This window comes from Pongo abelii, chromosome 23, assembly GCF_028885655.2.
Source record: "Pongo abelii isolate AG06213 chromosome 23, NHGRI_mPonAbe1-v2.0_pri, whole genome shotgun sequence".
Lineage (NCBI taxonomy): Eukaryota > Metazoa > Chordata > Mammalia > Primates > Hominidae > Pongo > Pongo abelii.
Genome location: NC_085929.1, coordinates 44,914,052 through 45,480,986, shown reverse-complemented (window position 1 = coordinate 45,480,986; position 566,935 = coordinate 44,914,052). Strand labels below are relative to the sequence as shown.

General features: G+C 48.8%; 14 protein-coding genes, 3 long non-coding RNA genes and 1 pseudogene across 44 annotated transcripts; 10 read left to right on the top strand and 8 right to left on the bottom strand.

The window, feature by feature from the left end:
• Positions 1-19,665: 19,665 nt before the first annotated feature.
• On the bottom strand, positions 19,666-24,567 carry APOBEC3A (apolipoprotein B mRNA editing enzyme catalytic subunit 3A). Its single transcript, XM_024239990.3, has 5 exons — positions 24,539-24,567; positions 22,624-22,768; positions 20,629-20,923; positions 20,092-20,207; positions 19,666-19,810 (listed from the first exon to the last, which is right to left on the bottom strand). Exons 1-5 carry the CDS (start codon positions 24,565-24,567, stop codon positions 19,775-19,777), a joined length of 621 nt encoding a protein of 206 aa, XP_024095758.1. The 3' UTR covers positions 19,666-19,774.
• Positions 24,568-57,697: 33,130 nt separating this feature from the next.
• Positions 57,698-97,493, bottom strand: LOC103888973 (uncharacterized). Of its 2 annotated transcripts, XR_010139533.1 has the most exons (5): positions 97,323-97,493; positions 96,935-97,107; positions 66,544-66,782; positions 62,523-62,659; positions 57,698-59,005 (listed from the first exon to the last, which is right to left on the bottom strand). It is a non-coding gene; the product is annotated as an uncharacterized LOC103888973 (long non-coding RNA). The 2 variants fall into 2 exon arrangements; XR_653342.4 differs by lacking the exon at positions 66,544-66,782.
• Positions 97,494-111,681: 14,188 nt separating this feature from the next.
• Positions 111,682-122,528, top strand: CBX6 (chromobox 6). 2 transcript variants are annotated; one of them, XM_024239758.3, is made up of 5 exons: positions 111,682-111,886; positions 112,063-112,106; positions 112,251-112,316; positions 112,462-112,528; positions 116,811-122,528. In XM_024239758.3, the coding sequence occupies exons 1-5, from the start codon at positions 111,818-111,820 to the stop codon at positions 117,801-117,803; spliced, it is 1,239 nt and encodes a 412-aa protein (XP_024095526.1). In that variant the 5' UTR covers positions 111,682-111,817; the 3' UTR covers positions 117,804-122,528. The 2 variants fall into 2 exon arrangements, with proteins under 2 accessions (XP_024095526.1, XP_024095527.1); XM_024239759.3 differs by having other exon boundaries at positions 111,702-111,886; positions 116,865-122,528.
• A 17,362-nt stretch (positions 122,529-139,890) lies between these two features.
• NPTXR (neuronal pentraxin receptor) lies at positions 139,891-165,390 on the top strand. Its single transcript, XM_024239757.3, has 5 exons — positions 139,891-140,672; positions 155,355-155,580; positions 157,116-157,363; positions 160,587-160,766; positions 161,016-165,390. The coding sequence occupies exons 1-5, from the start codon at positions 140,082-140,084 to the stop codon at positions 161,238-161,240; spliced, it is 1,470 nt and encodes a 489-aa protein (XP_024095525.1). The 5' UTR covers positions 139,891-140,081; the 3' UTR covers positions 161,241-165,390.
• Positions 163,363-190,514, bottom strand: LOC134761209 (uncharacterized). The gene is made up of 2 exons (XR_010139532.1): positions 188,525-190,514; positions 163,363-164,029 (listed from the first exon to the last, which is right to left on the bottom strand). It is a non-coding gene; the product is annotated as an uncharacterized LOC134761209 (long non-coding RNA).
• On the top strand, positions 188,046-207,330 carry DNAL4 (dynein axonemal light chain 4). 2 transcript variants are annotated; one of them, XM_002831144.5, is made up of 4 exons: positions 188,046-188,207; positions 202,968-203,177; positions 204,831-204,914; positions 206,225-207,330. In XM_002831144.5, exons 2-4 carry the CDS (start codon positions 203,109-203,111, stop codon positions 206,387-206,389), a joined length of 318 nt encoding a protein of 105 aa, XP_002831190.1. In that variant the 5' UTR covers positions 188,046-188,207; positions 202,968-203,108; the 3' UTR covers positions 206,390-207,330. The 2 variants fall into 2 exon arrangements, with proteins under 2 accessions (XP_002831190.1, XP_054399446.1); XM_054543471.1 differs by lacking the exon at positions 188,046-188,207 and adding an exon at positions 188,265-188,411.
• A 22,416-nt stretch (positions 207,331-229,746) lies between these two features.
• SUN2 (Sad1 and UNC84 domain containing 2) lies at positions 229,747-251,120 on the top strand. Of its 4 annotated transcripts, none has more exons than XM_002831140.6 (18): positions 229,747-230,013; positions 233,117-233,275; positions 234,399-234,574; positions 234,749-234,886; positions 235,465-235,560; positions 235,926-236,019; positions 237,003-237,073; positions 239,975-240,102; positions 243,221-243,475; positions 244,220-244,297; positions 244,736-244,779; positions 245,377-245,542; positions 245,869-246,090; positions 246,384-246,468; positions 246,822-246,937; positions 247,072-247,239; positions 247,562-247,654; positions 249,443-251,120. In XM_002831140.6, the coding sequence occupies exons 2-18, from the start codon at positions 233,154-233,156 to the stop codon at positions 249,554-249,556; spliced, it is 2,166 nt and encodes a 721-aa protein (XP_002831186.1). In that variant the 5' UTR covers positions 229,747-230,013; positions 233,117-233,153; the 3' UTR covers positions 249,557-251,120. The 4 variants fall into 4 exon arrangements, with proteins under 4 accessions (XP_002831186.1, XP_054399444.1, XP_002831188.1 ...); XM_002831142.6 differs by lacking the exon at positions 229,747-230,013 and adding an exon at positions 231,074-231,139; XM_054543469.2 differs by lacking the exon at positions 249,443-251,120 and having other exon boundaries at positions 229,779-230,013; positions 247,562-249,103.
• A 1,143-nt stretch (positions 251,121-252,263) lies between these two features.
• On the bottom strand, positions 252,264-280,610 carry GTPBP1 (GTP binding protein 1). Of its 3 annotated transcripts, none has more exons than XM_024239609.3 (12): positions 279,690-280,610; positions 276,887-276,998; positions 269,735-269,915; positions 268,821-269,169; positions 263,960-264,083; positions 261,392-261,506; positions 259,656-259,800; positions 259,366-259,548; positions 258,458-258,593; positions 257,646-257,824; positions 256,143-256,343; positions 252,264-255,194 (listed from the first exon to the last, which is right to left on the bottom strand). In XM_024239609.3, exons 1-12 carry the CDS (start codon positions 279,879-279,881, stop codon positions 255,102-255,104), a joined length of 2,010 nt encoding a protein of 669 aa, XP_024095377.3. In that variant the 5' UTR covers positions 279,882-280,610; the 3' UTR covers positions 252,264-255,101.
• Positions 261,762-263,494, top strand: LOC103888972 (thioredoxin-dependent peroxide reductase, mitochondrial-like; annotated as a pseudogene).
• A 3,235-nt stretch (positions 280,611-283,845) lies between the features above and the next one.
• Positions 283,846-300,376, top strand: JOSD1 (Josephin domain containing 1). 3 transcript variants are annotated; one of them, XM_054542946.2, is made up of 5 exons: positions 284,812-284,858; positions 285,144-285,953; positions 296,498-296,626; positions 296,794-296,988; positions 297,917-300,376. In XM_054542946.2, exons 2-5 carry the CDS (start codon positions 285,769-285,771, stop codon positions 298,014-298,016), a joined length of 609 nt encoding a protein of 202 aa, XP_054398921.1. In that variant the 5' UTR covers positions 284,812-284,858; positions 285,144-285,768; the 3' UTR covers positions 298,017-300,376.
• Positions 300,377-301,424: 1,048 nt separating this feature from the next.
• Positions 301,425-304,209, bottom strand: TOMM22 (translocase of outer mitochondrial membrane 22). Its single transcript, XM_002831135.6, has 4 exons — positions 303,819-304,209; positions 303,473-303,591; positions 302,912-303,029; positions 301,425-302,143 (listed from the first exon to the last, which is right to left on the bottom strand). Exons 1-4 carry the CDS (start codon positions 303,933-303,935, stop codon positions 302,069-302,071), a joined length of 429 nt encoding a protein of 142 aa, XP_002831181.1. The 5' UTR covers positions 303,936-304,209; the 3' UTR covers positions 301,425-302,068.
• A 7,772-nt stretch (positions 304,210-311,981) lies between these two features.
• CBY1 (chibby 1, beta catenin antagonist) lies at positions 311,982-329,208 on the bottom strand. 3 transcript variants are annotated; one of them, XM_054543467.2, is made up of 7 exons: positions 329,082-329,208; positions 328,024-328,276; positions 319,871-320,010; positions 317,681-317,796; positions 314,840-314,945; positions 314,641-314,759; positions 311,982-312,677 (listed from the first exon to the last, which is right to left on the bottom strand). In XM_054543467.2, the coding sequence occupies exons 3-7, from the start codon at positions 319,959-319,961 to the stop codon at positions 312,600-312,602; spliced, it is 510 nt and encodes a 169-aa protein (XP_054399442.2). In that variant the 5' UTR covers positions 319,962-320,010; positions 328,024-328,276; positions 329,082-329,208; the 3' UTR covers positions 311,982-312,599. The 3 variants fall into 3 exon arrangements, with proteins under 3 accessions (XP_054399442.2, XP_054399441.2, XP_002831183.2); XM_054543466.2 differs by having other exon boundaries at positions 328,864-329,180; XM_002831137.4 differs by lacking the exon at positions 328,024-328,276 and having other exon boundaries at positions 328,864-329,180.
• On the top strand, positions 329,165-405,658 carry FAM227A (family with sequence similarity 227 member A). 9 transcript variants are annotated; one of them, XM_054543458.2, is made up of 18 exons: positions 329,165-329,500; positions 335,271-335,505; positions 339,602-339,684; positions 345,397-345,466; positions 346,306-346,382; positions 348,528-348,674; positions 355,716-355,817; positions 356,310-356,414; positions 358,290-358,413; positions 361,298-361,405; positions 364,271-364,350; positions 377,353-377,440; positions 379,466-379,560; positions 385,169-385,326; positions 387,762-387,914; positions 393,531-393,671; positions 398,977-399,111; positions 402,774-405,658. In XM_054543458.2, exons 2-18 carry the CDS (start codon positions 335,364-335,366, stop codon positions 402,811-402,813), a joined length of 1,848 nt encoding a protein of 615 aa, XP_054399433.1. In that variant the 5' UTR covers positions 329,165-329,500; positions 335,271-335,363; the 3' UTR covers positions 402,814-405,658. The 9 variants fall into 9 exon arrangements, 8 of the variants coding, with proteins under 8 accessions (XP_054399433.1, XP_054399437.1, XP_054399436.1 ...); XM_054543459.2 differs by lacking the exon at positions 329,165-329,500 and adding an exon at positions 331,600-331,821; XR_008517762.2 differs by lacking the exons at positions 398,977-399,111; positions 402,774-405,658 and adding an exon at positions 390,682-390,894 and having other exon boundaries at positions 393,531-393,641.
• A 6,761-nt stretch (positions 405,659-412,419) lies between these two features.
• Positions 412,420-463,943, top strand: DMC1 (DNA meiotic recombinase 1). 6 transcript variants are annotated; one of them, XM_002831130.5, is made up of 14 exons: positions 412,424-412,672; positions 414,435-414,518; positions 415,101-415,145; positions 415,991-416,137; positions 420,420-420,502; positions 427,411-427,463; positions 430,112-430,153; positions 432,821-432,893; positions 443,436-443,527; positions 444,236-444,309; positions 444,439-444,553; positions 445,210-445,270; positions 461,168-461,284; positions 462,804-463,943. In XM_002831130.5, exons 2-14 carry the CDS (start codon positions 414,468-414,470, stop codon positions 462,871-462,873), a joined length of 1,023 nt encoding a protein of 340 aa, XP_002831176.3. In that variant the 5' UTR covers positions 412,424-412,672; positions 414,435-414,467; the 3' UTR covers positions 462,874-463,943. The 6 variants fall into 6 exon arrangements, with proteins under 6 accessions (XP_024095652.1, XP_002831176.3, XP_054399432.1 ...); XM_054543456.2 differs by having other exon boundaries at positions 412,476-412,672; positions 463,321-463,943; XM_054543455.2 differs by having other exon boundaries at positions 412,477-412,661.
• Positions 463,944-471,555: 7,612 nt separating this feature from the next.
• Positions 471,556-482,681, bottom strand: LOC129052660 (uncharacterized). Its single transcript, XR_008517760.2, has 3 exons — positions 481,099-482,681; positions 472,405-472,469; positions 471,556-471,874 (listed from the first exon to the last, which is right to left on the bottom strand). It is a non-coding gene; the product is annotated as an uncharacterized LOC129052660 (long non-coding RNA).
• Positions 482,682-483,219: 538 nt separating this feature from the next.
• DDX17 (DEAD-box helicase 17) lies at positions 483,220-505,677 on the top strand. 2 transcript variants are annotated; one of them, XM_002831128.6, is made up of 13 exons: positions 483,220-483,352; positions 487,964-488,114; positions 489,751-489,850; positions 490,657-490,790; positions 491,091-491,156; positions 493,288-493,429; positions 494,173-494,333; positions 494,417-494,589; positions 495,095-495,205; positions 495,454-495,515; positions 497,125-497,184; positions 501,121-501,357; positions 502,672-505,677. In XM_002831128.6, exons 1-13 carry the CDS (start codon positions 483,303-483,305, stop codon positions 503,175-503,177), a joined length of 1,953 nt encoding a protein of 650 aa, XP_002831174.1. In that variant the 5' UTR covers positions 483,220-483,302; the 3' UTR covers positions 503,178-505,677. The 2 variants fall into 2 exon arrangements, with proteins under 2 accessions (XP_002831174.1, XP_009232642.1); XM_009234367.4 differs by having other exon boundaries at positions 501,121-501,363.
• On the bottom strand, positions 505,675-521,144 carry KDELR3 (KDEL endoplasmic reticulum protein retention receptor 3). Of its 2 annotated transcripts, XM_002831129.6 has the most exons (5): positions 520,816-521,144; positions 514,487-514,587; positions 509,351-509,509; positions 507,646-507,898; positions 505,675-506,622 (listed from the first exon to the last, which is right to left on the bottom strand). In XM_002831129.6, the coding sequence occupies exons 1-5, from the start codon at positions 520,904-520,906 to the stop codon at positions 506,582-506,584; spliced, it is 645 nt and encodes a 214-aa protein (XP_002831175.1). In that variant the 5' UTR covers positions 520,907-521,144; the 3' UTR covers positions 505,675-506,581. The 2 variants fall into 2 exon arrangements, with proteins under 2 accessions (XP_002831175.1, XP_009232643.1); XM_009234368.3 differs by having other exon boundaries at positions 505,675-507,898; positions 520,816-521,127.
• A 12,739-nt stretch (positions 521,145-533,883) lies between these two features.
• On the top strand, positions 533,884-562,739 carry KCNJ4 (potassium inwardly rectifying channel subfamily J member 4). Its single transcript, XM_002831126.5, has 2 exons — positions 533,884-534,103; positions 560,897-562,739. Exon 2 carries the CDS (start codon positions 560,936-560,938, stop codon positions 562,271-562,273), a length of 1,338 nt encoding a protein of 445 aa, XP_002831172.1. The 5' UTR covers positions 533,884-534,103; positions 560,897-560,935; the 3' UTR covers positions 562,274-562,739.
• The last annotated feature ends 4,196 nt before the right edge of the window (positions 562,740-566,935 follow it).

The window sequence follows — 566,935 nt, the reverse complement described above, 5'->3', positions numbered from 1 at the left end:
CTGTGTGCTGGGTCTATGGCATGCGTCCTCTCTTCCAACCTCACAGCTTCCAGAAGGTGGGGGGCAGGTCAGCCCCTCAGAGGGACTGCGATGTCTGTGACACCAAGGAGGGGAGAAGGGTGTCTATAAACAGGCTCACTGCCCACAGGGACCTCTCAAGGGGTTCTGTGTGGGCCAAGAAAATGGGAAACACGTACACACACAGCTTTCTGATTATTTAAGGCCATCTAAGCATATTTTGGAGGAATGAATGTACATTGAAATAATCTTCCTAAATAGATTCCTTTAAGGGGAGTTTGTTCCAGCTGGAAAAGTTGTGCTCTCTGTAGAGGCTCTGAACTCCTCTGGCTACGACGACGGGAAGGCAGATAGGGAGGAGGATGCGTGGGTGGTAGGGGGTGCAGCAGCGCCCCTACCTGCACAGAAGCTTGTCCTACCTCTGCACAAAGCGGAGTCCCAGTGGTTGTTTTTGGAAGGTGAAGTTTTCTTTCTTTTTTTTTTTTTTAAATCTTCCCCAGTATAAATCCTTTAATTTAAAAGTAAATTTTACTGTCGAAAATGCAAAGTTGGGGAGGGCAGAAAGATCACACACAGGGCTGTCACTTCACGCCTGGAGGGTTGCTCAGGGCCGTCCAGAGGCGCTCCTCACTTCCCAGACGGTGCGGGGGCTGGGCAGAGGTGCTCCTCACTTCCCAGACAGTGCGGTGGCCGGGCCAAGGCGCTCTTCTTGAAGGTGAAGTTTTCTGTTGCCATCAGAAAGAGATGGACAAAGGATAAGACCATGGGTGGAAAATAAACAGTTCCGTTGATCAGAAACATACTTTGTAGAAGAAAATGTAATAATGATCCTAGACCAGGGAGGCATCCTCCAACCCAGCTGTTAGGCGGTAGTTAAGGCACAGTGGGGAAGGGACACCAGCTTTGCAGTCAGGCAAGTCTGAGATCTGCCCCTTCCTTACTGTGTGACCTTGGGTGGTTTACTTAATGTCTCCAGGCCTCTAATTGCAGGCGTGAGCCACTTGCCCAACCCATTTTATTATTTTGAAAACGTTTTCGGGCGAGGTGTGGTAGCTCATACCAGTAATCCCAGCACTGTGGGAGGCCGAGGCGGACGGATGACCTGAAGTCAGGAGTTCGAAACCAGCCTGGGCAAGGTGCTGAAACCCCGTGTCTACAAAAACAAAAACAAAAAACTTAGCCAGATGTGGTGGTGTGCACCTGTAATTCCAGCTACTAGGGAGGTTGAGCGGGGGAGGATCTCACTTAAGCCGTGATTACATCACCGCACACTAGCCTGGGTGACAGAGTGAGACCCTGTCTCAAAAAAAAAAGAAAGAAAAAAATTTTCCACCTGTGTAATTTTATTTGAAGAAGGTTATATATGGCTGAGCGCAGTGGCTCATACCTGTAATACCAGCACTTTGGGAGGCTGAGGCGGGTGGATCAACTGAGGTCAGGAGATCGAGACTAGCCTGACCAACATGGAGAAACCCCGTCACGACTAAAAAAAAAAAAAAATTACAAAATTAGCCAGGCATGGTGGCACGCACCTGTAGTCCCAGCTACCTGGGAGGCTGAGGCAGGAGAATAGCTGCAACCCAGGAAGTGGACGTTGCAGTGAGCTGAGATCTCACCAGTATCCTCCAGCCTGGGTGACAGAGCGAGACTCCATCTCAAAAAATAAAAAAATAGTCCGGGCGCGGTGGCTCATGCCTGTAACCCCAACACTTTGGGAGGCCGAGTCGGGGGGATCTCCTAAGGTTGAGAGTTCGAGATCATCCTGACCAACATGGAGAAACCCCATCTCTACTAAAAAAGAATACAAAATTAGCCAGGTGTGGTGGTGCATGCCTGTAATCCCAGCTACTCGGGAGGCTGAGGCAGGAGAATCACTTGAAACTGGGAGATGGATGTTGCAGTGAGCCGAGATCGCACCATTGCACTCAAGCCTGGGCAACAAGATGAAACACCATCTCAAAACAACATAAAATAAAATAATAAAAACGAATATTAAAAAGAAGTTTATATATATGGGATCTTTAGTATATGATTATATGGAATATATATCTAGAATATATATGGGATCTTTTGATATGATTTTTTAAATATATATAGAATCATCAGTATGTGATTATATATGGAATGTATGTAAGGAATCGTTCGTCACTGACATTTTTCACTCAGCGTAATACCCTTGAGGTTCATCTGAATTGTTGCTGGTTTCCATAGGTTGTTTGTTTTCATTGCAGGGCACGACTCATGGCATGGATGTACCACAACAGGTTGAACCATTTGCCCACTGGACGTTTAGATTGGTTGCGGTTTTTGGCTATTGTGAACAAAGCTGCTATGGACACAGGTTTTTGTTTTTGTTTTTTAAATGTGAACATAAATTTTCATTTCTCTGGAATAAATGTCCAATAATGCAATTGCTGTACGGTATGTTAAGTACACGTTTAGTTTTATAAGAAACTACTTGGCCGGGTGCAGTGGCTCACACCTGTAATCCAGCACTTTGGGAGGCTGAGGCAGATGGATCATGAGGTCAAGAGATCGAGACCATCCTGGCCAACATGATGAAACCCTGTCTCTCCTAAAAATACAAAAATTAGCTGGGCATGGTGGTTCGCACCTGTAGTCCCAGCTACTTAGGAAGCTGAGGCAGGAGAATCACTTGAACCCGGGAGGCGGAGGTTGCAGTGAACTGAGATCATGCCACTGCACTGCAGTCTGGGTGACAGAGAGAGAAACTATCTCAAAAAAAAAAAAAAAAAGAAAGAAAGAAAGAAAGAAAGAAAGAAAGAAACTGCTAAACTAAATTGGAGAATAGCTGTACTATTTTATATTCTCACCAGCAATGTATAAATGATCCAGTTTCTCCAGCATTTGGCACTGCCACTATGTTTTATTTTAGCCATTGATAAGTCTGTGGTAACATTCTGATAGGTCTGTAGTAATATTGTGATTTCAATGTTCACTTCCCTAATGGCTAATGATGTCGAATGTCTTTTTCATGTGACTGTCATCTACTTATTGCTCTGGTAAAATCCTTGCTCCTGGTTTTCTTTTTTTCCAATTTTAAAAATGTTGTGAACCTGGCACATGTATACATATGTAACAAACCTGCACGTTGTGCACATGTACCCTAAAACTTAAAGTATAATAATAATAAAAAAAAAAGAAAAAAATGTTGTGGTAAATTATACATAACATAAAATCTACCATCTTGACCATTTTTAAGTACAGAGTTTAGTGGTATTAAACATATTAAACATATTTGTAATGTTGTGCAACCACCACCACCATCCCTCTCCATGGCTCTTTTCTTTTTCTTTTTCTTTTTTTTTTTGAGACAGAGTCTCACTCTGTTGCCCAGGCTGGAGTGCAGTGGCATGATCACAGCTCACCACAACCTCCGCCTCCCAGGTTCAAGCAATTCTCCTGCCTCAGCCTCCCGAGTAGCTGGTATTACAGGTGCGCACCACCACACCAAGCTAATTTTTGTATTTTTAGGAGAGATGGGGTTACACCATGTTGGCCAGGATGATCTTGAACTCCTGACCTCAAATGATCCACCTGCCTCGGCCCCCCAAAGTGCTGGGATTACAGCTGTGAGCCGCTGCACCCAGCCGGCTCTTTTCATCTTGTAAGACTGAAACTCTGTACCCATTTAATGCAAACTCTTCATTCCCTCCTCCCCATTCTCTCCTCTGCCAGCCCCTGGCAACCACTATGCTACTTTCTGTCTTTAACATTTTGAATATTCTTTGTTTGTTTGTTTGTTTGTTTGTTTGTTTTGAGATGGAGCTGTGCTCTGTCACCCAGGCTGGAGTGCAGTGGCGCGATCTTGGCTTACTGCAACCTCTGCCTCCCAGGTTCAAGCGATTCTTCGTGCGTTAGCCTCCCAAGTAGCTGGAATTACAGGTATATCCTACCATGCCCAGCTAATTTTTGTATTTTCAGTAGAGACGTGGTTTCGGCATGTTGGCCAGGCTGATCTTGAAGTCCTGAACCTGCCAGGTGAGGTGGCTCATGCCTGTAATCTCAGCACTTTGGGAAGCCGAGGCGGACGGATCACGAGGTCAGGAGTTCCAGACCAGCCTGGCCAACATGGTGAAACCTTGTCTCTATTAAAAATACAAAAATTGGCCAGGAACGGTAGCTCATACCTGTAATGCCAGCACTTTGGGAGGCCGAGGTGGACGAATCACAAGGTCAGGAGATCGAGACCATCCTGGCCAACATGCTGAAACCCCGTCTCTACTAAAAACACACAAAAAAGTAGCCGGGGGTGGTGGCGTGTGCTTGTAGTCTTAGCTACTCAGGAGGCTGAGGCAGAAGAATCACTGGAACCCAGGAGGCGGAGGTTGCAATGAGCCAAGATCACGCCACTGCACTCCAGCTTGGGCAACAGAGCAAGACTCTGTCTCAAAAAAAAAAAAAAAAAAAAAAAACATTAGCCGAGCATGGTGGTGGGCCCCCCGTAATACCAGCAACTCGAGCGACTGAGGCAGAAGAATTGCTTCAGCCCAGGAGGTGGAGGCTGCAGTGAACCAAGATCATGCCACTGCACTCCTGCCTGGATGACACAGGCTGTCTCAAAAAACAAAAAAACAAAAACAAAAAACTCGTGACCTCAGGTGATCCGCTCACCTGGGCCTCCCAAAGTGCTGGGATTACAGGCGTGAGCCACTGCGCCTGGCTGGCCATTGGGAATATTCTAAGTGTGTCATATAAATGGAATCATTCAGTACTTCTCTTTATGTGATTGGCTTATTTTACTCAGCATAATATCCTCAAGGTTCATCCATGTTGTAGCGTGGGTCAGAATTCCCTTCCTTTTCAAGGCTGAATAATATTCCATTGTATGTGTAGACCACATTTGGCCTCTCCATTCATGTGTTGATGAAAACTTGGGTTACTTCCATGGGTGTACAAATACCTCTTTGAGACTGTGCTTTCAATTTTTTTGAGTGTACACCCGGCAGTGGAATTGCTGGATCATCTGCCCATTCTATTCTTAATTTTTTGAGGAACTGCCATGCTGTTTTCCACAGCAGCTGTCTGCTGTTATTGGGTGAAGTGTTCCGTATATGTCTGTTAGATCTAGTTGGCTTATTGTGTTGAGTGCTCCATTTCCTTCCTTTTTTTTCTATCTGGTTGTTCTGTCCATTATTGAGCATTGGATATTGAAGTCTCCAATTATTGTAGAACTCTAATTCTCCCTCAATTCTGTTAATTTTTGCTTCATATATTTTGATGATCTGTTATTAAGTGTGTAATTTTTTTTTTTTTTTTTTTTTTGATACAGAGTCTTGCTCTGTCGGCCAGGCTGGAGTGCAATGGCGAGATCCTGGCTCACTGCAACTTCTGCCTCCCGGGTTCAAGTGATTCTCCTGCCTCAGCCTCCCGAGTAGCTTGGAGTACTGGCATGTGCCACCAAGCCCATCTAATTTTTGTAGTTTTAGTAGAGATGGGGTTTCACCATGTTGACCAGGCTGGTCTTGAACTCCTGGCCTCAAGTGATCTGCCTGCCTTGTCATTCCAAAGTGCTGCGATTATAGGCACCAGTCACTGCACCCAGCCTAAACTTTTTTTTTTTTTGAAGTAGAGTTTTGCTCTGTCTCCCAGGCTGGAGTGCAGTGGTGCAATCTCGGCTCACCGCAAGCTCCGCCTCCCGGGTTCATGCCATTCTCCTGCCTCAGCCTCCTGAGTAGCTGGGACTACAGGCGCCCGCCACCATGTCCGGCTGATTTTTTGTATTTTTAGTAGAGATGGGGTTTCACCGTGTTAGCCAGGAAGGTCTTGATCCCCTGACCTCGTGATCCGCCCGCCTCGGGCTCCAAAAGTGCTGGGATTGCAGGCTTGAGCCACCATGCCTAGCCAAAAACCTTTTTTTAAAAAAGCATTTCACTGGTGCACTTATAATTTAAAATAGGAATAATTTGGGTTGCAAATATTTGAAAATTCCATCTGTGAATTAAAGAACACGTTAACTTCCTTTCTTAAAGGTAGTTTCCCAGTAGGACACTGTATGATTTCCTCTAGAGCAGCAGTCCTCAAACTTCTTGGCACCAGTGATCGTTTTGTGGAAGACAATTTTTCCACTGACAGGGTGAGGAGGATGCTTTTGGGATGAAACTGTTCCACCTCAGATCATCAGGCATTAGATTTTTTTTTTTTTTTTGAGACAGAGTCTCACACTGTCGCCAGGGGTTGGAGTGCAATGGCACAGTCAGCTCACTGCAACCTCCCGTGTTCAAGTGATTCTCCTGCCTCAGCCTCCCAAAGTGCTGGAATTACAGATGTGAGCCACTGTGCCCGGCCGGTATTAGATTCTTATAAGGAGCACCCAGCCTAGATCCCTCACATGTGCAGTTCACAGCAGTTCACAATAGGGTTCTCGCTCTTGTGAGAATCTAACACTGCCATTGATGTAACAGGAGGCAGAGCTCAGGCGGTAATGCTCACTCACCCACGGCTCATCTCCTTCTGTGCAGCTGGGATCCTAACAGGCCATGTACCTGTACCCATCCGAGGCCCGGGGGTTGGGGACCCTTGCTCTAAAGAAGAGCAGACTTTTTTTTTTTTTTTTTTAGACAGAGTCTCACTCTGTCTCCCAGGCTGGAGTGCAGTGGCGCGATCTCGGCTCACTGCAAGCTCTGCCTCCCAGGTTGAAGCCATTCTGCTGCCTCAGCCTCTCGAGTAGCTGGGATTATAGGCATGTGCCACCATGCTTGACTAATTTTTGTATTTTTTTAAATAGAGACAGGGTTTTACCATGTTGGCCAGGCTGGTCTCGAATTCCTGATCTCAAGTGATCTGCCTGCCTTAGCCTCCCAAAGAGCTGGGATTACAGGCGTGAGCCACCACGTCCAGCTCAGATTTTTTTTTTTTAATGAAACATTGTATCTGAACTAAGGAAGTTGCATGTAAAGTTAGGTAAATGGTAAAATACAAAAAAGAAAGAATCTTTGTAACTGATTTCAAGACTTGTTTCAATTGCCCCAGCTGGGTTTGAGCAGCTGGGTAGAGACCTACCTGGCTGGGTCAACCCCAGCTCGGCTTTGCAACCTCTAACTGCAATAGTCTGTTTCCTCATCTGAACAGGGAAGGTGAAAATGATGGCTCCTCACTGTGGGGCTGGGCGCAAGGGTTCAATGAGCGCTCCCATTCAGGCGTAAGGTTTAAATGAGCCGCTCCCCTTCAGGCATAAGGAATGGAGCCTGGTGGGTGGTCAGCACTCAGTAGATGTTGCTTATTTTCACTTATTTCTGCTTCTGTTTGAGTCCTTAAAGTTTACAGCAAGGGGAGTCATAACACCCAGTGCCAGCTCCCAGTTTAGGGCTATGCACACTCAAGCATCGTAGCACTCGCAAACACGGGCTGACAGCCTGTGTGTCCTCCCAAAGGTAGAAACAGCAGGGCTTAGGAACAGGGGAGCTGGGAGCACCAAGGGTGACTGCAGAGTCCAGCCCAGGAGACTGGGGGTGTCCAGCTGGAGAAGGCGATTTGGGGTCATAAGTGACCAACACTGAGACTCGGGACCCAGTGAGAGGGAGGACGGGGCCAGGGCAGAAGGCCCAGAGAAAGGAGATGCCGTCCAGCCAGGAGGAGGATGCTCATGGTCACGGGAGCTCCCAGAGGAGGGAGTCAGAGTAAAGAATCGACCACAGTGCCAGATGCTGTAGAGGGCTGTGCACGGCCTTGGCCTGGCCTCTATATTTCTTCTCCTCGCGTTCTGTTTCCCTTATCTTTACTATTTGAGGCCACACCTGGCATGATGCTCTTCAGGGTCTCTGTTAACGGAGCGCCCGTCCAGAGGGCAGAACTGGGGAAGCCAGCCTCACCCTTCCCTGACTCCAGGACACGTGAGGTGCAGATCTGGGTTCTGCCCAGAAGCCATGAAAGTCGATCTGGTACTAGCCTTGGTTTCCTGGACTGGGACAGACTCACCTACATCCCTGCAGCCTTAGGGCAGGTTATCCAGGTGACGCCACTCTGGGTGGCAAAGACAAAACCCAAAAAGCAAGGGCGGGCCGGGCGCGGCGGCTCGCACTTGTAATCCCAACACTTTGAGAGGCCAAGGTGGGCAGATCACTTGAGGTCAGAAGTTTGAGACCTGCCTGGCCAACAAGGTGAAACCCCATCTCTACCAAAAATATAAAAAATTAGCTGGGTGCGGTGGCATGCACCTGTAATCCCAGCTACTCAGGAGGCTGAGACAAGAGAATCGTTTGAACCCGGGAGGCAGAGGTTGCAGTGAGCTGAAATGGTGCCACTGCACTCTAGTCTGAGTGGCAGAGCAAGACTCTGTCTCAAAAAAACCAAACCAAACCAACAACAACAAAAAAAGGGCAGGTGCAGCCCAGCCCCATCCCTGTGTTTCTCAGCACCTGGCCCAGGCTCTGCAGGGTACGGACTCCTGGGTGACCAAGTGGAGCTTCAGGGTCTCCTCCAGTGTGGCCTGGGGGTCCTGCGACCTGACTCTCACCAGACCCTGCCGAGGAAAGGGACAAAGGTTTATGCCGCATGCCTCTGCTGCACGCTCGCCCTCTAGAGGGTGTGACCTGAACAGCACACTTGAGAAGTTGCATTTTTCTCACCTTCCTACAGTTGACGAGGGGGACCGTCAAGGCAAAGCAGCCTGGGTTGTGACAGCAGGCTTTGGTAAAAAGGTTCTGTCTGCCCCGGATCCTGGGTCCAGGTTCTATTCTGGTGTTACTGAGGGTCCCAGCAAGCTTACACTGGAACTCCCTGCCTTGTCCCATCTGCGTGACTCTGAAGACCTACTTCAATATGGAGGGGTGTGCCCTACCTTGAACTTGGCCACAGCATCTCCCTGTATGGAGCCTCCATCTGTTCTCCCTTTCCCAGGCCCCCCAGACCCATCCCCTGCCTGCTAATAGTCCTTGCTCCCAGAGAAAACAGGCCCTGCAGACCCCGGATTGGATATGCTCACGTAGAAATGTTCACTTGAGACCCTATTCATCTGACCCTCCCTTGCTTGGGCGACTCTAACAAATGTCGACTTTTTTTTTTTTTTTTTTTTTTGAGACAAAATCTCACTCTGTTGCCCAAGCTGGAGTGCAGTGGCACAATCACTGCTCACTGCAGCCTCAACCTCCAGAGCTCAAGGCATCTTCTCTCCTCAGCTTCCCACATAACTGAGACTACAGGCTCACGCCACCACACCTGGCTAATTTTTTCATATTTTTTGTAGAGGTGGGTCTCACCATATTGTCCAGGCTGGTCTCAAACTCCTGGGATCAAGCCATCTGCCTGCCTCAGCCTCCCAGAGTGCTGGGATTACAGGTGTGAGCCACCATGCCTGGCCAAAGGTGGACTTTTCATCATTTTTCTCTAAGGGCTTGGGCTGGTGGGGTGGGGGTGCAGTGTATGCCTCATGCTTCCTCCGGTCTGTTTTTACACCCCTTTGCCATGAGATTTTGACACTCTTCTCATCAAGGGATGTAGTCTATTTTTTTGTCCCCTTCCATCTGGGCTGGTCTGGGACTTGCATTGGCCAATAAAATGCAGTAGAAATGATGTCATGTGATTTCCTTGGCTGGGCTTTGAGTAGCCTTGTAGGTTTCATTTTTTGCATATCTAGGACTTGCTCACCTACATGCAAGGAAAACAGACTTGTCGTCCTAAATGCTGCGAGACCAGGCGGAGAGAGGAAACACCCCAGCTGACAGCCTGCCCAAGCCTCCACGCATGTGATGAAGGCCCCCTGGATATTCAGCCCCATCTAGCTATTCCCCTTTTTTTTTCTTTTTTTTTTTTTTGAGACGGAGTTTCTTTCATGTTGCCCAAGCTGGAGTGCAATGGCGCAATCTCGGCTCACTGCAACCTCCACCTCCTGGGTTCAAGCGATTTTCCTGCCTCAGCCTTCTGAGTAGCTGGGATTATAGACACCCGCCACTACACCCAGCTAATTTTTGTATTTTTTAGTAGAGACAGGGTTTCACTATGTTGGCCAGGCTGGTCTTGAACTCCTGACCTCAGGTGATCCACCTGCCTCACCCTCCCAAAGTGCTGGGATTACAGGCCTGAGCCACTGAGCCCAGCTGGAGATCACTTGTGTTTTAGAGCACAGATCTCTGAACCTGAGGCAACTCACCCCCACAAAACAAACTGAAGGTGCCCTGTCTATACCTGGGATTGATTTAGATGACAGAATCTTGGATGTGATGTCTGAACATGATTCCATATTGGGGTGATACTTTGTGGCTGTTGGGAATGGGTGGGTTATTTTCATGTGGGTGGAGTAAGATGCATTGGCACACAGGGAAGACTGTGACAAACTGTCATGTTGGCGATCCCCAGGAAACACACCCCCTGATATTCACATCCTCGTGACTGGCTTCCCACGCAACACATAGACACACACAAACACACACACACATACACGTATATTTTCTTTTTGAAAAGCATCTCGCTCTGTCACCCAGGCTGGAGTGCAGTGGTACCATCATGGCTCACTGCAACCTCCACCTTCTGGGCTCAAATTGTCCTCCTGTCTCAGCCTCTGGAGTAGCTGGGACTACAGGTGCACACCTGGTAGCGACAGAGTTTCACCATATGGCCCAGGCTGGTCCTGAACTCCTGGCCTCAAGCGATCCACCCGCCTTGGTCTTCCAAAGTGTTGGAATAACAGGTGAGAACCACCATGCCCAGCCTCGTCCTCCCATATCAACACTGAGCTTGACCACTTACCTTGGCCAACAGGGCTTTAGCAAGTGTGATGTAGGCAGAGTCTTGACCACACTTGGTATTTTGGAACCCAGCTGCCATTTGGTGAGGGAGCTCAAGCTGGATGCATGGAGTGACCACAGGGAGAGCATCTGACAGCCCAGCTGGGTTCCTGGCTGATAGCCCACACCAAGTACCAGGCAGGTAAGTGAGACCGCTGGGCACCATCCAGCCCACCTGGCCACCTTCTGACTGTAGCTGCACGAGTGAGCCAGCTGCTGGCTCATCCAGTGGACAGGCCATCTGAGTCCTTATCCACAGAAGCCTGAACAATACACCTTATGGTAAGCTTTAAGGTGGGGTGGTTTGTAGCACAGCAATCAATCTTTGAAGCAGGTGTGATTCTCTATGCAAGGCTCTGGCTATTGCCTCAACCTTTATGCAGTCTCCAGTGATGAATTTATTTACCCATTTATTTTGAAACGTGTATTTTGGCCACAGCACCCAAACCCTGACTCCTCCACCTTGGTCGTCATGGAAAGCTCATCTCTGGTGGCAGTGTTATCATTCTGTCAATTACTCAAGAGCCCAATACAAACAGGTATCACAGAGGATGTGACTGTCCATTCTGTGTACCTCCTAGCCCACTCCTTGGGGCTAATGAATAATTTGTGTATTACCATCCACCATTTTCTTATTCCTTTATACTGTTTTTAATCATTTATTTTTTTTCTTTCAACAATTGTAAATGGATTCCTACCAAGGGGGCAAGGCTGGGCAGTCAAGGCATGGGCAGGAAGCTGTGGACTCCGACCTCAGTGCGTTTCTGGGAAGTGGAGGCAGATGGTCAAGAAATGAGAATCTACACACAGGGAAGATAAATCCGGTTTGTAACAAGGACAGCGCAGGAAATAGACATGGAGATGGGGCAGAAGGGAACTGTGTGGGCAGCTCGCTTCAAGAGGCCAGGGGAGGTGACTTGGGAACTGAATCCTGAGGGAGAGAAGGGATAGCAGTGGGAAGAGCCGAGGGAAGCTCTGTCCAGAGAGAGGGAACGGCAGGTGCCGTGGTCTGAGGCGAGAGAGGTCTGGGTGCCCTGGACTAGAACAGACACCAGCCAGACAGCATAGAAAACAAGTAGAGGAGCTGGGCGCAGTGGCTCACGCCTGTAATCCCAGCACTTTGGGAGGCCGAGGCAGGCGGATCACCTGAGGTCGGGAGTTCGAGACCAGCCTGACCAACATGGAGAAACCCCATTTCTACTAAAAATACAAAACTAGTTGGCCATGGTGGTGCATTCCTATAATCCCAGCTACTCGGGAGGCTGAGGCAGGAGAATCACTTGAACCCGGGATGTGGAGGTTGTGGTTAGCCAAGATCGTGCCATTGCACTCCAGCCTGGGCAACAACAGAGAAACTCCGTCTCAAAAAAAAAAAAAAAAAAAAAAAGAGTAGAGAGTGACAAAGCTGGCACGGGAGGAGGGAGTCTCATGGGTCATTGGGAAAAATGTAGATTTCTTTTTTTTTTTTTTTTTTTTTTTTTTTGAGACAGAGTCTTGCTCTGTCACCCAGGCTAGATTGCAGTGGTGCCATCTCGGCTCACTGCAACCTCTGCCTCCCAGCTTCAAGCGAGTCTCCTGCCTTAGCCTCCTGAGTAGCTGGGATTACAGGCGCCTGCCAGCATGCCCAGCTAATTTTTGTATTTTTAATGGAGACACGGTTTCACCGTGTTGGCCAGGCTGGTCTCCAACTCCTGACCTCAAGCGATCCACTCGCCTCGGCCTCCCAAAATGCTGGGATTACAGGCGTGAGCCACCGCACTCGGCCTTGATTTCATTTTAAAAGACAACAACTGGGTGTGCCCTCCCGCATGTGCCCACATGCACGTGCACTTGTATACATGGGTGTGTGAGCCTACATGCGTGTGTACATGTGCACATCCATGTGTGGTTGGGGTAGGGGTTGTTTCATGTCACCAAACAGTGACATGACCTGGTTTTTCTTTTGAAGAGTCACTCCAGAGCTGGGCCAGGTGGCAGATGCCAGTAATCCTGGCACTATGGGAGGTCAAGGAGGGAGGACTGCTTGAGACCAGGAGTTTGAAGTCCAGCCTGGGCAACACAGCAAGACCCTGTCTCTACAAAAAAATCCCCGGGCATGGTGACATGGGCCTGTTGTCCCAGCTACTCAGGAGGCTGAGATTGGAGGATTGCCTGAGCTCAGGAGTTTGAGGTTGCAGTGAGCTATGATCATGCTACAGCACTCCAGCCTGGGTGACAGAGACAGACCTTATCTCTAAAAAAAGAAAAAAACAAAGTCACTCCAGTAGCTGCTTGCAAAGGGAATGGGAGCTGAGCTGGTGAACCAGAGACTGTCAGACATCCCAGGCGACAGGTGACAGTGATGGCAGTCAGGGTACATTGCGGGTGAATTGTGTGGACCAATTCAGACAGAGTGAGTCACTAATTAGATATGGAAGTGAGAGGAAGGGGAGGAAGCAGCATTTTGGGGTTGAAACAGCTGGGAGAATGAAAGGGAAGGTGGGCAAAAGAAACATTCAGGATTAAGACCAAGCCTTCTAATGTGGCATTGTCAAATTCAAGGCGGCGTGGCAGGGGGGCCACCAGGGCTGAGGGGAGCTGTGGTCACACGGGAGAGGAGTGCAAAGCCCACGACCTGGGTGATACCTCCCAGGACCGGGGCTGACCGTGGCTGCTCTAACATCTTTCTTTCTTTTCTTTAAGTTTACATTTTAATTTAAATTATATACATGAAAACGGCAGTGAAGGATCCCACAACAATCCTGTGTTCTGCCAAAGAAGCAACGTCCGTGCTTCTCCAGCTGGGTGGGCCGCCTCAGGACTCTTGGGCAGGAAGCACTTACTGGGCCTTGCAGGCCTCTCCTAGCCCTCCTCTGTGCACCCTACATAACGCTAATGAGCCTGGCCTCAGGGAAATCTCAGTGCTGCCTATGGTTTTGCATAGACGCCAGTGTGAATCTGGGCTCTACCACTTACCCTCTGTGTGTTCACAGGAAAAGGAAAGAATGGCTTTTCCTCGTAGCACAGTGGTGTCAGGAGCAACTCCCTATTCCTAATATTGGGTAAGATAGGGTGGGATTAGGCACAAAAAGAGCTTAGCCCAGGTGGGAGACATGGTGCATTTGCCAGAAATAGTGGGTGCTAATCTAAAGGCGGGTGAGGAGAATCTTCTCTCCAACCGTCTTCGCTCCCTGAGCGCAGTGCCATCACCTGGGATTTGCCGCCTCCCCCACCGCCCCCCCGCACACCTGCCCCCGGAGCAGGAGGAGACTCCATGGATAGCATCAGACTAGAGACCGGGGCTGAGAACAGGGCTGGGAGCCTAGAGCAGAAGCCAGGTCCAGAGAGAGTTAAGGGGAGAGGACAGTCCCCAAGGTAACCAGAAGCAGCCCCTGGAGGGCAGGAGGCAAGCGACCCCCACCAAGGAGCCTGAGAAGGAGGCTCAGGAGCAGAGGCTTCGAAAGGCTGCAGGACCTGGCTGTCAGCACCGCACTAGCCCCCATGTCCTAGTCCCTTCACGGTTCCTGGGTCAGGGTCCTCCTGCTTCTGTGACAGTCACAGCATGTGCTCCTGTGGTCCTTCTCTGGTTGCTCTTAGGATGCAGGAGCCTTACATCACTTCAGAGTGACCGCAAGCTGCTGAGTCAGCAATGCCCTGCCCCACCCCTTCCTGAGCTCAGGTCCCCTATGCCACCCACATCAGTGTCACAGAATAAGGAAGTTCTCTGCCGTGTCTTCCCACAAGCATTGGTTTTGATTTCCCTGCTCTGACAACAGCCCTATGTGGATGCTGTGGAGTGACAATGAGGAAAGCGAGCCTTGGCCACACTTCAGTCACTTTGGGCAGCAGGGACCAGGAAGGCAGGAGGCCAGGGGACAGGCAGGAGGACAGGTGTCCACACCCTGGAGAAAGGCCTCGAATAAGACTCAGCGCCCCCAGAGAGTAGGCTCCAGGGCAGCCGACCCTATGTCTACTACAGCCAGCACAGGGCACACCTGCTGCATCCGGGGCCCTGCAGGGTGTGCAGTGCAGAGAGCAGAGTGTGTCCTGGGCCTTGATCCCAGGCCCTGGGAAGGGAAGGGGACAAACATGCTGAGCCCTTGTTTGTGTCAGTCCATCTAATTATGGAAAACGAGAGCAAGGGGTGCTTTCATCCCCATTATTCCTTTAGAGGAGATACTAGAGGCTCTGAAAGGTACCTAGACTTGTCCAGGCCCTCCCAGCGAACAGAGTGATGCAGGGACACAAATGCCCTCAGAAGGCTCACCCCGTGCCCTTTCTCCCACCTCCAGGCCCTGCAGAAATGTGTGGGAAGCTGCACTCCTGCCCCAAGTGAGCCCCTGAGTCCCGGCGGCAGGTCTGGCGCCGTCCTTTCCCAGGTCCACCTACTGCATCCAGCACAGCTGCCCGAGGAATGTGCTGGCCCTGTGGGCCCGGAGGCTGCCCCCTGTCCTGCTGATTCCCCTGTCCTGGCTCCTCTTAGATCCCCCGTCCTTGGCCAGCTGTCTCATGCAAGAGAGTCCACGTCCTGGGGATAGTCCCACCCACCCGGACCAAGCACAGCTCCTCGCCCTCCCAGCCTGGCCAGTGCTCGCTGAGGTGGAAGCCTCAGAAGAAGGTGGGAGCTATCCTCCCTCCTCAGCACAGTGTCCCTGTCATCTTGGTGGTCACAACTTCTCATGGGCAGACCAGAGGAGGCCCTGTTCTCTGCCATGAGGATGCCACCTCCCATTGCATCTCCAGACCTTGGACTCCTCTAGTCAAGAGGATGACCCCTGGGGGCTGTCAACTCCCATTTGAGTCTCGGGTGGTTCCAGTGTGAGCTCATCTTGGTGCGTTGTGTGAGTCTGACCAGAGACCACCCGTCCCAGTTCACACTCGAGGCACACACAACATGGTGCCCTGCAGTACCCACAGTCCACCTGGGCAGAGACCGCACCTGTACCAGCAGACACGAACAGGCTGCGGTCCCTGCTCATGCCCCCCACAGGCCTGCCCTTTGGGGAGGGGGTGTCGTCCTGACCCAGCCAGCTCTGCTCCTAGCCCCAAATGTTTCATCACTCAGCTCTACAAAGTGCTTCTGAATCCACCGAGGGCGTGATAAGGCTCTCCTTAGCACAGAGCTCTGAGTTAGAGTAGGGGTGGGGCACAAGGAGTCTGGGGTTCCTGCTATGCAGACCCTGTGCCCTGCAGGACCCTCGGATGGCAGAGCCCTTGCCCTCCCCCAACAATTCCTGGGTGGCTGCTGCTTCCCAAAGCAATGGCCTCTCACCGGAGCAAATGTCCCTGGGTCTCCAGTGGCCACAACAGCCGTCACTGAGCTTTCTGTGGGGAGACCTGGGAGAGCTGCACGCAGGGGACAGTGCTTTGCTGGGCATCCCCAGGGGCGTCTCCTGCCTGTCTTTGACTCCTCAGTCTCTGACTCCGGGGTCTGCAGGGCTGTCCTGGGGCCTGGGACCCAGCCTCAGCCAGGATCCAGGAACTCTGGGCTGTCAGCTCCCATCCTAGCTCCCGGCCACCTCTTATCTGCTCCCCGGTCCCCACCCCGGCACCTGCTCCCTGAGGAGAATCCTTGTAGAATCCCCTTCTATGGTTACATTTGCTGTCCCCAGTCAATCTGCTTGGTCCTGAGCAAGAGCGACCTGGGGGATATCCAAGGACAAGGCTGAAAGGGCGAGAGAAAGGCCCAGAGTGTGTGTGCAGGGCTGCTGTCCCGTGGGGGCCCACAGAAGCCAGGCTGTGTCTTTGCTGTGACCTCCCTCCCCAGCCACGTCTCTGCAAGGGTGGCCTCGCTGAGATGTTATTGGATGCAAGGACGCTGGGGTGTGCTGGCTGGAGGGGGCTTGGCTGGGATCTGGAAGATGGGGGTGTAAGAAGTAGTGTGAGGGACGAGTTGCCCTAATTGGGAACCCGGTCTTCATTCTCAACAGAAACTCAGCGGCCTCATCTGCAGCAGGGTGGGCTGGGAGCCCATCACGGACGGGTTTACAAACCAGAAATGTTAGACTACACACGACAATTTCGCATCTATAAACCACTTCATCTGATGACAAACATGGCCTCAGGCTCATATGTTTACAGCAAATTGGGGCAAAAATACTGTCTGGAGTTAAATTCTCAGTAGCAAATTGTACAAGCCGGAGAGCAGGGCAGCGCCTCCAGAGAGGAAAGAAGAGAGGATGAGTGGGGCTCCCCACCAGTGCAGAGGGAGGCCAGGACCCTACCTGGCCAAGGATGGACAGGGCCAGCCACTGTCTGGGCTTTTGACTCCCACGAGCCAGCCCAGGGTAGGTTAGATGTGAGTGGGAGCGATTTTACTGCAGCCTCTGGACCCAGGATCTTCCATAAAGGCCACAACCTGGAACAGCAGGGCGCACTCCTCTGGGATTGCCGTGCCCCCCTGCCAGTGCCACCACCCTGCACACCCACGTTCCTCTGTGCACTGGAGCCTGACTCTCTCAGGGCAGCAAAACCCAGTGACAACTGGGCACTTGCTGGTCCTCTTGAGGTCAGGCCAGGGCAGAGTGTGTGAGGCATCCTTAGAACCTGGGGGTGACTCTGGGCTCATACCAGGGCTGCAGTCCTCAGGGTGACTGGGATAAGAGTGTGCACCATCCCTGGGCCAGCTGGAGGGAAGGAAGGAGATTGTGCCCTTTCCTGGGGACTGACAGCACCCCCCCCATTTCGGCCTCTGCAACGCTGAGGGAAAATGAAAGACCCCCACATCCCGCTGGAGTTTCCACCAGAGCCCAGGAAAGGTCCCCGGGGACAGGAAAGAGCTAGTTACCCATGTGGGCGGCAGGGATGGGAGCAGGGAGAATGGCCTCCTTCACAGGTGCAGGCTTTGCCCGAGATTCATCCTGGTCCCCTGTAAGGGGGAACAAGGCGGGTACCCAGCAGGGGTCCAGACTATTCAAGGACAGAGCAGGGCAGAGGGACCCTGGGCAGGTGCTGGGCTGTGCAGCCCAGGTCACCCTGAGACCAGAATGGAGGTTCCACTTGGGTCTGTTCCACTTGAGTCCATGCTGCTGTGTACGAGGTCCCGGCTCTGCTGCCGCTGTGGGGCCCCGCCTCCCTACAGCCCAAAGGAACCATAGGCTCTCAGTTCCCAGCCCAGGTCCCAGCAGTGTCATGAGGCTGTGTCCAGTCACCTCACCAGGACCCCCAGGGCTCCCAGGTCATCAGAGAAGCTGTGAGTTGAGGCCCGGGGGACAGGGGCCTGGGACCTTGGAAGGTGGGGTTCTGGGGGACGAGGGGCAGGTGTCCCTGAGACCTGCCCTGTGACATGACTAACTCTGGTGTTCTTTCACCAGGTGAGCCTCTCACGCCTCCCCTACACTGGTCCCTTTGCCCAGAATGACTGCACGTTTTTCATCACTTGCTTCCAACAAGTGGAGTTAGGGCTGTTATCAAACCTAGAGACACAAGCAAAAGGCAGCTGTGACAACCCAGTCCCTCCCGCACCCGCCCCTGCGTGGAAAACACCAAAGTCTTCTGCTCAGGGCGGGGCTGGGGTGCACCCCGGAGTGCTCTGGGGCACCTGGAGGAGGCTTCTTTTTGTGAAGTCTCTGTGTGGGTGCGTGTGTGTGTGTGTTTTGTACATGTGTGGTGTGTGTATGTGTTGTGTGTGTTGTGTGTATGTGTGTCTTGTGTGTTGTGTGTGTCTAGGCCAGGGAAACAGTGAGTCGTTTCTGCCCAGGAGCAGCTGCGTGTGAGGCCCGTTCTTGGTCATATATGCGGCTTCTGAGGACTTTCCAGAAATCGTGAGGTGGGAGCCGCCGCTGTAATCAGGCATATAAGTCACACATCCCAGAGCTGGGAACCAGCACAGAAGGCCCAGGACAGATGCCAAGCTGAAGCCACAGCCCTGACACCTGCCGCCCTAGCCCTGGGCTCCGTCTCTGCCTCTGGAGCCCCCTGTCTCCAGGGCTCAGCTCCCCTCCCCTCTGTGGCTGGGCTCTGCCTCCTGGGCTGCTCCTCTCCCCAGCCCTCTCTCTGGGCCCAGCCTGGACACCTGCCCCCTCCCTGGGCTCCTTCCCCCGACTGGGCCTGTCCTGGGTCTCAGCCATGGCCTCCCCTGGGCTCCCTCTCTAGGGGGGTGGAATCAGGAAGGGGTGGACACAGGGCTGCTCCCGAGGGCCCCTGACTGCACATGTGTGGTTCCTTTCCAACAGGGAGACTGGCTGCTGGCTGTCCTCTTACTGCTGGGCCTGTCCCTTCCAATCAGTGCCCTGGGCTCTGTGAGTGAGGGTGGGGTCTGCATTTAGGTTCCTCTCCTGTGAGGTTTAGCTGAGTTTTCTGGCTCCAGAGGAATGTCGTGTGACCTTTGCCCGGCTACAGGTCCACTAAACAAGGAAAGACATCTACACATTTGCTAGTGTTTGTGGAAACTCTTGCAATTCATGACACAGTTACTGAGCAAAAGCAATTATGGAAGATTCTTAATTTTGTGTTAGTCTAGATACGAAGCCAAATTATCATTTCATTAATACATTGAAAATTATTCTGAGAATATTGAGCGTAGTCTTACTATTGTGTACTTGGAACATAAGAGAAATTTTCAGTTAAAATTAATTCAGTCTGGTTTTTTTTTTTTTTTTTTTTTTTGAGACGGAGTCTGGTACTGTCGCCCAGGCTGGAGTGCAATAGCGCAATCTCTGCTCACTGCAAGCTCCGCCTCCCGGGTTCACGCCATTCTCCTGACTCAGCCTCCCGAGTAGCTGGGACTACAGGCGCCCGCCACCACGCCTGGCTAATTTTTTGTATTTTTAGTAGAGACAGGGTTTCACCGTGTTAGCCAGGATGGTCTCGATCTCCTGACCTCGTGATCCACCCACCTCGGCCTCCCAAAGTGCTGGGATTACAGGCGTGAGCCACCGCGCCCGGCCCACTCTGATTTTTTAAAAATCTACTTGGTCAGGAGTACACTGCTTTGCTGGCGTCTGTGAGCAGCTGGAGATGGTGGTGAACGGCCTGTTCGCATTTCTTGGAAGAAGATCTTTTCCTCTGCTGCTCAACCCAGGTCTCTGCCTTCCTTAGAGACTGAGGCCCATCCTTGAGTTTCCCTGATTCTGGAAGAGCAGGGGGGTTGAATGGAGCAGGAGGTGAGAGAGTGGAAAGAGGGCACAGGGAGGAGGCCTGGGGACAGTGACAATGATGGGAGAGGAGGGAGGGATGCGGGAGGTAGGAAAGAGAAGGAGGCTGTGAGAAGGAAAGGGAGGGACGGAGCTGGGCGCCCTGTGGGGAGCAGGGAACCCAGAGGAGGCTCTGAGCAGAGGGGAAGGCAAGGCGCAGGGGAGAGGGGAGGAGGGGGAGGCCAATGGGGCATCGGGCAGAGGGAGGAAGCCCTCACCAGAAGAATGGCCCGCAGCCTCCCACTCAGGGCTTCGCTGTGCTCATGTAGTCGAATCCAGGGCAGGAAGCGACGTCCCTGGTGGTCCACAAAGGTGTCCCAGCAGTGCTGAAATTCTGAAAAGGGACAGGAGAGATAAGTCACGCTCCCGCTGTGGGATCGGGGCGGCACCAAGGGCCCATGACTCTCAGGACAGACTTCCCACATCCTGGTTTCAGTCCCTCCTTTCCCTCTCCCTCCCCTAGGAACTTAGCTCCTTCATCGGGCACTTCCTTCCCATTGGAATCTGGCCCAGCCCAGTTCTCATTCTTTGGGAAATCCTCAAGTTCTGCTTCCACTTCCAGCCACCCTCCCCGCCCTCCCCGGGCCCACATCTCCTGGCCTGGCCTCTCTCTTCCCATCAACCCCAAAGTCAGGTCCCAGAGTCCAGCCATCGTCTCTGCAGGCAGCAGACCAAGGCCTTTCTCCTTTTCTTCCCAGGAACCTCTCCTGCTCCCACCCACCCCACCCCACCCCACCCGAACCTTCCATTCTTACCATCGTAGGTCATGATGGAGACTTGGGCCCCAGCATCCCGCAGCATTTGCAGCGCCTCCTTATATAGGGGGTCGTAATCATAGATGCGGGCAGCGAAGATGCGCAGTCTCACGTGTGTGTTCTCCTGAAGGAATGCACGCACTTGCCTGGCACAGCCCCAGGAGAAGCAGGGGCTCCAGGAGATGAACCAAGTGACCCTGTAGATCTGGGCCGGGTCCAACTGCCAATAAGGAACCAGGTCCAGGAAGCGCAGCTCCGCATGGCGGCCGTCCAAGCCATAGAGAGGATTCCTAGCCTAGAAAAGGAAACAGAGTGTGAGGTGATGTGTGGTGAACAGGGAGGGAGGGCCTGGACCAGGTGGGGCTGGGGAGGCGGGGGCTTCCAGCACGAAATTAGAGGGGTCACCAAAACCCCAGTTATTAGGATGCATGATTTTCTATGCAATATTAAAAATATCAGATGTTATGCAAAATTCCCAAGATAAGCAAAATATTGTCCATTTAAATACAAACAGATCAGGAGCAATGATGTTTTATTTTGCCCCAGCTCCAATATACACAGGACAGCACTCTCCTGCCAGGCTTTATTAAAATCTTCAGTTTTATTCATCATGATCTATTTGCATTAAACTTGCGTTTTAAAATATTGCATTAATTATTAAATTAAAATGCATTTTCTCTAATTACTGAGCATTTGGAGCCCCCTTCAATTTTGTACCCAAGGTCAGAGCCTGCAGGACCCTCACCCCAGACCCAGCCCTGCAGGGAGGGGCTACAGAGATGGGGGCAGGGAGGAGGGGCCGGCGGAGCCCCGAGGTCATTGGCCTGATGCCCCTGAGTGAGTGTGGTTCCTTCAAGGGGAGATTGACCAGCTCTACTCATCAACTCCCCTACTCCTATCCCATCTGTGACCCATAATTCTAGAAGCTTCTATTCTGTGCCACAACCTGTGCTGAGCCCAAATGTGACATGGACTTAGGCCAAAATGAATTCCACCAAAAGTAGTGGGGAAGAGAAGGCCAGCAGGACTCACTCCAACGTGGGAAGGTCCCTGGGACATGGGATAATTGTCATTATTGTGACTTATAGAAATATGGTATTTACTCCAAACTTCAGAGAAAAGGATTTTCCACTAAGACTAGGAATTGGTCAAGTTGGGGACAGCAGGGCAGCAAGGACTGTGATTGTGATGGGGACAAAGACAGGGAGGGATTCCATCAGAGGCGATGCAGGGTGGAGTGGATGACACGGTTTGTGCTGAGAAGGGGCTGTGGGTCATTCCTGGGGGAGTCCCACTGCTTAGGCGGTGATGGAGACTGGCACCCTTGAAAGGATGTTCCAAGCAGTGTGTGTGGATCCAGCAAGGCCCACATTGAGCTCATAGAGCCCAGAGAAGCCCCCAGTTTCCAGCACCAGAGCCAAGCAGAACCTGGCCTCTCCAGACAGAGGCTGTGCTGGGTAGGGGCCAGGGAAAAAAGTCCCTTGGGCTCAGGGCCCCTCAGCCTGGCCTGGCCCAGCTCCTCCCCAATTGCTGGACATCCCTGCATCCTGACATGGGGCCTGTTCTGGCCTTGCTGTGGGCTCCACCCTGGGCAGGACAGAATCCGTGGTCAGCCTCTCCTGCCTCAGTCTCTCTCCCTGCAGGATGAAGCCCAGGAGAGGGCACTGGGGCATCCTGGCCTTGTGAGGTCAGGTAGGCCCTGAGTCCTCAAATCCCACAGTTCTGAATTGTTCCTGGTGAGAGCTGCGTCTGTGAGGGGATCCTGGGAGGGTCTGCAGGAAGCACTTTGCCATCGGGCAGGCTCGACCCCACCTGGGCATGGATAGTCACTGAAGCCGAAGTCTCTCCCCAACCCCAGGGCCAAGCAGCAACAGCTGCAGGAAGCACAAGTGACAAACACTGCAGGAAACCACAGGCACCACCCAGAACCTTCTACCTATGAATGTCCCTGGACTGGGAGGGCCCTGCCTGGATTCGGATGGCTGGATCGGTCACCTGGTTGTGTAGAAAGCCCCTGTGCTGGTCCATCTTGACCCATGTGCCATTGTCCAGGTGCTCCACCTCGTAGCACAGGTAGGTCTTATGCCTTCCAATGCCATTGTTAAAGTTGGAAGTGAATACGTGTGGATCCATCAAGTGTCTGTGGACAGCCGGGGAAAAGACCAGAGGAGGAAGAGCCCTCCTGGACAGCCCTGCCTCCTCCTCCCTCCCCACACTTCCTCCCTTGCACCCCACCCTCCTTCCCCCTGCTGCGCACATCCCTTGGCACCACCTCCAAACCTCCCCCTCTGACCCCTTCTGGGGCTCACTGGGAGATCACTGCAGCCCTGGGGACTGTCTAAGCCTTGTCAGGGTCTCCCCAGGGTCAGCTCAGTGTGCTCAGGCCCTCCAGGGAGGACCCTGCTCCTCTCCCTGGGGTAGAGCTGAGTCTCCTTCCCTGGCCTCATCATGCACCCCTGTCCTGGCTCTGCTCACCCACAGCCACTGCTGGAGATGGACCCGCTGGGGCTTCCTCCTGCCTGCAGGGTTAATTCCTACCACACCCAGCATCGGGACAGGGACACTCCTGAGGAGGATCATTGGGGAGAGGAACCTGCCAGGGACTTCTTTTCGGATAATTCATAGGATTTTCCACATCCCTTAGGGTGCCCTGAGGTCTCCCAAATGTGCTTCTCAGGCAATTGAGATGGGGCAGCTCAGGACTCCTGGGCTGGAAACACCAGCCCCACCTTGAAGGCCTCTCCCAGCCCCTCTCTATGCATCCTGACATAACCAGAATTAGAAAAATCTCTGTTTGGAGGCAGCAGCAAAAGAAAGAAAGAAAGAAGGAAGGAAGGAAAGAAAGAAGGAAGGAAGGAAGGAAAGAAAGAAAGAGAAAGAGAGAGATGGAGGAAGGAAGGGAGGGAGGGAGGGAGGAAGGAAGGAAGAGAAAGAAAGAAAGAAAAAAGAAAGAAAGGAAGGAAAGAAAAGAAAGAAGGAAAGAAGAAAGAAAGAAAAAAGAAAGGAAGGGAGGGAGAAAGGGAGAAAGAGAGGAAGGAAGGAAGAAACGAAGGAAGGGAAATAAAGAAGAAAGAGAAAGGAAGGAAGGAAAAGAAAGAAAGGAAAGAAAGAAAGAGAAAGAAAGGAAGGGAGGAAGAGAGAGGGAGAGATTGGAAGGAAGGAAAAGAAAGAAAGAAACAGAGGGAGGGAGGGAAGGAAGGAGGAATGGAGGTAGGAAGGGAAAAAGGGAGAAAGAGAGGAAGGAAGGAAGGAAAGACAGAAGGAAGGAAGGAGGGAGGGAGGGAAGAGAAAGAAGGAAAAGAAAGAAGGAAAGAAAGAGAGAGAAAGAAAGAAAGAGAGAGAATGGAAGGAAAGAGGAAGGAAGGAAGGATCGAAATGTTCCCTACCATTTCGAGTAGACCTGGGTATGAATCTGGGCTCTACCACTCACTTGCTTTGTGTACTCAAAAAAAGGAAACAAGGCTTCCTCATAGCAAAGCAGTCCTACAAGCAACCCCCTTTTCTTAATATTAGGGAGAATGAGGTGACACTGAACATAAAAAGGGCTTAGGCCAAGTCCAGATACATGGAACATTTGCAAGAAACAGTAGATGCTCATTTAAAGACAAGTGAGGAGAATCCCCTCTCTGACCGTCTTCACTGGCTGGGGCACAGCACCATTATCCACTGGGATTTTCAGGCTCCCTGTGCACCTGCCCCAGGAGGTGGAAGGAGACCTGGAATTGGTACCATTGGAGGAGAGACCAGCGCTGGGACCAAAACTGGGAACTTAGAGCAAGAGGCCAGGTCCAGAGAGAGGGTCAGGAGGAAAAGGGAGGCCCCGGGGGTTTGAGGGTGAGAGGTGAGTGCTCATCAGAAAAGCTCAAAGAGGAGGCTGAGGCGCAGAGGTGCTCGGAGGGGCTTCCCATACCTGGGCCCAGATGCTGGGCTGGCTTCCATGTGCTTGTCCCTTCTCAGTTCCTGGTCTGTGTGCTCCCGCTCCTGTGACTTGCTCAAGGCGTGGTGTTAAGATCTTCACCAACATTCTTTTAGGATTCGGGAGCCTTAATATATCATCAGAGTGACCTGGAAGCTGCTGAGTCAGCGATACCCTGCCCCACCCCTTCTCCAACTCAGGCCACGCATGCCACCCACATTAGCATCAGAACAAGGAAGTTCTCTGCCATGCCTTTGGGCAAGCTTTGGTTTTCATGGGCCCACTCTGACAACTGACCCACCAGACACTGTGGAGTGACAATGGGGATGTAGACCTGGCCACACTTTGCTCCCTGTGCGCCACAGAAATCTGGAAAGCAGGAAACCAGGGGACAGGTGAGAGGACAGGTGTCCACACCCTGGAGAAAGGCCCTGAATAACACTCAGCACTCCAGAGAGCAGGCTCCAGGGCAGCCACCCCTGGGTCCTCCCCTGCAGCCAGTGCAGGACATGCCTGGTCCAGGCTCCCTGGCACCTGCTGCATCCTGGGCTCTCTGTTAGGGTCCTGCATCTTCTTCCCTGGCTGTGGAGACGGGAGACCAGCAGGTCCTGCATCCTCCTATGCATCAGTGTATCTAATAATTGTAAACTAGAGCGAGGAGTGTTTTCATCTCCATTACCCAGCAGAGATGCTAAAGGCTCTGAAAGGTACCTAGAGATCCAGGCCTTCCTAGCAAACAGAGTCCGCAGCAGGGACACACCCCCACCCCCTGTCAGAAGGGCCACCCTGTACCCTTTCTCCCACCTCTGGGCCCTGCAGAAATGTGAGGGACACTGTGCTCCTGCCCCAAGTGAGCCCCTGAGTCCTGGCGGCAGGTCTGGCGCCGTCCTTTCCCAGGTCTACCCGCTACACCCAGCACAGCTGCCCCTGGAAGGTGCTGGCCCTGTTGGCCCGGGGGCTGCCCCCTGTCCTGCCTGCTCCCCTGTCCTGGCTCTTACTAGACTCCTCTGTCCTTGGCCAGCAATCCTCCCACCTCAGCAGTGTCTCTGCCATCTTGGTGGGCGCCACAGACTAGAGGAGGCCCTGTTCTCTGCCGTGAGGACCTCTCCCATTCTGTCTCCAGATGTTGGACTCCTCTAGTCAAGAAGATGTCCCCTGGGGGCTGTCAACTCCCATTTGAGTCTCAGGTGGTTCCGGTGTGAGCTCATCTTGGTGTGTTGTGTGAGTCTGACCAGAGGCCACGCTTCCCAGTTCACACTCGAGGCACACACAGCGGGATGCCCCGCAGTACCCACAGCCCACCTGGGCCAGAGACCGCACCTGTACCGACTTTGGGAGGACCCAACCCTTCCCTAACCCTTCCCGGTGGTTCCTGCTGCCCAGAGTGTGACGGCCTTTCCTCTGGCTCAATAATGCATCAAATGCCCCTGGAGCAAATATACCCCTGGACCTATGGCCAGGACAGCCCCTACATGAGCTTTCTACGGGGAGACCCAGGAGAGCTGCAACAGGGGACAGTGCTTTGTTCAGCATCCCTGGGGCGTCTCCTGTGTCTCCTGGCTCTGGGTCTTCAGCCTTGGGTTCCAGGGTCTCCCCAGCTCACCCACCCTGGGCACATCCTCCTCCCTGCTGCCCCAGCCGGCCCAGGCCCCACTGGACTCATGACTGCCCCATGCCTGCCTCCCCTCTCTGATCCAGACAGGTCCGGATCTTCCAGAATGTCTCCAAATCTGTAAGATCCACTTATGGCCCATCACAGAAACAAGCACATTGTCTGTTTCTCTTTCTAGTTTTACAAACCAGTGAGGTTAGACTATCAACATACCTGCACATCTGTGAACCCTCTCATTTGATGACAAACATGGCCTCAGACTAAAATGTTTAAAGCAAAGTGGGGCCCAGCTACTGTCCAGAGTTCAATTCTTAGTAACTCACTGTACAAGCCATGCACCCAGGCAGAGCTCCAGAGAAGAGAGAAGACAGGGTGTTGGGGGGTCCCCATTAGCAGAGAGGGAGGCCAGGACCCTCCCTTGCCAAGGGTGGACAGGGGGAGCCACTGGTTGGGTATCTGCAGCCCAGACATGAGTGGGGAACAGTCTCACTCTAGCCCCTGGACCCAGGAACTTCTATAAGGGCCACAACCTGGAACCTCTGAGTGAGCTCCCCAAGGACTTATGTGCCCCACCCCCTGCCAGTGCCCCCACCGACCACACCCACATCCTTCTGTGCACTAGGGCCTGACTCTCTCCGGGCAGGAATGTCACAGACACAGCTGGACCCTTCCTGGTCCCCTCGCAGCCGGGGCAGGGCAGGGTCTGTAAGGCATCAGGGCAACCCATGGGTGGTTAAGAGTGTGCACCTTCCCTAGGCCAACTGTGAGGAAGACGGAAGGAGATTCCACCCTTTCCTGGGGAAGGACAGACCCTCCCCCATTTCTGTCCCTGGAATGTTGGCTGAACAATCAATGTGATAAATGTGAAAATGTGATAAATGTGAAAATGTGATAAAATACCAGGTCTTGCTGGAGTTTCCACAGGAGCCTGGGGAATGTCCAAGGGGAGAGAAAGAAACTGGATCCCCAAGGGGGAGGCAGGAGAATGGCCTCCTTAACAGGTGCAAGCTTCCCTGGGATTTGCCCAGGTCCCCTGTAAGGAAAACTGGGGACAGGGCAAGTGCCCCACAGGGGTCCAGACTGGGTGAGAGGGACAGACCAGGGCAGAGGGACCCTGAAGCGGTCCCTGATTGCTGGGCCACTCAGCCCAGGTCACCCTGGGACCAGAACGGAGGTGCCGCTCGGGTCTGGAGTCCATGCTGCTGTGTACGAGGTCCCGGCTCTGCCACCGCTGTGGGGCCCAGACCCCTACAGCCCAGAGGAACCACAGGCTTCCAGTTCCTAGCCCAGGTCTGAGCAGTGTCATGGGGCTGCGTCCAGTCCCCTCCCCTGGACCCACAGGGCTCCCAGGTCATAGGCAAAGCTCTGAGATGAGACCCAGGGAAGCTGGGAGTCTGAGGAGCTCGGGAGAGAAAGGGCTCCCTGCTCCTGTGCCCCACCCCCAACAGAGTGATATGACGAAAAGGACCCTTCCTTGGGATACCCCAGACACACCCAGATGCCCACTTCAACATTGCCCATGGAGCAGGGTGAGGGGACAGCCTCAGTGTCCACCTTCTCCTCTGGCTTTGATTCTGGGCTCTGACAACAGCCCCGCCTTCCTCATCCTAGAAGCAAGTGATCGAAAAAACCAAAGGATCTCTCCAAGCAAAGGGGCCAAGCTGGGGGGGCGGGGGGACAAAGGGTGGGGGGAATAGGGAGGTGGAGGAGGTGGCTGCACCTGCCCTTGGACAGGGGACAGTGCTCTCCTCCCAGGGTGGGGCCCTCTGTCCCCCGTACCCCCTACTGGGGTGGCCTCTGCCCAGAGTGACTACATGTTGTCCATTTTTCAGTCACTTGCTTCAAGGGGTGGAGCTGGGGCTGTTGTCAGAACCCAGAAATGAAAACGAGAGGATCGGGGTTGATGACGTGGTTCCCCCAGCACTCTTCTCGGTAAGAATTGCTGCAATCCTCTGACTTGGGGCAGAGCTGAGGTAGACATCTGGGTGTGTCTGGGAAACTCCGGGCAAGGTTCCTTTCTGTCCTGTCACTGTCTGTGTGTGCTTGTGTGTCTGTGTGTGTCTGTGTCTTTGCCACCAGAAGGAGTTGGGCCTGTTTGCTCATGAGCAGCTGTCGAGGAGGCCCACTGTGTACCACATATGCGGCTCCTGAGGTCCTGAGGTGGAAGCTCCCTACTGCATCCACCACCCCGCAGGGCAGAGAAGGAGCCCAGAGAAGGAGGGACGTCCCACCTTGTGGAAGGCCAGGAATCAGAAAGATCAGTGTCCCTTGTGCTGGGGCAGCACAGTGGGGTCCCTCTCTCCCTCCCTCACCCCCATGCTCCTGGTCAACCTCCTCCCGCTCCAGCCTTGGCTGCCAGGGCCAGCCCCCCGCCTTCTCTATGGGGTGGGACGCTGGTGAGCCACGTATTCACGGGAGGACCCTCAGCGCAGAATGAGCCCTGTACGGTCCGTGCATGTGATTGACATTGCTCACTTCACCAGCCCATCTGCTCCCTCCCTTCCTGATGCAGGCAGCAGGAGAGGGGCAGAGACACAGACATTCCAGGAGGGAAAACCTTCTGGAAGAGCCTACTTGACATGCCTGGTATCCTTGGCTCCCAGACAAGTCTGGACCACCGATCCCACATGGTAAAAAGGACCCTTCCACGAGATACTCGCAGACACAGACAGATGCCCCATAGAGAAGGCGGTGGGCAGGTCCTGGTGATCCCGGCCCTACCCAGTCCTCTGAGGGAAGCATCCATAGCTGTTTCTGCTCCTTACACCCCAATGCCATCCCTGGAGGGCCTGGTCTGCCCCTGCACGGTGAGCTCCGGGCCAGGGACAGCCGGGGGCCCTGCTCTCAGCACCACCCTCCTCCAGGGGTGGAGACCCAGGCCTTGGCTCTGTAAGCTCCTAGGTCTGTTTCTGGTTGCAGCTCAGCTCCCTCTGCTATGCACACAGTAAGTGCCCAGCATGTGCGCCATGGCTCAAGTTGGGGATGTAGGAGTCTAGGCTGGGAGGAAGGGGCCTGGCTTCCGCCTCTGGCTCTGGATGGAGAGGGCACCAAGCTCACAGTGTCACTCGTGTCACTTGGCCGTTCACTGGTGCTGGGCAGAGGTTCTCTCGCAGGCTCCTGTGTTTACTGTATGGTGTCTTCTGCTGTGCAGAAATTTCAAATATAGCCCAGTCAAATATATCAGGCTGTCTTCACTTGGGCTCACATCTAAGGTCATGGCTGCTCCACCCTTCCTATGTGTAGAAATTCTTACCCGTCTCTCCACGGTATGTCGCTTCTCCAGGGAAGATTCCATGCCTGCCTCATGGAAACACCCAGAGCAGAAAAGGCAGCATCCCTGTGGCAGGGAGGCCTGAGAGCCACAGTGTCTGGCATTGTGTGCCTTGTTTATGCCAGCTTTCTCAACCACAAGATTACAAAACTATTTTCCTGCATTTCTTCCTATCCTCTTGCATATGTAGATAAATGCGCATGTGTGAGACACACATGCACACACACACACATGCACACATCACCACACACGCACACATCACCGAACACACATGCACACATCACCACACACACATGCACACACACACACATGCACACACACGTGCACACACAATGCACACACACGCGCACACACACATGCACACATCACCACACACATGCACACACACGCACACATCACCACACACACACATGCACACACACACACGCACACACACACACGCACACACACACACATGCACACACACATCACCACACACACATGCACACATCACCACACACATGCACACACACATCACCACACACACGCACACATCACCACACACATGCACACACGCACACACATACACACACACATGCACACACACGCACACACACATGCACACATCACCACACACATGCACACACACGCACACATCACACACACACACGCACACACACACATGCACACACACATCACCACACACACATGCACACATCACCACACACACACATGCACACACACATGCACGCACACACGCACACATCACCACACACACATGCACACATCACCACACACATGCACACATGCACACACACATGCACACACACACACACATGCATGCACACACACATGCACACACACACACACATCACCACACATTTGTTGAGCCAAGTGGGTGATGCTCCATCAAGTGCACCAAGCTGGCTTCTTCCTCAGGGCTTTTGTGCCTGTGCATGGGTCCCTTTTCATGGGCTGTTTGAGCCCAGCTTCTCCCATGACAGCCCGTGTGTCTGCCTCCCTCCTGGGCACAGAGCAGGAACAGCAGCCCTGCCCTCTTCACTGGGCAAGCGTGCTGTGCACGGGTAGGTGTTCAATATTGGATGAATAATTCATACTAACAAACCCTGTTCAACCCACCAAGTGTAAACTGCTGAGGTCTCCCAATATTCCTGGGGACACACTTTAGAATTCACGGGTCACCCAGGGTGGGTGAAAGCTCGCTTTTTTCCTCTTCAGCCATGGAACTTGCCGATGCCCCCTCTTCCAATGCCAGCGTGAAAGCCCCAGTGAGTGCCCTAGAGGGGCAGGACACCAGCTGAAGCTCTTTCTTGTAAAGTCTGTGCAAACTGCAGCAATCCACAACCATGAGGTTCACCCAATTCTCCTCCTTACTAATGAGGAAGTACACAGGTGGCCCAGAAATAAAGAATTTACACAGGCACTCTCTAATGAGATTTTATAAATTGCTACTGTTAGGCAATGTGACCTAGTGGGCAAGAATGTCAGCACCTTGCATCGTGCAATTTGCCAGAGCCCGGCCCAAAGGGGGTGAAATTTCTCCTTGTGGCTTTAGAGCTTCCTTCTGAGCACCCGTCCACCCTCCAACACACACTCTTCTGAATGTTATAGCTTTATAATTGTATTGAGACTCTTTACAGCTCACTCTTCCCATTGCTATAGCTTTAAAATAGTATGGACCTTTCTTTTCTTTTCTTTTCTTTTTTTTTTGAGACAGAGTCTTGTTCTGTCACCCAGGTTGGAGTGCAGTTGTGTGATCTTGGCTCACTGCAACCTCTGCCTCCCAGGTTCAAACGATTCTCCTGCCTCAGCCTCCTGAGTAGCTGGGAACTACAGGCGTGCACCACTACACCCAGCTAATTTTTGTATTTTTAGTAGAGACGGGGTTTCACCATGTTGACCAGGCTGGTCTTGAACTCCCGACCTCAGCTGATCTGCCTGCCTCAGCCTCCCAAAGTGCTGGGATTACAGGCATGAGCCACCGTGCCCAGCCATGTATTGACATTTTGTACCTCAACTGTCTTTATCTTTTGTAGTTTTCCAAATCAGATGAGTGGATCCAAGTCCTATGAATGCAATGACCAGCTTGTCAGGTTCCAGTAAAGCCCTATTAACATTTTTATTGTGATTGCACTCGTTTATAGATTAGTTGGGTAAATGATTGATACTGGCAACCTCAAGCCTGCATTTATAATTAAATTGAGACTTCCATCAACGGCTGGGCACACTGTGGGAGCTTAAGGAAGGACAGTGTGCTTCCTGCCCTGGCACCTCATGGCAGCCAGGCTTGAAGGGTCCCCAGAGCAGCCTTCACCACCCCCACGTGTTGCCCTGCCCTTTGCTTGTGTCTCTGGGTTTGATAACAGCCCTGACTCCACTCATTGGAAGTAAGTGATAAAAATTGTGCAGTCATTCTGGGCAAAGGGGCCAGTGTAAGGGGGGCAAGAGGGGCTCACCCTGGTGAAAGAACCCCACAGTTAGTCATGTCACAGGGCGGGTCTCAGGGAGACCTGACCACCGTCCCCCAGAACCCCACCTTCCAAGGGCCCAGGCCCCCTGTCCCCTGGAGCTCACTCACAGCTTGGCCACGACCTCTTTCTTCCTCCCTGGGATGAGGCCCAGTGCCTGGAGATGGCCAGCCATCCCTCTGGGGGCCACCAGGTGACCAGCAGGAGAGCCGCATCTGCAGGAGCAGATGTGTGGGCAGAGCCTGGATCCCGAGCGTGGCCGCGGGCCTGGGTCTTGTTGTGTGTAATGACCGAACCCTACTCAGCCCCTCAGGCAGCTCTGCTGGTCCCCACAGCCACGGACCTCCCTCCAGCTCCCTCTGTTCCCACGCCCCTGTCCTCCTGGCTCCTTCGTGTCCACTGCCTTCTGTCCTCCCGCAGTTGCCTGCAGCCCTGCCCTGCCCCTCTCCTCCCTCCTCTCGTCTCCTTTCCTTCCATCTCTCCATGGACCTGAGTCTACTAGCTCTTCCCTTCGGGCCTAAACGGCTGGCAGACTTCTTCCTGCCCTCCTGCGCCATCGCCTCTCCCTGCTTCTCCCAATCCTCTCCACTAAATAATTATTTTCCCCCAGGCCCATATAGTGACTGTCAACGTTGTGTCACAGTTTGGCCCCAGATATGTGAGCAGAAGTTTGCCAAGGGGAGACCTGGGGAAGGCTGCTCTTTCTGGACAATCCTGTTGTCCAGGGTGACCAGGGCTGGGAGGCTGGACCCAGGGGCCTCAGGCTCTGCAGATGGAAAGGCAAGAGAGCACCAGTGCCCGCCATGGCTGAGGTTGGGAGGTGGGGGCTGCTGTCCAGGGGCAGAGTCCATCCTCCATGTGGAACCCCTCCCACCTGGGCTCCCTCTCTAGGGGGTGGAATCCAGAAGGGGTGGGAACAGGGCTGCTCCCAAGGCCCCCTGACTACACATGTGTGGCTCCTTTCCAACAGTGAGACTCGCTGCTGGCTCTCCTCTTATTGCCTGGCCTGTCTGTTCCCACCAGGGCTGGCCAGCAGCAGGGAGCTCTGTGAGTGAGGTCAGAGTATGAATTCAGGTGATTGTCCCAGAAGGGTTAGCTGTGTTTTCTCATCCCACAAGGAGCTAGTGTGACTTTTGCCCTACATGAAGGCCCACTCCAAAAGCAATGACATTTATTCATTTCCTAGTGTTTATTTACACACTGGCAATTCATAGTACAATTACCTAACAAATTATGGGAGATTCTTAACATTTTATTTTAGAAGTGTAGCTTCAAAGCCAATTAAAATAATCATTTCATTAATAAATCAAAAACCATTCCCAGAGTATTAACCATAATCGTACAATTTAATTCTTGAAACATAATTTTTTTTTTTTTTTTGAGACAGAGTCCCGCTCTGTCGCCGAGGCTGGATCTCAGCTCACTGCAACCTCCATCTCACGGGTTCAAGTGATTCTCCTGCCTAAACCTCCTGAGTAGCTGGGATTACAGGCACACGCCACCACACCTGGCTAATTTTTGTATTTTTAGTAGAGACAGGGTTTCACCATGTTGGTCAGGCTGGTCTTGAACTTCTGACCTCAGGTGATCCACCTGCCTTGGCTTCCCAAAGTGTTGTGATTACAGGTGTGAGCCACCGCGCCTGGCCAAAACATAAGATAAATTTTTAATTAAAATTAATTCACTCTGATTTTTAAAAAAATCTACTTGTCAGGAGTGCATTGCTTTGCTGGTGTCTGTGAACACCTGGAGATGGTGGTGAACAGCCTGTTCGCATTTCTTGGAAGAAGATCTTTTACTCTGCTGCTCAACCCAGGTCTCTGCCTTCCTTAGAGACTGAGGCCCATCCTTCAGTTTCCCTGATTCTGGAAGAGCAGGGGGGTTGAATGGAGCAGGAGGTGAGAGAGTGGAAAGAGGGCACAGGGAGGAGGTCTGGGGACAGTGACAATGACGGGAGAGGAGGGAGGGACACGAGAGATGGGAGAGAGAGGAAGGTTGTGAGGAGCTGGGGGTAAACCCAAGGACCTTGCCGGCAGAATCTTGTTTAATTTTCACCCCATCCCCCTAGGTGAGCAACTCTCATGACTCCCAACTTCCAGATGTGGATGCTGAGGCTCAGGCAGGGGATGTCCCCTGGCCAAGGACACACAGGAGGAAGTGGCACGGGGCATGGGAGGCCCCATACCCACCTCTGGGCTCCCTCTCTAGTGGGGTGGGATCAGGAAGTCGTGGGGACAGGGCTGCTCCAAAGGCCCCCTGACTGCACATGTGTGGCCCCTTTCCTCCTATTGCCTGGCCTGTCCCTTCTGACCAGGGCTGGCCAGCAGCGGGGAGCTCTGTGAGTGAGGTCAGAGTTTGAATTCAGGTGCTTGTCCTTTAGCTGCACCCTCAGCCCCTTCTGTGCAGCTTCCTGGATAGATGCCTCTCTAGGCAGCCCCAGCGATTTCCTCCCAGGCTCTGTCCTCCCCGACTATGTTGCCAGGCAATGCCTTTGCCCTGGCAAGATCTTTCTGGCTATTGATCATTTCTAGCCTCATACCTTGCTTTAGAAGTAGGGTCACTGTGGCACTTTTCATCTGAACCGGGACCCTTTCAAGAGTGACAGGGGTGCCATCACCCATGGCAGGGACAGCAGGCCTAGAGCATCCCCATCCAGGGCAAAAGGGACACAGGTTCACCCTATTCAGAGGGAGTCTATCAATTGCTATTACATGGACGGGGAGGCTGAGGCTCTGAGATGTCCCGAATATAGATCTAGGCAAGCCACCTAACCTTAACTCCCTCCCCCGCATCAGAAGAACCCCTCGCCCACATGGCTGCCGTGAGGCTTAAGCAAGAAGGTGCCACTCATGTGCAGCAGCAGAAGTGGCTGCATTATTTCTCTTACCCTCACTCCCACTTCTCACCCCTACTTCTGGGAATTCTCATCACTAATAAGCAATGAGTTTAAGTGCTGACCCTGAGTTCACTGGTATCAGGGCACCTGACTCATTTGGCACCTTTGTGAGAGTCAGAAAAAAGTACCCCTGCTCTGTACAGACACATTTCTCCAGGTGCCAGCCTCTACTCATCCTCCTTGAGCAGTGCAAGGCTGAGCAACTGTACGTGTCAGCCCTGATTGGCTGACAGTGATCCCAGCAGTTAACATCAGCACTCCAGCCCCTAGCAGCCCCAGGACCAATGCCTCTCTTCCACCTACAACATGTCCCTGCTCCTACCTGCCGCCGACCTCTCTGGCTGATGGCCCTCTCCCTGCGACTGTCCCTTTCACCTGCTCAGCTTGGAACATCTCCCTCAACTCTCTAGGAAACGTCAGCCCAGGAAGACCCTGGGGGAAAGTGAGTAGAGAGAGGGGGGCGTGGCTGTTGGACTTTCTGCCTGTTCTCTCCACTGGGTTGTGGCTCCTGTAAGAGCAGGGCAGTGTCATCTCTGCATCATCAGTGCCAGGTATTCGGCTTATGAGCATTGAGTGAATGAGGATCGAGTGACTCAGTGAAGGAGACTTTCAAAGACTGGTATCACTTGCTAATCCCACCCTTCAGCTCCACCAGAGGTTCAGAGCTCAAGCGATCTGGTAGGCTGGGTGCTGGTGAAGTTAGAGGCATTGCATAGGGAACAAATAAACCCCGACACTGCAGTGGTTTAATACAAAAGATGTCTATTTCTCCCTCACACAAGAGTGTCATGCAGGCATTCCTCCGAGCACATGGGCAATTTCCTCCAGGTTGCAAATCAGAAGCCTCAGAGGGCTCCTCCGAGGCCTAGGCACACAGGGATAGAAGAGGAAGGAGAGTGGGAAGTCCAGTCAGCTTTTTATCTTCACATCTGGTGGCAAGAACCAATGCAAAGGGTTGGGGATGATGGGAAATGGGTCCGAGCGTGGCAACTCTCCCCAGAACTACCCTTGCTGGGCAGGGGGAGCAGCCAGCCACTCTGCCCCAAAGGCAAACCCAGCCAACATCAGCCTTTCCCCCGCAGCAGCTGGGGACATTCCTGCTGCAGTAGCAGAGGTCGGCTCTGCCATTCCTCCTCCAGGAAGCCTTCCTTGGATTCTCCCGGGCCAGGCAGTTCTGTTCCAGTAGTCCCCAGTGCTCTCATTTCCCTGCCATCAGCCACACATTTTGAAAGTATCTCCCATTTGACTAAAATCAACCCTCCTTTTTGGTTTTGAACTCCTAGCACATGGTCAGTGCTTTTTCAGTGTTTGGGGAAAACTCACTGAAAGAACGTGTTGGGACACAGAAAATAATATCTCAAAATGAAGGCCTGAGAAGCAGCCTCAGAAGCAATAGTTTTTCTCTGACCTTTGCCTGCCCTTTTGTCCTCAGTCTCATTCTCTTGCTAAGCTGGCCATAGGAACTCGAATCCCCTTTTCACCCCCACCCTGCAAACAGCCATAAAACCTAAAAATATTACTTTTCCCCCCAAACCAGCCATAAAACCCAAAAATATTATTCTAACTTTCTCTCTGCCTTTCTGTATAAAAACCGTTCATAAAGAAATTCTCTGGGCTGGGTGCGGTGGCTCATGCCTGTAATCCCAGCACTTTGGGAGGCCGAGGTGGGTGGATCATCTGAGGTCAGGAGTTCGAGACCAGCCTGGCCAACATGGCAAAACTCCATCTCTACTAAAAATATCTAAATTAGCCAGGCATGATGGCGGGTGCCTGTCATCCCAGCTACTCAGGAGGCTGAGGCAGGAGAATTGCTTGAACCTGGGAGGTGGAGGTTGCAGTGAGCAAAGATTGTGCCGCTGCACTGCAGCCTGGGCAACATAGCGAGACCCCGTCTGAAAGAGAGAGAGAGAGAGAGAGAGAAAGGAAGGAAGGAAGAGAAAGAGAAAGAGAAAGAAAGAAAGAAAGAAACAAAGAAAGGAAGGAAGAAAGAAAAAAGAGAGAGAGAAAGAAAGAAAGAAAGAAAAAGAAAGAAGAGAGAAAGGAAGGAAGGAAAGAAAAGAAAGAAAGAGAAAGAAAGAAAAAGAAAGAAAGAAAGAAAGAAAGAAAGAAAGAAAGAAAAAGCGAGCAAGCAGGAAAGAAAGAAGAAATTCTCTGACCTACTTTGACTGTAGGTCATAAGACTCCCAGTCCAGAGAGGGCCTTGCCCCACACCCAGAAGGAAGGAATGCTGCTCAGAGAGGCCAAGAACAATCTAGAGAGACAAGACCTGCCGGATTTCCCCCTCAGTCTATTAGCATTAGATCAAACCCTTTTTGTCCAATTATATTTCTACACGGCTGCCCATACCTGATTGAAATTAAGCATAAAAATGGATGACTTCCCCTGTATCTTTTGGTCTTCATTCTGAAGGCTCCATCATAGACGTTAAATAAAACATGCATGCCTTTTCTCCAATTTGTCTGTTTTTTGTTGTTGTTGTTGTTTGTTTTGTTTTTGTTTTTGTTTTTGACAGAGTCTCGCTCTGTTGCCCAGGCTGGAGTGCTGTGGCACAGTCTCAGCTCACTGCAACCTCCACCTCCCTCGTTCAAGCAATTCTCCTGCCTCAACCTCCTGAGTAACTGAGATTATAGGAGCCTGCCACTACACCTGGCTAATTTTTTGTATTTTTAGTAGAGAGGCGGTTTCACCATGTTGGCCAGGCTGGTCTAGAACTCCTAACCTCAGGTGATCTGCCCGCCTTGGCCTCCCAAAGCGCTGGGATTACAGGGGTGAGCCACCGCGCCCGGCCAATTTGTCTGCCTTTTGAGAGTTCCTCTTTCAGTAAAACTTCAGAGGGCGAAGGGGAAGTTTTTTCTTTGCTCCCTACAGATCAATAGCCACCAACTCTGTCCTCAAGACACTGAGAGTCTAGTTTCATCCCTGGGTACAATGGGTGGCCACCACACGATGAGGGGAATGTGCTGGGGAGGTGGGGGTGCTTAGAGCTGGGGCGTTTCACACAACCCAGAGGGGACAGGGCTATCTGAGAAGGCTTCCCTGAGGAGGTGGTCCCTGAAATGAATCCTAAAGGCAGACAGGAGTCAGCCAGGCTGGAGGGCTGTGTATGGCAGAGACAATGATGACACAAGGGGTCTCGCATGCAGAGGCATCTGAGTGCATGATATTGAACGTGTCACAGTCAATTCTGCTCAGCGAGGGCCCCATAGGTGAGCTGAGAGACAGCCCAGCCTGGGGCATGTATTTGCCACTTGTGTGACCTTCAGGAGACTGATGGCACAGCAGTGTTCTCAAGAGAGCCGAGATCTTCCCACCCCCTTGCTCTCAGAGTCAAATCTGAACCAGCGGCTGAAGGCCACCTTCCCACACCCTTCCTGAGTGGTCCCCAGCAGGTCCTCTGATGAGATGCAGAATCGGTGAGCTCTCCAATCCCAGGAGAGGGGAAGGAGGGCGAAAGGGAAGCATGGGCGGTAAGCAGCCCCTGTGAGCGGAACATGGAGTGAACACAGAGGAGTGGCCTAAACAGAGCTTGATTCTTCTAGATTCCTGAGCTTTAAGACCAGGATATCAAGAGGCTGAACCCCCTTCGAGAACCACTGACAACCCTAGCCTTCAAAAGGATGGGCTAGGCACACACTGAAATCTCGTCAGCTCACATACAATTCCTAGAGAAAGAGCTGGGCGTGGTGGTTCACACGTGTAATCCCAGTCCTTTGGGAGGTCAAGGAGGGCTGATCGCTTGAGCCCAGGAGTTCGAGACCAGCCTCGGCAACATGGTGAAATCCCATCTCTACAAAAAATACAAAAATTAGCCAGGCGTGATGGTGCATGCCTCTTGTCCCAGCTACTCAGGAGGCTAAAAGGTGGGAGGATCACTTAAGCCCAGGAGGTCAAGGCTGCAATGACCCATGATCATGCCACTGCGCTCCAGCCTGGATGATAGCGTGAGAGGAAAGAAAAAGAAGGAAGGAAGGAAGGAAGGAAGGCAGGCAGGCAGGAAGGGAAGCAGGGAGAGAGGGAGGGAGGGGAAGGAGAGGGAGGAAGGGAGGGAGGAAGAAAGGGAGGGAGGAAGAAAGGGAGGGAGGAAGGAAGGGAGGGAGGGAGGAAGGAAGGAAGGAAATGATAGAAATTACCTAGAGATAAATTAATAAACAGATTTATGCTCAAAAACACAGCAGCAAGAGACCTTTAGATTCACAAGAGATGGAGGTAAAGGGTCTTGGGAGGATTTTTTTTCTCTGTTTTTGTTTATAGAGGAACATTGATCACTGTTTGTATCTGCACTCCACACACAGGCTCCTATTTAACTTTTACAATCTCCTTGCAGTGAAGGCAAGCGGCATGACCCTCGTTTTACGGGTGAAGCCACTGTGCAAAGACACAGCCCGGAAAAGGCAGAAACCCGACCTGAGGTTAGGTCTGCTGGGCTCCAAAGCCCCCACTGAGGAAAGACAAGTGTGACCAAAAGGCCAAACAGGAAGGCGACAGGACCAAGCAGGAAGGAGTCAGCACAGGGTAGAAGGTGATACCGAATGTTCTTGGCCAGGAGATGGAGCTTTGAGAAGCTCAGCTGGAGTCAACGTTGGGAGGCATCGTCAGAGAAGGGAGCACTGAAACCTCGGACAGGGCAGGGACCCGAGAGAAGGAGACCAGAAAAGGGGAAGGAAGAGGCCATCCCAAAGGCGAGAGCGGAGAAGACACCTTCAGGGAGGGAGGGTGAGTCGGGGAGGAGAGAGGCCCAAGAACCAGAGAAAAAAACTGCTTGGAGCCAGGTGTCACCGATGGGGGGCTGTGGCGCCTCTGTCTCCCCACAGCACATTCCCTCTGCTTCCTGTTCCCTGGAATCTCGTATCACCTTCTCTATCCATTAGGGATCTTCGGTTTCAAGCAAAAGAAGTGGACCATAGCTAACAAGAAACATAACAGAGCTCACGGGGTTGAAGGGTAAATTACAGAATCTGGGCTCAGGAAGCACAAGAACGAGTGACAGTGCAGGGTCCAGGAGCAGGAACCCATGCACAGCCCTGGAGGGCTCAACCACTGGGATCCACATTGCTCTGACCGTGTTTTCTGGTTTTGTCTTATTTTGTTCAGTCAGAACTCCAGGGGAGTCAGATTGGGTTTGGGTTCTGAACTGGCCCTAGTCCTGGAGAGGGTAGGGGCCTGGGGTGTCTGTCCACAAATCCATCAGGATGACAATCAAAGGAGAAGTGGTTCCCCAAAGGCAGTGGAGGAAGGGATGCTGGGCAGGCGCGTCCAACCCAGAGCAGCTACACAGCCAGGTGCTGTGGAGCGGTCAGTGCTGCCCTGGTCTCACCCTGAGCTTCTGTTTCATCTCCCCATGGCATGTTCCTTATGTTTCCTGTTTCCTGTTTCCTGGAATCTTGGATCACCTTCTCTACCTATTAGGGATCTTTGGTTGCAAGCAAAAGAAACTAACCATGGCTACCTAGAAACATGGGGGAAGCTGGGTGTGGTGGCTCACGCCTGTAATCCCAGCACTTTGGTAGGCCGAGGCAGGTGGATCACCTCAGGTCAAGAGTTCAAGACCAGCCTGGCCAACATGGCGAAAGCCCGTCTCTACAAAAAATACAAAAATTAGCCAGGTGTGGTTCACCTGTAATCCCAGCTACTTGGGAAGCTGAGGCAGGAGAATCACTTGAACCCGGGAGGCGAAGGTTGCAGTGAGCTGAGATCGCGCCACTGCACTCCAGCCTGGGTGACAAGAGTGAGACTCCATCTCAAAAAAAAGGAAATATGGGGGGAGCTCACAGAGTGGAAAGGTTAACCCTTTTTCTGCACTGGACAGACAGAAAAGGTTGAAGAGTTAACACCTTTCCACACTCTACAGCCATGGTCCAAGGAGGAGGCCAACAAGATCATGGCACGATTCTAAACATCATGGGTGGAAAATCAAAAAGGCGGAACCATTTGCATGCCACAAGAAGAAGATGTTTTTTGGAACGGCATTAAGACAGGAAGGTCCGGGAGAGGGAAGTCATCATGACTGAGGTTGGTGAGATGCACGTTCCTATAAGTACGGTGATGTAAACCCCAAAGACTGGGTTTTCAACATTTAGATTCAATCTACAGACAGGACATGGGAGGCTGAGATATGTTCACAAAATTAATAGAAACATTCTCAACCTTAATAATGTGAAGGCGAAAGTGAAAGAGGTCAAGATGGAATGAGGAGGGAGGCTGGAAGAGGAGTGAGGAAAATGTCAGCGGCCGATTCACAAGGTTGAGTCAAGTGATTCTGTTTCTGGTTGAGTTTCAGCAAGCGTTTGAAGCTGTGGGCGTTTGCCCACGGGGGACCTGAGGGCACCAATGCAGCTACATGGGGAGTGGGGAGGAGGGGAGGGGAAGTTCTGGATAATTATAAGAGTGAAACTCTCATATTTGCGGAGGGAAGGCAGTAGATACCATCAAGAGCTAGTAAATCAAGAAATAGTGGTTCCTGGAGGAAACCACCCAACGAACTAAAACCAGAGGGTATATGACTGACTCTGAAAACTGGAAGCAGCCTAGAGGAGAAAATCCTCCGCGCCGCGTTCCCTTCTCCACGATGTTGTCTTAACTAGTGTGTGTTATATCGACAACTTTTAACCTCATCCACAATGTGAAATAAAATGATACGATAACCAGGAATTAGTAAGAAAAGCACAGACTTTCATCAGAAAGCACCGTTAAGGGAGTGAAAAGGCCTATCATAGACTGGGAAAAGATGTCTGCACTACATCTACCTAACAAAGGGTTTATCTCCCAAATATACAAGGAGCTCCAGAAAATCAGTAAGAAAAAGAGCCCATTATAAAAATGGGCCAAAATCTTGAAGGAGCAGCTTGCAAAAGTGAATATCAAAATGGCCTGTGAACCCATGAAAATGTGGTCAACCTCATTAATCATCAGAGAAATGTAAAGTAAAACCACAGTGAGATACCACTATCCCCTCCCCACCAGGATGGCTAAAATCCAAAAGACTGACAACACCAAATATTGTCAAGGATGGAACTCTCTTACATTGCTGATGGTAGCATAAAAGGGACAGCATAGAATGTTTAGTTGCAGCTACTAAAGCGAAATAAGCATCTACTCCATGACTTAGCAATGCCACTCCTAGGTATTATAACATCCAACTGAAATGGATGCTATGTCCACCAAAAGGCTGCATAAGAACGTTCACAGTCTGGGCGCGGTGGCTCATGCCTGTAATCCCAGCACTTTGGAATGCTGAGGCAGGCGGATCACTTGAGGTCAGGAGTTTGAGACCAGCCTGGCCAACATGGCAAAACTCCATCTCTACTAAAAAATATACAAAAATTAGCCAGGCGTGTTGGCATGCACCTGTAATTCCAGCTACTCGGGAGGCTGAATCAGGAGAATCCCTTGAACCCAGGAGGTGGAGGTTGCAAGGAGCAGAGATGGTGCCACTGCATTCCAGCCTGGGCAACAGAACGAGAGTCTCAAAAAAAAAAAAAAAAAAAAAAAAAGAACGTTCATGGCACTTTATTCATGACAGCCAAAAACTCGAAATAACTCGGTCTGTCCAGCAACAATGGCATATATTAAAATATATTATAATATATAAAATTATTTTAGTATATAAATTATATATAATGTAATTTTAATATATTATAATTTAAAATATATATTAAAATATATTGTGAATATGTTATACATGGTAAATATATTGCACTCTCTCCATCAATGGAATACTACACAGCAATAAAAATGAATGAACTCCTGGCATATAAAGCATCAGCGAACACCACAAAAGTAATATTGAACAAAAGAAGTCACACATAGGCTGGGTGCGGTGGCTCACGCCTGTAATCCCAGCACTTTGGGAGGCCGAGATGGGTGGATCACGAGGTCAGGAGATTGAGACCATCCCGGCTACCACGGTGAGACCCCGTCTCTACTAAAAATACAAAAAACTAGCCGGGCATAGTGGCGGGTGCCTGTAATCCCAGCTACTCAGCAGGCTGAGGCAGGAGAATGGCATAAACCCGGGAGGCGGAGCCTGCAGTGAGCCAAGATCGCGCCACTGCACTCCAGCCTGGGCAACAGAGCGAGACTCCGTCTCAAAAAAAAAAAAAAAAAAAGAAGTCACACATAAAAGAATTCATACTGTATAATTTCTATGAAGTTCAAAAACAGGCAAAATCAATCTATGATAATAGAAGTCAGAACACCAGTTTCCCGTGGAGGGGGAACAAGTCGAATGACATGCATGAGCCACCTGAGATTCTGGAGAAAGCCTCCACCCCATCTGGCCGGTGGTTACATCAGCTGCAAACCTAAGCTTTTGCAATTAACTCCAAGTTATACTCCAATACAAACATTTTTGAAAGAAAACAAAGTTTCAAAGCCTGTATTTTTTAAGAAGGGAACAGTTTTACTAACGGACATAAAATATCCCAAATACATTGATAGACAGAAATACAACACAAATGCAAATAGAATCACCATGACTGCTCTTAGCTTTCTCTCTTTTTTTAAAATAGTAAATGGGTTATTTAAGTCCAAGTGACAGAATAATTGTGATTGAAGGAAATGAGGGGGTACTTACAATATATCAGAAACTAGGGAAGCTGATGGGGCATGGTGGTTCACACTTGTAATCTCAGCACTTTGAGAGGCCTAGGCGGGGGAATCACCTGAGGTCAGGCGTTTGAGACCAGCCTGGCCAACATGGTGAAACCCTGTCTCTACTAAAAATACAAAAATTAGCCGGCATGCTGGCGTGCACCTGTAATCCCAGCTACTAGGGAGGCTAAGGCGAGAGAATTGCTTGAAACTGGGAGGCGGAGGTTTCAGTGAGCCGAGATTGCACCACTGCACTCCAGCCTGGGCAACAGAGTGAGACTCCGTCTAAAAAAAAAAAAAAGAAACTAGGAATGCTATAAAGCTACTGTAATCAAAAGAGTAGTATATGCACCAGGAGCAGAAATAGAGATGAGGAAAATGCCACACACAAACAGAATCAAGGATATTTGGGAAGCTGCTATATGACCAAGGTGGAGCTGCAATTCAGAGTTGGAAAGATGGGCCTTGATTCAGCTGGTGTTGTCCAGTGGATGAGAAATGAATCCTCCTGGCATTCCCGGGGCACAGTGAGCGCAGCTCCTCTCCTGCACAGCTGCTCCCACAGCCACCTGTTCCCAGCCCTTCCGTTCCCAGTCCTCGGGCCCATGACCCCACCTCAGCCGTCACTGAGCACCAAAAAGCAGAAAGGATCACACTCACCTTCACTCCACCTCTAAGACCCTGCCTCCTTCGGTGTCCATATTCATTCATGCAACATTGTTTTTACTGAGCAGCTACTATGTGACAGGTGCTATTCTAGGAGCTGGATACAGACTCAAACAAAAACAGACACAATTCCTGACTCCACAGCCTGCCATAGTCTGTGCCCTGTCAAAGCCCAGCCTTCTGCTCCTGCTCAGCGCTCGGCCTCTCCTTCAGTGGGTTTCCCTCTGTAGCTTTCCACACCATCTCCCCTACTGGAGGCTCCTTTCCATCAGCAAGCCACGTGGACTGCGATCTCCACCCTGCGGAGCCACATTTTCCTCCATTCTTGGCATCCCTTCATAGAAAAAAATTGTATATGATTTATAGATATAAAATCTTTCTACATGTTCTGTCCCAGTTTCCTGCCTCCTGTTCACTTTCATCTCCCTGCAATCTGGCTCCTGTCTCCTCCCCAACACTCCAAGAAAACTGCTCTTGGCCACACCACCAGCAACCTCCATGTTGCCAGGAGAAAGGGATAGTTTTCAGTTCTCATCTTGCCTCTCCATCGGCAGCAGATGACCTGGCTGAACACACCTTCTTCCTGAGCCGCCTCCTCTCTCATTGTTGGTGACACCCCTGACCCGCGGCGTTCTCTCTTCTGCTCACTTGGTAGCTCCTCTTCTCCAGGATCTGTAAACACCAGCACCAGACTTGGGGGTCCTCCCCGCTTGTGTCTCCCACCTTCTCCCTGGAGACATCAGCCCACCCCACGTGCACACCACTCACCTCTCCAGTCCTGGAGTTCGCCTCAGCCCGAGACTCGGACATCCACTTCCTACTGGGCACCACTCTCGACATCTGATGGGCATCATAATTCACATTCCTGATTCCTTGTGGGTTCCCCCCCAAAAATGTATTTTTCCTCAGACTTCACCAACTTTACACAGGACACCAGCATTCACCCAGAGAGCAGTGAGCTTGAGCCCAAGCCCAAGGTGTTACCAGGTTTCCTCTTTCTCCTGACACCCAGTTCATCACTGAGTCCTGCCAATGCTACCTCCAAACTTATCCCTATTCACCTGCTAATCTCTGTCCCCACAGCCTGCACCATCACCTCTCACTGGGATGGTGGAGAATCTTGACTCCCAATCCTCTCCCTACAATCAGTGTCTAGAGAGATGCTGCAGGGAGACTTTCAACAGGACCAGGACATATCCCCACCTTGACTAGACTTCCCAGCCCCTCAATACATGCCTACACACACATGCACACACCCACACATGCGCACACCCACATGCACACACACACATGCTCACACACTCACGCATATGCACACACCCACATACACACATACACTCACACACATGCACACACTTACATGCACACACCCCCGTGCACACACCTACGTGAACACAATGCACTCACATGCATACACACATGCATGCATACACTCACACACACACATGCATGCACACCAGCACACATGCATGCATACACTCACACACACACATGCACACACCCATGCACACACGCACACTCACATGCACACACACCCACATGCACACGTGCACACACCCATGCACACACGCACACCCACATGCACATGCACACACCCATGCACACATTCATCACGACCTCACCTCTCAGAGGAACTGTGTCCTTCTCTCTTCAACGGGGATAAAACCACTTCCCAGCATGATGGCTTCTACGATTGAGTGGGAGACTCGGTCCAGGGCCTGACTTGGGGGAGTTCAATGTTCCTTCCCTTCCCTCCATAGGGCCAGGAAAGAAAGCCAGGTGGCCAATTCCCAGGCCAGCGTCTTTTCTCTTCCCGCACCTTGTGAAGCCCACCTGACCCAGTTCGCCCACGCCGTGGGAAGCCCTGGGCTGGGGCCCTGTGTGGTGCAGATAAGTCCAGGCTGGCCCCTGCCCTCTGGAAGTATCAGATGGACACCAGGCATTCACTCACTCACCGGCCGGCGCCTTTCCACTGGGATTTGGTCCCAGTTGCCCAGACTGACCATACCTGAGCCTGAGCTCTCCTTGTCACATGCTAGACCCCTGCTTCTGGGAATGACAGAGCATGGGAAGCAAAGGCCTCCTGGAGAGGGCTGGGACACCCTGACTTTGGGTGGTACAAGATGCGACACCCAGGGGAGTCTGGGGTGAGCTATGGGCAGGATCCTTTTCTGATTCTGCGTGTGTGCATGTGTGTGTTCGTACATGCATGCACATGTGTGCTTGTGTGCCTGTGTGCATGTACATTGCATGTGTGTGCACGTCTTCATGTGCACGTGCGTGCATGTGAGTGTGACCAAGCCACAGAAGCAGTAGGCCCAGCCATGTGGCAGCAGGGTCCGCTGTCTACAGACATATGCAGCTCCAGAGACCAAAGAGAGCTTCCTGGGACAGAAAATGCAAACGAAACTGGGAATGGGAGCAGGAAGACTGAGAGGCCAGACTCAGAGACACAGGCGAAGGGTGATGGACCCAAGGGCAGAGCTGAGACCCAGGTACTCCCGACCCCTGCGGCAGTGAGTCAGTGTCACCTTTTCTCTGCTTCCTGGGACCTCCAGGGTGGTGAACTCGGCTCCTTCCCCTAAAGGCTCCTCCTCTCCTCCTGGCCTCTTTCTAGGTCTTCTCTAGCCCAGCCCTGGCCACTCGCCCTTTCTCTGGGCTCCCTCTCTCCAGGAACTGGCTCTGCCCTTCACCCCAGCGAGGACACCTCTGCTGCAGCCCCCAAATCTGCTTCTCCAGCCCAACTCCGGGAGGCACACTGGCTTTTCAGCTCTGTAAGTTTCAGGAAACCTCTGGAATGTTCTTTTCAGAACGCTGATTCAGGTGGAACCGAAACTATGTCAAAATGGGTTTTAAACCACTTCAGCAAACTTTACAAAAATGTACAGAAAATGTCCTTATTTCCGATCTTATGACTCAAAAAGCAGGTACCTCAGCCAAGGTTATACCATTTCCTATGAGTACACTGTCAACTGTGAGAAGAGTGTTCTACTAACCCTTAAGTCCAGCTTACTGATTGTTCCTATTCTAACTGCCATCTAATTTAACAATGCTTAAAATATTATAACAGTGCTTAAAATATTATAACACCACAGAGTTATAATGTGGTGGATGCAGTGATGCATCCACAGAATCTCTGATAATGTAGAACATGAATAAAGTAGAACAAGTCTGAAGAAATTGTATCCACAACATCGCTGAAAAAACTAAAAAGAACGAATACTCAACTCACATATTTTCAGGAGGATTCCATTCCTAGGGAACTAAAAGATGTCTCAAAATCTCTGATTATATCTTCCCTTTTAGATATGATCATTGGTCATTTGGTTTCAGCATTTAAAACATGTCTTAAAACATGGTTTCCGGCCAGGTGCGATGGCTCAGGCCTGTAATCCCAGCACTTTGGGAGGCCAGGGCGGGCGGATCACCTGAAGTCAGGAGTTCAAAACCAGTCTGCCCAACATGGTGAAACCTTGTCTCTACTAAAAATACAAAAATTAGCCAGGCGTGGTGGTGCACCCCTGTAATCCCAGCTACTTGGGAGGCTGAGGTAGGATAATTGCTTGAACCTGGGAAGTGGAGTTTGCAGTGAGCCAAGAGTGCGCCACTGCACTCCAGCCTGGCAACAGAGCAAGACTCTGTCTCAAACAAACAAAAAACAAACAAACAAAAACAACAACAACAAAAATACATGGTTTCCTTCATCAGTGAAAATACACCTTTCCTCGGGCCTGGTGATGCCCAGATCTACCTGAATCGAACTATTTCGTTCACATCTCCTTCGTTTCCCTTGCTGCTACCTGCACTTTCCTTGCCTAACGCCCTTATCTTACAAGGTCACAAGGACAGAAGGCAGGAACAGTGAAGCGCGGGTGCACGCCCTGCTATAAAGGCAGAACCTGCAGTCTTGTTGGCAGGCTGCCCAGAGCCCTGGCATAGCCACACCTGACTTTGGCATGGCACAGTGCCCGGGAGCTGGGGATGATCACACCCCATGGTGCAAATGAGGGCTAGGCTGGGGCCTGGGGTGCAGCCAAGAACACAGTGGCCAAGCCCCATCTGTCACATAATCGTGGTCAAACACCAAAGAGACCAAAGCTGAGGAACACCAGAATAAAGCAAAGTGTCAATTTTATAATCCAAATGAGAAACACATGATTGATAGAACAAACACAGGGTTAAAGCATACCGGGGAAATGCTCACAGCTGATGGATCTGGGTAAAGGTATATGGATCCTCTTTTTATGCAATTTTCTGTCAATTTGAAATAAAATTCAAAGTTTAAACAAAAAATTCAAGTATTCACCATCTCTGGGTGGTAATAGGGATAATTTCCTTTTGAAATTTTTCTCTGCTTTTCAAATTGCCTATGATGAGTGAGTGTTGTTTTTATCATCAGAAAACATTATTAAGGGCTGGGCATGGTGGCTCACACCTGTAATCCCAGCACTTTGGGAGGCCAAGGTGGGCAGATCACCTGAGGTCAGGAGTTCAAGACCAGCCTGGCCAACATGGCGAAACCCTGTAACTACTAAAAATACAAAAAACTTAGCCAGGCGTGGTGGTGGGCGCCTGTAATCCCAGCTACTCGAAGGCTAAGGCAGGGAGAATCGCTTGAACCCAGGAGGTGGAGGTTGCAGTGAGTCGAGATCACGCCACTGTACTCCAGCCTGGGCGAAAAGAGCGAGACTCTGTCTCAAAAAAAGAAAAGAAATGCTCTTGGGTGGTGTGGGGCAGGGGATGGGGCTCCCAACAAGGGTGGAGTTTGCATCAAAGCTGCTGGGGGCCAAGCCAAGGTAAATGTCAATAATTAATTCCAGGGTCCCCAGATCCCGCCCCATGCCTTTTGACTTAATGGCTGCTTGGCTGCAAATGAAAAGAAAAGAGAGGGGAAGAGCTGAGACTGTCTATGACTCCCACAGCTGGTTTTCATTAGGCATCTGATTCCCAAATGTTCAGTTCCTAAGTCAGAAAGATGGGAGTGGAATGAGCAGGTGAAGAGTAAGAGGAGGGCATGGCAGGCAGGAAGCAGAGCCCAGCAGAGGAGAGAGGCGAGTAGAACCCAGATGTGGGAGAGGAGAGGCCAGAAACTACAACCTGCTGCTACTGCAGGGAGGTGGCCTTAGGGCCAAGAGGAGCAGAAACAGGGCTGAGCAGGCAGCAGAATCAGCACACAGAAGGCCTTTTTAAAAAGTGTGGTACGGGCCAGGCGCAGTGGCTCACGCTGTAATCCCAGCACTTTGGGAAGCCGAGGCAAGTGGATCACTTGAGGTCAGGAGTTCAAGACCAGCCTGGCCAACATGATGAAACCCTGTCTCTACTAATAATACAAAAATTAGCCAGACGTGGTGGCACGTGCCTGTAATCCCAGCTACTTGGGAGGCTGAGGCAGGAGAATCGCTTGAACCCGAAAGGCAGAGGTTGCGGTGAGCCGAGATTGCACCACTGCACTCCAGCCTGGGCAACAGAGTGAAACTCCGTCTCAAAAAAATAAAATAAAAATAAAAGTAATGTGTAGTAAGATACACACAACATCAGATTCACCACTAAGTACATTCACAGTGTTGTGCAACCATCACCACCATCCATCTCCCATATGGAAACTCTGTAGCCATTAAACACCAACTTTCCATTTCCTCCTACCTCCGCCCTTGGTAAAATGTCACCTGTTTACAAAACACGCAGGATAGCGTCTACCTCACACCTGCAAGTCTGAGTTTATAATCACTAATTCTTGTCTGTTTTTTTTTTTTCTTTTTTTTTAATTTGGAAGGCACGTAGGATTGTAAAGGTTAGCTGCCCAAGTTTGTCCAACCACCACTCAAAGAGCACAAATGGTAGCCCTGGCATTGCAACTTTGGGAGGCTTGAGATAGTAGATGCTGTTTCTTGTCTATATAGGGTTGACTGTTGTAGCCTGAAATGTTTGGCTCATTCTTTTAAAAAAACTAAATCTCCTTAGGGTCTTTCCTCTAATTGTGCTCAAGTGGGCTCCATAATCAGATTAAATAACCACAAATTCAAAGTGTGACAACTGTATCCTGTTTCATTATACAAATAGAAGTCTTGGGAAGTTTGCAAGTTGCCTAGAATACAAGCACTAGGCAAATTCAGATAGTTTGCAAGGTTAGAGTCCAATCCTGTGGTCATTGGTAGACAGGCAAATTTAATTGAAGAGATGTCACTAAATTCAAAAAATGAAAATACTTTAAAAAATAACATTGAAGCAAATAGGTTTCAAAATTATTCCATGCAAAGGGAGATTATGGATAAAGGGAGTTGGCAACTGAGCATGCTAAATCAAATTCAGCTTTCATGATAAAATGGATTTACTATTTGCATTTGTTTAACAATGCCTCCCTAAGAGTCACCAGCTTCAAGAGTTATACATTGTATTGAAATGAGTCTTAACTTATTAGGGGAAATAGTCATAGCAGGTAGCCAGTAGCCAGTGACAAAATACTGCTGTGAAAATTGAGGCAAATTGAGAAACTAGAAGCTTTTCCACTAAGATCAGGAACAAAGCAAGGATGCCCCCCTCTCACACTGCTTTTCAACATCTTACTGGAAGTCCTAACTAATGCAATAAGACAGGAAAAGAAATAAAAGGTATACACATCAGGAGGAAGGAAATAAAGCTGTCTTTGTCTGCAGATAACATGACCATTGTCTTAGTCCATTGGGGCTGCTATAACAAAATATCTTAAACTAACTAATTTATAAACAATAGAAATGTATTGCTCACAGTTCTAGAGACTGGGAAGTCCAAGATCAAGGTGCCAGCAGATTTGGTATCTGGTGAAGGCCCATTCCTCATAGATGGTGGAAGGGGCAAGCATGCTCCCTCTGGCCTCTTTTATAAGAGCACTAATCCCATTTATGAGAGTGGAGCCCTCACGACCTAATCACCTCCCAAAAGCCCCACCTCTTAATGCTATTGCATTGGGGATCAGTTTTTAACATATAATTTTTTTTTTTTTTTTTGAGACAGAGTCTCGAACTGTCACCCAGGCTGGAGTGCAGTGGCACAATCTCGGCTCACTGCAAGCTCCGCCTCCCAGGTTCACACCATTCTCCCGCCTCAGCCTCCCAAGTAGCTGGGATTACAGGCACCCGCCACCACACCTGGCTAATTTTTTTGTATTTTTAGTAGAGACAAGGTTTCACCATGTTAGCCAGGATGGTCTTGATCTCCTGACCTTGTGATCCGCCTGCCTCAGCCTCCCAAAGTGCTGGGATTACAGGCATCAGCCACTGCACCCAGCCTAACATATAAATTTTGAGAGGATCCAAACATTCATACCACATAGCATTTGTCTACATAGAAAATCTGAAAGAATTGTCAAAAAGAAACTTCTGGAACTAATAAGCAATTATATAAAGGTTGCTGGATACAAGGTTAATATACAAAAGTCAATAGCTTTCCTTTATACCAGCAATGAGCAAGTGAATTTGAAATTAAGAACACAATACCATTTACATTAGCGCTCAAAAGAAAGAAACACTTTGATATAAATATAGCAAAATATGTACAAGATAGATATAAGGAAAACCATAAAACTGATGAAAGAAATAAAAAACCAAATATATGAAAAGATATGGCCAGGCACGGTGGCTCACGCCTGTAATCCCAGCACACTGGGAGGCTGAGGTGGGTGGATCACAAGGTCAGGAGTTCGAGACCAGCCTGACCAACATGGTAAAACCCCATCTCCACTAAAAATATAAAAATTAACCAGGTGTGGTGGCATGTGCCTGTAATCCCAGCTACTCAGGAGGCTGAGGCAGGAGAATCACTTGAATCCAAGAGGAGGAGGTTGCAGTGAGCCAAGATGGTACCATTGCACTCCAGCCTGGGCAATAGAGTGAGACTCTGTCTCAAAAAAAAAAAGGAAAAGATATTCCATGTTTATGGATAGGAAAGCTTGATATTGCCAAGATGTCTATTCTTTCCAATTTCATCTATGCATTCCATGCAATCTAAATCAAAATGTCAGCTAGTTATTTTGTGGATATCAAGAAACATTCTGAAGTTTATATGGAGAGGCCAAAGACCCAGAATAGCAACATAACATGGAAGCAGAAGAACAAAGTTGGAGGCCTGAAGTTAGCTGACTTTAAGACTTACTTAAAAGCTATAGTAATCAAGACCATGTGGTATTGGTGAAATAGACAAATAGATAATGGAACAGATAGAGAGCCCTGAAATAGACCCACATAAACAGTCAACTGATCTTTGACAAAAAAGCAAAGGGAATACAATGTAGCCAAAGGCTATGGTTTGCTTGGTCTCCTGCCAAGTCTCGTGTTGAAGTTTGATCCCTGATGTTGGAGTTGGGGCCTAGTGCGAGCTGTTTGGGTCATGGGAATAGATCCCTCCTCAAAAGCCTGCTGCTGTCCTTGAGGTAATGAATGAGTTCTTTTTCTATTCTTTCCTCCAGAGCTGATTGTTAAAAAGAACCTGGCATTTCCCTCCCCTCTCTCTCTTCCTTCCCTTCTTGCCATGTGATACCTGCTCCCCTTTGCCTTCTGCCCTGAGTGGAAGCAGCCTGACGCCCTCCCTAGAAGCAGATGCTGGCACCATGTTTACTGTATAGCCTGCAGACTGCAGAACAATGAGCGAAATAAACGTTTCTTCTTTATGAATTACCCTGCCTCAAGAATTCTTTTGTAGCAATACAAATGGACTAAGACACACAGATCATCTTTTTTTTTTTTTTTTTTGGAGACAGGGTCTCACTCTGTCGCCCAGGCTGGAGTGCAGTGGCGCGATCTCGGCTCACTGCAAACTCTGCCTCCCAGGTTCAAGCAATTCTCCCACCTTAACCTCCTCAGTAGCTGGAATTACAGGCGCCCACCGCCGTGCCTGGATAATTTTTGTATTTTTAGTAGAGACAGGGTTTCACCATGTTGGCCAGGCTGGTCTTGAACTCCTGACCTCAGGTGATCTGCCCACCTCGGCCTCCCAAAGTGCTGGGATTACAGGTGTAAGCCACCATACCTGGCCCAATAAATGGTGATGGAAAAACTGGACATCCATATGCAAAAAAAAAAAAGTGATTCTAGATACAGATCTTACACCATTTATAAAAACTAACTCAAAAAGTATCATAGATCTAATTGTAAAATGCAAAAGTATAAAACTCCTCAAAGATAACATAGGAAGAAACCTAAATGAGTTTGGGTATGACAACAACTTTGTAGATACAATACCAAGGCCTGACCCATGAAAGGAACAATTGATGAGCTGGACTTGATCAAAATTAAAAACTGCTGCTCTGCATGTGTGGGGCAGGGAACATACGGGATATCTCTGTATCTTCAAATTTTTCTGTGAACCTAAAACTGCTTTTGAAAAAAGTCTTTAATTTAAAAAAAAATAACTTTTAAAGAAAAAAAATGAGACAAATGAGTTGACAAATTCCTGAGAAAAGCAAAGTAAATCGTTTGTCAAAATAATTATTGGACAATGCAAAACTAGCCCAAATCTGAAATTTATAAATTAAAATTATAATTATGTAAAACAAGTTTTGGAATGGATGTAAAATTTCTTTGGGTCCAAGAATGATCCTTTTCACAAATTCTCACTATTCAGATGTTGTTGAACACATCAGCACTGTGAAAGAAAAAACAAGTTATGAGGGAAAATATCTCACGAGTAAGTGGATCTGATTTTTTTTTTTTTTTTTTTTTTTTTGAGACGGAGTCTCACTCTGTTGCCAGGTCTCCAACTCCCTGGTTCAAGCAATTCTCCTGCCTCAGCCTCCTGAGTAGTTGGGATTACAGGCATGTGCCACTATGCCCAGCTAATTTTTGTATTTTTAGTAGAGATGGGATTTCACCATGTTGGCTAGGATGGTCTCGATCTTTTGACCTCATGATCTGCCTGCCTCAGCCTCCCAAAGTGCTGGGATTACAGAATTGAGCCACTGCGCCTGGCCAGATTTGACTTTTAAGGCTACAAATAAACCACAGACTGATGTCAAATAGACAGAAGCATTTGAATGCTGTGAAAAGACAAATGACACCCACAAAATACAAGGGAGAGAGGCACAGTTAAGATGTATAAAAAAGAAGGTGGTGGCTGGGCACAGTGGCTCACACCTGTAATCCCAGCACTTTGGGAGTCCGAGGTGGATGGATCACCTGAGGTCAAGAGTTCAAGACCAGCCTGGCCAGTATGGTGAAACCCCATCTCTACAAAAATACAAAACTTAGCCCGGCATGATGACGGGTGCCTGTAATCCCAGCTACTCAGGAGGCTGAGGCAGGAGAATTGCTTGTACCCGGGAGATGGAGGTTGCAGAAGGCCGAGATCACGCCATTGCTCTCCAGACTCGGTGAAAGAACAAGACTCTGTCTCAAAAAAAAAAAAAAGAAAAGAAAAAAGAAAAAAAGAAGGTGGCTTTTTGGCTTATTAAAATATTGTACTTTTTTTTTATTTTTGAGATGGAGTTTAGCTCTTGTTGCCCAGGCTGGAGTGCAATGGCATGATCTCAGCTCACTGCAACCTCCCTCTCCTGGGTTCAAGCAATTCTCCTGTCTCAGCCTCCCAAGTAGCTGTAATTACAGGTGCCCACCACCATGCCTGGCTAATCTTTTGCATTTTTAGTAGTGACAAGGTTTCACCATGTTGGCCAGGCTGGTCGCGAACTCCTGACCTCAGGTGATCCACCCATCTCGGCCTCCCAATGGGCTGGGATTACAGGCATGAGCCACTGCAGCCAGCCTTGTATACGTTTTTATTTTATTTTATTTTGAGACAGAATCTCGCTCTGTCACCCAGGCTGGAGTGCAGTGGTGTGATCTTGGCTTACTGCAACCTCTGCCTCCCAGGTTCAAGCAATTCCTCTACCTCAGCCCCTCCAGTAGCTGGAATTACAGGCACGGGCCACCATGCCTGGCTAATTTTTGTATTTTTAGTAGAGACAGAGTTTCACCATGTTGGTCAAACTGGTCTCGAACTCCTGACCTCGTGATCTGCCCGCCTCGGCCTCCCAAAGTGCTGGGATTACAGGCGTGAGCCACTGCGCCTGGCCTCTTGTACACTTTTTTAAAAGAGGATTTCAAAGCATCTGGAAAACATGCCTGTTGTTGGAAACCCCGCACGGCAAATTCAGTTTGCAAGCGTCATTCAGATGTTGGCTGAGGACAATACACCAGCCTCTCGGGCTGAGTGGTTGCGCCGTGTTGGGTCCTTTTTCTTCACTCGGTGACACCCCAAGTTCTGTGCAGTTCTTGGTACAAACAAGGCATGATTTGGAGGGAAGGGACGATGGCGTTTGCATTGCTTGGGGAACAACCCAGCTAGCGTTTTCCAGATACTCTGCATATACTATCCAGTTTATGACACTGGAGAATTTTGCGTCTTCTGCTGGGAATCATTGGCTCTTCCTTCCCCATATTCACAGAATCTTGCCAGTCTTCGAACAGGTCGGCGTCAGTGACTGTAAGAACAGGCATCCCAGTCCCGGCTTTGAGTCTGGGTTCTGCTCCAATCTGCCCAGGCGTCTCCTTTCACTACCACCTGCTGAGTAATCTCCCCTCCGACAGCTTGGCCAGGGCGACTCACGGCGCCCCCTGCCCTGCAGCCGGTGACCTATCCTGCTGCTCACTCCTGGGGATCTGCCACCTCCAGCACCGGTGCTGCCACCTGCTCTGGCCGCAGCCCTCCAGGGGACGCAGGGCCCAGGAGGGGCAATGGGGGGTGCCGCCCTCCCCAGCCCCCTCCGCTGCAGCACCCCCGCCCCCGGCAGCCTGAATCCCACCCACCCCGGGCCGCGACACCCCCACCGCCGCCCGAGTGGGACCAGGCTCGCGCCACGAGCCCGGGTTGTGAGGACTCAGCGACTCCAGCAGCGCGGCGCACAGGAAATCTTTGAACAGTGCATTGATCTTTGCGTTTTAATTACCACTGTCGCCCTTAGACCCAACACTCTGGTTTCTATTTATTTATTTATTTATTTATTTATTTATTTATTTTTGAGACAGAGTCTCACTCTGTCACCCAGACTGGAGTGCAGTGGTGTGATCACGGCTCACTGCAACGTCCGCCTCCTGGGTTCAAGCGATTCTCCTGCCTCAGCCTCTTGAGTAGCTGGGATTACAGGCACCTGCCACCGTGCCCAGCTCATTTTTGTATTTTTAGTAGAGACAGGGTTTCACGATGTTGGCCAGACTGGTCTTGAACTCCTGACCTCGGGTGATCCGTCTGTCTCAGCCTCCCAAAGTGCTGGGATTACAGGTGTGAGCCACCACGCCTGGCCTCGTTTTTAAAAACGAGTGTTTTTAAACACTCCTATTGGGAGGCTGGGCGCGGTGGCTCACACCTGTAATCCCAGCGCTTTGGAAGGCCGAGGCAGGTAGATCACCTGAGGTCAGGAGTTCGAGACCAGCCTGGCCAACATGGCGAAACGCCGTCTCTACTAAAAATACAAAAATTAGCCAGGTGTGGTGGTACACGTCTGTAATCCCAGCTACTTGGGAGGCTGAGGCAGGAGAATCACTTGAATCTGGGAGGCAGAGGTTGCAGTGAGCTGAGTTCACACCATTGCACTCCAGCCTGGGTGACCAGAGCAAAAACCTGTTTCAAAAAAAAAAAAACTAAGAATTTTTATATTGGGAGTATTTTGTTGTTGTTGTTGTTAATTGAAAATCCATACCAATACTGAGAAAATCTCTCATTTTTGGTGTGTTACTGGCAAAGAGAAAATGGAAGAATGGCAACTAGAAGAATAAAACTTGGACACAGATGAGTGTCTATAAACGAGGGCCCTGGGCTGGGGGCTGAGGCTGGGTGCCAGTCAGTGTCAGCTCTCAGGAAGGGAACTGGGCAAAGGGATTTCTGTCCTTTTTGGATTTGTGTACCCACTTGTTTTGGACAGAAGAGGCTGGATTATGCTGCAGGAACAAACCTCCATGATCTCAGCGGCCTAAGTTCATGAGGCCTTTTTCTTGCTTAAGTTAAATATCCATGAAGTGGGGAGGGGCAGTCTATACCCAGTCCTCACTAAGGGACACAGGCTGACACAGACCCCTGTCTGGAACATTGACCACAGAGTCAAGGCAGTGATGACGCACGTTGTTCCCTGGCCCTTAAAGCTTGTGCCTGGCAGGGATGTGTCACTTTCACTCCCATTTCATTGGCCAAAGCAAATCACATGTTCACACCTAACCTCAATGATGCAGGAAAGCCTGACTCCACCACGGGCCCAAAAAGGGAGAAAGGGATGTTTCAGTGCAGTGACAGGATGATGGCCAGCACATCATCCTGTCACTGCACTTGGTTAACTTCTTTGTGAAGGTCTGAACCAGTAAGTAAGCCAAGGAAAAGGGAAGAGATGTGATCATTGCAAAGAAGCCACATTTGTCATCATTTCCAGGTTATTTTTCTATCCTCTGTCCACTTAAGAGGGCCATGCCTGGCAGAAGTTTGCATCAGTGCCCAGCCCACACAGGCACGAGTAGGCCTGGGCACGGAGTACACAGTTACCCAGTATGCTCCTTACCTACCTGGCACCTCCTGGCTGACAGAAAAGCAAAAAGCTTCAATAGGTAGGAACCAGGGGAAGAGACTTAAAACAAAGTATTAATAAATCGTATTCACATAGGGCTTCTCGCTTGCAAGTTATAGTTTATGTTTGTTATTTTTTAATTTCATGGTTATTGTAGTAGATATGTCACACTGTATCTCCAATTCACCAAAATGGATCAATGACTCAAAAGAGGTTCTATAAAATGCAAAGTAATGATGAAAATGGCAGCATAAATCATCAGAAGGGCACTGTAAACATAATGAGTAAACAGTTCTGCAATATAACTATGAAATACAAAACTATATATTCAAGGACAAACAAGTTCTTGAGTGGTGATTTTACACATGCAACCATAAATGAAAATTGTGAGTCTAAGTTCAGTGAAGAATACTTGAACATTTCATTTATTGGACAAGCAATCCATTTGCCCCTAATCCTCGATATATTACTGTTAAAATGAAAATGTGGATATATAGTAGTCTGCAGTCATAAAAAGTGTTTCTCATTATCTTTAGAAAAAGCAACCAATTCCATTTTTCCAGAACAAGCACAAAATAACTTTCTAATGTAAAATTGATTATTCTTCTTATTAAAGGTGCGGAGGAGACTAAGCTACAGAAACATCATTCTAAATTGCTGTCCTCTTAGCAAATGCACCTAGATATCACTCGTAAAATTGCCAAGAAGACCGTAAATCAGCTCAGAGATCATAATGAAGGCTACGCTTGGAGAGAGATCCAAAGGATATTGACAAAGCTCCTCTATCAGATAACAGCACATAAAGCAGAAATGCAATTACTAGTGCGCACACATGTTAGCCAATGCTTTGCTTTTGAGCAAACCAAACTCCTCATGTGCAAGGCATAAACAGCCCTTGGTGCATGTGGGGTTCAAACATGAGGGAAAAATGCTGCCTGGCTTGTCGCCTTGTTTTTCGTGCCAAAGTATGATAAGAGGCTTTTCATTTACAGATTATTTACTTTGTGAGTCATGTGCTAGAAATGGCACTTCAGGACGCGTGCCAGAGTTGAAGCTGCTGTGGCTGAGCAGGGAAGAGCTTTGCTCTGCGAATAAAAGAGGTTGTTCCTCACGCTGCTTTATTCACAGAGAAGAGTTAATGGTTAACAAAATGCTTCTGGACCCTGATTCAGGGTTAAAGGAAGTAATGAAAAGAATACAAACTTCGTCTAATTCTGGATGAGCTCAATATTGGCACAGCTTTTCAGCCTGCTGTGAGGAAACACAGGTAGTATGCAGGTCAGTACACTTCCAGTCAGGGATGACAGAAATTCAATTTCAAGTGGATTAAACAATAAATGGAACCAATTAGAGCATTTGTGATGTCAGTGCTCTGGCTCTGGCTCGCTGCAGGTGCCTTGGCTCTGTTCTCTTCCTTGCGTTGCCTTCTTTTCAGACCAGCGTCTCCTGTGGTAGAAAAATTGTTACAGCAGCGCCAAACCCACAGTACACCCCGCCTATCTGGACCAACAGAGAGTCTCTGTGTCCCACAATTCCCAGGAAGGTCCTGAGGTTCGAATGGATTAGACTGGCTCAGGGCACGTGTCCACTCCTGAGGCAGTCACGGTGTGGCTGGGGGTGGAACACACTTATTGCTCCACCCCTGCCCTGATGGCAACAAACAGCAAAGCAGCATCAAAAAGGAGAGAAGGGAGCGGGGGAAGAAAGGAGGAGGGAGCAGAGGAAGGGAAGGAGAGAAGGGAGGGAGGGAATAAAGGAGGAGGGAGGAGAGGAAGGGAAGGAGAGAAGGGAGGGAGGGAAGAAAGAAGGAGGGAGGAGAGGAAGGGAAGGAGAGAAGGGAGGGAGGGAATAAAGGAGGAGGGAGGAGAGGAAGGGGAGGAGAGAAGGGAGGGAGGGAAGAAAAGAGGAGGGAGGAGAGGAAGGGAAGGAGAGAAGGGAGGGAAGGAAGAAAGGAGGAGGGAGCAGAGGAAGGGAAGGAGAGAAGGGAGGGAGGGAAGAAAGAAGGAGGGAGGAGAGGAAGGGAAGGAGAGAAGGGAGGGAGGGAATAAAGGAGGAGGGAGGAGAGGAAGGGGAGGAGAGAAGGGAGGGAGGGAAGAAAAGAGGAGGGAGGAGAGGAAGGGAAGGAGAGAAGGGAGGGAAGGAAGAAAGGAGGAGGGAGCAGAGGAAGGGAAGGAGAGAAGGGAGGGAGGGAATAAAGGAGGAGGGAGGAGAGGAAGGGGAGGAGAGAAGGGAGGGAGGGAAGAAAAGAGGAGGGAGGAGAGGAAGGGAAGGAGAGAAGGGAGGGAGGGAAGAAAGGAGGAGGGAGCAGAGGAAGGGAAGGAGAGAAGGGAGGGAGGGAAGAAAGGAGGAGGGAGCAGAGGAAGGGAAGGAGAGAAGGGAGGGAGGGAAGAAAGGAGGAGGGAGCAGAGGAAGGGAAGGAGAGAAGGGAGGGAGGGAAGAAAGAAGGAGGGAGCAGAGGAAGGGAAGGAGAGAAGGGAGGGAAGGAAGAAAGGAGGAAGGAGAGGAAGGGGAGGAGAGGAAGGGAAGGAGAGAAGGGAGGGAGGGAAGAAAGGAGGAAGGAGGAGAGGAAGGAGGAAGGGAGGGAGAGAGAGGAAGAAAGGAATGAAGATCTCATGGATATGAGATCATTATTAATATTTCAAACACTCTCTTTAAATTTAAAATCATTGATGAAACTCTCCTTTTTTTGAATTACAAATTGATGATCTATGAATGTGCCAAATGCCCATTCAGTGGTCTGTGGTGTGAAAACGTTGAGAAAGGATGCCTCGAGATGCTTCTAACACCTAAAAATACCCCTTGCAGGCCAGGTGCGGTGGCTCATGCCTGTAATCCCAGCACTTTGGGAGGCCAAGGCAGGCGGATCACTTGAGGTCAGGAGTTTGAGACCAGCCTGGCCAACATGGTGAAACCCCATCTCTACTAAAATACAAAAATTAGCCGGGCATGGTGGTGTGCCCCTGTAATCCCAGCTACTTGGGAGGCTGAGGCATGAGAATCACTTGAACCTGGGAGGCGGAGGTTGCAGTGAGCCAAGATCGCACCATTGCACTCCAGCCTGGGCAACAAGAGCGAAACTCTGTCTCAAATAAATAAATACCCTTTGCAGATCCATGTTCTCCTAAGTAGCAAATACTTAGGCAATTATTACAAATGAATTCCCCTAATAAAACTCTCCTCCCACCTGCCCCTCACAGGACATGGAGTCAGTGCATGGCAGGGAGAGAGCTGGGAGCGTTAGGCCAGACTTTCCACTGTGGTGTCTTTCTGGGTGTCAGCTGTGCCATTGTCCTGAACTCTGTGCTGACTGGGCACTAGTCTGGTGTTTGAGACCACAGTGGGGACAGCACCAGCCCCACGTCGTCGGCGCTGCCTACAGGCTGTCCCCACCAAGGCAGCCCCTCTCTCTGCCCGGTCCTCTGTGGCTCTGCTACTTCAGGTCCTTCATCCCACCCCCTTGTCAGTCTGGTTTCTCTGTTTGTACAAGGATTTGACACCTGTCCCCAAAGGGCACCCTCAGCTCCGGGTCTCCTCACCTTCCAGGTCTGACAGCCAAGGCTAACCTATGAGAACCACTGGTTCTCAATTCTAAATCTCCAGAAGAGAGAATCTGATTTGTGCAGCCTGCATCAGGCATCCACTCCCGGACCAACCAGGAAGCCTACGGGGCCCACCATGTGGGTAGTATGAGAAACACGCTCACCTGTCCAAACCCAAAGGATGAACTTAGAGACAGAGAATTGCAGAAGTGAGACTTGTGTTGTTGTTGTTGTTGTTTTGTTTTTGTTTTGTTTTGTGATGGAGTTTCACTCTTGTCACTCAGGCTGGAGTGCAATGGTGCCATCTCAGCTCACCGCAACCTCCACCTCCTGGGTTCAAGTGATTCTCCTGCCTTAGCCTCCCGAGTAGCTGGGATTACAGGCATGCACCACCATGCCTAGCTAATTTTGCAGGTTTTGTTTGTTTGTTTGTTTGTTTTGTTTTGTTTTGTTTTTAGTAGAGACGGGGTTTCTCCATGTTGGTCAGGCTGGTCTCGAACTCCCGACCTCAGGTGATCTGCCTGCCTTGGCCTCCCAAAGTGCTGGGATTACAGGCATGAGCCACTGCGCCCAGCCAGAAGTGAGACTTTTAATGACAGTCTTTCAAGATCTGGTGTCTGGTAGGTAGGCACACCCAGTACAGTTACAACAAGCAATTTATCCCCTAGTGGGCAAGTCCCTCCACCGGGTCCTCATAGGCTGAGTACTATGGGGTCACAATCTTCCCAGACATCACCTATTGGTCGTTGGGTTGGGGCTTTCAGGTGTTTACTTTAGGGTTGTCTCACTGCAGTTTGTTGTGGCCCATGATGCACTGCAATTGTAGTCAGCTAAGGTGCTCTTCAAGTACTTGACTTATGACCCAGGTGGTCAGGCAAGCTGATAAGAATAGATAAAGTGAGCTATTTTCCAGGCTAGTAAACTTTCGTTCTAGACTAAACTCTTTGCTTTGGGTGAGGGTACTAAGGGGGCCCCGATGAGCAGGGGCCTAGTATATCCTGTCCATCCGCAGGTTGTGGGCCCAAGCCTATTTGAGGCACTTTGCCTTGGAAATGGACCACCGTAGACATTATTTCCTACAGTAGGAGAGAAGCTTGAAGCAAAGGGGACATTGACTCTGTAAGTACTTTAAAGCATGTCTACAAATCCTTTGAAAGACATCCTGACATCCTCCAAACGTACCTTGTGAAGATGGCTCATAAGGGAAACGCAGCCTAGACAGAGCAACAGGTGGAGAGTAGCACTCAAGCCGACCATGCAGAATTAGGAAAAGCCCCAGCAGACCAGAAAAATCTCCATTCCCTGGTGACATGGGGAGAAAGCTGGCCTGACACGGCTCCAGAGCTGGCAGCACCTCTGGGTCCTGATAGAAGTCTGGGTGGCTGCCAAGCTGAGTCATCCAGGAGCTAAGGGAAACGACCTACCTGTAGCCAAGACCAAGCCTCACACCCCATCACCTGGGCTGGATCTTGTTCTCCTGCCAGATCTGTCGTATCTTTATTGGCTCTCCCAGTGACGGCTTCTGTGGTTGGAAATCATTCATTAGTTTTGCTGCCTGAAACTGAACCATAAATGAGGCACTGAGACAGGGGAAAAGCCTGGTCCATGTCAAGATCTGAGCTCAACCCTAGACCTAAGCTCCTGACTCCATACCCTGATTAGCAACAGCTGCCATCACAAAACCAACTTTTTTTTTTTTTTTGAATTTCACTCTTTTTGCCCATGCTGGAGTGCAATGGTGCAATCTCAGCTCACTGCAACCTCTGCCTCCTGGGTTCAAGCGATTCTCCTGCCTCAGCCTCCTGAGTAGCTGGGATTACAAGCACATGACACCACGCCCACCTAATTTTATATTTTTAGTAGGGCCAGGTTTTCACCATGTTGGCCAGACTGGTCTCGAACTCCTAATCTCAGGTGATCTGCCTGCCTCGGCCTCCCAAAGTACTGGGATTACAGGCATGAGCCACCATGCCCAGCAGACAAAACCAACTTTCTAACCTTTTAGCATGACCTCCAGACATTAACCAAGATGCTTGTCTAGACTGCAAGCCCATTTTTCTTTTGTAGAATTTGCATTTCTCTCCTTGCATAAGAAGGAAGTATCCAGTGATGGTGAGAAAAACGTGGGATCAGCAAGACCTGGGTTTGAGCCCTAGATTTCCCACTTAGGAGCTATAGAGTCTCACTCAGGAGGCTCACTTCTATGAGGCTGAATCTTGATTGGGAAATTTGTGATAAATCTCCTATGAGAATTAAGTGAAAGACCCTAATATCAAATGCCTGACACATACTTGGACCTCAAATTTGAGCCCTTTTGCTCTCCTTAGAGGAGGGACGAAAGCATAACTTATCCTGAGTGCAGATGCACCTCATTTAATTGGGATTCACTTTATTGAGTCACAGATGCTGTGTTTTTTTTACACATGGAAGGTTTTTGGCAACCCTGCATCAAGCAAGTGTATTGGCACGATTTTCCCAACAATAGGTACTCACTTTCGGGTCTCTGTGTCACATTGGTAAATTCCCACAATATTTCAGACTTCTTCATTATTATTATATCTGTTACAGGGATCTGTGATCAGTGTCTTTGATGTTACCACTGTAATTGTTTTCGGGCATCACAAACCACACCCACATAAGACAGCAAACTTAGTTGATAAATGTTGTGTGTGTTCTGACTGCTCCACCAACAGCTGTTCCCCATCTCTCTTCCTCTGCTCTGGCCTCCCTATTCTCTGAGATATAACAATATTGAATTTAGGCCAATTAATAACCCTACAATGGCCTCTCAGTGTTCAAGTGAAAGGAAGTGTCACATATCTCTTGCTTTAAATCAAAAGCTAGAAATGATTAGGCTTAATGAGGAAGGCATGTCAAGAAACAAGATAGGCTGAAAGCTAGGCCTTTTCCACTATGCAGTTAGCCAAGTTGTGAATGCAAAGGAAAAGCCTTTGAAGGAAATTAAAAGTGCTACTCCAATGAGTACATGAATGATAAGAAAGTGAAACAGGCTTATTGCTGATATGGAGAAAGTTTGAGTGGTCTGGATAGAAGATCAAACCAGCCATGACATTCTCCTAAGCAAAAGCCTAATCCAGAGCAAGGCCCTAGCTCTATTTAATTCTATGAAGGCTGAGAGAGGTGAGGAAGTTGCAGAAGAAAAGTCTGAAGCTAGCAGAGGTTGGTTCGTGAGATTTAAGGAAAGAAACTGTCTCCATAACATAAAAGTGCAAGGTGAAGCAGCAAGTGCTGATGGAGCAGCTGCAAGTTGTCCGGAAGATCTGGCTAAGATCATTGATTAAGGTGGCCACAGTGAACAACAGGTTTTCCATGTGGATGAAATAGCCTTCTATTGAAAGAAGATGCCATCTAGAACTTTCATAGCTAGAGAGGGGAAGGCAATGCCTGGCTTTGAAGCTTCAAAGGACAGGCTGACTATCTTGTTACGGGCTAGTGCAGCTGGTGGCTTTAAGTTGAAGTCAACGCTCATTTACCATTCTGAAAATCCTAGGACCCTTAAGAATGATGCTAAATCTACTCTGCCAGTGCTCTAGCCTAGATGACTGCACATCTGTTTACAGCATGGTTTGCTGAATATTTTAAGCCCATTGTTGATATATACTGCTCGGAAAAAAAATATTCTTTTCAAATATTCTTTTCAAAATATTACTGCTCATTGACAATGCACCTGGTCACCCAAGAGCTCTGCTGGAGATGCACAAGGAGATGAATGCTGCTTTCCTGCCTGCTAACACAATGTCCATTCTGCAGCCCGTGGACCAAGGAGTCCTTTCAGCTTTCAAATCTGCATCTGGGCAAAGTAAATTGAAACCTACTGGAAAGTATTTATCATTCTAGGTGCCATTATGAACATATCAAACTACCAGGAGTTTGAAAGGAGTTAAGTCTAACCTTTGTGGATGACTTTGAGGAGTTGAAGACTTCAGTAAAAGAAAGAACTGCAGACGTGGGGGAAATAGCTAGAGAACTAGAAGTAGAAGTGAAGCCTAAAGATGTGACTGCATTGCTGCAATCTCATGATCAGACTTGAGTGAATGATGAGTCGCTTCTTATAGATGAGCAAGGAAAGTGGTTTCTTGAGATGGAATCTACTCCTGGTGAAGATGCTGTGAACATGTTGAAATAACAACAAAGCATTTTAAATATTATAGAAATTTAGTTGATATGGGCCGGGCGCGGTGGCTCACACCTGTAATCCCAGCACTTTTGGAGGTCGAGGCGGGCGGATCATGAGGTCAGGAGATCGAGACCATCCTGGCTAACACGGTGAAACCTCGTCTCTACTAAAAATACAAAAAAATTAGCCGGGTGTAGTGGCAGGCGCCTGTAGTCCCAGCTACTTGGGAGGCTGAGGCAGGAGAATGGCGTGAACCCAGGAGGAGGAGCTTGCAGTGAGCAGAGATTGCACCACTGCACTCCAGCCTGGGCGACAGTGAGACTCTGTCTCAAAAAAAAAAAAAAAAAAAAAGATATTTAGTTGATAAAGCAGGTTTGAGAGAATTGACACCAATTTTGAAAGGAGTGTTAATCTGGGTAAAGTGCTGTAAAACAGCATCACGTGCTACAGAGAAATCTTTCATGAAAGGAAGAGTCAGTCGATGTGGCAAACTTTATCATTGTCTTATTTATTATTTATTTATTGAGACAGAGTTTCACTCATGTCACCCAGGCTGAAGTGCAGTGGTGTGATCTTGGCTCACTGCAACCTCCACCTCCCAGATTCAAATGATTCTCCTGCCTCAGCCTCCCAAGTAGCTGGGATTAAAGGTGCTTGCCACCACGCCTAGCTAATTTTTGTATTTTTCACCATGTTGACGAGGTTTCACCATGTTGACCAGCCTGGCTCAAACTCCTGACCCCAGGTGATCCACTCACCTTGGCCTCCAAAAGGGCTGGGATTATAGCCGTGAGCCACTATGCCCAGCCCATTGTTGTCTTATTTTAAGAAATTGCCACCACCACCCCAGCCTTCAGTAACCACCAGCCTGATCGGTTGGCAGCCATCAACATCAAAGCAAGACCCTCCACCAGCAATAAGATTACAACTCACTGAAGGTTCAGATGATCATCAGCCTTTTTAGCAATAAAATATTTTTAAGGTATGTACTTTTTTAGAATAATGCTATTGCACACTTAATAGGCTACAGTATAGAGTAAACATAACTTTATATGTACTCAGAAACAATAAAATTTGTGTGCCTTGCTTTATTGCAATATTCACTTTATCACGGTGGCCTGGAACCAAACCCACCGTATCTCTGAGGTATTCCTGTACTTAGTCTCTTACACTCAACATCTTAGCAGTTCAACCAGCACTTATTGAATGCCTGACTTGTACACTGGCGAGGAATAAGGGAGTCCAATATGGGCCCTGCACTCCTGGAATTCACAGTCCTGGGTCTCCATCCCCTTCTATGAACTTACCAGCAGAGGTATGTGGTATAGTGGTGTCATGTGCTTCCCAGCTTCTCAGAGGTCTTGGTAATTGTAAAACTTTGTTCGACAAAGATGACCAAAAGAAAAAGTCCCATTTTCTTCTCCCTGGAAAGGTCTCAACAGCAGTATTCTTCGAAAGATTCCAGCCATTTTCCCCTCTCCTCTCAAGTCCTTGCTAACTTGATTCCCAATTCTTCGGAGAGGCTGGACTGAAGTCACCACTGACTCTGTGGAAAGTGGAAGGAGAGTGCAATAGAGACCAGCAGCTGGGCCGGGTGCAGTGTCTCACACCTGTAATGTCAGCACTTTGGTGGGTGGATCACCTGAAGTCAGGAGTTCGAGACCAGCCTGGCCAACACAGTGAAACCTCATCTCTCCTAAAAATACAAAAATTAGCTGGGCGTGGTGGTGGGCACCTGTAATCCCAGCTACTCGGGAGGCTGAGGCAGGAGAATCATTTGAACCTGGAGGTGGAGGTTGCAGTGAGTCAAGATCGCACCACTGCACTCCAGCCTGGGCAACAGAGCAAGACTCCGTCTCAAAAAAAACAAAAACAAAAAAAGAGAGACCAGTAGCTGTAGTTCAGGACCATGGACAGCGCTGATGGGTGCCTCCTGTGCCAAACAGGTGAGTCCTATCAGCACAAGGTCTTCTCTCCCTATACAAGAGCCAGTCTGAGGGCAGAACCCCCCTGCCTCTCATAGGTTGTGCTCTTGCTGCTGGAGTAACTGGATTTTCACCAGTGCTCATGTTGTGAACTGTTACAACCCTCCCCTCCAGGCTGGAAGATGGGGCTGAGAACCAAAAATACCCATTTGGACCCATCAGTGAAGAAAGGGGAGCTCCCACTGCTGGCTTCCGGGGAGAGCAGATATAAAGAGACCAGGATCTATAGATCTGTCTAAGAGCAATTCCTAAGCCAAGTTACACGGTGCTTTTCTGCTTTAAGCCTCGAAAGCCAGTCAATAAGATTCAGGCACAAGAGTTCACAGAGAATGGGTGCCCTAGCAAGGGATGCCCAGAGCCACGCTCATCCTTCTCTGCTGGCTAACCTGTGGTGCCTGGAAGTGCTGACCCTCTCCTTGAGACTGTTTTTATAGCAATGCCTGTGGCAATTCTGTTCTTCTTATGAGAACTCCTCTACTGACTCTTCTTATCCCTCCTAACCCCCCACTCAAGGAAATGAACAACACAAAGTCTGGGCCCTCTGTGTGCCTTCTCTCTACAGTCCTCTTTTCTTTCTCTCTCAAGCCTCAGGCCTCACCTCCCTGTCTTTGCCTCCAAAATCTGCTTTACCATACCAGATTTCTGGTACAATAAATGATCTCTCAAGAGAGAATCGTCGAGGGTGAAAGAAGAACTTGAAAGGATTTGACTTCTATCGTACAGGATGCAGTTTTTGCTTTGGATCGGAAATTAGTATGTGGTGCTTTCTCTCCTATCACCAGAATATGGAATTCCAGATAGATGTGGGAGCGGCTTCTCTCACTGCACACCTAATAACCTGCTTGCAGAATCTTTCTTCCCATCTCCACAGCTCTGAGCTCTGCAGGTTTGGAGGTCATGGTCATGGCTCCCAAGAGAGGAATCCTTCCACCAGAGGACACAACTGCAGCTCCATTGAATTGGATGTTGGGATTGCTGATGGCCATTGGGAGTCTTCATGCCACTGAGAGAAGCAAGGGGTTTCTCTACTGCCTGGGGCGACTGATCCCTATTACAAGGAGAAATTGGGTTGCTGCCACATGGTGGAGGCAGGGAGGACCACATCTAAACCCCCAAGGATGCTCTAGGATGCCCCTTAGGACTTCCATGTCCAACCATAAAAATAAGTGAAAAAACATGACAGTCAAAAAAGGCAAGACCTCTAAGGTTCCAGACACCTCAGGATGAAGATTTAGGTCACTCCGTCAGGCAAAGAGGCCTAGCCAGTTGAGAGCAAAAGATATGTACAAGGAAGAGTGGAAGACAGAATTGAAATGTCAACTACAACCACATGGCCTATTACAGAAACAAGGACTGTAGCAGTTGTGAACCTTTCTTCCTCGTTTGCTGTGTTTGTGTGTGTGTGTGTGTTTGTATATGTTAACCACTTTTTTTTCCTTCTTTCTCTCCCTTCCTATTATTTATTTTTTGATAAGTTTTGTTGGAAGTTAACTTTCCAATTCAGTATTTAGATAACGGAATATTCAGCCAGCACTGTGACTGGATTTGAGGGGTTATTAACATTGTCCAGAGATGGATACAATGCTGTTGGAATCTTTGCATCTCCCCATTTTGGGGAGAGACTGAGAATGTCTTCATTTGCATGAACGATAGTTGCATCCTGTTAAGTGTAAACATAGAGTTGACTTTTTTTTTTTTTTTCTGGAGACGGAGTCTCTGTCTGTTGCCCAGTCTAAAGTGCAGTGGCACAATCTTGGCTCACTGCAACCTCTGCCTCCTGGGTTCAAGCAATTCTCCTGACTCAGCCACCCCAGTAGCTAGGATTACAGGTGTGTGCCATCATGCCCAGATAATTTTTGTATTTTGGTAGAGACAGGGTTTTGCCATGTTGGCCAGGCTGGTCTCAAACTCCTGGCCTCAAGTGATCTGCCCATGTCAACTTCCTAAAGTACTGGGACTACAGGCATTAGCCACTGCTCCCGGCCTGTCCTCTTATTTGAAAGTCAGATTTGTGTATACAAATGCTGAGAAGCCAGAAAGATGGATTATGCCACTTACTAAGCTATTGTCTCTCTCTCTTTTTTTTTTTTTTTTGAGACCAGATCTCACTCTGTCACCTAGGCTATAGTGCAGCAGTGCATTCATGGCTCACTGTAGCCTTGATCTCCCGTGCTTGAGCAATCCTCCCACCTCAGCCTCCTGAGTAGCTGGGACTACAGGCACATGCCACCACGCCCAGCTAATTTTTGTGTTTTTAGTAGAGATGGTATTTTGCCATGTTGACCAGGCTGGTCTCCAACTCCTGAGCTCAAGCGATCCACCCTCCTCGGCCTCTCAAAGTGCTGGGATTGCAGGTGTTAGCCACTACACCTGGCCTACCCCTTATTATTTCTGTCTTAGTCTGTTATGGTTGTTATAATAAAATACCATAGACTGGATAGCTTATAAACACAGAAATTTATTTCTCACTGTTCCAGAGGCTGGGAAGTCCAAGATAAAGGCTCTAACAGATTCAGTGTCTGATGAGGGCTCACTTTCGCGTTCATAGAGGGTGCCTCCTGGCTATGCCCTCTCACGGCAGACACAGATAATCTCTTTTGTGCCTCTTGTTATAGGAGGCACTAATCCCATTCATGAGGGCCCCACCCTCATGACCTACTCACCTCCAAGTGCCCCTCTCCTAATACCAACTCATTGGGGGTTAGGATTTCAACATATGGTTCTGGGGGGAGACGCAAACATTCAGACAATAGTAATTAGCTTCCTTTTCTTTCTTTGAGTTTGTTTTGCCGCAGTTTTTTCCCTAACTTCTTGAGATAGATGGTTCGCTCATTAATTTTTAGTCTCCCTTGTTTTCCAATGTATGAAATTAAGGCTATCAATTTTTCTCTAAGTACTGTTTTAATTGCATGCCACAAGTTTTAATATGTGATATTGTCATCATCTTTCAGTTTAACATTTTTCTAATTTCCATTAGAATTTTGTCTTTGACTAATGGATTGTATAAAAAGTGAACATTTTCATTTCCAAATGTATTAATAATTTATTTTTTGTTGTTTATTTATAATTTATGCAATATAATCACAGAAGGTGATCTGTATAATTTCAGTCTTTGGTCTTTGTTGAGACTTGATTATGGCATAATATATGGTCATTTTTCACAAATGTTCCACAAGAGTTTGAAATGAATGTGTATTATCTAATTCTTATGCAAAACATTCTATAAATGAGCATTCAGTCAAGCTGGTTAGCAGTATTGTTCAAATCTTTTACACTCTTACAGGTTTTTTTTTCTGCATGATCTACCAATGATAGAAATATGTTAGAATCTTCCATAGTGGTGGTGGATTTGTCAAGTTCTTCTTGGGTTTCTTTTCTTTTTTCTGTTGATTCTTGCTTTATTAATTTTAAGGCTATAAGATATGTACAAGTTTTAAATCAGTTTATCGTCTTGGTGAATTAAAATATTTTATCTTTATGTACATACCCTCTCTATCCTTAGTAATGACTTTTTTAAAGAATATTTTTATCTGGGCCGGGCACGCTGGCTCACGCCTGTAATCCCAGCACTTTGGGAGGCCAAGGCGGGCAGATCACGAGGTCAGGAGATTGAGACCATCCTGGCTAACATGGTGAAACCCCATCTCTACTAAAAATACAAAAAATTAGCCAGGTGTGGTGGTGGGTGCCTGTAGTCCTAGCTACTCGGGAGGCTGAGGCAGGAGAATGGCATGAACCCGGGAGGCAGAGCTTGCAATGAGCCGAGATCGTGCCACTGCACTCCAGCCTGGGTGACAGAGCGAGACTCCGTCTCAAAAAAAAAAAAAACAAGAATATTTTTATCTGATGTTAATATCATAAACTTGCTTTCTTGGCACTTAAAAAATCTTTTTATTTTCAAGCTTTCTGTGTTCTTTGCCTTTTAATACATCTCTTAGAAAGTTGGATGGGGGAGAGGTAATCCATTTTGAAAATCTCTGTCCTCTAACTGGTGGGTTTAGTCCATATGCCTCTGTGATTATTGTTATTTTTTAACTCACCTCTATCATCTTATTCTCTTTTGAAATTTGTTCATGCTTCTTTGTTTTTCTTTCTTGGTTTTTTGGTTTTTGTTTTTTGTTTTACTGATTGGGCTTCTTTTGTTTTCCCTATTCCTATTCGTATGTCCTATTTCCTATACTGTTTTGAATTTATATGCTCAATTTCTTTTCTTTTTAGGGATAACCTTTGAGGCTCTGCATGCCTATATAACAAAGTTTAAAATTAATATCTTATTCTACCCCTTCCTGAAAAATTCAAGACCTTAGATTACCACTGATTTACTCCTTCTTGAATTACATCTCATTGTTTTTCAATATTATATTTTGAGTCAGAAGTTTTATTACTCACTTTTAAGAAGCAATCAATTTTTGGCTCTGTAGGTCTTTCTCTGTTGCCTATCTGCTTTCTTTTTTTTTTTTTTTTTTTTTTTGAGATGGAGTCTCACTCTGTCACCCAGGCTGGAGTGCAGTGGCACGATCTCGGCTCACCGGGAGCTTCGCCTCCCGGGTTCACGCCATTCTCCTGCCTCAGCCTCCCGAGTAGCTGGGACTACAGGCGCCTGCCACTATGCCCGGCTAATTTTTTTTTTGTATTTTTAGTAGAGACGGGGTTTCACCGTGCTAGCCAGGATGGTCTCGATCTCCTGACCTCGTGATCCGCCACCCTCGGCCTCCCAAAGTGCTGGGATTACAGGCGTGAGCCACTGCACCCGGCCTGTTGCCTATCTACTTTCTATTTATTTCATTTCCACTCTTATCTTTATTATTTCCTTCCTCCTGCATACTTTAGGTCTAATTTGCTCTTCTTTTTCTATATAATCAAAATGAAACCACAAAATCAAACCTCTTTCCTTTTCTAATAATAGCATTTAAAGCTATAAATTTTTCTCTAAGAATTGCTTTAGTTGCATTCCACAAATGCTGATAAAGCTAAAAGGAAAACAGAAAAAACACAATTAGAGTTGGAGATTTTAATACTCCATTTTCAGTAATTGACAGAACAAATGGATAAAAAAAATCAATAAAGATACGGTAGATTTGAACAACACTATCAACCAGCTTAATCTAAATGACATTTGTAGGACAGTACATCAAAAAACTGTAAAATATACCTTTTTTTTAAATGTACATGGAACATTACCAAGTTTAGACATATACTGGGGCATAAGATGTCTCAATAAATTTAAAAGGATTGAAATCATATAGAGTATATACTCTTATTAAAATGTAATTAAATTAGAACTAGTAACTAAAAAATACCTTAAAATATCCAAATTTGGAAATTAATATCTTTAATTTAACCATTAGAGCCTTTCGTTAAGAGTCATCATACTAATTAAGAAGTTGTTAATTTCATCAGTAAAAACTCATTTCTGACATTAAATTTACTTTTTAGCAAGCCTGAGGTACTGTTCTAGATAAGATAGCAAAAGTGGCCCCTTCCTCTGAAATCCACCTCTAATATGATGCCAGCCGACCTCTGGGACACACTGTCTATGATGAAGTGTTTTAAAGTGATTGCAGTCACTGTGATAAGCATGTTTTAGTTCTAAAACGAGAGTCTGTTGGTGTTAAACTCAGTTTTTGTCTGAGAGTGTCCTGAGGTGGAAAAGGAGGTGCTACTTGCTTCCCCCACTCCAAATTCTGCTACATATATAGACACACCTCCTTATCGACCTCAAACTTTTAACAGTTAAACAACATCTACTAAAACAAAGCTAGGAGTTCGCTTGGCCAAATTGGCCTAGGTTGGTTCACATCATCGGACACAGCACGTGACCATAAAGATCATTTTTGCAGGAGCCCAGCATGGATGGTGGCAAGGCAGTGTGAGCTTTTCACTGTGTTGTTGCGCTTATATGAACTAAAAAGAAGGAACAAGGATATGGGGTGTGGGGAGGAGACTACTTGGAAACAAATCCATGGCATTGGAATCAAGCTACTGTGAAAAGCTGGGAAGCAGCAAGCAAGTTTCTGTAAGTTTTGATTTGAGATGATGTGAAGGAAAGTAAAGATAAGTTGATTTAATAAAAAAGATGATAAAGAAACAATGGGAGAAGAATGGTAAAGAGATAGGATTGGATAAGAGCTAAAGGTGTAAAACCTTCTCAGAAGAAAACATAGGTGTATACGTTCATGACCTAGGATTCGGCAAGCATTTCTTTTTTTTGTTTGTTTTCTTTTCTTTTTTTTTTTTTTTTTGAGGTGGAGTCTCACTCTGTCGCCCAGGCTGAGTGCAGTGGTGCAATCTCAGCTCACTGCAACCTCCACTTCCCCGGTTCAAGTGATTCTCCCACCTCGGTCTCCCAAGTACCTGGGATTACAGGCACCTGCCACCACGCCCGGCTAATTTTTGTATTTTTAGTAGAGAAGGGGTTTCACCATGTTGGCCAGGCTAGTCTCGACCTCCTGGCCTCAAGTGATCCACCTGCCTTGGCCTCCCAAAGTGCCGGGATTACAGGCGTGAACCACCATGCCCGGCCTTGGCAATTGTTTCTTAACTATGACACCAAAAGCACGTACAATCAAAGAAAAATAGATTAAAGAGGCTTCATCAAAATTCAAAACTTTTGTGTGTCAAAGGACACTGTTAAGAAAGTGAAAAGACAACCCAGAGAATGAGAGAAAATATTTGCAAATCATGTACCTGAGAAGGGTCCAGTATCCAGAATATGTAAAGAACTCTTACAACTCAACAACAAAAAGATAACCTAATTTAAAAATGGGCAAAGGACTCAATAAGACATTTCTCCAAACAAGATATACAAATGGTCAATAAGCACATGAAAGGATGCTCAGCATTAGTCATTAGGGAAATGCAAATCAATATCATAATAAGATACCACTTACACCCATGGGAATGGCCAAAATGATCAAAGACAGATGATAAAAAGTGTTAGTGAGGATGTGGAGACACTGGAACCCTCATACATTGCTAGTGGGAATGTAAAATTGTGCAGCCTCTTGGAAAATATTTTGGCAGTTCCTCAAGAAGCAGAATTACCATATGACCCAGCAACTTCACTCCTAGATATATACCCAAGAGAAAGGAAAACATGTCCATACAAAAATCTGTGCATGAATGTTCATAGCAGCATTATTCACAAAAGCCAAAAAGTAGAAAAAAAATCCATCAACTGAGGAACGGATAAACCAAATGTCATACATTCATACAGGAGAATATTATTCAGCCATAAAAAGGAATGAAGGCTGGGCACAGTGGCTCACACCTGTAATTCCAACACTTTGGGAGGCTGAGGTAGGAGGATTTTTTGAGCCCAGGAGTTCAAGACCAGCCTGAGCAATATAGTAAGATCTTGTTTCTACAAAAATAAATAAATAAATAAATAAATAAATAAATAAATAAATAAGTACTGATACAAGGTGATGATCTTGGAAAACATTATGATCAGTAAAAGAAGCCAGACATAAAAGGCCACATTAGGCTGGGCGCAATGGCTCACACCTGTAATCCCAGCACTTTGGGAGGCCAAGGCAGGTGGATCACCTGAGGTGAGGAGTTTGAGACCAGCCTGGCCAACATGGTGAAACCCCATCTCTGCTAAAAATACAAAAAATTAGCTGGGTGTAGTGATGGGCACCTGTAATCCCAGCTACTTGGGAGGCTGAGGCAGGAGAATCACTTGAACCTGGAGGCAGAGGTTGCAGTGAGCTAAGATTGCGCCACTGCACTCCAGGCAACAGAGTGAGACTCTGTCTCAAAAAAAAAAAAAAAAAAAAAGCCACATATTAAATGATTCTATTTAATAAATGTCCAGAGTAGGCAAATCCATAGAGACATAAAGTAGATTAGTAGTTACTGAGGGCTGGGGGGACTAGAGAAAATAGGGAATGACTGCTCATGGGTACAGAGTTGGGTTTTTTTGTTTTGTTTTGTTTTATATGTGTGTGTGTGTGTGTGTGTGTGTGTTAAAAATGTTCTAAAGAGGCTGAGCGCAGTGGCTCACACCTGTAATCTTAGCACTTTGGGAGGCCAAGGCAGGCAGATCACTTGAGGTCAGGAGTTTGAGACCAGCCCGGGCAACATGGTGAAACCCCATCTCTAAGAAAAATACAAAAATTAGCCAGGCATGGTGGCACACACCGTCTCAGCTACTTGGGAGGCTGAGGTAGGAGGATTGCTTGAGCCTGGGAGGCAGAGGTTGCAGTGAGTTGAGATCACATCACTGCACTCCAACCTGGGCAACAGAGGGAGACTCTATCTCAAAACAAAAAATGTCCTAAAGTTATTTATGATGATGGTTGTACCCTGTGAATATACTTAAAATCATTTAATTTTACCACTTAAAAGAGTGAGTTTTATGGTATGTGAATTCTATCTTGTACCCCAATTTCTTAAGTAGGAAAAAGTATCATCAACAGAAGACCCCCTCCACTCACAGTCAGACCATGATGGAAGGTGGTGGGGAGGGAGAGAGGGAAGGAGAGGGTGAGGGAGGGAGGACAGAATGGGGTGAAGGATGGTAAGCACAGAATAGTGCCATGATTGAGGTTAGGATGCTTAGCATTATGGGAAGAGTTAGAAAAGCGTAAGAAGTTAGCCTAGCCCTGGTGATCAGCAACTAGAAAGAAGGTAATTTCTTTTTTCAGTCTACCAGCTGATCCATTACATGGGGTTATGACAAGGTCTGTTGAGGCAGACACCCACTGAGATTACAGAAACTAGTAAGGAGTGAAAATAGTTTACTTGAAATGTTCTCCTGAAGAACAGTTTAGAGAAGGCACTACTGTAACTGGCTCAAGTCCGGCTACTCGCTGCTCACAAGTCAAAGCATAAGAAGCAATGTGTGGCGAAAGGAAAGCAGCTTCTAGTGGTGAAATGCCAGCAGATGGGAGAACGGCCAGGCTAAAGCCCAAAGAAACCATCTTTGCCTTCTGGGCTGAGTGAAGGGGTTTAAGAAGGAAAAAGGTGTGGGGAATATGTGGGACTCATGAAAAGGGGGGTGTAGGTGTGCGTGTCTGGTTCTGATGGTTATCTTGAGTAATCGCTCTACAGAGGTCCACTTGGCGTCATCCTGACTTTGACCCAGTGGTGGTGGGCTAACTGTTCCTAACACCCCCTGAGCGGGAGGATTCTGCAGCTGGGTCTTTCTGCCTGGCTTGTTTCAAAACTGGCCCCTGGAATTTCTAAGCAAGCACATAATCAGATAAGCAAGCGCTGTGCATGGGAGCGCCTGGTGGGAAATGGAGGGGAACAAATAATTTCAAAGTTCTGTCAGTTTTATGATCTCTATTTTAATGGTAATGATGGTCAGTTGTGCCTGAATTCCAAAGGAGGGGGAAGGTGTAGCAAGGTGTGTCCGACCCCCTGCTTTCTGTCATGGACTGAAAGGTTTTTCAGGTTTCTTTGGGATTCCTTTTGGCCAAGATGGGGGAAGGTGGGGGAGGGAAAGGGGGTCCATTCTGTCTATTGGGAGGCTTAGGATTTTTTTTCTGTTTATATTCCGCCTTTTTTGTCTAAGTATGCTAGATGTAGCATCAATGGCCAAGCTTTTATGTTGTCCAATATCGATGCTATCTGCCCCAAGTTCATCACATCCCTCAGTGGAACCCCTTTGGCAAAGGGACTTAAAATCAAAAGACTTATAGCTAATTAAACATTCTAGGCCAGAGGGGAAACCCCCTTTAAGCAATGTAAGAGCCAAAAACCAAAAGCCAAAAGTCAAGGTTCTAAAACTGACTTCTCTATAAATTCAATGCATTGAACTACTGTAATCTTGGCTTGTAGAAATTATCTATACAAAACACAAGAATTTTGTTCGGCCGTTTAGGCATCTGTGTGCTAGTTTCAATTTGGAGGGTCTGAAATAATTTTATCTCTCAAAGTCAGCCCTTAAAATCTCATGCAATTGTCCCTGGGCCTGCAGGGATTGAATAGTTTCAAATTTTGAACGTAAAACAAAACATAAAGAATTAGCAATGTTTTAAACAAAAAGATCATAAGCCCTGCCTAGTTCTGAGGAGGACAGGAAAGGAAGCTCATAGGTCATTAAACATTTAAATTATTTAGTATCAAGGCATAGAACAAATTATATTATTTCAGATAGAGGCAAAATTATTAAATGAATCTCAATGTTTTTCAATACAAACCTATCCCGATGTCTCATGAAAGCAGTTTGCTTTGATTGTCACCCTCGCCCAGGTCTAAAGACGAGGCTTTGGCTAACTCGAGTTTGGTGTCAGAGACTGGCAGGAGCCAATGCCTTCTTTATATGAGATATGTGTACCCAGGAGTCAACGCCCTATAACTTAACAACACGAAGATTAGTTAATAGCACCTTTTAGGGCTTTTTTGAGGCTGAAGGTGGTGATACTTGAGTTCATGACCTGACTGGAAGCTGTAAAAAGATTTTACAGCCTTCCAGTGATTAACTTTTATAGCTTTGATAAACCTCAGCAGTAAGTCAGGCTCTTAATTTAGGATTTGATTTGAGGATGTTTGTCAAAGATGTTAAAAAGCTCAAAACTTTTATCAAAACAGAATAATGGTCATTGTAAAATAGTAGTTACTCATTTAAACAAGGAGATAACTAAAAGACTTTAAAGGCAATACAGAAGGATAAATGGACGTAAAAGCCTTAACTCTTTTAAATCTCAGGTTTTTTAAGCAATCAAAAACCTATATAGCTGGGTATGGTGGCTTGTGGCTGTAATCCCAGCATTTTCAGAGGCCGAGGCAGGCAGATCACCTGAGATCAGGAGTTTGAGACCAGCCTGGCCAATATGGTGAAACCCAATCTCTACTAAAAATACAAAATTAACTGGGTGTGGTGGTGCATGCCTGTAATCTCAGCTACTCAGAAGGCTGAGGCAGAATTGCTTGAATCTGGGAGGTAGAAGTTTCAGTGAACACAGATCGTGCCATTGCACTCCAGCCTGGATGGCAAGAGCAAAACTCTGTCTCAAAAACAAACAAACAAACAAAACCTAATAAAGACAGCATAGGGGCCAGGTGCGGTGGCTCACGCCTGTAATCCCAGCACTTTGGGAGGCCTAGGCAGGTGGATCACGAGGTCAGGAGATCAAGACCATCCTGGCTAACACAGCGAAACCCTGTCTCTACTAAAAATACAAAAAATTAGCTGGGTGTAGTGGCGGGCACCTGTAGTCCCAGCTACTTGGGAGGCTAAGGCAAGAGAATGGCGTGAACCCAGGAGGCAGAGCTTGCAGTGAGCCAAGATCGTGCCACTGCACTCCAGCCTGGGCAACAGAGCTGGAGTTGCCCAGCTCTGGAGTTTTTTTCAAAAAAAAAAAAAAAAGACAGCATAGGAATTACCTCCATAAAATGTAGAATCTTGTTTCTTGAGCCAGTTGCCAAAAAGGCAAAGAAAAACTTTCTGCAGTGTGACTGCTTCTCCTTATGGGAAGCCCATTTAGATAACCTGGAAGTCAAACTTGATGAAAAAACGTGCTTTAATTTAATTAGACACAAAAGAGTGTGTTCAAGATCATGAGTATAACAGGGGAATACATGACTCTTAGTAACTGCATGAGAAGTTTCCTGATTAACTGAAAATTTAGACATATCACGAAAACCCAAGACAACAGAATCAAATTATACTGGAGGAAACCACTGCAACCCAAGACAGCAGAATCAAATTATACTGGAGGAAACCACTGCTTTTACAGACTTCTAAGATAAAACATTTCAGCATCTGGCCACAACAGTTAGAACCAGAGGGGAAAAAAAATTACAGGAGCTGATGGACAAAGTTGAAGGAGAGTTATCATCTCAGGCCTTTTCAAAGGGAGAAAAAGCTGAATGCAGTGAGATACAACAAAAGCTGAACTTTTGAGATATTAATCTGAGAAGTTTTCAAAAGAAACAGTTTATAGAATTAAAAAGCAAATTTTCTTGTAATTTCATTAAGAGCAAATTAATAGCTTAAGAAAGCCCCATTTTAATATAGGGGACTGTTCTTTAGAAATACTATCATAAATAATTCCTTTTTAATCATAGCTAACTTAACCACAAGACAAAATTCCTTTTATAAGCCTGGCATGGTGGCTCAGGCCTGTAATCCCAGCACTTTGAGAGGTCGAGACAGGCAGATCACCTGAGGTCAAAAGTTTGAGACCAGCCTGGCCAATATGGTGAAACCCCGACTCTACTGAAAATACAAAAATTAGCTGGGTGTGGTGGCGCACGCCCTTAGTCCCAAATACTTGGGAGGCTGAGGCAGGAGAATCATTTGAACCTGGAAGGCAGAGGTTGCAGTGAGCCAAGATCACTCCACTGCACACTAGCCTGGGAGACAGAGCAGACTCCATCTCAAAAAAAAAAAAAAAACCCACAAAATTCGTTTTATAAATTCCCCTTCATGAATATTTTGCAACTTACACAGACCATCTATGACATGCTTGGAATTTCTGACTTGTCTTATACTTCTCTCTTTCCTAAATAATCATTTTTCTTCAGGACAAAAATTTATCATATGAGGCTATATTTTTATACAAAATCATTTTCTTTTCTTTATAACCTTTCTTACCAAAAACACATCTTCATAACCACAACTTTCTTAACATCTCTCTCCTACTTACTGGTCCTTTCTACCTTCTTTTAGAAGTAACTTTTAAATAACCCCCAAATTACATAAAAGTATTGTGTTAGTTTTCAATAACACAACTTACACGTTATATATTAATTAGAATTTTTATTCTTGGTAACCTTAAATTTTAGTAAAAACCTATGAAGCAAGAAATCCTGAACTGTTTGTTAGATATTAGCATTTTGTAGATGAAACAACTATTCCATAATATTATAAACCATTCCATAATATTACATTTTCCCATATTATAACATTATAACATGTTTTCACACATTATTTTTTTCTTAATTGGAAATGACCCAGACATCCAAAAAAGCATCTATTATTTAATTCAAACTAGTGTCAAGATTTTAAATTATACAAGAAGTCCGCTTACAAGCATTTATCTCATTTACATGTACTCAATTTTTTCCATTTTTATCAGTTTATCTAGATTGCTTCTGAAAACTGAGATGTTACACAAATCTAGTCATTATTTAAATTTATTTCAGCCTCAGCAACATGGAGAAACTTCATCTCTACAAAAAAATACAAAAATTGGCTGGTACCACATGGTGGTACACACCCATAGTTCAGCTACTTGGGAGACTGAGGTGGGAGGATCACTTAAGCCTAGGAGGAGGAGGTTGCAGTGAGGCAAGCTTGCACCATTGTACTCCAGCCAGGACAACAGAGCAAGACCCTATCTCAAAAAAAAAAAAATAAATAAAGTTATTTATTTATTAACCATTTTAAAAGTCTGAATAGCAGGTGAACACCCAAGAACCTTAAAGGTAAACACATTTTGCCAATAACTCAGAAGATTCAGCTGTTTTAATTAAACCAACAATCTAGTCTTTTTGTCAAAAAAAAATTACACAAATATAATTTTGGTTTTGTTTGGGTTTATAGCCCTATAACCTTTATGTGAAACTCTGACACCTTAACATGTAGACAGAGACAAATATAAAACCATTTGGTTAATAAACTCAGACGAAAATGTATGCTGACAATTCTGAAGACATTTCTATCAATAATTTTAGTTTTATTTACCAAAGATTCATGTGAATTTGAAAAGCATCTGGACTTATTTAATTTATGAGTACTCATTTACTTATAATCCAATTTGGTAGCATGCTAGACACAGTATACAACATAATACATGTATGTACACACAAGCATATCTAAACATGTATACCTACATGCACAAAAATCCAATAGCTTTAACTTTGGAACCCCAGCCATAAGATAGCAGTACAGACTCACCACTTTATAAAAGATATCTGGATCCAAATTATTTTTCTGATGAAATTGGAACCTGTTCACATGGCTAAGGAAAGCTGTTTGCCCCAATTTAAGGAAAGCTGTGAACCAAAATTTGGGTAAGGTAGTTTCTATGGAAGTTTGGTTTTGAAAACCTTTTTACCCTTCTTTTTTCTGAAGTTTCAAGTGAGTTTCTAGTGTTCCCATTTTAGCTAGAACTGGCTGAAATATATAAGAAAAACAAAATATCCAAGTAACGTGGAAACAGTAAGTTTTATCTCAACACCAGTAGCTTAATAACAGCAGATTCAAAGAAGGCAGAAAAGAAAAGAGAAGTAGAGAGCCTTAGAAGACCCTGCTTAACTGTAGAGTTGCAGGTTAACCATTTGACCTCTGAATTTCCCTTACTGTAATTTGCCTATCAGCTTAAAATGTGCACAAAAGTTGGCCATAATATGTAACCAGGTGGAGTCTCAGATTGTCTAGAAAAGAGAGTTGACTTGCTTTCTCCCCCCACAAAGCTTGACATGGATTCAGGAAATACTCTGGAGGTCTCAGAGAGGATGGCAAAATTAGAGGCTAGGATATTGGAAACTTTCTCCCCTGGAGAGAAGAGAAACAGCCCATCTTGATGCTTTCTGACCTAGTCTTGGCGGGTGGGATGGAGACTAGTCCAAAGCACCCTTGGAGAAAGGGGTAACACTAAACAGAGACACAAACACAGACAGATTCCATGCAGACAGAGCACTTCAAACCAATCCCCAAAGAGGGGAGACTGGAGAAAATTCCTGAGATCTTGTGTCAAACCCAGAGGGCACCACAGAGTGACCTGTGTTAGGTGCAGATAGCATGGAGGCTCAGATGGCACCAAGATGACCTATACTAGGTCCAGGTGGCTGGACAGCCCAGATGGCAGAGACAGACAACCCCAGGTGCACTCTGGTTGACTTAGCCAGTCCTGAAGGCCATCAACTTACTGAATGCTGCTTTCCTTACACCATCAGAGCATGATAGCACCTGATGCCATGAAAAGGAGGAAAAAGAAAATACCCCAGACAAAGGCAGTCTCTGCATCTGCTGGGAATTCCCAAGGCCCCAGTCGCAGGGTCCACTGGCCACAAGTAGCTAGCATTTGCAAATGTCCCTGCCCTGCCTGGTACCATGAGTGGGTAAGCCTTGGTCCACTGCCTGGGCAATTGCTCCACTCGCTGGAAACCAGGCCTACAGGCTGAGCTGCTCAAAACACACACCTCCTCACTCAGGAGCCAAGTTTGTAACCAGCTCAAGTCCAGCTGCTCACTGCTCAGAAGTCAAAGCATGAGAAGCTTGGTATGTGGTGAAAGGAAAGCGGCTTCTATTGGTCAAATGCTAGCAAATGGGACCACGGCTGGGCTCAAGCTTCAAAGGAAACGTCTCTGCCTTCTGGGCTGAGTGAAGGGATTTAAGAAGGAAAAAGGTGTAGAAAACATGTGGGCGTGGTGCAGGAGAATGCAGGCCTGCATGTCTTGTTCTGATAGCTATCTCAAGTAATCACCCATCTGGAGGTCTGGTTTGTGTCATCCTGTCCTCAGCCCAGTGGCGGTGGACTAACTTCCTAACTTCCCTTGAGTGGGAGGATTCAGCAGCTGGGTCTCTCTGCTTGGCTTGTTGCAAAACTGCCCCCTGAAATTTCTAAGCAAGCACATAATCGGATAAGCCAGCACTGTGCACGGGAGCACCTGGTGGGAAAAAGAGAAAGAATTTCAAAATATGTTTCAAGGCTGAAAGCAAGAAAGGAAAAAAAAAGTTTTAAAATGCATTTTGAGGCTGGGATACTTGGTTACACTACTCCTTGGCTGATACTGTAGCTGGGATGATCGGTTTACCTCAGAGATAAAGGAAAGGAGGAGAGAAGTTTGTGGTCTCAGGTCACATGCCACTATTGTGGTCAGGCAATTAAAATAGTAGTGAAGGAAATTAAAGATGCTAAATTTATAAATGCAACTTAAAGATTAAAGTGGTTGTAAATGGAACCAAGCATTAATCAAATCTCTAGCAAGAGTTTGTTCAAATGTGCTCTTCTTAGAATAATACAAAGTGTAAAATGAACTTGAAATCTCAAAAATAACTAGGATTTTGAGTTTATACATTTAATAAAGAGAATATCACATTTAAAAAAATAAAAGGTCTGAAACGACAGCATTTCACTTGTCTATTAAAAGTGGAATATCTGAAAAATCAGAAATTAATCAAAATGAACATTTTTTTCCTCGGGTTAAACTCAGAATATCGCAGCCAAAAATAGAGATAAATTGTTCATATTTCCAATAAAGAATCCTACTCTACTAGATGACACTAAATAGATACTGAAATTTAAGTGTGTCTGTTTAGAAGTAACTCTGACTTCAGATTATTTTACGGATAGAAAACTTTTCCTCAAGGAAAGAGCTTGGTGTATTAAATTTAAAAGATAATCTCAAGATCTCAGGTATGACTCTGTAAAGCATATATAAATTTTGTTGTTTTTCTAAATTTTTTTCAAATTTGAGAGATGGTATGTGTTCTAAATTACAGTTATAGGGAATGTATAATGAAAGCCAACATTTTAAATTTAATCTGAATTTTAAAGCTTAGTAATTTTGTTAGTTTCCGTAAGGTTAAGTGCAATTACTACAAAATACAAAATTGGGAATTGGAGGCATAGCACAGTCTGCTTCCATGCAAAAACCTGAATTTTTGCACTAAAACTAAATAGGCAAAACCTTCTGCAAATGTATTATCATAGGACCACAATTGAAGTGTACTACAATGGAAATGTGATACAATTATAAAGCCTACTGTCTTTTATAAATTGGTTGTAGTGGAAATTATGTAAATCTAGGCCAGGTACAGTGGCTCACATCTGTAATCTCAGCACTTTGGGAGGCTGAGGCAAGACTCCTGCTTGAGTCTGGTAGTTCAAGACCAGCCTAGACAACATGGCAAAACTCCGTCTCTACAAAAAATAAAAATAAAAAAAAATTAGTCGTGTGTGGTGGCACACACGCCTGTAGTCCTAGCTACTCGGGAGGCTGAGCTGGGAGGATGCTTAAACCTGGGAGGCAGAGATTGCAGTGAGCCAAGATCAAGCCACCACCCTCCAGCCTGGGTGACAGAGCGAGACTCTGTCTCAAAAAAATAATAATAATAAATAAGTAAATAAAGAAAGAAAAGAAAAGAAAATTATGTAAATCTATAAAAAAATTCCACTTGAACTTTTGGGGTAAAGAACCAAAGGCACAATAGCTTCTTGCAATAATTATGTATTATTTTTAGTTTTTTAAATATAATGTGGGCATATTTCATAATATGCTTTGAGAAATTTGAATTTTAAACATGAGTCTGTAGACATTTGGTTTTATCAAAAGCTCCTTAATAAATTAGAAGTTTTACATTAGGATTACCTGCAATTAAAATATAAACACAAACACATATGGAGTGAAGCATGCATTTTCACCCATAAATTAGAAAATTTTAGGGCAAACCTAAATATTTTCACATATTAACCATATGGCACTCCAAAATTTTAAGTAGTCTTTTTAAAATTCCTCTAAGTGGGCCCAATGTGGGTTCATGCCTGTAATCTCAGCACTTTAGGAGGCTGAGGTGGGAGGATCACTTGAGGTCAGAAGTTCGAGACCAGCCTAGCCAACACGGTGAAACATCATCTCTACTAAAAATACAAAAAATAGCCGGGCGTGGTGGTGGGCACCTGTCATCCCAGCTACTTGAGAAGCTGTGGCAAGAGAATCACTTGAACCTGGAAGGCGAAGGTTGCAGTGAGCCGAGATCACACCACTGCACTCCAGCCTGGGTGACAGAGTGAGTCTCCATCTCAAAAAAGAAAATAATAATAATAATAATAATAATAATAATAATAATCTCTCCCTAAAACCTAGCCTGCAACATGATGAAACCCTGTCTCTACTAAAATACAAAAATTACCTGGGCATGGTGGTGCATGTCTGTAACCCCAGCTACTTGGGAGGCTGAGGCAGGAGAATCGCTTGAACCCTGGAAGCGGAGGTTGCAGTGAGCAGAGATCGCGCCATTGCACTCCAGCCTGGGCAACAAGAGTGAAACTCCATCTCAAAAAACAAATAAATAATTTTAAAATAAAATTCCTGTAAGTGGGCCAGGAGTTCAAGACTAGTCTGGCCAACATGGTGAAATCCCATCTCTACTAAAAATACAAAAAAAATTAGCCAGGTGTGGTGGTGCACACTTGTAATCCCAGCTACTCAGGAGTCTGAGGCACGAGAGTCACTTGAACCTAGGAGGCGGAGGTTGCAGTGAGCCAAGATCGTGCCACTGTGCTCCAGCCTGGGCAACAGAGGGAGATTCTGTCTCAAAAAAAAAAAAAAAATCTAAGTGTGTGTGGAGATGGTTAGGTAAAGATTCAAGACGGTTTTGAACTCAGATAATACTACTTGGGAGAATAATTTGGATTTATAGCCTGAAACCCTGATGTTATCATACAAAATCTGAAATATCAAGTTGATAAAGAAGTGTTATATGTGATTAAAAAGAAAATATGTGTCTCCAAAAACGGAGCAATGCAAGGTGAGGACAAACCAAACCAAAAATCTATACAATGTGAAGAGGAAGGCAGTAAACAGGGTAAAGTAGGATGGAAAGGAGACTTCTGCAAAGACACCTTGTTTTACAGTTTTCACTTTAAAATAAAACAAATTTTACATAAATACAAAATAAAATTAAATCAAAATAGAAAAAAATCCCTAAAAATTGAAAACAAATTTAAACAAGCTAAACTAAAATATATCAAGTTAGTAGCATAGACACATTAAAAAATTATTTCATGCTACTTTAAAACACAGTATTTTAAGTGTACATTCCTAGTGGAAAATATTCTAAAGACAATAAGAACTACATAGAAATGTCAAACTATATTCAGGTTCTTGTTGTTAGTAGTAATTTTGAAATTATTAATTTTGGAATACCTATAGGTATATTATAGGATAAGCCAAATAATACATACATTTGTTCATTAAAAAAACAAAATTTTCAGTTGAGTGCATTGGTGCACACCTATAGACTGGGAGGCTGAGGCAGGAGGATCACTTGAGCCCAGGAGTTCAAGGCTATAGTGTGCCACAATTGTGCCTGTAAACAGCCATTGCACCCTAGCCTGGGCAACATAGAGAGGCCCCATCTCCAAAAACAAAACAAAACAAAACAAAAACCAAGATTTTCAGTGAAAGAAAAAAATACATACAAGTATTAAATCAAATATTTTGAGTTAAACTCTTGTAATCATAAATTTGAATTGGAAATATCAGTATGAACTCATAACTCTTTTCTTTTAGAATGACTAATTTCCTAATATGTGCACTGAAAATCCTGGAAGGCATGAAAACACACTAGTAATGATCACTCCTCAGTCCCCAGATTGTGGTCTCTAAATATCATTTTCCCCTAAAGGAACTAACATTTCTTAACAAAACAGCTGGTTCCAGGTCTGGGGCAGGAATTGTAAAAATTGCCTAGAATATGTTGTGTTAGACAAAAAGGAAGCCATCACAGACTGCTGGGATCACGTCAAAGGACACAGAAGTCAACTTGAAGGGTTCTTTGTTGTTTGGGTTTTTTCTTTTTACCAAGATGGGTTGATTTAACAGTAACCAAATAGTGCATGAGGGAAATTTCTTTATAGAAGAATTTCAGCTACTAAATGCAGAAAAATGATAGGGAATCACTATTTTACAATCCCTAATGAAACTATGGATGTAGCCAGTGATCATCAATGAACGATAAATCCATTAAGTGAAAGATGAATAGGGAACTTCATAAGGAAGAGATTAGGCTGATAGCACCTGAAACCATTTATGAAAATTATCATTTAAAAAATGGAGACAACCAGACCTTACATGCTTTATGATGTGATGAAATAGGAAGTAAGAGCATCACTTGTGAATGTTCTTTCCTAAGTAAATAAATCTGAACCTAATTTAGCTAGCTAGACATACATACTGGTTAATAGAAAATACAGGGGATAGAAGAACAAGTTAAAAGGCACCACAAGGAAGCAATCAGCTAAATCCAGAATGTAGGACACGCCACTCCAAAATGACCAGATTTTTAATAAATTAGTGGCATGAAAATAAAACAAGGTTCCCTATAGAATAAAAGAGACAAGGAACAGCAACAAAATGCAATATGTGGCCTTTGTTTGAATCCTGATCTGAAAAAAAACCTGAAACGATGCTTTTGAAACAGAAAAATTTGAATATGAACTGAATATTGAATGACAGTAAGAAACAATGTAATTATTAGACAGTGATTATATAAAAACAAAATGTCTATATGAGTTAAAGATGCATAATGAAGTATTTACAGGTGAAATGACATGATATCTGAGATCTACTTTAAAATAATATAGAAAACAAAAAAAGAAAAATAAGGAAATAGATGAAACAAGATTGGCAAAATATTTATAATTGTTGGAGACATAATTGGTACATGGGTGTTCACTATATATATACATATTATACACTTTTTTTGAGATGAAGTCTCAAATATATATAACATATATAATAATACATAATATATTATATATGTATATATACACACATTTTTTTTTGAGATGAAGTCTCATTCTGTCACCAGGCTGGAGTGCAGTGGTATGATCTCTGCTCACTGCAACCTCTGCCCCCTGGGTTCAAGTGATTCTCCTGCCTCAGCCTCCCGAGTAGCTGGGATTACAGGCACGCGCCACCACACCCAGCTAATTTTTTAAATTTTTAGTAGAGACAGGGTTTCACCATGTTTGCCAGGATGGTCTCCATCTCTGGACCTTGTGATCCACCCACCTTGGCCTTCCAAAGTGCTGAGATTACAGGTGTGAACCACTGCACCTATATCACTATATTGTTTTTTACTAGTGTATATATGTGAAATTTTCCATAATATAAAGTTTGCAAAGGAAGCAAAATAAACGTAAAATTTCCATTACAGGTAAGATAAAATAGAGAAAAGAGATTGGTTAACATTAGAATGTATATGATAGGCCAGATGCAGTGGCTCATGCCTTTAGTCCCAACACTTTGGGAGGCCAAGGCAGGAGGATCACTTGAGCCCAGGAGTTCAAGGCTTCAATGTATATGATAAATTGCAGGGTAGTCACTGAGAGAATAAAAACAGAATATAAAACTTCCAAACCAACAAACTGGAAAAACAGAAATAAGAGAAAAATCTTCATCTATTCAAAACAGCCCAAAAAAGAGCAAGTTATAAACAACAGGAAAAAAAATAAACAAGAAAATAAGATGTAGTCATAAATTCATATACAGGTAATCATAATAAATTTGAATTAATTAAACTTTCCTGTTAAAAGGCAAGGATTTAACGGCATACTGCAAATGTGATGCTCAAAGGGAAATTTATAACAGTAAATGCCTACATCAAAAAAGAGAGATTTCAAATCAATAACCTAATTTTATACCTTAAGGAATTAGAAAAAGAAGAGCAAATTAAACAAAAAGCTAGCAGAAAGAAGGAAATAATAAAAATAAAAGATTAGCATGGAGAAAAATGAGACAGAGAATAGAAAAACAACAGAGAAAATCGACAAAATCAAAAGTTGATATTTGAAAAAAAATCAACAAAATTAACAAAGCTTTAGCTAGACTAAGGAAAAAAGAAAAAATGCCAAGAACTAAAACCACAAATGAAAGCGGGGACACTACTACCAACTTTATGGAAATAAAAAGGATTATGGGAGAATAGTACACCAACAACCAACATATTGGGTAACCTAGATGAAATGTACAAATTCCTAGAAACACACAAATTACCAAAGCTGGTTTGAGAAGAAATAAAAAATCTGAACATAAATCTTACAAGTAAAGAGATTGCACCTGTACTAAAATGCTTCCCAACAACAAAAGTCCAGGATTGGCCGGGCACAGTGGCTCATGCCTGTAATCCCAGCACTTTGGGAGGCCGAGGTGGGCAGATTGCCTGAGGTCAGGAGTTCCAGACCAACCTGGCCAACATAGTGAAACCCTGTCTCAACTAAAAATACAAAAAATAGCTGGGCATGGTGGTGCACGCTGGCAGTTCCAGCTACTCGGGAGGCTGAGGCAGGAGAATTGCTTGAACCCGGGAGACGGAGGTTGCAGTGAGCCGAGATCTCGCCACTGCACTCCAGCCTGGGAGACAAGAGTGAAACTTCGTCTCCAAAAAAAGAAAAAAAAAAAAAAAAAGCACATATACATCTTTCAGTATTCAGAGTGGGGGAAAAAACAGAGGGCTTCAAGGCAAAAATAAATAAATAAAATAACTTGAGATAAAGTAAGTCACAACATAATGATCAACAAATATTTTTTGAGTGCCTACTGCATGCCAGGCACTGTTCTAGGCAGTTCCACTATGACAGAGTAATCATATTATCTGGAAGTTATGGCAGTTTTGTGTCTTCTGTCCCAATGTTATACCCTTCTTTCATTTTTCCTGGCCCTCGTCTACTTTAATGTTTAATAGAATGGTGAAAGTAAGTTTCCTTGGCTTGTTACTGATCTTAACATTTTAATATTTACTAAAGTCTTCACTGTGGGGAATTTTTAAAAAAATACATCTTTTATGGCTGAGCGTGGTGGCTCATGCCTGTAATCGCAGCACACTGGGAGGACAAGGCAGGCGGATCACCAGAGGTCAGGAGTTCAAGACCAGCCTGGGCAACATGGTGAAACCCCATCTCTATTAAAAATACAAAAGTTAGCTGGGCGGAGGGGTGCACGCCTGTAATTCCCAGCTACTCGGGAGGTTGAGGCAGGAGAATCGCTTGAACTCAGGAGGCAGAGGTTGCATTGAGCCAAGATTGTGCCACTGCACTCCAGCCTCGGTGACAGAGCGAGACTCCATCTCATAAAATAAACAAATAAATAATAAAAAGACATCCTTTATTAGGTTAAAAGAGTTTCTTTATATTCTTAATTTGTTTAGTTTTTTAATCATAAATAGAGGTTGAATTTTATCAAACACCTGTTCTGCATTTATTGAGATGATCCTATGGTTTTTCTCCTTTTATCTGTTAATGTGAAAAATTACGTTACTTAATTTTCTAATCTGTTCTAGTGTACTCTAATCCAATTTGGTCATGATGTATTATCTTGGATTCAGTTTACTGATATTTTGCTTATGGAAAAGATTGTTCTATATTTTCCTTCCTCAAACAGTCTTTGGTTGGGATAACAAGCAGATTAAGCCAACTTTGTAAAAATTATTAGCAAGTATTGGTAATTTTTCTACTTGCTGGAATAGTTTGTATTTGAAAGTATTCATTCCTTAAATGTTTGGTAAAACCCTTCTGTTTAAAAAAAAAAAAAAAGTCTAGTCCTGCTGTTTCTTTGATATGAAGATTTTTAGTCATCAATTTTTTAAATGGTTAAAACATTGTTTACATTTAAAATGTCTTAAATGTAAAATTTGTGCAATTTGATTTACATTTTCAAAATTATTGGCATAAAGTTGCATCACATTTTTACATTTTTAAAACTGATTCTTCATCGAAGTCATGTTTCCTTTCTTTATTTTTATTTTTATTTAATTTTTTTAAGACGGAGTTTTGCTCTTGTTGCCCTGGCTGGAGTGCAATGGTGCAATCTCGGCTCACTGCAACCTCCGTCTCCCAGGTTCAAGTGATTCTCCTGCCTCAGCCTCCCAAGTACCTGGGATTACAGGCATGCACCACCACGCCCGGCTAATTTTGTATTTTTAGGAGAGACGGGGTTTCTCCATGTTGGTCAGGCTGGTCTTGAACTCTCGACCTCAGGTGATCTGCCTGCCTCAGCCTCCCAAAGTGTTGGGATTACAGGCGTGAGCCACGGCCCCCAGCCAATTTCCTTTCAATTCTGCTATACTTTATGGCTCCCATCTCTATTTCCTAATTAGTCTTGCCAAAGGTTTGCCAGTTTTATTAGTTTTTTCAAAAAAACAAAATTTGGCTTTGTTTGTCATGTCAGTTTTATGATTGCTATTTCATTTATTTCTGCTCTTACCTGTAAATTTTCTTTTTTCTGCTGTTTAGGATTTACTCAGCTGTTCTCTTGCTAACTTCTCATGTTAAATGTTTGGCTTATCATTTTCAGCCTTTTTCTCCTATATCATAAGCCTCTCATATGTTCTGATACGTGGAATTTTCATTATTGTTCGCGTCTAAGCATATTCTAAAACCTGTTATGCTTTCTTTTTTTTACCCATGAATTATTTAAAGGTTTTTCCTATTTCTATGCTTTTTTGTTATTTATTTCTTATTGAAGTACATGGTGGTCAGAAAATATTGTTTGTTCAATCCATCCTTTTGGCATTAACAAAAGATTGCTTTTTGGCAAGATAAATGGTCAATTTTCGTAAATGTTCCAGACGTGCTTGAAAATAATGTAATGTCTGCAGTTACTTGGTGAAATGTTCTGGAAATTCCCATTAAGTAAAATTTGTAATTCCACAATTCTCATCTCTCACCTTTTCTATGCCCACTGACTTTTTTTTTTTTTTTCTGCTTTCTCCTTCTGAATTACTCAGTGAGGTATGTTAGACAAGACAGAACTATCCAAACTCACAGTAAGAAACCAATCAGTGAAATCTAGAAGGTAGAATATTCTATCGGACAGTAGCTTAATTCCTTCAATTCACGGTATGAAAATAGGGACTGTTCTAAATTAAAAGAGATTTGTGGATGTAAGCAGATTGGGTCCTGAACTCTAACATAGAAAAACCAGGTATAGAGGACATTTGGAGGAAAATTGGTTTGGGCTCTCTAAAGCCTAGGGTGCACCCTTGCCCAGGTCCAAGGACACCCAAATGTCCTCCCTTTGCCGATGGCCAGTGCTTTGGTCCTGCCAGAGGAGGGCTGACATCCCCATCCACCTGTTCCAATGATAATAAAAGTGCCATTTCCTGTGATAACAGATGTCGATCCCCAACACCCAGAAGATGTAAATGCTAGACACTTGAAAATATCATTTTGAGTGACTTACCAGGGGACTTTAAAGGCAGACTGTGTGGCTAGTCTTGCTGGAAAGACACTCTGAAGTCTGTGATGATGGAGTAGCCTCTGCCCCACCCCCAACACCCACTCCATGGCCCCATGGGTCTATCAACTGTACTACACAGCTAACCCCCATGAACAGGGACTATGTCTCATTTCTCTGGGTCTCCCCAGCAGCATGGCTTGTTGGATAAACAAGAATTAGCTGGCCATCGAGCCACCATCTCTGTCTTGGCACAACCTCCGTGTGTTCTGCTTGCAAAATTCTGAGCCCAGGCCCTTTTATCTCCTTTGTCTCCTTTAAGAAAAGGATGCTCAAGCCTGTCACAGAATGAAAAACTTATTACGGGCATGCCCAGCCCAGACAGATGGGAGGGAGGCGGATGCAGAGATTGTTGTGGCCAAACTATTTACTGTGTCTGGACAGGACAATTTCAGGATTTGGAAATTCCCCGGCTGCGGAGAGGCAAAGGCTCTTTTCTCTCACCAGTTACCCGAGCAGCAGCCAGTGAACTGACTTTAATTTAGGATGTGAGGCTATGCTACGCCCTCACAAGGACCTAGCAGAATAAGACCACTGTTCAGGGAGCTGGGTGGCCCCTCGGTTTGCAGAGAATCCATGGCTGGATTTGATGGGTCAAAGTCAGCAGTATATACCCTCCCTAATGTGAGTGATTTTTCTCTAAATTCCACCAACAGTATCCCAAGAAGATAAGTGGGCAAGTGCATGAAGACATGTGTTTAAGGATATTCATTGCAGCCTGTCTGTAATTTCGAAAAACTGAAAACAATACATTTAGATCCATTAACTTATGATTATATACATGAATAATGGCACATCCATACAGTGGGTTACTCTACACTGTTAAAGGGATAACGGAGATCTATACTTCTTTCTTTTTTTTTTTTTTTTTTTTTTTGAGATGGAGTCTTGCTCTGTCACTCAGGCTGGAGTGCAGTGGCGTGATCTCGGCTCACTGCAACCTCCACCTCCCGGGTTCAAGCGATTCTCCTGCCTCAGCCTCCTGAGTAGCTGGGACTACAGGCGTGCCCATGCCCAGCTAATTTTTGTATTTTTAATAGAGATGGGGTTTCATCATGTTGGCCAGGCTGGTCTCGAACTCCTGACCTCAGGTGATCCACCCCCTCCTGGGCCTCTCAAAGTGCTGGGGTTACAGGCATGAGCCACTGCCTGGCAAGATCTATATTTCTTGACATGGAGATAGGTGGATACACCTATACACACACCCACATGCCGATCTGATATACACATAGTCATCTGTGTACATATTTGAAAAAAAAAAAAAAGATGTCTAGAAGGTCATTCACCACACTGCACCTCAGGTTGTCAATGGGTAGTGGGAATTAGAATGACATTTACCTTCTTTGGACTTTATGGAGTGTTTAATTTTTTTTACCATGAGTGTGTATCATTTTTATAATCAAGAGAAACAAAGTGATTCCCATTTTGGGATAAATAAAATTAGCTATTAACATTTTTGAAAAGTTTAAAAAGAATTTGTCAATATGTATAAAATGCTCTGCTCTAAAAATGATATAATTTTAGCACACCTTTTTCCTCACTGCTTCACAGAGGTTTCATTAAAATCAGCTCGAGCTTTCATCTGTGATTTTTTTATTTTTTTTTATTTTTTATTTTTGAGATGGAGTTTCCTCTTGTTGCCCAAGCTGGAGTACAGTGGCGCGATCTCTGCTCACTGCAACCTCCACCTCCTAGGTTCAAGCAATTCTGCCTCCGCTTCCCAAGTAGCTGGGATTACAGGTGCATGCCACCATGCCCGGCTAATTTTGTATTTTTTTCGTAGAGACAGAGTTTCACCATGTTGGTCAGGCTCGAACTCCTGACCACCCACCTCGGCCTCCCAAGGTGCTGGGATTATAGATGTGAGCCACCACACCCGGCCTTTTTTTTTTTTTTTTTTTTAAGTTATGTTGCTTTCATTTCAGGAGCTCTTTGGTAAAAATTGCACTGCACTGCAAAGGCTGAGAACCAGGTGCTGGAACCAGACAGCCTGGGCTCAGGTCTGGATCTGGATTGTGTTATGCATTAGTTCTGTGATCCTGGATAGGTCCTTTAACTGCCCTTTGACTCGTTTAAATTTGGGATGATACAGGAGTTCGAGGTTACAGTGAGCTAAGATTCCACCAGCATGTGTGACAGAGTAAGACCCTGTCTCAAAAATAAATAAATAAACGTTTAAAAGACTAATTTGGGCTGATAGTAGTACAAAACCTCACAGGGCTACTCTGAGGATTAAATGAGATGATACAGGTAAAGAAAGAACTTAGAACAATGCCTGGCTTAAAGCAAGCACTCAGGCCGGGAGCGGTGGCTCACGCCTGTAATCCCAGCACTTTGGGAGGCCGAGGTGGGCGGATCACGAGGTCAGGAGATCAAGACCATCCTGGCTAACACGGTGAAACCCCGTCTCCACTAAAAATACAAAAAATTAGCCGGGTGTGGTGGCAGGTGCCTGTAGTCCCCGCTACTCGGGAGGCTGAGGCAGGAGAATGGCGTGAACCTGGGAGGCGGAGCTTGCAGTGAGCCGAGATCGCGCCACTGCACTCCAGCCTGGGCGACAGAGCAAGACTCCATCTCAAAAAAAAAAAGAAAAGCAAGCACTCAGTAAATGTTTCTACTTTCCTCTTTCTTAAAATTTACAGTCAGCTCCACCATCGATTATTTGGATTGAACAATAGGATATATTTTACTGGCTTCTTCTTTTTTGACATTGTTACTATATGTTGTTTTGTTTTTTTCCCAGTTTTATTGAGAAAACTGGTAGTATAATTGACAAAAAAATGAACATATTGAAGGTATACAACATGATGATTTGACATATGACACACCGATATATGTATACATTGTGAAATGATTATCATAACCAAGCAAATTAACATATCCATCACCTCACATACTTACATGTATGTGTGTGTGTGCTTTAGATTTGACATATAAGTGAGACATACAGTATTTCTTTGTGTGTCTGGCTTATTTCTCTTAGCATTGTGTTCTCTGGGTTCATCCATGTTGTCACAATGGCAAGATTTCCTTTTTTATGGCTGAATAATATTCCAATGTGTATATATTTCCCATTTTCTTTAGCCATTCATCTGTCAGTGGACATTTATGTTGCTCCCATGTCTTGGCTATTGTGAATAATGCTGCAATGAACATAATGGAGGAGATTTCTCTTTAAGATACTGACTTCATTTTATCTGGCTACACATCCAGAAATGGGATTCTTGGATGAAATGGTAGCACTACTTTTAATTGTTTGAGGAAACTTCATACTGTTTCCTATAATGGCTGTACCAATTTATACTCCCACCATCAGTGTCCAGGGTTCCCTTGTTTTCCTCCACATCTTAGCCAACACTTACTATCTCTGTCTTTTTCAAAAGAACCATTCTAACAGGTGTGAGTTGCTAGCTCAGGTGGTGTTGATTTGCAATTGCCTGACGATTAGTGATGCTGAGCACATTTTCATATACTGCTGTGTTCTTTGGAAAAAAAAAATCTATTATTATTTCTTTGCTCATTTTAAAATCAGGTTATTTATTTTTTGGCTATTGACTTGTATGAGTTCCTTATATATTTTGGATGTTAGCCCCTTATCAGATATATGATTTGCAAACATTTTCTCCTATTTCATAAGTTATCTTTTCATTTTATTGATTGTTTGCTCTGCAGAAGCTTTTTAGCTTAATGTAATCCTACTTGTTTATTTTGCTTTTGTTGCCTATGCTTTTGGCGTCCTACACAAAAAATCATTACCAACACCAATGTCAAGGAGCTTTTTCCCTTTGTTTTCTTCTAAGAGTTTTACAGTTTCAGTTCTTACATTTAAGTCTTTAATCAATTTTGAGTTAATTTTTGTGTGTGGTGTATGATACGGGTCCAATTTCATTGTTTTCCATGTGGATATCCAGTTTTCCCAACACATTTATTGAAGAGACTACTCTTCCCCCATTGTGTATTCTTGGCACCTTTGTAAAAGATTAGTTGACAGTATAAGCATAGGTTGATTTCAGGGCTTTCTATTCTGTTTCATTAGTCTATGTGTCTTTTTATACCAGTACCATGCTGCTTTGATTACTGTAGCTTTGTGATGTAGTTTGAAAGCAGGAGTGTGATGCCTTCAGCTTTGTTATTCTTTCTCAAGATTGCTTGGGTATTCAAGGCCTTTTTTGATTCCATGCAAATTTTAGGATTTTTCTTTTATATTTCTGTGAAGAATGCTATTGGATTTTTTTTCTTTTTTCCTGTATATATGTATGTATATATGTATGTATTTATTTATGTTTGCCTGAGGCCTCCACTTAAAGAGGAGCAATTGAAATTTTGATAGAGATTGCATTGAATCTATAGATTGCTTTGGGTAGTATGGACATTTTAACAATATTAATTCAGGCCAGGCATGGTGGCTGATGCCTGTAATCCCAGCACTTTTGGAGGCTGAGACTGGCAGATCACCTGAGGTCAGGAGTTCAAGACCAGCCTGGCCAACATAGTGAAACCCCATCTCTACTAAAAATACAAAAATTAGCCAGGCATGGTGGCGGGCATCTGTAATCCCAGCTACTCAGGAGGCTGAGGCAGGAGAATAGCTTGAACCCTGGAGGTGGAGGTTGCAGCAAGCTGAGATCGGCATAGGCGACAGAGCAAAACTCTGTCAAACAAACAAAAAAAAATGCATGCTGAGTAATGAACCAAAATGACATCACCAGAACGTATTGCTCTCCTGTCCCCTGAATACTCTCCACCACCCTCATTCTCAGTCTTCTAATAGTTGGTTATCTTAAGCGCTTACCTTTTATGCCCATTGAATTGTCAACAAATAGCTGCCAATCTCAGGCCTTTCTGGATGCCTAAAATCCAGCATCATCTATAACATGGATTTTGCTGAAAGAGGAACAGTGTTCACAAACTTCTAGGTGAATATAATCGCACCACTGCACTCCAGCCTGGCAACAGAGTGAGACTCTGTCTCAAAAAAAAAAAAAAAGAAAAAAAAAGGATTGAGTGAATTAACAAATGAAGAACACATAGAATGATGCCCAGTACATAGTAGGCCTTCCATACGTGCCAGCTATTAATACTGTGACATTCCAAGGCCTTTAGACATTTTTATATCTTATGAGGCAAAGAAACAAAAAACCCAATCAGTTCTGTAGAAACTACCTCGTTGATGTAATTACCAGATTTCCATGAACAGAGGGAAGAATTTGGTAGTGATATGACTCAAATCCAAGGTTGTGGCCAAAGGCAGTCCCAAGGGCTCTGAGATGACCCACACAGAAGGTCTTGAGATAAGCATCTATAAATAGGAATCAGAATGGCCCATCAGGGTCACAGAGAAGAATCCTGAATCATTATGCAACATCAAACTGCTGAGTAGAGACCCTCAGAAATGGTTTGAAATGACTGAATTATTCCCGTAGTGAGTAAGTAGTTTTTACTCCCAGGAAGACTTGAATTATGTACAGAAATGTAAAAAGAACAAAATCCTAATTATTTATTTATTTACTTATTTGAGATGGAGTCTCGCTCTGTTGCCGAGACTGGAGTGCAGTGGCTTGATCTCGGCTCACTGCAACCTCCGCCTCCCAGGTTCAAGCGATTCTCTTGCCTCAGCCTCCCAGGTAGCTGGGGTTACAGGCATGCGCCACCACACTCGGCTAATTTTTGTATTTTTAGTAGAGATGGGGTTTCACCATGTTGGCCAGGCTGGTCTCGAACTCCCAACCTCAGGTGATCCACCCACCTTGGCGTCTCAAGTGCTGGGATTACAGGCATGAGCCACCGCGCCTGGCCATCTTTTATATTAAGGTGGTTTTTCTATTTTATATTCTTATAATATTTAAGAGAACTCAGTCTATTAAAATAATAGATTGCCTCATGATTACAATTTTAAATGTGTAACTGAGTAAATGATCTGGACTTGGGATTTGCTCTTTTACACATCGTACTGGAACAGCCAGTCAGACTTCAAGCTCATGTTTATATGCTAAATGCATTCAATTTATAAGAATTGCTCCAGCACTTAAGAAGGTTTGTCAGCCAATTATACTTAGGAAGTTAAGCAAATATATTATATGTGATGAATAATGCAATATGAAAAGTTTAAAGGAGTTTAAGTTCATAAATGAGACCAAAATTAATCAGAGCCTTCTTAGAAGTGATTGTTAAATTTGCTAGATCTATAATTAAAATAATAAGTTACTTAAGCTGAAATTAAAAGTGTAAGGACAAACTAGGTTTTTCCTTTTATTTATAACTTTAATAAATTGAATATTAATTTTTAAAACTTAAGAAAACCCCTGGATAATCTTTTCTGCACACAAAATCTGCCTTTCAGGGCATCCAAAAATTCACATTAATGTGCATATGAGGTTGAGGTTATTTGAGACAGTCCTGTTACCTCTTATTTCTGTTCATGTCCTATTCTTGTTCAAGAATAGGACAAGTTCAGGCCGGGCACGGTGGTTCACGCCTGTAATCCCAGCACTTTGGGAGGCCCAGGCAGGCGGATCACGAGGTTATGAAATTGAGACCATCCTGGCTAACACGGTGAAACGCTGTCTCTACTAAAATACAAAAAATTAGCCAGGCGTGGTGGTGTGCACCTGTAGTCCCAGCTACTCGGGAGGCTGAGGCAGGGTAATCGCTTGAACCTGGGAGGCAGAGATTGCAGTGCCAAGATTACTCCACTGCACTCCAGCCTGGCAACAGAGCGACACTCTGTCAAAAAAAAGAATAAAAAAGAATAGGACAAGTTCTCAGTAGGCCCCTGGACTAACCACCCAGCACTCTTAAATTCACACAGGAACTGGCTTTTGGTCATAACTCTTCCAATTCTACACACCATTCAGCAGCTGCAGGTCACACAGGACCCTGGGAACACAGAATCCCCAGCCCAAATGGGGTTGAGGTTGCAGCTCACAATGTCGCCCAGAGAGATGTCCTATCTCCACGTGAGAGTCACTGGGGTCCCAACCTGTCCCAGAGTCTGAGGCTGGAGTGCACCAGGGTTCCCCCATGGCTCAGAACATGATTATCAGGATATGGTTCCCTTAGGCGGTGTCCTTATTGGCACCCCCAACAGGTGACGCCCGCCCCGGACAGCCGGACCTCCCAGGTGGATGACAGACCTCCTTGCCTCTCCAGGCGGCAGGGGATACATCACAAATCGGAGTCATACACACAACACTAGAGAAACGGAAGAAAGATGATGCATTTTGGTAGTGACAAAGGTAGAGGCAATCTCCCAGAGCTGGGGACTCCCGAAATTGGGTTGGGTTCTAAACTAACTACATAATCAGACCGATGCGTTCTTCTGTTGGCTGGCTCTGCCTCACCAAGAACTCCACACCCCTGGAAAATCCCTCCCGGGATTGTCTGGGAGGTCCAGGTGTGTCCCCGGGCACAGGATCTGGGGTGCTTAGCTGGGCCCAGCACTTTCTCGGGGCTTCTCTGCTGGGTGTGTGCTTTGGAGGCAGAACTCAATGAACCCACTAGAAGGCTTCTTTCTCATTTAACCTCTCGAAGTTTCTCTCCTAAAACAATCCCAGAACTGTTGTGTCACAACAGGAACAGGAACCTCACAGCTGATCTCCTATCAGCAAGCTTTTGATATTGTCAATCCCCCTAAGGGGCCCCCTCAAGACCCCAGGGAAGGGGATGAGGAGGAAAAGGCAAAGGTGAGGGGACGCATAGTGGGGGGTCCTCCTCCTCCTGCCAGAGCGGAAGGCCCCAGGTGACACCAGTCCCCGCTGTGAGCAGGGAATGGCACTGCACCGGGGCTGGAGTGCTGGGGAGGGCAGGCGGTCAGCAGCACGGGTCAATGGCCAGCCTTCTCCGGCCATATTCCAGCCCTCTGCTCCAGGGCAGGAGTCCACACAGCTCAGCAGAAGTGGCAGAATGGGGGGGCTGGGTGCGGTGGCTCATGCCTGTAATCCCAGCACTTTGGGTGGCCAAGGTGGGTCAATCACCTGAGGTCAGGAGTTCGAGACTGGTCTGGCCAACATGGCAAAACCGCATCTCTACTAAAAATACAAAAATTAGCCAGGCATGGTGGCAGGCACCTGTAATCCCAGCTACTCAGGAGGCTGAGGGAGGAGAATTGCTTGAACCCAGGAGGCGGAGTTGCAGTGAGAGCCATTGCACTCCAGCCTGGGCGACAAGAGTGAAACGCAAAAAGAAAAGAAGAAAGAACGAAAGAACAAAGGAAGGAAGGAAGGAAGGAAGGAAGGAAGGAAAGAAGGAAGGGAGGGAGGGAGGGAGGGAGGGAGGAAGGAAGGGAGAGAAAAGAAAAGAAAAGAGAAAAGAACAGAACAGAACAGAACAGAACAGAACTGGCAGAATGGAACCCAAGAGAGGACCAGCCTCCCAGCACCCCCTTGTCAGGGCTCCCTAACCTTTCCTTAAAGTGAAAAAGAATCTGGAGAAACTAGCATTCCCCCTAAACCACTGAAATGTAGTTGGGAGAAAAAAAAAAACAAAAACAAAAAACGTGCTGCCCAGCAAAACAGGAAGAGCAGGAAGAGAACAAGTTTGCACAGAGCTGAGAGATGAAAGACATCACGCCAGAGCTTTGCATCTCTTCTCACGTGCTTTGCATTCACTGGAAAGAGGTGTCCGGATGAGGGGCCCGTGGGAGCCAGAAGCACCCCTGGATTTTATCTGCAATTGCTCAGGTGTCAGTTTTCCCACCGTGGCCTTGACCACCCCTCGTCAGTCCCGCAGACCTTGCTGGGGGCCCCTGGCCTGACAAGCCAGACTGTTGTGGAAGAAAGAAACAAACGCTCTTCTTTAAATCATTGTATTTCCAAGTGTCTTTGTAGAGAAGACCTAACTAACTAGCAGACCAGAGGGGAATGGCTCCCTCCGTCTTGTGCACCCATCTGTGAGATGGTGCCCAGGCTTGGAGTTTCCAGGGAGTTTCCAGCTCTTTCCATTTTAATGTACAGCCTGTTGCCTCTCTGAATATACATCAGGGAGGCTGCACTGCAGCAGATTGGAAATGCATCTGCCTCTTGGCCCTCGGAACCTCACCCAGGGCTCAGCCTCTGCATCCAGCTTGCTGTGCCAGGCCCCTTCGCCTCTGCAGTGAGTTGTCACTGGGGGCCTCCTCCCTGTACTTGGATCAAGGCCCAGGCTCTCCTCCACGGCCTGCAGGGCCCTGCCTCCCTCGCTGACCTCACTCTCTCTGTCCACTCGGCTCCAGCCCCGCTGGCTTCCTTCTGTCCCTCAGATATGCTAGGTGTGTCCCTGCCTCAGGGCCTTCTGATAGGAAAGCTCCTCTCCCAGATCTATGCAGCTGCCTCCTTTTCCTGGTGTGGGTCTCATCTCAGATGTGGCTGCTCTACAGGCCTGCCCCAGCCACCATGCTGAGCACCTCCCCCCCCCATGAGCCCTGTTCCTCTCCACTGTGCAACCCTATTCAGCCTCTTCACAACACGTATCTGACTTGAAATCATCTTGCCGTGTGTGTTTGTTGTCTGTCTGCTGCCCCCATAAGAATCCAAGACTCTTGAGGGCAGGGACTCTGTCTGTCTTGTTCTCTGCCGTGTCCCCAGCTCCTAGAATAGTACAAGCATATGATTGAAGCCCAGTAAATATTACTTGACTGCCTACCTAGTGTCAGGCCCTGTCCAGGGAACCAGGAGCACAGGAAACCCTGCCCTCAGGGAGCTCATGCTTTGCAGGGAGGTGGCAAGTCACCAGGAAGAACTCTCCTGTGTTCTTGATGCTCTATAAACACCCAAATGGGGCAAAGGAAGGCTGGCCAATTCTACCTGGCAGGCCCAGATATGGCTTCATACAGGAGACCCCAGAACTGAGTTTTGAAAGATGCATAGGTGCATCCCGGGTGAAGGTACAAAGGTGTGGAAAAGCGGGGACCACCCTGGAACAGCAGGTGGTTCAAAGACACCCAAGGAAGAAGGTGAGCAGGTTGAGGGTACAGGGTGTAGGGACATGGGGAAGAGTTGCTCTGCACGAGAAAGAGCTCAGCCTTCCTCTAGAGACAGCAAGAGCCACTGAGAGGTTTTTTCACTGTTGATATTTTGGCTCCTTCAACGTTGAAACATCTTAAACAGAGGAATGACTTGGTCAGTACTGCACTTCCAAATAATCCCTTTGCCAAAATTGGCGTTTCCCGTGTCCCTTGCCCAATCATGACCGTATTCGGGCATATTTCCAACAACTCTGCTGCCCTCTTTCTAAAAATAGCGAGCATGTCTTTGGAGGCACAGGATTTCACAGCACAACGTTTCAGAAGGAACTCTACATGTTTCTATTCTCTACATGTTCAGGGGCTCACACTGTCCCCTGAACTGTCTTTGGCTTCTTTGTCTACAGCTTCCTAGGTCAAATAGCATCATGTGGCTGGACTCGTTGGGCAGCAGGAAGAGATAAGGGAAGGGCATTAAATGGAAGAAGAAAAGTTTCATTCATCTCTGAGTCTTCCACATTTGGATAGAAACTCAGTATCCTCAATAGTAAAATGGAATAATAACAGCATCTACCTCATAGAATCCTTTTGAGATCAAATTATTAATACCTTTTCTCTAATCAGGTAGAGATAGAAAAGAAGAAAAAATAAATAAAGTAAATTATTAATACTGTATGTAAAGCTCTCAGAAGAGTCCTTGAAACATAATGAGTTATTTTTTTTTTTCTTTTTGAGACAGTTTCACTCTTGCTGCCCAGGCTGGAGTGTAATGGTGCGGTCTCAGCTCACTGCAACCTCCACCTCCCAGGTTCAAGAGATTCTCCTACCTCAGCCTCCCGAATAGCTGGGATTACAGGTGCCCACCACCATACCCGGCTAATTTTTTTATTTATTTTATTTTATTTTTTTTAGTAAAGACGAGGTTTCACCATGTTGGCCAGACTGGTCTCGAACTCCTGACCTCAAGTGATCCTCCTGCCTCAGACTCCCAAAGTGGTGGGATTACAGAAATGAGCCCTATAAGGAGTTCTGTACAACATGTTAGCTGTTGTTATTTTTGGCCAATACAGCTTCAATTTCTAGAATTGGTCCAATATACTTTCCGTGGAAGAAAAACATATAAGTGTATACGATGTGTGCGTGTGTGTGTGGGGGGGGTGTGTGTGATGTTCATCTCTCTTGAGGTATAAACTGGCTCAGGGCATATATAAACATACACTTCCACCATTGCAAACTTGCTGTGTGCCCAACACAGTTGCAGATGCTGATATGTATCATATGTTGTTATCCTCACGATAATTCTACAAGATAGGAATGATTATCTCCATTTTACAGATGAAGAACACTGAGGGTCAAAGAGGTTGATGATGAAAAGTTGCACCACTGAAATTCATCCGTGTGCACATCCATCTCTTCATGCATCTCAGTTCCTCCAGGGCAGGAATCCCATCTTTTCTACTTTGCATTCCCAGAGCTCATTGCAGGGAGTGGGAGAGAGACGCAGCGAGCGGCTGCTGGGCCTGAATCCCTATACATGTTATATGGTCAAAATTACTCTCAACAAGCCCTTCAATGGCACATCCAACAAATATTAATTGGAAAACATACATATATATTCATATATATATATATATATATATATATATATATATATATATGAATTGGATACCTACTGTGTGCAGGGCCCTGTGCTAGCACTGGAGAAAAAGTGGGAACCAGATGGGCAAAGTCCCTGCCGCTGTGGAGCCTGGTGTCTAGTGAGGAAGTCAGGCATTAAATAAATGGTCACATTAAACAAATCATTCCTATAACGCCAGATAGTGTTAAGGACCGGGGAAAAAAATAGACATTGTAAACCAAAAAGTGTCTGAGACAGGCCTCAATCAATTGAGAAGCTTATATTGCCAAGGTCAAGGACGTGTCCGGAAGATAGTGAATTCGGGTCCCGAGTTTTTATTTTCCTTTCCCATCTATGGGGAGAGAGGGTGGTGGGTAGGAGTTGGGGCTCCTTTACATAAGGTCGTCAAAGGAAATCTTTTTGAAGAGGTGACATCTGAGCAGAGATTGAAAGAACTGAAGAAGCCACCTGCCACCTCTGGGAGAAGAAGATGTGACTGTTCTAGGTAGAGGGAACAGCAAGGACCAAGGTCCTGGGATGGGAGCAGCTTGGAGTTTGCAGAGCCTATAAAGTACCATACTCAGCTGCTGTGTCTCAACCCTCTGCAGTAACATCTGTTCCCTGCTCGGATCCCCAGGGGTCCCTGTTCTATGCCCCCCCAAGCCCACCCATGTGCCTTTCCTCCAGCAGCCAGCATCTGTAGCTCTCCTTCCAAAGGCCATCCCCAGGGTACTGAAGCCACTTTGCACACAGAGGCAGAAAGCAGCACGTGTCTGGGGGATCAACATTCCCCCCACCTAATACCCTTGCCCTGCAGCCTGTAACCAGGGTCTGGTGGGTAGGGGCAAATATTGAGGAATAACTTACTCTCCAGATCCCTTGAAGGGTGAGGCTGGGGCCACCCACTGCAGGACTTTAGCTCGACACCTTACTCTCTGCTTGCTTCCTTCCCTTTCCTATCTTGCTTCACTCATTCCCTTAGCAATCTCCCCTGGGAACACTTCCTTAATAAGTCACTTATATGTGACTAAGACAATCACATAATGGGTTAAGTTGCAGCAGTGTGCAGTGTATAGTGATAAAGACATCTGCAGAATATCATTTTACATTTTCTAAATGATGGAGACAAGTGCAGAGTTGACTCTGTGTTGAGTTAAATGTCCAGAGGATGCTACACCCTCCACATTCTAACTCACACCCCAGCCCTCCAGGACCTTAAATCAGGGACAGAATGAAGGCCTGTGGCCTGTGGTCCCAAGCTCAAGGCACTGACTTCTGGCATCAGGGAGGGGACAGTCCATTCTGGAAAGTGGACTTGGATAGATCTTCAACGGGATTGGAGCTAAAGTACTCTTTCCCAATTCTGACACTGTCCACAGCCTTAAGAGACTCTGTGCCTCAACCATGCCAGGCTGACAGTCGAAGCCTGGGACAAAGCTACCTCCTCCCATCCCTGAGTCCCTCCTTGCCCCAGGTGCAGACAAACCCTGTTTGGCAAAGGCCTCACTCCCCATCCCTGCAAAGCCCAGTTCAGCACCTTCATTCCTTGATTTGTCCCACAGATATTTATGAGGCACCCACATGTGTCTGATGCTAGGGACATGGAGGCATAGCCCATGAGTCCCAACCATACCCAACTGGTAGAAGTCACAAAGGTAAGATGCCCAGAATTCTGTAGGTGCCTTTGTGAAAGGAGTGTCTGGCCCCAGGGATCCCATCAGCTTTAAGCGTGAGCTGTGTCCCAACTAGGGACCCTTGAGGTAAATTATTACAATAATAGCTCTGTGTCCCCTTTTCAGTGTGACCTTGCCACTCCTTCCATCCAGGCATGGAATCTCTTTCCCTGTTCCTGAATCTGGGCTGGCCTGATATATTAGTTTGCTACACTCTACCACTAATTGCTTAAAGCAATACCCCTTTATCATTTCAGTTTCTGTGGGTCAGAAGTCCAGGCACAGCTTAACTGGAATCTCTGCTCAAGGTCTCACAGGCTGCAATCCAGGTGTCACCTGGCACCACATCCCCATCTGAAAACTCAGGGTTCTCCTCCAAGCTCAGTGGCTAGTCACAGAATTCAGATCCTTGTGATTGTAGGACTGAGGTCCTCAGCTCCTGGAAACCACCCACCACCATTCCTGCCACATGGCCCTCTCTGCAACATGGCATCTTGCCTCTTCAAGGTCAACAGGAGAGTGATTCCGCTGCTTCCAACCTTTCCCCTTGGGAGAGGCCTGGATTGTCTTTCAAAGAGCTCACCTGATTAGGTCAGACCAAGATAAACTCCCTTTTGAATAAGTCAAAGTCAACTTAAAGGACCTTAATTATGTCTACAAAACCTTGTTTGGTTGGTTGGTTGTTTGTTTTTGAGACAGAGTCTTGCTCTGTCACCCAGGCTGGAGTGCAGTGGCACAATCTTGGCACACTGCAACCTCCATTTCCCAGGTTCAAGTGATTCTCCTGCCTCAGCTTCCCGAGTAGCTGGGATTACAGGTGCCCACCACCACGCTCGGCTGATTTTTGTATTTTTAGTAGAGATGGGTTTCACCATATTGGCCAGGCTGGTCTCAAACTCCCGACCTCAGGTGATCCACCCACCTCGGCCTCCCCAAAGTGCTAGGATTACAGGCAGGAGCCACCATGCCCGGCCTGTTTTTTCAATATAACCTAATCATGGGAGCAAAATCCCAACACGTTCCTTAGGTCCCTCTCATGCTCAAAGGGAGGGGACTATACAGGACATGTACACTGGGCTGGGGGAGGCAGGAAACTTAGTGGCCTTGAAATCTGCTCACCATACCTTGTGACTTGCTTTGACCAACAGAATGTGGTGGGAGCAATGTTGTGTAACTTCCAAGGCAAGACCTTAAGAAGCCTTGTGTGTCTCTCACCTTCTTGTGTGACTCCTGGAACCACATAAGCAAGCTTGAACTAGACTATGAATGATGAGAGACCATGAGGAGAGAGAGGCCCAGCCAGCATCCAGTACTATGACTCCAGACGTATGCGTCAAGCCTTGGCCTTGTCTCTGACTGTGGCCACACCACCTACCCTATACAAGAGCAGGAAAGAGGACCAGCCAAGGTGCCCATCAAACACGGAATCATGAGAGATAATAGATTCTTGTGTTTTAAGCCACCAAATTTTTGTTTGTTGTATTACAGGTTTTTTTGGTGAAAGGAAGGTAAGTCTCAGGACCCCCAAATCACTAAGCCAAAAAGAAAGTTGTTGGCCAGGCGCGGTGGCTCACATTTGTAATCCCAGCACTTTGTGAGGCCGAGGCGGGCAGATCACGAGGTCAGGAGATCGAGACCATCCTGGCTAACACAGTGAAACCCCGTCTCTACTAAAAATACAAAAAATTAGCCGGGTGTGGTGGCGGGCACCTGTAGTCCCAGCTACTCAGGAGGCTGAGGCAGGAGAATGGCGTGAATCCAGGAGACAGAGCTTGCAGTGAGCCGAGATCGTGCCACTGTACTCCAGCGTGGGCGACAGAGCGAGACTCCGTTTCAAAAAAAAAAAAAGAAAGAAAGAAAGAAAAGAAGAAAGTTGTTGCCTTTTTGGGGGTTGAAAGTTGAATCCCAAAAATCACTAAGTCAAGCTGGGGACTGCATCAGGCAAACTTGGCTCCCATTTTTTCCCCAAATAAGATAGCTACAAAGATTAAAAAACTACATATCTCCTTCACAGTTTGCCCCCAAGGAATTTCCATGTGGGCCTCAATATCTTTACCCTAAAACAGTTCTGCTGAATTTCACCTTGGCAATGCAAATTGATAGTTTATCTTCACAGATGCGGGACAAGGACAGAACTCAAAGTCATCCCTCTTCTCACCTGAGACAAATGCATATCTAATTGCTTCCTCTGGCCTGTTGCTTATGTAAAAACGCAGATTCACTGAGACAGACTGAGGCATAAGTGACTCTTCCTCTACCCTCCTCACATGTAAATTGTGTACTCAGTGAAAGGCTGATCAGACTCAAAATAATACAACCTTTTGTCTCTTATCTACCTATCACCTGGAAGCACCCACTTCAAGTTGCCCCACCTTTCCAGACTGAACCAATGTACATCTTAAATGTACTGATTGATGTCTCATATCTCCCTAAAATGTATAAAACCAAGCTATACCCCTATCACTTTGGGTACAAGTCATCAGGACCTCCTGAGGCTATGTCACGGGCATGTCCTTAACCTTGGCAAAATAAACTTTCTACATTGATTGAGACTTGTCTCAGATAGTTTTGGTTCACAATTTCATAGGAAACTGATTTGTCCTCTGTCTGGGCAACAACTCACACAGGCTAAGAGATCAATTTTTTTCTTTTGTGATGTTACACCAAACCTCAGAACTATAGACTGTCAGAGGTGGAGGGGAATTTTTCTCATAGAATAGAGACTATCTTCTCCAGGGGCTCATAAACAAGGGAAGAGCATGTGAGAAATCCATAAATCTCTCCAAAATTTTGGAATGACTTGGAAATAACAGATTTTCAAAAGAGTCACCTGCAGCTGGTCGCAGTGGCTCACACCTGTAATCCCAGCACTTTGAGAGGCCGAGGCAGGTGGATCACGAGGTCAGGAGTTTGAGACCAGCCTGGCCAACATAGTGAAACCCCGTCTCTACTAAAAATACAAAAATTAGCCTGGCAAGGTGGCGCGCCTGTAGTTCCAGCTACTCAGGAGGCCAAGGCAGGAGAATCACTTGAACCTGGGAGGCGGAGGTTGTAGTGAGCCAAGATTGTGCCACTGCACTCCAGCCTGGGCAACAAAGTAAGACTCTGTCTCAAAAAAAAAAAAATGAGTCACCTGCCAAAAAATGTCATAGAGTACTAAAAAGGGCCAGTTCCTCCCCCATTTTTGAAGTTGAAAAACTAAGATCCAGAGAGTAGAAAAGGACTTGTACAACATCACACGATTACCAAAAGAAAAGAGACCCAAGCCTGGCTGCCTGCATTCCCACTTCATCTCATCACATCCCTCCTCTACTTAAAACTCCCTCAAGCTTCCCACTGCCTGAGACAAAGTCCCAACCTACCCAGCATTCAAGGCTCTTCCCAAGTTCGGTCCAACCCATCTTTCCACTGCCATCCCTTGCCGTACTGCCCCAACCCATGCCATAGCAGACTTCTTTCCCATCCCCAAAACACACTCTCACGCTCTGATGTGCTTGTTCAAGTTGACACCTCCACCCAGGACACCCTGCCCATTCTTCACTGGTACGCCAATTCCCATTTGTCTTTCCAGCCCCAAATCGGAGGTCTCCACCTCTGAGAAGCCCTCCCAGCCTCACCTCCAGGCAGTAGGTTGCTCCCCTATGTCCACTCCCAAGACATCCTGTACAGACTCTTGTGGCAGGCTTATAATGCCTCCCCGAAAGATGTCCATGCCCTAGCCCCCAGAACCTGTGGATAGGATACCTTACTTACCATCCATGTTACCCTATGGTAAGAGGGTCTTTGCAGATCTGAGTAAGTTAAGGAGGTTGAGACGGAAAGATCATTCTCAATTATTTGGGCAGACCCAATGTAATCACAAGTGTCCTTATAAGAAAGAGGCAGAAGCCAGACGTGGTGGCTCATGCCTGTAATCCCAATAATTTGGGAGGCTGAGGCGGGCGGATTACTTGAGGTCAGGAGTTCAAGATCAGCCTGGCTAACATGGTGAAACCCCCATCTCTACTAAATACAAAAATTAGCCGTGTGGTGACACATGCCTGTAATTCCAGCTACTTGGGAGGCTGAGACAGGGAGAATTGTTTGAACCCGGGAGGCAGAGGTTGCAGTGAGCCAAGATTGTGCCACTGCACTCCCACCTGGGTGACTGAGCAAGACTCCATCTCAAAAACAAAAACAAAAGAAAGAAAGAAGCAGGAAGTGAGCAAAGGGATCGTGGAAACAGAGATTTGAGGGATGAAGCCATGAGCCAAGAAATGCCAGCAACATTTAGAAGCTGGTTGAGGCACGGAACAGATACTCTCCTTGACCCTCCGAAAAGGGACCAGCCCTGAGGATACCTTCACTTGGGTCCAGTAACACTGATTTGGGACTTCCCGCCTCCAGAGTCATCAGATAACAAATTTGAGTCATTTTAAGCCACTGAGCTTGTGTTAATTTGTGAGAGCAGCAACACGAAACTCCTACACCTTTATTCTAGCATTAGTCACACTGTGTGACAGATGCCTTTCTCACTCCACTGACAGCTCCTCAGCCTGGGGCACCTTTGTTTCCTGATGGTTTAACACAAAGCCTGGTGCTTCACAAGGGCTCACAAACACTGCTGAATGAATCAACAAGTGGACTCACCTGCTTCATCCCCCACCTGTCTCCCTCAGCCCGAACACACACACACTGTCACACCCACTCCTCTCACCTGCCCACCCACCACCACCCACGTCTCCCAGGAGGACATTTCTATTTTTACCACAGCAGCTCACCTTGGGCTAGCCAGCAAATAGCTGTTACCCTGGAACATACTGATTTTAAGTGAGGAGAGGGATTTCTCTCAAGGTAATAATTGGACAAATCTGCGGGGAGAAAAAGACTAACATTTTGCTGTGGTGGATTTGAAACCCAAGAATTGGCACTGTAGCACAGAAACGTAAAAATCTTTCCTAATGAGCCATTGATGTTCGCAAGACACAACCCTGACTCTTCACAATCCCCATTCCTCCCCACCCCATCTCAGCCCCAAGGTGGTCACTGGAAGGATGGTGAAATCTGCATTTAATGACACTGAAAGATGTCCACTTTATAGCATTAAGGGAGAAAAGCAGATTCCAGAACAGTGTGAATAGCGTGATCCCATTTTGTTAAAAAATTAAATCTACAATGTGTATGTATATGTATATACATACACACGTAGGTGTACGTGAGTTTATATAGGCTTAGAGCAGAGCCTGGAAGATTGGTGAAGATGTTAACAATGGTTTTATGGGGGTTATGGACAGTTGTTTTATCTGTATTTTTTAAATTGTTTTTACAAAGAACAAGACTACTAACGTAATGGGAACTAAAGTTCAAGTAATTTCAACATTTAAAAAGTGGAGCGTTTTGCGCGGCAGGGCTATTTTTGTGTGTCCGTTCCTGGACAGCCCCAGCTCGATCCCCCGCCCCTCCTCAAGTGGGAAGCTGGGATCTGGGCTCCCCAGAGCAATGGCGGAAGCTTCGCGCAGCTGCGGGCGGGGAGAGGGACGCGGCCGGGTCGGGGGGCCGGGAGGGGTGCTGGGAATCGGAAAACACAGATATGACCGCGAAGGCAGTTTCTGCCGAATGACCAGACGATGACCCGCTGTGGGCCCAAGGCGGGGTGCGGGGAGCCCGTTCCTGCCCGCGGTCCCTCTCCCTCCCCTACTGCCACACCGGCCCCGCCGAGTCCTCCCCGGTCTCCTGGGCGAGGACAGGTGCCGCCCGAGACCCCGGCCGCAGACAGATGCCCACGGTCACTCCGGCCTTCCTCGGCCCCATTCGCCGCACACCCCCTTCCTGCGGTGGCGTTTTTGTTTTAACTCTTCTGAACTGGTTACAAAACCACACTCCCACGAATAAATAAATAATGGGTGGGGGGCGATGTTTTAAAGAAATTCCCGCAAGGCCTGGCAAGGCAACAGCAACTGCATTTCTGCTGCATCATATTTAACTGTTTGCAGGCTGCTGCGGGAGATGCGCGGTGGCGGCGAGACTCGGGCTCCACAGCCCTTCTCCGCCCGGGGCCTGGCGAGACTCGCGTGGGGATTAAGAGGCGAGGAAAGGGTGTCAGCGATCGGGCGCCGGCAAGACGTGAGGGGGGGTGATAAGCGTAAGGCCGCAGCGTGTCCGCAATCCGGGCACCCATCGGGTCGGCCGGCAATTGCTCCCTCTGCCCGCGCGGCCCCTTTAAGAGCCAGCGCGCGCCCCCGCCCCGCGAGCGCCGACTTTCCCTAGCAACCGCCCCGGGGGAGGGGGAGGTCCTGGCAACCGCGCGCCAGCCGCGAGGATCACGTGACGGCCCGCAGCTGGAACGCGAGCGCGCGCCCCGCCGCGCTCCCGCCCGCCGGGGCCTGGGCGCTGCGGCGCGTGCGCGAGCGGTGCCGCACCGGCCGCGGGCGCAGGGAGTATTATGGGCTGTGGGTGCCGCTGAGCAAGATGGAGCTGTCTGCAGTGGGCGAGCGGGTCTTCGCGGCCGAATCCATCATCAAACGGCGGATCCGAAAGGTGAGCCGCCGCCCGGGGCGGGCCGCCGCTGTCCGCAGGCGGGGCCGGGGCCGGGGGCCCTCGGGGCGAAGCGGTCCCGCTAGCCCGGCTCCCTCGCCCAGCCCCGCGCCGCCGCCTCCTCGCGTCCCCGCATCCTCCCCACCCCCACCCCCGTTTTTCTCCCCTCTGTTTTTCAGGGACGCATCGAGTACCTGGTGAAATGGAAGGGGTGGGCGATCAAGTGAGTGTCGCGGGGTCCGGGGGCGTCGCGGGAGGGGAGGCAGCGGGCACCGGGGCCTGGGGTGGGGGTGCGCGCGCTTGCTCTCGCCGCGTGCCTGTCCCTCTCTGGTCTTCATCCTGATTTTGTGCGTTTGTGACTCGGCAGGTACAGCACTTGGGAGCCCGAGGAGAACATCCTGGACTCGCGGCTCATTGCAGCCTTCGAGCAAAAGTGAGTTGTTGGGGAAACTGGCAGGGGCTGCGAGGCCGAGGCTGGGCTGGGGCGCCGCGCGGGGAAGCGGGAGAGCCGAGGAGGGCAGCGCGGAGTGGGGCCCGGGAAGGGGCTCTTTTTAACCTCTGGTGTTTTTCGGCCGCAGGGAGAGGGAGCGTGAGCTGTATGGGCCCAAGAAGAGGGGACCCAAACCCAAAACTTTCCTCCTGAAGGTAACCTGGCCCAGCCCCAGCAGCATCCCCCCTCTCGGGCCCCCAGCCCCGGCACAGCACGGGGCCTGGAAGGGAGGGACAGATACGCGGCCGCCCAAGCGGGCGGGCCTTTTCAGAGGGGCCCCAGCTGGGCAGGGGGTGGTTGTGAGCCCCCCCAGAAGCCCCTGATGGCAAGCCTCAGCCAGCTTCAGCTTCAACAAGAGGGTCCTGGGACTGGGGATAATCCTCCCAGTTGAAACCAGGGGCTGGGGATGCCTTTAGGGCTCCAGGAAAGGGGGTGGCTGAGGCAGGTGGGGGATGCCAATGGGAAGGGGGCATTTGTTTGAGCTGTTATGACTGTGCTGGGAGTTGGAACCCAGGGGGAGAGTGAGTGGGGTCCCACCTCCTGGCAGGGCACAAGGAGAGGATTTGGGGGACCACCTGCCTCCCTGCCCCCAGCTTCCCCCGTTCCGTCTTTCAGGATTTGTTCTTCATGGCTCCCCTCCTTTCTTGGGGATCCAACTTGAATTTGACCTCAAATCATTTCACTTTGAATTTATCACCCAGGCTGGGCCGCTAACTTTAGGGCTCTGAGCCTCAGTTTCCCCCCACTCCCGGCCATTTCTGGGGGATGGGGATGTGGGAGTGAGAGCATAGCATATTAGCCTCTGCTAGGGAGGGAAGAACTTCCAGAGGAAGCCATCTTGGAGGATTTGGGTTATTTTATTTTGACAAGGAAAAACAGAGTCTGGGAAAGGAAGGGCAAGATGGCCCTAGGTGGCAGGCACGGCTGCAGGTGGGACTCACTGGGCCACCTGTCTTCCTGTAGTGCTACGGATGCCTCAGGGCCCCCTCCCACCCGACAGCCGGTGACTTTGTGGGAGGACTCTTTTTCGGAAAAGAGAAGCAGAAGTGAAAGAAATGTTGGTTTCCAGAATTTCATATTTTTATAACCCTCACCCTCAAGCGACGCACATCCTAGGGGATCCAGGGAGTAACCTTAACCCTGATGCTTCTCTTGGGGAGGGATGGGCGGAGCAGCTGGAAGGCTGGTGGGCTGTGTGACAGCCTCTCAGTGCAGCTGGGGCACCCTCTAGCGGCGAAGCGAGTATGACCATGAGCATTGATACACAGAACGCCTTTTTTTCTTGATAGTTCTTTTGGTTCCTGAGCTGGGTGTGGGCCTAATACAGGGCTGAGCCCCCACATGGATTATCTCCATTAATTCTCTCAACAGTTCCAAGAAGTAGGGAGTATTATCCCCATTTCACAGATAAAAAATCAAGGCCCAGGAAGGGAAAGTGACTTAACCCGAGGTCCAGCTTCCTGGCTTCATCCTGTCTCCTTTTCTTCATCTTGTGCCTTGAGGAGTCCATGTCAGGTTAAAGGGGGAAGGCAGACACACACAGGAAACTATGAAGGCTGCAGAGCTGGCGTGGCAGGGGATAGAGACGCAGATAGTAGGACTTTTTTATCTGGACCCTAAGAAACAGGTAGCCTGAGAGTGATGTGGATGTTTGTGAGGGGCTATGGAGATTAGCTTGGGCCGAACACATTGCTCTGGGGCTCCCTGAGAGGCAGTATGGCAGAGTCAGCAAATTACACTCAGCGCTTTCTGCCAGGAACTACTCTGAAGCAAACAGGAGCCCATGAGATAGTTTCCATCCTCCCTGTTTTACGCATGGGGAAACAGGGCCAGAGGTGTCCAGTAACTTGCCCACAGACATGGGGAGAGGCTGTGGTAGAGTTCAGGTGCTCGAACCTTCACACCATCTACGGTGCATGCCAAGCCCACAGAGCTATGCCTGTCACCTGGTCGGGGTGCAATAAGCATGTTGGCTACAGTTATTTTTAATTCATTAGGCAGACCCAGGTCCCACTTTCAAAGAGTTCTCCATGTGGGGAGGAAGAGGAAGGGTGAACCCTTTAAAAAATAATAATATATAGAAAGTATAAAGAAATGTCAATGTATGCCAAGCATACATTGGAAAAAGATCACTGCTTATAAGCCCACCACCCATGGGTAGGTCTGTTCAGTTATTTGCTGCATGCCAGGCACTGTGCTGAGCAGGTGCCATATACTCTCTGATCATCACAGGAGTGCCCGTAGTAGGCCCTGTGATGGTCAAGCAGATAAGGAAAGGAGACTCACAGCTAGGGTTTCTTTCTGGACCTGCCGTTTGCCCACACTCTGCCCCTCCCCCAGGAACAGTCCGTCACCCCTGGACTCTTGGAAGCATAATTGCAGAAGTCAGGAAACTCAGGCAGTTTGCGGAGGGAGTAAACACTTAACTTTCTGAGAGTCAGAAAGTGTGGGGATGCACCTGCAGAATGTCTCCTTACCATGCCAAAAAAGCCTGGGCTTTTCCCTGCCTTTGTGTGGGAAGGGGTCTGAGGGGCCCAATCCCTGGGAGCTGGGCTGGCAGCATTGGCATGGGCAGGCCCGGCTTCATGTGCTGCCACCTAGTGGCGGAAGGGACCGTTAACCAAGCAGCCCCAGGAGGCCTAAGCCTGGGCTGGGAGGACCACGTGGAGTCACAGTCCCTTCTCCCATGGGGGTGAAGGCCATGTTCTAAATGAAGACATCCTTGCTTAGCCAACAAATAAGCCAGCAAACACCTCTCCTGGGAGTTGTGGTCAAATGGTAATCTAGTCTTGTCTGACGGGCATATGGGCTACCTCCAGGTACTAGTTAAGCATCCAATGCGGTGGGGAGTGGGAGGTAGAGAGACCTCACAACAGATCCCACCCTCAAGGACCTCACAGACCAACCGTGGGGACAGCGCCTTCCTCTTGGTCCCAACCATCTCTCACCTAGATTGAGGGCAGCCATCACCTAACAAGTCTCCCTGCCCCAGCAGGATCTGTAAAACCCACGCCCCTTGTGGCACCCCACACACACCCCTTGTGGCACCCCACACACACCCCAGCCTCTGTCCCCAGCCCTTGCTTTCAGTCCTGTGACTCCTCGCCATCTTCTCACACCACTGGGACCTTGCCCAGAGGACTCTCTGCCTCTACCATCTGTCTGTCTTAGCAGGCCACCGCGGCCTCTGGAACTGTCTGGGGTGCAGTCAGGGCTCAGTAAGGACCAGGATTTTCTCCTACTTAGGTGTCAAGGCCAGGCTTCGATGTTTCATTCTCCAAGCCTGGGGTCTGTGCTTCTCTGGGCTCTGTGGTTCTTTTCGCTGTGTGAAATCACTTCATGTTCCCGCTGCCCACCATCCTTCCTGTAATAGGGCAGCTCTCCAGGGGAGAGTGTGTGTGTGTGCAGCTGTAACCCCAAGCAACTGGTGCCTGGCGCCTCTGTACCTTCCTTAGTAAAGAAAGGACTGGCCATGCAGACAGCTTACATCGCCTTACGAGTCCCTTAGCCTCTCTCCATTTAGTGGCATCTAACAACGGGTGGGTTGGACTAGAACCTGGGGTCTCTTGAGAGCCCTGCGGCTTTAGAGAGATTTCATGCCTGGAAGGACAGGCCTAGGAACCTGGGGCAGTATTCCTGGCTGCCACGACCTCTGCACCACCATCCTGCCCCAGACCACCTTGGCACAGAGAATAGGCAGTGGTCAGGCCCACCTCTAGGCCTATCCCCACCAAACTCATGTCTGACCGAGTTGGGTTCCAGCCCAGGCTTTGGGGTGCAGGCTTTGGGATGCATTGGTACCAATGGGCAGACAAGTAAATGAGACCCATCCAGGGAAGTATGGTGGCTGAGGTGCTGGCCAGCTGAGGAGGCAGGCTGGAGCCGGAGGTCAGCCTGCTCAAAGGCAAGAGAGTACGGGGCATTGGGAACGTGGTGGCTCAGCAGGACTCGGTGCGGGGGAGCAGGGAGGACCCACCTCCTCCTTTCTGTCACCACGAATGAGTCCGTGGAGGAGTCCCCGCTTGGGCTGGATCTGCCACAGAGCAGGGGTTTGGCAGGGGCTTCTGAGCAAAGGGCTGCGCTCCCCACACTGTGTCCCAATTGTCGACACTCCTCCGTGTCAGCAAGGGCAGCCATAGAGTGGCCCAGGGCCCTCTGTGGAGCTAGCAGAGGTGGTGGGTGGTAGGAAAAACACAGTTTTGGAATTGGGCCTGGACAAGGGTGTCCTGACTCTGACCTTGGAGTCAGAGGCAAATTGCTTCATCTCTGAACCTCTGTTTCCTTTTCTAAGTCGAGGTCATAAAGACCAGTGATTCTCTTAAATACTCTCGGGATCACTGGCTGAGAGGCTCTACTTAGGGCTGGCTGGCGCAGGGACATCCAGGGGAGGTCAGCGGGCAGGCCTGAGGTCCCACCCACCCCTCCCTCTGCCCGCAGGCGCGGGCCCAGGCCGAGGCCCTCCGCATCAGTGATGTGCATTTCTCTGTCAAGCCGAGCGCCAGTGCCTCCTCGCCCAAGCTGCACTCCAGCGCAGCCGTGCACCGGCTTAAGAAGGACATCCGCCGCTGCCACCGTATGTCCCGCCGTCCCCTGCCCCGCCCGGACCCGCAGGGGGGCAGCCCCGGACTGCGCCCGCCCATCTCGCCCTTCTCGGAGACGGTGCGCATCATCAACCGCAAGGTGAAGCCGCGGGAGCCCAAGCGGAACCGCATCATCCTGAACCTGAAGGTGATCGACAAGGGCGCTGGCGGCGGGGGCGCCGGGCAGGGGGCCGGGGCGCTGGCCCGCCCCAAAGTCCCCTCGCGGAACCGCGTTATAGGCAAGAGCAAGAAGTTCAGCGAGAGCGTCCTGCGTACACAGATCCGCCACATGAAGTTCGGCGCCTTTGCGCTGTACAAGCCTCCGCCAGCCCCCCTGGCTGCCCCGTCCCCCGGCAAGGCTGAGGCCTCAGCCCCGGGCCCTGGGCTGCTTCTGGCCGCCCCCGCCGCCCCCTACGACGCCCGCAGCTCTGGCTCCTCCGGCTGCCCCTCGCCTACACCACAGTCCTCTGACCCCGACGACACGCCTCCCAAGCTCCTCCCCGAGACCGTGAGCTCATCCGCCCCCAGCTGGCGCGAGCCGGAGGTGCTCGACCTGTCCCTCCCTCCCGAGTCGGCAGCCACCAGCAAGCGGGCACCGCCGGAGGTCGCAGTTGCTGCCGGCCCGGCACCTCCCACGGCCCCTGAGCCCGCCAGTGCCTCCTCCGAGCCCGAGGCTGGGGACTGGCGCCCCGAGATGTCACCCTGCTCCAATGTGGTCGTCACCGATGTCACCAGCAACCTCCTGACGGTCACAATCAAGGAATTCTGCAACCCTGAGGATTTCGAGAAGGTGGCTGCTGGGGTAGCAGGCGCCGCTGGTGGCGGTGGCGGCATTGGGGCGAGCAAGTGAGGGGGCTCCGCCAAGGAGGGGGGCTTGGGGGGGCCCTCCTGCCCGAAGTCATACTCTTGCTCCCACCGCACCCTTGCCCCCAGCCCTCTCTCCCTGTGCTTTGCTTGTCTCAAATGGCTCGGTGTTGACCCAGGGATGGGGCTGGGTAGTTGGGGTCCCAGAAAGCCAGGGGGTAGGGGCCACCCTGGAATGGGGCAGGGGAAGGGCACACCCCCTGCCCATGCATGGTAGGGCCCACTGGGTGGTTTCTGGAAAGCCCTAGAACCTAGGGTTCTTCTGCCCCTTCCACATCCCACCCGTCTCTCTAGCTTGCTTCCTGCTCTCCTGTGCGGCGTCTGATTTCTCGGTGCTAACCTGGCAGCTGTGGGGCCCTTAGGAGACCCCCGCCGAGGGTGGACACAGTCCCTTTCCTTCCTGCAGATGCCTAGGCAGGAGGAGGGCTTCCTGCCTGTTTGGCAAAGTCCCAGGCAGAGGCCAAGGATGAGGCCAGACTCGGCTCCTCCCTCCACGTCAGCCAGGGCATCAGAAGTTGGGCCAGGGCGGGGTCTTCCCTGCTCGATTTTGGATGAGGCCTAAGTAGACCCCCTATGCCCTGCTCCAGCCCTGTCTCTTTCCTAACCCCCTCAATGGTGGGAGGAACTGGCAGAGGGTGCGCCTGGCCACAGCCTCCCCGCATCTAAAGGCCCCTTCAGTTCTTGACCAAAGGTGCTACGAGAACCTGCTGTGGAAACTTCCAGTTGTGCGTCTGCCCAACTCGCTGTGTTTGTCCGTGGGTTCATACGCGCATTGGGTGCTAGGCCCCAGGCTGCCGGGTGGCACCCTTTACAGTTCTTTGAACAGGGGCATTGAAGGCCTGGACCACCTCTCGCCTCAGTAGGCCTGGAGGTTTGCTGTGGAAGTCACCAGGCCTCCCCTCCTGGCCCAGGCTTGCTGGGGGCACCGTGCCCCCCACCCCCCTGCCCTCCTCGGGGCGGTCAGCCCAACCTGTCGGACCTTCACTTCACATCATGGTGGGGACCGAGATAGAGAGGGAGACCCCGTTCCAAGCTCTCCCTTCCTCCCGGTGTTTGGGGAGGACGCCAAGGAATCCATTCCCGAGGGCCTCCTGGCTTGTCCCAGCCCCTCTTTTGCTTTTGACCACGGAGGCTTTCTCACAGCCCAGCCTGCCTGAAGCAAAGGAGCCTCTTGTGTCCTGGGCAGCTTCTGTTTCCCTCTGCTGCCAGGGAGCTGAGGCACTGGTGCCAGTGGCAGAGGCCACAGCCCCAGCCTTAGGCCAGGCCCTGGGAGGGCAGGCAGGCAAAGGTGAGACCAGAAGGGCTGTGTTCTCCAGGAGAATGAGGGTGTTGGTCCCAGGATTGGGACCGGGGCCCCGCCGGCCAGCCCTGGGCCACTTCCCAGGTCTCCGTTGTGCGTGGGTGGCGTGTTCCAGGCGTGGCTGGAGCTGGCTTCCTGGCTGTGCTGCCATGGGCCCCTCCCTCAGAAGCACGTTGGCAGAAGGCCGATCAGAACCCTAGCGCCTTTGGTCCTAAGAATGAGAGGCTGCCTTCCTTCCCAATCTCCCTGCCAGGGCCCACAGCGTGGCCCTAGCCCTCCCCTCCCCGGGATGTAGAACGGGGACCCTCGCAGGGTCGGGGTGGGGGCTGATACTCCTCGGCCCCTCCCTACCCTGCCCTGTGTGTTGGCTTTGTGGCCGTCCAAGTGCCAATTGGCTTTTCCCCCAAATAAGGGCTGGTATTTCTCCTCTGTCCTTGGAGGTGATTTCCCCCTGACCCCCTGCCCCAGGTGAGTGACCACCTGGGTGCCAGTTACAGGTGTTTCCAGAGACCATAGAAATGTGTTTTCCTGAGAGTTCGTGTCATTCGTGACTTTTTTGTAAAGAAGTTGTGTTTTCAGAGGTGATTTTATGACAGGAAAGTGAAAGAATTAGTTTTGCAAAAAAACAAAAACAAAAAAAGAGGAAAAAAAAGAAATAGAAAAAAATATTGTGGGATTCCTATGGGGGGGTGGGGGGGGAAAGAGATATTTAAGAAAAAATAGTAACGCAGTGATTGCACAGGTGAGGTGGCAATGTCAGGATGGGGCGGAGGCCTGGGCCCAGCTGGCAGGTCCCCTGGCGTCGCAGGCACTGTGGAGAGGGCCTGGACCCAGATCTCCACACCCATGCTTGCTCATAGGGAAGGACAACAGCGGGTCCCCGGGGAGCTAACCCAAGCTGCAGGTCCCGGCAAGCTGAGGTTTGGGAGGGTGGGGTGATTTTCTCCAGGGGGCTGGTGAGTGGGCAGTTTGGTTTCTTGCCCCCTTCTGTTCCTTTGCCAGTTGTTGGGCCATCTGGTCCCTACCACCGCCACCCTATGGGGGAGACCTCCCTCCCCACGGGTCACCCTAAAGCCCACGACCTCTCTGAGCCTCCCTGGCCTGAAAGGGGATGCAGGCTTCAGGAGGCAAGAAGCTGGGCCCTGGGGGTGGCTGGGGAGAGGGAATGCATTTCCCTTGCCACAGGTGGTCTGCTTCTGCTGGCCTGAGCTCCAAGAGGAGCAGCCCGGGCCAGCCTTGGTGCATGAAGAGGCACCAGGCACACCGCCTTGAGGTGGGCAGTGCCCATAGGGGCCTGAGTGGATGGGACCGAGGGTGAGCGGAGGCCTCCTTCCTCCCCTCTCGAGTACCCCCACCCCCCACACACTTGCACGGATCGGCCTCCCTTGGGAGATCAGCCTCCATGGGCCCCTTGTCCACCCTTGCTGCTTTCCATTTGCCTAATTACCAAGCAGAAGTTGCAATCTGGTTTGCTTTATTTTTGTATGTGAAATAACCCCCAAAGCCCGATCTCCTCCTACGTTCAATATTGGTTGGGGCATCCGTCATCTCCCCTTAAGTGCGCCCCCTCCCCACCCAAGTATCATAGGAAACAGGTGAGGTCTGGTGTCTCTGGTTTGAGACGGTAAGTTGGGACCCATCCCTGTCTGGGTCCCCACTCTGACCTTTAGTTTGCCCTTCTGTGAAATGGGTATATTGGGCAGCAAGCCCTCTTCAGAAAGCGCTGCTGGTGTCAGAGCAGCTGCCCAGTACCAGGTGGGGGTCAAGGTTGCTGGTACTGGGGCCCCCAGCTGCCCACAACCCCTCTTTGTTCTCACCCTGCAAAGGGGTCAAGGTCAAAATGAGCCTCATCCTTCCTATGATCTGGGAAGAGGTGATGATCGAGTCCCCAACTTCAGTGTGAGGCGGACAGAGTTGGGGGGATGGCCCCTTTTCGAAGAGGTGAAAATGGTTTTGGAGAAGTGCAGCTCCTTCACTGGGGGAATGCGGCAGGGACTGGGGCCCAGGATGCTTTGGCCTATGGGGAAAAGCCCTTTAAAAGGCAGGGCCCAGGCCCTGGAGCCAGCACAAAACTGGCAGCGAGCCCCTGAGCCAGGAGGTCCTGGAGGAGAGCCAGGCCGATGGGCCTGCCCAAGGCTGGAGGGTCAGCCCCAACAGGGAGCTGGGTTGGCCAGGGGGCTGGACTGCTACCAGCCTCTCTGGTCTATGGGGACCCAAGAGGACACATCCCCCTTTTGCCCACTTTTCTGTGTTGTTTTGTTGTTTTGGTTTGTGGTGGTTTTTCTTTTTTCTTTGGTTTTTCTTTTTTCTTTTTCTTTTTCTTTTTCTTTTTTTTTTTTTTTTTTTTTTTTGCACTTCGCCCACACGGGACAGTGGAGCCCCACCTGGTCAGTTCCACTTCCGGGCTCCCATGCACTTGCCCAGGGCGGCCTCTTTGGGACGGGGATGGTTTGAGGAATCACTTTTAAAGAAAAAAGGAAGACATTGAAAGATTTTAGTTTCTTCCCTATCTGCATGTCCTCTCGTATAGAAAGCCCAGAATTAGGGGCTAGAACTCCAGGAGAGGGTCTCCCCGACTCATCTCTTGCTGACAGTCACCAGGATGCAGAAATAGGGAGATGGTTAGTGGGGGCCAAAGATGCCCCCTCCCAGGCCTTCGTGGTTCCCTCCTCCGCCCCCTGCAATCTTTGGAGGAGTCAGTGCCTCACTCCAGCAGTGAGTGCCTACTGTATGCAGGTAGTCAGCCAGGCAAAGGGAGACTAACGGTCTCATGGGGGAACCCTCTTGCAGGAGGCCAGGTAGCCGGAGCAAAGCGTTCCGGCTGCCCTTGCTGCTGGGTGGAGTGGAGAGGGAGACTTCTTTTCGTTGGTTTTAATTTAAAAACACAAAGGCCTAAAGAAATACGTATCTTATAATTTTTTTTAATTTTTGAGAAGTTCATTTAATGAATTGTGCACGAATGAATTCTATATATATAAAATATACATATATAGCTCTATATTTGGGGAGGGGCACTGTCTCTTTTTTCTCTCTCATTTTTAAAATGAAGTGTTGTTGCCTTTGTATGTGGTTCAACCATCCAGCTCCCAGCTGGCTAAACTTTGCCTCCAGTGGTCAAAGATGGGAAAATAGTGGGGTTGGCAGGAGATGGAAAACGGAGGTGCCACCCCAGCATGGGGGGCAGGTCCCCCAGTCCACCCTGCCCCTCCCCCTGTGGAGAAGACGCTTAGTTGGGGGTGTGGGTTTGGGCTCCATTCTGGATTCGGCGGTTCCGGGGGAGGGGTGGGTCTGTGCCGATTACTCTGTCTTGTACGTTTGTTCTGCTGCTCTTCAATATTGTATCAACGCCAGGAAAGGGGGGGTGAAAAGCCTCTTTTACCCCCCAAATAAATTGTCACATTCCGAAGCTGAGGCCTAGCCCCTAGGTTGGGGTGTGTCTGTGTCTTCTTCCAGCTGTGACTGGCTTTTCAAAAGCAGCAGGCCCATGTCCCTCCAGTGACAGGTGAAGAGGGGGAAGCCCTGTCCCACCGCTGGCACTCACTTGCTTCCCAGTTCCTATCTCCCACACTCCCCCAGCTCACATGTGCCTCAGTAGGAGAAAGAGATGCCTGCTGCTTCTCGGACCCTTGAGAATAACGGGTAGGTAAGAGTGGGAGGATGAAGGTCTCATCACTGCCTGTCCCTCAGTGGGAATCACAGCACCCACAGAGAGGAAGGGACCTCTGGGGTTGTGGCCCCAGAGCCCAGGAGAGAGCAGGCCAGAATGGGCCACCAGCTGCTCTTGCCATTGAGTCCTATGGTTTGGCACCCAACCGTGCCATAAAGTCCCATATCACATTCCGATAATGAGAATGGTGGTCTTCGCATTTGTTTTCTGGGTGCCATGTGCCTTCTCTCATGAGATGACACACCCTGTGCCCATATAGGTGGGCTTAAAAGCAGCAGCCCCAGGCAAACTTCCATGCCTTCCCCAGGTGCCTGGCGTTCCACCTGCAAGCGCCCAATGACTCCCTTGGCCGGCCACCTGTTTGCCAGGCCTTGGACAGGTAGCGCTCTGGTCTCCCCTTCCTCACCACCCCACCTCCTGTCTGGCCTCTCTAGTGTCTCCCCACCCTGCACCCTGGGGTCCTGAGCGCTTCTGCTTTGGCAGCGGCTCTGGCCTGGTCCACCGGTCTCCATCCTGGCCTGCACCTGCCCCCTGTGTCTTCCACACCAGTGCCATAGGGGTCAGGGAGCCTACCGCCTTCAGGATCATGCCGCGGCACCTGGGCCTCTAGGCAGGCAGGAGTGTGATCTAGTTTCTTGGTCACGCCCGGTCCCAGTGCTGGGGATATTCAATGCAGACAGACACTGCTGTTAATTTCCAGGCTGCAATGCCCAGAGCCCCCACAGCTCAACACAGCCTGTGTGCCATCTGCAAATGGCTGAGGTGCAAAGTCTCCCCCAGCCTCCACCTCCCCACCCCCCTCCTCCTTGCCTGCCTCTGCCTGAAGCCCCTCCCCTGCCACCTGCCCTCCCGGGCCCTGCTCTGTCTCCTCCCTCGGTATTGACCTGTGGTTTTGTCTGTCCCCTTTCCTAAGGACAGGGCTGGGTCTTCATCCCCTCTCTGCCCACACCTCAGTGCCTGGCACATGGCAGACCCAGATCATCTCCGTCACCAAGCTCAGTCCTCTTCCTATGCTGGCAGGGACAGTGAGGCTTGGGAGTGGCTGAGAGGTAGACCCGGGGCTCAGTGCAATCAAACAACTGCCTCTGAGCATTACCAGTGGGCCTGGCCTGGGCCAGGCAGGGGCCAGCAGGACAAATGGGATTGTGTCCCTGTCTCGGATACGGGGCTGCCACTAGGCAGGCAGGTGGGAAGGGACCCACAGTGAAGCACCGACAGGGCAGGGGAGACCAGCCAGTAAGCCAGGGCTGGTCCTGCTCAGTGCCACTGCTGCACCTCACGGCCAACTCCTTGTCATCTTGAGCACCTGCCTTGGTGTTCTACTCCCAGAAAGCCCTCATTTGCACTTATTTTTTTGAACCCCAAATTATCAGTGCACCTACTATCAGCCAAGCCTTGGTGAGCACGTCACTGGCCCTAGCCCATGTCCCTTACCCGTGCCCAGCGAGCCCATGAGTTATAAGCAGATGTCATGGGGAAGAGGAGGCCAGAGAGGCAAAGTCATTAACTTGTTCATTTGCCCAAGGGGGCACACTTGGAGCAGGGGAGTCAGCATTCACCCCAGCCCCATCTGTTTGCCCCTGAACCCCAAGCTCTTGGGAATGAGGACATGGGGCAGCCCATGCGAGGCAAGTGCAGGCCGAAATTAGTCACCGTGTTTCTGATTACAAGTCCTGCCATTGCTAAGCAGGTAAGTCTCCTTATTAGTTGAGAGTTAATGAGTGAGGAGGCTGTGGCAACTTCTCGAATTGAACAGTTTGTGATGAGGACTGGGCAAGACCAAGCAATTGCCCGAGAGCGAGCTGACTCGGCTTGGGCGGGGCGGGGGTGCCTGCCTGGCCCCCACCCCCTCCTTGTCCTATTCCTGGGCCTCCTCCCAGGGTTAAGGGTCAGTGGTGGGATGAAGCTCGGGTGGGGCAAGCCAAGGAGTGGGGGATGGGATGGGATGAGGATGACTATTTTTGCAAAATTACCTGGTTACGTTTGTTTGTTTGTGACAGAGTCTTGCTCTGTAGTCCAGGCTGGAGTACTTTGGCGCAACCTTGGCTCACTGAAACCTCCGCCTCCTGGGTCTGGTTTCAAGCAATTCTCCTGCCTCAGTCTCCCGAGGAGCTGGGATTACAGACACACGCCACCATGCCCAGCTAATTTTTGTATTTTTAGTAGAGACAGGTTTTCACCATGTTGGCCAGGCTGGTCTTGAACTCCTGACCTCGTGATCCGCCTGCCTTAGCCTCCCAAAATGCTGGGATTACAGGCATGAACTACCATGCCCAGCCCTTAGTTGCTTTTTAAAAGCTAAAAGTTGAAATTTTTTGGTCCATGTCAAGCCATGCCTGGAGTGAATAGGGATGTGACCGAGGCCACATCAAACTGCCCAGCCCCCACCCAAGCCATCTAACAGGCCTGCGAGCTGATTGTGTACCCTCTTTGTTCAGGCTGCTGGCTTCTGAGAGGACGACTTCAAAAAGGCCTGGTGGCCTGCAGAGGCCGAGCACAAGGACACCTGATCCACAGCGGTGGGTCACAAAGGAAGCAGCAGGGGAGAGGCCCCGTCCTGGCCTCCAGACATCCACACGCTCTGAGCATCAGCCAGGGAAGCTGTGAGCTCAGGAGGGAGTCCCAGGAGGGACAGAGGCCACTCCAGGGCAAGACTCGAAACGACCCTGGTGAGGATAATGAGGCCTGAGGCAGTGGGCACAACAGGAAGTGGCCAGAGTGGATGGGATGTTTGGAATATTTAGAATTTGGTGAGGGACTGCCTTTGAGAGCTTGTATAAAAGCCTTTTTGAAGAAGCACCTGGGTATGTGGTATAGGCAGAGGAGTGAGTGAGTGAGTGCATTCTTCTCAGGTGGAGAACCTGGTGGAGGACACAGCTTCCGGGGACACATTGGGAGTAAATCAGCCATAGGTTCCTGGAGGGATTTTCATCTATGGATTTGAGGCTCAGAGCGAGCTCCTGCCCACCCAGGCACTGCTGGACAAATCTGCTGAAGGGTCTTTGTCCGTTAGTGCACCTCATTTCTGAGATGACTGGTCACCAGCCATCCTGGAAGCACCACCAGGGACATAGGTGCTTAGCTCTGGAGGTCACTGGAAATTCCAGGGGTTAATGTCCAGCCCCTTGCTGCCCGCCTCTACCTCCTCAATCTCATGCCTTTTATCTCCATGAGCAGCCCCCATGAGGTGAGGCTGGGGAATGATTAACCCCATTGGATAGGTGCAAGGCGAGGCCTGAGAGTTGTAGGGTGGGGATGCTCCGCAAAATCACTCAGAGGCAGAGAGAATGGAACCCAGGTCTGAGGCATGAAAAGATAGAACCTTCTGTCCTGCTAACCTTCTGTCTATATTTAAAGACTGGGTAAAACATAAACATTCTTTCAAATACCCAACTGAGTTTCCGAGATTAAAAAAAAACAAAAAACCCCAGGGACCAAAAACAAAGAGAAAAGCCAAAAATCATAGTGACAAGCAGGTGTTTATTCTTTGGCTGTCCTGCAGGGTGGGTCTATGGGTGGCAAAGGGAGGCAGGAGATGGGCGTGGGAGGTGGTGGCTTTTGCTAATGTTGGTAACCAAAGGAGCTTGGATTTTATACCTGTGAGGGAGGGATAGGAGACAAGGCCTGGGACCCTTGCCAACAGAAATCTGGAACCAGAATAAAACTGGACCCATATCCTCAAAGAAAAAAGCAAATGGTGGGGAAAAATCACCCTTTCACAAAGGGAAAAGACAAAAAAGTTGTAGTCTCATTTCTGGCTCGGCTGGAAAAAATTTAAAAAGAATGATCTCTTGAGAAATTTTAACTCTAGACCTTCACTAACACACATTTGAGGTTTGAATTTGTATTACCCATATGGTCCCAGGACTCCCAAGTATAGAAATTAATATAAGAAAAAAACCTGGGGCAAGTTACACCACAGACATGTGGCTACTAGTAGCAAATGCAAGCCTCTGTGGATAGCCCTACCCACAGTAAAGGCCACACAGGATTGTCACAGATAAAACTATTGTAAATGTGAGCTCACGATCCAAAATTACAAAACACGCCAGCCACAAAGACAAATAGCAAAACAACCAACAGTACATACAGAATCCTGCCCCCAACACATTATTTTCAAACATGCATTGAAGATGTCCTAAAACTGCCAGGTGCAGTGGCTCATGCCTGTAATCCCAGCACTTCGGGAGGCTGAGGTGGGCAGATCACCTGAGGTCAGGAGTTCGAGACCAGCCTGGCCAACATGACGAAACCCCATCTCTACTAAAAATACAAAAATTAGCCGGGCATGGTGGCACATGCCTGTAATCCCAGCTACTCGGGAGGCTGAGGCAGGAGAATCACTTGAACTCGGGAGGCAGAGGTTGCAGTGAGCCGAGATCGCGCCACTGTACTCCAGCCTGGAAGACAGAGTGAGACTTCGTCTCAGGGGAAAAAAAAAAATAGTTTTCTTAAAATTGTCATGTATATCATATAGGAGGAGATAAAGCAATCTCAATAAATTTCAAGAAATTGGCATCTCAAATCATGTGTAATTAATTAAAAATCAATAGCAAATAGTGATAAAAACAGTGTTGTACTGGCATAACGTTGGCCATATAGACCAAAGGAATAGAAAGGAGACCCCACCATAAACCTTCACATGTACGGTCAGGTGATTTTTGACAAGGGTGCCAAAACCATTCAATGGTGAAAGGACAGTCTTTTCAGTGCTGGGAAAACTGGATATCCACATACACAACAAGGAAGTTGTATCCTTACCTAATGCCATATACAAAACTTAAAATGAATCAAAGACTGAAAGGTAAGACTTTAAAAAACTTTGAGAAGGAAATATAGGGCAAAATCTTCATGACACTGGATTTGGCAAAGATTTCTTGGATATGACTCCAAAGGCACAGGCAACTAAAGAAAAAAATAGATAAGTTGGACTTCATGAAAATTTAAAAATTTTTATGCATTAAGAGACTATTAACAGAGTAAAAAGTCAAAAACCCACAGTATGGGAGAAAACATTTGCCAATCATGTATTTGATAAGGGACTGATACCGGAACACATAGAGAACTCCTAAAACACAACAACAACAACAAAAACCAAAACCTGGTTCAAAATAGGCAAAGAACTTGAATAGACAGCTCTCCAAATAGGATATACAAATAGTCAAAGGTCACATGAAAAGATACTCAACATCACTAACCATTAGGGAAATGTACATCAAAACTACAATGAGATGCCAACTCATACCTATTAAGATGGCTACTATTTAAAAAAATAAATGTTGGCAAGAATGTGGAGAACTTGGAACTCTTGTGCACTGTTGGTAGGAATATAAAATAGAATAGCTGCTGTGGTATGGCGGTTCCTCAAAAAATTAAAAATGCCATGTGATCCAGCAATTCCACTCCTGGATATATACTCAAAAGCATTGAATGCAGAGTCTGGAGAAGATATTTGTATACCCACGTTCATAGAAGTGTTACTCACAATAGCTAAATGTGGAAGCAACTCAAGTGTCCATCAATGGAAGAATGGAGAAGCAAAAGGTGACATACACATACAAGAAAGGCAATACACAGACACAAAAAGAAAGGCAATTCTGACATATGCTACAACATGAACAAAGCTTGAGGTTATGATGCTAAGTCAAGTAAGCCAGTCATAAGAAAGACATACACTGTATGATTCCACTTACATGAGATATTTAGAGTAGCCCAAATCATACAGAGACAGGAGAATGGTGGTTGTCAGGAGCTTAGGAGGAGGAAGGCTGTGGAGTTAGTGTTTAACGGGTATGAAGTTTCAGTTTTTTTATTTATTTATTTTTAAATTTATTATTATTATTACTACTTTTTTTTTTTTTTTTTGAGATGGAGTCTCACCCTGTTGCCCAGGCTGGAGTGCAGTGGCACGATCTCGGCTCACTGCAAGCTCTGCCTCCCGGGTTCACGCCATTCTCCTGCCTCAGCCTCCCTAGTAGCTGAGACTACAGGCGACCGCCACCACGCCCAGCTAATTATTTTGTATTTTTAGTAGAGATAGGGTTTCACCATGTTAGCCAGGATGGTCTTGATTTCCTGACCTCATGATCCACCCGCCTCGGCTCCCGAAAGTGCTGAAATTACAGGCATGAGCCACCGTGCCTGGCCAATTATTTACTTATTTATTTTTGAGATGGGCGGAATCTCACTCTGTCACCCAGACTTGAGTGCAATGGCGTGATCTCAGCTCACTGCAACCTCTGCCTCCCAGGTTCAAACGATTCTCCTGCCTCAGCCTCCTGAGTAGCTGGGATTACAGGCATGCACCACCACCCTGGCTAATTTTTGTATTTTTAGTAGAGAAGGGGTTTCACCATGTTGGCCAGGCTGCTCTCGAACTCCTGACCTCGTGATCCGCCCGCCTTGGCCTCCCAAAGTGCTAGGATTACAGGCGTAAGCCACCGTGCCTGGCCTGAAATTTCAGTTTTACAAGACAAAAAGACTTCTGGGATGAATGGTGGTGATGGTTGCACAACAATGTGAATGTATGTAATGCCACTCCACTGTACACTTAAGAATGGGTAACGCAGCCATAAAAAGGAATGAGATCATGTCCTTTGCAGGGACATGGATGAAGCTGGAAGCCATCATCCTCAGCAAACTAACACAGGAACAGAAAGCCAAACACTGTATGTTCTTACTTATAAGTGGGAGGTGAACAATGAGAACACATGGACACAGGGATGGGAACAACACACACCAGGGCCCGTCAAGGGGTGGAGGGGAGGGAGGCATTAGGACACATAACTAATGCATGCGGGGCTTAAAACCTAGATGAGGGGTTGATAGATGCAGCAAACCACCATGGCACATGTATACCTATATAACAAGCCTGCACATTCTGTACATGTATCCCAGAACTTAAAATTAAAAAAAAAATAGTTAAGGTGGAGCTGAGGGTAGTAGCTCATGCCTGTAATCCCAGCACTTTGGGAGGTTGAGGGGTGGATCGCTTGAGGCCCGGAGTCTGAGACCACCCTAGGCGACATGGCGAAACCCCATCTCTACAAAAATAGAAAAATTAGCCAGGTATAGTGGTGCGTGCCTGTAGTCCCAGCTACTCAGGAGGCTGAGGTGGGAGGATCACTTGACCCTGGGAGGTCAAGGCTGCAATGAGTCATGATCGTAACACTGCACTACAGCCTCGGTGACAGAGCAAGACCCTGCCTCTAAAAAATAAAAAGAGTGGTTAAGATGGTAAATTTTGTTATTGTAACATATTTTACTATGATTAAAAATTGAAAAACAAAACAAAATCAATAGCAGAAAGATAACTAAAACCCAAAACTTCATCTATCCAGACAGTAACCCAGAGCTCTCTTTCCCCTGCATCTTGCTCCCTCCCCAACCTTCTGAAATCTTTAGGACAATGAGATTCAAAGATGAATGTGAACATTCCTAATAGCGAGCAGACACGCAGGGGGTGCACAGCCGATCTGACTTAAAGCTGGATGGGAACAGGTCCCCCTCTGATCCCTCTAGAAGGGATGTGGCCTTCATTAGAGCAAATTGGTACCAAAATCTTTTCTGTCTTTTCCAAAGGATGAGTGAGCTCAGAGCTTGACAAAGACATGAGCCTCCATTTAAATGACGGCCGCCAGCAATCAGCCTTTATGCACACAAGGGCCTGGGAAACATCGGTGCGGAGCCAGGGTGGTCTGATGGAAATGGAACAAAGCCAGGTGGCAGGGGTCCTCAGTCCTGTGAAATAAGGACAAGCCCCCCACCAGCTTATCCTGCTCATCATGCTTCAGGGTCTGAAACTGCAGCACCAGCAACAGGCTCTTTCAGAGGAGATCTGGATATCCCCAGGAGGTCTCAGTAAAGGCTCAGATACTCCCAGCCGTGAGCAAGGAAACAGGACACACTTTGGAAAAGGCAAATGTGGACCCTGTCCCCCAAGGGGACTCATTAAAATGATCGTCACTCGCTAGCTCCCTTGGCAGTCCCTGCTGGCACACACGGCTTGGTCTCTGTGCAGTGGTGCCCTCGTGGAAGACTTCTGCTCTTAATCATCTCTGGTTCCCTTTGAGGGGCTCATCTGCCTGCCTGCCTGCCTACCTTTCAAACTCAGGCACCATAAAGAGACCCTTGTCCATGAGACAGGCCGCCTGGTTTGAAGCCTCTCGGTCACTTCTCCAGGCCTCAGTGCTCCTCATGGGAAGGAGACTAGGACCCCCTACTTGGCAGGCTTATTTGGATTAAAGGAGATGGTGAGTAAGAAGAAACACCTTCTAGATCTCTGTGTCCAGATATGACCACAATTCAGACTTCCAGTCTGGCATCCCAGCTATCTGCTCACCAATTCTTGATGTCCTCCTCCCATGTAACAGCTTGAGGTGAGTAGGAAAACAGTGGCTTGAGTCCCAGCTCTTCCAGCTGTGTGACCTCAGCCTGGTCAGTCACCCTCTCTGGTCTCTGTATCATCTCCTGTAAAATGGGGGAGAGGGCTCCCTCTAATTACCCTTTCCAACTCAGAATTACTCTAAGGATAGCTAACACGTACAGAGTGGACTTTACACTAACCAATTCATTAAATACCCACAACCCAGATGTCTTTGTCTGTTTTCTGTTGCTTATAACAGAATATCTGATACTGCGTAATTTGTAAAGGAAAGGAACTTATTTCTTACAGTTATGGAGGCTAAGAAGCTCAAGATCAAGGAGGCTGTGTCTGGTGAAGGCCTTCTTGCTGGTGGGGACTCTACAGAGTCCTGAGGTGGCACAGGGCATCACAGGGTGAGGGGGCTGAGAGTGCTACCTCATGTCTCCCTCCTACTTCTTATAAAACCACAGCCCCATTCCCATGATAACCCATTAATCCATTAATCTATGAATGGATTAACCCATTCATGAAAGTGGAGCCCTCATGACCCAGTCATCTCTTAAGAGCCCCGTTTCTCAATGCCCCCACATTGGGGATTAAACTTCAACATGAGTGTTGGATGGGACAAATATTCTAACCATAGCACCAGAGAGCACAGTACCCACAATACACAGATAAGGGAACTGAGGCTCAGAAATGTGATTACTTGCTTAGAAATTCTGGAGTGATAGAGCCAGGATTTGACCCCATGCGATCATCCTTAACCACCACGCCAACACCGTTCTGTGCATAGCACCGTGGTTAAGAGCACAGTCACTGGAGCTGGACAGCCTGGCTGTACAGGGCCCTGGGAATATGTGCGTATCTGTTCTGTGCCTTAGTTTCCCCATCTATGAAATGGGAAAGGATCGTAATACCCCCTTCCTCTTGGAATTGCAGGGAGCTCTGCTGAGTGCTCCACGAACCAGGCTCTGAGCCGCACACTCGCATTTCACTCTTGCATAAATCCTCCATGGTGCAGCCAGGGAAACCGGAGAGAGTGGCTGAGTCACTTGCTCCAGGTGACTCTATTAGTAAGTTGTGCAGCTGGGATTAAAATCCAACTCCTTGACTTCAAAGTCCATATTTCAATTACTCCACTCCACCTTGATGCAATGCCCTCAAACACCACGTTTAAAACCAATCTCCCGACTGCAAAGTGCGCCCCCCAACAGGCTGCCTGACTCATCTGCTTCCCTGATGGGGCCTGAACCCCAGGCCTTGTGTTTGACTCATTTCTTTCCAGCCAGCCACCAGCATTTGTGACTAACTGACCCCTTAATGGAAATGTCACTCGGATCCGTTCCTTCCTCTCCAGCCCTGCTGTCCCCCTGCAGCCCAGGCCCCCAAAGCTGAGGACAATGGAGACCAAGTACCCATGCCAAAGTGTAGTGTTGCAAAGGGGCTGAGAAAAAAAAATGCTCCTGGTCCCTCACCCCTTCAAGGCTGAGTGGCTAGGGAGTCACATGTGTGGTCGGAGGTTAGAGAGGGAGGTGTCTTCTTAAGTGGCTGTGGCTAGTGATGGTGGCAGGCAAACCTCAGAGAAGAGAAAGAGCCAAGCCTGGACCCAGCCCAAGGTGGGCCTGCGGGCTGGCAAGCTCAACGGGCAGGAGCAGGGAGGGGCCCAGCTGGCAGCACTGCCCACCCCACCCTGGTTTCATGTGTAGTCCCTTCCTCCAGCCTGCAGAATCTCTCCACCTGCCCCCCACTTCTAGGGCTCACCTTGGGTAGTTGAGCTAGATCGGGAGACAGATGGTATTTGAGGAAGAGCTACCAGGCACCCTTGGTTCCTCGCTGGACACACACGAATGACCACCCAGGTGAGATCTCAGGTGCCCCTACCTCACCATAGGCAGGTTAGGTTTATGCGTACCCATTTTACAGACGAGGAAAGGAAGTTTCCCCGAGCCCTAGGACTCAGCTTCCCTGCCTCCAAGTGCAGTGGCTGCAGAATCCTGGGAGCCACCTGAAAATGCCTTTCCTAGAGGAGCTGCAGAGGTGGCCACCATTCCTTAGGGTCCACTGGGCAGGAATCAAATATACCCTGGACATGCCCTGGGTGCCAGTGACCCACATATGAAGAACATAAGGTTTGAGGCCTTGAGCAGTCCACAGCCTCACTGGGGAAACACAAGTTACAGACAGTGCAACAGAAACTGGTGCTGGGACCACTGGTGGGCCAAGGAGGGGGCCATGGTGGCAGTTTGAGATGCACTCCAGAGGTGGAGGGGGAGAGTACAGGGAGAAGGGGGCTTCCCAGGACGGACTTGGCTGCCTCCTCACCCAGCAGGGGCCAGTCCACACACCCTTTGAAGGGCGGTGTCAGAATGTGAGCTGGGGAATCTGAGTCTGACAACTTCTGGGTTCAAATGCCAGTGGTACCCCCACAGACCAAGGGCTTCAGGGCAAATGACTGAGTGTCTCTGAGCTTTGATTTTCTCATCTGTGACATGGAAAGATTATACTGTAGAGTTCCAGGGCTGCCAAGGTGAGAGCCCAGTACAGTAAGAAGTGGCAGAAGGAACACGCCAGCAAACAGGGGCTGCAGGAGGCCCTTGAGACAGTGAGGGCACCCCCACCCCGCCTCTACAGCATCCTTGGCCGGCCACTCCTTCTGGTCTTTCTTTCCTGGGCCTGGACTCAGGCACGCACTTTCCAGCCAACTCCAAGGGCCCCCCACAAGGTGGACACACGTTTCCTCCTTGGTTCTCGGCCCCTCCTGAGCCTGTGGGGGAACAGATGTCCTTGCTTCCTGCCCAAATCTGCAAGCTGGGTTGGCTCCTTTTGCTGCTTCCAGGGAGGCAGAAACTCTGGATGGAAATCTCTGGGCTTCCCCTGAGAGGAAAGCTCTCTTTTCCCTGGCTTCTGCCCTCCTCTCTAGTCTGGGCTCCCCATCCCAGTATCCACTACTGATGTGTGAACACTTCTGGGCCCCAGCTGAGCCCTGCACCCCACTTGGAAGCCCTCAGACTGGCGTGTGTTGATTGAATACACATATGATCCTTCGTCTGAATGATTCCCCAACTCTGCTCAGAACGGGGGCAGGAGGGGAACCAAGAAAGGGCAGAGCGACTAGGGAGTAAGCACTGTAGGCACCTGGGGAATCAAAGGCAAAGACGTCAAGAAGGGAATGAACATTTATTGAGCACATAATATACGCTAGGAATAAATAAGGAAGGTATAGCAAGTACTGAGCCTTGCCCTGATAATACACAGTAGCATGGTAGGAAATGGTCCCTGCCTTGAGTCCCTGGGAGAGATTTTACACACATCTCACCTGGCCTTATTTCCTTCCCATTACAATCCTATACATAAGTACCACTGGCTCTACCTTACAGATGAGGAGACTGAGGCAGCTCAGGTCTTGAGACCAGACCTAGATGGGACTTCAGGATGGACACAGACACTCTCTTTGTCCCCAGCCTCTTTACCACCCACCCGGGGAAAAGAACCCTTTGTTCACAAGCACACCCCAAAAGGTACAACATGTTTTCTCAATAAATGTTTTTTGAGGCCAGGCGCGGTGGCTCACATCTGTAATCCCACCCATCTACCCAAACTCCTTCACTGGGAGTTTGAGCACCCACGAGTGCCAGCCCTGGAGTCACAGAGAGGAGGGTGCTGCAGCTAGTCCCTGCCCTCGAGGAGCTCACAGTGTGCAGGCAGCAGGGAAAGAGGGAGATGCTAGAGGAGAGGGAAGGATGGAGGTCGAGGGAAGAGAAAGACGTGTGTGTTTCGTTGCTATGTGGTACATACCAGCACTGAGACAGTGTGGTGGGGGAATGGGTTTGAAGATAGCCAGGGTGACCAGCTGTCCGTGTTTGCCCAGGACTGAGAGGTTTCCCAGGATGCTAGCATTTCAGTGCTGACACTGGGAAAATTCCAGGCCAGATGGGATGAGTTCGTCACCCTAAGCCTATGTTCAAATCCTGGCTCTGCCATGTGCCTGGTGAAACCACCAGTTACCTAATTAGCATCCAATCACCCATCTTTTAGAAATGACTTGATTACAGTCTAAAGGCCTTCCCTGTGCAAGTCCTCTTTCTCCCTCCTTCTCCCTTTTAAAAGTGTATCTCAGTTCAAAAAACTTTTATTTTTATTTTTGTATTGAGACAGCATCTTGCTCTGTCACCCAGGCTGGAGTACAGTGGCACAATCACAGCTTACTGCAGCCCCCACCCCTTGGACTAGAGATCCTCTTGCCTCAGTCTTTCAAGTAGCTGGGACTACAGGTATGTGCCACCACGCCCGGGTAATTTTTGTATTTTTTGCAGAGACGTGGTTTCACCATGTTGCCTGGGCTGGTCTTGAACTCCTGGGCTCAAGACATTCTCCTGCCTTCGCCTCCCAAAGTGCTGGGATTACAGGCGTGAGCCACCGTGCCTGGCCTCAAAAAACATTATTGAGAAAATACGTTGTACGGGCTTTCCTAGGCTCCGGGGAATGAAAGAATGTTCTTCCCCCTTTTATCAGCAGAGACAATGACTGGGAGAATGGTTAGATGGACAGGGGAAGAATCCATGAACCCTCTTGCAGCCTGAGGCCAACTGCAGTAGCGGACACTGGTGTTCTTCCCACTAACCTCCCCCTTCCAGGTGTCCCTCAGGAAGAGAGGCCACGGGCACCTTGGAGGGACTACTCCTGACCGTGTATGGAGAACTGGACCTTGGTGTAAGGAATGGACCATGGCAGCCAGGGAGGGGCCCCCTCAGCTCTCCATTCAACAACAACTTTGCCACTCAGCAGCAGATGAGGCAGTTAGCAGATGCTCTCCAACTTCGTGATCCACCTCAGCTTCTGAGCTGAAGCCTTGCTCTTCTGGGGCAACTTCCAGCCAATGACTCAGGGTGAAAAGGGCACCATAGAGACAGGTCATTTGTGCCTGATGCAAAAACTCCCTCGTGGGCAGTCTCGGCGCCAGAGCGCCCTATCGGGGTGGCCAACACTTCGTTAGATCAGCACTGAAGTCGGAGGTTCTCCCTGCCCGATTCTGTTTCTGGCCCTCTTGTCTTTCACAGGACATCACCCCCAATAAAGCACTTGTACTTCCAACCCCATCTCAGTGTCCGCTTCCTGGAGGACCCAACTGACAAACACTACCTGTAAAACAGATCTGCAATCCATCCACGTCTCTCCGCCACCACCAATTCCAAGTCGCCATTACTTGGAGAAGCACCTGGGGTTACAATTGTAACCCCCCTACTTCCTCTTGTTTTTTGTTTGTTTGTTTTTGTTTTTGAGACAGGGTCTCTGTCGCCCAGACTGGAGTGCAGTGGCGTGATCTCGGCTCACCGCAACCTCCGCCTCCCAGGCTCAAGTGATTCTCTTGCCCAGCCTCCCGAATAGCTGGGATCACAGGCGCGCACCACTACCACCTGGCTAATTTTGGTATTTTTAGTAGAGACGGGGTTTCACCATGTTGGCCAGGCTGGTCTAGAACTCCTGACCTCAAAAGATCCACCCGCCTTGGCCTCCCAAAGTGCTGGGATTACAGGCATGAGCCATTGCTCCCAGCCCTCTGTTATCTCTTTGTAACCCAGTCTCCAGACAACTGCCAGAGTGGTCTTTTAAAAACACAAACCAGGTGATATCACTTCCGTGCTTCAGCCCTCCAGTTGGGCTTCGAGTCAGACCCACTCCCTTCCCAGAGCCTGTAAATCTCTACATGGCCGCCACCTTCCTCCCTCCCTTACACCTCACTCTGCCTCTAGCCCCACTCTGTTCCTTCTGTTCCTGAAACATACCATGCTCCTTTGTGCCCCAGGGCCTTTGCACTAGCTGTTCCCTCTGCCTAGAGCACACCATCTTTCCCCAGACTTCTGCATGGCTGGTTTCCCAGGTCATTTAGGTCTGAGCTCCAATGCAGGCCTTTTCCGACCACCTTATAAATACTGCCCACCTCCCAACTCCCCCCTTCCTACTTCCTGTAACTTTCTATAACATCACTTGAAGACTTTTCTTTGTCATTCTCATCATTATTGGAAATTAACTTGTTTACTTATTCATTTGTTTATTGCCTGCCTCCCCACTGGAATATAAACTGTGTGAGCTTGTCTTGTTCCCAGCTCTCTCCAATGTTTGGCGCTATGCCTGGCACAATGTAGGTCTCAAAACATATTTTCTAAAATGAATTCCTATATTTGTTATATATGGCAGAATTCCCTTGGCCTAAGAATGGAATGAAAGTGAAGAAATTTAAAAAAAAAAACAACTAGGAGTCATGACAATTCAGAAGGAAAATATAGGAACTATTCCAGTGTTAGGGAAGTTCCCCCGAGAATACTTCTCTGCCCATCCCTTGAGGAGTCCTGTGTTAGGATTAAGGGAGGTCTCTCCCAGGACCCAGGAGAGACGAGCTTTTTGGGACCTCTCTGTCCTCTCCTCCTTCCTCTGCCTCCAGCAGCGGCATTAGGAAACTAGTTCAGCAAACATTCACCGAGAAGCTTCCCTGGGCAGGCTTCATGCGAATGCTGGGGATAGAGATGGGTCAAAGAAGAAGGGAGAGGCTGGCACCATGGCTCACGCCTGTAATCCCAACACTCTGGGAGGCTGAGCAGGTGGATCACCTGAGGTCAGGAGTTCAAGACCAGCCTGGCCAACATGTTGAAACTCCATCTCTACTAAAAATACAAAAATTAGCTGGGTGTGGTGGTGCGCACCTGTAGTCCCAGCTACTTGGGAGGCTGAGACAGGAGAATCGCTTGAACCCGCAAGGCAGAGGTTCCAGTGAGCCGAGATCACGCCACTGCACTGCAGCCTAGGTGACAGAGCAAGACTCTGTCTCAAAAATAAAAAATTAAAAAAAAAAAGTCATTTTAGGAGATCAGCAGACCAGTTTAAACACGATTTGACTCCAGCCTCTGGACCCATTTATCCAAACTGTCCCCAAAGTCTCAAGGGGCAGCTCAGGAAAAGGTGGCACCATTTGGTGCCCAAGTCACAGTGGCTCTGCTGCTCTTGGCAGCAGCCCTCTCTCTTGGCATCTCCTGTCCTTCCCTGGACTTCCTATGACAGTTTCTCCTGGGGATGCTGTGTTTCTGTCTTCACAGCTCACGTGTAGATGTACCAGGAATCCCGATGTCTCATGCATCCCCAGGACTTTAGCAGGGCCTGCCGCTGGCCTTTGCCTTCCAAGAGCCAGCCCATCTCTCTGTCCATGAGATGCTTCCTCCAAGCCCAGCTGCCTGCCCTGGGTTTTGAGGTCACGGCTTCAGTGAGCGCCAGCACACATCCACGCACACACAGCACTCGGGTTCCTGGCATACAGCACTTGTGTTTGCTTCTCTCCTCTTTCACGACTCAGGTATGGATGAAAATCCCTGGCTCCTAGAGATGGGTGAACAGGGTGGACATCATCCTAACATGTGTGGAGGGAGGGAGGTGGAGCACGTGTGCCTGGGAACACTGGAGAAAATCCCAGTGGCTGGAGAGCGTCCCCCAGGGCTGTGGCCTCCTGGGAAACATTCGGGTCTCTCCCCACCACCAGCGCTATGTGAAGTACACTCGAAACCACAGTGGTAGCCGCGGTGGTCCAGAGATCCTGGTTTGTGCCTTCCCTTCAAGTCAAAAGTGCAGGCTTGGAAGGGAGACAGAGCTGGGAATAACCACAGCCCTCCCAGCGCCCTTCCAGCCCTGGGAATCCGTATTGGTCAGGAAAGACCTCATGGAAAATTGGAGCTGGGGATAAAGTGTGGAGGATAGCAGGATTGTTTTTAAGTTTTTAATTGCAAAGTTAATTTTCAACAAAATATATATAGACATTTTTGACAGGAGAAAGTAAAACGCTCCTCCGCCACCCCCACAGCACAGCCCACTCCCATTCCTGCTGTTCCTTCTGGGCCTGGTCCACATGCCCACCAGGCACGTGGCACCGCTTGCCAACGAAAGCAGACTGCAGTGGGGGTGGGGGGGTTTCTCTGGACCTGTGATGCTCTAAGCCCCCAAGGATTCAGAGGAGAGAATTTCCATCATCCTCTGAGATCACAGGAAGATTTTGTAATGAGGGTGGTGGGGAGTGAACTCTGCTCCTTCAGAGGTGAGTTGGAGGTGGGGTTGGAGGTGGGGGTGACGGGCAGGTGGCCACAGTATAAACAGAAGTTAGGTCAAAATCCGCGCCTCCCCTCAACCCCCAACACTGGCCTCTTCTCCTCCTCTAACCGCTCCCACTCCAGCCCCATCCACAGTCTGGTCCAGTGAAACGTGCCTAAGCTCGCAGGCGGCTCCAACGCAGCCACCTGGTGACCTTGGACAGCGGCCTGACCTCTGGTGCCTCAGTTTCCTCATTTCTATTGTGAGCCTGTCCAGGGCGAGGCTCAATTGCGACCGAGCTTGTGGCGCGCCCAGCGCAGAGCCCCACCCGGAGGAAAGCTCCCTCCCGGGTAGCTGTGAACATAACCAGCTTGGGGAGGGGGCCCGAGCACGGGAGGGCTGGGGTGGGGGTCACCCAGGAGCCCCGCCGCGCGGCCCTCGGGTCGCCGCCCCCTGCGCTGTGACCGCTGCGAGATAAGGTCCCAGGCGCTGCCCTCGCTCCTCGCCGCATCCCCGGCGGCGCCCCCAACCCGGCGCCCGGCGCCCGGCATTGAACGGGTGCGGGGCTGGGCCAGGGCCAGGGCCGGCCCGGGGGAGCGAGTGGGGCGGGGCCGCCGCGCCCGCTCCCCCTCCCCGCCGCCTGCAGCCTTCCCCTCCTCCCGCCGCCCGGGCTCAGAGCGGCGGCAGCAGCGGCCGCGGCGACAGCTCCGGCTCCGGCTCCGGCTCCGGCTCCCGCGCCTGCCCCGCTCGGCCCAGCGCGCCCGGGCTCCGCGCCCCGACCCCGCCGCCGCGCCTGCCGGGGGCCTAGGGCGCCCCCGCCGCCCGCCTCACGCTGAAGTTCCTGGCCGTGCTGCTGGCCGCGGGCATGCTGGCGTTCCTCGGTGCCGTCATCTGCATCATCGCCAGCGTGCCCCTGGCGGCCAGCCCGGCGCGGGCGCTGCCCGGCGGCGCCGACAACGCCTCGGTCGCCTCGGGCGCCGCCGCGTCCCCGGGCCCGCAGCGGAGCCTGAGCGCGCTGCACGGCGCGGGCGGTTCAGCCGGGCCCCCAGCGCTGCCCGGGGCACCCGCGGCCAGCGCGCACCCGCTGCCGCCCGGGCCCCTGTTCAGCCGCTTCCTGTGCACGCCGCTGGCGGCTGCCTGCCCGTCGGGGGCCCAGCAGGGGGACGCGGCGGGCGCTGCGCCGGGCGAGCGCGAAGAGCTGCTGCTGCTGCAGAGCACGGCCGAACAGCTGCGCCAGACGGCGCTGCAGCAGGAGGCGCGCATCCGCGCCGACCAGGACACCATCCGTGAGCTCACCGGCAAGCTGGGCCGCTGCGAGAGCGGCCTGCCGCGCGGCCTCCAGGGCGCCGGGCCCCGCCGCGACACCATGGCCGACGGGCCCTGGGACTCGCCTGCGCTCATTCTGGAGCTGGAGGACGCCGTGCGCGCCCTGCGGGACCGCATCGACCGCCTGGAGGTGAGCGCCGCGCGCCGTCGGGGGAGCGGCCTGGGTGGTGTGAGGGGCCGCCCGGCCGCGGTCGCCCCGCGGTCCCCGAGCCTCTGGTCTCCCGTCTGTGTTCCGGGGACGATCGCGCCTTCCTCACTGGCGAGGCGGGGGGATTTCTATAGGGAACGCGGGCAGGCGTCTGGCACGGTGACTGAGGCACAGGGGACGCGCCAGAAAGATTCGCTCCCCACCCTTTTCCCTCTCCAGGCACCTCTCTGAGCCTCAGTTTCTGTGTCTGTAAAATAGGTATAACAGTGTCCACTTGTAGTGGAAATTGAATCAAATGTAGGTGTGTGAAAATGCTTGGCACGTACTTAGGACCTCATTAAATGTCCCTTTCATTTCCTTCTTCCGGACACCCCCAAATCAGCCCAGCTCCACGCTCACACTTTATGGCCAGGAGATGGATGCGTTGTACAAAGGACTTGGGGTCCTCCCCTCATTACACAGAGCCGGGAACAGAGTGCCCCATAAGACAAACCTGGGAGCCCCTCACCACCTCCCTACCGTAAATCTCCCACTCTGGCTCAGACTATGACCCAAACCGCAGGAGCTCAGGTGCCAGGCACCCAGCCTCACACACCTGGAAGCCCACAGCTCTTGGGTGGGGGCTGAATGGAGAACAGGACCCCACCGAGCTCCTCCTCCTCCACTCACCTTTTCCAGGCTTTCCTGACTTAGGCTTGGGGTCAGACACAAGGGGTCCAGCATGGGGGAACCCACTCTTGGCTCTCATGTGACCCTGGGCCCGTCATTTCCCCCCTGGAGTCCCATGGCCACCTTCCTCCCTGTAAGAATGAATTTGGGGCTCCCAGAAGTGCAAGGCAGACAGACTGGGCAGGACAAACATCCGGGACACATTCACTACCCCAGCCATGGACTGACTTCCAGACCACAAGGAAGGGGGTTAAGCAAAAAATCAGATCTGTGGAAGGAAGAGGGAGCAACAGGCCAAAGCCCGCGCTGCCCCCTCTGCTACCTCCACCCAGGTGGAGTGCAGCAGGCAAGTTGGAGGGAGGAGGGAGGCGGGGAGTAAATGCAGGGACCCCTTACTGCCGGGGCTGTTTAAGTTAAATCCTGGGCAAGCAGCACTGGTGATGCCCACCTGCAAGGCTGAGGATGTCGTGGTCTGACAGCCCTCCAGGACGTCTGTACTGGTGGCAGCACCCTCCCCACAGGGTGTCAGAGTGCAGCCAATCAGCCATTGCAGCCAACCCCTCACCTTACAGATGAGAAAACTCAGCTCAGAAACGTCCTAAGAGAGGTGGCAGAGGCAGGAGAAAAGCCGGGCCCATACCCACCTCTTCCCCGACTCCAGCTCTGGGGGATTTCTAGGATGAGAGAACCAAGAGCAGGAAAATAATCAGGAAAAAGCTGAAAGTATGCAATGAAGGGAAGTCTTAGTTTTCTCGCTTGTAAAATGGGGATAGTAATAGCACCTACCTCACTGGGATATTAGGAGGATTAAGTACTTTATATGAAAGGCCAAGAATAGTGCCTAGCACACCGGTATGTTCAGTCAGTTTGAGTGATGGCTATTTTTATCATTAAGCTATAATATTACTCATTTTTAAAATACAGCCAAAACTCAAAATAGGAACAAACAGGTTTTAGGCAACAGGTTTTAGTCATGTAAAAAACAGTTTTTGACTTTCATTAAATAAAATTCCTCGTGCCTGCCATAGCCCGTGCCCCCACGCCCAGATGGCACAGGTGGCTCCTCCCACGTCTGGGGCTGGCAGGCTTGGACCTGCCTTGGACCTGTGCCCCAGCACCTGCAGCACTTGGCAGGGTGGCTTCCCTTCCGGTTAGCCCGCTGAGGTTGGGGGGATCCTGGCAGCTGGAATTTGGCAAAAGGTCAGCCTTCTAGGCTGGAGGAGCCCTGGCTTCCCCTTATATACCTTCTCTTCTTTTCTGAGTGCAGCAGCCACAGACAGAGAAGGGCGGGGGCCTGCTTGGCCACCAGGTCTGCTTTCTGAGCATGGCAACAGCCACAGCTAGTTTTTTGGGGGCCTCAGGGAGGGGCTGGGGCTGGGGCTGGAGCTGAAGCCCAGCAGACACAGGGTGAGACCACTTGGCTCAGCAGAGTCCCATGCACCCGTTAGCCACTGTCCAATCTCTCCCCTCTTCTCATTCAGTATCCTCAAAGTGCCCAGACTTTCGGGGTCTCCTTTCCTTGCCAGGATACACTGAAAGCTAATGTCCCCAAGATGCAAATGAGGACTTCTCAGTCCTTATCTTGGGGGACCGCTCTCTGACACCTGACCCTGCGGATCATCCCCTCTTGCAGGTCTCCATGCCCTGGGCTTCCAGCCGCCTCTCACAGCAGCCCTCCTCCTCCCTCTGTCTGCTGCCTCTGTCTCCTTGCAGGGTCCTCCTCCTTTAAGGGGTGTGCCCGTCTTGGCCCTCACTTTCCCTGGGTGCACTCAGCCATGCCCTGAGGCTTCCCACACCCATTCCACGGAGGGGCCCCAAACCAAACTCAGTGTCCAGCCCAGGTTTCCTTTCCAAGCTCCAGACCCATCAACACATCGGCCTCCTGAGCATCTCCCTCTGGTTGTCCCATCAGCCCCCTAACCACGCTGTGTTTCAGCTTGAACCGGGTACCTCCACGTGCCCTGAGAAACCATCCTTGGCCCCTCCCTCTCCCCCTAGTTCTGATTGGCCTCATCTCTGTACACACTTGCAGCAGCCTCGTCTGGTCTCAAGACTCCAGGCACACCCTTCCCTCCATCCTCCTCCAGGCAGCCCCAAGGGTCTTCCTTAAGCCCACCACGGGGCTCTCCTAACTCCTCGGCCTGCTCCTAGGCTACCACTTTGGATCTGGCCCCCGCTCCTGACCCCTCTCTCAGTTCATTCCTGCCTCTGCCTGGATCACCCCCAGCACATTCCTGCTCCTCATCTTAGAGTCTGCTCCAAGGACACCTCCTCTCAGGAGCCCTCCCTGTTCACACTCTGTCCCCTTCCTATCCCCACCTGGGCTTCCATAGTCGTCACACTTCCCTGCTGGTCCCCCCCAGGCACATCCCTGCATCACCACCCCTCCTACAAAAGGGAAGGGAAGGTCTGATTGGCCTGTCCTCTCCCCAAAGCCTCAAGTGGGAGCCACATTTAAGGGCTTAGGGGAAAGTGTCTTCTTTTCCATTTTTATTTGTGTTGTTATTGTTGTTCATTGAAATAAATCAAAAGGTTTTGGGGAAAGCACTGCATTCGATTGCATCATTTTCTCCTTTTTTGCAATGCTCTTTCAGTCCTTATCCATATGCAGCCATTGTTTGAGAGCTGCTGTGTAATTACCATTTTAATGATGCCATAATATCCTGGGATTCATCTGCAGCTCCCCATCCATCAGTCACTTGACCGGCTCCTGTTACTGGAGATGTAGGTTGTTTCTAATTATTTTTCTTCCAGATGTTCATTGCAGGATCCATTTCATGCAGAGAGCTGTTTGTTTGTTTTTAAGTCTGTTGATTTTTTTAGGCTGAATTCCCAGGAGTGGTATTATTGGGTACTGGGTCAGAGGATATTGATTTTTTTTTTTTTTTTTTTTTTTTGAGACAGAGTCTAGCTCTGTCGCCCAGGTTGGAGTGCAGTGGCACAATCTTGGCTCATTGCAACCTCTGCCTTCTAGGTTCAAGCGATTCTCCTGCCTTAGCCTCCTGAGTAGCTCGGACTACAGGCATGTGCCACCACGCCCAGCTAATTCTTGTTTTTTAAATAGAGATGGGGTTTTACCATGTTGGCCAGGCTGGTCTCAAACTCCTGATCTCAGGTGATCCACCCGCCTCAGCCTCCCAAAGTGCTGGGATTACAGGCGTGAGCCACTGTGCCTGGCCAATACTGACTTTTTATGGCTGAGGCCAGGAACCACTTTCCAAGAGTTGGCCCATTGATGCGGCTACAGGCCATGCATGCGTGTTCCCCTGTTCCATTTTTGTGCTAATTTAATGTATCTATACAATGGAACTTCAAGATTAATTTCAACAGCATTTCTTTGGCATAAACCACATCCTTAACCCAGCCCGGCAAGCTGATTGCCTCCTCCCATCCTGGAGTGGGAATCAAATAACCATTATAGTGAACACTTACTGAGCACTTACTATGCGGCAGGCACAGTGCATTATCTTATTTAATCCTTGTAAAATCTCTATGAGGGAGGTACAAAGAAACCAAGGTTCAGAGAGGTTAAGGAACTGGCCGCAAGGCAGCAGTGGAGCCCACTGTCTGGCTGTAGAGCCGTCGTTCTTCATCACCAACTCTAGACCCATCTGGAGGGGTCAGACGTCACCCACCTTTGGGAGCATGAGAAAGACAGATGAGCTGGGCGCAGTGGCTCACACCTGTAATCCCAACAATTTGGGAGGCTGAGGTGGGCAGATCACGAGGTCAGGAGATTGAGACCATCCTGGCTAACACAGTGAAACCCCGTCTCTACTAAAAATACAAAAAATTAGCCGGGCGTGGTGGCAGGCACCTGTAGTCCCAGCTGCTCAGGAGGCTGAGGCAGGAGAACAGCGTGAACCTGGGAGGCGGAGCTTGCAGTGAGCCGAGATCGTGCCACTGCACTCCAGCCTGGGCAACAGAGCGAGACTCTGTCTCAAAAAAAAAAAAAAAATAGACAGGTGAGGGCGATGCCTGTGCTAGTCACTGTCCTGGACCATTTCTGCCTTGGAGCCCAGAGTGAGAGGGGTGGAGGCCAGTCCTCAAGGCTTGTCCTGCTGACCAGCTAGAGAGCCAGGAGACTTGCTGCAAGACCTTCACTGCTGCTGCTGCTGCTGCTGCTGATAATAAATAACACTTATTAGACACTTACTAGATACGTATTAGCTTATTCAGTCTTCAGTCCTATGATAGAGGCTGAACGCATTCCCATCTTACAGATGAGCAAATAGAAGCTCAGAGACGGTGAAGGACACAGACCCAGGCAAATCCCTGCCCCGCCCCCCACCAGCTTCGGTTTTCTCCTCCATACAATGAATGATACAGCAGGCCAGATACTCCCTAAACATGCTTCCAGCTCTAAAAAGTCTCTGAAATAGGTCAGGCGTGGTGGCTCACACCTGTAATCCCAGCACTTTGGGAGGCCGAGGCCAGCAGATCACTTGAGGTCAGGAGTTCAAGACCAGCCTGGCCAACATGGCAAAACCCTGTCTCTACTTCAAAATACAAAAATCAGCCAAGTATGGTGGCGCGTGCCTGTGGTCCCAGCTGCTTGGGAAGTTGAGGCAGAAGAGTCACTTGAACCCAGGAGGCAGAGGTTGCAGTGAGCCGAGATCATGCCACTGCACTCCAGCCTGGGCAACAGAGCGAAACTCTGTCTCAAAAAAAATAAAATAAAATAAAAAATAAAAATAAATAAGTCTCTGAAATAGAAAGGCTGGGAGGCACAGGCTTGGGTTCTTGCTTGTGACTTTAGACTAATCACTTTCCCTCTTGGTGCCTTGGTTTTCTTATCTGTAAAACAGGTGGGAGGAGGAGCTAATTCCCAGTCCCCTTAGGCTCTACATTCTGAGTTCTTGGGCAGAAGGCTTCTAAATAGGGATTGTGTGAGGTGTAGTTGTGTTTGTGGGGGTTACATGTGTGTACCGCCCTCAAGCCCCTTCCACCCACTCCCAGAACTATGTTTCTCTGGGAAATCTGCAGATAAACTGCAGCTTCGAGGATCTCTTGGTGTCTTCTCTAAATTCCATTGGTTGTCTTTGCTTTTCTCTGACTTTGCTGCCCATTCTAGAAGCTTCTGCCCAGTGGGCACTGGTTTCCCTGACCCTGCCTGTTTGGCAGTGAGGAGGGCTTGGGAGAAGGGAATGGCTGGGGGCTGTGGAATGTGGAGAGAGGGCTTCTGCTATTGGGCTTTGGTTGGAGGATGTGGACCCACAGTGTCCTCCCTCCCCCACAGTGCCCCCTCCAGCCCTGAGAAAGCTGCAGTGTGGAACATGTTCCTGGTACAGACTCCAGGGCCAGATCACTTGGGTGCAAATTCCAGCTCTGTCACTTGAGAATTCTGTGACCTCAGGCAAGGTGCTTAACTTTCTCAGCCTCAGTTTCCTGTCTGAAATGGAGATTTGAAAGCCTGTGGGTGCCGGGCGCGGTGGCTCACGCCTGTAATCCCAGCACTTTGGGAAGCTGAGGCGGGCAGATCACGAGGTCAGGAGATCAAGACCATCCTGGCTAACACGGTGAAACCCTGTCTCTACTAAAAATACAAAAAATTAGCCGGGCGTGGTGGTGGGCGCCTATAGTCCCAGCTACTCAGGGGGCTGAGGCAGGAGAATCGCTTGAACCCGGGAGGCTGAGGTTGCAGTGAGCCGAGATTGCACCACTGCACTCCAGCCTGGGGAACACAGCAAGACTCCGTCTCAAAAAATAAATAAATAAAATAAAAAAGCCTGTGTGGCTTATTTTGAGGTTTATCTTACATTCAAGATACGTAAGAAGTCACAGGTCTCGCTTAAACAGACACAAATCATAAGTGGACAGCTCGATGAAAATTTATGGATGGATACCCCTGTGAAAGCGCCAGCCAGATCAGGAATTGGAACACTTCCAGCACCCCCAGAAGGCTCCCTGGTGCCCCCAAAGACAGTAGCCTTCCAAAGGCAGCGGCTATTCTGGCTCCTGTCACCGTAGTCAGTTTTGCCTGTGTTTGGACTTCGTACAAATGGACGCAGACAGCTGTGCACCCTTGCGTCTGGTGATTTTTCATTCAGTGTCACGTCTGTGGCATCCAGGCTTGTTGTGTGTACCCACGGAGGATTGCCGTTTTCATTGCCATGTGGTGTTCCGTTGTGCCGACGAGCCTTAATTCATTTACCCGTTCTTCTGTGGATGGATCGGTGGGTTGTTTCTGATTTACAAATAAGGCTGCTGTAAACATTCTTGGGATATCTGTTGGCGGCTGTCAGCCCTCGTTTCTCCCTGGATCGAGCCACAGGAGTGGGTTGCAAGAGGGGTGTATATTTAGCATCGGAAGGTACAGCCAAACATTTCCCCACAGTAGCTGAGAGAGTTTACAAGCCCGCCTGCATGTAAACCTCGCCAAACTCGGTATGGTCATTTTAAAAACATTCCCGTTTCGGTGGGCGTGTAGTGCACTCACTGTGGTTTTAATTTGTATTGCTCTGATGATTCATGATGTTGAGCACCTTTTCTTATGTTTATTGGCCATTTTGTATATCTTTGCCTGTAGGAGGTGGAATGAACTCAGAGGTCGGTGCTCCTCACAGAGTGAAGAATGTGGGGTGCCGGGGCCGGGGGGGGAGTCTCTCCAGGACAGTCTTGGGCACATCATTCCCATGGAACTCTGGGGACAGGGATAGAAGCAACCAACCCAAGGTGGGAGCACTTATGTGCTTCCACAGCCCTTGTTTCACTCCAGGGGAAGCTGAGGCTCAGAGAGGCTGAGGGACCTGCCCACAGCCACAGAGGCTGAGTCAAGACCAAGCCAGGATTTCTCACTGAAGTGGGCTAGAGGTGGGGGACCTCCATCTGCTGAGGATTTTTGGGGCCCGGAAGGTGTGTGGGCAGGCAGGACCTCAGCAGAACTCCCAGCTGGGCTTCTGGAAGCAGCAGCCTGACAGGAGGGACTTTTGAAGGGAGGAGTAAGGGGCCTGGGGCCAGAGGGGTCTTTAGACACGGTCTGGGGTCTCAGACCCGGGAGGTACACGGCCAACCCCATCCCTGCTCCTTCTTCCTCATCCTCCTCCCCATTCGTCTTCTTTCCTTCAGCTCCAAAGTGGCACTAGGAGACCAGGATGATCAAAACCACCCTGTCCTTTGCCCACCACTCACCTGTTCCCCGCCTGGGCGGGAGGAGGTGGAGCCACCTGCTGGGCCTGTCCCTGGAGAGGAAGGCGGGGTGGCAGCATGGGGTTTCTCTGAGAAGGCTTCCTGACCCCAAACTTCCACCTTGGCAAGACCTGGTGGCCTGGCCATCCCAGAACGGCCTCTGCCTCACCGCCAGCTGGGAGCACCGCCACCTGCAGAACTATGGGGCCATATCTGCCTTTGGGGCCACAGCACCTGGCACTTGGCAAGAGGCAGCAGGGGTGAGCTCACCCTCTGCACCAGGCCTGTCAAGGGCCTTACAATTGAATCCCACAAGAGCTATGGGACTATTACTATCTCTGTTTTACAGGTGAGGAAACTGAGGCTCAGAAAGGTTCAGAAGCTTGTCCAGCTCACTCAGCTGGCATTTCCACCCAGGCAGTCTGGCTCCAGGGCCTGCACCATGACACACTATGCTCTCTTGCCTCTCAATAATAGCGAAGAATAATAGTAATGTGACAACCATGTACTGCCTCTTATGGTTGACCACACTTCATATCTGTTCTTTCATTTTATCATTATTTATATCCCCAAAGGTAGGTACTATTATTACACCCGTTTTACAGATAAGGTAACTGAGGGCCGGAGGAGTTAAGCAGCTTGCCCAAGGCCACAGATCTAATAAGCAAGGAGCTGAAAATGACGCTGGCCTGTCTAACATGAGAGTTCGTGTCTGCAACTACGATGCCATGTTGCTGCGGCACACATGAATGGATGGATGGATGGATGGATGGATGGATGATGGATGGATGGATGGATGAGTGCTCTGCAGCCCTGCCAGAGAAGCTCTCAGGGCTCTCTTCTCTCTCTATAGAGCATCTCAGTTCAGGCATCAGGGATGCTGCCATCTGGAGGGTGAGCAGGCAATGGGCAGAGGAGGGGTGGGGGCGGGAAGAATGTTCTTGGAGAAGGAACAGCATGTGTGGAGGCCTTAGGGTGAGAAGGAGTTTGGGGCAGTTGAGCAGCAGAGGACTTTCAGTGGGCATGGCCTATGTCCTGTCGAGGTGAGGGCTGAAGCCAGGAGGACAGGGACTTTATTGGCAGGGAGAGGGGGCTGTGGAAGGATTTTAAGCAGGAGAGCAACATGGCTGGATTTGCCTCTGGCCGCTGTGTGGAGGGTGGGAGTGGAAGCTGTGGCACAGTCCAGCAGACAGTAGCCAGGACTAGGGAGAAGGCTAGGAGCTGAGTGAAGCTCTGGGCGAGACGCAGGGTTAGATTCAACCATTAGAGACACCACTTTATGAAGCTCTGGGTAAGATGCAGGGTTAGATTCAACCATTAGAGATGCCACTTTAGGATTGTTTTCTTGTTTTTAAAAGAAAATCATTGTCAAGTGTTTCAGATGGGCAAAAAGGCATAAATACTACTACCCAGGCCCCTGCCCAGGCTCAAGAACCAAACATTTCCAATCAGCTGATCCCCATCACAAGGTCAGGAGATCGAGACCATCCTGGCTAACACAGTGAAACCCCGCCTCTACTAAAAATACAAAAAATTAGCCGGGCGAGGTGGCGGGCACCTGTAGTCCCAGCTACTCAGCAGGCTGAGGCAGGAGAATGGCGTGAACCCCGGGGGGCGGAGCCTGCAGTGAGCAGAGATCGTGCCACTGCACTCCAGCCTGGGCAACAGCGAGACTCCGTCTCAAAAAAAAAAAAAAAAAAAAAGAAACTCCATCGCAAAAAAAAAAAAAAAAAATTGTTAGTCACGACGTTAATAGTAGACACGCCTGTGATGCTTCCTATGCCTGTCGCACACTAAGCGCTTTCTATCTATGAACTCAGTCAATCCTCACCACAATGCTATGAGATTTACTATTTTACCCTTTGGGGCCAGTGGGGAAACTGAGGCATGGCACCGTTACATAACAAGGCCACTCAGCTGGTGGAGCCCAAGTGTGAGCCCCAGCAGGACTCAGAACTCAGGGGATGGTTGGATGGGGGAGGTGAGGGGCCATGGTCCACACTGCTCCCCCTGAAGGCTGCTCACTTTCCACCTGGTCCTGGTGCCCCTGCAATCTGTCCCTGGTGAGGGAGGTGGGGTGGCAGGATGGGGTTTCTCTGAGAAGGCTTTCTGACCCCAAACTCCCACCGTGGCAAAACCTGGTGGTCTGGCCATCCCAGAACAGCCTCTGCCTCACCGCCAGCTGGGAGTATCACTACCTGGGTGATCCTGGCCAGGGGCAGCGGTGCAGAGGGTGGGACCCTGACCCTCAGCAGACCCAGACCAGCAGTGTAGGCCTGAGGAATGAGCACAGTCTGTGGGCTGTGCAGAGGATGGGACTGGCCCTGGAGTCCTGCACCTGCCTTCTGCTCCCTGCAGCAAGGGAATAGACCCCGGGTGGGACTAAGGTGGTGGGGCTTCCCTGCATCCTCCCAGCCTCAGCCACCCTACGCTGGCAGGACCCTCCTATCAGTCTCCCTTTGTGAAGCTGCCCTGCGCCATAGTCTCACACAACCTTCTGGACCTTCTAGACTTCCCGTGGCCATTAGTACCTCTCCTGCTTGCCTTCAAGTTAGGCAGGGCAACCAGCACTGTGCCCACTTGGCAGATCAACCAACAGACCCAGACCATCAGTGTGAGCCTGAGGAATGAGCACAGATTTCAGGATCAGGAAGGCCAGGCTGGAGTGCTGGCTCTGCAGTGTCACAGGTATGTGACCTTAGACAGGCACTGAGCCTCAGTTCCCTCATCTCTAAGTGGGCCTCCCTACTTCCCCAGGCTGTTGAGAGCGGCCTAGAACTGTTTGCACAGAGCTTCCCTAGTGCGGGACCTGGCATGCAGTGAGTGCTCGATGGAGACAGCTGCTGCCGTTAGCATTCTGATTGAGTGCTAATGAGCCCAGCACATTATGGCTGAGCTGGGCCTAGAACAAGGGGCTCTGGCTCTAGGCCCAGCACACTTACACCAAACCCCACCCCGGACTCCCAGCGGGACAGGCCATGGGTTCCCAGCCTCCACCTTCCTGCCCCAGCAGGAGCTGAGTGGGGGTGCCTGCGTCATCATTCCCCCCATCATCTTAGGTGAGGGGCCCAGTTGGCATCAGGCCGGGAGCCCACGCGGCACAGCCTGCGCCCACAGCAGATGGGAAGTGGGGGTGCGGGAGTCGTGTTCTTCTGATTCAGACACTGGGACGGGGAGGGACTCACACACGATCCGGCGAGCCCACCTCCTCCATGGCCTTCCTGGCCGCTGCAGAGCCGGTGGCTCTGACAAAAGAACAGCTTGAGCGCACACCCCCTCAGCCCGCACGTTTTCTCCTCCAAACAGCGTCTGTTTAAATAGCCTCGACTCCCTGTTCTTGCTGGCAGGTCTTCCTCCCTCTGTTCTTCCTGGCAAGTCTTCCTCCCTCTCTGCCTTTGCTGGAGAGAGGAGATGCTGGCTCCAGGGGTATCGGCTTGGCCCAGCCCCATTGCTATAGACAATTCAAAACGACTCCTGCCTCGGTTTCCCATCTGTGATATGGGGATACGAAGAGTGCCAGCCTCAGCGAGCGGCTGCGAGGATTCATGAGTAAACACATGCCAAGTGTCTATGATGGGCCTGGTGCACAGCCTCACTCCCGCATGCCCCTCTGGCCTCAAGCTTGGCACAGAGCAGGTGGGGAACTGAGGACAGAACACTGCCTGGGCCCGGGGAGACCCTGCCCCAGCCCTTCCAGCCCTGAGATGAAATGCACCCCTTGAGCTGATTGCCTCAGTCCAAGGCTTCCTGGAAGTCCAGCCATCTCAAATGCAGTGGGTGGCTGAACCTGTCACCCTGTGGGCCATCCAGTGTCACTTGAAGGCTCTGGAGGTAATGAGCGCCCCATCAGCTAATGTAGTCAAGCCCCACAGTTGGCATTATGCTTGTATAGTCCATGAGGGCCTGTCACTTGTCCTCCCATCCTTCCATCTGTCCTGGGAATGGACAAGAGGAAGCCTGTTTCACCCCCCACACACTTTTTTTTTGTCTCGCTCTGTTGCTCAGGCTGGAGTGCAGTGGTATGATCATGACTCACCGCAGCCTCAACCATCCGGGCTTAAGCAATCCTCCTGCCTCAGCCACCCAAGTGGCTGGGGCTACAGGCATGCACCACCATGCCTGGCTAATCTTTGTATTTCTTGTAGAGATGGGGTTTCGCCATGTTGCCCAGGCTGGTCTCGAACTCCAGGGCTCAAGCGCCCGTCTTGGCCTCCCAAAGTGCTGGGATTACACACATGAGCCACCATGCCCAGCCTGTTCCCATTTTAGAGGAAGGGAAACCAAGGCTTTGTGGTTAGTCTGCACCAGAGCCAGGGTTTATAGGCACCTTGACAGAAGGAGCCCTCGGGAAAGCAAAGATGAATGTAAGCGGGGAGTGCACCGTAAGCCTCCTACGCCCATCCCATGCCCGCCTTCACGTGGCCTCCGCCCCAGCCTCATGTGCCCAAGTAGGCATCTGCGTGGCTGGGCGGCCATGACCTCTTACACAAGAGGTGAGGGGGGGTGCATAATGATGGCCAGAGTCCCCCCTCTCTCGCTGCTTTCATGGGTCCCTTTCCAGAGCCAGCCTGGATGACCTCAGTGACTTGTGTCTGTTGCCCCATCTTACAGCCTGGAATGGAGAGGTTGATCCTCAGCCCCTCCCACTGCCAGCAGAAGAGGGGGGTTGCTGAGTGTGAGTGGCACCAGACCCCCTGCCCTGTGAAGCAACCTCACCTTTCCCATGGAAGCCAAGGGACAGGTGGGACAGAGAGGGAATAGGGCTTCTGGAGAGGCTGCCTGGCAGATGCCAAGAGAGGCTGCGTGGCGAGTGATGCAGTGGGGGCGGGTGAGCCAGACTGCTAGGCTCAGATCTCAGCTCTGCTCCTGCTTCTGGTGTGATCTTGGTTAACTCACCCTGGTTTTCCTGCCCCTGAAATGGGGACACTGGCATGTTAAGTGGATTCAGAGAGAGAATGTTTGCAAGGTGTCTGCTAAGGCTCAGCCGGCAGCAAGAGCGTCCCATTCGGTCTTCCCACCTACCCCACACACCCAAAACCATGCCCCCGGCACCCACTGTGGGCCAGGCTCTGGGCACTTCCCTTACACGCCATCATTTAATGCTGACCAGCCCTGGAGGCTGAGCAGTCCATGTCCCTGTCTTATAGAAGGGGAAAAATGATCCCGGAGTGTCAGCCCACCTGCCCCTACTCTCACGGGGCAGTGGCAGAGCCGAGGGCTGGTTCCTGCAACTCCTCAAAATGAGGTCACATTGCTGTCCACACTGGCATTTCCAAGTCTCGGGCACTGAGCATGGCAGTGGTCCTTTGCCCCCAGCACTCTGACACAGGGGACGCACTTCTCCCCTTGTCCCATAGCTAGAAAACAGGCTCAGAGAAGTTAAGGAGAAGTGCACAGCTCAAAAGGAACACGTGGCCCTCAGTCACAGCAGCCGCCAGCAGTGTCCAGTGTCACCCAGCAAATGACTGACAAGGCCATTGGCTGGGCCAGTGAGGCTGGGCAAGGGATTCTGTACTTGTCCCAAGCTGCAAGGCCATCCTCTCGCAGCTTAGGAAACTGAGGAAAGGTGGGGTTCTTGGTTTTCTGTTTTACCTCCAGCCACAACTTCAGCATCTGGGGCAGTGCCCAGCACAATGGGGGTGCCCTATGAATGTTTGCTCAGTGACTGAATCACAGAATGCAATGAGTTCGTGTCTGGGGCCTAAGCCTGGGAGCAAGGAACTGACTGAGCAAAAACTTCCCAGGCCCCTGGGAGTTCGCAAGCATCAGGCCTGGTAGCGGGGACCATGGAGGAGGGGAAACCAGGAGGATGGTGGAGGATGGTGAAGGTTTAATTTAGCTCCTAGCAGCTCATTGAATTATTCATCTCCTACTGACATTTCTGTGACATGCCTGCCACAGACTGTCCCCTCAAAGAGTCTGGACCTGTGGCCTCACCTGCCTTCCTTCACCCCAGAGGGGCCTTCTTCCAGCAGGAGAGGGGGAAAGAAACCCTCCCAGCTCCTTCCCCAGTTCTGCTGCCCTTGGGGTCTTAAGACAGGCATGTGGTGGGGAACTCTAAACACTCAGACCTCATCCTGGGCTGGATGGGGGATGTCAGAGCCTAACCTGGAACACTCTGCCCTAGACAGCAATTGCAATAAGCAGGCTCTGTTTATTGATACTTAATCCTTAGTCCTCCCCACAACTCTCCAAATAGGTGCAGCTCTCTTTTGAGTAAACAAGTTCAGAGAAGTCAAGATATTTTCTCAGAGTCACATAGCAGATTGGTTACCAAGCTGGTTTTGAACCCTGGGCTGTCTGACTCCAAAGTATGTGATTTTAACCACCTGCCACCCTGGTATGGTCCAGCCACCGGGGCCCTGCTCCAGAAGTCCCTGTTTCACGCCCTGGGTGGGCCCAGTGGCCATACAGAGCCTTTTGCCAAGGACCATTCTAGAGAAGCTTGCTGAGTGAGGGAATGAAGACTAAGATGGTCTGCCCCTTTACCAGCCCATCAGTGTCTAGCCTTGCTGCTACGAAGGATTAGGGTGGGGCGCTCAGCCCCAACTGCACCCTGAAACCACCTGGGGGTCCTTCACAGCACTCATGGCCAGGACCCACACCCCCACCACGGGCTGAGCTGTCCTTGAGGGCCGGGGCCAGCTCTGCCTGCTGCTCACCATCACGCGCCAGCACCAGGAACAGAGCCTGTCAGGGACCCAGGATGCATCTGTTGCCTGCTGTTGGCCATTGTCATTCCCATTTTGCATATTGGGGAAGCTGAGGCTCCCCTGGGGTCACTGAGCAGGGGCGGAAGGCATCTGAGTGTTCCAAGCCTTTCCTTCCTCCCCTCAGTTGATTTCTGTTTCTCTCCCCTGTGAACAGCAGGAGCTTCCAGCCCGTGTGAACCTCTCAGCTACCCCAGCCCCAGTCTCTGCTGTGCCCACCGGCCTGCACTCCAAGATGGACCAGCTGGAGGGGCAGCTGCTGGCCCAGGTGCTGGCACTGGAGAAGGAGCGTGCGGCCCTCAGCCACAGCAGCCGCCGGCAGAGGCAGGAAGTGGAAAAGGAGTTGGACGTCCTGCAGGGTCGTGTGGCTGAGCTAGAGCACGGTGGGTCCTGGGTCCTGAAGAGGGCCACTCAAAAAATATATCCATGCTCCCCAGAGGCTAACATGGACAGACGGGAGGGTGGGGAGGAGGCTGTGGAACACACAGTGGAGAGAATCATTGGGAGATATTGTTATCATTATCAACATTATTAACAGGTCTGATTTTCTGGCACTTACTGTGTCCTGGGAGTGGGCTAAGTACTTGATACATCAGCTGATTTAATCTTCACAGTTTTCACAGATGAGAAAATCGAAGCTCAGAGAAGTCAAGTGACATGCTCAAGGTCACACAGACAAAAGTGGTGGGTCTAGACCTCAAACAAGGTCTGACTCCACAGTCATACATTTAACCACCCACAAAATAGCATTTTCAATGAATTGGTCAGGATTTTGTTTAACACCTGTGCCTGGCACTGCCAAGGGGTCAGAGGAACATAATGGGCAAGGTACAGGTATAAGCATAAGGAGACCTGGCTCCTGGTTGCATATCTGTCTCTGGCTTGCTCTGTGACCTCAGAAGTTCACTTCCTTCCCCAGGCCTCAGTTTTCCTCATCTGAGAAATAGGGGTTTAGGACTCATGAGCTCTCAAAGACCTTTCAGCTTTGAATTCTTGTGAAGACCACCCTTAAGAGGCATACAGACGAGTTGGGGAGAACAGGGGAAATGGTAAGCAGTTAGCTGGGACCAGCTTACATGGGGAACAGGGGTTCAGGAGAAGAAAATCCAGGTCCAGGCATGGTGGCTCATGCCTGTTATCCCAACACTTTGGGAGGTTGAGGTGGGCGGATCACCTGAGGTCAGGAGTTCAAGGCCAGCCTGGCCATCATGGCAAAACCCCATTTCTACTAAAAATGCAAAAATTAGCTGGGTGTGGTGGTGCATGCCTGTAACCCCAGCTACTTGGGAGGCTGGGGCAGGAGAATTGCTTGAGCCTGGGAGGTGGAGGTCGCAGTGAGCTGAGATTGCACCACTGCGCTCCAGCCTGGGCAACAGAGGGAAACTCTGTCTCAGAAAAAAAAAAAAAGAAAGAAAAGAAAAGAAAGAAAATCCAAGCTGCTTCCTGGAGGAGGCAGGCCTCAAGCTAGTTCTTGAAAACAGAGGTGGGGAGCAAATTTCAGAATGGAGGGGCCATTGCAGGGGCACAGCTGCAGGGGAGGGACAGGGTCTGGTGGTTCAAGGCCAGCATCCTGGCTGGAGCACAGGGACAGGAGAAGCAACCTCCAGCCCTCCTCAGCCCTGCCTCTGGCCCGTCTACCCCGGGTCTTCCAAGGGGTCAGGAACAAGTTTAATTTGTTGAAGCTCACGTGGCTGGGAAGTGGGGGAGGCGAGATTTGGTCTCAGGACATCTGAGGTCCAGAGCCCCTGCACTTTAATCACACCCCTCAACACAGAGGTGGAGCAGAGAGGGCCCTGAAGGCACTGGGCATGCAGCAGGTGCCTGGGAGCTGTTAGCCTTCTTTCTGAAGTATGTCCTGTCCACCCCACCCTTTTCGGTGTCCACCGACCTCCACCATGTCTGCCTTGCCCACCCTCAGGGTCCTCAGCCTACAGTCCTCCAGATGCCTTCAAGATCAGCATCCCCATCCGTAACAACTACATGTACGCCCGCGTGCGGAAGGTGCTGCCCGAGCTCTACGCATTCACCGCCTGCATGTGGTTGCGGTCCAGGTCCAGCGGCACTGGCCAGGGCACCCCCTTCTCCTACTCGGTGCCCGGGCAGGCCAACGAGATTGTACTGCTAGAGGCGGGCCATGAGCCCATGGAGCTGCTGATCAACGACAAGGTGGGCAGGGCTGGCGGGGAGGGCTGGCTGGGGGACGGCCACCCTTCCAGAAGCGCCCACTCCACACTGGGCTCTTTCATTCTCCTGCTCTGCATATTCAGCACACATTAAATACCTACTGTGTGCCAGGCTGGGCTCTGGGAATATAAAGACAAGCCAGACATGGGGCTGCCGGAAGAGAGGCTGTGTATAATAGAGGCTCTAAGTGTTGTTCCACTTTACAGGGGAGGCAAGTGAAGCTCTTGGAGATCCAGTGACTTCCCCAGTGACCCAGCTATGGGACAGGGCTCAGGTGTCTGCCCCCAGGGCTCTGCTCATCCTCCTGGACTTAAAGAGAAGGGAGGTGGCCCGGGTGCAGTGGCTCACGCCTGTAATCCCAGCACTTTAGGAGGCCGAGGCGGGCAGATCACGAGGTCAGGAGATTGAGACCATCCTGGCTAACACAGTGAAACCCCATCTCTACTAAAAATACAAAAAAATTAGCCGGGCATGGTGGTGGGCGCCTGTGGTCCCAGCTACTCGGGAGGCTGAGGCAGGAGAATGGCCAGAACCCGGGAGGTAGAGCTTGCAGTGAGCCAAGATCGTGCCACTGCACTCCAGCCTGGGCGACAGAGCGAGACTCCGTGTCAAAAAAAAAAAAAAAACAGAGAGAGAGAGAAGGGAGGTGCACAGACCTACCTGGGGATGGAGGGAGGAAGGGAGTGCTTGTGGCCTCCTCGTTCCTTCTACTTCCCTGGAGCCAGCCCCTCGGGCCCTCCCCACTATGGAGAATAGAAAGGTTTTGTGCTCAGGCTCTGGGGCCCAAATGCTGGTTTGAGTCTTGGTTCTGCATCTTCACCACTGTGTGACCTCAGACTAGTCTTCTACCTGCCCTGTGCCTCAGTTTCCTTATCTCTAAAGCAGGAATGAGAAGAACTCTTGCCTCTTAGGGTTGTAGTGAGAAGTGGCTTAAATGCATGTAGAGGGCTTTGAGCAGAGCCTGGCGTTTAGCAGACATCAATAACTGTGAGCTGTTTGTATTATACTGGTCACTGTGCTAATAAGCAGTTTACTCACATTATTACCCTTGACCTTCCCAACAGCACTGGGAAGTAGGTACCCTCATTATCCCCATTTTGCAGATGGAGAAACTGAGGCTCAAAGAGGGGAAATAATACACCCTGGCCACACAGCTGCTGTGATGTGATGTGATTCAGGGTCTTGGGCTCCAGAAACTACCTTTTAACCCCTCCCCTGTTCTGCCCTTGGGCCACCCATCTTCCTCATGCCCAGGCCTCCCTCCCTGATGCCCCTCCTTCAGCCTGGCTGGTAGGCAGGACAAGGACAAGGCAGGGAGAATGATGTGGCAGGAGCACAGTGATTGAGGGGAGAGGAAGGGGAGCATCTCAGCACTATCATCCACTCCTAAAGCTCCTCCCCCGCCTGCCACATTGCTTTGGGCCTTGCAGGCATGGTGGTCTATTGAGACCCCCCTGGAAATGCAGATACCACATATCGTACCCACCTGTGACCAGCCCACAACACATAAAGCCACTAGGAGTGATTGACACCCATCAGAACCCAGCTTAGCAGAAGGTGCATTTCATGGCATTCTGGAGGGGGAGGAGGAGGAGGAAGGAGATGAATCCAGGGACCAGTGACTTTCCCTTGTGGCCCGATAAACCCTATGACCACCGGGATGGCTGGACTACATCTAGATCCTGCTGCTTTGTACCCTTCATCACCCCCTGGCTGCCATCCTTGGCCTGGCCCAAGTTCAGCACTCAGTTCTCATTAGAAGAAATTCAGCACCCTGGACAGGGCATTGGGCAGCCCTGTTCTGGGACGCTCTAGAGTCCTTTTGAGAGCCAGTCTAACAGACTGCTCACTGTTCCCTTTTTATTCCAGCCTCTAAGCCTTTACTTCTACCGTGCCCACCACTTGATTTGCCTAGCAATGGAATGGTGGATCCATTGTCCTTCCAGACGGGTTTTGACGTGGCTTCTGTTCTCATATCCCCTCTACCTCTGGGCCTCACAGCCTCTGTACCTCCCATATGCCCTCCGTTATTTTGTCTTATAGCATTGCCCCGAAGTCCTTCCCTTCCTGCAGACTCAGCTCATTTAAGGCGAGGACCAGCTCCACATCCCCAGCGTCCACAACAAGGCCAGGCACCACATAGGCCTCAGAGAATGTTACATTAAATTGTGATCTCAGGCTGGGTAAGGTGGCTCATGCCTGTAATGCCAGTACTCTGAGAGGCTGAGGCGGGTGGATCATCTGAGGTCAGGAGTTCAAGACCAGACTGGCCAACATGGTGAAATCCCGCCGTTTCTACTAAAAATACAAAAAAAAAAAAAAAAAAAATTAGCTGGGCGTGGTGGTGCACGCCTGTAATCCCAGCTACTTGGGAGGCTGAGGGAGGAGAATTGCTTGAACCAGGAGATGGAGGTTGTGGTGAGCTGAGATCAGACCACTGCACTCTATCCTGGGCAACAGAGTGAAGTTCCATCTCAAAAAAAAAAAAAATGTGATCTCAGGAAACTTACCAGACGAGGAAGCCCTTTGGGAGCACCAAATCCACAGACAGCAAGCACCTTTCATCTTACAGGCCAGCTCTAACCCATCAGCAGTGGCTTTCCAGAGCACTGTGCTGAGGGATCCGAGCTAAATTGAGGCTCGTGATTGATTGGCTATGTCTGCCCTGGGTGGAGGAAGAGGCAGCAGCTGTAGATTTGCCATCCCTTGTCTGACCTCACTTTACAGATAAGGAAACTGAGGCCCAGGGAGGAAGGAGCAGCCTCCCCATATCACACAGGGGTTGGTGGCAGAGCCAGGGCCAGATGCTGGAGCCTGGCCTCTGAGTCCAAGGCTCAATCCCTGCCAGTACTTCTTGAGCCTCAGCTGTGTGCTGAGTGCTGTGTGAGGTGTTCAGGGGAAGTTGGGATTATGAGACATCCCTCTCTCCCCAAGTGACCTTAATAGGCCTGTTGGAGAGTGAGTGAACTACCTTGTGACAACTGAAAACCAAAACCAGAGAGTCCCTTGTGATCTGGTTTGGTCTTTGAGGAAAGAGGAGAGAAGAGTCAGGGAAAGACACTAGGCAGGAGGATGGAGAGGGTCAGGCCTGGGGTCGGGCCCTGGAAGGATGGACATGGGTCTCCCCAGCCCCACCCCACTGCCTCAGCCATGGGCCTTGGGCCTTGGGGCACCTCTGACCTGGGGTTGGGGGACCTGTGTCCAGGTGGCCCAGCTGCCTCTGAGCCTGAAGGACAATGGCTGGCACCACATCTGCATCGCCTGGACCACAAGGGATGGCCTATGGTCTGCCTACCAGGACGGGGAGCTGCAGGGCTCCGGTGAGAACCTGGCTGCCTGGCACCCCATCAAGCCTCACGGAATCCTTATCTTGGGCCAGGAGCAGGTAAGGCTCAGGCTGGTATTGGGGCTGGACCTCCTCATTGTGCAGATGGGCAGAATGAGGGCCAGAGAGATCAGAGACCTGCCCAAGGAACTAGAATCTTGAAGGTGGGGCTAGCGCCTTGGGGGCGGGGCTTCAGTGGGGTTGAAGGTGGAGCTTCCTCGGGGACAAGAGCCTGAGTGAGCCAGCCTGCCTGTCTTTTCTGCTCCCTCACTCCATGTCTCTCCTTTCTCTACTGCTGTCTTGGCCCAGGATACCCTGGGCGGCCGGTTTGATGCCACCCAGGCCTTTGTCGGTGACATTGCCCAGTTTAACCTGTGGGACCACGCCCTGACACCAGCCCAGGTCCTGGGCATTGCCAACTGCACCGCGCCACTGCTGGGCAATGTCCTTCCCTGGGAAGACAAGTTGGTGGAGGCCTTTGGGGGTGCAACGAAGACTGCCTTCGATGTCTGCAAGGGGAGGGCCAAGGCATGAGGGGCCACCTCATCCAGGGCCCCTCCCTTGCCTGCCACTTTGGGGACTTGAGGGGGGTCATATTCCCTCCTCAGCCTGCCCACGCACTGGCCTTCCCTCCTGCCCCACTCCTGGCTGTGCCTCCCGTTTCCCCTCACCTGTACCCACACCTCCAGAATGCCCTGCCCTGTGAGTGTGTCCCCTGTCCCCACCCGAGTGGGGAGGAGAGTCTCAAGTGAACAGTGGGAGCCTGCCCACCTGGCACTGCACTGGAGTGTCTCTTACCCCACCCCTCCCTGCCCATCAATTGCATCTGATTTCACTAATTCTGGCAGCACCCCCAGTAGGGTAGGGTTGTGTATGAGGGGGGACCCCACTATCTCAGTGGTGGGGGTGGCCGCCCGCCCCCTTGTCCCCCATGCAAGAGGCCCAGTGTCTTCCCCTTCAGGGCCACAACAGGCTGTAGAAGGGGATGACGAGGACATCAGAGGTTAGACTTACCCTCCTCTCTCTTTCCACCAGCTGCCAGTCAAGGGCAGTGGGATCTCGATGGAGCCTCCCCCACCCCGCCCATGCCTCCCTCTTCCTCCTCTTTCCTCCTCTCTTTGTGTGTAGCGGTTTGAATGTTGGTTCCGTGCCTGGCCCAGCCCCATCTCAGTCTCCAGGACATTCCTTTCCCAGCTCCAGCCTGGAGGGAAGGGGACAAAGACCCCAGCAGGCCAAAGGGCTGCAGTCACCCCTTGTGCTCACCCATAGTGATGGCCAGTGGTATAGTCATCCCTCTCCCTCCATGCCAAGGACAGGACCTGGGCCACTTCAGCTTGGACTGGGAGCAGCCCTAAGGTAGAGGCCTCATGGCCCAGGAGACCCCACCTCTGGTAGAGCCACATTACCTACCCTGTGCATGGTCCTGGGGCAGCAAGGAAGAAGCTGAGAGGGTGGGGAGAAGCATGAAGCAGTGGGCAGAGCACTGGGTGAGAGGGAGGAGACCTTGGTTCCTAGCCAGCCCTGCTAATGTGCTGTGTGGCCTTCTGTAAGTCCCTGCCCTCTCTGGGCCTGGCCTTTCTCATTCGTGAGCTGAGGCCCTCGCTTTGGTCATTTGCTGTCCAGATTGGGTGTGAGCTTCTCTGTGATTCCAGGTGGACATGTGGGGAAAGCCCTGGTGACCCTGGGCTTAGCAGGGGTAGATCCCAGGACTCGGCAGTGGATGGGATGAAGCCAGTCATGGGTTAGGGTCAGCAGAGACTGAGTCCAGGGCAAGGTTCAAGGCAGACTAACCTCATTCATGGATTGTAAAAAACCAGCTCCCTCTGGATCACCCCAGCCTGGCACCCTTGCCTCTCTGAGAGTGTCTCAAAGGGCTGATGGCTTCCTGGTCCCCTTGAGTCATCACCAGCTTCCCCAAGAGAGTGTCAGAATCTTAAGAGCTGACAGGCCGGGCACGGTGGCTCATGCCTGTAATCCCAGCACTTTGGGAGGCTGAGACAGGCAGATCACTTGAGGTCAGGAGTTCGAGGTCAGCCTGGCCAACATGGTGAAACCCCATCTCCACTAAAAATACAAAACTTAGCCACTTAGGTGGTGCATGCCTGTAGTCCCAGCTACTCGGGAGGCTGAGGCAGAAGAATCTCTTGAACTGAGGAGGTGGAGGCTGCAGTGAGCCGAGATCACGCCATTGCACTCCAGCCTGGGCAACAGAGCAAGACTCCGTCTCAAAAAATAATAATAATAATAATCTTAGAGATGAGAAAAGCCACCCCATCTGGCACCACATCTGCATCTTGCTTGTGAGAAATGGGGAGTTCAGGGAGGACATGTGACCTGCACAGGATCACAGAGCATGATGGGGCAGAGCCAGGACTAGAGCTCAGAGCATCTGACTCCCTCTTCAGTGTTCTTCCCCTTCCATGTTGCCTGCCCCTGAAGGCCTTTGAGTTCAGTCTACACCTAAGCAGGTAGACATCTGAGAGGTCAGATGCTTTCCAACATGACACCTGAACATCTTCCTTTATGCAACACCCAAACATCTTGGCGTCCCCACCCCAGGAAGTGCGGGGAAGAAGTTATCCCTGGGCACTTCAGCAGAATAGAGAGCTGAGGCATCCCTCCCCTGCTAGTCACCTACCAGGTGTCTGAGCAGCTGCATGCTCCCTGGCTCAAGTGGGCACTGTACCTTTTGCCTGCCTTTTTGTTCCCTATCTCCACTCCCTGAGGCCACTTAGCCTGAGACATGATGCAAGAGCTGCAGGCCGGGGGGCTCAGTGCCATGGAAGGTCCTCCAAGACACATTGCCTCCGGCGCCCAGATCCTTCTTTCCATTTTGAGACCATAAATAGATTGCCCAGCCCCTCCAGTACAATCCCACTGGAAGAAAAGGCGATGGGGGCTTTCAGCCAGACCTGCTGAGACCTAGGTTGCCACGGTAACAGCCAATGACATTAACCCAAGTGCTGGGTCAAGTGTCTCATCATAATGGCACTGTTGCTGGGGTGACGGCAGAATTGAGAACTTCGATTTCAGTGACGCCAAGCTTGATGTGTTTCTGTTATTGTTTTGAAGAAGGTAGCTCTTGTGGAGGACCTGGGGGAAGGATGGGGTCTTAGGAAGGAGGTGACAGCACTTGTGTGGTCACTTGAGCCCACACACACGCACAACCCCAAGTCCTTTATGCTTTGTCACAGTGAAGATGAGACCTCTGACGTCCAAGCCTTGTTCCCGTGCCGCATCACCCACTCAGCCTTCCAAAAGGAACAGGAACAAATTTCCCCAGCACCACTGTTTGGGCCCGCTCTTCCTATCTTCTGCTGCCCCTGAGCACATGCAAGCAGACAGGGAAAGAGGAGTCAGACATGGCCCAATCACATCCTGAGCTGCTCCTGGCTGATAACCACGATAGACCCCGTGTTTGTCCTGCCGTCCGGCACTGCAGTGAGTGTGGCACAAGCACCGTCCTGTTGATCTCACAACACAGTTCTAAGTTAGGACGTTCTTGGCTCCGTTAGACAGGTGAGAAAACTGGGGCACAGAGAGGTGATGTCATCTGCCTGGTGTCAATCAGCTAGCGAGTGATGGAGCCCGGATTTCAAACCAAAGGGGGTTATGTCCAGGGGCCAAGTTCCCACTCATCTGTGTAGAGTGCCATCTGGGCACCATTGCTCCAGATGTGTTCCGACCCCTTTCCCCAGCCCACACGGCTTGAAGTGAAGGAACAGAGGCAGGGTGTGGGCCAGCCCCAGGGCCAGGGTCCCCTTGGTGAAGCCGTACCAGGGGGCTCAGCTGCTTCAGAGAATGTGTCCCTCTCACCATGGGCCAGAGCTTCAGCCCTTCTCTAGCTCAGCTAGAGTTCACAGGAGAGCCAAAAAAGAAAAGGAAGCTGAGCATCTCCCGAGTCCTGGGCAGGGAAGGGGAGGGAAATTGCTGCTCCTCCAACTCTTGCTTGGGGCCAAGCCCTGCACCAGTTGCTTCCCAGCTGTTATCTGCCAGATCTTCCCATCTTGTGGCATGTGGTGCCCCCACCAACATCCCAAGGGGACCGATCCCCTTGCCACCACTTTGCATCACCTGGGACCACAGATTTGGGCAGGAAGGGCTCTGAGAGGAGGCCAAAGCCCTCATCTTACAGATGAGGAAGCTGAAGCCCGGGGAGGGGAGCAACCCTGAAGGCCACCCAGCGGGACACGGGAGACTTAAGCCCAGCCTTCTGACCGCATTCAGCCCTCTCTAGGACGCAGCAGCCTCTCCCCAGCACTGAGTCCCCCCTCCTTTGTGTGTCCCAGCACGCTTGGTCTGAGTAAACTTGGAAAGGGGCTCTCTCCCAGAGAAGGGATTACTCTCTTCACCCCTTTATTCCAGCTGCCTGCCACCCCAGACCCCCACCTCCCATCCTGACCCCCAACCCCTGGGTGGGGAAGGGGCTCACATGGGCCCAGGCTAAGTGTGAGTGAGCATGTCAAGTTGTCTGACACTGTGACATTAGTGCACCCTACTGACAACCCCTCCCCAGCCTTGCCCCTTTCTCCTCTCCCTGTTTTGTACATAAATTGACATGAGCTGCAACATGTGTGCGTGTGTGTGTGTGTGTGTGTGTGTGTGTGTGATCTGTGTCATGGTTTTGTTACCTTTTTGTTTTTGTAAACTTGAATGTTCAAAATAAACATGCTGTTTACTCTGAGGCTCTTCTTTGCAGGGATGGGGCTGCCCTGGGTGGTGCTGGGCGGGAAGGAGGGGGCTGCTTTGTACAGGGCCACAGGGAAGGGCAGAGGAGACGCCTGATCCTGGACTGCCCCAGGGCCACACACGCCCCTAAATATGCCCCCCAGCTGACAAGTTCTCCCTGTTCCAGGCTTAAACACACCCCATTTCCCAGGATTTATGCAGGAAGGATGTAAAGAACCCAAGTCCCACATGGAACGTGTCCCAGTTCTGATAACTGGGCTTCGGCCTCATTCCCAATACCCCATCCACATCTTGTGCTCTAGTTCTGGGATCCAGGTCCCTGACTTGTTTCCTGGGACCTAGTCTGTCCCAGTCACTTGCCTGGACCCCCAGAGTGTTTCATCTCTTGAAGTCCTAGGGAGGGGTGCCGGGGTGAGGGACCCTGGTTGTTGTATTTCAGCCGCTCCCTTCCCCACACTACCCAGACTCCTCTGACATGTTTGGCCTCTAGACTGGACTCTAAGACCAGCATCAGGGTCGGCTACCCCACCCCACCCCTGCAGCACCTGCCCCATCCTTAAGAGGGTCTTGATTAGTCCCCAGCCCTGCCTGCACACACCATCTTAGAGGCACAAAGGCTTCATCCTCCTACTCTCTCAATACTGTCACTGTTCTTGGTTCGATGTCGTCCTCAATGATCCCTGTGAAAAGTCAGGGTGCTAGCCAGGGGTCAGGGGATCACACCGGCAGGACAGGGCTTTCCAGACTTTTCCAAAGCTTCCCAAACTTCCAACAAGAGTAGATTCACCACATGAGGACCAGGGGGTAGGTATCCCTGGAAGTGGCACTTCAAAACAGAGAAACTGCATTTGAAGTCTGTTAAGTTATCTGAAAAATTCATGCGCTTTTTTCATTCTACTCCAGAATGAATCCAGATTTGTTTTAAAATAAAAATATTTTAATTACCACTGAGCAAAATTAAGCTACAGGCAGCTATGCCTTGTTTATCCTCTCTTGCACCAGTTTACTTGCAAACATTCCATCTCCCTCTGTCCCACTCAGCTGGCAAGGTCCAACCCTGGTGAAATCCTGCTGTCCACCTGCTTCGTGCCAGCACCTGCACAATTGAACGCGGACGTGAAAAAGCACGGATTTTGATGTGTGTTGACTCTCATTTTCTTTTCTATTTATTTATTTATTTTCGATACAGAGTCTTACTCCATCTCCCAGGCTGGAGTGCAGTGGCACAATCTCGGCTCACTACAACTTCCGCCTCCCAGGTTCAAGTTTCTCGTGCCTCAGCCTCCCAAATAGCTGGGACTACAGGCGCATGCCACCATGCCCGGCTAATTTTTTTGTATTTTTTTTTTTTTAGTAGAGATAGGGTTTCCCCATGTTAGTCAGGCTGGTCTTGAACTCCTGACCTCAAATGATCCACCTGCCTCAGCCTCCTAAAGTGCTGGGATTACAGGTGTGAGCCACCTCGCCCAGCCTGACTCTCATTTTCAGTCCTTGGCCAGAGATCTCCAACCCTGCCCTGCAATCTTAGTACACATTCCTTGTTTGGGGTCTTGCTCTCCAAAGTGACTACATCATATCCCCTCTCTCCTCAATCTACAATCTACAGCCCTCCACTACCAGCTCTGCACACTCAAGGGTGGCCTCACCTCCTAGTTCATTGAGAAAACCATTAGTTCAGTCTTCCGCCATCACCCCACCACCAAGTCTGCCTGCAAACCCACACTGTACCCAGATTTTCTGGCTTCCCCTGGTTACTCTGAATAAACTGTCACTGCTCCTATCAGAGGCACCATATAATGGATCCCCTTCCACTTTATCTTCTCAACAACATTTTTCCTGCATTACCAACCTATCCTTATCTACTTTGTCATTTCGATGGGCCTCAGAACACGTCTGCCCCAGTATCTCCTCTCTTACACAGAATCCCCGTCTTGGGTCAATACCTCCTGCAGCTGTCACTCATTCCTTTTCTCCTTTTGCTGCAAAACTTCTTGAAAAATCAGGTGTATCAGGGGTCCCCAAGACCACCCGCAGGTTTGATGATTCACTGAAAGGACTCACAGAACTCAGAAAAGCTGCTAAACTTATGGTTATGGTTTATTACATTGAAAAGATATAGATGCAAATTAGCCAAGGAGAAAGGCATATAGAGTGGAATCCAGGACAGACCAAGAGCAGGATTCCAGTTGTTCTCTCCCAAAGTCCTACGGACAGCACTTCATTCTCTCAGCAATGATGTGTGACACACGCACAAGAGACTTGTCCATCAGGGAAGCTCACCCCAGTCTTGGTGTCCAGGGTCTATACTGGGGGATGGTTACGTAATGGAGCACCTGTATGACTGACTTTAACTACTCAGTCTCAGGACCCCCCTCCAGAGGTCAAACTGATACAGTGTGACCAAGGGCATTTGGCATAAAAGACTTTGTCAGCATAAATTATCTGGCATGGCCCAAGGTAAACAAAGATAATCCCAAGGTAAACAAAGATAGTCTCATGGGGGGGGGGGACCTTCCAAGGGTTTAGAAGTTACCTGCTGGGGAGCTGCTCCAGGCCCAATCCTTTCTTTGGAATGCACAGGGTTCAATCAGCCCAAGCCTGCTGAGTTAACCCTTTGCTAGAGAATGGGTCTACAGTTTTTTGGGGGTTTGGGGTTTTTTTGTTTTTGTTTTTGAGATGGAGTCTCGCTTTGTCACCCAGGCTGGAGTGCAGTGGCACCATCTTGGCTCACTGCAACCTCTGCCTCCCGGGTTCAAGCGATTCTCCTGCCTCAGTCTCCAGAGTAGCTGGGATTACAGGCATGTGCCACCACACCCAGCTAATTTTTATATTTTTAGTAGAGACGGGGTTTCGCCATGTTGGCCAGGCTGGTCTCAAACTTCTGAGCTCAAAATAATCCTCCTGCCTTGGCCTCCCTACTTTGGGATTACAGGCGGGAGCCACCACAGTCAGCCAGGTCTACAGTTTTGATACCACTTCATCCCACTTTCATTCACACCTTGTCCAGTTCCCATGAGGCTCTGTTCCCCCCACACCCCCACTCCACCGAAGTCTGACCTGTCCAGGCCAACAATAACGTCCACATTACAAAATCCAATGGCCAGGCCTCTGCCATTGTCTTAGCCACACTCTCAGCTGCATCTAACATACTCCTTCCTTCTTGAAAAATGCATCCTCTTGCCTTCCAAAACACAGCCTCTCCTGGTTTGTCTTTCACCTCAGTGGTTCTCAAATTGTAGCCTGCATTACAATCGCCTGGAGCGAGTTAAAGCACTGGTCGCTGACCTCTGGGCCCCACCCTAGAGGTTCTGAGGCAGTAGATCTGGGGCGGGACCCAATAGTCTGCGTCTCTAACAAGCGCCAGATGATGCTATGGCTGCTGGTCCTGGGACCACACTTTGAGAACTACTGCTCTATTTCACTGGCGGTTCCTTCTAGGGCTCCTTCTGGTGCCTCCTCATCTCCCTGGTCCCTAAATACTGCAGTACCCCAGGGCGCAGTTCTGGATCTCTTTATTCTTTCTACCTAGACGCTCTCCCTAGGAAATCTCATCCAGGCCCATGGCTTTGACTCCCTCCTAGATTTTTCCCTGAACTCCACATTTGCATATCCAGGTTACCCAATAGGAGTCTCAAAATGTAGGTATCCAAAACTAAGCACTTGATCTTCCTCTCCCTACCCCACTCACCCCCTTCTCAATAAATAGGCTCAAATAAATAGGCTCAATTCTGGTTCCTCATTGACTTCTCTCTTTCTCTTGCCCATCTATTCAATCCATCGCCCACTGACTCAACCACTAACCCATATCTCAACCCACGTTCACTCCTCTCCACTCTGCTACCACTCTGTTCCAAGCCACCATTGTCTCTTAAAAATGCAGTTTCCTCTCTTAAAATCCGTTCTCTGGCTGGATGCAGTAGTAACTCACCCCTGTAATCCCAACACTTTGGGAGGTCGAGCAGGAGGATTGCTTGAGCCGAGGAGTTCAAGACCAGCCTAGGCAACAGAATGAGATCCTGTCTCCACAAAATATTGGGTTTTTTTGTTTTTTGTTTTTTGTTTTTTTTTTAATTAGCTGGGCGTGGTGGTGCACACCTGTAGTTCTAGCTACTCTGGAGGCTGAGGTGGGAGGATCACTTGAGTCTGGGAGATAGAGGCTACAGTGAGCCCTGATTGTTCCACTGTACTCCAGCCTAGGCCACAGAGTGGGACTCTGTTAAAAAAAAAAAAAATAGTTCTCCTTATGACACCTACAATGATCGTGTTGCAATCAAAATATTGTCACTCCCCTCTGTAAAACTCCAAAGCAGCCCGGGCATGGTGGCTCACACCTGTAATCCCAGCACTTTGGAAGGCCAAGGCAGGTGGATCACCTGAGGTCAGGAGTTTGAGACCAGCCTGGCCAACATAGTGAAACCCCGTCTCTACTAAAAATGCAAAAATTAGCTGGGCATGGTGGCAGGTGCCTGTAATCCCAGCTACTCAGTAGGCTGAAGCAGGAGAATTGCTTGAACCCAGGAGGCGGAGATTGCAGTCCAGCCTGGACAACATAGCCAAGACTGTTGAAAAGAAAAGAAAAGAAAAGGGGAGGGGAGGGGAGGAGGGGGAGGGGGAGGGGGAGGGGGAGGGGAGAAAAAAAGAGAAAAGAAAAGAAAAGAGAAAAGGAAAAGACAAGACAGGACAAGACTCTCCAAAGCTTCCCAGTTCGCTTAAACTAAAATCCATGCTCTCGTGGTGACTCTCAAAGCCCTCTGGGATCCTGTCCCTGCCCACCTCCTGGATTTTATGTGGTCACTCTCTTCCCTCTGCCCATTCCACTCCGGGACACACTGGCCTTCTTGCTGCCTCTCAAACGTGCCAGATTCAGATAACCTGCATGTGTCATTCTCTCAACCTGGAATGTTCCTTCCCCAGGTCTCAGTAGACTTGCTCCTTTTGATCATCCATGTCTCAGCTGTCATGCAGCAATCACAGATGTGTTTGCTGACCACCTGGCCATAAGTAGCTGCCTGGTCACTCTCTGTCATTTGCCACATACCCTCTATTACCGCAGACCTGGGAACCAAGCCCTCCCTGCTCAACCTAGAACCAAACCTGCCAGGGTACCCTGCTCTATCATCCTTTTTCATTCTCACCACAGCATGAGTCTCTCTTTGACAATGGTAGTTTACTAACTTCCTATTGATAAGTCACCAGAGTGTCCTCCTGAATAAACTGTCAGCTGTGCGAGGGAAGGGACTGTATTTGTCTTTTTCACCACCATATAGATCCAGTGCCCTGGCACAGAGTAGGTGTTTAACACTGATTTGCTGAATACTAATAGCTGGTATATATTGAGTGCTTTTATGTGACAGGCACTCACTTCTCTGAGTACTTGACATATATTAGTTTATTTAATCCAAGGAGGCAAGTTCCATAAGAAAACTGAGGCCCAGAGAGGGAGACTTCCCCAAGATCACATGGCTGGGAAGTGGCAACACTAGATTTTTATATTTATTTATTTATTTATTTATTTTTTATTTATTTATTTTTTTTTTTTGAGACAGAGTTTCACTCTTGTCGCCCACTGCAACCTCCAACCTCCACCTCCTAGGTTCAAGCAATTCTCCTGTCTCAGCCTCCCGAGTAGCCGGGATTACAGGTGCCCACCACCACGCCCAGCTAATTTTTGTATTTTTAGTAGAGATGGGGTTTCACCATGTTGGCCAGGCTGGTCTTGAACTCCTGACCTCAGATGATCCACCCACCTCGGCCTCCCAAAGTGCTGGGATTACAAGTGTGAGCCGTCATGCCCAGCTGCAACACTAGAATTTAATCCAGTCTGACTCCTGAACAAGCACCCAAATGCTGCACAATATGATCTGTAATTAAGGGGTTCCCCATAGTCCCTCAAGGATGTCAAAACATTCATGTGAGAAACAAAGGCTGGTGCAGATTTCTGTTGCAGACCAGCTCTCCCACTGAGAAAACCTAGAAAGACAGAACATATTTAAGACATTCAAGGAAAAGGCAGGTACAGTGGCTCACACCTGTAACCCCAGCACTTTGGGAGGCCAAGGCAGGCAGATCACTTGAGGCCAGGAGTTCAAGACCAGCCTAACCAACATGGTGAAACCCTGTCTGTACTAAAAATACAAAAGTTAGCTGGGCGTGGTGGTGCGTGCCTGTAATCCCAGCTACTCGGGAGGCTGAGGCAGGAGAATCACTTGAACCCGGGAAGTGGAGGCTGCAGTGAGCTGAGATGGCGCCACTGCAGTCCAGCCTGGGCAACAGAGTGAGACTCCGTCTCAAAAAAAATAAAAGGAGGCATCCAAGGAAGGCATTGGAGAGGTATCAAGACAAGTCAGAGTTGAGGGACAAAGATCCCAGGAAGAAGAGAAGTTCAGAGAGGTGAGCCTGGATTCTGGGGCAGCAGCCTTCCTCTTATGGCCCCTATCCACTAACAAATGGCTAAGTTGAGCAGCCAGTTAATATCTTCAAGAAATTACATGACAATGAGAACTAGACCTTCTAGCTAAAAACTGAAGTTTAGGATGAGGAGCTCTGGTAAATGACCCAGGCTTTTAGTGGGTTACACACTCTGAGTAGGGAAATAGTCCAGCCCTCCCACACACAGAATGGCAGTTTCCAAGCATCCCATTCATTGATTGAATTAAGGTGTCTGCCTCTTCACCAACAGCTTGCCAGAAGCCAAGTAAATTCTCTGGAGGAAGAGAACAACGCCATCCAAACTCTCACATTATATTTTTGTTACACAAAGTTTGGCATTCAATAAAAAAAAATTACCAGACATATCTGGAAATGAAACAGAATGACTGAAAATCCAGACAGAGGGGGAAAAATTTTTTTAAGGCCACTAGACCTACACATGTGATAAAATTGCCTAAAATTAAATCTCACACACACACATACACACACATACACATATACACACAAATACACACACATACACACACATGCACACATGCACACATGCACACACATACACACATACACATACACACATTACACACATATATACACACACATATATACACATGCACATACACATATGCACATACACATACCCACACATGCACAAACATACACACATACAAACACACACACACACAAACACATACACACACAAACATACACACACATGCACATGGACACATAGAAACACATACACATACACATGCACACACATACACACAAACACATATACGCACACACACAAACATGCACACACACACACATTACACACACACACATACACACACACGACCACAAGTAAAACTAGGGAAACCTAAATAAGACAGTATCAATGTTAATATCCTGGTTGTGATGTTGTACTGTACTCTCATAGGATGTTACCATTAAGGGAAGCTGGGTAAAGGGTACATGGGCTCTCTCTGTGTTATTTCTTACAACTGAGTGAGTCTACAATTATTTTGAAATAAAATGTTTCATTTAAAACAGGCCATGATGGGCCTCTTATCCAGATAGTGGTGTTATAAGACATAGACTTGAAAATAATTATCATTAATATATTCAGGGCTTTTTTTTGAGACAGTGTCTCACTCTTCCCCCAAGGCTGGAGTGACTCCATCTCGGCTCACTGCAACCTCTGGCTCCCAGGCTCAAGGGATCCTCCCACTTCAGCCACCTGAGTAGCTGGGACTACAGGCGTGCACCACTGCACCTGGCTAATTTTTGTATTTTTTGTAGAGATGGAGTTTCACCATGTTGCTTAGGCCGGTCTTGAACTTCTGGGCTCAAGCGATCCTCCTGCCTTGTCCTCCCAAAGTGCTGGAAATACAGGGAAGCCTGTTCAGGACTTTAGATGACAAATGGAAGAATTTCAACAGAGGATTGTAAACTGTAAAAAAGAATCAAATGGAAATGATAGAACTGAAAAATACATTAAATGAACTTATGAACTCAATAAATAGATTTAACAGCAGATCAGATACAGCTGAAGTGAACTCTATTAGAAAGACCCAAAGAAATTACCCAGAATAAAGACTGAGAGAAAATAATGAAAAGTGCAGAAAAGGGTATAAAGATTAATATGGGACATAGTGAAAAGGTCCCAGAAGAAGTAAACAGAACAATTAGGGCGGAAATAATGTTTTGTTTTGTTTTGTTTTGTTTTGAGACAGAGTCTCATTCTGTCACCCAGGCTGGAATGCAGTGGCATGATCTCAGCTCACTGCAACCTCTGCCACCCAGGTTCAAGTGATTCTCTTGCCTCACCTCCCAAGTAGCTGAGATTACAGGCACCTGCCACCACGCCCAGCTAATTTTTGTATTTTTAGTAGAGATGGGGTTTCACCATATTGGTCAGGCTGGTCTTGAACTCCTGACCTCATGATCCACCCACCTCGGCCTCCCAAGGTGTTGAGATTACAGGTGTGAGCCACCACACCTGGCCGGAAATAATGTTTTAATAGAGACCATCTGAGAATTTTCCCAAATCTGTTGAAAGACATTAAGCCACAGATTCAAGAATCTCAGGGAACTCCAAGCATGAAAAGAAAACCACAGCTAGGCCCCTAATAGTGAAACAGTTGTAAATAGTGAAACATTTGTAAATCAAACACAAAGAGAAAATTCTTAAATGCATCCAAAGGAAAAAGATGCATTACCTTTCAAGGAGCAGTAGCAAGACTGAGAGCTAACTTTTCAACAGAAGGAATGGAGAAAGGAAGACAATAAACCAATATCTGCAAAGTGCAGAAAGGAAATTACTGCCACCCTGGAATTCTAGAGTCAGTGAAAACATCCTTCAGAAATGGAGATGAAATAATGATATTTTCAGACAAAGAAAAAACTAAGAGGACTTATCACTGATGTTTTTTGTCATCAACAGAACTTCACTAAAGGAAGTGCTTTAGGGAGCGGGAAAATGATCCCTGAAGGAAGCATGGTGATTCCAGTGAAGAACAACAGAAAGGGTGCATATGTGCATAAATCTTACTTAATGTTGATTGAAAATAAAAGCAAGTACGTCTTGTGAGTTTTACAATTCATGACAATAAAAACAAAAATTGGGAAGAGGTGAATGCAATTAAAATATTCTAATGTCTTTACATTGTCCTGGAAGTAGCAAAAGTATTAATTTTATATTAAACCCTAATATGTGCAGGATCAATGTTATATTTTCCTACAGTAATCATTAAAGGATTGCAAAAGAATATGTAACTAACAAGCTGCTACAAGAATAGTAAAAATAATTCAACAAAGGCCCAAAAAGGGGAGAAAAAAGGGACTCCCAAAGGAAAGGACAAATAGAAAATAAATAGTAAGTGGGCTGATTTAAACGATTTTAATGTAAATTAGTAACTGCACTAAATATAAAAAGATACTTATTCCAAATAGTGTCAATCTGGGTTAAAAAAACTACATAGAAAGATGGAAATTAAAAGGATAGAAGAACGAGGAGTTGCCCTTACACAAAGTCTGGAACATAACAATGGCCAAACAAAAGTCTGGCCTAGGCCTTTCCTGGGCCTTGAAGTGCAACAAGATAACAAAGAAATTCTTACATTCCTCACACCAGGATGCGTTTAGGATTAAAAAGCTTCTATTGGATGTCCGAAGAAACTCCCCCAGACCTCAACACCTTAGCTGGAGACAAGATAACGGTAATCACCTCCAGCACCAGGACCCCATCTAAATTAGGTAAACTTACTGAGGCTCCGGAGGAAGGTCTCCAGGACCCAGAACTTAGTTATAGATTAGGTGGAATCAATCACTTTTGTCCTTAGGAAAAGGCACACTTACACATAGACATACAGCTTAGAAGGTATATAAGCACTGGAAAAACTTGGTAACTTTGAGTTGGTCTGGTGATGTTTTCCCCAGCCTTCTCCCTATACCTGGTTACAGAAATAAAATCTCTTCTTTCCAAAAAAAGATAAAAAATACATAGCATGCAAACATTACTTCAAAGGAAGTTGGTATAGCTATATTAAAGTAGACTTAAGAGCAAGAAGCATTGCTAAAAATAAAAGGGACATTTCATGATGGTAAAGAATCAATCTCTTAGGACGGTATGATGGTTTTAAATTTGTATGCACATATTAACATAGCTTCATAACATATAAAGTAAAAATTGGCAGAACCAAGTCTGGGTGCAGTGGCTCATGCCTGTAATCCCAGAACTTTGGGAGGCAAGGCAGATGAATCATCTGAGGTCAGGAGTTCGAGACCAGGCTGACTAACATGGCAAAACCCCGTCTCTACTAAAAACACAAAAATTAGCTGGGCATTGTGGCAGGTGCCTGTAATCCCAGCTACTTGGGAGGCTGAGGCATGGGAGTCGTTTCACCCCGGGAGGCGGAGGTTACAATGAGCCGAAATCATGCCACTACACTCCAGCCTGGGCTGGACAGAGCGAGACTCAGTCTCAAAACAAAACAAAACAAAACAAAACAAAAAATTGGCAGAACCAAAAGGAAAATTTAACAAGTGCAAAACAAGAGTTGACTAAATGGAATATTTTAACACACTTCTCTCAGTAACTTATAGGACAAGCAGATAAAAATTTTACATCTGGCCGGGCATGGTGGCTCATGCTTGTAATCCCAGCTACTCGGGAGGCTGAGGCAGGGGAACCACTTGAACCCAAGAGGCGGAGGTTGCAGTGAGCGGAGATCGCACCACTGCACTCCAGCCTGGGTGACAGAGGGAGACAATCTCAAAAAAAAAAAAAAATTATATCCAGTGTGGTTATAGAAAATTTGACAAAATGATTGAACAAATTTGACCTAACAGAGCAACTACAGAATAGATATTCTTTTCAATCGCACATGAAAAATTTACCCAAACTGGGCGGGAAGTGGTGGCCCACGCCTGCAGTCCTAACACTTTGGGAGGCTGAGGAGGGGGGTGGATCACCTGAGGTCAGGAGTTCGAGACCAGCCTGGCCAACATGGTGAAACCCCGTCCGTCTCTACTAAAAATACAAAAGTTCGCCGGGTGTGGTGTTGCACACCTATAATCCCAGCTACTTGGGAGGCTAAGGCAGGAGAATTGCTTGAACCTGGGAGGCAGACATTGCAGTGAGCCAAAATTGCACCACTGCACTCCAGCCTAGGTGACAAAGCAAGACTCTGTCTCAAAAACAAACAGACAAACAAATGTCCCACCACTAAGATGTCTACATCCTAATGCACAGATGCTGTAAATATGTCACATGCAAAGGGAAATGTTTCAGATAGAATTAAGGCTGTTAGTCAGGTAGCCTTGAGATAAGGAGATTAACTTGGCTTACCTGGATGGACCCAGTGAAATTGTAAGGGTCCTTAGATGTGGAAGAGGGAGTGCCAAACAAGTGATACTCAAATAGTGGAAATGCTGCATGAGAAAGACTCAACTGGTCACTGCTGGCTTTAAAGATGTAAAGGGACCGTGAGCCAAGGAATTTGGGAAACCTCTAGAGGCCAGAAAAGGAAAGGAAACGGAGTGTCCTTTAGAGACTCATGAAGAACAGCAACCCTGGGGACACCTCGATTTTAGCCCAATGAAACACATTTCATTTTTCATTTTTATTATTTTATTTATTTATTTATTTATTTGAGACGGTGTCTCTCTCTGTCACCCAGGCTGGAGTGCAGTGGCACAATGTCAGCTCCCTGCACCCTCCACCACGTGGGTTCAAGCGATTCTCCTGCCTCAGCCTCCTAAGTAACTGGGATTACAGGTGCGTGCCACCATGCCCAGCTAATTTTTTTTTTTTTTTAAGTAGAGACGGGGTTTCGCCATGTTGCCCAGGCTGGTCTCAAACTCCTAACCTCAGGTGATCGGCCCATCTCGGCCTCCCAAAGTGCTGGGATTACAGGCGTGAACCACTGCTTCTGGCCCCAAGGAGACCCATTTCAGACTTATAATCCATTTGTGTTGTTTTAAGTCACTAAGTTTGTGAGAATTTGAAACAGCAGCCATAGAAATGTATGACAATGACTGACATGCCTGGGTTAAAAGTAAGTTTCAATGAATTTTTGAGAATGAAAGCATACTAAGTAGGAAGCCAGAAATCAATGTTTTTGAAAAAATACATAGCCCCTGCTGGGTGTGGTTTCTCATGCCTATAATCTCAGCTGCTCGGGAGGCTGAGGCAGGATGATGAGCCCAGGAGTTCAAGACCCAGGAGTTCAAGCCCAGGAGTTCAAGACCAGCCTGGGCAACACAGCAAGATTCCATCTTAAAAAAAAAAAAGGAATCTAGATAATATCCAAATGTTTACAAATTAAGCAAAACACTTTTAAATAACTCACAGATAAAGGAAGAAATCTTAATAGAAATTAGACAATTTTAACTAAATGATAATGAAAATGTGGAACAGCAAAGCATGTGAGATGCAGTTGAAGCTATGTTTGTTTAGAAGGACATTGGTAGGCATAAATGTATACATTAGGAAAGAAGGAAGGCTGATAGTCAATTAAGGCTCCATCTCATGCAACTGCAAAGAGTAAATCCAACAGAAAGAAAGTAGAGGAAGTAATAAAGATAATAGCAGAAATTAACACAATAGAAGACAATTTTTTTTTTTTTTTGAGACAGAGTCTCACTCTGTTGCCCAGGCTGGAGACTAGTGGCGTGGTCTCAGCTCACTACAACCTCCACCTCCTGGGTGCAATCGATTCTCCTGCCTCAGCCACCCGAGTAGCTGGGATTACAGGCACTGCCACACCCAGCTAATCTTTGTATTTTTAGTACAGATGGGGTTTCACCATGTTGACCAGGCTGGTCTCGAACTCCTGACCTCAAGTAATTCACCCATGTCGGCCTCCCAAAGTTCTGGGATTACAAACGTGAGCCACTGCACCCGGCCAGAAGACAAAAATATTATAGAGAGAACCAATAAAGCCAAAAATTGGTTCCTTCTAAAACAAGGATTTAGGATGGTTAAGTTTCAGTGAAGCAGAAAGAAGAGAAAGGGGCCTGGCATGGTGGCTCTTTCCTGTAATCCCTGCACTTTGGGAGGCTGAGGGCGGAGGATCACTCAAGGCCAGGAGTTCAATATCAGCCTGGCCAACAAACCAAGACTCTGTCTCTATATAAAAAAGAAAAAAGAAAGAGAAAGAGAGAGAGAAAGACAGAAAGAAAGAAGGAAAGAAGGAAGAGAGAGAGAGAGAAAGAAAGAGAGAGAGAGAAAGAAAGAAAGGAAGGAAGGAAGGAAGGAAGGAAGGAAGGAAGGAGAAAGTCCGGGCACAGTGGCTCACGCCTGTAATCCCAGCACTTTGGGAGGCTGAGGCAGGTGGATCACGAGGTCAGGAGATCAAGACCATCCTGGCTAACACGGTACTAAATTTTTTTTGTACTAAAAATACAAAAAAATTAGCTGGGGGTGGTGGCGGGCACCTGTAGTCCCAGCTACTTGGGAGGCTGAGGCAGGAGAATGGCGTGAACCCCGGAGGCGAAGTTTGCAGTGAGCCGAGATTGCGCCACTGTACTCCAGCCTGGGCGACAGAGTGAGACTCTGTCTAAAAAAAAAAAGAAAAGAAAAGAAAGAGAAAAAGAGAGAGAAGGAAGGAAGGAAGGAGAAAGGCAGGAAAGAAAGAAAAAGAAAGAAAGAAAGAAGGAAGGAAGGAAGGAAGGAAAAGAAAAGAAAGAAAGAAAGAAAGAAAGAAAGAAAGAAAGAAAGAAAGAAAGAAAGAAAGAAAGAAAGAAAGAAAGAAAGAAAAGAAAGAAAGAACGAACGAACGAATGAAAGAAAGAGAGAAAGAGAGAGAGAGAAAGAAAGAAAGGAGAAAATTCTGGGACCTAGGGAGTGCCCAGGGTGGGGAGCTCCAAGAACAAGCCCCAAGGAGCTGTAACAAAGACTTTGTCACAGCTAGCTTGAAGCTAGCTGTGCTCTGGGAAAGGATCCAAGCTTACAGCTGAGCCACGTTCCCCACCATTGGGTCATCTGGACCTAGCATGAAGCGACCCCCAGGAAACTGGAGAACTGCCTGGTCAGGAATGGAGTGAGAGGTGCTCAGGAATGGGGGTAGGAGAGCCTAACACCTCTTCCCCTCCTGCTCAACTCTGGTCCACACAAGGCTTTCTCTATTTTATTTTATTTTATTTTATTTCTGAGACAGTCTCGCTCTGTTTCCCAGGCTGGAGTTCAGTGGCGCAATCGCAGCTCACTGCAACTTCCAACTTCCACCTCCCGGGTTCAAGCGATTCTCCTGCCTCAGCCACCTGAGTAGCTGGGATTACAGGCATGCACCGCCACGCCTGGCTACTTTTTGTATTTTCAGTAGAGACAGGGTTTCACCATGTTGGCCAGGCTGGTCTCAAACTCCTGACCTCAAATGATCCACCCACCTCAGCCTCCCAAAGTGCTGGGATTACAGGCATGAGCCACCACTCCTGGAGACAAGGCTTTCTCTATTTTAAGAATTCATTAAACATTTCCTGTGCTCTAGAAACCATACTGAGAGCTAGGGATTTGGAAATGAATAAGGCAATGGGAGCATGGTGCAGAAGGAAGAAAATGGGCTCTCATGATGCAGTTTGGGGCTCAGATTCTGGCTCTGCTACTGAGAGACAGGTGACTCTAGTAAACTCAGAGCCTCAATTTCCCCATCTGCAAAATAGGGACAATAAAACTGTTCTTGCTAGGTGGTAGTGAGAACTAAACAAGAAAATATAAATCAAGTGGCAAATAACAGCTGCTCGATAAATATAATGATTTTTCCTGCTCCCAGGAGCTTTCAGGCCAGGACAAGGCAGCCATATAGACAAACAAGTGACACTCAAATAGTGGAACTGGAGGTATATCCCTGCAGTACCTGAACAGAGAAACTGTTGTTCAAGTCTATCCGTTTTGCCTGAGTAGGGCAACATGTGTGTGTGCTGTCCTGGGAGAAGCTTCATAACACTCAACACACACTCACCCCAGGTGTCAAAAACCTATACTATAATCTCAGGTTCAGATCTTTGCGTCCAGCCCCCTATATGATCTTGAATCTCCTTCTCAACTTCCCGCTAAGTGATCATCCAGCCAAGCCTTAAATAACTCTTCCCCCAGCAAGAGGACCCAGGAGAGTAGGTCACATAGAACCTTAGAGACATGGCTAGAATTCAAGCATGAGTCCTTTCGCTGGAGGGAAAAGAAGACAGCGATAGATATTTAATCCCCCATAAAGTGCTGAGTGCAAGTTATGCCATCCAACCCTTACAACCCTTCCCATTTTACAGATGAAGAGGGTTGGGCTCAGAGAGGTCTAGTGACTTGCTGAGATCACAGAGCTGAGAAGCTGAAATTTGAAATCACATCTGCCTTATTCCGAAGCCCCACTGTGGCAGAGGCGCTATTTGGACATCAATACCTGTTCTCCTATCTCCTTCATGGAAATAGAGCCCCTCGCACAGACCTGGTTTTTAGCTAGGCGCAAATATGGCCATCCAGAATAAAGACTACATTTCCCAGATTTCCTTGTGGTTAAGCCACACAACTAAGTTCTAGGCAATGGGATGGAGTAAAATGATGCACGTTGCTTCCCAGCTGAATCTTTAAATGGAGATGGCATGCCCTTCCCCTCCTCTCCCTTCCTTCCTCCACCGTGTTGCATGGGATGGGATGTGGTGTGAAATAGCTTGGACCATGAGGGCAAAACCCTAGGGATAAGAGTATTGACCATAAGCTATATATGGTGAAAAGGCTTTTTCCTCTAACCAAACTGGTACATGTGTTCATTCATTCATCACACCAACACTCTGTGCCAGACCCTTTGTTAGACACTAGAGTTATGGATTAGTCAGTTCTCACACTGCTATAAGGAAATACCTAAGACTGGTTTAAAGAAAAGAGGTGTAATTGGCTCACAGTACTGCAGGTTCTATAGGAAGCATGGCCAGGAAGGCTTCAGGAAACTTACAATCATGGCAGAAGGTGAAGGAGAAGCAGGCATGTCTTCACGTGGCGGGAGCAGGAGGAAGAGGCATGGCAGGAGGCGCTACACACTTTTAAACAACTAGATATTGTGAGAACTCACTCACTATCACAAGAATAGCACCAAAGGTGGAAATCTGCCCCCGTCGTCCAATCACCTCCTGCCAGGCCCGCCCCTGCAACACTGGAGATTATAATTTGACTTGAGATTAGGGCAGAGACACAAATCCAAACCACATCAGGTTATAAAAATAAATCAGTCACCTTGGCCTGAGGTTTTCTGTGTCTTGTAGTACTTGCCCCACCCCCAGGATTGTGACTGTCTATATCTGTCTTTCCATTGGGTTGTGAGGACTGAGTCTCAATAATCCCTATGTCCTCAGCAGCTAACTCCAGCAAAGAATTGGCTATAAAAAGGCAACCAAGTGGAAATTTGAAGGATGGGAAGGACTTAGGTAGGGGAAGAAGGAGGTTCAGGCCCCATGTGTGTCAGAAGTAACAGAAATTCAACTTGAACCAGTGTAGGCAAAAAGTGGGGCATCTATGAACTCTCATAATCAACCTATGGGAACAGCTGGCCTCAAGGACAACTGGACCTCCAGGAAGACTCTTTGGTTCCCTGTCCCTCATACCTTCTGAGTGTCTGTTTATTTCTCCAGATTGGCTTGCTCTAAGAGGCTCCTTAGCATGCTCAAGTCTATGCTTAGTTTAAAAAAACAATCTCAGGGAAGGATTATGACTGCTCTAGCTTGGATCAGGAATCCTTCCCCAGGGAGGATGAGGTACAATGAATACCATCCCCAACTAGAACCACAGGGTTGAGTGAGGATAGGAGTTCCCCCAAAAAAGAAAGGGTGCTATTTTCCAAAGGGAAGGATGCTAGACAGACAAATCACAAATATCAGGTATTTTCAGCTGCAAGTAGCAGAACATATGGTTAAAATGTGGCTTATACAAGAAGCCTGGAGGTAGGCAATTTCAAGATTGGTCAACTCAGCCACTCAAAGACTCGATCAAGCCAGAATCTCCCATCACCCTGCTCCACCATCCTCCGCATTTGGCTTCCTGTAGCCCTGACCACTCATGGTTGTAGGTTACCAAGGCTATTTCAGGATCACGTCATCGCCCAACTGTGTTCAAGACAGGAAAAAAGGGAGATGATTACCTCATCACATCTGTTTCTTTATGAGGGAGGAAAACTCTCTGGAAAGCCCCCAGAAGGCAATTATGTCTCATTATCCAGAAGCAGGTCACATGCTCAACCCAAACCCATCTCAGGCAGAAATGGGAGTACCATGACTGGTTTAAACTAGACAGGATTCATCCTTTGGGACTGGACCCAACTTCCCTGAGTACGTGCTACTCAATACCCATACTCAATAGCAACTCTCATAGCAAAGAAGGCTGGGAAGATGGCAACTGGGTGGGTAGGCAGACTCAATGTCTATATTTCCCTGCTTCCTTACAAACAGAACCACAATTCTATTGGAGGCTGCAATATGCCCTGCTAAAATATATTCTTCAGCCTCCTTTGCAGCTAAGATCATCATGTGACATCATTCTGACCAATGAGATGCTAGAGGAAGTGTCATTTAAGGGCACTGACCCAGTTAGCAATTATTAGTTTGTCCTTTGTCCTTCCCCCTTTTTCTACCTGGGTGCAAGTGAGATGCTGGAGGTATGGGTGTGTGGATCTTGTGCTGGCTTAGCTGGGTCCTTGATGAGACCATGGAGACCCATGCCTGGCAGCCCTGAATTACTTCTTGCTACATGAGAAAAACAAACACTTTGCATTGTTTAAGCCACTATTTTTCCAATCTCTGTTACTTGCAACTGATCCAATTGCTGATTCCTGGGTGTCCACCATCAGCCACTTTAAACAGCAAGAGCAGCCCAAGAAAGGGGGTAGCTGGTACTAGACTAAGTCTTGGAATTGACAAGAGCTGAGTCTGGGAGAAGTAGAGTCTGACCCTCTGCACCTCAGTCATTCACTCACACACTTATTCACAAAGCATTGACTGGGCACCAACTCTTGGTTAGGTCCTGTGTGGTACATGGGATGCAAAAATGAAGAGGGCAAGGCCCTTGCTCTCCAGGAGCTCACAAAGGGAGACAGAGAATGAAACTCAAGTACAAAATGGTGAAGAAGGGCAGTGACAGGAACATGCACCAGATGAGACAGGAACACAAAGGACTCTTCTGACTGCAAGAGATGAGTTCCCAAAGTATACAAGCTTAGGCCAAAACCTTATGGGCTCATAGAACCAAAAGGAGGGAGGGAGGAGCAGGGGGAGGATGTGGGCAGAGAGAATTTGTGAACAAAGGCAGGGAGGTGAAAAACAGCCTGGCGTGGGTGGAGAGCCATGACAGTTGGTGTAATGGAGGCGTAAAGCACAGGGGATGGAGCAGCAAGAAGAAGATGGGGGAGCCCGGGGGCCACGCCATGGGGGGTCTTAAATGCCACGACAGGGCAGGTGAATGTCACCCTTAGGCAATGGGAAGTCATGGAAGGAGAGAAGAGGTTATCGGACAGAGGAATACAGCGGTGAGATTTGGGTTTTGGCAGGGTCATGTTGACTGTGGTACAGAGGATAAATTAGAGAGGGGCAAGATTGCAGCCAGGGAGTCCCACTAGGAGATTGTTGCACTCATGGAGATGGGATTGTGGTGTTGTGCACATGGAGGGTACCATGAACATGACCAGAAATGCTGTATCAGGAAACAGTTAGGAGTCAAAATTGGCACACTTTTGATTGACTGGAAGTGGGCTATGGTAGTGGGAAGTGTGAAGGACAACTCCCTGGTTTCTGGTGGAGGCAACTGGTGGGGGGTAGGGGGTAGCGCCATTTACTGAGATGGGGAATGCAGGAAGAGCAGATTGGAGGGAGATGATCAATTCAGTTTGGGACACACCGAGTTTGAAGGACTTATGGAGCATTCTGGTGGACGTGGCCAGGAGGCAGTTGAATATTTGGGTCCAGAGCTCCAGAGAGAGGCCTAATATAGAAAAAGAAATACAGGAGGCATCAGAATTTAGAAGGACATTGACGATGGAAAACTTGGGAGTGGAGGAGACCCCCAAGGGAAAGTACCTAAGGTAGCAATCCTCAACAAGATATGCATGGGGTGGCATAGCTCCCTGGGACAGTGTTCAGGATCACCAGGGAGGCTTTTCCAAAAGTGCATACCCTACCCTCAATTCCAGTAAATACTCCAGGGAATGTGACACAGGGGAACACTGTTACTGATGAGGAGGTGACCTCAGGTAGAAAGAATTTTGAGAGCATTAGTGAGAAGAAAAGGGGTCAAGATAGGCACAGAGAGCAAAGAAAGAAAAGTCCAAGGCCGGGCACGGTGGCTCATGCCTGTAATCCCAGCGCTTTGGGAGGCCAAGGCAGGCGGATCATGAGGTCAGGAGATTGAGACCATCCTGGCTAACACGGTGAAACCCCGTCTCTACTAAAAATACCAAAAAAAAAAAAAAATTAGCCGGGCGTGGTGGCAGGCGCCTGTAGTCCCAGCTACAGGAGGCTGAGGCAGGAGAATGGCGTGAGCCCAGGAGGCAGAGCTTGCAGTGAACTGAGATTGTGAGATTGTGCCCCTGCACTCCAGCCTGGACAACAGAGCGAGACTCCACCTCAAAAAAAAAAAAAAAAAAAGAAAGAAAGAAAAAGAAAGAAGAGTCCAAGGAGGCCAAAAAGGAGGAGAGGTTTGAGGACATGTAGGAGAGTGAGGTTCCCTGGGTGTTGGGATAGAGCAGTGATTCTCTAGTGTGCACCACGGGTGCTGATGAGAAATACACTTTCCTGCCTTTCACCATCCTGGAGCAGTAGGGCCCTAGAATCTATATGGTAAAGAGTTCTCCAGGTGCCACCGATGGGGTAGAGAAGTTCATTTAGATGGGCATGGTCAACAGGCTCATGCCAGAAGTGGGGCTGGGTCCAGTAAGCTAAAGACTGAAGGGTCTATTGGATTCTGCTCTTCAGGAGGTCACTGGTAACCATGGAGGAGGAAATTTCAGTGGTGTTGTGGGAGTGGAAGCCAGATTGCAGTGGGCTGAAGAGTGAATGGGAGGTGAGAAAGAGAAGACAGCAACTGTGGACCCCTTTTGGGAGAAATTTGGATGAGAGGCGTAGGCAAGAGCATCCTCCTCCTCAAAGGCTACCTTCCATCTCCTGGAGAAAGTTGGCAAAGAGGATTAAGGAAATCTGGAGGCTGAGTCAGACATTCCACGGACCATCAGAACGCACCAGGGAGGCATCTTAAGAACCAGCAAGGACCTAGCACCCTTCAAGCTGCCAACTCTCAGAACCAAACCCACTGTGCCTGCCTCCTGTCTACCCACTCAAAATCCAATTCACCGTCTTCACCACCAGAGTGATCTTTCCATAACACAAACGTGACCACGTTTTGAAACCCTCCAACAGCTACTGTGCCTATTCTTACCTCATCCCAGGGAGCACTCAAGTCCCTGAACCTGGCATTCAAAACCCTTCTGACTACTTCCCTACTTCCCTTAGCATCTTCACCCCCATCACCTCCCACCTACACCTACATTCGCCCTCCACTCAGACCTTACGGAGCCACCCACAGTTCCCCAGTGAAACATGCTGTCCCACCCTCAATTAGCCCCCCGGGGTCATCCTGGACTCAGCCAACTCAAGTACCACACTCTGAGAGTTAGTTACTCCCTCCTTGGAGAGAGCCAGAATCTTGCCCACACCTCTACCATAGCATTGGTAAAATGAATTATTCTATATCTATTTGTTCACATGGCTGTCTGTTCACTGGACTGTGCCTTCCATGGGATCAAGGTCCTCATCTTACTCCTCTCTGAATCACTAGCACCTGGCGAGGGCTGAGCTCCCAGTAGATGCTGTAACTGCCCGATGGGTTCACCTTGCCCACTGCCTAGACAGAGCCGATGTATCAAGACAGGGAAATTGCAATGGAGAAAGGTAATTCAAACAGAGCCAGCTGTGCGGGAGAGGGTAGTTTTATTATTACTCAAATTACTCAAACAGAGGAATGCAGTGGTGAGATTTGGGTTTTGGCAGGGTCATGTTGACTATGGTACAGAGGATAAATTAGAGAGGCACAAGACTGCAGCCAGGGAGTCCCACTGGGAGATTGCACTCATGTAGATGGGATTGTGGTGTTGTGCACATGGAGGGTGCCATGAACGTGGCCAGAAAGGCTGTATCAGGAAATAGTGAGGAGTCAAAATTGGCATGCTTGTGATTGGAAGTGGGCGATTGTAGTGGGAAGGGTGAAGGACTCCCCCCTGGTTTCTGATGGAGGCAACTGGGTGGGGGGTGGTGCCATTTACTGGAATGGGGAATGCAGGAAGAGAAGATTGGAGGGAGATGATCAATTCAGTTTGGGACACACTGAGTTTGAAGGGCTTGTAGAACATTCTGGTGGACATGGCTAGGAGGCAGTTGAATATGCTACCCAAGCATTCACAGATCAGAGGTTTTAAAGATAATTTTGTGGGTAGGGGCTTGGCAAGCGAGGAGTGCTGATTGATTAAGTCAAAGATGGAATACTGAGGGGGTCAAAGTGAGGTTTTCTTGCAGTCTTCTGTTTCTGGGTGGGAACACAGAACTGTTTGAGCCAAATTACTGGTTTGGGTGGTGTCAGCTGATCCACTGAGCGCAGGGTCTGCAAAATATCTCAAGCACTGATCTTAGGTTTTACAATAGTGATGTTATCCCCAGGAGCAATTTGGGAAGGTTCAGACTCTTGCAGCCAGAGGCTGCTGTGTGACCCCTAAACCATAATTTCTAATGTTGTAGCTAATTTGTTAGTCCTACAAAGGCAGACTGGTCCCAAGGCAGGAAGGGAGCCTTTTTGGGAAAGGGCTATTGTCAATTTTCTTTCAGAGTAAAACTATAAACTAAATTCTTTCCCAAGGTTCGTTCAGCCTATGCCTAGGAATGAACAAAGACAGCTTAAAGGCTAGAAAGGCAAGATGGAGTGGGTTAGGTCTGATCTCTTTCACTGTCATAATTTCCTCAGTTATAATTTTGGCAAAGACGGCTTCAATGCCAGTAAATGTGGCAGTGGGGTTTCACCCCAAGCACTCATCACAATAATAAAGGTTTAAACTACGAAGTACCCAACTGACCCTTTGATCTACCAATCAAATAATAGAATCCGCCAGTTCTTCCCCTTTCCCCTTTTCCATCTCCGTACTTTCGGATTAATTTTCCCTCTCAAGGGGAAGAAAAGGCAGGCTCTGGGCAACTGTGTCTGAAATTAGGTGGTACAAATGTCTCCTAGTGACTAGGGCTAGGTGACCATACAAGGGTGTGGCACAGAGGAAGGAGCCCCTGGGTTCCTCCTCCAGGGAGATTACCTCCATCCTTTACCAAGTTACTTAACCTCTCTGAACTTTAGTTCAGATGGGATGACGAATATTGTCACCTAAAAGTACTGTAGCGAGGATCAACTGAGATATTAATTGTACAGCCCTACATAAATGCTAGTTATTATTAGGCTTTTCAGATCCCAATAAAGTGGTGGCTAAGTGTCACGACGCCAACAAGTTGCAAGTGTCACGACGCCAACAAGTTGCATTTGTTATTTCAAATGACTAAAAGAACCTCCCAAGGCAGTACTGCTTTTCGAAATTTGTTTCCCTAGAAAAAGAACTTCAATGTGTCCCCTGCTCTTCGGGCACGCTTAAGACAACTATAAGTGAAGTCCCGCCTCCCTGGCCTCTAAACCACGCCCCTTTCCTTGCAAACGCCTGACTTGTAAGGGCCTTTCACGCTGATTCATACTTTTATCCACCAATAATAAGTGAAGTTCCCGTCAACGTCCGGTGAGGGGGCAGGACTTCCTTGCTGGTTGCTAAGACACTCTTGTTTCGCTCCTTGACAACCCTGGCGGGGGTGCGCTGGCTGCGGCCCCGGCTCCGGCCCCCGCGGGAGCAGGTGAGGCCCCGGGGCGCGGCGGGCAGCCAGGCGGGGAGGGCCGGCCCGGAGGGAGGGCGGGAGGCAACGCGGGGCGGAAGAGGCCTCGCCCGCCGCCGAGGCCCCACCTCAGTCTCCTGCCTGCTGTTCCCCTGCCCCAGGTCTTCCCATCCTCAACCCCCACCCTCACCCCCACTTCAGGACCTGCGAGCTCTGTCGTGACAGGTTTGCCATCGCGACTCTGCCGGCTGCTCTTCCCCACCCACCCAAGGCCTGCCCAGCTTCGTGGTCCCGCGTCCTCCTTTAGCCGACTTCCCCCAGCACCTTGATCCCCCGACCTTTCGCGGAGTAATTCCCTCTCCCGCGGGATCGCCATCAACTCCGTCAGACCGCTCTTGGCTTGGAGAGTTGGCGACGTACTGGGATTCTGGGCTGGTCATTTCCCCTGTTTGGGTCTCAGTTTCCCCATCTGTAAACGAGAAGTTGAGTGATCTCTAAGGCCTCTTCCACTCTGACGTTCTAGGATGTCGTTGTTCTTTGACCCAACTTTAGGCTTCCGAGAGGATGTGCTCCCCAATGGGAGGTATCGTGTATTGTGAAAATAACTTGGCAAACCTAATTTGGATTCCCAGTCTCAAGACCTATCCTCCCTGCGCTTTTAATCTGTGCATATGTAAAATCAGTATACGACAGTGCATCTCCTTTGGTAATTCTGAGGCTAATATGAAGTACAGAGTCCAGTCCAGTATAGATTCAATATTTGTTAGTTTCCTTCCTTTGTCTCTTCACCACAATTTCCCTCTCTGGGAAATGTTATCAACCCGGTCAGCATGAACTGTCATTTCTCCAGTTGACCCTCTCTGATCTTCCTCCTGGGCTTCCATGGTTAGGGTTACTTAGGGGAGGGGAGTGGGACAGATGGAGATTGAAATACAGTCATGTATCATATAACAACGTTTTGGTCAAGAAAGACCACAGATACCACGGTGGTGCCCTAAGGTTATAATGGAGCTGACAAATTTCTATCACCTAGTTACATAGCCGTCGTAATGTCAAAGCAAAATGCTCACGTGTGTGGTCATGCTGGTGTAAGCAAACCTACAGTTCTGCCAGTCATATAAAATATAGCACATACAATTGTGTACAGGACATAATACTTGATAATGGTAATAAATGACTTACTTGTTTATGTGTTTACTATCCTACACTTTTATTGTTATTTTACAGTGTACACTCCTCCTACTTATAAGAAAATAAAATTTAACCGTAAACAGTCTTAGATAGGTCCTTCAGGAGGTATTCAAGCAGAAGGCATTGTTATCATAGGAGATGACAGCTCCATGCGTGTTATTGCCCTGAAGACAGTCCAGCGGGACAAGATGTGGTAGTGGAAGATAGTGACACTAAGGATGCTGACCCTGTGCAGGCTTAGGCTAGTGTATCTGTGTCTGAGTTTTAACAAAAAAGTTTAAAATGTTAAAAAAAAATAAAAAATAAAAAAAGGCCAGGCACGGTGGCTCACGCCTATAATCCCAGCACTTCGGGAGGCCGACACAGGCGGTTCACCTGAGGTCAAGAGTTTGAGACTAGCCTGGCCAACATGGTAAAACCCATCCCTACAAAAATACAAAAAATTAGCCAGATGTGGTAGCGGGCACCTGTAATCCCAGCTACTCAGGAGGCTGAGACAGGAGAATGGCTTGAACCCGGGAGGTGGAGGTTGCAGTGCGCTGAGGTAGCGCCATTGCACTCAAGCCTGGGCAACAAGAGTGAAACTTTGTCTCCAAAAAAAAAAAAAGTAAAAAAAAAAAAAAGAAAATTTATAAGTAGAAAAAAGCTTATAGAATAAAGATATAAAGAAAAAATATTTTTGTATAGCTGTACAATGTGTTTGTGTTTTAAGCTAAGTGTTACTACGAAAGAGTCAAAAAGTTAACAAAATCAAAACATTTACAAAGTAAAAAAGTTACAGTAAGCTAAGGTTAACTTATTATGGAAGAAAGAAAAATATTTTCTATAAATTTAGTGCAGCCTAAGTGTACGGTGTTTATAAAGTTACAGTAGTGGCCAGGCATGGTGGCTCACGCCTGTAATGCCAGCACTTTGGGAGGCCAAGGCGGAGGGATCACTTGAGGTCAGGCATTTGAGACCAGCCTGCCCAACATGGTGAAACCCTGTCTGTACTCAAAAAAAAAACAAAAATTAGCCAGGCATGGTGGCAGGCGCCTGTAATCCCAGCTACTTGGGAGGCTGAGGCAGGAGAGTCATTTGAACCCGAGTGATGGATGTTGCATTGAGCCGAGATCACATTATTGCACTCCAGCCTTAGCAACAGAGCGAGACTCCATCTAAAAAATAAAAATAAATAGGCTGGGCGCAGTGGCTCACGCCTGTAATCCCAGCACTTTGGGAGGCTGAGGTGGGTGGATCACCTGAGGTCAGAAGTTTGAGACCAGCCTGACCAACATGGAGAAACCCCATCTCTACTAAAAATACAAAATACAAAAATACAAAATACTAAAAATACTAAATAAAAAATAGAAAAATAAGCCTGGCATGGTGGCACGTGCCTGTAATCACAGCTACTCAGGAGGCTGAGGTAGGAGAATCGCTTGAACCCAGGAGGCGGAGGTTGCAGTGAGCCGAGATCGCGCCATTGCACTCCAGCCTGGGGAACAAGCACGAGATTCATGTCAAAGAATAAAATAAAATAAAAATAAAAAATAAAATAAAGTTATAATAGTGTCCAGCAATGTCCTGGGCCTTCACTTTCCCTCACCACCCATTCACTGATTCTCCCACAGCAACTTCCTGTCCTACATGCTTCATTCATGGGAAGTGACCTATATAGGTGTATGATTTTTTAACTTTTATAGCATATTTTTACTGTCTTTTTTTTTTTTTTTTTTTGGAGGTAGAGACTCGCTCTGCCACCCAGGCTAGAGTGCAGGGGTGTGATTTCTGCTCACTGCAACCTCCCCCTCCCAGGTTCAAGAGATTCTCCCGCTTCAGCCTCCTGAGTAGCTGGGATTACAGGCGCACGCCACAACACCAGCTAATTTTTGTATTTTTAGTAGAGACGGGGTTTCACCACGTTGGCCAGGCCGGTCTCGAACTCCTGACCTCAAGTGATCCACCTACCTCAGCCTCCCAAAGTGCTGGGATTACAAGCGTGAGCCACCGCGCCCAGCCAACTGTACTTTTTCTGTGTTTAGATACACAAACACCATTGCATTACAGTTGCCTACAGTATTTAGTACAGTAACATGCTATACAAGTTTGTAGCCTCGGAGAAATAGGCCCTACCATATAGCCTAGGTCTGTAGTAGGCTACATCATCTAGGTTTGTGTAAGTACACTCTATGACATTCACACAACAAAATTGCCTAACGATTCTCAGAACATGCCCCTGTCATTAAGCAACGCATGACTGTGTTGATGCGATAGTTGGACTTGATGGCTTCCCTTCTGCCCCGATAGCCCATGACTTGGTGATTTCTTTCTCCTGACTAGATACCTCCATTTGCGTATCTTACCAGCAACTTAAACTTGGCAGCTCTGAAATGAAACTGACCTGCTTCTCTACCCAGCTGTGCCACCTGGTTTCCCCTCTCCCCATCAGTGGCATCACCATCCTCCTGGGCATCATTCCTCACTCCACTATGCCCATTCCACTTGGGCAGTTGTCAGGTTGTTTTGATTCTGCCTGCATGCAGAGCATACATCGTCTCCATTCCTGAAGCCAACACTTTCCTTCAAGTCTTTCTTGCCTGTGACATTAATACCCCTGGACCATTACTGCAGCTTCCTAGCGACTGCTCCTACCTCCAGTCTCTGCTCCTGTCAACCCAGCCCACCCACGTCACCAGCCACCCAGAGACCTCCAAAGGGTTTCCCATTCACTATGAAAAAGATCCACACATCTTGCCAGGCATGGTGGCTCACACTTGTAATCCCAACACTTTGAGAGGCTGAAGTGGGAGCATCACTTGAGTCCAGGAGTTCAAGACCAGCCTGGGCAACATAGAGACCCCATGTCTACAAAAATATGTAAGCATGGGTTTCAGGACCCATCTACATGTCCACAGCCCAACCCCAGCCTTTTTTCCCAGATTTATTTCTCCCTTCTTTGCCAAATTCTATCTTCTAGCCGAATCGGACTGTTAGACTTTCCCAGAAGATGCTTTGTACTTTCTGCCTTGGCACTGTTGTGTTCATCCGCCTGGAAGGTCTTCCTCACCTCGTCCACCTGTTACAATTCTTCCTCACCTTTCCAGTCCTGACTCAAATGCTGCCCCTGCCAGCAAGCTGCTTTTGCTGTTTTAGCTCACCCTCCTCACCACTGCAAGTATGCCCGTCTTGTGGCACTACTTTCTGTCAGGAACCATAGTTAGTTCCTTGTGTATGCCTGTTGGTCTCCCTATTAGATTGTAAGATCCTTAAAGGCAGGGACTGACTGTTGATTACAGTCGAGTAGTTGAAAAAGCATAATCAGGCCAGGCATGGTGACTCACGCTTATAATCCCAGCACTTTGGGAGGCTGAGGTGGGCGAATTGCTTGAGCTCAGGTGTTTGAGACCAGCCTGGGCAACATGGCAAAACCCCATCTCTCCAAAAAATACAAAAATTAGCCGAGCATGGTGGCACAAGCCTGTAGTGTGCCACCACTGAGTGTGGTAGCATGAGCTACTCAGGAGGATCATCTGAGCCTGGGAAGTTGAGGCTGCGGTAAGCTGTGATCATGCCACCGCACTCCAGCCTGGGCAACAGAGTGAGACCCTGTCTCGAAAAGAAAAGAAAAAGCATAATCGTTGAAGTCGTATATACCTGCGATCAAATCCTAGCCCCTTTGTTTATTAACTAGGTGGAAACTCTCTTTTTTGCAGTCTGTGTGGATATACCAGTAACGTAGGGCTAGTAGTGCCTGTCTGACAGAGTGACTGGGGGAGGGACATCCTGTATGTAGATCGCCCATTCTGGTGCCTGGCTCAGGATCAGTGTTCAATAAATAGTCTTGAATGGATGTGATAGGTCCTCTCCCCTCCCAGGGGGCAAATGAAATATAAGTTAATTGCAATTTGGATAATTTCTGGGCTTCTACCATGTGCCAGACACTGGCTGGCCTTTGTGCTCTGGGGCATCTAGAGCCAAATCAAGTTCCTCAGCCCCAGGGAATCTGGACTCACAGGCACAGTTAAGTCGTGATCGGTTGTGAGATGTCACTGTTAATTAGCAATTGTGAATGAGTTTCTAAAAAATAAATCCATGCTAAGTCCAATTTATTTCTGTGATAATGTCACTCTTACTCCCTTAGATTCAAATCTGTTCTCTTGAGTGGGAGAGACGGGGGCGGGAGCCTGCCCTGCTGTATGTGGCGAGCAGCTGTTCTCTGGGAGCTAATAGCTGTGATGGTTGTGACTTTCCTTATACTTTGTATCTTGACAAAACTGTCTGGGATTTCATCCAAGTCTGGTTAAGTCCTTGAGGGTGCATGTGTGAGTCAATGTCACTTATCACATGGTGTCGGACATGAGGAAATGTTGAGAATTGCAGATCCAGACAACAGGCCTCTCTTCTTTCCCTCCCTCCTCTCCTTCCCTCCACTCCTCCCTCAGTCCCAGGCACATTAAGTTTTCACTGGACCGAAGCAAAATGAGAAAAAATAAGGACCACGTAAAAACAACTTCGTGTGTTTGACTTTTCTTGAGGAGGGCTGATCTTTATTCTGCCAAATTTTCCTCTTTTGTAGTAGATGATGTATCTTCTAAGGCCCTTTTGCAGCAGAATTTTAAAATGGCAGCCCTGCGTCTGCCCACACTTTAAACTGGTCTGGGAGCCTGGCTTCTGCATCATTTCCTGACCTGACTACGAGCATCTTGGACGAATGCCCAAGTCCTTAGGATCTTTTTCCTCCCCTGTCAGCTTTGTTCTTCATTTGTTTGCTAGAAGGCCGAGGAAGACTGGAGTGCCCGCCTGTGTCCCTGATGTGGTGGGAATCAAGAGGCAGGCCTGGACAGAGGCTGGATGGGTGGATGCTGAGTATCAAAGTCATCTGTGTTACTGGCTTGTCTCCTACTTGCTTGTGCCAAAGGAGAAAGAACGGAAGGTACAGTCACAAGAATGGATTGGGGTTCCGATCCTGGCTCTGCCATTGCTGGCTGTGCACCCTCAGGCCACCCATAAAACCTCTCTGAGCTCCGGTGACTTGTCTGAGAATAGGGAGCTGGATCCTTCCCTCACAGGTGCTACAAGGATGAAGTGAGATGGTGGATGTGAAGGCACACCGTAGCCACACCACTACCACCTCAGCCCCAAGAGGTTTCACAGAATCTCCTTGTGACTCCTTCCTCCTTCATTACCACCACAGTAGTTTGCACGTAGTGGGAACTTGGGAGATAGTGGTTTGTTTGGCTGCACTTTTAGATGTGTAGCAGGCTGGTCTATGAAGAAGGATATCGCAGTTTCCTTCCTACTGCACCAGTAACAGGAGCTGAGTCCTTAGCCCCAATTTCCAGATGAGAAAACTGAGGCTGCCGGGTGCGGTGGCCCACACCTGTAATCCTAGCCCTTTGGGAGGCTGAGGCAGGTGGATCACCTGAGGTCAGGAGTTCGAGACCAGCCTGGCCAACATGGTGAAACCTCATCTCTACTAAAAATACAAAAATTAGCTGGGCGTGGTGGCACGTACCTGTAATCCCAGCTACTTGGGAGGCTGAGTCAGAAGAATTGCTTGAACCCGGGAGGTGGAGGTTGCAGTGAGCCGAGATCACGTCACTGCACTCCAGCCTGTGCAACAAGAGCAAAACACTGTCTCAAAAAAAAAAAAAAAAGAAAAAGAAAAGAAAAGAAAAAACTGAGGCTTAGGGAGGTAAGCCCTTGTCTGAAACAGAACCAAGATGTGAATTCAGATGTGACGGTCGAGTCTGTACTCAGAACCACCATGACATGCTCCAGGTGTGTCCTGCAATCTCTCAGGTGCATAGTGGGTGGTACAGGGAGGCGAACCGTGATCTAAGGGCCGAGGATGTTCCAGACATTGAGTGGCTGCCCCCCTCCCAGGGGGCTGGCAGATATTTTGGGCCTTATTTCCCAGAACGCATTCATTTTTCCCAATCCCTCCCACACACCCTAACCCTCTTTAGGATTCTTCCCAGACGCTTCAGACACAGAATAATGAATGGTGACTGAGGTCAGTGCCACAAAAGAACAAGGGATAGCAGGACCAGGAACACTGGCCTTGACCAGGCAATGAGATAAAGGGCCCTTGTCTGTGCCCCCTGTTGCCTAGGAAGAGCCTCACATCAGAGGGGGCGAGGATATGTAAAGCCCACAGATGGCCCTTGAGTGAGGAGGAGAGCAGGGGCAGTGGGAGAGGGAATAAGGCTGCCCCTGGCTTTGCACCACTGTGGGCCAGATGGGCTGGGGTCGAGCTTCTGTACCCAGGAGATTCAAGTACCCTGGTGGTGGGCACAATTTTTTTTTTTTTTTTTGAGACTGAGTCTCACTTCTTCGCCCAGGCTGGAGTGCAATGGTGTGATCTTGGCTCACCGCAACCTCTGCCTTCCGGGTTCAAGCCGTTCTCTTGCCTCAGCCTCCCCAGGAGCTGGGATTACAGGCATGTACCACCACACTTGGCTAATTTTTGTATTTTTAGTAGAGACAGGGTTTCACCCTGTTGGCCAGGCTGGTCTCGAACTTCTGACCTCAAGTGATCCACCCGCCTCGGCCTCCCAAAGTGCTGGGATTACAGGCGTGAGCCACCACACCCAGCCACAACTGTATTATTAAAAGGCTCTTTTAGACCTGACACAACTCTTTCTGGCCCGAAGCGTTCAGGCACGTGCTTCTCTGCATGGAAGATTGATAAGGTTATTAGAACCTCTAGTTCTGCTATTTTTGGTAGCATTCTTTGAGGAGAGTTTTAGGACTGTGGCTGAATGACTCTAGCTGTACTATAATGATACAGCGTCATAAAAAATTCTCCTGCCTTTCTGTATTTGGAAACACATCATCTATAACGATTCCTTTTTATTCTGTCTCATCCCTTTTAGGTCCCCAGAAGTATGTGTAGTGGTTAGGAAAAGCTCTTTGTAGTCATGGCCCTTAGTAAATTTGGCTGAATCATGGTGACCAAGTCCTGGCTAATTAATGCTGGTAGCGGAATGCAGTGTGATAATAGCGCAGAGAGCTTTAACGTTCCAAATCGCTCACATACACATACCTGGGGCTTGCAACAGCTTCCTGAGAACGCAGAGATAGGATTTAGTATCCCGTTTCATAGAGAAGGAAACCAAGGCTTAGGTGAAATTACTTGCCGAAGGCTGCAAAGAAAGGAAGTGAGCAGAATGCTCGTCTTTGACAGAGCTGGTGTTCATGCCTGCGCACTCTGGCTTGCGGCCCACACAGTTCTTTGCTCTGCAAGATGCTGCACAGGTCACTCTCCTACTGGCTTTTCCCCGTTGTTCCTGAGAAATGGGCCTTGGTAATACCTCTGAAGTCATGGGACATCTCAGCAGGATTCTGCATGTTACAGCAGCTGTCACAGACCCTGACCTCCTGGAGGGTGGCATGTCCACAATTGGCTCCTAGTTCCCTCCTGGCTCCTACATGCCAGCACTTTTTAGCCTCCGGGATGAATTGAATCGAATGGAAACATCTCAGTGGAAGATGCCTAAGAAGCTGCTTCCACATTTTCCGTTGTTCCCCCTTGAAATTCTCAGAGGTAAACAAACTGCGTGCCCTTTTCCTTCTATCACCAGTGTAGCCGCCACCTCTGTCACACCTGGACAAAGGTAGAGGAGGAAGCAGTAAGGCTAGGAGGACAGCCTGGAATTGGAAATATGCCTTCACGTTCATGAGCAAAGACAAAATGATTCCCTGAATTTTGTGAAATAAGAAACCTGACCAGAAAGTACAATGAAATTGTGCTTGGTAATTCGCCAGCTTGTAGAGAGAGACAAACAAAAACTGCTAACATCTGAGTGGTACAAATGCCCAGAATTGATGAGATAAGTGGAGCCATCTGTCCACTGGGAAATCAGAAAATACCAGTGTCATGGGATGGGGGGTTCTGTGCCAGGCTTCCAGCCTCATGCGAGGGAGCCGACCAAATGGAGTGGCATCAAGTCATTGGAGCGGGGATCAAATCGAGGGCACAGCCCAGAAAGAGTGCCCAGAAAGCTCAAGGCTGGGCCAAACCGGGGTCAAGTTAACATTAGGAAAAGAGCCAGCAGGCTGGGCGCAGTGGCTCACACCTGTAATCCCAGCACTTTCGGAGGCTGAGGCGGGCGGATCACGAGGTCAGGAGATCGAGACCATCCTGGCTAACACGGTAAAACCCCGTCTCTACTAAAAATACAAAAAAAAATTAGCCGGGCGTGGTGGCGGGAGCCTGTAGTCCCAGCTACTTGGGAGGCTGAGGCAGGAGAATGGCATGAACCTGGGAGGCAGAGCTTGCAGTGAGCTGACATCGTGCCATTGCACTCCAGCCTGGGCGACAGTGAGACTCCGTCTCAAAAAAAAAAAAAAAAAGTAAAAGAGACAGCAAAGGAGAAGAGCAAATATTTGATTCATCTCCCTTCTAGGATGATAGGAGCTGTCCCAGTGGGCAGTTGATGTATGCTTGTGAGTGCCTCCTGTGTGCCCATGAGGAGGCGTATGAATAAGGGGTTAGGAGTGCCCACACAGAAAGCCAGGCCTGGATTCACACCCCAGCTCTGTCGCTAACGAGCTGAGTGACCTCAGGCCAGCAACTGACCAGCTTCATGCCTCTGTCCCTACAGAACCTAACTCCTGGGGTTGTTGCGATGACAAGGTGTGTAAATGCACGTGAAACACCGACAGGCAGGAAACCGACAGCCGTCACGTGTCATTACCTGCCTGTTAGTTACTGTGCTCAGCACCTTTGGGTTCCATGACTGTGCAGTGAAAGTAAATTTATTTGGAAATGTGAGAAATACTGGAATAACATTATTTTGCTGTATTTGTCTAATATAAATCATTAAAAAGGGCTTAACAACCTGGTGATTTGTATCCGCTTATGTCAGTACTTCTGAGATTTAAAAAAAAAAAAAAACAACAACTTTGAATTATGAGATAAATTGGGTCGAAGACGAAAGAGAAATGTGTGGATTGCCAGGAGTGCTGCCAGTCATCTCGGGTCCAGGCCCATCTCTTGAGTAGAAGTCCCATCGGTTAGGGAACAGCCGTGTACTGAGTGCCTGCCCTGTGCTTGGCACTGTCTTAGCTTTACAGGCACTGTTTCTTTGAATTCTCATAACGGCCGCATGAGATGGATGTGACTGTACCCACGTTACTGGTGAGGAGTCTCGGGCCCAGGGCCATACTGCTGGTGAGTGAGTGAACCAGCAGCAGTGCCCAGGCCTCCCAGCTGCTGGGCCAGCAGGACAGGGCCCAGTGGTGCAAGAAGGAATAGGAAAGAACAACCAGGGAGCCTGGTGTGCCAGGGAGGGCACAGAGCAGCACTGTGCCCATTCCCTTGAAGATCAGGACCTGCAGAGGGGCCCCCTTGCTTGCCAATAAGCCCAGACTGTCAGTGGTGACCTGAACATTTCCCTTCCTAAGCACAGCTTCTGGGAAGGAAGGCCCGTGCGTGTAGTGGGAGGGAAGGTCCGTGCGTGTAGTGGGAGGGAAGGCCCGTGTAGTGGGAGGGAAGGCCCGTGCGTGTAGTGGGAGGGAAGGTCCGTGCGTGTAGTGGGAAGGAAGGCCCGTGCGTGTAGTGGGAGGGAAGGTCCGTGCGTGTAGTGGGAGGGAAGGCCCGTGTAGTGGGAGGGAAGGCCCGTGCGTGTAGTGGGAGGGAAGGCCCGTGTAGTGGGAGGGAAGGTCCGTGCGTGTAGTGGGAGGGAAGGTCCGTGTAGTGGGAGGGAAGGTCCGTGCGTGTAGTGGGAGGGAAGGCCCGTGCGTGTAGTGGGAGGGAAGGCCCGTGTAGTGGGAGGGAAGGCCCGTGCGTGTAGTGGGAGGGAAGGCCCGTGCGTGTAGTGGGAGGGAAGGTCCGTGCGTGTAGTGGGAGGGAAGGCCCGTGTAGTGGGAGGGAAGGTCCGTGTAGTGGGAGGGAAGGTCCGTGCGTGTAGTGGGAGGGAAGGCCCGTGCGTGTAGTGGGAGGGAAGGCCCGTGTAGTGGGAGGGAAGGTCCGTGCGTGTAGTGGGAGGGAAGGCCCGTGCGTGTAGTGGGAGGGAAGGCCCGTGTAGTGGGAGGGAAGGTCCGTGCGTGTAGTGGGAGGGAAGGCCCGTGCGTGTAGTGGGAGGGAAGGCCCGTGTAGTGGGAGGGAAGGCCCGTGCGTGTAGTGGGAGGGAAGGCCCGTGCGTGTAGTGGGAGGGAAGGCCCGTGCGTGTAGTGGGAGGGAAGGCCCGTGCGTGTAGTGGGAGGGAAGGCCCGTGCGTGTAGTGGGAGGGAAGGCCCGTGCGTGTAGTGGGAGGGAAGGCCCGTGCGTGTAGTGGGAGGGAAGGCCCGTGCGTGTAGTGGGAGGGAAGGCCCGTGCGTGTAGTGGGAGGGAAGGCCCGTGCGTGTAGTGGGAGGGAAGGTCCGTGCGTGTAGTGGGAGGGAAGGTCCGTGCGTGTAGTGGGAGGGAAGGCCCGTGTAGTGGGAGGGAAGGTCCGTGCGTGTAGTGGGAGGGAAGGCCCGTGCGTGTAGTGGGTGGGAAGGCCCGTGTAGTGGGAGGGAAGGCCCGTGCGTGTAGTGGGAGGGAAGGCCCGTGTAGTGGGAGGGAAGGCCCGTGCGTGTAGTGGGAGGGAAGGCCCGTGTAGTGGGAGGGAAGGTCCGTGCGTGTAGTGGGAGGGAAGGTCCGTGTAGTGGGAGGGAAGGTCCGTGTAGTGGGAGGGAAGGCCCGTGCGTGTAGTGGGAGGGAAGGCCCGTGCGTGTAGTGGGAGGGAAGGTCCGTGCGTGTAGTGGGAGGGAAGGCCCGTGTAGTGGGAGGGAAGGCCCGTGTAGTGGGAGGGAAGGTCCGTGTAGTGGGAGGGAAGGCCCGTGCGTGTAGTGGGAGGGAAGGTCCGTGTAGTGGGAGGGAAGGTCCGTGCGTGTAGTGGGAGGGAAGGCCCGTGTAGTGGGAGGGAAGGTCCGTGCGTGTAGTGGGAGGGAAGGTCCGTGCGTGTAGTGGGAGGGAAGGCCCGTGCGTGTAGTGGGAGGGAAGGCCCGTGTAGTGGGAGGGAAGGCCCGTGCGTGTAGTGGGAGGGAAGGTCCGTGCGTGTAGTGGGAGGGAAGGCCCGTGTAGTGGGAGGGAAGGCCCGTGCGTGTAGTGGGAGGGAAGGTCCGTGTAGTGGGAGGGAAGGCCCGTGCGTGTAGTGGGAGGGAAGGCCCGTGTAGTGGGAGGGAAGGTCCGTGTAGTGGGAGGGAAGGTCCGTGCGTGTAGTGGGAGGGAAGGCCCGTGCGTGTAGTGGGAGGGAAGGCCCGTGTAGTGGGAGGGAAGGCCCGTGTAGTGGGAGGGAAGGCCCGTGCGTGTAGTGGGAGGGAAGGTCCGTGCGTGTAGTGGGAGGGAAGGTCCGTGCGTGTAGTGGGAGCGAAGGTCCGTGCGTGTAGTGGGAGGGAAGGTCAGTGCGTGTAGTGGGAGGGAAGGCCCGTGTAGTGGGAGGGAAGGCCCGTGCGTGTAGTGGGAGGGAAGGTCCGTGTAGTGGGAGGGAAGGTCCGTGTAGTGGGAGGGAAGGTCCGTGCGTGTAGTGGGAGGGAAGGCCCGTGCGTGTAGTGGGAGGGAAGGCCCGTGTAGTGGGAGGGAAGGCCCGTGCGTGTAGTGGGAGCGAAGGCCCGTGCGTGTAGTGGGAGGGAAGGCCCGTGCGTGTAGTGGGAGGGAAGGTCCGTGCGTGTAGTGGGAGCGAAGGTCCGTGCGTGTAGTGGGAGGGAAGGCCCGTGCGTGTAGTGGGAGGGAAGGCCCGTGCGTGTAGTGGGAGGGAAGGTCCGTGCGTGTAGTGGGAGGGAAGGTCCGTGCGTGTAGTGGGAGCGAAGGTCCGTGCGTGTAGTGGGAGGGAAGGCCCGTGCGTGTAGTGGGAGGGAAGGTCCGTGCGTGTAGTGGGAGCGAAGGTCCGTGCGTGTAGTGGGAGGGAAGGTCCGTGCGTGTAGTGGGAGGGAAGGCCCGTGTAGTGGGAGGGAAGGCCCGTGTAGTGGGAGGGAAGGCCCGTGCGTGTAGTGGGAGGGAAGGCCCGTGCGTGTAGTGGGAGGGAAGGCCCGTGTAGTGTGAGGGAAGGCCCGTGTAGTGGGAGGGAAGGTCCGTGTAGTGGGAGGGAAGGCCCATGCGTGTAGTGGGAGGGAAGGTCCGTGTAGTGGGAGGGAAGGTCCGTGTAGTGGGAGAGAAGGCCCGTGCGTGTAGTGGGAGGGAAGGTCCGTGTAGTGGGAGGGAAGGTCCGTGTAGTGGGAGGGAAGGTCCGTGCGTGTAGTGGGAGGGAAGGCCCGTGCGTGTAGTGGGAGGGAACATCCGTGTAGTGGGAGGGAAGGTCCGTGCGTGTAGTGGGAGGGAAGGTCCGTGCGTGTAGTGGGAGGGAAGGTCCGTGTAGTGGGAGGGAAGGTCCATGCATGTAGTGGGAGGGAAGGTCCGTGTAGTGGGAGGGAAGGTCCTTGTGTGTAGTGGGAGGGAAGGCCCGTGCGTGTAGTGGGAGGGAAGGTCCGTGTAGTGGGAGGGAAGGCCCGTGTAGTGGGAGGGAAGGCCCGTGCGTGTAGTGGGAGGGAAGGTCCGTGTAGTGGGAGGGAAGGCCCGTGTAGTGGGAGGGAAGGCCCGTGTAGTGGGAGGGAAGGTCCGTGTAGTGGGAGGGAAGGCCCATGGGTGTAGTGGGAGGGAAGGTCCGTGTAGTGGGAGGGAAGGTCCGCGTAGTGGGAGAGAAGGCCCGTGCGTGTAGTGGGAGGGAAGGTCCGTGTAGTGGGAGGGAAGGCCCGTGCGTGTAGTGGGAGGGAAGGTCCGTGTAGTGGGAGGGAAGGTCCATGTGTGTAGTGGGAGGGAAGGTTCGTGCGTGTAGTGGGAGGGAAGGTCTGTGTAGTGGGAGGGAAGGCCCGTGCGTGTAGTGGGAGGGAAGGCCCGTGCGTGTAGTGGGAGGGAAGGCCCGTGCGTGTAGTGGGAGGGAAGGCCCGTGCGTGTAGTGGGAGGGAAGGTCCGTGTAGTGGGAGGGAAGGTCCGTGCATGTAGTGGGAGGGAAGGTCCGTGCGTGTAGTGGGAGGGAAGGTCCGTGCGTGTAGTGGGAGGGAAGGCCCGTGCGTGTAGTGGGAGGGAAGGCCCGTGCGTGTAGTGGGAGGGAAGGTCCGTGCGTGTAGTGGGAGGGAAGGTCCGTGCGTGTAGTGGGAGGGAAGGTCCGTGTAGTGGGAGGGAAGGTCCGTGCGTGTAGTGGGAGTGAAGGCCCATGTAGTGGGAGGGAAGGCCCGTGTAGTGGGAGGGAAGGTCCGTGCGTGTAGTGGGAGGGAAGGCCCATGTAGTGGGAGGGAAGGCCCGTGTAGTGGGAGGGAAGGCCCGTGCGTGTAGTGGGAGGGAAGGCCCGTGTATATAGTGGGTACGCGGGGAAACTGCGTTTGCTCACTGGTAGCTCAAGGCTGCATCCCGCAGGCCTGGCCCACAGTCAGTATTTGTCTTGATAACGACAGTGTGGGCTTGCAGCATCGTACCAGTGTGTTCTTAACCAGGTCCCAGCATCTCGTGTTGACTCATCCTGCCGTCTGCAGACTCGCTGGCCATTTGGAAAAGGGTGCGGAGGAGTTAAGATGGGGAGGTGTCAGATTGTTACTGAGACATTTCTAATTTGCGATGTATGGTTTTGAAGCCAGCTCTTTTCTTCTGGTTTCTCCTGTTTTCTGCAGCACCCCCCGGGGAAAGACATTTTCTGCTCCCACCGAGTTGGCAGGGCCCGCTTCCTGAATCTCCTGGGTGTGTCTTAACTGCCAGTCCCAGCACCTCCTGAGAGCCCCACTCTCTCCTCCAGTGGCCACAGTGGAAGGATCATGGGAGAAACAGAAGGGAAGAAAGATGAGGCTGATTATAAGCGACTGCAGACCTTCCCTCTGGTCAGGGTAAGCCCCAGGGGAGGGAGGCAGGACTGCCGGCAGGGCCCACGCAGCCTGGAGAGAGGTGGGTGGAGCTTGTCCCTTGCAGAATGGCAGTGGGAGGAAGTTAAGAAGGGCTCTGCTGGCTCAGACCTAGACATCTTGGAGTTGACAGTGATTCATTGTTTCATTCATTCATTCATTCACCAAGTATTGGGCCACCTACTCTATGCCGGGCACTGTTCTAGGCACTGTGGGGATGGTGAACGAGACAGGCGAAGGCCTGGCCCACATGAAAGACATGCTTTAAGAACATGATTGTAGGCAGTAAGTACTATAATGAAAATTGAAGCAGGTGGAAGGAGCTGGAGAGCAGAGGTTAGCTTCTGGAGAGGTTTTGCAGATCAGAGACCTGAAGACAGAGAGCAAACCTCACAAAGACCTGGGGAAGAACATGCCAAGCCGGGGAAACACAGGCACAGGAAGCCTGGGATGGGAATGAACTTGGCATTTTGGAGGCGCAGAGAGAAGGCCAGCATGGCTGGAATGGAGTGCTGAGAGGGGTGGCAGGACATAACAGCACCAGTGGGACCAGACCCCACACGCCTGGCCAGCCACAGTGAAGGATGTGGTGAGAACTATGGGTTCTGTCCTGAATCGAAGGGGGAACACTGAAGGGTTTTAAGCAGGGGAGTGATGAGATCTGTTTGGTTTTCAAAAGCTCACTCCAGCTGTTGTGAGCAGAATGGATTTGGGGATACCAGAGCAGAAGTGGGGAGACCAGCGAGGAGGCTACTGCGGAGGCCCAGAGCGATGAGGGTGGCTGGGTGCGGCTCACGGAGTGGAGTGCAAGATGCGGTCGGGTTTAGGGTGTTCCGTGAGTGCAGAGGCCGAAGGACCAGCTGCCAAATTGGAGACTGGGTATGGGAGCAAGAGAGTCCAGGGTGGCTGCTAGAGTCTGTCTTTTCCTGAGTATTGGGAGAAAAAATGGTATCAATTACCAGGAAAAGGAGATGGAAGAAGATGGGTCTGTGGGAATCAAGTTATTTTTAGACATCTAAGTGAGGTTGTCCAGTGGCCAGTTTGACAGAGTAGTCAGGAGCCCAAAGAAGAGGTTAGGGCTGGGGGTGGAAGTGTGGGAGCCCTCCCACAGAGAGGACACAGAGCGGCGCGGAACACACAAGACCCCAGAGATGGAGTCGCTGGAGATGGGAGAGTGGAGGTGGGGCCCAGGGCCCTCCAGGAGCTGGGAGAAGGAAGGAAATCCAGCAGATCCATGGAGAAGGAGCAGAGGGAAAGGCCAGAGGGAAACCGGGGGCCCCAGAGTGCGCCCAGCGGCCTCTTCGGGCCTCCGGGGTGAGATTCCATCAGAACACACTTCCACAGCCAGCATTCCCTCCGCCCTCGGCCGGCCTTCTTCCCATGTCTGTTGGCTGGAACCTGGTGCCGGCTTCGCACCCTTGCAGAGAGCCTGGGCTTGAGAGCCCACGAGGCTCAGCTCCATGCCACGCCTTTGCCCCAGCCGCAGGCCCTCAGTCAGGAGATGGGTCACCTGCCCAGGGCTGGGCCAGGGAGGCTACCTGCTGTCCATGCCTTAAGCTTGGGACAGAGAGGCCAGCCAGGAAGGCCAGGTCACGGGCTAAGCCTGTCTCTTGTTTGTCACCCCTGCCCTGTCTCTAGCACTCGGACATGCCAGAGGAGATGCGCGTGGAGACCATGGAGCTATGTGTCACAGCCTGTGAGAAATTCTCCAACAACAACGAGGTATTGCCAGCAGTGCAGGCGGCCCCTCGTGCCTTTGGTGGCCCCTGTGGGTGAATAGAGTGGCCCCTGTTCCCTGCAGTGAGCTCCAGAGAGTACTGCTAGGATGAGGCCAGAGCCTTCCTTGGAAGCGTTCAGTCTGGGGAAGGTCAGTGAGTGAGAGGCTGGCGCTGACTCCAGGCACTGACGGTCACACCCAGCCCTAGAGGAGCAAAGCCACAGGGGTCTCCGTGACACCCCTGCCCATGTTCCCTGCCTCAGGTGGGCTGCTGAATAGGGCGCCTTTCCCCGTGGCTCCATCCCAGTGGTGAACAGAGGCCTGCCCAGGCATCCATTCATGCATTCATTCATCCATTCAAAAAGGTGTTGAACAGGCGCTGTTCTAGGTGCTGGGGATACGGCCAGCAGGCATCAACGCAGGAAGGCCATTCATCAATCTGGTGGGGAGAGCGAGAAGTCAGTGTTGCGGCAGCCGGTGGAGGCAAGACACTGGCCAGTGGGAGCCCAGGCTTTGGGTCGGCCAGGCCCAGGTTCAGATCCTGGCTTCAGCCCTTCCCAGCTGTACCCTTGAATGAGCCATTTCTCAACTCTGAGCGCAGTTTCCTAGTCCTTAAATGGAGGGTGGTGATGGTGCCTCCTCACTGGGCCAGTTGTGAGGATGTATTTACTGAGACGATGGGGACAGAGTGCCCAGCATGGTGCCTGGCATGGTGGGAGGCGCTGTTGGTGTACCTCAGGCGCCTGCGCCTGGACTCGCCCTGCTGAGCGGGGGTCCCTGCCCCTCCAGACCTCCTCACACAGGGGGCGCGTCTTGAAAGAGCAGGCACAGGAAGAAGTCGACCGTGGCCATGACTAGGGGAGTAGTCGGCGCCTCCCCAGAGCCCACTGAACGCATCAGGTACCTCGCAGTCTGCAGGGTGCCAGGTCTCTCCGTCCAGTTGGTTCTGAGACTGCCTGGTGCCCCGCTTGTCCAGGTTACATCTGAGGGAGGTGGCACTGGCCCAGGAAGCCCGCACTAAGTGCAGAGCCAGGACGCAGCCCCGGGCTATCTCCAGACCTGATGCTTGCCTTCCCACCTCAGCCAGTTTCTTCTTGACTGCTGAGTAATGTCTAGTTTTCTGTGCCTGTGTAATAGACCTGGCAGGAGGTGGCCTGCGTGGAAACCCTTTTTGAAGCAGGAGGACAACAGAAATAGGACAGCAGGCCTTTCTCTTGCCAAGACCTCAGTGCCAGCCTTCTCCTTCCTGGAGAAGGACCTGACTCCTGCCCCCACCTGCCCTGCGCCCCCCTGATGAGCGCCCTCTTCCTTCCAGAGCGCCGCCAAGATGATCAAAGAGACAATGGACAAGAAGTTCGGCTCCTCCTGGCACGTGGTGATCGGCGAGGGCTTTGGGTTTGAGATCACCCACGAGGTGAAGAACCTCCTCTACCTGTACTTCGGGGGCACCCTGGCTGTGTGCGTCTGGAAGTGCTCCTGACACTCTGTCCCCTGCCCCGTCCCCTGCAGGGCCTTTTCCTGCCACTCCTCTGGGGTGGGGAGCAGCCCTAGGTGGGTCCTGGTTTTTCCAAGGAGAGTTGGGGTCTTTTCTTTTTGTCTTTGTGTACCAGTTTCCTGAGCCACGCCCAGTGTGTGAACTTGACATCTCCATCCCCTGGCTCTCAGCCGTCTCCCTCGGAGTCTCAGGGTGTGGACGGGGCAGCAGGCATGGGTCTGTGTGGGAAACGTGGGGTGGGGCGGTGTGACAGGGTAGAGGAGGTGGGAGATGAGATTTTCCGCACAGGAACGCGCCAGTCCCCCTTTCTCGAGGGCTGCTCTCCCCTTGCATCCTGGGAGCCCCACTGCCCTGCCATCCCCAGTACTGCCGGGAAGTGTCGGCCGTCCTTATCATTAGTGGCCATATGAAAATGGCCCCAAGAAGGAGACGATTCTTTCAAGGGACACAGGCGGCTTCTCTCCTTGTCCTCTGGGGAGGTGCTGACCCCGCAGAAACCCCCTCCCCCAACTTGACCCCAGGCTGAACAGACCACTGCATCTCCCTGGGCCAGCAGCCCCCCAACCCCCAGCCTTGGTAGGGACCAAGCAGCCTCTCCCGTCCCCTCCTCGACCCGTGCAGTTGAGAGCCAGGGGCTGGTGTGTGGGAGCTGCTACCTGGCAGTTTCTCGAGGGGTCACCGAGCCTCTGGTGGGACACCTGGGCAGGAGGGCTCTCACCACGAGGCTGCTTCCGCAGGGAACCCTGGCCTGTCCGCGACTTCGCATCAGGGACCACATGCTGATTTGTACTGCTCTCTGCTGGGTTTTCTATGTTCTTTTTGAGTGTGGGAGAAGGGTTTTAGTAGAAGAGTGAATCGTATTTTACACAGCGGTCTTATTTATATAAATGTCTTGGTTTTTACAATTAAAATTACCAAAAAACTGACCTCATTCTACAGTCTCTTGATGTTAGGGGAAGGTGTGATCAGTATCCTCAGGCTCAGGCACCTAGAGATGTTTCTGGTTAACCTGTGAGGCTGCTGGAAGCCCCTGGCCCAGGCATAGCCCCACTGGACATGGCCTGGCCCCTCTCACCATTAGGTCACTGAGGTTGGGGGCCAAGTGCAGCTGGACGGGGCCACACGGACACCGAGATAGGCTTGGCAGCTGGACTGAGCTACAGTAAAGACGTTTTCAGGCCCCCAGAATTTCACTCAGTTCAACAGATGCTTATTCAACAGCCACTGAGGGTCAGGCCCCAGGAGCTGAGGATACAAAGACAGAAGCCACAGGTCTGGCCTCAGTGAGCTCTCGGTCCACTGCAGAGGGCATGGGCCCCATCATTTCACTCATGCGAAAAGTAACATTGTAAGATAGGGCAGGGCATTCTGGGAGGAGGAAGGAGGGACTCCAAACCCAGCCTGGGGAGTACAGGGGTCTCCAGTGGGGTAAGGCCTGACAGCCGACGCTTGAACGGAAAACGGGATCTTACCAAGGGAGAGGGCTGGTCTCAGGACAGAAAACTAGACATTACCCTGAGGCACTTGGGGTAAACGCAGGAGATGAGAAGTGACTTGAGGACAGGAGCCACGTGCAGGCCTGTGAAGCCCCCTCAGGGGTTGTCCCCTGAATCCAAGCCTCAGAAGTGAACACCCCGGGCATGGGCAGAGCGGGGAGAGCCTGCCTTCCCATGCACACAGGTGCCCGCCTGAGATGGTCCCTAGGACACATGGGTCTGGGAGCTGAAGCCCCGTCCTTGTCCCGGTCCTAGTCCCAGTCCCACCCTTGTGAGGCTGAGCGTCCAGCACTAACAAGATCCGTCAACAGATTGGCTGGAACAGCCTTATGGCGAGCAGGTAAGGTTTGCTTAGACCAGACCCATGCAGCCAAGGGGAAGGTTGCTGCCGTGTGCGCCCGGCCCAAGAGCAGTGGGACAGACAAGCAAGAACGAGAAGGCGCAGTTGTCGCCTCAAGGCTGACCATCTGGTTGGGTGGCTTTCCAGCTGGTCCTGGCCCTCTGGGACTTGGCGGATGGGGCAGCTCCTTGGCCTCAGACCTGCCCTGGCCAGAGCCCTGTGCCACTCGGGTGCTGTGGAGGGATTGGCAGAAGGGAGTGAACGGAGAGGCGGGGGCCGGCGCTGGAGGTGGGGAGCAGGCGCCGAGGCCTGGAATAGCTGCGCTGATTACCGCCCGCTCTGCATCTGTTCTCTCCTTTCATCTGCTGCACGTGGGCGCCAAAAAGCGAGGCTGGCTCAGCCGGCAACCAGGGCGGTGGGGGTGGCAGTTAGGAGTGTGGGTGCTGAGGCCCACAGAGCTGGTTCGGATCTGGCCCTGTTCCTCCTAACTTCTCTGTCCTCAGTGGCTCTGTCTGTAGAATGGGGATATACCGCACCCACCTCACGAGGTTGACGGGAGGCCTGGGACCACAACCGGAACAGGTGACACCCCCAAGGTGTGCAGCGCATTACCGCTGTGCCTCTCCTCTTGCCACCTGTGGACGGGGTGCTGACACCAGCTCCTCGGGGTGGGCGGAGATTCAGTGAGATGAGGCTTGTGCAGTGTCTGGCCCTCACAGGCACACCGTACAGTGGCACCACGGGTGGCGAGCAAGCCTTCCACCCTAGTCACTCCTGTCACTGCAGCAGACCCCTCCTCACTTGCCTTCCCAGAAATGGGTCATTCACAGTCTCCCCCTCCAGCTCCCAGACAACGGTGTGGTCACCGTTGGGCCAGGTCAGGTGACTGGGAACCATGGCAGGTGTGTTTCCCAGGGGTTTCCTTGGCCCCGGTGGCTTTACTTCCGCTCCCCAAGACCCATGCCAAACGTGGACACCTGCCTTCCAGGGCCCTTGCTGCCCATAACATTCAATAAGCATTTGATGATGGGCTGAAAGGAGAGGGCCGTGACCACAGAGAAGGCACCGTCCTTGCCACCCAGCACACAGGCTACTGAGGGCCAGACCCAGGAACAGAAAAGCAAGACAGGTTCATTTGCCAGAAGAGAGAAGACAGGGTTCAGGGAATCTGGAGTTCAGAGAAGAGAGTGACTGTCACTAGGGGGCTGGGGAGGACTTCACAGAGGAGGTGGCATTGAACTGGGCCTTGGCATTTTCCCAGGGAGGGGTGAGATGGGGGTGGGGAAGTCACCATCGTTTGAGGGACCAGCCGCCCGTGCAGAGCGGGGGCTCCAGGAAGCTCACGATGGGTTCAGGGAAGCCGGGCAGTGGCCGTGGATGGGAGAGGGTACGGGGGTGGGGAGAGAGGACGGGCTGAAGGTGAAGGGGTTTACTGGGGCTCAGGAGAAAGGAGGCTTCCCCCACTTGGCAGGCACTGGGCTTCCTCCCTCAGGACCCTGATGTGTAAATCTCAACAGACCTCCAAATTAGGGGTTGCTGTTGCTATTTACAAATGGAGAAACCCAGGCTTGGAGGATGGAGTGTCTGACCCAGGGTCCAGCTAAGGAGCAGCTGTAGCCGGGACTTGAACCTGGGCTGCCTGCCTGGATAGTCCCTGCTCTTCCACCCATGCTGCATTCTCAGAACTTCCGTCCACTTCCTTCCTGCCCCGTCCCCCACAGATAGCTGGGCTCCCCGCAGCCTGGCCACGCCTTGGGCCATCCATCTCCTAGCTGCTTCCCCCACCATCGCCAGGCCTCCCCTTCACCCTCCACGGCAGTTGCAGCATTTATAGTGGAGGCAGTGACCACAGGCCTACCACCAACCCCGCCTCTTTGCTGCCATCTGCAGTGTGGGGAGCAGGGCCTCGCCCCACTAACACCCCAGCCCCCTCTGCTGGGCCCAGCCAGAGTCAGTGTGGGGCAAAAATCGGAAACCTTGTCTGAACATGTCTAAAGGGAGTCACAGGCCCCAACCCCAGGGCCCATCCCTCTGCCTGGGAGAACAGTGAGTGCCCGGCCAGATCAGAGAGAGTGAACCATAGGTCCCTTTGCTGGGACTCCAGAACCACAGGCCTCCCAAGAGTGGGGAGCAAGAGGCGCCGAGGCAGTCAGTGTGAGAAGGCAGTTAGGGTGAGGGCTTGGTCACGAGGCCCTGTGGCGCCTGTGGAAGGGAGCGTGCTGCCGCGGGGACAGCCACCTTTGAAGCTCTCTGCAGGGCCTGTGGAGAAATCTGGTGAATATTTCATGTTGCCTTGGAAGAGGCGCAGAGAAACTCCAGCATCTTGTTTAACCTACTTCCTGCTTCTCCAGAGGACAGACCGTACAGGTAGGCAAGGGGGTGTGCCCTTGGGCTGTGGGGGCCTAGCTCAAACCAGTATCCCCCACCCACGCCCCACAGCAGGAGTGAGAGCTGTGCAGCAGAGGCTCAGCTCCTTAAGCGCAGAAGCAGGCAGCATCTGATTGTGTCCAGGTTTGGGAGGGGGCTGTCAGAGTGCAGCCACAAAAGCCACCACCCTGTCCTAATTTCCTTTCGTTCTCCTCATCTCATATTTAAAGCAACCACCTCCCACCGCCAGCTGCTATCTCAATCCTTAGAAAGGCTGTGGGGGTGGAAGGAGAGCACGCCTAGAAGGTAGAAGACTCGAATCATTTTGAATAATATTCCTAAACTATTAGATTCCTCAGACGTGCCAGGCACAGCACCAAGCACTTCACCAACCCCATCTTCTCTAATGTGTACGTCCGTTCTGTGAGGAGATGCCCTCAGTGTCCCCCTTGTACGGATGAGAAGACCCACAACCTAAGTGGCAGAGTCAGGGTTCCTTCCCCGCAGGCCTGTGACAGCTCTGAACCCTCTCCAGGGTTGCCTGCCAGCTTGAACAAGCCACTTCGCTTCTCAGATCTCACCTGCAACATAGGACTCACAGCTCCGGCTATGCCTGCTTCCCAAAGTTACTGCAGGGCCCCCAGGAGACAGTGGTCCTGAATGTGAGCATGCTTTAAAGTTGGAAGGGCTGAGCAAGGATTTGGGTCAGGTGCTGTGGGGAGCCATCCCTTCCTTGGGCCTCCACTCTGGGTACGAGGCTTGGGAGTCTGGAAGGCTGGGGGTGTGCCAGGTAGGTAGGTTATCATCTCTAAGCCCCGGTAGGCACTGGGCCCCTGCAGAGCCAAAGCAGGAGAGGCAGGGCAGCCACACATGCACATGTACCTGGTCCAGTGACCAAGGGCCCCAGGTGGCTGGGACCAGAATCTGGAATGACAATCCCAATGGCAATTATGTGGGAGGACTTTGCTGTTGACCCAGCAGGGTCCACACTGCGTTTGTCCTTCCAGTCTCAAAATGGCCAATGAAGCAGCCTGGAAGCTTCCATGCAGCTCCTCCCTCCCCTAACAGTAAGGAGATGGCGTCATAGAGAACGTGTGACATGCCAGGGTGGGAGCTGGCCTCAGGTCTCCACTGCACATCAGCAGCTCAGAGTGATACCAGCTCCTCCAGAACCCCTTCCCTGCTGCACCCCATGACATATAGTCACTTTGTGCCCCCACATTGCCACATCTTCTGTCATGGTGTCTATACCTGCTATGCTTTATTTACTCAATAGCTGGGGCTGTCTTATCTCTCTGTGCATCCCCAATGCCTAGCCCAGGGCCTGATATAAATTGAAAATGCATTGTGACTAGCAAGTGAGTGAATGAAAGTATGAATGGATGGGTGGATGGATGCGTGGGTGGGTAGATGGGTGGATGGATGGATAGATGAATGGATGGGTGGATGGGTGGATGGATAGAATAGATTTCTCTAGCAGGTGCATCAGCAATGACTGGGTCGGGCTGATATGAATCGAAAATGCATTGTGACTAGCAAGTGAGGGAATGAAAGAACAGGTGAGTGGATGAATGGGTGGATGGATGGATGGATGGATGGATGGATGGATGGATGGATGGGTGCATGGATGGATGGATGAATGAATAGGTGGGTGGATAGGTGGATGGGTGGATGGATGGGTGAGTGGGTGGATGAATAGATGGATGAATGAATGAATGAATGGATGAGTGGGTGGGTGTTTGGGTGGGTGGATGGGTAGATGAGTGGATGGGTGGGTGGATAGGTGGATGGGTGGATGGATGGGTGACTGGGTGGATGAATAGGTGGGTGAATGGGTGAGGAGTGAATGGATGAATGGATGGGTGGGTGGGTGGATGGGTAGATGAGTGGATGGGTGGATGGATGGAAAAGACTTCTCCAGGGCCAGGCACAGTGGCTCATGCCTGTAATCCCAGCACTTCGGGAGGCTGAGGCCGGTGGATCACTTGAGGTCAGGAGTTCGAGACCAGCCTGACCAACACGGTGAAACTCTGTCTCTACTAAAAATATAAAAATTAGCCAGGCGTAGTGGCACGTGCCTGTAATCCCAGATACTCAGGTGGCTGAGGCAGGAGAATCGCTTGAAGCCAGGAGATGGAGGTTACAGAGAGCCAAGATCGCGCCACTGCGCTCCAGCCTGGGTGACAGAGTGGGACTCCTTCTAAAAAAAAAAAAAAAAACAAGGAAGAAAAAAGAAAAGACTTCTCCAGGAGGTGTATCAGCAAGGACTGGGTCAGGGACTGAACTTTCTCCTCTGACTTCTGATGCCCTCGGCCAAATTTCCAGGCCCCTCAGGTCTGTTTGGGACTCACAGTCACTCCACTTAGACCTGGTTCCTAAGAAAAGATGAAAATCCAACACAAGTGGAACCCATGGGTGGAAGGGAAGGTGCTGTTTGAGGGCAGCCCAGCGGGGAGAGAGCTTGGGCTTTGTAGTGAGACCTGAGTTCCAATGCCGGCCCCACCCCATGCCAGCCGTGTGGCCATGAGACTTCCTTTGTCTCCTGAGCCCCATTCTCCTTGTGGTTAAAATGGGAAGAACTCCTTGCTAGCTGAGCCCAGAGGGCTGGGAGGATGAGGTTCTGGGGAAGCAGCTGCAGAGGGGGTCATAATGCTTGTGTCATCAGCAGCGGCTGCCAGAGGGTGGTCAGCAGCAAGTAAGAGGCCAGTTTGGCTCTGGGTCTCATGTTAGGCCTGTGACTGTACAGGAAAGGGATCTGGATCCAGACCCCAAGAGGGGGTCCTTGGATCTCGTGCAAGAATGAATTCATGAATTCAGGGTGAGTCCATAGAATAAAGTGAAAGCAAGTTTATTAGGAAAGTAAAGGAATAAAGCATGGCTACTCCATAGGCAGAGCAGCCCTGAGGGCGGCTGGCTGCCCATTTCTATGGTTATTTCTTATGATATGCCAAATGAGGGGTGGATAATTCATGCCTCCCCTTTATAGACCATATAGGGTAACTTCCTGACGTTGCCATGGCTTTTGTAAACTGTCATGGCGCTGAGGGGAGTGTAGCAGTGAGGACGACCAGAGGTCACTCTCGTCGCCGTCTTGGTTTTGGTGGGGTTTGGCCGGCTTCTTTACTGCAAACTGTTTTATCAGCAAGGTCTTTATGACCTGTATTTTGTGGCGACCTCCTATCTCATCCTGTGACTTAGAATGCCTTAACCGCCTGAGAATGCAGCCCAGCAGGTCTCAGCCTCATTTTACCCAGCTCCTATTCAAGATGGCGTTGCTCTGGTTCACAAGCCTCTGACATGACAACAGCTTTCAGTCTCGCCTGCAACTGGGGACCAGCCTGTTGTCCTGGTGGTCTTTCCAGCCATCATTCAGCAAATATTCAGGGGCTCCTGTGAGGTGCTGGGCCCTATGCAGAGGAAACACACACTCACTCTGGTTCCCAGGGTACACAGACTCTAAAGGGGCCTCCTGAAGGAACCGGCAGAGCCGAGGGGGCACTGGGCAGATGTTCCGGAGGGTGCTCCCAGCAGGAGAGCCCTGCAAAGCTTCTCTGGAGCCTTTCCCGTTCACCCTGGGGCAGGGCGGGGAGCAGAACCTCCCTGCTTTGACTGCTCTCCAGGCATTTGCCCCAGCAAGGGGCACTGTGTTACAGCACCCACTACGAGGCTCGGTATGGGCTTGTGTACCCAGCTGGTGCTCAGTCATTGTTTATTAAGTAAATGCCCTTGTCATCCACTTATTCACTCACCAAACTTTTCAGCCCATTGTTTGTGCTGGCCTCTGCTGGGGCCAGTAACACAGAACAGTGTGACATGGTTGCCACCCTTGAGAACCTTGCATTTAGGCAGATGCAGGAGACAACATGAATAGCTCTGTATGCAGAGTGCCATTCTGGGTGCTGAGAGTGCCCAGGACAGTGGCAGAGACCAGAGGAGGGACATTTGAACTAGATCTCTAGGAAGGAGCTGAAGGTCAGTACAAGAGGATGGGATTGAGGAGGAGCCGGGAGTGTGTGCACAGTGCTGAAAACAAAGGAGTGTGACATTTTTAGAAAACAAGGCCATTGGCCGGGCACGGTGGCTCACACCTGTAATCCCAGCACTTTGGGAGGCCGAGGCAGGCGGATCACCTGAGGTCCAGAATCCGAGACCAGCCTGGCCAACATGGAGAAACCCTGTCTCTACTAAAAATACAAAATTAGCCAGGTGTGGTGGCGCACGCCTGTCGTCCTAACTACTTGGGAGGATGAGGCAAGAGAATCGCTTGAACCCAGGAGGCAGAGGTTGCAGTGAACCAAGATCGCACCATTGTACTCCAGCCTGGGCAACAAGAGCGAAACTCCATCTCAAAAAAAAAGAAAGAAAGAAAAGAAAGAAAACAAGGCCATTTGGTGCAGCCAGGGCAAGGGGGCCACGTGGACGAGGGGGTCGTGAGAGATGCCTCTTGAGAGGCAGGCAGGGGTCAGACCTGTGTGGGCTTCATTAGCTGAGGCAAGGCATGGAAATGGGTGGCTTGGAAGAAGGCGACAGCACCCACATGGCAGGTGCAGCTCCCTCCTGGAGGGTGGGCTGGGGGTAGGGAGCGCGCGCCAGGATGGAGACAGGGTGCTGAACAGGGAAAGGTGACCCACCGGACATCAGAAATGCCACTGTGAAAGGAGGGCCTCAAGGATTCAGGGGGAGGTGCATCTCTGATGGGGCTAGCTGGTCCTTGCCCCAGCGCAGGGACCCTGTGGAGCTGAAGAAGGCAGTAGCACGTTGGCGATGGGCTGGCGTCTTCAGAGGTTTGTCCAGGGCGGGCACGCATCCTGTAATGAGTATTCCAGAGCCCAGCCCCGTCTTCTCCTCAATAAGGCTCCAGCAGGCCAGACCCCAGGAGAGTGCTGGGTACCCGGGCTGGAGCCAAGCCCCTCCTGCCCCCAGTGCGGTGAGAAGCAAGGGGGCTGCGTGAGGCCTACAGCTCAGATGCTCAGGGGCTCCAGGACAGGGTCTCAGCCGGTTTCTCTATCCCGGGCTCCCTTCTTTTCCCTTCCTCTCCATCCATTTTGTTGAATGCTGTATTTGCCGCTGGACCCTGGAACAGCCAGATACGGCCCATCCCTGCCACCAGCAGCAGCTCCCTCCCCACAGGGGCCTTGACTGCAGACTCGGCCAACATGACCACTGAGTTCCCAGGGGCTGGAAGTGCCAGGGAGCCCAGAGGAGTGGAGGCCTCGATGCCCAGGGCTGGCCGGGAGGGCTTCTCAGAGGAAGGGACATTTGAGTTGGGGCTGGAAGAGATTTCAGTAGGCCCCAGGGAGATGAGGAGGGGTCAGGGCACTGCAGCCAATGAACTATGGGTGAGGAGCGCTGAAGACGAGGCTGGGCGAGACACACATGTTATTGGGCCCACAGCGGGGAGCCACGAAGGGCTTCCTGGAGGACAGGGATGCCACAGGGCCAGGCCTGAGGAACACAGGCCCTTCTTCCAGCTCCGAGGGCCGGTAACCTGCTCTGCCAGTAAGGGATGGAGCTGGGCCTCAAGCTATGCTATAGGCACGGAGAGCAGCAGCCTCCTAAGTCAGCTCCCACTTACTTCTCGCCTGACGATAACCAGAGGGACCATGCTGGTTAGCGTGGCCTAACCTCCCAGCCAGCAGTTTCTCCACTTCCCTGGACAAAACCCAACGCTTAAACCTAACCTGCGAGGCCCAGCATGGCCTGGTCCCACCACCTCTCAGCAAGGCCCAGCTCTAATCCTCAAGTCTGGGGACCCAGGATCAGTGAAGTCCAAACCAAGTTGGCAGAGCCACCAAGCCAGGCCCCACCCAGCTCCACTTCCACATCAACAGGGGTGACCAGCATGACCTGCAGGACCTCCAGTGAGGGAGGATACTGTGGCCTCAGGTCAGCCAAATCCCCCCCTCAGCCCCCAGCCTACGGTCCCTGTCCCCAGCCGTGTCCTCTCTGACCTCATCTCCACCGTGCCGCCCAGAAGTCTTGGGTACCCAACTGAGGCTGACCGTGATGTGCCCCAAACATGGGCAGGCCCTCTTCAAGCCCAGGAGGTGAGGGCCTGGGTTGGGGGACCCTCTGGCTCTGCCACGGGCAGAGACTGTGTGTCTCTGGGGCCAGCCGCCCCCTCTCCGGGCCCATCTCTCCTCTGTGCCCCAAGGGGCCCCTTTACGGTGCGCTGTTCAGCAGAACGTTGGGGCTCCCTGCACCCCTGCCCCTCTGGATGATACAATCCTCCAATCCTGTCCTGGCCGCATCCTGCTATTTCTCCAAGATAAGCTCCTTCCTCCACCACACAGTCTCGCTGCAGCCGGTGGCGCGGGGCGACCTCTCATGGCCATATGTGGGCATAACATGGCTCATCAACAGGGCGATGGGAGGACACTGGGAGGGCTGGCCAAGCCCTGGGAGGATTTGGGGGAGATGCTGGGAGGACTGCAGTTGAGGGGGCCTGCTGGGAGGGTGCTGGGGGGCTCACCTCACCCTTCTCTGAGGCTCAGCCTGTTCACACCCATTGGGCCCGAGTGAGAAAAGGTGTGGTGGCTTCGAGTCAGGCCTGACTTCCTTCTGCTCTTCAGTCACAAATATTTATTATTTATTTATTTATTTATTTATTTATTTATTTATTTATTTTCTTGAGACAGAGTCTTGCTCTGTCACCCAGGCCGGGGTGCAGTGGCGTGATCAGCTCACTGCAACCTCCGCCTCCCAGGTTCAAGTGATTCTCCTGCCTCAGCCTCCCTAGTAGCTGCGATTACAGGCACCTGCCACCATGCCTGACTAATTTTTGCATTTTTAATACTAATGGGGTTTCACCATGTTGGCCAGGCTGGTCTCAAACTTCTGACCTCGGGTGATCCACCCGCCTCAGCCTCCCAAAGTGCTGGGATTACCGGCATTAGCCATCGCATCCAGCCAGTCCAAGGCTTCTTGACTAGGGCAGCTGAGGTGGAGGCTCCCCCACCTTCTCGCCACCGCGCCCGGCCACAAATATTTATTGAGCACCTGCTGCATGCCCTACCTGTGTAGGTCCTAAAGCAGCCACCTCAGAGCAGGCAGGTCCGCACCTCGCTGCGGCTGCAGGCCTGTGGGCTTCAGCTCCTCCTCTTCCCACTCCGAGCCCACCCCGTGTTGCCACTCAGTATTGCCGGTCTCACAGGGCTCCTGAGGGCAGAGGGGAAGGTGCTCAGGTCCTGGCCAGGGAGACACCCAGGACCTGGTGGTCCCGTTGGCAATCATCACTCACCTCTTCCTCCCACTGCTCTTGCCTCCGCACTCCGAGGCCCCTTCTTTCAGAAGGTTATTCCAAGAGCTCCCACCTGGGTGCCCAAATCTCATTGTCCCAGTGCCACTGTCTATGCTGGGTGCCTCTCTGGGAGCTTGTGGGAGTGACTGGTTCATCCTCTTCCCCCAGGGGATAAGATAATGGAATTGGATGGGGAAGCTTTGGGGAACACTCCAACATTCCCTCCACAGCATCTTCGGATTCTTCACTTAGGTTTGCCTAAAGTGGGGCAGTTCTGAGCTCCCTGCAGGGGAAGGGGGCTCCCTACCCTCTGTAGGACGCATAGGCCCCAGTATCTGGGTTTAGGGAAAATGCAGGCAGGGCCAGCCCCTCTTGGCATCCTTTTTGTGGCTGGGAGTGTCACCTCTAGAACAGAGTCCACCCCACCCTGCAAGCCTACAGTCACCCTGAAAAGGGACCCTGGCCTGCTCCGTACTGCCCCCTCCTCCTCAAAAAACAACCCCCTCCCAGGAGCATCCCTCTAGAACCACGTACAGCTGTGGGTGCACCTGAGGAGGCAGGGTGGGGAAACAGTGGCCAGGTGCGCTGCCATGATCACACAGCTAATGTGGCCGAGCAGCAAAGTGAGTCCAGAGCAGGCTCAAAGCCCCGTATTCTTGAGGGATCCAGGCCCATTTCCCCCAATTTGAGAATGGCCTGCCTGTGGGCTGTTTGGGGAAGGAAGCCAGGCGAGGAAGGGAGGTGAGCATGTGCACAGCCCTGAGCCACGTTCTCATTCTGGCCTATCCACAGCCCCTCAAGGCAGACGTCACTACCCCACTTTTAGCAGGTAAAGGAGCCAAAGCCCCCGGAGGTGAAGCTGCGCCCATGGTCTGCCTGGCAGGTGTCCCTGGGGCTGTGGAAGGGGTGCCGCGGTGGCCCCTCCACCCAGGACTAGCAGTGGCCATCCCTGGCCTAGCATGAATGCCCCTGCCCTCTGCCAAGGTATCCTGACGTCAGCGGGACTCCGGAGCAGAGGGCCAGGAAGAGAAGGGGCCATGCAGCTAACTATGTTCCAGAGTGTTCCAGGCAGGCGGATCACCTGAGGTCTGGAGTTCAAGACCAGCCTGACCAACATGGAGAAACCCCTGCTCTACTAAAAATACAAAATTAGCCAGGCGTGGTGGCACATGCCTGTCATCCCAGCTACTCAGGAGGCTAAGGCAGGAGAATGGCTTGAACCCGGGAGGCAGAGGTTTCGGTGAGCCAAGATCGCGCCATTGCACTCCAGCCTGGGCAACAAGAGGGAAACTCCGTCTCAAAAAAAAAAAAAAAAAGAGGAGCGGCCTGAAGCGGGACTGAAGAGACTATAAGGACATTACCTGATTATGTGAGTCCTGGTGTGATCCCACAAATCCCTCTTCTCTGCACCAGAGGACAGCCCTGCGGGGTCTCACTCACTGGGAACCCCATGCCTGGCACGAAATAATGAAAGCAGTCAATGGCCATGCCCTTCTCTGGGAGAACTGAGGCCCAGAGAGGAATATGGACTGAGCCAACATGCTTCCCTGAGTCCAGGGCGCACATGGGGCCATGTCTGCTGACAGCCCCTCGGCCTTTCCACGAGACCCGAGCCTATGAGACATCGATCTCCCTTCCCTGGGCCCAGCCTGGCCAACCACTGCCCCATGACGGGGGTGGGCCTGGGACCACCGGAGCTTCTCAGCCAAGCTATGCCCATGACTCTCCCAGCTGCCCCTAGGGAGACAGACTCGCCTGCTGTGCCTGGGTCGGAAGGATTCCCACTGCTCATCCTTATCCTGGATGCAGGTGGCAGGCACCAGGCCAGGGTGAGTCACAGGGCAGCTGGCCAAGCCAGTTGTCTTTTTTTTTTTTTCCTTTGGCACTAGAATCCCTTTTTTCAAATAAATTTGCCCAGGGAACCCCAGTGTGTCAACCAGAGCAAAACAGCTCTAGTCGAAGTAGGGGGAGTCGGCAGGGATCCTGTCCTTAGATCTTAGGGAACATTCTGGCAAACTGCTGTCTGGCCACCTCCTCATTCTACCTGTGGGCCAGTGAGGCTCAGAGAGGTTTGGGCTTTGAGTAGTTGGTCAGAATGGCCGGCAAGCAACCAGCCCACCTACCTGTAGCCTGTCCTAGAGCACTGGATGAGAGCAGGGGCTCCTGACTCCCAGCTCAGTGGGTGGCCCCATCCCTGAGCCCCACTGAGCCCCACTGTGGTCCCCTATGGCCCCTTCCCCAGGTTTACAGAGCCTTTCCGAACCTGAGCACTTCCAGGGTGACAGTGGCTGCAAGAGCTAAATGGGGAGCCCCCCACTGTTACCCCAAGTGGCCTGGGGGAGCCCCTTTCCTACCTTTTCCCCAGGAAACTTCAAGGTCCCAAGGCCTAGCAGAGCTCCTCAGGAGTCTGTGTGTGTGTGTGCGTGTGTGTGTGTTTCGATGTATCCGAGTGTGTCTGTGTGTCTCTAATGTACGTGTGTGTATGTCTTTGTGTATCTCTGTATGTGTCTGTGTGGGGGGTGTGTGCACCTGTGTCTGGAGGTGAACAGAAACCCCTCTTCATCTCTCCTGAGTGCTGAGAGAGCAGGCGAGAGCTTCCCCTGGGGTGTTCTGTCCTCTGTCACTGTCCGTGACCTGGTGATGTCTATGAACCACCACAAGTGAGGTTCCCAGGACTTTAGACACAGACACAGAGTCTTAGGCCTGGGGAGGGCCCAGGGATACACAGCCCCACCCCTTCTTGATGCTAAAATGTGCAGCACAGATTCAGTCATTGAGTCATACTATTTTATTTTATTTTATTTATTTATGTTTCAGATACAGTCTTGCTCTGTCGCCCAGGCTGGAGTGCAGTGGCATGATCTCAGCTCACTGCAACCTGCACCTCCTGGGTTCAAGTGATTCTCATGCCTCAGCCTCCTGAGTAGCTGGGATTACAGTCGCCCACCACCACAACCGGCTAATTTTTGTACTTTTAGTAGAGACGGGGTTTCACCATGTTGGCCAGGCTGGTCTCGAACTCCTGACCTCAAGTGATCTGCCCACCTTGACCTCCCAAAGTGCTGGGATTACAGGCGTGAGCCACCACACGCAGCCAAGTAATAACATTTTAAATGATTTTTAAAAAATCATTTGAAATAAAAATAATTTCATTTAACCTTCGTAGTAACCCCACAAACACTCTTGTCCTCTGAGAGGCGGGTGGCTGATGAGGTCCCATAACGCATAAGGGGCAGCTTCTGTGGACGAGGTTCCACTCCCACACCTGAGGCATGGCTGGTGGGGTCGGGGTGGCCATCCTGCTACAGGGACAGTCCCCTTCTAGTTCTCACCAGGGCAGAGGGTCACTGAGGCTGAGGCCACGGTGGCTTCAGTTAGAGATCGCTGTGGCCCCGATACCCAGTGTCCTTCCTGAGGGTTGGGACAGCATCATCCACCCCAAGGACTAAAAAGCAGGGGGTGTTTCTGGCCAGGCACAGTGACTCACGCCTGTAATCCCAGCACTTTGGGAGGCTGAGGTGGGTGGATCACGAGCTCAGGCATTCAAGACCAGCCTGGCCAACATAGTGAAATCCCGTCTCTACTAAAAATACAAAAATAAAAATAAAAATAAAAAATTAGCCAGGCGTGGTGGTGGGAGCCTGTAGTCCCAGCTACCCCGGAGGCTGAGGCAGGAGAATCACTTGAACCTGGGAGGCAGAGGTTGCAGTGAGCCGAGATCGCGCCACTGCACTCCAGCCGGGATGACAGTGCGAGACTCCGTCTCGAAACAAAAAAAAAAAAGCTGGGGGTGTTTCCAACAGCCAAAGCCGGGATTGTTTTTCAGCTGCCTGGGGTTCTTTCCCCAGCTGCCCAGCCTGGCATCTTTTCCAGCACAAGAGTGTGGAAGGAGGAGTGTCCCAAACCCCTGTCCGGTGGAGTAGTGTTGCCATCGGACGTGGACCAAGCCAGGCCTCCTGCCCACTGTCGCCAGCTTGACCTTCAGGGTCACTCTGCTTCACAGACAGGAGGACTCCCCAAAGACTGCGTGAAAATCAGCCTTTGTTTATAACACGCTCACGAGGCTTACTAATAATGAAAAATGAGAGAAGGTGGGGGAGCCTCCACCTCAGCTGCCCTGGTCAAGAAGCCTTGGACTGGCTGGGCGCGATGGCTAATGCCTGTAATCCCAGCACTTTGGGAGGCCGAGGCGGGTGGATCACCTGAGGTCAGGAGTTTGAGACCAGCCTGGCCGACATGGTGAAACCCTGTCTCTACTAAAAATACAAAAATTAGCTGGGTGTGGTGGCACATGCTTGTGATCCCAGCTATTCGGGAGGCTGAGGCAGGAGAATCACTTGAACCCGTGAGGCGGAGGTTGCAGTGAGCCAAGATTGTACCACTGCACTTCAGCCTGGGCGACAAAGTGAGACTCTGTCTCAAAAAAAAAAGAAAAAAGAATCTTCTCCCATCAAGTCCAACAGAGCTTAAAGGTGAAAAAAAAAAAAAAAAAAAAAGGCCAGACGTGGTGGCTCACACCTGTAATCCCAACACTTTGGGAGGCCGAGGTGGGCGGATCATGAGGTCAGGAGATCTAGACCATCCTGGCTAACACAGTGAAACCCCGTCTCTACTAAAAATACAAAAAAAAAAAAAAAAAAGTTAGCTTTGCGTGGTGGCAGATGCCTGTAGTCCCAGCTACTCAGGAGGCTGAGGCAGGAGAATGGTGTGAACCTGGGAGGCAGGGCTTGCAGTGAGCCGAGACTGGGCCACTGTACTCTAGCCTGGGCGACAGAGTGAGACTCCGTCTCAAAAAAAAAAAAAAAAAGAAAAAAAATCTTCCCCCAGCGGACCCAGTGGAGTAACCAGGATGTAATCAATTCCTCCAGAACAAGTGGTGACAACATGGGAATGTTGTCTACCAGGGATGCCCAAAAGAGACTCAGTGCCCGGGGTTCAGCCCAGGGGCTGGTTCATGGGCACCCTCTGCCTGGCACGTACCAGAATTCCAGCCCCCCAGAAGGAAAGCCAGCATGCATCATGGACACACTGTGTGTAGAAACAGTTCTGGCACTGTGAGCTGGTCTTCTTAGGGAATGGTGGGAATCCTCCCAAAATCCAGCTTCCCAGATGCCAGCCCAGGGCCAGCCTTGCAAGCAGGCCTTTGTCTCCAGCCTGCTATGTTCATTCTTTTCTACACAGTTAGGGGGGAAGGAGGGAAGGGGAGGCCATGAGGCAGAGGGGCAGATAGAGGCCATGTCACGGGGGCCTCCAGGCCATGGACTTGGCCGTGGGGCTGACGAGCCATGCACAGATGATTGGCTGCAGGCAGGTGACCGAGTCCAGCTCCTGCTTCGGGAACATCTGCCTGGCAGCTTTGTGGAGGATGGAGTGGAGAGGAGGGGAGGGAGCAGCCAGGAAGCTGCAGAAACCATCCAGAGTCAAGTTCAGGGACTGAAGCTCACTGGAGAAGAGGACAGTGTAGCAAGAGGCCCCATGGAGGCAGAAGGCCCGTCTGTCTTGGAGGAAGAGGCAGGGCTGTGCCAAGGGGGTCCTGGGGGAACTGTTTGAGCCCGTGGGAGGGAGAGGGGGGGCTCAGGATCCAAAAAGCATGTCCTGGGCAGGACTTGGGTGGGCATGGGGTGGCGGCAGGAACCTGTCGCTGAGGGAGCTGAGGAGGGGGTGGGGGCTGGGCTGGGGAGAGGCCAGAAGGAGAAGATTAAGAAATTGCCTGAATTACAAATCACCACAGCCACCTTGGCCCTAAGAGCCGAGCTGTTGAGAATCAAACAGAGGAGGATGGGGTCATCGAGAAAAGAACCTGGGCACAGAAAAGGAGGCGAAAACAGGGGAGCTCCGAGCACCCCAGACTCAAAGGAGAGAGGGAAGACCATAACCCAGGGGACCCTCAGAGCCCGTGTGGCCCAAGCTCGGGAAGCCAGTCCAGGGAACAGAGGAGAGGTCGCCAGAGCAGGCATCAGTTCACACACACACATTCACATTCACACAAACATGCACACACATTCACACACACATACACATTCACACACACATTCACACAAACATGCACACACATTCACACACACACACATTCACACACACATTTACAAACATATGCACACACATTCACACACAATTCTCACACATTCACACTCACACACACATTCACAGTCACACACTTGCACACACATTCACACACTCCCACACTCATACACACATACTCACACACACACATTCACACACACCCCACACACACACACACACATTCACACACACTCCCCACACACACACACTCATACACACATTCACACACTCCCGTACATACACTCACACTCACACACTCTCACATTCTCACTCACACCCACCTGGAGGTGAGCCTCTCCTGGACATGGGGAGGAGGGGGCAGCCCTGGTCCCTGGCTCAGTTGATCCTGCCCCACCGTCCCTCCCTTCAGCATCAAGAAGCCGCCCTCTCCAGCCCACAGCTCCTGGCCACCACGCCCTACCGCAGAGCCACTTCCTGCGTCTCAAGCCCCTGGAGGCCCCGGACTGGCAGTGGCAGGCCGTCCTGCATGTGATGCACAGGTGCATGGACAGGGCCCTGGGAGGTGCCACCTGATGTGCTTGACTTCAGAGCCGAGTCAAGCCGAGCTGGGCAGCTGCCCACATGCAGCTGTGTGCCATCAACGCCACCCACCCAGACTCCCTACACTTGGATCCCTCTGGCTGTCAGGAAGCACCGTCCCCCGGGAAACAGAGGCACTGGGGGAGGGGCAGTGGGCACAAAGGAGGACTGAATGAACTGGGGTCCCGGGCTCAAATGCCCTCAGCCATAACCAAGGGCCACTAGCCCTCCGGCTTCCCTGGGGACCACCCTCAGTGACTCACTGCATGCAGGCTGCAGTGCTGACAGCTGGGTGCTGAGTGTCCCTGCATGGGAAGCACACAGGCCACACCCACAGCAACACTGCTGTGAGAACTGGTGGCCTAGAGGGTCCTCCCACCTCCTCTGCCTCCACAGACACCTGGCAGGGAAGGGAGCAGGGCAATTACTCCCCCTGCTCTACAAGCAAAAAAGCCAAGACCAGAGCAGGGGTTGGGGGCTGCAGCCCTGCAGGAGGGAGGTGGGTAGACTGGGGAGTTTTTACTGGGGTCGGGGGCACTCGGGATGTGCTATGGCGTTCCAGCTAGCCCAGGGGACAGAGCTGGAGGTTGCAGTGACAGGGTTGGATGGGCAGAGGCGGCTCTGCCAGCTGTCTCCACGCAGGGGGCCTGGTCCATCTGGCAGCTTCCCCACCAGTGAGCTGAGCGCTCTTGCTGCTATCCCCTCTGCCTGGTACTCTTGTCCCCTCTGTCCCCGGCTACTCCTCTTGCCCTTTCTTTCTCCAGAGGTCTCTTTCTCCAGCAGCTTCTCTGACTCCCCAAGTCTGGTTAGGAGAGTCAGGGCCAGACCAACTCTCCACTAGGCACAGCAGGCCCAGGCCCAGGGCCATGAATTTTCAGGGGCTGACAGAAATGTTTTAATTATTTGTTTAATCAGAAGGGAAAAAAATGGATGTAACCTAGCCGGCTTGTGGATACTGACATAGTTGCAAAACACAATATTTAATACTTTTTCTGGAGGAGGGGGCCCATGAAAGTCACACTGGGTCCCTTTGAGCCCTGTGTCCCTCCTGGGCACGAGTCTCAAGTGTTGTGATGATCTGCTCACATGACTGCCTTCTCCACCAGACAGTGGGCCCTGGGAGGGCAGGGGCATGTCTTACATTGTCAGAACAGGCAAGCAGTAAGTATTTGCTAAATAAACAAATGCTTATAAATACAAAAAAAAAATAGTTAGCCTTGATTGCTAGTTAGTGATAGTTAGCAATCCTTGCCCAGGGCCAGGCACTGTACTGAGCTCCTGTGATGTAGACACATTGATATCATCCCCGTCTTACAGATGAGGACATCAAAGACAATGAAAGGTTAAACTTGCCCACGTTGTTCACCAGGAGTGTCTGCATTCCAAGCCTGCTTTCTGGACCACTGGCCCAGAATGTCCCCACGGAAGGTGGAGCAGCTGGTGGATGTATGAAGAGGCTGAGTCCAGGAGGAACACCCTAGACATGGGGCAAGCAGGCTATGTCAGCCCCTGAGTTCTGGCCTGTGGATCGGTGCCCTCAGGAGCTCCGGGGCTGCCCCAGCCTCCCTTGTGAGTGCACAGCCAGCTCAGGCCATTCCTCCACGTGGGCAGCACACACTGAGCCAGATGCTGTGCTCAGGGTGTTGGTGACAACGACGGCTAATTGGAGCTTACACCTACCGAGTGCTAGCTCACTGCAACCTCCGCCTGCCGGGTTCAAGCAATTCTCTTGCCTCAGCCTCCCGAGTAGCTGGGATTACAGGCATATGCTACTATGCCCAGCTAATTTTTTTGTATTTTTAGTAGAGACAGGGTTTCACCATGTTGGCCAGGCTGGTTTCGAACTCCTGACCTCAAGGGATCCGCCCCCCTTGGCTTCCCAAAGTGCTGGGATTCGAGGCATTCATCACTACACCTGGCTGAAAGATTAGAATGTCATCAGGCAGAGAAACAAGGAAAGGCATTCTAGGCTAAGGCACAGCCTGAGTAAGGGCTCAGGAGTAGGAGAGGCCTTGGGGTGAGGCCCTAGGAGTGCAGGTGAGGCCTGCAGGAGATCTGCGTCTGCAACCACACTGGGGAGCTGGTGATTTAAGATTGGGAAGCTGCAGTCAGGCAGTCGCTCGATGAACGTTTATTGAGCATTTATTAGGAGCCAGGTACTGTAATAGGTGTAGGGGACAGAGGTGACTAAGGCACAGTCACCCACAAGAGTCTGGCCAAATCTCTGCATGCCTAAGACTGTCCCCCTCAGTCAGGGACCCACGTTGTGTTCCTGGCACCCTAGCTGACCCACTTTGTAACCTGGATCCCACACCTGCACACGGCGTAGCCTTCTTCCATAAAATGAGTTTAACTGCGGTTGTCACCTGGTGATGGAGCTCTTTGAGCTCTCAGGATGAAAGATTCTGTAAATACGCAGCCTTTGTCACCAGACTGGGTGGGGTGGAATAGGGAGCCCGCATCAGATCCCCAAGGGTGCAGAGAAACAGCCCTGGGGAGTTGGAGGGAGGGTCGGTCGCCAAGCTCCCCTGAGGTTACCGCCCTCTGACAGCTGCCAAGCGTGTTCCTGCAGCCAGAATGCCTGACATGAAAGTCCCCCACCCCCGCCAAGGCCTGCCTGTGATGGTTAAATGACAGACGCCAACACCCTGGCTGCTGACTGATGCTGACAGCAGGGAGGGAGACGTGGAGGTGGCTTGGGTTGCAGGCAGGTGACTGGAGGCTCTTCCTTCACTCTTGTGTTCATAGGACGCTGAGCACCCACCACGACCTGTCACTGTCCAGTGTCCATGGGGGAGGCAGACAGGCACACAGCACATTCCACCATCACGTGGGGTGTTAGAGGGGAGGCCCTGCTCTCTGGCAGCACAGAGAAGCCCACCTGACAGATGATGGGTCCAGGACAAACCAAGGGCCCAACCTCCTCCCGTCTCCCCGCAAAGATCATGGTGACAAAACCCCTTTGGGATGAAGTAGTTCAGAAGTCCTTTGCTCATGTGACCCTCACGCAAGAGGAAATGAAGGCCAGAGAGCCCCATTGACTTGTCCAAGGCTACAGAGCTCATCGGTGTGGCACACAGGACAGTTATTATTATTCTGATTCCTTGGCTTGTGGCTTCATCACTCCATTCTCTGCCTCCACGGTCACATTGCCCTCTCCTCGTCTTCTCTGCCTCTCTTTGGTTTTTTGTTTGTTTTGAAACAGAGTCTTGCTCTGTCACGCAGGCTGGAGTGCGGTGGCTTGATCTTGGCTCACTGCGGCCTTGACTTCCCAGGCTCAAGCTATCCTCCCACCTCAGCCTCCTGAGTAGCTGGGATTACAGGCACACACCACCATGCCCAGCTAATTATTTTCTTTTTTTGTTTTTCTTTTTTAGAGATGGGGGGGTCTCACTAATTTGGCCAGGCTGGTCTCAAACTCCTGAGCTCAAGCGATCCACCTGCCTCAGCCTCCCAAAGTGCTGGGATTACAGGCGTGTGCCACAGTGCCCAGCCCCTATCTTTCTCTTAAAGGGATACTTGTGTTACACTTAGGGCCCACCCTGATAATCTAGGATAATCTCATTTCAAAATCTTTAGTCACATCTGCAAAGTCTTTGCATGTAGGTAACAGTCACAGATTCCAAGCATTAGTACCGAATTCCTGTAGCGACCATTATTCTGCCTGCTCCCAGCCCCCAGAGGACACAGAGTTTAAGAGGGGCCTGCCTTCACTCAGCCTGTGGGCATGAGCCTCACACATCCACTCAGCACATCCTGGGAAGGGACCTGGGCTCCCCCCTGACCCCAGCAAGGCCAGACCCCCCTGTCTGCCAGGACCCCCAGAGAGGGGGAAGCAGGTTGTGCAATGGGGGCGGTAGGATGTGGAAACTCCATAGAAGTGGTTAGGACAGAATTCTGGAGTTCAGCATCCCAGAGATGAGGAGTCAGAGAGGCCCTTCCCCTACTTGGATGCTGCCCCTACGTCTGATTTGAATTCTCCTTTCATTGCTCCATTCAGCAGACACTCAGACCAGAGCCAGGCTCGGTACCAGGCTCTGGAGAGCTTGTCCATGTCCTCAAAGAGCTTGCAGTCTAAACCTAGGAGTGATAATGGCCAGCACCGTGGTCTCCAGGAGGGTGGAAGAGCAGGACACTCTTCTCTTTCCAGAGCAGGCAATGGAGGCCCAGGAAAGGGGACTGTTTTTGTCTGGAGTTGGGCTGAAGCCACTTTAGCATGAGGGTTTTGCCTTTCCTCAATCCCCCGACCCCACAGCCTTCCTGTTCCTGCCTCGGTGATTTTGTCATTCTTGTCTCGTTTCCTCTTGGTACTTTAAAAGTAAAATAACGACTGTTCATCTGCCCTTAGAAGGGCTGGCACAGAAAGTGATTCATCCCAAGCTGTGTACCTGCTCTATCTGTACAGTTGGCGGATGGGGAGCCAAGGAACAGGACCCCCGGAGTCAGGCGGCATTTTACTCAAATGCTGAGCACTCGTTCCAAGTCTGAGTAAGGCAGAAGAATGAGTGGCCAGCCCTGCCTTCCCACAGCTCAAGTGCAGCAAGCACCGTCCTTAAAACAGAAGAGCTGGCCGGGCGCGGTGGCTCATACCTGTAATCCTAGTACTTTGGGAAGCCGAGGCGGGAGGATCACTGGAGCTCAGGAGTTCGTGACCAGCCTAGGCAAACATAGTGAGATCTCGTCTCTATTTAAATAAAATAGAAAATCTGTTTAAAACAAACAAACAATAGAAGAGCTGTCGTGAAACTTGGGTGCTCTGGGTAAAGCTTGGGAAGAGGCAAGGCCTCCCAGCATGTCTGGAATCCCCAAATTAGCAACCTGTTTCCCTGTCTGTAAAATGGGTGTAGAAATGGCCGGCTAAGAGGACAACGGCACTGGTGCCGGGTGTAGAGCAAGCACTCGACAGCCTCACCGAGAGCGCACCAAGGGCCACCCGCGCGCTGCCGCGCCCAGGGCTCCCACCCTCCCCTCGGACGCCGGCCTGGTGAACCAGCCTGCGGGCGCGCGTGGGGGCGCTCGGAGCTGTCTCAGGTGTTCTGAGCCGCCAGATCGGGAGTCCAGTGCCCTGCTGAGCCCGAGCCCCAGCACAGGCTCCCGTCGCATCCTCTGGCAGCCCGGGGTCCGCGCCCGCCCAGCGCTTCCCACGCGCGGACTCCTAGGCTGAGCGCGCAGGGCAGCGGGGCCCACGCGAGGGCGGGGCGAGCCGGGGCTTTGTGTTCAAACCGGCCAATGGGTGGCGGCGGTGGGCGGTGACGGCCGGCGGGTCCTGGCCAATGGGCTGCGGCCTGTCAGCGTTGACTGACAGGCGCACACATACAGAGTCGGCCACACGGGCGCCTCCCGGCCCCACTCGCGCAGCGCGGGCCTCCGCCGGCCGCATTGTCCGCCCGCCCGTCTCGTCCTGCGTCGCCGCTCTCCGCGTGCCCGCGCGCCCCGGGCCCGGCCGCCGTCTCGCCCTGCGCGGAGCGCCGCCCGCGGGATCCCCACGCGGAAAGGGGGCGCACCCCGGCGGCGGGCGGGCCTCGGACGCCCCCGGCCGGGCTAGAAGCCGCCGCGGCAGCAGGTGAGTGAGGGCGAGCTCGGGAGAGGGTTGGGGGGCCGCGGCCCGGCCTGACCCCGGGTCACCGTCGGGCCACTCGGGCGGGGCCGCGCCGCCAGGCCTGCTTCCTCCTCTCCGGGCCGCGCTGGGTCGGCTCCAGCCCCCACCCGGGTCCGCGGCCCGCGCCCTGACTCACCTCCTGGCCCCCGCCCCGCCTGCCGCGCCACTGGTCAGCCGGGAGGGCGGTGTCTGCGGGCGGGACTTCCCGGGCAGCCTCCCGGGAGGAGGAGGGCAAAGGCCGGCTGCCCCAACCCGGCCCCGGGCAGCGCCTACGGGTTTTGTGCCAGACAGGCCGTTTCCAGGGACAGGCAGTTCCCAGCCTCTGCCTGTCAGAACTCAGGGCCTCAGAGGAAGGCCCGTTTTGTTCAGTTCTAAAACAAAACAAAACAAAACAAAGCAATGGGGGGCGCGGTGTGACTTAGAGAGCCAGGAAGGCGCGCCTTTGGTGACAATTTCTGCAGGTTTGGCCTGTGGGAATGAGGGAAGAGGGAGTTAGCACCGGGCGTTTGGCAGGTCCCACAAGGGCGTGTGGCCTGGCTGTGCCCAGGGAGTGGAAATGTCACGAGGAAGATGCCCCAGATCTGGGTTAAGTCTGAAGATGGATGGAGATGTTTGTGATGGGGAAGGGCGGAATTGAGAAAGGAAGTCGCCCAGCTGAGAAGTGGGGAAGGATGCTTTCGGTGAGCGTTTCCTAACTGATTGTTAGGGAGGAGGTGGGGCGGGGGTGGTGTCTATTATGATTCGCAGTAGTAGATTTCAGCTCCTAGAGGCTCGCTTCTTGTTTTGGAGAATGGGGCCTCGACCTTTTTCATCTTGTGAAACCCAGACTCAATGGTAAACTGTTTTGTGATGCCAGGATGCCGCAGGAAAGACTAAGAGGCATCTCTGGGAGTTCTGGGAGGGCGGAGGCGGGTGCTGACAGTTTTCAGCACTCCCCCCTCAACCTCCATCAGAATATTTAGTTCTTCCCAGCGGAAGCTTGGGTATGGTATAAACATGTTGCCTCGTTTCTGCCCTGGGCAAAGGCGTCACCTCCTTCAGCAGGACAGGGGCTAAGAGGAGTCCCTGTGTGGGCAGCTGGAGCCTTCAGGTAGGGACCGCACGGGTGGGGCAGGGAGGGGGGAGGGGAGATTACCTTATAAGGACAGGAATAGAGACAAGGACCCAGGCCAACTTCCTGCTTTTCCTGCTACCAATCGGTCCCTTTTCCAACACCAGCTAAAAGTAGAGGGGGATGCCAGATGGGCATCTGACCTGGGAAGACGCCAAGAAGGCCAGGACATGAGGCTGCTTGTTTTTCAGAGGAGGACTTTCTAGCTGGACTAACCAGACCTTCAGGTTTCTGCAGCCTGGGTTGGGAAGTGTACTTCTATACTCACCACACAACCCAGAGAACTGGTCATTTAAGTATCAACCAGGAATATTAGAAGTGATCAAAAGTCACAAGCAAGTGCTAGGAATTCCCAAGTGACTTTGTCGTACGGGCCAGCAGAGGCACTAACGTTGAGACTCCCCATGTTGGCAGTCGGGGACTTTGAATTCGGGTGTCTAGACCTGAGCAGTTCATTAATCTTCCTCATGTCACAGAATGCTACCTTTTGCCAGATCTTTGCACTTTGGCTTCCTTTGTCCTCATTATCAGTTCCAGAGCCTTGATTTCTGCCCCACATGGTGATCGGAACTGACTGTAATTCATGCTGCCCTCCTCCTCCCTATTTTGTTAGTTTGCTAACAAATATTTGTTGTGTAACAAGTTTGTATACAGCCTTGTTTTGCACATGTGTGGGGCTAAAAAAGATTCTAGTTGAGGACACACAACCAGAATCTTCAATACATTCCTGAAACAACTGGAAAACTTTATGGCTGAGTAGAAAGACCCAGGCCCTACAGCCTGTCAGAGCTGAGCCCAAACCCTGGTTTTGTCACTTACAGGCTAGGAACTGTGGGCAAGTTACCCATTGCCTTGGTGTCCAGATTCTTCCCTTGTAGATGGGAGTAATGATACCTATCTTGCTTCTAATAATATAAATGGGGTATACAAGGAGCCCGGTCCCAGCAGACACTTACCATTTTATCATCATCTTACCAAGATGTGGCAGCACAGTGTGCACCGTGGGGACAGAGAGTGCAAGCGCCATCAGGACGTAGGTGGGAGCCTGACCAACTTGGTGAAACCCTGTCTCTATTGTTAAAAAAGAAAAGAAAAGAAAAATCCTTTTGGCTGAGCGTGGTGGCTCATGCCTGTAATCCCAGCACTTTGGGAAGCCAAGGTGGGCAGATCACCTGAGGTCAGGAGTTTGAGACCAGCCCGGCCAACATGGCGAAACCCCGTCTCTATGAAAAATACAAAAATTAGCCGGTCACGGTGGCGCACACCTGTAATCCCAGCTACTTGGGAGGCTGAGGCAGGAGAATCACTTGAACCTGGGAGGTAGAGGTTGCAGTGAGCCAAGATTGCACCACTGCACTTCAGCCTGGGCGGCAGAGCGAGATTCCATCTCAAAAAAAAAAAAAGAAAAAAAAAAAGAACATAGGTGGGGTCTACATGTGAAAGGTTTTCCATCAAGGTTCATTGGGGCCCTCAATTAACGAGCACACGTCAGCAAAGGGACACAGCTAGAGTGAGACTGGGGGAAGTCTCTAGGGAGAAGGCAGGTGGAGCGGCTGGACCACCGGGCGTGCAGGCAGTGACCAGAAGCGCCAGAGTCTCTGCTACTTGTCAGAGGTCGAGGAAGACCCAATTCTGGCTTGTGCGGAGCTCAGCACCACGAAGGATAAAGACAAGGAAACTGAGAATTGGGAAGCCTGTGGAAAGCGCCCTGGAAGAGGCTTCAGAGTCACGAAGTGAGCCCCAGGCCGGGCATGACTCCAGCCACTGTGCAGTGCGGGGGTGCTTCACAGATCCCTGCCTTGCCCTCCATCAGGGCTGTTTAGACTGAATGCCAGGGGCCGGGGGGGTGGTCTTTTCTCGGCTGTGAGGCGATGCCTCTGTCCCACCTCCTCCAGAGAGGAGCTGGGGACAGCCCCAGGCCTCACATCCAGTCCTCCTCCTCCTCTCTCTCTTTAGATTCTCTTCAGGAGAAGAGTCCACATCCCACCTCATCATGTCCCGAAGAAGCCAGCGCCTCACGCGCTACTCCCAGGGTGACGATGATGGCAGCAGCAGCAGCGGAGGGAGCTCGGTGGCCGGGAGCCAGAGCACCCTGTTTAAAGATAGTCCTCTCAGGTAGGGATCCAAAGGAGTGCCACAGCCCCTGATGACCCCACAAACTTTTGGTCACTCCCCGCACGCCCTGTGGTCCAGCCGTCCCCCTGCCTTCTTGTTGCAACCTTGGGCAGAGGTCGAAGGACGTGGGCCCCTGTCCGGTCAAGGGGGTCCTGCCTTGCTCCATGTGTATGAGCACACAGCACCCATTCTTCTCCCCCCGACTGTGAGCTGGGGGGCTGCTGCCCTCATGCTTAGAAAACAGGAAGTGGTAGGCCAGGCGCGGTGGCTCACGCCTGTAATGCCAGCTCTTTGGGAGGCCAAGGGGGTTAGATCACCTGAGCCTGACCAACATAGTGAAACCCCGTCTCTACTAAAAATACAAAAATTAGCCAGGCGTGGTGGCGGGCAGCTGTAATCCCAGCTACTCAGGAGGCTGAGGCAGGAGAATCACTTGAACCCGGGAGGCGGAGGTTGCAGTGAGCCGAGATCATGGCATTGCACTCCAGCCTGGGCGACAAGGGTGAAATTCCATCTCAATCTCAAAAAAAAAAAAAAAAGGAAAGAAAGAAAACAGGAAGTGGAGAGAGGCAGCTTCAAGCATAAGCCAGGCCGGAAACCCCAAAACTGCAGGCTGGGCTTACAGGAACCCCCCTGCTCTGGACGGGCGTGTCAGCCTTACCATCCTTCCTGGCCCCACGCCCGCATGTCTCACCACCTGTCCGGCCTCAGCAGCTGGCCAGCGACACAGCTGAGGACAGGCGCAGTCCTCAGGCCACTGGGAAATGGGCTGTGGTGGCAGCTGCCTGGTTGTCCTGCCCCGCTCACAGACATGGGGCCCAGAGGACAGGCCCTGAGGCTTTGGCTAGCTCTGAGGCCAGGTCAGGTCTGTCTGGTTTCAGTGGGTTGTAAAGTTTGAATCTGGCTCCATCCCTAGCTGCCGCTGCCCATCTTGCCCATCTGCTGGTGAGATTCAGAGATAACAGGAGAGGAAGTGCCAGCATTGGAAGAGACAGGGGAATGGCAGCTGCGAGTTGCCTAGCAACAAGGGAACCCACACCCTGCACTAGGCAGGGCCGCAGGCTGTGGCTTTCCTTCATGCTCCTCCCTGCTCCCTGCCTCTGCCCTCACGGTTGTCCCACAGGACCTTGAAAAGGAAATCCAGCAACATGAAGCGCCTGTCCCCAGCGCCACAGCTGGGCCCGTCCTCTGATGCACACACCTCCTACTACAGTGAGTCGCTGGTCCGCGAGTCCTACATCGGCACCCGGTTCCCACCCAGGAGCTCCCTGGAGGAACTGCATGGTGACGCCGACTGGGGTGAGTGTGGAGCCCTCCCTCCTGGGGCTTTGCTTCCTCCGCCTCCCGCGAGATACTCCTCGCAGTGTCCCCTGCAGTCCCCGGGATTCCCTCCTCAGAGCACCTCTCTGCCCAGACCCCACTTTTCAGAAGCTCTTGGAAGCCCAGAAGAGCCCCTGGTTCTTCCCTGCACAGGTGAGGACCTGCGGGTGCGGAGGAGGAGAGGCACGGGTGGCTCAGAGAGCAGCAGGGCCAGCGGGCTCATGGGGCGCAAGGCCACCGAGGACTTCCTGGGCTCTTCCTCGGGCTACTCTTCTGAGGACGACTATGTGGGTAGGCGATGCTTCCTCCCTCCTGAGCAGATCCGAGGCTGCTGGGAGACCTCAGGAAGGCTGGGCAGGGAGCCCCGGGGAGCTGGAGAGAGGGCAGCGTGTGGCAGGCACACCGCCCCTCCCATGCCCGGCCCTGGGTGCGCCCCAGCCTGGCCTGCGGTGGACCGTGGTTCCCTGGGCTGTGACTGCCCTTCACTTGTCTGTCCTCCCCACCCCACGAGTCTGTGGCGACCTAAGGCCAACACCCTTGCATTCAGGCCCATTCCAGCACTTTCCTGTGGGGCTCCACACATGGTGGGTGCTCAGTCATTCTGAGTGGTGTGCATGTCAGACCCTGTCACCTAGTTCTGAACAGCAGCTTGAGGCGTGGCTGGTGAGAAGAGGGATGCAAACAGGAAGCTGTCAGAGGAAACAGAATGTCAAAGAGCTCCCATTTCATTCCTTACTGCACACCGGGCCTGCGTGGGGCTGTGGGGATGTGAAGGAGGGTGGCTGACTTGTGGTCTTGGCTCACAGAAGACAGTGAAGGAAGAGGCTCAAAAGTGACAGAGACTGAGCCAGTGTCCTCGTTCCCCGCAGGCTACTCAGATGCAGACCAGCAGAGTTCTGGCTCGCGGCTCCGAAGCGCCGTCTCACGGGCGGGCTCCTTACTCTGGATGGTGGCCACTTCGCCAGGTGGGCTGCAACCCGTGCCCAGTTACTTCCATTCTTGGTGGTAGTGCTTTCTTACCCATCTCTCTGCAGTTGGGCATCTTGCCCATGCAGAGAGACTGTAGGACCGTTGGGGAAAGGTCATTCTAGAATAATCACTGGGAGCCCAGAGCTGTGGGGACCCCCTTGCGTGGAAGGGAAGGAGCAGCTGCAGAGCAGGACAGAGGGTGTGGACAGGTGGGATCCAAGGAGCTGGGTCCCGGTAGGGCAGGACAGAGGCATACTGGCAGGTGGGGGTGGGGTAGGGGCAGGGAGGACGGCAGACGGGACAAAGGAACAGTGCCCCCAACCACCATGTGGAGCCTTCGGCTTGATCGTCATTCTTCCAGGCCGGCTCTTCAGACTTCTTTACTGGTGGGCTGGCACCACCTGGTACCGCCTGACCACAGCTGCCTCCCTCCTTGACGTCTTCGTTTTAACCAGGTGAGCGAGACTCCACCCTTGCCAATAAATCGCAAGGCCCTAGGGTGAAGGGACTGGTAAAGTGTGTCAACCTGTAATGGTCGATTCTCTGAGGGTTTTCCCCAGTTTCCCTGGAGCCTTTATTAGCGATCACGGAGTAGCCTCCCCAAAGCCCACCCCTGCCTGACAGAGGATGGACTCAGAGTCAGGTTTTTCTCCCCGAATCGATAGCCCTTCGAGGCAGGATTCCAGAGCACGGATTATTTCTTCTTGGACACATTCTACTAAACGCCACACTAGTCCAGCCATGCCTGGCTCTCAGACACATGATGACTTTCCTCCTGCAGGGTAGGCCCACTGACTCCAGGCAAGAAGTGGGGTTTTCCAGAAAGTCCATCTTCCTTCTTGGGCCTGCGACAATCTAACCCCCCGAGTTCCCCACTCATGGTCAGAGCCACAAAGAGGCTCTGCCTGAGGATGCTATGGGTTCATTCCCCAAGTCCCTAAACCAGCAGAACTAGGATTTGAGAACGTGCCCCTTAGGCAGAAGAACACGGAACCCAGAAGTCAGGATCCCTCTGGCCGTAATCCAGGTCCGGGCAGAGTGGACAGCTGGCCACACTGAAACAAGGGGCAAGGATGGGTTTGTGTCACCAAAAACAGGTTCCTTGTTATTATTTAAGGAATTACTTTTTTTTTCTATATTTGCATACTTAGAGGCCTTGTCCATATAAAAATTTTCGAGTTTTTCAAAGACCACACTATTTTTAATAACATCAGTAAAATTCAGTCAAAATTGTCCCATCATTCTAAGACCTGCCCAGCAGGAAAGGCTCTGACGTGTCCAGGCTGGCCCTGGCACAGTGAGAAGCTCAAAGCTATCCTCCTTAGCTCTAGTTCAGCACCCAGGAAAACATCTCAGGGTACTCCCTGGGTGGAACGTGGCGGCCTGGAGCTCCCCTCACACCTCTGCCTCCCCCGTCCTGCCCTCCCGCGTGATCCAGGCGCTTCTCGTCCCTGAAGACGTTCCTCTGGTTCCTGCTGCCGCTGCTCTTGCTGACGTGCCTGACATATGGTGAGCCTGCGTGGGGAGAGCAGAGGGAGGCACAGAGATGCGTTCACCAGAGGGTGGTGACCTTTGGCAGGCAGGGAAGGGGCAAGACTGGGTGGGGTGAGCCCGTGACTGGGCAGGGCCTGAGCCCTGGACCCTGGATCATCTCTGCATGGCCCTCCCCACCTCTCCTGAGCCTGTTTTGTGCCATCCTGGGCAGGAGCACACCCTAGTGCCGCAACATTGGATGAAGAGCGGGATGCCCTCCCATTATCATTAGCAGTCATCCTCCCTCCACTCCAACAGGGACATCGGCTATGAGGGAGTTATTTTTACAAGATGAAGTTAAATCTTGAGCTGTCTCTAAAGTAAAAACAATGAAGCAGCAAAGGGAAATAAGTGCCTTTTGTTTTTGTTTTTGTTTTTGTTTTTTTTGAGACAGAGTTTTGCTCTTGTTGCCCAGGCTGGAGTGCAATGGCGCAATGTCGGCTCACCACAACCTCCACCTCTCAGGTTCAAGTGATTCTCCTGCCTCAGCCTCCCCAGTAGCTGGGATTACAGGCATGCGCCAACATGCCCAGCTAATTTTGTATTTTTACTAGAGATGGGGTTTCTCCATGTTGTCAGGCTGGTCTCGAACTCCTGACCTCAGGTGATCCAGCTGCCTCGGCCTCCCAAAGTGCTGGGATTACAGGCATGAGCCACTGCACCCGGCCGTAAGTGCCTCTTTTTACACGAGTCACTTACCAGCTGCCCTGAATCATCCCAGGCGCTAGCACAGGCCTGCCTTGGTTTTTTGTTTGTTTTGAGACAAAGTCTTCCTCTGTCACCCCGGCTGAAGTGCAGTGGCACGAACACAGCTCACTGCAGCCTTGACCTTCTGAGCTCAGGTGATCCTCCCACCTCAGCCTCCCAAGTAGCTGGAATTACAGGCACGCAGCACCACACACGGCTAATTTTTGTATTTTTAGTAGAGACGGGGTTTCACCATGTTGGCCAGGCTGGTCTCGAACTCCTGACCTCAAGTGATCCACCCACCTCGGCCTCCCAAAGTGTCAGGAATACAGGTGTGAGCCACTGCACCCAGCCCTTCCTTGTTTATAGACACTTTGTGTTCAGCTTTTCACTTGACAGCTTCGCTAGTTTCATATGAATTGCCTATGTGACTCTCAGCTCAATTTTAATGACTGTACCAATTAATTAAAGACCATGCTTTATTATTTTTTGAGAGTTCGTTTTATAAGCTTAATATCATTCAACTTGTATTTCTTTTATTAATAACAGGGTAGAACACTTTTCCAAAAGTTAGCTTCATTTTTGTGTTTGCTGCTACAAGAACAGCTGGTTCATATCCAGTGGAAACTGAGCACCACCCTTAAAATAATGATTCTTCTTTTTTTTTTGAGACGGAGTTTTGCTCTGTCGCCCAGGCTCGAGTGTTGTGGCACAATCTTGGCTCACTGCAACCTCTGCCTCCCGGGTTCAAGCAATTCTCCTGCCTCAGCCTCCCGAGTAGCTGGGATTACAGGTGCATGCCACCATGCCCAGCTAATTTTTATATTTTTAGTAGAGACGGGGTTTCGCCATGTTGGCCAGTCTGGTCTCAAACTCCTGACCTCAAGTGATCCACCTGCCTCAGCCTCGCAAAGTGCTGGGATTACAGGTGTGAGCCACCACGCCGAGTCAGTGATTCTTTTTTTGTGTGTGTGACGGAGTCTCGCTCTGTTGCCCAGGCTGGAGTGCAGTGGTGCGATCTCGACTCACTGCAAGCTCCACCTCCCAGGTTCACGCCATTCTCCTGCCTCAGCCTCCCGAATAGCTGGGACTACAGGCGGCCACCCCCATGCCTGGCTAATTTCTTTTTGTATTTTTAGTAGAGATGGGGTTTCACCATGTTAGCCAGGATGGTCTCAATCTCCTGACCTCGTGATCCGCCCACCTCGGCCTCCCAAAGTGCTGGGATTACAGGCGTGAGCCACCGCGCCCGGCCCAGTCAGTGATTCTTTATAATTGCATAGCAATGTACCCAGAGAGCACTTTCCCGTGCATTATCTCAGTTCAATTTGAGCTTCACCATGGCCTTGGGTTGCTGTAGTCAGTGCTGTGAACCCACCACATGGAGATGCGCATGGAGGGGGCTCAGTGACCTGCTCAGGGAGTGTGTGCATGAAGGCCATGTCCATGCTGGGCTTCAAGCCCCATGGGCCTGAGCTTCCTTTTGCACCTGCCAACCACTGGTGCTTGAGTAGCGAATGGAGCTTTATCAGGACAGAAAGCCCTCCCTCCCCTGCTCCCCCGCCACCTGCCCCAGAGCTCAGGAGTAAACAGGTATCAAACAGATGGCCCTGAAAACAGAATGAACATGTCTCTGTGTGGCTGCAGCTTGGTGCTCGTGTCTGGGCCTCGAGCAGCCTCTCTTAGAGGGAGTGATGCTTTCTGTTGCAGTGACTCTCAGCCATGGCAGCCCATGACAGTCACCAGGAAGCTTTACAAACCCACCTACGCAGGGGCCCCACCCCAGGCCAATTAGCTTGCTCTCCGGAGGGCAGGGCCAGACCTGGTTGTACTAAAAGCTCCCCAGGTGATTCTGACATCCAGACAGGGCTGAGAACCACCATCAGGTCCTCTGGGCTGTACCCTGGATCATCCCTAACTCATTCAAAATGTTTTCTCCAAGTTTTGCCATTTACAGAAAGATGAAGGATTCCCGTGGGGGTGTGAGAATGAATATGCTCTGAGGTTGTTGGGTGGAAGTTGCCACCTCAGAGAATGGGGGCACCTGCATCCCTCTGATGCCTCTGGAAGGGCACAGCTCCACGAGTGGGACAGGCCACAAACACTGGCAGGGATCAGGCAGCCATCCTCCCTGGCACACGCCTCTTGCTGGAGGCCCAGCTGGGGTAACACCCTCTCCCGTGTGCACAGGCGCTTGGTATTTCTACCCCTATGGGCTGCAGACATTCCACCCTGCTTTGGTTTCCTGGTGGGCAGCAAAGGACAGCAGGAGGCAGGATGAGGGCTGGGAAGCCAGAGACTCGTCGCCACATTTCCAGGTGAGTCTCTGAGGGTGGTAGCTCCCAAGAGCTTAGCAATAATTAGGTGACAGTGAAAGTGGTGGGTGCGCCCTCAGCCTGCCTCACACCGTACACACAAAGCTGAGGTGTACTGTTAGTTGCCATCTTACAAGGCACAGAAAACAGAAAGAAAAGGAATCCAACAAATTATCTTGTCTACTTTGTTCCTTTTCAATACTGTTTCACAAATATTTACTGAGCACCTTCTATGACTAAGATAATATCCCAGTCAGTTACCTCTTACCACAGATAATCCACCCCTAAAAGCAGTGGCTCAAAACTACAATGTTTGATTAGTTCATGAGTCTGTGGGTTGTCTGGGTGGTCTTTCTGGTCTGAGAAAAGAGAAGCAATCTTGGCTGGGCTCGTAGTTGCCTGTGTGGATCTGTCTGTCTGCAGTTGGCTGGGGGCGGGTCAGCTGGGGGCCAGCTGGTCAAGGCCCTTGCCTAGGACAGCTGTACTCCATATGCACTTTGCTCACCCGGCAGGCTAGCCCCAGCTGTTTCTCATCGCACCCAGGCAGGGTTTCAAGAGAGAACCAAGGCAACCAGACCTTTGAGTCCTTGATCCAGAACCAGCACACCGTCACTCCCGCCACATTCTGTTGGCTACAGCAAATCTCAGAGCCAAATCCAGATTCAAGGAGAGGGAAATAGACTTCACCTCTCAGCAAGAGAACCCACAAGGTCACATGGCAGAGGTGCGGCTGCAGGGAGGAGTGAGGGATGGTGGCCATTTTTATAATCTGCCAGAGTCTAAAGATGAATCAGGCCCAGGCTGTGCCCTCAAGGAGCCTGCAGTCAGCATAACCAGAAAGCAATGTGAGCACAGGTATGGATACTGACAATTTAAACCTCTAAGCCAAGCCTGGTGGCTCACACCTGTAATCTCAGCACTTTGGGAGGCCAAGGTGGGAGGATCACTTAAGGCCAGGAGTTCGAGACTAGCCTAGGCAACACAGTGAGGCCCTGTCTTTATTTTTAATAAAACTCTTCATTTTCTAATTATAGTTATTTGACCTGCACTTACACCTCACTGAATTTAACTTGGTATTACATTTTTATTATTCATTTAAAAATTTTTTGAGACAGGGTCTCATTCTGTTGTCCAGGCTGCAGTGCAGTGGTGTAATCATAACTCATTGTAACCTTGAACTCCTGGGCTCAAGCGTCCTCCTGCATCAGCCTGCCAAGTAGCTGGGACTACAGGTGTACACCACCATGTCTGTCTAATTTTTAAAAAAAATTTTTGTAGAGACAGGGTCTCACTATGTTGCCCAGGCTGGTCTTGAACTCCTGGCTTCAAGCAATCCTCCTGCCTCAGCCTTCCAAAGGGCTGGGATTACAGGCATGAGTCACTGCACCTGGCATAGTATCACTTTTTTTTTTTTTTGAGACAGAGTCTTGCTATGTCACCCAGGCTGGAATGCTGTGTCACCCAGGCTGGAGTGCAGTGGCACGATCTCGGCTCACTGCAGCCTATGCCTCCCAGGTTCAAGCGATTCTCCTGCCTCAGCGTCCCGAGTAGCTGGGACTACAGGTGCGCACCACCACGCCAGCTAATTTTTGTATTTTTAGTAGAGACAGGGTTTCACCATGTTGGCCAGGATGGTCTCTGTCTCCTGAACTCATGATCCACCCGCCTTGGCCTCCCAAAGTGCTGGGATTACAGGCGTGAGCCACTACGCCCAGCCGGTATCACATGTTTAACCATCTATTTTTGTATATATTACTTTCCAGACCATGATCTTTCCAATTTTATTATATGTGCTGCCAAAGTGAGTACCAGACCATGATCTTATTATTTTACATATTTTACAAAATAATGACATGTCATCTATGACTTTTCCTTTATTCACCATTAAAGACATTAAATACAGTTCAATTTCAGAACCATCTTTTTTGTAAAAAAGGTAGGTTAAAAAAATGAATATATCTTGTATTAGCAACATTTGCATGAAGTTAAAATAAAAACAGCTTCCTGGTCTGGGAGAGGCTGTTGGTGAGGCAACTGGGGTGATGGGGCAGAGGATGTTTTGCTGGTTTTGTGGGCTTTTTTTTTTTTGAGACGGAGTCTTGCTCTTGTTGCCCAGACTAAAGTGCAATGGCACGATCTCAGCTCACTGCAACCTCCGCCTCCCAGGTTCAAGCGATTCTCCTGCCTCAGCCTCCTGAGTAGCTGGGGACTACAGGAGCCTGCCACCATCCCCAGCTAATTTTTGTATATTTAGTAGACACAGGGTTTCATCATACTAGCCAGGCTGGTCTCGAACTTCTGACCTCAGGTAATCCACCTGCGTTGGCCTCCCAAAGTGCTAGGATTACAGGCGTGAGCCACCACGTCCCGCCTGTTTGTGTGCTTTTTGAGTCATGCAAATGTAGCGCCTATTTAAAAACCAGAATTTCTAAAACTCAGAACCTCTGCTGCTCAGTAGCTCCCTGCCCTTTATTTGACAGTTTTTATCACTTCTCTTGGCAATGATTTTGTTGTTAAGCCAACAACGTTCTCAAATTCATGACACACTATCAAATGCCACCCTCAGTCCAAATGACATTTATTCCATTTTCTCTGTGGGACATCCAGCTAAAGAGGAAAAAGAACGTATTTTGAAATTATTCTGTCTCTTAGCCATAGTTACCTAGGGAAGGAGTGAAAGCCATTGAGAGTCCACAGACAGAACTCGCAGCCCTGGTTCCCCTGCCCCTGTAGGAGGCGGGGAAGGAGTGAGCTTCAGGCCAGCAGGGTCCACGGTTCCCTGCAGCCATCATGCAGCTTCCAGTCCTCCTCTTGGACCATCCCTGCACTCAGACCTTCTCCCCGGCCCACCTTCCTTCCTCCTCTGGGATCAGACTTCTGTACTATGTCCTCAGGGACCCTCCTCTGTGGCCGGCACCCAGTGATCCCCGGCTCCCAGCACACCCAGCTCAGAGGTCGGCAGCCCCTGCCCATGAGCTCCAGCTGGCCCTGCATGGCCTTATGCTGGAACGCCTGTGGAATCTTTTCCCTTTCTTTCTGTGTTGGCTGTGTCGGGGTGGTCTTTGGGAAGCACTGTCATCCAAGGGTCCCTCACTCCGTGGCTCTCTCTCCGCCCTGCCAGGCTGAGCAGCGCGTTATGTCCCGGGTACACTCTCTGGAGCGGCGTCTGGAAGCTCTTGCTGCTGAATTTTCCTCCAACTGGCAGAAGGAGGCCATGCGTCTGGAACGTCTGGAGCTGCAGCAAGGGGCTCCTGGCCAGGGAGGCGGTGGTGGCCTGAGCCACGAGGACACCCTGGCGCTGCTGGAGGGGCTAGTGAGCCGCCGTGAAGCTGCCCTGAAGGAGGATTTCCGCAGGGAAACTGCTGCTCACATCCAGGTAGGAGGCGGAATACCTCAGGGTGGGAGGTGGGTGACACCCATAGGAAAGCGTGAAGGTGCCCAACAGGAGAGAGAACAAGTGTCATTTGGGATCAGACAGCTCTGCCATTTGGCAGTTACACCCTTTCTCTTTTTCTTTTCTTTTTTTTTTTTTTTTGAGACAAGATCTCACTCTGTCACCCAGCCTGGAGTGCAGTGGCGTGATCTCGACTCACTACAACCTGCGCCTTCCAGGTTCAAGCAATTCTCTTGCCTCAGCCTCCCGAGTAGCTGGATTACAGGCGTGCACCACCACATCCAGCTATTTTTTTTGTATTTTTAGTAGAGACAGGGTTTTACCAAGTTGGCCAGGCTGGTCTCAAACACCTGACCTCTAGTGATCTGCCCGCCTTGGCCTCCCTGAGTCCTGGGATTACAGGCGTGAGCCACCATGCCAGGCCTCCTCACCTTCTCTAAGCCTCAGTTTCCTCCTGTTTGATGGAGGCTATCGTGTCTCCCCCACCCCCATAGTGAGCTGTGCGAGTAGAAAGCCCCAGCATGGTGCCTGACACTGCACAGGTGTGCAGTGGAGCTGAAGTGGGAGTGTTGCGTGGTTCAGAGAAGCAATGTAGCCTGAAGGCTGAGAGCCAGGGCTTTGGAAGCAAACGGACCTTGTTTGAATTCCAGTTCCACCACCTCCTAGTCATAAGGGTCCCTATAAGCATGGCTCTGTCAGACCTGTCCTCTCACTCCTGTCTCACAGGAAGAACTGTCTGCCCTGAGAGCAGAGCATCAGCAAGACTCAGAAGACCTCTTCAAGAAGATCGTCCGGGCCTCCCAGGTCAGCAGGCTTGCGCACTCAGGGCCTGTGACCGGGTCCTGACCCCATCCAACATGTTCACCTCGGACCCCTCGGCCCTTCCAAAGGGACTGTTTGGGTGTTGCATGGCGAGGGGCATGCCTTCCTCTGACTTCTCTGTTTGACCCCCGACCCCTTAGTTGGAGAGCTGTGCAGGGGCTCCCTGGGGTGTGCCAGGGCACAGCGGCCTGTCATGCTGGTGTGCACGTGCTGAGTGTGGGTGAACGGATACCTCAGTGTATCAGACATGGACGAGACTCATGAGGGCTTTGACCAGGAGGCCAGTTTGATTTTTGCTGCAGGGGTCAAGAGACCTTGGGCAGGGGTGTGGTTAAGCAAAGACGCTAACAGCAGATCCTACTCCGGAACACCAATTTCTGAGCTGGGTATTTCTTGTATTTGTCCCTTCTTCCTACACAGGAGTCTGAGGCTCGCATCCAGCAGCTGAAGTCAGAGTGGCAAAGGTACTGGGCGCCACCAGCTGGCCTCGACCTGCTCCTCCCCAGCCCCACCCACTCTCCAGGCAGGACTGGGGAGCAGAGCCGCAGAGCAGAGAGTTCTGATCCTCTTGCCAAGCAGAGGGTGGGGGGAGGGGTTGAAACCCAGCTCAGGATCCCTGCCCAGGGCCTGTCTTTGAGGTGCCATGGAGGTTAGCAGGGGGGTCCTGAGGGCGGGGGGCAGGCCCTGTGAGAGGACCAGGTTTCATTTATAGACACGGCGTCCTTTCTTACAGCCTCATGTAGCTGCCTTCTCATGCCCCAGATGTCCATGCTTGTGGAGGATGTGAGAGGCTGAGGCAGAGTACATTCTGGACTCTGGGCTTAGAAAGGGAGCAGGCTCAGAATTAGCTCCTTGGGACAGGCAGGCCAGTTCCTGGGCACCTGCACTGTGTTCTGCAGCCAGAACCCCCAGGAGAGGCCTTGCCCCTTCTTAGGTTCACGATGAGTGCTGGGCACCCGCTGTCATGACAGGAGCCCACTAGGGGGTCCTCTTTCTTCTTTGGTGTGGCCTTACCTCCCACCCAAGAGATCCGAGGCTTATTCTTCTCTCTCTGGGACCAGCATGACGCAGGAGTCCTTCCGGGAGAGCTCTGTGAAGGAGCTGAGGCGGCTAGAGGACCAACTGGCCGGCCTGCAGCAGGAGCTGGCGGCTCTGGCACTGAAGCAGAGCTCGGTGGCGGATGAAGTGGGCCTGCTGCCCCAGCAGTTCCAGGCGGTGCGGGACGACGTGAGTGGGAACCACCAGGGCCCTGCTGGTCCCTCTCCTCTTCCTTTGAGACCATGTGTCCTGGGGCCTGCAAAGCAGGCACCCCTTGCCCCTGCAGCCTCTGTTATGCCCAAGAGACTGTGGCGCTGGCCTTGCCACATGTGGGCTCTCATTGACAGGCGTTCTTCCTGTTTTTCTGTCAGTGCCCATGGAGTGTTCATAACTCTTTCCTCCAGTGGCCTCCCTCCTACCCTATCCCTGCTATCCAGCTAAGCACTGGCCCTGTCATAGCAGCTCCTGCTGTCCCGGCAAGCCTCCCAGGGTGACACCCTTTTGGGTTCCCATAGGTGGAATCTCAGTTCCCAGCCTGGATCAGTCAGTTCCTTGCCCGAGGCGGAGGGAGCCGCGTGGGGCTCCTTCAGAGAGAGGAGATGCAAGCTCAGCTGCGAGAGCTGGAGAGCAAGATCCTCACCCATGTGGCAGAGATGCAGGGCAAGTTGGCCAGGGAAGCCGCGGCTTCCCTGGGCCTGACGCTGCAGAAAGAAGGGGTGATTGGAGTGACAGAGGAGGTGAGGCCCACATGCCCCTCTCCACACACCCACCCACAGCTCTCCTCCCTGGAAGCCCTGGACAGTCCCACACTGCCAGCTCCCTGGCAGGTTCCAGGATGGAAGTGCCAAGCAGGAGGCTTTGCATGCTGTGGGGCTGGCATGGGTGGGTGGCAGTGTACCCACATCTGACTGGGCACCATCACAGTGTAAGCCTAGAAGGGGTCAGCCCATGGGTCCTTGGCCCACAGCCATGAGGTGACGGGGACACGTCTGCTCCCTGCTGCAACCGTCTCCTGTTGCCTGCATTGCAGCAGGTGCACCACATCGTGAAGCAGGCCCTGCAGCGCTACAGTGAGGACCGCATCGGGCTGGCAGACTACGCCCTGGAGTCAGGAGGTACGTGCCCTGCTTTCCTCGTTTTGCCTTGTCCTGGACCCCGCAATGGCCAGTCCCCTGGCATCTACCAGGTTGGTGGTGGGGCAGAGCAAGCAAACCTCAGGATCAGCAGAAATCACCCAACCTAGAACCCATCACAAAGGCAAGTGGCAATTCAGGAAAGTCAGGACGTACCGAGCACCATCCTGGGCCAGGGAGAGGCTGACGTTTAAAGCTGCTCTGAGCGTCTGGGTTAGGGTTAAAGGCTAGGCCTGGGGCATCCGCCGTCCACCTTCAGCGAGGAGACAGCCAATGGCCTGAGCTGGGCCCTTCTCCCATGCGGGAGCCCACCCTGCCTTCCTCTCCTGTCTCAGGGGCCAGCGTCATCAGCACCCGATGTTCCGAGACCTATGAGACCAAGACGGCCCTCCTCAGCCTCTTCGGCATCCCCCTGTGGTACCACTCCCAGTCACCCCGAGTCATCCTCCAGGTGGGCACCTGGCAAGCACAGCAGCAGGGGCTCTGAGCACACTGGGGGCTGGTCCCATCTGGGGTCAGCAAGAGCTGGGGTCAGCAAGAGCTGGACTCAGGGCCCTGTCCTCACATGACTTTCTGCTCCTCCAGCCGGATGTGCACCCAGGCAACTGCTGGGCCTTCCAGGGGCCACAGGGCTTCGCCGTGGTCCGCCTCTCTGCCCGCATCCGCCCCACGGCCGTTACCTTAGAGCATGTGCCCAAGGCCTTGTCACCCAACAGCACCATCTCCAGTGCCCCCAAAGACTTTGCCATCTTTGTGAGTTATCTGTCCCGTGGTGGGGCCGGAGGGGCTGCAGGAGGATCCCGTGGGCCTCTCTACTGAGGATCACGTCAGGGTCACCCTTGGACTGGAAGGGAGGGGAGTGGATTTGGAAGAGGAGGAGCCAGGGTGGGAGACAGCACTTCAGTCCCTGTTACCTCAGGCTTTGGAGGCAGAAACTGTGGCACAAGAGAGCGAAGTGACTTGTCATAGGCCACGCTGGTGCCTGACCCGCTGGGTGGGAGGAGCAGGGATTGGAGTGGGGAGGGGTGTTCTCCCTGCTCCAGCCCCTCCCCACTTCCCTCCACTCTCTTTGCAGGGGTTTGACGAAGACCTGCAGCAGGAGGGGACACTCCTTGGCAAGTTCACTTACGATCAGGACGGCGAGCCTATTCAGACGTTTCACTTTCAGGTACGGGATGCTGCTGTGCTAGCAGAAGCAGCGCAGACTCCCCATCCAGGCAGCAGGTGCTCCCTGGGCACTTACCCTGCCAGGCATGGGGTTCAGAGAGGGAAGCCCTGCTCTCCTTTCCCACAGCTCAAGATGTGACATCCAAATGGGGTGTAACATGCGTCCTGCAGGTGTCAGCACAGGGGAAGGCACCTTCCAGAAGGGCAGCATGAGGGAAGCTTCCTGGAAAAGGACACCAGGAGGCGGGCTTTATACAAGAGGGGTTGGGTGGCCAGGAAAGGAGGCCGGGAGAGGCGTTCGAGGAGCCGCCACCAGCACGTGCCAGGGCGCGGGCATTCTATCACGGCCAGCTGCAGCCTCAGGCAGTGCATGCAGCTTAAACCTCAGTGGGCATCCCATCTCCTAAGTCAGCGAGAAATGCAGACTCCCAGTCTCCACCCCAGGAGAGTCTGGTTCCTTAGGGCTGACAGGACCCAGGAGCCTGCATTTGAACAAACCACTGGCCTAAGCCCCACACCGGGGGAGTCCTGGAGTGAGGAACTGGGTTGGCGGGGACAGTGGGAGGTGGACAAGGGACAGTGGCAGGAAGAGGAGGCCACAGAGAGGCAGGAAATAAGCCCTCAGGGGCCTGGGGGAGGCAGTGCTGTGCTTCAGGTGACAAAGCTATGTCCATTTGACTAACATCCCTATATGACTCGAAGGGGGCGAGCCTGGGCCTGGGAGACCCGTCAGGAAGTGGTTGCGGGAAAGCAGCCAGAACAGGATAGGTGGGGGAGAGGGGTGTTGGGAGTGAGGACAAAGATGTAGCAGGGAGGGTCGTGAATGTCTGGTTGGATGGGGTGGGAAGAAGAAGCCACTGCGAGGGGGGCTGATGTGGAGCAGGGAGCAGGTCTGGCTGAGTCTGAGGCACCTATGGGACAGTTCAGTGGAGCTGTCGGGGGAGCCAGAAAGAACTGAGTTGTCGTCAGCTCTGAGGAGGTAACTAGGCCGCGTGAGAGGTTGGGATTTCTCTTTAGGAAAGTATAGAGGCCAGACGAGGTGGCTCGTGTTTGTAATCCCAGCACTTTGCGAGGCCAAGGCAAGGGGATTGCTTGAGCCCAGGAGTTCAAGACCAGCCTGGTGAACACAGCGAGATCCCGTCTCTACAAAAAATGTTAAAAAATTTAGCCGGGTGTGGTGACATGCACCTGTGGTCCCAGCTACTGGGGAGGCTAAGGTGGGAGGATCCCTTGAGCCCAGAAGGTTGAGGCAGTGAACTGTGATCACACCACTGCACTACAGCCTGGGTGACAGAGCAAGACCCTGTCTCAAAAAAAAAAAGGGTAGAGGACAGAACGATGTGCCAGAGAGAAGGGACAAGCCAGGAGTGTGCTAGGCCTGTGGCATCTGCCCAGGTAAGATATGCTGCTAACACCATTCCCAACACTGTGGCTAGACAGAGGCCTGATGGGCACTGGAGAAAAAGAATCAAGTGTGCCACACATCAGCATCTATGAAGCCCTCTATGAAGGTGGTTCTATCTGTTGATCACAATAAAAAAGCGATTGTGGATGAATTCATTTCAGTTTCAGATGAAGCGTGCTACAGGTGGCCCCTTAACCCACTGGCTGGAAACACTGCTCAGGAGACTAAAGATAGGAGCTTTTGAAGCCCGGTTCTCTTCAGAGCCCCAGGGAAGGAGCAGGGGAGCCATCTGGCCCTAGGCGAGGCTGTCTCCCCTTCCCACCTTCTCTGTCAGTGAGGCCTCACAGGTCTCTGATGCTCTTAATCCCTTTCTTCTCTACCCAGGCCCCTACGATGGCCACGTACCAGGTGGTGGAGCTGCGGATCCTGACTAACTGGGGCCACCCCGAGTACACCTGCATCTACCGCTTCAGAGTGCATGGGGAGCCCGCCCACTAGCCCTGCTTTGTGGTGCCTGCTGCCAGCCATCTGGGAGTGGGTGAACAGCACCCCGCCACTTCCCCCACACGCTTACTCAGCGCTCTGACTTCTAGGAGCACAAGAGAGGAGCCTGTGGCCCCATGCAGATGAGAAGGACGGGCAGGGTCTCCTGAGCAGCAGGTGGCTCGAGGCAGTTAGCAGGCTCCAGCAGCTCCCTTCTTCCTTCCCTCCGTGCCCGTGGCATCTGCTTCCCATCCTGGGAGTGTGTATATATGTAGCATATCATGGGGGACTGGGAAGTTGGGAGAGGTAGGACCTGACTGGTGTTGCCTGGGGTCAGGGGCTGGTGCCTGGGAGCTGCTGAAGGGAGGCCTATGGATGAAGCAGGTGCCAGGGCTGTGGGAGGGGCGAGCTAGGGCCTGGTCTAGGTGAGCTGCCTCTGCCTCTGCCCCTGCCCCTGGGCAGAGAAGCGAGGCCCTCTGAGAGGAGGGTGCTTAGCTCCAGAGCAGGATGGGACTTCCCCAGGCAGGAAGCAGCTGATGGAGAGCTGCCCAGCTCTCCTACAAGGTTAGTGCCCTCCACCTAGGGAAGCCTGAACCCCAGGGTCCCTGAGGGGCTTCGACAAAAGCGTGTCTTTCTCCTGGGGAGGGTAGCAGTGGGCCATGGGGCTTCTTGTGCCCTAAAGGGGACTGGCTCCTGTGATCTTCTAAGGGACCCAGGGCCAACCCTGTAGGCTTCCCCTCTGCTGGGGACGGTAGTTGCTTTTCTCTCTCCTGATGCTAGGTTGGGGCCCACCCTGCTCCCCATTCCTGCTAGGGCCTGCCAGTGCCCCTGAGCTTGCTTTCCACATTCTCCCGGGGTACGGAGACCTAGACCTGTCTTTGGGGCCATTAGCATCTGGGGTTATAGCAAGAAGAGTGGGGAGCATGGAACTCCTGGGCTCTTGTGGGGACGTTCAGGGTATCGGGGTGGGAGGTCTGTCTGCACCGGCCCCCACATCTAACCAGGCCCTGATGTAGGGGCCCTCCGCTCAGGCTGCCCCCTTGGGCTCTTGCAGCTCTTGTTCAGGTAGTCGCCCTTCTGGTTTGTTCTCTGTGGGGCAGTTGGTGGGGGCTGTGGGAAGAGGCTGGCAGAAGTTACCCTGGATAGGGAAGGGGGAGGAGGGGACTTTTAGAGCCAGCAGGCCCCACTGTATTATGTATATATTTTTCAAGGTCTGTTTTTCTAACTGAAAAGCTAAGGGCTTGATTCCTAGCCCCGTTCTGTGGGGCACTGGGTGATACTCAGTTTCTTGTTCCTGGCCATGGAGAGGGGCCTGGGGCACTGGTTCTGGCTGTGTCTGGTGGTCTGGCTGCGGGGAAAGGGCAAGAAGGCGGGCAGGCCTTCACTGCAGCGCTGAGCCTCAAATCCGCTCTGGAGCATGAGGCTGGATGCAGTGGTGGTGAGGCCGCCCCTGCTCCATCCCGAGGCAGTCAGGCTTTGTTTTGCGCTCTCCTGTCACAAATGCTGCACTATTGGTTCTTAAGTTTTTTATCTCCAGATCCTAATTTATGCCTATGCAAAAAATAAATGATGCCCAAGAGCTGTGGGATGTGGCTTTCATGTGGCTTTTGCCTATCACCTAGGGCAGCTGTGGGAATGAATTCTTGGCCAAACAAATGTCCCCGAAGACTTATTCCTAAATTTCAGACACCCACAACTTTCAGCTAAAGCCCAGTTGTGGTGGGGGATGGGACCTGAGGCAGGTCTCCTCCAGTGTTTGTGGGTCAAGGGCTGGCATGAGGAAGAAGTGAGGTGGCTTTATTAGCTGTCATTGATTACCCCATCACAAAGGGTGGGGCGGGAGCAGTGGAGCTTTCCTGTCTCTCAGTACCACTGAACAGCAGCAGAAAAAATAATTACACTTACCTACCGGCCATGTTCACTTGGAGTGCAGTGATTCTCCTCCATGGGAATTCGCTATTTGCCCCTTGGACCTGTGACTGGGAAGGGACAAGGAGGTAGGTCCCTTGAACAGCCAGCAGCTGCCAGCTCTAGGAGAAAAACAGGCCCTGACCTTTCCCACAGATAGCTCCCCAGACCTGGTTCGGGTGGTTCTCTAGCCTGATCCTGGAGCCTCTCATACTGACTGTGGCACCTGGCCCAGGGCTGCTGCTCCTCATGGCTGAGAAAACAAAGGCAGGAACCCAGTCAGTAGGGAGGGCTGTGGAGACAGCCACAAGAGAGGAGCTGGGTGAGGCACAAATCCAGCCCCCAAAGCCTTGGGCCAGTTCCTCAGCCTCTTGGGAGACAGCTGGTCCTGTGCTCACTCCCCTTCACTGACACCTGCTCTGCCTCTGGCGCCATCTAAACAAAGGAGACATCCCCACGCAGCACCAATAAACAAGCCCCTGGAAGTTGCCACACACTGTGGCAAGAGTCCAGAGCCTGGGCTGGGCACATGCCCTCTGCCCATCTGTACATTCAAATCCTACTGGGCCCTCGCAGCACAGCCCTCACACTGCTGGCTCCACGGTACTCCCCCAACCCAACTAAACCTGTGCTGCCCCTGTGCGTGGCATATTCATTCCTGTGACCTTCTCTGTGCCAGGGGGGCTGATAAGCCAGAACAGTCCTGACTGTGGAGTCAGGGGTCTGGCCATCCCCATCCCACCATCACAGGCCTTACTCCTGGGAAAGACGCCACAAACACCTGCTGCACACACAGAAGGGTCAGGCCTTGCCATTGGAGGTGATTGGATTAATTTTATTCTGCATCCACTACAAAAGGGCTGGTGTTTTGTTCCAAATGTTTAGCTGGGAGGGCTGTAGGGACCCCTGTTACCCCCATTAAACACAGTAAAGCATGGATCCAGTCAGCCCCCTGCTGGCAGATGTGGGCCTGGCAACTACACAGATCCAACCCCACCCTCCTGGGTGCGGCCACAAGCCAAGGTAGTCGCCAGAGCTCCTGAATCCCAAGAATGGTTCCCGCAAGTACTGCTGTTTGTAAGGGCAAAGAGTTAAAATAAAACGAGGTTCTGCCATGGCTAAGCCTGGTGGAAAGCCAGACCCCACAGCCCCTGCCATGCCAGGGGGCTCAACGCCAGAGGCTTGTTATGGAGGCACCAGCAGGTAGTGGCCCCTGTAAGCAGGGCAAGAGTCAGGACAAAGAGCAGGAGGGAAGCAGCCAAGACACAGAGGACCGGGCTGGAGCCAGTGGACACACAGGAGCTCGCCTGGGAAAAGCCGGGGGGCAAGGCTGGCACAGGAATGAACACCTGCTGGTGACATTTCTCTCTAAGCTTCAGTTCCCTTAACTAGAAAAACAGAACAGGCCCGGCACGGTGGCTCATACCTGTAATCCCAGCACTTTGGGAGGCCGAGGCGGGCGGATCATGAGGTCAGGAGATCGAGACCATCCTGGCCGACATGGTGGAACCCTGTCTCTACTAAAATACAAAAAATTAGCTGGGCGTGGTGGCGTGCGCCTGTAGTCCCAGCTACTCAGAAAGCTGAGGCAGGAGAATCGCTTGAACCTGGGAGGTGGAGGTTGCAGTGAGCAGAGATCACACCACTGCACTCCAGCCTGGCAACAGGGCGACACTCTGTCTCAAAAAACGAAAAAAAAAAAGAAAAACAGAACAAACATCGACCTCAGGGGCGGCTGCTGGGAATGTCAACAGGAGCGTGTGAGATGCCTGGCAGTCCCAGCCACAGCTTTCCTTTCAAGCCTGCCCAGGGCACAGAGGTGGCAGGGTGGCTAACGGTGTGCAGACCGCTCACTGAGCAAGCCCTTCCCGTGTGTAGGACACCCCAGGGCCTCACATTCTCTGAATCCACACAACCTTGATGTATGGCTTTGCCTCTTGTAAATGAGAAAACTGAGGTTCAGAGAAGGTTGGTAAGCTTGTCCCCTGTCACCAGCTGGTGAGGGAGCCTGAACATGGAAGCCATGCCTGCCTGACTGGGAAAGCTGGGCTCCTCACAGCACTGCCCTGCTCCCAGATATCGCCAGGGGCCCCAGGGCAGGCAGAGCAACTGCGTTCCCGTGGCAGCACCTCCACCTGGAGGGGCTGGGCAGGGAGCACCACACTGTCAACTTGGAACAAACTTTTATTTTGAATGCTGGTCTGATCAGTCCATGGCCAGGGGTAGGTGGTAACTAGAAACAGCTGGAAGGAGGGAAGGAGAGGGGACCAGCAGTCCGCAAGCAGGAGGAAAGGAAAGGGTTGAGGACAGGAGGAGGCAAGGCTGAGGAAGGACCCAGCCAGCTGGGTGTCTGCCCCGGCTAGAGAATGAACCACCCCCGCCCACCAGCCTGCCCCTACATCTGTGGCCTCAGTGCAGAAGTCAGTCCAGGTGGGTTCAGGCCCATGCCACCTTCTCTGGCCTGCACAGCCCCACCCCAGGCAGGGGTTCTTCCAGAGGGCTAAATGCTCTGTCCTAACCCTGGAAGTGTCCTTTCACTGAACCCTGCCTGCCCTCCCCACGCTCCAGTTGGGTCTTTCAAACCTGGAGCTCAGGCCTTCACTACTGTGCTCCTGTAGCAGCCACAGGAGTGACATGACGGGGAAGATGGGGTTCTAGTCTCAGCCTAGCTCAGGGGAACATCCCTCCACCCCTCCAACAGGAGGTGCTAGAAAACATGATCCTGAGCAGACCCAGACCCCCTTTTGGTAACCAGTGCCTGAGGCCCAACAAGAAGCGGGGTGATGGGAGGCTCCAGGCCGGGCAAATCAGCAAAAGCTGAGGGCAGCCAGGGCCGGCCCAGGCAAACGCAGGATTGTCTCCAAGGGGAAACCCACCAGTTGTCTTTGGGTTGGTGGCAAGGGTCAGGGTCAGGGCCCAGGATGGGGAGAGTCCTATAATCCCATCGCCATTCCCCTCCACATGTCTCCAGGTTACAACCAGAGAGCTTTTGGCATGACCTGAATCTCTGGGCTTAAAGGGAAAAAGGCAGAGAGAGAGAAAAGGAGAAGCCACTACTTTCTCTCTGTTAAAATGCCCAAGTCCTAGACTGGGGGTTCCTGCTCTGGCAGCAGCAGACACCAAATCCCAGAAGCCCCTCCACCCAGTCTGGCTCCATGGAAGGTGCCCCTGAGTGCCAAGAGGAGCAGCAAGATAGGGAGGGCGGCTCCTTCCCCTCCTGACATCCCCTGACCGCCCCGAGGATTCTCAGAGACAGACTCGCAGGCAGGCAGCCATGGAGGAGAAAAGAGAGGCTGACAGGGCCCTGGGGGTGGCACTCCTGCACCACACACACACACACACACAATAGAGAGAGACAGAGACATATAATAAACAGAATAAAAACTAAGGGCCCAGATGTACAAAAAAATGTGTGAGTGAGGAAGAAGGTGGGGAGGACAGTGAGAGATGGTCAGTCCTCCAGAAGTCTGGCTACCTTCCTCAGCTTATAAATTACAACCCCCCTGGAAAATGGGGGTGGGGGCAATGCGGAGGCTCCGGCTGTGGCCTGAGCGGGAGGGCTGGGTGGCGGTCATAGCTGCTCTGCCCATCTGGTGGAATGGTGGCCAGAGATGATGACCCCTTGGGTGGTGGGGGTGGGCCAGGGGAAGGTTCAGCAGCCGCTGGCAGGAGTCACACAGGCCCCCTGGGACTTCACCTTGTGGCGCTGGCCCCCTCGTCGCCGGCCTCCACTGCTGGGCTTAGGCTGAAAGAGAGAGAAGGAGCTTGAGAAGCACTGGCCCATCAGGAGCAGGGCCAGAGACCAGAGGTGCTGAGCAGCGGGGAGAGGGGGACGGAAGATGCGTGAGCAGGCAGCGTGGTCCTCACCCCAGCCTGACCAGGAATTTACTGGGTCACTGCATGCAGCACCTCCCCTCTGTCTCTAAAATGGAGCCAGTGTCTGCCCTGCCTTCCTTACAGGGTGGGTAGGATATACGTGATGAGGGTATGAGAAGCAGCCATTCAGAGAAGCACAAAGCAGAGCAGGAGAGAGAGAAAGGAAGCGAACGAACCAGAGGAAAGACCCATGGGAGACAGATAACAGAATGGACAGACAGATCCAGGCACAGCCTCCTTTTCCAATGAGGGGACAATGGAGAAAGATGCTGGGGAGAGGGGTGCAAGGGGCACCAGGCCTTCATCACACCAGGAGAGAGTGCCTACGGGAGACAGCTGGCAGGAGAGGCCGAGTAAGAGGCGCACTGGCACATCCCAAAGCCACCTCCCCTTCAGGATGTGTGCACGTCAGGGAGGGGACAGAGGAGGACCCTCTAAGGCAGTGTCTCTCAAACCTGCTGGACTGCAGTGCACACATATATCACTTGGACACTCACACCAGCAATACTTGCAATACTTACTCCTACTATGAAAGGGAAGCTTCGACATTTTTCTGCTCTATTTTATTTCATTAAAACCAAATGCTAGTTAGGGCCAATTAAATTGGTTTCAGGTGGGCTGTATTCCCCGCTTTGGAAAGCACTGCCTTATAGCTTCTAGAGACAAATGCCTCACACTTAGGAGCACTTCAGTGCCAGAGTTGTTGAGGAGACCCTCTAGCCAGGCTTGAGGCTTGCCTACATGTCACCCTCACCGAATCAGAGTAAAAGCCACAGCCCCCACCACCGTGCCGAAGCCGCGAGGGGCCCGCACTCACCTGAGGCTGGAGATTGCTGGACGCAGCTGGCTGCCCAGCCCCTAGAGAGGAGGCTTCATCTCCAGGTGGGGGTGCTCCTACTGCTGGCCCACCAGACGGGCCCCCCTCGTCTCGTTTCGTCAGGGGGCCCTTTTTCGTCGACTGCATTTTAATCTGCTGGGGCTTGGAGTTCATCGGGGAGTTGTTGGTGGTCTGGAGGAGCTGTGGGAGTCATGGAGAGAGGCTGAGGCTGGTGCTGCGGGGCAGTGGCACTGGCTTGGCTACCCCTCACCCCCAGCCCCCTTCTCCCAAGGACTCCTCATTCCTTGATCTTGCCAGTTCAGGGCAAGGCGGATGGCAGGAAGGCCGTGACAGGAGGCAGTGGGGATGAAGAGGCATTCTCATCCCCACTCAGTGGCCGAGGACTGCTATGGCCCTGGGCTCATGCCTCACTTCCTGCCTCTGCCCAGCCCAGAAAGGCTCCATCCTGTTCTCTGCTACAGCTACTATTCCTTCAGAGAAATTGGTGAACATATCTCCCACCTCCCGCTCAGTCCAGCCCCCAGAGCCCAGAGCCTGCACAGAGCCTGGCAAGTGGAGCTCCGGGCTCTCCTCATTGCTAAGCTGGTGGAGACTCCTCAGAGCATGCTGCAGCTCCAGCCCCAGCACACTGCTGCTGCCCCCGTAACAAGAGTCTAGGGCAAGTGTTAACTCCAGGCCTCCCGAAGAGACCAAGTGAATGTCTCCTCAGCTGGAAACATCTGGAGTTTGGCCAGAAGTAACTGACTTGAAATATTCCCTTGTGGCCCAAGTTCTATCTCATACAAAGCACAAAAGCAGCCCAGTGAGTCCCAGAGGACATTACAATGTTTGCTGCAGCCTTGGCCAAACTCAGCAGTCCCAGGAGCATGCAGGCCTTCAAGGATATCTGTAGCCCCAGGGTGACCATGGATGGGGGCCTTTTCTGGAGGCAAGGCCAGCCGAAGACTGATTCCAAGATCTCAGGTAGGCTGGAGCCAGTACCTCCTTTGTACAGAGCAGGGGTCAAACCCCTCTATCAAATGCCCCTCCAAGACCACGGGCAAGGTCTGCAGTGGGCAAGTGTCCAGGATACACAAACAGCTTAAGCCCCAAGAGAACTCAGGCCCATAACCCCCTGCACTTACTCCAACCAGACCTCTGCTCTGAGAGGAGACCCTAGACATGACCCCAGTGAGGCCACAGGAACCTGTGACGGCACCTTGAAGGCTGAGCCTGGCTGGGCCCAGACATTCTGTCACCAGTTTTCTATGGAGGAAGATCATACCCTAACCCTACCTTCTCCTCTCCATGGTCACCACCACTGCCCAGGACAGGAGGCCACGGGATACCTCTAAGGGAGTAGAGAGATGGCACCGAGGCCACACCTCAGTGGGTCCGGCTCTCCCATGGCAGTGACTAAACCTCTGCCCTGCGCTCAGGGTCACAGAACAGGAGTGGCCCCTGGTGCTTCCTGGAGGCAGGCAAGGTCTGCCCTGGCCATACCTTGGTGATGGTGCCGACAGCCTTGGTGCGGCCTTCCCGGAACACCAGCCGCTGGTCTATGTGCAGGTACTCAGGGGTCTTGATGAAGCGGAAGTGTACAGTGGCCTTGTCCCCAGTGCGCAGACAGTCCTTGTCCATGCTCAGAATGGTGGCTGTCTGCCTGATGCTCCCACAGTGCACTGTCAAGGGAGCCAGAGGTCAGGGTAGGCTGGAGCCACCTGGTGGCTTCAGGACAAGGGGAGGCAGTGAGTGAAAGCATGAAATACGCTTAAGCTGTGGAAGGGTGGGGCCTTATCTCTGGGCCTACAGACCCCCGTGAAGCCTGCTCTTGGCTCTGATCCTGCCTTACCATCTCCCATCTTTTCCTCCAGCTAATGCCCACCCGTCATCCCCCACCCCCAGGCCCTGTGCAGAAAAGGGTCCTAGTTCCTGGGATTACAGCACACCGCACATGTGCCTCCTCGCTGGACTGTGGGCTTCTGCGGGGAAGGATCCTTGCCCATCCACCTCATCTTTGTTCCCAGCACCTTAGCAACACCGCTGGGCACATAGCAGCATTCAGCAGACCTTGCTGAAGGATTGCATGTGAGGTCCCTGAGGATAGGTCTGGGTCTCAGAGCCCAGTCCTCAGTGTTTGTGGGAAGGAATCAACACTGCGGCTCATGGGTGGAACAGAAGGAACAGCATCACTAAACAGGAAGGAGGCCTACCACCCAGCTGCAGCTGGAACTAGGGGGCCTGGGTTGCTGGAATACCTTCTGAGGGGAGCTAGCACGAGGGCCTCCTGGGCTGGCAGGGCCTTAGACACCTACCCATGGCCTGGTAGCGCGGGCTAATTGTGGTGGGGTGGTGGAGGACGAGAATCTCGGCCTCAAACTCCCAGGAGGCTTGGGGATTCAAACGTGGGGAAACCATCACCATGCCCTTCCGGATGGACGAGCGCTTGATCTGAAAGAAAGAGGGAGCCCCAGCCCTCAGGGACAATTATGCCTTCTGGTTTCACCCCTGGTCCCAGGGACCAAGAGTCTTTCTAGGGATAGGGACCACCCCAACTCTGCCTGGTTTCCTCACCAACTGGACCACAGGCCTTCTAGGGTGGACAGCACAAGCACCCTCGGTGCTCCATGGAAGACTCAACACTACTACTGGGGGTCAGGAAGGCTTCATGCGGGAATCAGCACTTCAGCTGCTGGGCCATGAAGGACGAATGAGGAAGCAAAGGCAGGCAAGCATTCAGGGGGAACAACAGGTGAGCGTGACCTGACCACTCTGGGGAAGAAAGTCCTACTATTCCTGGTTAATTTAGTTGGTGGGTAAAGGTAGGTGACCCCTGAACTAGAACCCACCCCAAACCCCAGGAGATAGAAGGCTGAATGGGAAGAGGATGTGGCGCAGATCCCAATGGTCCTATGTAGAAGGATCCTTGCACAGCAGGGATACTCCTATTTGACCTCACCACTGAGCTCAGGCCACCCTGCTCAGGCACCAGAGGGAGGAACAGAGCTTAGAAGGCAGGCATTCCTCGCTCTAGCACTTACAAGCTGTGTGTCTTGGGCAAGTCCCTGGGCTCTGAGCCTCAGTTTCCTCATCTGTAAAAATAAGGCCAGTAATCCCGACCTTGCAGAGCAGCCACGAGGACTAGAGTGGGTGAGGAGGGCATCTGGCCAAGAGCCCAGCATGATGGAGTCTGAGGGGAGTGTTCAGTATCATCGCTACTCACCTTCTTCAGCGCAAAGGATGCTGTCTGGCCACCCCGCACCTCCTTGACAGGCATGCGCTTGCGATGGATGGATTTGACAGCAATGGACAGAAAGTTACCCAGGGGGTCTGGGCCCAGCAGCAGCGTGTCATTCAGCTTGATCAGGCCTCTCAGTGTTGTCCCCGAAACCACTGTCCCCACACCCTGCCAAAGAGAAGACCCTGGCCTCATAAGTGCATCCCCAGCACAGACCCACCCCCTGATGCCACTGTAGGAAGTGCCCACCCAGCTACCCGCCCAGAGCCACTCACTGGGACGGAGTAGGTGTCATCAATCTGAAACTCAGCAGGCTCCTCCTCCCTGTAGCTGGTGCGGGGGGAGAGGAGGTTGAGAAACATCTTCAGCAGATCTAGGTTCTCGCCTGTAACGTTGGAGATCTGGAATATCGGGCACATCCTAAGCAAAGGGAGAAGAGGAAGGAAAAAAGGAGAGAGGCGCTCAGGAGACCAGGTCCTGCCCTGACACAGGCCAGGGACAGCAACAGGGCTTGAGGAGCAGATGCCACTATTCATGACTCCACCTCTCCCTCACCTGCCTCCAAGGGCTTGACCTCCCTGCCCTGACCTAGCAAGCTCCTGGCCAGCCCTGCTCTGAGGCCTTCTTCTCTCAGTTCTGTCTCTGACACCTGTCCTCTCCTCTCTGTCCTCCACCACTGCCCTAGTTTGGAACCTCATGACTGCTTCTTCCTCAAACACACGCATGCTTGCTTAAAATCCTTAACCGCCTTTCCACCGCAGAGAAGACATCCCAAATCCCTCTCCCAACACTCACAGCCCTTTGCTTGGGCTTGTAGCCATCTCTGCAAATTCACTTCTCGCAAATTCCTATATTCCAGCCACATCAGAGAACTTTCCCTTCTCCTAAAACCTTGGAACTTTTCTGCCCTTGTGGATTTGCTCACTCTGACCTTCCTTCCTGAATTCTTTCCCTTTTACGCAACTACCAGGCCCTCTCACCCTTCAGAGCTCATCTCAAATACCACTTCTTCCGTGAAATCCTTCCTGGGTGGACACTCTTGACTCCTCTGAGTTCCTGGAGAGCTTTTTCTCTATTACACATGACTGCATCTGATTTTTCATCAGAGTCCTGTAAATGGCCTCTATCGCTCCTGTTCAGGGTAACTGAATTAAAATCCTTCAGATCATGAATTATCCATTCCCCACAGCTCCTAGAATAGTGCCTGCACAGAACAGGCACTCAACAATATCAACAAGCTCAAATGGGACTGTCTGAAACGTGCCCCCTCTGCTGGCCAACTGATGGTACTGAAGATCACATCAGGGCAGAGGCATAGGCAAAAAGCCAGGCTGCTCTGGGCCTGGCACTATAGATCAAGCTCTGGGTGAACAGGCAGAGTTGGTGGAGTTCACCATTATCAAGAGAGCATCTCTCACCAAGGAGCTGAACACCTTGAGGACAAGGACTGTGTTCAATTCAACTCTGAATCCTCAACATCTAGATAAAGAGTCTTGCAGAACAAACATCCAATAAATATTTATGGCATGAAAGAATACATTAATGAGTAAATGCCAAAACTGATCTATGATTAGTGAGCTTTTGAGGAACAACAGTATAAAAAACTGAGTTACAAAAATGGCTGTGTATTTACCATCCATCAGCCAGGCAGGGCATTAAGTGCTCTACATACTTCATTTCCAACATTCACGGGAGCCCTACAGGGAAGGGAATGTTATTCCCATTTCACAGATAAGGACACTGAAGTCTCAGCCGGGATGCCAACTTCAGGAATGCCAGCACCTCACAATCTGGGTTACGTGATATTACCCCTGGGCAACAATGCTGGCTTGGGAGACCCTGCGCTAAGATTGGAAGCTTCTATTTCCTCCGATCTCTGAATAGGAAGAGATGTTGATGTAGTGTTTTCATGAGACCTTATGCCCAAACTGACAGCCATTCCAGGCCCATCACTCACTGTGGTCCTGCCTGCAAGGGTGCCTGTCTGAAGTGTGCGCTCCCCACCCGTTACCTTTCAGAGCTGAAGTTGGAGGCTGTGACAATCACATCATCTTTGCTCTGCACCAGCACGGGGATCTTCCGGCAGCCTGGTGACTTCAGCAGGCGCTGTAACAGCTTCAGGGTTTCTTAAAGGATGAAATGGAACAAAATTAGGGGGACGCAGCCTTCTCTTTGGCCAGGCTTTAACAGCAAGATGGGTCCACTCATTACTGATGCAAGCAGGAGACAGACAAGATAGATGGACCAGTGTTAAATGCCACAATGCTTGGAGAAGCAGAAAGGAGGATCAAAACTTTGGGTGCTGCTAGAGTAAGAAAAGCACAGATGGGGCCTCTTTTCTAGGGTTCCGTGTCTGAAACCTGGCAGATTTCTCTTGTGTCTAGACGACCTGCCTCCTGTAAGTGTGTGACTTGAGGGTCCCCAAGAAAAACCATTCAGTTCACACTTCAGTTCTCAGAATGCACTACTTCCTGGAAAAAAATCTCATCCAACAAAAAGGATCTCTTAGACATTTAGAAGTCTACAGAGACCCTTACTATGAGGCTTCCCAAAGGGATACTTTTCTACAATCTTTAGCAGTGAGGGAGAAAGGCATGAAGGCTTAGTCCTGCAACCTTGTGTCAAAGCTTTGGTGGTAAAAGGTAATCAGACCCTCTGTCCAAACTTCCCCGTATATATCCAGCTTAGCTGGTAGAGCCCAACTCCTTCTGCCTGGGATCACCTGAAAAGAGGTGCCAGATTCAGGATCTCAAGATTTCTGCATGTGGAACCAGAAGGAACAAGGAAGAGGATAATTCTAGGCTGTGCTCAGACCAAGAACTAAATAGGGGAGGAAGTAGCAGAAGATTCTGGGCTGATGGAAATTCAGGCCAAGATCTAAGTACAAGACAAAGCAAGTTTTGCCCGCATGCACTGAAGATGGTAGCTGCTGTGGGAAGGCTGCTCTGAGCATCGGTTGCCCGACATGTGAGTGCCATTCCTTGGGGCATTTCTGCCACTGCAGCCCTCAAGCTTGCTGCTTCTGGAAGAACGAGCTTGACAAACATATTATGGTCTGGTTCCGGTCAAGCAAAATTCTTTAGCACCAGCTCCTCATACCATGCACCTGCTGTCGCCCAGCATGCACCCTATTTTAAGGGTACAGCCATTGTCAATGGAGAGTTCAAAGACCTAAGCCTTGATGACTTCAAGGGGAAATAATTTGGTGCTTTTCTTCTATCCTTTGGATTTCACCTTTGTGGTCCTACAGAAACTGTTGCTTTTAGTGACAAAGCTAAGGAATTTCATGATGTGAACTGTGAAGTTGTTGTGGTCTCAGTGAATTCCCACGTTAGTCATCTTGCCTGGATAAATACACCAAGAAATAATGGTGGTTTGGACCACATGAACATCCCACTCTTGTCAGATTTGAGCAAACTTCCTGAGACTACGGTGTGCTGTTAGAAGGTTCTGGTCTTGCACTAAGAGGTCTCTTCATAACTGACCCCGATGGAGTCTCAAGCACTTGAGCGTCAATGACCTCCCAGTGGGCCGAAGCGTGGAAGAAACCCTCTGCTTGGTGAAGGCGTTCCAGTATGTAGAAACCCACGGAGAAGTCTGCCCAGCAAACTGGACACCGGATTCTCCTACAATCAAGCCAAATCCAGCTGCTTCCAAAGAGTACTCTCAGAAGGTAAATCAGTAGATCGCCCATATGTATCTGCACCTTCTTACCCCAGAGAAGAAACAGTTGAAGCCTGCTTTTATCATTTTATAGATGATTATCTGTAGAAGGCAAGGAACCAATTATGCTTGTACTCATAAATATTACTCTAAATGTTTTATTTTTTAACACTGGCTAAGGCCTTTTAAACATGGTTAGTTGCTAGGATAAGGAATCCTTTATTGGTAACATCTTGGTGGCTAGCTAGTTTCTACAGCACATACTTCGCCTCTGTAGAAGGCAATTCTTAGATCACATCTTCAGTGGAAACACTCTTCTGTCTTAGCCTTACTTGAATCTTCCCTACAACAAAGTGGAGCAACACACATTGAAAGCTTCTGATCAAGGGTCCTGAAATTTTCATCTCGAATGTCTTTGTATTAAGCTGAATTTTCTTTTAAGCTAACAAAGATCACAGCTTTCAATTGTTATCAGCAGTCAAATTTAACTCCTGCAATGAATGTTTATGTGATTGAAGCAAATGTGAATCATATTATTTTAAAAAGTGGCAGAGTGACTTAACTGATCATGCATGATCCCTCATGCTTGAAATTTATAGTTTACCTAGCCATTTTACTTATTTTATTCATTAGCTAACTTTGTCTACACATATTTCTAGATATTGTTCAGTGTAATGGATTATAAAGGATATTTATTGGATCCAGGGATTGCATTTTGAAATTATTATAATTATTTTCTTTGCTGAAGTGTTCAATGTAGAGCATATAATAAAAATAAACATTTTGTAAAATAAAAAAATAAAAAGAAAAAAGAAAAGAAGTTTCTGGGCTAAAGCCGTGGTAGCAGACCACCTGAAGGCACAGTAGGTGACAGCCCCAATCAGAGGGGCTGCTGCTAGCTGGAGGCTTCACTTACCTTGCAGGATGTTGGCAGGACACATGTCAATCTTGGTGACTACCACAAAGACGGGTACATTGAGTGCCAGTGCCAAGCCCAGGTGTTCTTTGGTCATCCCCACGATGCCAGCATTGCTGCCCACCTGCCCCAACACAGAAAGGAAGTGTCAGGACGAGAGAGAAAGAGATTGCTGCTGGGTGGACACAGGGGCTCAAAAGCAGATGTGGAGGAAAGCTGGGCTGGGCAAAATCACTTTAACCCCTGACTCAATGATGTGGGGTGTCAAAATCGGAGGAGACTTGCAAACAATAAAAAAGATAAACCCAATCAGGGAAACAACTGTCCTGAGCCATCAAAGTGAATCCAGGCCAGGAGCAGTGGCTCATGCCTGTAACCCTAGCACTTTGGGAGGCCAAGGCAGGCGGATCACTTGAGGCCAGGAGTTTGAGACCAGGCTGGACAACCTGGTAAGACCTCCATCTCTATAAAAAAATACAAAAATTAAGGCTGGGCACAGTGGCTCACTCCTGTAACCCCAGCACTTTGGGAGGTCAAGGCAGGCGGATCACCTGAGGTCGGGAGTTTGCAACCAGCCTGAACAACATGGAGAAACCCTGTCTCTACTAAAATACAAAGTTAGCCGGGCGTGGTGGCACATGCCTGTAATCCCAGCTACTCAGGAGGCTGAGGCAGGAAAATCGCTTGAACCTGGGAGGTGGAGGTTGCGGTGAGCCGAGATCGTGCCATTGCACTCCAGCCTGGGCAACAAGAGCAAAACTCCGTTTCCCCCACCCCGCAAAAAAAAGAAAAATTAGCTGGGTGTGGCAGGATACACTGTAGTCTCAGCTACTTGGGAGGCTGAGGTGGGAGGATCACTTGAGCCTGGGAGGTTGTGGCTGCAGTGAGCCATGATCGAGCTACTGCACTCTAGCCTGGGGACAGAGCGAGACTGTGTCTCATAAACAACAACAAAAAGTGGATTCAACTTAACATCACTGGCCCTCAGTTTCCCCATCTGTAAAATGGGGAGATAACAATATCCACTTCAGAGGGTCACTTGATGTTTAAATGTCACAACACACATGAAGGGTCCAGCACACAACTAGCAGGAACTAGGTTTTTAAGCAATTGCACCTGTTATTACTGTTACTATCCTTCCAGTAACAATAAATGTTTCCAAATATCACCGTAAGGACTGGCTACATAAATCAGGGCACATGTACGAAATGTGCTGTACAAAAGAAGGAAGAAATTTTTATCTACTGATATGGACTAATCTCCAAAATATGCTTTTAAGGGGGAAAAAAAAAGTAAGTTGCATATAGAATGCTATCATAAAAAGAGGTGAGTGGTCAGCTGGGCACGGTGGCTCATGCCCGTAATCCCAGCACTTTGGGAGGCCAAGGTGGGTGGATCACCTGAGGTCAGGAATTCGAGACCAGCTTGGCCAACATGGTGAAACCCCTTCTCTACTAAAAATACAAAAAAAAAAAAAATTAGCTGCATGTGGTGGTGGTTGCCTGTAATCCCAGCTACTCAGGAGGCTGAGGCAGGAGAATCGCTTGAACCAAGGAGGTGGAGGTTGCAGTGAGCCAAGATTGCGTCACTGCACTCCAACCTGGGCAACAGAGTGAGACTCCATCTCAAAGAAAATAAAGGCCGGGCGCGGTGGCTCACGCCTGTAATCCCAGCACTCTGGGAGGCCGAGGCAGGCGGATCACGAGGTCAGGAGATCGAGACCATCCTGGCTAACACGGTGAAACCCCATCTCTACTAAAAATACAAAAAATTAGCTGGGCGTCGTGGTGGGCGCCTGTAGTCCCAGCTACTTGGAAGGCTGAAGCACAAGAATGGCATGAACCCGGCAGGCAGAGCTTGCAGTGAGCTGAGATCATGCCACTGCACTCCAGCCTGGGTGACAGAGCGAGACTCCATCTCAAAAAAAAAAAGAAAAAAAGAAAATCAAAGGCAGTGGGGGATAAGTGGTGACTGATTCATGGCTTAAAAAAAGCAGCTGAAAGATATTTGGGAAACATCTGAAATAATATAAATACAGACTAAATATTTGAGGATATTAGGTAACTATTCTTCATTTTCTTGATTGTAAAAACAGTAGGAGACAGGCCTTACTTTTAGGAGCTGTATGCTGAAGTGTTTGGCAGTGAAGTCACAATGTCTACATTGTGACTTTGTCCAGGGTGAAGACATTTCCACTATTCTCAAGTGATTCAGCCAAAAAAAAAAAAACCAAACTAAACATATCTACTTGGCTGGGCACGGTGGCTCACACCTGTAATCCCAGCACCTTGGGAGGCACCAAGGTGGGATGATTACTTCAAGCCAAGAGTTTTGAGACCAGCCTGGGCAACATACCAAGATCTCATCTATAAAAAAATTAGTATTAGCCAGGCATGGTTGTGCACGCCTGTGGTCCTAGGTACTTGGGAGGCTGAGATGGGAGGATCCCTTGAGCCCAGGAGTTTGAGGTTACAGTGAACTACAGTCGCACCACCGCACTCTAGCCCGGGTAACAGAGTGAGGCTTTGTCTCTTTAAAAAATATTAAATCAGGCTGGGTACGGTGGCTCACGCCTATAATCTCAGCACTTTGGGAGGCCAAGGTGGGCAGATTGCTGGAGGTCAGGAGTTCCAGACCAGCCTAGCCAACATAGTGAAACCTCGTCTCTACTAAAAATACTAAAAATTAGCTGGGTGTGGTGGCGCATGCCTGTAATCCCAGCTACTCGGGAGGCTGAGACAGGAGAATCATTTGAATGCAAGAGGCAGAGGCTGAAGTGAACTGAGATAGCACAACTGCACTCCAGTCTGGGCGAAAGAGCAAGACTCCATCTCAAAAAAAAAATTTAAATAAATAAAAAACATATATACACATATGTACCCACCATATATACACATAAATATGGCAAAATGTTAATGATTGCTAAATCTAAGTGGTGGGTTTATGGTATTCGTTATACTATTCCTTCACCTTTTCTGAATGTTTAAAATTGGAGGGAGAGAATATATACACATTTGCTGATCTGAGTACAAAATATCTCTGGCAGGTACACAAGAAACTGGAAACACTGGTTGCCTCTGGGAGGAAACCTTTCACTATTTTGTACCATACTAAACCAGAAGAAAATTTGAAAGAAAAGCTGCCATGATGTGTTTACATAGTGCCCTATCCATTCCAGTGTGTCACGGAGACGCCCACTGAGTTTCCATGGCTCCTAGATGAGTCACCCCGGCTGGTACTTCCCTCTCCCTCCACCAGGACACCTCCACAGTCTTCCCGACGTCTTCCTGTGCCCTTCGGCCACCTTTCCAACCCAACGCAGACTTGCTTTTGCTCTTCCCAACCTGGAGAAGAGAGTGCTCTACGGCTGTTTTCTATATATTTTAAATATTTTTTCCTAGAAGTCAAATGCCATGGGACTATAATGAAATATTTCATTGTTTTCTACAGAAAGGTTAACATTTGGATCACAACCAAAAAGTCAGATAATATATATGTAACATTTTGTCCAGGGTGAAGATATTTCCATTAATTGGTCTTACTCACTGTAGCTCAGCTGGAAAAATGCTTATTCTCAACCAGTTTCTATACCCTTCTTAATATCAACCCAACAACTCCCCCAAATACGCCCTCTGGATCTTCCGCTAAGATCCCTTCCTGACAAGCAGCTTTCCTCTGCCCAGTCAAGAAGCTGGTCATGGCCCTTTGCAACATTGAAGGAAATGGGAAATGAAGGCATGCTGAGGTCCCAAAAGCCTCAGGCAGAGAGCCTACGAGTGTTCACATGGCATGCTCTGCCTCTCTTTACTGCTCTCCCATTTAGGGAGAATTTGCTTGAGAACCTGTGTTTCTGCAGCAACGTGATCAAGTTTGCTATGAACAGATGCTTATGTTTACTACATTTATTAATACAGGCAGCTGAAGGAATCGAGAAATGGGGAAGGGTTTTGAGAAGGCCTTGCCAAGGGAACACTCGAGGCATGTGTGTCTCTGACTCTCTCCCTTCCCACCCTCCGTCTTCCTTAATCCTGCTGTGAAAGCTGTGGAGATGTGCACAAGGTTACAGGCCTTGCCGCTCCCCTCAGCACTCCCGCTGTCTGTCCAGGGAGGAAGATCAGTGGGTCACAAAGGCAAGCTTAGCAATGAGATCCAACACAGAGCCTTCTGCTCCCTTTCTTTCTCAGTTAATCTATTAGATGAGCTGCTCCAACATTTTTTGGTTGTTTTTAATGTTCCTAGCAGGAATACCTGCTTAAAAATTTAATCACGCTTGACCCTAAGTTTTTTGGGAGTCTCTGGACAGCCCTGTTCATTGCTGTATCATCAGACCTCACACAGTACCAGACACGTAGGAGCCTCTCAACAAGGGCTGTGCACTGGCCAATCCTCCTCCCAGGCTCCAGGAGGCCACCTTTCAGGGCCTCTTGACTGTGGCCTGTGCCTCCTATGGCTGTCTTCTCCATTTCTTCCCCAGGCCTGCCCCTCTGAAGGTACCACCTATCTGGTGTCACCTCCTCAAAGTAGCCCAGTCCTCTGCAGAAAACATTTCTGAAGGTAACAAGTAAGCCCCAGGAGAAACCCTCCTCTATGCCTCTGCAAAAAATAAGACAGGTCTTCACGGGTACCTGGTTTTTACCAAGATGATCCCTTCCCTAGTCTAACGTAAGGGAGAGATCACGGTTCAAGCCTTGAGAAGACCATTACTCAGAGGACTGGGCACCCCTGCAAAACTTGCCAGCCTCACCCGATGTCAAAGCCCCAAACCAACAGGCCTCAGTCTCAGAACAGTTTCAGACTTGCTCATAACCAGACCCAAGCAGCCCTGCTGAAGCCTCCCCTCCTTGGGGCGCCTCCCACTCACCATGAGCATGCAGAAGTCAGGCAGATGGCCTGTCATGCCGAAGACAGTGGTTTTCAGGTACTTCTCGTGACCAGCCAAGTCGATGAAGGTAATGACTTTAGTGGACTTCTCACAGATCTTGGTCCACTCCAGGCTGCCGCCGTGGCTGTCAGGCTTGTTCACTACATTGCCTTCACTGTCAAAGCCCAGAATGTCGTTGCCCACACTGCTGGTGCGACCAGATTCAATTTCATGTTTGTGGCGGAAGAGTTTCTGGCGGGCAAAGCCTCGGCCATTGTCCAGCTCCCCATGTGTCAGGACCCCCAGAAGCGTGCTTTTGCCGGCATCCACGTTGCCCACCACGGCTACCCTGCGTGTAGATGAACCCATATATCTGTGTGAGAGTTAGTGCATGAGTGAAGTGGAGCGAACATCATAACCCCAGTAACTGGATCCGCAAGTCCAGGCTTGCCCCTGATCCCCTCCAGCTCACAGCTCCTCCTTGAGCCGAAGGAGCACAGTGGGAAGGTTCCTGGAGCTGCTGCTGTAGAGTCATCAGAAGGGCCCAGACTCCCACAGCGGCTATCTCCCTTAACTCCCACCAGCTTCTGGGTGCTGCCAGGAAGAGCTGCAAGGCTACCAGAGGCACGAAAGGCTCCTCTCCATGACCCTGGTTTCCAGGCTCACAGGCTGAAGGGAAAAGAAGCCCACCCACAGAGAACGGCCACAGAATGCACGGCTGGCCTCTCCCGTGCTCTTCCCAAAGGGACAGGCAAGTGCAGAATTAGAGCAAGGAGCCCATGTCTCCAGACACCCGGACACTCTCTCCACACCTCAGGAGGGGAAAGGATGGAGCTGACACGCTGAGTGCCACAGGCTCAGTCACCAACCTCTGTGAAGAATGGGGACCCCAAAACGTCCTGCGGCCTCCTCACCTGACCTCCAGGAAGTCATTGTCTCCTACTCGTTTCCGGACCAGGTAATCACGCACGCGGCCCCCAGCTTCTTGCCGTTCCCGCAGAAGGATGACATCGGCCTCTATCTGTTCCGCCATGCTCTTCACTGTGGCATAGGAGGCCTCCATGTCAGCTTCACTCAGCCCATACTCAGTCCCATCTGGTGACAAGAGCCCAGACATCAGCAGGAGACGGAGTCCTGACCAACCGGCCTGCCAACCAGCCAGCCAGGAACCCCACCTAACAAAGGCCACCATCCCCCAACCCTAGCACTGCAGAGGAACACCTGCAAAGTGTAGCAAAGAGCAAAGGTCCTCTCTACCTGAGAGAACACCTGGGCACACACCAAGTTAAAACATGACAGTGCCACAGACCTCTCCATCAAGCAGAGCATTCGCTACTTCATTCAACAACAGCCACCGAGGCTCTCCCAGGTTTTATGCCAAGCCTCATGCTGGGTACTAGGACTACAGGTGCCCCTAGTGAGCTCACAGCCCAGTGGGGGAGGCAGACAGGAAATTAATTAATTGCAATACAGCTTGAGTGCTGCACTCTAGGACTGTGTGAAGAGAACGTAAAGCACTGCTTGGGGAAGCCGAGGACAGTTTTGCAAAGGGCCGATGCCAAGCTAGGTCAACAAGTGCTGGGCCTGCAGAAGGAGGAAGGACATCCTAGCCAGAGGAACAAAGCATGGCGTGGCAGATCGTGGCAAGTTCAGGGACCAGGAAGCAGCTCAGTGTGTTGGGGAGCAGGATGGGTGACATGGAGTGGTGGGAGACTACATGAGAGGTGGAAGCGGCACAACAGACGGACAGCAGCGACACACCTTCTGCACCAGGCACTGAGACACCCGTAGGCTGAGGCAGGGGAGTAACATGATCAGATGGCTGTGGGTTAGAAAGATCTCCTGGGTAGCAGTGCCAAGTGTGCACCAGCAAGTGAGAGACCAGTAAGGGGGAGTCCAGTTAGGAAGTAACTCTAATAATGCAGGCAAGAGATAATGATGACAGAAAGATGGAGGAAAATGGGGGAGGAACTCAGAAACATTTTAGAGAGAAGATTTTTAACTGAGGTGGCTCAGGTGACATGTCCAGCAAGCAGCTGGAGAAATGAGTTTGAGCTCAGGACAAGGAAGGGAATCAGACAGAAGGCAGGACCAACCGACCAAACAGTTATTGAGCTCCTACTATATGACAACCCGTCAGCTGCTTTCCATGAGGTGCTGGATTTAATTTCCACAATTACTCCCTCAGCCTTTCCCAGCTGTCCTGTCTCCGAGAGCACCCCTGCTCCTTCCCTGGCTGGCTAACCCCTTTAGCATGTGTGACTCTGTTCCCCCGCACCAAATATTCTCCTTGTCTCTTCTTCTCTTCCTCCCACTCCAAACAAGCTCCTAAACTAAGGAAAGGAAAACCACCCCCCTTCCCTTGTCCCTGCTTATCTGCAAAGCTACCATCTCCTGTTTTTCCTTTCACCATCAAACATCTCGAGAGTCATCAACGCGTGTTGACTGTACTACCCCACCATCTACTCACTGGGAATCTGCCCACTACAGAAGAAACCGCAGTTGTCACGTGCCACCAGTGGCCTTTTTTTTTTTTTTTTTTGAGATGGAGTCTCACTCTGTCACCCAGGCTGGAGTACAGTGGCACAATCTTTGCTCACAGCAACCTCTGCCTCCCGGGTTCAAGCGATTCTCCTGCCTCAGCCTCCCAGGTAGCCGGGATTACAGGCACCCGCCACCATGCCTGGCTAAGTTTTGTATTTTTAGTAGAGACGGGGTTTCACCATGTTGGCCAGGCTGGTCTCGAACTCCTGACCTCAAGTGATCTACCCGCCTCAGCCTCCCAAAGTGCTGGGATTACAGGCATCAGCCATCATGCCTGGCCCACCAGTGGCCTTCTAAACTCTCTAATGCCCTCTTCTTGACTCCTACAGCATTCGCTACTGCTGGCCACTCAGCCTTTCCCTCTTGAAGCACCTCCCTCCCGCCCTGCTCACGCATCACCTGACCTCTCTTGATGTGCCTCCCCACCCCTGTCCCCCAGCTCTTGTCTCCCGAATGCCAGTCTTTTCCAGTAGTCTGTCAGTGGCCCTGTTCTGTTTCCTCCAAACTTTCCCCTTGGCCATCTTGTTCTATGGCTTTGGCTGTCATTTTGAAAACTATAAAAACACTCATTTCTAACACCATCCTATGCCCAGAACTCCAGACTGAATTTCCAGTTGCCTGGATAACTCCTAGAAGTCTGATATCCAAACTCAACACCCAACCCAACCCTCTTTTAAACAACAGCACAGACACTAACAATGTTAATAAAGCATTTTATTCCTCACTGTAATCTTACGAGGTAGGCATTACTGTTCCCTTTTAACAGTGGAGTAAAAAGAAGCTAGGGATATCTCAGAGCTTGGGGGAGGCCATGAGTTCAGGTCTTCAGATTCCAAAACTAGAGCCTTATCCTCTTACTGCCTGACCAGTTCCTTCTTTATTTCTGACAATGACAATACCATCTCTCTAGCCACCAGTCTCCTTAGTCCAGTCCTGATGATTCTAGCATTTTACCTTGCCTCCTTCCCTGATGTCTGCCCTTTTTGCCAATCCGCAGCCACCAGCCTGATTCAGGCTCTTATTCTACCTGAACCACCACAACAGACTCGTAACTTTTGTCTTTACAAATTCAGTCTCTATTCCCTCCAACCAACCCCTTAAGGTCCTAAATAAAGCACAGCTCTGACACTGTCACTTCAAGTCAAAGCTTCTGAATGGCTCCCCAGGCACAACTGCTTAACAGCCTCTCCATTTGTGCCGTACTCCCTCCTCACTCTCCCCTTGTAAGCTCTGTCCTGGTGCAAGTGGCCCCATCACACACACAGCACTCCCCTTCCTTGTGCTGGGATTCCCTGCAGGGTCCTAGCTCTACACCTTTGCTCATGGATTTCCTATCCCGGAAGCCCAACAGCGCACCTCCTCCTGGCAAAATCCTACTCATTCTGCCCACAAATGTCTGTGTCTCCCTTACATTTGCAATGTACTGCCTTGTGCAACAGTGTTTTGGATACACATCCTCCCCTCCCCGCACAATACATAAGCATCTTGAAAACAAGGAACATACCGCAACAATTTCCTGATGACCCACAACCAGTGCCTTTCCTATATCAAGTCCTCAAATGTTTGTAACATGTAAAACAAATGAACAAAGAGGGAGCGGTTGGCCTGAGGAGTTTCTAAATGCATGGCAAAGTGAGCTGTGAAAGTCTTCAGGGTTAGAGAAGGGTTTGCTGGGAGTGTTCCTGAGAAGGCTGGCTACATTCTATTCAACCTCCCCTGCTCCTGTTCTTTCAGGTCCTGCTCCACACCAAGGGCTATCACCAACGTCACCTTGTCCATCAGGGCTCTCTGTCAGTCACATTACCCGTCTCCAGCATGCATCACATTCCTCACTCTGTAGAAGTGGAGACAAAGGTGGAGGAGAAAAGCTGCAGAGGTCCAATTACTAAAGGCCACATACTCAGCCATGCCAGACGCTAATCAGATTTCCATCCTGCTGGCTCATTTACCTTTCTTATATGTATTCTCCTCTTCTACAGGCTGCAAAGACTCCCTAGACTTTCAGAATAAAAGTCTAACCTCTTTGGCATGGCATTTAAGGACCCTCAGAATCTGAGCCCTGCCTTCCTCTGCCCAGCCTCTCCTCCTACCACTCAGGACCTCATACTCTCCACTCATCCTACTGGATTACTTCTGGTCCACTATATATTCCTGTATCCAATGCCTCCATGCCTTTGTGAGAATGGTTTCCTCTGCCCATTCACTATTCCCTCCATTTACCTGGAAAATTCCTACTCATCCTTTAGAATCAATTAAAGGGCAGCTCCTCTTCACAGCCTTTCCTGACTCTTCCACAAAGACTTAGCACTCCTCGGCCGGGCGCGGTGGCTCATATCTGTAATCCCAGCACTTTGGGAGGCTGAGGTGGGGGGGATCACCTGAGGTCAGGAGTTCAAGACCAGCCTAGGCAACATGGTGAAACCCCGTCTCTGATAAAAATACAAAAATTAGCCAGGTGTGGTGGCAGGTACCTGTAGTCCCAGCTACTCAGGAGGCTGAGGTGGAAGAACTGCTTGAACCCAGGAGGCAGACGTTGCAGTGAGCCGAGATCGTACCACTGCACTCCAGCCTGGATGACAGACAGAAACTCTGTCTCAAAATAAATAATAATAATTTTAAAAGACTTAATACTCCTCCTATGTCCCCTGAACTTTTTTTTTTAATTGTTTTTCTTTTGAGACAGGTCTCACTCTGTCGCCATCTCAGCTCACTGCAACCTCCACCTCCGGGGTTCAAGTGATTCTCATGCCTCAGCCTCCTGAGTAGTTGGGATTACAGCAGTGCACCAGCACGCCCAACTAATTTTTTGCATTTTTAGTAGAGATGGGGTTTCACTATGTTGGCCAGGCTGGTCTCGAACTCCTGGCCTCAAGTGATTGGCCCACCTTGGCCTCCCAAAGTGCTGGGATTATAGGCATGAGTCTTCTTTTTCAAAGAAATCTCATGATAAATCAACTACAACCTGGGACCCTTAAAAAAATTATTACTGCAACTGCTAATATTAGCTAACATTTATGTAATGCCCACTATTCACGATGATTTCCTTGAATTCTCATTTAATCTTCACTACTACACCATGGGAGAGATTCCATTATTACCCCCTTTTTAAGACAAGGAAAAGGGTCAGTAGGCAAACCCAGGCCTGCCAGGTTCCAGATCCTGTAGATTAGGCCAGACTGCCCCCTTTTAAAATATCAACATTAAGAACGTATTCTTAAAGAGCACATTCCTCTACATTTGTTACAATTTTAAATGTCTTATTTATCTATACAAAATTTCTCTGAGGTAGGATGAGGAAGGTATCATTATTCCCGTTTTACAGAGAAAGGATGTGATAAACAGAGGTGAAGCAGCAAGGAAATCACTGATGAAACTGACTCCTTGGGGCCGTGTATCTGGGTTAGTCTTCTGATTATTGTTCAACTTGTTTAACTAGTTATGATCTCTTTCTATTTGTAAAGAATGCCAGCAGGAGGAGTCACTATGAATCTAATAGCATCCAACTGGTGGATTCGAGGATGATGCTTGGGTGTACAGATGTGTTAATGAATGTCTGACATCTTATGCTTTGCCATGGGTGGGTTTGCTATGGGTGGGTTAATTGCCATGGGTGGAGTGTGAGTTGTCAAGGCATGGTAAAATTCACTGAGTCCACATAAAAGGATGAGGGGAAAGAGGAGTCTTAAGAATCTGGGTCTTCAAAAACAGACTTGTCAAAATTGACCTATATGTGATTCCTGAAATTCTACAATCATTAAGTAATCTTTGAGTGGTTCATCTTATTAGAGCAGGCCAGATGTGTACCTGACATCAAAGCTTCAAAAGGCTACCAATGATCTCCTAGTCAACAAAGGGAATTTTGTTTTTTGAACCTGGCATTCATTGCTGCCTCTGTAGCATTTGATAATGCTAATCAACTCTCTCCCTTTCTTGATACGCAACCTCTTAGTTTGCCTATCTCTCTGACCATGCCTTCCTTTAGGTGGTAAGACCCACAACTAGGGAGGTAGCAGCAAGGATGGGAAGGAAAGAACAGATACAAAAGATATTTCAAAGGAAGGCACAGCTGCATCTGGAGAGCAAATCCTTCTTCTTTATGTCACTCTTACAACATTTCCAAATACTGTTTCCCATGGAGGTTATTTGTGTATATGCCATCTTTCCTCCTTGGGGGCAGGGACTGGATTTTAAGTTTCCAAAAGAGCTTTGCAACGGTGGCAGGCCTTAGAAGATACTCAATAGATATGTGTCAAATAGTTTAAGAATGATTTTGAGATTTCTTCAATCTTCAACTCAAACTACAAAAGAATTATTACCTGGCTTTACAAAGCCTACATTCAGCAAAGAAAAGTGTTTCTTTAACAATGCATCCAGGCCCACCTGGGCTTCCTGCAAAGATGACAGAGACAAGTGCTGGTATGGGCTGAATTCATAATCATTAACAACCCCAGCTGTCATTTCAGCAAAGATAATCCCATAATGAAGATGAAGGTAAGTAGGTCTTGTATTGAAGTTGTTAACTAGGAGCGACCGGGGAAGAAACTGTAATATACTCTGGGATTGTTGTGAGGGCTGCCTTCCTCTAAAACAGTAGGTTCTGTTACAAGGAATAAGCAGCTTGGAGAACAATAACCAGTCCCTTTCAGAATGGTTACAAGCCTATGTGTCTGACAGGATCCAGTGGGGAGAGAAGACGACCTCTGTTATCCCAGCTATCCAGACTAAATAGTCAGTAGGGTCTGGGGCAAGGAGCCTGACAAGAGAGGAATTCTGGGCATCTTTTCTTTGCTGACACCAAGAAGAATCACAGAGGTCCTCTGCTAAGCGAAAATAAGTAGCAATAGGATCTGTAAACAGGGCCTGGAAGGGAAGACCTCCAGAAGCCCAGGAATAAGCTTAATTCTAGACCTAACTATGGCTTGCCCTATTACCTTAGACAAGAAGTTCCTTTGCTTTGTGCTTCATTTTCTCTTATGCAGATAGAGAGTACTGGAGGTAAAAAGGAAGCATCTGTAAAACTGCTTGGAAAGTCAAGCATATTATGGCCACTAAGGTCAGAATTAACATTAACTTTGTACTTTCATGTACTCCAAACAGTTCTGCAGACACTAAAGAATCACTGTAACTGAGACACATAAGCAGAAAAGTTCAAAAAGAGAGGAAAACGTGCTCTAAATAATATCTTTTTTTTTTTGAGACAGAGTTTCACTCTTGTCACCTAGGCTGGAGCACAATGGCGCGATCTTGGCTCACTGCAACCTCCGCCTCCCAGGTTCAAGCAATTCTTCTGCCTCAGCCTCCCGAGTAGCTGGGATTACAGGCGCCCGGCACCACGCCCGGCTAATTTTTTGTATTTTTAGTAGAGACGGGGTTTCACCATGTTGGCCAGGCTGGTCTCGAACTCCTAACCTCAGGTGATCTACCCGTCTTGGCCTCCCAAAGTGCTGGGATTACAGGCGGCAGGGCCACCGCATCCGGCCCAGTAATTTTTAAAAATAAAGTGAAAGGAAAACTATGCTCACCTGATCCCTGCCCAATGACATATATGGTCTCTCCGCATCCCTCGTCCATCCTCTCCCACATCTGCCGAAGTAGGCTGTCATACTGCTCTGATGTAGGGCTCACTAGAACCAGCTAGAAAAGAAACCAACAGCCTTAGGACCACACTTGCTAGAAGAGCACCACAGCCAAAGCTGATCAATATAGCCTAACCAAAGATCCTGACTGAACCCCCTAGCACCCTCATCTAAAAAGGCTGCACAGCCCCTTCATGCCCTCTCTGCTTCTCCTGAAGTAGCCTTTGAGCCTCAGGCCTTATATGAGCCAAATGATATACTAAAATGTGTATGTCTGAGCCACAACCCATGGTAAAGAGGGCACAAGCAGCCTGCCTCCTGCTGCTTAACAGGAAGGGCAGGACCCAAGTGACTGAGAATATGGCACTGTGGATAGAAAGCGCAGTGCTTTCCATCTACATGCTAAAGTCTTCTACCTGCAGTTGGCATCTGGAAGCCCACAAGACATATACCTCATATACCTCCATGCCCTCCACCCACAGGCCAGTGGCTCCCAGGATAACAAAAGAATTCTGTTCTATCTTGTCTTAGCTATATTGAATATTTGGGATTGAAAACTGCCTGCAAGACTCATCTTCATCAACAAAACACCATCACCATTACCACTACAAGGAGTATTAGCACCATCATTTTGCAAATGTCTGCCAATAACATTAAAGTGTCAACCATTTACTTGGGGAAGCTATTTGGCAATCAGACCCCATTCTCTAACCACTCCTGTGTTACCTTGGACAAAGAATTTAACCCCTCTGAGTTTCAGTTTTTCAATCTATAAAACAGAGCTAATACTACCTGCATCCTAAGGCCACTGTAAAGAGCAAATATAATAACATGTAAAGCATCTAGTCCACAGCTCAATAAATGTGAAACTACAAGGTTTTCTTCACCCAATCATTCCCAGAAAAACTTTGTTGGATGAAACTAGCCACCACTATTCACTAAGTGTTTCTCCCTTTGGAAGCTCTCGGAGCCTTAGGTCTCCACATTTTCTATTGTAAGGACATGAACCTTTAGCTTCTAATCCGTTCCTCTGGAATCAGTCTATTCAACCCAACCCTTCTCTCCCTCCACATCATCACTTTTTTTTGATATCATCAATATTAATATACATATGTTTTTTTAATTGTGAGGAGGACTTCCCCAGCTATGTGATGAAATAACACTTCTAGGAATATTAAATGAGCTGGTCAAGAAATGAAGGTACTACCATCTTTGCAACTCTGCCCTGCAATTTCCTACCATGTTTCTTCAGCACCTTGACCATGTGTTGACATCCAGTTTGTTTGCTCTTGAGTCAGGTCCATAATCTTGTAACTTCCTGAGTTGACTCATCAGAGCTTGTAATTCTAACCTGGATGTTTCCTGGGTCTTTTACATCGTCCTGGCCATTCCTCTCTCTAAGTTTGGCCATCCTCATTATGGCATTACAGGCACAAGACAGGACCAACTTTGACAGGCTAGCTGGCTTCCAAGTGCTCACCTGAGACTAGAATGGCAAAGAGCAGTTGACCACAACTTGCTTAGGTTGCAGGAAAAGTTCCTTCCAGTTTAGGACCAAGTTTCATGCAAATTTGCAGCCATAAACTATAAAAAGTCACAAACATTTTCAAAGCTGGATAAAATGTCTATCGTAACTATCATACAAACGTAAGTGGTGGTATTGGTGTTCTATCTTTCACCCACTGCTATTTAATCTGCACAGGAAATTAGGAACTACCTTGTTAACTTCAAACATTTACTGAGTCTCTAGTATGCATCAGGCACTATTAGGTGTCTTCTTATATATTTCTAATTTTTACAACCCATCTGTACTTTCTTAAGATGAGGTGGTTGGAGAACTGAAAGGTTAAGAAACTTTCCCAACGTCACGGAGCCTTTCGATGGTAGGGCAGGAAAGGGAACCCAGCCCCGTCTGACTCCCAAGTTGGCATTCTTTCCCTGAGGAACGTTAAGCACCTTTAAAACACCAGTCACATCTTGTATTTACTTTTCTGTTCTTCACAATGTCAAGCCGTTGGCGAGGCCTTAATTACTGCCTACCTTCTCCACAGCTAAAAAAACACGGTTTTAAATGTCCTTCACTGCTCCACTCATACAAGAGGAGCTTCCACTCACAGGATAGCGAGACTAAGGAGCCTGCCCATCTTTCCATTTTGTTTCGGGTGGCCTCAAAAAGTAGACATTCTCGGACATGCTCCTCCCCAGCTGAGCGACTACTTTCTGTTTCCTTTGCCGAGTCTGGGAAGTGACGCGGCTGCCACCCTGCCCTGGCCTCCGACTACCTGTCTTCGTGAGCGTCTCGGCCCCCTGCCCGGGCCCCCTCGCCCCTCTGCTGTCCCGCGCGGTCCAGGGAGAGGAGACTCTCGGTCTCCGAATCCCCTCAAGTGGGGACCCGAAGAACGGGGAGGAGCACTGAGCGGGGACAGGGAACGCGCGGAGCGCAGCTGGCATCGGGCGCCCCCGTTCCACGTGGCAGAGCCGAGGGGTTGCGATCTCGGCGGGAGACGGGAGGGCGGGAGGCTGGGTTGGCGACGCGGGGGAGCCAAGGTGGGTGCGGGGACCGTGGGGACGGCCCCTCGCGCCGCGAGCCCCCGCACGTCCCGGAGACTAGCAGGTGGGCGGGCTCGGCCCCTTCTTCCCATTCCGCGCTCTCCGTGGACAGGGCGGCCGCTGGCCCCGCCGTCGCCCCGGAGACTGCTTGGCCAGCCGCCCGCTCCCCTCAGCGCCCGCCGCCGCCGCCCGGGCCTACCTTGCTGGTGAGGTCCAGCTCTGGCTCGCCGTTGAGAGCCTCACCGTCCTCGCTGCAGTCCGAGTCAAAGCCGCCGTGGAGTCGGGCGGCGGCCGCTGCGGCCCTGGCCGCCCCGGGGGAGCTGGGCTCGGGGGCGAACATAGAGGCCGGGACCGGCGAGTCCATCGCGGAGCGACTGCGCTCCGTCGCCATCTTTAATAACTTAGGCTAATTCGTAGCCGGCTTCCCTCCCTCCCAGGCTCATTTGACTAATCTATGCACACAGCCCCGCCCCGCTCCTTATCGGAATAATTTATGCAAAACTTCTCCGGCCGCGTACTGGGTGACACGTACCTCTAGCTAAGAAACAGTCGACCAGGCCTCTCAGCCACCAATCCCTGCAGAGCTTTCAAGCACCTAATGAATAATTAATGAGGCCCAAACCCCAACAACAAATGTCTGAGACGTCACGCGCCCTGCTCCCAGCTTGGGAGGGGGCAGTACCGAGTCCCCGCTACCCGCCTGAAGCCCTCCCGCCAACGGGAGCAGAGAAGAGTGTGACTGACACAGCAGCCATCCAATGAGGAGAGAAATACAAACAACGCTACTCGTCAACGCCCCTTCACTCTCCTTGTTTCCAGAGGCGGTGCTAAGCCTGCAAATCTTACTGCAAAACAGTAGGCGCTGTAAGCCTTCCGATGACGGACAGGGGCAGGACCCAATTGAGTCATAGAACAGGTCCCGCGCCCGGACCCGCTCATGGAGATAGTAAACTGCAAAATGAGCCTCCCACTCGATTCAGTGACTGAGGCAGTTGCTGGAACGCCGATGTCCAACGTGCTGGCATGCTCCAGGCAACTTTAATAGTAGGATCGATGCTGTACGTTCCAAGAGTTGTAATACTATAGCAGCCAGAGTGAGGCAATAATTAAATGCTGACCTTAGGGAGAATTCTCCATTCACTGCCTTTGCGGAGACAATCACACGAACTAAAAACAGAGGCAAGCAGCTAAAATTAAAACCCAAAAAACACCTCACCACTTTTGTGGTGAACTGCTAAACCGAGATCTAGGGTCTCATACGGTAGTTTCCTATGGGTTATTTTTCCAGTGTCATCAGTTGTGAAAAGCCCCAACCCAAAATGTCATCAACACAAGTTTTAGTGTCTTGAATTCCTGTTTCAAAAGCCGGAAAAGCCTAGGCCGTCATTGTTTGGCGAAATTAGGGATTAACCAACGTCTAATAATGTCGGCCTTGGCCACTCGTCCCAGGCATCAAGCAAACAAGAGCATGTTTGAGAAGATAAGGAATCGAAGATTTAGGGTTTGGACCTAAACCCTAAATCTTTAGTGAGCAAGTGGCAGGATTGAAAATGGCTTTCAGTTTTGGGGATCTACCTGAGAAGAGACAGTCTCTTCTTGTCCCTGTTTTCCACTACTATCAAGTCTTATTTGCACAAACACAGCTGGGAATCTTGGACAGGAAGTCATCTGATTCCAATGGTCTTGATACTGTTCTTATGTGCTTTTTAATTTCTTCCTTGCCAAATTGGTCACCTCCATCCTATATGGGCCGGAAGCAATGGCTCACACTTGTAATCCCAGCACTTTGGGAGGCTGAGACGGATCACCTGACGTCAGTAGTTCGAGACCAGCCTGGCCAACATGGTGAAACGCTGTCTCTACCAAAAATTAGCTGGGCGTGGTGGCATGTGCCTGTAATCCCAGCTACTCTGGAGGCTTAGGCAGGAGAATCCTTTGAACCTGGGGGGGCGGAGGTTGCAGTGAGCCAAGATCACACCACTGCACTCAAGCTTGGGCAACAGAGCGAGACTCCCACTCACCAAAAAAAAAAAAAAAAAGTACTGGAGGCCTGAACTCATAACTGGCTTCTGAAGGAGGGGCACAGTTTTGTGGGACTGAGCCCTTAATCAGTGGGATCTGACAGTATCTCCAGGTAGACAGTGTGAGACGAATTGAACTGAACTAGAGGACATCCAGCTGGTGTCCCCTGCAGCACTGATGGGTTGCTGGTGGGGAGAAATCCACACATTTTGGTGACCAGAGGCGTTGTGTTGTATTGAGAGTAGAACATTTTAAAAAACAGATTTTGGCTTTTCCTTTATGGCCCAGATCGATAGCATCTCACCAACTGGCTCATCCAAAGAGTTCAAGTTGGCCGTGTGCGGTGGCTCACGCCTGTAATCCCAGCATTTTGGGAGGCTAAGGTGGGCGGGTCACCTGAGGTCGGGAGTTTGAGACCAGCCTGACCAACATGGAGAAACCCCGTCTCTACTAAAAATACAAAATTTTCCGGGTGCGGTGGTGCATGCCTGTAATCCCAACTACTCAGGAGGCTGAAGCACGAGAATCGCTCGAACCCAGGAGGCGGAGGTTAAAGATCGAGTCATTGCACTCCAACCGGGGCAACAAGAGCGAAACTCCATCTCAAAAAAAAAAAAAAAAAAGAGTTCAAGTCCAGAATGTGCTGACAGCTAATAGCGAACTAAAAAATTGCCCTTTGCACTATAGCTTTTACCCAGAAAAGAACTCTCAGAGCAGGTACTTTTGAATTGAACAGGTAACTGTATTATGACATTTTATAGAAGGAACTCCTTACCCTACCCATCTACACGTCTTTCTGGAGAAAAGTTGGAGCCCAGGTTCAAATTCTGTATTCACTATGTACTGGGTTCACATATCATATGTATGTGACCTTAAGCAAGTTAACTTCTCAGAGCTTGTCTTCTCCTTTAAAGAAATAAAGTATCTAATAGGATAAAATCAGCTGTAAATGAACTAATATATGTAAAGCACTTAGAACACTGCTTGCTGCAGAGCAAGCCCTCAAACTATTCATATGTAAATATAACATAGCCGTGGGTAGCTTACAAATTACAATTTTTTTTTTTTTTTGAGATCGAGTCTCTGTTGCCCAGGCTGGAGTGCAGTAGCACGATCTCGGCTCACTGCAAGCTCCGCCTCCCAGGTTCACGCCATTCTCCTGCCTCAGCCTCCCGAGTAGCTGGGACTACAGGCGACTGCGACCACGCCTGGCTAATTTTTTTTTGTATTTTTTAGTAGAGACCGGGTTTCACTGTGTTAGCCAGGATGGTCTCGATCTCATGACCTCGTGATCCACCCGCCTCGGCCTCCGAAAGTGCTGGGATTACAGGCATGAGCCACCACGCCCGGCCACGAAAATTTAAGATAATTCAAAAGTTGGCTGGACAGAGCCAGAAGGCTCCTCACCCTGAGGAAAGCACTCCAGCGTGTTAAATTTTAACGTTGAGTGCAATGGTGTTAAAATAGTCGCGTTTGCCAGGTGCAGTGGCTTACACCTGTAATCCTAACACTTTGGGAGGCCAAGACGGGCAGATCACTTGAGCCCAGGAAAGAGTTTGAGACCAGTTTGGGCAACGTGATGAAACCCTATCTCTACACAAATAAAAATTAGCCAGGTGTGGTGGGGCATGCCTGTAGTCCCAGCTACTTAGGAGGCTGAGGCAGGAAGATTGCTTGAGCCCAGAGGCTGCGTGGGTGAGCCGCGAACGCACCACTGCACTCCAGCCTGGGAAAGAGAGCAAGACCCTGTCTCAAAAATAAAACCTGGAGGCCGGGCGCAGTGGCTCACGCTTGTAATCCCCAGCACTTTGGGAGGCTGAGGCGGGTGGATCTCAAGAGTTTGAGACTAGCCTGGCCAACATGGTGAAACCCCATCTCTACTAAAAATACAAAAATTAGCCGTGCGTAATGGCAGGAGCCCGTAATCCCAGCTATGCGGGAGGCTGAAACATGAGAATCGTTTGAGTCCAGGAGGTGGAGGTTGCAGTAAGCCAAGATCGCCCAGTTGCAATTCAGCCTGCGCGACAAAAGTGAAACTCCATCTTAAAAAAAAAAAAAAAAAAAAGGCCGGGCACGGTGGCTCACTTCTGTAATCCCAACACTTTGGGAGGCCAAAGCGGGTGGATCACCTGAGGTCGGGAGTTCGAGACCAGCCTGACCAACACGAAGAAACCCCGTCTCTACTAAACACAAAATTAGCCGGGCGTGGTGGCGCATGCCTGTAATCCCAGCTACTCGGGAGGCTGAGGCAGGAGAATTGCTTGAACCCGGAAGGCGGAGGTTGCGGTGAGCGGAGATCTTGCCATTGCACTCCAGTCTGGGCAATAAGAGTGAAACTCCGTCTCCTAAAAAACAAAACAAAAAGACTAAATTTAAAGTGCAACAATTTCTTCTCGTTTTTCCAGTTTTACAGAAAACCCAAAAGAAGGGCAGCTAAGGTGGACAATGCCTACCATGCACCCTAAGAGTAGATAAAGGGAAAAAAAATGAAATCCACGTGGGACTGCGAGTAGTTCGCCTTTTCCCGAAGACGCACACAATGCGCTTAGGTATACCTCCCGCGGAGGTCTCTGCAGAGAGGAAAGCCACCGTTAGAAGAGCGGGGAGCCCCCAGGCAAGAAGGCAGTGGCTTGTGTGTAGTGAACCGAAATGCGACACCAAGGAACTGCAACAGGATTCTCCTTTCCACTTGAAATGTGACTCCCAACGAGACACCTACCCTTAGCGCTCCCTGGACAGTGCGGCACGGTCGGGCCCACTAACCAAGGCAATTTGCGCCCGACCCAATCAGCTGCTTCAAAATCCCCCCTGGTGAGCCGCGCGTTAACCACACATAAAACAGTCAATGCAGAAGGAGCGAGAACGTTCGGCCGAAAAGCCCGGCCCAGAGAAGGGAGGGGTGCGGAAAGCCGCGGACTGCTGCCGCTGGCCTGGCTGCCGCCTCGAAACAACGCCCACGCACGGGAAGAAGGGCAGGCTGGCGCCCAGGCAGGACTCCCTCAGGCCGCCCCGCCCGGCCAGGGACCGCGCCGAGCCGAGCGGCTGGACCCCAACCCTGCCGGCCGCCGCCGAGGGCCGCAGCCCGCAGCCCCACACCCACAGCCTCTGCAACACCCCAACCGTTCAACTGCGCCCCTACACGCCCGGCGTCTGCGGCTCCCAGGCCGATGCGGATGACGTCAGACCTACGTCAGGCGTGACGCCACGGCTGGGAGGAGCGAGGACGGCGCGGGAGGGCGTTTCCGGAGCACGCGCCAGGCGGGGCCCGCTGACGTCGGGCTCAGGTGCGCGCGCCAGCCCGCGCGGCCCAGTTGGCGGCCCGCGCTCCAGGTGGCGGCCGGCGGCGGTGAGGGGGCGGTCGGCGGCGAGCGGTCCCGGCGGCGCTGGGGTCTGCGGCCGGGGGCGCGGCGGGAGGGCGTCTGGGCCTGCGCTCACGTGACGGGCGGGGAGGTTTGTGTAGAGCCTGCGAGCCGGGTGGGCGCGGGCCCGGGAGCGCGAGGCTGACTGTCCGGCCCCACCCCTCGCTGGCCAGCCCGTCGCCGCGCGGAACCTTCCCTGCGGCAGGGGCCGGCCCCGCCGCGCACTTCCCGCGCCCGCTCGCAGCTGACCGGAGTTGTCTCCTCCTCCGCAGGGCCGCGGCCAGAGGGCGAGAGTCCGCGCCTTCCGAGGGAGCCGCGCCCTGCGGGCCCCACCGTACCCGGGGGGATGGAGGGCTGCCCCCGAGGCCCCCGCGCGGCTCGCGGTCCCACGCCTGCCGGCCCGCGCTAGCTACTCGACTCGTGCGTTTTATCCGTCACCCAGGCCTTGTCTCCCGAGTCATTGGCGTCGTGGTTCGAAAGAAATGGAAGAAAAGGAGCGATGTGACCGATTCTGTTCGGTCCTCCTGCTTTGAGGCCTGGCATTTGCAGAGGGAAACAGCAAGAAAATCGTGGGGATTTTGGAGGGGGGTGGGAGGGAAGGGTGGGGAAACGGAAACAAGGTCTTACATTTTATGTGTTTTTTTAAATTCTGCACTTTGACAGTGGTAGCAAAATAAAAGTAATCCAGAAGTTATTTTTCTATTGAGAAGAGAGAAGAGGTGGGTTTTTTTTTTCCTTTTGATTCCAATCTTTTCTCCCAGTGACAAAGCATAAATCATGGACACCAGAGAATAAGGTGGACCTCAGGAATCCGGAAAAGACTGAGAAGCTTACATTCTTCCTCTAGAGGGAAGAGTGGGGTGTTTATAGCCATCTCTGGAACCTAAAACAAAAAACATGAGTTGTGTGCCATGGAAAGGAGACAAGGCCAAATCTGAATCATTGGAGCTGCCCCAGGCAGCACCCCCACAAATCTACCATGAGAAACAGCGCAGGGAGCTTTGTGCCCTCCACGCCCTCAATAACGTCTTCCAGGACAGCAATGCCTTCACCCGGGATACGCTGCAAGAGATTTTCCAGAGGTAGGGGACCCTTCTCCTTGGCATCTTGATACTGATATTTCTGGATTTCTGTGGGTGGGGCAGTGTCTCAGCTTCATAAACCTTCAAAGCTGTAGGTATTAGCTAGATGCCGTTAGCAGGTATAAGGGACACAAGACAGGAAAAGATAATCACTACCATTTATCGGGCACTTACTGTGGGCTAGGAAAGTACTCATAGCTTCAGCTGTGTTTTCTTGAGTGATCTGTTGAACAATCCCATGGAATACGTGTTAATACGTGATGTTATTTCCATTTTACTGATGAAGACACATTTAGTTCAGTACCTTGCCCAAGATAACAAAACTTGAAGCTGAGGTTGAATTCTTATGTCTGTGCTGTTGACCACTATGCTATAATGCCTCTAAAGTTCTGCTGCCGAGGAGTTTACATTCTAGAAGTGGGACTAGATACGTACACGTTCAGTCATCTGTCATTAAAGGTGGAATGTGGTGGGTACCACAAGCAAGATGTATACACAATGCTCAGCTTTTCTGTGAGGCCATGTGCTGGCATTAGTGCTGTTGTACATTGCTTTGTGTAGCCCTCCTAACAGTCATTTCACTGCCTGTATTATGCTGATAAACAGGCAGAAAGGTCAGGTAATATGTCCAAATAGCTTCTAAATAGCAAAGCTATAATTTGAAGTTGACTCCGGATCTCTTCTTTCTCCTTTATTCTAGATGGCCTTTCTTACCCACTTAGAACAAATGCCACCCCACAGGTTAATAGAGGTTCAGCTTTTGGCCAAGTGCGGTGTAATCCCAGCACTTTGGGAGGCCGAGGAGGGCGGATCACCTGAGTTCAGGAGTTTGAGACCAGTCTGTCCAACATGGTGGAACCCCGTGTCTAGTAAAAATACAAAAATTAGCCCGGTGTGGTGGTGCACGCCTGTAGTCCCAGCTAGTCGGGAGGCTGAGGCAGGAGAATCGCATAAACCTGGGAAGTGGAGGTTGCAGTGAGCCAAGATTGCACCACTGCACTCCAGCCTGGGTGACAGGTCTCGGAAAAACAAAAAAAGAAGTTCAGCTTTTTTCTCTTTGCTTTGATTTTCTAGAATTACTTTATTAAAACGTTTTGAGAGTCAGTTCTGTGGTGTCTTAATGGACACAACAGCATGTCTGCAGTCCATAGCAACTCAGGTGGTGATCTTGCCTGATGACCCCGACTAGAAAGGGTTAGGTCCACGCAGTCCTCACTGCAGAGAAGCTCAAGCATTCTTCAAGCAGTGCGTATTAGCAATTCCAGAAGACCTTTTTCTTACTCTCTTAGCTTGGAAATGAAATTGTTGCCACATAGGGACCAGAATTACAGCTGGAAGCAACCTATTTGGGGTGATTTGTAAAACACAGGTATGGACCATTTGCCCTGAAAGAGCCAAAGGCCTACTCTTAGAAGAATGTTAATCCCCAGATGCAGACAAAACTATAATGAGAGTAATTATTTTCCAATGCCAGTAGTAACCAGAGTAATGCCTTACCAGAGCAAATATATCATTTGCATCATGGCCATTATCTGGCAGCAAGTAGAATTGACTCTTCAGGACCTGGGGCACTGGGAGATAAAATAATTTGTCTCAGATCATCAGGTCATGTCACTGAAAGGAGGACCCAGTACATGCTTCCTTTTGGCCAGCCATTAGTATTTCTCCTACTCTTAATCAGATATTTGCAAATTATTTCCTGAGCTAAAACTAGGGAGAAGGAAAGGACTCAGGGTGAGTACCTAAATGTGCTTAGTACTTTGTGATATGTACGAACAATCTTGCAACAACCTTATCAGTGATGAACTTAGGAAACTAGGATTCATTTCAGGCGATTTGCCCAGTTTCACCCACTAGTAAATAAATTCCAGAAACAAGATTCTGTGTATCCAGTCACACTCTGGTAGAAAAGTTTTCACTTCTGTACATTTGGCCCCTGATCTGACTATGGGAATAATGATGGGATCACTAACACACATGAACACTTGGTGCAAAGCACCGTTCTGAGTGCTTTCCTTGTGTCCACTCAGTCCTCACACTGATCTTCCAAGATGGATTCTGTTGCTGCCCATTTTTCCAGTTGAGGAAATCATGGCACAGAGAGTTCACAGCTATTGATGGCAGGATTTGGCCCCACGCCTTTTGACTCTAGAACCTGCCCCACTAACCGCTCTCCTGTTTCTCGAGTACTGGAAGCGCCTGTAGAGTGCTATCAGTAGCTGTTCCTCCAGCTGCTGAGCTGGGCCAGCACTGACGTTCTGGACTATGCTCATCAAGCGTATGTGGATGATAACAGGAGTTTCTCAGCTTTGTTCTCCTGAATACAAGAATGCTAAATATTTGCTAAATGCCCACATGGAACTAAGATCCTATTCCTTGGAAGCTTTAGCGAATTGTACTGCATTCCCCAATTCTAGCAGCATAATATAAAGATCCAAAAAGTGCTGGCAAGCCAGCACATAAGGGCATGTATTCTGTCCCAACTCCAGAAGTGGAATTCTGCATAGAGTATTTTATATTGAAACAATGTATGAGTAGGTAGGAACAAAAAATACAGAAGTGTGAAAGGAATCTAGAGGAAAAAGCAAAGGGAGAAGAGGTGAGGGAGAGAAGATGGAATTTTTTAAACAAACATTGACTAGCTGCCTACAGAGTGCCAGGCACTATGAGGCACCATAGAGAAAACAAGTCGAACAGGCCTCAGCCCCTGAGAAGCACATCTCAGCTATGCTTTAACCAGGCCTTGAGATTAGATTTAAGTGAAGTTAGAACCCTGGCATTCAGAGCAATTAAAAAGTGAAAAGTGATCAATTTGGACTTTAGCAGATATAATTCTATGCTGTTTAAAAGTGTGGCTAGTGAATGGTAGAAATGGGAGAGAAATGTTGATAAGCAGTATTGTTGAGAGGAAGTTCATCCTAGCAGTTGAATTTTAGCCAGAAAAAAGAAGCAAAATACAAAAGCAGGGTGGAGTTTCAATAGAGTTGTGGATATGAGATGATTCATGCTTACAAATGAATAGGAACTCAGAGCTAAGCTAATGACTCAACATGGCGGCAACAAGGACAGGAAGAGAGGAGTCAGGTGTGTCAGAGGCTTGGTCCAGGATTTGAACATAGTGGTAACATCTGCAAAAAGAGGTCATTTGTTTAAAAAGTATCTGTTTTCAACCTGTGAAATTGGAGAAAAGATAAACTGGGCAAGTGTCATCAGTATATATGTATACAGATGTAGATATTAGATCTCATCATTTTATATAAAGAATGTGGGCCAGGCACGGTGGCTCATGCATGTAATCCCAGCATTCTGGGAGGCAGAGGTGGGCACATCACCTGAGGTTAGGAGTTTGAGACCAGCCTGGCCAACATATAGCAAAACCATGTCTCTATTAAAAAATACAAAAATTAGCTGGGCGTGGTGGCGCACGCCTGTAGTCCCAGCTACTCGGGAAACTGAGGCAGGAGACTCGCTTAAACCCGGGAAGTGGAGGTTGCAGTGAGCCAAGATCGCACCACTGTACTGTAGCCTGGGCAACAGAGTGAGACTCCCATCTCTCAAAAAAAAAAAGCGTCTAAGGTTTGAAAAAAAGGGTCATAGAAATCAAATTATATGATGGCAGCTTTGCTAGGTTGTTTTGAAAATGCTCAGGCCTGAAACATTTTCACTAGACTCATCCCAGTTTTTTAGTGATCAGATTCTTACATCTAGCTCTGCATTCCTCTCCCAAATAGGATTTTTCCCCCCACCCGAGACGGAGTCTTGCTCTGTCTGCCTAGGCTGGAGTGCAGTGGCGCGATCTGGGCTCACTGCAGCCTCCGCCTCCCGGATTCAAGGAATCCTCCTGCCTCAGCCTCCTGAGTAGCTGAGGGTATAGACGCCCGCCACCACATCTGGCTAATTTTAGTATTTTTGGTAGAGACAGGGTTTCACTATGTTGGCCAGGCTGGTCTCAAACTCCTGACCTCGTGATCCACCCACCTTGGCCTCCCAAAGTGCTGGGATTACAGGTGTGAGCCACTGCGCCCAGCCTTGGATATTTAATATTAAAATTTAACCACGGCTGGGCTTGGTGGGTTATGCCTGTAATCCCAGCACTTTGGGAGGCCGAGATGGGTGGATGGCTTCAGTCCAGCAGTTTGAGACCAGCCTGGGCAACATAGTGAGACCCTATCTCTACAAAAAATTTAAAAATTAGCTAGGCATGGGGGCTCGCGCCTGTAGTCCAGCTACTTGGGAGGCTGAGATGGGAGGATGGCTTGAGTCCAGGAGGTCGAGGCTGCAGTGAGCCATGTTCGTGCCACTGCATTCCAGCCTGGGCAAAAGAGTGAGACCTTATCTCAAAAAAAAAAAAAAAAACTAGGTGAAAAGTAGCTTGGTATCAAGGGAAAAAAATCTAATGAAAGTTGGAAGGGACAAAGAGATTGGGGATATTGGTGAACAATTAACATTCTCTACCACAGAGGGTGACTATTCCAGCCTCCCCATTACATAGTCCCTGAGCAGGTGGAAGGTGCCACATTTAAAAGTGTGGTGGTTATAACTGAGAAAAGTTGTTGTTAAGTATTAACCTCTAGAGACTTGAATTCTCTTGTCCAAGGGCTAGGCAAACACGTAGTAATAATAGCTAACACCTACAGATTACTAATGTGTGCCTAGCTCTTTGACCCATGCCTGATTTAGAAACATCAGGAAGTTCTGAGCCATATTTTCTGATGTCACATCTCTTCAGATCTGATAAGGAAAGAAAGAATTAGGGTGGGGAAAAGAATCTTGATGAAATGTCTCCCATCTCCTTTTTCATTAATATCCAAAATCATCACCATAGTCAGACACAGTGGAAACCACGAGAGGAACAGGGACTTATCTGAGGACACAGACAGCGGGGAGACCTGGACTAGAGCCCGTCTTTTCACTTTTTTTTTGAGACTGAGTCTCTCGCTCTGTTGCCCAGGCTGGATTGCAGTGGCGCGATCTGGGCTCACTGCAAGCTCCGCCTCCTAGGTTCGGGCCATTCTCCTGCCTCAGCCTCCCAAGTAGCTGGGACTACAGGCGCCCGCCACCACGTCCGGCTACTTTTTTGTATTTTTAGTAGAGATGGGGTTTCACCGTGTTAGCCAGGATGGTCTCGACCTCCTGACCTCATGAACCGTCCACCTCGGCCTCCCAGAGTGCTGGGATTACAGGCTTGAGCCACCGCGCCCGGCCCGTCGTTTCACTTTTACATCACTTCACATCTCATGGCTCTAACCTCTGGCTGTGATGACAGAAGTGAGAGGCTCACTTTGTAGCCCAGAATTTCTGTGGAAATCATTAAGACAGTCCCGAACAGGAGTTTGCCAAGGAGTCTCAAGAATACTTTCCACTGGAATCATCAGGATCCCATGGAACTCAGTGGGACTGGTGTGTTGAAATATCCAGAGCACTGTTCAGTATTGTCTTAGGGTAGAGGCTGACCCTAGCCCTGCCACTCACCACCTGTGCCTGACTATGCAAGTCACCATAACCTTTGCACCTCAGCTTCCATGTTTATGGTATCTCAAGATGGCTGGAAGTGATAAAGCCCATAAAAGCAGCTAACACAGTGGCCACTTGATTACTGTTAAAAGTACAAGAAAGTGCTGGTGTGGTGAATACACTAGGTGGGCCCCACTTATTCAAATGACCATTCCTCTAGAATGAGATGGAAGCTACTCAACATTTCCTGTATTCAAATTGCCCAGAGTGTGAGTTGCCAGTGCCTAGCTGTGAGGGATATAGAGTAAAAAACTATCCAGGGATTTAGTGTTTGATTGAACATATATGAAATAACTGAATTCTCCAACAGTCCTATAAAATAGTAATTATTTCCATTTTCACAGGCAAGGTAACAGGCATGGAGATTAAACCCCACAGTTAGTGTTGATGGTGCTAGGATATGAACTCAGATATGTATGGTCCTCCCTCCCTCCTTTTTCACAGAGGATCCAGGGAAGAGCCTATGGAAGAGATAGGGTGTGAAGAAGCTGTAGGATTTGGCTTGGAACAGGAAATAGGATAAAAGAATAGAGGCTGCTGGGCACAGTGGCTCAAGAGGGAGGCTGAGACAGGAGAATCAGTTGAGCCCAGGAGTTTGGGGCTACGGTGAGCCACAGTCCAGCCTAGGTGTATTACCAGCCACTGTAATCCAGCCTAGGTGACAGAGGAAGAAAAAAATAGAATAAAGGCCATATGATCATGGTGCCTAAAGTGCACTAAGCCCAGTGAGAGGGATATAGCTGGCCAAGTGGGGCCAGGAAGTGTAGAACTGGCCAGCCAGGCAGTTGGTACCATTGTCAGTTCCTGTATATACAAGGGGAAGTGAATTGATGCCTCGGTGAATTTGGCAGGAACATAGAGGCTGAATTGGTGGAAGGAGCGCTTGGAAGCAAAGTGATCAATTTAGGAATCTGTTTCAAAAGTCAAGGTGTGAGGTGAGGAGCCTCTGGTTAGGAGAGAGATGGAGTGGTAATAGGAAAGGATTTGAATCCAAGACAGAAGATGAAGGACAGGGAAGAAAGATCATTGGAACGCTAGTTCTGTAAGGTACACTTCAAAACAAATGTGTGGTCAAATTTGTTTGGAAACTGAAGCATATTTTATAATCCCCTTTCCTTGAGACTCAAGGTGAAGATTAGCATGTTAGGGACTCCAAGAATTCTGCAGGAAACCCATTTACCTACTTGGTTCATTCAGCTGTTATTGTATTGGATGTCTTCTGGGATCCTCTGTTAATGAACATGGAAATGGCATCTCCAGGAGCACCCTTGGGAAGCGCTGCTCTAAGGTTTGAGCCTGGTAGGGAGTTAGATGGTGAATGAGGTGGAAGACTCAGCATTTTCATTGTTGGAGCCTTCATTCATGTACTGGTCAGAGACTTCAATGAAAGGACAAGAAGCTATTAGAAACTTGGGAAGGGGAAAGGAACCAATTATATCTGGGGCTAGGCCTTCTTTCATATGTGTTCTGTTCTCTTTTTTTCTTTTTTTTTTTTTTGTTTTTTTTTTTGAGACAGAGTTTTGCTCTTGTTGCCAGGCTGGAGTGCAATGGCATGATCTCGGCTCACTGCAACCTCTGCCTCCTGGGTTCAAGCAGTTCTCCTACCTCAGCCTCCGAAGTAGCTGGGATTACAGGCGCCTGCCACCACACCTGGCTAATTTTTTGTGTGTTTTTAGTAGAGATGGGGTTTCACTATGTTGGCCAAGCTGGTCTCAAACTCCTGGCCTCAAGTGATCCTCCCACCTCGGCCTCCCAAAGTGCTGGGATAACAGGCGTGAGCCACTGCACCTGGCAATGTGTTCTCATTTAATCCAAATGTGCAAGAACCCATGGAGAGCCTTTGTCTTTTTAAGCTATGTTTCAGCCCCAGTCCTCAGGGATGTAGCTGGCCTCTCCTCTTTTCAAGCCCCCATCCCCTGCCACTCTGATTCTTGGGTCCTTGCTGTAAGACAACAAGCGTAACTTTGGATTCAAATGAATCCACGGTGGAATCCTAGTTCTGTCACTTGTAAGTGCTCATGGGCAGGTCAGTTAAAACCACCAAACGTCAGTTTTATGGACCTATACGATAGAAATAATTCATATCCTCATAGGTTTGTTGTGAAGATTAAATGAAATGCAAATTAAAGTACTTTATCATAGTGCTTGGCACAGAGGTTTTTCAATAAGTGATAGTTATTATTAGAGGTAAGATAAAGTTTGGTTGCAGATTTGTTTGCTAGCCCTGGAGATGAGCATGTAAGCCCTTTTAAGAGTCAGTTACTAATGTTTACAGGGAAAGAGAAGGATAACAAAAATAAACACTGAACATTTCAGCAAACATTCCTTGAGCACCTGTCTTGTGCCAGGCACTCTTTAGGCCTTAGCAGTGTAGCATTCACAGATAGTCAAGGCCCCTGCTGTCAGTCTAGTGTAGAAAAACAGACCAATGAGAAACACATCTGGTAGTGACAGGGCTGTAATTAAATCAAAAGGTTGATGTGAGGTAGTGACTGGGAGAAACTTACGGTTGGGTGGTCAAGAAAAGGCCTCTCCGGAGGTTGTAGTAAGCTGAGATCGCTCCATTGCACTCCAGCCTGGGCGACAGAGCCAGACTCTGTCTCAAAAAAAGAAAAAGAAAAGAAAAGGCCTCTCTATGGCAGTAACATTTGACACCCAAACAATAAGGAACTACAGAAAGAACATTCTAGACAGCGGGAACAGTGAGTGCATGAGTGCACAGTGAGAAAAAGAGCTTTGTTTTTAGGGAACAGTAAGAAGGTCAGTGTAATAAAAGGTAAGAGATGAGATCTGCAGGACCTTGAGGGCCTTGCACGCCAAAGGAAGTAGTTTAGAGTGTATTTCAGTGCTTTAGGTGCCATCAGAAGGTTTTAAGCAGTGGCAGGAGTATGTTTGTTGTTTTTAATTTTAGGGGTTTTTTTTTGTTTTTTTTTTTTGAGACAGGGTCTTACTCTGTCACCCAGGCTGGAGTGCAGTCATGGCTCCCCACAGCCTTGACTTCCCTGGCTCAGGTGATCTTCCCACCTCAGCCTCCCGAGTAGCTGGGACCACAGGCACATGCCACCGTGCCCACCTAGTTTTTGTATTTTTTGCAGAGACAGTGTTTTGCCATGTTGCCCAAGCTGGTCTCTAACTCCCAGGCTCAAGCGATCCTCCCACCTTGGCCTCCCAAAGTGCTGGGATTGCAGGTGTGAGCCGCCACTCCCGGCCAGGAGCATGGGGTTTGGTTTGGTTTTGTTTGTTTGTTTTTTGAGACGGAGTCTCGCTCTGTCACCCAGGCTGGATGCAGTGGTACAGTCTTGGCTCACTGCAGCCTCTGCCTCCTACGTTCAAGCAGTTCGCTGCCTCAGGCTCCTGAGTAGTTGAGACTACAGGCATGCACCACCACGCCTGGCTAATTTTTGTATTTTTAGTAGAGACGGGGTTTCACCATGTTACCCAGGCTGGTCTTGAACTCCTGAGCTCAAGTGATCTGCCCACCTCAGCCTCCCAGAGTGCTGGCATTACAAGCATGAGCGACCGTGCCTGGCCAGGAGTATGTTTTATATTTGAAAAATACCAGTATTGCTGGGTTCAGTGGCTCACACCTGTAATCCCAGTACTTTGGGAGGCTGAGGCGGGTGGATCACAAGGTTAGAAGTTCGAGACCAACCAGCCTGGCCAACATAGTGAAAGCCCATCTCAACTAAAAATACAAAAATTAGGTGGGCATGGTGGTGGGCGCCTGTAATCCCAGCTACTTGGGAGGCTAAGGCAGGAGAATCACTTGAACCCAGGAGACGGAGGTTGCAGTGAGCTGAGATCGCGCCATCGCACTCCAGCCTGGGCGACAGAGCAAGACTCCAACTCAAAAAAAAAGAAAAAAAAAAACCAGTATTTTTGCTGTGCACAGAAAAATTTTTAAAATACTTTACAAGATTTCTTAAGTTTTTTAGAGTTGACACCCTTGGCCTAACGTCTTGACTCTTTTCTGGAGATGGCATTTAGTAGCCTCTTGATCATGCACTTTATGTCCTGAGGAACTCGCCACACTTCCCTTTCTCCCCTTCACACGAGGCCCAAAGGTATGCCCCTTGAACCCTTCCTTCAAAACGGCCTTTCCTCAGCTCCTGGCCTGACAAGTTGATGAAAGCAAAATAATAGAATTAGAAATGCCTTCAGCATGGACCTTGTCTTGAAATACAGACTGGCTAAAGAAACCTGGAAGTAAATGGCTTCAAGCTGGGTGGGGAAACCAGTGCTGCAGCTGAGTTTTGTTTGCCTGGCACAAATTTTTTTTCAGTTGATTTATTGGGTATTTTAAGAAAAATTTATTCAAGTAACACACACACACACACACACACACACACAAACACACACACACACCCCTTTTAGGTGGGTCATGCACACACACCCCTTTTAGGTGGGTCATGCACACACACACACACACACACACACCCCCTTTAGGTGGGTCATACACACACACACACACACACACACACACACACACACACACACACACACACACACACACACACACACACACACACACACCCTTTAGGTGGGTCATGCATTCCAGTAGGCCTCACTACTTTTTCTTTCCTTATATCCAACCCCAGTTTATACATTTATGTCACCTGTCTAGGCTCCTGTGTGCCTTTGAGGAGCCTTTGAGTATTTAATGATTAATGATTACCAAGTTTGCAGGCCTTAACTAGAAAGCAGGAGTGACACCAGTTACTATCCATGCAAATGAAAAGATTGAATCTTATTTTCCAATGTTAAAAAAAAAAAAAAAGAAGCTTGCATGAGGCAGGAAGATCAGTATCAGCAGGAAGAGCAGAAAGGCTGCAGGAGGCTGGGATTTCATAAGTGAGTCTCCTTCATGGAACACTTACAAAATACTTAGGTAGAAGCTGGGGAAATTGCACTTGAATGTGGGGAAACTAACTTCCAGGGGCAGTGATGTAAAGTGCTCTCCGTCCCTGGTAGTGCGGGGTCAGGGGTTAGGCAGCCAGCAAGTCTCAGCCCTCCTCTTTTCACATTGGTAGGTTGTCTCCAAACACCATGGTGACACCTCACAAGAAGAGCATGCTGGGAAATGGCAACTACGATGTGAATGTCATTATGGCAGCACTTCAGACCAAAGGCTATGAAGCTGTTTGGTGGGACAAGCGCAGGTAATCTGAATCAGGCTTGACTTGATGGAGAACAGCACAGTTGTGGTATAAGCTTTTAGTACTTGGGCTCATGGAATGGGTGGGGAGGTAGCCAGTTGTGGTATTACAGCCAGGGAACCTTGGAAAATGGGCTGCCTCAGAGCCTGCCAACCATTTCTCCCCTGCAGGGATGTCGGTGTCATTGCCCTCACTAACGTCATGGGCTTCATCATGAATCTGCCCTCCAGCCTATGCTGGGGTCCACTGAAACTGCCCCTCAAAAGGCAGCACTGGATCTGTGTTCGAGAGGTGGGAGGGGCCTACTACAACCTCGACTCCAAACTCAAGATGCCCGAGTGGATTGGAGGCGAGAGCGAGCTCAGGTAATCGGCACCTTTTGTGACTAAGTTGCTAGGCTGCTTCATATGTTGGGGGCACTGAGCTCATCTCTGGTTATTTGACAAAGGAAATGAAATTCCTGTGCCCTTGGATTCTCTCCCTGCCTTAGAATCATAGTGTCTTGGACCTGACCTTAATCTTCGATGGCCCATCAGTACTTTTAAGTCCTTTTGGTAGGGAAGATGCACAGCCTGGGATACCAGCCTTCTAGTCTGGTGGGGCTGGCATTGTAACGTTCTCTCCATTTAAGACAACTGAGACAGCGTAGTTGCCAGTTCATAGAAAGGAAGACAAACATTCAGGCCAGGGAGGACTGAATTTCCCCAGGACCAAAGAACATTTGTAAAAGTTCTTTAGAGGCGATTGCTCACGCCTATAATCCCAGCACTTTGGGAGGCCAAGGCAGGTGGATCACCTGAGGTCAGGAGTTCGAGACCAGCCTGGTCAACACGGTGAAACTCTGTCTCTACTAAAAATACAAAAATTAGCCAGGCTTGGTGGCGGGTGCCTGTAATCCCAGCTGGTCAGGAGGCTGAGGCAGGAGAATCGATTGAACCCGGGAGGCGGAGGTTGCAGTGAGCCGAGATCATGCCATTGCACTCCAGCCCAGGCGACAAGAGCAAAACTCTGTCTCCAAACAAACCAAAAAAAAGTCCTTTATATACTTTGGGTACTGTTATTCACAGATCCAGCTACTGTTGGCAGTAACTACAAGGATGAGCAAAATTCAGGTTGGAATTTTAACTGGCTAGATTGGAGGGTAACCAAATGTGGAACCCTCCAAAACCAGATGACTACAGGGATATGTTTTGGACTGCCAAGGGTATAGTGAGGTTTCAGGTGACTTTGTGGTCCTGAGACTGGAATTTGCAAGTTGCCAGCATTTCATTTTCTCTATCTCTTTTTCCATAGGAAGTTTCTAAAACATCATTTGCGAGGAAAGAACTGTGAACTCCTGCTGGTGGTACCAGAAGAGGTAGAGGCTCATCAGAGTTGGAGGACCGATGTGTAACAGTTCTGCCCAACCTCCCTCTCGCCTCAGCCCCTTCAGTCCTCTGTGACGTGCTGTGGCCTCTACAGTGGGTCTGCCCTTGCCACTTCCCCAAACATCTCATCAGGTTTTTCCCCTTCAGATCTGACAGTGCAATAGGACAGACGTGTGGACTGTTATAAGAACTACCCAGTGTTTTGTTCCTGGGCAAGGAAGGTAGAAGTTCTGTGCACTCAAGGCCAGTGGTCACAAACCCTTGTTTTAAGAGACAGAGGAGAAAGTGGAGCGGGGAGGGAATCCTAGCTTATTTTCCCTTTTCTATGAGGACTTGACACAGGTTCTACTGAGTTGTCACTGCTGCTCCAGACTCACCTAGAGATGCTGCCTCCACTTTCCATCCTGTCTGGGTCTGAAAACAGTGGGTCTGAAGATAGTGCACACAAACCCCATGTGACTGGTTTGAAGGACCCAGAACATAAAGGTCTCTCAGGAAACCATGTCCAAAACCCTAGCAGCAGTACAGCATGCTGTCTCCAACCCTTATCCCCAGGTTTAAGGGTGGTTTATGGTCATACGTGGAGGTTTTTTGTTGTTGTTGTTTTTTGAGACTGAGTTTCACTCTTGTTGCCCAGGCTGGAGTGCAATGGCACCATCTCGGCTCGCTGCAACCTCTGCCTCCTGGTTCAAGCGATTCTCTGGCCTCAGCTTCCCGAGTAGCTGGGATTACAGGCGCCTGCCACCACGCCTGGCTAATTTTGTATTTTTAGTAGAGACGGGGTTTCTCCATGTTGGTCAGGCTGGTCTCAAACTCCCGACCTCAGGTGATCTGCCCGCCTTGGCCTCCCAAAGTGCTGCGATTACAGGCGTGAGCCACCGCACCCGGCAGTGTTTTATAATGAAAAATTAACTAATATACTAGTATGAAGTGAGTAGGATACCAAACAGGATGTGGCTAAAGCCAAACTGGGACAGCCATGGGGTGGCTTGGTTTCTTCACTTCAATGTTGTCCCTACCATTTCGCAACATTGATTTAGGAGGCTCTGGGACAAAAGAGAAGCCAAAGAGCAGTTTTCCCAGTTCACTCACTCTGGCAAAATCAGAAAAAAAAAGTCTGCCTTTGACATCAAATTCCACTAATTTGGGGCAGAGTTGGGTGAGGAAAGTATTGTGAAGACAAGCTTCTTGGAGTAGGGGCAGCCACAATTCAGTAGACACTCTAGGCTCGGAGGCTGCCACTATAGTGCCAAGCTCAGGTTGGGTGGTTCTGTGCTGTATGGATGGAATAGGACCTGGGCTGGTCATCTTCATGTTGTTTCCTCTATGTATCAATGGAAGTTCAACCCGCCCCTACCTCTTCAAATAGTTGTAGGCCACTTTTCTCTTGTAACTTTGGAAAACAAAAGAGGAGAAATAAGTATCATACCATACACGTGTCTCCAAAGTGGATGTGGTTGCCTCAAGGCAGGTGGGCAGGCAGGGGTGACCCGCTGGCCCTCAGATCAATGGTCTTGGCAGGTCTGAGAGCTGCTCCACTGGCCAGACTTCTCTCCAGCAGCAAAGCCAGCCTGGGGCTTGCATGTTGATCCTGAGCAAGCTTAACGGGGTGAAGCTGGGCTTTCTCCCCCCTGTGACTGGAGTGCATGTTGACACCAGCACTTTTTCTGTACATGTGTCTTCAATCCAACAAGGCCGTTTTTTTTATGCTGAGTAACAGGCCACCACGCGGCTACTGCATTATATCTTCTCAGCAACCGGCTGCAGTCTCTTCTGCATCATTTTCTACACCAGACCTGCTTGGCACCACAGGGAGCTCTTTTCCCGCCCTGCACAATGACATTCCAACCACCACCAGCCAGACGTTACAGCCAACCTTGCTGAGTGTCACAAGCCGGACCTTGGGGCCACTGGCACTGTCAGATAGTAAGCCATTTCTTGGGTAGAGGAGGAAACTCCTCTCCACAAATCCGCTTAGGCCTGTGCAAATGGCACTTGAAAGAGTCCCCATGCACTTGGAGTCCATGAGCCAATGGGATATGCAAAGACGCTTAAACATTTCAGGGCTGGTTTCTCTGTTCATATCCAATTCTGGTGCTTAGGAACAGGGACCCATGCTGACGCCCAAGGGCAAAAAGCCCCACTTCCTTTAAGGAAGTGAACAGGCCTGACCCTGACGCCCAATAATGGGCAACCCTAGGCTTTTTGTTTTTCTTGCTTTTATTCCTTTTTGTTGTTGGCCTTGTGCTGGGTTTGTTTACAAAAGATGTATTTTGTTTAACCAAATATTAAAAATGGAAAACTCCATATATGTCTCCTTGTCTGCCTGAATTCTATAATTGTGTAAAGAAAAATAAACTTTAGTATGATGCTGTTTTAAAAGGAATTCATTGCCAGCGTAAGTCATCTTTTAGAGATATATCATGCTTTGATTAAATCTTTCACCTGAGAAATCCAGACAAAATAGTCACTGAAATGGGATTTGGTTCAAAAGATGTCCCCAAGACATTTTTCAGTCTATTTTAATTTATAAAAACTAATCTCGACAATTTGAAGAATCCACCTAAGTACAAGTTTGTACCACACTGGTGACTAGTGTTTTTCCCTAGTTAACAAGTGAAAGATCATGTATCTACCCAGCGGGCCTGGGTCCAGCCTCACCATTCCGAGTGCACAGCAGCAGTGTTCTGTAGTTGGACTGGCTGGATTTGAATCCAGGTCTAGCACTTAAACTCTGCGGCCTTAAGCAGTTACCTTTCTGTGGCTGTTTCCTCTTCTGTGAAATGGGAACAATACCACCTAGATTGTAGTGTTGGTTGATCTGATAAACACACAAAAGGCTTACTCTGGCTGGGCGTGGTGGGTGACGCCTATAATCCCAGCAGTTTGAGAGGCTGGAAGCGGGTGGATGGCTAGAACTCAGGAGTTCAAGACTATCTGGGGCAACAAGGCGAAACCCTGACTACCAAAAATAAAAGAAACTAGCTGGGCATGGTGGCATGTACCTGTAGTCTTATCTACCCAGGAGGCCAAGTTGGAGGGGAGGTAGAGGTTGCAGTTAACCCAAATGACACCACTGTACTCCAGTGAGACCTGGTCTCAGGCAAAAAAAAAAAAAATTCTGTCCCCCTCCCCTATTCCCCAGAAATCAGTATTATGTTATTCCCTACAAATACTTTATAATTACACAGTGTCATTATAGACTAAAGAAGTACATAGACCCAATCCTTTGTTCTAGGCCGATGGATCTCAAAGTGACTGCCTAAATTCAGGGAAAAGATTGCTATGAAGTACTAAAAATGAATTTTTTCACTTTTGGAAACAATTTGGGCCTATGGCTGTTAAGATGGAGGTGCTGCTGGTTTAGGTGAAAAAATGTGAGGGGCAGTACATGTCTCTGACCTGGTCTCATTTCAAGGTACTTAGGATGACACTTTCAGTTGGAATCATTTTTAATATTTAAATACAAAAAGTGAGCACTGACTTCTGTTTTTTTAAACACACACACAGATCTAACAGCCAAAATGTGCAGAAGAAATGAGCTCCTGCTGTCTTCCATAGTCCCCATTCTGTGTCTGAAGCTGCAGCCAGCCTCCCTCCTCTCATACACAGGGATTCATAGTGGCCACTTTACACTACAGGTGTAATGCATTTTGTCTGTTTCACATTGTGTGCATGTCCCTCCCCAACAACTCCATTCTTTAAAAAAAAAAAAAAAAGTAGTCGTTAATGGTCAGGGGCACATCCCTCCCACTGGCATCGGTTCCTACCCCACAAGGGGAAAGTGAGATCTTCCAGTTAGGAGCAATTTGGTGAAAGGAGTCGGGTGACCAGAGCTGGAATAACCGTCTGCATGGCTGCACTCTGGTATCAGAGTGAAGACAGAAGTAAGCATAGTGTGGAGGGCACAGTTGCAAGTTGAGTCTTTCCATGAGACAATGTGGGGATAATTCTCCCCACCAGGTTTAGATAGATCAATGTGCCAAAGTTAAAAAAAAAAAAAATCCAAATAATCAGCAGTTCAAACACTTGAATTTCAAACTTATCCCACCGAGACAGCTCAAACAGCAATAACAATCTAGATCTTTCCAGGAAGTGAGGGTAGAGCCCCTGGCATTCCTCCTGAGAGCCCTGTGTTAGGCCCTAGAAGTATCTGGAAAAGAAAAGGAGGGGTGTAAGGCATCATACAGGCCTAGAGAGCTTATTCTCACCATACCTGATGGGGCCAACGTCTACAAAAGTAATACTGAAAGCACAGTCAGACAACTAAAAGAGCATGGGCCCGATCCCAATCTCTACCCACACATAAACTGTTGGTCAACTCAGGTGCTACAACAGGAGTCCTCAACCCCTGGGCTGTGGACTGGCACTGGCCCATGGCCTGTTAGGAGCTGAGCCACACAGCAGGAGATCAGCAGCAGGCAAGTGAGAGAAGTTTCATCTGTGTTTACTGCTGTTCACCATCGCTCACATTACTGCCTGAGCTCCACCTCCTGTCAGATCAGCAGCAGCGTTAGATTCTCATAAGAACACAAACCCTTGTGAACAGTGCATGCAAGGGATCCAGGTTGCAAGCTCCTTATGAGAATCTAATGCCTGATGATCTGTCACTGTCTCCCATCACCCCCAGATAGGACTGTCTAGTTGCAGGAAAACAAGCTCAGGGCTCCCCCTCATTCTACATTATAGAATTATTTCATTATATATTACAATGTAATAATAGAAATTCAGTGCACAATAAATGTAATGCACTTGAATCATCCAGAAACCCCCCCGACCCCCCGCCACCCCCAACCCACCGTCCATGTAAAAACTGTCTTCCATGAAACCAGTCCCTGGTGCCAAAAAGGTTGGGGACCAATGTGTTAGTGAAATAACTTGCGTCTCCACCACTGGCAAAAAGCCCAGGGTCTGGGCTCACCTGCCGCTGCTGCAGTTGCTGCTGTTGCTCCATTTGCAACTTCTCAGTCTCAAAGACAACGGGAAGAACCAGGATCATAAAGGAAGTGGTCCCAATCCACAAGGCTGCCCTGGAAAACCTGCAGAGGAAAACCCCCAGAGGGTGAGCATGAAGACATGCAAACAAAACAGGCAAGAACTACCCAGTAACCAAACCTCTCACATTACATACTCCAATGTTTTTGATAAACGTATTCTACCCGCTCCTTACACCATACTCCTACCAGAGACAGGAGGAGCAGCTATGGTAGCTGTATCATCTAGTGATGGCGGTTTAACAGTCTCCTGAATTCTTACAAAGCTCCTTATTCATTAATTATCTCCAAAAATCTGAAATAACCCCCACAACTCCCCTGCCAGGTAAGAATCCCCATTTTACAGCAGAGGAAACTGAGACTCAGAAAGGATAGGGTACAAGCCCAAGGTCACCCAACACGGGTCTGCTGCTTCCAAACCCCGTGTTCTTTCACAGCACCACGATCATCCCATGCACGTACCCAGTGCCTTTGCCCTCGTTCCTTACCTGTACATTTTCTGAGCCACAAAGAGGGAAAGATCAAAAGTGGCTCCGGCCGCGGACCGGACTCTCTCCGGAAACATCTCCGTCAGGCCCCATAGTCTCTCCGACAGGGTCTCATCTAGCTGTGGTGCAGTAGACGCGGGTCTTAGCCGAAAAAGCGACATCTATTCCTGGCCCCGCTGCGGCACTGGGAGCCGCCGAGCCCCACTGGAGCTAGGGCACCCAGGGCCCAGCAGGGCCCCTAACCCCGCCTCCCAAAGCAGCCGCTTCGCTCGGATCCCGTACCACGCGGATCCCACATCCACGAGGGGGCCCGCTTCCCGCTCCGCACCCCGCGAGGCCCTAGTACCTCCTCATCGTCGTCCTCCTCCAGCTCCTCCTCAGGCTTCTCCGCGTCGCCTTTCGGGAGCAATTCGTCCGGGGACTGGGGTTCCCCTGCACCGGCAGCAGCGACGGCGGCAGCCATGACTGTAGGGGACACCGGAAGCGGAAAGGAGGTGAGCGCAGCCGAACGGCGGACAGAGCTGCTTTTCCGGGAGCCGAGGCGCGAGCCGGGAGAGAGCGGCGCCCTCTAGCCCCGGGTCCTCCAGTGCCCGCAGCTGGTCCGGCAGCCCTGGCCTTACCCGGGCGTCGGGGCTTCAGCGGGCATTAGCAGCAGCTGAGAGGCCTGTGAGAGGTTCTGGGGCGCCACCGCAGTCATTCTGTTCAGCGGGTTTAGGGTGAGCTCAGAAACTTGCTTGTTTTTCTTTTTTTCAAATGCGTTGTTTTAATTCCAGGTAATAGAGTTCAGGGGAGAACAAAGATCAAAGGGCTGACTCTGGCAAGATTCTGGGGGCTTGTTTTACCTTAAATTCACAGCTAAGGTAGCAGTGGCTGAGTGAAAACAACTCAAGAGATGATGAGCCACTGTATTTTTTTTTTAACAAAAGTTTATTCTTAAATTTACAACAGGCTCCAAGACAACACTTTATTCTAGCATAGGTGGCCAAAGATGTGGCCGGGAATAGAGATGTTTAAAGACGAATGGAGTCAGGCCCATCATCACCGCAGGCCCAAGGGACAGTGAAACAGGTCGCTTTTTGTAAGATTTTAGCTTTTTTTTGTTTTTTGTTTTTGGTTTTGTTTTGAGACGGAGTCTCGCTCTGTCGCCCAGACTGGATGGAGTGCAGTGGTGTGATCCCGGCTCACTGCAAGCTCCGCCTCCCAGGTTCAAGCGATTCTCCTGCCTCAGCATGCACCACCAACCACGCCCCGCTAATTTTTTGTATTTTTAGTAGAGACGAGGTTTCACCATGTTGGCCAGGCTGGTTTTGAGCTCCTGACCTCAAGTGATCTGCCTGCCTCGGCCTCCCAAAGTGCTGGCATTACAGGCATCAGCCACCGCACCTGGCCTATATATAGTTATATATTATATATAATATATATTTTATGTGTGTGTATGTGTATATATATGTGTATATATGTATACGTATGTGTATATATGTATATACACATATGTATATACATACATATACATATATACATATTATGTATATATACATACACACATATACATACACACACACACACATATATATATAAAGACAGGGTTTCACTGTGTTGCCTAGGCTGGTCTTGAACTCCGGGACTCAAGCAATCCGACTGCCTCAGCCTCCCCAAGTCCTGGGATTACAGGCCTATGCCACTGCGCCCCACCTTGCCAGATTTCTTAATTCGGCCTGTGACCAGGGCCAAAGATTTATCTTCCTTGTCCATCTCCTTGGCCTGCTTCTTGGGCTGTTTTAGAGAGACACTGATCCAGTTTCATTTTCCTGAGCCATGTTTTACTTGGTAGGAATAAATCAGTGTCTTGCAGGTCTTTTGGGAAAACATCAGGTAAATCTCCCCAATGTACCAAACAAAGGTAAGAGTTAACACCTAAATACCAGGTGCTCTGGTGCCTGTGGGTGTGGGTGGGTGCGGTGTGTCCTCATTTAATCTTCACAGCAGCTCACTGGGGTAGGCACTGTTATCCCCATTTTAGAAGTGAGGAAACTGAGGCATAGTACATAGATTTCTAGTAAGTAGGTGAGCTGGTCAGAAAGTATGCAGATATAAATTTTCTTTGAGTTTGTTTGTTCGTTTGTTTGTTTTTGAGATGGAGTCTTGCTCTGTCGCCCAGGCTGGAGTGCAATGGCATGATCTCAGCTCATTGCAACCTCCTGGGCTCAAGCAATTCTCCTGCCTCAGCCTCCCAAGTAGCTGGGACTACAGGTGTGTGCCACCATGCCTGGCTAACTTTTTGTATTTTTAGTAGAGACGGGGTTTCACCATGTTGGCCAGGCTGGTCTAAAACTCGTGACCTCAGGTGATCCACCCGCCTTAGCCTCCCAAAGTGCTGGGATTACAGGTATGAGCCACTGCTCCTAGCCTCTATCATATACTTTCATAATAATACAGTAAATGGAAATGTCCTTGTCCCACACCCTCCCCAGCATTAGGTGTTATCCATCTTTTTACTTTTTGCCTATACGATGGATGTAAGTGCTTCTTTTTAAAATGTGCCCCATGTTATTAAACAGGGTAATTTGATAAACACCTTTAGCCAACTGAACCTGCAATCAGAGACTCCCAGGATGGGAGAGTCCAAATCCTTCTGTGATGCATGAGGATGCAGTAATGAGTGTTTGTCCTGTCTCATACTCCCTCCGATACAGTCCCCAGGCCTCCCTTTTGTCTTTGGACAGGGCATCTCTATCAGACAGTTTTTTGTTTGTTTGTTTGTTTGTCTGTTTTTTGTGATGGAGGCTGGAGTGCAGTGGTGCAATCTCGGCTCACTGCAATCTCTGCCTCCCGAGTTCAAGTGATTCTCGTGCCTCAGTCTCCCGAGTAGCTGGGATTACAGGTATGGCCCTGGCTATTTTTAATAGAGATGGGGTTTCGCCATGTTGTCCAGGCTGGTCTCAAACTCCTGACCTCAAGTGATCCAGCCTCCTCGACCACCCAACATGCTGGGATTACAGGCGTGAGTCTGGCCTATCAGACAGTTTTCATGTGACAAAAGGGTACCTCCTGTATGATTGCATTATATAAAGTTCAAAAACAGGCAGAAACCAATCTATGATGAGAGGTCAGGACAGTGATTCCCTTGAAGAGGTTAATTTTGGAAAGGGGCAGGAGAGTAGCTTCTGGGATGCTATGGTTCTCTTAGGTGTGTGTTCATTTTGGGTAATTCATCAAGCTGTACACTTATGAACTGTGCTTTTTTGCCTGTGTTAAAAAGTTTACTTTTTTAAAAAGAACAGGGCTGGGTGCGGTGGCTAATGCCTATAATTGCAGCACTTTGGGAGACTGAGGCGGGTGGATCACCTGAGGTCCAGAGTTCGAGACCAGCCCGGCCAACAGGGTGAAACCCCATCTATACTAAAAATACAAAAATTAGCCAGGCGTGGTGGTGGGCACCTGTAATCCCAGCTACTTGGGAGACTGAGGCAGGAGAATCGCTTGAACCCGGAAGGCGGAGTTTGCAGTGATCCGAGATTGCACCACTGCACTCCAGCCTGGGCGACAGAGTGAGATTCCATCTCAAAAAAAAAAGAAAGAAAAGAAAAGGCAGAGTGAGAACAGAAGACAGAGCCCTGGCCGGGCACAGTGGCTCACGCCTATAATCCCAGCACTTTGGGAGGCCAAGGTGGGTGGATCACGAGGTCAAGAGATCGATATCATCCTGGCCAACATGGTGAAACCCTGTCTCTACTAAAAACACAAAAATTAGCCAGGTGTGGTGGCACACACCTGTAGTCTCAGCTCCTCAGGAGGCTGAGGCAGGAGAATTGCTTAAACCCGGGAGTCGGAGGTTGCAGTGAGCCGAGATCACGCCACCGCACTGCAGCCTGGCGACAGAGTCAGACTCCGTCTCAAAAAAAAAAAAAAAAAAGAAAAAAAAGACAGAGTCCTGTGGAATCAGATATTTAAAGATTGGGGAGAGAGGAAAACCGAAAACCAGAGGGCTGAGGAATTGCTGAAGGCTTCAAGAGGAAGGCTCAGCAGCAGAGATGACATGGTGAGACTGGCGCCAGGATGGAGGTCGCATCAGTGGACAAGAGTGTCAGCAAGTGAGTGGCAATGCCCCATGCTAGGAGCCCAGGTGACTGCCATCAGATGGGAGAGGCAGGTTCAAGAACACCGGGCTCCTAGCTCCTCTACTCCCCATCTATGGAGCCCAAGATTTCCACCTTGCTTGTTTCTGTCCTGTCAGAATTAGAAACAGGTGATATAGTAGCTTTTAACTGGGGGGTGGGGGGCATGGCTCCCTTTGAGAATTCTATAAAAACTGTAAGCCCCTCTCATTAAAAAGTGCACAGTAGCCCATGCCTGTCCTGTTGTCCGCACAGTTCCCCTTGCTGGGACTCAAACTCAGACTTCCTCCCATTATTGCCTCTAATCCTGCACTCATGCCCTCCCCTCCCGTCCACAGAACCTTCTTTTTTTTTCTTCTTTGAGATGGGAGGCTTGCTCCATTGCCCAGGCTGGAGGGCACTGGCGCAGTCTCGGCTCACTGCAACCTCCACCTCCCAGGTTCACGTGATTCTCCTGCCTCAGCCTCCCAAATAGCTGAGATTAGGTGCCTGCCATTATGCCGGGCTAATTTTTGTATTTTTAGTAGAGACAGGTTTTTGCCATGTCGTCCAGGCTGGTCTCGAACTCCTGACCTCAGGTGATCCGCCCGCCTCGGCCTCCCCAAGTGCTGGGATTACAGGCATGAGGCACTGCGCCGGGTCCTTTTTAAATTTTTTTTAAAGAGACAGTGTCTTGCCCTGTCGCACAGGCTGGAGGATACAGTGGTGCAATCTTGGCTCACTGCAGCCTCGATTTCCCAGATTAAGGGATCCTCTCACCTCGGCCTCCAAAGTAGCTGGGACTACAAGTGTGTGTCACCACGCCTGGCTAACTTAAATTTTTTTTTTGTAGAGATGGTGTCTCAGTATGTTGCCCTGGCTGGTCTCAAACTCCTGGGCTCAGCCCAGTCCTCCTTCCTTGACGTCCTTGACCTCCTGAAACGCTGGGATCACAGGCATGAGCCACTGGGCCTGGCCAATAAAGTCTTTGAGGATGAAGAATTTTAGCCAGAACCTGAAGGATATATCTGGCTCTATTTAGATTTGAAAATATATAATGTCTCAAGAAAAACAAAACAAAACACCTCACTGAAGGAAACAGGGTTAGTGTGGTGATACATGGGTGATTTTTTTTTTCCTTTTCTCCTAAAGACTTTCATTCATAGGACTGTCCTTGATTCCTAGCCATCACTGGGAGGCTCTACCTTCAAGTGTTATCCAGAATCAGACCACCTCACCTCATCTACTGCGGCCTCCCTGGGACGGGCCTGGCCTCCTTCAGTCTGTTCTCACCACAAAGCCACCAGAAGGATCCTTTTATTTTGATTGATTGATTGATTGATATGGGGTCTGACTCTGTCAGCAGGCTGGAGTGCAATGGCACGATGTCACCTCACTGCAAGCTCTGCTTCCTGGACTCGAGCAATCCTCCCACCACTGCCTCCCGAGTACCTGGGACCACAGGTGCACACCACCATGCCCAGTTAATCTTTTTGTATTTTTGGTAGAGATGGGGTTTCACCATTTTGCCCAGGATGGTCTCAAACTCTTTTTATTTTATTTTATTTTTTTTTTGAGACAGAGTTTTGCTCTTGCCCAGGCTGGAGTGCAATGGCGCGATCTTGGCTCACCGCAACCTCCACCTCCCAGGTTCAAGTGATTCTCCTGCCTCAGCCTTCCCAAGTAGCTGGGATTACAGGAATGCACCACCAAGTCCGGCTAATTTTGTATTTTTAGTAGAGATGGGGTTTCTCCATGTGGGTCAGGCTGGTCTCAAACTCCCAAACTCAGGTGATCCGCCTACCTCGGCCTCCTAAAGTGCTGGGATTACAGGCGTGAGCCAACGCGCCCGGCCTCAAACTCTTTTTTTTTTTGAGATGGAGTCTCGCTCTGCTGCCCAGGCTGGAGTGCAGTGGCACGATTTTGGCTCACTGCAACCTCTGCCTCCCGGGTTCATGCCATTCTCCTGCCTCAGCCTCCCGAGTAGCTGGGACTACAGGCGCCCGCCACCACGCCTGGCTAATTTTTGGTAATTTTTTAGTAGAGTCAGGGTTTCACTGTGTTAGCCAGGATGGTCTCGATCTCCTGACCTCGTGATCCACCCGCCTGGGCCTCCCAAAGTGCTGGGATTACAGGCGTGAGCCACCGCGCCCGGCCATGGCCTCAAACTCTTAAGCTCAAGCAATCTACCCACCTCAGCTTCCCACAGTGCTGGGATTACAGGCGTGGGACACCACGCCCAGCGCCTTTTAAAAGCGCAGTTGGATCATAGCATTTATCTGCTCATAACAATGGCTTTTGCTTCCCCGCTCACTCAAAAGAAAAGTCCTTCTTCACTGCAGAACTGTCCCTCCTACCACAGGATGTTTAGGGTTCCTGGCTGGAACCCCCAAAGGTCCTAATGGTGCTGGTCATGGGGGGATCCACACCATTGTGACAACGAAATATGCCCACATGATACCCAAGGCTTCATCCTGGCCCCACCCCTCCCACTGTATCACTGTGCCGGGTTGGTTTCTTCATCTAAAAAACGGCGATGGGGATAACAAACTTGAAAGAGTGTCATGCAAATGAGGTGTCCAGCATCAGGAGGTGTCCAGCATCAGGAATACTAATAAAGGGTCCCCAGTGATACCAGCCGAGGCATAAGCAAACTCCACTGCTCCTATTATCTGCACCTGATGATTTACACCTTGCGTATATGTGGATCCTTTTCCAATTTCTTCTGTATTAAACATTCTCTCCTGTATCAGAAAGTAAGGTTATGGATTGGAGCTACAAATCTGCCCTTCGATCCATCCCCCCCATAGAGTGCTTTGCTGGCCGTAAGGATGGACTGCAGACAGCAGCTCCCTTTGAGGCCGCCCCCAGCTCCTCTCTTTCACAGCGGGCTGTGTGAATCAGGCTCCAACACTTCCACTGTGTGATCCTAGATCAGTGTCTGAACCTCCCAGAGTGTCCTTCTCTGCAGAAGGATGTGCTGATAGCCCCTGCCACACAGGGCTGAGCTGAAGGGGAAATGAGACAGTGAGAGCAAAGGGAGCCTGGTGCCAGGCATGTACCGGGCATTCAGAAGTGGCTAACCATGGTAGCCTGTCCCTAGTCTAAAGCCCTGGGCACCGTGCCCCCTACCCCCACCCCCTCAGTTCCTTCCCGCTTGACTTCAGGAGCTGGATTCCCTCCTCCTGCCAGAAAAGTCCAGCTCATGCTGCCTAAGGCACAAATTCTCACACCAACCACTAGGTTCCTGCCAGGTCCTGGCCAGTCCCAACACCATGAAGCAGGAGGGCAGGCGAATTTTGAGCAGAGAGACTGTTTCTGTTTGGCATCAGCCTCTGCCAATGCCCAGGAAAGCTGGAATGCTCCCCTACAAGGGTGACATTTTCCCAGACGCTACATTCTTTTTTTTTTTGAGACGGAGTCTTGCTCTGTCACCCAGGCTGGAGTGCAGTGGCCACCTCCTGGGTTCAAGCGATTCTCCTGCCTCAGCCTCCCAAGTAGCTGGGACTACAGGCATGTGTCACCAGGTCCAGCTAATTTTCTTTTGTATTTTTAGTAGAGACAGGGTTTTGCCATGTTGGCCAGGCTGGTCTCAAACTCCTGACCTCAGACGATCCACCCGCCTCAGCCTCCCAAAGTGCTGGGATTCCAGGTGTGAGCCACCGCGCCCGGCCAATTCTGTCTTTTGATAGAACAACAGAGGCTTAGACTCCAGGCTCCAGTTACTTCATTTTTTTTTTTTTTTTTTTTTTTTTTGAGACAGGGTCTTACTCTGTCACCCAGACTGGGGTGCAGTGGAGCAACCACAGCTCACTGCAGCCTCGACCTCCCTGGGCTCAAAGCGATCCTCCCATCTCAGCCGCCTGAGAGGCTGGGACTACAGGTGTGCACCACCACGCCCAGCTACTTTTTTTTTTTTTTTTGTATTTTGTTTCACTATCGCCAGGCTGGTCTTGAACTCCTGAGCTAAAGCAATCAGCTCGCCTCAGCCTCCCAAAGTGCTAGTGCTAGGATTACAGGTGTGTGCCACCACACCTGGCCAGGCTCCATTTAATTCTTTTTTTTTTTTGGAGACAGAGTCTCGCTCTTGTCGCCCAGGCTGGAGTACAATGGTATGATCTTGGCTCACTGCAACTTCTGCCTCCCAGGTTCAAGTGATTCTCCTGTCTCAGCCTCTCAAGTAGCTGGGACTACAGGTGCCCACCACCACGCCTGGCTAATTTTTGTATTTTTAGTAGAGACGAGGTTTCACTCTATTGGCCAGGCTGTTCTCAAACTCCTGACCTCAGGTGATCTGCCCACCTCAGCCTCCCACAGTGCTGGGATGACAGGTGTGAGCCACCGCGCCTGGCCAGCTCCATTTACTTCTTGAGAAACTCATGGTTCTCTTTGTAGTCACTTTGGTCACAGAGAGATTATTTCACATCATTTAATAAAAAAGTAGTAGTGCAAACAGGAAAGTAGCATAAAAATGTAGTGTTGCTGTGGAAGGCTGGTGCTTGCTGCTGAGAAGCTGAAGCCAGAGGAGGCCAGTGTGAGGAAGGAGGATTCTTTAAAGGCAAGAAGAGAGAGGCCTGCCTTTAAGAGCCAAGAGAGCCGCTCATCCATGACCCCTAACACAGAGCTCTGTAGAACTGCTGTCACACCCCAAACACCAACATAAGGGGGTGAGAGAATGAACTCTAGCCGCTTCTCCCAACAGGGCCCAACAAAGCTATTCTGGGACATGTGTGTTTGTGAGCTCGTGTGTGGAGAGCACCAAAAAGCTCGTCAGCAGCCCCAGGCCTCCATGCCGTCTGGTTTTCAGATTGGCATCTGCAGGCAGTGCATCTGAAGCACCTTCTAGTTACTATCCCCATCTGGAATCTTGGTTTTCTCCATTCCATGTCACCTTCTATTGCCAACCCAAGGGTGCCAGTGCCTGTGGATCCCATTATATGATACTCTCTTCCAGGACCGAATCCGCAGTCTTGCCAAAAAAAAAAAAAAGCACTTAGCCACATCCTACTCCCCAATAAATGTCTCTGGGGTCTTCATTTTCTCTTCCGGCTGATCCTCAGTTCATCCAGTTCCTTCTCCATTAAGTGGGATTCGGCAGTGGACTCTGAAAGCTGAAAGTAAAGCAGCAGCTGTTAGCAACCAGCACATTTCTAGGAAATGTTTCAGGTTAGCAAGGCCGGCCCTACACACGGAGGAAAGGCCCCCTGCCACTTCTCTGACGCTGCCGGCCTCCACGATGGGAAACCCTCTGTAACTGGGTAGAATGCAACCCCTAATGACCCAGGACCACAAGTACTTGAAGAATATTCACAGTCCACTCTGTCAGCACGCTGTCACCCACAAGGGCATGGCACTCCCTGCACGAAGGAGAGCAGGTCTCAGAGGATGTCAAAGGTACTGGTGATTCTAAGGCTAAGAGATTAGAGTTTAAATTGATTCTAAGCTGTAGCTCCCATAATGAGGATTAGGGGAAAAAATGCTGGAAAAAGAATGCCACTTTCCTCCTTAGGGTTTTTTTGTTTTTGTTTTTTGGTTTGTTTGTTTTCTGAGACAGTGTCTCGCTCTGTCGGCCAGGCTGGGTGCTTTTCTTGTACTAACTCACTATGAGGTAGATACTACGATTATGCTCATTTTTAGAAAAAACATCCAGGCCGGGTGTGGTGGCTCATGCCTGTAATCTCAGCACTTTGGGAGGCCAAGACAGGGAGATCACTTGAGGTCAGGAGTTGGAGACCAGCCTGGCCAACATGGTGAAACCCCATCTCTACTAAAAATGCAAAAATTAGCCAAGCATGGTGGCGGGTGCTAATCAGGAAGCTGAGGCAGGAGAATCACTTGAACCCGGGAGGCAGAAGTTACAGTGGGTGGAGATCATGCCACTGTACTCCAGCCCAGGCTACAGAGCGAGACTCTGTCTCAAAAAAATACATAAATAAATATAAATATAAAAATAAAAAACCGTCCAGCCTAAAATGTCAGTCTTTTTCTATTTTTTTTTTTTCCGAGATGGAGTCTCACTCTGTTCCCCAGGCTAGAGTGCAGTGGCGTGATCTCAGCCCACTGCAACCTCCACCTCCCGGGTTCAAGCAATTCTCCTGCCTCAGCCTCCTGAGTAGCTGGGATTATAGGCGCGTGCTATCACACCCAGCTAATTTTTGTACTTTTAGTAGAGACAAGGTTTCACCATGTTGGTCAGGCTGGTCTCGAACTCCTGGCCTTGTGACCCGTCCGCCTCAGCCTCCCAAAACGCTAGGATTACAGGCGTGAGTCATCATGCCCAGCCTAGTCTTTTTTTTTTTTAAAAAAAAAAAGACAGGGTCTTACTTTGTCGCCAAGGCTGGTCTCAAACTCCTGAGGTTAAGCCATCCTCCTATCTTAGCCTCCCGAGTAGCTGGGACTACAGGGGTGCACCACCACAATTAGCTATTATGCCATCTATTGCTGAAGAAATTAAGTCATACAGCAGTTAGTCAGTAGCAGAGCTGGGCGAGGAACCCAGGCCATTTTGCTCCGGAGTGTGTGCTCTTAACCACTACAGTGTATACTCTCCTGCCTCTGAACCTTCACAGGCTCCTCTAGGCCCAGTGGGTTGCTGGATTTTTAACAGCCACAAGAAACCAACACTAATGTAGTGTGAGCCCCTCAGCTGGTCTGTGCTGGGCACTGATTAATGCCTACTTGGTATGAGACATTTCCAAGCCATGAGCCGGCTCTACCCCTCTTCCTGGAATGCGTTCATGTAACCTCCATTCCTGCCATTATCCTTCCACATTCAGCTCAGACATCCCTTCCTCTGGGAAGCTCTCCCGACTTGACAGAAATAACTTCTCCCTCGTGTGCTGTGCAGATCCTGTGCAGACTCCAACTGGGTCCTTACGTGATTATGCTTACGGTCCACCTGCCTCTACACTGTGAGGGCAGGAACTGTGTCTTGTTTCTTGCGTGTGGCTTTGGATGCAAAGCAATGTACCTGGCCAAACTGGCATTGAGGAGATATCTGTCGGATTAAATGACTCGAGGTGGAGCCTTCCCAAAAGGAGAAGCTAGGCCTCTCTTCCCCATCACCTGCCTCACCATGTCTAACAGGATGTCCACTTTCAGCCGCAAGAGATTGTTCTCTTCCTCCAACTGCTGGTTGCGCCTGCGAAGGCGCTGAACCTCCTTCCGGTCCACACCACCACTAACCCCTGTCTCTGGAGGAAGGACAGAACCAGTTAAAGGGGGATTTCCTCCTACAATCTTGTTTGACAAAATGGCAGGAAGTGTAGCTCACCTGCTATCCACTGGCCATTTTCAAACTTCAGGCTTTGCCCTGCCAGGTTCATAGTTGGGGATCCGTATTCCAAGCCCAGCTCCACCTCCCGGGTTGATCGATCCAACTGTGGGCGAGATGCTACGTGACAACTTCAGCAGGCCCAGAACATGCCCTTATCCCAGCTCCTCTTCCACCAACAATATGACCCCAACAACTCATTTCTCTAATCATTACCTGGCACCTTTAATGATTTTTTTAAAGCCATAAAATCAAATGATGTACAGCAAAAGTTTAATTATGAGATAAAAAATATACTGTTTTATACATTAGATGTTTTCTAAAAAAGCTATATATACTGAAATTTATAAATTGAATTATTTTATACCTACTTGACACAATAGTTTAAGCAATCCTACTATAAATTGTTAATCAAGTGAAAAATCCTTTTTAAATGTAATAGTGCCCTGAGTTATGATTTGCTTAATATGGAGCTACATATGTTGTGGAAAAGACATAAAATTCTGACAATTAGGAGGGGGAGGAGTTGCTTCTTAACGTGGGACAGTACAATTTACATATTCTATTCTTTTCTTTTTTTTTTTTTTTTTTTGAGACGGAGTCATTTCCAGCCCTCTTTCACCAAGGCTGGAGTACAGTTCTCAGTTCACTGCAGCCTCTGCCTCCTGGGTTCAAGTGATCCTCCCATCTTGGCCTCCAAATAGCTGGGACTACAGGCATGCACCACCATACCCGCTAATTTTTGGGGGTTTTTTTGAGACGGAGTCTCACTCTTTCACCCAGGCTGGAGTGCAGTGGCACAATCTCAGCTCACTGCAACCTCTGCCTCCCAGGTTCAAGCAATTTTCCTGCCTCAGCTTCCCGAGTAGCTGGGACTACAGGCGCACGCCACCACGCCTGGCTAATTTTTGTATTTTTTAGTAGAGACAGGGTTTCATCATATTGGCCAGACTGGTCTCGAACTCCTGACCTTGTGATCTGCCCACCTCGGCCTCCCAAAGTGCTGGGATTACAGACGTGAGCCACCGTGCCCGGCCTAATTTTTGTATCTTTTAAAGTAGAGTCAGAGTTTCACCACGTTGGCCAGGCTGGTCTCAAACTCCTGACCTCAAGTGATGCGCCCACCTCAGCCTCCTAAAGTGCTGGGATTACAGGTGTGAGCCACTGCGCCCGGCCTAGATATTCATTTCTACAACTCACTGAGCACCCACCCCGATTCAGGACTTGGTACTGGGTATCCAGGGATGGGTATGACCAGCTCTGCCCTCAATAGCGGCTCAACACGGGGAGACCTTCAGGTAAGTGCTCAAATGTCCCTTTCTCAGTTAGGCCTTCCTGACCACCCTGGTGAAAATGACAGCTCGGTCCCCAGTGCTCAGCCACACCCCATCCCAGGCCTATGCTTTGTTTTGCTGTCTGGCACGTATCACCATCTGATATAAATTTGCTTATTTTCTGTAGCCTTCCGTTAAAGTATCTGCCCCATGAAAGCAGGGATTTGATGTTTTTCTCTCCCCTCCTTCATCCACTTCTGCATGCCCAGTGCTTAGCAGAGTGCCTGGCACATAGAAAGGTATCAATCAATAGCTCTTGAATGAATCTGTTCTAGCTTCTAGAATTAAACATTCTAGGCAGAAGGAGTAGCGTGCACAGAGGAGGGTCACACGGGGCTTGGACGGCTGCAGCACAGGGTGTGCAGAGGGCAAGGGTAGGAAGGAGAGCTGCAGTGAGGCCACCAAGGGTCATCTGTGCCGCTCCCAAGATCTGGGTCGTTAACCTATAATAACGGGGAACTAATAAAATCCACCAGTGACCATACGTAGCGCTGTGGAGGCCTTTTTCCCTCCCAAGGCTTACAAGTACCTGTCAGCATGTGGAAAACAACGTAGGGGAGGACTGACTTCAAGTCATGGTCAGAGACGGACGTCATGTAAGCACACTGCTGCTCTTACGCTGTGTGGGGTTAGGACAGAGGATGTCCCAGAGGGACCACCAGGTGTATCTGCATCTCTCACACATGGCAGTGAGGAAAGGGAGCCTCAGGCCTGGGGGCACCAGAAACTGAGATCCTAAGCCTCTGCCTGGCCTGCTCCACAGAATGCCCAGCTCTGGCCACAGTGGGGCTGCCCCCACCATGATTTTCACTGGGAACAGGAGACTCTAAGACCTGAAAGCTGGAGTGAATGCTCAGCCCCCACAGCCTTGTTGTTCAACCCCACTCGCCTTCTGTGAAGACACGGCCAGTCTGCACAGCCAGCTCTGTAGGAAAAGGTCACAGAACAAAGTAGAAGTCAAACTGGATAATACCGGCTGGGCGCAGTGGCTCACACCTGTAATCCTAGCACTTGGGGAGACCAAGGCGGGTGGATCACCTGAGGTCAGCAGTTCGAGACCAGCCTGGCCAACATGGTGAAACCCCATCTCTACTAAAAACACAAAAATTAGCCAGGCATGGTGGCGGGCAGTTCTAATCCCAGCTACTCAGGAGGCTGAGGAAGGAGAATCGCTTGAACCCGGGAGGTGGAGGTTGCAGTGAGTCGAGATCGCGCCACTGCACCCTAGCCTGTGGGATGGGAGCGAGACTCCATCTCAAAAAAAAAAAAATTGGATATTTGGGGTCAAATATCATAATGAGATTGTCTTCTTAGGTTCTTGGATAAACAAGCTCTGATAATCATTCCCAAACAAGAGTTCAAAGATGTTTTCAGCAATAGCAATGATGTGGATGGAAAGGATGCCCTCCTGCACCGATGCCTCTGGAGGACCACACTTTCCATTCAGAGACACGCTCAGCACTCAACTCACGCTGCACACCGGGCCGACCCCAGTACCGACACTCACAGAATGCAGGTTGGAGAGAGATGCCGACTTCCGAGGAGGTGTCTTCTTCGGACTGAACGTATTCCCAAAGAAAGGCATCTTTGTCCTGATGAAAGCAAAGCCAACGCTCCCTTCTCCTAGGGTCAGAAAAAGTCAGGGGTACAAGCAGCTGGATCACTGACCTTATGCCATTGTCTTCAAATCTTGAAGGCATACATTTTATCATGTGGCTACTAACGATCCTGGTGCTATGGTTTGAATGCCCCCACCGAAACTCATGTTGAAATTGAATTGCCATTGTTTAACAGTATAAGGGGTGACTGGGCCATGTGAGCTCTGCTCTCATGAATGGATTAACGCCATTGTCATGGAGTAGGTTAGTTTTCTCGGGAGTGGGCTCCTGGCAAAATGATGAGTTCTGCTGCCATGCTGTCTGTCTCGTGCAGTTGCTCACCATGTGAGCCTTCTGCCTCACACAGGATGACCCTCACCAGATACTTGCACCACGCTCTTGGACTTCCCAGTCTCCAGAACTGTGAGCCAAATAAACTTCTTTTCTTTATAAATTACCCAGTCTGTGGTAATCTGTAACGGTAGCACAAAATGGATTAAGATGCCTGGTAATAGCTCCCATGTGCTGAACACTCCCTTTGTGCTACGAGGTATGCTAAGATTTTTGGGTGGGGCACAGTGGTGCATGCCTGTAGTCCCAACTACTTGGGAAGCTGAGGCTGGGGGGTCGCTGGAGCCCAGGGAGGTTGAGGCTGCAGTGAGCTGTGATCCACTGCTGCTCTCCAGTCTAGGCTACAGAGTGAGAGACCATGTCTCAAAAAAAAAAAAAAAAAAATTAGCCTGGCATGGTGGCACACAACTACAGTCTCAGTGAGTCAGGAGGCTGAAGTAGGCAGATCGCTTGAGCCCAGGAGTTTAAGACCAGCCTGGCTAACATGGCAAAACCCTGTCTCTACAAAAAATACAAAAATTAGCCAGGCATGGTGGTGCGTGCCTGTAGTCTCAGCTGTTCAGTAGGCTTAGGTGGGAGGATCACTTGAACCTATGAGTTTGAGCCTCCAGTGAGCTATGATCATGCCACTGCACTCTAGCCTGAGTCAAAGAGCATTACCCTGTCTCTAAAAAAAAAATAAAGAAAGAAATGGCTGGGCACGGTGGCTCATGCGTGTAATCATAGCACTTTGGGAGGCTGAGGCGGGCGAATCAAGAGGTCAGGAGTTTGAGACCAGCCTGGCCAACGAGGTGAAACCCCATCTCTACTAAAAATACAAAAAATTAGCGGGTGCCTGTAATCCCAGCTAGTCAGGAGGCTGAGGCAGGCAAATTGCTTGAACCCAGGAGGCAGAGGTTGCAGTGAGCCGAGACGGTGCCACTGCACTCCAGCCTGGGTGACAGAGCAAGACTCCGTCTCAAAAATAAATTAAAAAATATAATTAATAAATAAATAAGTAAAGCTATGCTTATATTTCCTTTCCAGATTGATAACAGTGCTCCTCACTTGTCACCAGTGTCACCTGTCAACAGTGCACCTCATATATCAGGTTACCTGTTCGGTTATGGAAGGTGACGTGAGGTGTCCTGAAAAGGGGGCAGGTCCACGACATGGCGGAGCTGACAACAACACCCCCCCAACCTGTACCTTTGCTTTTAGCATAATGCAACCTATTGCAATTGGCCTAGTTAAGTAGATTTCCTGATAACACCCTGGTTTTTGGGGAGAAAAGGAGGGGAGAAGCAAACTTTTTATTTAGGCTGGGCGCAGTGGCTCACACCTGTAATCCCAGCACTTTGGGAGGCCAAGGTGAGAGGATTGCTTGAGCCCAAGAGTTCAAGACCAGCCTGAGTGACACAGTGAGACCCCCATCTCTAAAAAAATTAAAATCAAAATTTTTTTAAATTTTATTTTTTATTTATGATTTTTTTTGAGACAGAACCTTGTTCTGTGCCTCAGCCTCGTAAATAGCTGGGATTACAGGTGTGTGCCAGCATACCCGGCTAATTTTTGTATTTTTAGTAGAGACGGGGTTTCACCATGTTGGCCAGGCTGGTCTCGAACCCCTGACCTCAAGTGATCTGCCCACCTTGGCCTCCCAAAGTGCTGGAATTATAGGTGGGAACCAACACACTGGCTCAAAACATTTTTTTAAAACCACCCTCCAGATTGGGATACAGAGCATTTCAGCACTCCATAAGGCTCACCTGGCCACTGTACATGCACAGACTTGCACAGTGAGTCCTCGTTTGCATCTGGCTTCTCACACTCAACATCATGTTTCTGACATTTATCCATGCAGCTGTGTGTAGTTATAGTTTGTTCATTTGCATTGCTGGATAATATTCTATTGTATAAACACAGCAAAATTTACTTGTCTACAAAAGATGGACATTTGAGCTGTTTGCAGTTTTGTTTTGTGTTTTTTGAGACAGGGTCTCATTCTGGTCCCCCAGGTTGGAGTGCAGTGGTACCATCTCTGTTCACTGTAGCCTCGACCTCCCAGGCTCAGGTGATCCTCCCATCTCAGCCTCATGGGTAGCTGGGACTACGGGCATGCACCACCATGCTGGCTAATTTTCTGCATTTTTAATAGAGATGAGAGTTTCATCATGTTGCCCAGTCTGGTCTTGAACTCTTGGGCTCAAGTGATCTGCCTGCCTCGACCTCCCAAAGTGCTGGAATTACAGGTGTGAACCACCACGCCCAGCCTGTTTCCAGTTTTTGGCCATCAAAAATAGTGCTGCTAGGCCAGGCATGGTGGCTTATGCCAGTAATCCTAGCACTTTGGGAGGCCAAGACAGGAGGATCACTTGATGCCAGGAGTTTGAGACCAGCCTGGGCAACATAATGAGACCTCATCTCTAAAAAAAACTGAAAAATCAGCCAGGCGTGGTGGTGTACCCTTGTAGTCCTAGCTACTCAGGAGGCTGAGGTGGAAGGATCGCTTGAGTCCAGGAGTTTGAGGCTGCAGTGAGCTATGATCACCACTGCACACTCCAGTCTGGGCAACAGAGCAAGACCCTGTCTCAAGAAAAAAAAAAAAAAAAAAAACTACTGCTAAGAACATAAGACTTGAGCATGTATATCTATGTGCATATGTACACTTTTCTGGTTCCATACTTAGGGGTAGAACTGAAGAGTCACAGAGCATTCATATATTTAGCTTTAACAGATTCTGCCAAATGGTTTTCCAAAGTCATTGTATCAATTTAGACTCCTACTGCCAAATGGTTTTCCAAAGTCATTGTACCGATTTAGACTCCTATCTGCAGTTTGCAAGAGATTCTTGTCAATATCTGGCACGTTCTGTCTTTTTCATCTTATCCATTCTGGCAGGTATGTAATGGTGTTGCATTGTTTAATTTGCTTTTCCCAAATAACTAATTAAGTTGAGCATCATTTACCATACTCCTTGGACATATATGGATTTTTTTGTGGCATGCTTGTTCACGTATTTTGCCTTTTTTTTTTTTTTTTTTTTTTTTGAGATGGAGTCTCCCTCTGTCATCGGGCTGGAGTGCAGTGGCACGATCTCGGCTCACTGCAACCTCTGCCTCCCAGGTTCAAGTGATTCTCCTGCCTCAGCCTCCCGAGTAACTGGGATTACAGGAACACGCCACCATGCCCAGCTAATTTTTGTATTTTTAATAGAGACAGGGTTTCGCTATGTTGGCCAGGCTGGTCTCGAACTCCTGACCTCAAGCAATCCGCCCGCCACGGCCTCCCAAAGTGCTAGATTTATAGGCATGAGCCACCGCGCCCAGCCCTCTTTTGCCATTTTTTAAAATTGAGCTATCATGTTCATTTTGTAAGGGTTTGTAAGGGTATTTATATATGCTGGATACAAGTTTCATTACTGTATATATGTACAGTACTGAAAATATCTTCTCCCACTTTTTTCTTTTTGCTTTGCTTTCTTCTTCTTCTTCTTCTTTTTTTTTTTTTGAAACAGTCTCGCTCTGTCACCCAGGCTGGAGTGCAGTGGTGCTATCTTGGCTCACTGCAACCTCTGCCTCCCAGGTTCAAGAGATTCTCCTGTCTCAACCTCCCAAGTAGCTGGGATTACACACGCCTGCCGCTAAACCCAACTAATTTTTGTGTTTTTAATAGAGATGAGGTTTTGCCATGTTGGCCAGGCTGGTCTGTCTCCAACTCCTGACCTCAAGTGATCCACCCGCCTCCGCCTCCTAAAGTGCTGGAATTACAGTCTTGAGCCACTGCGCCCAACCTCTTTTTGCTTTCTTTCTTTTTTTTTTTTTTCTGGAGACAGAGTTTCACTCTTGTGGCCCAAGCTGAAGAGCAATGGTGCCATCTCAGCACACCGCAACCTCCACCTCCCGGGTTCAAGTGATTCTCCTGCCTCAGCCTCCCAAGTAGCTGAGATTACAGGCATGCGCCACCACGCCCGGCTAATTTTTGTATTTTTAATAGAGATGGGGTTTCTCTATGTTGGTCAGGCTGGTCTTGAACTCCTGACCTCAGGTGATCCGCCCGCCTCAGCCTCCCAAAGTGCTGGGATTACAGGTGTGGGCCACCACGTCCGGCCTCTTTTTGCTTTTTTAATGCAACCTCCGCCTCCCGGGTACAAGTGATTCTCCTGCTTCAGCCTCCCAGGTAGCTAGGACTACAGGCATGCACCACCACATCCAGCTAATTTTTGTATTTTTAGTATAGACGGGGTTTCACCCTGTTGGCCAGGATGATCTCAATCTCTTGACCTCGTGATCCACCCACCTCGGCCTCCCAAAGTGCTGGGATTACAGGTGTGAGCCACAGCTCCCAGCCAGAAGTTCTTAATTATAATGAAATCCAATTATTTATTTATTTATTTATTTATTTATTTATTTTGAGATCGAGTCTCACTCTGTCACCCAGGCTGGAGGGCAGTGATGTGATCTCAGCTGACTACAACCTCTGCCTCCTGGGTTCAAGCAATTCTCCTGCCTCAGCCTCCTGAGTCGCTGGGATTACAGGCACCTGCCACCACACCCAACTAATTTTTGTACTTTTAGTAGAGATGGCGTTTCGCCACGTTGGCCAGGCTGGTCTTGAATTCTTGACCTTGTGATCCACCCATCTCGGCCTCCCAAAGTGCTGGGATTACAGGCATAAGCCACTGCACCCAGCCCAATTTACTATTATTTCTTAATGAGTAGTGTTTGTATTCTATTTTTTAAATGTTTGCCTACCCCAGGCTGGGTATGGTGCCTCATGCCTATAAATCCTAGCACTTTGGGAGGCAGAGGCAGGCAAATCACTTGAGTCCAGGAGTTCAAGACCATCCTGGGCAACATGGCAAACAAAACCCTGTCTCTACCAAAGATACAAAAAATTAGCTGGGCATGGTGGTGTGCGCCTGTGGTCCCAGCTATTCAGGAGGCTGAGGTGGGAGGATTGCTTGCGCCCAGGAGCCAGAGGTTGCAGTGAGCTGAGATTATGACATTGCACTCCAGCTTGGGTGACAGAGTGAGATCCTGTCCCCCGCCCCCCCAAAAAAATTGCCTACCTCAAGGTCATGATGATATTTTTTGTTAACTTCTGGTAATATTATTGTTTACATTTCACATTTGTGACTATAATTCATCTTGAATTAATATTTGTATATGATGTAAAACAGGGGTTAGTGTTCTTTTTTCCCCATATATCACCCTTTTCTTTTTTCTTTTTTTGAGACAGGGTCTCATTCTGTTGCCCAGGCTGGAGTGCAGTGGTGTGATCTCGGCTCACTGCAGCCTCGACCCCCCAGGCTCAAGCGATTCTCCCACCTCAGCTTCCCAAGTAGCTGAGATCACAGGCACGCGCCACTAGGCCCAGCCAATTTTTGTGTCTTTTGTAGAGACGGGGTTTCGCCATGTTGCCCAGGCTGGTCACAAACTCCTGAGCTCAAGTGACTGGCCCAACTTGGCCTCTCAAAGTGCTGGGATTACAGGCCTGAGCCACCACGCCTGGCCTATATTATTCAATTTTAATTTATAGCACGCACACAGCTTACAAAGAATCCTTCTAAGAAGCCATAGACTGAAAAGAACAACAATGACGGCACAAGTGAGCAAAAAAAACAGCCGACCTCTCACTGTTCCTCCTGGGCGTAAGGTCTTCCTTCACTACATTATGAAATAAAAGCAGTAACGGATTAATTGGATATGACAAGAAATGGGCCAAAAAAGGCAGGAGGAGGGGTTGGTATCTTTTCAAGACTATTTGAACAAGGTTTTATATCCATTAGCATTAAAAGAGAATTCAAAGTATGAATCCATCACAATCAGCAAGATATGTATCCAATGAGAACAGGAAAAAAAACTTCCAGGCTGTTTTCATTAAGGAAGAAATTGATCTCACTAAAATTAATGATAAAAGTTAAGAAGCTTCTTTGGAATGTATGTATAACATACAATACATAAGTATATGTATATATAATTTATAAATAAACGAAGGTATTTGGGGTTATGTGCTCATGACAGCTTTCCTGGTAGTTACGTGTTTGAATTAAAAACAATCATACAGTGGCAAACGCCTGTAATCCCAGCACTCTGGGAGGCCAAGGCAGGTGGATCACCTGAGGTCAGAAGTTCGAGACCAGTCTGGCCAACATGGCGAAACCCTGTCTCTACTAAAAATATACAAAAATTAGCCGAGAGTGGTGGTGCTCACCTGTAATCCCAACTGCCTGGGAGGCTGAGGCACGAGAAACGCTTGAACCCGGGAGGTGGAGGTTGCAGTGAGCCGAGATCACGCCACTGCACTCCAGCCTGGGTGACAGAACGAGACTCTGTCTCAAAAATAAAATAAAATAAAATAAAATCATAAAAATAAAAACAATCATAGACCAGCAACTTAGGGGATGGCATTTGGGCCTGGGCACAGCACTTTAGAACTTGGACAAACCAGAGTGCTTCCAGCTTGGTAGTGGAGGGGACGGGGTAGGGACCAAGATGCAGAGGGGGGTTGATGCTGTGTCACCATCCAAAACACATTGTAAGGCCCTGGCACTGTTTCTGCCGGAGAAGAGAAAGAGGTTAGAAGAGGGAAAAGCATTAATCTTATGTCTATAATCTTGTGTAAAGGACAGAACAAGAATAAAATAGGAGGAATATCCATGAATAAAGTTCTGGAGACTGAGGCAGGAGAATCGCTTGAACCCAGGAGGTGGAGGTTGCAGTGAGCCGAGATCGCGTCATTGCGCTCCAGCCTGGGCAACAAGAGTGAAACTCCATCTCAAAAATAAATAAATAAATAAATAAAGATGAAAATGCTAGGGTTTGGGGAAGTTTCCCAATTTTCCCAAGGTGCATAGCCATGATCAGTTGGCTGAAGGTGTATATGTGTCTGCATGAGTGTGTGTGTGTATGTACCTGTACACACACACATATGGTATACGTGTATATACATATGGTGTGTGTGTGTCTATATACACATGTATATACTTATGCTTGTATTAGTAACATGTGAGGCACATCATTAAAAGATGCATTTTTGGCCCAGTGTGGCTACTCATGCCTGTAATCCCAGCACTTTGGGAGGCCAAGGCAGGTGGATCACTTGAGGTCAGGAGTTCAAGACCAGCCTGGCCAACACAGTGAAACCCCGTCTCTACTAAAAATACAAAAATTAGCCAGGCGCGGTGGCATGCACCTGTAATCCCAGCTACTCAGGGGGCTGAGACAGGAGAATCGCTTGAACCTGGGAGGCAGAGGTTGCAGTGAGCCAAGATCACGCCACTGCACTCCAGCCTGGGTGACAGAGCAACACTCCATCTCAAAAAAAAATTAAAAAAATTAAAAAAATGCATTTTCATTCATCATATTGGCAAAAATTAAAAAGATGAATAATACCCATGGTTAAAAAGGATGTGAAGAAAAAGACACTGTTATTACTGGTGGAATCAGAAGATGCTATAATTCTTTCAAGGGCACTCAAAACTTGGCAAAATTGTAAATGTGTACACTTTTTGGACAGCAAATCTACTTCTAAAATATTATACTCCAGAAAGACTTGGACATACTCACACCCAATGTTCTCTATTGTTGATAACAGTAAAAAATAAGAAACAATCCAAACAATTTCGGTGTAGCCAAATAATTTGTGGCACATTCTTTTTTTTTTTTTTTTTTTTTTTGAGACAGAGTCTCACTCTCTGTCACCCAGGCTGGAGTGCAGTGGCGCGATCTCGGCTCACTGCAAGCTCCGCCTCCCGGGTTCACGCCATTCTCCCACCTCAGCCTCCCGAGTAGCTGGGACTACAGGTGCCTGCCACCACAGCCGGGTAATTTTTTGTATTTTTAGTAGAGATGGGGTTTCACCGTGTTAGCCAGGATGGTCTCGATCTCCTGACCTCGTGATCTGCCCGCCTTGGCCTCCCAAAGTGCTGGGATTACAGGTGTGAGCCACCGTGCCCGGCCAGCACATTCTTATAATAAAATTGTGGGCCTAAACTGGGCGCGGTGGCTTACGCCTATAATCTCAGCACTTTGGGAGGCTGAGGCAGGTGGATAACTTCAGGTCAGGAGTTTGAGACCAGCCTGGCCAACATGACAAAACCCTGTCTCTACTAAAAAATACAAAAATTAGCCGGGTGTGGTGGCACACGCCTGTAATCCCAGCTACTCAGAAGGCTGAGGCTTGAACCCAGCAGGCAGAGGTTGCAGTGAGCTAAGATCATGCCACTGTATTCTAGCCTGGGCGACAGAGCAAGACTCTGTCTCAAAAAAAAAAAAATTGTAGGCCAGGTACAGTGGCTCACACCTATAATCCCAGCATTTTAGGAGGCCAAGGCACGTGGATCACTTGAGGCCAGGAGTCCGAGACCAGCCTGGCCAACATGGCAAAACCGCATTTCTACTCAAAATATAAAAATTAGCCCAGTGTGGTGGCGTGCGCCTGTAAACTCAGCTACTCAAGAGGCTGAGGCATGAGAATTGCTTGAACCCGGGAGGCAGAGGTTGCAGTGAGCAGAAATTACGCCACTGCACTCCAGCCTGGACAACAAAGTGAGACTATGTCTCAAAAAATAAAAATAAAAATAAAATTGTAAATAGCAATTAAAGACAGTGAGATAGCTGTATATGAACTAACCTGAAAGACTTCTGACATGCTTTAACACTGCGAAAGCAAGTTGCCGAATGACGTGTATGGTATTTCCCCCATATGATAAGACAAAGTGAAAATAAAAGAATAGGCGGGGCGCGGTGGCTCACGCCTGTAATCCCAGCACTTTGGGAGGCCGAGGCGAGCGGATCACGAGGTCAGGAGATTGAGACCACCCTGGCTAACACAGTGAAACCCCGTCTCTACTAAAAATACAAAAAATTAGCCTGGCATGGTGGCAGGCGCCTCTAGTCCCATCTACTCGTAGTCCCAGCTACTCAGGAGGCTGAGGCAGGAGAATGGTATGAACCCAGGAGGCAGAGCTTTCAGTGAGCCCAGATCGCACCACTGCTCTCCAGCCTGGGCAACAGAGCCAGACTCCATCTCAAAAAAAATAAAATAAAATAAAATAAAAGAATATATGTGCGTATTAAAAAAAAGAAAGAGGCCGGGTGCGGTGGCTCACGCCTGTAATCCCAGCACTTTGGGAGGCCGAGTTGGGCAGATCATGAGGTCAAGAGATCGAGACTATCCTGGCCAACATGGTGAAACCCTGTTTCTACTAAAAATACAAAAATTAGTCGGGTGTGGTGGTGTGCGCCGGTTGTCCCAGCTACTCAGGAGGCTGAGGCAGGATAATTGCTTGAACCCAGGAGGTGGAGGTTGCAGTGAGCCGAGATTGCACCACTGCTTTCTAGCCTGGGTGACAGAGCAAGACCCCATCTCAAAGAAAAAAAAAAAAATAGAAAAGAAAGAAAGAGATCTGGAAGGATACACCAAACTATTCATAGTGGTTAAACCTGAAAAAGGGAATAGGATGACTGACTTGAATGAAATTGTCATTTTATAGGTTAAAAAAAGGTCAAATTGTGACAATTTCATATGGTACAATATAAAATTATATTAAATATACTCGAGATTTAATGAATTACTACAATGAGAATATATTCATGTATTACTTATGAACAAAATAAACAAAACACAGTTAAAAAGCAGCCCCCAGCATGCCTAGCATCTAGAGACATTTGAAGAAGGAGAAATAAGCCAATTCCCCACTGATGCTAACTGCACTGCGCCTGAGCACATGGGCTGGACACAACCAGGTTTCGGGCCTGGCTACGCCCCTCAGTTGCCTGCTAGACCTTGGCCCAGCTGCTTTACTTCTCGGGCTTTAACTGGGGCACCTCACCCATGACCGCACTAATTCTCATAACACCACAGCTGGGAACTGTCATCCATATATTACTGATGAGGAAGGGTCTGGATTAGCTACCTTTTAAGTCAGATCTAATAATCCACAAACGGCTCAGCTGAGATCCTGGGATTCTGGGGCATCCGCGTGCACTTGAGGTACAAGCTGTCCCCTTGGTCCATGGCAACCTTCTTTCTAGTGAAACTCCCGGGGGAGCGTGCTCGGCATACAGGAAGTGAAGGGGGAGCACCTGGATTCCAATGATCACTCTGCTGCTCACCCACAGTGGGACCCCAGCATTTATCCCCCTTGGGCTTCAGCTTCTTTCTTTGCACTGAGGAATAATAATAGTACCTGGCTCACAAGATGTTATAGTGTTTTAGTGTTTATAAGCTGTGCACTTGATCCTCACAACGACCCTGGGAAGAAGATCAAGTAAGTGGGGCCTCCCCAGTCCACAGATACTGATACTAATCACTAATCATTGTGTAAAGGTTTTCCGTTTGCCCATAAAATATATTATCTTACTTTAATTCTAAGAAAACAAGGGCGGAATCTTTGGCTTTCATCGGATTCTCAAAGGTATACGTGTCCCACAAGGAGTTCAGAGGTAGCCGTGTTACGCAGGTGCACGGCCCCCAGGGCTGTCGGACTCAAGTAACAGCTGTCAACAAACGTTCACACGCACGATCTCAAACAATCACCTTCACGGCGACCTACGGGGAGGAATTACCGCCCCAATTCACAGGCGCGGAGACACACAGAGGAGGGCGGCCACCGCCCGGGGTCGCCCGGCCTCCGCCCCCTTCCCCGGGCCCTCCCAAAGCCTCTCTCCAGGCGAGGCCCGGGCGTCCTACCCAGCTCGGGCCCCCGGGTGAACCCAGGCCGCGCTGGCCGGCGACGCCGGACTCGGAGACGTACCTGACGCGTCCCAGAAGCCAGGGTCCAAGCGCTCCCAGAGACCCCCTAGCAAGGACCCTGTAGCCTAGAGCTACCTTGACCCACCCGCCTCCTACCGCCCGCCCGCCCGCCACGCGCAGGCGCTGCCCCGCCCGGCCTCTACCACCGAGGAAAGGGGTAACCGGCGCGGGGGTTCCCAGCGCCAGCTTGCGCGAATCCCCAGAAACTCCGTGAATCACCTCGGGATACTAAACGGATTATACAAAGGCAGTGTCTTCTGGGGTCCTTTTCATGCCTCTAGGACCAGGACCTGCACTCACCCTCCCCACTGACACATTGGTCTGGGCCCCCGGCCGCGCTGTCACCATGGAAACGGCGTCTCGCGGACAGCGCTGCGGCTTACGACGGTTCCATTGTTACGGGAAACTGGAAAGTGGAGACCGCGCCGGTGTTGCCTGGAGAACGCCTGGACTCAGAGCAGCAAAATGGGCCTCTCCCCAACTCCCCTCCTCCTCCCCCAGCACAAGGCAAAGGGCACCCCTTGCTGTGAGTTTGGGGGCACCGGCTGTCGCGGGCCGACCCAGAACTTTGCGGAGTCCCCTGAGGGACCCGTGGCGGGACCGGCCCTGGGTTCGTCAAATTCCGCCGATGCTTTCAGGTAAGACGGACGGACAGACGCACCATGACCCACCTCTGGCAGCCTGCCCCCTCCCCATGCCCTCATGGCGGCTTCTACAAGCAAGGGAAGCTGAGGCCCAGGGACTACTTAAAGGTCGCATTGTGAGGAAGGGACAGAGAACTACTGGAGAATCAACTCCAGATCGCCTAGAGTCCTAACAGCGTGTGTTATTGGTTCCCTGATAAGTGAAGAAACTTAGGCCGTTCAAGGAGTTTACTGGCTGCCTAGTGGGTGTACCAGGGCATCCATCCAGTGAGGGGCAGGACCCAGGGGTCTTTGACTCCAAGCGCAGTTCTCTTCCAACTACACCAGCCTGCATTAAAAGAGGGGAGACTTCCATGTCCTAGAACTAAAATCTTCACAATCTGGCTCAGCATTGTGCAATAGAAACATAAAGCAGGCCACATATGTGATTTGGAATTTTCTAGTAGCCACATTTTTTAAAAAGTGAAAAAGAAAAAAAGCCAAGTGAAATTAATTTGAGTAATGTTTTAAACTCCATATGTCCAAAACATTACTATTTCAAGATATAATCAGTATTTCTAAATTTGCACTGCTTCCATTTAAAAATTTAATTTTTTTTTTTTTTAAGACGGAGTCTCACTCTGTTGCCCAGGCTGGGGTTGCAGTGGCATGATCTCGGCCTCCCGGGTTCAAGCGATTCTGCTGTCTTAACCTCCCGAGTAGCTGGAATTACAGGCACCCACCACCACGCCCGGCTAATTTTTTGTGTTTTTAGTAGAGATGGCGTTTCACCATGTTGGCCAGGCTGGTCTCGAACTCCTGACCTCAGGTGATCTGCTTGACTCGGCCTCCGAAAGTGCTGGTATTGCAGGTGCGGGCCACTGCGCCCGGCCAAAATTTGAATTAATTAAATTAAAATTTTACTCTTGGCTGTTCTATCTATGGAGTAGCCATTCTTTTATTGCTTTACTTTAAAAAAAATTTTACTTTTTTTTTTTTTTTGAGACAGTCTCACTCTGTCGCCCAGGCTGAAGTGCAGTGGCGCCATCTTGGCTCACTGCAACCTCCGCCTCCTGGGTTCACGCCATTCTCCTGCCTCCGCCTCCCAAGTAGCTGGGACTACAGGCACCCGCCACCACAGGCGAGGCTAATTTTGTGTGTGTGTGTGTGTGTTTTTATTTATTTATTTATTTATTTTTAGATGGAGTCTCGCACTGTCGCTTAGGCTGGAGTGCAGTGGCACAATCTCAGCTCACTGCAAGCTCCGCCTCCTGGGTTCATGCCATTCTCCTGCCTCAGCCTCTGGAGTAGCTGGGATTACAGGCACCCGCCACCACGCCCAGCTAATTTTTTTTTTTTTTTTTTTTTTTTGTATTTTTAGTAGAGATGGGGTTTCACCATGTTAGCCAGGATGGTCTCGATCTCCTCACCTCGTGATCCGCCTGCCTTGGCCTCCCAAAGTTCTGGGATTACAGGCGTGAGCCACCGCCCCCAGCCTTTTGTTTATTTTTTTGAGACAGGGTCTCACTCTGTCACCCAGGCTGGAGTGCAGTGGCATCATCCCCACCTCCCAAAGTATTGGGATTACAGGTATAAGCCACTGCATTCAGCCTTAAAATTTTACTTATTCAGTCACATTAACCAAATTCCAAGGACTTAGTTGTCACATGTAGCTAGTGTTATTTTGATGGCCAGCACGGTCTGGGCACTTCCTACCTTTCCAGCCTCACTTCCCACTGCTTGGATGGTACATTTTGGATGGCATATTATTTCCGCTCCCCATTTTTTTTTTTTTTTTTGAGACCGAGTTTTGCTCTTCTTGCCCAAGCTGGAGTGCAGTGGTGTGATCTGGCTCACTGCAAGCTCCGCCTCCTGGGTTCAAGCAATTCTCCTGCCTCAGCCTCCAGAGTAGCTGGGACAACAGGCGCCCGCCATGACACCCGGCTAGTTTTTTGTATTTTTAGTGGAGACGGGGTTTCACCGTGTTAGCCAGGATGGCCTTGATCTCCTGACCTCGTCATCCGCCTGCCTCGGCCTCCCAAAGTGGTGGGATTACAGGCGTGAGCCACCGCGCCGGCCCTGCTCCCCTTTATCTAATTAACTTGTGCTCCTCCTTTTGCACCTTGATCTCCTTGTGTGGTCAAAACACACTATTATGTCATCTTACAGTGCTGTTCCCTTTGAAGTAGTGATGACAGTTATAACTCATAATTATGATTTACATATTTGTCTCATTGTCCTGTCTCCTCCAGTAGATGTAAGCCCCTTGAGGGCAGGGACCAAGTCTGGTTTAGTTCACTTTCCTGTCCCAAGTATGAGCATGCTGCTGGCTTATGGTAGGTACTCAGTAAATAGTCATTTCATCCACAGTCCCCAACCTTTTTGGCTTCAGGAACCAGTTTCATGGAAGACAATTTTTACACAGACCTGGGGTGGGGGGATGGTTTTGGGATGATTCAAGAGCATAACAGGCCGGGCGTGGTAGCTCATGCCTGTAATCCCAGCACTTTGGGAGGCTGAGACAGGCAGATCACGAGGTCAGGAGTTTGAGACCAGCCTGACCAACATGGTGAAACCCCATCTCTACTAAAAATACAAAAATTTGCCGGGCATGGTGGCGTGCGCCTGTAATCCCAGCTACTTGAGAGGCTGAGGCAGGAGAATCACTTGAACCCGGGAGGCGGAGTTTGCACTGAGCCAAGATTGCGCCATTGCACTCCAGCCTGGGCAACAAGAGCGAAACTCCGTCTCAAAAAGAAAAGAGCATTACATTCATTGTGCACTTTATTTCTACTATTATTACCCTGTAACATGTAATAAAATAATTCTACAGCTCACCATAATGTAGAATCAGTGGGAGCCCTCAGCTTCTTTTCCTGCATCTAGACAGTCTATCTGGGAGTGCTGAGAGACAGTGACAGATCATCAGGTGTTAGATTCTCATAAGGAGCACACAACCTAGGTCCCTCGCACGCACAGTTCATAATAGGGTTTGCACTCCTATGAGAATCTAATGTTGAAGCTCATCTCACAGAAGGCAGAGCTCAGGCAGTCATGTGAGCAATGAGGAGTGGCTGTAAATACAGACGAAGCTTCTCTCCCTCACCTGCCACTCCCTTCTGTGCGGCCTTGTTCCTAACAGGCCACAGACCTATACCCATCCATGGCCCGGGGGTTGGGGACCCCTGATTGTATGACTGAAGGTTATACTAAAAAGTCTGTCAGATGCTAAAGTCAGCATCGTTTTGTTTTGTTTTGGTTTGGTTTTTTTTGAGACGGAGTCTTGCTCTGTCGCCCAGGCTGGAGTGAACTGGTGTGATCTCGGCTCACTGCAAGATCCACCTCCCAGGTTCACACCATTCTCCTGCCTCAGCCTCCCTGGTAGCTGGGACTACAGGCGCCCGCCACCACGCCAGGCTAATTTTTTGTGTTTTTAGTAGAGATGGGGTTTCACCGTGTTAGCCGGGATGGTCTCGATCTCCTGACCTCTTGATCCACCCGCCTCGGCCTCCCAAAGTGCTGGGATTACTACAAGCTCCACCTCCTAGGTTCACGCCATTCTCCTGCCTCAGCCTCCCAAGTAGCTGGGACTACAGGTGCCCGCCACCACGCCTGGCTAATTTTTAGTAGAAACAGGGTTTCACCATGTTAGCCAGATGGTCTGGATCTCCTGACCTCGTGATCCGCCCACCTCGGCCTCCCAAAGTGCTGGGATTACAGGCGTGAGCCACTGCGCACAGCCTAAAGTCAGCGTTGTTTTTATATGCTCAAATATATTAACTTTTTTGTTATTTTAATTTTTCTTTTTTTCATATCCCCTCTTCTGAAAAGCATCAAATATGTTAACTTTATTTATTTATTTATTTTGAGACAGGGTCTCCCTCTGTCTTTCAGGCTGGAGTGCAGTGGCATGATCTCCACTCACTGCAACCTCCACCTCCCAGGTTCAAGCGATTCTCCTGCCTCAGCCTCCCTAGTAGCTGGGATTACAGGCGCCTGCCACCATGCCCGGCTAATTTTTGTATTTTTAGTAGAGATGGGGTTTCACCATGTTGGCCAGGCTGGTCTCGAACTCTTGACCTCATGATTCGCCTTCCTCGGCCTCCCAAAGTGCTGGGATTACAGGCATGAGCCACCGCGCCCGGCCCAAATATGTTAACTTTAAACAGGGCATTTGAAACTTGACTGCCAGAATGTGTGCTCCATGAGGGCAGAAGGTTTCTTACTCTTCCACTCTCCTGCCCCCAGCACATAGCATATTGCTTGCCGCAGGGTAGATATTTAAGGAAGCTAGTTTTCTTCCCTCTCCTTTTATCCTCCCCAAGTAATGGCAGTAAAAACTTACCATGTTTCAGAGAATACCTAAAATGGTATGAAATATTCAGAAGGGGCTGGGAGTGGTGATTCACGCCTGTAATCGCAGCACTTTGAGATGCCAAGGTGGGTGGGTCACCTGAGGTCAGGAGCTTGAGACCAGCCTGGCCAAAGTGGTGAAACCCCATCTCTACTAAAAATACAAAAATTAGGCAGATGTGGGTGGCAGGTACCTGTAGTCGCAGCTACATGGGAGGCTTGAATCCAGGAGGTCAAGGCTGCAGTGAGTGAGCCAAGATCGCGCCACTGCACTCCAGTCTGGGTGACAGCAAGACGCTATCTCAAAACAAACAAACAAACAAAAAACTGTGGTAAGTCTAAGAGGAATCACAGTTAATCCATAATTTGCCTAATGGAGAAAGCAGTAGAAGCAAATAATTCCAGTTCACTATTGTGAGTCCTGTGATAGATGAATGCAGAACCCTGGGCTTTGCAGAGGAGGCATGGTGCTAATGGCTTGGAATTATTTGAAAAGGTTTCCACAGATGTGTCACCTGGGCGTAGTCCAACAGAGGGAACCACATCTGGAAAGGCATAGAGGTAGGAAGAGCGTGATGTGGTAAGGGAGCAGGAAGAAGTTCCGCGGGTCTGGCGTGTAAGATGCATGTCTGTGGAGAAGAGGATGGAGCAAAGGCCTGAACTGGAGGAGAGGGAAGGAGAGTAAGGTGAAAGGGCACTTGAGTTCACGTTTCCACCAAACTCAATGTTTTCTCTGTCCTTCCATTATGTATGAGCTTCTAGAGGGCAGGATCTAAGTCTTTTGCTCTGTTATAACAAGGCCTATCACACTAGACTCTGGACCTAGAGGGCCCACAGATGGAAGTAATGGGCTCCTGGCCAACAAGCAAGGACCCAGGAGAGCTGGCAGACCAGAGTGTCCCAGAGCCAAGGAGGAAGAGCAGGGTTGGGGCCAGTTTTCTGAGAGGGAGCAGAAAGCCTCAGGTTGATCAGGAGCCTCGTGCTGAGGACATGGACCCCGTATTCTAGAATCACAGCATCAGAAAGCTGGAGAGAGCCTTAGGGTCACCTAATCCAAACCTCTTTTAGAGTTGGGACTCAGAGAAACAAAGAGATCTGACTTCATTTATCGTTTGGGAACTGACTTGCTGAGTGATCTGGAGTAATCTGGAGCCCTGGCCTTTTCCGCATTCTAGTTTCCTTATTTTTAAAACTAGAACAATTTTCATTATGGGAGAGGGGCAGAGGGAGAGTCAGGCATCAGAAATTGGAAGAACAAGTCCATATACCTTGCAATCCTCATTTAAGAATGGGCTTCTCAGACAGAACCCTTTCAGTCCCCATGCAGGCATGGGACATGTGCTTTGCCATCAACCCTGCGTAGCTGGGGAACGTGGTTGGGCTTTTCTTCTTGTGTTTTCTGAGCTGGCTCTATGCTGTTTATGATTTCCAGGAGGCTGATTAAACAAAGGACAAGATTGGAGTGGGAAATGGAGGCTCTTAAAAGTGGAAGCTTTTTGTTTGTCCATTTATAAGAAATTGGACAATGAATCACTTCAGGAAGATGGAGGTCATCAACCTCACTGCCCTACCTATGATACCAGTGGATGAGCACCTGGCTGTCTCGCTTGTCGCACGGAATACAATGGTGAAGACCGTGAGGAAGGAGTTAGAGAACAGTCCACCCTGTATCCTTCTGGTGGTGTCACCTACAATCAGACCAAATACACCTAACTTGAGTCATGCCACAGAGATCTAATCAGTGCTCAGGTCTATAATGCACATTACTTATTAGCTTGTCCCTTATACATTCATTTTTTCTTTTCTTCTCTTTTTTTTTTTTTTTTTGAGATGGAGTTTCACACTGTTACCCAGGCTGGAGTGCAGTGGCACAGTCTCAGCTCACTGCAACCTCTACCTCCCAGGTTCAAACAGTTCTCCTGCCTCAGCCTCCTGAGTAGCTGAAATTACAGGTGCCTGCCACCACACCTGGTTAATATTTTATATTTTTAGTAGAGATGGGGTTTCACCATGTTGGCCAGGCTGGTCTTGAACCCCGGACCTCAAGTGATCCACCTGCCTCGGCCTCCCTAAGTGCTGGGATTACAGTCATGAGCCACCTCGCCCAGCCACATTCTTTTTTTTTTTTTGAGACAGAGTCTCACTGTGTCACCCAGGCTGGAGTGCAGTGGTGCAGTCTCAGTTCACTGCAACCTCCACTTCCCAAGCTCAAGTGATTCTCCTGCCTCAGCCTCCCGAGTAGCTGGGATTACAGGCGCCTGTCACCATGCCCAGCTAATTTTTTGTATTTTTAGTAGAGATAGGGTTTCACCATTTTGGCCAGGCTGGTCTTGAACTCCTGACCTCAGGTGATCCGCCCGCCTTGGCCTCCCAAAGTGCTGGGATTACAGGCATGAGCCACTGCACCTGGCCAGATACATTTTTTTCAATTACTTAAACTCTACCTATCCTCTAAAAGAATTTGAGACTGTGAAGGATTGTTTGACTCCAGTATTTTTTACTAACATAATCAGAAAGAGCCCCAAAGGAAGAAGTGCTGGAAGTATTTGTTGAAAGAATGGGGAAGAAGATTTTAAAAGCTAATTTTAAAAAATGGTTGCCTTCTTTCCCTTCTATCTCCCAAAGAATTATAGATGTTATTGATAGCAACTAAGAAGTTGTGGTGCAACCCTCCACCCTCAGACAGATGAGCATGAAACCCAGCTTTTCCTTTCTTTCTTTTTTTTTTTTTTTGAGACGGAGTCTCACTCTGTTGCTCAGGCTGGAGTGCAGTGGCATAGCCTCGGCTCACTGCAACCTCTGCCTCCCAGGTTCAAGGGATTCTTCTGCCTCAGCCCCCAAAGTTGCCCAGGTTACAGGCACCTGCCACCACGTCTGGCTAATTTTTGTATTTTTAGTGGAGACGGGGTTTCACCATGTTTGTCAGGCTGGTCTCGACCTCCTGACCTCAGGTGATCCACCCGCCTCAGCCTCCCAAAGTGCTGGGATTACAGACGTGAGCCACCACACCCAACCTTTAGCCCATTTTTAAATCAGGTTGTTTATTTTCTTGCTGTCGAGTTTTTAAGAGTTCTTTGAATATTTTGTTTGTTTGTTTGTTTCTGAGACAGAGTCTCACTCTGTCACCCAGGCTGGAGTGCAGTGGCACAATCTCAGCTCACTGCAACCTCCACCTCCCGGGTTCAAGTAATTCTCCTGCCTCAGCCTCCCAGGTAGCTGGGATTACAGGCATGTGCCACCACGTCTGGCTAATTTTGTATTTTTAGAAGAGACAGGGTTTCTCCATGTTGGTCAGATTGGTCTCGAACTCCTGACCTCAGGTGATCCGCCTGCCTCGGCCTCCCAAAGTGCTGGGATTACAGGCATGAGCCACTGCGACCGGCCTTTTTTTTTTTTTTTTTTTTTAATCAAGTTGACCTTGCGTCTTGTCACCTGCCAGCCCTTCCCCCTGGCCCCAAATCTGCTCCTTCTGGCATCATCCAGGCTCTACCGGCATCTTACTGCCCTGGCCCTGTCTTCATTAATCCTCATCTCACTTCTGACCCTGAGTTGTATTCCAGGGTCACAGAACTCCATCTCTGGAGGACCTTACAGCTTGTCCAGCAAATAACCCTCTCGGACTATAAATAACCCCAGGTCTTTCCACCTCCTGTGGAGCTCATTTACCTTCAAGCTATGCTGCCAACCCAGCTGCATGTACCACTCTGCCCCCCTCACCTTCCTTGCCTCTCAGAAGCTCTTCTTAAGATGAGGCAAAGTGTGATCCCATCAGAATTTGCTTCAGGGTCTCACTTTGCAGGGCTGCTTTCTAATGTCCCCTCTTTCTTCTTAATCCCACACCTAACAAGTCCATTTCACCCGCTGTGATTTATCATGTCCCTTCTTGGTATCTTCCTTTTTCAAGTATCCTCCAATTTGTAAGAACACTTGAGAGTAATGAAAGTAAGAGTGAACCTTGCTTTATGTGAAGGGAGTGAGGGGTGATAGGATTATGGGGGTTTTACAAAGGATATATCCTAGATCAGTTGAGGCTAAGACAGAAAGAAATATAAAAGCTGAGAGGATAGGAAGAGGGGCCGTAGAACTGAACAGATTTTAAGTGATAAACAAGGTTGAGATACCCTTTGACGCTGTCATCTGTCACCTCAAAATCTCTCATAAAGAAATACTCTAAAATATGGAAACAGCTCTCTATGTGACATCACACGTGCATCACAGCATTATTTATTTATTTTTCTTTTTTTTTCTTTTTTTTTTTTTTTTTTGTCACTCAGGCTGGAGTGCAGTGGCGCAATCTCAGCTCACTGCAACGTCCGCCTCCTGGGTTCAAGCGATTCTCCTGCCTCAGCGCTCGAGTAGCTGGGACTACAGGCGCCCGCCACCATGCCCGGCTAATTTTTGTATTTTTAGTAGAGACGGGATTTCACCATGTTGGCCAGGCTGGTCTCGAACTCCTGACTTCAAGTGATCCACCCACCTCAGCCTCCCAAAGTGCTGAGATTACAGGCATGAGCCACCGTGCCTGGCACACAGCATTGTTTTGTTTTATTTTATTTTATTTTATTTTATTTTTGAGATAGAGTCTCTCACCGTCGCACAGGCTAGAGTGCTATGGCACGATCTTGGCTCAATGCAACCTCCACCTCCCGGTTCAAGCGATTCTCCTGCCTGAGCCTCCCAAGTAGCTGGGATTACAGGCACCCGCCACCATGCCCAGCTAATTTTTTGTATTTTTAGTAGAGACGGTGTTTCACTATGCTGGCCAGGCTGGTCTCAAACTCCTGACCTCGTGATCTGCCTGCCTCGGCCTCCCAAAGTGCTGGGATTACAGGAGTGAGCCACTGTGCCCAGCCAGCATTATTTATAATTGCCAAAAAGGATAAATAACTTAAATGTTCAATATCCAAGGAACAGTTAAGTATATTAAGGTGTATCTTCTACATGGATTAGTATAATGTCATTTAAAATGATTATCATAAAGATCCATTAGCCAAAGGGAAAAATGCTCATAATAATGAATGGAAGAGTGGCCAGGCGAGTGAGACTCCATCTCAAAAAATAATCATAATCATAATCATAATCATAATGAGTGGAAGAGAAATCAGAGTAGTAAAACAGGCGTACACTGAGATTGTAAGTACAGACAAAAATAGGTATGTAAGAAATACTGGTAGGAAAGTTCCCAAGTCCTAACAGAGTTGTTAGGGTGGTGGCATTATGGATGGCTCTTTTTCACTTTTTATATGTTCCAAGGTGTCTATAATATGGTCAACTCTCATTTATAATTTGCAAAGTATCTCATTTAAACAAGATAAAGAAATATGGGCTAGGTGCGGTGGCTCATGCCTGTGATCTGAGCACTTTGGGAGGCTGAGGTGAGTGGATCACTTGAGCCCAGGAGTTTGAGATAAGCCTGGGAAACATGGCGAAACTGCGTCTCTACAAGAAATTTTAAAAATAAGCCAGGCTTGGTTGTGTGCGCCGGTAGTCCCAGCTACTTGGGAGGCTGAAGTGGGAGGTTCGATTGAGCCTGGGAGGTCTGCTGCAGTGACCCATGATTGCACCACTGCACTCCAGCATGGGCAACAGAGCGAGGCCCTGTCTCAAAAACAAGGAAGAAAGAAATGTGAAAAATGTGAATGCAAAGAAAATAATTAAGGAGAGACGCTGTGTAGACAGGGGCTGCCCTTCTCACCAGAGAAGCCCCATCCTGTTGTGTGTGTAGTCATAACCCTGAGTTTCCTTAGCAGACTAACCTCCCAGCGTGCCTTATTGGCTCCATGCACCAGGTGAACCAAAAGATTGCTGACATAAATCTGCGTATCGAGCCGTCGGCCAACAGCCTGGTGAGTTACCTGTGCTGGAGCTGAGACAAAGCTTCTGACAGGGAAGGGCCCCAGGGATCATCAAGGTGTCGCAGTGCCCTGGGGCCTCTCCATTTATTTGAAAACATGTTTACACAATTGAGTACTCAAAGTTAATTTAAAAAAAAATTAATAAACTTTTTTTTTTTTGAGACGGAGTCTCGCTTTGTTGCCAGGCTGGAGTGCAGTGGCGCAATCTTGGTTCACTGCAACCTCTGCCTCTTGGGTTCAAGCGATTCTCCTGCCTCAGCCTCCCAAGCAGTTGGGACTACAGGTGCGTGCCACCATGCCCAGCTAATTTTTGTATTTTTTAGTAGAGACGGGGTTTCACCATGTTGGCCAGGATGGTCTTGATCTCTTGACCTCGTGATCTGCCCACCTCGGCCTCCCAAAGTGCTAGCAATACAGGCATGAGCCCGGCCAATAAACTTTATTTATTTATTTTTGAGACAGAGACTTGCTTTATCGCCAGGCTGGAGTACAGTGGTGTGATGTCGGCTCACTGCAACCTCCGCCTCCCAGGTTCAAGCAATTTTCCTGCCTCAGTCTCCCGAGTAGCTGGGACTACAGCCATACACCACCATGCCTGGCTAATTTTTTGTATTTTAGTAGAGACAGGGTTTCACCATGTTGGTTAGGCTGGTCTCGAACTCCCGACCTCAAGTGATCCACCCACCTCAGCCTCTCAAAGTGCTGGGATTACAGGTGTGAGCCACCGCGCCCGGCCTAAACTTTATTTTTTAGAGCAGTTATAAGTTCACAGCGAAATGGAGCAGAAAGTACAATTTTCTCCTACACCCTCTGCTCCTGCACATGCACAACCTCCGCCACTGTTGACATCATTCCGCACCATAGTGGCACATTTGTTAGAATTAACGGACCTACATTGTTACATCACCATCACTCAACATTCAGAGTTTACAGTAGGATTCATTCTTGGTGTTGTACATTCTACGAATTTGGACAAATACATAATGACATATATCTACCATTGTAGTGTCATATAGAATAGTTTCACTGTCCTAAAAATCCTCTGTACTCCACCTGTTCATCTCTTTTTACTCCCTAACCCCTGGGAACCACTGTTGTTTTTACTCTCTCCATAGTTATACCTTTTCCATAATGCCATATGGTTGGAATCATATAGTACGTAACCTTTTTACATTGGCTTCTTTCACTTAGTATGCTTTTTAGTTTCCTCCACATCTTTTTTTTTTTTTTTTTTTTTGAGATGGAATCTTGCACTCTCGCCCAGGCTGTAGTGCAGTGGCGTGATCTTGGCTCACTGCAAGTTCTGCCTCCCGGGTTCATGCCATTCTCCTGCCTCAGCCTCCCAATAGCTGGGACTACAGGTGCCCGCCACCATACCAGGCTAATTTTTTGTATTTTTAGTAGAGGCAGGGTTTCACCGTGTTAGCCAGGATGGTCTCGATCTCCTGACCTTGTGATCCGCCTGCCTTGGCCTCCCAAAGTGCTGGGATTACAGGCGTGAGGCACCGCGCCCGGCCAGTTTCCTCCACATCTTTTCATGGCTTGATAGTTCGTTTCTTTTTAGTGCCAAATATTCCATTGTCTGAATGTACCATGGTTTATCTGTCCACTACTTAGGGACATCTTGGTTGCCTCCAAGTTTTGGCAATTACGGATAAAACTGCTATAAGCATCCATGTCCAGGTCTTTGTGTGGGCATAAGTTTTCACTTCATGTAAGTAAATACTAGGGAGCACAATTGCTGGATCTTATGGTGAGAGTTAAGTTTAGTTTTGTAAGAAACCGGCAAACTCTCTTCCAAAATGGTGTTAACATTTTTCCTTCCCACCCGCAGTGAATGAGGGTTCCTGTGGCTCCACATCCTCACCAGTATTTGGTGTTGTCAGTGTTCTAGATTTTGGTCATTTTAATTGGTGTGTAGTGGTATCCCATTGTTGTTTTAATTTTCATTTCCCCAATGACATACATCTTTTTATATGCTTATTTATAATCTGTAGATCTTTGTTGAGGTGTCTGTTCAATCTTTAGTGCCACCCCCCCCCCACTATTTTTTTTTTTTTTTGAGACAGAATCCTGCTCTGTCACCCAGGCTGGAGTGCAGTGGTGTGATCTTGGCTCACTGCAACCTCTACCTCCCTGGTTCAAGTGATTCTCCTGCCTCAGCCTCCTGAGTAGCTGGGATTACAGGCACCCACCACCACTCCCGTCTAATTTTTTGTATTTTTAGTAGAGACGGGGTTTCACCATGTTGGCTAGGCTGGTCTTGACCTCCTGACCTCAGGTGTTCCACCCGCCTCAGCCTCCCAAAGTGCTGAGATTACAGGCGTGAGCCACCATGCCCAACCTTTAGCCCATTTTTTAATCAGGTTATTTTCTTACTGTTGAATTTTAAGATTTCTTTTAATATTCTGTTTTGGGTTTTTTTTTGTTTTTGTTTTTGTTTTTTTGAGACGGAGTCTCACCCTGTCACCCAGGCTAGAGTGCAGTGGTACAATCTGGACTCACTGCAACCTCCACCTCCTGGGTTCAAACGATTCTCCTGCCTCAGCCTCCCTAATAGCTGGGATTACAGACATGTGGCACTACGCCCAGTTAATTTTTGTATTTTTAGTAGAGATGTGGTTTCACCATGTTGGCCAGGCTGATCTCAAACTCCCAACCTCAAGTGATCCGCTCACCTCGGCCTCCCAAACTGCTGGGATTACAGGCGTGAGCCACCGCGCCCGGCCTCTTTGAATATTTTGGATAACAGCCTTTTGTTGGATTTTTTTGCAAATATTTTCTCCTAGTATGTGACTTGTCACTTCATTCTCTTGACAGTGTCTTTTCACAGAGCAGAAATTTTTAATTTTAATGAAATCTAACATCAATTCCTTCATGGATTGTACCTTCTGTGTCATATCTAAAAAGTCATGGCCAGACCCAAGGTCACCTAGGTGTTCTCCTGTTGTCTTCTAGGGGTTTTACAGTTTATGTTTACATTTGATTTTGATTCATTTTGAGTTCATTTTTGTGATGGCTGGAGTTTTTACCTCTCAGGGTGTCTACACTGAGTCTCCAGAATTCATTTGTGACAGTTTTGGCTTTGCTACTGGTTCCCATGGAGGTTTCTGCCCATGGGTTTATTCTCCTGCCAGTTGTGATTCTCTGTATCTACCTGCCTGTTTTCAGGCAGTAGTTTGCCCTGTGACCTCACTTCTCTGAATGATCTAAGAAGAGTTGTTGATTTTTCAGTTTATTCAGGTTTACTTATTATTGGGACAGAATGGTGACTTATGAGATCCTTACATGTGGACCTGAAATGAGAAGTCTGAAGGTTAATTTTGGTACATTTTTATTGGGAAAAAATACAAACCCTTCAATAATTCTCAAACACACACACACACACATACACACACACACATCTTTTCGGGAGGCAGGAGTGCTAAATGTTAAGCAAGTAGCTGTTGTGTAGCAGGCTCCCACAAGATGGAAGAATACAGGCGTGAATCATCTGTAAGTGTCTTTTTGGCTATTTTGGGTTTTGGCAATGGCGTGTATTTGTTTCTTATTTTTAACTGCACTTAAGAAATCTGAGGCATAAATCTAAAGAGCTCTAAGATACGGAGATAGAGAGATTTGAAAATGAGAACAGCAAAGAAATGTCAACCAACCAACAAGTCGCTACTAAAGACCTGCTTCTCGACGGTCCTGGGTATATTTTTTGGGGGGTCAGTTTCACACGCTGCTCAGACTGGATGGCCCCTTACAGCTCACTTACTCATGGTGGCTATGAGGCAGAGGATTACAATGATGAAGATTTACTCTTTGAGAGATCCTGTGAGCTGCAGGCAAGTTCGCCTGCAGATTTTTCTTTCTTTCTTTCTTTTTTTTTTTTTGAGATGGAGTTTCACTCTTGTCGCCCAGGCTGGAGTGCAATGGTGCGATCTCAGCTCACTGCAACCTCCGCCTCCCAGGTTGAGGCAATTCTCCTGCCTCAGCCTCCCAAGTAGTGGGATTATAGGCACATGCCACCATGCCCGGCTAATTTTTTATTCAGGAGCCACTATAAATGCATAAAAAATCCAGGGCCCAATGCAGACCCAGGAAATAAGCATCTCTAATGCAAAGGCCCGGGAACCTGTGTATTTGAATACTTCCCCAAAATGCCAGTCATTGGTCTGGTTTGGGAGTTGCGTTCTTGGAGAACAGCCCTGCTTGTAGGCCCTGAAGTCATCTCAAAGGTAAACTCAGCCCAGTGCTGGTCTTATCATCTTTCCCCCCAAAACTTGTTCTTCTTTCAGCATTCAACTATCCTTTCTACCCTCTTTCTGTGCAAATCTTATCCATCCTTCCTGGCCATGCAGTGTCTGCTACAATGACATTGGTAAAGATCAGAGATATTGCTATATTGCTACAGTGACTCATACCCATCCAGTTCATTCCTCATGCCTTAAATTTCAGCTTACTTAATTGGAGCAACAATGTTAATACATAGACTAACCCCTGTGACCGCCCCCCCACCACTGGCACACACACATACACACACCCCTGCACACATGCCCAGTACCTTTCACTCATGCAGACCAGGGAGTGCTGATGCAAGGGAAAGATGGGGGAGGCCTGGAGAGGTATTTCCCAGTTTATCAAGCTCAGGAGCCTGATGCCGCAGACACTCATGTCCGCCTCTTCTGGGCAGTCCTCTGTGACTGCTCTGGCCTACACTGACCTCACTTCTTTGATTCGTAATCACAGCAGTTTAGCATTTAATTGTTCACGAGTGCTGATTTGGCTCTCCAAATAGAGTGTAAGTCCCTTGAGGGCAAAAACACAGACTCATACTTGTTTGTTAACTTTGTTATCCAAGCTCATTGCTGGACTCTTGGTTGACAATCAGTGCAACTTGGGTCACTAGCATTCATTTTTCTTTCTTCCTTTTCAGGGAGTAGGAGGATGGGGGTGGGGAAGAGTCAGAGATCAAGAGAAGTCTCTCTTGAGAGGTCAAGGGTTCAATACCCCTTATTGAACAGCTCCTATCTGGTAGCCTCTTTGCCAGTGTTTTAAAATACATTAAACACTTTATTTTTGACCCTTATAAGAACCCTAGAAGAGGCTGGGCATGGTGGCTCACACCTGTAATCCCAGCACTTTGGGAGGCCAAGGCAGGCGGATCACGAGGTCAGGAGATCGAGACCATCCTGGCTAACATGGGTGAAACCCCATCTCTACTAAAGATACAAAAAATTAGCCAGGCGTGGTGGCGGGCGCCTGTAGTCCGAGCTACTCGGGAGGCTGAGGCAGGAGAATGGCGTGAACCCAGGAGGCGGAGCTTGCAGTGAGCCAAGATCGCACCACTGCACTCCAGCCTGGGCGACAGAGAGAGACTCCGTCTCAAAAAAAAAAAGAACCCTGAAAGATAGATATTATTATCCCCCTTTTACAAAGAGATTAAATAATAGCTTGTTTAATTTCTAATTCCTGCTGTAAATCACATACTACTCCTAGAAGAAGGGGCAGTGTGAGATAGTGGGAACACTCTGGGGGATGATGTCAGTGACATTGAGGCCACCAGGACTTACCACCTGGAGAAAGACAAGGCACTGGCCACAAACTTTGCTCCAGGTCTTTTGTGCACCAACAAGAGAAAAGGCCCAGACCCTGACCCCACCCTTCTCCAGGATTTGCATTAATCCCTAATGCCCCCCTTTTTCTTGGTTTTTGAAGGCAATTGAGAGATTTGAGTTGGAGAAGAAGGCTTTAAGAGAGAAAACTCGCAGCAGTCCAGGAGACAAAGGCAAAAACCTTTCCCTTAGCCTTGATGCTGTTTTCATGGGGTTTGTTTTTTTTAGTATCTAAAATGCAACTGAGTAGGAATCCCAAGTTTCAGATGAGGATGTTTCTGTCTTCTTCTGAAGGAGCCTTCAATCTGACTTCTTGACATTGGGCAAGGAAGGAGGGAGGGGCAGTGCCATTTAGAGACCACCTACATGTGATGCCAGGTGCTTTTATCCACATTCTCTTGGGTTTTTTGTTTGTTTGTTTGTTTTGAGACAGAGTCTCGCTCTGTCACCCAGGCTGGAGTGCAGTGGCATAATCTCAGCTCACTGCAACCTCCGCCTCCCGGGTTCAAGCAATTCTCCTGACTCAGCCTCCTGAGTAGCTGGGATTACAGGGGTTCGCCACCACGCCCAACTAATTTTTGTATTTTAGTAGAGACGGGGTTTCACCATGTTGGCCAGGCTGTTCTTGAACTCCTGGCCTCAAGTGATCCGCCCACCTCAGCCTCTCAAAATGCTGGGATTACAGATGTGAGCCACTGCGCCCGGCCCCTTGTTAAATTTTCATAACACCTGGGAGGTAGGTACCATTTAATATATTTTATAGATGAGGAAACAGCCTTGGAGGGAGGGGAGTAACTTACCTAAAGTCACAGTGTGTCTGCTCCTCCTTGCTGTTTCTCTGGATCAAGTGGTCTAATCAGATAAGTCGGCAACACAGTTGGGATCTATGAGACTAGTAGTAGGAGTATCCTCTGGCAGCTCAGGTGGAATGAAAAAGCACAGTTGTAAGCACCTCACAGCTGTGGACAGACCCTGTGGTTACTCGTTTATCTCTTTCTCCATTTTTCTGCAGTCAAGAGACAAAGAAAATCTCAGTATTCCTGCAAAGGCTCCGAACTCAGACATGCCAGATCTTCTGTTATAAAAAGGGTAAGGGATCTACTGCTGGGTCTGTTTCTGACCGGCTTCTGCTAGGCATGAAATAAAGATTTTATTCCTGGGGAGGAGAATACTTGGCGCCTGGGTAGTGATTATGAAGGAAAATCGCAGAGCTCCTGAATCTAGAATTTCTCATAACACCCTCAAAAGGGCAGAGCTGACCCCAGCCTCAGAATAGGGAGGGTGACAGAGGTCATGTGTCTGTTTATTTTTGGAACTTAGAAGGTGTCTCAGCTCAGAGATGTTCAGGTCTAATCCAGAGCCACCGTGCCATGCAGCTCAAAGGGGCTGTCCACACTGCAGGCTCCTGTGCGGCTGCTCTGAGTCACACCCCATGCTAGTTGTGCTACTGCAGAGTTGCTGCGGATGCCTCAGGAAGCTGAGATTCAGGAGCAGAAGGTCACTTGTCACGGGGTCATGCAGCTCACTGATGGCAGGCCCCACTTCCTGCTCAGTCCTCTGACTTGAGACAGGCTCTGCCCACTGCCTCCCCTGCAGCAATCTGGCCCCACCGCACAGCCCCCATTTCAGATCCTCCTTGGCTTGTTCTTTATTTCTTTTTTTTTTTCTTTTTTTTTTTTGAGATGGGATCTCTCTCCGTCACCCAGGCTGGAGTGCAGTGGCACGATCTCAGCTTACTGCAACCTCCGCCCCCAGGGTTCAAGTGATTCTCCTGCCTTAGCCTCCCAAGTAGCTGGGATTAAGACATGCACCACCATACCTGGCTAAATTTGCATTTTTGGTAGAGATGGGGTTTCACCATGTTGGCTAGGCTGGTCTCGAACTCTTGACCTCAAGTGATCTGTCCATCTCAGCCTCCCAAAGTGCTGGGATTACAGGCCTGAGCCACCGTGCCCAGCCCTTAGCTTGTTCTTTATACCGCCTAGGTCTTAAGTATCCAAACCTTTAAATGCTAGGGAATCCGAAACAGTATGTTGTTCTTATCCTTCTTACACCTTTTAGCCTAGGAAATTCCAAAACAGCACAAGGCCTAAGGGGGGTGTAAGTCTGCATTGGAACTGTCATACAATCCATTGATGGTGGCTGAGCTAAGTGTCCTGCAAAGGTGGCACAGCCAACACATGGCAGCTGTGACTCCAGTCGTCTGACTCAGAGTCAGTGCCGTGAATCATGAACTGTTCTTTCATTGACCATGGCCAGAGCCCAGTTAGGAAGTCAGCTGGGCCATCCAGGTGTTTCAGTGGGCACCTTTGGGTGGTGGTAATTAGTTTCCTGTTTTCCATATTTTTACATTTTTTATAGTCATCATGTTTTAGTTTTATCCTAAAAATCATTTAATGATATATATTAACCACAAAGATAGTAATATCCAATATTAGCATTTGAAGAAATTCACACTAAATAACCCCAAAGGGAGGGGAACTACATGCTCCAAGCTATTTGTGATATTAGTAGTAATTGGAAGTAATCAGTGAGTAGTTAATTAAATTATAGCACATCTTAACAGGATATATCATCTTAAATGATAATTTTGAAGACAACATAACTACATGAAAATCTAAAGTGAAGTAGATAAAGCAGGACATAAAAATCACATATATATTTTACTTCTTAGAATGATCAAAGTCAGCCAGATGAATCATATATAAATCATATTACGATTGAAGTTACGTATTTGTGTTCGTGTAGATTTCCTCAAATCATATAAGGGAAAACAGAAATAATGTAGATAGCACTTTGGGAGGCTGAGGCAGGTGGATCACCTGAGGTCAAGAGTTCGAGACCAGCCTGGCCAACATGGTGAAACCCTGTCTCTACTAAAAATACAAAAAATTAGCTGGGCATGGTGGCGGGCGCCTGTAATCCCAGCTACTCAGGAGGCTGAGGCAGGAGAATTGCTTGAACCAGGAGGCAGAGGTTGCGGTGAGTCGAGATCACACCATTGCCCTCCAGCCTGGACAACAAGAGTGAAATTTCGTCTCAAAAAAAAAAAAAAAGAAAAGAAATAATGTAGATAGGAGTTTGGAAGGGGTCCTGGGATCCTAAACACCCCTCATTTTCTCAACATTGTATAAGGTTGTTATATTGTCTTCATAATAAAGAGGGGAAGCTAGCCTATTGTTTCACACTGTCAAAATGTGAACCCCATTTTCATATTCTGCTCTTTTGCTTCAGAAAACAGCAGATAAAAATCTGCTGGTGGAGCTGTACCAGTATTCCAACTTTAACAGCTCCAAGCCAAACAAGCTTCCGAATGGTGTGGACTTCTGTGACATGGTGGGCAACGTGGTCCGGGCTGAGAGAGACTGCCTTAGTGGCAAGGTAAGGAAAAAGCAGTGCCTACCCTGAGTTTGCCAACCCATGGGGCAAATGCAGCTGTCACCCTTTCACACCCCAGGAGAAACTGAGGAACTCACCTAGGGCCACAAGCTTGCAGGTGTCTGAGCTGAGCTAGGAACCCTAGCCCAGCCTCACTGCAAAACCTAGATTCCTTCTACCAGAGCAACAGTCTTCAGACTGTTTTGATCACATATCCTACTGGTGTGCAATTTTTATCACAAACCCTCATTGAAATGTGTCTGTTTATAAATTATGTACTTATTCTGTTGCCAATCACTACAATGCATATTAGTATGCTTAATTGCTCTTTTTTTCTTTTCTTTTCTTTTCTGTTTCCTTCTTCCCTCCCTCCTTCCTTTTTTCTTTCTTTCTTTCTTTCCTTCTTTCTCTCTCTCTCTCTTTCTCTCTCTCTCTCTTTCTCTCTTTCTTTCTTACTTTTTTGAGACAGGGTCTCCCTTTGTCACCCAGGCTGGAATGCAGTGGCACTATCATAGCTCACTGCAGCCTCAAACTCCCAGACTCAGGTTGATCCTCCCGCCTCAACCTCCTGAGTAGCGTGCACCACCACACTGGCTAGTTTTTTAAAAATTTTTTTTGTAGAGACAAGGTCTTGCTAGGTTGCCCAAGGCTAGTCTCAAACTCCAGGGCTCAAGCCATCTTCCCCTCCCCATCCTCGGCCTCCCAAAGTGCTGGGATTACAGGTGTGAGCCACTATGCCCAGCCAATTGCTTTTCTTTCTTATGTAGACATTAGTTAGAATATTTTCTTCTCACCCTCTGGGGGTGAGTATGCTTCCTTGCAGAGCTGCGCACTAGAGCCTGCTAGGTTCCTTGGGAAGAAAGCAAGGAAGTATTCTAAGGCCCAGAGGAACCTGTTTGCTCAGGTGACACAAACACTGGCAACTCTGGAGATGGGAGATCCTTGCAGGGAGGTCTTGGAGAAGGGAGGAAGCCCAGGAAATGGTCTTGGCTGCTGTACAGCTGTGCCTCATGGCTCTTCATCATCACACAACTCTGTTGTCCTCAAAGCAGCTCTGATCATTGTCCCCGAGCTCCTAACCAGTCACCCCACCATTCCTGAGACCTAGTATCTCAGTCTGTTCTACCTGTAGTTCTCACTGCTGCTTTGCACCATACCCCATCTCTCTATCTCTGTCTCCCTCTCCTTCTCCTCATGCCCTTCCCTCCTCTCTAATTTTTTTTTTTTTTTTTTTTTTTTGAGACATAGTCTCGCTCTGTCGCCAGGCTGGACGGAGTGCAGTGGCGTCATCTCAGCTTACTGCAAGCTCTGCCTCCCTGATTCAAGTGATTCCCCTGCCTGAGATTACAGGCATGTGTCACCACACCCAGCTAATATTTGTATTTTTATTAGAGACGAGGGTTTCACTATGTTGGCCAGGCTGTTCTTGATCTCCTGACCTTGTGATCCGCCCACCTCAGCCTCCCAAAGTTCTGGGATTACAGGTGTGAGCCACGGCGCCCGGCCCCCTCCTCTCTTCTTCATGGCTTCTTCCTGCTGCCTTCTCTCTGGGCTATTTCGGTCCCATCTGTTTCTTGCATTCTGACTTCCTAAGAGATGATCTGTTTGGGCCAGTCACTGCCCAGAATGACAGTACTGTTTGCTGGCATGGCCTGCAGTCAGTCAGCGGAAGGGGCGCTGGTCTCTGGGCCTGGCAGCGGCGGCCCAGGTGTTGGGCACCTGATTCCCTTTGCTCCTGCTTTCCTCAGGGGAGAGCCAGTAGGAGGGACAGGTGCACAGAGCATCACGTTCTCTACAGGACAGTGTACAAAGATGCTTACCACAACGTTCATTACAATAGCAAGGAAGTGGAAAGCAGTACATCGGGGTGGTTAAGCGCCTCTCTGAGCTCTAATTTCTTCTCCTGTAAAATGGAGATAAAAACGGTCTCTACCTTGCGGTGTTATTGTGAAATAAATAAGATAATGCATATAAAGGTGCCTGGCACAGTGCTAAAAGTCATAAATTCTAAGAAAATGGTAGTTTGTGTGATTAGTGTTATTAGAAACAGTTTAATGGTCAATAATAGAGGAACAGCACGGTCATTTTTCACATCTGGATCATGGACCGTGTAGCCATATGATAAAATGTGATGATAAAAGTGAATGTTTATAAAGAGTGTATTTTAACATTTCATGCTGTGATGTTGAATGAAAAGTATCAGTATGGAAAACTCTCTACAATTCAATTTTTTTTTTTTTTTTTTTTTTTTTTTTTGAGACAGAGTCTTGCTCTGTCTCCCAGGCTGGAGTGCTGTTGCACGGTCTCAGCTCACTGCAACCTGCACCTCCTGGGTTCGAGCAATTCTCCTGTCTCAGCCTCCTGAGTAGCTGGGACTACAGATATGCAGCCACCATGCCTGGCTAATTTTTTGTATTTTTAGTAGAGACAGGGTTTCCCCATGTTGGCCAGGCTGGTCTTGAACTCCTGACCTCAAGTGGTCCACCTGCCTCAGCCTCCCAAAGTGCTGGGATCACAGGTGTGAGCCACCACGCCTGGCCAACAATTCAATCTATGTAAGTGCACATGTGGGAAAATTTTAGATGAAATACATAGATATTACCACTGGTCGCTGAGTGATAAGGTTATAAGATTATAGGCCGGGCACGGTGGCTGACGCCTGTAATCCCAGCACTTTGGGGGGCCAAGGTGGTGGGATCACGAGATCAGGAGATCAAGACCATCCTGGCCAATGTGGTGAAACCCTGTCTCTACTAAAAATACAAAAATTAGCCAGGCGTGGTGACACACGCCTGTAATCCCAGCTACTCGGGAGGCTGAGGCGGGAGAATTGCTTGAACCCGGGAGGCGGAGGTTGCAGTGAGCCAAGATGGCACTACTGCACTCCAGTCTGGGGATATAGTGAGACTCCATCTCAAACAAACAAAAAAAAATTATAGTTGTTTTCCTCCTTTTACTTCTTCTATTTTCAAATTGTCTGTAAGAAGCACATGGAGTTGTGCTTCTTGTACCCGCTGTTCCTGCGCAGTTTGCCTTGACAGACTGCCTGGGCACAGCCTGAGTGTTCACAGTTCATTTGTGGGGTGGGAAGCCCCCAAGGACAGAGACTGCTATGTTATTTAATGCCCCATTTTTGAGGTCCTATGAGGAATGTTTTCCTTCAGACTTACTACAAATAAAATTGTGCAACTCCCGGAATGCTTTCAGCCTTAAAGCTGATACTGTTTCTTGCTTTTCTTTGGCTCCCAGGAAACTCAAAGCAAATTTGTGCCCCGTCTTCGAAAGGACCTTCTTCTACCCTGCTTAGGGGCCATGTCAAACTTTCACTCACCTCCTCAAATCTTCTCCTCCGTTACCTCCCCTCACTCTTGGCATCAGCTGTGCCTCTGCTTTAGGGAGTCTGGGGGCTGCCAGCAACCCTGAGCTCCACAAGGACAAAAGCCTTTCCCACCTTGCCCCATCTGGGAGTGCCGTCTCAGCTCCGCACCAGGCCTCGCCTGGGACTTCTTGGAGGAGCTGTCCACACATGCTGGCTTCATGTTCTCATCTCCATTCTCTTCATCCAGCTGCAGCCTGGGTTCCCACCCTCACCCACTGCTGAAAGTGTCCCGAGTCAATCATTAGCTTTCACCTTATCGAATCTAAAGATTGTGTTTCTGTTGTTATTAGATGACCTCTGGTAGAACTGACCCAGAGGACAACTCCCTGCATTTTGAAGTTCTTTCCCCTTTGGTTTTGGTGGGTCATTCTCCCTGTATGCAAACAGCACTATCTTGGTGTCCCAGGCCCCTTTACCACCCATGTTCTTTGAGACCCCTCCCTTCTGCTCTCTGTCTTCTCCCTCTGCACAAACCCTAGGGGGCAGGTGGACCTTGGTCATTGTCTTAGTCTCTTTGTGCTGCTATCACAGAATTTCTGAGACTGGTAATTTATAAAGAACAGAGATTTCTTTCTTTCAGTTCTGGAGGCTGGCAGGTTCAAGATCAAGGAGCCACATCTGGTGAGGGCCTTCGTGCTGTGTTATCCCATGGTAGAAGATGGAAGAGAGAGGGGGCGAAGGGACTGAAATTGCTTTTGTAACTGACCCACCTCCAGATAACCACATTAATCCATTCATGAGGGTGGAGCCCTCTAACCCAATCACCTCTTCTTAGGCCCCAGCTTCCAACACTGTTGCACTGGGGATTAAGTTTCTAATACATGAACTTTGGGGAACACATTCAGACCATAGCAATCATATTCCCACATGAGACCAATCACTACTTCAGAATTGTGTCACTTCCTCCAAGGCCTTCGCTACACTGCAGACTCCCATATCCCTCCATCCCTCTGCCTCTAACCTCAGTGCCCCTCGGGCTCTCATACCCATCCGTTCTGCTTTTCCTCCAGGGTTCCCCGTCTTGTTGAAAACACAGCTTTCCACCTGGGCATCAGCCAATCTCCTCCCTTACCCTCAACTCTACCTCTGCGCACTCTTAGAAAGATTTAACTACCGTCTTTCCTGTGTCTCCGCCCCTTCCCACTGGCCACTGTCAAGTTCAGGCACCACAACTTCCTGTCTGGGTTACTGTGTCTTCTGTCCAGCTTGCTGTCTGCCTTGCAGTTCTAATCCCCTCCAGTGCGTCTTGTACACTGCCACCAGGGATCTTTCTAGAACACCAATGTCACAGTGTTCTGCCCTGTTAAAAATGTCTCAGCACCAGTGCCTTTTCTCCCCCTGTCCAGTTTCACAACCGCTCCCAATCCCGGCACCAGGCACCTCATAGCCTGGCTCCTGCTTGCTCTTTCGCCACCGGCACCCAGTGCTTCCACTGCACAGAAACCCCTTGGAGTACCCCACATGTGTCAAGTGCTTCCATAGCCTCTGCACACGCTTTCCCCCTCTCTGAGGAGCTCTCAGCTCTCCCTTCATCATGCAGATATTTTCTTACATCGTATTTTATTTTTGACTCGAGGGTACCTGTGCATGTGTGTGACATGAGTATATTGCATACTGGTGAGGATTGGGCTTCTAGTGAACCCATTTCCCAAATAGCAAACATTGTACCAGACAAGTTATTTTTCAACCCTCGTCCTCATCATCCTCCCCCTTTTGAGAATTCCCCGTGTCTGTTGTTTCCATCTTTATGTCCATGCATACCCAGTGTTTAGCTCCCACTTATAAGTGAGAACATGCAGTATTTGGTTTTCTGTTTCTGAGTTAGATCACTTAGGATAGTGCCTCCAGCTCCATCCATGTTGCTGCAAAAGACACTATATCATTCTTTGTTTATGGCTGCATCATCCAGTTTTTGTTTTGTTTTGTTTTGTTTTTTGAGACAGACTCTCGCTCTGTCGCCCAGGCTGGAGTAGAGTGGTACAATCTCGGCTCACTGCAACCTCCGCCTCCCAGGTTCAAGTGATTCTCCTGCCTCAGCCTCTTAAGGGCCTGGGATTATAGATGCACATCACCATGACTGGCTAATTTTTGTATTTTTAGTAGAGGCAGGGTTTCGCCACGTTGGCCAGACTGGTCTCGAACTCCTGACCTCAGGTGATCCACCTGCCTCGGCTTCCCAAAGTGTTGGGATTACAGGCGTGAGCCACTGCGCCCGGCCATCCAGTTATTTTTACTCGTAACACTGTCCCGAGACCTGAAGTGCAGATGAGATGCCCTCTCTGGGCTCCACATCCCCCTGGGATGCCTTGTCCCGGGGATCCTATCACACTGTTGTAAATGTCTCTTTATCTATGAAAGCCTGGAGGGCAGGGAGTCTATGGCATCATCTTGAGTACCTGGAGGTGCTCAATAAATATTTGTTGAAGAGCTGACATGAAATCCTTTTTGAAAGGAGGGAGGAGTGTGAATGAATAAACAATCAGTAACTAGTATACTCCTGTCAAGTGTTTCCTGAATGCCTGGTAGTGTTCTAAGCCCTAATAGGAACCACTCATCGAACCTCCACAACAGTCCTTGAGGCGGGGACCATGACCATCTCCATGTGTTGTGTGAAAAAATGGAGCACAGAGGGGTTCAGTAACTTTGCTCAAAGTCACACAGCCAATAAGTGAAAGAGCTGAATTTGAATCCAGGCAGTCTGACACCCAAGTCTGTGCTCTTAATCACTCCACTAGACTGCCAGTCTGAAGAAACACGAGGAAAGGTGAGAAAGACAAAGCAAAGAGCAGCGCTCAGAGAGCTCCTTAAGAGTGGATGAGGCTCGTTTATCCATGCATGTTGATCTTACCTGTGTGGAGGCTGCAGGGGAATGCCACGGGGTCTTTCCCTCTGCATCCCAGAGATGGCAAGAACAGGCTGTCTCCACTCTTCCTGATGGTAAAGGAGAGGCACCTGTGTGTGAGTCTGGGACCAGGCTACTTGCTTTGGAACCTCTTGGCCCATGTAAGCTCAGGCAAGAATGCTGACCTTTCTATACAATAGTACAGTAGGATAACTGTATTACCTACCACTTAGATTGTGGAAAATAAAGTGAGAGGAGGTGCTAGCCCTGGGGCAGATACAGGAAGCATTCACTAAATGGTACATGTTATATTATTATAGTGGGAGCTTTGGAGCCAGGGCAAGGGTGAAGACCCAGTTGTATGACAATGGAAGCTACATCTCTGCTGCTCTGACCTCACAGATAATTCCATTTTAACTTTAGAATTCCATATGCTTACTGCTAACTCAGCAGAATCTTACAGTTCAGTGGTTTATGTTTGCCCATTAACTGCGTTGGTTGGTATTAGTTGCTGTTGGCTGAGTGTAGGAGGTGAGAACTGGAGGTAGTTGGTGTGGAGCAGCTGTCCAGAGTCTAGAGTTGTGGGTTCTAGTCCTGGCTCAGCCACTTGCCACTTTGGTCCTCGGTTTCCTCACCTACGAGATAACAATGTATTCCTCATAAGACTATTATAGGGGTTAAATGAGAGTATGTAAAATTACCTGGGTAGGGCCTCACTAACAGATTAGGTAGTTTTTCTGTTCATTCTAAAATACATTGACTCCAAATGGATTTTTTAAAAAATAACAACAACAATAATAATAATGTGATTTTTTTTTTCAAGCGTTTCTGTTCAGGTAGAGAATTAGAGAAGTTTCTCTCTTCTCCTTCTCCAAGAGCCATCTGGCTGGATAGCTTTTGGTGGATATTTCATGAGAGGTACCAGGTAAATACAAATCTGCTTGTTTCTCTGCCTTGCTTAAGTTATTTTTCTACAGAACCAATTCCATCCTCTTTGACATGAGCTACAAGCCCCTCTGATCCCATGGAGCACCCCGCAGCCTCCCCTGTCACCTGGTCCCCTCCCCTCCCATGCCTCAGCCACACACCCTGTGCTTCAGCCATTGCACAATGCCCTGCGGCTCCCCCAGGCTTTAGGAGCATGGTTGCACGGCTGTCACAGGCAGGGTTGAGAGTAGACCTCAGGACTTCTGGGCCAGCATTAGGGTGCTGTCTTCAACAGCGCTCTGCCTCTGTGTACGTGCTTTGTAAATCTCATCCCCAAAAATGAACACATTATTTCATAAAGCATATGAGGCTAAATATCTTGAGAATAAGATTCTTGGAAATGAAAGCAATACTGATTTAAAAATCCCAGCCCCTTAGTTGTTTCAGCAAGGGACTTTAGTAATTCCTTTTTCATTTCTATTCCTGGCAGCCAAACAAGGAGCTCCAGAATAATCTGTTTGACCGGATAGCCCAGCACTATGCCTTACTTTTGTTTCGTGTACCCAAGTCCCACTATGAAGAGGCGCTCTTAAAAGTGAGCATCAGCCACTATCTAGAAAAAAAGTCACATTAGATTTCTATTCATTTCTGATGCCAAGAGAATGTCTTAAACATTCTTTACATAAGGGAGTAATTAGTAAATTGTCATAATCCATACACTGACTTGCAATGCAGAAGTTATAAAAATACAGTAGAGCTATTTATACTGATTGGGAGATGCAATGATATATTTAAATGAAAAACAAAGCAATTTATACAACTCTATATGATATATATACCTATGAATAGAAAAAAAAACCTGGAAAAATATTTACCAAACTCTTAGCAATGCTTACCACTGGGAAGTGAGGTTATAAGAAACTTTCCCAGCTGGGCATGGTGGCTCACGCCTCTAATCCCAGCACTTTGGGAGGCCAAAGCGGGCGGATCACCTGAGGTCAGGAGTTCAAGACCAGCCTGGTCAACATGGCAAAACCCTGTCTCTACTAAAGATACAAAAATTAGCTGGGAGTGAGTGGCAGGTGCCTGTAATCCCAGCTACTCAGGAGGCTGAGGCAGGGTTCACATAAACCCAGGAGGCGGAGGTTGCAGCGAACCGAGATCGCAGCATTGCACTACAGCCTGGGCAACAGAGTGAGACTGTCTCAAAAAAAAAAACTTTCCCTTTCCATTTTATTATTTATTTTGAGGCAGAGTCTCACTCTGTTGCCCAGGCTGGAGTGCAGTAGCATGATCTCGACTCACTGCAACTTCCAATTCCTGGGTTCAAGCAATTCTCCTGCCTCAGCCTTCCAAGTAGCTGGGATTACAGGTGCGTACCACCACACCCAGCTAATTTTTGTGTTTTTAGTAGAGATAGGGTTTCACCATGTTGGCCAGGCTGGTCTCAAACTCCTGATTTCAAGTGATCTGCCTGCCTCGGCCTCCCAAAGTGCTGGGATTACAGGCGTGAGCCACTGCGCCCAGCCTCCCTTTCCATTTCATATTTTTCTGTAGTATTTAAATAAGCATATAATTTTAAAATTTAAAATGTGACTATACATATATACTTTTTATATAGGTATATATGTATGTATATATGTACTAAAAGGATTGCTAGAAGAAAATATAAGTGAATACTTACATGATTTAGGGATGAGGAAGGACTTTCTTTGTTTTCTTTTCTCTAGAAACAGAGTCTGGCTTTGCTGCCAGGGTGGTGCAATCATAACTCACTGTAGCCTCAGATTCCTGGGCTCGAACTATCTCCCTACCTCAGCCTCCTGAGTAGCTAGGACTACAGGCATGCACCACCACACCTAGCTAATTTTTATATATATATATGTATTTTTTTTTGAGACAGAGTCTCTCTGTCGCCCAGGCTGGAGTACACGGTCGCAGCTCACTGCAACCTCCGCCCTCCTGGTTCAAGTGCTTCTCCTGCCTCAGCCTCCCAGGTAACTGGGATTACAGCCATGCACCACCACACCCAGCTTTTTTTTTTTTTTTTTTTTTTTTTTTTGTATTTTTAGTAGAGACAGAGTTTCACCATGTTGGCCAGGCTGGTCTCAAACTCCTGACCTCAGGTGATCCACCCGCCTCAGCCTCCCAAAGCGCTGTGATTACAGGCATGAGCCACTGCACCCGGCCCCATTGTACTTCTTAGATTGTGTAGATTAAAGAGTATAGCCAAGTGCAGTGGTACACACGTGTATTCCCAGCTACCGAGAAGGCTGAGGCAAGTGAATTAGAGGATCACTTCAGCCAGGAGTTCAAATCCAGCCTGGGTAACACAGTGAGAACATTGTCTCGAAACAAAACAACAACAACAAAAACTATATATAAAAAAAGAAAGTCCTTCCTCATCCCCAAATCATGTAAGCCGGGTGGAAATGTTGAGAATGTTGCCTGAGCTCGGCTTGTTCTGCAGAGGCTGCCATCACTTCTGAGCAAAGCTGTGTACACCAGCTTCTGTTGCTGCTTCCCACAGTCCTGGTTCAACACGCACGAATTCAAGTCTGACATCTGTAACACAATGAGCCTGTGGATTTCAGGTGAGAGGTGACTTTTTTCCACCGGGGAAAGCGATTCTAGAAAAATGTTTTCCACTGGCACCTAGGTATGTTATTGTTTGCTATGACACCCCTTCATGAAGGCATTCTCTCTTTTCTCTCCTTAACATTAAAGAGAGCAAAGTATGTAGTTGGAGCCCCAAGGAATACAAATTTTCCTGCTTCTTCAAAACAGTTCTGAGACATCCCTTCCTAATCCTTTTTTTTTTTTTTTTTTTTTGAGTTGGAGTCTCGCTCGGTCACCCAGGCTGGAGTGCAGTGGTGCGATCTGGGCTCACTGCAACCTCCGCCTCCTGGGTTCAAGTGATTCTCCTGCTTCAGCCTCCTGAGTAGCTGGGATTACAGGCGTGCACCACCATGCCCGGCTAATTTTTGTATTTGTAGTAGAGACAGGGTTTCACCATGTTGGTCAGGCTGGTCTCAACCTCCTGACCTCGTAATCCGCCCGCTTCGGCCTCCCAAAGTGCTGGGATTACAGGCGTGAGCCACGGCGCCCGGCCCCTAATCCCCTTTTTGTGCTCAGCTACATCTACAGGGAGTGAGGGGCCATATCCTAGCAAGATAGCAAAGTTTCCGCACAGCCCTGTTAGTTAACCATGTGCTGTGGGCTGCTGCACCCAGGACTGAGGGACTCAAAAGCAGTATGCGGGTTTAGATCATCCCACCCTTCCACCCCTCCATGTGACCCCCCAGTGGCCAATCATGGTTCTTTCCCTCCAGCACACAAAGGACCAGCTTGATGCGTGCTTTTTCTTTCTTTCTTTCTTTTTTGAGACGGACATCCAGGCTGGAGCGCAGTGGCACAACCTCTGCTCACTGCAACCTCTGCCTTCCGGGTTCACGCCATTCTCCTGCCTCAGCCTCCCGAGTAGCTGGGACTATAGGTGCCCACCACTACGCCCAGCTAATTTTTTGTATTTTTAGTAGAGACGGGGTTTCACTGTGTTAGCCAGGATGGTCTCCATCTCCTGACCTCGTCATCCGCCCGACAAGGCCTCCCAAAGTGCTGGGATTCCAGGCATGAGCCACCGTACCCTTTTTCAACCGCCTCCTAGTCCCCTCCCCCGATCTCAACCTTGACATTTTCTAAGTTCATTAAAAGCTACCATTTATAGAAAGGTTCCTGTGTACCTGGTGCTGTGCTAAGTAAGCACTTTTAAATTTCCTATTGTGTTGGAGCTTCCTAAGATCACCCCCACATTAGAAGATTTGCTAGAAGAACTCATAGGTCTCTGCGTTTAAGTGTAGTCTCGCTATGATTTATTACAGTAATGTAGTAAGGAAATAGAGCTGGATTATAAGGGAAAAAGGTAGAGTTTGGAGGAATCCGTATGCAGACTTCCTTATGCCCCCTCCCTCCCATAAGGAGTCATACAGAACCCACTCATCCCCCTACAACGAAAATCTAGCAACATGTGTGTGTTGCTTCTGCCCAGGGAAGCCCATTAGAGCTGGAGTGCTCAAAGTTTTCATTGGGATAGTCACATAGACACCTCTGTCTGTCACGTACCACGATTCCAGGAAGGCAGTGTTCAGCATAAGCCACGTAGTTTCTACCAACAGTATAGGCACAATGAGCCGTTCTTCTTCCGTTAGAGAGAGTTTTATATCAGTGGAAGAAACTGTTTACTAGCCAGGTTCCCAGAGGCCAGCCAAGGCATCCTCGCAAGCGGGCCTTTCTAAGGATAGCAGTCTCAGGCCTGCTGTGTTAACTCTTTTCTGCACACCCATTTAATCTTTTTTTTTTTTTTTTTTTTTGAGATGGAGTTTCCCTCTTATTGCCCATGCTGGAGGGCAATGGCAGGATCTCTGCCTCCAGGGTTCAAGTGATTCTCCAGCCTCAGCCTCCCGAGTAGATGGGATTACAGGTGCATGCCACCACACCCGGCTAATTTTTGTATTTTTAGTAGAGATGGGGTTTCACCATGTTGGTCAGGCTGGTCTCGAACTCCTGACCGCAGGTGATCCACCTGCCTCGGCCTCCCAAAGTACTGGGATTACAGGCATGAGCACTGAACAAGTGTTCATTCCAGGGCTGTGCCACTCCAAAGCTGGGTCTTTGACCATTATGCCACCCTGCCTCCCATTTTCTGACTGTCTTCTCTTCTGGCCGTTGCACCTTGCTGTTCCCTTTAACGTCCAAGGCTACACCTTCTTATCCCAATTTATCCCCAGTAATAAACCCCCTGTCCACTTTGTCCAATGGAGCCAGCAGCTTTGCATAGTGGCTCAAATGTCTCAAGTAATCCTTGGAAGCATCACTGTCAAACACGTAAAGAGAAACCATTTCTGGCACTAAGCTAAGTGTGATCATGTTAAACAAACATTTACTAAGCACCTACTGTATTTATTATGTGCCAGACCTAGAGCCCTGGAGATATAAAGATGAAGAAGACCCAGTCCCTGTTCTCGGGGAACTCATGGTCTAGCCAGAACAGGGGACATGGAAAACAAATAACTATGATGTCTTCACATTTGCAAAGCATGTCAGGGACTCACACACCTGTGTGTTCTGACCCTTACACCCAGCTGACATGTAGGGCAGGGTCATCATCCCCGTTTTCCAGACGAAGAAGCCAAAGCCCTCTAGAGAGGAAGTGACTCGCCCAAGGCCACGAGGCTAGCATGGGGCAGGGCTAACACTGGAAGCCCAGCCTCCCAGGAGCCAGCAGGGGCTCCCCAGGCCTCTTTTGCAGAAGCGTCCATTTTCACTCTTTTTTAAATTTCTTTTTAAATAGAGACGGGGTCCCACTATGTTGCCTAGGCTGGTCTCCTGGGCTCTCCCACCTTGGCTTCTCGAAGTTCTGGGATTACGGGCGTGATCCACCGCACCCGGCCCCGTTCTCACTCTTGACTCCTCCCTTAGGCACCTATCCTAGCCCACAGAGCTATGACAGCTGGGACTACTCGGAACTAGACCCAGAGCGATTCCGCAGAGAAGAATTAATGTTATACAGAAGAAGACTGACAAAGGGTAAGATAGCAGTTACAGCCTCCCGCCTTCTTTGCCGCTGCCATACTCAACCACTGTCTAACTGAGGGAGGCCTTAGCATTGACGTCCTCAGGTCAAGTTCTCTCTCGGGTACCCCCAAACTAGCCACCAAAATTCTTCGTGCTTGTGGACTGTAGTGTACAACATAATCGTTGGGAGGCAGGGGATGGAATTTTGTATTGGAATAGTGGATGCCAGATAATGAGTGTCTACCTGTGTGCCAGGCACTGTGCTGGGCTCTCTGCCTTTTTTTTTTTTTTTTTTTGAGACAGTCTTGCTCTGTCACCCAGGCTGGAGTGCAGTGGTGTGATCTCGGCTTACTGCAACCTCCACCTTCCGGGTTCAAGTGATTCTCCTGCCTCATCCTCCCGAGTAGCTGGGATCACAGGCGCCCACCACCACGCCCAGCTAATTTTTGTATTTTTAGTAGAGACTAGGTTTTGCCATGTTGGCCAGGCTGGTCTTGAATTCCTGACCTCAAATGATCTACCCACCTCGGCCTCCCAAAGTGCTGGGATTACAGACGTGAGCCACCATGCCCGGCCAGCCCATTTTATTTAATCCTCACGACAACCTGCTGAAGTACACACTAAATCCACTTCACGGATGAGGAAACTAAAGCTCAGAGAAGCAACTTGTCCAAGGTCAGCTTTTCTATTTCACTCAGCAGACCCATAATGAGCTCTGGGTGCCAGGCACTCTGCTCAGCACTGGGAACATGGTGGTGGAGGCAAGCTCAGTCCCTCTGTTGCAGGGCCAAGGAGCCCCAGAAATGGGGCTTCTGCCTGGAAAGGTTCATGGCTTTGCCCAGGAAGGAATTCAAGAATTCAAGGATGAGCTGGTGGTACAACAAAGCAGCTCACCTTGACTATTGCAGCTGTCTGACTGCTTCTGCAGAGCAGGGCTACCCCATAAGCAGTGTGTTGAGAAGAACAGCTCAGGGCCAGTTCTGCAGGCTCATTTATACCCGCTTTTAATTACAGACAAATTAAGGGGCAGATTATTCAGAAATTTCTGGAAAAAGGGGTGGTAAATTCCAAGTCCGGTCATTGCTAGGGAATAGATAAACTGTCTTGATGCCTGGTGGGCATGTCTTAGGGAGCTAGTCTTCAATTAGGTCTGGAGTAGAGTTCTACCTCCAACCTTACCTCTTCATGATCTAGTGGGAAATTCAGGCCACACAATTGTCCTGCAGGGGATTGGGCACTGCAGTGTGGGGGTTCAGAGGGGTAAGGCAACAGCGGGAGGGTCACCCAGTCCAGCCCTGAGAAAGTCAGTATGTGGTGTTTGAGCTGAGATTTGAAGGGTATGTTGGTCTGAGGACCTGCAGCGTCAGCATCTCTCCAAATCAACTGACTCCGACTCTTGTCTGCAGTTGATCAGGACTTCCAGTGTTCTAGAAGCCTGTTCCAGTTTGAGAAGCCCTGGTTTAGGGCACTAAGGAATAGAATACCTGAAACGCTTGGAGCAGAGCACGGTGGTGGTTATTAGCTGGAAATTATAAGCTGGCACTTACTCAGGGCCAGACGCTTTTTGGTTTTTTGGAGTCTTGCTCTGTCGCCCAGGCTGGAATGCAATGGTGCGATCTCAGCTCACTGCAACCTCCGCCTCCCAGGTTCAAGCGATTCTCCTGCCTCAGCCTCCCGACATAGACACTTTTACCTGTTAGCTCTCTAAGCATTTCCATTTCCTGATCCCTTCATAGATACAATTTCCCTATAGTCATCATGCACGCTCAGGGAGGTTTTTTTTTGTTGTTGTTTTCTTTTCTTTTCTTTCTTTTTTTTTTTTTTGAGACAGAGTCTTTCTGTGTCACCCAGGCTGGAGTGCAGTGGCATGATCTCGGCTCACAGCAACCTCTGCCTTCCGGGTTCAAGCGATTCTTGAGCCTCAGCCTCCCGAGTAGCTGGGATTACAGGCATGCGCCATCACACCAGCTAACTTTTGTATTTTTAGTACAAAAATACAGGGTGAGACAGGGTTTCACCATGTTGCCCAGGCTGGTTTCAAACTCCTGAGCTCAAGCGATCTGCCCGCCTTGGCCTCCCAAAGTGCTGGGATTATAGGCATGAACCACCATGCCCGGCCAACTCAGGGAGTTTTTTCAAAGTGAAGAAAAACCTAACCCATAAATTGCTTGAGTTTAATGACATTTTAATGAATATTAAATTTAACAGCTATGAGTTTGATAGATTGTTTCTTAAGCATTTAAGCATTTTAATTTTGCAGAGCTCTGAATTGGTTTTTCTTCTGAAGCCAGTCCTTTTTTTCCTGTGGGTTGAGTGTCTGCCCTATGCACAGAGCTGTGCATACTTTTTTTTTTTTTTTTTTGAGACGGAGTCTCATTATGTCGCCCGGGCTGGAGTGCAGTGATGTGATCTCGGCTCACTGCAAGCTCCGCCTCCCAGGATCACGCCATTCCCCTGCCTCAGCCTCCCGAGTAGCTGGGACTACAGGCGCCCCCCCACCACGCCTGGCTGATTTTTTGTATTTTTTTTTAGTAGAGATGGGGTTTCACCATGTTAGCCAGGATGGTCTTGATCTGCCAACCTCGTGATCCGCCCACCTCAGCCTCCCAAAGTGCTGGGATTACAGGCGTGAGCCACCGCGCCTGGCCCTGTGCATACATTATTTCCTTTAATTGGTGCATTCGCCCTAGAGGGAGATAGTGTTCACAGTCTAACAGGATCAGGGTTAGGTAACTTGCCCAGCAGGTGGAGTCAACAGAGAGACCCTAGGTCTGGTGGGTGTCACTGTCTCCAGAAAGGAGGCTGTCTCAAGCTCCTGGGCTGCAATCTTCATTGCCCCATGACGAGGAATTAATAACAGCTTTTCCCCTTCTATAGGGAAAGAGTTTTCTTCGTTTGCTGGTAAGAGAGCCTTCTCCCAGAAGCCAGCCCAGAGCAGGAAATTCTGCCACCCTCAGGTAAGTGGGGAGGCACAGACCGGGACCGCTTTGGGGCCCCATAAGCTTCAGGAACCCTCGGTTCTTCTGGAGCATCAGTGGCCTCCTGTTAGTTGCACATCTCTGTACCCCTTGCCCAGGTCTACCCCATCTTCTAAGTGAGGAGCCCCGGGAGGCCTCCAGGTCTCTCGTGGGTAAGTGGTGCGCTAAGGGGCATTCACAGAAATGCAGCAATTGAGAAGAGAGAGGGAAGGAACCAGGTTTTCAGTGTAGGCTGCAGTGCAAGATGCTTTTACTTATTTTTTTTCTCCGCTAATCCTCATGGCAAACCTGAAACCTATCATCCCTGCTACCTACTTTCTCCTCTGCCCTATTGATGTTCCTTCTGATGTAACTCCCAGAACCACCTATTTCTCACTCTTCCACTCCCACCACCCTAGTTTGAGCTCCCATCACTACTGCAGTAGGCACCTAACTGGTCTCCCTCAGGTGCTCAGATACTTCTAGGGCCATCTTTTCAAAGTGCAAAGCTAAGCACATCATCCCACCACCACCTGACCCTATCCTATCCCCCGACCCTAAAAACCCTACTTCCAGGCCAGGCGCAGTGACTCACGGCTATAATCCCAATATTTTGGGAGCCCAAGGCAGGCAGATCACTTGAGGCCAGGAGTCCAAGACCAGTCTGGTCCACATGGTGAACCATGTCTCTACTAAAAATACAAAAATTAGCCAGGCTTGGTGGCATGCACCTGTAGTCCCAGCTACTTAGGAGGCTGAGACACAAGAATTGCTTGAACCCAGGAGGCAGAGGTTGCAGAGAGCTGAGATCACACCACTGCACTGCAGCCTGGGTAGCAGAGCAAGACTCTGTCTCAAAAAAAATAAATAAATAAATAGATAAGATCCTACTTCTAGCCGATAAAATGACACCCTCCACACCCCAGAATGTTTCCTCTGGCCTTTAGGGTAGACTGACTTGCACAGCCTTGCTCATCTGGCTCAACCCCTTCTCCACACTCCTGGGCTCTCAGGAGTCCTGCCACAGGGGACTTCTTTCATTTCCTTGTATACCACACTCCCTTTCTGTATGTGGCCTCTGTACCTCCTGTTCTTCTTGTCCCAGGTAAGCTCCCATCACCACTGCCATTGTCACTGTCAGCATTTCCTCCCAACTCCCAAGTCCAGAGACATTGATAGCATGCAGTTAACCAAATGCCACAAATAGAGCCTTTTTTTTTTTTTTTCTGAAGAGCTGGAAAAAAAAAATTCCAGGGCAGCGTTTAGCAAACTATGAATCAGACCTTTCACTGCCTGTTTTTGAAAATAAAGCTTTATTGGCACACAGCCATGGCCATTCATTTACTATTGTCTACAACTACCTTTGCACTGAAACAGCAGAGTCGAGTACTTGTGATAGAGACTTTAGGACCTGCAAAGCCGAATATTTATCATCTGGCTTTTTGCAGAAAAAGTTTGCTAACCCCTGGTCTAGGAAATATATAGTCATCCTTCCATCTCAGTTCAGATTCTTGTAGGGAGGGAAAAAAACCTTTTATCTACCCTCTTTGGCAAAGTGTATGGAGCCCTACAAGTTAAACTGACAAAAGATAGACAGTTTAACAGGAGAAAGGCATTCAAATTTTATTTGATGTTAATATTTTTACATGACACAGGACTTCATTGGAAGAAAGTGAAAACCTCAAGGAAGTGGCTAGGGCTGATAGTTCACATACCACCCTAACAAAGAGCAATTAATTGTGGAGATGTGACAAGACAAAGGAAAAGAGGTTTGGGCTTCTGGGGATGGTAAATTGTGGGAAGGTAAATATATGGGAGAAACTAATGGAAGATAAGGATTCTTTCAATAAGATTTCTATATGCAGATTCAAGGAGTGCTATCTCCAGTGATGAGCTGTCTCTTCTTCCTGGTACTGGAGATGGGAAGCAGGGACACCTTCACAAAGGAAAATTTATGCTCTGCTTTTAGATGGAAACTGGAATTGTAAAGAGATTTACTGCATCTGCTGTTTTTCAATTGCTTTCAGCTCAAAATAATTCTTATACAAAGTGGCCTATTTTGGGATGGCAGATTCTGACCCCCTTCACTCTCATCCTCAGGGTCAGCTTTCTGCCCCTCTGGGCTGGATGAGGTTCCCTGTTATACAGGCCAATGTCCCTTTCCTTCAGAGCACTCACATAATTATTTGGTTATTGCTCTGATCATGGCTGTTTCCCCTGCTAATCTTTTTTTTAATTGATTTATTCTTTTAGAGACAGGGTCTCACTCTGTTGCCCAGGCCAGAGTGCTGTGGTGTTGATCATAGCTCACTGCAGCCTCAACCTCCTGGATTCAAGTGATCCTACTGCCTCAACCTCCTGAGTAGCTGAACATGTCACCATGAATTTTTAATAGGGGGGTCTTGCTATGTTGCCCAGGCTGGTCTTGAAATTCTAGCTCAAGCAATCCTCCCACTTTAGCCTCCTGAAGTGCTTCGATTATAGGTGTGAGCCACCAGGCCCAGCCTCCCCGCTAATCTTTAAACCCTAGGACAACATTCCCACTTCTAGTACCTGAATGCCCCATTTCTAATGACATGCTTCCTTAACAAATGGCATTGGAGGCTTAATTCATTAAGACAGCCTCCTCCGGCCGGGTGCGGAGGCTCATGCCTGTAATCCCAGCACTTTGGGAGTCCGAGGCGGGCGGATCACAAGGTCAGGAGATCGAGACCATCTTAGCTAACACGGTGAAACCCCATCTCTACTAAAAATACAAAAAATCAGCTGGGTGTGGTGGCACACACCTGTAGTCCCAGCTACTCGGGAGGCTGAGGCAAGAGAATTGCTTTAACCCGGGAGGCGGAGGTTGCTGTGAGCTGAGATCATGCCGCTGCACTCCAGCCTGGGTGACACAGCGAGACTCTGTCTCCAAAAAAAAAAAAAAAAAAAAAAAGTCTGTTCTCACAGGTTCAGATTCTAGCTGTGTGGCCTTAGGCAAGTTATTTGACTTCCCTAAGACTTTGTTTCTATAGGTATAAAAAAGATACAACAACCATGGTGCCTTCTTGCAGACATTCTGAGGATTGTGCGTCCCCACAGCTCAGAAGGGCACTCAGCACTGCCTGGACGCATCACTGTACCGCCCTAGCATGCCCAGATTCTCCCACGTTCGAAACACTTCCCCCGCAGCGTGTCCTTCCCCACCTGCCCTCCACCTCAGCACCACCCGGGGAAGGTCTTCACTGAGACATCACAAGCAGTCAGCAGGAAGGCCCGTGCCTTCCCACCACCAAGACAGCCTGCCCCCCTCTGCACCCTCGCCATCTGCCATCTCTGTGCCTATGGAGAGGTCCTGCTCCCCTCCCAGGTCAGTCCCCAACCTGTGTTCTGAACCTTGGCCCTCAGCTTCCCAAGGAGAGATGCCCTTAGCACCGCTCTTTCCTGCATCCTCATTTCCTCCCATTCTGTGGGGTCATTCCCATCACTGAACAGCAGTGCTTTCATCATCTCTTGTCTTGACTCCACATACCCATCTTCTGCTCCCTTTCACTCCAGAACTTTTTTTTTTTTTTTTTTTTGAGACAGAGTTTCGCTCTTGTAGCCCAGGCTGGAGTGCAATGCCATGATCTTGGCTCACTGCAACCTCCACCTCCTGGGTTGAAGCGATTCTTCTGCCTCAGCCTCCCGAGTAGGTGGGATTACAGGCTTGCGCCACCATGCCCAGCTAATTTTTTTGTATTTTTAGTAGAGACGGCGTTTCACCGTGTTGGCCAGGCTAGCCTTAAACTCCTGACCTCAGGCAATCCACCCGCCTCAGCCTCCCAAAGTGCTGGAATTACAGGCATGAGCCATGTCTGGCCCAGAACTTCTTGAAAGATGCCTCTGTACCCCCATCTCTGCCTGGCTACTCCTGTCAGGTTCCTGCCCTCGGCAGCCACTGCAGCTGCTCTTGCCAACAGTGCGGGGACCCCACCGGCTTGGACTGAGTCGCTCCTCTAACCTGTTGGGTGTGGTTGGCCACTCCCATCTTCTTGAGACGCTTTGTTCTCTTGGCCTCTTTGTTGCCAGACTTCTGACAGTGTTTTCCTTCCTCACTGGCTGACCTCTCTCCATCTTCTCTGCCAGCTCCCTGTCCTGTCAGTCTACTCTTTCCCAAGCCGCCTTCCTTACTATATCTACATATTCTCCCTGGGTGGCCTTTTGGTCTGGTAGCTTCAAATACTGCCCATACGCCAGTGACCCACCTTCGCCCTGGCCTCTCCCGGAACTCGTACTGGTCTGTCCACCAGCCCTCTCAGCCACACTAGGAGGATCTGAGACTTAGCCAGGTGAGGAAAGCACCTGACTCCTAGCCCCCAGTGTCCTCTCTTGCTTGGCTGACTGCAGCAGCTGCCACCTGGCCTCCTTTCTTTTATTTGTAGCACCAACCCAGCCTCCACATAGTGACCAGAGTAACCTTTTACAGATATACATCAGATGGGGTCATTCCCTGCTTACAACCTCCAATAACTTCTTCATTGCATTTGGAATAAAATCCAGTCTCGTTCACCTGACTTGCAGTGCCGTACAGAATCAGGTCCCCCCACGCCAGGTGCCTGGCACCCGTGCCCTCCCACAGCACCAGGCACTGGACTTCCTTCTGCTTCTTGGACGTGCCAGGTCTATGCCTGGTTGGGCCTTTGCACTTGCTGTCCTCTTTGCCTGGAATCTGCTTTCCTCAGGGATCCAGAGGGGAAATCTGGTTCCTCCTTGTCCCTCAGATGCCAGGTTCACTGTCATTGCCCTAGAGAAGCTGTCTCTGACTGCCAGCCACTGTCTTCCCATCACCTATCTCAATCTCTGTACAGTACTTATCTTCCTGTTGGGTTGATGTGTTGTTTAGAGTTTGTCTCCCTCTCTTAGAAGGTAAACTCTGTCCGGGCGCGGTGGCTTACGCCTGTAATCCCAGCACTTTGGGAGGCCCAGGCAGGTGAATCACTTGAGGTCAGGAGTTCAAGACCAGTCTGGCCAACATGGTGAAACCCCATCTCTACTAAAAATACATAAATTAGTTGGGCGTGGCAGCGCGTGCCTATAATCCCAGCTACGGGGAGGCTGAGGCAGGAGAATTGCTTGAACCAGGGGGCGGAGGTTGCAGTGAACCAAGATCGTGCCACTGCACTCCAGCCTGGGCAACATTTATTGCTGTTCTATCTCTTTTCCCTCCTGGAACAGACCTAACACAAAGAAGACACTTAACAAATATTTCTGGACTTCGTGAATGAGGTCATCTATGTAAACTCTTGGCCCTGTGCTTAGCATATGACGGTGCTCTGTAAACGTCAGTTCCCAAAAAGTGCAGATGACATAGGTGCTGCAGAGGGACAGCCATCACCCAGAGACCAAGACCAAAATATTATTCACTGTTTGGGTACTGCCTGTCACAACAGCTTGAAACAAGCGTGTGTTCTTTGTACTGAAATACATAAACTCTTCTGACAGTTATTTCAGGAACCTAGTTAAGAGATTCCATTTACTGCCCCCAAAATAGAAATAATCAAAAGCTCTGGAACCTTGAGCACAGCTGAAGCTTTAATGGGCAAACCAGGATAGAGGGAGTAGTTGGGTTTTGTGGTGGGGATAGAGCCTCTCTCATCAAGAGCAGACACATTTTCCCATCTGCTCAATGAAGGAGCTGGCTGTGTTCAAAATATGCGTTTCAATGGCAATAGTCTGTCTGAGAGTCCACAATTCAGGGGAATGAGTTGCAATTACTTTCCATCTCTGGTCTCCTGTCTGCCCTTCTCTTGTTTAAGTGTTAGGGATTTGCACAGTGGAAATGAAAAAGTATCTAACCACAGAGCTGGCTTCTGCTATGAGACCCAGCTATAAATTAGGACACCCACCTATTAGAGACTGAGTCATTTGTTCATTTAATAAATACTTTTAAAGATAAAAAGTTTTAGGGAATGGAATCTGAGGGAGAAAATGATAGGGAGAGAGAAAACCAGGGAGACGAAAAGAGCAGCAGGCAGGATATTCTCCCCTGCGTCTCTTTGTACAGTGGCTCAACTCTGTGTCCCCCTTTCCCAGCTCCCCAGGTCCTAAACCTGGAGAAGTAGTATATAGTCGAGAGACCAGACTATCAAATTAGGCGTGGATTAGAATCCTAGCTCTTAACCTGGCCAACAAGGTAAAACCCTGTCTCTACTAAAAACACAAAAATTAGATGGGCGTGGTGCCACGCACCTATGGTCCCAGCTACTTGGGGGACTGAGGCATCTCTTGAACCCAGGAGGCAGAGGTTGCAGTGAGCTGAGATCGCACCACTGCACTCCAGCCTGGGCAGTAGAGCGAGACCCTGTGTCAAAAAAAAAAAAAAAAGGAATTCTAGCTCTCAGATGAATCATTTCATGTCCCTGAACCTCAGTTTTCTTATCAGTAAAATGGGTACCTAGAGAAATCAGTCACAATGTGGGCATTAAATATGATCTTATATGCAAGCACTCAGCAAACAGCATAGCACAGAGTAAGAACTCAATAAACATTAACTCTAATCATATTATACAAGGGTGGTACCTAGAGAAACACAGCTGGAGATTAGGAAAAATGATGTCTTTGAGCCAGGAAGGCATACATTTCAGGGACTTCCAACATCCATGAAACCCAGTTGTACACACCTTCCCCGTTATATATGTCAGGTGCAAACATGTAGTTTTAGGATCCTGAGCTTTGTCTCTGGGAAGATGATGAGATGGCTAGAAACTACATTGTCAGGGTCCAAGGACATCCCTGGGCTGGGACCTTGGACCTAGGTCCTTGCAGGGGGGAAAACAAACAAACAAATTATATATATATATAATTTTTTTTTCTAAAAAAATATATATTTTTTTTTCTAAAAAAAAATATATATTTTTTTTTCTAAAAAATATATATATTTTTTTCTAAAAAATATATATATTTTTTTTTCTAAAAAATATATATATTTTTTTTTCTAAAAAATATATATATTTTTTTTTCTAAAAAATATATATATTTTTTTCTAAAAAATATATATTTTTTTTTCTAAAAAATATATATTTTTTTTTCTAAAAAATATATATATTTTTTTTTCTAAAAAATATATATTTTTTTTTTCTAAAAAATATATATATTTTTTTCTAAAAAATATATTTTTTTTCTAAAATATATTTTTTTTCTAAAATATATATATATTTTTTCTAAAATATATATATTTTTTTCTAAAATATATATATATTTTTTTCTAAAATATATATATATTTTTTTCTAAAATATATATATATTTTTTTTTCTAAAATATATATATATTTTTTTTTCTAAAATATATATATATATATATATTTTTTTTTTGTAGAGTTTTTGTAGAGCCAAAAAAAAAAAAAAAAAAGACAGTGAAAGAAGGCCTCTGTAAGGAGGAATCATCACCAGATTTCTCCATTGCAAACCATAGAATCCACTCCAGGTACTTTAAGCAGAAAGAAATGTATTAAAGGTACACAGCTCCCCTGGAAGAGCCTCCGTGTTAGCTTCAGAGGCCATGCTGCCAAGAATGAGGCCCAAACCATACTGCCTCTGCCAAGGCATGCTACTGTGTGCCAGTGTGACTGAGGACTGGATGTTAAAAGTTCTACTCTGCTCCTTGAAAAACCAGTTGCTCCTGTCAACAGTCTCTCCAAAAACTGGAGTCCGCATGCTTCCCATTTCCTCCCAGTTACTCATTTCCGTCTTGAAATCTCAGGCAGGGGTGGTGCATCTGCAGGTAGAGCCTAGGTGAAATGTCTGCACCCCAGCTGCAACTTAAGTCTTTTACCTTGGGGATGGGTTTCACATATGTGGAGAAGAAAAAGCACACATGTAACAAGTAATGACCCCAGAAGATACCATTTGAGCTGAGAACCAAGAGACAAGGAGTCAGCCATTGGAAGAGTAAATGGCAGAACCTTCCAGGAAGAAGGGACAGCATGTGCAAAGGCCCTGAGGCAGAAAAAAAAGAGCTCGAGTGTTCAGGAAACAGAGAAGGCCAATACTGTACCCCAGAGAGTGAGAAGAGAGGCACAAGCAAAGGCTGGGATGTTGCCAGGGCTGGATGCTGCAGAGTTGTAAGCATCATAGAAAGGAATATGAATATGGATATAATTTAAGTGCCACGAGAATTCATTACATTAGGGATGACATGATGTGATTTATATTTTTTAAAGATCACACTGTCTTTTGAATATGGAGGATGTATTGGAGGGGCACAGAAGACCAGCTGGGAGGCTTCTGTATTTGTCTAAATGACAAATATGGAAGGTGGCAAGAAGCAGACAGACCTGACACATTGGGAGATGGATCTTTCAACACTTGCTAGTGGGTTGGCTTTGGGAGTGGGGAGGAGAAGTGGGGGAAGAAAGGACGGAGTTGAAGGTTTCTTCCCAGGTGTGCGGCTTCAGCATCCGAATGGTGCCATTTACTGAGATGGACAGTGTAGGGTTTGGGTTAGTGGAAAGCTATCAAGAGTTCAACTTTGAACTTGTTAACTTTAAGATGCCTATGAAAAGTGTAAATGAAGATAGATGCCAAGTGGGTAAATATACAAGACTGGACTTTGGAGGAGAGACCTGGCTTACAGAGAGAACAATTTCTACCCAAGCCAAAATATGGGAAGTAGGAGTGCATGGCCACCATGGAACCACAGGCAAAGGCACTGGGGTACAGTGCTGGCCTTCTCTGGGCTTGGTGCCAGGAGACCTACATTTCCATCTAGGTGATGCCACCTATCAGTTACATTGCTTGAGGCAAATCTAGGCCTCCATGTTTTTATCCACAAAATGAGCATCATGACTGGTATTAATTCTTACAGATTCAATCTAGGGGTAGGTGATGTCCCAGAGATTATCATTTAGTTATGTCTTGTCGGAATACCTACTAATTTAACCAGAATTTTCCCAAGTTCAATAGCATAGATATAGTCAGTGTCCTTAACCATAATGACTTAGATTTTTGCAGCTCGTGCCCATACTTGCTAATTCCAGGTCTGCGCAGCTCCCTCCCCACCCAGACATTTCTAGGCATCCCTAGATTGTATCTCATAGTAGCTCAAATATAGGCTCCCCAACCCCCAACTCTGTACAACAACAACTGAGCCCTCAGCGTGTTGAATCTGAGCAGCTGCGTGGCGAGGTGGGCTGGAACAGTTCCATGTCCTCTATGCTGTGATGGGACAGGGGGTCTCAGAACAGTCTTGGTTTACCCCTAACCCTTATGATAGTCACCTTGCCTCATACACCCATGGGGTGGTGGCTGGTCACAACATCAGGGAATGGATAGGAAAGTACTTTTTTTTTTTCTTTTTTTTTTTTTTTGAGATGGAGTCTTGCCCTGTCACCCAGGCTGGAGTGCAGTGGCGCGATCTCGGCTCACTGCAACCTCTGCCTGCCAGGTTCCAATGATTCTCCTACTTCAGCCTCCTGAGTAGCTGGGATTACAGGTGCCCGCCACCACCCCCAGCTAATTTTTGTATTTTTAGTAGAGACAGGGTTTCACCATGTTGGCCAGGCTGGTCTCAAACTCCTGACCTCGTGATCGGCCCTCCTCAGCCTCCTAAAGTGCCAGGATTACAGGCGTGAGCCACTGCGCCTGGCCCAGGAAAGTACTTTCTAAATGGAAGGGCATGGTCTCTATGGGGAATCTACCATATTCAGGTTTTCTTTTGTTTTTGTTTGGTTTTGAGATGCAGTTTTGCTCTTGTTGCAATAGCACGATCTCAGCTCACTGCAACCTCCGCCTCCCATGTTCAGGTTTTCTTTGCATATATCCTCTCTAGTCCTTACAACAGCCCTGCAAGGTGGGTCATTATTACTTCTTATCTTTATTTGACAAAGGAAGTAATAGGCTGAGGGGGTAAATGGCTTGCCCCAGGCCACACAGCTGACCTCAGCTGATGTCAGGACACTGTCAGTCTGAGCTCTCTCTGCATCAGCAAGCTGCCTCTCCAGGAAATAAGAGGGTCTAGTCACTGAAACCCAAGCGAATCCGCGCCCCCAGCGTTGTTCTCTGCTCCACTGCAGACCTCTCTGAGGCCTGTTAAGAATGAGCGTTGCCAGGAGTGGTGGCTCAGGCCTATAATCCTAACATTTTGGGGGACTAAGGTGGGAGGATGGCTTGAGCCCAGGAGTTTGAGACCAGCTTGGGCAACATGGTGAGACCCCCTGTCTCTACCAAAAAAAAATTTTTTTTAAATTAGCCAGGTGTGGTGGTACATGCCTGTGGACCCAGCTCCTCAGGAGACTGAGGCAAAAGATTCACTTGAGCCTGGGGGTTTGAGGCTGCAGTGAGCTGTGATCGCACCACTGCACTCCAGCCTGGGTGACAGAGTAAAGACACTGTCTCTTAAAAAAAAAAAAAAAAAAAAAAAAAATGGCCGGGCCCAGTGGCTCACGCCTGTAATCCCAGCACTTTGGGAGGCCAAGGCGGGCAGATCACCTGAGGTCAGGAGTTTGAGACCAGCCTGGCCAATAAGGCGAAACCCCGTCTCTACTAAAAGTACAAAAAACTACCCGAGCGTGGTGGTGGGCACCCGTAGTCCCAGCTACTCGAGAGGCTGAGGCGGGAGAATCACTTGAACCCGAGAAGCGGAGGTTGCAGTGAGCTGAGATCGCGCCATTGCACTCCAGCCTGGGCAACAAGAGTGAAACTCCACCTCAAACAAAAAAAAAGAAAGAAAAGAAAAGAAAAAGAATGAGCATTGGTGCTTCATTGAGCCCTGGGAGTGTTTTCCCTGCAACCACCTCAACACTATAAAAACCAGTAGCTGTTGGACAGCCAGCTGCATGATGTCTGGGAAGTCCTTTCGGCTTTCTCCTGCCCATTCAAATATCACATTTCTATAAAAGCAAACGGTTGTTGTTGAGACTGGTGGACTGCTTGTCTGCCACTTGGTGGGCCATCTGTTTAACACTGCCAACCTCCTACTCATCCTTAAAGACAGAATGCAAATGTCTTCTCTCCTTGGAAGCCCTCCAGCTCTCGCCCAGATGAATCCAGCGTTCTCCGCTCTAGCTTCCCGTGATACTCTCCTCATACTGGTTGTGGCCAACTATGACTTGTTTCCTAATATCTGTTGTCCCCTTCACCTGTGAAAAGAAAACCTCCAATTTTTCGCTGGGCGTGTACCTGGCCGAAATAAAAATTGTATTTCCTAGCCTTCCCTACCTCTACGTGTGGCCACGTGACTAAGATCCAGTTAATGAGATGTAAGTGGATGTGTCGTGTGGCAGTTTCTGGAAGCCTTCCTTAAAAAACAGCTTTATCTCTTTGTCGTTTCCTCCCTCCTGCTGCCTGTAATGCGAATGTGATGGCAGGAGCTCCAGATGCCTCCTTGGACCCTAAGAACGAGGATCTTGGCTGGGCGCAGTGGCTCACGCCTGTAATCCCAGCACTTTGAGAGGCCAAGTTGGGCAGATCACCTGAGGTCAGGAGTTCGAGACCAACCTGGCCAACATGGTGAAATCTTGTCCCCTAAAAATACAAAATTAGCCGGGTGTGGTGGCACACACCTGTAATCCCAGCTACTCGGGGGGCTGAGGCAGGAGTATCACTTGAACCCGGGAGGTGGAGGTTGCAGGGAGCCAAGATCGCGCCATTGTACTCCACCCTGGGTAGCAAGAGCAAAACTCCATCTCAAAAAAAAAAAAAAAAAAAAAAAAAGGAGCAAAGGTCTTATTTTATCTTATGAAAGCTGGAACCGTGTGCTGGAAGAAGTCAGAATCTATCCTGGTGCGGTGGCTCATGCCTGTAATCCCAGCACTTTGGGAGGCCGAAACAGACGGATCACTTGAGTCAGGAGTTCGAGACCAACCTGGCCAACATGGTGAAACCCCATCTCTAATAAAAGAACAAAAATTAGCTGGGTGTGGTGGCGGACACCTATAATCCCAGCTACTCGGGAGGCTGAGGTAAGAGAATTGCTTGAACCCGGGAGGCAAAGGTTGCAGTGAGCCGAGAACGTGCCATTGTACTCCAGCCTAGGCAACGGAGCAAGATTCCATCTCCAAAAAAAAAAAAAAAAAGTCAGACTTCTTGAGGACTTAGCACCACCAGTGCTTAGAAACACCATATGAACCCAGGCTTGCCCGCCTTCAGACTTTTATGTGGGAGAGAAATGTATTTATATTTACTTATTTAAAAACAGGATTTTGCTCTGTCACCCAGGCTAGAGTACAGTGGAACAGTCATGGCTCACTGCAGCCTCAACCTTCTGGGCTCAAGCAATGCTCCCACCTCAGCCTCCCAAGTAGCTGGGACTACAGGTGCACACCAGCGTGCTTGGCTAATTTTTTTTTTTTTTTTTTTTTTTGTAGAAACAAGGTCTCACTGTGTTGCCCAAGCTGGTGGGAGAGAAATTTCTGCCTATTTTGAGCCACTGTTATTTTGAGTCTCTGTCACATTCAAACATAACCCTAACTTCTATTGCCTCTCTATAACAAATATGGGATGCTTTCCACACTTTAGTGTAACTGTCTGTTTCCTGTTATCTCCCCTGCTAGACTGGAAGCTCCTCAAGCCAGGGGCTCAATTTCAGTGTTTGCCCAGTGCAGACACATTAGTAGTTGCCCAGTGAAACATTTGCTGAAAAAGGTGATTGCATAAAGGGTGACAGCAATGTTTTTGAAGCACTCACCTTGAGCACTCATGTAATTTGCATGCATTTGCTGACTTAATCCTACAAGGAAACCAAGGCGGTAAAGAGGTTTGATGACTTGCCCCAGATCACTGGCTGTTGAGTGAGAGAATTGGGACTGGAACTCTGGTTGCCCTGGGTCCCCAGCCCATGTGTTCTCCACATCAGCCACTGCTGTCTGCCATGCTCCTGGGAGGACCTGAAAGGTCTCGTTCTGCATGTTCCTTTGCTGAGAACAATAAGAAATAGCAAAGAAATTGCATGTATTACTTTTTTGCATTTCTCTCACTGCCAATTTTATTTTGTTCTCTCTCTCTTTCTCGCTTTCTCCCTCTCTTTCTCTCTTTTGTCTCCTGAAGTCTTCTAGTGCAAATTCACCCAATGAAAAAGCCTCTTCGGCCAAGCAGAACTCAGAAAAAAGCTTACGAATGCAGAATACTGCAAAAGGTATATTGACTACCAAAAAGGGAAATGTAGGCTTTTGGCTTAGTTTTTGTCTCCAGAACCCTGGTTTCTTGGGTTCGTATGAACAGAATTTGCTACCCTACTTTATACTTGGGGTTCCAGCCTGGGCCTTGGCACCAAGTAATATTTTATGAAAGGATGTAGTTGTCTTTTCAGTTCAGTAAGCATTGATTTTTTTTTTTTTTTTTTTTTTTTGAGATGAAGTCTCACTCTGTCGCCCAGGCTGTAGTGCAGTGGCACAATCTCAGCTCACTGCACCCTCTGCCTCCCAGGTTCAAGCGATTCTCCTGCCTCAACCTCCCAAGTAGGTGGAACTGCAGGCGTGCGCCACCATGCCTGGCTAATTTTTGTATTTTTAGTAGAGATGGGGTTTTGCCATGTTGGCCAGACTGGTCTCGAACTCCTGACCTCATGATCCTCCTGCCTCAGCCTCCCAAAGTGCTGGGATGACAGGCATGAGCCACCTCGCCCGGCCTAAGCACTGATTAAGTTCCACTTTTGTGGTGATGAAGTCAGCACAGTGCTGATATCTGTGAGGAAGAGAGGTTATTGACACCGGAAGAAAATAAATTTAAGACATGATGACTGCTCCTCTCCCCCACCAGAAACCAGTAATTACTAAGGTTGGAACTAATTTGCACCCAGGTCTTAATTTATATTGGTGACTGTGATAGTCCAGAGAGGTCAGTGCCATTGAAAGAAAAGTTTCGTGTTACTCGCGATTCCCCCTGGAAATCGCGAGTAACATTAAACTCAGCACACCATGCAGGGCCACAGGGGGAAGCACCAGTGCTGGCCAGGAGGCAGAAAGGAGCATGGGGAAGGGACAGGCCACACTCTTTTTTGAAGTTTCAGCAGGAAAGACAAAGCAAGGCATGGTAACCAGTTTAGGATTAGTTGGGTACATTACAGTGTAATCCCAACACTTTGGGAGGCTGAGGCAGGAGGATTGCTTGAGCCCAGAAGTTTGAGACCAGCCTGAGTAACATAGCGAGACCCTGTCTTTACAAAAAAATTTTAAAATTAGCTGGACACTGGTGCACATCTGTAGTCCGAGCTACTCAGGAGGCTGAGGTGAGAGGAACGCTTGAGTCTGGGAGGTTGATGCTACAGTGAGTCATGATTGAGCCATTGCACTTCAGCCTGGGTGACAGTGAGACCCTGTCTCAAAAAAAAAAAAAAAGTTTAGAATTGGCTGGATTGAGTAATTCCAATGGGCTCTAGGGCGTAGGGGCTGTCCCTAGTTGGCTTGGTGTGTGAGTTAGATAAAAGAGTTGGTTCAAAGTGTGGCCTCTGGATTGTAGGAGAAGTATATTAGTAACTTTGTCTGTTAGTCTAGCCCTGGTAATTAATGCATGGCAAATAGACAAATACAGAATATAAGAAAACACAGAACAGGAACTGTTAAGTATCATCCTAGGTAATTTCACATCATTATTGTTATTTAAACTTTATTCTTTTTCTTGAGGGAGAAATGGATGTTCAGAGAAGTTAGTATGTGAATTATGTCCCAGTAAAACTGTTAAAGAAAAAGCTTGGGGACCACTGATCAAGAGGTTTAGCCAGGGCTCTAAATAGAGGTAAACATTTGTAGGAAACTTTGCAAGTCCCCCAGAGCTTACATATATATTCGATTCACGAAGACCATGTGTCAAAGAGGAGTTGCCAAGGGAAATTAGAAAATATTTGAACTGAATGAAATGAGACCTTCTTTTCTAATATGAGCATTTATTTAAGGCTAGAGACTTCCCTCTAAACACTGCTTTAGCTGGGCACAGTGGCTCACGCCTGTAATCTCAGCACTGTGGGAGGCCGAGGTGGGCAGATCACTTGAGTCCAGGAGTTTGAGACCAGCTTGGTCAACATGGCGAAACCCCGTTTCTACTAAAACTACAAAATTTAACTGGGTGCGGTGGCACACACCTGTAATTCCAGCTACTCAGGAGGCTGAGGCACGAGAATCGCTTGAACCTAATGGTCATTTTCTTGCTAATGTCACATTGACAGAGCATCATTGTCAGACCCTGGTCTTGAAGAAACCTACACAAGAAGTCAAGAGGATATCAGAAGCAAGAGAAAGTGAGAATATGTTTCCTAAAAAGGTGAGCACATGATTGGAAATTTAATAGTAAAGGTGATTCCAAAGGGGGTGAGAGATGTGGTAAGAAAATGATAATTAACATTTAATGAATATTTACTGTATGCCAGGTACTATGCCAAACCTTATGCAAACAGTGCATTTTCTTCTCCTGTCACAGTCCTCTGAGATAGTTACTATTGTTACTCTCCAGTTTATTAATGAGCAAAGTGATGCTGGGAGCAGGTACCCAATTTGTCAAATATCACAAAGCAAATAAGTGATACTAAAAGTAAAAAAATAAATAACAATAATAAAAAAATAAAGGCTGGATGCAGTGGTTCATGCCTGTAATCCCAGCACTTTGGGTGGCCAATGCAGGTGGATCACTTGAGGTCAGGAGTTTGAGACCAGCCTGGCCAACATGGTGAAACCCTGTCTCTACTAAAAAATACAAAAATTAGCTGGGGATGGTGGCGTGCCTATAATCCCAGCTACTTGGGAGGCTGAGGCAGGAGAATTGCTTGAACCTGGGAGGCGGACGTTGCAGTGAGCCAAGATCATGCCACTGCATTCCAGCCTGGGCAACAGAGTGAGACTCCGTCTCAAAAAAATAAATAAATAAATAAAAAGCAAATAAGTGATAAAACCAAGATTTGCATGCAGATCTGCCTGGCTCTGAGCCTGAGCTCTCAACCACTGAGCTTTCCCTCCAGCGCAGTGCCCAACACAGGAAAGTCACTGGCATCATTCTCTCCTCTTCCCCTTCCCCATAAACCTCAGTGGATGTTAGTTTATATCAATAGGAACTTCAGTCTTGTGTAGTGGGGCCAGAACAGGGTGAGAGGTTTGGGAGCTTCCCTAGGCACCAGCTAGCAAGGGAGTTGGCCATAGAATTTGGACCAAGTACCACGAGGAATGTAGATTTCTTGTTTTTTGTTTTTGTTTTTTTGAGACAGTCTCAGTCACCCAGGCTGGAGTGCAGTGGTGCCATCTCAACTCACTGCAACCTCCGCCTCCTGGGTTCAAGTGATTCTAGTGTCTCAGCCTCCCCAGTAGCTGGGACTACGGGCGCGTGCCACCACATCCGGCTAATTTTTGTATTTTTAATAGAGACGAGGTTTCACCATGTTGGCCAGGCTGGTCTCGAACTCGCGATCTCAGGTGATCCACCCCCTTCGGCCTCCCAAAGTGCTGGGATTACAGGCATGAGCCACCACCCCGGGCTAATCTTTTGACTCTAATTACGGTGTTTTATGTTAGAAGTTTTTAATTATTATAGTCATATTTAGTAGTCTCTCATGGCTTTTAGATTTCATTTCTTGCTAAGCATTTTACCATTCTAAGATTATATAAAACATCTTCCCCAATTTTTTCCCAATATTTTATATTATCACCTATTCTCAGTAAAATCTTTACTCACATAACCCCCCAGTATCACCAGGGGTCACTCTATTCCTTGGAATTTAGCTAAAAATTGGCTTAAGCATTTGTTATCTAATTTGTTTGAAGTCTAGTACCCTCTCAAATATGTTTGTGACCTCTGGGGCCTGATGTTTTCCTGGCACTAAGCTCCTTGTCTGTCCTGCATACACTATGCACATACTAACTGCATCAGCCCGAATGTGGAACTCTTCTGATTTTTACAAAAACCACTCACACAAGGCCTCTGTGTGCATGTATTTGTGTATATGGAAGAATGGAAGACTTTACTGAAGTTTAAAGAGATGAGGAGAGGGGTGCCCATACCACAGGAATGCAAATAATTTTTTTTTTTTTTTGAGACGGAGTCTCGCTCTGTTGCCCAGGCTGGAGTGCAGCGGTGCGATCTTGGCTCCTGCAACTTCCACCTCCTGGGTTCAAGCTATTCTCCTGCCTCAGCCTCCCAAGTAGTTGGAATTACAGATGTGTGTCACAACGCCCAGCTAATTTTGTATTTTTAGTAAAGATGGAGTTTTGCCATGTTTGTCAGGCGGGTCTCAAACTCCTAACCTCAAATGATCAGCCCACCTTGGCCCCCCAAAGGGATTACAGGCGTGAGCCACCGCTCCCAGCCCACAATAATGCAAATAATTTTACAATTAATATTAGTTGGCTGGGTATGATGGCTCACACCTGTAATCCAAACACTTTGAGAGGTCGAGGTGGGCGGATCACCTGAGGTCAGGAGTTCGAGACCAGCCTTGCCAACATGACGAAACCCCACCTCTACTCAAAATACAAAAATTATCCAGGCATGGTGGCAGGTGCCTGTAATCCCAGCTACTCGGGAGGCTGAGGCAGGAGAATTGCTTGAACCCAAGAGGCGGAGGTTGCAGTGAGCAGAGATCACGCCACTGCACTCCAGCCTGGGTGACAGAGCAAGACTCCCTCTCAAAAACAACAACAACAACAACAAAAAACAAAACTTCAAGCCCAAATGCAGTAGAGACCAGATCACTCCCTCAAAAACACACCAGAGTCAGGGGCTGTTAGGAAAGGGGAAGGACGCTGGGCTGCCAAAAGAATGACCCTCAGAGAAACCTTGCACTACATTAGTGGATCCCAGATGCTGGACTTTCGTAGGCTTTGAAAAAAATTTTTTTTTTTACTAAGTAAATTCATTAAAACAAAATGACTGCTGTCTGTCATCAGTAGCATTTTATAAAAGAAAGTCATTAATATCACAAAGCAAAAAATTTAAAAAGGTCCTTAAAGTGAATCAATTTACTTAGACTCGTGTAGATTTTTCCTTGTTTCCCTCATTTGCCTGGTGACCACTGGACACAGCATGGCCCCCATTAGGAGACAGCATGTCAGAATCACTGGACCAAATGATCTGTAAATTCCCTGCTAACTCCAGGTTTCTGTGATTCCAGTGGTATCCTGCTGTTAGAATAGTGGTTCTCAACTGGGGCAATTTTGTCCCCTGGGAGACATTTGGCCAGCTCTGGAGACATTTCTAGTTGTTACAACTGGGGGCAGGGGGACATTGCGGGAGGCCAGGGATGCTCCTCAGCATCCTGCAATGCACAGGACAGCCTCCCACAACAAAGAAATATCCAGCCCCAAATGTCAGTAGTGCTGAGGTTGAGAAACCTTGCTGGAGACAGAAGAAATCCCATTAGACAATTAATTAAATGCAACCCTATCCCATTAGAACAGGATTAGAAAATAGTGTGATTGGCCGGGCACGGTGGCTCACGCCTGTAATCCCAGCACTTTGGGAGGCCGAGGCGGGTGGATCACGAGGTCAGGAGATCGAGACCATCTTGGCTAACATGGTGAAACCCCGTCTCTACTAAAAATACAAAAAATAAGCCGGGCGTGGTGGCAGGCGCCTGTAGTCCCAGCTACTCGGGAGGCTGAGGCAGGAGAATGGCGTGAACCCAGGAGGCCGAGCTTGCAGTGAGCCAAGATCGTGCCACTACACTCCAGCCTGGGCGGCAGAGCGAGACTCCATCTCAAAAAAAAAAAAAAAAAAAAAAAGTAGTGTGATTGGGTACTGCTACAGCCTTTATTCATGAGGTGGAATTTTTGTTCCATTAGGGTATAACTGCTTCTTCAAAATAAAATGTATTATTTTTTTAAACACAAAAGCAGTATTGTCATTTTTGGAAAAAGGCAGAAGAAAACAAACCATTCCTGGCCCCAGCCTGTTCTCTTTCTGATCTGTTTCCTCCTGGCTATTAGCATCTCAAATAGCATCCAAAACGGGACTCGACTTTGCCACCGCCCCAGCCTGTTCCTCCCCAGATTGTCCCACCTGAGCAGCTAACACCCAAGCCCTCTGAGCCGCCCTAGACTCTTCTCTTTCTCAAACCTACATAGAGTTGAGTCCATCAGCAAATCATGCCAGTTCTCCTTTATCATATGTTGTAAATTTGCTCACTTCTCACCCCTTGTCTGCAATCACCAAGTCCTGGGCCCCATCAGCAATTCCCCAACTCCTGCAGGGGCCTCCTGACTGCTCTTCTGCACCCATTCTTACCCATCACAGTCATTTCTCCTCACATCAGTCAAAGAGACCTTAACAGATTACTCAGATTATATTGTACCCAAGCTCAGAATCTGCCAGTGGCTTCCATGACCCTTAGAAAAATATCCCAGCTCCTCACCATGACCACAGCGCCTGCTCGCTCTGCACCCGCCCCCAGCCCTGTGAGCCACCTCATTCCTGCCCCTCAGCCACACCAAGCACATATCAGTGGCTGGATCTGTTGCACCTGCTGTCCTCTTAGCCAGGAACAACTCCTGATAGACCTTCCCATGGCTCCCTCCCCCACAGCATTCAGCATCCCTGGGGTCTCACCTCCTCACAGCCTTCCCTGATCACCCCATGGAACCCCAGTCCTCTCCTCCCTACCACTCTCCATACCGTGGCCTGATTGATCTTGTTAGTATTCATCATATCATGTTATTCTTTTATTTGTTGATTTTTTTCCTTGTTTTCTTCCAACTGTAATGCAAACTCCATAAGGGCTGGAATTTGTCTTGTTCTCTGCTGAATCTCCAGCACCTAAAATAGTATTTATACATAGTAATCACTCAATACATATTTGCTGAATGAATTATTAATGTTTTGGTAAGAGCCTTCCAGTCTCTCATCTATCTGTTTTTTTACTAAATAATTTTCTTTTTTTTTTTGAGACGGAGTCTTACTCTGTCGCCAGGCTGGAGCACAATGGTGCAATCTCGGCTCACTGCAACCTCCGCCTCCCAGATTCAAACGATTCTCCTGCCTCAGTCTCCTGAGTAGCTGGGACTACAGGCGCATGCCACCACGCCCAGCTAATTTTTGTATTTTTAGTAGAGACGGGGTTTTACCATGTTGGCTAGGATGGTCTTGATCTCCTGAACTTGCGGTCTGCCTCGGCCTCCCAAAGTGCTGGGATTACAGGTGTGAGCTACCGCACCTGGCTTTTACTAAATTATTTTCTATAAAATATATAACACTATCGGCTGGGCACGATGGCTCATGCCTATAATCCAAGCACTTTGGGAAGCCAAGGCGGGCAGATTACCTGAGGTCAGGAGTTTGAGACCAGCGTGGCAACCATGGTGAAAACCTGTCTCTACTAAAAATAGAAAAATTAGCCAGGCATGGTGGCTGGCGGGCCCCTGTAATCCCAGCTACTCGAGAGGCTGAGACAGGAGAATTGCTTGAATCTAGGAGATTGAGGTTGCAGTGAGCTGAGATTGTGCCACTGCACTCCAGCCTGGGCAATAGATTGAGACCCAAGTCTCAAAAATAAAATAAAATATATATACACACACACATATAAAAAACACTATCAAACTTTGCATCTCAGTGTTTAAAAATTTACTATTATACCTGAAAACTTTTTTAGCTTATCAGCTCTTCATAAACATTTTAATAGTGACATACCATTCCTTTGGGTAAAGAGATCAATGTCTTCTCCTTGAACATTTAAGTTATTCTCATATTTTGCTATGTATAGTATACATCTCTGCAGTGGACATCTTTGCCCCTTGACATTTTTTTGCTTTATGTTGAGTAATTTTCTTAGGATGCATCCTAAAACTGGAATTACTGGATCAAAGGACATGAGTGCTTTGATGCCTTTCCGGTTCTTAATACAGACTGTAAAAATGACAATATCCTTTATTTTTCGTTTTTCTTTCATCCTCAGTCGTGTGCTGCCTGCAAAAGCCCTGAGCTGACTTCAAACCTCTTCAACATTTATGGGAAGAGCCCTCTGATTGTGTACTTTCTCCAGAACTACGCCAGTCTGCAGCAGCACGGCAAGAATGTGTTGATAGTCAGAAGGGAAAAGACCACGAGCACCCCATATCCTTGTCACTGTGGGCAGGGTGTGCACTGCTCCAGGCCCCTGCATCCTCTTCCCAGAAGCAAAGGTCAGGGAGTGGCACCCAGGCCTTAGCACAGCGCCTGGCACACCATGTGTACTCGCCAGAGGTGGCCAGTGGTGCGAGCCTCAGGGTCAGAATCGTGCTCATCTTCGTTCCAAATCTAGAGCCAGCCTTGTGAACTGGCCGTGACACCCCAGGGTGTGTCATATTTCCTTGTGTGCAAAATCTCTTTTTCACCTACCAGAATGAATGTGCTAACTTGGTATTCTAACATATATTGAAACTAAATAATGCTTCCCAGACACTTCCCAGACGAGTGTACATACCCCAGAGTATGTACTGACCAGGAATTTTGTTGTCTACATGTATGTTTCATCTAACACCCTCCTCAGACACACTCCTTCCTTAGACCCATCAGCAAATCCCTGGCCCTGTTGCCATTTATCCTAAAGATCTAATAGAAAGCTCAGATCTCAAGAGAACAGGTGTGGTTGGCCAGGCGTGGTAGCTCACGCCTGTCATCCCAGCACTGTGAGAGCCGAGATGAGCGGATCATCTGAGGTAAGGAGTTTGAGACCAGCCTGGCCAACATGGTGAAACCTGTCTCTACTAAAAATACAAAAAAAAAATTAGCTGGGCCTGGTGGTGCATGCCTGTATAATCACAGCTACTCGGGAGGCTGAGGCAGGAGAATCGCTTGAACCCAGGAGGTGGAGGTTGCAGTGACCTGAGATCGCGCCATTGCACTGCAGCCTGGGCAGCAAGAGTGAAACTCCATCTCAAAAAAAAAAAAAAAGAAAACAAGTGTGGCATATATTGGTGTCCTGAGTCTTAGCAGCTTACCATGGGAGTCAGAGAACACGGGTTCTATTTGGAATCAAACTAGTCTATTGGTTCAAATAGACCTGGACTCAGGAACCAACTCTACTGCAAACAGAGTCATTTGAGATAAGTTCCAGCTTCTCTCTGTGCCTCATTTTTTTCACCTGTAAAATAGGGATAAGAGTACCTGCCTCATAGGGCTATTATGCAGATTACAGACACAACAGAGATAAAGGCTAGTGCCTGGCAGATAACAAGGGCTGGGATGATCCACGTCTACATTGAGCTCCCCAACAGGAGGAGTTTCATAATGAACTAGGAGGACTTTGCATCTTCTGCTGCATAGAACTCCATGTCCACAAACTTATTTACATGTTCTATAGGGAGAGAGTAATAACAACAGCTCACATTTCATAGTGTTTTATTTCTTGCAACATGTTTTCCCAAACATCACTTCATTGTTCTCTAAAGACAGTTTAGTGTAGTGGAAGGAACCTGGGTTGGGATACGCAGCCCTAGATTTGAGTCCCAGTTTAGCAACCACTGGCTTTGAGATATTATGTGCACAGCTCGACCTCCAAGCTCAATATCTTTATCTACTTATTCCTAAAATTTGGATAGTTATACCAAACTTACAGTGTTGTGGTGAGGATTACATGGCATACAGCAGGTACTACATAAATAACTACCATGATTATGATTAACATCATCTAAAGTGGGCATTATTATCTCTGTTTTATAGATGTGGAAATGGAGGCACAGAGGATGACTGCTATCTTGTTTGAGGTCCTACAGCTTGTGGCGAGTGTAGCTGAGATTGTAACCAATCAAGAAGGGGTGGAAGGAGGGCAGAGCAGAGGGAGAATTTTTTTTTTTTTTTTTTTTTTTTTTTTGAGACAGAGTCTCACTCTGTTGCCCAAGCTGGAGTGCAGTGGCGCAATTTTGGCTCACTGCAACTTCCGCCTCCTGGGTTCAAGCAATTCTCCTGCCTCAGCCTCCCAAGTAGCTGGGATTACAGGCATGTGCCACCATGCCTAGCTAATTTTTTGTATTTTTAGTAGAGATGGGATTTCACAGTGTTAGCCAGGATGGTCTCCATCTCCTAACCTCGTGATCCGCCTGCCTCAGCCTCCCAAAGTTCTGGGATTACAGGCGTGAGCCACTGCGCCTGGCCAAGAATATTTTTATATACAAACGAGATGGAGAATGAGGCCTTGGGCTGAGAGAAAAGGAAAGCTGGGAGCCCTTCCTATTCACCGCTGTGATAGTAGAGTAAGAATTTCAGATGACAGTCTAAAAAAGTATTTCTTAGCCCTGCCTTCCATCCACAGGGACAGAGAAGGACTTTATTCCTACGTAGAGAACGCCTGACCACAGATAGGATGGCCTCTTCCCTTCAAAGCAGGCCATGGTCAAAGAGCAGGAGAGTCATCTCCTGCTCAGATTTCAGGTATCTTATCCAGAAACGCAGGGCATTTTCCCTGCTCTGTCCTCCATGCCCCTCTTCCCCATGCACTGCACTCATGCCACTAATAATGCAGCGTCAACACAGTTCCACAGTACGGGGATTTCCTTGACAGCGGAAGCCACTGACTGCACCCCAACGTTTACTGATGTCATCAACGAGACCCTGTGCAGCATGAAGAAGCGGAAAGACAACCTCAATCAGTTGTACCAGCGTCACTGGAGTGAATGGAATTATTTTGACAAGCATCTAAAGGAGCTGCAAGACAACTTCTCCAGGTATGGAAGGGGCTTTGGGGAATGCCATTGTTCCAGCACTCATCTTTTGCAGCACATCATCATCATCATTTTTAAATGGGTTGGTGGGGGCAGGGGGGTTTCCTGTAACTGTCATAAGCATAATCAGCTTTCTTGTGGTCAGAATATAAACTCCTAATAACAGAGACCAGAGCTTTTTTTGTTGGTATTTTTTTTTCTAACTACAAAAACATTATGTGTTCAATGAAAGCAAACAAAGGACCCGGAAACCACACAAAAGTACCAAGAGATACACATTGCCAACATTTTCCTATAAATCCTTCCAGTCTTTTTTTTCTGGGCCCATATATCCATATCACTAAATAAAGTAGTAGAGTCATACTGTCGGTCTGTTTTTTAGACCTATTTTTTCCCACTAGCAGCATATTATGGACATTTTCCTCTGTCTTCTGCCTTTTTCAGAATTTTTATTTTGCTTAGAAAAACCTTTCAGAAAGTTGATAGTACACTGAACTGTCCATCAGGCATTTGCCAAGTATTCACATTTTGCCCCATTTGCTTTCTCTCTCTAATATTTAATCCAAATTCAAATTTCCCCAGTTGTCCCCAAAATGTATTTTTATTTTTAGAGACAGGGTCCCACTCAGTCACCCGGGCTGCAGTGCAGCAGCTCAATTACAGCCTGCTGCAGCCTCAAACTCCTGGGTTCAAGTGATCCTTCTGCCTTAGCCTCCTCTGGAGTGCTGGGATTACAGACACGAGCCACTGTGCCTAACTCAGTGTGTCTTCTTTGGCTTTACCTGCTGCTCCAGGATCCAATCAAGAATCACAAATTATATTTTGTTTTTTGTTTTTTGAGCCAGTCTCACTCTGTTGCCCAGGCTGGAGTGCAGTGGTGTGATCTTGGCTCACTGCAGCCTCTGCCTCCTGGGCTCAAGCAATCCTCCCGCCTCAGCCTCCCGAGTAGCTGGGACTATAGGTGTGCACCACCATGCCTGGCTAATTTTTGTGTTTTTAGTAGAGAAGGGGATTCACCATGTTGCCTGGTTGGTCTCAAACTCCTGACCTCAGGTGATCTGCCCCCGCCTCAGCCTCCCAAACTGTTGAGATTATAGGCGTGAGCCACCGTGCCTAGCCAGAAATTATATTTAGTTTTATCTCTTTGGTGTCTTTGAATCTATAACAGTATCCTGCCCACCCCCCCTTTTTTTAGTTGTTTTTTATGACATGGGCTTTTTTGAAAAGCTCAAGCCACTTTGTGGGTTTTTCTGATATTTCCTCAAAGTATCATTGAATTTGTTCCAATATAGCCTATGTTTTCTGTACACTGGACATTAGGTCTATGCTAGAAGTTTGATTAGATTCAAGTTAAATCATTTTGCCCAGAATCTTTCACAGGTGATGTTGTATATTTATGTTGCATTCCATTAGGAGGCATATCATGTCAGGTTGCCCTGCTGCTGGTGATGCTAAGTTTAAACACTTGGTTAAACTGATATCTACCAGATCTCTGCATTGTAAGAGCACATGTTTGTCTTTCTAATTAGTCAGGAATAAATGATGTGATTCTCCCAGACTGTGTGAATGTGCTTCCCCAACATCTTTCACACAGTGGTTTTAGCACTCATCAGTGGTCTTTGCCTGATGAACTATTACATTTAAGGTTGCAAAATGGTGATTTTTCTATTTCTGCCATTCCTTCCACATTTATTAGCTGGCATTTTTCCATAAAGAATAGCTCACTTTCTTTTATCTTTCTTTGTCTCTCTCATGTCTTTCCTGCATGCCCCTATAACTCTTTCATGGAGCCACCCTGTCTCCAAGGGAAGCATGGGAAATATCTGGCCAAGGAGGGCGAGATTTCCACGACTGGACTGGACCTTCCATAGAACTGGGCACTTTGTTGTCCAAAACAAAATGGGATTCAGTTTACAAACGAGAAAGAGGGAATTGCTATTGGCTAGACAGCTATCCATGTCTCCCATAATAAGAGGGACAGAAAAATATGAATATGTAGATAAATACTTTGTTATGCAATATAATACAATTGGGTTTTATTTTTATTTTTATTTTTATTTTTATATATTTTTTGAGACGGAGTCTCGCTCTGTTGCCAGGCTGGAGTGCAGTGGTGCGATCTCGGCTCACTGCAACCTCCGCCCCCCAGGTTCAAGCGATTCTCCTGCCTCAGCCTCCCAAATATCTAGGATTACAGGCACATGCCACCACGCCTGACTAATTTTTTATATTTTTAGTAGAGACAGGGTTTCACCGTGTTAGCCAGGATGGGCTCGATCTCCTGACCTCGTGATCCGCCCACCTCGGCCTCCCAAAGTGCTGGGATTACAGGCCTGAGCCACCATGCCCGGCCTTTTAATTTGCATTTTTAGTAGAGACCGGGTTTCACCATGTTGGCCAGGATGGTCTTGACCTCTTGAGGCCTCAGCCTCCCAAAGTGCTGGGATTACAGGCATGAGCCACCGCACCCGGCCACAGTTGAGTTATTTATAAAATATTATGGGACACAGACCACACACATTCACAAAACCCCGTTGGACACCACCACCACCACCACCAGCAGCACAGGAATGCAGTTCAGCATTAATGTTCATCAAAAGATGATTGGTTAAATAAACTATCATACCTCCATACTCTGCAGCCAAGAAAAACGTCCCTCTATTTTTGTTTTACAAGGAGAGATGGTCACAACATATTATTGGACCAAAGTTTAGGTTATAAGACAGTGTGTTTAAAGTGGTACAATTATTTACTTATCCCCATTTTACAGATGTGGAAGCTGAGGTTGAGGACAGAACCTTGGAGGGCAGCCACATACGTCAGGGAGGACAGAATATTCTGTAAGGGGAGGAGTGACCAGAAGGGAAGGAGGAGAGTCCATACATGCAGACACACTGACCATAAAGCCAAGGGGACAAAGGACAGTAGGGAAGCAGCAAGCAGCAGTGTGGTGGCCAGACTCCAAAACGTGGGGCAGAGACAGGTAGGCGACTTGGTAGAAGGCAGTCTCAACAAGGCTAAAGTCGGAAGGCAGAGCCTAGGACGTGAAGGGGAAGATGTAAGTCCCCGTGGATGGGTGGGATTCCTAGGAAGCAGAAGGAATAAAATTCTGCATCAAAAAGGCAAGATCAGATGGTAAGTAACAAGGGCTATTTAAACATAAGGTAGAAGGCTGGGCACAGTAGCTCACACCTGTAATCCCAGCACTTTGGGAGGCCAAGGCGGGTGGATCATTTGAGGTCAGGAGTTTGAGACCAGCCGGGCCAACATGGTGAAACCCCATCTCTACTAAAAATAGAAAAAATAGCTGGGTGGTAGTGGCGCACACCTGTAATCCCAGCTACTTGAGATGCTGAGGCAGGAGAATCGCTTGAGCCTGGGAGGCAGAAGTTGCGGTGTGCCGGGAGCATGCCAGTGCACTCCAGTCTGGGTGACAGAGTGAGACCCTGTCTCTAAATAAATAAATAAATAAATAAACATAAGGTAGAAGACCCAAGCCTGTGTGAAGGGGGAGAGATTGGACATGTAGGTGAGGGAGGAGAGGGTCACGATGGAGAAGGGAGAAGACATAGGGACTGCTCTTTGGGGCTCTTTGCTTCTGCCTCTGTAACTGTTGTTCATTATGCTTTATTTATTCTTTTTTTGTTTTGTTTTGTTTTGTTTTGTTTTAGAGACGGAGTCTTGCTCTGTCGCCCAGGCTGGAGCGCAGAGGCGCAGTCTCGGCTCACTGCAAGCTCCGCCTCCCGGGTTCACGCCATTCTCCTGCCTCAGCCTCCCGAGTAGCTGGGACTACAGGCACCTGCCACCACGCCCGGCTTATTTTTTGTATTTTTAGTAGAGATGGGGTTTCACCGTGTTAGCCAGGATGGTCTCGATCTCCTGACCTTGTGATCTGCCTGCCTAGGCCTCCCAAAGTGCTGGGATTATAGGCGTGAGCCACTGCGCCCAGCCCATTATGCTTTATTTATTCTGTAGTTCATTGTCCCAACAGATTTTCAGCACCTTCTGGGCACCAGGCATTATGATTGCTCTCATATCTGTCTCTCCCAATAGTCGTAACAAGCCTTGATGGCGGGCTCCATGGAATGGCAGAGGCTAGAGTTGGAATACAGGCCTTTTTACTTACTGGTTCTGTGACCACAGACTATTAAACTGTTTTTGCCTTTTTAAGGCCACAGGTAGGTCTGGCTATGGGGCTAAGTTCTAGCCATGGAATAAAAATGGAAGGTTTATTTGCACACAGCTCACTGATCCTCAGTCGTTTTGTTGTACTTCAGTCATTTGATAGTATTTCCTACTTTGTAGGGTTGTATTGATCAGATAAATTAAGGTCTGTAAAGACTTTTCTCAGAACTAGGCTCATAGGTAGGTAATTGTATCAGTTATAATTAGGTTTGGCTTAGAGTGACAGAAAAACTCAAACAGTGACTAAAATTTATTACAATTTCTTGTCTCTCATTTACAAGGACTCCAGTAGATATGAAAGTTCACAGTGACAGGGTCTCAAGATCTTTTATCATATTGCTCCACTAGCTTCAGCCCATGATTTAGCTTCATGGTAAGAAATGGCTGCTCAAGTTCCAGCCACCAGGTCCACATTTCATCCAGTTCAAAGAAGATGAGTCCAAAGAAATGCACTTCTTCTGGAAGTTGCAAATAACCCTTCCATTCCATGGCCAGAACGTTTTAAAGTTCAGAACTAGTTTAAAATTAGCATTAAATTCATATAGAATATCCAGGATTAAGTTTATAGCTTACATATTTCAGAAATAAAGGATACTCTTATTTAATAAATAAATTCTTATTGGGTGAATTATCATAGTAAATATTTTTTTGTCAAGAGGAAGTTTGTAACTGTGTGTTAGCAGTTGCATTGCTAAGTACATCCACTTTTTGTTGTTTAAGATATTGTTGCTGGGCGCGGTGGTTCACACCTGTAATTCCAGCACTTGGGGAGGCCGAGGTGGGCGGATCATGAGGTCAGGAAATCGAGACCATCCTGGCTAACACTGTGAAACCCCGTCTCTACTGAAAATACAAAAAATTAGCCAGGCATGGTGGCATGCACCTGTAATCCCAGCTACTCGGGAGGCTGAGGCAGGAGAATCGCTTGAACCCAGGAGGCGGAAGTTGCAGTGAGCCAAGATCGTGCCACTGCACTCCAGCCTGGGCGACAGAGCGAGACTCCATCTCAAAAAAAAAAAAAAAGAAAAAAAGATATTGTTGAGAAGCTCATCATGCCTTATAGTAATAAAGTGATTCTCAAAGTTTTGTCTACAGTTAAAAGCGGTGCCTTAAAACACAACTGTGCTGCTAGACATCAGGGCAGGGTTGCCTTAAGGAAGTAGGATAGTGACTGAGCAGGGACGTGAGACAGCTTCTAAGGAGCTGGCAGTGTTCTCTTTCTCGATCCAAGTGCTGGTTACATGGGCATGCTCAGTATATGAAAATTTCTTGAGCTGCACACTTAGAATCTGTGCACTCCAGTTTCTATGTTATACTTCAATACATGTTTTGTAAATGGTCACGTGGATCTATCAGTTTACAGGACATACAGAACATTGAGGACATGTTAATCACTCCAGCCTTTTTCCATATGTCTCTGTGTTTTCCCCCCAGGGAAATGAAGAATATTGATGAAAAAGCAGCAGATAAAAAAAAGGCAAACCACATGTTCATCCCACCTTCAGCTGTCAATGAGGAATCACCTGACAAGAAAACTAAGGGAAGTCTCCAAAGAGAAATTGAGTTTCTTTTAAGGTTTGTTCGAACAAAAACCATGGGAAATGTAGAAGTGTGAACAGTGTAAGAATAATAATTATTTTATTTTATTTTATTTTATTTTATTTTATTTTATTGAGACAGAGTCTCACTCTCTCCTCAAGGCTGAGTGCAGTGGTGCTATCATAGCTCACTGCAGCCTCCACCTCCTGGGCTCAAGCAATCCTCCCACTTCAGCCTCCTGAGTAGCTGGGACCACAGGTGTGTGCCACCATGCCCAGCTCATTTTTTATTTTTGTAGAGTTGGGGGTATCACTATGTTGCCCAGGCTGGAAAATTATTAAAACATAGGAAAGAGCATATAAAAGTTCACTTATGGCCAGGCACTGTGGCTCACGCCTGTAATCCCACTACTTTGGGAGGCCAAGGTGGGCGGATCATGAGGTCAGGAGATAGAGACCATCCTGGCCAACATGGTGAAACCCCACCTCTACTAAAAATACAAAAATTAGCTGGGCATGGCAGTACGTGCCTGTAATCCCAGCTACTCAGGAGGCTGAGGCAGGAGAATCGCTTGAACCCGGGAGCTGGAGGTTGCAGTGAGCCGAGATCACACCACTGCACTCCAGCCTGGAGACAGAATGAGACTCTGTCTCAAAAAAAGTTCACTTTTATGTATTACTCACACCACTCTCATTTTAGTTTTAGTGTTATTATTGGTAGTAGTAAGGGCTACTAATGATTTTGTCCTTCCTCTGTACCAAGCATTGGCCTATGTACTTTATGAACTGTATGAGACAGAGCTCCTTGGTTGCACGTGCCAGGAAGCCAGCTCAAACTAGCTTAAATGGAAGGAGAATGTAGCAGCTTAAATAACTGGGAAGGCCATGACAGGCCATCTGCAGGCATATTAGACCTGACAGCTTGATATTTTCAGGCTCTTTCTCTGTCTGTCTCTTGATCCTCTTCCCTTCTGTGGGCTGACTTCTTTTTCAAGCTGCCTCTGCCTCAGCCTCAGGGCCATGGACAGCCCAAGTCTGTCTCCTTATAGTCCTGACCTAAAAAGCCATGTCCACTTTGCTGGAGCACGTCTTCTAGCAGTTCCCAAAACAAAGGTATATGGGAAATTATTTGAGTCTTTGCATATCCAAAATATCTTTTTTTTTTTTTTTTTTTTTTTTGAGATGGAGTCTCCTTCTGTCACCCAGCCTGGAGTGCAGTGGCACGATCTTGGCTCACTGCAACTTCCTCCTCCTGGGTCCAAGCAGTTCTCCTGCCTCAGCCTCCCTGAGTAGCTGGGACTATAGGCGCGTGCCACCATGCCCAGCTAATTTTTTTTGTTTTTGTTTTGTTTTGTTTTGTTTTGTTATTTTTAGCAGAGATGAGGTTTCACCATGTTGGCCAGGCTAGTCTCAAACTCTTGACCTCAGGTGATCCACCCGCCTCGGCCTCCCAAAGTGCTGGGATTACAGGTGTGAGCCACCATGCCTGGCCCTTTGTTCTATTTTTTAAATAATTATTTAAAAGATGAGATCTTGCTGTGTTGCCCAGGCTGGTCTCGAACTCCTGAGCTCAAGCGATCCTCTCGCCTTGGCCTCCCAAAGTGCTGGGATTACAGACATGAAAAAATGTCTTTGTTCTTGATTAATATTTGGCAAATGTTTTGCTGGAAATAAAATTCTAAGTTAAAAGTCAATATTCTACAGAATTTTGGAAAATTTTTCCTGCCTCCTACTTTTACCGTTGAGAAGTCTCATGCTATTCTGATTCCTATCGCTTTGTGGGTCACTGTTTTCCCAGCTGTGGGAACTTCTAGGATATTGTCTTCATTCTTAGTATCCTGAAGTTTCACAATGATATACCTTGGTATGAGTCCTTTTCTTAATATGCGTCACTGAGGTCGGGAGTGCTCTCAGTCCAGATGGTAGAGTCCTTCAATTCTGAGAACTTTGCTTGTACTATTTCTTTGAAAATTCCCTTCATTTTCTTTGCTATTTCTGGAACTATGATAGTCAATTGTCAGACCTCCTGGACTGATCCTCTGATTTTCTTATCTTTCTTTATTCGCCTCTTGGCATCCGTATATATATTTCTTTTCTTTTTCAAACAACATAAATGTATTTTCTCACAGTTCTAGAGGCCAAAGTCCAAAGTCAAGGTGTCAGCAGGGCCATGCTTCCTCTGCGGGGTTCAGGGTAGTCTTCCTTTGCCTCTCCCTAGCTTCGTGTGTTTGCCAGCAGTCCATGGCTGTCCTTGGCTTGTAGAGGCCTCACTCCAATCTCTGCCTCTGTCATCACCTGGCCTTCTTCATGTCTGTCTGCATCTATTCTTCTAAAGACAGCGGTCATATTGGATAAAGGCCTACCCTAATGTCTTCATTGAACTTGATTACATCTGCAAAGACTATTTCCAAAAAAGTTATTATTCATGGGTACTGGGGTTTACAACCTTAACACATCTTTAACATATAGGGAATATGATTAAACCTATAACAGCTTTCTTCTTCTTTTTTTCTTTTTTCTTTTTTTTTTTTTTTTTGAGATGGAGTCTTGCTCTGTCACCCAGGCTGGAGTGCAGTGGCGCGATCTCGGCTCACTGCAACCTCCGCCTCCCAGCTTCATGCCATTCTTCTGCCTCAGCTTCCCGTGTAGCTGGGACTATGGGCACCTGCTACCACACCCGGCTATTGTTTTTGTATTTTTAGTAGAGACGGGGTTTCACTGTGTTAGCCAGGATGGTCTTGAACTCCTGACCTTGTGATCCACCCGTCTCGGCCTCCCAAAGTTCTAGGATTACAGGCATGAGCCACTCCGCCCAGCTTTTTTTTTTTTTTTTTTTTAGACAGAGTCGCTCTGTTACCCAGGCTGGAGTGCAGTGGTACAATCTCGGCTCACTGCAACCTCCACTTCCCGGGTCCAAGTGATTCTCCTTCCTCAGCCTCCTGAATAGCTGGGACTACAGGTGTGCACCACCATGCCCAGCTAATTTTTGCATTTTTAGTAGAGACGGGGTTTCACCATGTTGGCCAGGCTGGTCTCGAACTCCTGACCTCAGGTGATCCACCCACCTCGGCCTCCCAAAGTCCTGGGATTACATGAGCCACCACACCTGGCTAAAATTTATTTGTAGAGACAGGGTCTTGCTGTGTCGGCATTTTCAACATATAGAATCATGCTATCTGTAAATAAATATAGTTTTACTTCTTCATTTCCAATTTGGATGCCTTTCATTTCTTGCCTAATTATCTGTCTAGAGCTTCTGATATAAAGTGGAATACCAGCCATGAAAGGAGGCATTTTGTCCTGTCCCTGGTCCTAGGGAAAGGCTTTCAGTCTTTAACTTTTGAGTGTGCTGTTATCTGTGGGTTTATCATAAATGTCCATAATCATGTTGGAGTAATTCCATCCTATTCCTATTTTTCTGAGTGTTTATTATCATGAAATGCTGTTGGTTCTTGTCAAATGCTTTCTCTGCATCATTTGAGATAATTATGTGGGGTTTTCCCTTCATTCCTTTGTGCTCTATACACTGATGGATTTATGTTTCACTGAGGGGAACTACCCTCAGATTCCTGGGATAAATCCCACTTGGTCCTGGTGTATAATCCTTTTAATATTTTAGTATTTGTTGAAGATCTCCGCATTTGTATTCTTAAGGAAGAGTGGTCTATAATTTTCTTTTCTTGTCATTTCTTTGTCTAGTTCTGGTATCAGCATAATGCTGGCCCCATAAAATGCGCTATGAAATACTGTTACCTCTTCTATTTTTTGGAAGAACTTGAGAAGAATTGGTATTAATTCTTCCTTAACGGTTTGGTAGAATTCACAAATGAAGCCCTGTAGTCTTTCACTTTTCTTTGTTCAAAGGGAGATTTTTGATTATTGATTCAATCGTTTTATTTGTTATAAGTATATGCAGAATTTTTATTTTTTTCTTGAGTCAGTTTTGGTAATTTGTGTATTTCTAGTTTTCCATTTCATGTAGGCTATATAATTTATTGGCATTTGTATTCTCTTACAAGCTTTATTTCTGTAAGGTCGGTAATCATGTTCTCATTTTCATCTATGTGTGTCCTTTTCTTGGTAGTCATTCAAACTCAAAGTTTGTTAATTTTGTTGATAACTAACATTTTGTTTCTTTCAATTGACTATTTTTTCTATTCTCTATTTCACGTCCTCTGCTCTAATCTTAATCTCCTTCCTTCTACCAGCTTCAGATTTAGTTTGTGCTTCTTTTGCTAGGCCCACAAGTCATAAAGTGAAGTTATTGATTTGAGATGTTTCTTGTTTTTAAAACATAGGCATTTATAGCTATAAATTTCCCTCTTAGCACTGCTTTTGCTGCACTCCATAAGTTTTATTGTGTTATGTTTTTGTTTTTATTTCAAAATATTTTTTAGTATATCTTGTGATTTCTCCTTCAAGTTGTAGCATGTTCTTTCCAAATATGGACAGTGAACCTAAATAGAAGAAGTGTAGGCCAGGCACAGTGGCTCACGCCTGTAATTCTAGCACTTTGGGAGGCCAAGGCAGGCAGATCACGAGGTCAGGAGATTGAGACTATCTTGGTCAACATAGTGAAACCCCGTCTCTACTCAAAAAAAAAAATACAAAAAAAAAAATTAGCTGGGCGTGGTGGTGCATGCCTATAATCTCAGCTACTTGAGAAGCTGAGGCAGGAAAATCACTTGAACCCGGGAGTCAGAGGTTGCAGTGAGCCGAGATCGCGCCACTGCACTCCAGCCTGGCAACAGAGCAATACTCCATCGGGAGGAAGGAAGGAAGGAAGGAAGGAGGGAGGGAGGGAGGGAGGGAGGGAGGGAGGGAAAGAAGGAAAGAAGGAAATGTAATGCTTTTGTGAAATATTAAAGGAAGTGCTTTAGGCTTGTGAGACTAGTCTCCATCCTATAGCCCAGCAAATAATATTCTGAAGATTCACATCTGGAGGTGTGAAGCAGATAGGGAAGATTCACATCTGGAGGTGTGAAGCAGATAGACAGAGTTAGAAAACACAATCCAGGTTTTCAGCGTCACCAGAGGGATGTCACCTCCAATGGAGTAGTACCTGCCTGCTGCCTAGAGGTTTTTGGGGCCCAGTTCAGATCCCACGCAGCAGTGTTCCTGTCAGTACTGGTGAAAGATGAAGGATGGAGGCACTGGGGATGTGGAAGCCGTGGATGCCAGCTGTCCTGCTCGACCACTTTCTCTGGAGGGAGGAGCACGCCCTCGATATTCCATGCACACAAGGATCACCACTGGCCACGCCACTGCTCACATGCAAAGTCTTTGAAGAAATTACATTTTTTAAATTAATTTTTGTTTTTGTTTGTTCGTTTCCCCCACAGGAGGGGAAAGGAGGAGAGGGAAAGAGAAGAGAAACAGAAGTTGAACATTTCTTTCCACTTACTTCCAAGCCCTGAGGAGCTCCACAACCTAGAACCAGGAAGCGCCTACAGAATCCGTGATATTTCTGCTACGAGGTGGAGTAGAACAACAAGAAAATAAGAAAATTGTGGCCAAAGACAGAAATAGGAATCACGATTTCTCCATAGGGGAAGGATTCCGTTGTAGTTTTTCCTAGGCTGAGTGAAAAGCAGGAGTAGAGAGTTGGTGCTTGGGTCACTACATTTATTCATAAATTTACTCTTTCAGTATTTTATTACGTGCATGCTGGTAAGTACATTACAAATATGACCTCATACAAAGGTTAAACTTTCATACCAGCCATATGAAGTAGGGATTATCCACTGCATTTTACACAGCAGCAAGCCCAGGTTTAGAAAGGTTTCCGAGTTCTCTGCTGTAGACACTGGGTCATTAACAGTAGATAAGACAGTCCCTGTTCTCAAGGGAGTCACCATCTGGTAGAGGGAAGACAGATGTATCAACACATTAAATGCTGTAGTATTAGACAGAGGAAAAAGAGGAAAGTGTTGTGAGGGAAAAGGAAAAGGGGCCTAGAGGAGTGCAATTTTTTGTAACAAGCATTGTGGAACTATTAATTTGATAATTTGATAGGCGCTTCTATTATGCTGCCTCTGAGCCTTTGCCCCCTGCTCCTCTAACCACTGGGCTTGCCAGCCTATTTCCAATATGCCCTCTTTCTGCCTGGCAAACATCTTGTCTTTTCTAAAAGCCCAGGGACATGACATCTGTAATGTGTTTCTGTGTGACTCCTAGGCTTCTGCCTTCTTAACCTCTCACCTTCCAGCTCATTTGAGTGAATCTTTGTCCAAGAATTGAGAGAAACTTTATAGGTAAAGCATGCACATGTTGTCTGATTTAATCTAAAACAGAAACAAGAAAAGAAAAAATAATACTGCAACTAGGGACACATTTAGTCACTCCCAGTTCATGAGACAAGGAATATTAAAGTTCATTCCTACCATAGCCAAAGTCAGGATTTAAATGTAAATTAATTTTTTTAATTAAAAAATTTTAAATTAGGCCGGGCGTGGTGGCTCACACCTGTAATCCCAGCACTTTGGGAGGCTAAAGTGGGCAGATCACGAGGTCAGGAGTTCGAGACCATCCTGGTCAACATGGTGAAACCCCATCTCTACTAAAAATACAAAAATTAGCTGGATGTTGTGGCAGGCACCTGTAATCCCAGCTACTCGGGAGGCTGAGGCAGGAGAATCGTTTGAACCCAGGTGGCAGAGGTTGCAGTGAGCCAAGACCATGCTATTGCACTCCAGCCTGGGCAACAAGAGCGAAACTCTGTCTCAAAAAAAAATTGTTTTAAATTAATTTTAACCAAATTAAATTTTTTTAGAGGCAGAATCTCAGTCTGTTGTCCAGGCTGGAATGCAGTGGCACAGTCATAGCTCACTGCAACCTCAAATTCCTGGGCTGAAGCGATCCTCCCACCTCAGCCTCCCAAGTAGCTAGGACTACAGGTATGCCACCATGTCTGGCTAATTTTTAAAGAAATTTTTTTGTAGAGATGGGATCTCACTGTGTTGCCCAGGCTGGTCTCGAACTCCTGGCTTCAAGTAATCCTCCTGCCTTGTCCTTCCAAAGCACTGGGATTCTAAGTGTGAGCCACCGCAGCTGGCCTGGAGTATCTAATATTGTATAACATAATAATAGTAATCATAGGCGATGTCATTTATTGAGTACTTAGTATGTGCTGAGTGCACTGTTAAGTCTGGTTTAGACATTATCTCAGTTAACCTTCCTGGTGTCCCCCAAGATGGATATTGTTACCTCCATTTTCTCCTAGGAAGAAACGGGCTTGGTGGGGATGATTAGGTATTTGCTAGATGTCTATTCTGTACCATCCCTGCACTAGGCCCTGTGAATACAGAGATAAATAAAGACACAGTCCCTGACCTTATGGGGCTCACAATCTGGAAAAAAGAGAAGGATGTGTAAACCAATAAATGCATTAATGCTCCGATAGAGAGCTGTGTGGAATCTGAGAAAAACCAAGGCAGGTGAAGCCAGTGTGCCAGCAGCCCTTTGGGACAGAAGATATTTCACTGAGGGGCACAGGCACAGGGGTTGGTTTGCCAGAGGACCAGCAGCTGGGCTGAGGGGCATAGGTTTTATCATTTGAGCTTCAAGGCACAAGGCAGTCACCTGGTCTGTGCTAGAACAGTTCACCTGTCACAGCCAAGAGGAAAGAAATAGTGCAGATGGCTGTTTGCCCAAACCAAGCAGCAGATAAGCAGATCTTGGGACATGTAGCTCATCCCTCAGATACACATCTTTACTTGAATCCTGAGTAGAACTCTAGGTGACCCCCTTGGAGGCTATTACTCATGTAAAAGGGGATAAAGGAAAGGTAAGAGGGAAGGAGCTCAGGCTTTGGCATGAGAAAATTTGGGCCTTTGAATCCCTGCCCTGCTTCACCATATAGATGTGTGACTCAGCCTTAGTAGCTGTGCATCTTGACCTTTCTGAACGTGCTTTCTTGACTGCAGAAATTGAATGCCTACCTAGGAGGGTTGTTGTGAGGATTAGATGAGATAATTTGTGCAAAGTTCTTGGCACAGTACTTTTCACTTTGTAATTGCCACAAGCTGTTATTGTTGTTGTTGTTATAAAGTGTACTCTTCTTGGCCGGGTGCGGTGGCTCATGCCTGTAATCCCAGCACTTTGGGAGGCTGAGGCGGGTGGATCGCCTGAGGTCAGGAGTTTGAGACTAGCCTGGCCAACATGGCGAAACTCCATCTCTACTAAAAATACAAAAAAATTAGCCGGGCGTGGTGGCAGGTGCCTGTAACCCCAGCTACTCAGGAGGCTGAGGCAGGAGAATCACTTGAACCCGGGAGGTGGAGGATGCAGTGAGCTGAGATTGCACCATTGCACTCCAGCCTGGGTAACAAGAGTGAAACTCCATCTCAAAAAAAAAAAAAAAAAAAAAAGTATAGTCTTCTGAAACCAGAACGTGTGAGCACCTGCCGAGTACAAGGCACCATGTGGGGCAAATAAGCAGAACACTCTCTCGCCTTCCCTTTACTACCCCAGCCACTGTCAGCTCTTCATTTGCAGTTTCTGTAGGAACCACACTTTCCTATTTCTGGACCTTTTGTCTGTTGCTGCTTCTGGACCTGAAAACGCCTTCTCCTCCCTCCTCTTTGTTAACTGCCAACATCGCTAATTCCTGCTTTCCCTCCAGGACCCCGCTTAGACGTCCCCCATCTTGGGAGCCTTCCCTAATATACCAGGAGCAAGGCAGGCACAAGTGCTCCACTGCATTATGCTCCAACAGCATTCTATGCCATCCCATTATGGCAGCAGTTACCATAGTAGATTGGAATTGCCTGTTTACCTATCCACCACTACTATTAGCCCCCATACAGCAAGAAGGTCTCCTTATTTTCTAAGCCCAGGACAAACCGCACTTCTGTCTCTCAGGACCATTTGTTGCACAGTCCAAGATCATCCCTGCATGGACCCTTTCCAGAAATTACTGAGGCTCAGAGCTGTAGGCCTCTCAGGATGTTAAATATGAAGAAACCTGTCTCTGCTCTTTGTAAACATTAGAAGGGAAAATTATGGGGAAGAATTATTTGCCCTTTATAAGGGAAGGGGGGTAGAGCATCAAAGGGAACTAACATTTAAAAAGCATTTGCTGTAATGTGGGATAAAGCAAATGAGTAATTGTATGATATTCTAATTCTGTCATTCCCAGTGTTGCTGAAAACCCATATTCTCAGCATGGAAGAAGATAAATTCAGATGTTAAACTAGAAGAGATGAAGTTAAAATCCTATAGTCCTGATTTTGAATTGCTTATGAATTGATGATGAAATGTATGTTTTAGAACACAGAGTTTCCTGAAGAACAGGAGGGATAGCTAGAGAGGGGATAGGAGGGAAGCTGGAAGGGGTTACAAAGAGGCCCAAATAAACTTTTGGGGGTGACAGATATGTCTACTATCTTGATTGTGGTGAAAGGCTCATGGATGTATACACACCTAAACACACGTTAAATGTGTGCAGTTTCTCATATGTCAATTATACCTCAGTAAAGCTTTGTTAAAAAACGAACAGGCCAGGTATGGTGGCTCACACCTGTAATCCCAGCACTTTGGGAGGCCAAGGCAAGAGGATTGCTTGAGGCCAGGAGTTTGAGACCAAACAGGGCAACATAGTGAGACCTTGCCTCTACAAAAAATAAAAAATTAGTCAGATGTGGTAGTGCACACCTATAGTCCCAGCTACTAGGGAGGCTGAGGTGGGAGGATCGCTTGAGCCTGGGAGCTTAAGGCTGCCATGAGCTATGATTGCGCTACTGGACTCAGCCTGGGTGATAGAGTAAGACCGTGTCTGGGAAAAAAAAAAAAAAAAGGCGGCGCGGTGGCTCACACCTGTAATCCCAGCACTTTGGGAGGCCGAGGTGGGTGGATTGCCTGAGACCAGGAGTCTGAGACCAGCCTGACCAACATGGCGAAATCCCATCTCTACCCAAAATACAAAATTAGCCGGGTGTGGTGGCAGCTGCCTGTAGTCCCAGCTACTCGCAAGGCTGAGGCAGGAGAATCGCTTGAACCCAGGAAGCGGAGGTTACAGTGAGCCAAGATCATGCCACTGCACTCCAGCGTGGACAACACAGCGAGACTCTGTCTCAAAAATATATATATATATATTTCCTAAAACTCTGTCCACTGAAATGACCTAGAAATAAAGACTGACCCGGCAGCAGTGACTCAGACTGTGGTCTTGAAATACTATTTGCCCTAAAAGGATCTAGGGATCCTTGAAGAAATGATCAGTTCCAGGTCTAGGGCAGGAAAATCATGAGACCTGAAACATCTTGTCACACTTAACACCAAGGAAGCTATCAAAGACAAGGATCCTGTCAGAAAGACTTGGGAGCAAACTTAGAGACAATCCCATTAGCTAAAAGAGAGGACCATTTGGGCATTAATAATAATTGCCATATTTGAAGCACATCAAACATGTTCTCACCTGTAAGTTCATATTGTGACTTTAAAAAAACGGATTGGTGGCTGGATGTGGTGGCTTATGCCTGTAATCCCAGCACTTTGGGAGGCCGAGGTGGGCAGATCACTTGAGGTCAGGAGTTTGAGACCAGCCTGGCCAACATGGCAAAATCCTGTCTCTACTAAAAATACAAAAATTAGCCAGGCATGGTGGCACATGCCTGGAATCCTAGCTATTCGGGAGGCCGAGACACGAGAATCACTTGAACTTGGGAGGTGGAGGTTACAGTGAGCTGAGATTGCACCACTGCATTCCAGCCTAGGTGATAGAGTGAGACTCTCTCAAAAAAAAAAAAAAAAAAAAAAAAAAAACACTAATTGGATACTAGGGAACTACCTCATTATTTTGAAAACTGGTAAGTAAATGAATAAGCAGTTATCATGCCATTCCCATATGAACTGTATTACCAGGTAACCAAATAGTAGCGGAAGAGAAACTTGTCTTTATAAACAATCCACCTAATAAATTCAGAAATAATGATAGACTTAAAATATCACCATTTTGAAACCCCTAATGAATTGATGGATCTAGGTTGATTGTCCATGGCTGCTTACATCACAGAAGACAAACAGCTATTAAATGCCTTCTGATATTAGACCATAAGACCACCTATCAAATAGTCTTACAAATAAGTAAACCTGAATGTGATCTGAACTCTAGATCCAACCACCATAACAGGAAATACAGAGGATGGGGACAGCATGGTAAATGGTAAATGACACCTAGGGGATGCAATCAGCAAAATCCAGGCTATGGAAAACTCCAGGGCAAATGACTTCATTTTTTTTCCAACAAATAAGTTTCAAGGGAAAAAGAGAGAGGGAATATATAGATTAAAAGAGACTTTAAAGAAGACATCAGTTGCCGAGCATGGTGGCCCATGCCTGTAATCCCAGCACTTTAGGAGGCCAAGGTGGAAGAAGCCCTAGAGCCCAGGAGGTGACACCAAACTGGGTAACATAGTGAGACCTCGTCTCTACAAAAATAAGAAGTAAAAATTAGCAGAGCAAGGTGGCATACTCCTGTAGTCCTGGCTACTTGGGAGGCTGAGATGGAAGAATTGCTTGAGCCTGGGAGTTGGAGGGTACAGTGAGCTATGATCATGCCACTGCACACTCCAGCCTAGGTGACAGAATGACACCACATCTCTTAAAAAAAAAAAAAAAAAAAGAAGAAGAAGACATCCATCAATTACAACATGTGGACATTGTTTGGATCCCATTGAAACAAAATGTGGCATTTATGAGACAAATGGATATCTGAATCCTAAATATTTTATATATAAAAGTATTAATTCTAGGTGTGATAATAGCATTATGGTTACATTTTTTAAGGAGTTATTACATTTTAGAGATATATACTGAAATATTCACAGATGGAATAATAAGATTTATGGAATTTGTACTCAAATAATATGGGAGAGAGAAAGTGGATGGAGGTATAGGTGAAACAAGATTGACAATGTGTTGAAAATTGTTGAAGATGGATGATGGGAATATTATACTGTTTTACTTTTGTGTATATTTGATATTATCCATAATTTTTTAAATTAAAGGCATCTACCATGGACACTTCTAAGCACATTTTACACACTTTTATTGTGGTCTCACTAAAGCCCTGTCAATGAGGTACAATTTCCCCCATTTTCAAATTGAGGCTCTTGTTTAAAGCACCATTACTCCTGGCTTGGGACTTCTGTTATACAATATTCTCCTAGCATTCTCTTTGCCCTTTGTCTTGCCTCTCCTCCAATCAGTTCTCCACACAGAAGCCCACATACTTCATGTGCATTAACCCATTTAATTCTCACAGCTCAGCGCCGATATTATTCTTGGTTTTCAGATGACGAAACTCAGGCACAGAGAGGTTAAATAATTTTCCCAAGACCACACAGCTAGTGAATGGCTGAAGTGTGCTGTATGTCTGGCTTAGTTGCTGCTCCTATGTGTACTTATGACAGGAAAATAAAGTCAAGATATGAATATACAAGCCTGCCATATAGTGGTTTAGCATGTCAGTTAAGAGCATGGACACTGAAGCCAGACTGTGAGCCTCGGGCAAGTTATTTAACCTCTTGGTGCCCCAGTTCCATCATGCAAATAGGGTGATAATTGTTGTGCCTCATGGTGTCTGTGTGAGGAGTGGATGCATGAATCTGTGGGAGGCACTTAGAACAGTGCCTGACACATGGTAAGTGCAGCATGTACTGGCTATTATTATCATTATTGGGTGTTCAACAAATACTCGTTCCTTTTGGCCTCTCTCCTTTAATTTTGAAATTAAAATCCTCCAGCAGAACCACTTGCAGTTCCCCATATAAGCCTCTGTGTTCCTTCTGCCCTTCCCACCCTGCCCGATTGACAAATCCTCACTGATCCAGCCCCAAACTAAGGGCCACCATCCCGGCAACCCCAGAGAGAGCCTCTACTTGGTTCCCAGCTGCATGTCTAATCCCTCTCATCCTGCCTTGTGTGGTGATTATCTCTTTCTGCATTGTCTTCTCTACTAGACTCATGGCTCCTTGAGGGCAGGTACCTACTTGTCTTTATATCCAGCAGAGACGTGGAACTGAGCAATGTTGAATAAATGCTGGTAAAATAAACTGTCATAGCAAGCCTCTCTTGGACAGCTGTGTGCTGAAGTTAAAAAGTTTTTCAAATTTGGACTGAAAAAATGAGAAAGCCCAAAATGACTATTAAATATACATGTATGTATGTGTATACATACACGCAGTCATGCGCCACGTAACGATGTTTCAGTCAGCAGCTGACTGAATATATGACGGTGGTCCCATAAGATTATAATGGAGCTAAAAAATTCCTATCACCTAGAGACTCTTAGCCTTCGTAATGTCATAGCATAACGCATTAATCACGTGTCTGTGGTGATGTTGGTGTGAACAAACGTACTGTGTTGCCTGCCAGTCATATAAAATATAGTACACAATACTGGTGTAATGGTAATAAATGACTGTGTTACTGGTTTATGTTTTATTTATTTCATTATTTAATTTTCAGTGTTCTTTAGGTATGGTTTATGTATTTACTATCTTATAGTTTTTATCATTATTTTATGGTGTACTCCTACTTATTAAAAAAAAAATGTTAACTGTAAAACAGCCTCAGGTAGGTCCTTCAGGAGGTAATTCAGAAGAAGGCATTGTTATCATAGGTGATGACTGCTGCATGCATGTAATTGCTGCAGAGACCATCCAGTGGGACAAAGATGTGGAGGTGGAAGACAGTGATATTAATGATCCTGACCCTGCGTAGGCCTGGGCTACTGTGTGTTTGTGTCTCCATCTTTAACCAAATAAATTTTAGGTAAAAAAAAAAAAAAAAAAATGGCCAGGCACGGTGGCTCACGTCTGTAATCCCAGCAGTTTGGGAGGCCGAGACAGGTGGATCACTTGAGGTCAGAAGTTCGAGACCAGCCTGGCCAACATGGTGAAACCCTGTCTCTACTAAAAATACAAAAATTAGCCGGGCATAGTGGCATGCACCTGTAATCCCAGCTACTTGGGAGGCTGAGGCAGGAGAATTGCATGAACCTGGGAGGCAGAGGTTGCAGTGAGCTGAGATGGCGCCACTGCACTCCAGCCTGGGCAACAGAGCAAGACTCCATCTCAAAAAAAAAAAAAAAAAAAAAAAGAAAGAAAAAGAAAAGAAAAGGAAATATGGCCTTAATGTGTGCTGCCAGTCAGTACGAGAAGGATATAGGTTTCGTTAAGTTGGACTAAGTGATCTTCCTTGAATAGATTATCCAAGGCATCCACTGAATGAAAGAAAAAAATTCTTTTTACATAAAATAAAAATTTTAATTTTTTTTTTTTGATACGGAATTTCCCTCTGCCGCCAGGCTGGAGTGCAGTGGCGCGATCTCGGCCCCCTGCAACCTCCAACTCCCTGGATCAAGCGATTCTCCTGCCTCAGCCTCCTGAATAGCTGGGATTACAGGCACCCTCCACCACACCCAGCTAATTTTTGTATTTTTAATAGAGACAGGGTTTCACCATGTTGGCCAGGACGGTCTCGATCTCCTGACCTGGTGATCCGCCTGCCTTGGCCTCCCAAAGTGCTGGGATTACATGCGTGAGCCACTGCAACCGGCCTAAAAAAATTTTTTTTAAAGGAACAACCTATTTATCGATCTGCCTCTCCCAAGCACTGTTGCTTTCCACAGCAGAGACTTAGTCACCTATCTGTGTGCTTAGCACAGTGCACACTCTTTTTCCCTTAATGCATTTTTCACAATTCTGCTTATATAGTTCTTTGTATAAAATCTATCTTTCCTACTAGACTGTAAGCTCTGTGACAGCTGTGAAATAACCAACTCTTTCTCTGCTGGTAAATGGAAACTAGTACAACCAAATATTTCCATGAGCTTTAAATAGCCTTAAAATTGTCCACAGCCTTTCAATCAATGATTATACGTCCAGAAATCTACCCTAAGAAAAGTGATCCTCAGCCAGGTGCAGTGGCTCATGCTTGTAATCCCAGCACCTTGGGAGGCCAATGTGAGAGGATTGCTTGAGCCCAGGAGTTCAAGACCAGCCTTGGCAACATAGCGAGACCCCATCTCTATTTTTTTAATTATAAATAAATAAAAGTAATCCTAAAAAACAAACAGTGCAAAAAGATGCTGACACTAATTAGTAATGTCCAGTAATAGGGAAATTGTTAATAATACATTCAATGGAATATTATGCAATCATTTAAAATTATGCTTAAGACATGGAAAAATGCTTATTAAGTGACTGAAAAAGTAGGATCAGAAATAAACAGATATGCGGCCAGGTGTGGTGGCTCATGCCTGTAAACCCAGCACTTTGGGAGGCCGAGGTGGGCAGATCACGAGGTCAGGAGATCAAGACCATCCTGGCCAACATGGTGAAACCCTGTCTCTACTAAAAATACAAAAATTAGCTTGATGTGGTAGCACATGCCTGTAATCCCAGCTACTCAGGAGGCTGAGGCAGGAGAATCGCTTGAACAAGGGAATCAGAGGTTGCAGTGAGCTGAGATCACACCACTGCGCTCCAGGCTGGTGACAGAGTGAGACTCTGTCTCAAAAAAAAAAGAAGTAGATATGCAAAAATATATACAACTTTTGCCTTTTATTTTTGCTAATCAACGCTTTGAATAAAGATGGGAACTTTGGTTTTTTATTTTTTGGTTCATAATCCTACAGATTTTTTTTTCTTTCCAGTAAATCTATAGTAAACCCCTTTAGGTTAATGCAAATCCACACACTGCAGAATTAGTATCTTTCAGAATATTCCCTCTGCTGAGGCAAGAAACACAATATTTGAAATGTCTATATAAACTAGAAGTGTAAGAAAAAAAAGCATGACAAGATTGATGGAACTAGAATATTGAGAAAAAAAGAGAAAGTCTGGCGAATGTAAGAGGTGTTTTACTAGTCATTCATTCTACAAATAAGTATTGAGCTCCAGCTAAATGCACTCTCTTAAGTTAGTACTTGTTCCCTCTTATTACTTGACTAATGAATTACTCATGGGTGTCAGCCTCTAAATGCCATGTTCCCCACTTACCCACAAACTGAATAAGATGTCCCTCCCATGTGTTCCTATGGCACCCCGTATTCCTTCTTGTAACTGGAGGTGAATAATATAAGGCCCTAGGTTAAAATTTTAATCGACTCTTTACAAACAGCAGTTATTTTAAACCTTTATGTAGCCAGGGAAGAGCCACTAAGAGGTATAGTTCTCAGCAATAGGCTACAAGTACCTTATTCTTAAAGGGGAATTATTTGAAAATGGAGATAAAGAAATGGAACACTGCTGGACGCAGTGGCTCATGCCTGTAAGCCCAGCCCTCTGGGAGGCTGAGATGGGAGGATCACTTGAGCCCAGAAGTTTGAGACCAGGGCAACATGATGAAACCACATCTCTACAAAAAAATACCAAAAAATTAGCTGGGTGTGGTGGCTTGTGCCTGTAGTGCCAGCTACTCAGGAGGCTGAGATGGGAGGATCACTTGAGCCCGGGAGATTGAGGCTGCTGTGAGCCAAGATCTTACTTACCACTGTATTCGAGCCTGGGTAACAGAGGGAGACCCTGACTCAAAAACAAAAAGCAAAACAAAACAAACAAATATGTTTAAGGGGAATTCTACCCAGTGAAATTTGTACGTGATGAGCCTTCATTCTTTAGTTCTCTACTAAAGCATTTCTCAAATTCAAGCTCTTGAAATTTCAAGAATATGTATCAGCAAGCATCACTTTGTAGAAGCCCAACTATATGCGCTGGAATCCTGTGCCTCTATTTGGTTATAAGGTGACTGTCCACGGAGGGGCAGTAAAGTGTAATAGTTTAAAATTCAGGTAAACTATAATCCCACTGCCTGTTTTTTTATTTCTTAAAATATCATAAAAAGACACAACATTTTACAATTGTATAGAGAAATCGTGGACTTCCTGAAGGATTTGAAAAATTAGGCAAGCTATATTATCCAGTTAATAATTGACACAAAAGCTCTGGTTTGCCATGTTCTATATTGTGGATAGGAAAGTACCATTTTGCCATGCAGGATATATTTTTTAAAATATAAGCATACCTACCAATCTTTCATGGATTCTGAGTTTTGTAGCATACTTAAAAAGATGTTCCTTATTACAAAGTAATTTTAAATGTCCAATATTTTCTTCTAGTACTTTTATTATTTTATTGTTCAGATTTAATTTTTTGATCTGTCTGGAATTTATTTTGGTATAATGTGTAAAGTGTGGTTCCAATTTTATTTTTCTTCCAGATGGTTACCCAGTTGTTCTAACACTATTCACTGAATTCATCATTTCTCCACTGATGTGAAATGCCACCTTCATGACATTCAGAGTTTTTTTATGATATGAAAGACTAATTTTTTTTTTGTTCCGATTTGAGTGGAAAGTCTTCATGTGCACTTTTTAACTGTTCCAGAGTTTGTTGTTGTTTTAAATATTTTAAAAGTTGTCTCTAACCATCAATATGATACCCAAATAAGATTTTTCTCCTCCTTTCATGAATTTGTCATTACCCAGCTCATTTTAGTTTTTTTAAGTGTACTGCACACAACCTTCAAATATTATGAACATTTCTCTCTCCCAGCTGTCACTACACCAAACTACATATGTTATATTTCCCTAAATCATCTTGCTGTGCTCTTTGCAGCTCTTCTGTAGACTGTTGATGTCTTCACCTAACGAGTTGCTCAAAAGTTCCCATAATTATTTAGGTGAGGCCTCAGAGTGAAAGCCTTTCACCACTATCCAGTTCCTCCCCCAAATGGGCATTCATCTGCATGTAACAAGCACGGCTATGTTTGGGGGAAAATAACAGATTTGGAAGCACAATGGCAGTTATTTGTTGGCTCTTGAAACAATCCACCTGTTTGGGGGGGGGCGTCCTACACAAAATGCCAACTGCTATTGTGGGAATGTTTTGCTATTTATTCCAGCAAAATGATTCAGACAGAAAAAACAAAAAGGATCGCCCTGTACTAGGTCTTGAACCCAAAGAACTGTTTGCACAGAGATTCATCCAAGATACATCACAGCCTCCACCTCGGCAGCTGCTCTCTCAAATGTTTCCTGACTCTCCCCAAGTCAGTCTCCGCGTGAGGGGAGGAGGACGCTGCCAGCGATGGCGCTGCTGGCACGAAGGCTGGCCTGCGACTTCTATTTAAAAGCTGAACCAAAATATACTTGGCGTCTGTGGTCTATTTAAAACTTCAAGTTAAGACAGAGAAAAAATTACTCTCCATCCTGAATGGGCCTTGGGTGTCTCAATCACAGACAAGAGTGGCAAATGGTGAGAGTCAGAAAGTGGGAAATTAGGAACGCTGAGGGAGCACGGCCAAACTCTGAACAGCATGAAAACCTGGAGGTGAAAAGAGAAGCCATGGGCAGCGGGGGCGGGGGGAAGAGGGCCCGGGTTCGACCTTCTAACCCAAGGCTCCATCTGCGACCCTCGCGACCAAGACCTATCGCCAAAGTCAGCCACCTCTGCTCATCGCCCCTCCCCCGACTCAAGGCTTCCTCCTCAGAACCCTCGCCTCAGGGTCTTCTCCCGGACTTTAGCGAGGTGCTCAGCTCGAGGGACGCCCCAGCTCAACTGGCTCCCTTCAAGGCCCCGCTCCTCAGCGCGCTGCCTCCACAGCGCCCCTCCCTCCCTCCGTCACCCCAGCTCGCCACCCGCTGGAGGCTCCTCTTCGTTTCCCGCCCCTCAGCCCTCGCCCCGCCCCCTCGCCCTGAGCCCCCTCCAGGCCACGCCCTCTGGTCCGCCCAACTGTGAGCCGCTCGTCCCCCGCCCTTCGGTCTTCGCCCCGCCCCCATTGCGCCCCAACCCGTGTCGCCCACTGTGGGCCTGCTCGCTCCCCGCCCTTCCACCCTCACCCTGCGCCCCGCCCGGCCCCTTGGTCCTCGCCCCGCCCTCCTCGTTTGGCGCCAAACCCTGTGATCAACGGCGCGCGGGTCTCCAGGCTCCGTGTTCTGGGCCCGAGTTAGAATCCTGTCAGCTGAGGAGGTCGGGCGGGGCAGACGGGCTTCACCTTGAAAATCTCGGGGAGACTGTGGGTACGAGGGGGGTAAGTGGCAAAAACGGACAGCGTGCGAAGACTCTGAGGGGACGCTCGTTTTGAGAAGGCGCGCTTCCCTTTCTCACTCCTTTTTTGGGGTCCCTGGGCTAGTGACTTTGAGCGTTCCGCTCCGACCCCTGGGGAGGAATTTTAGTGATCTTGAGGGATTTCCAACCTCATTTTCAATCGAATCGGACCTAAGTCTAGGAGAGCCCGCCTCATCCTCCTGACCAGGGAATCCGGTGTCAGGAAGATGTCCGGCGGCCGCACGGGGTCTGCCCAGGCCTCCCGACGAGGGAGGTGTCGAGGGCGACCCGACCGCGCTGCTGCCCCCACCACAGGGGACAGCTGGGTCGTCTTAAACCGGGGGATTGGGGAGCCCTACCTTCAATCCAACCATTCAGTCCATCAACGGCTCCTTGAGAGATGGGGGACAATCTTTTCATTTCATCACGGGGAGAAGAAATGAATGATATGTTTTTTTCTTCTATGGGGACAGTAAATGTGGAATTGGGGTACTCATAGCTAGCCATCTGAAGGACAGTGTCCCCGAACATCCCATCCGAACGGTCTCGGTTGCCTTCCATCCTTTGCCGTTTGAGGTGCTGGGTGGTAGGACCCTGCTCCTGCCTTAGTATTAATAGTTCGTTCCCTTTGTTCTAGGGTCCAACCCCTGACTTTGGTATCAAATGAGGAAATGGAATCGACCAAGAAAAATAATTATTTGGACCGCATTTTATTGTAATAAACACAATCACGCCTTGTGGATTCCTGAGATTTCTTTTTGAGTCTACAATGTTAAAAACTTTAACTGCTTATCAGCCTTAATATAGTATTATGATCCACCAATTTTTTTTTTTTTTTTTTTTTTGACACTGAGTCTCGTGCTGTCGCCCAGGCTGGAGTGCAGTGGCGCGATCTCGGCTCACTGCAACCTCCGCCTCCCGGGTTCATGCCATTCTCCTTCCTCAGCCTCCCAAATAGGTGGGATTACAGGCGCCCACTACCAGGCCCAGCTAATTTTTTTGTATTTTTAGTAGAGACGGGGTTTGGCCAGGCTGGTCTTGAACTCCTGACCTTGTGATCTGCCCATCTCGGCCTCCCAAAGTGCTGGGATTACAGGCGTGAGCCGCCGCGCCCGGCCCACCATATTTTTAAATCTTAAAAAAATCATGAAACTAGTAAATACTGTGAAAGAAAGTATGGCTAATGTTCTATGAAACAAAAAGGTAGATGTCACAGGAGTACTCATTCATAATCAGCAGGCAGGAAGGCATTCATCATAGATGAGAAAAATAAAATCCATTTATTGAGGACAAAGTTGGAGGTGTCAGGGAGGACACAAGGAAGAATGATATAATGTCAAGGTTCCTAGAGTATTGTTGTTAAACATAAGCAAGAAAGGTTAAAAGCAATATGCAATTCTAAATAACATTCCAGGCAGTAATAAAGTCATGATTAGCTGTGCAATGGAAACCAGATGATAAGTGATCACTGTTGGGGAAAGAAGAAACTAAATAAGCACCCACCAATTTGCCCCTCAGGCATCTGTGTGCATGTGGGGACACACACACACGCGCGCACACACACACACACACACACACACACAAGAAATAATGCCACATGCCTCGCAGAAAGAAGATAGGCTGGCCTCGTCTTCCCAAGCTAAATGCTTCTCTTATTGTCCTTCTAGTCCTTGTTGACTTTGAAATGAAATCAGAGGCCCCTGGACAAAGGACTACTTCTTACATAATATTTCTTATTTTTCCAGAAGTGATTATTTTTCTGTTGCTCACTTTTCAATATGAAGGAGGATCAAGTTGTGGCGGAAGAACCAGGATTCCAAGATGAAGAGGTATGACTAGAAATGTTGAAAGATATATAGACATTCGGTCATTCCACAAAAATCAAGTTCCTTCTTTGTTAGCTACTATTTTTAGAAGCTGAAAGTAGAAATAACACATAGTTATATATTGCAAATATGTAACAACTTGTTTGGCAAGGATGCTAAGATTAGCTACTTAGCAACTGGTATGAAAGTATTTTAATAACTTAACAGCTGGTATGGCCATACTGGTACCTATACACACTGGTACCGAATAGCAGCCTGGGCCTAGAGGAAGGAGTTTAGGATCTGGACGGGAAGAGGGTTGAGAAAACGTGTTTAAAATAGGTCAAATGTTGTTCCAGTCCTTTAGGTAAAGGTTTTAAAATTTTAGGGAGGACATGACAAAGGTAACTGGCTTCCCAGCCCTTTCAATGTTGGTGCTTCTAAGTATGTGTTTGAAAAACAGTATTGATCCTTCCTCAATCTCTAGAGAAGCGGAATTTGAGGCATTTTGGAGTGACTCATAGTATTGAATTACCTCTTTAAAAGATGTGAAACAGCTGGATATGAAGAATCAAAACTTCATTTTTTCTGTTTCATCTCCTTTAGGAATCTTTGTTTCAAGATATTGACCTGTTACAGAAACATGGAATTGTAAGTAGTTTTTCAATGCTGTGTTAAATTATCTGATTCAGGATTTCTCAGCATCAACCTTATGGACATTTAGGCCTGGATAATTCTTTGTTGCAAGGGGACGTCCTGTGCATTGTAGGGTGTTTGCAACATCCTTGGCCTCTACTCACTCACTGCATGCCAGTAGCACCCCTGCAGCTGTGACAATCAAAATGTCTCCAGACATTGTCAAGTGTATCCAGAGGACAAAATTAAGTTCTATATGTCAGGCGACTGGAATAAATGATGTTGGCAGAAATCCAGCCTTTGAATAATGACCTGGGTGGATTTCAACAGCAATCAGTTGATAGTAAAACTGTGCTGACATTATCTGTTGTAGCCCTAACATTTAATCTCTTTCAGTGGTTTTAGAAAATAGAAGCAAGAGAAAATCCTGGTCCTTTGGTGATGTAGTTATTTGCATTCTCCAGGGGCAGAGGAAAAAAAAATCTTTAAAAATTTAAAAGAACATGTTGGTAATGAAGTTCTGTAGAAGGAAGGAGCTGAACTGAGGGGGTGAATGTGTGATAAATTTGTTAGCTTTTCCACCAACAGGCTTTTCTTTTGAATTCCTTGTTACATTGCCATGGTCTCACTAACATTCTTGGGAAATCAGGGCACAGTCAGAACATTTGGCAGCCTGCTGAGTATGTTCTACTCAGATATTTCCAGAACATTTGGCTACATGGTGGGTGGGTTCCACCTGGCAGCTTGTATAAAATTGGCATCATGGTGGAAGGAGATGGACACAGAAACACATGACATAGTATGGGAGCCTTGCAGGCTGGCATCTTATCAGTCTGCTGTGCCCATTCTTTAATCTACAGAACGTGGCTGACATTAAGAAACTGAAATCAGTAGGAATCTGTACCATCAAAGGTATACAGATGACAACAAGAAGAGCTCTATGCAATGTCAAAGGACTCTCAGAAGCCAAAGTAGACAAGATTAAAGAGGCAGCGAACAAACTAATTGTAAGCAAAATCCATTCTTTGCTGTTTTAGCTTGGAAGGGCCTTGTGAATCTTTATAGGCTTTCTCATGAAAACTAGAAATTATAGTGGGAACTGAGTTCCTGTAGATCACAGTATATTATACTCCCCATGTTAACTTTTTATCACTTCAGTTTCAAAGCAACAGCAATTGATTTCTGAAAGACGAAGGTAGGGATTAAGAGACCTGGAACACTAATGAAGGTAATTATTTTTGCCAAAACTTTTTGTCTCTGTTTATATTACTTTTTCTGGCTGTCTCTGCCTTTCCTTCTCCTTTGCTTTTTTTTTTTTTTTTTTTTTTTTTTTTGAGACAGAGTCTTGCTCTGTCGCCAGGCCAGAGTGGCGTGATCTCAGCTCACTGCAACCTCCACCTCCGGGGTTCAAGCGAGTCTCCTGCCTCAGCCTCCTGAGTAGCTGGGACTACAGGCACACACCACCACACCCAGCTAATTTTGTATTTTTAGTAGAGACGAGGTTTCACCATGTTGGCCAAGATGGTCTCGATTTCCCGACCTCATGATCTGCCTGCCCTGGCCTCCCAAAGTGCTGGGATTACAGGCATGAGCCACCATGCTCGGCCTTCATTTTTATTTTTTACCTTTCTCCTCCTCAGTTTTGTCTTGTGTCCTCAAATATCATACCTATGGCTGTTGTGAAGCACTCAGTACCAAAGAAGTTGCTCTCTCCTGGTATAGGAGATTGATATATATGCCAATTGATATAGCCAATTGATAAGAGAGCACTGGGTTAGAAAAAGACCAACAGTGGTTGAGTCTACATGTGTGCAGTTGAGATAGACATGACCAAGCATGTGCTCACTGAAGCAGCTGAGCTAAGCTAACCCATAGTGATGCAGGGCAGGTGAGCCCCCAAATTGGGGCGTAACCTGGGAGGGTTCTTGGCTTTGCCCAAAGGTGAGCCAGTGGTGTTGGACAGCAACTTTTGTTGAAGCAGCCCAGTACAGTGCAGCAGAGGTACTGCTCCTTGCAGAGCAGGGCTACCCCATAGGCAGTGTGCCCAGAAGTAGCAGCTCAGAGGCAGTTTTGCCATTATGGTTATACCCACTTTTAATTACATGCAAATTAAAGGGCAGTTTATGCATAAATTTCTAGAAAAAGAGTGGTAATTTCTGGGTCATTGGGTCATTGCCATGGAAAGGGGCAGTAACTTCCAGGTGTTGCCATAGCAATGGTAAACTGACATGGCACATTGGTGGGCATGTCTTATGGAAAGTTGCTTCTGCCCTGGACCCTGTTTTAGCTAGTTCTCAATTTGGTCTGGTGTCTGAACCCCACCTCTGGAGTCAAATCCCATCTCCTACCTTACTACTTTCTAGCAGGGCCCACTGACTGTGAGGGGCCTTTGCAACTGCCAGGCTGCCAGACAAAAGCATATATACCTTTGACCCAAGCTTTTATGTAGAGCTTTTGGGAATCACTAGAGGTACCAGCTCTTGAAATAGGAAAGCAAAGAAAGGCAGTCTTCCTCTTCATTTAATAGCAGGCCTCTCCATTTCTCTGTTGGTATGTGAGGGTCTCATTCCCAGTGAGTCTGAGAAGCTCTCTTCACCGACAGCCATTTGGTTTCCTTCTTCAGAAGCAGTCAAGGCAGGAGAGTGATGCAAGTGGCAGTGTGATCCTGAACTTGGAGAGGACTCAACCGAACTGAATTACTCTGAACCCAGCTCAGTTGCTCTAGCTTCTGAGTACACTCGGGCAGTATACCCACAAGTCAATTCCACAAGTACCAGGGTGTTTAAGAAAGCCCTGGAGCAGTACTCAGGGTTTGGGAAACTGCTCTATGACATTAGAGTTGTTTTCTTTGGAAATTAAATCTTATTACCAAAGAAAAGAACCTCTCTCTTTCTCAAGCACCCACTACTGCACCAAGAATCTTCTCCTTTCTTAACTTAAACTGTTTATTCTTTTTATTTTTATTTTTTAAGAGACAGGTATCGGGCCAGGTGCAGTGGCGTACACCTGTAATCCCAGCACTTTGGGAGGCTGAGGCGGGCGGATCATGAGGTCAGGAGTTCAAGACCAACATAGTGGCCAACATAGTGAAACCCCGTCTCTACTAAAAATACAAAAATTAGCCAGGCATGGTGGCAGGTGCCTGTAGTCCCAGCTACTTGGGAGGCTGAGACAGGAGAATCACTTGAAACTGAGAGGCAGAGGTTGCAGTGAGGCAAGATCACGCCACTACGCTCCAGCCTGGGTAACACAGCGAGACTCTGTCTCAAAAAGAAAAAAAAAGAGAGAGAGAGAAGGGTATCTCACTATGTTGCCCAGTCTGGGCTTGAACTCCTGGGTTCAAGTGATCCTCCTGCCTCTGCTTCTGAAGTACATGGGACTACAGGAATATGCCACTGTGCCCAGTTTTATTTATTCATTTATTTTTGAGACAAGGTCTCACTCTATCACCCAGGCTGGAGTACCGTGGCTCAATCACAGTTCACTTTGGCCTTGACCTCCCAGGCTCAAACGATCCTCCCACCTCAGCCTCCTCAGTAGCTGGGACTACAGGTACATTCTACCATGTCCAGCTAATTTTTTAAAATTTTTGTGGAGCCCGGGCGTGGTGGCTCACGCCTGTAATCCCAGCACTTTGGGAGGCCGAGGCAGGCGGATCATGAGGTCAGGAGATCGAGACCATCCTGTCTTAACACAGTGAAACCCTGTCTCTACTAAAAATACAAAAATATTAGCCGGGCGTGGTGGCAGGCGCCTGTAGTCCCAGCTACTCGGGAGGCTGAGGCAGGAGACTGGCGTGAACCTAGGAGGTGGAGCTTGCAGTGAGCCCAGATCGCGCCACTGCACTCCAGCCTGGGCGACAGAGCTAGACTCTGTCTCAAAAAATAATAATAATAATTTTGTGGAGATGGGGGGTCTTACTATGTTGGCCAGGCTGGTCTTGAACTGCTGGCATCAAGCAGTCCTCCCGCCTCAGCCTCTCAAAGTGCTGGGATTACAGGTGTGAGCTACTGCACCCAGTTGTTTATTCTTAGAGATAGAGAAAGCAATTGAGAGAGACAGAAAGAGAGAGAGGAGAGAAAGAAAGGAAGTTAATTTCATAGTACGGTGGTTCTAAACATTGATATGTATCAGAATCACCTGGTGTGGCTAATAAAGAAAACAGAAGCCCAGACTTGGCTCACTCAAGTAGGATAGGACCTGGGCTTGGCTGTCCCCATTCTCCAAGTTCTCCAAAGTTTAAGAACCACAGTCATAGTATAAAACAACAAAGAGGGACACCTGTTAGACTACATTGGGGCCCATTTTCACTAGTCCTCCACTGCATCAGCTGTACCTTTTTAATCAGTCAATAAGTAGTATATCTACCATGTGAAAAATGTTGTCTCAAGAATAATGAAAACTGGAATTTCTGTGCCCCTTGAAACTTCTATAGCTGGAAAAAAAAACGATGCTGTTGAATGAAAAAAAGTGAATTGTTAGTAAAATACCCTCTGCTTTATGCCATAATTATATCTCATTTGGCTGGGCACGGTGGCTCACGCCTGTAATCCCAGCACTTTGGGAGGCCGAGGCGGGTGGATCACTTGAGGTCAGGAGTTTGAGACCATCCTGGCCAACATTGTGAAACCCCATCTCTACTAAAAATACAAAAAATTAGCCGGGCATGGTGGCAAGTGCCTCTAATCCCAGCTACTTGGGAGGCTGAGGCAGGAGAATCACTTGAATCCAGGAGGTGGAGGTTGCAGTGAGCCGAGATCACACCATTGCACTCCAGCCTGGGAAATAGAGCGAGACTCGGTCTCAAAAAAAAAAAAAAATATATATATATATATACACACACACACATATACATATACATATATATACACATATACGTATATACGTATATACATATATGTATATGTGTATATATGTGTATATATGTATATATGTGTATACATATGTGTGTGTGTGTATATATATATAAAATGTAATTTTCACAGCTACTCTTTGAAGAAACACTGTTATCTGTTTGACCCAAAAGAGGAAGCTGAAGTACAGCAAGATTAAGTAGTTTACTCCATATCATACAACTAATAACTATTAGAGACATGATTTGAACCTAGAAAGGGCAGCTCTAAAGCCTGTGTTCCTAACCATAATCTTGTACTGCCTTCAAGGACAAGTGAACTGTAGCTTATACCAAATGATGATCTTAATAATTGAGTATATCATTTTGGGCAACATTTGAAAATAAAACCATGATCTTTAAACCCTTTTTGAACATTTCCTTTTATCTTTCTGTAGGAACCAGGATTCTTGACTGCATTTGAGTATAGTGAAAAGAGGAAAATGGTTTTCCATATCACCACCGGGAGCCAGGAATTTGAGTGTGTATCTTACATTTTTTATAATCACTAAGCATAATCTTTGGAATACCATGTTTCTTTTCCTCTTTCTGGTTATTTCTACTATAAGTAGTAGAAGTAGCTTCTTCATTTGAAGTTTGGGTTTGTTTGTTTTTCTAAATGATAACTGAAACAAATTCTAGACTGCTTGGAGGAGCAGGATTAAATGTCTTACAAGAAATTCAGACCCAAAATCTAGTTTCTGAATCAGCCAATATTAATCTCAAACCACTTTTAAAAATCAGTTTAACTTTTCATTTACTTTGCTTCTCCATATGAAGGAGGTTTCATTGCACATTTTGGGTTTACTCAAAAAGCAATTGTTAGATTAAATATTTCAGAAATACTGCAGTTATTTTTGCTCTTCTGCAGAAGTTTTAACATCCCTTTTTATTTACTATTTTTTGATCCCCAAGACATATCATCATCTTCTCAATGCAAGTGTACTAAAATGTGGGTTTTTTTCTCCCTACCTTACTAGAAAGAATTAGTGTTTCATGTGTTACAGCAGTGCCCAAGAGCAATTAGAGCAAAAGCAGTATTTCCTCTAAGTATTTCTCAAAACCCTGGCCTCACAAGATACATTAAGAAAAAAAGGATTTCATAGTCAAATATACCTCCACTTGAATGCCTAATTGACAGCTCAGACTTCACAGGGTCCAAAAATCAAACTTCTGACCTTTGCCCCAAATCTGCTTCTCCCAAAGGCTCCCTCATCTTAGATCTATCTCTTTCCTGATCCTCTGACCTAAAACCTGGGTGTTATCCTTGACATCTTTTTTCTCTCACACACCCTAACTCTAACCCATTAACAAATCCTGTCTGTTCTGTTTTCAAAATGTATTTAGTCAGAACAAACCTCCCAGTTTCCTCAACAAACAAATTACAAGGAGGAAAAAAGAGATGGAGTCAGGGAAAAGACCTATAGATTAAAGAGATTTAAAAGACATATCACCTGGCCAGGTGCGGTGGGTGACACCTGTATTCCCAGCACCTTGGGAGGCCAAGGCTGGAGGTGGGGAGGGGATCTCTTGAGATCATCCTAGCGACAAACTGAGACCTTTTCTCTACAAAAAAAAAAAAAAAAAAAAAAATTAATTAGCTGGGTGTGATCGTGCACACCTGTAGTTCTAGCTACTCAGGAGTCTGAGATAGAAGGATAGCTAGAGCCCAGGAGGTTGAGGTTGAGGCTCTAGTGAGCCGTGATCATGCCACTGCACTCTAGCCTGGGTGATGCAGAGAGAAACCTTGTCTGAAAAAAAAAAAAATTAAGGAATTACTAAATTTAAGTGTGATAGTGGGAATATGGTTGTTAAAGATGAGAGTCTTCATCTTTTAGGGATACATACTGAAATATTTATAATGAAATGATATGTTGCTTAGTATATGCTTAAAATAATATGGGAAGGGAGGTAAATGGTTAGTGGTCTATATGAAAAAAGATTTACCCTGAGTTCATAGTTGACAATTGTTGAAGCTGAGTGATAGACATGATGGTTCATTATTTTTTTTTCTACATTTGTTTATGCTTGATATTTTCTATAATAAAAGATTAATATATAATATATATTATTTTTATGTGTATATGTGTGTGTGTACATAGAGAGTGAGAATATAATTCAACTATTTCTTACCACCTCTGCTGTTACCTCACTGGACTAAACTACCACCTCTTAATATCTCCCCTGGATTATTATAATAACCTCTAATTAACCTCCCTCCTTGAGACCTCTCCCCTGCTGTTTTTTTTTTTTTTATTCACAAAAGAGCCAGAATGGTCACTTTAAAACATAGGTTAGGCTGGAATGCAGTGGCTCATAACACCCTGATGATTCCCCCTCTCACTCAGAAAAGAAGCCAAAGTCCTCTCCAATCTCTAATATTTCACTTTTCTAGTTTTCTATGTACCAGCCATAGTGACCTCTTTGCTATTCCCAGAACATGTCAGATATACTCCTGCATCAGGGCCTTTGCACTTTGTGCTGCCTCTGCCTATCATACTCTTCCTCTTAGATCTACATGGCTTGCTGTCATCTCTTTCAGGTCTTGGCAAAAATGTCCACGTCTCAATGAGAACTTCTCTGATCACTTTATTTGACAATATAACCTCCTCACTTTCATACTCTGTCTTCCTTGTCCCCTTTCCTGGCCTTATTTTTATCCATACCATTTAATAACATCTGATGTACTACAGATTTTACTTATTTGTGTTTATTTTTTATTTTTTTTATTTATTTTTCAGACGGAGTCTTGCTCTGTCACCCAAGCTGGAGTGCAGTGGTGCGATCTCAGCTCACTGCAACCTCTGCTGCCCAGGTTCAAGCGATTCACCTGCCTCAGCCTCCCGAGTAGCTGGGATTACAGGTGCCCACCACCACGCCCGGCTAATTTTTGTACTTTTAGTAGAGACAGGGTTTCAGCATCTTGGCCAGGCTGGTCTTGAACTCCTGATCCCATGATCCACCTGCTTCAGCCTCCCAAAGTGCTGGGATTACAGGTTTGAGCTACCGGCGCCTGGCCTATTTGTGTTTATTATCTAATCTCTCACTAGATTGTAAGCTTCGTGAGAGAAAAAAATTTCTGTCTCTTTTGTTCTCTAGTTTATCCCAAGTGCACAAAACAATCCCTGGCATAAACTAGGTGTGCAATAAATATTTGTTGAATGACTAAATGAATGAATAAACAAATAGTGAATAAGTTTGAGAAGTACGATATACTATATATTCTTGAAGATTCACAGTGCACACTAGCCTGTGAAATCCTGCAGTGACACAAAACACCTGTTTTGGCAGGGCACGGTGGCCCACACCTGTAATCCCAGCACTTCGGGAGGCCAAGACGGGTGGATCACCTTAGGTCAGGAGTTCTAGACCAGCCTGGCCAACATGGTGAAACCCTGTCTCTCCTAAAAAATACAAAAAAAAATGGCCAGGCACGGTGGCTCACACCTTTAATCCCAGCATTTTGGGAGGCCAAGGTGGGTGGATCACTTGAGATCAGGAGTTCGAGACCAGCCTGACCAACTTGGAGAAACCCCATCTCTACTAAAAATACAAAAAATTAGCTGGGCGTGGTGGCATGTGCCTGTAGTCACAGCTACTCAGGAGGCTGAGGCAGGAGAATCGCTTGAACCTGGGAGATGGAGGTTGTAATAAGCCGAGATCGTGCCACTGCACTCCAGCCTGGGCAATAGAGTGAGACTCAGTCTCAAAAGAAAAAAAGAAAAAGAAAAAGAAAACACCTGTTTAACCCAGCATTGTCCCAGACTTTTAAAATCACATACCCTTTTTTCAAGTAAAGTTAAGAAAGAGGCTTGGGGAAATCCTACCCCTAGGCAAATTGGTCAAAATGAGGTTGATCAACAAAACACTTGATTCAAATGACAACCTGATTTTCTTTAGTTACTCTGCCACATGGTGGTCTAAGAACCACTGGGCTAAAGAAATAATTATTGTTATTGTGAGTTTTCTGGTGCCCTTGATGTTTGCTCTTGAGAACAGAAAAGATCATTCAGGAGCTAGGTTTTTTTTGTTGTTTGCTTGCTTTTGAGACAGAGTCTTGCTCTGTCACCCAGGCTGGAGTGCAGTGGCATGATCTCGGCTCACTGCAACCTCCGCCTCCCGGGTTCAAGCAATTCTCCTGCCTCAGCCTCCTGAGCAGCTGGGACTACAGGTGCGTGCCACCACACCGGGCTAATTTTTGTATTTTTAGTAGAGACAGAGTTTCACCATGTTGGCCAGGCTGGCCTCGAACTCCTGACCTCAGATGATCCACTTGCCTCGGCCTCCCAAAGTACTGGGATTACAGATGTGAGCCACTGCACCCAGCCAGGAGCTAGGTTTTTAAAAATTAATATTTAATTAATTAAAATATTATACATTTTTCCTTAAGCTTTAAGTCCCTTTATAAATCTAGCACATTTTAAGGGAGCTTATATAACAAGATTAACTAAATTCTCTTAAACATTTTTATTATGTTTATACATTTAGTATATTGTATTTTCTTTAAGAACTTTATTTGTCGGCCAGGTGCGGTGGCTCACGCCTGTAATCCCAACACTTTGGGAGGCTGAGGCGGGTGGATCACAAGGTCAGGAGTTCAACACCAGCCTGGCCAAGATGGCAAAACCCTGTCTCTACTAAAAATACAAAAATTAGCCGGGCATGGTGGTGGGTGCCTGTAATCCCAGCTACTCGGGAGGCTGATGCAGAGAATTGCTTGAACCCAGGAGGCAGAGGTTGCAGTGAGCCAAGATCACGCCACTGCACTCCAGCCTGGGCGACAGAGTGAGACTCCGTCTCAAAAAAAAAAAAAAAAAGAAGAACTTTGTCTAATTATCTAATTATTAACAGCAAAATCTTCCCAATTACCTAAATATCTTTTGTAACTCAAATAAGTTTAGAAGTATAGTGAGTTGTAGGCACCCTTAAATGTTCAAATACTATTTATAAAATTAGTTATCAACTTGAAAATTTAAGGAATGTACCATTTAATCAGTCAGAGGCCAATCCATTACAAAAAGGTCAAATTATCTTAAACGTCAAAAGGTCTCAAATGCAAATATGCACAGGTTATTACCAAATTTATTTATTTATTTATATTCTATTTTATTTTTTGAGACACGGTCTCACTCTGTCACCCAGGCTAAAATGCAGTGGCTCCATCACGGCTCACTGCAGCCTGAGTAGATGGGACTGCAGGCACAGGCCACCATGCCTGGCTAATTTTGGTATTTTTTGTAGAGACTGGGTTTCGCCATGTTATCCAGGCTGGTCTTGAACTCCCAGGCTCGAGCGATCCACCTGCCTCGGCCTCCCAAAGTGCTAAGATTACAGACATGAGCCACCATGCCCATATTGCCAAATTTAATATGAAAATAGTAATCTGTGGGTTTGATTTGTGTCTCTATTTTTAAATCTCCCTATATTTAAAAACACTATTTCTACACTTAATTCTAAATTTTCCTGAGTCTCAAAAAGGAAACAATTGTGCTATCCCAAATAATTTGGGGTATCCTCACAGGTAAATTTTGGGGTTACCTTTTCAGCTGATTGAGATTACATATCAACCAGAAATTTTGTCTGGGATTTTCCAGAGGTATAGCTTTCCAGGGTAATTTTTCTCAGGAAGAAGAGGGACAAATAAAGATTTCTTTAATAGTTGCTAGCCCAACCACCATGGCACACATTTACCTATGTAACAAACCTGCGTATCTGGCACATGTACCCCTGAATTTAAAATAAAAGTTGAAGAAAAAAATAGTTGCTGGGCCTATAAGATTTCCAGGTGTATTCCCTCCAAAGGGGTTGATCGCTTAGCCCATGTCCTTTAGATTTAAGTTGTGCAGGTCACTATCTAGATTTTTCTTTTCCTTATTGAAGTCTGCAGCCCTCACTAAATTTGTGGATAACTTCCAACATTGCTTCAATTTACATTTAAATTGCTCTCTTAAACTATGTAAATGTAAATCTATTGGATTATCTATATATCTTAAATTTTTGTCTGACCTGTGATCACATCCCAAAAAATCGTGTTTATAGACTACATACAAGGTTTTTAAAGTGCCCCTACCAGGTCTTAGCACAATTAACACGATTAATATGTGTTGCATTTAATGAATGAATGAGATCATGACTTAAATTTAGGCCTTTTCATATTCAGAACTTTAAATGCACTACAACATTGGGTTACCAATTAAATGTATGCTGTCAAAATCTGACAGTTACTCTTCTAACTGCTAGCATTACCTACAACATCTTTGACATTTACTATTCTGACATGTTCTCCATAAAATTTGGTTTATGTGAGATAACCTGACCATAATGACAATCACTGGATTTTCCTAATATCTGTTTTTCATATGTTTTTCAGTATATTAAAAACTGAAGCCGGGCATGATGGCTCATGTCTATAATCCCAGCACTTTGGAAGGCCAAGGTGGGCAGATCTCTTGAGCCTCAGGAGTTTGAGACCAGCCTGGGCAACATAGCAAGACCCCAGCCGTACAAAAAATAAAAAATTAGCCCTGTGTCAGGCGACAGAACAAGATCCTGTCTCAAAAAAGAAAAAGAAAGAAAAAACATTGAAAATTCAATTGACTTTAGAAACATAGTTTCAGCACAATATTAAATACCCAATTAATAACTAAGATGGGCTGGGCATGGTAGCTTATGCCTGTAATCCCAGCACTTTGGGAGGCCAAGGCGGGTGGATCACCTGAGGTCAGGAGTTCGAGACCAACCTGGCCAATATGGTGAAACCGTTTCTACTAAAAATACAAAAATTAGCCTGGCGTGCTGGCAGGCATCTGTAATCCCAGCTACTCGTGAGGCTGAGGCAGGAGAATCTCTTGAACCTGATAGGTGGAGGCTGCAGTGAGCCAAGATCATGCCACTACACTCTAGCCTGGGCGACAGAGCAAGACTCCGTCTCGAAAAAAAAAAAATAATAATAATAATAATAATTAAGACGATCTGTAACTCCAATTCGATTCTAAAGACTAGTAAGACATAAGGCCTTGCTAACCCATTTACTATTTTTTAAGTTTTTTCTTAAAATAATTTTTTTATTATTATTTTTTAAGCCTACAGCATGCAGTATTCCCAGGTTCCATTTACTATTGAAGTAAGAACGATAGGGCTTATCATTTGTTTTGCTGATCCACTTGCCCATACACAATAGAACCTGTGATCTGAGCAAGTGGCATGCTATTTGTTCAGCCAAGAATTGCTGTTCATTAGGTAGATAGGTAGATGATAGAATAGATAGATAGATAGATAGATAGATAGATAGATAGAGAGATAGGAAGGATACTAATGATATAAATACTTTCTCCTCTCTTAATATTTCTATTTCTGTTCCTGTTACTAATGCTTTCTTTCTATTTCCAGTAAGTTGCTAGGAGGTGGAATTGAAAGTATGGCAATTACAGAAGCTTTTGGAGGTAGGTAGAACCTTAATATTTTGTTAAATGAAATAGTATACACACACACATACACATCTATGTGTATACATACACATATAATTAAATAAACAACCAATAATAAATTGTAACTATTTTGGAACTTATAAAATCTCAATTATCATAACATGAGATCATTCTGTACTGCGACGAAAATATATATGAACATTAACAGATGGGTCTTATCAACACTTCATCTTTTATTTGTGATTCCTATAGAAGATAATAGATTTTTTTTTTTTTTTTTTGAGACGGAGTCTCGCTGTGTCACCCAGGCCCAGGCTGGAGTGCAGTGGCGCGATCTCAGCTTCCTGCAAACTCTGCCTCCCGGGTTCACGCCATTCTCCTGCCTCAGCCTCCCGAGTAGCTGGGACTACAGGCGCCTGCCACCACGCCCAGCTAATTTTTTTTATTTTTAGTGGAGACGGGGTTTCACCGTGTTAGCCAGGATGGTCTTGATCTCCTGACCTCAGCCTCCCAAAGTGCTGGGATTACAGGCGTGAGCCACTGCACCCAGCTGATAATAGATTTTTTTTCACTTATTTGTTCAAAAGGTAATTGAATAATGAGGCTGATTTTATTTCTAGGCAATTAATGTTCCATGAACATAGAGACTAGATTCTCTCTTCCCTGAGAGAATCTATTTTTTTTTTAAATAATAGATACAGGGTCTCGCTATGTTGCCCAAGATGGTCTCAAACTCCTGGACTCAAGCAATCCTCCCACTTTGACCTCCCAAAGTATTGGGATTACAGGCATGAGCAACTGCACCCGTCCTATCCTCTATTTTTAAAAAGCAATTCATGCATAGCTACACTGTGTATCACATCTGGGAATTCCAGTATTTGCTGTCCTTGGAGAACTAAATCTGTTTTTTGTTTTTTTTTTTCTGTTGACTTGGGCACTAAATCTGGTTTTCATTATTTCTGTTGACTCAGTCTTAGTGGCTTACCTTCTTCTGTATTTATTGGTGTTTCTGAGCTTATTGTTTGATTTTAATCTATGAAAGTTCAATGGACCTGGATTGGTAAGTAGGAAAGTTTTCCTCCAGAAAGAATTTGCTTTTGCTGGTAGCTAGGGGATGGCACCAGTTTAAGACTACTTCAGCTCCCCTTTAAGGACCTCAGTTCAGTAGGGGAACCCAAGGCTTGCTTTCTTGTGGTAGGGTCTTTCTTTCTTTTATTTTCATTTATTTATTTATTTATTTAGAGATGGAGTCTTGCTCTGTCTCCCAGGCTGGAGTCCAGTGGTGCCATCTCGGCTCACTGCAACCTCTGCCTCCCGGGTTCAAGCAATTCTACCTCAGCTTCCTGTGTAGCTGGGATTACAGGCAACTGCCACCACGCCTGGCTAATTTTTTTTTTTTTTGGAGATGGAGTCTCACTCTGTCACCCAGGCTGGAGTGCAGTGGCCTGATCTCCGCTCACTGCAACCTTTGCCTCCCAGGTTCAAGCAATTCTCCTGCCTCAGCCTCCCAAGTAGCTGGGACTACAGGTGCACGCCACCACACCCAGCTAATTTTTTGTTTTTTAGTAGAGATGGTGTTTCACCATGTTGCCCAGGCTGGTCTCGAACTCCTGAGCTCATGCAGTCTGCCCGCCTCAGCTTCGCAAAGTGCTAGGATTACAGGCATGAGCCACCATGCCCAGCTAATTGTTGTATTTTTGGTAGAGATGGGGTTTCACCATGTTTGCCAGGCTGGTCTCGAACTCCTGACCTCAAGTGATCCATTCATCTCATCCTCCCAAAGTGCTGGGATTACAGGTGTGAGTCACCGCACTTTACCCCAGGTGGTAGGGTCTTAAACTTTCTTTTTTTTTTTTTTTTTTTTTGAGACGGAGTCTCGCTCTGTCACCCAGGCTGGAGTGCAGTAGCGCGATCTCAATCTCGGCTCACTGCAAGCTCCGCCTCCCGGGTTCACACCATTCTCCTGCTTCAGCCTCCTGAGTAGCTGGGACTACAGGCGCCCACCACCACACCCGGCTAATTTTTTGTATTTTTAGTAGAGATGGGGTTACACTGTGTTAGCCAGGATGGTCTCAATCTCCTGATCTTGTGATCCACCCACCTCAGCCTCCCAAAGTGCTGGGATTACAGGCATAAGCCACCACACCCGGCCTTAAACTTTCATTTATATGACTGTTACTAAGGAAAACTTGGTTTAAATTAATTTATATTAAACAAATAAGGCCGGGCGTGGTGGCTCACGCCTGTAATCCCAGCACTTTGGGAGGCTGAGGTGGGCGGATCACCTGAGTTCAGGAGTTCGAGACCAGCCTGGTCAATATGGTGAAACCCCATCTCTACTTAAAATACAAAAACTAGCCGGGCATGGTGGCAGGCACCTGTAATCCCAGCTACTCAGGAGGCTGAGTCAGGAGAATCGCTTGAACCCGGGAGGCGGAGGTTGCAGTGAGCCAAGATCGTGCCATTGCACTCCAGCCTGAGTGACAGAGCAAGACTCCGTCTCAAAAAAAAAAAAAAAAATAACACCCAAGATACTTTATAAGTAAGATTTGCCAGTCGGAAAAGAAAAAGAAAACAGTAATATTCTGAAGACATGTTTTATTCTTTATGAAAATATCTGGAAATTATGCATTTTTAAAATCATTTTTTTCTGTATTTCACAGAATTTCGTACTGGAAAAACCCAGCTCTCTCATACTCTCTGTGGTAAGGATATATAACAACAATAACAATAATAATCATAGCTATTACTTATCAAACATCTACTATGTGCCTGATACTCTAAATAATCTCATATAATCTGAACATACTTGCAAGGAAACTAAAACACAGGCAGATTAAGTAAACTGCCCGTGGTTATACAGCTGGTCTTTGAATGTGTGATCCTTGAGGTGATGTATGTGCTGCACTATGAACACCTGAGTAGAAAGAGAGAGAAGTTGAATGGGTATATGAATGTGTTGGTGAGGAGTCCACTGTCTCAATTTTTCCCATTCCATCTTTTCTATATCTTTTTTAGAAGAGTGACACAAAATCTATTGAGTCCTAGAATCTTTCACTTTCCATGGCATAAAGTTGGCCCTAAGAGAGATTTAAAAACAAAATTGTTTTAAGCAAAATAACCAAAGATATCTCCTTTTCCACAAATACACTACTGTGCATTTCTTTGAGCTATGGAGAAGGAACTTGGCAAAGTGGTTAAGAAAGGAGTTCTGGCCGGGTGCGGTGGCTCATGCCTGTAATCCCAGCACTTTGGGAGGCCGAGGCGGGCGGATCACAAGGTCAGGAGATCCAGACCATCCTGGCTAACACGGTGAAACCCCATCTCTACTAAAAATACAAAAAAATTAGCCAGGTGTGGTGGTGGGCACCTGTAGTCCCAGCTGCTGGGGAGGCTGAGGCAGGAGAATGGTGTGAACCCGGGAGGCGGAGCTTGCAGTGAGCCGAGATGGCTCCACTGCACTCCAGCCTGGGCAACAGAGCAAGACTCGTCTCAAAAAAAAAAAAAGGAGTTCTGGAATCAAAATGCCGGACTTCAATCTTGGTTCTATCATTAGTAGCTGTGTGACCTTGGGCAAGTTGCTCTACTTCTCTAATTTCCGCCACCAATAAAATTGAAATAATGACAATGCCAAATCTTAGGATTGTTTTGAAAAGTAAATGAAATAATGTATGTACCTGGTATAAAGTAGCTCCTTAGTGTTAACTACTACTACATAAAAAGTAATTGCAGTCGAGCGTGGTGGCTCACACCTGTAATCCCAGCACTTTGGGAGGCCAAGGCCGGAGGATCTCCCGAAGTCAGGAGTTTGAGACGAGCCTGGTCAACATGGTGAAACCCTGTCTCTACTAAAAAATACAAAAATTAGCTGGGCCTGGTTGAACGTGCCTGTAATCCCAGCTACTGGGGAGGCTGAGGTCAGAGAATCACTTGAACCCGGGAGGCAGAGGTTGGCGTGGGCCAAGATCGTGCCACTGCACTCCAGCCTGGGCGACAAAGTGAGACCTGTCTCAAAAAAAAAAAGTAAATGCATTTTTAAAATTTGACATACCTTAATTGAAAGGTAACTTAAATTAGTTATATAGCATAAATTATATTTGTGACTATTTCTTTTTTTTTTTTTTTTTTTGAGACGGATTCTCACTCTGTCACCCAGGTTGGAGTGCAGTGGCGCGATCTCAGCTCACTGCAACCTCTGCCTCCCAGGTTCAAGCAATTCTCCTGCCTCAGTCTCCTGAGTAGCTGGGATTACAGGCACGCACCACCATGCCTGGCTAATTTTTGTTTTTTGTATTTTCAGTAGAGATGGGGTTTCACCATGTTGATGAGGCTGGTCTCAAACTCTTGACCTCATGATCCGGCCACTTGGCCTATTTGTGACTATTTCTTTCTTTTTTTATATTTTTTCTTTTCTTTCTTTTTTTTTTTTTTTTTTTTTGAGATGGAGTCTTGCTTTGTCACCCAGGCTGGAGTGCAGTGGCATGATCTCAGCTCACTGCAACCTCCGCCTCCCGGGTTCAAGCAATTCTCCTGCCTCAGCCTCCAGAGTAGCTGGGATTACAGGCATGCACCACCACACCCGGCTAATTTTTGTATTTTTAGTAGAGACAGGGTTTTACCATGTTGGTCAGGCTGGTCTCCAACCCTTGACCTCAAATGATCCACCCACCTTGGCCTCCCAAAGTGCTGGGATTACAGGCATGAGCCACCACGCCCGGCCATATTTGTGACTATTTTTTGTAGAAAGAAAGTTAGTAGGTTGGGCGCGGTGGCTCAAGCCTGTAATCCCAGCACTTTGGGAGGCTGAGGTGGACAGATCACAAGGTCAGGAGATCAAGACCACCCTGGCCAACATGGTGAAACCCCATCTCTACTAAAAGTACAAAAATTAGCTGGGCGTGGCAGTGCGTGCCTGTAGTCCCAGCTACTTGGGAGGCTGAGGCAGAAGAATTGCTTGAACCCGGGAGGCGGAGATTGCAGCGAGCCGAGATTGCGCCACGGCACTTCAACCTGACAACAGAGCTAGACTCATCTCAAAAAAAAAAAAAAGAAAAGAAAAGAAAAGAAAAAGAAAGAAAGTTAGTAATATTTAAATTTTATTTCCACTCTGGGAGAACTAACTTTCATGAATATCTTCCATTGTGAAAGATAGTGAAATTATTTGTTGAATTACAACTATGCTGGCAGAATACTTATAATTTCACTCTGCTTAAGTAATATGAAAATATAACATGTTGTTTAGAAACGAAAGGATCATGACTCTTTGCAAAATGTACTAAAGAGTTGCAACAGCAGATTCCATGTGTATTTATATAGTCATTTGTACAAAGTTTATTCACTCCTATTAATATAAATTTTTAATTGCTTCCTAGTGACAGCTCAACTTCCAGGAGCTGGTGGCTACCCAGGAGGAAAGATTATCTTCATTGATACAGAAAATACTTTGTAACCTTTTTATTTAAAGTTGCTAACATAATAGTGTGATATAGGAATGTTACCACTAAAGAGTTTGTCTGAGATATACAATCTTTGTAGTCATTCCATAAACCAGTAGTAATGAGACAAACCAAAGGGAAAACAATTACTGGTCAAGTTCTCAAATCACTTTTTATTTAATGAGGTTTCACTTCTTCATATGGGTTTATGAGACAAAACAAATACATGAGAGGAAATTATATCATCTTCATTTTTAATCCTCTTACTTCTCTAAAGATTTTGCTTAATAGTTAGAAAAAGTATTTTTTTTTTGAGACGGAATCACCCTGTTGCCCAGGCTGGAGTCCAGTGGGGCGATCTCGGCTCACTGCAACCTCCATCTCTTGGGTTCAAGCAATTCTGCCTCAGCCTACCGAGTAGCTGGGATTACGGGTGTGTGCCACCACACCTGGCTAATTTTTTTGTATTTTTAGTAGAGACGGGGTTTTCCCATGTTGGCCAGGCTGGTCTGGAACTCCTGACCTCAGGTGATCCGCCTGCCTCAGCCTCCCACAGTGCTGGGATTACAGGGGTGAGCCACTGCGCCTGGCTGAAATTATTGACTCTCACTGAAAGTCATGGTCCCAAATGAAGGAAAAGGTATGAAGAGGGTGAAAGTTCATAAGGAAAACAGGCAGAACCTGTTTGGGTAACACAAAGAATTGCAGTTTAATTAAAATGTAAGGTATTCCAGGATATGGGCTAGACAGATGATTGGGATCTTAGACATGAAAGGCTTTGAAACAAGATAGTGGGTGTAAACTGGATACTTTAGCAATATTCTAGGCAAGTAATGAGAACTTGATCTAGGTTGGAACTGATAAGAATAAAAAGAAAAGGAAAAGAAGTATTAGAGAGGAAAATTGATAGGACTTGATGGCTATATTTGGTAGACAAAGGAAAGACAGGTTCGAGAAACTGCTCAGGTTTTTGTCTAGATACTAGAATAGTTACGTGATGCTAACAATAGAACTGGAAAGATCATGTTTCATATAAAAGGTGATGTTTCATTTTAATGTACTAATTTTACTTCTTTTTTTTTTTTTTTTTTTTTTTGAGACAGGGTCTTTCTCCATCACCCAGGCTGGAATGCAGTGGTGCAGTCTCAACTCACTGCAACCTCAGCTTCCCAAGTAGCTAAGTTTACAAATATGCACCACCACACCTGGCTAATTTTTGTATTTTTAGTACAGATGGGGTTTCGCCATGTTGGCCAGGCTGGTTTTGAACTCCTGACCTCAAGTGATCCACCCACCTCGGCCTCCCAAAGTGCTGGAATTACAGGCGTGAGCCATCGCGCCCAGCCTAATTTTTTTCTTCTTTTGAGACAGGGTCTTGCTCTGTTGCCCAGGCTGTAGTGCAGTGGCCTAATTACACTCACTGCAGACTCGAACTTCCAGGGTCAAGTGATCCTCCCACTTCAGCCTTCTGAGTAGCTGGAACTACAGACACATACCACCACACCTGGCTAATTTTTTTTTTATCTTTTGTAGAGACCAGGTTTCACCATATTGCCCAGGCTGATCTCCAACTCCTGGGCTCAAGCGATCTGCCTGCCTTGGCCTCCCAAAGGACTGGGATTACAGGCATGAGCCACTGCACCCAGCCTTCATTTTAATGTATTGAATATGATGTACATGAGGATATCCAGATGGCACTTGGAAATATTGAATTCAGCTTGAGAAAGGGGTAGGCCCAGAAATATGGACAAATTAACCAAGTGGGAAAGAGAACTTAGAGAAGAGAGGAGAATTGAGAAAATAACTTTGAGTTATTTTTATATTTAGCAAGAGGACTAAAATGAGGAACCCAGAGACAGAGGAAGTAGAAGGAAATCTGGTTGTAAAAGTCAAGCAAAAGGAAAGTTTCAAGATGATAAGAGTTGTCAGCAATGTTACACACACACGGATTTTGAGGATACAGCCTGAGAAAGATCACTATAAGTTCAAAATTAGGAGTTCAAGCGAACATTTGCCGTAGGGTGAGGTGATATAAGCTTTATATAAACAAACAAGGGAGAGAGGCAGTATTAAATTGACCAATGAAAGGAAGAAGGCTAGGCGCAGTGGCTCACGCCTGTAATCCCAGCACTTTGGGAGGCTGAGGCCGGTGGATCACCTGAGGTCAGGAGTTCAAGACCAGCCTGACCAACATGGAGAAACCCTGTCTCTACTAAAAATACAATATTAGCCGGGCATGGCAGCACATGCCTGTAATCCCAGCTACTCAGGAGGCTGAGGCAGGAGAATCGCTTGAACCGGGAGGTGGAGGTTGCAGTGAGCCGAGATTGTGCCATTGCACTCCAGCCTGGGCAACAAGAAGGAAACTCCATCTCAAAAAAAAAACAAAAAACAAATAGGAAGAAAAAATATACTAGTTTGAGGAGGTATTCAGAGGAAATTCTTTTTAATAACAAAGAAGACCTACACACGTTTGTAAGGCTGTTCACAGTGAAGCCCCAGCCTGCCTCTCCAAGCTCAGTACTCACCATTGCCACTATTAGAGGCAAAGAGATGAATCTGTTTTAGTCCATCCCATTGCCTGTAAACATACTTTGTTATCAAAATTTGCACATCTGTCTAGTCTCACTCCAGTGATCCCAGCACTTCGGGAGGCCCAGGCAGGAAGATCACTTGAGGCCAAGAGTTCAAGACCAGCCTGGGCAACATAGTGTCTCTATGAAATAAATTTTAAATTAGCCAGGTGTGGTGGCTATAAATCCCAGCTACTTGGAAGGCTGAGGCAGGAGGCTTATTTGAGGCCAGGAGTTCATGATTAGCCTGGGCAACATAGCAAGACTCTGTCTCTACCAAAAGAAAAAAAAATCTAAAAACATTGTACATCAGCAGTTATTTAGATTTAACTATAAATATTTTTGTTTTCTTTGTTCATTATGGTTTCTTGCATCCCAAATGTTATTCTTTCCTGTATTTTTGTTTTGCTGTAATACTTAAGTATTTCTTTTAGAAATGTAATCCAGGTGGTAAACTTTGAACCTTAGTATGTCTGAAAGTGCCTTTATTTTGCTCTCACTCTTGGCTGTTAATTTGTCTGGTCACAGAGAACTTTGCATGGTATATTTCTATCTTCTTGGGTATTTGCTCCTTCCATCCCCATCTCACAGTCTTTCTGAATCATACAAATCATTTAAGGCTCTCATTTCAAGGCCTGCATTTTCTCATCTTCCCTAATTACTCAATTTAGAAAATCTTGTCCTTCTTGACCTATTATAGAATTTACTATCTAAAATACTCACTTAGAAAACAAAACAGAGAACTGTTTGCAGAAGTCCCTTTTCAGAAATGCCAGGCATGAGAAGACTCTGAAAGAGCCTTTTAACTTGGGGAAGGAGGGTGAAATGTTGTATAGCGCTTTAACAAGGGTGCTCAGCTGGAGTTCAGCTGGTTTCAGAAACAATTGATTAAGGATGATTCTTATCTCAGAGAGGGAAGAATTGTTCTTGCAGAGTAGCAGCCAGTTTGGGCAATTTGGATTTTTTTTTTTCGAGATGGAGTTTCACTCTTGTTGCCCAGGCTGGAGTGCAATGGCGCGATCTCGGCTCACCACAACCTCCGCCTCCCGGTTTCAAGCGATTCTCCTGCCTCAGCCTCCCGAGTAGCTGCGATTACAGGTGCATGCCACCACGCCTGGCTAATTTTGTATTTTTAATAGAGACAGGGTTTCTCCATGTTGGTCAGGCTGGTCTCGAACTCCCGACCTCAGGTGATCCACCCACCTTGGCCTCCCAAAGTGCTGGGATTACAGGCGTGAGCCACGATGCCCGGCCTGCAATTTGGATTTTATTAAGAACAATAGGAATAGTTAGCAGCTAAGTCATATGCAAGAGAGAGTGGAGAAGAACAGCTGGGTGGGGATGCAAGGCACTGTGGCAAGGGCCACATTGGAATGTTCTCATTCTTTCGGTGTCTCATACTTATACTGCTGTCTCTTGATATTTTTCTTTTTATATGCTTATATTTTGCCTCCTTAATTATGTTTTAAATTTACCTAGGGCATAGGTTGTCTTAGGACTCCTTATATCCTCCATAATGCTTTGCCTTGGTAATTGGTTAATATGGTAATTAATTCCATATGGTAATTGTTTAATAAATATTTATAATTGATCTGAACTTCCCTTCAGCATAAGCCCAAGTTTTTTCATTTTAATTGTTTTGGCCGGCCGCTGTGGCTCACGCCTGTAATCCTAGAACTTTGGGAGGCCAAGGCAGGCGGATCACGAGGTCAAGAGATCGAGACCATCCTGGCTAACACGGTGAAACCCCGTCTCTACTAAAAATACAAAAAATTAGCCAGGCGCAGTGGTAGGCACCTGTAGTCCCAGCTACTTGGGAGGCTGAGGCAGGAGATGGTGTGAACCCGGGAGGCGGAGCTTGCAGTGAGCCATGATAGCGCCACTGCAGTCCTGCCTGGGCGACAGAGCGAGACTCCATCTCAAAAAAAAAAATTGTTTTGCTTTGTTTTTGAGACAGGGTCTCGCTCTGTTGCCTAGGCTGGAGTGCAGTGACGTGATCATGGATCACTGCTGCCTCAACATCCAGGACTCAAGTGATCCTCCCACCTCAGCTTCTCAAGTAACTGGGACTACAGGTGCGTGCCACCATGCCCAGCTAATTTTTATATTTTTTTGGTAGAGATAGGGTCTCACCATGTTGCCCAGGCTGGTCTCCAACTCCTGAGCTCTAGTGATCCTCCCACCTGGGCCTCCCAAAGTGCTGGGATTACAGGCATCAGCCACCATGCCTGGTTTTGTTATTCCCTGTCTTTTGTATAAAAGCCATATTAACTGGGGTGAGATGATATTTCATTGTAGTTTTGATTTGCATTTCTCTGATGATCAGTGACATTGAACACCTTTTCATATAGCTATTTGCCATTTGTATGTCTTCCGTGAACCCAGAGAATCTGAGACAGGTCTCAGTTAGTTTAGAGAGTTTATTTTGCAGCCGGGCGCGGTGGCTCATGCCTGTAATCCTAGCACTTTAGGAGGCCTTGTCGGGCGGATGACAAGGTCAGGAGATCGAGACCATCCTGGCCAACATGGTGAAACTCTGTCTCTACTAAAATAAAAAAAACAAAAAAATTAGCCAGGCATGGTGGCACATGCCTGTAGTCCCAGCTACTCGGGAGGCTGAGGCAGGGGAATCGCTTGATTCCAGGAGTTGGAGGTTGCAGTGCACTGAGATCGCGCCACTGCACTCCAGCCTGGGGACAGAGCAAGACTCTGTCTCAAAAAGAAAAAAGAAAATTTATTTTGCCAAGGTTGGGGATACATCCGTGACACAGCCTCAGGAAGTCCTGACGACGTGTGCCCAAGGTGGTTGGGGCACAGCTTGGTTCTACACATTTTGGGAGACATGAGACATCTATCAGTATATGTAAAAAGAACATTGGTCCAGTCTGGAAAGGTAGGACAACCTGAAGCAAAGACAGGAAGACTCTAAGCAAAGCAAGGAGTGGGCTTCCAGGTCACAGATAGGTGAGACACAAATGGTTGCATTCTTTTGAGTTTCTGATTATCCTTTCCAAAGGAGGCAATCAGGTATGCATCTATCTCAGTGAGCAGAGGAGTGACTTTGAATAGAATGAAAGGCAGGTTTGCCATAAGCAGTTTCCAGTTTGAGTTTTCCTTAGTGATTCTGGAGGCCCAAGATATTTTCCTTTCACACTTCTTTTGAGGAATGTCTTTTCAGATATTTTGCCCATTTTTAAATAAGATTATTAGATTTTTTTTCCTATAGAGTTGTTTGAACTTTTTATATATTCGGGTTATTAATCCCTTGTCAGATGGATAGTTTGCAAATATTTTCTCAGCAAGGCAATTTTACTTCTATAAAAGGGTGCGACTCACTGATGGAGCAATGGCGAGAGCACATCTGAACAAGGGAGGGGAGGGGGGTTTTATTCCTGACTCAAGTAGCCCCTACTGCTGTGTCATTCCCCTATTGGCTAGGGTTGGACTGCACAGTCTAAGCTAATTCCGATTGGCTATTTTAAAGAGAGCAGGGGTATGAGTCGGAGTGGTGGAGTGAGTAGTTTGGCAGGAAGGATGGTTAGGAACAGGTGACTAAAGGTGACTCAGGTCAGAGCAGGTGACCAGGGGTGACTTAGGACAGAGCAGGTGACCAGGGGAGACTCAGCATGGAGCAGGTGACCGGGGGAACAGATGTAAACTACTGATTAGAACTGATGGAAAAGGTTGTTTACTGAAACTAGGGGCAAGAAAGCAAGAAGGAGGAAGTTAAACTTTAAAATGGAGAACAAAGAACAGGGGAGCTGAACATACTGATACATTGGTTCCTTGGAGAGGATCTCAAAACTCGCTGTACTTAACAATTTACAGGCAGCTGGGCACGGTGGCTCACGCCTGTAATCCCAGCACTTTGGGAGGCCAAGGTGGGCGGATCATGAGGTCAGGAGATCAAGACCATCCTGGCTAACACGGTGAAACCCCATCTCTACTAAAAATACAAAAAATTAGCTGGGTGTGGTGGCGGGCACCTGTAGTCCCAGCTACTCGGGAGACTGAGGCAGGAGAATGGCGTGAACCCGGGAGGTGGAGCTTGCAGTGAGCCGAGATCACGCCATTGCACTCCAGCCTGGGTGACAGAGCGAGACTCTGTCTAAAAAAAAAAAAAAAAAAAAAAATTTTACAGGCTAAAACCTTTGAAGAGGAATTTATTATATCCTACAGTTGACTGTGCTTGTGTGGTATTACTCAAGAAATCTTTACCCAGTCCAATGTCCTATAGAGTTTCCCCAATGCTTCCTTTTAGTAGTTTCATAGTTTGAGGTCTTAGATTTAAGTCTTTAATCCGTTTTTATTTGATTTTTGTACATGGTGAGAGATAGGGGTCTAATTTCATTCTTCTGCATATGGATATCCCATTTTCCCAGCACCATTTACTGAAGAGACTGTCCCTTCTCCAATGTATGTTATTGGCACCTTTGTCAAAAATGAGTTCACTGTAGGTGTGTGGATTTGTTTCTGGGTTTTATATTCTGTTCCATTGGTCTATGCGTCTGTTTTTATGCCCATACCATGCTGTTTTGGATACTATAGCTCTATAGTATAATTTGAAGTCAGGTTATGTGATTCCTTTAGTTTCGTTCTTTTTGCTCAAGATAGCTGGCTATTCTGGGTCTTTTGTGGTTCCATATAAATTTTAGGGTTGTTTTTCTATTTCTCTGAAGAATGTCATTGGTATTTTGATAGGAATTGCATTGACTCTGTAGATTGCTTTGTGTAGTATGGACATTTTAACAGTATTGATTCTTCCAACTCATGAACATGCAATATCTTTCTGTTTTTTGTGTGTCCTCTTCAATTTATTTCATCAATGTTTTATAGTTTTCATTGTAGAGATCCTTCACTTCTTTGGTTAAGTTAATTTCTAGGTATTTAATTTTATTCGTAGCTATTGTAAATGGGATTAATTTTTGAATTTCTTTTTCAAATTATTCCCTGTTGGTATTTAGAAATGCTGCTGATTTTTGTATGTTGATTTTGTATCCTGCAACTTTACTGAATTTGTTTATCAGTTCTAATAGTTTTTTGGTGGAGTCTGGGTTTTTCCAAATATAAGATCTTATTATCAGCAAACAAGGATAATTTGACTTCCTCCTTTTCAATCTGGATGACCTTTATTTATTTCTTTTGTCTGATCGCTCTAGCTAGGACTTTGAGTACTATGTTGAATAACAGTGGTGAAAGTGGGCATACTTGTTCCAGATCTTAGAAGAAAGACTTTCAGTTTTTCCCCATCCAGTATGATACTAGCTGTGGGTCTGTTGTATATGGCTTTTATGTTGGGTTATGTTCCCTCTATACCCAATTTTTTGAGGGTTTTTTTTTTATCATAAATGAATGTTGAATTTTATCAAATGTTTCTTCAGCATCAATTGAAATCATCATGTTTTTTGTCCATTCTGTTGATAAGATATATCACATTCATTTGTGTATGTTGAACCATCCTTGCATCCCTGAGACGAATCCTACTTGGTCATGATGAATGATCTGTTTAATGTATTGTTGAATTTGGTTTGCTAGTATTTTGTTGAGGATTTAAGCCCAAGTTTTACACCCCTGGTCACATTGTTCCCAGACCAAACTGAGGATCAGGCTGCTTATTCTTGTGGCCCAATAATGAGATGCAAATGAACTGGGAAAGGAGGGAGTTTTTGTTTCTGTAACCGGTTACAGGGAGAAGACCTGGAAAATAACACCAAACCAACTCAAAATTACAAAGTCTTCCAGAACTTATATACCTTCTCAGCTATATGTTTATTGTAAGTGTGCATTCATCTAAAGACATAAGTCACTTTGAGAGGCCAAGGTGGGTGGATCACTTGAAGTCAGGAGTTCAAGACCATCCTGGCCAACATGGCGAAAACTTGTCCCTACTAAAAATACAAAAATTAGCTGGGCATGGTGGCACACGCCTGTAGTCCCAGCTACTCAGGATGCTCAGGCAAGAGAATCACTTGAACCAGGGAGGCAGAGGTTGCAGTGAGCCAAGATTGCGCCACTGGACTCCAGCCTGAGCAACCGAGTGAGACTCCATCTCAAAAAAATAAAATAAAATTTTTAAAAAAGATATAAGTGATTAACTTCTTTTGATCTATAACTAAGATCTGAGTCCTAAAGACCTTCCTCTGGAGCCTCAGTAAATTTACTTAATCTAAATGGGTCCAGGTGCTGGGGTGATTACCCTTATCTTATCTCCTGCTAAATCATGCAGCTTTGGGGAGTTCCTTCAGACCCCCAATAACTTGTTTGTGGAGACCTGGGGAGTTTCTTCAGACCCCCAATAAAACTTGTTTAATCCTAAACAGGTACTGTTAAGAATTTCTTCGTTATCTTGTCATGCTTCAAGGCCCAGGAAAGACCTGGGCAAAACTCTTGGTGGGCTTTTGTTACATTCCAGCCTTTGTATAAGGGCACTTTCAGCTTTTAATATTTAACTTAACCACTTAGTCAGTGCTGAAACAGTTGTTATGGAGGCCTACATTAGTAAGACCTGGCCTGCTACAACATAGTATCTGGAATTTGTAGAAACCGACATGATGAAAATGTTTTTATTGCCTCTTCCAATTCCCTGTCTAACTTGTCCACCAAAAACATCTACTGGGTATACTCAATAGCAATGGAAGATTTTTGTGGCTGTCACCAAAGCTCTAACAACAAGAACATATCTAGTGCATTAGGATATAAATGGCTGGGAAATCCTAAAGACAATTCAACTAAACATTTATTAAATTAATTGCAAATATCACAAATAAGATTATAAATGGTCCTTGATTTACAGTTACTTATACTGGGATCAGTGTTATGTAAACACTATAAACAAAGTGAAATAAGGTCACAAACATGCATTTAATTTTACCTCATTTTACTTCAGACATATTGTTGGGATCCCCAAAGACCTAAAAAAAATGTTTATTACTCCTTTATAGTTTATAGGTATAAGTGATTATTAGCTTCTTCCAGAATACCTTTGCAGGTGCACTTAGTTTGCTTCCCTATGAATTTGCTAATTTCAGAAAGCTAACAACTCCTGGCTAGGCATGGTGGCTCATGCCTGTAATCCTAGCACTTTGGGAGGCCGAGGCAGGCAGATCACTTGAGGTCAGGAGTTTGAAACCAGCCTGGCCAACATGGTGAAACCCCGTCTCCACTAAAAATACAAAAATTAGCTAGGTATGATGGCTCGCGCCTGTAATCACAGCTACTCAGGAGACTGAAGGAGGAGAAAACAAAAAAAAAAGCTAACAACTCCTTTAGAAGAAAGTAGATTTTAAACTCTATATACTTTCCAGGTAAGATTTGAAAAGAAAAAGAAAACCTATGCAAACAAAAAACCTTTGGTCGATATTTCTCTTCTGGGCCCTTGAAGTTACCTTTTTGACCCTTTGGTTCATGTAGTCAAATTTATCATTTAACAACATGTGATTAATGATATAATAAACTATTTCATATTGAGCAAATGAGGGGTATGAAGAGAGTGAATTAATTCACTTTGCAGTTATTGAATTATAATTCAGTGATATTATCTATCACAGGTCTATTTTTATAGATCTGAGAACAAAAGGACTCACAAAGCTTAGTTCCTAGTTTTTCTCTTGTAACTGATTTGCTGCATAAGCTCAAGTCATTTGCCTAATCTCTGTTTGCCAGTGTCTTACGTTGTAAAATGTAAAATAGGCCATAAAAACTAGTTTCCAAGGTTATTGTAAAGATTTGATAATTTAATAGTTAAATTCATTACTGCCCCACATTTCTATGACCATTATCATTACCTATGGTAAGTTGAGGCACTTATGAATAAACAAATCTTGTATAGACTTTAAATGGTTGCTAGCATCCTCTAGAATACCTTCACAGGTACATCGTTTGGCTTCTCTGTTAATTTACGTAAGATATTATGTTTTGTAGTGGTTGTCTAAACTTTTTTAGAATTGACTTATTGGATCCTTAATCTTGGCATACTCCAGCCGTCCAGATCGCCTTAGGGACATTGCTGATCGCTTTAATGTAGACCATGATGCAGTACTGGACAACGTACTTTATGCACGTGCATATACTAGTAAGAGCCCCATGCAGTTGGATGCTTGGGTCAGTGTAAGGTTGGCAGCACTGATTTACTACTTGAGTGATACAACATTTTGATACTTTTTTTCTATTTTATTATTCTCTAAATTAATGTACTCAGTCTATAAATTTTATCATCTGGTAAGTCCTTAGATAATAAAGTGCCCTCAAATTATTTATTATTCTTTGTCTTTGAAATTAAGAGTAACATTCTTTTTGGATAATGTAGCATTTGGTATATATGCTAAGGCAGAATATGCAATAATTTTTTTTTTTTTTTGAGGTGGAGTCTCGCTCTGTCACTCAGGCTGGAGTGCAGTGGTGCAATCTCGGCTCACTGCAACCTCCAACTCCTGGCTTCAAGTGATTCTCCTACCTCAGCCTCCCAAGTCGCTGGGATTACAGGCACACGCCACCACACCCAGCTAATTTTTGTATTTTTCAGTAGAGTCAGGGTTTCACCATGTTGGCAAGGCTGGTCTTGAACTCCTAACCCCAAGTGATCCACCTGCCTCGGCCTCCCAAAGCGTTGGGATTATAGGCATGAGCCACCATGCCCTGCTGCAATAATATTTAATAAAGTCATAAATAATTAAGAGAATCCTTCAAGGAATTTCTTTTGCCTGGCTCCCAAGAATATGAATGATCTTAGCCTCTGCTTCTTTCAACGTTTATAACATTTTTTCACTGCATTTCCCATCAGGTGAACATCAGATGGAGCTACTTGATTATGTAGCAGCAAAGTTCCATGAAGAAGCTGGCATCTTCAAGCTATTGGTACAAGCTTTTAAATATTGCTTTCACAGAGCTATTTAGCATAATATTTTTCTTCTATTGATCTCTATTCAAATAACATCTTCCTTCAATTTCCAAATGCATGTTTATTTTTACATTAATCCTGTGTAGATTATCGATTCAATCATGGCACTTTTTCGAGTGGATTTCAGTGGCCGTGGGGAGTTGGCCGAACGGCAGCAAAAATTGGCCCAGATGTTGTCACGACTCCAAAAAATCTCAGAAGGTATATCTTTAAAATAAAATGGCATCTGTGACTATGTTTGTCAAGTATACTTTGCAGAGAAGCTTGGAATATAATGTCACAGGAGGCAGCGATTTTTTTTTTAAATAAAATTACCTTAATGAGAATACAACTCTTTTTTTTTTTTTTTTTTTTTTTTTTTTTTGAGATCGTGTCTCGCTCTGTTGCCCAGGCTGGAGTGCAGTGGTGCAATCTCGGCTCACTGCAACCTCCGCCTCCCAGGTTCAAGCAATTCTTTCTCCTTAGCCCCCTGAGTAGCTGGGATTATAGGCGCCTGCCATCACACCCAGCCAATTTTTTGTATTTTTAGTAGAGACGGGGTTTCACCATGTTGGCCAGGCTGGTCTCGAGCTCCTGACCTCGTGATCTGCCCACCTCAGCCTCCCAAAGTGCTGGGATTACAGGCATGAGCCGCTGAGCCCGGCTTTACAACTCTTTTTTTAAACCAAAAATATTTATTCTAACCTTAATAATAATAATAATAACAAATAATTTCTGTTGTCAGTGAAAAATAGGAATATGATGTTATTTATAAAATAAATTCATGATGCAATATTTCTAAACTCTGAAATCTAAACAATGAACTTTTAAATATCTGTATTGCCTTTCTCATAGTTTTAAAATTTTATCTCTTGCAGAATATAACGTGGCTGTTTTTGTGACCAATCAAATGACTGCCGATCCAGGAGCAACTATGACGTAAGCCCCAATATTCTACTTTTTATTTCACAGTGGTTAACATAAAGAGGGTTAGAGTGTAGAATAGAAAATAATTTCAAGGCCGGGCACGGTGGCTCACGCCTGTAATTCCAGCACTTTAGCAGGCTGAGGCAGGCAGATCACGAGGTCAGGAGATGGAGACCAGCCTGACTAACATAGTGAAACCCCGTCTCTACTAAAAATGCAGAAATTAGCCGGGTGTGGTGGCGCACACCTGTAATCTCAGCTACTCAGGAGGCTGAGGCAGAAGAATCACTTGTACCTGGGAGGCAGAGGTTGTAGTAAGCCGAGATCGTGCCATTGTACTCCTGTCTGGGCAACAGAGCAAGATTCCATCTCAAAAAAAAAAAAGAAAAAATAAAAGAAAAGAATTTAAAAATCATTAGTCTTTATGTGGACACAAATATATCACAAATCACTTTATTACCGTATCACAAATCACTTTATTACCGGGCACAATGGCTCATGCCTGTAATCCCAACACTTTGGGAGGCCGAGATGGTTGGATCACCTGAGGTCAGGAGTTCGAGACCAGCCTGGCCAACATGGTGAAGCCTCATCTCTACTAAAAATACAAAAAATTAGCTGGGCGTGGTGGTGTGCGCCTGTAATCCCAGCTACTCGGGAGGCTGAGGTGGGAGAACCACTTGAACCCAGGAGGCGGAGGTTGCAGTGAGCCAAGATCATGCCATTGCACTCCATCTTGTACAACAAGAGCAAAACTGCATCTCAAAAAAAAAAAATCACTTTATTGCACAGTGTATATGACTTCATAATTGTAAATATCACTTGGTATCCAGAATCTATTTTTCTCTAGTTCTTTATAGAATAAAGCGATACTTTAACCATTTTCAGCAGTACTTTGGGCTTCTCTTTGGTCTAGGGCTAAAGGGGTATGGGAGGACAATAAGAAATAGATCCTAGAGAAATAAAAACTAATATTGCAGCTTATCAGTACAATAAAAACCATTCATAAAAACAAAAAAGTCATCTTTCTACAGGATATACATGAGATATATTTATCAGAGGCACTATGGGAGAAGTCTCCTGTTTGAAGAAAAAGAATTTCGGTTCACACTAGGCATATTCAGAATTTGTTGAAGTATTTGTGCACATAACTATTGACTCTGAAAGACGGCAGTGAATAGAAACACACAGAGAGCTAAAGTAGGATAATAAAAATAGATAAATCAGACAAAGGTTTGTTGCCACCGTAACAAATTTTGAGCATTATGTGTCTGAATAAGCAATCAAAATAATCCTAAATACACACCACTGCACTCCAGCCTGGGAGACAAAGCAAGACTGTCTCAAACAAAGCAAAACAAATCTAAATTCATGATAATGCTTTTTAAAAGTGCGTGTGTGTGTGTTTTTTTTAAGAGACAAGGTTTCACTCTGTCACCCAAGCTGCAATGCAGTGGCACCATCTCTCCTCACTGCAACCTCTGCCTCCCAGGCTCAGGTGATGCTCCTGCCTCAGCCTCCCGAGTAGCTGGGAGGCACACATCACCAAGCCTGGCTAATTTTTTTATTTTTAGAAGAGACAGGGTTTTGCCATGTTGGCCAGGCTGGTCTCAAACTCCTGGCCTCAAGCGATCCTCCCACCTCGGCATCCCAAAGTGCTAGGATTACATGTGTGAGCCCCCTTGCCTAGCCAAAAAGCTTTTTAAAAAATCTTTTAAAGGCTGGATGCAGTGGGCAGTGGCTCACCCCTGTAATCTCAGCACTTTGGGAGGCCGAGGTGGGCAGATCACCTGAGGTCAGGGGTTCAAGACCAGCCTGGACAACATGGCAAAACCCTGTCTTTACTAAAAATAAAAAAACTAGCCAGGCATGGTGGCGTGCGCCTGTAGTCCTAGCTTCTTGGGAGGCTAAGACAGGAGGATCACTTGAACCCAGGAGGTGGAGGCTGCAGTGAGCCAAGATCGTGCCACTGCACTCCAGCCTGGGTGACAGAACAAGACTCCGTCTCAAAAACCAAAAAAAAAAGATTTTTTTAAAGGTTTTTATTTAGAAAATATTTCTACCAGAGAGAAGTTACAATAACTAGTGAAATGAATTCATGCCACTGCATTTCAGCCTGGGAGACAGAGCAAGACATTTACTCATTTATCGAGGTTCACCAGTTGTTAAATTTGCCACATTTTTTTCTCTCTCCTATGTGTGTGTGTGTGTATATGTGGAGGTGTACATACACCTTTGTTTCTCCACACATACACACATTCTCATATGTATATGTATGTGGTATGTGTATATGGTTTTTTGTTTTTGTTTTTCTTTTTTTTTTGAGACGGAGTCTCGCTTTGTCACTCAGGCTGGAGTGCAGTGGCACGATCCCGGCTCACTGCAATCTGTGCCTCCCAGGTTCAGGCGATTCTCCTGCCTCAGCCTCCCGAGTAGTAAGGACTATAGGCGCGTGCCACCACACCCGGCTAATTTTTTGTATTTTTAGTAGAGATGGGGTTTCACCGTGTTAGCCAGGATGGTTTCTATCTCTTGACCTCATGATCCACCTGCCCCGGCCGCCCAAAGTGCTGGGATTACAGGCATAAGCCACTGTGCCCAGCCTTTTTTTTTTTTTGAGACGGAGTTTCACTCTTGTTGCTCAGGCTGGAGTGCAATGGTGCGATCTCAGCTCACTGCAACCTCCATCTCCTGGGTTCAAGCGATTCTCCTAACTCAGCCTCCCGAGTAGCTAGGATTACAGGCACCTGCCAACCACCCCCGGCTAATTTTTTTTGTATTTTTAGTAGAGACAGGGTTTCACCACATTGGTCAGGCTGGTCTCGAACTCTTGACCTCAGGTGATCCACCCACCTTGGCCTCCCAAAGTGCTGGGATTACAGGCATGACCCACCGCACTCAGTCGTGTTTGTTTGTTTTTTGAGACAGAGTCTTGCCCTGTCACCCAGGCTGGAGTGCAACAGCACCATCTCAGCTCACTGCAACTTCTGCCTCCTGGGTTCAAGCAATTCTCCTGCCTCAGCCTCCCAAGTAGCTGGGATTACAGGCGCCTGCCACCATGGCCGGCTAATTTTTGTATTTTTAGTAGAGACGGGGTTTCTTCATGTTGGCCAGGCTGGTCTCAAACTCCTGACCTCAGGTGATTCGCCCACCTCAGCCTCCCAAAATGCTGGGATTACAGGTGTGAGCCACCACGCCCAGCCTGTATATGTATTTTTTGGTGAACCATTTGAGAAGTTTTTTCTGAACCACTGAAAATTATTCACAGACATCATGACGCTTCACCTCTTAATACTTCAGCATATCTAAGAATAATGATGTTCTTCTACATAGCCACAATATAATTATCACATTCAGAAATTCTAACATTGGCATAATAATGTTATCTAATATACAGTTGTATTCAAGTGTCTCCAGTTGCCCCAATAATGTCCTTTATAGTTGTTGGGGGTTTTTTTGTTTTGCATTCAATTCAGGATCAATTGAAGAACATGCACTGCGTGTAATTGTCATGTCTCTTTAGTCTCCTTTAATCAGAACAGCTCTTCAACCTTTGTTAGACTTTTATGACACCGACATTTTTGTAGAACACAGGCCAACTGTTTTGCAATGTCCCTCAATTTGAAGTTGATTTTTTTTCTTCATTATTTAAAATGTTAAGCATTTTGACAGGAAAACTACATAAGCAATATTATGGCCTTCTCAGTATATCATATCAGGAGGCACATGATGGCAGTTTGTCCCATTATTAGTGATGTTAATTCTGATCATATGATTAAGATGATATTCACATGATGTTTCCATTGTAAAAGAAAATTACAAAAATTCTCTTTTATATTTAATTAGTAATTTGTGGGGTGATAATTTGAGACTGTGTAAATATCTTTCTCTGCAATAAGCTTTCATGCATTTATATTAGCATCCATTGAAGATTCTTGCCTAAATTAATTAGAGTAAATTAATTATTACTCTGATGGTTGCAATACAAAGTGCTATTACTTTAAAACAGAAGCAATGCGTCATATGGTAGCAGATTAAACGAATCATTGACATACATATTAAAAGATATTTGATATGCTGGAGTAAATTCTGTAAATTACATTGAAATGAATGTGTCTCTCTTTAGGCATTTTCCAAACTTACCCTTAACAATTTTGCTTCGTCTTTCGCAGTTTGATATCTATCTCTCACTTTTCAAGACTTTTTTTTTTTTTTTGTGATGGAGTCTCGCTCTGTCACTCAGGCTGAAGTGCAATGGCACGATTTCGGCTCACTGCAAGCTCCGCCTCCCAGGTTGACGCCATTCTCTCACCTCAGCCTCCCTAGTAGCCTGGGACTACAGGCGCCCACCACCACGCCCGGCTAATTTTGTTTTTGTGTTTTAGTAGAGACAGGGTTTCACCGTGTTAGCCAGGATGGTCTCGATCTCCTGACCTCGTGATCCGTCTGCCTCAGCCTACCAAAGTGCTGGGATTACAGGCATGAGCCACCGCGCCCGGCCTCAAGACCCTTTTATAAGTATTTTCTACTTAGTTACAAGAGATTCCTATGAAAAATATTAACTACTCAAATGTTATTAAGCAAGTTAAAAAGATTGAGCAGGGGAAATCATTTATTCACTCAATGAATATTTATTGAAAATCTACTATGTAACAATATTCTGAGAATTCCCTAGTGAACAAAAAAGACAAAAATCCTGGCCTCGGCCAAGCACGGTGGCTCACGCCTGTAATCCCAGCACTTTGGGTGGCTGAGGCAGGAGGATGGCTTGAGCCCAGGAGCCTGAGCCACATAGAGAGACCTCGTCTCTACAAAAAATTAAAAATTAGCCAAGCATGGTGGCACACGCCTGTAGTCCTAACTACTTGGGAGGCTGAGGCAGGAGGATTGCTTGAGCCTGGGAGGTCAAGGCTGCAGTGAGCCATGTTTGCACCACTGCACTCCAGCCTGGGCAAGAGAGTGAGAACCTGTCTCAAAAAAAAAAAAAAGTCTTGTGGCCGGGTGTGGTGGCTCACTCCTGTAATCCAGCACTTTGGGATACCAAGGCAGGTGGATCACGAGGTCAGGAGATCGAGACCAGGATGGCCAACATGGCGAAACCCTGTCTCTACTAAAAATATAAAAATTAGCTGGACGTAAATGTGCGTGCCTGTAATCCCAGCTACTTGGGAGGCTGGGGCAGAAGAATCGTTTGAACCCAGGAGGGGAGGTTGCAGTGAGCCAAGATCGCACCCCTGCACTCCAGCCTGGGTGACAGAGTGAGACTCTGTCTCAAAAAAAAAAAAAAAAAAAAAAAGAAGGACAATAAATGATGTCCATTCAACTCAAAATTTTAGTCTTGGTAAGTCACACATTGTCTATAGTATAGTCGCTGAGTGGTTAAGGCAATCATCTCTGTTTTATGGGATGACTTTCATACACAGGACATGAAGTGCTTCACAAAGAGAATAATTTTAAACTGAAGAGAAATGGAAGATTTTTAAGGCTCGTTTTAAAAAGAGAAAATGACTCATTGGCTCAGAGGGAGGAAGTGGGTTGCATTCAAATAAAACAGTACAAGTTAGAGAGCAATGTTCTTTCTTCAGGTGTCGGGAGGGAACATTGAAGAGGCCAAAACTGTCACTCTAGAGTTAGAAGGCAAAGGAAATCAGCGGAAATTAGGTCAGATAGGGGTTCTTTTTCTTATATTTGTAGAAAGTTTCAAAAAGAGTAAAACAGTTTTGAATTAATTCCAATAAGACAATGAAAGAAATAGAGAGGTGACAGATAATTGAAGAGAGAGTTGGAATGGGGAGGAGACTGAAAATGAAGAAGCTAAGTAAAGTGCTAGACAAAGTAACAAAGGCTAGTATTTTTACTGGGTAAGTCAACTCTGAAACATCATCTCCTCCACCTAGCTGAATTGTTAGGAAACAAGGTTCACTATAATTGGTATGTTAATAAAGTATATAAAATTATAACAATACAAATTAAACGCTTGTCTTTATATAAAGCACAAAAGTTGCCACAGCTAAATGGGAAAAAGAAGGACAATTTTAAACTAAAGGATTTTAAATACTATTAGGAAACCTCCCATAAAGAAAATATCTTTGTTTCTCAGTGTTGAGAAACTCCAAGCTGCAGTTCCCCTGGGGCCTGTCAGGGAAATATCACTATAATTGGTATGAGTCCGCAAGTACACTGACAATAATTGGGGCTTATATCCCATGCATTATACTTGATTGCACATCTTATTAAAAAGGAATGAAATTATAGAGGCGAGGAGCTGCCATATGATATAGCAAGAGGAGTAGCTCCTAGATGAGGCTTACAGATACAGACTTTAGAACTGGAATGATCCAGTTGATGAAGAGTTGGAGATAAAAAGTCAAAGTATCAGTCCATAATGTCTCACACTGGGGCAGATAACAAGATGAACAACAAATAAGACCATGATGTTGCCACCTACTTCATTTGCGTATTTGTTTTGGGAAAACAAAAAGTCACCGTAGAACATTTGCAGTCTTGTAAATGTACAGTCAGTTTATTCTCTAAGGATGTCACCTTCTTTTTGTTTGTTTGTTGTCGCCCAAGCTGGAGTGCAATGGCACGATCTTGGCTCACTGCAACCTCTGCCTCCCAGGTTCAAGAGATTCTCCTGCCTCAGCCTCCTGAGTAACTGGGATTACAGGAGCATGCCACCACACCTGGCTAATTTTTGTGTTTTTAGTAGAGACAGGGTTTCACCATGTTGGCCAGGCTGGTCTTGAACCCCTGACCTGGGGCGATCCACCCGCCTCAGCCTCCCAAAGTGCTGGGATTACAGGTGTGAGCCACCACACCCGTCCTAAGGATGTCACCTTCTGATCCAACATCATTAGCGTAAATTAAGAGGCAATATGATTAGAGAAAAAACATTAAACCAGGGTCACTAGCGTAGTGACCTTGTACAAGTGATTTAAACTATTTGAACTTCATTTTCCTCCCTCTCAAAATTAATTTATGTTTATTGATTACTTACCATGTGGCAGGTGCTTTTATGCATCATCTTTTCTAATTCTCATGTGACCCCAACGTAACTCACAGCCTCCTTGGAACTCCCTGTTGTTTTTGTGAAGCCAATCTCAGTATGTTGTTGAATCCCTCCCCATCTCACCTCCCCCCGCAAAAAAGAACCCAGAATTCTATCTTTAAAATGTTGAAAAAAGTATATATTTTTCTGTATATTTTGGGAGAAGACAGAGGGGAGAATTACTTAACAAAACTTCTTAAACATACCCTTTTATTTTAACCACCTCTTCTCTTTCCTCAGAATTCTTCTCCTTTGGTAGTACTCCCCTTTCCCCCATCTTCCCAAAATCTCAAAGCCTCCCCTGCCAGGCATGGCTCACGACTGTAATCCCAGCAGTTTGGGAGGCTGAGGCAGGTGGATCACCTGAGGTCAGGAGTTCGAGACCAGCCTGGCCAACATGGCAAAACTGCATCTTTATTAAAAATACAAAAATTAGCCAGGTGTGGTGGCAGGTTCCTGTAATCCCAGCTACTTGGGAGGCTGAGGCAGGGAGAATTGCTTGAACCCAGGAGGCGGAGGTTGCAGTGAGCCGAGATCATGCCACTGCACTCCAGCCTGGGCAACAGAGCAAGACTCCATCTCCAAAAAAGCCTCCTCATTCTTGGGCAAGTTCAATCTTTCTCTCCTCAATGGACCACTTCTCGAAAATGCCATCTGTAATCTCACTCCTTAGCAAGTAAAAAGCACCAGGAGTATTTATTGTCCCTTAAGCTTGCCCTTGCCCATGCCCCTCAAGATCCACACTCTAACCAGTATTTAAGGTAGGCATGATGATTATTCCTAATTTATAAAGGTGGAAACAGAGGCTCAGAATACTTAGTGTTTGCCCAATTCCAGAATTTAAAAATGTGGGAGCCAGGATTTGAACCCAGGTATCTTTGACGACAAAGTTAATGCTACTTGAACCTCACTGTACCATCCTTCCCATTCTATACCATAACTCTATATATGTTTCATGACCCCAGCATTCTAATTTGACATTGCCAGTTCAGGCTGTTTTGGGTCTTACCCTCAACAATATAATATGCCATATCCTGTTCAACCAGAGGGGGAGAAGTGAAATATTCTCATCCCCTCTTTACTACTAATATCTACCCCCATCTCTTCCTCCTCGCCATACTCCCCAGTTCCCTGACAAAAGGAAGAAAGAAGAGAAGAAAATATAAAAGAAGAAGAAATAAGACGATAGGCTCAAGGAGGGTTATGGGTGGTTTTCTGAAGCTGTTTTTACTTGGTCAGAAATAGAAGAAAATTGGCCCGGTGCAGTGGCTCACGCCTGTAATCCCAGTACTTTGGGAGGCCGAGGCAGGTGGATCATGAGGTCAGGAGTTCAAGACAAGCCTGGCCAAGATGGTGAAACCCCATCTCTACTAAAAATACAAAAATTAGCAGGGCATGGTGGCACACGCCTGTAGTCCCAGCTACTTGGGTGGCTGAGGCAGGAGAATCGCTTGAACCCGGGAGGCGGAGGTTGTAGTGAGCTGAGATGATGCCATTGCACTCCAGCCTGGGCGATAAGAGTGAAACTCCGTGAAAAAAAAAAAAAAAGAAGAAGAAATAGTAGAAAATTAAAGCCCTCTAAAAGAATGTGGAACGCTATTACACCCTCTTGTACTTCACCTCAAGACTTGGTTATAACTGCTGTAATAGTCAGGAAGTTCAAAGAAACTTTAAGAAAAGTTTCCTGGTCTACTTTTCACTGACAGAGTGACTGTTTTAGCTGAATTGTTTAGTTAAATAATAGTTATCCTATGTATTATTTTAGTTTAGTTTAGTTTTTGAGACAGGGTCTCTGTTGCCCAGGCTGGAGTGCAGTGGCATGATCTTAGCTCACTGCAGCCTTGGCCTCCCAGGCTCAAGTGATCCTCCCACCTCAGTCTCCAAGGCAGCACAGAACCAGGCACATGCCACCACACCGGGCTAATTTTTTGTATTTTTTTTGTACAGACAGGGTTTCACCCTGTTGCCAGCCTAGTCTCATACTCGTGGGCCTCCAAGGGATCAAACAAGCGATCTGCCCACCTTGGCCTCCCAATGTGCTGGGATTACAAGCGTAAACCACTGTGCCCAGCCAATAATTATCCTTTATCAAGGATCTCTTATGTGCCAAGATTGCCGTAAGGATAGAACAAATGTATGTAAGTGAACAGGTACAGTTCCTGGCACATAGGAGCCTTGTATGTATAATATTCGAGATTCAGGCCAGGCGCAGTGGCTCACATCTGTAATCCCACACTTTGGGAGGCCAAGGCGGGCAGATCATTTAAGGTCAGGAGTTTGAGACCATCCTGGCTAACATGATGAAACTCCGTATCTCCTAAAAGTACAAAAAAATTAGCTGAGTGTGATGGCGCACACCTGCAATCCCAGCTACTCGGGAGGCTGAGGCAGGAGAATTGCTTGAGCCTGGGTGGTGGAGGTTGCGATGAGCCAAGATCATGCCACTGCACTCTAGCTTGGGTGACAGAGTGAGATTCTGTCTCAAAAAAAAAAAAAAATGATTCCATATATCTTGAATCCTCACAATGCCCTAAGAAATAAAGTCTTTTTATTCCCATTTTATAGTGAAAGAAACTGAGGTTCATAAAGGTACCCCAAGGTAATATAGGTAATAAATGTTTAAGTCAGGATTAGGAAAGCAGGTAAATAATTGCAGTCACTGGAGTTATGCCTTACCTGAATTATTGCATTTTATTTTACAACTATTAAGTACAGTTATTATCTCCCATTAAAAATGAAGAAGTAAGGCCGGGCATGGTGGCTCACACCTGTAATCCCAGCACTTTGGGAGGCTGAGGCAGGTGGATCACCTGAGGTCAGGAGTTCGAGACCAGCCTGACTAACATGGCAAAACCCCGTCTCTACTAAATATACAAAAATTATCTGGTATGGTGATGGGTGCCTATAATCCCAGCTACTTGGGAGGCTGAGGCAGGGAGAATTGCTTGAACCCGGGAAGCAGAGGTTGCAGTGAGCCAAGATTGTGCCATTGCACTCCAGCCTGGGTGACAAAGCAAGACTGTGTCTCAAAAAAAAGGAGAAAAAGGAGGTCCAGTGCAGTGGCTCACACCTGTAATCCCAACACTTTGGGAGGCCGAGGTGGGCGGATCACTTGAGGTCAGGAGTTCAAGACCAGCCTGGCCAACCAACATGGTGAATCTCTGTCTCTACTGAAAATATAAAAATTAGCCGGGTGTGGTGGTGGGTGCCTGTAGTCCTAGCTACTCCAGAGGCTGAGGCAGGAGAATCGCTTGAACTTGGGAGGCGGAGGCTGCAGTGAGGTGAGATCCTGGCACTGAACTCTAGCCTGGGTGGCAGAGAAAGATGCCGTCTAAAAAAAAATACAAGAAGAAAGAGAGATTTAGAATGGTTAAACAATTTTCTTCAAGTCATATGGCTAAAAAGCCAGAATTTGAACTCAAGTCTAACTCCGTAGCTCATACAACACACAGTATATCAGGACTGCTTCTGCCTGGGGAACGGCTGGTATGCTGTCACCCGAGAGGTTTTGCAGGGATGTATCCATTTATCCAGTGAATTGACCATAGTCCAGAGCCCTCAGCCTTGAAGGCAGAGATTTGATTTGGTCAGCTTACTAAGAACCAATCTGTTTCTTGGGGCCAGACACACATTAATCAAGCTCATGAGACTGAATGAAGAACCAGAGGGCCAGTTTATTGATAACAAAAATGTAGCTACACTTGAGATTCATGTGACCAGCACATTCTCTCCCTGTAAGTAGACCTCAATAGGAATCCAATTTTAATCTGAAATTATTTACTAGATATGGAATCCAAGCAAAGGGAAAAATTTGATGACTTAGAAGAATGTCTGCCACATAGCAAGGACTCAGTAAATCTTAGTTATTATTATTATTATTAATACCCATGTACACCAGAGAAGGGGTTATGAATTTCCCAGACTTACACAAAAATTTTTGTATGTGTGTATATGTGCCCTTTTTTTTGGTGGGGGGGGATGTTTTTATTACATTATCAAAGTGTTAGTGACCTACAAGCAAGGTTAAGAGCCATAAATTTGGCCAGGAGTGGTGGCTCACGCCTGTAATCCCAGCACTTTGGGAGACTGAGGTGGGCGGATCATGAGGTCAGGAGTTCGAGACCAGCCTGACTAACATGGTGAAACCCCGTCTCTACTAAAAATACAAAAATTAGCCGGGCGTGGTGGCATGCACCTGTAATCTACTACTAGCTAGTCAGGAGGCTAAGCTAGGAGAATCGCTTGAACCCGGGAGGTGGAGATTGCAGTGAGCCGCGATCACGGCACTGCACTCCAGCCTGGGCAACACAGCAAGACTCCATCTCAAAAAAAAAATCCATAAATTTACACAAAATCCTGAACACCTTAGTGGAACAAACAAAATTTGTTTGTTTTCCTTTCTTTTAAACCCATGGATTATATCGAACAAACAAAATTTGAATTGGCTTGATATTCTCCTGGAGCTAAGGCTGCTATGTCACAGCCTATTTTGATATAACTTCTTAGTTTATGAATCATTTGTTAGACTTTTTTATCCCCATAATATCTTTTTCTTTTTTTTCTTTTATTTTATGTATTTTATTTTATTTTTGAGACAAGGTCTTGCTCTGTCACCCAGGCTGGAGTGACTAGAGTGCAGTGGCACAATGACCACTCACCACAGCCTCAACTTCCTGGACTTGAGAGATCTTCCTGTGTCAGCCCCCTGAGTAGCCAGGACTCCAGGCATGCACCACCATGCCCAGCTAATTGTTGTATTTTTGTAGAGATGGGGTTTTACCATGTTGTCCAGACTGGTCTCGAACTCCTGGGCTCAAGGGATCCACCTGCCGCAGCCTCCCAAAGGGCTGGGATTACAGGTGTGAGCCACTGTGCCTAGCCTCATTCCTATATGTTTTCTTTGCCCTTTTGCAAATGCTATAATTTATTTCCCCATTTGGGTGATTCAAAATCATCTCCTTTTGGAAATAATGTTCTTAACATTCAGGCTCTTCACCTATAGTAATGACAAGCAATTGTCTCTATTCTTTTTTGCACATCGGGTACCACACTAGTAACAGCAAACAATAGTTTGCTAAGAAAAAAAATCATGGCTATACATCTAGAAGCTCTAGCTTCCCAGTCTTGTTTAGGTTATCTATGATGGCATGGGAGGCATGATGCTTCAACTGGGGGAATCTATCTTCTTTTATATTTGCCTCTGTCAGAACACTCTTCAAAAGTTCCCTGAATTACAGTTTTGAAGATATGACATAAGAAGGACCTAGACCAGGGAGTCCCAAATTGTCATCTCTGTATTCATTCCGCAATATTTATGAAGTACCCTGTATATTATAGGCACTTTTCCAGGCACTGGAGTTTCAAAGATGAACAGATATTTAGAGTATAGTTGGGGAATAAGGCCCATACATTTAAAATTACCATGTAGTGTGCTTTATTTATTTATTTATTTAGAGATGTAGTCTCGCTCTTGTTGCCCAGGCTGTAGTGCAATGGCGTGATCTTGGCTCACCACAACCTCCGCCTCCCGGGTTCAAGTGATTCTCCTGCCTCAGCCTCCTGAGTAGCTGGGATTACGGGCATGTGCCACCACACCCGGCTAATTTTGTATTTTTAGTAGAGACGGGGTTTCTCCATGTTGGTCAGGCTGATCTTGAACTCCCGACCTCAGGTGATCCGCCCACCTCAGCCTCCCAAAGTGCTACTGCGCCCGCCCGTAGTGTGCTTTAATAAAAGAATACAAACTGTTGGAAAGCACAGAGGGGGCCAGTTTCTACTGTTTCAGGGAGCCAGGCAAGGGTTCCTAGAAGGGAGGACACTTGAAGGCTGTGTAGGAGCTGAATGAGCAGACACGGTGGGGAAAGGAGCTTTCATTTCAGAGGGAATAATGGGTGCAAAGTCATCAAGGATAAGAAGACTTTCTGAAATCAGAAAAAAGGAAGTTTTAGAGGGAAGGAGAAAACATGAGTACAACTGTAGTTAAGTATATAGGTGGTGGATAGAAAGAAGAAGTTGAGGAAGTGTCCCCCTGAGAGCCCTTATTTTTTTTTATTAGTTTTATTTTATTTTATTTTATTTTTTTGAGACGGGATCTCGCTCTGTCGCCTGGGCTGGAGTGCGGTGGCGCGATCAGCTCACTGCAACCTCTGCCTCCTGGGTTCAAGCGATTCTTCTGCCTCAGCTTCCTGAGTAGCTGGGACTGCAGGTGCATGTCACCACACCCAGCTAATTTTTGTATTTTTAGTAGAGACAAGGTTTCACCATATTGGCTAGGCTGGTCTCAAACTCCTGACCTTGTGATCTGCCTGCCTCAGCCTCCCAAAGTGCTGGGATTACAGGCATGAGCCACCGTGCCCGGCCGAGCCCTTATTTTCTTTATAAAGTAGCAGGCAATGTCGTCCAAGGTGAGGGGATAAGAATGGAAAAGGGGGCTTAAGGAGACTACTGAAGGTTAGGCAGTAAAGCCAACCATGCTCACACAGGAGAATGAGCAGCATTGAGACACTAGCTGGGAGAAGCAGTAGCATTGTGTTAAGACTTCTCTCTGCCCATTAAGCTAACCTTGACTATCCGTTCTTAGCTCCTTTTGATAGAAATTTCCAACTGGTCTCAATTTTATTTTTTCTTAACTTTTGTGAAAACACCAATCTTTTTGCAGTCCAATATTCCCCTTGGAATTGTTGTAGCATAAATATCTTAAGCTGAAAAAACTTTTTTTTTCCCTAAGACAGAGTCTCACTCTGTCACCCAGGCTAGAGGGCAGTGGCGCAATCTCAGCTCACTGCAGCCTCCGCCTTCCGAGTTCAAGCGATTCTCCTGCCTCAGCCTCCCATGTAGCTGAAAAAACAATTTTGAACACCCACTGTGTGCCTGGTTGTGCAGAACTAAACACAATATAATCTGCCCTTAAGGAGCTTAGTGATAGAGAATAAGAGAGGAATTGAAAAGGAATACAATAAGTAAATAAATAATAGTACTAAAGGCAGAACATGAAAAGTACGTTACAGAAGCATAAATACAGTGTTTGCAGTCTTGGAGTTCATAGCCCAGTTGAGAATATCCTCAGGGTCTCAAGCAGCCCATCTATATAGAACATAAGATTCTTTTAAAACCATGAAGAACCACCTGTAAGGTAGGGTGACCTGAAAAGTTAAGTGGCATTGATATGAAAGCATTATAGAGACAACGCACTTACCTAGCTATTTTATCCAACTGAGAAGGCTTTATAGCTTTACTACCCTGTCAGGTGCCCAGCAAAGCAACCCAGCTTTCTGACTTCTTAACTGCTGTTAGTCTCAACTGTCTGGCTACTACTTTCTTGATAGCGGTTCACTCCAAAACTAACTTTGTCCTTGTTCCTATGTTGGAGCTGCTGCATTATAGATATATAATATAATGTATTATATATTATATATTATATATTATATATAATCTATTATATAATATATATAATATATAATATATTATATATTATATATATAATTATATATATAATTTTTTAAAAAATGTTTTAAAGAGGGCCTCACTGTGGTGCCCAGGCTAGCCTCTGAATTCCTGGGCTCAAGTGATCCTCCTGCTTCAGCCTCTGAAGTAGCTGGGACTACAGATATGTGCCATAGTGCCCAGCTTCTACTGAATCTTAATCAATCCTATTCAGCACCAACCAGGGATCTTCTGGTCCTAACCTCTGAGCCATTTAATCAAGTAGCAGTTTATCTCAGCAAACTCCTTTACCAAAGAGCTTCTTATCCCGACCAACCTACAGTCTAAATATTTAACCTCATGCCAATCAGCTACATCCTTGCTACACCAAGCCTGAAGCTTAGAGTAACCAGAATCATGAACACTTTCATGGAGCAAGCACAACTTGAATTGACTTGTAACTATATTCTTCCAGAACTGAAGCTATTATGCTATATCATAGTTTATTTTGATCAAGTATAACCTTTAGTTTGTGCTGTTTCCTTATTGATGATTTCTAAGCCCACATTTTCTTTCTAGTTTTTTTTTTTTTTTGAGAAGGAGTCTTATTCTGTTGCCCAGGCTGGAATGCAGTGGCTGATCTCAGCTAACTGCAGCCTCCACCTCTTGGGTTCAAGCAATTCTCCTGCCTCAGCCTCCCGAGTAGCTGGGATTACAAGCGTCAGGCGCACGCCACCACACCTGGCTAATTTTTGTATTTTTAGTAGAGATGGGGTTTTGCCATGTTGGCCAGGCTAGTCTCGAACTTCTGACCTCAGTGATCCACCCACCTCGACCTCCCAAAGTGCTGGGATTACAGGCACGAGCCACCGAGCCCAGCCAGTAATCTCATTTTTTAAAGTCAGGCTGGGTGCAGTGGCTCGTGCTTGTAACCCCAACACATTGGGAGGCCAAGGCAGGCAGATCATGAGGTCAGGAGTTCGAGACCAGCCTGGCCAACACAGTGAAACCTCATCTCTACTAAAAATACAAAAAATTAGCTGGGCGTGGTGGTGGGCGCCTGTCATCCCAGCTACCTGGGAGGCTGAGGCAGGAGAATTGCTTGAACCCAGGAGGTGGAGGTTGCAGTGAGTGAGATCACACCACTGCACTCTAGCCTGGGCGACACAGCTAGACTCCATCTCAAAAAAAAAAAAAAAAAGTCAAACAACATATAAACTATTTATCATAGGAATCTCAAAAGCCTAGACTAGATGGGGTATATAGCAGCTCCAAAACTCACCCCACTCCATAGTTTATGACCAAGCCTCTGTTTGTTTAGAATATATACTTATTCCAACTCCTGACATCCACCACAGAAAGATTGCTTTGTAATTGCAGATATTGCCATATATAGTCCATATGATGAAACCTGAAAGGGTATTTTATTAATTCAGCTTTCAGGCAGATCCCAAAAAACCCATTGGGGGACACATTCTGGCTCATGCTTCAACAACAAGAATAAGCTTGCGAAAGGGAAGAGGAGAGCTCAGAATTGCCAAGATTTATGACAGGTAAATTTTTTTTATTCTTTGTGTGTGTGTGTGTGTGTGTGTGTGTGTGCGCGTATGTGTAGAGACGGGGTTTTGCCATGTTGCCCAAGCTGATCTCAACCTCCTAGGCTCAAGCAATCCTCCCTCCTTGGGCTCCCAAAGTGCTGGGACTATAGGTGTGAGCCACCGCAAGGCTGTAATTATTACTGCCAGGTGCTGTGTGTTTGAATTTCCTTCTAAAAAATTATTCAATTTATTGGGAAGTCCCTACTGTGTACTAGGTACTAGGGATTGAGGGATTCTATTGACACATAGACTTGGTCCCTGACCTTTCAAAGCATACACCTAGATAATGAAATCATCAATTCCAATTAAATTGTGTTAAGTGCAAGGTAAGTATCAAGTATGGGAACATATCCTCCTTTCTTTTTGCCAGGTTAACTCTATTTGTTTTTCAGGTTTCAGTTTAAACATCACTTTCTCAGGGAACCTTTCCCTAACCCTTACAGTCTAGGCTACTCAGTATATTATACCCTATATTCTTTCTCAGCACTTTATGTGTTTAATTAAGAATTACAGATTTTGGCCGGGCACAGTGGCTCACACCTGTAATCCTAGCACTTTTGGGAGGCTAAGGTGGGCGGATCACCTGAGGCCAGGAGTTTGAGACTGGCCGAGATCGCGCCACTGCACTCCAGCCTGGGCGACAGAGCGAGACTCCGTCTCAAAAAAACACAAAGACAAAAAACAAAAAAGAATTGGATAACCTGGGAGGATGTGCTAAACAACCTATGTTTCCACGGAAGGTACTCAGTAATCTTTTAATTTATTTCAAAGTATTTTACAGTTTGCTCCTACATTAGTCTAGTCATGAGAAAGGTGCATACCCCTACAGAATCAGATAAACCTCTAAGGGGCTGCTATACAATGCCTGACACTATACTAAAAGAACATCCAGTTGGCCAGGCGCAGTGGCTCACGCCTGTAATCTCAGCACTTTGGGAGGCCGAGGCAGGCGGATCACCTGAGGTCAGGAGTTCAAGACCAGCCTGGCCAACATGGTGAAACCCCGTCTCTACTAAAAATACAAAAATTAGCCGGGCGTGGTGGCAGGCACCTGTAATCCCAGCTATTTGGGAGGCTGAGGCAGAAGAATTGCTTGAACCCAGGAGGCAGAGGTTGCAGTGAGACGAGATCTCACCATTGCACTCCAGCCTGGGGGACAAGAGCGAGACTTTGTCCAAAAAAAAAAAAAATTAAAATAAATAAATGAAAGAACATCCAGTTATCCTTTCACCTGTTTCCAAGTTTGGGGTAATTTTTCTTGACATTCAGAACTTTATATATAGAAGTTGCTCAATAAATTTTTTGTGAGGGTTAATAATACTTGTGGGTAAATTCTGTAGGCCACATTTGGTTGTACCAACTCTGAGATGTCTCTGGAGACTCAGACTGATGGGCGCATAATGCCTGTGACATGAATATAGTATTTATAGAAATAGAGCTTTTTATAAACTTCTGTTCCCTTGTATTCTGTTAGTCCTGAGATGCCTGAAAATGAAGCCACCTTCGCAATAACTGCTGGAGGAATTGGGGATGCCAAGGAGTAGGTGGTGAATTGATGCAAATTGCTTCTTAGTGCTTATTAGGAGCTGAAGAAATGGAAAAGCAGTCTCCAATTTCACATCTTGAAATAGAGGTTTTTTCCCACATGTTACTAAAGAAAAGTCGGCAAAAGAGATTTAAATCTTATATTTATCTTAAAAGTCCCTGATTTGTGATAACTATACATTGTATGTAAATTCAGGGATATGTATATGTATGTTTGTGTGTGTGTGTGTGTGTGTGTGTACCTGACATATATAGTAGATATATATACCTATTGAAATTCTCTCTCTCTGTGTATGTATATATACCTATGGAAAACTAGTTGTTGGGATAGGGATACGTGATTCCCTCCCTTTCACTTTTCAAAGTGAGCCACTAAACAGATAGAAAGTCTAAGAGTTCAGAAATGTCCCATTCTCCTAAGGACTTTCCCTTCACCATTTTTCTAGGGTACAGTGCCACTGACTTACAGAGCTGGATGTTTTTCCACAAGAGGATTTAAGGGAGGAATGTTTATAGGACACACACACAAAAGCTCTTTCTATTTATAATATCAAACTGCATATTCACCTTTATAGCAACAGAAAACAGACATTAAGTCAAATTTTAAATCACTGGACTTTGACAAGCAGAAATTACTTTTAAAAAAATGTATTTATGGCTGGGCGTAGTGGCTCACACCTGTAATCCCAGCATTTTGGGAGGCTGAGACAGGTGGATCACTTGAGGTCAGGAGTTCAAGACCAGCCTGGCCAACATGGAGAAACCCCATCTCTACTAAAAATACAAAAATTAGCCAAGCGCAGTGGCATGTGCCTGTAATCCCAGCTACTCTGGAGGCTGAGGCAGGAGAATTGCTTGAACCCAGGAGGCAGAGATTGCGGTGAGCCAAGATGGCGCCACTGCACTCCAGCCTAGGTGACAGAGTGAGACTCCATCTCAAAAAAAAAAAAACTTTTTAAAAATGTTAAAATTAATTTAAATGTAAAATTTCTGAATAGTAATCTTAGAAATGTGTAAAAGATATTATTTTGATTGTTAAACAAAAATAAAATCCTGTTTTCAAAATGCATGTATGGTGAAAATATGTAAAAATTAATATACTAATGACAATATACAATGAAGAGCTTTATAGACTTCAATCTTTATAGACTTTAATGTTACATCAACTTACATGAAAATTCCAAGGCTGGGCGTGGTGGCTCACACCTATAATCCCAGCTCTTTGGGAGGCCAAGGCAAGTGAATTGCTTGAGCCCAGGAGTTTGAAGACCAGCCTGGGCAATATGGCAAAACCCCATCTCTACAAAAAATACAAAAAAAATTCGCCAGGCATGGTGGTGTGTGCCTGAGGTCCCAGCTACTCAGGAAGCTGAAGTGGGAGGATCGCTGGAGCCCAGGAGGCAGAGGTTGCATTGAGCCAAGATAGAGCCACTACACTCCAGCCTGGGTCACAGAGTGAGACCCTGTCTCAAAAAAAAAAAAAAAGAAGGAAAGAGAAGAAAATTCAAGTATTCGAAGTACCATTTGTTACAAAAGGTATTTGATTTTTCATGAAATTATTCACTCACTAATTATTATTAATGTTAAGCACTAAAGAATAAACAAGGAAAATGTGGTTCCTACACATAAAGAATGTGTACACTAGTTAAGAGAAAAGACTAATATTTAGGAAAACAAGAGAGCAAATGATTATATAATTAATTCATAAGCAGTGTAATCTTGGATTGACCCTTAAAGAAAAAGTAAAATTCTGCTGGGTGCGGTAGCTCACAGTAATCCCAGCACTTTGAGAGGCCGAAGTGGGTGGATCACTTGAGGTCAGGAATTCGAGACCAGCCTGGCCAACACAGTGAAACCCCATCTCTACTAAAAATATGAAATTAGCTGGGCACGGTGACACATATCTGTAATCCCAGCTACTCAGGAGGCTGAGGCAGGAAAATCTCATGAACCCGGGAGGCAGAGGTTGCAGTGAGCTGAGATCATGCCACTGCACTCCAGCCTGGGCGACAGAGCGAGACTCCGTCTCAAAAAAAAAAAAGTGAAATTCCGAAAATGGGAGGGGAAAGGTTAAGCTGAGAGACTGCAAAGGTATAGGAGCTGGGATATGGAAAGGAAACAAAGACTAACTCGGCAAGTAGAAACTGTTCACAATGCAGGATACTGGGAAATAGGAGCTTTTTTTCTTCCTTTTACCTTTTGAAAACCACAGAAGCTGCTTCCCTGAATAAGCAGAAATAAAGTCATCTAGGAGCAGATTTTCTGCATTCTGCAAAATCACTTAAATGGCTTATTTTCGTATGCAAATATAAAGGCACACTTTTGTCCTAGGGAAAGGAAGGCTTTGTTACTTGATTCATTGGGTATATTTTAAATTTTCTGTGTATTATGCTGTTTCAACTTTTTTGTTTTGTTTTGTTTTGTTTTGTTTTTTGTTTTGAGACAGAGTTTCACTCTTGTTGCCCAGGCTGGAGTGCAATGGTGCAGTCTCAGCTCACTGCAACCTCCTCTTCCTGGGTTCAAGCGATTCTCCTGCCTTACCCTCCTGAGTAGCTAGGATTACAGGTGCCTACCACAATGCTCGCTAATTTTTTGTATTTTCAGTAGAGATGGGGTTTCACCATGTTAGCCAGGCTAGTCTCGAACTCTTGACCTCAGGTGATCCACCTGCCTCAGCCTCCCAAAATGCTAGGATTACAGGGGTGAGCCACCACGCCCGGCCTGTTTTGACTTTTTTTTTTTTTGAGATGGAGTCTCACTCTGTCGCCCAGGCTGGAGTGCAGAGGCGCGATCTCGGCTCACTGCAAGCTCCGCCTCCCGGGTTCACACCATTCTCCTGCCTCAGCCTCCCGAGTAGCTGGAACTACAGGTGCCCACCAACAAGCCCGGCTAATTTTTTGTATTTTTAGTAGAGACGGGGGTTTCACTGTGTTAGCCAGGATGGTCTCGATCTCCTGACCTCGTGATCCACCCGCCTCGGCCTCCTAAAGTGCTGGGATTACAGGCGTGAGCCACCGCGCCCAGCCTGTTTTGACGTCTTGAAAAATCTTTCTAGCTGGGGAGAGACTGCCCCTATCAGGGATAGCCAATTCTTAGAGATAGCAAAGGGACTAGCCAGGAGCATGCCTTTGATGCGCAGACTAACTAATCTATGGCCATCCTAGCTCTATCTGGCCCTTACACTCCAAAAGAGACTATTCCTTTGCCTTAATCATCCCAGGCCCTGCTACCAGGCAACTAGGGGCCACTCATCTAATTTAGAGCCTATTGAAATTTCAGCCTGGGCAACATGGTGAAACCTGGTCTCAAAAAACAAACAAAAGTTAGCCAGGTGTGGTGGCACGTCTGTAGTCCCAGCTACTCAGAGGCTGAGATGGGAGAATCACTTAAGCCCAGGAAGTTGAGGCTGCAATGAGCCGTGATGGCACCACTGTACTCCAGCCTGGGCGACAATGAGACCCTGTCTCAAAAAAGAAAAAAAAGAAAAAGAAAAAGATTATTCAACTGGCCACTCCTCAACTGTTTAACCTGCCCTGCCTCAGAAACGTCAATAAAGGCCATGGCCCAAGCTCTCCCCCATCCCAGTGTTCTGCCCCCTGACTACCCCCACATTCCCCAGTGACCTCTGCATGGCATGTGGTGACCCCTTCTTTAGGACCTGTGAGTATAATAAACTTTCTTCTACAAGCCTCTCCTATCTTTCCTCCTGTGGCCACATCTGACTATCCTATAAATGTACAATTTAAATAGCTTTGACAACATCCTTGATAAAAACTGAGCATCTCCTAGAGATTCCCTGGTATGAGGAGCCCTGGAGAGGGGGTGGACCAATTTGCATAGCAGCCCAGAGCCTTTTAGTAGGGACAGAAATAAAACTCTCAAGACTTGAAATTCAGAGAATTTTTCTGAGTTAAGCAGAGTACCCCTGACAAAGGACAATTTACCAAGAAGTGGGCATTCGGGTTGGAAAACAGGGCCCAAAACAAAGGCCTAGAGTTCAATGGAGAAGCTGGTTTCAATATGGCATTTGGCTAAGGCTGGAAATCTCTCTGGGTCCAGCCACTCTTACGTGTCCTGCTTTGGAGAACAGTGGCTGAGTGTGAGAATGTGAACTAAAAAGCTGTAACTTGGGGCCCAACTTTGGGACAGCACTGCAGATTATGCAGGTATCTAGGCCAGCTGGAAAATCACCAGTGCCCACTGAGCTTTTCTAGGCTGGGGTTCAATTTGTTACCTGTGAGCAAAGGACCATGGCTTTCCAGTCCTCCACTCTCCATTTGAGTGTAGACATAGGTCTGGTCTATTTCTGGCCTATATAGGGGAGAGGAGCACTCAAAAAAGAGGGTTTATTGGTTAGGACTCTTTTGGTTGCAAGCCACAGAAACATACTGTTACCAGAAAAGGGTCCTAATCCAGACCCGAGAGAGTTCTTGGACCTCACCCAAGAAAGAATTTGGGGTGAGTCCACAGAGTAAAGCAAAAACAAGTTTGTTTATTTATTGATTTATTTTTGAGATGGAGTCTTCCTCTGCTACGCAGGCTGGGGTACAGTGGCGCAATCTTGGCTCACTGCAACCTCCACTCCCAGGTTCAAACGATTCTCCTACCTCAGCCTCCCAAGTAACTGGGATTACAGGCGCCCGCCACTACACCCGGCTAATTTTTGTATTTTTAGTAGAGATGAGGTTTCACCATGTTGGCCAAGATGGTCTTGAACTCCTAACCTCAGGTGATCCACCCACCTCAGCCTCCCAAAGTGCTGGGATTACAGGCGTGAGCCACCGTGCCCTGCTACTTTCTTTTTCCCTTTTTCCTTTTTTTTTTTTTTTTTGAGAGGGATTTCATTCTTGTTGCCCAGGCTGGAGTGCAATGGTGCAATCTCTGCTCACTGCAACCTCCGCCTCCCGGGTTCAAGTAATTCTGCTTCAGCCTCCCAAGTAGCTGGGATTACAGGCATGCCTAACCTCGCCCGGCTAATTTTTTGTATTTTTAGTAGAGATGGAGGTTTCACCATGTTGGTCAGGCTGGTCTTGAACTCCTGACCTCAGGTGATCCACCTGCCTCGGCCTCCCAAAGTGCTGCGATTACAGGCGTGAGCCACTGCACCTGGCCCCGGCTACTTTCTTAATAAACTTGCCTTCAGGCTAGGCACAGTGGCTCACGCCTGTAATCCCAACACTTTGGGAGGCCGAGGTGGGCAGATCACAAGGTCAGGAGTACGAGACCAGCCTGGCCAACAAGGTGAAACCCCATCTCTACTAAAAATACAATAATTAGCTGGGCATGGTGGCTGGCACCTGTAGTCCCAGCTACTCGGGAGGCTGAGGCAACAGAATCTGTCTCAAAAAGAAAAAGAATAAAAAAATGGCTATTCCATAGGCAGAGCAGCAGCATGGGCTGCTCGACTGAGTATACTTACGGTTACTTCTTGAGCATGTGCTAAACAAGGGGCAGATTATTCATGAATTTTCCAGGAAAGGGGTAGGCAATTCCCAGAACTGATGGTTCCTCTCCTTTTAGACCATACAGGATAACTTCCTGACGTCATGGCATTTGTAAACTATCATGGCGCTGATGGGAGTGTCTTTTAGCATGCTAATGCACTATAATTAGTGTATAATGAGCAATGAGGACAACCAGAGGTCACTTTCATTGCCACCTTGGTTTTGGTAGGTTTAGGGCAACTTATTTACCTATCCTGTTTTATCAGCAAGGTCTTTGTGACCTGTATCTTGTGTGACCTCCTATCTCATCCTGTGATTAAGAATGCCTGGTGGCTCACACCTGTAATCCCAGCATTTTGGGAGGCTGAGGTGGGCAGATCACGAGGTCAAGAGATCTAGACGATCCTGGCCAACATAGTGAAACCCGTTTCTACTAAAAATACAAAAATTATCTGGGCGTCATGTTGCATGCCTGTAGTCCCAGCTACTCGAGAGGCTGAGGCAGAAGAATCGCTCGAACCCGGGAGGCGGAGGTTGCAGTGAGCAGAGATCACGCCACTGCACTCCAGCCTGCAACTCCATCTCACAAAAAAAAAAAAAAAAAGAATACCTAACCTCCTGGGAATGCAGGCCAGTAGGTCTCAGCCTTATTTTACCCAGCCACTATTCAAGATGGAATCCCTCTGGTTTGAACACCTCTAACAATGCTAGCAAATACAAGACAAGGAATTCATTGGCTCATGAAACTGAAAAATCCAGAGGAAGAACTGACTTCAGCCACAGGTGAAGCCAAGGTGTCGAACAGCAACCTCAGGACTCGATCTTGCTGCCTCCATCTCCTGCTCTGCTGATTTCCATGCTGCTATTGTTTTCAAACAGGCCTTCCCCACACAGTAGCCAAGTTATTGCTTCTAACTTTGGTGGGATGCACCAAGTTAGAAAACTCACTAGGAACATGCCTTTTTCCTCATAGATTATTCATTCTGGGCCAGGCGCGGTGGCTCGCGCCTATAATCCCAGCACTTTGAGAGGCCGAGGAGGGCGGATCACCTGAGGTCAGGAGTTCAAGGCCAGCCTGGCCAAAATGGCGAAACCCCAACAAAAAAATTAGTTGGGTTTGGTGGTGTGCACCTGTAATCCCAGCTACTCAGGAGGCTGAGGCAAGAAAATCGCTTGAACCGGATAGTCGGAGGTTGCAGTGAGCCAAGATCGTGCCACTGCACTCCAGCCTGGGCAATAAGAGTGAAACTCCGTCTCAGAAAAAAGAAAGAGAGAGAGAAAGAGAAAGAGATTAGATACAAGGGATATCTTTCATCATGGTGAGGAGAAGGATTGGACCTTAGACACCAAGCTGTGGCCAGTCAGGACTCCTTCAACTGACCCTGGCTTGTTAGGGCAAATGTTTCACATTTTTTGGTTGCACAGTTTGCATTTCTCCATCATAATAACACTTGTTTTCTTTCAAAGAGTCACCTTTCCCCAATTCAGGTAGTGCATCCTGAGACATTGAATACGAAGTGACAGTCACAAGGATGACAGCAGGGGTTAGAGGCCGCTCACACCTGCAGTGACAGCAGGGGGAGCACGGGCAGCAGGGCCTAGCAGCAGTGGCAGGGGCCTGACCAGGCTGTTCCTGCTGCTAGACTGGGGTTTCTGGCTCCTAGACTGCCGAGTGGCTCAGACTGCCATCCATGCCCAGGCTGTTTCTGCAGTCTTCTGCTAATTCAATGAACCCTAATGTCCTTTTTTTTGGAGACAGACTCTAGCTCTGTCACCCAGCCTGGGGTGCAGTGGTGTGATCTTGGCTCACTGCAACCTCCGCCTCCTGGGTTCAAGTGATTCTCCTGTCTCAGCCTCCCGAGTAGCTGGGATTACAGGTGTGCACAACCCCACCCAACTAATTTTTGTATTTTTAATAGAGATGGGGTTTTGCCATGTTGGCTAGGCTGGTCTTGAACTCCTGACCTCAGGTGATCCACCCGCCTTGGCCTCCCAAAGCACTGGGATACAGGCATAAGTCACCACACTCAGCCCCTAATGTCCTTCTAATAAGTTTCCCTTTGCCTTAGTTAGCCAGTTAGATTCTATCACTTGCCATCTAGAAGTCCACCCAAGGTACCAACAGAGTGCCTCTCAAGTGCCACCTTCAGGGACTAGAGAAAGGGAAGCCAGGAGGGGTTGCTTAACACTCGGGTGGGACAGCTCTCATTATTCATACTCTTCACGTGCTTTCCTACTCCAGGCTTCCATATTTTGAGAGGGAAGTTGTTAAAGGGATAGCTTAGATTTTACTTGACTGAATATAAGGGAAAATCCCCAAAATAAGTGTCTTAAACAAAATACAGGTTTATTTTTCTCTCATAGAAAAGAAATCTAAAGCTAGGCAGTCCAGAGATGCTACTACAGTGGGTCCACTTTGTCATCAGGCCCGCAGGCCTCTGTCTTTCTGCTTGACCATCTTAATTTTTGACTTCCGTCTTCAAGGTCAGCTCATTGCCTAAGTTGGCAGCTGGAACTCTAGTCAGAGAAACCAAGTTGAGAGAAGAAAGATAAAAGGCAGTCTGGGCGCAGTGGCTCACACCTGTAATCCCAGCACTTTGGGAGGCTGAGGCAGGTGGATCACTTTAGCACAGGAGTTCGAGACCAGCCTGGCCAACCTGGTGAAATCTCATCTCTACTAAAAATACAAAAATTATCCGGGTGTGGTGGCATGTGCCTGTACTCCCAGTTACTCAGGAGGTTGAGGCGGGTGAATCGCTTGAACCCGGGAGGCAGAGATTGCAGTGAGCCAAGATTGTGCCACTGCACTCCAGCCTGGGTGACAGAGTGAGACCCTGTCTCAAAAAAAAAAAAGAAAGAAAGAAAGAAAGATAAAAGGCAGAAGGGCAAAAAGAAAAAAAAGAAGGAAAAGCTCCGTCTAGCTGAGTCAGCTCCTGTAAAGCAGCCCTACCATACAACACTTATGCTTATATCTCATTGGCCATACCCATGCACAAAAGAGGTAGGAAAATACAGACTTTTGTTCCAGACATCGATATGCCTAGCTAAAATTGGGAGTTCTGTTATTAAGGAGAAAAGGAGCCAGGCATGGTGATGAGCACCTGTAGACCTAGGTACTCAGCAGCTGAGGCGGGAGGATCGCTTGAGCCCAGGAGTTCAAGATGGCAGTGAGCTGTGATCGTGTCACTGCACTCCAGCCTAGGTGACAGAACAAGACCCTGTCTTCTCTCTCTCGCTCAATTTTTTTTTTCCGGAGGTTACAGGATCTCTCTCTGTCACCCAGGCTGGAGTGCAGTGGGGCAATCATAGCTCACTGCAGCCTCAACCACCTGGGCTCAAGTGATGCTCCCACCTCAGCCTTCCACATATATGGAAAGCATCTGGAACCACATACACACACCACCACACCCAGATAATTTTTTTATTCTTTGTAGAGCTGAGATTTCACTATGTTACCTAGGCTGATCTTGAACTCCTGGGCTCAAGGGATCCTCCCGCCTCGGCCTCCCAAAGTGCTGGGATTACAGGTGTGAGCTACAGCGCCAGCCTCCTGACTCTTAATTGAAAAGGGAGAAAGGGAGAATGGTTGTTGGGTAAGCAATTAGCATTCTTTACAACAAAATCTTCTTTTACTTCCTCATTAATGATAAACTTATTAAATGCCTATTGTATACTATGCAAGGTGTTTCAGATTTTTTGTTTGTTTGTTGTACAGATGGGGTCTCAGTCTGTCACCCAGGCTGGAGTGCAGTGGCACAATCATAACTCAATGCAACCTCAAATGCCTGGGCTCAAGCGACCCTCCCACCTCAGCCTCCCAAGTAGCTGGGACTATAGGCACATGCCACCATGCCTGACTTGTTTCAGATTTTGTACTTGTATTAGAAGAGCTGGTTGAGGAGTGTATCAGTTAGAATGCTTTCAGCTACAAGTAACACAAAGCTCAAAAAAGTAGATTAAACAATGAGGAAGCATGTCATTTCAAATAAGAAGTCCAGAAGTCAACCAGCTCCATAGTTGGCTAATACAGTGACTCTATAATGTCATCAAGGGCCCAGGTTCTTTCCTTCTCTCCACTTTCCCCACCTTCGGTGTGCTGGTTCTGTTCTCCAAAAGTTAAAAAACAGCTACAGCAGTTTCATCTTCATATCCTAAGATGAAAACGTGAAGAAAAAGATAAGGGATTTTGCGGGGAGGAAGGAAATAGCTCACTCACACAGCTACATTCAGCTAGTAGGTTGGCTGAAGGGTCTGGGATGGCCTCACTTGTATATCTGGGGTCTTGGCAGGGATGGTTGTAAGTATGAGACTTCTCTCTCCACATTGTCTCTTGTCATTCAGTGCTCTAGAGGAAACTTCTCTTTTTTCTGTCTTTTTAGACACAGTGTCTTGCTCTGTCGCTCGGGTTGGAGTGCAGTGGTGCAATCTTGGCTCACTGCAACCTCCGCCTCCTGGGTTCAAGCCATTCTCCTGCCTCAGCCTCTCGAGTAGCTGTGATTACAGGCGCCCACCACCACGCCTGGCTAATTTTTTGTATTTTTAATAGAGATGGGGTTTTACCATGTTGGCCAGGCTGGTCTCGAGTTCCTGACCTCAAGTGATCTGCCCGCCTTACCCCCCCAAAGTGCTGAGATTACAGGCATCAGCCACTGTGCCCAGCCTATAAATATCATTTTTAAGGCCATATAGGCTGGGCACCATGGATCATGCCTGTAATCCCAGCACTTTGGGAGGCTGAGGGCAGGTGGATTGCCTGAGGTCAGGAGTTCGAGACCAGCCTGGCCAACATGGCGAAACCCCGTCTCTACTAAAAAAAATAAAAATTAGCCGGGCATTGTGGCACGTACCTGTAATCCCAGCTACTTGGGAGGCTGAGGCAGGAGAAGTGCTTGAACCCAGAGGCAGAGGTTGTAGTGAGCCAAGATCACACCATTGCACTCCAGCCTGGGTGACAGAGCAAGACTCTGTCTCAAAAGAAAAAAAAAAAAAAAAGACTATGTAAGTCTGAAGGCAAGCATAGGGAGAGGGGTAGCAACCTGGGCAGGCTAGTTGGGTTTTCCCCAAGAGGCCTCATATGGTGGTGAATGTTGCATGCCTCAGGGTCATGCTTTCTTGCCTGAGTCTTCAATATGTTTAGTGCCTCAGTATTGATTAATTTCTAGAGAGATGCCTCAGTCTGACTAAGCTTGAACAAGCTGCCAAGGAAAATATACCAGAAGGCGAGTGACAATGAAGAATAGAATGTAATATCATGCAGACCAGATATGAAAATGGACTTGAATGATGTTCTGCAGTGGGCAGGTCTGTGAAAAAGTCCAAGGAAGCTGAGAGGCTGAAGAAAGAGACTGACAAATCCAGCTTCTCAGAAAGAAACATTTAACAGGGACTTTACAAACAGAAGCCATGTCTGTGTCTCAAGTGGCAGCGAGACAGGATGGTGGATCCCACTGAATGACTACCCCAGACCCAGGGCTTACATATCATAGGGAAAAGGTATACATGATTCAAAAGGGATGTGAAGGACAACTAAAGTACAGTAACATCAAAATTGTTTTGAACCAGATTTATGGTAAGTACCTGCTCTTATACAAAGAACAATAGATAAACTGGAAATCTTAGAGGCCTTCCCTGAACAGAAGTTAATCAGCAGTCAACATGGCTGATTAGCATCCAAGATGGAGTTTCTTTAGCCTTCACAGTGAACAACCTATTGCCTCAAGGAGCAGTTCATTTGAGGCTAAAGCTGCTTGTGAAGAAAGTTCCTTAATGAACATGGAATCAGAATAAGGCTGCTTGGGCTGAGCACAGTGGCTCATGCCTGTAATCCCAGCACTTTGGGAGGCTGAGGCAGGAGGATCACTTAAGCTCAGGAGATAGAGACCAGCCTGGGCAACATAGTGAGTCCCCAAATCTACAAAAATAAAAAAAGTATACTGGCTTGCACCTGTAGTCCCTTCTACTTAGGAGGCTGAAGTGGGAAGATCAATTGAGCCCAGGAGTTCCAGGCTGCAGTGAGCGGTGATTGTGCCACTGCACTCCAGCCTGGGCAAGAGAGCAAGACCCTGTCTCAGAAAAAAAAAAAAGAGAAAAAGAAAAGAAGAGAATAAGGCTGCTTGGCTATAAACTTTGACTTACTAAGAGACTCTGATGACCCGCTACATTAACTATCATTCACTCATTCCTATGTATATTTTAAATGTATTATGAATAATTTAAGATAAAAAGGTATTTTTAAAAAGATGGAACCACAGCTCATGCCTATAATACCAACACTTTGGGAAACCATGGCAGGAAGATCACTTGAGGCCTGGAGTTCAAGACCAGCCTAGGCAACACAGTGAAATCTTGTCTCTACAAAAATTTAAAAATTAGCCATACAACTGTACTTTAGTTGTCCTTCACATCCCTTCTGAATCATGTATACCTTTTCCTGGTGATATGTAACCGTCATTCAGTGGGATCCACCATCCTGTCTCGCTGCCACTTGAGACACTTGAGGCCGAGGCGGGCGGATCACGAGGTCAGGAGATGGAGACCATCCTGGCTAACACGGTGAAACCCTGTCTCTACTAAAAATACAAAAAAAAATTAGCCAGGTGTGGTGGTGGGCGCCTGTAATCCCAGCTACTCGGGAGGCTGAGGCAGGAGAATGGCATGAACCTGGAAGGCAGAGGTTGCAATGAGCCGAGATCGCGCCACTGCACTCCAGCCTGAATGACAGAGTGAGACTCTGTCTCAAAAAAAAAAAAAAAAGACAGTCTCTGGGACATGGAGTTGCAGGAATAATCACCTGAATAACCAATTACAATTGGGTTAAGTCTACAAAGCAAAAGCACTGGCAGTTCTGAGAGCCCCAGCTGAGAGAGCTGCCTAGTCTGGGGGTTAGCCTGACCCAGGTTTAGGGATGGTACAAAGGCCTGCCACGCACCAGGGACATTCACATTGTCTTGACAAGGCACCCTCTACCCTAGGTATCTCGGATGGTTGCATTGCCAACCTCCCCTCCACCGTACTTCAACAATTCCCTTCCTCCAAGGGATTTCACCCCTCTTTGGCAGAGAGCAAAAATCCTGTCCTGAACACTACCGTCCCAACTCAATTCACAAGTACTGCCAAGGGAGTCAACTTCCTCATTTTCCAGTCTTAGAAATGGTCTTTGCAGTGATTCCAACAGGTAAAGAAGGCAAAGGCAAAAACCACATGGATCTGCTCATACTGACTTATTTACTCTGAGCAGTAGCCAGTTGGGGCGGGGGCAACAGCCTGCAGAACCCCCATAACTTCTCAAACATACATGCCTGTAATTACATATTTATACAAAAGCAAAAGTCCTTCCTTTTGACTCCACCCAGTACCAATCTGAACCACCCTCAGATCAGGTAGGGGTGTGTGTGTGTGTATGTGTGTGTGGGTGTGGGTGTGTGTGGGTGTAAGCTTGGTGGTGTATTTATTTGGCACAGTCCTTCCTGGAGATGGCTCTAATGCTAGTTACTTTTCCTCCAAATATGTGCACACTATATTTTGCCTCTATTATCAAAATTATGTAAATACCTGCACATTTTTCATTATATCTTAGAGACACCAGTTGGTGTTTAACTGACCTTTTGCTGTTTTCACTTTGTCCTTATGTTCTAATTTTTGATGCCAGCCTGTTTTCCTTCACATTATTAAGTTTATGAGTCTATGTACTTATTTATTTATTTATTTTTGAGATGGAGTCTTGCTCTGTCGCCAGGCTGGAGTGCAGTGGCACGATCTTGGCTCACTGCAACCTCTGCCGCCTGGATTCAAGCAATTCTCCTGCCTCAGCCTCCCAAGTAGCTGGGACTACAGGCCACACGCCACCACACCCAGCTAATTTTTGTATTTTTAGTAGAGATGGGGTTTCACCATGTTGGCCAGGATGGTCTCTTATCTCTTGACTTCGTGATCTGTGCGCCTTGGCCTCCCAAAGTGCTGGGATTACAGGCCTGAGCCACCGCGCTTGGCGAGTCTATGTACTTCTAAAGTACAACAGACTGTAACATATTTACATACGTTGTGGTCAGTTCACCTTACTATTTTATTTCTCAGCAGGATGCTGCCAGATTTCCTCTTTGACTCTCTCTCAGCTCCATGTCTGATCAACAACCCTGTATCTATCTGGGAACACAAAGGAATCTATTTTTAAAAAGATGAAACTACTCTTAACTCCTGTTCAGAGGCCAGACACAGTAGCTCATGGCTGTAATCTTTGCACTTCGGGAGGCTGAGGCAGGAGGATTGCTTGAGACTAAAAGTTCAAGGCCAATCTGGCCAACATAAAGAGACCCTGTCTCTAAAAAAAGAAAAAAAAAAAAAAAGTGGGCCGGGCACGGTGGCTCATGCGTGTAATCCCAGCACTTCAGGAGGCTGAGGCAGGGGGATCACCTGAGCTCAGGCGTTCAACACCAGCCTGGGCAACACGGTGAAACCTGATCTCTACTACAACTACAAAAAAATTAGCCGGGCGTAGCAGTGTGTGCCTGTAGTCCCAGCTACTCAGGAGGCTGAGGCAGGAGAAGCGCTTGAACCCGGGAGGCGGAGATTGCAGTGAGCTGAGATCATGCCACTGCACCCCAGCCTGGGCAACAGAGCGAGACTCCAGCTAAAAAAAAAAAAAAAAATTTTTTTGGCTGGGCCAGGTGGCTCATGCCTGTAATCCCAGCAATTTGGGAGGCCGAGGCAGGCGGATCACTTGAGGTCAGGAGTTCAAGACCGGCCTGGCCAAGATAGTGAAACCCCGTCTCTCCTAAAAATACAAAAAAATTAGCTGGGCGTGATCGCGCATGCCTGTAGCTACTCAGGAGGCTGAGGCAGGAGAATCGCTTGAATTGGGGAGGTGGAGATTGCAGCGCAACCTCCAAGATTGCGCCACTGCACCCAGCCTGGGTGACAGAGTGAGACTTTGTCTCTAAAAATAAAAATAAAACTCCTGTTCAGCTACTATGAAATTTGGTCTGCAGTTTGGCATATACCTATTCCCTCCCCTCCAGCCTAAGAGGGCTGAATTTCCTGTTTGTGTTTGTCAAAAGCCAAACAAGAATCCCAATCATCTGTTCTTCTGGAAAGATGAAAGAACTGTTTGTGTCCACGTCAAAGACAAGGGCCTGCAGCAATTCAGGAGACGGTCAGGGCCTCCCAAGCACCAGCAGGCATAGCCACACAGTCCTGTCAGGTCTGATCTTTAACGCTTGAGCCCCAACAAGAATGAGTCAATGCTGAGACGGGGCCCCGCAGGTGACAGAGCGGATGGTCTCTGGCCAAAGTGACCCGGTAGTTCTTTTGGGTCAGTTTTACGGCTTCTCCAGAACTGAAAAGCTGCCACTGATATGGCCTTGGTCCGTTAGTCTTTGGTGAGTCCAAGCCTGTGATACAGTCTTTAAATTCATTTATATCTAACAGGCCAAAGAGCCTTCACCTACTAGGATCCCCATGAGTTACAAGGCCGCTAGAGTACATAAACAATTTTTTCTGTTACTAAAAAAAGGTTTTCTTTGGCCAGGCGTAATGGCTCATGCCTGTCATCCCAGCACTTTGGGAGTCCGAGGAGGGTGGATCACAAGGTCAGGAGTTCAAGACCAGCCTGGCCAAGATGATGAAACCCTGTCTCTACTAAAAATACAAAAAAATTAGCCAGGCATGGTGGCAGGCGCCTGTAATCCCAGCTACTCAGGAAGCAGAGGCAGATAACTGCTTGAACCCGGGAGGCGGAGGATGCAGTCAGCTGAGATCATGCCACTGCACTTTAGCCTGGGTGACAGAGCCAGACTCCATCTCAAAAAAAAAAAAAATTTTTTTTCTAATTAGAAAGGTTCATTTGCTGAAGCAAAGGGCAGGGTGGATGTATCATCCTGTGCATTCCAAAAGATAAATGTGAAGCATTTGTGTGTGGGGTGTAGTATTTGTCACATATTGTCACTTATAAGCCCCCCTTCTGATTTAGATCTTTAAGATGCATTAACAAGCGGCCAGGCGTGGTGGCTAACGCCTGTAAACCCAGCACTTTGCGGGGCAGAGACAGGTGGATCGCAAGGTCAGGAGTTTGAGAGCAGCCTGGCCAACATGGTGAAATCCTGTCTCTAAAAAAAATATAAAAATTAGCTGTGTGCAGTGGTGCGTGCCTGTAGTCCCAGCTACTCGGGAAGCTGAAGCAGGAGAATGGCTAGAGCCCGAGAAGAGGAGGTTGCAGTGAACCAAGATCACACCACTGCACTCCAGCCTGGGTGACAGAGTTAGACTCCATCTTAAATAAATAGATAAACGCATTAACACTTAATCTCTAGATTTGTGAGTCATTCTATTTATTTATTTGTTTATTTTTGAGATGGAGTTTTGCTCTTGTCGCCCAGGCTGGAGTGCAATGGCGCGGTCTCAGCTCACTGCAACCTCCACCTCCTGGGTTCAAGCGACTCTCCTACCTCAGCCTCCTGAGTAGCTGGGATTACAGGAACATGTCACCATGCCTGGCTACTTTTCTTGTATTTTTAGTAGAGACGGGGTTTCATCATGTTAGCCAGACTATTTCTATTAGGCCCGGCCTATTTATATTATTATTACACTGTAATATATAATGAAGGCCAGGTGCGGTGGCCATGTAATCCCAGCACTTTGGGAGGCCAAGGTGGGTGGATCACTTGAGGTCAGGAGTTCAAAACCAGCCTGGCCAATAATGGCAAAAGCCAGTCTCTACTAAAAAATATAAAAATTAGCGTCATGTCGCATGCTTGTAATCCCAGCTACTCAGAAGGCTGAGGCAGGAGAATTGCTTGAACCCAGGAGGCAGAAGTTGCAGTGAACTGAGATCGCGCCATTGCACTCCAGCCTGGGCGACAGAGTGAGACTCTGTCTCTAAAAAAAAAAAAAAAAGCTACATAGGCCTCTCACAATTTGCCCACAAAGAAATTCCTTGTGGGCCTCCAAGATCTTTACAATAAAACAGTTCTGTTGAATTTCACCCTGACAATGTACATTGATGGTTTACCATCACAAGCACAGGACAAAGGACAAAACTAAAAAGTCATCCCTCTGCTCGCCTGAGACAAACACATAGCTGACTGCTGCCTCTGCTCTATGATTATTTTATCTTATGTGAAAATGCAGATTAACTGAGCGTGAGCGGAAAGCATCAGTGAAGACTATCAAAGACCCAGAAGAGGACACAGGGACACATGGAGCCGGGGAACAACACATACTGGGGCCTGTTGGGGGTCGGCGGAGGGAGAGCATCAGGAAGAATAGCTAATGGATGCTGGGCCTAATACCTAGGCAAGGGGTTGATCTGTGCAACAAACCACCATGACACACGTTTTCTTGTGTAACAAACCTGCATATCCTGCACATGTACCCCAGAACTTAAAAGTTGATAACAAAGGCCAGGTGCGGTGGCTTATGCCTGTAATCCCAGCACTTTGAGAGACTGAGGCAGGTGGATCACCTGAGGTTGGGCCAACATGCTGAAATCCTGTCTCTACTAAAAAATACAAAAATTAACCGGGCATGGTGGTGGGCGCCTGTAATCCTAGGTACTCAGGAGGCTGAGGCAGGAGAATCACTTGAACCTTGGAGGCAGAGGTTGCAATGAACCCAGATCATGCCACTGAACTCGTCTGGCCAACAGAGCGAGACTTTGTCTCAAAAAAAAAAAAAAAAGTTGATGAAAGAAACCAATAACATCAACAAAAAAGACTCAGAAGAATGCAACTGCTTGCCTCTTTTATCTACCCTCCCTATACGTGCTCTTTTTCCTTTCTTCCCTTTAAAAATTGAGGTTCCCCAGACTCTTCTCAGAAAAAAAAGTGGACCACTGATTTTTCTGTGGTTCTGTGTTCTTTTTTCCCAAGTACATTCTTAACATTGGCAAATGAACCTCTTGAAGTGATTGAGACTCGCCTGGGTCATATTGGTTTTTTTTTTCTTTTTTTTTTTTTGGCTGGAGTGCAGTGGCACAATCTCGGCTCACTGCAACCTCTGCCGCCCGGGTTCAAGCAATTCTCCTGCCTCAGCGTCCCGTGTAGCTGGGATCACAGGTGCTTGCCCCCGCACTTGGCTAATAATTTGTAGTTCAGATGGGGTTTCACCATCTTGGCCAGGCTGGTCTTGAACTCCTGACCTCGTGATCCACCCGCCTCGACCTCCCAAAGTGCTGGGAATACAGGCGTGAGCCACCGCACCCGGCGTGGGTCATGTTCTTTTATTTACACTATTAACCTGCCCCAATCCTCATCATCTCTTGCCTGGATGACTGCGCTCGCCTCTTTTTAATCTGCCTGCTCCTGTCCTTGCTCACTCTGAATTTATTCTTCACACTGCAGTCATAGGGGTCCTTTTATTATGTCACTTTGCTTAAAATTTTCCAGACGTTTCCACTTGAAAGAAAAGACAAAGGCCTTACAGTGGCCTACAAGCCCTTGAGGATGCGGTCCTCTTCTGTCTTTCCTCCTTGCTCTACTCCAGCCACACTCGGTCTCAGGGCCTTTGCACTTGCTCTTTACTTTATGTCAGCAAGGCTAGATACCTCAGTTTAGGTCTGTGCTCAAATGTCACTCGATCACGGAGGCCTCCCCAGACCCCAATGCAACACTGTGTAACCTGCATACTCTCCTCCTTCACAAGTACACATGCATTCTCTCTTTTCCATTTTTCTTTGCTTTCATTTGAATTAGCAACTGCTTGACATAAACACATTTTGTCTCCCTCCTAAGAGTGTAAAATCTGTGAGTGCAGGAACTTATTTGTTCACCACCGTGACCCAGTGCCTACCTGGCACAGTGCCTGACCTTTTAGCCATTCGACCACGCCATACCCTTGTCCAGTGAGTCTGTGACTGTCCCTTTGTGTTTCCGGGCCAACTGACATCTCAACGGCTTTTGTTTTTTGAGACAGAGTCTCTCTCTGTCGCCCAGGCTGGAGTGCAGTTGGCTCACTGCAACCTCCGCCTCCCGGTTTCAAGCGATTCTCCTGCCTCAGCCTCCTGAGTAGTTGGGATTACAGGCATACACCACCACGCCTGGCTAATTTTTGCATTTTTAGTAGAAACGGGGTTTCACAATGTTGGCCAGGCTGGTCTGGAACTCCTGACTTCAGGTGATCTGCCTGCCTCGGCCTCCCAAAGTGCTGGGATTACAGGCGTGAGCCACCTTGTCTGGCCTCAAGGGCCTTTTTGAAACTCCTTTTCTTATGCTATGTTCCCAAAAATTTGGGAAACATTCAGCACCCACACTGAGGGGCCAAATCTCCCCGCTTCCACCCATCTGTTGAATTGAGACGTTAGATGGGCCCGTCTCGAGGGCCCTAACAGCTCAACAGTTGTGTGACGCCATTTGGCCAAGCTTGCGGGGCTTCAAAATGCAGTTTGAGAGGACAGGAAGCAGGTAAGGAGAGGGAAGCCAGTCTGGAAGGAATTGAGCGGAGAATGTGGGCTAGCCTGGTTAAACACTTGTCCTTAGCCTTCGCCCTTTCTGTGTCTAAAGACCATCGCTCTGAAACCTTGTTCTCCTGAGAGTGCTGGGGTTTTCTCCCGGCCTTCTGAGGAGCGCCGTTCAACGGCAGCAAAGGGCCCACGGAGTCTACTGGGGCTCCAAGCAATTTTTTTTTTTTTTTGAGACGGAGTCTCGCTCCGTCATCCAGGCTGGAGTGCAGCGGCACGATCTCGGCTCACTGCGACCTCCGACTCCCGGGTTCAAGCGATTCTCCTGCCTCAGCCTCCCCAGTAGCTGGGACTACAGGCACCCGCCACCATGCCCTGCTAATTTTTGTATTTTTCGTAGAGACGGGGTTTTGCCATTTTGGCCAGGCTGGTCTCGAACTCCGGACCTCAGGTGATCCTCCCGCCTCGGCCTTCCAAAGTGCTAATATTACAAGCATGAGCCACCGCACCGGGCCTCCAAGCACATTTTGTTTCTGTATTAACAACAGCTGTGCTCGGCCAGGGACGGTGAAAATATACGGTTCAGAAAATGCACCTCAGTGTGAACCAAATGTAGTTGAGGGCGCTTTAACCTGGAGGGGACATCGCCACCTCACAAACTCCCGAAAGAAAGGGACACGGCGCATCCATCATGGCTGCCGGAGACAGAGCAGCGAAAGGCAACGGAAAGGAAATGGCGCCGGAGCCCGCCGCCATTCTCGGCGGGCCCAGGGCGGCGGGGCGAGAGGGCTGGCGGCGCCATATAGGAAGGCCAGCCAGGGAATTTAAGACCCTCCCGGCCTCCGGCGCCAGAGGACTCTGAAACTTGATAACAATATGGAGGACGGTTATTGTCTCTGCAAAGCAACTTCTTCAAGCCGGCCGCGGGGTCTGTCCCGAGATCGGAATCAGGCAAACTCCTCTATTCTCTAAACAGAATGCGTTACGCATATTGCGCATCTTAGCAACAGCAGGCCGGCTAACGACGCAAAGAATGTTACGTCGCTCCAGAGGCTCCCTCCCACCTCACCCCACGTTCTAGTTCAGGTGGCGCGAGAACTCTACGCTCGCTGCGTACTTTGTTTTTCTTGTACAGACAGCAAAATACGCCCATCGTCGCAACTGACGTAAAGTGCTTCCAAGAATACCCGTAGTTCCCCGCGGAGCCCTCGGGCTATTCCGAGACGCTGTTTACGTATCGTCTCCGCCGTACGTAGCGTTAAGTTGGAGCCGACTCAGCGGCGGCCGCCATTTTGTGCAGTCGCTGGGAAGGAAGGAGACGCCTAAACCGCGGCACTGCCCGGTTTGAGCGTAGCCAAACCTGCCCACCGGCTTCGTAGCCCCGATTCTCTGTGTTTTGCTCCCGTCTCCGACGAGAGAGGCGGCGACGGTGGCGTCTGCGACGGGAGACAGCGCGTCGGAGCGAGAGAGCGCTGCGCCTGCCGCCGCCCCAACAGCGGAGGCGCCGCCGCCATCGGTCGTCACCAGACCGGAGCCGCAGGCCCTCCCGAGCCCGGCCATCCGTGCCCCGCTCCCAGATCTCTATCCTTTTGGGACCATGCGCGGAGGAGGCTTTGGAGACCGGGACCGGGATCGTGACCGTGGAGGGTAAGGGTGGGGGAGGAGAGGAGAGGCCTGGCGTGGGGGTGGGGGAGTTGCTTCTTGGGGAGGCCCGGCGGACTGCGAGCCTGGGAGACTTGCTCCCGACCCGGGAGGCGAGGCGAGGCTACTCGAGGCGAGACAGCATTTTCGTGCGCGGGCCTCGGCCCCGGGGTCACTCGGGACCCGAGGAGGGCGGCCGCTTGGCGACGCTGGGCCTCTCCGTACGGACGGCCGTCGTGGCGCGGTCCGGCCTCGTCCCAGCCCCGCGGGGGATCGGGAGGGGCGGCCTGGCCGCAGCAGCCCAGGCCCGGGCTTAGGCGCCTCGCCTGGCTTCCCAGCTCTCGAGCCCGGCCGCTTCGGGCGGGCTGTTCGATGTCTCCAGGTCTCGGCGTTCATCTGGAAAACGCGGATCTTCCTGAGAGAAGACTTCAGCCCAGGAAAGCCTTACACGAAATGGCAGCCTTGACGTTCTCTCCCCAGAGTTCACTGTTTAAGGCACTGGAGACGAAAAGACCAGCTTCTCATTTTTAGAAATAGGTTTTAATCCTCTTCAGTTACATTTTAAGTCGGAGGAAATGCATTGGGATGTAAAGCAGTGGAGTTGCTTGCCATCTAAATGACCGTGTTTGGGGGAAGGATGGTTTTTTGGGTCGTTATTTTAGTTTTAATATTTCAGCCTTTTTTCTCTAATGGGACTGCAGCGTCAACTATTCTGCCTGGCTAGAAAGTTCTTGGTATTGTGGGCCGGGCACGGTGCCTCAGGCCTGTAATCTCAGCACTTTGGGAGGCCGAGGCGAGCGGGTCGCCTGAGGTCGGGAGTTCGAGACCAGCCTGACCAACATGGAGAAACCCCGTCTCTACTAAAAATAACAAAATTAGCCTGGCTTGGTGGCGCATGCCTGTAATCCCAGCTACTCGGGAGGCTGAGGCACGAGAATCGCTTGAACCCGCGGGGAGGAGGTTGCAGTGAGCCGAGATCGCGCCATTGCACTCCAGCCTGGGCAACAGCGAAACTCCGTCCGCCCGCCACCCCCCCTCCCCCGCTTCCAAAAAGAGTAACTTGACGCCACTTTATATATGTGTGTGTGACCTTGGTCAAGATCCGTAACTTTTGTGAGCCTGTTTCCTCTGAGGAACGTGATGATAATTGCCTTTACTTTGGTGTGTTGTCAGGAATTAAGAGATAATGAATGTAATAGTCTCACTGTATTAGGCGCTATGTTAACGATATTTTCTCCAAACGTTTTTGTGTTTTGTGGTTCACATCCACAACTACTGGATTTACTAGTCTCAAGCACTTCAGTTACAACTTTTTACAAAATTATTTTGATTTATACCTTACTAGGAAGGAAAATATTTGATCTCGTTGTTTAGAGTACGAGAGGTGGAATGTTTGCTTCGTGTTTGACAGTATTGCTAAGTTTAGAAGTGAATTTCAGTTCAATGACTTAGAAAAAGAATTTAAGATTATCTAGGAAAGTTGAAAACGACCCAGCAATTCCTCCCTAAGCTTTATACCCTAGACTGTAATGCCTAGAGAAATCCTTGCACACGTACCCTAGGATCCTTGTACAGAAAAGTTTATATACCAGCATTCGTGCTAACAGGATATTGGAAACAATGCAAATGTCTCCATAAATTGTGGGTATTCGTACAATTGAATCAGCCGTGAAAAAGAGAAAAGAACTTGGATTAATGTGGATAAGTCACAGACGTGTTGAGTTAAAAATTAGCACGTTGTGGTAGGGTGACACATTTAATTAAGGATATGTGCAAATATGATAGGAAAGGGAACGGTTAACAAAATTCAAGGTAGTGGTTATTAGGGTGAAAGTTGTAAACTTCAAATAGGCACATAGAGGGGCTCCAAAGTACTAATAGTGTTCTATTTCTTTACCATGGGTGTTTGGTTTAATATTTCCTTTCACCATATATATGCTTTAATAAGTTATTTGAAAGGAAAAAAGTGAATTACTGATCCATACTTTGAGTATCACATGACATTTTTTAAAAATTGCAAACGAACTGGCCTTCTTTCATAAGATCTGTGCCCCAACTCTCCCATTCCCAAGAAATGTTCTTGATTATTTGAATTGCTGTTGTTTTAACTGAATGTTACACAGTTGAAGTGGTGGTTATTTTGAAAAAGGAATAAGTGAGGTCAGTTCATGTATTTCACATGTGTGATGCAAAAATGATATGCATTGTACATTTGAAGTAGTATGGTTTTTAATGTTAATATATGACTCTTCAAAGGTGAATTTTTTTGCAAAGCCAAATTAAACTAATTACTGACCGGATAAAAACATTTGAGCAGCATAGTATACCAGAGAGTACAGATGGCATGGATATGCTCAAAAGTAAAAGGCTTTCTTAAATTTTGAGGTCATTAATTATGTCAGCATTAATTATAAACATGGAAGACAGCATATTTTCCAAGAACCTCATGTTTCAAATGTTTAATGTAGAATAGTATGTCTTGAATAAATAGCCAGGGAAGTAAGGAGAGAGGAAAAAAAATACATAAATGATAATCATCAGTTTAAAGCCTTAACAGGAATCTTACTTTCAAGTTTTATTTTTTCCTAAATCACTAAGGTTTGGGTAGCATTGCAATGTAGCAATAACAGTGAAGTCTTTTATAATTTGCAGGAGTGATAATCCAAAGACTTTCTACCTCTTGAAAAGTACCTTATTTAGCTGCTTCATTTGCACGTGTGGCGGGAGCGGCAATTGAGGTGGCCTTTTGGTCTGTTCAGTATTGAGCCTTAAGCTGAGGGGCATATTAATGATGTTGCTGACACGGGTATCCCTGTACTATGTGCTCTTCCTGTTCTGATTCTTAATTTGTCTTACTGCCTCAGTAGTGGTATAAATGGAATTAGCCAAGTTCTGCCTGTTGAGTGTAGGTATCCAGTGATCCCAATAAAATCTTCTGCCATCAATTTTTGTTAGGTGTGTATTTAGAGGAATGTCTAGCTGGTTAAGCCAGAGTTCTGATGGCTTTGAATTGCAGGAAATTGAGGCCCTGTAGAATAATACACCTACTTGCCTATCAGTGATAAAGTGGAACTTTATGTAAGATGAAGTTACAAGTGGGTTAGAGTGGGGAAAGGAAACTAAATTCAGTACAATATTTTACAAGGAGTGAAGAAACTGAGTGAAAAAATGCTATACAAACAAAGACCTGTACTTTACAAGATCCAAATAGGGAAAAGTAAGGCCATCTTAGTGTTAAGATTCTTCTAGGAAAAGTAGCTTCTGATTTCTTAAATATTAGCTTTGGCTAGTGGTCATATTTGTATTCCCCTTGAGCTTGTCTGTTGTGAAAGGTATATAAAAAGCAAGAAGTTGATCTTAAGTAATTAGTTGAGTGTTAAAGCCTTAAATAAGTCTTGTTAGTGTTTTTTTCTCTGTAAATTAATAATACCATTTGGGAACAAGAAGGAGATAGAAGGTAAAAGTAGAGACCAAAGAAGAAGAAAGAGTCATAAATCTATGTTCAGCATGTTTTTGGTTTTTTTTTTGACGGACTCTCCCTCTGTCTACCAGGCTGGAGTGCTATGGTGCCATCTCAGCTCACTGCAACCTCTGCCTCCCGGGTTCCAGCGGTTCTCCCGCCTCAGCCTCCCAAGTAGCTAGGAATTACAGGCGTGCACCAGCCCGGCTACTCTTTTGTGTTTTTAGTAAGAGATGGGGTTTCACCATATTGGCCAGGCTGGTCTCAAACTCCTGACCTCAAGTGATCCACTGGCCTCCGCCTCCCAAAGTGCTGGGATTACAGGCGTGAGCCACTGCCCCTGGCAGGCTCAGCTCTTTTATTAGCATAAGCTAAAAATAAAGACCAGTCTACCAGTCCTTTCTAAGACCCAGTTTTGCTTTGCAGATAAGCAGACAAGTGGAGTGCTTATCACAGTTTAACGGGGGAGCAGCCCCAAGAAGCTATTCTAAGATTGAGGGACTTGCTTGGAGTGTATTTTCCTTCTTGTCCACAATCTTGCCTTTAATTGAAACTTTGCCTGCATGTCTGTTACACAAAAGTAGAGACTTGTGTCTGTTTTATTTAGTAACTCCAGCACAGCACCACTTCAAACAGTAGCCGATACATACTTGGTACCTAATAACTATTTGTTGAATGAAATGATGCTAACTTGTACTGAGTGCTGGCTATGCCGGATACTTTTATAGTACATTACACATTATTAGGTTATTTTCTCAGCAGCCTTTGAAATAAGTGGTATTATTTCTACTTTGCATAGGAAACTAAGGTGTGTAGAAGTTAAATAATTCTCTTCAAATTATACAGTAAGTGGCAGAATCAAAACTCAAACCATGTCTGGATCCAGAATCTGTGATTGTAATCCCTAGGATGTATTTCTCAAGGGATTTTTAATTTTTCGCCTATTGTAGCTATATTCATAAACAGTATTTATTGTTGGGTAGTAAAGGAAGTTTTACACAGTTCTCCATACCTTTAAATCAGAGTAAATAAAATGGTCTTTTTGGAGGTAGGCTGGTAGTATCCCTAGAACTCCATCATTTTTGAATATTCTTATGGCATGTACGATACGTTGCTTTAAAAATACTGATGAACTAACAAAATTCTGTTGTTCCTAGATTTGGAGCAAGAGGTGGTGGTGGCCTTCCCCCGAAGAAATTTGGTAATCCTGGGGAGCGTTTGCGTAAAAAAAAGTGGGATTTGAGTGAGCTCCCCAAGTTTGAGAAAAATTTTTATGTGGAACATCCGGAAGTAGCAAGGCTGACACCAGTAAGTTTACGTGTGTGTTTTAATGTACAGATTATTGAACCAAGTAGATACATTGGTTAGAGTTTATTCATACGCTACTGTTGCTGTTTTACATTTTATTCTAATGTGGTGATATTTTTCTTAAAAATATTTTTGGTTAATTTTTTTTTTTCCTTTTTGTAGAGACTGGGTTTCGCCATGTTCCCCAGGCTGGTCTTGAACTCCCTAGCTCAAGCAAACTACCCGCCTCAGCTTTTCAAAGTGCTAGGATTACAGGCATGAGCCACTGCACCCAGCTGATTTTTTTTTTTTGTTTGTTTGTTTGTTTGAGACGGAGTTTCGCTCTTGTTGTTGCCCAGGCTGGGGTGCAATGGTGTGATCTTGGCTCACTGCAACCTCCGCCTCCTGGGTTCAAGCGATTCTACTGCCTCAGCCTCCCAAGTAGCTGGGATCACAGGCACCCGCCACCATGCCTGGCTAATTTTTTGTATTTTTAGTAGAGATGGAGTTTCACGGTGTTGGGCAGGCTGGTCTCGAACTCCAGACCTTGGACCTCAGGTGATCAGCCTGCCTCGGCCTCTCAAGGCGCTGGGATTACAGGCGTGAGCCACCACGCCCAGTCTTTTTTTTTTTTTTGAGACGGAATCTTGCTCTGTCACCCAGGCTGGAGTGCAAGAGGCGGGGTTTCACCATGTTGGTCAGACTGGTCTCCATCTCCTGACCTCGTGATCTGCCCGCCTCAGCCTCCCAAGGTGCTGGGATTACGGGTGTGAGCTACCATGCCCAGCCTTTCTTACATTCTTAACTAAGACCCCAATACTCATAAAAGGGGACCAGTTTAAATATGCATTTAATTTGTTCTCATTTGTTGATAATGCTTACTAATCTGTTTATTATACATAATTGAAACTATTGTATATTAGGTCATGTCTTTTCATCTGTTAGTGAAAAAGATAGATTGGCTTTTTTTTTTTTTTTTTTTTAATTGAGGTGAAGTCTCACTCTGTTCCCTAGTGCTGTGGCATGATCTTGGCTCACTGCAACCTCTGCCTCCCGGGTTCAAGCAATTCTCCCACCTCAGCCTCCCGAGTAGCTGGGATTACAGACACGTGCCACCACGCCTGGTTAATTTTTTTTTTTTTTTTTTTAATAGTAGAGATGGAGTTTCACCATGTTGGCCAGGCTGGTCTCAAACTCCTGACCTCAAGTGATCCACCCACCTCAGCCTCCCAAAGTGCTGGGATTACAGGTGGGAGCCACCGTGCCCAGCCAACATTGTCTATTCTTGTACCTCATTACCATTGTTTTTTGGACCCTACACATGAAATGGTTACTCTTTCAGAAGAAAGTGTAATGGAAAGAGTACTTGGGTCCAAGTTCCACTTTTTTTCCCTTCTTCTCATTCTGACCTTGGGCAAGTTACTTATCTTTTTTCTCCTGTAGTAAATGGAACTCTTAATCACCTACATCATTAATTAACTTACAAAGTAAGAAGGAGCCTTGCAGAGTTAAAGTGATACACATGAAAGTACCATGTAAACTATTAAATATTTGCCATCGTAGCTGTGGACTGGATAATTGCTCAGCTAGCTTGGAACATAAATTCTTGGAACATAAGTTCCTAGAATAACTAACTTATTTCATTTTTTTTCCATAGTATGAGGTTGATGAGCTACGCCGAAAGAAAGAGATTACAGTGAGGGGGGGAGATGTTTGTCCTAAACCCGTGTTTGCCTTCCATCATGCTAACTTCCCACGTAAGTGTTCTTCCATCTAGAACATTAATTTGTTAAATTGGGTTGAATGGGAGACAAGGGTAATAGGTTAAACTCTGAGCCAGGCTTGGGGTTTTGTTGAAAGGACAAGAGATTGTTTTTATGGTCATCAGTTCTTCTGTTCTAGTATTTAGACTGAGGTTTTGTTTTTGTTTTTGAGGTTTTTATCTTTTTCTGGAATTTTGCCCTCTGCCTTTTAGAAAACAGCAGAATGAAATTGCTTTCTAGCTGAATATAATGTGAATTTGGTAAACAGTAAATGACTACCATATTCCCATGTCCTGTTAGATGCTTTAGGGTAATGGTTTTTCAAATTTCTGGGAGAGGTAAACTATTGTAGCAGCTTTTTTTTTTTGGGAAATGGAGTCTCAACTTTGTCACCCAGGCTGAAGTGCAGTGGCGGGATCTCAGCTCACTACCTCCTCCGCCTCCTGGGTTCATGCGATTCTGCTTCACCCTCCCGAGTAGCTGGGATTACAAGGGCACGCCACCACTCTGGCTAATTTTTGTATTTTTAGTAGAGACAGGGTTTCACCATGTTGACCAGGCTGATCTGGAACTCCTGGCCTCAGCCTCCCAAAGTGATGGGATTACAAGCATGAGCCACCTAGCCTGGCCCTTAGCAGCTTAACAGTAAGCTGGTCGGAGATCTAGTAGATAAAGAAAAAGCACTTTGGAGAGATGAAGCTTGGTAAATCTTATCTTCAGTGAGCTTAAAAGTTTTTTTGAAAACTCTTGGTTTGTGTCTTTAAACACAATAAAATGTGCAAAATAAAATTCTCTTACAGAATATGTAATGGATGTGTTGATGGATCAGCACTTTACAGAACCAACTCCAATTCAGTGCCAGGGATTTCCGTTGGCTCTTAGTGGCCGGGATATGGTGGGCATTGCTCAGACTGGCTCTGGGAAGACGTTGGCGGTATGTATGAGCACGAGAAGATCCTTGATATTGTGGTAACTTATTTTGCTGTTCTAATTGTCATACGTTCTCAGTTCTTCATAGAAGTGCCGTTCAGATAGTTAGATACTATTTTAGTTATTAAATATATGGAAGCATTTTATGTTCAAATTTATATTGCTTCCTGTATATAGCAGTGGTAAGTTCTGTTTTTCACTTTCCTATTTATGCATTAATTCAGTAATTACTAAGATAATATTAAGTATCTTAGTAAGATTGTACTTCTAAGTGTAAGGTTGTCATTCTTTCCCCCCTCCACAGTATCTCCTGCCTGCAATTGTTCATATTAACCACCAGCCATACTTGGAAAGGGGAGATGGCCCAATCGTAAGTGTGTTTCAGTTTCTTCGTAATTCTAAGAAAAACTACAGTTTAGCGACTGTTTACGCATGGTGCTTTACATTATCCATTTGTACTCTTAACCACACCCTCCATACGTGGAAATGGTTTCATTCTCATCTTACTTGGAATTAAATGACTTACCCAAGATCACTCAGCAATAGAATAGCTGAGCTTACATTTGAACCAAAGTCTTGCTCTTAAAGAAACTATGCATGCTGTATGGGCACTTACTGTGCAGTAAATCAAGTGTTTTCTGGTTTTGGTGTATTTGTTTGTTTGTTTTGTTTTGTTTTGTTTGAGATGGAGGTTCGCTCCGTGTTGGTCAGGCTGGTCTCAAACTCCTGACCTGAGGTGATCAGCCCACCTTGCCCTCCCAAATTGCTGGGATTACAGGCATGAGCCACTGCGTCCAGCCTTCTTTCTTTCTTTTTTTTTTTTTTTGGAGACATATTCTCACTTTTGTTGCCCAGGCTGGAGTGCAGTGGCGAGATCTCAGCTCACTTCAACCTCCGCCTCCCAGGTTCAAGCCATTCTCCTGCCTCAGCCTCCCGAGTAGCTGGGATTACAGGCGTGCACCAGCACTCCTGGCTAATGTTTGTATTTTTAGTAGAGACGGGGTTGTGCCACATTGGCCAGGCTGGTCTGGAACTCCTGACCTCAAGTGATCTGCCTGCCTCGGCCTCCCCAAGGTGCTGGGATTACAGGTGTGAGCCAGCGCACCGGGCATTGAATGTGTGCTTTTTTTTTTTTTTTTTTGAGATGGAGTTTCGCTCTTGGTTGCCCACGCTGGAGATTGGCACAATCTCCGCTCATTGCAACCTCCGCCTCCTGGCTTCAAGCAATTCTCCTGTCTCAGCTTCCCAAGTAGCTGGGATTACAGGCATGCACCACCACACCCAGCTAATTTTTGTATTTTTAGTAGAGACGGGGTTTCACCATGTTGGCCAGACTGGTCTCGAACTCCTGACCTCAGGTGATCTGCCTCGGCCTCCCAAAATAATGGGATTACAGGTGTGAGCCACCACGCCCGGCCTACTTTTTAACTTTTTTAAGAATTAAGCTTGCATTTGTCCTATATATTTATGAACATGTACAGTATGTCTCAAGATATTCACAAAAAGAAGTAATGCAGTACTTATTATAATACATAGTGTATGTCTGACAGCATTATTATTAGTTGATATCTAATGGATCAGTATATAAAGCAAGTTTCATAATTTGAGTGGTATATGATACCTTGATTTTTGTATTATTTGGCCAGATTGTACACAATCTTGTCAGATTACATGTAAATTTTCATTGTTTTTGCCTTGTCTACCTAGTGAAGTGCTTAAATTAGAGGTCAGGAATGTGTCATTCTGCCAGTTTTGTGACTTCTAGTTTAAGTCGGATTGACCATCCAAAATTTCATATTTTAGGCCAGGCACGGTGGCTCACACCTGTAATCCCAGCACTTTGGGAGGCCAAAGTGGGCAGATCACATGAAGTCAGGAGTTCGAGACTAGCCCAGCCAACACGGGGAAACCCCATCTCTACAAAAATACAATAATTAGCTGGGCGTGGTGGTGCATGCCTCTAGTACCAGCTACTCAGGAGGCTGAGGCACAGAAGAATCATTTGAACCCAGGAAGCAGAGGTTACAATGAACCTTCATTGCACCACTGCACTCCAGCCTGGGCAATAGAGTGAGACTTTGTCTCAGAAAACAAAACAAATCCAAATTTTGAGGACCAATATGATCCTCAAAGTAAATGCTTGCTGGAGCATTTTGGTTTTTGGGGTTTAGGATGCTCAACCTGTAAATGAGAGTTGTATACTTAAAACCAGGTAATACAATCTATATCTCCACTTAAACAGTATATATAAACTATAATGATTGATAATGTGTCATAGTAAAAGTGACGAGGATACCAGTATCATTCCAAATGCTAAACATGAAGTTCTAATAATTTTTTTCTACATTCCATTGTGCTAATATTTCCTCCTTCCGCCCTTCACCCCATCACTTTTAATGTGCTAGATTAGACAACAAAGAATTAGATTAGCTTTTTGTATTTTGTTTCTTTTTTTTTTTTAACCTTGGATGAGGTTTCAAGTGTCTTTTTGTTGGTTTCAGTGTCTAGTTCTGGCACCTACCAGAGAGCTTGCCCAGCAAGTACAGCAGGTGGCCGATGACTATGGCAAATGTTCTAGATTGAAGAGTACTTGTATTTATGGAGGTGCTCCTAAAGGTCCCCAGATTCGAGACTTGGAAAGAGGTAATTATAGTGTAAAAGAATTGTTAGTTTATCTTACTTTACCAATTCCTGTGGATGAAATTGGAGAAAAAAGTGGGTTCTTGTGAAAAACTCAGAATTTCAGCAGCTTAGAAATTATCAGATGTGACTAAAATAGCTATTTTGAGAGACAAAGTTCAACATGGCTGGAAACTTTGTGAGGATTTGGTGATTGTACATAAATCCTGACATGGTTTTGTGGTTACTTTGTTAAAATTTAGCTTCTCTGGGCCGGTGTGGTGGCTCACGCCTGTAATCCCAGCACTTTGGGAGGCCGAGGTGGGCGGATCACGAGGTCCAGAGATCGGGACCATCCTGGCTAACACGGTGAAACCCCGTCTCTACTAAAAATACAAAAAATTAGCCAGGCCTGGTGGCGGGTGCATGTAGTCCCAGCTACTGGGGAGGCAGGAGAATGGCGTGAACCCGGGAGGCGGAGCTTGCAGTGAGCCGAGATCGTGCCACTGCATTCCAGCCTGGGTGACAGAGCGAGACTCCGTCTCAAAAAAAAAAAAAAAAAAATTTAGCTTCTCTGCAGCATTGAGTACAGCCACCAGGGCTGCTGCTGCTGCATTTTTGTAGTCGGGGTCTTGCTATGTTGACCAGGCTGGTTGTGAACTCCTGGCCTCAAGCGATCTTCCCGCCTCCACTTCCCAAAGTGCTAGAACACAGATGTGAGCCACTGCACCTAGCCGATTGGCTCGATCATTGCTTTTGTTTTACAGGTGTTGAGATCTGCATAGCCACTCCTGGACGTCTGATAGATTTCCTGGAGTCAGGAAAGACAAATCTTCGCCGATGTACTTACCTTGTATTGGACGAAGCTGACAGAATGCTTGATATGGGGTTTGAACCCCAGATCCGTAAAATTGTTGACCAAATCAGGGTGTGTAAAGCTAATAATAAGCAGTCTTTATGCCATTTGTCCAAGTTCCTTAGCCTGAAAGAAAGCCTTTCCTTTTTTGATAGCCTGATAGGCAGACATTGATGTGGAGTGCAACCTGGCCAAAAGAAGTAAGACAGCTTGCAGAGGATTTCCTTCGTGATTACACCCAGATCAACGTAGGCAATCTGGAGTTGAGTGCCAACCACAACATCCTCCAGATAGTGGATGTCTGCATGGAAAGTGAAAAAGACCACAAGTATGAAAGATATTTTACTCCCTGATTTGATAATGCTGATAAACCTTTTCTAATAACCCTCCAAAATTAGTACTGCAGAAACCAGTTTATTTTGAGGCCTGAAAACATTAAAAGCATTGCTAGCTTTCTGATAATCCATCTTCATATCATTTGTCAGAGCATTATGGTTAAATGCAAGGATTCTTAATTCTTGAGGTTGAAACTCAGCTCTGCTGATTACCAGCTGTATAATTTTGCACAATTTTATGTCTTGGTGCTGCAGTTTCTTCATCTGTGAAATGGGAATAATACCACTCACATGAGACTTGCTGTGAGGATGGTATGAGTTAGTATTTCTTGAGCACATAGCAGAACCTGACTCAGTACTCTAATAGTTTATTAAAAATTTTAAAAGCGTAATGTGCAAAGAAAGTACTGTAGCTTTGGGAGTTGATATTGCAGACATAATCTTCCACATAATAGATAACTTTCTGTGTGATGACTGCATTGTTGGTCTTGTTTTCAGGTTGATCCAACTAATGGAAGAAATAATGGCTGAAAAGGAAAACAAAACAATAATATTTGTGGAGACAAAGAGACGCTGTGATGATCTTACTCGAAGGATGCGCAGAGACGGGTGAGTGTAGCACCAAGGCAATTAACCTCTGGCTTTATAATTAACTGGAAATTTCTAAATTGGTATTCCAAATGTTGTGTAATATTTCAATAATGCCTATCCATGCAGTTTGCTCTTTTAATGAGCACAGTCATCTATTCATGAAGCCTGACAAACCTTAAAAAAATTGCATGATAGCATTTGGCTTTAAAGTTTGATTTTCTCCACTTTAAAAGATTTTTAAAATATTGGTCACTTTTCTTCGATAGTTGGCCAGCTATGTGTATCCATGGAGACAAGAGTCAACCAGAAAGAGATTGGGTACTTAATGGTAAGTTTAAAACTAAGCATTTTCTGTTGATTCCCCACCCCCCACCCATAAGTGAATGTTCATGCTTTATTTCAGGGATAGGCAAACTTTCTGTAAAGAGCCAGATAGTAAGTATGCTTGGCTTTGTAAACCAATTGGTGGTCTCTGTTATAGCCACTCAGCACTGCTGTTTTAGGACAAAAGCTGTAGGCTATAGATGATATGTAAAGAAATGGCCTGGACTGGGCACCGTTGGTGGCTCATGCCTATAATCCCAACACTTTGGGAGGCCGAGGTGCGTGGATCACCTGAGCCCAGGAGTTCAAGACCAGTCTGGGCAACATAGTGAAATCCTGTCTCTAAAAGAAAAAACAAAACAAAACAAAACTTAGCCAAGCTTGGTGATGCACGCCTGTAACCCCAGCGACTCCGGAGATTGAGGTGGGAGGATTGCTTGAGTCTAGGAGACAGAGGTTGGAGTGAGCCAAGATCGTGCCACTCACTCCAGCCTGGGTGACAGAGTGGGACCCTGTCTCAAAGAGAGAATGTGGCTGTGTTCAGACAATATTTATTTGCAAAAATAGGCGTTGTGCCAGATTTGGCCCAAAGGCCAGTTTGTCTTACCCCTGTTGTATAGTTGATTGAATTACTGAGGGTACTTTTAGCATGTGCTCATGCTTCTTTAAGGTCCACGATGCTGGCTCTTTAAACTTTTTCACAACTTTCACCACCCTCCTTTTATTAATAAAGTCTTCAATTTTTTCCTTCTGATTGTAAAAATATAACTACCATTTGGGGATAATTAAACTGTTACTGAAATATTTAAAGAAAAATGTTTCTTAATGAATCATATTTTAGCATATTTCCTTTCAGTCCTTTTTTTCAGGACTACTCTTAAGGGAAGCCATTGAGAAATGGAAGAGGCCATATTTTGTTTAAGAAATAAAATGTGGCCGGGCACAGTGGCTCACGCCTGTAATCCCAACACTTTGGGAGGCTGAGGCGGGCGGATCACCTGAGGTTGGGAGTTCAAGACCAGCCGGACCAACATGGAGAAACCCGGTCTCTATTAAAAATACACAATTAGCCGGGCATGGTGGCATATGCCTGTAATCTCAGCTATTTGGGAGACTGAGGCAGGAGAATCGCTTGAACCCGGGAGGCGGAGGTTGCGGTGAGCCGAGATTGCGCCATTGCACTCCAGCCTCGGCAATAAGAGCGAAACTCCATCTCAAAAAAAAAGAAAGAAAAATAAATAATACGCACGCATACCTTTTGGGGAGAAATTCAGTTCTTTTCATTCCACATCTTTTGAACTTGTTTCCTACTGACCCCCAACTTTTGGTTGTGTCTCATTTGGGAAATAACTTCAAGGGGAAAAAATTCTAGCTAATATTAATTATGTAACAAATTGCCACACTATCTTAACGGTATTTCATTATTAGTAGAGGTAACTCTTTATTGTGCTGCTGAATATGAGTGTAATAAAGATTTTCAAAAGAATTACTGTCAGTCATTACAAGAGCTTGGGATTTTCTGACGCCATTATTTGAAATTTTAACATGGTTATGTAAACAGATCAGATAGCGAGGAATGCTTATTTGATGATGATTATTGTTTGTTTTTACAGAGTTCCGTTCTGGAAAGGCACCCATCCTTATTGCTACAGATGTAGCCTCCCGTGGGCTAGGTTTGTATAGATAGGTGTCTCTGTCAATGGTATATGTATCTTTTGGTTTAAAGATTTGTCATTTCAAATTCAAACTTCAAGTTTAGAAAGTTGTATATACATGTGGTTAGATAAATATTTGAAAGAAAAGAATACAAAGCGTGATTCTCCCCGTTCCCTGCCTGCCCCCCCACAATTTTTTTTAAACTTTGGTTTCCCCCACCCCCCTTTTATTTTCAAAGTCTCTTCCTGCTCCTAACAAACAGGCTTTGGTCTGCAGCAAGGCCTAGGCATGACTATGCAAAGAGAGGGAGAGGAGACAGACAGTTGAATGGCTCAACTTCTCTCTGGTGGTGGTTTCTGGCTGGATAGAATAAGCCTGACGAAACCTAGCTATTGTAAGCTAGTTTCTTCAGTTATTCTTTTCCCTATCCCTGTCTAAGCTAGATATATACAGAGAGGTCCAGTTTTATGAATGCTTATTAGATGGAATTTTATAAGTCTAATGCAGTATCAGAATAGCAAATATGTGTATTGCCCACTTTAATTTACTGAGGTCAAATTATCATGGGCACTTGGCTATCCCCTCCTCCTACCCATGCACTTATCTGTAGGTGTGTTATCAACTGATGATTTTCTGGAGTTTTTGACCCATTACCATTTAAGATATACAGAGAATTTTATGGTAGTTTAGCCCACTATTCTGAGCTAAACAGGTCTAACTCAGAACTTCTATATTTTAAAAAATGATTATTTGTATTACAAGGAAATCCTTAAATTATTGACAGGTATTTAGTTTGCCCAGTAAGGTGAGAAGTACCATATTATTCCCTTATACTATTGAATATAAAGAGAACAGGTATTCAAACTGGAATACAAAAGTAATGAAGCCTTTTTATGCATTGCACTCATCATTCCCTCCTTCAGAGGTGGTGACCTGCAGCCATGATGGAAAGTTCTCTCTGCCCCTCTGCCCTCTGAGGTCATGTCTGGATCTGTGCCATTAGAACTTGGGCCTGTTGGGAGAGGAGGCGGAGGCCTGAAAGCAGTTTACATAAAGCTTTCAGTAATGGTTGGTTTTTAAACAGGCTTGCTATGTGCTGGTAGCTTCTTTGTGCATCTTGCCTAGACAATTAAAAATATTCGCTCCATGTCCCCTTGCATTTCTAAACCAAATTAATTGGCTACCATTAGAATAACTTAGACTCTTCATCCCACCCCCACTCATCCAAGTGAGGGGAGAGGGAAGGTACCCGAGTCTGTTTCTTGTTACTCAACATCAGTGCTTGTTTTGGGCCCCTTTGTTTGCTGCCTTGTAAAAAATCAAAAGAGGGAGAAAACCCACCAAAATGGCAGAATTCTGACCAATGTCCTACAAGATCCTGGAAAGTGAAGGCTTCTACCTCATAGACAGGGGTGCAATTTTCAGCTGAGTCACCAGGCCTTTTTTCACTTCCTGTCAAGCGATGGTCTCTTAAATGTTCCCTTCAGGTAAGTTCTTTGATTCCCATAATTTTATAATAGTCATCCTTAGGCTACCACTTCCCTTTCCACTGGGATATTTTTTATTTTTCCTTTTTTTTGTTTAAACTACACACTGTTAAACTAAAAGTATTGAATTTATTTTGTTTTGTTTTTTAACAGAAGCTTTGATATCAGCTGCAGATCACTCAATACATGGCCGAGACAAATCTACATTGGCCGGAAGCAGCTCTAGATGAGCCTCTTGGCTAGACTTAGTCCCTCCTAATTAGTGATTGGAGATTCAGGCCATGTCATAGGGCCTTTCAGACAAAAGGTTCTTATCCCAGTCAGCTGGCCAAAACATTAACTTTCGATTTCTTACCCTGCTACAGCATCTTCTAGAAAGGCAGCAAGATAATATTGTGGCAGTGCACAGATAACATCAGGGTAGACTTGACTGGAGAAAACCAAATTCTGCGCTTGCTCCTATGTGCCCCCATCCAGCTGTGTGTGCACACACAGGACACCTTTCTAGTATGAAGAACTTGCATCATGTCTGCCCTCTATTGAACACCCCCAGAAATACTTCCAAGTATTAGCATGTGAACTGTTGACTCCAGCCCCTGGTGCTTTCTGCTAGGAAAGCACGCTTTACGCATCCAGTGTAGTAATTGAACTTGTTCTACTGCCATGGTCATATGCAGTGGGATTGCATAAGGAACATTATCCTAGCTCTGAAGATACCATGGAGTAGAATTCCCCACCCCCTGTCTTACATCCACCCTGGCCCTGTAAATTCTTTTTTCCTTTGTTGCGTCAACGACCCTAGCCGGAGACTCAAGCTGCCCCCTGTGATAAGTGCCTTCTCGTCTTTCTGGTGTGATTCAGGACTTTAGGGGTCAGTAAAGACCGAGGAGCCTTTATTGTAATAAGAAACAGACATAATGCCCCTTCTTCACAACCCTGTGACAACAGCTAATTTTTTTTTTTTTTAATCTCCCCTTTCTCCCTTGAAATTAATCCAGTCTGGGCAATAGATGCAGTCTGACCCTTTGGATGTAACTTATATTTTTTTTATTAATTATTTTTTTCTACAATCGCCCCAATTATCCTTGGGGGAGGCGTTGGAGGACCTGAAATTTTTACCCGAACCCAGGTTCTCCGGCGCTTGGCAACCAAATGGGGCTACAGAGAAGCATCTAAGCCAGTTCACAGAGCGAGCGTGTGTGGGGACTTCTCACTGCCACGGACCCTTGATGCATGCTCCCCGCGCTCCAGTGGTCCCGTGTCAGAAGGCGGAGTTTTCGAAAGGAGGCCGCCAAAAATAAAAGGCAAAGAGACGGGATCGGCTGCAGCGGTTTCCCAAAGGAGGAGGGAGTGTGCATCGGTCTGGTAACAAACAGAGAATGTTTTTTAATTATTTATATCACAAAAATCTGTGTTTTATCTAGGATATTTTCTGAATATTCTTTGTAAAATGCAGATTTTTTTTCCACAAAACAGTAGGATTCTTTGTTATATTCTTAAAATTGTTTGTTTAAGTAGGTAAAAATATACATTCAGCTGAAAGCATTACACTAACATTTACATTTTAAGCCTTAGGAGGTTATTCAGCCCAATTCCCAGCAGTAGAGAGAATACTAAACTTGTGTCTCAAGGTTTCATGGTTTTCCCACGTTCTTTGGCTATTAATTTAATTTCCCAGGTCACGTAGACAATCATTGATAATTGAAACAAGTCCTGAGTTGAAATAACCTTGAGTTGAGCAAAAATATCCTCATTTTGGCAGAAGCTGGGCTTGGTAGTACAGTAAAATTTTAGTGTAATGTGCTCTTGTAATTGAAAGGGGATAGATAATCTGGATGTTTCTGCAAAGGAAAATAGGTGTGTACTTAACAGCTTTGGCTCTACCCAGTTTCTTAAAAAGATAAGAGCAAAAAAAGTTAAATGTTTTGATTAAGTTTCCTTTAAATTGTAGTAATAAAATATATGAAGCTCCTTTTTTTACTTTGCTCTGTGACTGGTTTAAAGGTAAGTTTGTTATGTTGTTGGTAGATTTTGCCAGGCTTCTCCCAACAGAGTAGAAGTGATTTGGCCTCGTAACTTAACACTGGTTTACCACTTTGTTCTATGTTCCAGTTTTGTAAAGGATAGTACTGGAATTTGCGTCTGAAGACCAATCTTGGTGTGACTCCTGTCAGTATATTGGTAAAATGTAGCAGAGGCAGGAGTTTGGATGGTTGGATGGGATTCCCTTAGGATTCTACAGCCAATAAAGATCCTACTTCCCATGCATGTTCCAGGAATCAGTAATCCTCTTTTACTCTGTTGGGATGAGTCTTTTTTTGTTTCTGTTCAGAGTGGTTACTAACTTCACCTTCTTTCCTCTTGCTGTCATCTGCATTCGTGCTTCCCACCTGTTGTTGGCATGTCCTTTACCTTCTCTTTCCCTGCCACATCAACCTACACACTGACTCATCATTGACGTGGAAGATGTGGAAGATGTCAAGTTTGTGATCAACTATGACTATCCAAACAGCTCTGAGGATTATGTGCACCGTATTGGCCGAACAGCCCGTAGCACCAACAAGGGTACCGCCTATACCTTCTTCACCCCAGGGAACCTAAAACAGGCCAGAGAGCTTATCAAAGTGCTGGAAGAGGCCAATCAGGCTATCAATCCAAAACTGATGCAGCTTGTGGACCACAGAGGAGGCGGCGGAGGCGGGGGTAAGGGTAAGTCCTGGAGTTTTCCAGGTACTGCCAAGGTATCTCTTTATGCCTTCTGTGCCTTGCATTTAGTTGCTGTTTTTAACCATGCGAAGGCTGTAAGTATGTTGCTTAATAGCAAAGGACACTGCCTAATGCTTTTTATAACCTTTTTCAACCAAGAAAACGTGAAGTTTGTTGTGATAGTCCTATTAGTTAAGCTAAATCGTGAATTTTTTTCCTTAGAGACTGGTCTGAGGTTTGGTTTGGTTTGTTTGTTTTGAGACAGAGTCTTGCTCTGTCGCCCGGGCTGAAGTGCAATGGCACGATCTCAGCTTACTGCAACCTCTGCCTCCCAGGTTCCAGTGATTCTCCTGCCTCAGCCTCCCAAGTAGCTGGGATTACAGGCGCCCGCCAGCACACCCTGCTAATTTTTGTATTTTTAGTGGAGATGGAGTTTCACCATGTTGGCCTGGCTGGTCTCGAACTCCTGACCTCAGGTGATCCACCTGTCTCGGCCTCCCAAAGTGCTGAGATTACAGGAGTGAGCCACCAAACCTAGCCGAGGCTGGTCTGAGTTTTAATGTGGTTGCTTTGGCGGGGCGGGGGCAAAGACAGAGTCTCACTCTGTTGCCCAGACTGGAGTGCAGTGGCACGATCTCGGCTTACTTCAACCTCTGCCTCCTGGGTTCAAGTGATTTTCCTGCCTCAGCCTCCCAAGTAGCTGGTACTACAGGTATGTGCCACCATGCCCAGCTAATTTTTGTATTTTGTGTAGAGACAGGGTTTCACCATGTTGGCTGGTCTTGAACTACTGACCTAAAGTGACCCTCCTGCCTTAATCTCCCAAAGTGCTGGGATTACAAGAGTGAGCCAGTGTGCCCCCGCTCATGGTTGCTTTTTTAATACTTTCAAAAATGCTTAGTATATTAGGTTTCCAGTTTTCCATACGGAGAGATCAGTCATTTTACACTGTTTAGTGGTGGGTAGAAGCTGAGACATAGCAGTTGCATCTACAGTTGCAGAATATCCTAGGATCTGGGCTTCCTGACTCAAGGTTTCATATTGTAATACTGTGTTTCTTGATCATCCTCAAGTAAGGGGCCTAAAAGGGTGAAAAGGTCTAGTGTCCTTTAATGTTTACTGTGCTTTTGAATGTGCCCCATTAAAGAATCAAATTATGAGTATATTTTTACAGTACTAATTTGGAGGCTGGCCAGCATAACTAAATATCAAGGAGACACGATTAATACTTTTGTACCCAGTAGAATTTTTACATTTTTATGTTTAGATCATATATCTGGCATTAAAAATTTTCTCGTATCTTCCCATTAGGTGGTCGTTCTCGTTACCGGACCACTTCTTCAGCCAACAATCCCAATCTGATGTATCAGGATGAGTGTGACCGAAGGCTTCGAGGAGTCAAGGATGGTGGCCGGAGAGACTCTGCAAGCTATCGGGATCGTAGTGAAACCGATAGAGCTGGTTATGCTAATGGCAGTGGCTATGGAAGTCCAAATTCTGCCTTTGGAGCACAAGCAGGCCAATACACCTATGGTCAAGGCACCTATGGGGCAGCTGCTTATGGCACCAGTAGCTATACAGCTCAAGAATATGGGGCTGGCACTTATGGAGCTAGTAGCACCACCTCAACTGGGAGAAGTTCACAGAGCTCTAGCCAGCAGTTTAGTGGGATAGGCCGGTCTGGGCAGCAGCCACAGCCACTGATGTCACAACAGTTTGCACAGCCTCCAGGAGCTACCAATATGATAGGTTACATGGGGCAGACTGCCTACCAGTACCCTCCTCCTCCTCCCCCTCCTCCTCCTTCACGTAAATGAAACCACTCAAGTGGTAGTGACTCCAGCAGACTTAATTACATTTTAAGGAACACTTGTCTTTCCCTTTTTTTTCTCTTCCCCTTTTCTTTTTTTTTCCTTTTTTCTTTTTTTTTTCCTTTTTTTCTTTTTTTAAAAATTTCCTCCCCCAACCATCGTGATTTGTCTTTTCATGCAGATTAGTTAGAATTCACTGCCAGGTTTCTTCTGCCCACCAAAACGATCCAGTCTGTAATAACATTTTGTAAAAAAAAAAAAATATATATATATATATATATATAGCCGACTGGAAGAGATTAATTTCTTCCCCCAACTTCTTGCATGTTGAAGATATTTGAGCTATTTTTCATCTTAAAGAGTAAGGTATTAGGCCCTTTTGTGGGAGCCCCATCTTTTGTTTTTCTGAGTTGGTGGGGAGGGAGGGAGGGGGAGGGCTGAATTGTTTTGCAGAGGAAGATGGCATCTGTGCTTTAAATTTCTCATTACTGGGTTAGAAAACAAAGAGGGATTGCCCTACACATTTTCTTTTGTGCTTTTAAATGTTTCTCGAGTTGGAACAGGCTTCCTCGGGCCTGTTTCGACTGATTGCTTGAGTGCATTTGACAGTTAAAAATTACTAATTGGTTTTATCTCCCTTTATACTTTGCCTCCCCACTTCTCCCCCCATTACTGAAAAATAACCATTTTAGTGTCAGGCTAGAAATTGAATTGCGGAGTCTTGTGTATCCTTTAAATTAAAAACCACAAGTGTTTATTGCAGTGGTTAAACTGTAGCATCTCAGCATCTGGGTGGAAGCTGCCTATATTTCTTCCCAGTATAACTGGGGACCATCTGTGAAATTAATTTTCCATCCAGACAGCTGCTGTGAGCAAATGAACATAAATGCTCACTGGAAATTTACTAACCAGTTTTTATATTGACCTGCAGTGTAAAAAGCACATTTAATTATAGACAATATATTCAAAATGGGCAAATTTTCTTTTCAAATGCAGTGTAGAGCTAGAATAAAAGCAACTCTTTGCCAGCTACTCTTCCCTTTTGGCAAAGTTACCTTGAACAAAGAATCTTAAGGGTTTATTAAGAACTCTTATTTTCTTCAAACCCTGCTCTCTGCAGTGCTTTCTAACAGCTTCTGGGTGCAGATTTTCTTCGGCATCCTTTTGCACTCAGCTTATTACAGGTAGGTAGTGCTTAAGAAAAGTCATGGAGGACTAAAGCCTAAGTCCTTTTCACTTTTCCTCCATCTGAAGGTAGGTGAGTTCATCCTCTTCATAGTAATGCTGTTTTACCAAGACTTTATAGCAGATGGACCCAGAAAGAATTTTCTGCTATGGTGTTCACTACAACAGGATAGGGATATCAGACAGCCCCAGAAACCCCTTCCAGATCTGATATGGGACTATTAATTTTTATGCTGTTAATTGGTATTCATTCACAATGCAGTTGAAGGGGGAAGGCTCCACTGCGTTCTTTGGCTAAGGCCTGAATGCTTGCTGATCTGTAAGCAAGCATTTCCTTTTAAAATTCTTTAGGGAGAGAGGGATGGTTTCTGAGGGGTTCTGAAAGTATGATTCAATGTGCAACATACAGGTAGGTCTTCAGCATAAGCTGAAATATATGCATGTAAAAACTTCGGACATCTTTTTTTTTTTAATTTTCCACTTTCTTCTTAACTTTACTTCTCTTTTTGTCCCCCCATCTTATAGAAGTTGAGGCCAAGGGAGGATGGTAGGCACAGAAGAAACATGGCAAACTGCTCTGTGCTTTCAAATCAAAGTGTTCCCCCCAACCCCAAATTTGTCTAAGCACTGGCCAGTCTGTTGTGGGCATTGTTTTCTACAACCAAATCCTGGGTTTTTTTTCTTCTTTCTTTAAACATAGAGGTTGCACCACAAGGGATGCCCTACTCTCTCACAGCTCTTGAAAGCATCTGTTTGAGGGAAAGGTCTTTGGGCAAGCAAGTGGTTATTTGGATTGCTTGCTTCCCTTTTTCCACCTGGGACATTGTAATCATAAAATAACAGTAAATTCCAAACCTCAAAAACTATTACGGCCTGAGCACAGCTGAAATCTAGCAGAGTTTAACTCTTCTGCCTCCATGTCTGTCACTTATAATTCAGGTTCTGCTGTTGGCTTCAGAACATGAGCAGAAGAATCATTTTATGCTAGTTATTGCATTCATGGTTGAAACTCAACTTAGGGAAAGGGTTTCAATGTATTAAGCAATGGGCTGCTTCTCCCCAATCCTCCCTAACAATTCGTTGTGTGGACTTCTCATCTAAAAGGTTAGTGGCTTTTGCTTGGGATCAGTGCTCTCTATTCATGTTCTTGCTGGTCTCCAAACACATTCCTGTTGCATTAAGACTTGAAAGACTTGTAGATGTGTGATGTTCAGGCACAGGATGCTGAAAGCTATGTTACTATTCTTAGTTTGTAAATTGTCCTTTTGATACCATCTTGTTTTCTTTTTGTAGGTATAAATAAAAACACTGTTGACAATAAGGTGTGAGCTTTTATTGCTTAATTCTCTGAATAATTCAACGTAGATGTCTTAAAACAGTTTTTGTTTCAAGACAGAGGTGGGGGATATTGGATTTACTCATTACTTTAGCACCTAAAACTGAAAGGAAAAAACTTAATACAAGAATTGGAATTGAAAACCCTAGCAGGATACCTAGTCGGTAAGGGTTTGGATATATTTGTATCTGCTTGTAAGTAAAACAGTGATTGTGCAAATGGTACTCACCTAAGTACCATTAGGTTATTGGTATTAAGGTACTAAGTACAAGGCAGGTATCAGCCACTGGTTTGAAAAAATTCAAACCAGTAAAAGATGAGGCACAAAACTCCTCCAGCCAAACCTGGTAAATTTGGTTTGCTTCTGGCCTGAAGGCAGTGTGAAAGTGAAATAAGTTTCACACTTAAAACTAGCTGTCACCTTTATATCTTGACCACCTAAATTTGGTCATCTACCTGGAAAGTGGAAATTCACAGGAACGTACTCTAATATTTTAACTGGTCTTTAGTTGGGACATTCTTAAGAGGAGGGACATCGTCCCAGGTTGGGGTTGACTTGCTCATCATGAGTCTTGCCCTCGGGCCTTAGAGAACAATTTCATTTATTTGATCTATGTCGTTGGTAAGGCACCTTAAGGTTTCTTGTTGCAGTGAGGCACCATCTTTGTGCAGTTGGCCGAGGTTTTTTACGACCTTACAGTGGGTCTTTAAGGGCAATCTATTGATGAGAAGGTGTTCTGGGTGGGATGATCAGGTTTTGCTGAAATCCACACTAAGCACTTTTCTGGTTTTAACATTTGATCCCAAATTATGGATAAGTTGCCAAAGAGAACATTCAAAATAGTTTCCTTCATGTGCTTGTTAAGGCGTAGACCATCTCTGAAGGTCCTCAGATTGGCATTGGAAGACTTAACTTCTTTCCCTTAAGGACTGGAAGAAAATGGAGATGAAATGAGAATTTACCATCTGATGAAAGGACTGCTTTATAACTTGATGCATAATCTTGGTATCATCTCTTAATGGCCAGCTCACAGTATATGTTCGATTGTTAAAAGGGGGAGTCTTCATCTCCGGTTGACTATGGACCTCCTGATCCCCAACTTGGTTACTGGCACTCCTCCCCCCAGCTGTAAACTTAGTGATTGGCCTCAAATTGTCTATTGTACATCTCATACAATCAATCAGCAGTCCCTCTCAAATCCCAGAACTTGTGTCCACATCTCTCTCCACCTAGAGCCTTTTTCCTGATCAACTGCAACTGCCCCATAGCTAGTCACTGTACTTGGACTGCTTTTTACCCTACATAGCAGCTAGTGGATTGGGTTTTTTAATGACCCAACCTGCCCTTGGCAATCAGAATATAGTGCAAGCCCCTTACCCTGGCCTACGAGGCGCTAGGTCAAGCTTGTCCAACCTGCGGCCCAGGATGGCTTTGTGGCCCAACATGAATTTGTAAACTTTCTTAAAACATATGAAGTGCTTTTTTGTTTTTGTTCTTAAGCTATCAGTGTATCTTATGTGTGGCCCAAGACTTCTTCCAATGTGGGCCAGGGAAGCCAAAAGGCTGGACACCCCTGCCCTATGTGAACTGGTCTTGGTTGACTGTTACCTCCAGGTTTATAGATTTTGACCCCACTAGGCTTTTTGTCCATCGCACCAAGCTGGTTGTTGCCTTGGGGCTTTTAATAAGTTCTGGAATGTTTTTCACTATTAACCAAGTATTCTGTCAAATGTCATCTCACAGCTGTCTTGCATAGTACACATAACCTATTGGCCTGCATGTTTTTATGGCATTTGTTTCTTTATTGAAAATATTTGTCTTCTTGCATTAGAACACAAGCACTGTGAATGGCACAGACTTGACTGTTCACATCTGTATCTGCTGGAATACTTATTAAATGGATGAGTAACTCCTTAGGCCAGTGTCAGCACTGCTGTCATCCCAGGACCTACCTTTGGTCACATACAAGTAGAAGAAGTCACAGTAGAAGATGGTTTGTACTACTCCAGACACCACTGCAATTTGGTCATAGAAATTCTCAGTCTGGTACCGCCTGATCCAGTTAGCCAGGTAGAGTGCCCGGTACAGACCCAGAAAGAACAGGTAGTGAGTGGTTATGGTCTCAGCCTCTCCAGTCTTGCTGATCATGAAGAGCTGGGGCAGAATAGCCACTGATTCCAGGTAGATAGAGAAAGTCCAGAGGATCTGAGCCAAAGAGAAAGCGGTCAGAGACTGAGCAAGACCAAGAAGAGGCCCATCTTAAAAGAGTATAATTACTAAAACAATAGCTTGCTGGGGAAGGTACAGTAAGGAGGAAAAAATATTCTCAGTAAAAATTATAATAGTTTAACCTACCATAAGGTTTTTTTTTTTCTAATTTTTTAAAGATTATACAGTACACTGCTTTTTTCACAGTGTAGCATAAGCATTTATGTAGAAAACTACTTTTAATTTTTTTTTTAAAGATAGGGTCTTGCTGTTGTCACCCAGGCTGGAGTACAGTGGCATGATCATAGCTTGCTGCAGCCTCAACCTCCTGGGCTCAAGCGATCTTTCCAGCTCACCTTCCTTAGTAGCTGGGACTACAGGCATGTGCCACCACACCCAGCCAAAAATAACTTTTGTTGCTTTTTTTTTTTTGAGATGGAGTCTCGCTCTGTCGCCCAGGCTGGAGGGCAGTGGTGCGATCTCGGCTCACTGCAAGCTCCGCCTCCTGGGTTCACGCCATTCTCCTGTCTCAGCCTCCCGAGTAGCTGGGACTACAGGTGCCTGCCACCACGCTCAGCTAATTTTTTTTTTTTTTTTCTATTTTTCAGTAGAGACAGGGTTTCACCGTGTTAGCCAGGATGGTCTCGATCTCCTGACCTCGTGAGCCACCGTGCCTGGCCAAAAATAACTTAAATGATAGTTTCATAGTATAAAATCATAATTGAAGCCACAGTTTCTTAAAATCTAGTCATGTTGCCAGGCTCACACCTATAATCCCAGAACTTTGGAAGGCCGAGGTGGGTGGATCACTTGAGGTCAGGAGTTGGAGACCAGCCTGGCCAATATCGCGAAACCCCGTCTCAACTAAAAATACAAAAATTAGCTGGGTGTGGTGGCTCGCGCCTGTAATCCCAGTTACTTGGGAAGCTGAGACAGGAGAATCACCTGAACCCAGGAAGCGGAGGTTGCAGTAAGCTGCGATCCTGCCACTGCACTCCAGCCTGGGCAACAGAGTGAGACTCCGTCTCAAAAAAAAATAATAAAAAATTAAAGTCATGTCCATAAACACCAGCATCAGAATCTCCCATGATGCTTGTTGCCTGCAGATTCATGGGCCACAGTCCAAACTTACTGAGTTGAAATTTCTGGGCCTGGACTGTGCTGCAGGGATACAGGGATCTGCTAATCGTCTGTTGAACAGAAGGTCTCAATAGCCAGAAGTAGGGCTGTGATGCCTGCTTGGTTTATGGGCATCATGACTATTGAGATGCGCTCATTTCCAACTAAAGCATTGTAAATAGCTTGTCAATTTCTTCTCAACTTATAACTGAAGGATACATGAGTAATGGTCACAGTTGTAAGCAGAAGGCAAGCCCAGGGTCTGGAGGGAAGGAAGGATGAGGGGAGCATATTTCCCTTTGAGAATTGGTACTCAGTCCCTTCCCTTACCTCCAGCAGAGTGAAACTGTAGTTTTCAAGGAAGGAAAGGCCAATGACTGGGACCAGAAGAAACTCCAGGCGGAATGTGTCATTCTCACTGTCAAAAGTTTTACGGAATTTCCCATATATCATGTACACTGTAACATAGGCACAGAGGAGAAAAACCACCTAAAAAGGGAGAGAGACATGGGAATCTATGAAGTCATTTCCCAGCCTATTTACTACACTCCTAGCCTACGTAAGTGTCAGTGTTCTGCCATAATGTAACATGAAGAGGTTAAATGTGTTTGCAATTTATCTTGGGTCCAGTTGCCTAGAATTTGAAGTCAATGACCCTTTCATTAAATAACTCTATGCTTCTATACTGGGATTGACAGTGCTGCCATGAACAGTCAAAGGTGCTCTTGTCATTCCCTTCATTTGTGGAGCATTAGGTGAAACAGGATTGGTCTATTTCAGGGGATTTACCAGAGGCATTCCAGGGCTCTTGAAACAATTTTACAACAATTTCCTGGATATGCATCAGTGACTTCTGAGCATTCTTCCACAAGGACTAGCCTTTTTTTTTTAAATGTTGCCCAGTCTGGCCTCAAACCCTGGGGTCGAGTGATCCTCCTGCTTCAGCCTCCCTAGAAACTGGGACTACTTATGGCCTGCTAACATCCCTTGAATTAACTGACCATTACTCCTTCAGAAAAGCTCTCCTTCTAATCACAGTAGCTGTCCTCTAGCATATAATGATTTCATTTTGATATGGCCTCTAACCTTCCAGGCCAGCAGTTCTCAAATGAGTGTGCATCAAAACACAGATGCTGGCTGGGCATGGTGGCTCACGCCTATAATCCCAGCACCTTAGGAGGCCGAGGTGGGCAGATCACCTGAGGTCAAGAGTTTGAGATCAGCCTGGCCAACATGGTGAAACACCGTTTCTACTAAAAATACAAAAACTAGCCAGGCATGGTGGCAGGCACCTGTAATCCCAGCTACCCAGGAGGGCTGAAGCAGGAGAATCGCTTGAACCTGGGAGGCAGAGGTTGCAGTTAGCCGAGATCACGCCATTGTACTCCAGCCTGGGGGATAAGAGCGAGACTTTGTCTCAAAAAAAAAAAAAAAAAAAAAAAAAAAAAAAATCTCAGATGCTGTCTCTTCCCTTGCCCCAAGAGCTTTTGATTTCATAGGTCTGGATGGGCCTGAGAGTTTGTTTTTCTTTTCTTTCTTTTTCCTTTTTTTTTTTTTGAGACGGAGTCTCACTCTGTCGCCCAGGCTGGAGTGCAGTGGTGCAATCTTGGCTCATTGCAACCTCCACCTCCTGGATTCAAGCGATTCTCCTGCCTCAGCCTCCTGAGTAGCTGAGATTACAGGCGTGCACCACCACGCCCGGCTAATTTGGTCAGGCTTGTCTCAAACTCCCCACCTCAGGTGATCCACCCACCTTGGCCTCCCAAAGTGCTGGGATTACAGGCATGAGCCACCGTGCCCGGCCTTAAAGTTTGTATTTCTAACAAGTTTCCCAAGTGACGCTGATGCTGCCGGAGCAGGACCACACTGGCTAGAGCACTCCTATTTGTACTCCTATTTAGAGTTATTTCCTCGAAGCAGTCTTTTTTTCACTACAATGAGGCACACATTCTGTCGCCATAGCTCCATGTAAACATATTCATTTTAGCCCGTGATCACATGCTCTGTAAATGTCTATGTACAAGTCCATCTCCCCTCTAAGAGAGGACTCCATGGCAAGGTCCACCTCCTAATCCCCAGCTCCTAACTCAGTCCCTGGCACAAAACAAATGCTGGAATGAGTGAATGAGGTGGTCACTTTTTCATTTCGTAAATGTAGAAACTAGCCTCTTTGAGCTTCCTAGACCTCATTCAGCTATGCCAAGGGCTGAGTCTGCTATCTCTGCCAGGAATGCCTAAGGCTGACTTGGGCTGAGAAATGAACTAGGCAGGTGATGTTTGATACATGTGTGAACTTAAGTAGACGGTGATTTCCAGTCCTCAGATTCACATTCACTAAATCTGAATGAGTTCAACACCTCACAAGTAACAGCAACCTCCACTCTACTAACTAGGAACAACATGCCTGAAATCCCAAAGGGATGTCTCTGATATGGAAGAAAAGGACTACTCGCTTTAGTTAAATATTTTCTAGGTGCTGTATGTTATCTCATGTGAACTTCTCAATAACCCTACAAGATAGAATTCCCCCATGGAACCTTTTTTCCTTAGAAATAAGACTCCTAGGCCAGGCACAATGGCTCTCACCCGTAATCCCTGCACTTTGGGAGGCCGAGGAGGGTGGATCACGAGGTCAGGAGTTCAAGACCAGCCTGGCCAACATAGTGAAACCCCGTCTCTACTAAAAATACAAAAATTAGCCAGGCATGGTGGTGCACACCTGTAATCCCAGCTACTCAGGAGGCTGAGGCAGGAGAATCGCTTGGACCCAGGAGGTGGAGGTTGCAATGAGCTGAGATCATGCCACTGGCACTCCAGCATGGGCAACAGAGGGAGACTGTCCCAAAAAAAAAAGGCTGGGCGTGGTGGCTCATGCCTGTAATCCCAACACTTTGGGAGGCCGAGGTGGGCAGATCACGAGGTCAGGAGACCATCCTGGCTAACATGGTGAAACCCCGTCTTTATTAAAAATACAAGAAAAAAAAATTATCCAGGCATGGTGGCACACGTCTGTAATCCCAGCTACTCAGGAGGCTGAGGCAGGAGAATCGCTTGAACTTGGGAGGTGAAGGTTGCAATGAGCCGAGATCGCACCACTGCACTCCAGCCTGGGCAACAGAGCTAGATTCCGTCTAAAAAATAAATAAATAAATAACTTGAACCCGGGAAGCAGAGGCTGCAGTGAGCCAAGATCGCGCCACTGCACGCCAACCTGGGTGACAGAGACTCTGTCTTAAAAAAAAAAAAAAAAAAAGTGGGGGCCGGGTGCGGTGGCTCACGCCTGTAATTCCAACATTTTGGGAGGCCGAGGCGGGCGGATCACGACGTCAGGAGTTTGAGACCAGCCTGGCCACCATAGTGAAACCCTGTCTCTATTAAAAAATACAAAAAATCAGCCGGGCGTGTTCGTGGGCGCCTGTAATCCCAGCTACTCTGGAGGCTGAGGTAGGAGAATTGCTTGAATCCAGGAGGCAGAGGTTGCAGTGAGCCGAGATGGCGCCACTGCACTCCAGCCTGAGCCACAGCGCAACACTCCATTTCAACAACAACAAAAAAGAAGACTCCTGGCCGGGCATAATGGCTCACACCTGTAATCCCAGCACTTTGGGAGGCCGAGGCGGGCAGATAACTAGGTCAGGAGATCGAGACCATCCTGGCTAATAAGGTGAAACCCTGTCTCTACTAAAAATACAAAAATTAGCTGGGCATGGTGGCGGGCGCCTGTAGTCCCAGCTACTCGGGAGGCTGAGGCAGAAGAATGGCATGAACCCGGGAGGCGGAGCTTGCAGTGAGCCGAGATTGTGCCACTGCACTCCAGCCTGGGCAACAACAGAGCGAGACTCCGTCTCAAAAAAAAAAAAAAAAAAAAAAAAAGACTCCTAGCTGAGCATGGTAATTCCAGAACTTTGGGAGACTGACACAGGCATATCACTTGAGCCCAGGGGTTTGAGACCAGCCTGGGCAACATGGCGAAATCTTGTCTCTATTAAAAATACAAAAAAATTAGCCAGGCATGGTGGTGCGTGCCTGTAGTCCCAGCTACTCAGGAGTCTGAGGTGGGAGGACCCCTTCAGCCCGGGAAGTTGAGGCAGTGAGCCATGATCGCACCACTGCACAAGAAATAAGATTCCTATTAGATAATGTGTCCAACTAAAATCTACATCTTGGCTGGGCACAGTGGCTCACACCCATAATCCCAGCACTTTGGGAGGTCGAGGTGGGCGGACCACTTGAGGTCAGGAGTGTGAGACCAGCCTGGCCAACATCGAGAAACCCTGTCTCTCCTAAAAATACAAAAATTAGCTGGGCGTGGTGGCAGGTGCCTGTAGTCCCAGCTACTTGGGAGGCTGAGGCACAAGGCAAGCTCCCGGCTTGAAACCAGGAGGTGGAGGCTGCAGTGAGCTGAGATTGCACCGCTGCACTCCAGCCTAGGCAACAGGCAACAGTGACACTCCATCTTAAAAAAAAAGAAAAAAGGTGTGTCCTTTGATCTTTACATGGCTGGTTCCTTGTTGTCACTAAGCTGTCAGCTCACATGTCATCTCTTTGAAGACGCCCTGACCACACTCCCTGAAGTAGCTCTCTAATGCTTCTCTATCACCTAAACAATTTTTTTTTCTTGAGATGGGATCTTACTCTGTTGTCCAGACTGGAGTACTGTGGCATGATCCTGGCTCACTGCAGCCTTGATCAACCAAGATCACGTGATTATCCCACCTCAGCCTCCTGAGTAGCTGGGACCACAGATGAGCACCACTACACCCAGCTAAATTTCTTAAATTTTTTGTAGAGGCAGAGTCTCACTGCATTGCCCAGGCTGGTCTCAGACTCCTGAGCTCAAGCAGTCCTCTCGCCTCAGCCTCCCAAAGTGCTGGGATTACAGGTGTGACCCTTTATTGAATGTTTAATATATAGCAGGGTTTTTTACATTTACATTTATTATCTCGTTTCATGTTCCCAACCAAACCCTCTGAGCTAAGTAATGGTATTGTCTTTTTTTTTTTTTTTTTTGAGACAGAGTCTCACTCTGTCACCCAGGGTGGAGTGCAGTGGCGCGATCTCGGCTCACTGCAACCTCCGCCTCCCAAGTTCAAGCAATTCTCCTGCCTCAGCCTCTTGAGTAGCTGGGACTGCAGGCATGCGCCACCACGCCCGGCTAACTTTTTGTATTTTTAGTAGAGACAGGGTTTCACTTTGTTAGCCAGGATGGTCTCCATCCACCCGATTCGGCCTCCCAAAGTGCTGGGATTACAGGCATGAGCCACAGCGCCCAGCCCTGTCCTCATTTTTGCACGAGGACACTGACATACAAAGAGGCCCAAGATGAGGTCATGCAGCCACTAAGCAGCAAAGTCAGGATTCAAACCCAGGTCGGCCTGGCTCCACAGACTGAGTTTCCAAGCAGGCAACCTCACAGTTTGTGGGGGCTTGGCGGCCTCCCCCAGCCATCATCACCCAGCTCCTCACCTTCATTACTGTGTTGTAGATGGAGATGAAGTTGGTGAACAGGTCCAGGTACCTGGTGGTGAAGACGAGAGCAAAAAGGATCTGGCTCTTCCCAGAGATGCCTGTGGCCAAGGGTAGACAGGAGACAATGAGGACACAGACTCCCAAGCCTGCCCATCCTCAAGTGCACAGCCTGGAGCTGGGTGGGCCTCCAGAGTGTCCACTCCCACTCAAAGACCTCCTGTCCAGGGCACTGTCGCTCCCTAAGGGCCAGGAAACTCACCCTTCCCATCGGATCACTTGAGTCGTTGTTCCTCTCATTAAGCTGTAATCTGTCTCCCAGTCTCCAAATAAAGACACGAACACCGAGTTCCCAGTCCCCCTGCGTGTGCCTGCCTGGGCTCTTGCTCTGGGGAGGATGTCGGGGGTGGTGTGAGTCGGGCTTGGTGGGGGTTGTTGAGGCTTCTCTTCACTCCACCCCCAGAGTTCCACTGACAGTCCCCAAAGCTCAGTCTTAGTAGGAACAACTCACTGACTTTACAAGGTGTTGATTCACCAGGGAGACCAGAGCAGGCAGAGGAAGGTTCAGGGCCAGGGGAGCATTCTATTTTATTTTTCAAACTGTAAGATTTAAAAAGCCTTTTTTCTTTTTCTTTTTTTTTTTTTTGAGACGGAGTCTCACTCTGTCACCCAGGCTGGAGTGCAGTGGCATGATCTCAGCTCACCACAACCTCTGCCTCCCGGGTTCAAGTGATTCTCCTGCCTCAGCCTCCCAAGTAGCTGGGATTACAGGTGCCTGCCACCACGCCTGACTAATTTTTGAATTTTTAGTAGAGATGCAGTTTCACCAGGTTGGTCATGGCTGGTCTCAAACTTCTGACTTCAAGTAATCTGCCCGCCTTGGCCTCCCAAAGTGCTGGGATTACAGGCATGACCCACCACGCACAGCCAAAAATCCTTTTTTCTAGTTACAAAAGTTATGCCTATATTTACTCTTTGCAAAACAAAAATCAAACAATATATAAAGATGCAAAGACAAAAATATCCCAAACCCCTAGTGTTCATCCTTCCAGATCTTTGTGAACATGTACACACATGACACCTATGTGTACACATATGATGCACATGGGTGCACTGAACTGACAAAAAAGGGTTCATACTCTCCATGCTGTTTCTTTCTTTTTTATTTTTTTCTTTTTAGAGACAGGGTCTTACTCTGTCTCCCAGGCTGGGGTGCAGTGGTGCAATCATAGCTCCCTGCACCCTCGATCTCCTGGATTCAAACAATTCTCCTATCTCAGCCTCCCGAGTAGCTGGGAACTACAGACACAAACCATCAGACTGGCTAATTTTATTATTATTATTATTATTTTTGTAGAGACGGAGTTGCACTATGTTGCCCAGCCTGGTCTCAAACTCCTAGGCCCAAGTGATCCTCCTACCTCGTTCTCTCAGTGTTGGGATTATAGGCGTGAGCCACCGCGCCCAGTCTAAATGCTGTTTCTTGACCTACTTTGGTCTCTTTCTTTTTTTAACTTTTTATTTTGAAAGAATGTTAGATTTACAACAGAGTTGTAAAGACAGTACAGAGAATCCCACATATCCAGCTATATCTAATGTTAACATCGTATTTGGGCCGGGGGCGGTGGCTCATGCCTGTAATCCCAACACTTTGGGAGGCCGAGGCGGGCAGATCACCTGAGGTTGGGAGTTTGAGACCAAGCCTGACCAACTTGGAGAAACCCCATCTCCACTAAAAAATACAAAATTAGCCAGGCGTGGTGGCGCATGCCTGTAACCCCAGCTACTTGGGAGGCTGAGGCAGGAGAATCACTTGAACCCAGGAGGTGGAGGTTGCAGTGAGCTGAGATCGCGCCATTGCACTCCAGCCTGGGCAACAAGAGCAAAACTCTGTCTCAAAAAAAAAAAAAAACATCGTATTTAATGACAGTATTTTATCAAAACAAAGAAATCAACATCAGTAGAGCACTGTTGACTGAACTCCAGGCTTTATTCTGATTTCACCAGTTTTCCCACTGCTGCCCTTTTTCCATTCCTGGATTCCATCCCAGAATCCATGCTGCATTTTGTTGTCATGCTCCTTAGTGTCCTTTGGCCACTTTTTATTTATTTATTTATTTTTGAGACAGAGTCTGTCACCCAGGCTGGATTGCAGTGGCGTGATCTCGACTCACTGCAACGTCTGCCTCCCAGGTTCAAGTCATTCTCCTGCCTCAGCCTCCCGGGTAGCTGGGATTACAGGCGCCCACCACCATGCCCAGCTAATTTTTGTGTTTTTAGTAGAGATGGGTTTTTACCATGTTGGCCAGGCTGGTCTCGAACTCCTGACCTCAAGTGATCTGCCCACTTCGGCCTCCCAAAGTGCTGGGATTACAGGTGTGAGCCACTGCACCCGGCCAGCAGTCTTGGTTATCAGATGGAAGAAACTTCAAAATAAAAAGTTAAAAAAAGAAAGAGACCAAAGTAGGTCAAGTATATATATAGGGTTTGGTTTAACCCGTGGTTTCAGGCATCCACTAGCAGTCTTGGAACATATCCTCCGTGGATAAGGGGGAACTACTGTGCTGTCTGATTCAGGGTCTGGTTCCCCTGTACCCCTGAACTGTGCCTTCTCTAACCATTCCTCTGGTTCCAGACATTTGGGGTGGGAGAACATTTTTTTTCTTTTTTTGTGAGACAGGGTCTCACTCTGTCACCCAGGCTGGAGTGCAGTGACACAATCACAGATCACTGCAGCCTCAACCTCCCCAGGCTCAGATGACCCTCCTACCTTAGCCTCCTGAGTAGCTGGGACTACAGGCACATGCTACCATGCCCGGCTAATTTTTATATTTTTTTCTAGAGACAAGATTTTGCCATGTTTCCCAGGCTGGTCTCAAATTCCTGGGCTCAGGTGTCCTCCTGCCTCGGCTTCCCAAAGTGCTGGGATTACATGGGTAAGCCACTGCACCCAGCCTGGGGGAACATTTTTAATGAGCAAGAAGGAACACCCCTGAAGTCCCTAACATTCTGGAGAATGTGCTGGCTTTAGGGCGAGCCTCGGTCTCACATTCCTCACCTGCCAGATGGCCCCTCATGCAGAACGGCAGGACTGAGCTGAGGAATACACAGCACTCACTGAGAACCTGAGTCCCTCTGGGGGGTCTAGCATGCGCACACGTGCACTTGCCGGGGTGAGGGCAACAGTGGGGCTGGCAGTGGGTAATGAACCCCACTGGGGGAGGCCATACTGACCCGAGGCCAGCTCTGGGATGGCCTGATGTTCATCTCACTGAGCCCTCACACAGACTTTGACAGAGAAGTCCTCAGCCCCACGTAGGACTGCCTGGGAGGCAGCCCTGGTGGGGGACGCTTGGTCACCCGCTTGGGCCTTCCCCTACCTCTCTTTTCTCTTCATCCTCAGCCTGTCAGTCCCCTGGGTTTTACTCACATTTTCCTTAGCGCTTTGGGAACCTTGGTGATCTTTTGTTTTGTTTTGCTTGTTTGTTTGTTTGAGACAGAGTTTCGCTCTTGTTGCCCAGGCTGGAGTGCAATGGCGCGATCTCGGCTCACTGAAACCTCTGCCTCCCAGGTTCAAGCAATTCTCCTGCCTCAGCCTCATGAGTAGCTGGGATTACAGGCACCTGCCACCATACCCAGAAAATTTTTTGTATTTTTAGTGGAGACGGGGTTTCACCATGTACCAGGCTGGTCTTGAACTCCTGACCTCATGTGATCTACCCACCTTGGCCTCCCAAAGTGCTGGGATTACAGGTGTGAGCCACCGTGCCCAGCCCCCCGGTGATCTCGAGCACAATAGTTTTCACACTTTTGAAAACAATCATTTCCGCCAGGAAGCTGCACATGGAGACCCGGGACACAGAGGACAATGTGAGCCTGGACTGGCCAGAGTCCCTCCAGGGTCCACTGAGCACAGGTGGACCCCACTGCCAGGGGCAGCCCTCCCTCCCATTTGACAAATGGGAAAACAGAGGCCCAGGGTCACACAGGGAGTCAAGGGGAGGAGCAAGAGTGAAGCCCAAGTCTCTGGCCTTTGGGGCTGGGTCTGTTGAGGTCACACCAGGCCCTGCCTCCATCCAGGCACCTCACCTCTGACTTCTCTCTGAGCACACACAGGCCCATCCCTGCCACCCAGCTGTCCTTTTTCTGTTCCCATAGTACTCACTATGGCCTCTAACAAACCATGTCATTTGCTCAGTTTCCTAGGACTATTGTTTACTGATGACTTCCTACCACTAGAAAGTCAGGTCCACCACTTGGCCGGGCATGGTGGCTCACACCTGTTACTTGAGCCCAGGAGTTCGAGACCACCCTGGCCAATATGGCGAAACCCCGTCCTCCTAAAAATACAAAAATTAGCTGAGTGTGATGGCAGGCGTCTATAATCCCAGCTACTCGGGAGGCTGAGGCAGGAGAATAGCTTGAACCCGGGAGGCAGAGGTTGCAGTGAGTCGAGATTGTGCCACTGCACTCCAGCCTAGGGGATAGAACAAAACTCTGTCTCAAAAAAAAAAAAAAAAAAAAAAAAAATGGTGGGTGCAGTGGCCAACTCCTATAATCCCAGCACTTTCGGAGGCCGAGGTGGGCGAATCACCTGAGGTCAGGAGTTCAAGACCAGCCTGGCCAACATGGCGAAACCCCGTCTCTACTAAAAATACAAAAATTAGCCGGGCGTGGTGGTGCGTGCCTGTAATCCCAGCTACTCAGGAGGCTGAGGCAGGAGAATCGCTTGAACCTGGGAGGTGGAGGTTGCAGTGAGCCAAGATCGCACCACAGTACTTCAGCTTCAGGGACAAAGCGAAACTCTGTTAAAAAATAAAAATAAAAAATAAATAAAAGAAAGTCAGCTCCACCAGGGCTGGGCCTCTGCTGTCCGGGCTGTATTCCAGGTGCCCAGCAGTGTCTGGCAGACAGCGGCCAGGTACCAGTGTCCTCTCTTGGTCATGGTTGCTCACTCCGTTCAGGGCCCTCTGCAAAAGTGCAGGGAGACGTCGGAGCTGATTCTCCCCTCACCAGGGCCTGCTGCTCCGGGTCGCCCACTCAGCATTCCTGGCCACCTCCCCTGAGGAAGAACCTGAAGAGACACTGTCTCTGTACCTGTCTCACCAGAGACCCCAAACCCAAATGGCCTCCAGGCCTAGAACCACTCCCTCCACACCGTACTATTGCTCATGTCTGCACCAACCCCCACCCTGCCAGGCCTCCCCCTGCTCTCTGTGCCTTCTCTCTCAAAGCTTCCAAAGCAACCTGTTCAGGCCCCCTTCCAGGCCCCTTCCCGGCTCCCAAACCATGAAGGGCTCCCCAGACCCAACTCCCTGGCCTGACAGAAAAGGCCCTTTCACATCTGGACCAGCCTCCCTCCTGGACTCATCTCCCTCCAGACCACCCCAAATCTGGCTGCCCACCCTTCCCGGGGGATGCCCGGTGCCTGGTGACCTCCACGCCTCTGCATCCCCAGAACCCTCCACAGCACACACTTCCTGGATTGACACCTGCTCCTCCTCCGGGACCAGCACCAAGCTGCTCCTTCCACAGGGCCTTCGGGGCCCACTCTCAGCCTTCTCAGCCCCACGAGGAGCCTGAGCTCACTCCTGCCGCTCTCTGCACACCCAGTGCCAGGCACAGGGAGGGCACCATGAGGACGCTGGTGGATAAAGATGGCTGGAGGAGGCTCTGGCAGCCTTTCGTGGCTCTGGATCTGTTTGGCGACTGCGAGTCCATCCTCAAAGCTTCTCCAAACCCCCAGCAGGGCAGCCGGAATGCAAACAGGGGACCCCTCCAGCCTTCCCGGACTTCCGTTCAGGGGCAGCTCCACACCCACCTAAGCCCGGCTGGTGCCCTCCTGCCACATCACAGCCACCGGTGCCACACATGCAGGCAGGGGAGGGACGAGGGCTCACTTTGGGGGGTGGGGTGGGGTCTGGGAAGGGGCAGGGAAGAGAAGACCTTGAGAATCGTGGGCCGTTCCTGAATGCATATCTGCTTCTCCCCCCAATCGAGGGTGGAAGGAACAATGGGTGTAACTGGTGGGAGGGAGGGGTTGTCACCTCCCTTATACCCCTTCTCTTCCAACCAACAGTGACACTGCCAACCTGAGGGGGCGTCTGTGCAGAAACAAACCCACCCTCCTCCCATCATCTCGAGGGGTCCTCCTCCTTTGATTTTATACAACTTTACATTGTTTTTGGAAGTGGAGCTCTGCAAAGTTTCAAGGACCCCCACGCCGGAGTCCCCACCCTGAGCAGACACCTGGAGCGCCCTGCCCTGCACGCAGGGGCATGAGGCTGGCCAGAGAGGGGGTCCCGCACCTCCCGCCCGGCGCCCCTCACCCGTGCAGCACTTGGACCTCCAGATCTTCCCCAGCAGCAAGATCATCGCCAGGAGGTGGCTCAGGTCGCCGAGGATTCGGAACACGTTCATGGTCCGGCCAGTCAGTCGTGCGCCCGCGCCCAGCAAACTTCTAGGAAACTTTCTGGCGGGCAGGGCGGCTGCCACGTCCCCGGCCCCGGTCTCTAGGTGCCCCAGAGCCCTGCCTGCGCCTCACAGCTCCGCGCTCGCACCCGCGGGCCGCCGCCCACACTCTTGGCCGGGCGGTGACGTGGCCAGGGCGGCCGCCGGCGCAGGGTGGGGAGCCAGGAAGCGGCGCGGCCCGGAGATCCCGCCTCCCGCCCATCCCAGCGCCCGGCTCCCGGACTGGGCGGCCCGGCGACGCGGGGGGCTTCTGGCCTGTGCCCGGCTGGCTGCCGTGTGCGCCGGGTGCCCGCCACGACCCATGCCGCCCATGCCCCAAGTGCCCTCTGCCTTCCCTCCGCAGAAACTGGAGGCCTGCCACCAAGCCCCAATCTCTGCCTCAGTTTCCTCATCTGTCCACAGGTCCCATAACACTGGTGCCAGCGCTTGGCAGGAGCCAGCACGTGGAAGTACCCTGTGTGGCGATTCCTGCTAGTGTCCTCATCTGCCCGGAGCTGGAGCCCGCTCCCTGGGAGCGTGGGGTGGGGCCTGGCGAGCCACAAGCAGAGTCCCCACCTCCGTCTGTTAATTTGGATGTCCACACCGTCGGGACCCGACCTTGCTGCAGGTGGACAATGGTAATGGCACACTACTCAGCCGCAGAATCAGACTGACCTCGGCTGCAGCCTGGGTCGGTGGCCCTTCCTCTTTCTTGGTCTCAATTTTCTCATCTGTAAAATGGGGTTGTTGTGAGTAGGAAGGAGGTCAAGTTGGTCAGGGAGATCCAGGGCCCTCGTTTGTGCCTCCCTCTTCTTGGTGTTACTAGGATGTTAAACAGGGACACACAGGACAGGAGAGACCCAGGAGGGCTGAGCAGCAGGAAGGCTGGGGAGTGAAGGGTCCCTGGTGGGAGGGAGTCCTCCCAGAGCTGTGTGGTCTGAGCAGGTCCACCACCCTCTCTGGACATAAGTCTCTGCGTCTGAAAGAGTGGACCAGGTGAGCTGAGGGCCCTTAGCCTCCCCTCCTTGACCTGAATAAGCCCTCCTCCCACTCAGGGCCCTCATCTCTCTCTAAATAACAAACCTGTTCCCACTCCCACCTCCTGCCACAGATAACCAGAAAGGCTTTTCCATGACAAATGTATTTAAATAGAGATGGGGTCTCACTGTGTTACCCAGGCTAGTCTCGAACTCTTGTGCTCAAGCCATCTGCCTGCCTCAGCCTTCCAAAGTGCTGGGATTACAGGCATAAGCCACTATGGCCAACCCCTTTTCTGTGATAAAAGTCTGTCACTTCAGTGGTCAAGACCCTTCTATGGCTCCTATGTCCCCTACTTTCCCTACTTTGACTCCCAGGGAAAGGCAGAGTCTCGCTCTGTGGCCCAGGCTGGGGTGCAGTGGCACAATCTCGGCTCACTGCAATCTCCGCCTCCCGGGTTCAGGCGATTCTCATGCCTCAGCCTCCCGAGTAGCTGGGATTACAGGCGCCCACCACCATGCCAGGCTAATTTTTGTATTTTTAGTAGAGATGGGGTTTCACCACATTGGCCAGGCTGGTCTCGAACTCCTGACCTCAGATGATTCGCCTGCCTCGGCCTCCCAAATTGCGGGGGTTACAGGTGTGAACCACCGCGCCCAGCCAAGGCAGTCCTTTGAGACCCCAAACACAGTCCAAAGACCAGCAGCATTGCTACCACTTGCTGGGAATGCAGAATCTCAGCCCCTCCCCAGGCATTCCGGGGTGAATCAGACTCTGATGTGCACACGAATCCCCTGGGGATCGCGTTTAACTGTAAAGTTCCAAAGGCACTCATCTAAACAACACTGTGAGGAAGCACTGGCCTCATTCTCATTTTACACACGGGGAAAGCAAGGCAGGGAGGCTAAATAACTTGCTTGAGGTCACACAGACACTAAGTTGTCCTGTAGCCCAGATTCCAACACACGGTCTGCCATGAAATCATTCCCTAACACTGTGGGTTGCCATGGCAGGTGATGAGCACCCTGTCACGAGAGGTGGGTGAGCAGCTGGTGGACGCTCATTTGTCAGAGACTCAGCAGCAGGCCCTCCTGCCCTGGCAGGGAAGTGGTGATCAAAATAGCCATCAAGTACTGAGCATCTGGGTACCAGGCATGGGTCAGGCCTGTTACTCAGGTTCTTTCCATCAACAGGCACGTGGTTCAGCGGCCTTCAGAGCCTCGCTTTGCAGGGGATGAACCTCGAGGTCCAGGGAGGTGAGGTGCCTAGACCAGATCCCTCTGGGAGGAGGAGCCAGGCACTCATCCCTGAGCTGCGGCAGGTTCCGAATGGCCCTTCTGTTTCCCGCTCCCCTACAACCCTGCCCAGATGCCTCCTCCTCAGCCGGTGCCCAGAGAAGGCGGAGGCTATTTAAATCCCTCAGGTATGGCTGTGGTTCTCTCTGCCCAACCAGCTGGCATTTCCTTCTCAGCGCCCACCTCCTCCCCAAGCCAGAGAAAAGCACGTGCAAGTGCCATTTGGTGAAAACATCTGTCCTGGGAAGCATCCCCCACTGTGTGTTGGGGGGGAGGTGGGGCTGGAATGAGGCTGGATCCTCCCCTTCCCTTTATTTCCTCAAGATCACAGGGAAACTGGCCAAGGCCAGGAACAGTCTGAGGAGGGACCGTGGTGCTGGAGGGGAAGGAACCCAAGCTGGATGGCTCCAGGGGCTAGACCTTGTCCCAGGCCTGCCACTGTGGCCTTGAGCCTGCCATGTCCCCTTTCTGGGCCTCAGCTTTCTCATCTGCTAGATGGGAAAAATATAGATGTAGGCCAGTCACGGTGGCTCACACCTGTAATCCCAGCACTTTGGGAGGCAGAGGCAGGGGGATCACTTGAGGCCAGGAGTACAAGACCAGTCAAGGCAACACAGCAAGACTCGTCTCTACAAAAAATTAAAAAAACAGAAAATAAAAAAAAGATTAGCTGGTCATGGTGACACAAACCTGTGGCTCCAGCTACTTGAGACGCTGAAGCAGGAGGATCACTTGAGCCCAGGAGTTGAACGCTGCAGTGAGCTATGATCACATCACTGTATTCCAAACTAAGTGACAGAGACCTTGTCTCAAAAAGAAAAAAATAAAAACAGGCCAGGCGCAGTGGCTCATGCCTGTAACCTCAGCACTTTGGGAAGCCAGGCGGGCAAATCTCTTGAGCCCAGGAGTTTGAGACAAACCTGGGTAACCTGGTGAAACTCTATTGCTACAAAAAAAAAAAAAAAAAAAAAGACAAAAATTATGGCCAGGCACAGTGGCTCACGCCTGTAATCTCAGCACTTTGGGAGGCTGAGGTGGGCAGATCACCTGAGGTCAGGAGTTCGAGACCAGCCTGACCAACATGGTGAAACCCCGTCTCTACTGAAAATACAAAGATTAGCCAGATTTAGTGGCGTGCGCCTGTAATCTAAGCTACTTGGGAGGCTGAGGCAGGAAAATCGCTTGAACCTAGGAGGCAGAGGTTGCAGTGAGCCAACACCAGGCCAATGCACTCCAGCCTGGGTGACAGAGTGAGACTCTGTCTCAAAAAACACACACACACACACACACACACACACAAATTAGCCAGGCGTGGTAGCACGTGCCTATAGTTCCAGCTTCTTGAGAGGCTGAGTTGGGAGGATCACCTGAGCCTGGGAGGTCAAAGTTGCAGTGAACTGAGATTGCGCTACTCTCCTCGAACTTGGGCGTGGGTGACAGTGAGACCCTGTCTCAAAAAGAAACTAAGTATTGCAGATGCTTAGTCATTGCTCTTTGCATCCAGTTTTCCTGATGTCCCTACGAAATGGATACTATGTCCTTATTTTACAGATAAGGAAATCGGGGCTCAAATTTGTCTCTTGCTCCCCAAGGTCACATGGCTCTCCTCTCCCCAAAGTCCTAAGGCTCTGTCCTCAGTAATTAGCCCCACCTCTTTTGTGCCCACTAGGCTCCCAGGTGGAGACTTTCAAAGCTCCCATGGAGAAAAGGGGAAACCCTTTACTCACGGAAAACATTTGGCTCTAGCCCCTGCCAGCACTCTGGCCACCTGCACGGTCATTCACGATCTGTCCCTGCTGCTGGGTGGATCCCAGCAAGTCCCTTACGTCTCTGAGCCTCAATTTCCCAACACTCAAAAATGTGTCGGCTGCAGGGGAAAGCAAAGAGGGAAATTTCCATTAGCTCAAAGGGCAAGGAGTGTTTTCTTCTCACTAACAAAGCAAATTCTACGTTCAAATTCAGATTTATGGAAGAGAGAATGGGGGACTTGCTCAATTATTTTTTAAAAATAGGTATATATAATCTCTCTCGCTCGCTCTCTTTTTCTGGTCCTAGCCCTTTCTTACATTTCACCACTGTTTGGAATATCCTGCAAACTGCCTCCAATTCTGTGTGGAAGGAAATAGGGGTGTAAAGTGAAAATCACTCCACTTAATTGGCTGTCTCTCACCGGGCAGGGGCCTGGAAGGAAAGCTATGTCCCGGGCTTCCGGGGCTCCCTAGAGCTTCCTCTAGGCCGCCAAGTCTTCCTCTGGCCTAGGCGAGTGGACGCTCCCCCGTGGAAGGAATGACCTCTTCCCAGGCAGCCCCTGAGGTCCCGCCCGCCCGGAGGCGCGGACGAGTCCATTTCCTAACCGAGCGCGGGGTGGGCCCAGCCTTCCTCTCCCTGCGGTTCCACCCCAGGTGTTCGGGAAGCTCTTTCCCCAGCTCAATATCTTTTGAGTGACAGGAGGCAGGGGCAGCGCGGGCCGCATTTTACTGAGACACCAAGGTTATAAACACCAAGGCTCAAAACCTCTCTTCCCGTTTTAGTTACAAACACATTTACTGAAGACCAGCTGGGCACCAGGCGCCTTGCGGGTTGAACTTAGGTGCAGCCTCCAGGGGCCTTTCTGGTGCTGTGGGAGGTGGGTGCCTGTGCACGGACTGGGCCGCACAGAGGAAAAACGGCAATCACTGTCGGTTGGAGGGAGTCCCTGGGAGGACTGCTCTTAAGGAAGCCTTTAGGGCAAATGATGCTCTAGTGGGCTTTGGAGGGTGAGTAGGAGCTTGCCTCGGAGACAAAACCTTGGGGAAGAGAAGAGAGTCCCCAGTAGAAGGTACTAATTGCACAAAGGCGGGGAGATAAGACGTGGCCTGCCCCCACCCCCCGCCAGTGCCTTTTACTTGTACCATTCTTTATTTATTTTTATTATTATTATTATTTTCAGATGGAGTCTCACTCTGTCACCCAGGCTGGAGTGCAGTGGTGCGATCTCAGTTCACTGCAACCTCCATCTCCCGGGTTCAAGCGATTCTCCTGCCTCAGCCTCCGGAGTAGCTGGGATTACAGGCGCCTGCCACCACGCCCGGCTAATTTTTGGATTTTTAGTAGAGACAGGGTTTTGCCATGTTGGTCAGGCGGGTCTCTTAACTCCTTACATCAGGTGATCCACCTGCCTTGGCCTCCCAAAGTGCTGGGATTACAGGCGTGAGCCACCACGCCCGGCCTGTAGAGGCCAAGGAAGGGAAGAAAGAAAAGATGAGCATCAAGGTTAGACAGATGAGTTAGGCCCTCAAACTCCACCACCTAAGAGCTATCTGAATTTAGACTAGCTAATCTCTCCAAGTTATAGTGTTCACATCGTTAACCTGGGTATAAACCAAGTACTGACCTCATACAATAGTTATCCGGGCTAAAGTTAGCTAAATATCTAAAGCGATTTGCAAGATATAAACCATGCAATGCACGTCACCTCAGCTCCTTGCTTCCCTTCACAGGCAACTGAGGCCCAAAGAGGGTCTGCCAGAGCAGAGAGGGGCAAAAACAGACAACTCCAGGGTTTCAGATGGTGACCTCTCCCTCTCCCTCACAGGTTTATTCCTGAAGATGTGAGACTTCTAGGGTCTGGAAGTCTTCTGTGTCTTGATCACGGTGGGGGTAACACGAGTTTTATGAGTATGTCTGAAAAATTAATCGAGCTGTACCTTTTTTTTTTTTTCTTTTTAAGAGACAGGGTCTCGCTTTGTTGCTCAGGCTGGAGTAGGAGTGCAGTGACAGGAATGATAGCTCACTGCAGCCTCGAACTCCTGGGCTCAAGCCATTCTCCCGGCTCGGCCTCCCGAGTAGCTGGGACTACAGGTGCACGCCATTACACTGTTATTTTTTTCTAAAAGACAGGGTCTTGCTATGTTGCCCAGGCTGGTCTCGAACTCCTGGGCTCAAGGGAGCCTCCCGCCTCGGTCTCCCAAAGTGCTGGATTACAGGCGTGCGCCACCGCGCCCCGCAGAGCTGTACTTTTAAGATGTTCGCTGTACTATTTGTAAGTTACACCTCAATTAAAAAGAAAAGCATAATAACCCGGGCCGCGACGCCCCCACCCCTCGCCGCTGGCGACAGGTGTCTCTCGGTGACCAAAACGCGGCTCTCAGCGCGCGGAGTCGTGCGCCGCGCGGAGGCCCTGGCGAGGTTCCTACGGCAACCGCAAGCCGCTCGCAGCGTCTCCAGAGTGACGAGGCGCGAACGAAGACCTGGAGCCCGGATTCAGGAGTCACAGAGCGAGGCTGGAGAGAGACCGCGGCTGGCCAAACGAGGAGGGGAGCGGCTGGGCCACCCTTCGTCCTTGCGCTGGCATTCCGAGGACTTCCGGCAAACACCACTCCCCAGCCCTGACGGTGGCCACAAGCCGCTGCTTGAAAACACCCCTGGGGATTCATTCTCAGCTTTCCAGGTGGGAAGATGGAGGGCCTGGCTGCCCCCCAGTAACTCGGGGCTCATCAGGGGCAGAGCTAGGCCCTGCACCTGGTGGCCTCCTTCCAAGTTCGTGCAGTGCAGCCAAGTGCAAGGCACTGGGGCTGGGTGCTGGCACCCCCTTGGGTTCTGGGTCCAGCTCTGCTAGTAACTTACTGTGTGGTCGTGGAGTTCTCTCTCCTCTCTGAGACTCAGACATGGGGACACCTCCACCAGTATCTCAGAGTAGCTGTTACCAAGAGTGTGAAATAATGGAGTGTAAAAGCGGCTCACCAACTGGAAAGTGCCTTGCGCATGCCACAGACCATCACAGTTGCCACCCAATTGCCATCTTGTCCTCTTTATCGCCCCAGCCCCTGGGGCTCAGAAATCTCTGTGCCCAGAAGTTTCAAGTCTGCGGGTGAGAGTCTACTCCACTTTCCCCTTGGAGAAGTGGGTCCAGGGCAGCTCTCCTGAGCACCAGTCATCATCTGGTCCCCAGACTTAAAGGAGTTCACTGAGACACAACCCTTCATCCACCTGCCTGCCACCTCCTCCTTACCCTCTGCCCTGTGGTTGGATTGTAGAAGTTCCCCACTAAGTGAGAATTTCTGGAAACCCTAAGACACAGCACCCCAGACAGAGCCTACTGGGTAACACCACTGATTGCCCTTTAGATGCCACAGGCTGGGCATGTGTTTGGACAGTTGTGTGTATCTGTGAATATGTGTGTCCATGTGCTGTGAGGGTATATGTACATTGGTGTGTGTGTCCGTGTGCCTGGCGTACATATATTGGTGTACGTGTGTATTTGGGATGGGTGTGTGAATATGTGGATATAAAAGCAGGTCTTTGCGGCTCCATGGTGTGTGTGTGCAGGTGGATGTTGTGTAGTTGTGGCATACGTTTACCCGTGCATCTAATGCATCTTTGCTGGCGTGTGTGTACCCCTCAGTGGGCATGCGTGGGACTGTATTTGTGGTGTGTACAGTGGATGTGGAGAACTGTGATAACCTGTAATTGTGTATGTGTGGGAGTATGCTGGGGGGTCTTGGGTGCGGGGGTTCTGCTCCCCCCTCTCCTATCACCTGAATGACCTTCTTCCCTAGCTGAGGACTGTGACTGAGATCACAGGCATGCATGGGACAGCTCCTGCCCTTCCACAGACCTGTGGCAGCCCAGGTCTTGGGCCAGGGTGGGCACCAGGGGCCAGGGTGGGTGGGTGAGCCTAGGGCGAACACTCATGTGCCACCCCCTCCCTGCCTGGTCTCCTCCCCTCCCCACAGCAGGAGCAGCAGCGGGAAAGGTTGGCGGAGGGGGGCTATTTTGGGAGCGTCTCCTTAGCAACAGCTGCCACGGCCGTCTGTGGCGGTTTTTCTATAGGTGCTAAAATATTCCACCCTGGTGACTACTGAGTGCTGGGGGGTGGGCGAGGGTGGAGGTGGAGGGCAGGAGAGACCCCTACAGTCCTCTGTCCCCAGGGCACAGCCTGCTGGGATGGGTTCTGGGCCTCTGGCCCCCCAGTGTCCCTTTAATCACCTCTGGACCTCACCCCCCGGGAGCTCCTGGGACTTTAGAGCTCCAAGGCAGGCCAGCTGTGTCCTGATCTGATTTCTAATCTAAGTATCTGGGCTACCTCAATTTGCCTCATCTGCAGAATGGGCTGGCTGGACCTTTTTTTTTTTTTTTTTTTTTTTTTTTTGAGATGGAGTCTTGCTCTGTAGCCCAGGCTGGAGTACAATGGCACGATGTCAGCTCACTGCAACCTCTGCCTCCCGGGTTCAAGTGATTCTCCTGCCTCAGCCTCCCGAGTAGCTTGGATTACAGGTGCGCACCACAATGCCTGGCTAATTTTTGTATTTTCAGTAGAGTCGGGGTTTCACCATGTTAGCCAGGCTGGCCTCGAACACCTGACCTCAAGTGATCTGCCCGCCTCGGCCTCCCAAAGTGCTGGGATTACAGGTGTGAGCCACCACGTCTGGCCCTGGCTGAACTTTAAGACACTCTCTAGGACAAAAACCTCTGGACTGTGTGGCTCTAGCATTTTGAAGTGGCCTTTTCCCTCTCCTCCCCAGCTGTCCACCTGCCTGGCCCAAGTTGCCCTCCCTTCCACTCCTCTCAGCCCTCTACACAGGCTCTCAGGGCCCCTGTAGGACCCAGGAGGTATGAGCAGGACCCCAGAGTAAATCGGTTAGTGAGTGTTCTGCTAGCCTGGAATGACCTTTCCCCAGAAAATGGAAGTTGAGCCTGGTTCAAATCCTGGCCCAGACAGTTGCTTACTGCCTGACTCCAGACAAACCACTTCCCCTCTCTGTGTGTCAGTTCAGAGTCCTCACCTGTGAGGTAAAGACAGGCATAGCCCGTACCCCACGGAGATCTTGTGAGGATCAAAGGAGAGAATGGAGAATGGAGATGGCCAGGACGTTTTACCAAAGTGTATGGTGGACAGAGGTTTTATCAGCATTCTCCTCCAAACTTCAGAGCAAAACTCCTTCCTCCAGACCTTTGTTCCTGGCCACCCCGGCCCTGCCACTCATGGCATTACTGCCCGTGCCTCAGTTTCCCCATTGGTAACAGGTGCCTGGAGAATTCTTGCAAGAATCAAAGGAGACAATCCCTGTGAAGGTATGGATAGTGCTGAGCTAGGGGTACGAGCGCAGGGGAAGCGGGTTGTCCTCATTCCATCTGGGGGGGTGCATCTGTGGTGGATCATGACAAAGCCCACTTACCCTTGGGAGACCTAGTCCACACTGTCCCACTAGGACAGACGAGGCCTCTGAGGTCCAGAGAGGACACGCATCTTGCCCAGGGTCACACAGGTTCTGACACCCAAGCCTTTCCTCAACTCCCTCACACTGCCCCCAGGCCTCTGCATGCCCATTTCCATCTCCGCCCCCCACCTCACACAGGGCTAGAAGCTACTCACATATAAGGTGAACAATGTGAAGTCTTCCTTTCGTCTTTGATTATCCTCAAAACAGCTGCTCGACCACGTGCGGTGGTTCACACCTGTAATCCTAGCACTTTGGGAGGCCAAGGCAGGTGGGTCGCTTGAGCTCAAGAGTTTGAGACCAGCCTGGACAACATGACAGAACCCTGTCTCTACAAAAAATACAAAAATTAGCCTGGCATGGTGGCACATGCCTGTGGTCCCAGCTACTCAGGAGGCTGAGGTGAGAGGATGGCTTAAGCCCAGGAGGCGGAGGTTGCAGTGAGCTGAGATGGCGCCACTGCACTCCAGCCTGGGCAACAGAGCCAGACCCTATCTAAAAACAACAACACACACACACACACACACACACCCTGATGCTCAAAGTGGGTATTATATTTCTCACTTTACATATGAGGAAACAAAGGCCCAGAGAGGAGAGTTGAGCTGCCTGGGGTCACACATGGCTGGAGAGGAGAGAAAGGGCTCTTTCCTGGGGCCTCCGAACCTCTCCCTGCCTGGAGCTCCTCTGCTTGCCTCTCCCTACCTCCTCCCAGTCCAGTCTCCTTGCAGGATGAGCAGCTGCCCCAGGGTGCGGCCCAGGCCCGGCAAGGTAACCCTCCTTGTCCCAGAGCCCCCATCCCATCTTCAAGTTTGTGCCCGGGGACTTGGCATCGGGAGACTGATTCTGTGACAGTAGAAGCTTTGGATCTACAGACATCCCTGTCTCCATTTTCCCCTCCTTCCTTCCCCTTCCTCCTCTCCCTGCACCCCACACTCCCAGGATGGCGACCAGGTCAGGCCTGTGGCCAGGCAGATCATTTGTCTCACCCTCATCCTCCCACTTTCAATCCACGGAAAAGGTGAAAAAGACCAGGCACACATCTCTTGCCCACAGGGCACTCAGGCTGCTTGAGTCTCCCCTGCATCCACGCACTGAGCGTTCATGTGATGGAACATCAGTCCTGGCTGTCTGCCTGTGAGGACACAGCAGGGTAACCAGGGAGAGGCGTGGAACAGGACGTGCGTTCTGGAGGTCTGCACAGTCGGAGAGAGCCGTGAGAAAGGATGGCTACATTTATTGAGCGCCTACCATGATCTGTGTATTTCTTGTGCATCCACCTTACTTAATCTACCCCTTGGGAATGGAGGATGTTAGGGTCCTCAATTTGCAGACAGATTAAATAAAAACTTTTTCAAGGTCAAGTAGCTCCTAGTTGCTTTTGAGCCTAGGTTAGCCTGACTCCTCATCCCACTAAGCAAGAACCATACTTGTGCCCAGCCCAGGGGCTGGTACGTGGTGGGTGCCTAGTGCTGGTTGAATGAATGAGTAGGTGATAAATGACTTCTGCTGGGGTCATCAGGAGGCCTTCTCAAGGAAGTGGCACTGAGGCTGGGCTTGGGGAACAGCAGCAATTCTCTGGGCAAAAAAGGTGGAAGGGCATTTTAGTGAGGAGGAACAGTGCGTGCAGGCAGAGAGGTGTGGAGGCCTGTGGCATGTTCTGGAATCTGTGGAATCAGGGTGTACCTGTGGATTTATGGGATGTGGGATGCCAGATAAGGTGAGGCCTGACTATACCACACTGAGGAGTTGGGACTGGACCCTTTTGAGTAGGGAGAGCCCACGAGGAAGGGAAACAGTTGTGGTGGTTTGTGTGTTGCTGTTCTTATGCTGACATCCTCGAGGCTCAGGAAAGCCAGAGGGGATTTCAGATTTCATCAGTTCTCCACCTGGCTTTGGGGTGCCTCGGTCTCTCCCTCTCTGTAATGGGGCTAGTCGGTGATGGCCAGACTCCCAGGGAAGTTCTGCTGGCTGTCTAACTGCAGGTGTTCGGTCGTCCTACCACCCTGGAAGGAGGAGCACTTTCCCTCCTGTCTCCTCGGAGTGACGTGGCAGGATGGTCAGCAAGTAGCTGGCTAGACAAGTGCTGTGGGTGCTGGGGGTTCCCTGACACCCCAGAGTGTGGGGCCCAGGCCTGACAGCTTGGGGTAATGGAGAACGACAGAGAACAAGAGACTAGGGTTTGGCCTGGCTTTGTCATCTCTGGGTGACCTTGGCCGAGTTTCTGACCCTCTCTGGTACCCAGTCTCGCCATCTGTAAAATGGGGCAATGGTGACTTAGTGATCGTGAGGGTCCCTCCAATAGGGCCCCCTCGGACTCCCGGAGTGAGGTACTTCGGGTCCTTAACCGGCGGTACTTTGGGAGAGTACGAGGACCGCCAAGGAGAGGGGTCGGACTCCGTGGGACCCCAGAGGCACCAGCTCCCACCCACCCGCTTCCCGGCTTGGAGGAACCCTCTCCACCTGCCCCCTGGGGGGGGGGCACAAAACCCGGGAGCGGATCCAGGAACGGGTTCTGGGAGGAGCGCTCCTGGGGCGAGGAGGAAAACCCGGGCAGGATCCAGGGCAGGAGCGGGGCCAGCAGCCCCCCTCCCCAGCCCCTGCTCCACGCCGCGGGCCCCGCGGGAGGGAGCTTGAGGCCGGGTTAGGCCGCGGGGCGGGCAGGGCGGGGTCCCGCGGGCAGCCGGGGCTCCCGGGCTGGGGGGCGCGCGGCCTCCGCAGTGGGGCGCGGGTCACGTGTGAGGAGGGGCGAAAGTCTCGCAAAGCGGGGCGGCGTGCCGCGAGTTGGGAGTTCTCGGCGCGCCGCGGGCGGCGGGAGCTCGGGCTCCCGGGCGAGCCGGGGACGCGGCCGAGGCGGGGGCCGGGGTCCGAGACAGAGGGGGCCGCACGGAGAGTGGGAGGGGGAGAGGCAGAGAAGGACAGAGGCCGCGAGGGAGACGGACAGAGACGCGCAGGGGAGAGAGGCAGCGCGGGCAGAGGGAGGCGGGGGGAGGCCGGCGGGCGACCGCGACGGAGACGGAGACCCCACGGGCAGAGGGCGAGCGGGGCCGCAGGAGGCAGGGAGGCCGGGAGAGGGACGGGGACGCGAGCGCGGCGGAGACTCCGGCGGCGGGCGAGAGACGCGAGAGCGTTCGGGGAGGTGGCGGCAGAGCCCGGCCGGCGGGGGCGGGGAGGGCGACCCCAGGCCGGGAGGCCGAGGGGTCGCGGGGCCGGGGCCGAGCGCAGCGGGGCCGGGAGCGGAGCGCAGGGCCGGGGGCAGAGCGCGCGAGCAGGAGCGGGTGACAGCGAGGGAGCCGGGCGCAGCGGGGGACGGCGGCGGGGAGGGCGCCTGCAGCGGGGGTGGGGGGCGCGGGCGGCGGGGCGCCCCGGGCCCCCGGACCCCCGCGCTCTGAGCCCGGCCGGGCCCGACGATGCTGACGCCGAGGCGGCGCCGAGGGCGCGGCGCGGGGCAGCGCTGAAAGTTGGGCGGCCCGCGGGGAGCGGCGCGGGACGGCCGGGACGCGCGGAGACCCCAAGACCCACGCGCGGACGGAGCGGCAGCAGGGGAGGGGAGCGCGGGCCGGCCGGCCGAGTTCGCGGGCAGGGGGCCCCGGGACTCCCCTCTCCGCGCCCGGGACGCCGCCCGCCGGATCGCGCCGTGGGATGTAGCGCCCGCTCGCCGCCTCCCGGACTCTCGTCGGACCCTCCGCCCAGCGGTAAGCCGCGCTCGCCCACCCCGGGCGCTGTCCGTCAGTTTGTCCCGCCGCGTGCGTGTCTGTGTGTCCCGGGCCCGCCGCTCCGGCCCCGCCCGCTCCGCACCTGATCCGGAGCCGGGTCCCGGCTGCCCGGCGCCGCGCGCGCGGTCCCGTGACTCCCCGGGAGCGGGCGGGCTCTGTCCGTCTGTCCGTCTGGGAGCGTCGCGGTCTGGGTTGTGGCCTGGAAAGGGGGAGAGAAGTGGGTGGAAGGGGTCTTGACCTCCTGCCCCGGCCATGACCTTTCCCTGCCTCCACCCACCCCAGTTGTCATGCCGGGGAGCTTCAAGGCAGGTGACTTGTGGCAAGGTGGGGGATGCCGCCTTTCCGCCTCCCCAGCTGCATCCTCGTTGCAAATGGCCCTGTGATCTGAAGAACGAAATCCCACTTCTCATGTTTTGAGCACCTACTTTGCGCCACACGACCCCAGGGCGCAGGGGCAGGGATTGGTGGAGGAGGCACTGCACTTTCACAGTGATAGAAACTGAGGCTGGGGAGGGAGGCAGAGGCTGCTTTTTCTTCCGCGTGTAGGGAGCACCCCAAGGCAAGAGAGGTCTCAATGAGCCTCCCGCAAGGAGAACTTCCCCTGCAACCTGCCGAATGTCCCCCCACCAGTGCCAGCCTCCCTGCCCCCTACCCACACTTCTGCCCCCAGTGTCCCCGCTTCAGGATGGACAGGGTGCAGGGAGTTGGGAGGTGGCAAGCTGGGTGGGGTGGAGCGGAGGGCTAGAGGCAGGGCAGCCTGGCCAGCTGACAGAGCAGGGCCTCAAGAGCAGTAGAGTGTTCAGCAGCAGGTTTGGGGGAGGTGGAGAACTCAGGGAGGGAGGCCCAGAGAAGGGCTGGAGCCGAGTGTATGTGTGTGTGTGTGTTCTCCGCCACATCCAGTCCCGTGACCTCCATGGCTTCAGGCCTTTTGGGGGCAGTTAGCAGGACTTTAGGGGCCCAAGAGCCTCACTGTGGCCCTGGCTTGGCCTGTGCTGAGGGGAGCAAAAGGTGGAGCAGGGCAGCTGGGGTAAGAGAAGGGTGCAGCATGGTGGGAACAGAGACTGTTGGCCACTGAGCTGACCCATATCCCAACTGGAGTTGGAAGGGCTGAGCCTAGAACATTCCACTCCATTCTCATTGGGAGGAGGGACTCTTTCTGGGGTTTTCCACACTGGGCAGTGGGTCTCATATGTCCTCCATTCAGCCTCCCAGAAATGAGCTCAGCTGGCTGGGAGAGCAGCCCCCTGGGCTGGTCACTCTCCTCCCAACCGTCAGCTTCCACGTCTGTGGCATGGGGACGTCACTCCCTGCCCCAGTGACCTCCAAGGCGGGCCCTGGGCTCAATGAGCAGAGGGCTGTTCACAGGCTGGGGAAAGCGCTGGGGAGATGGGAGTAAAGACTCACTTTACCTTAAGAGAGATGAACAGCTAGTGGGTGGAGGGGGGCGTGGGGCAGTGGGAATATAGCAGAAATAGCTGACCAAGGAGGAGTGTCCAGGATTAGAGGGGGAATCTGGGGTACTATTTCTCATGGCCCTTTGGGTTATCCTTGAAAAGAAAGCTCTTCTCTCAGAAAATCCTCTGGAGTGGCTGTGACCAGGCAGAGCTGGTTGAGTTTCTGCTGGGTGACCTTGGGTGGGTGGCTTGACCTCTCTGAACCTCAGTTTCTTCAACTGGAGAATAGGGATGATGATACTGACTTCATCAGGGTGTTGAGCAGTTTCCAGACTGTGTCAGGTCTGTGAAAGCCGCGTGCGCCAGCCTGGAGCATAGTAGGTTCGTAGACATTTGCGAAAGAGAGAATGAAGTAGCTCTGGGAGATGCTGTGAGAAGATGTCTTAGCTTAGGATAAGAAGGAAGGGGAGGAGGAACAGTGTAGGCTTACAGGGCGGGCTGGTTCTTAATGTGGATCTGGGGGAGGCGGGGGCGAGTGCTAAGGGGGGTGTGAGGAGGAGGGGGCCCCTCTGCGGGGACCACTGAGTCACGAGGACATGTAAGCGACATGACAACCAGCAACATGGTAACCAGGAAACTAGCGGCGGTGGGAAACAGAGCTGGAGCAGTGTTGGGTGGGGGTGGCGGATAGGCCTGGCAGCGCCGGGCTCAAGAGGTCCGGGGAGCAGCCAGGCTGGCCCCTCAGAGTGAGGAGGGGAGGCCCCAGGGCCAGGCTAGCTGGGGAAGAGATAGGGGCCCTGAGGGGAGGGAGGGGAGGCACCTCGGGGCTGTAGGGCAGGGGGCTCCTCCTGCACCACCCCAGGCTCCTCTCTGCTCCTCCACATCTCCACTTTTCATGCCTCTCCCCCTAGGATGCCAAATTTGGCTCACGCAATCTGTCGTCTCTCTTCTGAGATTGGCACCGGGACGAAAGCCGAGTGCATTACATCACCACCGCCGCCGCTCCCCCTGCACGAGGAGAGCAGGAGGGGAGGGCCAGAGGGCCGGGGGCAAGTGGCCAGCCCTCAACTTTCTTCCCTGCCTTCCTGCTCATCCTTCCCATCTCAGTCCTAGATGCTGGGGGGCTTCTGGGGGCAGCAGCTAGAGGCAGGACATGGGCTCCAGTCTTGGGGAGATCCCAGGACCAGGGCAGAAAGTCGGGTCATGTTGCCAGCCCCCTGTCTGGGTGGAGCCTGGGGGCAGGGAGGCTTGGTTCAGGACCCTGGTCTGTCAGTGCCTTGCTCTGTGACCTTGGGCAGCCCCTTGCCTCATGCGGAGTCCACATCTGTATAGAGAACGGCTGGCCACTTAAGATCTTGGCGATTCTCCTGAAAGAAGGTGCCCTTAAGTTCTGCGGCTCTCCTGGGCCCAGAGGAGGGAGCCCTGGATTTCAAATCACCCTCTGTGACCTTGAGCAATTGGCTTCAATGCCTCATGCCTCCATCTCCCCACCTGTAAAATGGGGATGACAGAATCCTCAAAGGCAACAGCTATGAAAGCAGGAGACAGGGGTAGAGATAGGGCCTCTAACTCTGAAACCATAGACACTCAGGGGCCCGTGGATCCAGCATGCTGGGCAGGAGGTGGACAGGGTAGAGTGGGAGGGTGCCTGGATTCAGACAGAAGGTTTGGAGCTTAAATCACTGGTCTGATGCCTTCGTTTTACAAAAGTGGAAACTGAGGCCTGAGGGGGAAGTGGACCCATGAGGGTCACAGTGATGGTTTGAGGGTGGAGGAAGCAGGGCCAGGGCCTGAATCCAGGGCTCCTGGCTCCCAGCCCTACCTGGAAGCAGACAGACAGATGTCCCTGTGTAACACTGTGGCAAGCCCAGACAGGACCCAGGAGCTTTGAGGGCCCAGCTCTGAATTCGGCCACCTCCTTTCTCCCTCCCTTCTCTCCAGATCCCCTCACCCCACTGTCCTTGGGCACTAACCCCCTCCCTCTATTGGTGTCTTTGAAGAACTCCTTTCAGTCTCATTTTAAAGCCAGTTTCAGGCAGTTCCAGGCAAGGACAGGTTGGATTTGGGGTTAAGCTGGAAGCTTATGCTTCATTCTAGAAAATTCCCAGAGCTGGAGGTGGAGCAAGATAGGGAGCAGCTGTGGATGTTTTGTGAGATAGTGAGCTCATCAATCCTAGAGGTATTCAAGCAGAGCCAGATGAGCACCTGCCAGGTGACTCTCGCCTTACAGGTGAGGCCAAATAACATCCCCACATCCAAAATCCTAGGAGTCTTTGGTGTTTCCCAAAGAGGAGCTGGGAAGCAGTGCCCATCGCTTCCCCGCTTCCCAGCAAGGAAACACATTTGCTCGCCAGGCACTGGGCTAGGAGCTTTTGCAAATTCCCATTTAATTCTCCATGGCAATGTTGATTTGATGTCCCCGTGTTACAGATGGAAGAGCCACGGCTCAGAGAATCTATGTGATTTGTCCAAGGTCACACAGTAAGACAGCAGAGGAGCCTGGGTGTGAGTTCAGACTAGTCTGATTCTCGGGGGCTGTCTCTGGGGCTTCCCTGGGGAAAGAGTGGAAAACGTTCCTCCCCTGGGCTGGGGCTTGGCAGGAGATGGTCTAGACGCCCCCACAGCGTGACACCCCCTCAGGGATCCTCTGGCTCCTCTGGGGGCTCCATTCTGAAGACAGATACCACCATGCATCTTAGGGGAGAACTCATTTCATAGATGGGAAGACTGAGGCTCAGAGACAAGGAATGACCTGCCCGAAGGTGCCCAGAGAGTTAGATTAGGGCCAGGCTGCCTGTCTCCTGGCCCAGGGCTCTGTCCCCTGTGCCAGTGAGTGAGGAGGGGCCTTTGGGCTGACGGTGGTGGCATGAGGTGTGAGGTCGGGAATGCAGAGGGCTGAGAGAGGGCTAGCTCCAAGCTAGGGCTGCAGGAGGAAAGTTATCAGCTCAGGGCGCAGAGAGAGGGGAGCGGAAGGGAAATGGCACACGTGCTACAGAGCCTGGTGAGGTCAGTGGGACCTGGCTGGCAGGAGAGGGTCTTGGAGACAGCTTCCTTGGGTGGCTCTCTGTGTGACCTTAGGTCAGTCCCTCACCCTCTCCGAGTGATGTCCACCCATCCATGTGAACCTGGGCTGAACGATCTATTTCCACAGAGTAGCTGTGGTTGGGCTGCTGTCGAAAAGCGCTCCTCCCAACGATGGGAGGACTCTGGGTCCTGGCGAGGGGCAGGCGGGAATCCTGGGGGTTGGCGTAACCTTTAAGCCTCCTCTGCGGACTCAGCCCTCCTTGGGGTGTGGGGGATCGCCAGGCACAGCCCTTCTTCTCCTTTTCATCTTTATTTTTCTCCTGTTCCCTCTTCCCCTTGCTACGTGGGCTGATCGCTGCTCAAACTTTTAATTCAGATGGTAATTGAAATAATAATATGGGCTGAGGCCCCTCTGCTTGTGACGCTGCAGCTGGTGGAGCTCGGCTATGAATAGACCTTGAGTCACACACGCGCGCTCCTGCAGGCGCGCACACGGGCGCTCACGGGGTGGTGGGTGGGGTGCAGCATGGGGAGCAGGGGTGGGCTCACGCTCTGGCTTGCTCTGGTCTTGGCCCCCCACTCCCAAAGGTCTTGACCAATCCTGGCCCCGCGGCCCAACACGGGGTCCCTGTCGTGAACCTGGAAGACTTTGGACATAGATGATTCTCATTTACAGAAGGGGAAACTGAGGCTCAGCAAGGGGAAGTGGCTGGCTGGAAACAGGCTGGATTTGAATGGATGGGTTTTGCCTGATTCTAAGACCACTGTTCTCTGTTGGGACACACAGGGTGGGAAACTGGTGGGGAGGAGTGCGGGGGTGTAGCCCCTGTCCCTCCCGCTGCACCCTTTGCACCACCTGCTCGCAGCCCCCTCTCAGCCTGCGCGTGCATCTCAGGCACAGACACAGGCACACGCGCACGCGCACGCATGAGGGCTGCTCAGATGGCTGGTGCCGTTGCTGGGTGGCTGGGGTGAGAGCAGTGTTCTCAGGGTATTGCTGCAGGAGGGAAGCTGAGTGCCAGGCTCTGCGCTGGGCTTCATATTCATGATTTCACTTAATCCTCCACCACCCTGGGAGAACCATCACCCCCACTTCTCAGATGAGAATACTGAGGCTCAGAGAGAGGCAAGGATTGGTTCCAGGCTCCTGGGTAGAAGCAGCCACAGATGCTTTGTCCTACTGTGCACCCAGTGCCAGCCCCTCCAGGACCCTCATTGGCCACCTGAAGGGAGGTGGGTACATGTCTGCCAGCCTAGGCCTCCCCTTTCCTTCCCTGCAACAGCTCAGCCACTCCTCCCTGTGGCTGCTGGCCAGTCCCTGACCAGCCCTGGTGCCAACAGCTGGGACCTCTGGCCTTGGCAGGCAGGGGAGGGTGAGGTGCCCCAGAGAGACACTGGCAGGTCAAGAGGTCCTTAGGGGCTACCAGGAAAGGGGGTCCTTGGTGTTCCTGACCCCAGCAGGAGCTGTGGAGGGAGAAGTCAGCGTTGTCATGGTGACCTGTCAGCTGGTAGCTTTGGTCTAGGCCTGGGCAGGCCCAGTGGGGGGCCCCCAGCAGGGCAGAGGGGAGCTGGGGCATGGGAGGTGCAGTTGGGCAGAGGAGCTCCCTGGAACTGGGATGGAGGAGAAGCCCCCACCAAGCTCGGCCCAGCAGCTCCTGTCTGCCCCTGCATTGGCCTTCTCTCCATTATCTCTCCTGGGAGATGGAGAAACCGAGTCCGGAGACCACCAAGGTTTGCCCAGGGTCACACAGCAATGGTGGCAGAGCCTCTCAACCCGGAGCTGCTCCTGACTCCTCTGTGTCCTGATGACCCCCAGGGCTGCCAGCCCCTCCTCTCTCGCTGACACTCCCCAGAGCTGTGGGGTTTGTGGGAGGGGAGCAGGGTCTGGGTCTCTTTAAGCTCCCTCTCCCCAGAAAATCCCTGGATCAGAGCGAGGGGAAGGGCAGCAGTCCCTGGTCACAGCAGCAGGAAGGGTGGCCTGAGTCAGGGGCCTGGGATCGAATCCCAGCTCAGCCCCTCACTGGCTCCACATGACCTTGACTAGGCCACTGTCCATCTGGGGGCCTCTCTTTGCCCCTCTGTGTATCGGGGGCCATCCATGGGGATGGTGGGGCGTGCTCAGCCTTTTCCTGTTTTGCCTGTCCTGGGAGAAGCTCACACGCCAGCGACCTGGGCTGCAGGGATGGGAGGGTTCTTTTTTTTTTTTTTTTTTTTTTAAGACAGAGTTTTGCTCTTGTCGCCCAGGCTGGAGTGCAATGGCACAATCTCGGCTCACTGCAACCTCCGCCTCCCGGGTTCAAGTGATTCTCCTGCCTCAGCCTCCCAAGTAGCTGGGACTATAGGCATGCGCCACCATGCCCGGCTATTTTTTTCTTTTCTTTTCTTTTTTCTTTTTTCTTTTTTTTTTTGAGACGGAGTCTCACTGTGTCTCTCAGGCTGGAGTGCAGTGGTGCAATCTTGGCTCACTGCAACCTCACCCTCCCAGATTCAAGTGATTCTTCTGCCTCAGCCTCCCGAGTCTGGGACTACAGGCGTGTGCCACCACGTCCAGCTAATTTTTGTATTTTTAGTAGAGACGAAGTTTCACCATGTTGGTCAGGCTGGTCTTGAACTCCTGACCTTGTGATCCACCCGCCTTGGCCTCCCAAAGTGCTGGGATTACAGGGGTGAGCCACTGCACCCGGACAGGAGGGTTCTTTAGCTGGGCCACAGCAGAGGGTGCATGTGCTGTGGGGAGCTGACCCCATTTTACTGATAGGGAGATTCAGGCCTAGGGGAGGGGTGTGCCGATCTTCAAGTTGGTGGCAGAGTTGGCCCCTGGGACAACTCAGTGAAGCTTCCCTACCCCGCTGCAGCTCCTTTCCCAGCCCCCACCCTAGACTCCCCCAGGAGCCTCCCCTCTTCTCACAGGCCTGAGAAGCCCAGGACCCTCTGCCCTGTGAGTGTGAAGGTACCACTCAGCCTGGGAGACAAATGGGATGGGGTCCGCAATTAGGGGCTCCTTGGGGCCATACAGGGAAGATGGTGGGTACAGGCTGGAGGGGCCCTGGCTGGGGGTGAAATGGAGCAGGCAGAGGGGCATTGGGCATCCTTCAAACCTCGTGCCCATGGATACCCTTCTGCAATTATCCTGACAAATGGGCCCCAAGTCCCTCCTCACTGTTCCTCACGGGGAGCTCCCCATCTCCGGGGAAGCCCACTCGCGTCTGCAAGGTTCTGCTAATTGATCCCTGCCTCCCTCTTTCCTTCGCCCTGCCCTCTGGGGCAGAGAGACCCAGCCTGCCCTCAGCAAGACAGAAGGAGTGGCCCACCTCCCCCTCCCCTACCCCAAGGCTCCTCCAGCCTCAGTTGTCCCAGGTGAGGCCCATGACTGGGAAACACAAGATCTGGGTTCATGTCCAGCTCCACCCCTGAGCAGCTGTGGGATCTGGGGCAGCTTTTTCACCTCTCTGAGCCTTCACCCCCTGCCCCGTAAGGGTGGGCTTTTGCCTCTGTTTCTTTCTTTTTTTTTTTTTTTGAGATGGGAGTCTCGCTCTGTTGCCCAAGCTGGAGAGCAGTGGCGTGATCTCAGCTTACTGCAACCTCCGCCTCCCAGTTCAAGCAATTCTCTGGCCTCAGCCTCCCAAGTAGCTAGGACTACAGGTGCGCACCACCACGCCTAGTTAATTTTTGTATTTTTAGTAGAGACGGGGTTTCACTATGTTGGCCAGGCTGGTCTCGAACTCCTGACCTCATGTGATCCATCCACCTCGGCCTCCCAAAGTGCTGGGATTATAGGTATGAGCCACCGTACCTGGCCTTTTGCGTCTGTTTCTGAGGGTGACTGGGAAGATCCTGTGAGCCTGTGAGTGAATGAATGTATCATAGCTCATTGATATGAACTACTTTGTGGCCCAACCACTCAAGGGCACTGCTGGGCCTGATTTCCAGACCCCCATCACCAGCCACTGCCTTGGGGTACCACTTCTCTGGACAGCTGAGCCTCCCCCGGCCCTCCCCCACCCAGGCCCCCAGAACTGCTTTGGTGGGGCAGGGCTGGCTGAGTGCCAGCCCCGCCATAAGGCTGCAGATCCTGAGCCCACCTGACCTTGGAAAGGGCCTCTCTCTGGCTGGGCTCCAGGGCTGCCCCCAACAGACACTGGGCAGTGGCTGGGCAGCAAAGAGAGAGAACTGGGTGGGGCACAGAGAGGACCACTTGCCAGAGCTGTCCCAGCTCCCTGAGACAACAGGCTAGAGGACAGAGGAGAATGGCCAGCCAGCCACGGGAGGGGCCCCACTTAGCAGCTGCATCAGCAGCCCAGCAGAGCTTACTCCTCACAGTCAAGTGGGCTACCTGAGAAGGGGGTGAGCACCCTGTCCTGGGAGATGTATAAGCAACTGCTGAATGGCATCTGTTAGCAGGGCAGGAGGGGGCTCTAATACAAGACCAGGGGAAGAAATTGGACCCAGAACCCAAAGAGTCCCTGTTATTTGGGCCGCAGAGTGGCGGTCCTGTGAGCTGGGGGGGTCTACCAGACTTTTCCCAGTATTCCCCCATAACATCCAACAATTCCCCCCATGGTTGTGTGTCACAAAGCCCGGAGTCCAAGCACCGCCCATCACAGCTTCAGGACACACGCTGGATCCCGTTTCACAGCTCCTAACCCCCACTCAGGCCAGTGCTTTAAAATTGCACACAGGTCCTGCCCTGTTAGTGGGTTGGGAAATTGATTTAGTGAGTTGCACTACTTGTTTTCCGAAAATGAAATTAAAAAGAAAATTTCAAAATACTATGCATGTAGTGAGGGTAAATATTATTTTGTGATGTTCTTACTTCAGCTTTAAATATATAGCCGGGTGCAGTGGCTCACGCCTGTAATCCCAGCACGTTGGGAGGCCGAGGCGGGAGGATGGCAGGAGCCCAGGAGGTTGCAATTGAGCTGTGATCGCATCACTGCACTCCACCTGGGCATTGGAGCAAGACTCTATCTCTAAAAAATAAATATAAAGTAAGTTAAAATAACAAACAGGATGTTTGCTTTTACTACGGATTTTGGTCAAAAAACTTGAAAGCTACTGTCCTGTATAGAAATCCAGGAGGCGCCCTCATAGAGGCTCTGACGCACAGGTTCCGATTTCCCTGGATGTTTGGTTCCTAAAGACATAAGTGCCACAACTTCCAGGATGCTGCTGTCCTGCCCTCAGAAGTAGCCTCCTGTCCCTTGCTCCGTGGACCACCCAGGTCCAGGGGCCCACGATCCTCCAGAGACACCACCTCTCCCCGGGGCCTAGATCCCAGGCCGGGCCAAATTCCCTGCTTTCCGCTCAGCCCAGGCCCAGCCCTGCTCTGTCCTTGTGCTCTCCTGCTTGCCCTCATCTTCCTAGGATCTTCTCTTTATGCCCTTTCACACACGCACACACACGCATGCATGCACACATGCGTGCACGGAGCTCAGCAAAGCCGGTTTGTGACTTACCTGCTTCCCTTCCGCATACAGTAGGTGCTCAATAAATGTTCACTCAATTATTTACAGAGCGCCCTCCAAGGCAAGGCACTGTGCTGTATTGAGACACATCTGGCACCTGGCAGGAAGGCAGATCCTGTTCCAGCTCAGGGGACATTTAGGGTGATGAATGAATGAATGGATGGATGGGGGTCGGCTGGAGTTGGAGATTCTCTGGCCTGAGGAGTTGGAGATTCTCTGGCCTGAGGAGCCAGTGGGGAGGTGGTCAGAAGTAAAGAGGGGTACGCAGCCCGTGGCCCCCCGCATGGCAGGCATTCTCTCAGTGACAGTCCCTTGGGGCAGTGGCCCAGCATTGAGTCATGGGCAGGGGCTGACTGTTCCTCCTACTGTCTCTGGTCCTTCTGAGGCCTCTGTCTCCCATGCCCTGTCCCACTAGGTCCTGTACACATGTCCCTGCCACCCATCCCTGGGTGGCACCTCCCCCGAGCCCCTGACACCTGGGGGACACCTGGGAAGAGAAGCCGATGCTCCGTGGAGGGTGAGGCAGAGGCTTGAGCCCTCTGACATCCTGTCCTCTCTCCCCTCTGCTCATGGCCATTGTGCTCGTGTACAGTGACATAGAGGGTCTCCCGGTCACTGCTCAGAGGCCACCTCCGCTGGGAAGTTCTCCCTGACTACCGTGTCAAAAATAGCTTCTCCTTGGTCACAATGTGTCACATGGCCCAGTTAGACCCTTCCCGGGAATTGTGACGGGCTGGGTTATCTTGTTTGTCAGTCATTAGATATTTATGAAGCAGCTACTCTGTGCCAGGCTCTGGGAGTCGGGGTGAAGTAGGGAGGCAAGGTTCCTGCCCTTAATGATGTTGCAAATGAGACTGGTTTGACTGCTAAGGGCTGCCAGGAAGATCTGAGAGCTGGATAGGGAGGGGGCCTCCGGGCCTCTTGGAACAGGCAGCCTTTGAATCAAGACCTGAATGGTAGGAAGGCACAAGTGGTGGAGTCTTGGAGAAGAGAATTTCAACCAGAAAGAACAGCCAGTGCAAAGGCCCAGAGATAGGAATAAACTTGGTGCATTAAAGGGACGGGAAGGAAGGTCTCTTCCCGTGGTTGGAGAGTGGAGTGGGTGCGGTCAGAGAGGGCAGGACCTCCCTGAGGCCAGGCGTTCATCCCAAGTGCCCTGGGGAGACCGAGAGCTCTGAGCAGGGAGTGATGTGGAGATGGACTGTGGGAGGTGGGTGGAGACTGTGGGCTGCAATAGTGATATGGCTCTTTGGGGTGGATGACTGGGTGAGGGGACGTGTCCGGAGCCCTGAGGTTCACCCGCTTTGGGCAAGCTCCCAAGCCCGCTGTGGGATGATGGTAACAGCACCTGCCTTGCAAGTGTGGACCAGTCAGTGCATGGCCCTCAGTGAACACTAAGTGCGTGTTAGTTATTATCCCATTGTTATTGCGGTTGGGCTTAGGGAGGGCTGGAGGATGATGCCTAGGTGTCAGGCCTGAGCGACCTCCTGGGAGGAGTCACAGACTGAGATGGGGAAGGCAGGAGAGGGGAGGACGGGGGCACGGCTTGGGCTTGGCAGTGCCGGGTTCGCGATGCCTCTTCGCTGTCCAGCAGACACAGGGAGCAGGAGCCAAGTGGGCTTGTAGCTGCCTGGGAGGGAGGCGCAGGCTAGGTGGTATTTTAAGCCACAGGACTGGATGACATCACAGGGAGGACTGGGGAGAAGAGAAGGGAGGTGGGATGGCGGAGCTGGGCACTGCACGGTGTGGGTCATGGAAAGGCCAGAGGCAGGAGAGCGAGGGGCGACCTGGAGAGGGACCCTCAGGCCTGGAAGACTCAAGGAGGAAAACGAGGGCCAGTCCAGAGCCTCCATCAGAGCTGCTGAGAGGGAAGGGGGCACAGAGGAGCCCTGGAGGGGGCTGAGGGGAGACTTAAGAGGTGAGGAAGAGTGGAGAGTAAGTCATGCCCTTCAAGAAGGGCTGCAGGCCGGGCATGGTGGCTCATGCCAACACTGTGAGAGGCTGAGGCAGGAGGATCACTTGAGCCCAGGAGTTTAAGATCAGCCTGGGTAACATAAGGAGGCCCTGTCTCTACAAAAAATTAAAAAATTAGCCAGGGATGGCGGCACACGCCTGAAGTCCCAGCTATTTGAGAGGCTGGGGTGGGAGGATCGCTTGAGCCTGGGAAGTCAAGGCTACAGTGAGCCGTGATAGTGCCATTGCACTCCAGCATGGGTGACAGAGCGAGACCCTGCCTCAAAAAATAAAAAAAGAAAGAAAGGCTTCTGTACTTAACAGTTTACAAACCCCTGCCCACGCTGTTCGCCTTGGCAGCATGCCTGTACACTGGGTCTTATTCCTTCCCATCTTACGGATGTGACTCAGAGAGGTTAAGAAATTTTCCCAAAGCCACGCAGCCCATAGGTGAAGTGTTCTCAGACTTTCGGGGTCACAGTGCTTTTTTTTTTTTTTTTTTTGACGGAGTCTTGCTCTGTCGCCCAGGCTGGAGTGCAGTGGTGCAACCTCAGCTCACTGCAAGCTCCGTCTCCCGGGTTCACACCATTCTCCTGCCTCAGCCTCCCGAGTAGCTGGGACTACAGGCGCCCGCCACCACGCCTGGCTAATTTTTTGAATTTTAATAGAGACGGGGTTTCACCGTGTTAGCCAGGATGGTCTCGATCTCCTGACCTCATGATCCACCCGCCTCCGCCTCCCAAAGTGCTGGGATTACAGGCGTGAGCCACCACGCCCGGCCACACAACCTTATGAATGCCTTCTCTGGAAAATATGCATGTGTACACATTAATTTTAAAACTTTTCATGTGCATTTTCCCACAGGTAATACATTCATACAGTTCTAAAATTTAAAAAGACACAAACGGGAATACAGTGACAGTTCTTCCACCCACCCTGTCCCCAGCCACCTGCTTTCCCTCCCTGGAGCAGCCAATGTCACCAGCTTCCTGGGTCTCCATCCACAGACAAGCAGAGACAAGCAAATATGTGTATCTATAAATTTCTTCTCTCTCCTTTTTTACACAAATGGTAGCTACTATACTCACCGCTCATCACTGTTGCCTTCTTTTGCTTAAAAATACATCTTGAAGACCTACATTGCTCCTCACAGAGCTCCCTCCTGGCTTTTTCTGTCTGTGTGCTGTACCATTCGTGGATGGGCATTTGGGTCGCTTCCAAGCGGCGCTGCTGAAGGCAAGGCTGCTCGTTCCCCACGTGTGAGTCTCGGGCTGGAGTCCCAGGAGGGCCCAGGAGGCGTCACAGGCGATACCACCCAATGGCCTCCACTGGATAAGTGAGGGAGTGGGGCTCGAACTCAGCCCTGACTGTTCTCACTCCTCCCTGCTCCCACACCACTTCTTTAGGGGGCACCTGCTGGGCCCAGCCGAGCATCCCAGAGAAATCCTGTGTGTGTGTGTGTGAGACGGGCACATTAGCGCCCATCCCCCAAGGTTCTGGGAGACACCCCCCACCAGCCGGCAGCCCCAACTCCTGCAGTCTTGTTTGCCGACAGCTAAGGATGAGGCAATGGGATGGGGGAGCAGCAAACACCACCTCACCCCCACCCCCAGCCCCACCCATGCTGGAGTGCGGGCATGAGGGTCACATGATGATCAGACATGGGCTGTGCCGAGGTCACCTCTGCTGCAACTTCCCTGACCCCCTCCCAGCACAACTCCCGGCCCCTCCCCAGCACCTCCCCTTCTGCCCAGCCCATGAGGAGATTTCCCCCTTTTCTGGCTGGGGAGGGAGGAAAGCCAAGTGGAGGAGGGACTTGTGTCTGCCATGGTCAGTCTTCAGGTGCTCCAGGCTGGGCAGGGCCTACCGGGCAACTCTGCTGAGAGCTCCCTCTCCTGGCTGTGAGCTCGCCTCCCTCCCCTGCTGCTCCTGCTCTCTGGCTGGTCCTCCTCATCTGCTCCGCAGCTTCTCTCCCATCTGTGGGGCTGCTGGGGCCAGGTCTGAGACCCCCTCTCCTTTTCCATGCCCTTGGCCCAGCCGGTCTCGCCCACCCTCACAACTCAGCCTGTCACCAGCGTTCACCATCTCATGCACCCAGCTCTGCCCGCTCTCCCTCTGGAGGCTCGGGATCTGACGTCAGGTAGACATCTGCATTTGGACGTTCAAAGCCACTGCACACTAGAAACCGTCGCTCCCGAAACCTGGCCCCGTTTCAGTCTCCCACCACTACCGGCCACTCTCGACAACCCCCTTCCACCCCCAAACCCTGCAGACTCTTCACCCAGAATGCATGTGTCCCAAATCCGTCTCCTTTTGAGCTCCATGGCCACCATCCTGGTAGCTCCAAGCTACCATTATGGTCTTCTCCCCAGCCTAATATACCTCATCACAGCGACTGGCGCTGCGCTCTGGACAGTGCAGGCTTCAAAGGCCAGCTGAGGCAAGGGCCAGGGTGCCACTGGGATTATATTGGGAATGTTTATCTTTTATTTTTATTTTTTATTATTATCTTTTGAGACAGAGTCTCATTCTGTTGCCCAGGCTGGAGTGCAGTGGCAAGATCTTGGCTCACTGCAACCTCTGCCTCCCGGGTTCAAGCGATTCTCCTGCTTTAGCCTCCCGAGTAGCTGGGATTACAGGCCCGCGCAACCATGCCTGGCTAATTTTTGCATTTTCAGTAGAGACGGTGTTTTACCATGTTGACCAGGCTGGTCTCAAACTCCCGACCTCAGGTGATTTGCCCGCGTTGGCCTGTCAAGGTGCTGGGATTACAGGCGTGAGCCACCATGCCCAGCCTACTTTTTATGTTTTAGGGAAAGAGTTTCACTATGTTGCCGAGGCTGATCTGAAACTCCTGGGCTCAGGCAATCCACCCGCCTCAGCCTCCCAAAGTGTTGGAATTACAGGCATGAGCCAATACACCTGGCTGGGAATGTTGTATTTCTTTTTTTTTTTTTTTTTTTGAGATGGAGTCTCGCTCTGTCACCCAGGCTGGAGTACAGTGTGCAGTGGCGCAATCTCGGCTCACTGCAAGCTCCGTCTCCCAGGTTCACGCCATTCTCCTGCCTCAGCCTCCTGAGTAGCTGGGACTACAGGCGCCTGCCTCCACGCTCGGCTAATTTTTTGTACTTTTTAGTAGAGATGGGGTTTCACCGTGTTAGCCAAGATGGTCTCAATCTCCTGACCTCGTGATCCGCCCGCCTCGGCCTCCCAAAGTGCTGGGATTACAGGCGTGAGCCAATACACCTGGCTAGGAATGTTGTATTTCTTTTTTTTTTTTTTTTTGAGACGGAGTCTCGCTCTGTCGCCCAGGCTGGAGGGCAGTGGCACAGTCTCGGCTCACTGCAAGCTCCGTCTCCTGGGTTCACGCCATTCTCCTGCCTCAGCCTCCTGAGTAGGTGGGACTACAGGCGTCCGCCACCACACCCCGCTAATTTTTGTATTTTTAGTAGAGACGGGGTTTCACCGTGTTAGCCAGGTTGGTCTCGATCTCTTGACCTCGTGATCTGCCCGCCTCGGCCTCCCAAAGTGCTGGGATTACAGGCATGAGCCACTGCGCCCGGCCGGAATGTTGTATTTCTTAAGCCTGGTGGTAGATACACAAGTTTTTATTTTATTTTATTTATTTGAGACGGAGTCTCACTCTGTCGCCCAGGCTAGAGTGCAATGGTGCGACCTCGGCTCACTGTAACCTCCGCCTCCCGGGTTTAAGTGATTCTCCGGCCTCAGCCTCCTGAGTAGCTGAGATTACAGATGCCCACCACCGCGCCTGGCTAGTTTTTGTATTTTTAGTAGAGATGGGATTTCACCATGTTGGCCCGGCTGGTCTTGATCTCCTGACCTCGTGATCCATCCGCCTCGGCCTCCCAAAAGTGCTGGGATTGCACCTCACAGGTCCAAGCAATCCTCCCACCTCAGCTTCCTGAGTAGCTGGGACTATAGGCATGCACCACCACACTCAGCTAACTTAAATTTTTTGTAGAGATGGGGTTTTACCATGTTTCCCAGCATGGTCTTGGATTCATGGTCTCACGTGATCCTTCTGCCTCTGCCTCCCAAAGTGCTGGGACTATGGGTGTGAGCCACCATGTCTGGCCTAAAGGCTTTATTGTATTAGTCCTTATTCCTATTTGTCTTAAATATTTCACATGGAAATTTAAAACCAGACCAGGCAAAGCCTGACAGCCCGCCGGCCCTGAGGGTGACATCTGCAGCCCTTGCCACCTCCCGCCTCTGTGGCCTCATCCTGGTCCGTTCACTCCCAGGCTCACTTCACGGCCACAACCTGGCCTTCTTGCAGCTTCTCAACACCAGACTCAGACTTTTGGAGTATTCTTTCTTTCTTTCTTTCTTTTTTTTTTTTCAGACGGAGTCTTGCTCTGTTGCCAGGCTGGAGTGCAGTGGCGCAATCTCAGCTCATTGCAACCTCTGCCTCCCGGGTTCAAGCGATTCTCATGCCTCAGCCTCCTGGGTAGCTGGGAGTACAGGCGCCTGCCACCACGCCCAGCTAATTTTTTGTATTTTTAGTAGAGACAGGGTTTCACCATGTTAGCCAGGATGGTCTCGATCTCCTGACTTCATGATCCACCCACCTCGGCCTCCCAAAGTGCTAGAATTACAGGCGTGAGCCATCGCACCCGGCCCTTTTTCTTTCTTTCTTTTTTTGAGACAGAGTCTTGCTGTGTCACGCAGGCTGGAGTGCAGTGGCACGACCTCAACCTCCGCCTCCCAGGTTCAAGCAGTTCTCCTGCCTCAGCCTCCCAAGTAGCTGGGATTACAGCCACCACACCTGGCTAAGTTTTTTTTTTTTTTTTTTTTTTTTTTTGAGACAGAGTATCGCTGTGTTGCCTGGGCTGGAATGCAATGGCATGATCTCGGCTCACTGCAGCCTCCCCCTTCCAGGTTCAAGCAATTCTCCTGCCTCAGCCTCCCTAGTAGCTGGGACTACAGGCGCCTGACACCACGCCTAGCTAATTTTTGTATTTTTGGTAGAGACAGGGTTTCACCAAGTTGGCCAGGCTGGTCTCAAACTCCTGACCTCAGGTGATCCACCCGCCTCGACCTCCCAAAGTGCTGGGATTACAGGCGTGAGCCACCATGCCTGGCCTAATTTTTGTATTTTTAGTAGAGACAGGGTTTCACCATGTTGGCCAGGCTGGTCTGGAACTCCTGACCTCAAGTTATCTGCCCACTTCGGCCTCCCAAAGTGCTAGGATTACAGGCGTGAGCCACTGCGCCCAACCTCCTGGAGTATTCTATACCCCACTTCCACAAAGATATACAGTTCTCCTGACAGACTCCCACGTACTACCCAAGTCTTGGCTCTGCCATTTTCTCACAGAGGCCTTTGGAGATGCCCATCAAACCAGAGCCCCGCCGTCTGTCTCACTCCATGTTGTACTTTTCCTTCAAACTGCTTAACGCCACACACATCCGGCCGCCTGTGATGGCAAATGCCTACCATCCAGAGCGTGTCTCTCCAGCTCTTCCATAAGCCGGCCGAGTCCAAGGCCTGCGTCTGGCCCACAGCTAGCGTGCAGTCCATAGTAACGAGCGGAAGCCCCAGCGAGGCAGCGGGGTGTTGAAGCCCCACCGGCCGCCACTGAGGGAGCTGCGGTTGTTCTGGAAAAGAGAAGCTTCAGGGATCCACTGGCCTTCACACCCCTGTGAGGAAGATGGGTACAGGTGTTTGTGGAGGGTGGGACGCTCTCCAGGGAGGGCAGAGGCCTGGCGTCAGCAATTCAGCCAAGGGCACACCTGTGGAATGAAACAGGTGGCCTCTGGGTCCTCCAGCCCCCAGCATCTGTGATTTGGCCCCGACCAAAGGCCCCTCTGGACATTGTGGGGAACTTGCTTGTCAGCCTCTGCTCCACCCGCCCCGCATTCACCGGCCAAGTGGTCGGGAGGGCCTGGCGGGGTGCAGGGTGGGAGGAATGAGCCGGTTCACCCGCTGCTGCTCCAAGCCCCTGTGGAGCCCAAAGCTTGGTCTCCAGGGTTTGGCTGGACCTGAAATCAGGAATCTGGGTCCCGGCTCCAGCTTTCCCTGTGATCCAGTTTCTCCTTCCCCATAGGATTGACTTCACGGAACCTGGCACGTAGTAGGACTGGATGTGTACCGGGTGGAAGCAAGCATGTGACAGTATTTCTTCGAGGCAGGACAGTAGCATGCCTTGTTAGCGTGCTTTGATGCCCATTGCCCAGGCCAGCATCCTGGCTTTACCACTTACAAGCTGTGTGACCTTGGGCAAGTTGCTGAACCTCTCTGTGCCTTGGTTTTCTTACTTCTAAAACAGGAGTAATGATAATTTCCTCTGAGATCATTGTGAGGATGATAGGAATCGATCAGTGTAAAGTACTGAGTAAATGCGTGCTCAATGCTCAGATGCTCAGCCTGGATTTTTGCGATGTCAGAGGGTTGCCTGGTGAGGGAGGGGCTAGGTGTGCCACAGGATTTCATGGTCCAGAAGAAGGTGGGGAGGGGGACAGCTTTCTTGAGCACCCACCATGTGGCATGTGCTTTTGGGACAATCCACATCAGGCCCTGCAGGTAGGCACTGTGATGTTCCTTTCACCAATGGAGATACCGAGGCTCAGAGAATCCAGTGATCTGCTAGAGCCAAGTGGGACTCAGCTTGGTTCCAGCCCAGTTCTGTGTGATCCGAGGCTGCTGTTCTTGCCCACTTGCTCCCTAGTGCAGTGAATGAAGACAAACTGGGCAGGGCCCTGTGGATGGGGCCCAGGCGGGCTCTGGGATGCTGCATCTGAAATTCCGGGGAGGAAATCAAGAGGGAGCAATGTTCAGCCTTGAGTAAAATGCACCTTATCGATCACTTACTCTGGGCTGGGCACGTGGTGTGCATGATCCCATTTGTCCTCATTACAGTCCTAGGAAGTCTGCTCTATTATTAGCTTCTCCTAAAGATGGGGCATGCAGGGACTAGAGAGGTTAAGTGCCTCTCATAAGGTCACATGGGCACAAAGTTGTTTAGAGGCTCCAGAGCTGAAGCTGGTGTACCAGGCGGGGGGTTCCTGAGACTCATGAAGAGGAGGGAGTCAGGCCTCCCAGGGACAGGGGACTACAGGGTCTGCAGAGGGCAGTGGCAGGTGGGGACCCTGCCACAGTTTCCCCTGTGGCTCAGTCTGTCTTTGGCTCCCCTTACTCTTTGAGGGGTACAGCTCAAAGAGCCGTGGGCCTGGGCTCTTGAGTTCTCTTCCTCCCTGCAAAGCTACACTTGTTGGAGTGGAAAGCCCCTCCACTCCAATCAAATCAGACCTGAGGGCCTCAGCTGGAGTGGGGACAGACTCTGTGCTCCGCAAGAGCTGGGAAATGGGACAGTGGTGTTAATTCTGTCTATTTCTTTTTTTTTTTTTCCCGAGACAGAGTCTCGCTCTGTTGCCCAGACTAGAGTGCAGTGGCACGATCTCGGCTCACTGTAGCCCCTGCCTCCTGGGTTCAAGCGATTCTCCTGCCTCAGCCTCCCAGGTAGCTGGGATTACAGGTACCTGCCACCACGCCTGGCTAATTTTTGTATTTTCAGTAGAGACAGGGTTTCACCATGTTGGCCAGGCTGGTCTCGAACTCCTGACCTCAGGTGATCCACCCACCTCGGCCTCCCAAAGTGCTAGGATTACAGGTATGAGCCACCGCGCCCAGCCAATTCTGTCTATTTCTTCCAGGGAAATCCTCCACCCTTCAGGACCCGTCCTGGGTGCGCTGAGTTGTGCCCTGGGCTGCATCCCCTGACCTCCACTGCCTTGTGCTGGCTCCTTCTGGTAGGACATTTGCTGGAGAGTCAGCCTCCCCATCTAGGCCCAGGAGGGCTCAGGGATGGCTGGGGCTAAGGAGACTCAGGAGCACCCCCCATCTGTCACCTGACTCCAAGCTCTGTCTGGGTGCCTCGTTTTGTACATCTTCCCACCTCTCCTGCCGGGGAGCCATGATGTTCTCCCCATCTTGTAGACAGAGGGAAGGAACTTCTGACCAGAGCATGTCAGTGGTGGAGTCAGGAGTGGAAGGGGTTCCCCAGCTCCCAGTCCAGCATTCTTAGTCATCAGCATCTGCGTCTTTGTCATCACCATTATCAACATCAGTTTTTGCACTTTACTTGCAATGTAATAACGCATGGTGGTTGTCATGTTCAGTCAGCAGCGGCCTGGTGAGGAGGGTACCAGTATCGTCATCTCCAGTTTGCAGATGAGAAAACTGAGGTTCAAAGAAGATATGCTGGGAGGTGACAGAGCTGAGACTGAGAGCCAGGTCTTGTCACCCAAAACATATGGGTTTAACCAGCACATTTTCTCATATTGAACAGAGGCCACGTGCTGCAGATAGACAGTGAGGCCTGAGGGCTCAGAGTAGCAGGGTCAGAGAGCCTCAGGGGCTCAGGGTAGGTCTGGAGGGATGGGGAGAGCCTGGGGGTCCCAGGTTGCGCAGGACGATATGGCGGGAGAAGGGGTCCCGAAGCCAGAGGCTGGGGATCTGGGTGAGCCAAGGACCTGGAGCCAGTCAGACTCAAGTTAGATTTCCAGCTTTGTCACTGCTGCTGTGTGGCCCCCAAGCTCAGCATCACCCCTCAACCCCCCGGCATCTCTGTAGCCTGCAATTCTTCAGCTGGGGAGGAGAAATAACAACCCTTCTTGTTATTGTGGTAGGTGCTTAATAAATACTTGTTAAATGCACAAAGGATACAGTGATGCTTCAGTGAGAGAGAGGAGGCAGCGCCTGGCATGGAGTTGGCAGAAATTCCCTGAGAGGGGCTGGAGAGAGAGGATGACTGGTTCCTCAGATCCCCAAGGCTGAGCTCTGTGACCTCGGGCAAGTCACATCGCCTCCCTGGTTGTCTCACCCAATAACAGTCACCTCGAAGTCTGGTGGTGGATGACATGAGATGCATGACAACCTGGCAGGCTGGCACTGGCCACTGCTCCCTAGGCGTGAGCTCCCCACTCCTGTCTAAAGGAGCAGAGTTTCAGGCAGGGCTGGAGCTGCTGCCTGGCTCTGGCAGGGCCTGGCGGAGGTGCCCCTGCAACGGCCACGGTGTCTCTGGTCAGCAGCATGGGTCTCGGGAGGAGATTTGCCCTCGAAGCCTTCCAGGTAGCTGGGACCTGCCGAGGCTGCTGCAAGCTGATCAGCTTTTCTTTTGCAAAGGGGGTTGTGGGCAAGGACAGGTAAGTTAGTGTCCTAAAATTGTCAGGAAAACCTAAAAGTTGACAGGGTTTGGGTGGTCTTTCTGCCTCCTCTGGACCCCCAGGAGGCAGAGTCTCCAGCCCCTCCCTAATTCCTCAGGATGGGGCAGGATGGCTGGTGTCAGTGGTGAGGCCTGAGCTTCCTTCGACAGCTGTTGACTTACTGTGCCACCTCGGACACGGTGCCATGCCCTGTTCTTGGCCTCGGTTTCCCCAGCTGGCTAATGAAGTCTGGACTAGAGACTTGCAGATTTTGGATGTTTACAGCACAGTAAAATTAAGAGAAAGCCAGATACAGTGGCTCGTGGCTGTGATCCTAGCATTTTGGGAGGCCGAGGCAGGAGGATAGCTTCAGACCAGGAGTTTGAGACCAGCCTAGGAAACATAGTAAGACCCCATCTCTATAAAAAATAGTAATAATCAATTCTTATGTTTATTTTTATTTATTTATTTTTTGAGACGGAGTTTCACTCTTGTTGCCCAAGCTGGAGGGCAATGACACCATCTCGGCTCACTGCAACCTCCGCCTCCCAGGTTCAAGTGATTCTCCTGCCTCAGCCTCCCGAGTAGCTGGGATTACAGGCATGCGCCACCACGCCCGGCTAGTTTTGTCTTTTTAGTAGAAACAGGTTTCTCCATGTTGGTCAGGCTGGTCTCAAACTCCTGACCTCAGGTGATCCGCCTGCCCTGGCCTCCCAAAGTGCTGGGATTACAGGTGTTGAGCCACCACACCTGGCCAATAATAAATTTTTTTAAATTAAAATAAAAGTCTGGTGACTGGTGTATCATTGTCACTTCTTCATTTTGCCAAGAAAAGACGTTAACATTTAAAAAGCAGTCAGCATCTCCTATGTCCATCACTTTCTAAAAAAATGTTTGCCACTGAAAGAGTCCCAGGATATAAAGGACAGCAGTACCATTGATCTTGTTTTTGAGATGGAGTCTTGCTCTGTTGCCCAGGCTGGAGTGCAGTGGTGTGATCTCGGCTGACTGCAACCTCTGCCTGCTGGGTTCAAGCGATTCTCATGCCTCAGCCTCCCGAGAAGCTGGGATTACAGGCGTGCGCCACCATGCCCGGCTAATTTTTTTGTATTTTTTGTAGAGATGGGGTTTTGCCATGTTGCTCAGGCTGGTCTTGGACCCCTGGCCTCAAGAGATCCGCCTGCCTCTGCCTTCCAAAGTGCTGGGGTTACAGGCGTGAGCCACCGCGCCCGGCCCATTGATCCTTCTTAGGCTCATTTTGCCATGGGCTAGTGGCCTGCGCTGGGGGTTTCGGAAACCTCAGGCCCCACTTCACCAATCCCTCTAGTTCTATGTCAAGCTCTGTGACCTTCAGAAAAGCTGAGGAGGATGAGTAGTCCCTTAATTGAAGGAGGACCTGACGCCAGGGAGAGGAAGAACTTGTTCAAGGTCACATACCAGGGCTGTGACAGAGGGCCTCTCCACCTCCCGGGGCCTCCATCACAGACAACATGCCTCAAACTGCATTCTTCCAGTGCATGTTCCGTGCAAGCAAATTAGGCCCTGCATCCCTGCATCCCTGCATCCACAAAAGTGGTTTAATCATAGGGATAAAGCAGACACCTAAACAACCAGGGATCTTTTTAATTTAATTAAATTAATTAATTAATTTATTTATTTATTTTGAGATGGAGTCTGTCTGTATCACCCAGCCTAGAGCGTGGTGGCTCAATCTTGGCTCACTGCAACCTCTGCCTCCCAGGTTCAAGCAATTCTCCTGCCTCAGCCTCCCTAGTAGCTGGGATTACAGGCGCCTGCCACCACGCCCGGCTAATTTTTTTGAATTTTTAGTAGAGACAGGCTTTCACCAAGTTGGCCAGGCTGGTCTTGAACTCCTGACCTTGTGATCCGCCCACCTCAGCCTCCAAAAGTGTTGGGATTACAGGCGTGAGTCACATTGCCCAGCAGGGCTGTTTTTAAAAAAAAAAATCTCTAGTCAGAGGAGGATGGTACTGAATTGTCGAGGCCTCTTGACCCTCTCCTGCCATCGTCAGCCTTCCCCAGGAAGCCCCATGTGACAAGGAAGAGAAAACCTGGCCATCTCCTGGTGGTTGTCACATGAGAACACAATGCCAAGCTCATACCCTTCACTTTTTGGCCAGGCCTTGCACGGGTCAGCCTCGAATTAGCAGCTGAACCTCTCTCTCCTGCTAAAATGGTGTGTGGTGGCAGCAGCGTGCTCTTATTTGAGCAAGTCACTGCAGACCAAGGGTTTTCAGGGGGATGGGATGTCACAGAGGCTGCTCCATGCTCCATGGGGAAGGGTGCCAGGTCTGAGGAGTGCCAGGGAAGCAGCTTTCCTGCTAAGCTCCAGGATGTGCTGGGGGCACTGGGAACCCAAGACAGGGCCTAGCACATAGCAAGGGCTCAGGACACCTGCTGTGGGCTGTCGGGGAGGCGCCGGGGTGAGGGGTAAACTATGTCCCCATCGGGCTGCACTGTGGAGGCCAGTGGGCTGGTGGGGCTGGGGAGTGAGTGTTGCTGCTGGGGCTGGGGATTGTGGAAGCTCAGGGTTGACCCTGGGCACTCGCTAATGGGGAGGAGTGGGCACTGCTGGCGAGGGGACGCCCAATCTCTGTAGCCGTCAGGGGATCGGCTCCCTTACCCCAACGGCCCCTCCAGAGGTGGGGAAGTCCATGAAGAAATCTCTGCAGCACCAGGTGAACTCGCCAGGTCAGAAGCCAATCCCACCGGGCAGAGAACCAGGGATCCCCTGGAACCCTGGGCTTGTGTTTGGCCTTGGGCAGGGCCCCCCACCCTCTCTGGAGCTCAGTGACCTCACCCGTTGAAGGCCTGGGCCGCCACACCCTGTCCCCTCTGCCTCTATCCTGCACACCTGTGGATGGTGGTCCAGTTTGGACTGGCTGGTTTCTTCTCTTCCCTTGCCCCAAAACCCACTCCAGCCCCCTGCAGGGAGGAAGTGGATGAGGAGCTCTGGGGTGGGGGTGAGGCCTTATTCAGGGCTGGCTCACCTGGCTCCACTCTGGGACTCTTAGCAAGCCCTTCCTGTCTCTGGATGTCCTTGGTATCAGACATAAAATGAGGGTCCTGAACTCGGTGACCCTATGCTCCTCCTGTCCTGACAGTCCGCGGTGACCCTGGAGCCATTTCAGGCAGTGGGACAGAACAGGGGGAATACGTTTAGCAAAGAAAGGCCTCCCTGAAAATTCTATTTATAGAGCAGAAGGTGTGCCTGGCCCCAGAACCCTAAGGCTTCCTCCTGGAGCCCTGGCTGCTGGGATGCTGCGGGAGGGGGCAAAGAGGGTCTGGGCCTCCCAGCTCTGAAGGGCCAGCATCGCGTGAGGGGCCACACCTGCATGGCCTGTCAGATCTCCAGCATGATATCTCATTGGCCCAATTTTCTCATTTTCTTTTTTTTTTTTTTTTTTTTTTTTTTGAGACGAAGTCTCACTTTGTTGCCCAGGCTGGAGTGCAGTGGCACGATCTCGGCTCACTGCAACCTCCACCTCCCAGGTTCAAGCGATCCTCCTGCCTCAGCCCCCCTAGTAGCTGGGATTACAGGCACACGCCACTACGCCCGGCCTAATTTTTGTATTTTCAGTAGAGATGGGGTTTCTCCATGTTGGTCAGGCTGCTCTCAAACTCCCAACCTCAGGTGATCCACCCACCTCAGCCTCCCAAAGTGCTGGGATTACAGGCGTGAGTCACCGCACCCAGTCAGCCCCATTTTCAAAATGAGGAAACTGAGGTTCAGAGTAGTCAATAGCTCGCCGAAGTCACACAGTGGATCTAGGACTTCAACCCAAGACTGTAGGAGCCAGGGAGCTCTTTGAGAACCAGGGGAATAGGGAGAAGAACTTGGAGTCAGGGTGGGTGACCGCGGGGGAGGAGGTGGGGGCAGGGCTCACTCTCCCTGGGCCCGGAGAGGGAGTTTCTCTTGGGAAGAGGCAGGCTCTGAGGCTGTTGATCTCTAAATTATAGCGTTGGCGCGTACCGGTTGCTGCGGCAACCGAGTTGTCCTGAACCGGGGAAGTGTATAAACATTGCCACAGATGCACAATTAGATCAGGAAGAAGAATAGAACAGAAAATAGAAACTTCCAGCCTTATGTAATTCTGGGCCAAAATGTTATTGGGAACCCAGGCCCAGTCCTGGCCCTGCCAGCCGCTGGGGCCCGGGGCAGCACCATGTCTTCCCTGGGGACGCAGTGGCAGAGAGGGGTGGAGAGAAGGTCTGTCCTCTACGGGCCCGAGGCGCATCCCGCCACCCAGTGGGGTGAGGGGCCTCTTCTGCTGCAACAGCTGGGGATGCTTGACAGGCAAATCCTGCCTGTCACCAGCTCCTGGGAAGTGTGGGAAGGAAGGCAGGAGGGTGATGGCTTTATCCCAGCGCCTGCTGTCCCCGTAGGTCCTATGAGGTAGGGAGTTTTGGTGCCCATGTTACAGATGAAGACATGGAGGCTCAGAGAGGTGAACTGAGTTGCCCGAGGTGTGTCCTCCCCTCCCACTCCCTGTCTCCCCGCCATCAACTCATTCATGTTGGTGCCACGCAAGTTTGTATCCATTGCCAGCTTTGTGGCTGGCAGGTGGCTTTCCATCTCCGAGCCACCTGGGACATGGGAATAGCGATGTCTACAGAGGAGTCAGAGCTGGGGGCTCCCCCTTCCTCCACCCTGACTGTCACATTGGATTCTCCCCTCACCACTGCTCCTAACAAGTGTGGGCACTGGGCAGGAATTTGGGTTCAAGGACTCAAAGCAACACCGGGAGGGAAGAGTCTAAGAAAGGAGCTCAGACCCAGGTGGGGCTGCGGGTCCTAGTAGAACTTTTTCTTTCTTTCTTTTTTTTTTTTTTTTTGACATGGGGTCTTGCTCTGTGGCCCAGGCTGGAGTTCAGTGGCATGATCACAGCTCACTGCAGCCTTGACCTCCTGGGCTCAATAGATCCTCCTGCCTTAGCCTCCCGAGTAGCTGGTACCACAGGCATGCACCACCATGCCTGGCTAATTTTCTTATTTTTTGTAGAGATGGGGTCTCACTCTGTTGCCCAGGCTGGTCTCAAACTCCTGGCACAAATGATCCTTGTATCTCGGCCTCCTAAAATGCTGAGATCACAGGCATGTGCCCCTGTGTCCAGCCAGAAATTTCTCAGTGATAGAACTCTTCTGTGTCTTCTCTGTCCAGTGTGGGGCCGTTGACCACATGTGGCTCCTGATCACTTGAAATGTGGCTCATGCAAGGAAGGAGCTGCAGTTAATATTTTATTTAGTTTTAATTAAATGTAAAGAGCCACAGGTGGCCAGTGGCTATCATACAGGAGGATGTCCAGCCCCCGAGAAGCCCAAAAAGTGCAGAGATGGAATCCAGGGAGGGGAGCGGGCTCAGAGCCTCCGTGGCTCCCTATGTTCAGGACAAGCAGGACAGAGGGACAGGGAGGAACCAAGATGGGCATCATGAAGCTTCCAGAACAGTGAGCATAGGAGGGCCGGAGGGGCAGTGTTGAGGGGCAGAGACTAGGACCTGGATCCTTGTGGCTTTAGCTTCCTGGTCTGTGAACCCCAATCTCTAAGCTGGGCCAGACTGGGTGGCACTGGCTCAGACCCTGTCATCAGAACCACCTCTGCTGTCACCCTCCGCCTGCCGGGGCAGAGGAAGTCTTAGGTCCTGGTCCAGGCTCACCTGCTTCTGAGAGTCTTGGGGCTGGGTCTGCGTGGCCCCGAGGGAGCCCCTCGCTCCCCAGCATCTCACCTGTCTGACTTCTCCTCCGCAGGCCCTGCGTCTTCCCAGGTGACCACGCCGGCTTCAGGACATGCACGGACACAGCCGCAACGGCCAGGCCCACGTGCCCCGGCGGAAACGCCGCAACCGCTTCGTCAAGAAGAACGGCCAATGCAACGTGTACTTCGCCAACCTGAGCAACAAGTCGCAGCGCTACATGGCGGACATCTTCACCACCTGCGTGGACACGCGCTGGCGCTACATGCTCATGATATTCTCCGCGGCCTTCCTTGTCTCCTGGCTCTTTTTCGGCCTCCTCTTCTGGTGTATCGCCTTCTTCCACGGTGACCTGGAGGCCAGCCCAGGGGTGCCTGCGGCGGGGGGCCCGGCGGCGGGTGGCGGCGGGGCAGCCCCAGTGGCCCCCAAGCCCTGCATCATGCATGTGAACGGCTTCCTGGGTGCCTTCCTGTTCTCGGTGGAGACGCAGACGACCATCGGCTACGGGTTCCGGTGCGTGACGGAGGAGTGCCCGCTGGCGGTCATCGCTGTGGTGGTCCAGTCCATCGTGGGCTGTGTCATCGACTCCTTCATGATTGGCACCATCATGGCCAAGATGGCGCGGCCCAAGAAGCGGGCGCAGACGCTGCTGTTCAGCCACCACGCGGTCATTTCAGTGCGCGACGGCAAGCTCTGCCTCATGTGGCGCGTGGGCAACCTGCGCAAGAGCCACATTGTGGAGGCCCACGTGCGGGCCCAGCTCATCAAGCCCTACATGACCCAGGAGGGCGAGTACCTGCCCCTGGACCAGCGGGACCTCAACGTGGGCTATGACATCGGCCTGGACCGCATCTTCCTGGTGTCGCCCATCATCATTGTCCACGAGATCGACGAGGACAGCCCGCTTTATGGCATGGGCAAGGAGGAGCTGGAGTCGGAGGACTTTGAGATCGTGGTCATCCTGGAGGGCATGGTGGAGGCCACGGCCATGACCACCCAGGCCCGCAGCTCCTACCTGGCCAGCGAGATCCTGTGGGGCCACCGCTTTGAGCCTGTGGTCTTCGAGGAGAAGAGCCACTACAAGGTGGACTACTCGCGTTTTCACAAGACCTACGAGGTGGCCGGCACGCCCTGCTGCTCCGCTCGGGAGCTGCAGGAGAGTAAGATCACCGTGCTGCCCGCCCCGCCGCCCCCTCCCAGTGCCTTCTGCTACGAGAACGAGCTGGCCCTTATGAGCCAGGAGGAAGAGGAGATGGAGGAGGAGGCAGCTGCGGCGGCCGCGGTGGCCGCAGGCCTGGGCCTGGAGGCGGGTTCCAAGGAGGAGGCGGGCATCATCCGGATGCTGGAGTTCGGCAGCCACCTGGACCTGGAGCGCATGCAGGCTTCCCTCCCGCTGGACAACATCTCCTACCGCAGGGAGTCTGCCATCTGACCTCCAGGCCCGGCCCTCACCACTGCCCACAAGAGCCTCTGCCGGGGGTGGGATGCCAGGACACCCCCTCCCACACTCAGGACAGAGCCAACCCTGGCTCCGTGGACCTTCTGGAGGAAGGTGGGGGTTTCAAAGACTGGGGGACCCCTTCCTCCTGACTGCAGCACCCAGGCCTGGGAAGAGCTCGGCCCCATCAGCCTGAGTTCCCCCAGCGCCTACTCCTGGTGGCTCTGGGTCCCCGGATCCACCACCCTTCCCCCACTGACTCTTCAAGGACGTGCCCTCTTTGCTCTCAGAACCTTGGGGAAGGTGGCTGGACTGCTGGGCGGGAGACATCTCGGGGTTTCAGGGTGGGCAGGGGGTTAGTTTGGGGAGGGGGGGTGCGTTTCTTTTGCATGACTGTGGCCTGTTGCTCATGATTTTCTTTTGTAAATATCTATAAATGGAGACAGATGGAGACACCAAATTCACTTTCTGCCGTTTTTACCTGCCGGACAAGGAGATGCAATCCCTCTCTGTGCACCCCTCCCCACCCGGCCCATCAAGACTAGTGCCTTCCCCTGCCCAGCTGGCTGGCCCCTTGAGGCCCTCAATGCCAGCCACCTTGGCCCTTGGATGGTGTTGGGTTTGGGTGCAGAGGAGGGACTCTGAGGGGTGGAATGAGGGACCATCCCTCCCTCCCTGTAGTCCCTCTGGCCCCAGGCCCAGCCCAGATTGACAATAGAGTTTGTAACTGTATATATATATATAAATATATATATATAAATATATAAAAATATATATAAATATATAAAAATATATAAATATATAAATATATAAATATATATATAAATATATATAAATATATAAATATATATATAAAAATATAAATATATAAATATATATATATAAAAATATAAATATATATAAATATATATAAAAATATAAATATATATAAATATATATAAAAATATATATAAATATATATAAATATATATAAATATATAAATATATATAAATATATAAATATATATAAATATATATAAATATATATAAATATATAAATATATATATAAATATATATAAATATATATAAATATATAAATATATATAAATATATATAAATATATAAATATATATATAAATATATATAAAATATATATAAAAAATATATATAAATACATATAAATATATATAAATATATAAATACATATATAAAAATATATAAATATATATATATAAATACATATATAAATATATATAAATATATATAATATATAAATACATATATAAATATATATAAATACATATATAAATACATATATAAATATATATAAATACATATATAAATATATATAAATACATATATAAATATATAAATACATATATAAAAATATATAAATACATATATAAATATATAAATACATATATAAATATATATATAAATACATATATAAATACATATATAAATATATATATATATATTTTATTTATTTATTTATTTATTTTTTCTTGAGATGGAGTTTTGCTCTTGTTGCCCAGGCTGGAGTGCAATGGAGCAATCTCGGCTCACTGCAATCTCCGCTTCCCGGGTTCAAGCGATTCTCCTGCCTCAGCCTCCTGAGTAGCTGAGATTACAGGCATGAGCCACCATACTCAGGTAATTTTTGTATTTTTAGTAAAGATGGGGTTTCACCATGTTGGCCAGGCTGGTCTCGAACTCCTGACCTCAGGTGATCCACCCGCCTTGGCCTCCCAAAGCGCTGGGATTACAAGTGTGAGTCACCGCGCCCAGCCGTAACTATGTATTTTTAATAAAGTATATGGTCCATTAGGGGTAGGCTGGTTGAAGATGGAGGGGTGAGAAGGAGAGAAAGGGAGTGAGCAAGCACACATGTAATTGTGCCTTGTGTGTCATGTGTGTGCCTGTGTGTCGTGTGTGCCTGTGTCATGTGTGTGCCTGTGTGTCATGTGTGTGCCTGTGTGTTATGTGTGTGCCTGTGTGTGCCTGTGTATGTGGCCCTTTCTGACTGACTGACCCTTGGAGGGAACTTTATCTCCTGCCATTCTCCTTCCTGTGAGTCAATAGAAGGATCTGGAGTTGGCATCAAAGAATCAAAAGCTTTGATGTCAGAGCTTTGTTACCTAGTAGCTGTGTGACTGTCAGCTGTTGGCCTCAGTTTCATCCTCTGCAGAATGGGATTAACCATCCCTCCCGCCTGCAATGATGGGCAGGAGAGCCCTGTGTGGACATCAGCCAACCCTTCCTAACTCAGGTGAAAGTGGGAAGGGCCCACCCAATCCGCACCTCCCTACATACATGCAGATCCGCACCCCGCTGGTAGAGTTGGCGGCAGGACACTGATGGGAAGGGCACAGGGGCCGGGAAACCTGGTCACAGACTTGACCAAGACGGGCTTGGTCTCTGCTCTCTGTGGGACCTTGGGTAAGTCCCTTCCCTTCTCTGGCTTCAGTTAGCCTATGCTATATAACCAGCCAGCGCAAAACAGAGACCAATGATGCATCCTCTCTTAGGGTCCTGTGGGTGGGCTGGGGTTCCTAGCTGATTTCTCCCAGGCTCACCCGGCAGCTGTGCTCAGCTGGAATGTCAGTGGGCCTGGAAAACCTCCGATGAGCCCATGCACATATCGGCATCTGGTATGGCTTTCTGGGGGAGGGTTTGGTTCTCCTCCAATAGGCTGCATCACATTCCTTCATGGCGACTCCGGGCAGCAACCTAAGAGGGCGAAGGTAGAAGCTGCAAGGTCTCTGGAGGCCTAGCCCCTTGAACTTGGAAAACATCACTTCCACTGCAGTCTATCTGCCAGAGTCCAGGTCACGAGGCCAGCCCAGATTCAAAGGGTGGGAAATTAGACTCCACCTTTTGGGAAAGAGGCGAAGTCACATTGCCAAGGACCTGCCGAGCAGGAGGGAGCTGTGGCCATAGTTGGTCATCTATCTCAGAGCCTTGGAGTTTGAGGGTTCCTCCCACCCGACTTCTACTCTACAGGCCGACTGTGTGCCCCGGGCTATAAGGAAGCAGAAGGCACCCTTCTGGGTCCCAGGGATCTTCCACACAAAGGTGCCAGCTGCCTCGAGAAACAGGGAACCAGCAGGCAAGCTTACCTGCTGTGAAGCACAGCGAGCTGCCTGGTGAATGACCACGTCTCACCAGCCCCGGCAGCATAGCTGCTGTTTGGGTGGATCACTGTGCACCCCGTATGCTGCGCTGCTGCAGAAGGAAACTTGAGGCATCTTTCCTGGAGACAGAGCCAAGCTCGGGATCCAAGCCTCCCAATAGAAAACTCATAATGTCTCTCATTTGCATAACACCTTTCACGTCCTTGGGTTCACTGAACTCTTACAAAACTCCAAGAGGAAGCCAGGACAAGGATTATGGCCTCCTTTTACTGATGAGGAAATAAATAGAGGCCCAGAGAACCAGGGGGCTGGCTGGAAACAAAGTGAGGACGGTCAGAGGCCTGGGAGCCTGCTTCTCCTTCACTCCATCCTCTCCCAGGTGGGGGCTCAACGAGGAGGAGGGGCTGCTTCCTTTCCTCCTCTGCGCCCTCCCAGATTTCCCAGAGTGCACCTGTGGCCTGTGGCCCCCCCCCCCTCCCCACCGAGGAGCCTGTGGGGGCCGCTCAGCAAGAAAGAAATTCAGTGGCGCATCTGCCCACATTCTGGAAGGACCCCTGGTCCCCTTCTGTCAGGTGAGTAACCCAGGGTCTCAATCCTGACCCTGGAGGCTCATGAGAGATGTCCCTCTATCCAGCCCTGCAGGCCCTGGGTGGGTCTCGCCAGGTCTCCCCACTCCTCCCACCACATCCCCAGGATGCCACGGCTTCCTGGGCTACGAGCAGTAACTGAAGAGGACTCAGGCTCAGGCGCTCCCAGACTCAGAAGCCTCCACCTAGAGCACGTCTTAGAGGATGTCTACCCTCCTCTAAGATGTGCGAGAGGCCTGGATGCAGACTGGGGAAGGGGTACATGTGGGGTTACCCCCAAGAGGGCCCATCATCCACCATCCAGAGCAACATGGGGTGTTCTAAGGTCCCTCCAGGCCCTTCACCAGCTTGCGGCTTACTCATATGCTTGTGGTACTTGCTCTTTTGGGAGAGGCCTGGTCTCTCTGGTCACATGTAAGGTGACCTGTGGCAGAGTCACACAGAAGAGGCAAGAGAAAGCCCAAAGCCAGGACTTATGGAGTGCCAAAGGGCAGTGCCAGTGTGGGCAGTGGGGGAGGGGGCCACGCGGTGCTGAGAGCCCGCAGCTGCAGGGAGGCTCCCAGGCCTGGCTGCGCTGCAAACTCCTGCTGGCTCAGCTCTGCTCGGGGCTGACTCACCTTCCCTCTCCCACCTGTTCCCCTTTCACAGCCCTCCCACCTGCCTCCCTCCTCGTGCAGCTCCTCTGATCCCTCACTCCACTCCGGCTCCTGCGGCGCTGACGGGGTGGGGGGATTGCTGCGTCTGGGGGTGTAAGAACCTTAGATGTCACGGAGCTTGGAATTGTGCCAACGGGCAGGCTGAAGGGGACTTAAAGTGTTGCCAAGCCCTCCTCATGCCACACCAGCTTCCCTGCAGAGCCAGGGTAGGGAGACCCCCTCTGCCCTGCCCTGCCCTCTCTTCCTCATTTCGGTCACAGCCTCTGGGGGAGCAGGAGTGGTGGGTGGGATGGAGAGAA

Bases quoted from the DNA above. Each gene is read 5' to 3' on its own strand.
- GTPBP1 (XM_024239609.3), bottom strand. From the start codon at position 279,881: ATGGCGACGGAGCGCAGTCGCTCCGCGATGGACTCGCCGGTCCCGGCC. The intron at 269,916-276,886 runs GTGAGCATAGTT...TCTTGTCACCAG, and splicing joins TGTCATTGGGCAGGGATCAG to ATGGGACTGAGTATGGGCTG. The intron at 269,170-269,734 runs GTGAGGAGGCCG...ATCTACACGCAG, and splicing joins AATGACTTCCTGGAGGTCAG to GGTAGCCGTGGTGGGCAACG.
- DMC1 (XM_002831130.5), top strand. From the start codon at position 414,468: ATGAAGGAGGATCAAGTTGTGGCGGAAGAACCAGGATTCCAAGATGAA. The intron at 432,894-443,435 runs GTAACCTTTTTA...GGCATACTCCAG, and splicing joins ATTGATACAGAAAATACTTT to CCGTCCAGATCGCCTTAGGG. The intron at 445,271-461,167 runs GTAAGCCCCAAT...TTATTAATTCAG, and splicing joins GATCCAGGAGCAACTATGAC to CTTTCAGGCAGATCCCAAAA.
- NPTXR (XM_024239757.3), top strand. From the start codon at position 140,082: ATGCTGGCGTTCCTCGGTGCCGTCATCTGCATCATCGCCAGCGTGCCC. The intron at 140,673-155,354 runs GTGAGCGCCGCG...CCCTGTGAACAG, and splicing joins ACCGCATCGACCGCCTGGAG to CAGGAGCTTCCAGCCCGTGT. The intron at 157,364-160,586 runs GTGGGCAGGGCT...ACCTGTGTCCAG, and splicing joins AGCTGCTGATCAACGACAAG to GTGGCCCAGCTGCCTCTGAG.
- CBX6 (XM_024239758.3), top strand. From the start codon at position 111,818: ATGGAGCTGTCTGCAGTGGGCGAGCGGGTCTTCGCGGCCGAATCCATC. The intron at 111,887-112,062 runs GTGAGCCGCCGC...TCTGTTTTTCAG, and splicing joins TCAAACGGCGGATCCGAAAG to GGACGCATCGAGTACCTGGT. The intron at 112,529-116,810 runs GTAACCTGGCCC...CTCTGCCCGCAG, and splicing joins CCAAAACTTTCCTCCTGAAG to GCGCGGGCCCAGGCCGAGGC.
- JOSD1 (XM_054542945.2), top strand. From the start codon at position 284,358: ATGCAGAAGGAGCGAGAACGTTCGGCCGAAAAGCCCGGCCCAGAGAAG. The intron at 284,859-285,143 runs GTGAGGGGGCGG...CCTCCTCCGCAG, and splicing joins CCAGGTGGCGGCCGGCGGCG to GGCCGCGGCCAGAGGGCGAG.
- SUN2 (XM_054543469.2), top strand. From the start codon at position 233,154: ATGTCCCGAAGAAGCCAGCGCCTCACGCGCTACTCCCAGGGTGACGAT. The intron at 233,276-234,398 runs GTAGGGATCCAA...GTTGTCCCACAG, and splicing joins TTTAAAGATAGTCCTCTCAG to GACCTTGAAAAGGAAATCCA. The intron at 237,074-239,974 runs GTGAGCCTGCGT...CCGTGTGCACAG, and splicing joins GCTGACGTGCCTGACATATG to GCGCTTGGTATTTCTACCCC.
- TOMM22 (XM_002831135.6), bottom strand. From the start codon at position 303,935: ATGGCTGCCGCCGTCGCTGCTGCCGGTGCAGGGGAACCCCAGTCCCCG. The intron at 303,592-303,818 runs GTACTAGGGCCT...ACTGCACCACAG, and splicing joins AGGAGGACGACGATGAGGAG to CTAGATGAGACCCTGTCGGA. The intron at 302,144-302,911 runs GTGAGCCCAGAC...TTTCTTTTCCAG, and splicing joins AGCAACTGCAGCAGCGGCAG to ATACTTCTAGGGCCTAACAC.
- FAM227A (XM_054543458.2), top strand. From the start codon at position 335,364: ATGAATCACTTCAGGAAGATGGAGGTCATCAACCTCACTGCCCTACCT. The intron at 377,441-379,465 runs GTATATTGACTA...TCACATTGACAG, and splicing joins AATGCAGAATACTGCAAAAG to AGCATCATTGTCAGACCCTG. The intron at 379,561-385,168 runs GTGAGCACATGA...TTTCATCCTCAG, and splicing joins AGAATATGTTTCCTAAAAAG to TCGTGTGCTGCCTGCAAAAG.
- APOBEC3A (XM_024239990.3), bottom strand. From the start codon at position 24,567: ATGGAAGCCAGCCCAGCATCTGGGCCCAG. The intron at 22,769-24,538 runs GTATGGGAAGCC...GGCTGTCCACAG, and splicing joins AGCCCAGCATCTGGGCCCAG to ACACTTGATGGATCCACACG. The intron at 20,208-20,628 runs GTAAGAATGGAA...GTCCCTTTTCAG, and splicing joins CTCCATCATGACCTACGATG to AATTTCAGCACTGCTGGGAC.
- DDX17 (XM_009234367.4), top strand. From the start codon at position 483,303: ATGCGCGGAGGAGGCTTTGGAGACCGGGACCGGGATCGTGACCGTGGA. The intron at 489,851-490,656 runs GTAAGTGTTCTT...ATTCTCTTACAG, and splicing joins CCATCATGCTAACTTCCCAC to AATATGTAATGGATGTGTTG. The intron at 495,206-495,453 runs GTGAGTGTAGCA...TTTCTTCGATAG, and splicing joins CGAAGGATGCGCAGAGACGG to TTGGCCAGCTATGTGTATCC.
- CBY1 (XM_054543467.2), bottom strand. From the start codon at position 319,961: ATGGATAAATGTCAGAAACATGATGTTGAGTGTGAGAAGCCAGATGCA. The intron at 317,797-319,870 runs GTGAGCCTTATG...TTCTGACCCTAG, and splicing joins TGTGCATGTACAGTGGCCAG to GAGAAGGGAGCGTTGGCTTT. The intron at 314,946-317,680 runs GTGAGTGTCGGT...TCTCGCCCACAG, and splicing joins CTCTCTCCAACCTGCATTCT to TTGGATCGATCAACCCGGGA.
- KCNJ4 (XM_002831126.5), top strand. From the start codon at position 560,936: ATGCACGGACACAGCCGCAACGGCCAGGCCCACGTGCCCCGGCGGAAA.
- KDELR3 (XM_009234368.3), bottom strand. From the start codon at position 520,906: ATGAACGTGTTCCGAATCCTCGGCGACCTGAGCCACCTCCTGGCGATG. The intron at 514,588-520,815 runs GTGAGGGGCGCC...CCTTGGCCACAG, and splicing joins GAGGTCCAAGTGCTGCACGG to GCATCTCTGGGAAGAGCCAG. The intron at 507,899-509,350 runs GTAAGGGAAGGG...TCTTTGGCTCAG, and splicing joins ACAGTTTCACTCTGCTGGAG to ATCCTCTGGACTTTCTCTAT.
- DNAL4 (XM_002831144.5), top strand. From the start codon at position 203,109: ATGGGAGAAACAGAAGGGAAGAAAGATGAGGCTGATTATAAGCGACTG. The intron at 203,178-204,830 runs GTAAGCCCCAGG...CCCTGTCTCTAG, and splicing joins AGACCTTCCCTCTGGTCAGG to CACTCGGACATGCCAGAGGA. The intron at 204,915-206,224 runs GTATTGCCAGCA...TCTTCCTTCCAG, and splicing joins AATTCTCCAACAACAACGAG to AGCGCCGCCAAGATGATCAA.